This window comes from Macrotis lagotis, chromosome 5 (assembly GCF_037893015.1).
Source record: "Macrotis lagotis isolate mMagLag1 chromosome 5, bilby.v1.9.chrom.fasta, whole genome shotgun sequence".
In the NCBI taxonomy this organism is placed as follows: Eukaryota; Metazoa; Chordata; class Mammalia; order Peramelemorphia; family Peramelidae; genus Macrotis; species Macrotis lagotis.
Window position 1 is genome coordinate 236069775 of NC_133662.1, and position 484741 is coordinate 236554515.

General features: G+C 38.2%; 3 protein-coding genes and 2 pseudogenes across 4 annotated transcripts; 3 read left to right on the forward strand and 2 right to left on the reverse strand.

Annotated features, from left to right (window-relative positions):
* Positions 1 to 12023: 12023 nt before the first annotated feature.
* MYO1D (myosin ID) lies at positions 12024 to 422639 on the forward strand. 2 transcript variants are annotated; one of them, XM_074188955.1, is made up of 22 exons: positions 12024 to 12237; positions 130838 to 131046; positions 139766 to 139859; positions 142161 to 142326; positions 143923 to 143976; positions 147239 to 147334; positions 147915 to 148031; positions 149715 to 149918; positions 155256 to 155401; positions 155483 to 155597; positions 161780 to 161950; positions 168910 to 168980; positions 171335 to 171409; positions 175124 to 175256; positions 187909 to 188075; positions 198792 to 198999; positions 247076 to 247299; positions 253716 to 253860; positions 255173 to 255277; positions 268591 to 268704; positions 300861 to 301015; positions 420158 to 422639. In XM_074188955.1, the coding sequence occupies exons 1-22, from the start codon at positions 12143 to 12145 to the stop codon at positions 420312 to 420314; spliced, it is 3021 nt and encodes a 1006-aa protein (XP_074045056.1). In that variant the 5' UTR covers positions 12024 to 12142; the 3' UTR covers positions 420315 to 422639. The 2 variants fall into 2 exon arrangements, with proteins under 2 accessions (XP_074045056.1, XP_074045055.1); XM_074188954.1 differs by lacking the exon at positions 420158 to 422639 and adding an exon at positions 384739 to 385117.
* Positions 155645 to 161770, forward strand: LOC141488680 (40S small subunit processome assembly factor 1-like; annotated as a pseudogene).
* On the forward strand, positions 414335 to 415964 carry LOC141488678 (developmentally-regulated GTP-binding protein 2 pseudogene; annotated as a pseudogene).
* Positions 422640 to 424590: 1951 nt separating the features above from the next.
* On the reverse strand, positions 424591 to 429134 carry CDK5R1 (cyclin dependent kinase 5 regulatory subunit 1). Its single transcript, XM_074188956.1, has one exon. The coding sequence runs from the start codon at positions 429078 to 429080 to the stop codon at positions 428121 to 428123; it is 960 nt and encodes a 319-aa protein (XP_074045057.1). The 5' UTR covers positions 429081 to 429134; the 3' UTR covers positions 424591 to 428120.
* A 4692-nt stretch (positions 429135 to 433826) lies between these two features.
* On the reverse strand, positions 433827 to 457076 carry PSMD11 (proteasome 26S subunit, non-ATPase 11). The gene is made up of 14 exons (XM_074188957.1): positions 456881 to 457076; positions 455632 to 455733; positions 451240 to 451364; positions 446404 to 446475; positions 445802 to 445859; positions 444139 to 444333; positions 442488 to 442632; positions 441437 to 441497; positions 439560 to 439622; positions 438070 to 438195; positions 437342 to 437377; positions 437055 to 437106; positions 435665 to 435807; positions 433827 to 435543 (listed from the first exon to the last, which is right to left on the reverse strand). The coding sequence occupies exons 1-13, from the start codon at positions 457059 to 457061 to the stop codon at positions 435665 to 435667; spliced, it is 1359 nt and encodes a 452-aa protein (XP_074045058.1). The 5' UTR covers positions 457062 to 457076; the 3' UTR covers positions 433827 to 435543.
* Positions 457077 to 484741: the final 27665 nt, after the last annotated feature.

The following is a 484741-nucleotide window of genomic DNA, read 5'->3' on the forward strand; positions in this document are numbered from 1 at the left end:
TTACAACACCAAGAAAGTGATAGAAGAGTTAAGAGTTTAAAGAGAAGACCACGTGAGTTGCTGATCAAACTGACAGGTCAGCTGGCAGACCTCAGCTGAAGTTTGGAAAGGAAGAGAGGAAGAAAGAAAAAAGGGCAGACAGCCATGAGGCTTGGGTTAACTAGGCCACAGGGTAAAACCCATAGAGCTCCAAATGGTTTAAGGAAGAGACAGAGGAAAGCCCATCCTTCTGGATGGGAAGTGGAAGAAACAAGAGACTCAAAGGGGCAGCGCTTCCTGTTAAGTGCCCCTCCATTGTAGGCTGGACTGAGGGTGGTGCTTGGGGTGTGATCTTACACCTCGGAGCCAGGTAACTTCCAATGGCAATCTCTGTGTTGGTCTTTCCTGTCTCAAGGTACCTGATGTCCAATTTTAATGCATTATTTCCTTTCTTCCAGTGTCCAGGATAAAATTAAATCAAGGTGGGAATGGAGGATCCGATACAAACAAGTGTCCAAGTGAGGCAGAATCTCAAGAGCAGGTACCTCCATACATTTGAAAGATGTTTCTGCTAATTCACAATTCTCTACATCATTTCCCTGCATCCCTAGGATTGAATTATGAATCTGGTAAAAGAATTGTGAACAGCTATTACATTTACAAAAAAAAAAGATGGACATCATCAACTAATAATTGATATTCCTTTTTACTCATTTCTAGACAGTTTTTGTAAGAATAGAATACATGTTCACTGAAATTTTCCTTAATGAAAATATAAGAATATAGGTAGTATTCAATAAGACAATAACTTCATGATATTACCTTTGAAAATTAAAGGAAATTGAGTAACAGTGGTCTGAGCATGATCAATTTATTAGGCTAGCAGTAACCAATAAATTGCATAAATGGCCTCACTCAATTAAACAAAAATCATGAGTGAGAGCTGACAGATCTTTTTAAGTTAGCTATATCTTCCTTCTGATTGGCCTGGGAGTAAGATCCTGATTGATATACATTTCAGCCCCTCCCATTACTTCCTCTTGGGAAATAAGAATAATTCTCAGATTGAATGATAGGAAGGAGTCTGCAGACTTGGGTGTAGCATGCAAAGACTTTGATTGAATCAATTTTCATTTGAGTGAAGGGTGATAAGTGAGATTACAAAACTGGATAATACCTCTCTTGGTCATTTCCTTGAAAATTCTTGCCAGAATCCTTAATATTAAATGATCCTTCATGGGGAAGATGGTAATTTGCCTGAGAGCTAGTGAAGCTTCAGAATGGGCAGAGGAAGGGTCAATATGGTATTTGCTGATTAGCAACTCCAAGAAAAGTCAGGAGCAGAATAGAGGTCTGTGCACAGTGGTCATTGATCTGGCCAAGGCCTTTGGTATTGTCCATTGTAAGGGCTTATGGAAGATCAAGGCAAAATTTGGTTGTGCAAAGAATTTCATCAGTATTGTATGCTTATTTCAAGATGGTATGCTTGCATAGGTTCTGGATAATGGATAATGCTCTTGAACTTTCCCAATCACCAATAAAGCAGGACTATGTGCTTGCTCCCTGTACTCTTTAGCATGACGTTTTTAGTGATGTTCTCACTGAGAATAATAAGGATGAACATGTCATCAAGGTCAGCTACCACAGAATGGTAAATTCTTCAACTCGAAAAGGCTACAAGTCCATAAATGGTCAGACTCTAGAAAAGCATGGAATGACTTAAGGGATCTGATGCTGAGCAAAGGGAGTAGAACTAAAAAAACGATGTACACATCAACAACAACATTGTAAGATGAATAAACTTGATGAAAGCTGCTCCTCTCAGCAGTTCAGAGAACTAGAACAACTGTATTAGATCGGCTATGGACTATGTTGTCCCCATCTAAGGGAAGAAAAACAAAACAAAACACACACACACACACACACACACACACACACACACACACTCCTCCAGAATCTGATAAACACTTTATAAAAATTATCTTTTATGTATCTCTTTCCCTTAATCCTAATTCCTCATACCAAAAATAATTAATACTAATCTGTAAACATGTTTATCAAAATATGTATGTATAATACTAACCTGACTGAGGGGAGTGGGGTGGCAAGGGAGGGTAGAGGGAAATTTTGTAACTCGAAAATATGCAAGTGCAAGTGGATGAAAATAAGTAAATTTTAAAAAAGAAAAAGGATACAAGTCAAGATTACAGTGAAGGGAGAACTGGTGTGTGACCTTTTGTTCACAGATAATTGTGCAACAAGGCAGACTCTGAAGCCCAGATGCAACAAAGTATAGATCGACTCTCTCTTGCGTGTGCTAATTTTGGCCTAACAATTAAGAAAACAGAGGTTCTGCATGATCAGTCCTACATTATTATTTACTTTAGTTACAGCAAATAGAGAGATTTTGAAAGCTATGAATTAGTACACTTACCTTGGAAGTATACTTCACAGATGTACACGTAGATGAAGAGATATGCATTGCCAGAGCCAGCTCAGTGTTTAGGAGCCTGAAGGAAAGTATGGGAGAAGAGATATTGGGCACCCTACCAAACTGAAGATCTACAAAGCCATTTTTGTATGCCTGTAAAATCTGGACAATCTACCAGCACCACGCCAGGAAACTGAATCACTTCCATTTGAATTGTCTTAAGAAAATTCTGAAGATCACTTGACAGGATGAGGTAGCAGACACTGAAATTCGTTCTCAAACTGAATTGCAAAACATTCAAACTCTACTGCTGAGAATACAACTTCAGTGGACTGGTCACATTGTTCAAATGCCAAATGTATGTTTGCTGAAAACAGGGGTGGGGAACCTTTTTTTCTGCCAAAGGCATTTGAATAGTATAACATCCGATCTGTATTTCATCAAACATCCAATTAATTCACCACTAAAAGTCTCCTAGATTCATTGAAATTTGAGTTTCCAATTACAAAATCTGTTTCCAGTTACAAACCTCCTATATTCATAACTCCCTGCATCATATTTTTGTAATTCCCTGTATCACCTTCATTACATTTGGACCCATACAAACCTCCTATATTCATAACTCCCTGCATCATATTTTTGTAATTCCCTGTATCACCTTCATTACATTTGGACCCATAGGACAGAAATAGGACCAGTTAGTAAAAAAAAAAAAGTCACCTTCCAGCTAAGTCTTCTTAATAATTCCAATTGTTCAAAAGTGAAATTGGCTTCTTTGGGAAAGAAATTGGCTTCTTTCATCTTTTTTACTCTCAGGGGGCAGCTAGGTGGCAAGGTGGATAGAGCAATGGCCTTGGAATCAAGAGGATAGGAGTTCAAATCTGTCCTCAGATAGTTGACTCTTACTAGCTATGTGACCTTGGACAAGTCACTTAATCCTGATTACCTTACAACCAGGGCCATCTCCACTCTTCTGATTCATATCTGGCCATTGGACTCATAAGGCTCTGGAGGAGAAAGTGAGGTCAGTAATTTAGCACACTCCCCCCCCACACACACACACATTCATATCCAATTCATGTGCTTGCCGTGATATCACCGTCTTGATATTGTGGTCTTCTTTTGGGGGGGAAAAACATTAAAAACATGTTATCCTTCTTTGGAAAAAAAAAACATTTTATCCTTCTTTGAAAAAAAAAACATTTTATCCTCAGGAACTACCACAGGGCCTCTTAGTAAGTGCTTACTATCTATTCTTGATTCATTGCTCGCTCTGACCCCAGGTAGCCAGGTTGTTCTCCTTGCCTCACTGCCTTAAACTTCTTCCTATCCAATCCAGCAGGCAAATTTATTTTCCTAAAGTATAGATCTGACCAGGTCACCCCCTTCCTCAATAAACTCCAATAGCTCCCTATTATCTCCAGGATCAAAAATAAAATCCTGCTTGACATTTGAAGCTCTTCACAATATGTTTTAAAAATAATAATAATAATAATGTCTCCCACATGAGAGGAGTTCCTTAGTTCTTTATTGAAATTAATTTTATTAGTTCTTTAAAGCAGAAATGATCTTTTTCTTTCTTTGTATCCCCAAATATTGTAAACACTTCAAAGAGGCTTGTTGACTGACTGTTGGATCTTGTCTGTCTGCTGAAGAAACCTTTCCTGAGCCTCTGATTCCACAGTGCCTGTTAACAGCTTCATTGGCCAAGAGACCTTTCCTTTCAGACATCTCTCATATGTGTGGAGGTTGGGGAAAAGTAAACGTTGCCCAGAATCAGTTCTCAGTTCTCTGAAATTACAAACAGAGGGAGTGTCTGGTATAATCTCAGAGCAGCAGACAGTATCCAAATCATTTACATTAGTCTTTGAATACATTATGTGCTGATTTCACAGCCAGGGATTGCCTTGCCACTTAGGGGCTTTGCTTAGATAATATTGAAATGAGTTTCTCTTCCTCAACTACGCACCAACTGACAGAAAGGGGTGGATGTAGAGAAAGGGAAGCTAAACTGCTATTAAACTTCTACCATAACTAATCCACTTGTGGATAATAAAGTGTTTATTTTATGTAGCAATTGTTGTCTGGAAAGGAGCTTTAAAGGAAGGAAAAAAAATCCATTGGCCAAATCAGCCATCAATGAAACATCTCTCCTGTGGACAATCCTGTGGGTCCTCAAAATTGAAATAGAAAATGAGCCATGTGAAAAAAATGTATGTTTTTCAGCCTCTGCCCTGGTTCATTCCTCTTATCTGTATCATTCAGTCAGTTTTTATTAAGGGCCTATTATGTTCTAGGGCCTACTGTTTCCAAAGAAAAGGAATGAGCATAGCATACCCAGCTTCCAAGAAGCTCACAGACCTGGGGGTGGGGCAAGGAAGAGAGGAAAGACAATATGCAAATAACTATGTATGTACAAGCTATTTATAGGAGAAATCACGAATGATAGGGAGAGGGAAGCCACTAGAATTAAGAGGGATCGGGAAAGGTTTCCTGTTGAACAGAGGCAGGGAACATCTAGCCCCAAATAAGCTCCTGGAAATCCTTTAGTCTGGACTTGAAATTCAATAAATCCAGGAGCTTTATTGGGGGGGGGGGGGGATTGATTAAATATTTGACTAAATAGAGCAGGCTAAGTTTTAAGTTGATAATTTTGCAAATGATGTTATAAATATCCAAACTGGCAGAAAAAAAGATTTCCCACCTCTGCTGTAGAAGGTGGGAGTTTAGCTGGGACTTGAAGGAAGCTAGGGAAACTGGATGGGGAGTATTATTGAAATTCCCTCCTGGGGGATGGGAATTCCGGGAAACCTGGAGGGATCTGCATAAACTGATGCTGAGCAAGATGAACAGAACCAGAGAAACACTGTACACCCTAACAGCAACATGGGGGCGATGATCAATATTGATGGACTTGCTCATTTCATCAGTGCAACAACCAGGGACAATTTTGGGATATCTGCAATAGAGAATACCATCTGTATCCAGAGAAAGAATTATGGATTTTGAACAAAGACCAAAGACTAGAATTAGGAAAAAACCGTTATCTTATTATGTAATTTTACTATTTCATACTTTATTTTTCTTCCTTAAGGATATGATTTCTCTCTCATCACATTCAGCTTAGATCAATGTAAACCATGGAAACAATGTAAAGACTAACAGATTGCCTTCTGTGGGGAGTCGGGGGAGGGAAACAAGAATGGGGGGGAATTGTAAAACTCAAAATAAATAAAATCTTTCTTAAAAAAAAAGAAATACCCCCCCTGGGGCAGCTAGGTGACACAGTAGACAGAACTCCTGGTCCTGAAGTCAGGAAGACCTGAGTTTAAATTTGACTTCAAACAGTGTGATCCTGAACAAGTCACTTAACCCTGATTACCAAAAAAAAAAAAAAATAGCCCTAAATCTCTCCTCAATCCAAATTCTCCTCAGCTGCTGTAGTGATTGTCATAAAGAACAGGTATATAAAGATGACATATAAACTTAATAAACTCCAATGGCTCCCTATTACCTCAAGGATCAAAAATACCATCCCTGCTTTGGTATTTAAAGCCCTTCTCAACCCACTCTTTTCTACCTTTTCAGTCTTCTTAGACTTCATCTCCTACTGATACTACAGGATCCAATGATTTTAACTGTCTTGTTCCTCCAACACAAGAATACATTTCTTGACTCCTTGTCTTTTTATGGTTTGAACTCCATGCTCAGAATGTCCTCTCTCCTCACTGCTACCTCCTGACTTCAAGTCTCAGCTCAAATCCTACCTTAAGTATCTCACAAGGGTCTTTTTTATGCCTCCACCCTGAGTTCTAATTTTCCCTCTGAGATTACCTTCCTCTTTGTACATCTGGTATATTCAATTTTTGCTCCCCCACCCCGATTCCCCCTTTAGACTATGAACCTGAGAGCAGGGACTGTTTTCTTTTTCTTGATATTGTTGCCGTATTTCTTTGTATCCCTAGCACTTAGCACAGTGTCTACCGCATAGAATATTTATTGACCAATCAGCTGCTGGACCTCATTGATCTCTTCAAATGACTTGATTAAAAAGGAATAACTTAAAAAGAGGTGGGGGGGGCAGTTAAGTGGCACAATGGATAGAACACTGGCCCTAGAGTCAGGAGGACCTGAGCTCAAATGTGGTCTCAGACATGTAATAATAATTTAGCTATGTGATCTTGGGCAAGTCCTCAGTGGACACCATTCCCTTCCTTTGTACTCAGTCATTTGTACTTGACCTTCACATTACTCTGGGGATGGATGCTCCTGCTCTTTTTCTCTCCCACCTCCTAAAAAAAAAAGATGATATGAGAAGGGAATGATTTGAAAAAATAAATTAAAAAATCAAGTGTTTGGGAATACAAAGACAAGTCCCTTAAGATACTTACATTCTAACAAAATTTGTAATTCAAATCCTAGTTAGGCTAACCCTTAGACAATGCTGTTGTAGCCCTCAGTATTCCTGGCTATAAAGTGAAAGGGTTAGACTAAATCAGGGGTTTCTAATGTAAGATTGCTGAACTTGGGGGTTTTAAAAAATATTTTGTTAATTTTATTTTCTATATAATTTGTTTCCTTTGTAACCTTATATATTTCACTTTACACACTGAAAAACATTTGCCTAAGAAGGGATCTTTAGGCTTCACCAGACTGCCCAAAGAATCCATGACACATGAAAAATTAAGGACTCCTTGGTTTGATGAATGGGAACCTGAAATCCCTTCCAGCTCCAAATATTGTAAGCTCCTATTCTTAAGGACAAATAAGAGAGGTATGCATTTATTCTTTACATTGGGGAACCTCCCATGGAGGGTTGAACTTGGAGTGGGAAGACCTAAATTCAAATCTTTCCTGAGATTTTTTAAATTCACTATTTTTCCACCAGAATCCCTTTCCTCCCTCCCTCAGAGAATCATTCCAAATAATAAACATTTTGGGGTTTTTTTGGCAAGGCAATGGGGTTAAGTGACTTGACTAAGGTTACATCTCTAGTAAATATAAGTGTCTGAGATGGAATTTGAATTCAGATGCTCCTGACTCCAGGGTTGGTGCTCTCTACACTTCCCCACCTAGCTGCCCTAACCTTTTTAAAATAAAATAAAGGGAAAAATCAATACATTGAAAAAGTCTGAAGATATGGTCAACAAATGTGGTCCCTTCAACCTCTGTTAAGGGTACAATGGAAGTATCTTCCTATATTTCTTTTTTCATACCATGTTTGTTCTTTTTGTTGTTGTTGTTGTTTACTGTTTTTGAGGCTGGATTTGCACTCAGGTCCTCCTGACTCCAGGGCCGGTGCTCTATTCACTGTGTCACCAAGTTGTTCCCTGCTATTTGCTCTTTATAATTTTGCACATTCAATTTTAATTTTCTCTGTAGTTGTTCTTGCTATTAATGATGCAGTCATTATGTATATATATATATTTTTTTTTCTTGACTCTTCAATGTAATTTCAGTGCAACCAACATTTTATTAAGGACATATTCTGTGCTTCCATCAAGGACCTTACAATGCTGGCATACCTCAGAGATCTCATGGTTTTAATTCCATATTCCCACAATAAAGAGAATATTGCAATAAAGAGAATCATATGAATGAATGTTTTGGTTTCCAAGTTCATATAAAAGTTATACTTACACTATACTGTGGTCTATTAAAGTGTTCAATAAACAAAACAATTTACAAACCATAATTAAAAATACATTATAGCCAAAAGAAAATGTTAACTATCATCTGAACCCTCAGCAAGTCATAATCTTTTTGCCAGTGGAGGTTCTTGTCTTGATATTGATGATTGCTGACTTATCAGGGTGCTGGTTTCTGAAAGTGGGGCTGAAAGGGGCAGTTTCTTAAATGAAACAGCAAAATTTGCCACTTCAATTGATTCTTCTTTTTATTTGAACACTTGAGAGGCCTTATTTCAAAAGAGGAAAACAGATGGAGGAATGGTCAGTCAATGGAGCAGTCAGAATACATACATTTATCAATTAATATTGATATTTTATATGGGAGAGGTTCATGGTGCCTCAAAAAAATCACAATACAAGGGGCAGCTAGATAGAGCACCAGCCCTGGAGTCAGGAGTAACTGAGTTCAAATCCAGCCTCAGACACTTAGTAATTACCTAGCTGTGTGGCCTTGGGCAAGCCACTTGACCCTATTGCCTTGCAAAAACTAAAAAAAAAAGACAAAAACAAAAAAAAATCACAATACTTATATCAAAGATCACTGATCACAGATCACCATAACAGATAGGTTTGAAATATTACGAGAATTATCAAAATGTAACACAGAGCCACTATATGAACACATACTATGGGGGAAATGGTAACTATAGAGTTGCTTGAAGGCAAACTTTCAGTTTGCTCAAAAAAATCACAAACTGTTTGAAATACAATAAAGCAAAGCACTATAAAATGAGATATGCCTGTATACTATGGATTGTCTAAGACATGTATATCAGTTAATATGATACAAATTATAATGTTGTAGAGGTAGGAGACATAGAAAATTGTAAAAATTGGAAGAAGAGATCATCTAAGAACTTAGGATGATAGCCTCAATTTGGATCTGGAAATGATCTTAAGAATTCTGTAATGCAACCTTCCCCCCTCCCCCTTTTTTTTTTAAATAAATGAGAGACATTAAATAACTTGCCCATGATCACATAAGTTAGGGAGTGTCAGGAGCAAGATTTCCAGTGCTCTCACCAATATGTCATAGGCCTGGACAATGAAAGAAGAGATAGATTTCAACAGGTAGAGAGAGATAAGGATCAATAGCAAAAGAGTATGATTCTAAATACTGAAGATACTTGAAACACCATCTAGTCTGATTCCTTCAGTTTAGAGAGATTGACTTGTCCAAAGTCACACAGGTAGTGAAACATTTATGAAGTGGTTTAAAGTAAACTTACCTTAGAGGCTGACTTTATAAGCCAACCTACAAAAGTCTATTTGGGACCTCCCTTTGGTTTCATATCTATAGACAAAAGCCATAGACACAGGATTTGTGATCTGTTCTCATTAGCGAGAGCAAGGGCAGATTCAGATTTGTGGACTACTTTTCCTAAATTCACTTTACAAGCCTAAAAAATAGGTAGTAAAAATATTATTATTCCTCATTTTATAGTGCAGATACTGAGACTCTGAGTCTCCCATGATCTGCTTATGATCATATAGTAAATTCTCTGAGATAGGATTTGCCCCTAGTTCTCCTGATTCTAAATCCAGGATTATACAATTTGCTGTTAAGTCATGTCCACCCATCTGGGAATTTTTTGGCAAAGATATAGGGGTGGCTTGTGATTTCCTTCCAAGTTCCTGTAGCAGATGAAATTGAAGCAAATGGTTAAGTGACTTGTTCAAGGTCACACAGCTAGTTAGGGTCAGATCTTCCCGACTCCAGGTCCAGTACTCTATCTTCTATCTCAGACAATATTATTTCTAGGAGGAAAAAAAATAAAGCTATGTTGAACTCTAAATAGACAATTTACTATTGAAATTTGGGAACACAGAATATCTGGGTTCAAATTCTACCTCTGGTAATAATTGTGTGACCTTAGGCAAGTTACTGCATCACTTCAGTTTCTTCTGTAAAGTGAGGGGGCTGGACCAAGGTCCTTCATGTCAAGAACTTATGTGATCTAATACAATCCATTCGATTCTATTTATTGATGATTTAGGGAGGTATTCGGTGCTTATGTACCCACCTTTATTTAAGGCACTGTGGCTAAGGGGACATATGGAAATATACTAGGGGTTGAGAGTCATTGGAATTCAATGGAAAAGACCAAGGACTTGGGCTTGAATCACAGATCTGACCCTTAGAAACTTGTGAGACTTAAAATCACTCAGTCTCTGTGCCTTAGTTTCCTTATCTGTAAAATGAAAGGGTTGGAACCGATGACATTTAAAAAGTAAAAATTTTAAGCTCCAAAAGCTCTAAATAGTTGAGCTTTTGAGTTCTCGACCTAAAGGAACTTAGAATCTAAAAGATACTTCTCCCCCCCACCACCTTTGAAGGAGATGAGACACAAAGGTCAGATAGTATTATTATTAGCAGTATTATTATTAGTATTATTATTAGATGCACAATTTAGACAAAAGTGAAAATGAAAGTTGCTAAGAAGAGAGATCAATATGGGCTGGAGCAAATACAGATAATCCATGGTGGGACTTTAAAAGGGCAAAATTTGGCTGGAAGGAGTATTTGGAGTTGGAGGAGTCCTTTACTATGTAACCCCTGGCTCACTCACACCTCTGAATTTTCTCTGTAAAATGGGATTGTTGCAGATGAAACTTTTCAGTCCTTAAAAGCCTAGGAGTATGAGCTAATTGTCTCAAGTGATGCTGCTGCTTCTGGAATTTGTCACCTGGGGACAAGGGCAACAAGGCAAACCAAAAAAACAGTTTTTGCCTGGGGGATGGGGAAGCGAACCTGGAATTTCATTGATAGAGGGAACTCCTCCCAAGGAAGATCCTTGAGTGATTTCTAGAGTACTTGATGATGATGATGATGATGATGATGATGCTTGTACTTCGTTCTTTTTTTTTAGGTTTTTGCTAGGCAATGGGGTTCAGTGGCTTGCCCAAGGCCACACAGCTAGGTCATTATGAAGTGTCCGAGGCCACATTTGAACTCGGGTCCTCCTGACTCCGGGGCCGGTGCTTTATCCACTGTGCCACCTAGCCGCCCCCTTGTACTTCGTTCTTGGAAGAGACCGTGGCATCAGGGAGGTGATGCCATGAGCAGCGCATGAATTGGATTTGAGTGAGAGTCCCCAGCCTCACTTATTCCTCCAGGATCCTCTGGGCCCAGCGGTCGCGAATAAGGCAGGATGCCTGGGTCTGCCCTAGGGGGCACCGTGGGTAGAGACTGGCCTTGGGGTCAGGAAGGCAGGAGTCTGAATCGGCCTCGGGCACGGATTCCCATCTGGCACCGACCGGAGGGCTCCGGGGGAGGCAGCGGGCCGGGGCCTCGGCACCCCCAGATCCCGCTCCCGGGCTCCCCGCGGCCGCCGCCGTGGCCCTGTCCCAGAAGGAAGGACAAACGGCGCCAGGCCGAAGGCGGCCGTGGCGGCCCCGGGACGCGCGTGGCCCTGGAGGGCGAAGGGAGGCAGAGCCCGGCCTCCACCCAGGGCCAGTGCGCGGGTGGGCCTCGTGGGCCCCTCGGTCCGGCGCAGCTCGTGCCCGTCAGGGCGGCCCCTGCAGTCGGCCAGCGCGGCCCGGCACCCCCGCCTCCGCGGGCCGCGTGGATCCCGGGCCCGGCCTCCCGGGGCGGACAAAGGGGTCTCGGCGGCCCCTCGCGGCCCTCCCGGCATTCCCGGTGGGGCGGAGGCGCCCCGCCCCCACCCGAGGCCGGAGCGGGAGCGGCCCGCAGGGGGCGCCGCCGGCCCCGAGCGCGAGTGGGTGGGCGCGCGCGCGCGGGGCCGGCCCAGGGCGCGCGCCCACCCCCGGCCCGGGGGCGCGTCCGCGTGCGCGCGGCCCAGGTGTGGAGCGGCGCCGCGGGGGGAGGGGCGGGCGGGGGAGGGGCGCGGCGGGGCGGGGCGGGGCGCGGCGGGCGGGGAGGGGCGGGACCAGCCGCCGCTGTCTCCGGCCCGGCTCCCGTCTCCCCCAGCGCCGGCGGCCGCGGCAGCAGCGGAAGCTGGGGCGCGGGGCTTTCTTGGGGACCCTCCGCCCGCCCGCGCCCCCTCCTCGGCCGCCGCGCCCCCACCTGTGCCGCCGCGCCATGGCGGAGCAGGAGAGCCTCGAGTTCGGCAAGGCGGACTTCGTGCTCATGGACTCCGTCAGCATGTCCGAGTTCATGGGCAACCTCCGGCTCAGGTAGGCGGGGGGAGGGGAGACCGGCCCCGCCGCGCGGGATGCTGCGGGGGCGCCGCCCCTGGCACTGCCCCGGCCGCCCCCGCTGCCGCCCCTGGCACTGCCCCCGCTGCCGCCCCTGGCACTGCCCCGGCCGCCCCTGGTACTGCCCTACTGCCGCCCCTGCTGCCCCTGGCACTGCCAAACTGCTGCCCCTGCCGCTGCCCCAGCAGCCTCTGGCACTGCCCTACTGCCGCCCCGGCCGCCCCTGGCACTGACACACTGCTGCCCCTGCCGCTGCCCCAGCAGCCTCTGGTACTACCCTACTGCCGCCCCTGCTGCTGCCCCATTGCCGCCCCTGCTGCCCCTGGTACTGCCCCATTGCTGCCCCAGCCGCCCCTGGTACTACCCTACTGCCGCCCCTGCTGCCCCTGGTACTGCCCCACTGCCGCTCCTGCTGCTGCCCCATTGCTGCCCTAGCCGCCCTAGCAACCCCTGGTACTACTCTACTGCCGCCCCAGCAGCTCCTACTACTGCCCCTGCTGCTGCCCCTGGCACTGCCACACTGCTGCCCCTGCTGCTGCCCCAGCAGCCCCTGCAGCTGCCCCAACCACCCCATCTACTGCCCCTGCCGCTGTCCTAGAAGCCCTGGCAACTGACCCAGCCGCCCCTTGTCTCTCCAGCCTCCCCTGCAGCCTCTCGCGGCCACCCCAGCCGGAGAAGCCTGCGGCTCCGCCGCGGGCACCCCGCCACCTCCAAGTTGCCCCCCGGCGTCACTGGGTCGGAGGAGGCGAGGATTCCCAAGCGCGCTCTTTTCCGGGGCGTTGTCCGTTTTCAAAGTTACTTTAAACTAAAGTGGCCCAAGTCCCAGAGGCTGCCAGGAATGCCGAGAGCAGCAGCAAGTCCAAGGCTCTGCGTCCGCTTTTAACCTGGGGGGGGGGGGGGCTCCGCAGATCCGCTGTGGAAGATGATTTCCCCCAGATCTCATCGCCCTCACTGAGCACTCTCCCGGTGATCCTGCCTCTCGTTGCTCTCTGGTACAAAGATGGTGCCAACCGGCCCTGGCAGCTAAAGTTTCTTCAGCCAGCAGTCTCAGTAGGCAGCATGGCGATGTGTACTTGGAAGATTTACAAAACCCTTTTGCAGCATCACCTTGGGGGCTATTGAGAGCTTAGGTGACTTGGCCAGGGTCCTAGGATTTGTCAGAGGCAGGGGCTTGGAATGCATGCCATGTGTCAACATTATAGAATGGGTAGGGTACTGGGTTCAGATCCTGCCTCAGTCACCGACTAGTGGTTGTTCACACATCTTTTGGACAAGTCAGTTTTTAATCTCATCTTCTTCATCTGCAAAATGGATTCTGAGAGACTTCAAGGACCTTCCAACTCCAAATCTCTGGTTCTATGATCTTTGGGTCTCCAAGGCAGAGGTTCTTTTCCCTATTGCCCTTCTGCTGCTCAGAACAAAATTATTCTCTCCCTTTTTTACAGATTAAAAAAAACTGAACCTTGGGGCAGCTGGGTGGTGCAGTGGATAGAGGACCAGTCTTGGAGTCAGGAGGATCTGAGTTCAAATCCAGTCTGAAACACTTGATACTTACTAGCAGTGTGGCCTCACTCAAGTTACTTAACCCCAGTGCCTCACCAAGGAAAAAAAAAAATTAAAAGAGGGAGAAAACTGAGCCTTAGAGAAATCATTGTTCTCCCCCCCTTTTTTTTACAGATGAGAAAACTGAGTTTTAGATAAGTCAAATGACTTAACCAAAGTTACACAGCTTTTAAATGTCAGAGCCAGAATTCCATTGAGATATCCGGACTCCACATTCAGCATTCTTTTCCATTTGCTATACTTTTTTTTAAGAGATATACTGAAATTTCTTTTTGAATGAAATTTTAAACATTAGAATTAGTGCTGAATGGAGATGCAGAGCATTGAAATAGTTTGACTTGATTTTTATGTTACTTTAAATGGAGTTTCCCATATATCTGAATTCTAATTTTTATAGTTTCTGGATTCTTCCATCCACCAAAGGTTTATAGCCTGCAGCAAGTTATGACACATCCATAAAATTTTGAAGTGTAGGGTCAAGATTCATGTTTGCTCACTTAGAATTATAGACTTTACAGCTAAAAGAGATCTCAGTGATAATCACATCCAAACCCCTTATTTATAGCTGGGGAAACCGAGGCCCAAAGAGGTCATGAGTTCTTCATCTTACCCGGTGACCAGACACTTCACTTTTTTAAGTATTGTAAAAAAGGTTGTTTTTTTTAATACTTTAATTCTTTGCAACAATTGTTAGCACAACAGCTGAGGCTTTAAACATCCCATTTTTCTAATATGTAAAATTAAGGCTTCTTTACCCAAGGTTGGGAGACAGCAGATGGCATGAAAAGTTAACACTTCCTGGAAGTCTGAGCACCTGGGTTCTAGTTCTTTAATAACTGCATTGTGAACTTGGATGAGACCCTTAATCCCAGTTTTCCCATTTCTATTATTATTTATTATTATTATTATTATTATTATTATTATTATTATTATTATTATTATTATTAGGGGTTTTTGCAAGGCAATGGGGTTAAGTGGCTTGCCCAAGGCCACACAGCTAGGTAATTATTAAGTACCTGAGACCGAATTTGAACTCAGGTCCTCCTGATTCCAGGGCTGGTGCTCTATCCACTAGTCACCCAAGTTTTCCCATTTCTAAAATGGAATAATACTTGTCTGGCCTTTGTCAGGAGATTGTTTTGATAATCAGTTGAGATGCTAGCATGAAGGCCATCAAATGTTATGCATACATGTAAGCTATTGCTAGTATTATATCTAAAATTCTGATCAAAACATCAGCAGTCTTCTAATTTATTGAACATCACTTTCCTAGAAAGGGGGCTATATGTTGAAATAATGCAAATTGGATCTCCCTTTCCTCTTTCTCTCCCTTCAAGTAAATAAGAAATTCCTTTACCAAAGCAGATCCACACCTTATCTAGGTTTAGAGTTGTCTGAGCCGCTGAGAGTGTGACTTACTTGAGAGCCTCAAAGGCCCTCAAAAGGACCTGTTTTTTATCTGAATCTGCTGCCTTCTAAGCTATGATAAATAGGAGGCTATGATAGTATCCTTAATTTTTTAATGGAATGAGCATAAATATCCTATTTAACAAACTGAAAATGAAATAACTGTTTAAAAGAGAGAGACAAAGAATGGAAGGTGAGCACTGGAGTAAAAAAGACCTCAATTTACCTTTGACACCATGTGCAAATTATTTAACCTCAAAGAACCACAAGTTATACTATAAAAGTAACTATTCATCCTTGGCTTCTTTCTCATCTGCAAAAAATCATGAGAATGTTCTATCCATATATTGAGAGTATTTTTAATAAGAATATGAAAAATGGAGAGGCAGGCTTTCACATTCTCTAGAAGAATACATCTTTACAGTCATAACAGTACCTGAAAGCTGTTCACAATATACACAATTTGTTGGAGAAAAATCTTTAAGAATCAAATAGTTCAAATCCTACCTCAGACACTTTCCAATTACCTAGCTGCTTGCCCTTAGACAAGTCACTTAATTCCATTACCTTGCAAAAGAAACAAAGAAAAAGAACCAAGTAGTTCTTTGGTAGAAAAAGTATTTGGTTCTTAAAAGATTTTTCTCCAACAAGTTGTGTATATCTGTATATAATGTAGCTGTTTGGAAATATATAATACAGAATATATTATATATACATATATATAAATCACATGCTTGTATATATATATATATATACATATATATATATAAAATGGTGATATGGGTTACTTAACATTTTATAGTCTTATTATGTGCTAGACACTGTTCTAAGCAATTTCTAATATTATCTTATGGTTATTATAATCAACATCCCCATTTTACAGGAAACTGAGACAAACAGAAATTAAGTGATTTGCCCAGGGTCACTTAGCTAGCACATGTTGGAGGCCAAATTTGAATTCAAATTTTCATGACTCCAGATCCAGACCAAGCAGTTCTATCTACTGTGCCAGCTATGTTACAAATATGTTAAAAATCACATATTCTTTGAAAGATATAACAAAAGAGATGACTCCAACTTTTGAATATCAAGGTTACTAAATGGCATCATGCATTGCATATTGGCCTTGGTATCAAGAGGACTTCAATTCAGATCATACCTCAGAAACTTACTAGGCTAGTCACTCAACCTCTCTAAGTTTCCTCATCAGTAAACTAAGTATCATAGTAGTACCTCCCTCTCAGATTTGTTGTGAGGGTTCAGATGAAATAAAATGAAAGCACTTGGCAGACTTTTAACTGCTATCTGAATATTTACTATTATTAATTTCAAAGAAGGCATAAATCATGAAGACAGACATTTGCTCAGTCAAGGCATCTGTCACTGTCCTGGAGGTTGACCAGCCCAGAGTCCAAATGGAACACACATTCCCTCGCAGATAATATAACTAAAGTAATTGGCATTGATTTGAAGCTTTAAAGTTTTTCAAACACTTGACATACATTGCTTACATAACAACTCTGTGAGGTAGGGACTATAAATATTATTATCATCCCCATTTTATAATTGAGAAAACAGGCTCCCAGTGGTTAGGTGACTTGCTTTTGGCCCACATGATATAGGAGATGGGAGCTAAGCCTTCTTTTGTCCTAAGTCTAAGTCTAGTATTCTCCCTTGAATGTTTTGCTACCTCCTGATGGTGAAGTTGTCATTGTGCCTCTGTTTGCAGATGATATTATCTTGATTGCTAAAAGTTTAAGGACATCCTCTCTGAGATCAATAAGCATTCCAAAGAGTTTGGTCTAGCAAGTCACACAGGAGGGGAAAAAGTAGATGATGATAATAGTACTCTTCTGTAGACATAGAATTGGTTGACTTGACAGACCCAAAGAATATCCATTAATGATACAGTTTGCTTTCCAAAAAATGATAGTAGAGTCATCATGTTGTAGGAAATAGATCCCCAGCCTTGGTGTATCTACTGTAGATATTTACTACCTATATGTCAGACACTTAGTTTTCTCATCTGAAAATGAGGAAGTTGGATTCAGTAACCTCTAAAGTCCTTTCTGCATCTCAATCTCTATTTCTGTGATATCTGTGAGCTGGGAATGAAGTCTATAACAAAGTCCCCCCAGGGATCTGTGCTTGACAATGCCTGTGGTGTTTAACATTTTTATCAAGGTCAGCTGTTATTATTCATAACCTGTGTATAGGCACAGATGATATGCTTATCAAAATAGTATTTTATACAAAGCTGGGAAGATTAGCTGACACCCTAGTTGAGAGAATCTAAGAGGATGAAATTTAATAGGGATAAATTTTAAGTCCTATGCTTTTTTAAAAATCAATTTTGCAAGTATAAAGTGGGCAAAGTATTGTTAGTCCATTTGAAAAAGATCTGGGGGTTTTAATGGACTTAAATCTCAGTATGTGCCAGCATTGGGCCAATAGTCACAAAAAGAAATGCAAAGTATAGTGTCCAAGGGTAGAGAGGTGATAGATCTATAGTGGGTGGACTGTATCTAGAGTATTGGGTTTAGTCCATAGAACCCCCTTCTAAAGCTGCTATAAACAGAAAGTCTCCAGAGGAAAATGAAGTTCCTTCAGATCATGGGATATGTGAATAGGGTGACTTAGTATGGAGATACTAATCTTGGGAAAGAAAAGACTTAAGATCTCCAAGTAGGCTGAGTTGTACTGGCTGCAGCGCCTTCAGCTTTTCCTATAGCAACCCTCTCAATTTTTTATCTTTGGGGATTCTGGGAATCATGGAAAACTTATAGTATTTGAAATTCAAAATTACAGGTTATCCAAATGGCAGCAAAGAAATGAGTAGAGAGCATAATCTGCATCATCTTTCCAGGGATGATATAATTTACAAAAAAGTTGCATAAAAGTTAACCTCTAGATTATGGATGGAAAGGAAATGATATCTAGTTATACACTGAGAGGGAGGGATAACATACAGACAGCCCAAGAATTGAACTGGAATCGAAACCAAGAACAATAAAAAAAAATCAAATAAACCGAACATCTTTACCAACATCTTTAACCAACTGGGCAGCACTGGTGGATGAAAGGTTATTAAGATCATGATCCATTAATGTCTATACCATGCAGAATAAAGAATCTAGAAATCAGTTACCTAATCTTGGCTTCACAATGAATGAATTTTTGAAAGATCTGCTGTGATAAGAGTCTTGGCATCTAGGTGGCACAGGAGATATAGTACTGAGCCTGTCAAATACAATCTCAGTCATTTTACTAGCTGTGTGACTCTAGATAAATTGTTTAACCTCTCTTTCTCAGTTTCCTTTTTTGCACAATGGGAATGATAACACCTACTTTACAGAGTTGTAAGGATCAAATGAGATAATCTTTGAAAAGAACCTAGCCTAGGAGCAGCTGGATGGCACCCTTGGAAACAGAAAGACCTGAGTTCAAATTCTGTCTCAGACACTTAATAATCGCTTAGCTCTATGGCCTTGGGCAAGTCATTTAACCCCATTGCTCTGTAAAAAAACAAAAAGAAAAAGAAAAAGAAAAAGAAAAGAACTTAGTACCAGGCAAATAGTGTTTGTTTAATAAATGCTTATACCATTCTGTTCTATGTAAGGTCACAGATTCTGAGAGTTAGAAAGGATCTCAGAAATTATCAAATCTAAACCATATCTGAAGGAGTCCTCAATGTAAGAGTGATTCCTGAAGACCTCCAAGGATGAGAAATACTTCAGACTTGTACATCATTAATTTGGAATCCTCTGATGAGGACACAATAATGTCTCATTTGAGGACTAATGTGGTTCAGAGAGGGCCCCTTCACCAAGTTGGTTTGCTAAATTAGGTTCCTGAACCACATTTCATGAATTCCCAAGAAACCCATTCTAGCTTCTTGCAAACTCCACATAACAAACATCATCCCAATGGACAATGTTTCTGTCATTTGAACATTAGAAATAAATATTGCTGTAATCATTTTTGGGCTCAGTGGATCATCCTCTTATAATATTGTTTTAATTTGTCCTTAAAATGGTATATATCATAAATATAGCATAAAATTCTAAAACTCAATATATATCAAGATATTTATTAAATTTCCACTGTGTGATAATAAGCCCAAGAAGACAATTAACAAAGGTTTAAAATGGATTTGAGCTACATTGATGGACAGAAATACCAATACAACAAGTATGTATATACATTTATTTATGTGTATATATATGTATTATATATATGTATACACACACATGTATATCAAGCTAGGCAGAATATAAAGATCAAACCTAGAGGAGCAAATGGGTTGTTTTGAGGTCTTTTTAAGTGGTTAAGTGAGGGATAGAACAAGAGAACAATTTTTATAGGTCTGTTAGAAGGACTATGAGATATAAGAAAATAGAATGCGACTGGTAGACACCAGGTCTGATACTGGACATATGAGAAATGCCATGTGGTATACCTTTATGACAGCAGAAGGCTACCTCAGGCACAGACCTGAGGAAATTAGAGTTTCTTGGGTAGCAGAGGTGATGTAACTTACTTGTTGCCTGTTGTATAAAGTAAAAACACCTGAGTCCTGGAGTCCCACCCAGTGCAAGCTGGGGATCACCCATATAGCTTAATCTCTCTGAGAATAGAGTGCATGAGCTCATATGAAAGTCTGTTGTGATAATGTCACTGAAGATTGAGACATTTCATTTTCTTTTAATTTCAGTAAAACCACAGCATTAATGAAATTGCTACCTATGCTTTAAATATTGAAAATCATACCTGTCTTGACATCATTGTTAATGTTAAGGGATCCAGTGCTAGAATACTCATTGTGAGTGGGAATCATTTTGTTCTCTGTACTTGTATCCTAGGCTCCTTAGCACAGTGACTGGTGTTTAACAATATTTGTTGATTTATTGGTAAAAGGGACAATCGAGATCAGCTGATTCAAATTCCTCCTTTAATAGCTCGAGCCCAAAGTGATATGATGACTTGCTTGGAGTCCCATGGAGTAGCCGAGTTAGGATTAGAAGCTTGATCTGGCTCCAGTTCTGTGTTATACTGTCCTATCTCTTCATGGTTCTATGATAAAGTAGGCTATTGAATGAAACAATATTAAAGGAGGCATTTACTTTCATAGAAACAATGTTTGAAATGGAGACTGTAAAACCCAAACAAGGCTTCAGTAGAGCTTAGTTATAAAGTATTAGTGATGCTATTTGGAAACATTGTTCATTGGTATGATTCGGTATGTGTTCATTGGTATGTGGAGTCAGTTGGAATGGCTGTACTGAGAGTTCCAATATTTGCTACACTAGCTAGATCTCAGTTGCAGTGAAATTAAATTTCCTTTGATTTATATTTGTAGCTTAACCGTTGTGGGGGCATATGCAGGTCTTGGGACTGTTTTTCTAGGTTTTTACATCACTTTAGATACATCTGACTTCCCCCTTCTTTCTACTTAATGCTATTCCTGCTCTGTAGTGATATCACCTGGACTGCTAATTCAGTTCCCAACTCCTGCTCCCTCAGCTCCTTTCCAATTTTTCCTCTATTCCAGCTGACCATATAATAAGATCATATATTTTTAGAGATGAAAGACTCTTTAAAAGGTGAGTTCCACCCTTCATCTTAAAGATGAAGCGATTAAGGTATAGAGAAGATAAATTACTTCTACAGGATCATACAATTAAGAAGTATCAAAGCATTTGAGTCTAAATCTTCCTAATTCCAAGTAGAGCCCCCATCCAATATATTTTGCTGTTCTCTGGATCCCTAATGTTACTTTCCTGCAAAAGTCTTCAATAGTTTTTTTTAAAAAGATATAAAAAATCAGGACAGCTAGGTGGTGCAGTGGATAGAACACTAGCCCTGCAGTCAGGAAGACCTGAGCTCAAATCCTGCCTCAGACTCTTAATAATGACCTAGCTGTATGGCCTTGGCCAAGTCACTTAACTCCATTGCTTTGCAAAAAACAAAACAAAAAGAGATATAAAAAAATAAGATTTGAAAGTGGAAAGCCTCTAATAAATAATACAAACTTATCACTCCAACCAGTCTTTTCAGACTTATTGCATACTCATTTCCCTAAATACTACATTCCCATAAAATTGATCTGCTTACTTATTCCTTGTCTAGTCTGTGCCTTCACACAAATTGCTGTTCCTCATTCCTAGAATGTTCTCTCTGTTCTCTTCCTCCTCTTAGAATTCTAAGGTGGTGACAATAGGGGATGGTGGTACTGGTGATGGTGGTGAGGTGGTGGTAGTGGTAATGATGATGATGATGATGATGGTGTTGATATTAATGATCATGGTGATGGTGGTGGTGGTAGTGATGAAAAATTGTTAGCATTTCTACAGTGTATTAAAATTTGTCCTCCAAATAACTCTGGAAGAAGGCACTTAGCCCAGATACCATCTCCTAAATAAAAACCTTTACTGATCCCTCAGTTATTAGTGTATCTTTCCACCTCCAGTTATCTTGTATTGATTTTTCAACACATCTGTCATCATTCTCCCCACCCTACTCTTTCCCCAGGAGAATGGAATTCTCTCTCTCTCTCTCTCTCTCTCTCTCTCTCTCTCTCTCTTTTTGCAAGGCAATGGGATTAAGTGGCTTGCCCAAGGCCACACAGCTAGGTAATGATTAAGTGTCTGAGGCCTGATTTGAACTTGGGTACTCCTGATTGCAGGTGCTCTATCCACTGCACCACCTAGCTGCCCCAGGAATTATTTCTCATCAAAATGCCTTGCAAATAGTAAGTGCTCAACAAATATACACTCAATGAATATTGAGTGGCTGCAAAATCTTAAATTTGGGGAGTATTCATGAACCAAATGTATATTGGGATAAGCAAAACTTTATTTAATCATAGTGAGCACATTTATAAGTGTATGTTGCAATTCAACTATATTTATCTGATGACTGCTACAGAGAATAAAAAAGAGCTTATAGTTTAATTGGGAACATAAGATTAGCATAATGAAACAATTAGAGACCATATAAGGCAGGATGTAGTTAAGTAATAGACTAGTTCATTCGTTAAGTGTATTATTTTAGAAGAAAAAAAGCAAAGTGGAGGTATGAATGAGGAAGAAGATTTAACTAAGAATTCTGGAGCTACTTCACCCTCCCTGTTTTATAGATTAGAAAACTAAAAACCAAAGGCGAAATTACTTTACCAAGGTCATATAACTAATTTAGTGACAAATCAGGATAGGTGAGAAGGCATACCTTCCTCCTATATGCTTGCTTCTGTTCCCTTCCTAAGGATGACTTGAGTGTCAGCAATTTAAAGTTTGAAAAGCCCTCTCCAGATATTATTACATTCAGTCTTCACAACAAACCTATGAGATAGGTGGTATTTCACAGGTGGGAAAAGTGAGACACAGAAAGGTTTAAGTCACTTGCTCAGTGTCTGAGCTAGTAAGTATCCAAGGCAGGATTCAAACCCAGGTCCTCCTGACTCCACTGTATCTATTTCCTTGTTTTCTCTTGTACTTGCCATTCCTGTCTTACTCCAAGCCTGTGTGTGTGTGTGTGTGTGTGTGTGTGTGTGTGTGTGTGTGTTAGAAGTATACAGCTATTCATCTAACAGAGTTTTAGAGGGATTCCTTGGAGGTAAGATAAGGTACAGACCTCAGTATACATATCTCTGAACCCTTAATGGGGAGGTGGGGAGAGAAAGGAAGCATCTATGATAATTTCAGGTTTCTGTGGCTCCTTAAGCCAGGTGACTGAGGAAGGGGAGCTTCCTAAAGTTATCTGTCCCGGGATTTGGAGATACGCACCAGGGTTTACAGGGGAAGCTATGAGCATTAGAACCATGTTGCAGAGGGTAGATGATGCCAACACTAAGGTCTGAGTATTGCATAAGACTAAAACTGGGTCTGTTGGATTCTGAAGTCTCTCCTGGTTCATATTATCCGAATATTTCTACATGTTTATGAGTTGGGTCAGAATCTTTCTTCTGTTAACTTCTTTGATTAGAGCAAATTTCTGTTTGAACATGAGTTGGCCTGAATCTTTCTATCTACAAAGATTCCATTTGTATATCTATCTCTCAGATATATATTGCAAATTCTATAAAACCAACTAATGACTTCTCTTTTCAAAGAATCAGAAAAGGCATTCTAGAAGTCATATGGTCTGTGGCCCCTTCTTTTTACAAATCAGGAAATTGAGGTCCAGAGGAGGTTAAATAACTTGACCAGGATAAGACAAACAATAAGGGAAGAGTCAGGAGCTGAAACTAGATCTAACTTCAGGTCTGGCCATCTTTAGTTAAATTCTGTGACATTGTTCTGTTTTGGGACCTGTTTCTTTGGTTTGGACAGGTTTAGATTAGGAAGAGAAGAGAGAAAGACAGAAACTTCTTTTGCCATTTTTCAATTGTCCACACAGGTATGAGCTTAGTGTATATTCAAAATGCTCTGAAAATGCCCCCCCCAGCAATGATTATTGAATCTTCATCTATGGCATCTTCATATGATGATTTCATGGAAGGTTTTTCCTCTGTAGCCTCTAGTCCTTTGTTTCCTTCCTCGCCCCACCATCCTCTCCATCCATATTTAGGCAATTTTTGTGTAAATCCAGCTTCCTATATTGAAGTTAGTTTGCTGTCTTATAACCATCAGAGCTTTCTGAACATCTGGTTTTTGACATTGTGCTAAATGAGTAGTACAGGATGAAACAATAGACTGAGGGGGTGCCTGCAGTTGCTACCATTACATGGAGATACCAGCAACAACTTAATAATTTGCAAAGGTAATAAGAGGCTGATAGGCTGAAGGATGATGAAAAAGAAAGAATTATGAACTTTAGTGTACCTTAATGTTTCCCAACTGCCTGCACATGGCATTTTTTTTAGATTTTTGCAAGGCAAAGAGGGTTAAGTGGCTTGTCCAAGGCCACACAGCTAGGTAATTATTAAGTGTCTGAGGCTGGATTTGAACTCAGGTACTCCTAACTCTAGGGCTGGTGCTCTATCCACTGCACCACCTAGCCACTCCGCATGGCAAATTTTTAAAGGTTATCTATATAGAGACCCTTCTTAAATCTATTAAAGGTAAATGGATAGCCTACCTTTTCCTGGTTCCCTTTTCATATTGCTCTTCCTTGCTGCCTCCTTTCTGCCTGGATTTCAGGTAAAGCTTCTGCCTTGAAGTTATACAAAACAGTTTAGCTCACATAGAAATTAAGATATTTGACTTTCTTGCAGTGTGATTTGGATTGGGAAATGCTGTCCTAAGAGGCAGGTTGTACCTTACCTGGGTAATGAAATTCTTCCAGGAATTCTCTCCTTCCTCCTCCCCCAATCTTCACTTGTTCTACTCTAATCTGTGGCATCCTTCCAGGCTTAGCTCAAGGGCCATCTCCTTCAAGACAGTAGAGAACTCCCAAAGCCCTTTATACTTTTTATTACATTATCACTTCTACTGTGACAATTCTGGAGCACCTTTTGGTTTGTAAAGTGTACCTTGATAGGGGCCCTAGGACAATAAAATGGATCCTTTCCCAGCTGAAGCTTATGATTTGATATGTAAATACTTGAGGAGTCTTTGATTTTGCTTTCAGTGCTGCTCCTCACACCATTGAAGGAGATCAAACAGATGGTACTGGAGATATTGTGGCCAAAGTGATTCTTCATCCCTTACGGTTGTAGTTGTGAACCTCCACACTTGCCAATTTGTCTTTTGAACGAGAGGTATTCAGCCTGCCCCCCCCCCCCCCCCCCCCCCCCCCCCCGGCCCTAGCTGGAAGCCTTTCCATACATAGGACCTTCTAGTGATGGTGTTCAGGTGGTAGAACTTTGAGGATTCAATGTCACCTTCCTGCTATGAGGAGGCATTAGTGGAAGTAAGAGTGCATTAAGAGGGATAAAACATGGTCACAAATACACCTTAGCAATTCAAATCCTAGAAAGGGATCTGTAGTCTAATCTGTATCTGAACATGGATAGCCTCTATAGTATACCTGACAAGAGGTCATTTGACTTTTCCTTGTAGCCTTTTATTTCACTTGGGGTAACTCTCTTTGCTAGGAAATGTCTCTTTATGACTTCCACACATTGAAAGCATCATCTCTGTCAAAAAGCATTTCTTAAGTACTGACTCTATGCCAGACACTCTGATTAATGCTGAGGATAGCAAGAAAGGTAAAACCATGATCCCTGCCCTCAAGGAGGCTACACACTAATTAGGGGACAACATGGCAAACAGCTATATGCATTAGATAGATACAGGGATGGATGGGTGGGTGGGAATGGGGCAAAGGAGGAAACTTAAAAGACCTTTTACAGAAGATAGGATTTGTGTTTTGTCTTGAAGGATGCCAGATGAGAGAAGAGAATTTTAGGCTTGGAATATAACTAATAAAAGGAGATTGGGGTGTCATATTGAAGGAAGAGAAATCAATGTTATTGGAACATGGCATACTTCTAGGGGAGTAAAGTATAAGAAGACCAGAAAGGTAAGAAGAGGGTGGATTTAAAGGGCTTTATAAGTACGCAGAGGAGCAGCTGGATGGCACAATGGATAGAGCACCATTCCTGCAGTCAGGAGGACCTGAGTTCAAATATGATCTCAAAGCCCTTGATATTTACTAGCTATGTGACCTTGGGAAAGTCATTTAACTGCGTTACCTCATCAAAAAAAAGCAAACAATTCTGTATTTGATTCTTGAAGTAATAAGAAACCACTGGAGTTTATTGAAAAAGGGGATGACATGGTCAGACATGCTGATGAAAACTTGTTGATAAAGTAGAACAAATGTGAATATAATTGGTGGTGGGGTCTGTGGAAGTGTACAGGGTACATTTTTAATTATAGTACATTTATTTGTGTATATATGTCTCTCCTGAGGACAAGAACCATGGTTTACCTTTTTGTATTTTCTTTCCTCTACCTACAAATATACTTCAAGACATAATAAGTGCACAATAAGTATTTGATTACATGAAAGAAACACACCTTTTAGATCTGGAGGTCCAATTTCCTAGGTTTTTTTTTTTCCTTCCTGATATGGGCGGAGGAGCTACCTAGCTTCCAGTTGACACTTACAGCTGACTTTTCTCCTATGACTTTTCTCCAACAGCATGTCAAGAGGGGCAAACAGACATGAGTCAGGAAGCATGATTGGAACCAGTGAAATAAATTATCTAAAGTATTTATTGATGGACAAAGTAACATGTTAAAAATGGATAAAATTTAAGAACAAAAGATACTCGGGCACAGTTTGCAAAATGTTGCAAGGATTGGTATCATTTCATAACAACATTATTTCACAATGACATTGTTAACATTTTAAAAACCAAACCTGACCTTTACAATACCTTTTTTAATGTCATTATGTTTATGGCCTTTTTCCTGCACAACTAGCCAGCCCCTACATTGATGGTTCCCTAACAGCATGTTTTTGTGGAACTAATTCATAACTTTAGTTAACTAAAGGGGTGCCTCTGTTAATTTGGGGGTTAAAATAGTTATTTTTGGCATCTAATGAATTTTTGGACATGTTACTCTTTCAGTTGTGGAATTTATAAATGGAGGACTGTAGCTTTGTTTTTCATTGTTTATCTTCTGCACTTTATGTGGTTTGAAAAAACAGTGAGGGACAGCCAGGTGGTGCAGTGGATAGAGCACCAACCCTGGAGTCAGGATGAACTGAGTTCAAATTTGTCCTTAGACACTTGATACTTACTAGCTGTGTGATCTTGGGCAAGTCACTTTACCCCAGTGCCTCACAAAAACAAATAAAAAAAAAAAAGAAAAATATACAGTGAGACACCTGGTTCCCTCTTGTCTAGGGAAAAACATTTGCTAACCTATATATCTCTTGGCAAGTGAAACTCTTTCATTAGGATTGGGGGAAGTATTGTCAGCTCTGGTTTATTTAAAGAAGACACAAATATGGCCCACTAAATCTAGCCCTTATACAGAATTCTTTGACCACTCTCTCTGCAGAGGCATTTTCAGAGGGATAGCATACCCTGTGCCTGGTTTGCACATTGGTCCATATTGGAACTAAAATGGGAATTTGGTTTTAGTGCTTCCATTTGGAGTGAATCATCCCACCCCCTTGTTCCCTTTTCCTTTCCATGATAGATTTCCAAGGCTATTTTTACCCAGGGTCAATTGTTGACCCTGGAGAATTCAGCTGAATTTAGCTTTAAATAGAGCCAGATGTGGGTGGAATGGGGACTCTTAGAAAGGGCTACTGGTTTCACTACATTTTCTATAATATCTGCTTCTAGTGGAAGTAAGGGAAGATTTGTCATTGTGCTTACCTTTGGAAGAAAAATACTTAATTCTGTAGGAGTGAAAATATATTGCATTGCCATTAAATAGGATATTTGTATTGTGAATTATCTTATACATTGTGTCCACAATTGCTTCTCTGTAGTTTGAACCTGTCAAAAGGGTGTTCTCCCATAAGGGAGTGGCTCCGCAATGCTTCCCACCCAGCTGTTGTGTGGTGCCTTTGGGCCCAGGATAGTCTTTTATCTAGGACTTTTATCATCTGGACAAAGGGGAAATTTTTTAGGAAGGAGATTTTAGGACCAATTCTACCAGGTAGATAATCCAATGTTTGCCTTTTTTGTCATGTCCATCAAATACTAACTATTCAAAAGAAAGTATATGGTGGTAGGCGTGTTATGTTATAGGTCTCTTTTTTGAATATATATTGTGCAGCTAGGTGACCAGATAAGATCTGAGTTCAAATCCTTTCTGAAACATTTACTAGCTCTGAAACCCTGGGCAAGGTACTTCATCTCTCTCAACCTGTTTTCTTATTTGGAAAATAAGAGAGTTAGACTTGGTGGCCTCCAAGGAGTTTTTCAGCTCTAAATCTATGATGCTATAAATATTGCTTCCCTTGGGTTGGCTTTTATTTCCCAAGAGAAGGTCACTCATGTTCACTTGCTGGTTAAGTTATTTGGGTAACGCAATATAAATTTGTATAAATTTCAATCTTCAAAAATATTTGACATCCATGTGAGAAAGAGAGCATATGCCATCTACAGTATATTGATTAGTCCATCTACATCCATATCTCTCATTCCCCAACAATATATACAGATGGTATGGTGTATCCATCTTCCTTCTCTCCTTCCAGTGGTTCACCACTTCTTCCATAAAAGGGATGCTAGGAAGCCCAAGATGTACTAAGTATATTATTAAGTACTAAGATATTAAGGCAGTTTTTGCTATGCTCCATATTGCAATTATTGTTTGGGAACCAGCAGTTTCAAGTTTAATAAAGCACTACATAAATGACTAACTAGAATTGCAATTAAATAGATATGTGATGAGGCAACTTGAGGTGACTAAGTGACTAGAGTAACAAACCTAAAGTCAGGGATATTTGTATTCCTATGTTCAAATTTGGCCTCACTAACTCACTTTGCCTTAGTTTCCTCACTTGTAAAATGAGTTGGAGAAGGAAATGGCAAACTGCACTGGATTATGTGGTCAGCTTCTCATAGGCTCTACACACACACACACACACACACACACACACACATAGATGGTTTTTGCAAGGCAATGGGGTTAAGTGACTTTCCCAGGGTCACACAGGTAATTATTAAGTGGGTGAGGTTGAATTTGAATTCAAATCCTTCTGACTCCAGGACCAGTGCTGTATCTACTGTACCACCTAGTTGCTCAATTATGTGATATTTTAAAACTGTTATTGAAAACCTGTTCTATTCCAGTTACAGAAGACAGAACAAAAGGAAAATACATAACTTTTAATGGATACATTTTTATTGCTGTTTATTAATTTTTACTCAGAGCATGTTTAGAAAATAAAAAACATCATTTAAAATATAGATAGATATCAAGTGCTATAATGTATTTTTTTGCAGATTTCCTTTCTAAATTTTTTTTTTTTTTGTAAATTGACTGCATGTTAGAGCTGGTAGGCCATTTCCTGATTATGTTGTAGAAAGGATTCTTTTTCAGGAATGTATTGGATTAGGGGCGGCTAGGTGAATTAGTGGATAAAGCACTTGCCTTGGAGTCAGGAGTACCTGGGTTCAAATCTGGTCTCAGACACTTAATAATTACCTAGCTGTGTAGCCTTGGGCAAGCCACTTAACCCCATTTGCCTTGCAAAAACCTAAAAAAAAAAAAAAACAGAATGTATTGGATTAGATGACCACCAAAGTTCCTTCCAACTCTAAAATTTTGTGAATCTGGAAACTCTCCCGTGAAGCTGGGCACTCTGACTCCTTATCTATTAAGAGTACGGTAAGCACTCTTCCCTTTAACAGTTTGGCTCAAAGGTGTGTCCTATGGCTCAGTGTCTTACAAAAAAAAAGTCTTTCAGATTCATAGATGTAGGCTTATCTTCATGGGAAGTTTTTCTTTACACAGTTATTATGAAGACTCATCTGCCAGTAAACACTCTCTTTTGCCTCTAATTAATGATTACTGAATATTAGAAAAAAGAAAATTGTTGGAGGTCCCTATTGGGAAAATTGGGAGAATTTTATATACTCATTAATGCTTCCACAGAAGATGAATCTTTGAGATGGAACAGTATTGTCAGGGGAAAGGCAAATAATAAACATAATGGGTCACAGTCATATTAAAAAGGAAGTTGCCTAATTTAATAAAAGGAAGTAACTTGATTTATTTTTCCTCTAAGTGTGATTGCTTTGTAATGGATATTTGTGAAGTGGGATACACCTGTTTATTAAGATTGTTCTTGTGTGAATCAATTTTTTCCCCAGGAATATTTTTTTCCATAGTAATTGTAATTGTTCCTTTTTCTTTCAGAAGCTTTTCAGATATTCAGGAAAGTTTGCATCATACAGTGACAGTCAGGCCCTGGGCTAGACAGCAGGTGGTCTGAATTTAAGGTCTATTTTTTACTTTGTCTGTGACTCATTGAAGAGTCATGTCTGCATTCATTTTTTTAAGTGTGTGTGGCTTTTGCCCTCAGATATATTTTTAAATACGTTTTTGTTTATAATCTTCTGCTCTTTTCAACAATATTACAAAAAAGAGTTTTAAACATATTAATTGTAATGTTATTCAAGTCAAATCAACAAGCATTTATTTGCTGCTTGTTATGTTACCAGGCATTGTTTTATATGCTGGGAATACAGATACAAATAGAAAGACTTTGTCCCTGCCCTCAAGGAACTTACATTCTATTTTTGGCCAGGCAATGGGGTTAAGTGACTTACTTGCCTAAAGTAACATACCTAAGTTTTAAGTGTCTGAGACCTGATGGATTTGAACTCAGGTCCTCCTGACTCCAGGGCTGTGTTCTATCCATCTAGCTGCCCCCAGAGTTCACATTCTATACAGTGAAGACAAGCTTTGAAAGAGAGCTGGGGGGGGGGGGGGCGGGGTTGAGAGTTAGCAAAATAGAGAAATTCCAGAGAGTTAGGAGTAAAAAAATGGAGAGGAATAAAGACATGGCTTTGGCATCCTTCTTAAAATGGCAGCCCTGGGAGGAACCCAACAATCAGATGGAGAAGTTATAGGTAGAAATTGAATACTTCTCATCTGAGAAGCCCATGGGGTTAAGTGAGCATCAAAGATGACTCTATCTTATATAAACTTTTATTTTAATCTTCCTTATACTTGTTTAGTAACCTGAGAGAAACATTATACATTTTGAAGTTTTTAATTTGAAGATTAATTTTTAAAACCTGGAATATCAAATGATGCATATATATATATATGTATGCATATACACACATACAATGGGAAATATTTCTGAAGTGGATAGAAAACTGACATTGAAAACAGAGTTGGGTTCAAGTCCTGCTTTTGACACCTTCTGACCCTGTGACCCTGGGTAAGTAATGAAACTTCAAGTGTTCCTATGTAATTCCCTATTTCAAGGATCCTTAACATTTTTGTGTTATTCACCCATTGGGCACTGTGGTGAAACCTATGACCCCTTTCTCAGAAGAATATTTGTAAATGCATAAAATATAATACATAGAATTACAAAGAAAACCAATTAGTAAAATACAGCTATACATATATATATATAAAATATAGATTTATATATGTATATACATTTCACAAACCCCACACTAAGAACCCTTGTTCCCAAGACTCTACATTTGCAAAACTGTTGCCAATCTGTATTCATTTAATCTGAGAGTTACCTGTATCAATGAAATTAAAGGCCCAAGCCATTGGGAAATAAAAGCATATTGCAGAAATGGAGCTAAATGATCATTATGTATGTTACCTCATGCCAGGAAATTAACTGAGTGTTGCTAAGGGAGAGATTATTTCAGCTTCATTGTCTGTGCTCCAGGTGTCTCAGTAGATAGTCTGTCAATAATGCCTCTCTATGAGATTGTAATGAAAGAGTTCTCTTATTCCAAAAAAAGGTGCTCAAGGAGTGAGATGTGTGTGTGTGTGTGTGTGTGTATGTGTGTGTAAATAAACTATATTAGGTTACTTGCGATCTTTGGATGGGGGGGAGGGGAGAGTTGGAGAGAGAAAACTTTACAAAGATGAATCTTTACATATAACTGGGAAAATAAAGATTTAGCAATGATAGATGATAGGGAGGAATAAAAGAAGGGAGGGAGGAAGGAAGGGGGAAGGAAAGAAGAGGAAGGAAGAAAGAGAAGAGAGAGAGAGAGAGGAAGGAAAGAAGAAAGAAAGAAAGAAAGAAAGAGAAAGGAAAAAAGGAAGAAAGGAAAGGAAGGAAGGAGAGAAGGGAGAGAAGGACATAAGATGACCTCTACTCTTTGGGTCTTTTTTAAAATCAATGGGAATGATCATGAACCATTTTTGAGAAGCTAAAATCATAGAAAATGCTGAACTTTTAATTGTCAGGAATTTAGGGAACCTCTCAAAATCCCAGAGATGAAAGGCACCTCAGAGACCATCTAGCTCAACCTGTCCCTTATTAAGAATCCCTACACCAGGGGTGGCTAGGTAGCGCAGTGGATAGAGCACTGGCCTTGGAGTCGGGAGTACCTGAGTTCAAATCCGGCCTCAGACACTTAACACTTAATAATCACCTAACCATATGGCCTTGGGCCAAGCCACTTAACCCCATTGCCTTGAAAAAATATCTAAAAAAAAAAAGAATCCCTATACCATCTTGTATCATTCTCCATAAATGAACCTACTGCCTCTACAATAAAAGTTCAAATGACAGGCAATTCAAAATCTCTTGAGACATCTCATTCTTTGTGGACAAACATAAATGGCAAGAAATTTTTCCTTACTTTGAGCCCAGATCTGATGTTCCATAATTTCTTTTTATTTCTCCAAATTCTGCTCCCCAAGGTCAAGCAGTATGAATGTAATTGCTTCTTTTTAAAAATCCTTCAAATAATGTCTGTTTCTCTTATTCAAGCTAAACACCCTTATTTCATTCAATGAGTCTTTATTTAACAATATCTTAGGGTTCTTTGCTGTCTTGGTCACCGATCTCTGAATTTTCTACAGCTTAGGAGTGCCTTTCCTAAATTATGATGCCCAGAACTAAATATAATACACCCTATGTGGTCCAAAGAGGTAGAACCCAGTTTCACTGTTCTGGATATGATGCCTTTCTTAATGCAACCTAGTATATCATGTTAGCTTTTTAGTCTGTTTTGCAACCTTGTTGACTTGAGTTTGCATTCACTAGAACCTCAAGATGTCGGGTTGTTGTTGAAGTTGTTTTCAGATGAATTGTTCTGTGGAATACCAAAAAAAAGTATAATGTATAGTTTTAGCCCTAATGGAGCATAAAATCATTGAGATTTAAGTGCTCAGGGAACTCTTTGGGGAGCAGATGAGAGTTTGTCTGGGCCCCACAGAATACACAGGACTTGGGTTGGGGTGGAGGACATTCTCAACAGAGTTAGACAAGTCCATAAAGAATGGGACCAGGGATCAAGCAGTCTAGCCAAAACAGAAGGTTGGAGATGCGCTTGGAATGACTGTTAGAACCCATAATTTGAATGAGTAGGGTGAGGCATTTAGTCTTTTGTTAGAAAATAAGGCACTTCATATACAGATAATCCAAATTTTCTTTTTTTCTTTTTTGACAAGGCAATGGGGTTAAGTGACTTGTCCAAGGTCACATAGCTAGGTAATCATTAAGTGTCTAAGGTCGAATTTGAATTCAGGTCCTCCTGACTCCAGGGCCACTGCTCTATCCACTGCACCACCAAGCTGTCCTAGATAATCCATATTTTAAAGAATTTTAAATAGAATGGCATCTGACCAGTCAGCCAACTACCTTTAAAAGATAATCAATGATGAAGTAGGGAGTTTCAGACAAACATGGGAACATTTATAGTAACTTAAACAGAAGAAAGTGAACAGAACCAGAAAAACAATTTCTATTATAATGTCAGCAATGTAAAAACAAATAATTTTGATAGACTTTAAGAACCTGATCAACCATGATTCAGCATGGGACAGATGTTCAATGAAGACTGCTAACCAACTCCTAACAGAGAGGTGATGGACCCAGGATATAGAGTAAGGCACAATTTTGGGACATTGGCAGAAGGAATTTTTTCTGCTTGACAATATATATTTATTACAAGCAGGCATCTGTATAAGGAGAACGAACCCTATGGAACAAACTCTTCAAAATTAGAAAAGAAGGAGGGAAGATAGAATGAGGGGAAGAAGGATAGAAGGTAGGAAAGAAGAAAAGGGAAAGAATAAAGGAAAGGAGGAAAGAAAGAAATAAGAAAAGAAGAAAAGAAAGTAGGGAAGAAGGAAGGGAGGAAAGATAGAAAGAAGGGAAGAAGGATAAAAGGAAGGAAAGAAGGAAAGAAGGGAGGAAGGAAAGTAACAAGCATTTATTAGGCACTTACTATATACTAGTCACTGGGCTAAGCTCTTTATAAATATTATTTCATTTGATCCTCACCAACAACACTGGAGGATATCTGTTATTGTTGCTATTATTATTATTATTATTATTATTATTCACATCTTTAAAAATTAAGGAAACTGAGGCAACTAGAAAGGTTATTTGACTTGACCAGGGACATATAGCTAGTAAGTATTTGAGTCCATATTTTTCCAGATTCCAGGTCAATTGCTCTCTATACTGTATCAGAGTATGGTGCTAAAGGTTCTGATTTTTTGTAATTAGTACATTATGTTCAAAAAGAAACCAAAAAAAAGTTCATTTTCAAATAAAAGGGAAGCTCAAAAATCCCTCAGAATTGAGTTTATTTCAATTATTCTTACATACAAGAAATTGCTTGCAATCATGCTTTTTAAAAGAATTTATGTGTATAGAGTCCTCGATATTGTGCTTGATTTAGTTTGTAACCAAATTGCTTTAATTACTGATGGATACTTCTGAATGTTCCATAAACTTTAGAATAAGTCTTCATGGGGGTGGCTAGGTGGCAAAGTGGATAAAGCACTGGCCCTGGAATCAGGAGTACCTGGGTTCAAATCCTGTCTCAGACACTTAATAATTACCCAGCTGTGTGGCCTTGGGCAAGCCACTTAACCCCATTTGCCTTGCAAAAACCTAAAAAAAAAAAAAAGAATAAGTCTTCACCATGAAATAGATTCACTTATCATAAAAATCCTATTTCCTATTAACTATAATAAAATGTATTTAGGTTTTTTAAATTAAGTAATATTTGTGTGCTCTAACACTTCAATCACTGTAACTACTTTTTTGTGAAAGGAAAATCACAATGTGAAAATTTTTTATCTTTATGAAAGGTACAATTTATCTTCCAAAAGGGTGAAAATAGCAATGAACCATGAAGATTAAGGCTGGGTAGTATATGATACTGTCTCAAGGAGAAAAAGCTGTTACTGGCATTCAAAAAAAATTTAATCAGTGGTAATTCTAGTACCTTATTCTTTCTATGATCCTAAGTAACATAGAGAATGCTCTCCTGAATTGTACGTTTATATCAAAACACAGTTTTGATGATGTCATCCATTGAACATCCCTTAAAGGTTGATTATTATAGAGGTGTGTCAAGATGTATGGAATGTGACTGATGGAGAAGAGAAAGGGAAGAGGACTATTAGAGCTAAATAATAGGTTTGAAGCAGTTCTTGGAGAGATGTTGGACCCTCCAAGGAGGAAGCAGTTTCTTGTCCTCTAAGAAAGGATAGTATTGATCCTCTGTTACGGTCAAAGGAGAAATCATCCAGCTAAGTTCAGAGAAAGGTGAAATAATTAGTGGTGGTTTGCTCCCTGCTGATGAGTGTTAAGTTGGCTATGTATTGACACCATACCAACAATAGAGAGTTTTTGTACCTTGTAAGGGTGTGTATTCAAGATGTTACAGAGAGCCTCCCAAGACTTGTCAAACCAGATGACTACTGCCCACTTCTGGTGATTCATATGGTCACAAATGAGAGTGCTAATGGAACATAGATTATGAAAGTCTTGGGCAAGAAATTTTGAGGCCCATGTATTGGTCTTCTCACTATTACTAATCATGTTCAAGGGCTTCAGAAAAGTGGAACAGATTTGGGAATGTGAAGTTGGTAAAGAATATGACTTTTTGGGCAGCTAGGTGGTACAGTGGATAGAGCACTAGCCTTGGAGTCAGGAGTACCTGAGTTCAAATCCAGCCTCAGACACTTAATAATTACCTAGCCGTGTGGCCTTGGGCAAGCCACTTAACCACATTGCCTTGAAAAATCTAAAAAAAAAGAATATGACTTTTGAAAATGGTATTTGAATTTATGAACCTAGCATCCAAAAATGGGATTTGATTTTTTTTAATACAGAGTCAGCATGGTGTACTGGACAGAGTCAGCCTCAGAATCAGAAAAACCTGGATTCAAGTCTTGCCCCTGGTACTTAGCATCCCCATACACTGACAAGATGTCACTTCTCAGTGCTCTAGGTAATTCTAAGAATTTAAATTATAGAGAAGGTGTGATCCTCTAGTGATAGAGGGAGTTTCTTTATCCAAGAGTTTAATATCAATGAAATCACATGTCAAGGGAAAATGAGAAAACTATCAATGAATAGACATCAAGCTAGTTACCATAGAGAGTAGGTATAAAGTAGAAAAAATAATAGTAGAAAAGAAGTCCAAAAATTTTCAGTGGGCAAAAAATACAATGAAATCAGCAATAACACTCATAGCTACAGTATTCAGTATGTGTAATAAACTAGCAGTGGCCTGGATGACCACCTGTCAAGAATGTTGTCGGGAAGATTTCCTTTTTGAGTGGATTGGGCTACATGACCACTCATGTCCCTTCCATCTCACAGATTTTCTGATTCTGTGAAGGTGAAATAGAAACCATGATACAAAGACTCTAATACAAACTCTTAGGTAGCATAGAGACTTGATGGTATAAAATATTCGAATAGAAGATGACTCTGGAAGTATATGCTTTATTGAAAGACTACAGGATGGGTAAAAGGATGCTGTCTGTGCTGTTAAGAAATGCCCATTTGCATGAAAGTAATGGGAAAAAATCCAGGCATCATAGTAGAGGTTGTTTAGGTGAAGACGAAGAAACAGAAGGATCAGTGTCATCAAAGTATCTTGAAGATCACCTGGATCTAAAGAGTAGGTGAAAAACTGGAGAATCACAGTCCTGACTCAGAGCCATCATTTAATTTAATAGTGAGAGGCTAGGTTTCAGATGTCTACTGGATTTCTAAAAAAAGTAGAAAGTTTCTTTACTTACCTTAATTAAAATTTCATCTGTCAAAAACTGAAGAATAGGATCTTTTCTTTTGGACCTAACTGACTTTTCACCAACAAGCTCTGAAGCTTGTGGGGCAATATCTATTGCATCTTAAAATTTATGAAAGAGGAGCAGGGGGAAACTAATGAGATCTTAGGAAGATAGTTTTAAAAGACTTCAGAAAAAAAGGATAAGTGGAACCCCATAATCTAAAATTCTGTGAAGGGGAAAAAAGACCAAATTGGAAAATTCATAAATTAAAATTTGAAAACATGGGGATAAATCAGTCTGAAGATACAAAAGGGGTAATATGTAAAGAGAACAGCAAGGATATACTGGGAATTCAGCAACCAACTTAGAAATTTAAAAGACATCTATTGAAAATGGAGAATTGTAGAGATACCACAGGATTTGAAAAGAGGAAATTTGTCAGTTGTCAAAAAGTACGATAACAATGAGGGTTGACATAAATATAATTTACATTTTTTCCTAGCTAAGCATTTGAAGGGGGAAAAAATCTTCCACTCTTCTTGTGGAAGAGACAGAGAGCTACATGACAACATTATCATATAGATTTATAACTGATCAAATAGACCAAAATAGTCATTTGTGTTTCAATGATGACTTGTACTCTTTGATTGAATATAGGTCACTTAACCTCTAGGCACTCCTGATAGCTAAGATGTTGAAAAAAAGTGGTTCAGAAAATGTGTTATCAATAAGACAAAGGGATTGGAAATATTATACTTATTTGGATATTTAAATTCTGACGTATATGTTGAAAACATCTTTTAGTCATTTTTTTTATTTTATTCCATCATTAAATTTAAAAGAGTCTGCTCTCCTTTTACATTGTGGTTTTTCCACTACAGTCCATGAGAGAGAAGGGACTGGGAGAGCAGGGAGAGGTAGAGGTATAGAAAAGGAGGGAGGGAGAAGATATAAATCTACATTCATATCTATCTGTATGTATGTGCTGATGGCTGAAGATATTTATAAACATCATTCTTGATGCAGTATTAAATTGAAATAATGCTCTAATATATAGAACCCAGAAAAATTAGAGTAAACATCAGTGTTTACATTCCTGGATCTTGTTTGTTATTCAGTAATATTTGGGAGATCTTGTAGCTAATTCTGTGATTATATAAGAAACTTGATTATGAAAGCTTCTGGTCTCATCTTAAGTTGTGATGAAATATGATATGACATAATATAATGTAATAATATATAATGTTCCATAATCATATTGTTATATTTTGTCTATAAATACTTTCTTCACAGCACCCATAAAGATATAAATAGGAGACACAAGGTACAGTGGGAAAGTTTGCTAAATTTGTTGTCAGATCCTGTGTTTGAATCTTGGATTTGTTTACTATATCGGTGTTTGTGAGACTAATTTTTCTCATGCATAAAATGAAGAGGTTGGACTCCATCCACAGTTTTCAAAGTATGTTCTGGGAATCATTAAGAATCCCCAAGACACTTTCAGGGGACTAGTGAAATGAAAACTTTTTTCAAGATACCAACATGTTTTCATTTTTAATATGGTAAATTATTGATGGATATAACTCAAATAACTAAAAATTCTTTCAGGTTCTCAGTAATTTTGAAGAGTGTAAAAGAGTCCTGGGGCCAATAAACTTGAGAATTACTGGCCTGGATGATCTCTAAAGCCCTTTCTAACTCTTAATCTTGGATCCTAAGAAGTCATGTTCTTATTGTAGAGCTTTTTAGAAACAGGCAGGATTGAGCTCAGGTTTAACCCTAGATTTCCTGATCCTTTCCAGGTTCCAGTTTGCCTTAAGGCAACTGGGGGGGGGGCAGCAGTGGATAGAAATCTGTACCTGGAATTAGATGAATTCAAACTTAGTAGATGGTGACTCTGGGAAAGTCAATGAAGCACATCTGCCTCATCTCCTCACCTATAAAATGATGGTGATAATAACAACTTCCTTCCAGGGTTGTTATAAAGATAAAAATGAGACATTTGTGAAACACTCAACATCCTTAAAATGCTACATAAAAATAACTTATTATTGTTGTTATTATTATTATTATTATTATTAGCAATTATTTTCTCCACTGAACCACTCTAGGTTCAAAAGAGACCTCATAACTCCCAAACTACTCAACATGAGAGGGAAATTCTGGATCTTTAAGTTGCTGTATTCAGGGTCTATAGACCATATTTCACTGATATTTAGTAAAATATATGGTTTGCATGCTTTCCGTGCACTTTGAATTTTCCCTTTGTTTCTACTGGGAAAATAGAGGATATCTCCATTTTAGTGCCATTTTAAACTGTTAAAACTTCCCTAAGACTTTTGAGATACTTTATATATGGAAGTCATGAAAGGAAGGAGAACCCCTACTCATATCATTTTTCAAGATCAAACCCTTGCAACTTTTTCCTGATGAGACACCTGATGTTTGCTCACCAATAATTGAATATCTATTATGCCCAAGCAGAATGGTATTATTGTGAAGTTCTCATTTATGTGTAATGGTAGGTTAGCATTGCAGAGTTTTCTCTCCTCCCTTTCTATTTTGTCTTCTAGTTTCTATAATTTTCTCTTTGCCTCTTTTCCTCCCTCCGCTTGCTCTTTTCCCTTTCTTCTTTATTCATTTCCCTTCTTGTCACAAATGTGTAGTTTAAGTCTATTTTAAAGTGTTTCTTATTTAATAATGATTTTGGATAAAAGTGACTTCTATATTTTTTAATTTTGAAAATGGGTTGCAACAATTTATGCAGTGCCCTTTATGTGCAAAGCCTAGTGATATGCCCTAGAGATATAGAGACAGATAGTTAGATTATGCAGTGAGTAGGTCAATGGATTTGGAGTCAGGAATACCTAAGTTTGAAACCTTCCTCAGATACTTAACTATATGACCCTGCAAAAGTCACATAGTCTCTTTCAGGCTTGGTTTCCTCTTCTGTAAAATGGGGAGATTGAATTCAGTGACCTCTGACATCACTTTAAATTCTAAATCAGTCATCCTGTCAACCTAATAAACTTTCAGTCTACTTGGGGAGATGGGTCATACCTAGAGAATTGCCTTCAGGGCATGCTGCCATTTTATATGCTACCTAATAGTGCTATCCTGGTTCCAAGGGAATGGTTCAGAGAAGAAGTGGCAGGTCCATTTCTTTTAACTCATTATTAAAACACCCAGATCTTTGACATATGATCATGCCACAAGCAACCACAAGCCTGAACTCATGAATGTGGTGTGGTTTGTTGAACCCTAATGTAAGTATATCTCTATTAGATTGAGCTTGACTGTCAATATATGTATTTGGAACAAATGGATAATAAATTGCCTCCTCTCCCCCCCTCCCAGAATTAAACAGGAAATGGAGAATGGGCTGGTTCTCCTTCAGGAAATTGTAGAATCCTTTAATGAGCACAAACTTTTCCAAGAAACAAGGGACATCTTTTTTTAATATCAGTATGTACCAGTGGCCTTGCACATCTGTGAATCATAGAACTCTTATCATGTCTGAAGAATTTGAGTAATTTTTTCAAAGCTGTTTACATGGGGAGACATGATGGGTGTGAGAAAGCTGCTGCATATAATAAAGAATTCTAAAGAAGTGGAATAAAAGCTGTTAGGGAATTATATATTGAAAAAGAAGATGAACTGATCATATGATGAGATCAAGTACTAATAGATCTCTGCTGGGACTTTCTTGACACTAATAGACTGAAGAAGCCTCTAGCATGGTAGGTGGATGCATTCTGAGGAATTTATTGAAGAAACTGGAGAACCTCATCTAGGATAGACAGACGCAGAAGGGGTACAATATGGTTCATTGGAGGAAGTTACCAAATCTTTGGTATAGATTCATTTGATAATATTGAGTAAGCAGGAATTTCTTCACTGTCAGGTTGAGGTAGTTTCATTTTTGGGGGGAGTAACATGACTCATTTTTAAGGAATTTTGAATAATTTAGTGGGGAAACAATTTTTTTTATAGCTGCCTAGATATTCACTGGCAGAGCTTCTGTTGGAATAAAATTCTCACTCCCACATCAATGCTTATGAAAGGAGGTGGAGATCTTAATGATTCTACTAAATAATTTAGATGTTGAAAGGGCACTTTTTGCTTGTATCTGGAATGAATGGAATGAAAATTCCTTGTCAAATAAAAATTTAATTTTTTACTTTGGACTGCTTCCAATTTGATCTTGGTTGTGAATTTTAAAAGGAAGGTTTTTTTTTTAAATTATCATTAACACGAGTTTTAGAGATCTTTGCTTTTTATTTAGAAGAAATGGATAATGCTCACCTATTTTTGAAATTAGTAGTTATAAATTAGTGGCTTTCAAATATGTTTTATTTTTTTAAAGGCAACTTTTTAAAAAACTTCATAAGATCAAAATTTTGTGACCCAGATTCTTCTGTTGTCCTTATGAGGCAAATATCACATCTTTTTTGAATAAAGATTTTTTTTGTAAGAGTTAGCCTCAAAGATTTCCTCTATGGTTCATCTAACAAATAACAGGTATTTTCCCTCTCTTTCTCACTCTCTGTGTCTCCTCTCTGTGTGAGATATACATCTATCTGAGAAACTATGATTTTGTTGTTGTTTGTTTGATTTGCCTAATATTACCTTGTGGTCACCCAGAAATGTTTATATGTGTGTGTGTGTATTATATATATATATATATATATACATATATATATATATATATATATATATATATATATATATATATATATATATATATATGCTACATACACAACTCCTTGATTCTTTTTTTTTATTTATTTAAGGCAATGGGCTTAAGTGACTTGTCCAAGGTCACATAGCTAGGTAATTATTTAGTGTCTGGGTTAAAATTTGAACTCGGATCCTCCTGACTCCAGCACTGGTGCTCTAGCCACTGTGCTACTGCCCCCAAATCCTTGGTTCTTTCCTTTTTCCTTGTGAATATTCATTGGTCATAAGGGTGATTCTTTTCTTTGACAGCAATATATAGGAACATTTCTCAGGGAAGTCTTAAAGTTAATTTATCTTGCAATTGTACATCTCTTAGTAATTCTGCACTATATCTAGAAAACTAGTTGTCTATATGAAAATCTGTAAAAGTTGACCATAACCATACTTGCCTTAATTTTTTTCAAGGTGTTTGGGGATTTTCTTTAAGATGTACGAAAAATGATTCCACCTCAAAGGAATTATCTTAGAAATAAATTTTTAACCAAATTGAAAATATATTCCTGATGTGCTTTAGTTTTTATCTTAAATATATTTCTAGCTATAAAAAATGTTATTAGCTTGCCTGTCTTAAGTTTCTGTTCATTACAATTTAATGAAAAATGCTATTCGCAATTCTTTTAGTAGTAAATTAATCCTTCAGACTGAGAATATTTTATTTCTATATTTAATACTTTTCCCTTATACCTGCTTTCGAATTCCAGCTCCCAGATTTAAGTATATTGTTTATTTTGAAATCAGCATCATATTTTACAATTTTTTTCTTTCTGGATTCATTTGCTTTATCTTTATGAAGTTAATTTTCAAATAGTTTTAAGTAATCAGGACCTTTACTCTTTGGCTGTATACAAGGAAATAAATATGAAATAGTTTTGTGAAAGGGGGAAAATTGTGCTAATAATTGGGTGTCAATTGCTTATGACTCGCCATTTAAAACCTCCCATCTATGGCCATCACTCTTCTACCTGTGCTATTTCCCACTATTATAATGGAAGCTTCTTGAGGCAGGAAATGTCTCATTTCTATCTTTAAATCCCTAGTGCATAACAAAGTGCTTGCAATATTTAATAAGCACTTAATTGAGACCTTTTTGTACATACATTGGATATGTCAGCAATTGTTCAAGTGAAAATGTCTATTCCATCAGCAAGTATAACACTTATTTTCCCCTTTAAATGAATTCCTTATAAATGAGAACACCTGGGATCTACAAAAACAAGCACAGAAATTTGTCTTTCATTTCCAACCTATTGAACAAAAGGAAGAGGAAGGTAACCTGTATTTTGTCCCATGTTGACCCAGATTTTTATTATAAAATATTTCATCTTTTTTAACATGTCAAAATGTTCCTTGCAGAATAATATCCAAAATAAATTCAATTTAACTCAATAAACACTTATTAAATGCCTACTATGTACAGGGTCCCTTTTTAGATTAAAAAACCCATTTAATTATTTTATTTTAATCACATAACAAATATCCCATAAATCATCCATGATTAATTAACTGTTGGGTTTGCTGTAGTTCACGCTCTGACAACTTTCAAAGTTCTTTAATACTGCAAGGATCTTATTCTCTCAATTGTTAGCACAGTTTCCCCCATGAAATTACTTTGTATTTGCTTTCTTGAATATATGTGGTACATCCTAGACCTGCATCCAGTAGATCGTAAACTCCTTAAAGGTATGTCAGCTCCTGGATTTTTGTCTTTGTTTTCATAGCATAGTGCCCTATACAAAGGCATTTATTCAATATACATATTGAGTTAAAGGAAGGATCAAATAAAGGAAACTAGATTTAGAACTGGAAGGGACCTCATAAATCTGCAACTTCACTCTCCGTTATTTAAAGATGAGGACACAAAAGCCAGGATTTGAACACAGGTCCTGAACTCCAACCCTTGAACTTTTTCCAGTGTTCTGCCTGATCTCTCCCTCAGGAGAGGATCTTCAAGAGTTGCCATGGTCAAAAAGTTCATTACTGTGTGATGCTAGGGATGTTTGCATAAGTCTGGTTCTTGAAACTAAGAGATCATTGAATGCTCCAGAAATACTGGAACTTTTGATTGTCACAGTTCCTTCTGGCATTCTGACAAAATCTGTGACCTCTTTCCCAGAATATTGTTTTTAAATACACAAAATAAAATACATAGGACTACAAAGGAAACCAATTATATAGAAATAGTTTTTTTTAAGCTTTGCTGACCCCAAGTTTGGAAACTCTGATCTAATCTAATCCCTTATTTTACAAAAAAGGAAACTGAAGCCCACAGAGGTTAAATGACTTACCCAAGGTTTCTTAAGTACCAGAGATAGGATTTTGAATGTAGGCTCTTTGACTCAAAATTGCATGTTCTTTCTACAATACTATTACTACCATTCCATGTATATCATTATAAACAAAAAATCTGAGATTTTTAAAAAATTTTGTTTTAAGATAGTGCCACCAATTTTTACTTCAGAAATAATAAACAAAATTAGCTGTTATTATTAAATAATCATTAGCATTTTGACTTTTTTAAATCATGTGGTAAAACAAGGCAAGAAGGCCAAATAGTAATTTGCTATACTGTAATGGCATGATATTTTTCAAGATAAAATATTTTTTAGTTAACAAATCATTAAGCATACACCAATCATTTTCTCTTTTCAAAGCAATGTGTTTATATCATTTGAATAAGAGAGCTAAAGAAAAATTAGTGACTTAAGAATCTTCTGTGTAATTTGGTTCATATATCAAAACTGACATATGAGCAATTATCCTTTTTAAAATATATGTTGAAATATTACTGACCATTTCTCCTAAGTTACATATTTTACTTTACTTTCAAAAAATAAATTAAGAAGTCTTGTTTTGCTTGAACTATTTACCCTTATCTTTTTTTTAACCCTAAGGGCCACAAATGCCATCAGTTCTCCAAAGATGGAAATAATCACTCCTTGAAACAGTAGCTATTAAAGTTTGTCAGTCTGCTTAGTACTGATGGAAAAAAAATGTTATTCCCTAAAGTATTCTGTAAGGCTGAAAGTTTCTATGCAAATGAAAGGCCAGTTTGACCACAAAAATTTCCATCTAACCTCTCAAAATTGAAAACATATTACTTACAATTCAAAAACACAGGCAAATTAGTGAGGAGACTGTCTAAAATAAGCTCAAGGGTTAGACATATCATTTGTGGATGACATGCCTTGATAGGAAAGTGTATTTTTCTCTGGATGCTTTGTCTTCATTGTAGAAAAAAATTAAACTGCTTAATGTGGCCCGGGAACATGCAGCCACGTTTACAACTGGGATATGAACACAGTCAATTAAGGGGCTGCCTAACTATAACATTTGTATACTCCATGGTACAGCATGTCTTTCTGTGACAGCTATTTTTTGTCTCGTTAAAACTATTCACATTTCTCTAACTTTTTGCCATTTATTCTGCACCCTTGACAGAAAAAAAGTTCATGTATCAATATTTCCATCTAACAGATGAGGAAACTGAGGCTGAAGGAATGTAAATGACCTACCCAGGGTCATACAAAAAGGAAGTATCACAGCTGGGACTTGAATCCAGGTCCAGGTTTAGCACTCAATTCACCATTTGCAAAATAATATGAAGAAAGCCAAATTGCTGTTAATGATCCTTGAGAAATCAGTAGAAGCTTGGCTTGCTGCCCATTCTCTTGGTGTACATATTTGAGCATATGAGCTAAAGGTGCTACTTTTAAGAATTATTAGAAATGTAGCATCAATATGAGTTTGGAGATGTTTAGTAGTATGGTTCAAAGAAATTATATGTGGAACTAAAGAGTTTAAAGATTTCAGTACCTTTGAGAGTAGCTACTGTTGTTATTTGCTAATGTAGTAACCCATAATATGCTGATAGACAATTTGTAAAAATCAGTTCAAGAGCCAGTGTGTCCTTCAGGGGTCCAAAAGACAAAATGTGAAGAAATTGCTTCAGGGGAAAAAAAGAAAAGAAATTGCTTCAAGCTCTCACCAAACCAAACTGAAAGTCAATAGAACAGCAGTGGAGGGGGGGAGGAGGGGGAGTCAGTATTCTGGATGGACTTTGAGCCTTGAACTTGATGAAAATTTATATTTGATTTCTTGAGCAAGCATGTAGAGACCTGACTGCAGTCTTACTGGCATGGCTGGAATAGAGCAACAATGATGTCCATGACCCAGCCTGAGACCCTTCCAACCATATTGAACCAACCATTCTCTGCTCACTTTTTTAATTCATCATCACTCGCCACTCTTGTAAGGAAGTTTATATTATCTAATCCCACACTTAAAGGTCATCTGATGACCAAATAAGTTTCTCAGTTTATGAGTGAAGGAATTGGGATGAAAACCTGGATTCTTTTACTCTTAAACTAGTTCTTTTGACTCTTGGTCTAGCTTTCTTGCCACGCTACCTTCTCTAAGAGCATATAGGCACCATTCCCATTTTTCTTTTTTCTACCAATAATATGACCCCTGCCCCATTCTACCAGGTTTAAAACCTTAATTTTTGCTTCTATTTCTCATATGTGTACCCCATCATCCAGTTTACCACAAAGTTCCTCATTCTTCAGCAGTATCTCTCACTTGATTTTTTTTGGGAGGGGGGTTTACAAGGCAATGGGGTTAAGTGACTTGCCTATGGTCACACAGCTAGGTCATTATTAAGTGTCTGAGGCTGGATTTGAACTCAGGTCCTCTTGACTGTAGGACCAGTGTTCGATTGTCCGCTCTGCCACCCTGCTTCCCCTGCAACTCTCTTACTTTCATCTCTTTATGTAGTGAAGTGTTGCATTAGGCCTTCAGCATTTCCCAGTCTTCTTAACTCATGCTGCAGAGCTTAGAATAGAAAAGTTTTTCTATGACAGAAAAAAACAAATTGTTACCCATTCTGAAGAATTCTGAAAAAAGCCAGCATGATACAAGGGGAAGAGTACTAGATTGGGAATCAGAGAACCTGTATATAAATTCTTGATCATATCTCTTAACCTTTTCAATTGATGACTGATCCTAACAAAGGATTGGATAACTTCTCAGTTCCTTCCTCTAAATCTCTGTGATCCTCTGATTTGACTTTTGTTGCAATTTGAAGTTTTGCATTCAGTAACTGAAAGGGATAACCAATCTTTCCATTTTTAGCAATTAAAAGAAAGGCAGAAAAAACTCAACCCTTATCTATAGACTAGTACTTTAGTGACAAATAACTTGAGAAATAGCAATAAGTTAACAATTTTCAGGATTCAAATGACCAACCCAGTGAGGTTAGGAAAAAAAAATTCAAATGTTTCAACGTTAGTGTGCCTTTTAAAATACTTTTAACTAAGGTGTAGTTATTAAAATTAGCATTAAAAATTCATGAAACTCGGGGCGGCTAGGTGGCGTAGTGGATAAAGCACCAGCCTTGGAGTCGGGAGTACCTGTACCTGGGTTTAAATCCGGTCTCAGGCACTTAATAATGACCTAGCTGTGTGGCCTTGGGCAAGCCACTTAACCCCATTTGCCTTGCAAAAAAAAAAAAAATTCATGAAACTTATAGGTTTTATTTAATGTTTTCTGTATATCTTAAATAATCTGTTTTGCTTTAATTTATAAGAAATTAATTGTAATATTTGAATATGAAAAATATTGGTATTTTCCAGATATATATATATATATAAAATGATGGTAATAGTAATAAATAATGATACAAATATTGTCTTACTTTATCTTTACAACATCTCTGGGAAGTAGGTGTTGTTACTATTCACATTGTATAGATGAGAAAATTGAGGTAGGCAGTTGGATTAAGTGACTTGCCCAGGGTTACACAGCAAGTATTTGAGGCTGGATTTGAATTCAGATCTTCCTGATGCCAGATCCATTGCTCTATCACTATGATACCTGGTTGCCATGCTGTGTCAGCTCAGCAAATCATCACTTCCTTTGGTTCCAAAGGGCATTTTTTCTTGATGAGTCCTAATTGCTTTGCATTATAGCTTCTCAGGTTATGGCTGTAACACCTAAGCACCCTTAATTCCCTTTTAATGCACCAGGCTATAATCTGTTTTCCTGAATCCTTGAAACCCATTTGTACTTTTGATTTGTGTACAACCTTTTTGAATAGGTAACATTGTCATAGATCTATTATCCTAAGTATAAATAGAAATGGTATGCCCTTTGACTTGTCCTAAAAGATATCTTCATTGAGCTTTAGAAATGTCCTTTAGTTCTAATCTTCTGGAAGTTGCTGGACAAGTCTAAGTTCTTTATGTTTACATTCCAGTCTTTAAAGGATCTATAATTTCATCACTGTGAACACTTCCCCTATTGCTGCAGAACCCAAGCTTTCTACACCTTAATAGATGTTCTTCAAGAACTGTCATAATATGGTAATTTTTAGTCTCAATTTTCTTCTCCTTCATCTCCATAAAACAGCACACCTTATTCCAAAAAAAATTTTACAAGGCAGTTAGGGTTAAGTGACTTACTTGTCCATGGTCACACAGCTGATGCAAAGTATCTGAGGCCAGATTTGAACTTAGGCCCTTCTCAAGGGCTGGTGCTTTATCCACTGCACCCCCTCGCTTTCCCTATTCCAAACATTCTTTTTTTTAGTTTTTTTTCAAGGAAAATGGGGTTAAGTGGCTTGCCCAAGGCCACACAGCTAGGTAATTATTAAGTGTCTGAGGTTGGATTTGAACCCAGGTACTCCTGACTCCAGGGCTGGTGCTCTATCCACTGTACTGCCTAGCTGTCCTATTCCAAATATTCTTGATAGTATCTGTTAGACCTTGAAACAAACTTGAGAAGTGAAAGGAAATCACTGGAGTTTATGAAATTGGAAGGTGACATAGTCAGACCAGCATTCTAGGAAAAAACATTTTGGTAACTGATTTTAGACTGGAATGAAGTTAGAAGAAAACTTTAAAACAGATAGATTTAGCTGCAGGCTATTGCATTGGTCCATGTGTGATATGATGAGGGTCTATACCAAAGTGATAACAATTTTAGAGGAGAGAAGGGGGTATATTAAAGAGATTTGGGTAAAGATGAAATTGACAGGACGTGGCCATAGATTGGATATGGTTAGTGGTGGATAGTGAGGAATTCAGGATGATACCTAGTTTACAAATCTGAGCAACCAGGAGGATAGTGTTGACTTTTACATAATAAGGAAAGTAGGAGAGGGAGAGAATTTAGGGAAAGATAATGAGTTCAGTTTTGAATATGCTGAGTGAGACATCTAGGGTCAGAAAACTAAAAAGCAATTGAAGTTGAAATACTGGAAGGCAACAGAGAGTTAGGGCAGGATAAGTAAGTTTAAGAATCATTAATGTAGAAATAGTAGTTAAATCCATGACAGTTGATGAGATCACCAAAGGAAGTAGTATAAAGAGCAGAACACTTAGGGGACACTTATGGTTAGAGGGTGTGATCTAAGTGAGAATCCAGCAAAGAATACTGAAAAGGAACAATCAGATGGGAGGAGAGAGTTCGTCTTCTGAAAATTTAGAGTGTTTTCAAGCAAGGAAAGGTGATTAATAGTATCAAAGGCTGCAGAAAGATCAAGAAGAATTGAGGATTCGAAAAAGCCACTGGATTTTACAAGTAAAAGATCACTGGTAACTTTAGAGAGAGCAGATTTCAGTGGAAGGTGATGTGGAAAGATAGATTGTAAATAATTAAGAAGAGAATGAGAGGAGGAAAAAGTGAAGGTATCTATTATAATGTTTTAAAAAATATTTAAGGCAATGGGGTTTGAGTGACTTGCCCAAGTTGACACAGCTGGGCAATTATTTAGATAATTTCTTGAAGGAGATTAGTCTTCCTTAGAAGGTTGGAAGGAGCAAGTGAGAATCATGCGGATGGGGGAGATATGAGCATGTTTGTAGGCATTAGAGAAGGATCCAGTAGATAAGGAAAGATTGAAATTAAGTGATAAGGGGCAGATAGGCGGTGCAGTGGATAGAGCACCAGCCCTGGAGGCAGGAGGACCTGAGTTCAAATCCAGCCTCAGACACTTAATAATTACCTAGTTGTGTGACCTTGGGCAAGTCACCTAACCCCTTTGCCTTGCAAAAAACAAATAAGAGAGGAGAGAGAGAGAGAGAGAGAGAGAGAGAGAGAGAGAGAGAGAGAGAGAGAAATTAAGTTATAGAAATTTCTTTTACAATATTCACGTAAATAATTGTATGGGAATCATATTCAGTACATAGTCTGAGTAACTGAAGTTAATGTATATCCTTATAGCTAGAGGCATAACGGTGTCTAAGAAAAATGCTACTAAAATATATTGAATTTATTATGGGGAAGGAATTTGTATCAGTGAAATAATAGTGGAGCTATTGAAATGATGACCTATTTGCCCTCTTTCTCCTCAGAGAACTGAAGGAATGTTCTTGTGCAGGCATTAAGACTTCTGTTTTTTTCAGTGATAATACTTGCATTTGGAAAATCATTGCTTAATAGGTGAAGGAACAAAACTAACCTCCCCAGTGACTCAATGTGGTATTTATCCCACCCCATGCCTACTGGGAACCTTTACTATTGTTCTTTTCTGATGAAAGATGATGCCAAATGATTGAAGAAAATTATATAGCTGGTAGCTGAGAGAGAATGAAGTGAAGCATCAGATGGGGGGGGCTGCAAATTGATGTTGAGATTCTTCAAATCCTATAAAGACTTCTTTTGTAATTGACTCCTAGAAATTCTTACTCTGGTTCATGGTATGAGAAAGCAATAAAAATGAAATAAAATAAACTTTTCAATGAAGTCCTATGAAAGCCATTCCAAATGAGTGATAAACTGAAAAAGCAGCCTATTCATGGTGCAAGTGTGAATTGAAAAACTTGGTATGTTCTGGTTCTGGGACCCTCTATTTTGGTCCCATGGGTAACCAGAAGTTCTAACTAATTTATAGTTACATCAAAATTATCGATACACCCTACCATGAGGTACAGTAAAGCAAACACAGGAAGTAATATTTCCCTTTAGAAAACATTCACTAATATTTATCTCAAAATGAAAACATTTTGGAAAAAATGCTTTCATGACCATTGGCTGGTTAATTCTTGTCCTTCATTATCGAAGAAGGCCAGAGCAGCATCACTATGTTAGAGATAAGTTATAGTGTATCTTACTGTGGTTGTTCAGACCAATATGTGCTAGGTCAACCACAGGCCGGACACAAATAGTCCATGTGAACTCCTGGGGTAATTACTCTAAATTCATACACTCATGTTTCCTTTGAGTTGCTTTAAGTCTGCCTAGCTTACAAAACAGAGCATCCTCTCAGTTGAGGGCACATTTTACTAGGTAGTCCTGTGCCAATGTCTCCCTTGCTGAACAATCAATTCCAAAATTCTTTAGGGAGATTTTCAGAGTGTCCCTTGTTAAGTTCCTGTTAGACTAGCTGCTCAGGGAGTGCTAGGTTCCTGTCAGCTAGCTTATCCTTACCCAAGTGAATATTGAAGGGGTGGGAGATAAAGGAGAAAGTTCTCCAAGTTCTCCCAAGATCTCCATTTATGTATACAAGTGCTTAAATATCCTCCCCAGTTCCTAGTCCACTCCCACTCCCATGACACTCTTCAATCAACCAGTAAATAGCTCTCTGGTACTAGGGGACACCAGTGATGAAATTTTACAGTACTCCCATACACAGCAGTGCCTTACAATCCCTGTCTCATTTCATCTGATCCCACTGTAAGAGCTTGTCCCGTGTTAATTTTCCATGATATAGTCTTTTTGACAAGCATATGTTTGGCATTTGGGCAATATAACATAGTCAGCCCATCATAGCTGCACTCCCCAAAGTAACATTTGAATGCTTGGCAGATTAGAGTCAAGAAAGGACCTCAGGATCTGTTATCTTTTCCCGCCAGGTGATTTTCAAAGTCTTCCTGACTATTTAAATGGAAGTGATTTAGTTTCCTAGTAGGGCACTGATAGTCTGTCCAGGTTTCACAGGCATACACCAATGAAATCAATGGCTCTGTAGACCTTCGGTTTGGTAGTCAGTCCAATATCTCTTCTTTCCCAAACTTTTCTTTTGGAGCTTCCCAAACACTGAACTAACTTTGGCAATATGTGTGTGTCAACCTCATTATCAATGTATAATTCTGTGGAAAGTACACCAAGGTAAGCGAAATTATGAACAGTATTCAAAACTTATCCCTTTGCTGTAACTGGTAGTTCCACATATATGTTTTCTTGGAGTTAATTGTTAGACCAAAATTAGTGCAAGCAGCATAGACTCAATCCATACTTTGTTGCATCTCAGCTTCAGAGGCTGCATTGAGACATAATCATCTGCAAACAGAAGATCCTGACCTTTGCTTTAATCTTGGCTTGTGTTCTTTTCAAGTTGAAGAATCTTCTGACAGGGCAGTAGCTGACCTTGATGCTGTGTTCATCCCCAGAAAGAGTTGATAAAATGTCTTAAAACATCATGCTAAAAGGCATGGGAGCAAGGACACAGCCTGATTTCACTCTATTGTAACTAGGAAAGCACAAGAACATCATCCATTAGAAGGACCATTATCCTAACACTTAGACACTGGGTAATTTGACAAGAAGATGTTAGACCTAAAGCTACAGTGGTTGTTTTGTATTTCTTGTTCCTTTGTTGGCAGATGCCTATAAGGTAGTTTGATGTGTCCGAAAGAAAGCTAGTCCTGAAGAGAGAGTCTTGTAAGAATAATCTTGGCATTCCTACTCAGAAGTGTGATGGTGAACAAATAACTTCTCTCCAGACCCCAATTTCCTTGTGTCTGGGTATTTGGCTAGATAACAAAGTTACCTTTTAATCCTAAATACTGTGATTCTTCCCCATCATTTTGGAGGATCAACAGAAATTACTATTAATATCCCATAGATATTGTTCTTTTATTTTTCATGTTGTACACTGAGTCTATAACCATCACTGTTCATTTTTTGAATCTCAGGAGTTCTACCTATCTCACATTCTCTTCTGTTAAGAGAAGGAAAACTTCTCCTTTCTAAGATTAACCAATTTAACCTTTGTTTTTACTAATTGAGTTTGTGCTCACTTTTTTCTGAGCCATGGCTTAGAATATCACAATAGGAGATTTCTAGCTAAGGATGGTTTTCCTGTTATGAAGGGTGGGAAGAGAGTGTTTGCTGCAAAGGAATTGGTAATCCAATCAAGAGGAAGCAAAACTAAAAATGAAGGGTGAGGGTCAAAAATATCCTAAACTGGATCCTGTGAAGGGTATTAGTTCTGGCAAGTGTGTGCAGGAATTCACATGAGGAAATAATTGGGGAGAACAGGAGGATCAAAATGAGTTGCCTCAAATCTATATCCAGGAAATAATGCAAGTTTGAAATCTTTCAATACTAGGAAATGACTATGACTTTATAGATACCACAATTTGGGAGAATAGGATTTCTAACTAGAATATACCAGTAAGGCTCCTCTTTTTAATTGAAATAAAGCTGATAGAAGAGACAAAGGAAAAGAACTACATGTCAAGAAGGTATATCCATGAAGAAATCCATGAAATTAAATACATAAAAGTTAATAATAATATCTAGAATTTGTATAGTACTTTAAGACTTTCAAAGCCCTTTTTGATTATCATCTCATTTGAGCCTCACATCAACTTGGGGGGGAGGCAGGTGCTAAAATTATTGCTAGTTTACAAACATGGAAACTGAGGCATACAGAGGTCAAATGATTAGTCCAGAGTACTAGTAAGTATCAGAGATTGGATCTGGATTCATCTTTTCCTAACTCCATGATCCATTGGTCTCACCCCTGGCATGATATGAAGATTAAAAAAGGGAAATAAACAGAAGTTGTGATGCTGGGGGAAATATAGGCTGTTCATCTCTAGAGGTATGTGGTAGATCCTTTCATGATATAAAAGTAAGAGTGTACCAGCAATCGGAGGTAGGGAAGATTTCGCTATGCACATATCTGCTAGAATAGGAATCTGTCTGCTGAAAGCACAAGATCAGGCAAATTCTTGACTTAACCATTTTCATAAGGTAGATGGAAAACAAAAAGAAGGTGTTCTCCTGTCTGATAAAAAGGAATGGGATGGTAAAGTGGAAGTATAGTGCTACCAAGGGAATATTGAACATCATTGAACATGAACTTTGCCCTTCAAGAAAAATTTTAAAAAGTTCAAAGAACTGACAGGCATGAACTCATGGTCCAAGACTCCAAAAGGAAAAGTAGGTAAAGGAGAATGGGAAGATTTTAAAAAAGGAAATTTTGGCAATACTTTCTCAAAATTCTCTTTCTGAGAGAGGAGGAGGAGGAGGAGACAAAGGACACCCTCAGAGGACACCCTCTTGTGAGCTCAGGGTCAAAGAGTACATATACACAAGATGGAGAGGGAAAACAGGAGAGAAGACATGTAACAATGAACCAAAAAGAGCCTCGAGGATTTGTAAAAATAGTATCAAGAATCTTAAAACCTAGAATGAGTTAAATTTATGAGATTAAAATAAAGAATTTTAAAGGATATAATGTAAGAAAAATAAGGTAAGTAAAGACCTAATGATTGAGTCAGATAGTATTGTATTGACAGGTGATACAGAAAATAAAACTATTTAACTCCATTCCTTTGGTCTCCTTAATGTCAGTATTCTCCATTACACTTAAGATAATAACCTATCCAAGTCTTCTTTCTCCCATATAACCTTGTCATGTTCTCCCGTGTGAAGAGCATCAGCTGAGGTCTTCCTTTAGGTCTTAATGGTACCCAATGTCATAAGTAGATCATAAATCATTCTTGCTACATCAGCATCCTGCCTCCTTTTCACCCATTTTTGATGACCTCATTTATGCATCTTGTACATACAAGTCATACTTGGAAAAACGTCTTAGCTCATTTGCACCCAAAAATATCTCCTCATTGCCCTTTGGATACAGTATTGAAATCATGGAGATCATTTAGTCTTTGATTCCTATCCATATAGCATCACTAGAAGAAAAAAATACAACAGTACTATAAAGTTGAGAGTAGTTTATAATAAGGGGAAGAATTATACAATTTCCCAAATGAACCCAGTTGGTTTTTTTCCTTCCATTTAACTTGAGTCTAGCTTATTGATCATATTCTTCCTGTCTAAAATATGGACCAATTTGAAGGCACTATCCATTCAACTCTATGTCACAGACTGGAATTTGTCATTCACTTAGTTTTTCCTGGGTGAATTATTAGACTGAACTTGTGGATCTCATTTAGAATACTTTACAATATTACAAGGCATAGTGCAATTAGCACATCACTTGAAAACAGGAGAACTGGGAAGAGCTACTTAATTCCTCTTCCATTTGGATCCTGGACAATATATCTTCAATGACAATGGCAAACATTTGCTGCTATTTTAGACCTCACTTGATATTCAGAGTGAGATCACTGAATGAAATAATCATTTGTTATTGATTCTTGTATGATCCTAATTTAGGTACAGGAAAGACCTTGGAAGAGAGATTTTATGGCTTCATTTTTTGCTATCTACTAAAAAATGAATCAATAAGCAATAAATATAATGGGATCTTATATTTTTTGTACATTTTAGTCACTTGTGTGACTACCCAAATATTATTGGCTATAGAATATTATATGTAAAACCTTCCATATTTCATTCTGGCATTTTAAACAATGTAAAAATATTTCTCATTAAGATTTTAAAGAAATGAGAATTATAATCTTAGACAAGATAATAGGACTGGAATGCCCAGATTCAGGGAATCACTACTATTACTCATCCAATGGTCAGATCACATCCAGAAATTCACTTCTGAATTTTAAGACAATCATTGACATGTATGTGGCATACCCATGATGGTAAGGAAACTCAAAAATCATATTCTATGTAAAAAACTTAAAAAAAATAACTGGAAATTTTAATCTTGGAAAGGAAATATTTAGGGAGAACATGAAAGTTAATTTCTAAAAGGAAAAAAGAAAGTCAAGGAAGATACATAGATGCATATGTGGTGCAGATTTTTATTCAATATGGTAAATCATTTATTATATTTTATTTTTAAAAAATCATTTTGAGACAGCATCCATTTTTTCTGGGATTTTGTTTCTGTAGAAAATGGCTTTCTTGTCTTCCTAGGATGGTTCATAGGCATTCTTTAGAATTTGTTGCTGAAACTTTTGTTTCGTTGTGCTATGCATCTTGCCTAACCCTAAATACTGTTTTTCTGCCTAACCTTGCTCCTGTGCTTGATGGTAAAAATGGATTCTCTTGCTCTAATCAATGACTCTGATCATTATGGATTCAAAGGAGTGGTGAGACATCAGGTAGGAGAAAAATATGTATTTCTCAAGTAGAATTCAATCACTCTGAGGCCTCCAGTCATTTTCTTTCTTTTTTTAAATTGATACTTTATTTTTCCAAATACATATTATGAAAGTTTTTTCAACATCCATCCATATGCATATGTATATTTTTAAGTTACAAAATTTCCTTCCAACCTCCCCTCAGTGGCGAACAGTCAGGTTAACATTGTACATATTTATTTTTGATAAACATGTTTATAGATTAGTCATTTTTGGTATGAGGAATTAGGATTAAGGGAAAGTGATACATAATTTTTATAAAGTTTTCATAGATTCTGAAGAGTTGTTTTTTTGGGGGGGTTGTTTTGTTTTTCTTCCTCTGGATGGGGATAACATTGTCCAGAGCTGGTCTAATATGGTTGTCTCTGAACTGCTGAGAGGAGCTCCTTCCATCAAGGGTTGATCATCTCATAATGTTATTGTTAATGTGTATATTGTTCTCTTGGTTCTGTTCCCTTTGCTCAGCATCAGATCCTATAACTCATTCCATACTTCTCTAGAGTCCAATCATTTATAGTTTCTTATAGAATGATAATATTCCATGGTATTCATGTACCATAACTTGTTTAGCCATTCCCCAATTGATGGGCATCCTCTCAATTTCCAGTTCTTTGCCACTACAAAAAGAGCTGCTATGAATGTTTTGTCACATGTGGGACTTTTCCTATTTTTATGATTTCTTTTGAATAAAGGCCTAGAATTGGAATTTAAATAATTTATCAATATTTAAAGCACATTGAAAGTAGAATGAAGTAGTGAGTAGAGTTTTCAACGGAAAGTTCTAAGCATGGGTTTGTTGACTACTTGTCAGGGTGGTATCTGACTTGGAGGGGGGGGATATCCTATATTTGCTACAGGACAGAACTAAAATAAATAAACTAGATACTCAGTTCAGTTCTTAAGGACAAGAGAGAGAGAGAGAGAGAGAGAGAGAGAGAGAGAGAGAGAGAGAGAGAGAGAGAGAAGGAGAAGAACTAAAGGGGAAATTAGGGAAGGAAAAGACAGAAAAGGGAGGTAAGGTAAGGAGATGGGGAATAGGAGAGGGAAGATGGGAAAGGAGAAAGAATGACAATGGATCCTTCATTTATCAACGATGAGAATATCACATAAATTTGATCTGCACATTTATTTGGGGGAAATTTATCTGTCTTATAAAGTTAGAAAATCTCAGCCCTTTGTGATCATCCGAGAGAACTATAATGATTGTGAAGTTTTTGTTGATATATATGATTTGAATCATGTTTTAATACCTTACAAGGTAAGAATTATCAGTGACTGCATAATCACTAAGGTTTTTCTGGGGTGGGGGGACTAGGATCTTTCTATTCATCATTAGGAAAAGTGGCATAGGGACTCTATTTTTGTATGTGATATTTTTGGTCCATGATTAATGTGAGAAATTTTCCTGAGAATTCCAAGTGGTGCAAAGTATGAACTGGCAAAGCTAGAAAACCTCTGTAAGTAAGTACCATTTTCAGATGCCCCATGGTTCTTTTCAGTTCCACTTCTCTGATTATTTTGGCTTCTTGTATTTCTTTCCTTCCCCACTCCCTCTGCCGTTGCCAGTTTCTTTTAGCAATTTTGTTAATGGTAAGCCAAAAGAAGGAAGGACAGAAGAAGAGAAAAGGCTAAACGGTCATGCTCACTCTTTGTTATTTGGTTTGGTGGATGAAGAAATTGAAACTTTTGATTAAAGTGAGGTTTTTTTTTTTTCCTTCTGTGGATTTTCCTCATCTGCACTCACTCTGACCCATTACCACAGCTTGAAATTTGGTATATTTATTTTCTTAAAGCAATCAATTGAGTAAAAATAGAAGTAGATGTTGAATCAGAAGAATTGGGATTTGTATGAATCAAAAGAGTTGGGTTTGTACTTCGGCTTAGCGCTGAGATATTGGACAAGTCACTGAACCAATTTATTTATTTTTCAGTTTTTTCATACATCATATAATATGTTTGGACAGATGATCTCCAAGTTTCATTCTTGCTCATAAAAATCTGAATCTGGATCACAAATTTTGTCACTAACACTTGTTTTAAATTTTATTATTTAAAAATTTTTCTTTTAAAAATTTTGAATTTGATAAAAGGAATATTTCCATAAACAACAAGAACATAAAATACAATTATGTATGAAATCATGATCTATTATATCCAGATGAGTTTTTAAGAGTATGAAATAAATTTGGCTAGTAATTCTAACACTGCCCTGTTTGTATTTCCTCTTCTGAAATTCTTTCAACTAACTTTCCCACAAAAATTCCCTTGCTTATGACAATAAATATAATTAAAATATACACAAGTTTGTGATGTCCAGTGTCTGTCTGCTTCTATGTATTTAATTCATCGACTCTGTCAAAAGGTAGGAAATATGCTTTATTATCAATCTTCTGGAGTCATTAATTCAATCATAGATGTTCAGTCTTTCACAGCTTTCTTCATTTTCAGTATTGAACTCAATGTGTAAATTATTCTCCTGGTTCTGTTTAGTTCAGTCTGCATCACTGCATTTAAGGCCTCCCAGATTTCTCTAAATCAACCCCTTTTTTGTCATTTTTATAATATAGTAATATGGCATTTTCATGTGCTGTAATTAGAATTTAGGCATTCCCCAATTGATTTTCCAGCTCCTTACCACAACAAAAAAGTGCTTCTATAAATATATTTCTATATATGTATTCTTTCACTCTAACTTTGCTCTTTTGGGGTCTATGTTTCAGGTAGTTTCACTGGTCTAAAGGGCATGAACAATTTAATGTTCCAAATTCCTTACCAAAATGGTTGGCTCAGCTTGCAGCTCTACCACCAACAAAATTTTCCTGTCTTCCATTTTTGTCACCTTTGTCAATCTGAAGGTGTGAGGTAGAAGTGCAAAGTTCTTTTAACATATCTTTCTTGTAATTTGAGACTTTTTTTCACATGGTAATTGTTAGTTTGGAGCTCCAAATCAAGAAATTCTCTTTTGGTTTCCTTAGTAAACCCTTAGATGAGGGTTTACTAAGAAGCAATAACATATTATTTTCGTTTCAATATATAAGCATTGGATTGTCACCTTTGTGGATTGGAATCTGGCATCAGACACTAGCTATATGACCTTGGGCAAGTCACTTAACCCTGTTTGTTTTGATTTCTTCTGTTTGTTAGTATGTTTGCCTGGACAAGTGAAATGTTGAATCTAAGTCCTGAAGAATTGGACATGACTGAAACTGATTTAATAGCAATGAATTTTTTTTTTCTTGGAGGACAGTATTTTTAAAATTTTGAAGACCTGCATTTCAGATCAATTTTTAATAACAGTTTTCATTTTTCTTCTAATTTTTTTGCTTTACTTTTATAAATATTGAGTCATTCATATGTTCTTCCAATTTTGTTGTTTTTTGACTTTTTCTTATGATTACTATATCATTGAATTTTTGAATTCCAGATGCTCTATTTTTTTATTTTATATTGGAGGGTATTATTGCTTTGTTAAGATCTTCTGATTTCTGAGCTAGGTCATTGCTCTTCTTTCAAGTTTTTAGTAAGCATTCTAGTTTAATATATCCTCCTTTATTCTTTTATTTCCTTGCAACTGCTTTTGAGGCAATTCATTTCTGTTTTTCTGGGCTTTGTAGTTGTATTTATTGCATAATTATTCTCTTCTGGATATTTCTTTTGGCATTCTTTTAACTCACAATATTTCTTGATTACTAAGAACTTTTCCTTTCTTGCTCATTTTCTCAGTCTCCTGGCTTTGTTTTCTGCCCCCCTACTGCCTCTATTTAGCTATTATTCTTTTAGTTTTTCGGAATTGTTTTAGTTGTTTTATGCTATTACAAAGGAATTGGATTTAGATACATTTCACTTGTCCATCTTGCTAGAAATTGCAGGTAATTTTGTGATATAACATTTCCTTCTCTTCTAAAATGATCCTAGAATTTATTTTTTCCCTTTTCTCTTCATTCCAGAATATAGTCCATTATTCTTTCAAAGCATTGAGATGTTGACTGTCTCTGGAATATTAGGGGGAGACAGCAATCTAGTGATTAAAAAGCCCAAGTCTAGTAATAAGTATTCTACATTCCATTTCACTCCACATTCTATTTTTGCTTTGGCAAGCTATTCTCCATCACTGAATAAAATATATTAGCACATTGACTCATTTCCCAATATTCACTTATTTACCATTTGGCAGAGTTATTTGTTCTGTTTTTCTAAATTTATTTCTATCTTTTGCTTTTATATTGCCTAGATTTCTCTAAATATCCCTCTTCTTCCTCCCTTCCAGAGAGCCATTTCATATTACAAATAATATGTTCAAAGAAAAAAAAGTGAAAATGTTAGCAAAACTGATCCTCTAAGGTCTGAAAATAGATGAAATGTGCCATACTATTGGCCATACCACATTGAAAAGGAGTGGAGAGAGGCATCATCTTTCTTTTTTTTCCCAAGCATCATCTTTTTTTTTCCTTTGGAACTATGCTTGTTCTTTGTTATTCTACAATATTCACTTGCATGATTAGTCTTTCCACTTACATAGCTATGGTCATTTAGTGCATTTTATTCTTGATTCTGCTTACTTCATTTTGCATCATTTTATAGTATCTTTTCCATAATTCTTTGCTTTCTTTATAGTCATTGCTTATTATAGCACAGTAATATTCTATCACATTCATATGTCACAAATTTTTTAGCCATAACTCCATATTATGGGCACATTCTATGAGTGATTTGTTCTCCAAAGACAATTAATTCAATTGTATCAACTTAATAGAGGATTTTTCAGAGTTCCTATTATATAATCAAAGTTCCATATTGGCAAATAGGTAAAGAGGACTACAAGTAAAATCTCTCTTTTAAGGAGCCCACACCCTGATGTGGGAGAAAGAGACAAACATACATATATAAAGTAGAAATGCTGGCATAAAAACAATGCAAGTGAATGTTAATGTAGTGGTTATATATTACTCATCATATTTCTTCATAAACCCTCTCTCCTTGTAAACTTACCTATCTCTTGATGACACCATTACCTCTCAATTACTGAAATCTTTTGCTGTTTTCTTCTCAGGTCTCTCTGCTCCAAACATTTGTCAAGTCCTGTAAATTTTCCCTCCCTGATTCCTCACATACATCCCTTTTTCATCCTTTAGCCTGCTACTGAACAAAATTAAGTCTCTCATTACTTCTCTATTGAACCTTCTAACTGGTCTTCCTGCTTTGGAGTGCTTCCTCTCTAATCCTTTCCTTATACTGTTCCAAAATGGTCCTCCTAATCTGCCATTCTGGTTGTTGCTCTTTGGCTCAAATACTTTCAATGACCCCTTGTTTCCTATAGGTTATTAAGGGTAAAGGAATGAAAAAATACTCTGATTGGAAATTAAGGCTCTCTCTCCCTTATTTCAGATCCAGACCCATTTTCACATTACTTCCCTTTGAATACCATATTTTCCAAGTAAACTTAACTAGTAACTAGTAACTTAACTAAACATGACATATCTACTCAATATATTCAAAATATACTACTTATTTCTACTTTTCAGAATCCACCTCTCCCTTACAGACTCCACTTAGCTGATATGCATCATGCAATATCTTCTGGAGTTGTAAATGGTCACTGAGTCATTCATAGATCTTAAGTCTTTCACAGTTGTTTTCATTTACAGTGTTGTCATCATTGCATAAATTGTTTTTCTGATACTGCTCACTTCAATCTGCATCATTTCATAAAAATCCTCTCAGTTTCTCTGAATCAGTCCCTTGTGTCATTTCTCCATGGAATTATGTTTCATCTACTACAATGTGTTCATTCCCTAAATTAGTTGCATCTGTATTTTTTCCACTTCTTGGCTATAATCAAAAAGTGCTTCTCCAAATATTTTTGTATATATGTATACTCTTGCTCTGACTTTTATCTCTTTGGAGTATTCTTCAGTGGTGGTATTTGTTCATTTTTTTGAAGAATACCAATGAAACCATGGGGTAAACTATTGGATTTAAGTGAGGCACAGCTGCACAGTGTCATCAGCCTCACTCTCTCCCAAAGTCATCAAAGTCCAGTGGCAGGACAAAAGTCAGGAAGGCTGGCCTGGGATATAGTGAATGACTCTGACATCTTCCATGTCTGATCTGCTCCAGCCATCTTCTTGGCTATTGGAACAAATTGTTTTCATCCATACCACCACAAGATGTATTCATGTGGGTAGACCGTTGGGATAAGGAAACCCCCAAACCAACTCACTAACCAAGGTTGAGGTCTATTAGTTGCTTAGTTTTACCCATCTGCCAAGACAGTTTACTAGGATGTGGCCTTTGAGCATGTGCCTCCTTGTAGCCACAGGTGAGAACTGAGTGTCAGAACTGACATCAAAGGTGAATGAACAGCCCTGCAATGGGCTCTCAGCAAGTCCTTACATCACAGGTGCTAGGCGTTCTTGAGCACTTTTCTCACAGTATCACTAGGTCAAAGGGTATGAATAGTTTAAATTCCTTTGGGGCATAGTTCCAAATGGTTTTTCAGAAGGATTGGATCAATTTGTAGTTCTATTAATAGTGCAAAACAGCATCTCCAACAATTATCATTCTCCATTTTTTGTCATCTTTGCCAATATGAAAGGTGTGAGATTAAAATTCAGAGTTGTTTTCACTTGGATTTCTTCTATTATTGGAGAGGCAATATGACATAATGGATAAGAAAGACAGCTTCAGTCAGGAAACCTGGACTTTGATATATACTAGTTATGTAACACTGGGCAAATAATTAAATCTCTCAGTGATATATATATATATATATATATATATATATATATATATATATATATACACACATATATATGTATGAAACTTTCTAACAGTAAGTTTCAGTGAAAGTCTAATCTTCATTGTTAGGAGTTTCCTATTTAATTGTTTTCCATACCAATAAAATCATAGGGTGAGATCCCTTTTCTTATTATTAATGATTTGGAACATTTTATCATATAATTGTTGATAATTTAACTTTCTTCTTTTGAAAATCTTTCACCATTAATCAGTTGGGGAGTATCTTCTGTTCTTATATATTTGTATCAATTCTCTATACATTTCAGATATCAGACATTTATCAGAGAAATATACTACAATGAGTTTTTCACATTTAAATTTTCCTTATAATTTTAATTTTTAAAAAACCTTTTCAATTTTATATAATCAAAATTATCTCATTTAGCTCCTATGATCTTCTTCATCCTTTCTTTGGACAGAAACTCTTTCATTATCCAGAGTTGAAAATGGTCTCTTTCTTTACTCCTCCAAATTGTTCATGATTTAGCATTTTGTATCTAGGGTATGTATACCTTTATAGCTTATTGTAGTATGTTTGTCTAAAACTAATTTATGGAATACTCTTTCCTAAAAAGGAAAGAGTGGAACTATTATTTTCCTAAATGTATTGAATGAAAAAATATAACTACAAAGAGCACAAGGAGTTCAACTCTCAAGGAACTCATCCTGTAATTGGAGAAAGCATATATGGGTTCATCTTCAAGGTGGGCAGAAAAACTTAGCAGCTGTTGAATGCTTAGTACTTGTCCTAGCACTTTTGAATTTTGACTGAATATGGAAATTAATTGAGGTTGTATTGCCATTTTTATTGTGTTGGCACGACCTAGTCATGAATTATTTTAGAATTGATGGCTCTTTCTCTGCTCAAATTTACTGACAGTTCTTTCTTTAGATGTCTCCTTTGTTCTCATCACTTTCTACCTCTTACTTGTATAGTTGTTATTTATCTCCTCCCTCCCAAATGGAGTGTAAACTTCTTAAAGATAAGATTTTTAAAATTATATATTTTAATATCTGGGAATAGTTTGTTAAATTGAATTGAATAGGGGTGGCTAGGTGGTACAGTGGATAGAGCACCATCCCTGGAGTCAGGAGCACCTGAGTTCAAATCCGGCCTCAGACACTTAATAATTACCTAGCTGTGTGGCCTTGGGCAAGCCACTTAGCCTCCATTGCCTTGCAAAAACCTAAAAAAATTGAATTGAATATAGAGAAATAGTACTGGGATAATTTTTGAGATGATAGCAACTAAAGTTGTTTGGAATCATCAAAGGCTACATGAAAGAAATTCTCATCAAAGTTTTGAAGCAAAAGGAGAATAGAATTTAAGAGTAAGATTAAAAATTATGTTCTATGAAAAAAATTTTTGAAGTGTGTTCCATGATAGAGGAGGTAAGGCAATTAACACCATGGTCAGAATTTTGCTTGTTCTTACAAGCAAAATATTTTTAGGAGAGGAATGCAAGTTTTCATGACTAATATAGAATGTCTGAGATAAGGAATTTATGAGTAATGCTTAAAGGGTTTGTGATTTCCCTTTGTAAGCCTTCTATGTACTGATAGGTATCATAGTTCCATTGTGCTTCCAGAGATTGTTTTTGGGAATTGTTTTGACCTGGAACATTTGTCTGTCTCCTGGAAGTTCACCTTCTATTGATGAGCTTCTCCAGACTTAATCCAACCCTGGTATGATAGGCAGACAGTTTGTTACCAGATAGGAAATGGAAACCTTTTCAGCTTTGATAGGACCTGTGAGTATATTTACACTTCTGGCATCATAATCAGTAGTCCAGGGTAGGACTCAAATAGAAGAATTCCAAATGAAAGTAGTTAGATTAGAGGAAGAGCAATTTGATAAATGAGCCTAAAGCACCTTGGGTGGCATTTGGACCCAATAATAGAGGCACCCATTACAGACTTCTAAATGTGGAAGTGACATCTTACCTTTTTCTACATTAAAAGCAAGGATATTTAATATCATAATTTTGCATTCCAGGCTATGTGCATATTCTTCATAAAAAGTAGTCATTATGAATGGGAATAGAGAAAGGAACCTACATGGTCCAGATGAATTTATTTTTAGATTTTTATTTTAGCATAATTTTCCATTTAGTCTTTTTCTGTCTTCCATACCACTGAAGCCTTAGCACTTTTGAACTTTTCTGCCCACCTTGTAAATGAACCCATATATGCTTTCTCCAATTAGAGTGTGGGTTCCTTGAGAGATGAACTCCTTGTGCTCTTTGTAGTTATATTTTTCATTCAATTCATATAGGAAAATAATAGTATAGTATTTTCAAAATACTTAAAAAGTTTGTCTTCCACATATTTCTTTTTAAAAAAGAAATAGTGTTATAGCAACTTGACCATGTATGCCAATTTTGTAAATTCATTTTAATTATTTATTTTAAATTTGATTTAGTTTATTACAGCTTTAACAACCTAAGATTGACAATCAATACAGCCAACCAAACTTGCGAAGGAACTATTTACATTTTAATTAATTCATTTCAAACATTAAGTACCATAACAATTTTTCATTTGCTTTATGGTACTCATCAAGATTCTTTGTAAATTCCGTTTCCCATTTTCTATAAGGTAATTGTGGTTAGTGCATTATTCATTCTTCTAATTCTGCTTTTTTTTTAAAGTAAGGGCTATATTTTTGAAGAATGTATCAATGACTCCTAAAATGACTCACCACACTGCAATAGTCAGTCAACAAGGATTTGTTAAGTATTTATTGTATGCCAGTCAGATGCTGAGCTAAATGCTGGGGATATACAGGAAAGGCAAAAAACTCTTGTCCCCCAAAGGTGTTCCTGTTCACATGTGAGATCAGCATGTAAATAATTAGGCATGTATATGATGCATACAGAGGAAATGGAATCTAATCTTGGAGGGAAGATTTTGGTGGATGGTGACAAAGAGGGGAGAGAATCTGCAAAAGTAGAATTTGATTTAAGTCTTGAAGTAATTTAGGAAAGCTTTAAGAGGTAGAGGTAAGAATGGAGAGGTCATTTCAGGTAGGAACAGCCAATGAAAAGACTGAGTTGGAAGATGCACCTTTGTTCACAATGGAAAGACCCTTCCCCCATCCCCCAGTTTTTACCAGGCACAAGACTAGGTTATGATAAATTCTAGAAGTTCAATAGAAGATGCAGAGGTTTGGAGGTGTACCAAAAGTTCCAAAAGGGAGAATATGAAAGGTTTAGAATACCTGCTTTAGGGAATGAGAGTAAGAGAAATCTTAAAAAAAAAAATGCTGAACTTCATAAGTGAGAGTCTGGTTAAGGCTGAATAGTATAAATTGTTTTAGAAAGATTTTATTTATTTTGAGTATTACAATTTCCCCCCCTAATCTTGCTTCCCTCCCCCTCCCCCACAGAAAGCAGTCTGTTAGTCTTTACATTGTTTCCATGGTATACATTGATCTAAGTTGAATGTGATGAGAGAGAAATCATATCCTTAAGGAAGAAAAATAAAGTATAAGAGATAGCAAAATTACATAATAAGAAGTTTTTTTTTCTAAGGTAAAGGTAATAGTCTTTGGTCTTTGTTTAAACTCCACAATTCTTTCTCTGGATACAGATGGTATTCTCCATTGCAGATAGCCCCAAACTGTCTCTGATTGTTGCACTAATGGAATGAGCAAGTCCATCAACCCCCATGTTGCTGTTAGGGTGTTCATTGTTTTTCTGGTTCTGCTCATCTTGCTCAGCATCAGTTCATGCAAATCCTTCCAGGCTTCCCTGAATTCTCATCCCTCCTGGTTTCTAATAGAACAATAGTGTTCCATGACATACATATACCACAGTTTGTTAAGCCATTCCCCAGTTGAAGAAAATTCACTAAATTTCTAATTCTTTACCACCACAAACAGGGCTGCTATGAATATTTTTGTACAAATAATGTTTTTACCCTTTTTCATCTTCTCTTCAGGGTATAGACCTAGTAGTGGTATTGCTGGATCAAAGGATATGCACATTTTTGTTGCCCTTTGGGCACATGAATAGTATAAATTTGTAGAGGACTCTGTCAATTCACTTATTAGGTGTTTTCCAAAAGCACTTAAGTTCCCAGAAAGGAGTGTAGAAAGCAGATTGTGAAAGTTTGAACAAAATTGGAAATTATAAATAAAGAAATTGTATACAGTTGAGGTTATTAAAATAGCAACAGAATTTCCCACTATGCCCCAAGCTCCTTGACTTCTCCCAGGTCCATGGTGCTGAAATGGTCATTGTCCACCTCAATATATACATATATATATATATATATATATATATATGTATGTATGTATATATATATATATATATATAATATATATATTTAGTTCACAAGCCCCCATTTCCACTGAATATATATGTGGATAGAGATAGAGATAGAGATAGAGATAGAGATAGATAGCTCACAAGCCCCCATTTCCACTGAATCTCCCCCCACCACTACAGAATGAAACAGATAAAATCTCAGTGAATTGAAGCACATTCACTTAAATCATCAGACAAAGTGTCATCTCCCAAACTCTCTGACTAAAGACCATGACTCGTCTTGCCTCTGTTCCCTGTGTTATGCCTCAACATACAGAATGGGGAAGGGTTTTAGACATTTTCCATAGCTCACATGGTTTCTAGAATCCCTAGTTGAATAGCCACACAACACCTGAATGTCTTCTGTTCCTACTTCTCTCTGGCAGCCACTAGCACCAGCATGAGATAAATGTGGCAGCCATTTTCTTCACTCCTTTTCTGGTCCTAATGTCCCAATATTATCCCATGTACACCAAGCATACTGCTAAGCTAATGCACTAGCTTTTGGGAGGTGGAGTTCAAAAAAACTTTTTTTTAAATCAGCATTGTTGTGAAAAATTGAGAAAAGAAGGGAAGGTCACAGACCTGGAAGTCTTGATAAGCATAAAAAAAAAAAACAGACTTCAGGTGAATAACAGGATGGCTTCTAAGTGTTGGGAAAGTAAAGGGAATTTGTGTTCAGGGATTTAAATTTGAACTCATAGAACAATTCTGAATGGTGATAAGGTCCCTGGAGTGGCTGCCCTAAAGGGTCACCCAAGTTGAACATAGTTGAAGATCACTGGACCTGAAAAAAATGGAGGCAGTTTATTTTCTATATTGGAAACATCATAATTACTATTTAAGACCTCCATTTCTTCATCTATAAAATAAGGTAATAGTACCAGATGACCTAAGGACTCTTCTGTCCTCAAATCCACAATCTTATGGTAGTTATATTACTTTCAGAGGTTTACAATACACCCTTCATGTTTTTAGAAAGCTTTTATTTGTTTTGAGTTTTACAATTCCCCCCCCATTCTTGCTTCCCTCCCCCAACCCCACAGAAGGCATTCTGTTAGTTTTTACATTGTTTCCATGGTATACATTGATCTAAGTTGAATGTGATGAGAGAGAAATCATATTCTTATGAAAGAAAAATAAAGTATAAGAGATAGCAAAATTACATAATAAGACAATGGCTGTTTTTTTTTCCAAAATTGGAGGTAATAGTCTTTGGTCTTTGTTCATATTTCACAACTCCCTCTCTGGACAGATGGCACTCTCCATTGCAGATAGCCCAAAACTGTCCCTGATTGTTGTACTGATGGAATGATCAAGTCCATCAAAGTTGATCATCACCCCCATGTTGCTGCTAAGGTATACAGCATCCCTCTGGTTGTGCTCATCTTGTTCAGCACCAGTTCATGCAAATCCCTCCATGCTTTCCTAAATTCCCATCCCTCCCAGCTTCCAATAGAACAACAGTGTTCCATGACATACATATACCAGTTTGTTAAGCCATTCTCCAGTTGAAGGACATTCACTTAATTTCCAATTCTTTGCCAACACAAACAAGGCTGCTATGAATTTTTGTACAAGTGATGATTTTACCCTTTTTCATGATCTCTTCAGGGTATAGATCCACTAGTGGCATTGCTGGATCAAAGGGTATGCACATCTTTGTTGCCCCTTGGGCATAATTCCAAATTGCTCTCCAGAAAGATTGGATGAGTTCAGAGCTCCACCAACAATGCATTAGTGTCCCAGATTTCCCATATCCCCTCTAACATTGATCATCGTCCCCGCCCCCGGTCACATTGGCCAGTCTAAGAGTACACCCTTCATGTTTAAGGCAATTCCTACTTGGTCCTAGGAAGTCCTCCTTTCCTTTTCTAAACTTTTATTAATATTTTCCATTTCTTCCATTTTCATAGTCTAGCTCATCAATATATCAAAAGGGCCTGAAATCACATGCTAGTGTAAGACTGTGCCCCTCCCACCAAAACAAAGGGGATAGTTTGGAGGTGACTTCAATTCTCTTCTTTAATATCATGTTTGCTTTTTATAATTTTCTTGCATTTACTTTTAATATTTCAGCATGTTGTCTTTCCTCCCATTTCTAATGTTATAGTCACCTTATATATTATGGTTTGGTTCTTCATGCTGTCAATTACTTTTGTTTCTACTTTAAAAATATTCACATAATTCATAGTAACTCTAGAAGGGATGAAGTGGATAGATTATATACAGGAGCTCCTTTCCCTTTCCAAACTTCAACATGTCAAGTTGTTGGTTATTAAAGAGACCACTGACAGGCTTTTTTTTCTCCAGTATTTAGTTATTACTCTTTGTCAGGCCTGATAAAAATAGTGAAATTTAGTAGACATGGGTTTTTAAAGAAATGAATTCTGAGGGACAAACATGACTCACAAAATTTAAACACCTGAGGTCCAAGTGAGATAATACTTAGCACTTTTTCAAAAGCACAAAAAAGTCCCTTGGGATAATTGTAGATTATTCTACTGAAGGCACAAACACATTTTATACATCCCAAAGGATGTATGCGCTGCTATTGGGTACAAGATAAAACTTGTGCTGAAAAACAGTTTGGTTTGAGCCTCAGATGGCTTTCATGTTTTTCTTAGTTCCCCTCAAAAACTGTCCTTTAGTAGCATGAAGGTGGGAAAAAATATAGGGTCTTTGACTAGTTATACCATTCCTATAGTTGCCTCCATATTCAAAAATATTGATAGTAATTCTCTGTGGTTTTGGGTAAGAAACTGGAAGCAAAGAGGGTGCCTGTTGATTGAGTAAAAACTGAACAAAGTATGGTCATGTGAATATAATAGAATATTATTGCTTCCAAAGAAATGATGACTGCAAAGTCCTCATTGAGGGTTGAGAATTATGATGAATGTTGACAAGGACAGCCTCACTCCCATGGGATAGTATAATACTGAATGCTATTGGCCAGCCCCTCCAGGAACTGGTATATCAAATTCTTTTGGCTCAGACTCTAAGTAAAACCATCAAATCCCTCTCTTTCAGAGTTGCTAATTGATGGTCTCAACCAGCACCTATTTCGCAACTGTCTGCTTAGGTTTAATCTTGAACCCTTCCAGCTTTGCCAGCAGTAGCTCCTGTCCATCATAAACAACGGTGCTCATTGGAAAATGTGATCTCATAGTTTTGAGAGCAGACTCTACCTGAGCCTGCTCTGTAGAGAAGTTTTATGGACAAAGTTCTCAGAATAGCCTGGGATGGCCAGAAGCCAGATTGGTGTTTTAATGTACTTGAAACATTTTGATGGGGCAAGAGAGAGAGATAAGCCCTTTCCCATAAATTTAAAGAGATAGGACAATTCTTTTGACTTGACATGCTAAGTAGCAGCAAGTTGAATTTATCCTGTGATAAGATAAGAGACTTTTGTGGATAGTACAGCAGATGTTGGGGCTCAGAATTTTTGGGAGGGATTGAGAGGTAGTCACTCCTGTCTGAGAAAAATGCATTATTGACTTCCAGACTTGAGAAAATCAGGCTTCTTGTAAGGCAAAATGGTCTGCCAGAGCTGTGCCTGAATAGAATGGACTCCTTTTGGTGGGAAAGTGGATTTCCCTTCAGGGAAGGTTTTCAAGTAAAAGTTTAGTGACCTGGCCTACATAGTGTAGACCACCTTCATACCAAGTGAGTCTCTCAGTGAAGGATGCTGATGACAATCAAGAGCATGTCTGCAAAACTAGGGTCATAATGCAAGTGATAATACCTCAGATACACTCGATGATCCTCATATTGAGTCATGTCATTTATAGTAATATAGGTAAAAGGTCATTATCCTCTGACCTATAGCCTTTCCTGGTACCAGGATCAATACTAAGACTTGTTTTTTCCTCACCCACTCAGTATTTCCCAGTTTACCTGCCAGGACTTAGCCCTCCCTGAATCTATATCTGATCAGGGGAGGATATCAAATATTTGCCCCTTTAGAAGACTTTGATAAATGACTTCCCCCTTCTTCCAGGGGAATTGGGCAGTTATGCAGACATTGTTTTTACATTCTCCTTTTATTTAGAAAGCAATGCTTCTTGCTTCTGGGAAGGAATTGTTCATTGATCATTGGGTGCTGAATTGACAGAGGGTCTTACCTCTTCTAGATTACAGTAACTAAAGAGATACCCTGGCCACATCTCTTCCTTTATCAGGACTTTCCCCTACTGCCTTCTCTCATCACATTAAAGGGCTACTAAACCCTCCCTTCTGGGGTCACTTCTGCTCTCTCAGATCAGGATTCTGGGTTTCCTCATGAATTTTTTAAAGTGGAGTAGAAATGTTACTAATTGTCTCTGATACCTTTTCCATCAGTGGCCCTTCTGGTCAATTCCTAAATCCAAAGAATTATGATTTATTGGTGTTGTTCAGAACATTCAAAACATTTGGGCAGGTGGGAACAAGAGGTGTGGGAGAAACCCTGATAGTTTCATTATGCCTTCTTTTGTCATTTCAGACAGTAAATATTTAACTGTCTATTAGAGAATGAACATATTTCAACTTTCTTATTTTGCCACATATGAAAGACATAGTAGTGTTTTTTTAAAGCGAATCAATTAATGGGAACATCTGTCCTCCCAGGGAACTCTGTTCCTCATGTTCACTTCCAAGCCTCAAACAAAATCTCAAATTCCAGATTTCTCTTTCAGTCTTAGTGCCTTCCCTTTGAGAAGAGCTCCAATTTATCTTGTATGCACCTTATTTGTATTTGGCTATTTGCTGGTTGTTTCCCCCATTATATTGTCAGTTCCTTGAGGGCAGAGATTGGTTTTTGCCTTTCTTTGCATCTCCAGTACTTAGCAAGTGTTTGTGAGATTGATTTTTTTTTCCTTTTAGGATGTCCCTCCTTCAAAAGCTGATATCTAAATGTGATATCACCATACTCAACCATCAAAGACCACTCATTGCTTCTCTGCAAATGGTTTCATGGATGTTTCCATTGATTAGCAGGAGAAAATGCCCCATATTTCATCCAAGACTAAATTGGTCATTTTTAGCAAAGAGAGTATCAAAGAGAGAAGAAAGCTGACATTCCTTTCTCACATATCCTGCAGTGAAAGACACAGCCTAGCGTTAAGTTAGCCAACAGGAAATATCAAAACACTCTTTTTATTTCCTGCAAATGGATATTGCTTGTTTCAAAAATGTAGTCATTTGGTAAACACTCCCCTCCGCCTCTCTCTGGCTGGCTGGCTGTCTCTCTGTGTGTCTGACTCTGTCTGTCTCTTTCACTTACTAGGACCAAGGTCTTGTATGGAGAGAACTCCTTTGGTCTGTACTTATTTCCATTTCCTTTTTGAAAACTGACACCTGTTCCACACCCTTTCTTTTAATCCAAAGTGTGATTTCTTCATGATTTGCCTATTATCTCCTAATACAGTCAAAAGTATTTAAATCAAAAGAGGTGCTTTGAGGTAATGAAATCAGAATCCCTTAGATAAATAAAACAGAGGTTGGTTTTGTTTTGCTTTTTCTCTTGAAGTCAATTCAAGACTTATTTATTACATAGTTCTTGTGGGCCAGGCACTGGTGCTGATATATCTGGGAGAGGCAATAAAAATGATAGACCAATGGACTTGGAATATGAAGACCTAGGTTGGAGTCTCCTCTTGAACATTTCCTTAGCCAGGTAGTTGAGGACAAGTCATGTCCTTGAGTGGCATTTTCTTCATCTGTAAAGTGGAAATAATAAGATGTGCACTCAGGTGTCATTACCATCTGTAATGACTGTTAATATTAATATTGTCATTGTGCATGGGGGGAAGCATTGGACTAGAAATTTGGCACATATTTGTTGTTGCTAAGTTATTCAGTCTTGTCTGATTTCATGACTTCATTTTGGAAGGATTTCATGGCAGAGATAATAGAGTGTGGTTTGCATTTCCTTCTCTAGCTCGTTTTACAGATCAGAAAACTGAGGCAAACAGGGTTAAGTGACTTGCCCAGGGTCACACAGTCTCTGAGACCAGATTTAAATTCAGGAAGATGAGTCTTCATGTTTCCAAGTTCAGTGCTCTATCCATTACGCCCTACAGCTACCTTTATAGTGGGTGTTTAATAAATATTTGCTGTATTGAAAGACATCGATTCACATCCTGATTCTGCCATTTACTATCTTGACTTTGGGCAATTCACTTGATCTGACTGAACTTCAGTTTCTACTGTATAAAATGAGGGTAAGAGTCTGCCTGCTCACCTGCCCGCCTGCCTGGTATTGAGTTCTTCATTCATATAATTATTAATTATTATTACATAATTATTATAATATTATCATAATATTACAATGTTAATGCAATACTGGCAGTTGTGAAGAAAGAGAAAGCAAATATTCAGCCTGAAACAGTTAATTAGGATAATATTAGATATTTATACTGAATTTTAATGTTTTCCAAAATGTTGGAAATGGAAATCATCCATACTCTGATTTCCTCAACTTTGGCTAAAATTATTGAGGGGAAAATGATAAGTGTTGGAGAGGATGTGGGACTCTATTTCACTACAGATGGGTTTAAGTACTGATGCAACCATTTTGAAGATCAAACTAGAATTATGTCCTCTCCTTTGGGACCATGTTTCAAAGGGCCTCCTAACCAGGTTCTTATACAACCTTCAAGTCTTTCTCTTTTCCATAAGTGTGTTATGACTTTGACAAATGCTTTCCTGATATCCAGACACATGATATCTGCAACATTCCTCTGCTCTGTCTATGTGGTAGGAGCTCTGGATTTGAATTCAATAGCCTGGATTTAATTCCAACTTCAGCACTTACCTAGCTCTATGACCATGAGTCTCTCTGAGCCTCATATTCCTTTTTATAAAATAGAAATACTAACATTTATTCTACTAATCTCTTAGGACACTTTTAAGGAAGTGATTACTTTTAAGCCATATATAAATACAAGTTATACTAAATCCTATAAAAAGAGGAAACGAGATGAATTTGACATTATTTTTTTTACTAAAATCATTCTTTTAGCTCCGTATTTTCTCTTTTAGAAAGGAAAGAAAGAAGGAAAGGAGCACTTATAAAATGTTTTCTATGTATCAATCACAGTACTAAACCCTTTACAAATATTATCTCACAAGGGTCTTTAATACAATCCTGGGAAGTGGAGGCTGTTATATGCTCATTTTATAGTTGAAGAAACTGTGTCTGAGACTGGATTTGAACCCAAATCTTCATTGCTTTACCTTGTCATCTACCTGCCCTTCGTGTTATTGGGAATCATCTATTTAATAATCTGAGAATTTATTGGAGACAGATGCAATTTTTACTGATTTTTAATTTCCAGAATTTACCTTCCACCCTTTTGATTGGGTCAAGACACTATTTGTCCATCTGCAAGGTGGAAAAAGTTTTTCATAATCTTTGAATGTAATTCTAAGCTGTAAATTAGAATTTATTTAAAGCAGTCAGGTGCTAACTCCTTACCAGTGACCTCTCAACCATGTTTATTCTCCTATTTCCATCTTTCTTCTCTTGATGGAGAGGACATAAGAAACATTGAAGAATTTTCATGAAAGATTAGATTGATGTTTAAAAAAACATATCTTAAGACTAAACATGTCAAAAATCCTTCTAGGACTATATTCCTTTAATGCTTTCTGAGAGTTTCTTAGCACTGCATTCCAGTCAACTATTTATTTATTCAGGAGCTGTTTTTACAATTGGTATATTAATCATGCACTTGGCTTTTTCTGCTGTCTGGCTGTCTCCTTCTTACTCTATTGATCAACACCACCACCAGATGTTTTGATTCTCAGGGGACCTAGCCCTATTGCTTATGCTTCAGTCAGAAGCAAAAGTCATAATAACCAGTTACCATCTCACTTATTTTGAGATCCTTTATCCAACCACCTCATCCAGAGCATGTCAAAGAAATAAGAAGGAAATAAAAGCTTCCATATAGTAACTCATTTGATCACTTATTTACATAAAATTTAAAGAACTACAAGAAAACTGACAACCCAAAGAATAGAGTACTCTAGGATATTTGGTGTAGGGCCAAAGAGCTCTAATATAACAGAAGGCCACAATCTTTGAGTTAGCCAGGACAGCTACTGGCACAGTAGATAGAGTACCAGACTGAGTCAAGAAATCTGGCCTCAAACATGGACTAGTTGTGTGACCCTGGGTAAGTCACCTAACCCTGTTGACCTCAGTTTCTTTATCTGTCAAATGAGCTAGAGAAGGAAATGGCCAACCACTCCAATATCTCTGCCGAGAAAATCCCAAATGGGGTCACAGAGAGTCAGGCATGACTGAATAACAACTGCACTCCCAGGCTAACTGCCAGAGATAATAAAGACTTCAGGTGACTTGGATGAGTTTGACCCCCTATTTGAAACTTCCAAGCTTGATACCATCCAGAAGACCTTCTCCTCTACTGTCATAAGTTTCCAATGTCATGTCTCCTTTCCATGTTTTGATGAGGCATTTGAGAGTAATATGGTAGAAGATATAATGCTCCTACTATACTGTACTGTTTTTCATGTCTTTATTTTTTTTAAAAAAAAATTCTAAAATGGTGGGAAATAAACTTTCTTTTTTCCTTTTCTTTCTTAATATCAATAAGCTCTTAAATATTTCATTTAAAGGAAGGATATGGGAACCAGCAACATTTAAAGGAAGGATATGGGAACCAGCAACAAATAAAGAAAAGGGAGTGTAATTGTTTGCTTTCCCTTTTTGGAATGTAGTTTTGTCCCAATGAAGAGATGAATACAAAATATTTGGGTACACACAAATTTTTCTGATATTCTAGGAGAAAACAAACAGAAAAGAACCAAACCTTAGGAGCATGTATAGGCTAATCATTTTCCCTATTTCATCTCCCACTGAATTCTTCAAGATTCTTAGAGTTTTTCTTAAAGTTGGGAAGGACTTTCGAAATGATCAAGTTAGTTCCCTCATTTTTCACATCTAACAACTGATGCTGGAAAAGGTTTCATGATTTGCCCAAGTTCTTTCCTATTATCTTGTTACAGCTTTAAGATCTTATGTCAGATGTTATTTGATTGACTTCTTAGGGTTCTCTTCCTTGACTTCCACTTCTGATTTTGCTAATATTATCTTTCTTGTATTATCTTTTTTCACTCTACATTCTTTCTGTTTATTTTCATATTTGAATGGAATTAAGGACCATTTCATCCTTTGTATTTGTATCTATAAGGCATGGACATAGGCCCTGATTGTCTTTTGTTCCATACAATGCTTGAATCAGATTAAACATTAAACAAATGCTTATCAAAATTGATTTTTTTTTTTGTACTCTGAGAGAATAGTCTTTCCAGTGGTTAGCAGTATATCACATAACTTTTTATGGTAGAAGGACACTGGCAGTAACAAAAATGGACAATGGAATACCATCACAGTGAGTTGTTTTATCATTGATTTTTCTTAGCCCAGTGTTTAGGGGAGGTGGCCCATTTTTGATACAAGCTTACTTTTTAAATTCTAATTTTGTAGGCAAGAAGAATAACAATGGAAAAATGATTTTACTTATTGCAAAAAAATTTTGAATTGAGCCCTTCTATAAAGAAGTATGTCATTTGTGCTACTTACCAATGATTTTAGTTCAATCTTAGCCATTGGCTTCCTACCTTTGATGAAATATAGTTGGCACTTATGCTTCCCTCATCCTCAATAAAGATGATTCTCTTCATCTCTTTTGTTGTGTTATTTCGTGGTCTGAGAGTGTGTGTGCTTTGGCCAATTATGTGATCCTGGCTAGGTCCTAGAAACTGTTGTGGTAATTCTGTGATGATTTCAAATATCATGCCCTTTTTAAAAAATTTCAGTAAAGTTTTCCAAATGAACAGATATAACATTTTTGCTATATTCAAATTCTAAGAAAGATTTTTAAAAAAGGTCTTCAGTTTGAGTGAAATATTTTTGGTTTCATCATTCTTTGTTTCTTCGTCATAAAAAAACAAACCATTTCTATTCCACATAGCCACTAACCATCTGTTTTGTGGGCTATGTCTTTATAAAATTTTATATCATCTCTTTCCTTTCTTTGCTTTGGTGTGAGATGGTCTAAGATCAAAGGTTTGAGCTGAGCAGAACGATGGGGCTCTTCTATAATGAAGTCTTTCCTGTAGGGTTTGTAGGGAAGGCTACAAAACGTTTCTTTTTTTAAAGTTACACTTTTTCAATTAGAGTTGCATGAAAATTCAGTTTAGCAGGAAATTGTACCCTTTCCTCAATCTTACTCATGCTCAAGCCTGTACCTCTTTTGCCATAAATGGTAGGCCAGCTTTTGACATAGCACTTAACTAGTGCCTGGAGGTTTGGGCTGCTAAAATTTGATTCCATGCTATCCATACTATTAGAATTCAATTCTATAAACATTTATTGAGCAGCAATTGGGCTAAGAAGACTGCTAGGCAATAAAGGATCTATAAACCTTTGTATTTTAAAGATCCCATGTTATAACTCATGCTATTTTCTTACCAAAAGGGAGTATTGGCATGAATTCACTATTACTTATTTCCTATTTTACTTAGACATTTAAGTCATGTAATCTGTATTAGACTCATTTGCCTCATCTATAAAATAGGGGAATGTCAACGCTATTTAATTACTTGAGATCCCTTCAAACTCTTAGACTAATGATAATAACAGTAACTTACCCTTGATAAATATAGTGCTTACAACTAATTTAAACTTCACAACAACCCTTGAAGGTGGGTGCTATTATTATTCTCATTTTACAGATGGGGAAACTAAGAGAACTTAAATAGCTTGACCAGGGTTATCTAGGTAAAGTATCTGAGGCAGAATTTAAATTCATTTTGTAAGGAGAAAACACATTTTCCTTATAGTAATTATCAGATAACACTAGGATTAGGTATACTATAGCTATACTATATATGAGATCTTTCATTCAAGAATGTCACTGATTCTCTACAAATATTTGTTAATCATAGTCAAGGATAATAATAATAGACTTGGCAAATGATGCCATAAAGTCTCACAGGTTAATCTGAGCCACTTGAGATTTGAGGTTGAGTTTTATTTCTCCCAATTAGACCAGATTCTGTCCTCAGGAAAAGTATTTTTAGCAATCTTTCCATTCATAGTAGCCATAACAAAATTAGATGCTGTACCAGTAATCTTTAGCCTTGAGCTTCAGTGGGTTGTTGTTTTTTTACTTTAAATTTTGTTCTGGGAGTTATGTCTCCAGTGCTTAATTTTTTGTGCTTGCTATAATCAGACAGCAGCACAGCAGGGAAACAAACTTCCTCATGACCGAGACTCATTGCTTTGCCAGCTCAGATTGCTTTGAAACTGTGGTATGAAGCTATTTCCGAAGAATGACTCTATGACCAGTGAGGAATAAAGTGAATAACCAGCTGCAATGACTGTTGAAAAGACAGTTTAATTTTTTTCTTGGAAAAGGGGGTGGATAACTGGGCATTTTGCTAGGCACACTTTTTTTTTGTTTGTTTTTGTTCTCACAGCTCAGCTAACAGCAGAAATTCATGGGAAAGGTAATAATATCTACACTATCACTGGAATTCCATTTTGTTGTCGTACTTTTTTCGGTTATTCTATCTAAAAACCATGGCAGTGTTAGAAAAGATCTCAAAGAACCTATACATTCTGACCTGTCATACATGTTTAGTCCCTGAAAGCCAAAAAGAAGTGACTCATCTGGATTCACTGACTAGTTAATGACAGAGCAAAGAATAGATTGTATCTCTCATGACTTTAGGTTCACAACGTGGTAATTTTTAATTTAACTTTTTTCAATTAATAAAAATCCATTTTCTCCCTCTTATCCACCCCATTGGGGAAACAGGAAAAAAAGAAATCTTCATAACAAATATGCATAATCGAGCAAAATAAATTCCCATATTGACCATGTCCATAAATTATCTATCTCATTCTATGCCTCTCTGCCAAGAGAAGAATAATGTTTGGGTTTTGGGTTGATCAAAGTTCTTAAGTCAAAAATAGAATTTTTCTTATTGCAATTACATTAAACAGTTTTAGGACCGGTGAAGATGTATATACCAGGCTGGGTATAGTTTTTAAAATAAAATGATCCAAGTGTCAGAAGAATCTAAGCTGGTTTGAGTAAATCAAATAGGCTTTCACTTTTCCTCTCATGCTTTTCCACTATTGTTTGTCTTTCTCTTCCCCACCCTCAACCTCCTTCAAAATGTACAATTCCCTTCTGGGGATCTAGAAATTTAGCTACTGGCTTGCTTGTATGCATCCAAATATTCCCTTTCTACTCCATTCAGAATTCACTGCTGGGTAGTCTTTGGTGTAGAGTGAATGGTAAGGAGTGTGTGGGTATTATCCCTCCAAATATCCACCAATCCTCTACCTTCATAAATTGTAATTCTTGTATTCTGGTTATGCCCCTATTTCTGCATGCTTTAAAATATAAGTATTATGAAAATAAATTATATATTATAGAGATATATGGAATTAAATCTCCTAAATGAGACTTTAAGAATATCAACTTTGTTTTAACTCATCGATTTTTTTTTCTATAACTGATATTTCCCAACATATCCTCCCTCCTTCCCCTCCTAGAGTTATCCCTTGCTTTAAAAAATATAAAAAAGAGGGGAAAATCAGCAAAATAATTTACACATCAAGCAAATTTGAGCTTACTTGCCACATTTCACAATAGAACAGGGAGGGAAAGTATATTCTCAAAACTTAAGAGCAACTTTGGTATTATTTCACAGCATCTTTTGCTGATTGTTCAAGATTGTCCATTGTAGACACTAAGTGTATTGTAACCTGATTCTGCTTCACTTTTCTTTCAGTTCATAGAACTCTTCTCTTGTTTCTCTATATCTTCATGTCCATTACTTCTTACACTGCAATAGTATTCAATTACATTAATGTACTACAGTTTATTTATTCTTCAATTGATTTGTTTCCAGTTCTTTATAAGTACAAAGAACACTGCTATAAATCTTTTGTTGTATATAGGACCTTTGTGTCCTCGAGTCAAAAGTTGTGGATCGCTTAAGGCATTTTTTTTTATCATAGTTGCAAATTGCTTCCCAGAAAGTTTAGACTAGATCACAGCTGTATCCAGAGTGCATTAGTGTACTATCTTATTTCAACCCTTCTAATATTGATTATTGCCATCTCTTGTCTCTGATAACTTGCTCAGTTTCAGGTGAAACCAGAATTGTTTTCATTTTAATATTTCTTATTAATTATTTGGAGCAATCTTGGTGCTCTGCAAATCTTTTTTATTGAAAGATATGTATTATTCCAATTACATGCAAAGATAGTTTTCAGCATTCAGCATTTTGTAAAATTTTGAATTCCATACTTTTCTCCCTTCCTCCTTTCCCTCACTCCCCTTGAAAGTGAGCAATTTGATATAGGTTATATATTTATAACCATGTTAAACATATTTCCATATCAGTCATATAAAAAGATGAACCAGAACAAAAGGGGACAAAAATCACGAGAAGATAAAAAAAGCTTTATAAAGCATAGAACACTTTTTTTTAAATGGAAAATAGTATGCTTTGGTCTGCTTTCAGACTCCACAGTTCTTTCTCTGTTTATGGTTGGTATTTTCCATCACGAGTCTTAGAATTGTCTTTGATTATTGTATTGCTGAGGATAGCTAAGTCTTTCATATTTGATTAGCACAAAATGTTGCTGCTAATGAATAAATGTTCTGACTCTACTCACTTCACTCAGCATCAGTTCATGTGAGTCTTTCCAGGCTTTGAAGAAGGCTGGCTGTTCATGATTTCTTACAGAACAATTATACTTCATCACATTCACATAGCAAAATTTGTTCAGTCATTTCCTAATTGATGGGCATCCCCTCAATTTCCCATTTTTTGCCTCTACAAAGAAAGGTGCTATAAATATTTTTGTATATGTGGGTCTGTGTCTACTTTTAATGATAACAAATACAAATCTGGTGGTGTTGTTAGTTTGCAATTCTTTTGAGGACTGTTTCTATCACTTTTGCCACTTATCTATTGAGGAATGAATTGTGGTATATTTCATATATAATTTCGATATTTTTAGAGATGTCTGTCAGAAATATTTGATAAAATGATTTTTCTCCTTCTGACTGTTTTTCATCTTACCTAGTTGAATTAATTTTTGTGGTACTTTTGAATTTCATGTCCTTGCTATTATCTGTTTAATCTTTTGTGATCCCCTATATCTTATTTGTTTAATAATTCTTCCCTTGGCTATGGTTTTGAAAAGTATTTTATCTAGTTACCTTTTTTTCTATGTCATATCTTTTAATAATCAGATTCTTTTGAGCTTATTGAATTAGATGGTATAAAATTTTTGGTTTAAATCTAATTTCTGCCAAACTGCTTCTCTAATTTCCCCCAGCAATTTTTGTTAAATAGGGATACTTTCCTCAGCAACTTTTGTTCCCAGTTTTCTCTAACATTGAGTGATTGACTTCAATTGTTTGATCTTCTTTATCTGTTTGATAAACAGATCTATTTGGTCTGTTGATAAAGTTTAAAGACTGGACATGCTATTCCTTCTTCATTCTTACTCCTTTCCATTAGTTTCTTTGAAATTTAGTCTTTTGTTCCTTTAAATTATTTTTGTTATTATTTTTGTCCACCTCAATAAAATATTCCCTGGTGGTTTGGTATAGCACAATAACACCATTTTACAAAGAAGTAAACAGATCCATCTGGTGAAGTAATTTCCTCATGGTGCCATATAGCTAATATGGATCAGAGGTAAAATTTAGATTATTTTGGGTACTATTTCAAATTTGGGTATATTTCAAAATCTAGCACTCATTTCCATACCATTCTGCCATGCCTTGAAACAATATTATATTTAGAAATTTTCAGCAACTATGCATACAATTAACAAATAAATGGAGGTCATTTGTCAGAACAACGAATGTCTACTTGGACATGAGTAACTTGTGATCCTCTGGTAGTAAATGGAGATTATAAATATCTACAAAAAATAAAAAGGATGTGTGGCATTTGTTCTGACCCAGTATTTGAGGATATTGTTTACAAAACTTTAGTTTTGTAAGTGTAAAAGTAATTTAAGGTTCAACTTTGTAATTGGGGTGGGGGGTGGATGATCAGTTATGAGAATGACTTAAACGTTGAGTATGAAAGCCCTTTTAAATAATTTATAAAAGGCTAATGCCAAAATGGATTGTGAAAAATTGGGCTAAATTCTGACAAAAGAAGCCTCATAAATATAGGATTCTAAATCTGTTCAAGGATAAAAATAAGGACTGATAAGTATAATCTGGAAAATTTGGGGAATTTGAGGTTGATATAATTTAGTGAAAATATTTGTGATCTTTATTTGTAAAAAGCTTAAAGTAGTTTTTTTCTCTCTAAATTTCAGTTTTCCTTATGATAAAAGTATAATAAGTGAAAATCAGAACTTCTGGAACTCAAAGAATTAAAATCTTAGTAAGTAATAATTAAAATTCACATTATGAAAATCCTCTTATATTCATGAAATAATAAAGTCTTATAATGTAATTCTCCTGTAAATTAGAATTTTTCATCATTTAATTCACTCTACCCATAGATTTAGTATTTACATAGATTTTATATGTACTATACTTAAAACCCACAAAATTTCTTTTTTTTTGTTTTTGCTTTTTAATTAATTTACTTTAATCAAGAAAATTTTTCCTTCTCTCCCTCTCAATTCTTTTCTCCCACCACCAATGACAGGAGAAAAATCCTGTTACAAACATGTATAAATTCTCATATTGGCTGTTAAAAGAAATAATATATATATCAGTCTGCACCCTGCATCCATCATCTCTATGTCATGAGATAGGTTATATGTTTCCTCATGAATCCTCACGTTGTTATTTTATTGATCAAATTTTCAAAGTCTTTCAAAGTTATAGTCTTTTCAGCATTATTATTATACAAATTATTTTCCTGCTTCTGCTCCATTACCTTTCCATCAATTCATACAGATCTTCCAAGATTTCTCTGAAACCATATTCTTCATCATTCTTACAACACAACAGTATTATATCACATTTATATGCCATTAATTTGTGAACCACTGCCAAAAGGATAAATACTTCCTCAACTTCCACTATTTTTTAACCTGCTTTAACTATTTTGTGCTTCAGTAAAATTTCTCTTAAGAAAATGAAAGGTAGCCTTATAGTTAGGATGACCTAGATTGAAGTCCTGCTTCTGACTTTCACTGTGTGACCCTGGGCATGTCACAACCAGTTAGTATTCTATTCAGCCAAACTATTTAAAGCCTGTTAGCTTTAGACAAAGTGTCACTCTACATTGATAAGAGTTTCTTCAAGGTCTCCTTGTGTCAATGCATTTACAATCCATATCCCCATTATATGAGTCAGATTCTCTACTAATTTGGTTTACTCTTCAATACATCATTCTAAACTAGTGAGGTTTTTAGAGTTATCCAACTTTCTACTTTTCTGGTTCTCCTACTTTTATCATTTTACATACTCATATCCCTAAACATGTTCATAGATTCAAAAATATGTAAAACTTTATGGTGTAATTTATAAAACTCTATATAAATGTGAAGTCCTATTATTATTGTGATGAATAAAATAAAGGTGATAAGATCAAGGGTTCAATGTTGCTTATTAAAAAGCAGCTTCTGTGGCATAGTGGATAAGCACCAGCCTTGGAGTCAGGAGTACCTGGGTTCAAATCCAGTCTCAGACACTTAATAATTACCTAGCTGTGTGGCCTTGGGCAAGCCACTTAACCCCATTTGCCTTACAAAAAAAAAGAGCAACTTCTAGATGTCAGTCAGGACTAAGTGCTGGTTATAAAAAAAAGAGGCAAAGGACAGTCTCTCTCCCTAAAGGAGCTTGCTGTCTAATGGGAGAAGCAACAAGAAAACAAATATGGTCAAATAAGCTATATATACAAAATAAAAAGGAAATAATTAAGAGTGAAGTCACAAAAATTGACAAGGATTAAGAAAGCTTTTGTATAGAAAATGGGACCTTAATTGGGACTTAAAGGAAGTCTGGGAATCTCATAAAAATATTTGCTATTATAATTAGATCTGGGCTGTGGAAGGAAATAAGTATGTTTGATTGCCCTGAGTAGCTACTCCCTATTGGATGTGTGTGTGTGTGTGTGTGTGTGTGTGTGTATAAGATCAGAATATGTTACCCTAAGTTCATTTCTTTTCTGAACCTCCCTCTTTCTATCAGGCATACCACCACTTTGCCATCACCCAGATTTACAACTTCTTTGTCATCCTTAATTAATCACTCCACCCCATACCTCCAGTCAGTTGCCAACTTTGTAATTCCTGCCTCTACATCTCTCACATTCATCCCCTTATCTCTCCTCACATAACTATCATTGAAGTTCACATCCTCATTGCTTATACTGTCAAAGGAACATCTTGATTGGTTTCCCTTATTAAAATCACTTCCATTTCTGTCCATCATTCTCATAGTTGTCAAAAACTGATTTTCTTAAAATGATAATCTGACTGTCACTCTCTACTCAATAAACTTCAGTGGCTCCCTTTTACCTACAGAATCAGATATAAACTTCTTGATTTGGTATATGAAACCTTTCACTATATGGCTTCAGTTTACCTTTCTAGCTCACTGCAACCTTCTTTCTTTTCCTATATATTGAACACATCATTTCCCATGTCTGTGCTTTTGCATGGACTGCCCCCCATGACTGAAGTGCACTTTCTTCTCCCTAGCTCTTTTGTTCAGAATCCCTAGTTTCCTTCAAGTCCCAGCTCAATCACCACCTAATTCCCCTTGTTCATGATGTCTTTCCCCATAAATAATATTGAATCTATTTTGTATGTAGTTATACATGTTATATCTCCCAGCTAGATTCTAAGTTCCTTGAGGGCAAGGGCTGTTATTAGTTTTGTCTTTCTGTTGGTCAGCACATAGTGCATTCCTGAAATATATTAAGCTCTAATGAACGTCAAATATATCCCTTCTGCCAATTGTCTCCAATTTATGCTCCATGGATACATATTGTAAGTGCTTAGCGTGCTGCCTATCAGTAGTGGTGTGTAATCAGTGCTGATTGATTGATTGCAAAAGAATAAGTGACACCCAAGTTGAGCCTTGATCAAAGGATTTTAGGAATCAAGACATGAGAAGGGAGAACATCATCCTTTTTTTTTTTCAGGTCCCTTTCATATTTTCCCCTTACTCTGGCCTTTCCCAAATACATGATTTCATTGGTACAGATACTCATTCATCACTGATAAAGATTATACAATTCCTCCATGTATGGATAAGCACAGGAACCCTGGAAGTGGCAGCATCTCCCTGTATTGCTAGTCTTATTTCTAGTTCAGGATCAGGGGAACAACTCTTAAGGAAAAGAGGGCTGGTCATCCCCACCAAATGCCAGTCAACTGTGACTCATAGGATAGATAAGCTACCCTATTTTCTCCTAGTGGAGTTCTCTGAGGGAGAGATGGGAGAGACATTGTGTCAGTCAGATCACTCCATCATTACCACTTTTACCACCATCTTCCTTTAGAGAGGGAAGACAGCCTGGGACCTTGGGCCCCAGAGCCTTGGGACAGACAATATCTCCAAGACCAATGGTCCTATTTCCAATCCAGTCCTCGTAGCCTTCATATGAGGAAACAACCTCTTTGGAGCCAACCATCCTGAACTACTGCTAACCATATACAAAATGAAGGCAGTACAGCCTAGATGAAGCATCAAGGTCCCCTGAAGGAGTAACTGGAGGAAGGGAATTTCCTTCTACATACCATGCAAATCAAACCACCACTACCATTCCTGGCCACCATTTTTCTTCAGATCCTGATAGTGACAACCTAGGACCCTGGGTCTAAAAACCTTTGGAATACCGTGCTTCCAACCTACTATCTTCAACCATCTTCCTGGAAAGTCACAGTTGAAGGGATACATCTTGGCAGCTCTCCCTCCAGGTGCTATAATCACAGCTTCTAAACACCTTGTTCGTCACCAAAGTCCGTGGCACTGTCAAATGGTACAATAGGAGAAATGGACATCATTTTGTCAGTGGTAATGACATTAAAGAGGAGGCATTACGTACTACTTTGCTCTTTCCATTGACTTACAGGCGAAACCTTCTATATGTGATGCCTCTCCACTACAATGAAAAATCCTTCAAAATAAATTCTGGCTTAAATACTCTATTTGTATCTCCAATGCTTAGAAGATGTTCAGGTAGTACTTAGTAAAATGATTCACTCATTCATATAACTCAACATAGTTTTTGATAGCTTCTGGAACCAAAAATTCCTACCATGCAACCAGACTAGTGATAAGATTTTTTTAAATAGATGGACACACTAGACCAAAACCAGAACCTTTTCTAGCTTAGTAGGACCCCAGAGATGTTTTGTTATTGTCATTGCTTCTGAGAATCTTGAATTTCCTCCATCTCTAATGAGATACTATGGACTTTATGACTACTCATATTATTCTCAAGCCTTGGAGCATCCTCCCACATTCCATTCACCAAACCACTTTTCTCACCCCATGTGTTTATCCTTGCTGGGCAGATTGGGAAAGTGCACACCTCCCCAAGTCTCTGCAGGCAGTTTTTTCCATGTATCAGTATCAGTTGGAATGAAACAGGGTAGAGGGTGGGGGTGGGAGAAATCCAAAAGTTATTCTTTATATGACCTGGAACTTCATTCTAACACTAGCGTGGGATGAGAGAACTAATTTCTTCCTTAGAATTTAGCCATGTTACAGAGACTAAAGGTGAACTAGTGAATGGCACATGGCCCTTGTAATCAAAACACCTGGGGTCTAGTCTAAGCTTTTTTACTTTTTAGCCATGAAATTGTAGCCAAGTGAGATCATTGCCATCACTGACAGCATCAAAAGTAAATGTTATTCTTTTGTTTATATTGGATGGATATGATTCATAAAAACACCACCCACTCCACCTATGAGAAATATGTTTTGATAATAGTATCTTCATTTGTCTATTCTAGCTCAGTAGATTAAAAAAAATATTCCAAATTAGCATTAGAAGAAAACTCACCATTGATCCAACATGACACTCCAAGGCAGGTGGGAGAGGAAGGATTCTGTGGAGCACTTCCCTCCATCAATTAACATCATATGATTTAGTCGTTGATTTCCTTGAGCCTCCATTTCTTCATATTTTAATTGTGAATAATCATATTTCCACAATGTCTACCTTTATAGGGTTATTGTGAGGAGAGTGAACAGTACACTTTTTAAAGTGATAGAACTGGACCTGTGATTTCATTGTCAAAGGTCAGTCCCTTTTCTGTGACTTAGTCTTTTAGATATGCTTTAGGTGTCATGCCCATGGTCACACAACCAGTATGTATCAGAGGGGGACTTGCAACTTTGGTCTTTCTGGCTCTGAGGCCAACACTCCACCCACTATACTACACTTGCCTCAAGCTTTGAGACCACTATGTAAATATGACAAATTACCATATCAATCAGTATTGGTTGCTGGGTACTATTGCTAAGTATTAGGGTTACAAAAAGAGGCAAAAGACCTCAAGGAGAAGCATGGGATAAACTGAAAATAATTGAGAGCGAAGGTATTGCAATTAAGGGTTAGGAAAGGCTTTCTATAGAAGATAAGATTTTAGTTATCATTTAAAGAATGTCAGGGAGTTCAGCAGTTGGAGTGGAGAAGACTATATATCAGCCTTCCCCCTGCTACAGTCTTATTCCAGTGCTCTCTTGTGGTGGGGAGTTTTGAAGCCATCAGGGTTCAGATCTGATACAATCCGCCAGATTGGAAAGGGTTAGAGTTCAGCTTGAGGAGATCACAGTATGACTTTTATGATCAGACTAGCATAGGGTAGAGAAACTCATCAGTGAGGGGATTGACCCACACGTGCTTGCATGTTTTTTCCCTACAGATTTTTAGACAGTCCACTAAGGCAATGATTATCATCTGCATTTGTGTCGAAAAGCTCACACTAAGAAAACCAAACTAGTGAACTTTCAGACTTGTACTATATACAGACTTTTCCATGTTTATTACACAGTTCCTCCATTCAAAGATCATGTTTTAAAGTTAGAGTTCTCTTGATTTAGTGGTTTAGTTTTTTGTGTTTTTTTTTTAAAGAGAGGAATTCTATATCATGATGACCAATAATAATTGGCTTAGAATATAACACTTGAAAGGATACTGTTTTAATGTTCAGGATATAGATCTTTATCTGCCAAATGAAGGCCTTGAAAAAGACTTTTAAAAGGTCCCTTCCATCTTAAATGTAAAACAAAATACAAAATGCAAGCAAGTTCCTTACATAATAAAGCTCAAATTGAAATAGTTAAAAGTAGTTATTATATTATAAAGACTTAAAAAAATACCATTCCACTAAAGAAATCTAGAAAAAGATGACTAAAACAATGTTTGTCCAAAGTCCTTGTAGTGCTTTCAGAAGAGATGAACACATGTATAAGACTTGGCAAACTTCAAAGCACTATGTAACTGCTAGCAGTTATTATCATTGTTATTTCAAGGTATATGACATGACTGCCCTTCCAAAACAGAATTTTTCCCCCCTTCCAAAATTCTTTTGATTTTCTTCCCTAATAACAACCTACCCTGCTGTACCTGATCAGACATAATAGCTGAGTATGGTAAGAGCTGACCTTTACTTAAATGGGAACTCCACTTAAAAAAAAAGTGCTAATAGAAGATGACAATGATATAGTATGCTAACCTTTCCAATATGTTGCCAAGGCCTGTCTATGGCTTCAAGAAAAGGGGATCGATCAAGGGGCATGTCAGCATTTATTAAATACAGATGTTTCTACAGAAACATTTGACCATGATCACTTTGAGAATAAGGATGAGGATTGTATAATTACCTGATTACATTAGAGTACTCTGCTTAGAAAGATCAATTGTTATTAGTTATTTGGAAACAATTACTCTATTTGTTTATGTTCTCTGGGTTCACACAGCAAGTGTCAGAGATGGGGGACTGAACCCCAAGTTCACAGATTATTCTATATACACTAAGCCAAAGGTGTCAATCAAAAAGTCCATGTGAGCCAAAAACTTCTAGGAATTGTTTGAACCAGATTAAAATATGCTTGGGAAATATTTAACAAAATAAGTAAAAGTAAAATAAAATAAAAAGGTATATAATGCATTTTAAAACCAAATCAGCATGCGACCTTCAGGGATCCTTATGTAGTTTAGTGGTTCCATTTTTATTTGAATTTGACACCACTGATCTATATCACGCTATCTCTCTACAAACATACATTAAAAAGGTCTTATCATGGACCTCCCCCTTTTAATAGCCACTCATGATTAGATGTATTTTTCTTCTTTGACCCTCTAGTCATTCTTTTTAACCACCTCCCATCCCATGCCATTCCTCTTTTTGCAGTCTGTTACTTCTCAAATGACTTTCACACTGCCTCCTCAAGCTCAACTTGGTAGCTGATGTTCTTCTACCTTTTTTCTTTTAGTGAGGAAATGGTGTCAAGTGACTCACCCAAGTTCAAGTAGCTAATAAGTATCAAGTGCCTGAGACTAAATTTGATTTCAGGTCCTCCTGACTCCAGGACTAGTGTTCTATCTTCTATGCCACCTAGCTGTCCCTCTTCTGTCCTCCAATTTGCATAATGCTATTTGTCTATTTTTATGTCAATCCAAAATGCCATCATTTTTTCATTTAGCAAGGTGCATTTATTAATTTGTGTGTCCTTGGCCTAGTCACCTAAACCTCCCTGGGCCTCAAATTCTTTATCTGTAAAAATGAAGTGATTGAACTGATTCATGCAATATATTTGGCATCTATTATATTTCCATGACTCTGCTAGCTACTAAGAATGATACAAAAAAAATTATAATCTTTGAGGAACTTATGGTTAAGTTAGGAGATAAAACTTAGACATGGGAAGAACTGGTAAGTTAGATAAGCTAACTCCCTCTTATCTGTGCTTCTCCTACAGAGTATGTCTCCTGCTTGCCCTTCCCTCAACTACCTAGAATCTTTTTAGCCCGGAACTTTCCAGGCTTAAAATTTCCAACTTTCTAGCTAATTGGAAACCCCTTATTAGAAGCAAGGAAATCAGACCATCATTGCTTCCCTTTGAAATACCTGACCCTCTTCATTTTCCTCAGCAGTCCCAATACATGGTTTGCCCTGTCTCATAGAGTTTAGACCCAGAATATCCAACTATCAAAAAAGTGAAAAAAGAAATACCAAGTCTAAGAGGCAGCCTCTCCCAAGGATGACCATGACTAATTCCTCTTGCCAATTCCTGAAGACCTTGTGCCAAAGGCACTCGTATCTTTCCCTGGACCACTTTAGAGTTGCCATCCTTGACCTCCATATTGAGGTATTAGTTCTAATCTCAATTTGGCCCCAGAACCCTTCCCTTATTTCTCATTCTTCCCCTTCTGTGCTCCCAAGGATGCCTTTGTTTATACCATGGGACCTTCCTTGAAACATCACAAACACAAGGACCTGTTCGTTTCAGCACTGACTTGTTCTTCCTCCTCTTCTAAATTCCCAGCAAAGGAATCCGATAACAATCAAAAACTGGGTTGTGCAACAGAGCCTGTAAATGTAGGAATTCAGCAGATGGCTAGGATTTAGTGAACCGGAATAGTCATTACCAGGAAGCAAAGACATCATATATTTGAATGTGGAAATGATATGAAAGCAGAATTTTAGAAAGATTCTGATATCAATGTGGATTATAAAAGGAAGAGACACTGGAAAAGGGTGAGCAGTTAGAAGACATGTTGAGGATTCTGAATGGAAAGAACATTGAACATGGAATTCAGAAGACCTAGGATGAAAACCTGTCCCATCATTTACTTGGATTAAGAAGCAAAATGAGTTCATGGAGCAAAGCAAAAGAATGCCAGAGATGCAAGGGAACTCAAAAGATTATTTTGTCCAAATAGTACCCAAAAAAAAAATCAGGGGCAGCTAGGTGGCACAGTGGATAAAGCACCAGCCTTGGAGTCAGAAGTACCTGGTTTCAAATCCGGTCTCAGACATTTAATAATTACCTAGCTGTGTGGCCTTGGGCAAGCCACTTAACCCCGTTTGCCTTGCAAAAAAAAAAAAAAAACCTAAATAAATAAAAAATAAAAATAAAAAAAAAATCAACAGCCAATGAGGGAACCTTAAGAGCAGAAGTTCTTAACCCTTGTTTTTTATTTTTCATCATGAACCCCTCAGGCAGTCTGTTGAAACCTATAGATTCCTTCCCCAAATAATATCTTTAAATGCATAAATTGAATAAAGTAGAACTATAATGGAAACCAATTATATTGAAATAAGGATGTGAATTTTTCCCCATCCAAATCCATGAAATCTCTTTCCACCAAAAAAAAAAATCCTCTATTCCTGGAATCCACCTTAAGAACCCTTTCCTGTGCTTTTCTACTCCAACTATTCTAAATCCTCTACATGCTTCATTACTGGAATAGCACTATGACTTCATTGACATATGGGTGCTCCTTCCATCAGCTCAGATCTGTACTACTCTCATTCCTCTATTCCCCCTCCCCTTTTTTAATTTCACTTCATACCTTCCCTCCCACCAACCTTCCATTAAGAATCTATCCAACCTGTTGGAGGTCTTCCTTAAGGACTCTGAACATCATGTGTGTACCAGTGTAGCACTCCTGGCCTATCTCCATGTCTGACAGTATATCTCCTTAATCACCTTTTAGATGCCACTTCTTATACATGAGAAATATCCTGCAGCCCCTCTTAAGCCTCCCATTGTTCTTTGATTCTTCAGAGATTTTGATGTTCAGTGAGGGAGCAGCTTGAGCTTCTTGAAAATGTTGAACTATTTCCCCATTGTAATCCAGCTCACTGCTGTCTTCTTAGATTGACTTAAGTTGAATAATGAAAATCCAATTAGTCAGTGGTCGTTGTCTGTATTCTGACAAACAATGGATTGGGTTGCGCATTGACTTAGTCCATCAATAATTCGATAAATGCTTGCTCTCCACATTGTATGTCCAGAATTTACAAATGGCTGGACATGTTATCCCATTTGATTCTCATGCCAACTTACAAAGTGTATTCTGCAAGAACTATATTATTCACATGCTAAAGATTATTTCAATCTGTTATCAAATGTGTGAGCTAAGCAGTGGGGAAATAAAGAAAAAGGGAAAATAGCCTAATCTCAAGAAGTTTATGTTCTGATGGTCTTTATGTGGGTAAATGTGTATGTATGTATAAATCTCTCTCTCTCTCTCTCTCCCTCTCTCCACACACACACACACACACCATAAGAGAAATGGGAACTAGATATTGAAAGTGCAGTCTTAGAGGAAGTCAGGGATTACAGAAGTCAGAACTGAAAAGGATAATGTTCCAGGTGTGCAAAGACATGAAGAAAGGAGATCACTGTGAAGAAAAGTAAGCCCAATGGTTGGCTTGTCTGAGAGTACATGAAAGGGAGCAGTATAGAAGAAGAAAACTAGAAAGATAGGAAGGGGCCAACTGTGAAGAGCTTTGATAATAAAATGAGGACTTTATATTTGATGCTTCAGATAAAAGGAAGTGGTTGGAGTCTGAGGAAAGGGAGGGTTATGGCTAGACTGATGTAAAACTAACCCTCAGAGAAATGAGGACCAAAGTTGCCTGGGCAGTAAGTAATAAAAGTGGAATTCAAACCTGGGTTAAAACCAGATCTCCTTGGTCTATAATATAGTTGCTATCTTTAGTCCACAGCTCCAATTGGCTTTTTGTTGCTCATTATCTGATGGATTGACCATTTCTTATCTATTCCCATTGCCATCCATCCTTCCCCAGTCCAGGCCTTCCTAACTTTATTCCTGTAGTAGCTTCTAACCTATTTTTCTTACCTCCTGTGTCTACACGAGTTACTCCCACAATACTCGTAGACAATTCATTCTAAGACACTGAGTCCTTCCCAGACTCAAAATCTCACAAGTGACTCCTCACTTGACATATGTGTGCTGACCCCAAACCATCAAGACTTTCTGCTAGCCAATCTCCATGTTGGAGTCTTTTTGTTTCAGAGGTCACTTACTAACAGCTGCTCTTTTCTTACCCCCATCACTTCCCATTCTAGCCATGTTCACTCATACCTTTCCTGTAGATCTTATACAAATGCTGGTGATTGGGGATTTGCTTCAGCTGAGATTTTTAAAATTTTTATTTATTTAAGGCAATGGGGTTAAGTGACTAGCACAAGGTCACATAGCTCAGTAATTATTAAGTATCTGAGATAAGATTTGAACTCATGTCCTCATGATTCCAGGGCCCATGCTCTATCCACTGTGCCACCTAGCTGCCCCCTGAGATTTAAAAAAAATATATTCTTCCTACTTAGGATAAAGTTTCTCTCTGTTTCCTACTAAGTTAGTAAGTTTACTCAACTGTCACTCAGAATTCACTACCTGGATTCTGCCTTCTCTTGACCTGATCCTTGCTGATCAAATCTTACGATTTGATCTTTGGCTTGGTCTGACTTTTGATATTTTCCTGATTCTTAAATTTAAAAGAAAATGAAAAAATATTTCAGAGCCCTACCTTTAGCTTTCCCTGATTACCTGGATCCTCATCCTACTGGGAACTTTTACATTTATCTTGTTTGTTCATTTCTTCTACGCAGGTGTATCCCTAGTCTGGATAGTTCCCTGAGTACCTGGCCCTCATTCCCTACCCCACCTTTCCCACTATTTTATGGATACTTCTTGGCTCTAATCCACTTCCATGCTGGGCTCTTCTCTCTTAATTCTGGCCCTGTCCTGCAACTACAAGCTGCCACTGTTTCCTCAACTGACACCCACCTTAGGCTAACTCCTTTCCTCATTATTCTCTGGCGCAAAGCTTCTCCAACCAGGCTGGTTGGTATTCTGGGTCCTGCTTGTGCTTTACTCAATCCTACCTTTGTTCATTTTTTTGACCCTTCCCCTACCCCCAGTCAATCTTATTTAGGGACCATTTGAAATCTCATTTGATTATGGTTTTGGTTCACTAAAATTTCTCAGGAAATACTTACTGAGTTGAACTAATCCCATTTGGGCCTTCTCCTTGGTAGGATGTTGTAAAAGGAAGTACAGCAGGAGTTAGTAGATATAGGTTAGGGAGGCTTGAGTAGTTTTTTTTTTAAGGTTTTTCATCATCATCATCATTATTATTCTGAACTTGAGAACTTCAACAAATTTGATCATTTTCATATATATTTGAACAGAAAAAGGATTTCATATGAAACAGTGAATTTCTATTAGATTTTTTAAAGTATAATGAATTCAACACATTTGTTCCAGTGCTCTCTTGCTTGTCCATATCTCTCTCTGAACTTCTTTCCATTTTCTTCGATTAATTTTTCAAAAATGTTTCATTACATTTATGTACTCCTGGGCTAAATAAAGGTAATTACTATTATTTTCTTTGATCTGTATTAGATCCAGCGCTTTATTTAGATCTTATCTAGAATGGATGGGAGAGAGCTGAGCTCTCAGACCTATCCCATCACCATCTTAACCAGAATCATAAAATCTTCCAGAGTCAAGGGATGATTGGGGTTGCCCCTATTTCAGGTGAGGATAGGAGGTACTCAAGATTTGTAGGAAAAAATGAGGATATAACTACCCTAGCTTCATGACTTTCACCAATCAGTATTGTGGTAGCACCAAGACTTTTACTTGAACCCCATCCCTTAATACACGTTTTCCCCTAAGTTAGACCATCCCATGAATAAAATAACATCATCTCTTCGTGTGTCATTTTTTACCCTTCCTTCCTTCCCTGTCTACTTGCATTTTGTGGGCACCAGATAAAAGTAGTGGGGAAATCTTTCCCAGAGCTTCATCAACAAGCCAAAGGTTGTGCTCATAGACTGTTTCTGTTTTCTTTCCCTGTGCCATTCATCCTGTTCTCTCCTTGAGGATGGGGCTGTCAGGGTACTATACAATGTTCATAAATTGTGATATTGCTTGTCCCTCAGTCTCAAAGAAGACCATGACATCAGGGAGGAAATGCCATGACAAGCACATGAATTGAATTTGACTGAGGGGATGCTGTGCTAAGTAAATCACCAATTCCACTTTCTCCTTCAGAGCTATCTGGTCATATATGAATTAGAATGACCGAGCATGATTCTGGATGTGAGGCAATCAGGATAAATGACTTGCCCAGGGACACACAGTTAGGAAGTGTCTAAGACTGGGTTTGAACTCCTGTCCAACTGACTCGAAGTCCAGTACTCTATCCACTGTGCCACCAAACTGCTATAAATTTTGGATAGTACAAAGAATAAGGGACAAAAAGTAAATGTTTTATGTTGAACCAAACAAAAAAGGAACCTTGTTTGCAAAGTTAGTTGTAATTTTAATTAGTTAAAACCTTGAACAAATCTTTAACTTCTCATGGATTAAGTTTTTTGATTGAAGAGAATGAAGACCTGTTATAAGGTGAAAATATTATGACTTAGAGAGCTGGACTTGGAACTAAGAAGAATCGAGTACAAATCCACCCCTCTATCTCATACTGTATGACTCTGAACAAGGGCATTTCACTTGTTAGAGCCCCAGATGACCCCCTTAAACAAAGGCCCTTAAGTGGGAATCTGAAAACTTGTTTTTAAACAATTTTTCAATATTTGTATTTTGGTATAATTGACTTTCTTTGTAATCCTATGTATTTTATTTTATGCATTTAAAAACATAGTCTGAAAAAGGTCTTTTTTGGTTGGTTTTTGATAGGCAATGGGGTTAAATGACTTGCCCAGGGTCACACAGTCAGGTAATTATTAAGTGTCTGAGATCAAATTTTAAATCAGGTCCCCCTGACTCCAGGGCTGGTGCTCTATTAACTGTATCACCTAGCTTCCCCCTGAAAAGTGATCTTTACCCAGACTGCCAAAGGTGTCTATGACATTTTAAAAATGTTAAGAATCCCTCTTCTACATGGTTTATGTACAAATATGTTATGACTTCATATGCATAATGGGCATTGTATTTCTTACCTTCTCAATGTATGGGAGAAGGGATAGAAAGAGAAAACAGAGTTTGAAACTGAAAAAAAGTAAAATTGAATTTAAAAAATGAGTTCCTGTTCTGAGATTCTTTTGCTGAGATGATAATAACCTGCATTAGTACTGAACCCCTCAGAGACCTCTAGATGGTTCCCTAGTTAGAGCACTAGGTCTTGAGTGAGGAAGACTTAAATTCAAATCTGACCTCAAAAACTTACTAGCTGTCCTACCTTAGGCAAGCCATTTTGCCCATTTTCTGTGACTATAAAATGGGAGTCATAATGGCACCTAAATCTCAGGATTATTGTGAGGATCAGATGAGATAACACTTGCAAAGTGTTTAGCATAGTTCCTGGAACATAGGAGGTACTTAATAAATGCTTATTCTCTCCACCTTCTCTCTTTCCCCCTGCCCCAACCTGAGAGGGCCCTGCACCAATGAAACCATAGGTCAAGTCCCTATCCCTATAACTTGAAAGTCTTTGTGGTCATGCCAAAAGACTGAAGTCAGTTGAAAATGGTTATCAGTTCTGTGCTATAATAGATTGTGGAGACAAGCCTGGGTATACTGAGCCCTGTCCTGAAGATGGATAAAAGAATTTTTACTTATAATAGCTCATGTTTAAGGAAAACATTAATATTTTTGGATTTTTCAGGCTTTATATTCAAATCCATTTGATGTCTCCTAACCTGATAATAATATTCTTAGGTTTTCATTTTAGGGAAAAATTTTATCTTGAACTCCCAGCTCAGGTTTTAAATTTAATGATTTTATAGAATTCCTGCTGTTAGCTTTGTATATAGATCTTTAGGGAGGGGACCATAAGAAGCCTATGCTTATACTACCCTGGTAGTTTAGTTTTATATGTTGCCAGTTTTCTAAAATAGGAAATGCCATTCACCACTTTCTCTGCACCACTCCTTTCCTGTATGTGCTGGAACTAAAAAGGGTTGGGAAGGGAATAAGCAATTCATTCATCTGCAACTCTGACAGTGAAGGAATAAGGAACCAGGAAGAGTGTTTTTTTTTAAAAGACAAACACACACACACACACACACACACACAACCACAACCACAACCACTCAAATTATAATAATAGATGACATAATTTTTACTCCTGAGCTAAATATTTTAAATCCTCAAATTCACCCATTTCTTTAGATTTTCAAGGTTTTAAGGGCTCAGGTTTCGAGGCCAATTCCTTCTTTCAGTAGAACTAACATTGATTCATAAATATGAACATGTGAATTATATGACAGATAAAACATATAGGTTTACAAAAGGAAAACAATCACATTGAAATTCAATATAAAAAAATTAAGTTCACAGATTCCAGCTTAAAGATACCTACCCTAAAGAGAAGCAAAGAAAAGAGGGGACGCCAATCATGGAGCTAAAAAATATAATTCTCTCAGTTTCTGGTAGAGGGAGCAACTGAAGTCCAAGAAAGAGGGAGTCACTGCCAGAAAGAAGGCCCATGAGCAAATGCTTCTTTTACACAATCCAATTCTAAACTCCATGTACTTCCCTGACCATTGTCCTTGATAGTAATGAAGCTATTTTGGGTCTTTGTAGGTAATCTGCACTTAGTATATGTTTCAGGGGAAGGTAGTTAGAACAGACTGTAACTTACAAATGCTTCAAATTTTACTTAGAGACTTGAGAATTTTTTTTAATCATTTCAGACGCTTTAAGTATTTATAATTCTATTTTTTCACATAAATTCACTCAAAGGCAGTACATGTTTCTCTTTTTTTCTCTCTCTGGATAAGTTGTTACTCTGATGAAAGTCTTCACTTAAAAGTACAATAATTCCAAGCAACTTGGAATTTAAAATTCAACAAAATAAATAAATAAATATTTTTTTTTGAAACAAAAAATGACCTGCCAACTCCCCTCCTTCTCAAATGTATCAGTTATTGCCACCTTCTTCCTCTCTTTTGCAAACCTTGACAAATTGTTGGTATTATTCAACGTTGCCATAACCATAGCCTTTCTACCGGACAGCTAAGTAGTGCAATGGATAGAGTGCCAGCCCAAAAGTCAGGAAGACTCATCTTCCTTAGTTTAAATCTGACCTCAGACACTTCCTGGCTTTGTGAATCTGGGCAAATTACTTAACCCTACTGGCCACAGTTTCCTCATGTATAAAATGAACTGGAGAAGAAAATGGCAAATCACTCCAGTATCTTTGCCAAGAAAACCCCAGATGGAGTCATGGAGAGGCAGAAACTGTTGAGATGAGTTTTCTATGTTCCAAACCCAGTGTTCTATCAACTGTGCCATCTAGCTGTCCCTCTATTCAACCAAATTTCCAATCAAGGATCACTTACTTTTTTGCCTCCTTTTTATTACCACAGAAAGTGCTACTTTGAATATTTTAGCCTTTTAAGTTTTAGTTTCTGTCTTTGATATCTTTAGAATGTTTATCAAGGAATGGGGCATTAATTCAATGATTTTTAATGATTTAAAGTATTTTTAATTTATGGAATAAAACAAGAATTTCTAAAACAGTATAATTTTTAAAAAGTATTTCACATGAAACTGCAAACTATTATATAATTTATTATTCCTCTTAAATATATAATAAAGTTATGCGAATTTTCCCCTTTTTCTTCTTCCCTCCTCCCCATTCTAGAGATGGTCCATTTGACACAAATATGTAAGGTTCACACATAAACATATACATATATATATATATATATATATATGGTAAATCATTCTATACATCTATTTTTCAGTTTTCTCTGGAAGCAGATGTTTTCCTTCATATTTCCTTTGTAGCTAATCCGGGTATTTATAATAGTCAAAGTAACTAAATTGTTCAAAATTGTTCTCAAAACAATAGTGCTGGGGTGACTAGGTGGCGCAGTGGATAGAGCACCAGCCCTGGAGTCAGGGGTACCTGAGTTCAAATCCAGCCTCAGACACTTAATAATTACCTAGCTGTGTGGCCTTGGGCAAGACATTTAACCCCATTGCCTTGCAAAAACCTAAAAAAAAAATAGTCCTATTATTGAATACAACATTATCTGGGTTCTGCTCATTTAGTGACTTTTTCTTTTTTTTTTAACGACTTTTCTTGAATAATTCTAATTTGTTTTTAATTAGGGCATCAATAGTATTTAAGGACTTCTAAATTCTAAATTAGATTGAATTGAAATTAATTAAATATATGATAACTTGCCCAAAAATTGCCCTCTGGCATTCTCTATGAGTTTTGAAACAGCATACAAAATTCCTGATATGAGATTTTTGCATATATCAATAATTCATATGGATTAATTGCTTTCTAGTGCAACTGGTTTAATATTCTGATGTTAAATGATTTTTTTAAGGAGAACCAAGATCCATAGAATGCTTGTCTTTTTTTTTTAGGGAAGAACCAGAAATCATTGCTACTATAAATCTGTATCAAATGAGGCAAGAATTGAAAGCAAAATAGGTGCATAAGATTTTCACTTGGATTTGTTTGAGCAGGTGAAGCTGGAAAGATTGACATCTTTTTATAACCTCTATTCACTTTCAATGTTCACTGCACACACAATTCATGGGTTGTAAAAGAACATACTTATCTCACTGAAGCAGAAACAAAAGCTAACAATGTACAGGTAAAAGACTTCTCTGCTTTTCAGAAGCAAACTTTGAACAATTTAGTCACTAACACTGTGTTTTGTAAGGGCTGTTGGAAAAGAGGTTAGATTAGAACCATTCCTAGTCTTCAAACAGCCCCAGAAAAATGATACTAATACAGTTGTCTAGTAATTACATATACTATTAGAAATAGGAAATTTGCTTTTATTTTGATTTTTTAAACCATTCTACCCTATGTGTCTTAGTAATCATTCTGATAAAAGTATATTTCCTACTCTTTACTAATTCTTAATAGATATAGCTTTCAATACTTTTTTTAAAGGATTTTGCAAGGCAAATGGGGTTAAGTGGCTTGCCCAAGGCCACACAGCTAGGTAATTATTAAGTGTCTGAGGTTGGATTTGAACTCAGGTACTCCTGACTCTGGGGCTGGTGCTCTATCCACTGCACCACCTAGCTGCCCCTCAATACTTTTTTAAAAATAAATTTTTATCTCTAACCCTTAGTTTTATATCACCTAAATTTCTCTTGTGTTTCCTAGCCTCACCCCCCACCCCCACTGTTTTTCCTCCCAGAGTGTCATTTCTAGCACTCCATACTTGTGAAAGTTTTCTTTTTTACTCTTAAGTATTCTTAGGTAACTTCTGTGGATTTATTGGTATGAAGGCCACAGCTCCTCCTCACCCTCCCCTCTTCTTTCTCCATCTTAAAGAATGAAAATAAAGTTCTAATGGGGGATTAGCAAATTCACATTAAAAAAATTCTAGAGAAGAATCCAAAAAAAACAATTAAATTAGCTATTGAGTACTATATAAAATGTAGTGTATTGTTATGAAAAGATACAGAGAAATAGGAATCATGTCAAGTAACTCAGACTATAGACAGAAAAAGTTAAGTATTTATAATGACAGATTTAAACAGCAGTATAAGACAACAGAAGAGATGGTTTGAGGCAGTACATGATTAATTACCAAATGAATAATTCAGTAGATAACCACATAGGGAGGTCAGAAGGAGAAAGATCACTTTGGGCCTGAGTGGTTTCACAAAGACTTAATAGAAAAGAGTAGGATTTAAATAGTGACTTGAAGGAAGGGTAGATTATAAAAGAAAAAAATGTAATTTATTTTCCCTGCATTGATCCCTGAGGTCTCTGAAAGTTATCCCCTGTGTCCCAGTAGCTTAAATGCACTGTGTGTCCAAAAATAACTTTAAACACAGTAGTATGAGTAAAAATTGCTCCTTATTCCACCAAGGATGCCTTCCATGTATGTATAGACTATTTTCATAAACATTTTATAACTAAAAGTTTGCCAAGTTCTTTATACATATTATCTGATTTGAATCTTATCTAATAAAGAATATATATGAATTAGGACTGATATCTTCTTGATCCCCATTAATTAACTTTCTCTTCATTATTTTCTTGGATTATTTTTTTCCTTAATTTTCCCTTGATCTCTCTTATTTGATTTTTTCTTTTCTTTTTAAAATTTTCTAATAATTCTTTTTGATTGTTCACAGTTTAATAGCAACATGTAATTTTTGATTCACTTAGACTCCATTCCTATGAAATATGTTGACAGTTGTAAACCCTTATCAATAAATAGCTTTGATCCATCAAGAAGTGAATCTGAGCTGCTTCATTGCTCAAACCTGTACCTTGAGTAAAAAGATATCAGTGGCATAATTGGCATAATTAGCTCAGTCACTGGCATAACCCTTTGCTGGCTCAGTCATAATATCATCAGGAAGTTAGACTGAATGGGTTTTAGTAAATTTTATGTTACTTTCCATGATCCAAAGTTGGAATTTTGTTGGAAAATCCTACCTATTTAATATCAATATTTTCCTGGTGATCCCAGGTCCCTTATTAGCATAGAATAACATGAACATAGAAAAAATGCATGGTGGATTCAAGTAGTCCATAGAATGCTGCCAATGGTGATTACTGTATGAGAAGTGAAGTTTTCCTTCCATGGCAGGGGGTGGGGGAAAGGGCATGGTGCCCCATTAGCTTGAAAATGCATGGAAAATTTTTGCCCTCCCTTTGTATCATAGAAGAAGTCTTTTCCTTTATGGGGTGTTTATTAACCTTACTATAAAAATTGGGTTATGTTTGGTCATAGGCTCTGTGTCTGCTAACCCTTATGTGGCTTCCACAAAACTCCCTCCCGAAAAAATTCTCATTTAATTTTTTTATGTCAACCATAATATATCAAAACCACAGTAGGGAAAGTCATGATGGGGAAGGGATAGCTGTAGTTAAAAAGACCTCAGTATGGATTACAGGTATGGCTAAAAGAGGAAGGCTGAAATGTCACCTCATTAATGAAGGAGCAAAAATAACAAAAGAATACATAAATCAGGAGCAGGGAAACTCTAGCACGAGACCAAGGCCCAGGAAATTATGTGGCCAGCCCTGCCTAGGCAACCACAGGCAGGATTTGAAATTCAATAAATTAAGGAACTTATAGGAATGAATTAATTAAATGTTTGATCAAATATAGTAGACTAATTTTTAAGTTTTGGCCCTTGGTAGAAAAGGTTCACCACCCCTGAGCTAAACGTTAGTTTTTGTTTCCCATGTGAAGGATCTACTGAAAGTCAGAGACAAAAATTGCATTAGATGAAACTACCTAGGTGGAAGGAACATCTACAGGGAGATCACAGACCCATCAAATATAAATCTGAGTAGTAGTATTGCCTTATAAACAATGCTTTCACTAAGCAAATCTCATGACATCTTTGCTCTTAATGTGGAAGAAACTTCTTGTTCTTTGTTCTCCTCAATCATAAATTCCTTCATCATTACAGTATTTGTACTGGATACTTGAAACCTACTTTGGGGCTGTCTAAAAGCATCCACTCTATAAATGTTGTTGTGTTTAAAATCTCAACTCTTTCCCTTTTTATTTGAGTACCCTTCAGATTACCAATTTTCCTAGTAAGAATAATATTGCTATCAAAAATATCTGGGTATGTTTGGAAAACTTAAAAGTATCTGTATATAGTATTTCTTTAGCAACTTGATTACATATTGCCCAAAATAAAATTCATGAATAACCAGTGAATGACAACTCCAGCTCAGGTTTAGCACTTAGCAGCATCTTGATCTGCCACCCGGGCTTTTGCTCTAATGAAATCTGAATATGACTCCTTCTCGTTCTCATGCCACTCACCATGATGATGCTTCTGTGCCATTCTTTGGTGCCTTTCTTAATTTAAGTTGTATTTTTCATACAATTAATGGTTAATGATGAATTATCTTTATATATTCTTTAACAGTTAATCAAGCAGTTGAAGCAACCTCCATTAGGGCAATGTGAGTATTATTTATATCTCACTTTACAGATGAAGAAACTAAAGTTTGATTATGGCCTCATGGCTAGTAGATGTCAGCACAAAGACTCTAGCCCAGGCCTTCTGACAAGGCCAACTCATTCTGCTGTATTTCACTAACTCATGATAAACACATTCCTGTGAAGAAAAGTTTTTCTTTTCTTTTCTTATCAGTTGATTAGAATACTTAGATAATGAGGGGTCTTGAATCTTTATATCGCCTTTCTCTCTCTTTCTCTTTCTCCCTTCTCCCCTTTCTTTCTCTTTCTCTTTTTTCTCTTTTTTCCTCCTTCCCTTCCTCCCTCCCTCCTTCTTCCTTTCTTTCCTTTCTCCCTCCCTTCCTCCTCCTTCCCTTCCTCCCTCCCTCCCTTCCTCCTCCTTCCCTTCCTTCCTCCCTTCCTCCCTCCTTTCTTCCTTCCCTCCTCCTCCCTTCCTTCTTCCCTCCTTTCTTCCTTCCTTCCTCTCTTTCTTTCTCTCTTTGTTTTTTTGTTTTTTCCAAGTTCAAGCAGTACTTTGAAATTTGACTATCCTTACAAGGGCACACTCTTGTTTACACAGAGTAATAGGATAAACCATGTAAATGAAATAACACAAATTGATCCCTGCTGTTGGACAAACCATTTGAAGGGTAAACTGTCCTAATAGTAGAGCAGTTGGATTATCTTCATGTGAATGTAGAATTTGTATACATAGTGGTTATGGGACTCAAATGGGAACATTTGTACAAGGCATTCTACCGTAAAGAGTCATATAAATATGAATATGGACATATGTTTATGTATAAAGTAATCTATTATGCATTAGTTATATGAAAAGGTATAGCTTAAATTAGCCCATAAAAACAGCACATAATAATATTTACATATATGATATATATTCTATATGTGTTATATATTATATGTGATATATGTTACATACATATCTAACACATATAGATGCTCTTCAGTGATAAGCTTTTACTTGGATCTAAGGATTATAATTATGATTTATTGTTGGCCATATACTAATAGATGCTTATAGAAATGTACTGCTTTGTTTTTTTAATGAAGTCAGGAAATAGTTTCCTGAGTTTGATTCTTAATAATAACTTAATGAAAATATTTTCTTTTTCCTGGCAGTATTTGTTGCAGATTAAAGTATCAGTTGGGTTAATAACTACACATTTAGGGGCAGCTAGGTGGCGCAGTGGATAAAGCACCAGCCCTGGAGTCAGGGGTACCTGGGTTCAAATCTGGTCTCAGACACTTAATAATTACCTAGCTGTGTGGCCTTGGGCAAGCCACTTAACCCCATTTGCCTTACAAAAACCTAAAAAAATAAAAATAAAAAAAATACACATTTACTCTTTTTTCCCTTTGTTTATGCAAATGAGTATTAGCTTCTTTTATGTTCTCAGCACCAAGTATAAGTTCTCATATGTTCTGTATACCAAGTATATGACCATTTCCCTCAAAGAACTTAATATCTAGTTAATTCAGATTAATTCAAATTGGATTCACCAAATGTTTTTCAAGTGTCTACTATATCCCAGGTACTTGTGATACAAAGACAGAAATGAAAACAGACCCTAATCTCAAGGACCTTGCCTTTTCTGTTCTTTTTTATATAAATTTTTATTGATTTTTTTTTTGGTGTTTTTAAAATATCACCATAGTTTCCTCTAAATTTTCCTTTTTTTTCTCATTTTCTGATTAAAGAACACATCACTAGAAAGTGGTTCCTGAGATATTAAGCAAAAGTCAAATAATATTGATCATATTTAGTCTGCCACAACCATCCTGGACATCTTGCCATCTGTAATCCCACCAATCATATACTCCCCATCTCACTTCTGCCTGTTACTTTGGAAAGAATGATCAAATCTATACTACACCAGCTTTTGAAAAGGGTATTATAATTGACTGCTCAATAGCTTCCTTCACCATCCCATTATTCCCTGGCCACACAAAAAATTCCTTTCCTGGCCATGTCTCCTTTATATGTGTTGTCTATTCCTTTCAGAATGTAAGCTAACATTAGAGGGCATTCATCCCCTTTGTCTCCCCTTTGTCATACTATCTCCAGTCCTGAACAGAACCCCTGGTGTACAGTAGACAATAAATGCTTTTTTATTTATCTATTGCATTTTTCTCATGAGAATTATATAAATTAAGGAAGAGAGATACAATTATATACATAGATATGATAAAGAAGGTTTACTTATACAACAATTGTGCTTAAATTTTTTTCAATGATTTATTTTCTTACTTTGGGAGAGATCTTCACTTATTTTTTCCCTTGAATAGAATGAAATTGATTTGAAGGATGATGTAGAAATAGGTTCAGGTCTTGCTTTTCATCTTTGAATGTAATGTTCAATTTTTTTTCTGTTTTCTACATTCCTATTCCCCCAATTTACCTTCAGTTATTTCAAAAAGTATAGTAAACCCTAATTCTTCTCATTAATAGAGGAGAGCTAAGTCTAGAATCCAATCTGTATTTGCCTTTGGAACATTCATTTAAATAATTTTAACGTGAGAGTCTGATTAGAATACCATTGTGAATATAGAGTGAATCTTGGAATCAGGAAGATCTGAACCTGAGTTCCATTTTTGAAGTATACTAGCTGTGTGATCCTGGTAAAGTCACCTAAGTTTCCATGCTTCAAACGTTTCTAAGTCTATAAATTGTTGAAATGAAGTCAGCTTGTACTGGAGAAGGGAATTCCCTCATCTCAGAGTTCCATATGGCAATAAACTCACAGGTTCAGTCCCTAACCCAAGTTCTAGTTTGTAATATCAAATATTCTTCATTTGAATATATTTCAAGTCAACAAGTACTTATGAAGTGCAAGAATGTGCCAGACATTAAGCAAACTAAGAAAGATAAAATCAATGGGGGTGATGACCTGCAAACACCTGTGTGTTTGTGTACAGGATAAATTGGAGATAATCTCTGCGAAGGGAGACTAGGAAAGACTTCTTGAAGGAGCAGGGATTACTTGAAGAAAGCCAGCTGTAGAAAGGATCACAGCCATAGGGCAGAGCCAGTGAACATTCAGGGGTTGAGTGACTTGTCTAGGGTCACAAAACTAGTAAGAGTCTGTAGCCATTTGAACTCAGATCTTCCTAACTCTAAGTTAAGTGTTTTATCTACTGCTGTTGTTAAAGTCTATTTGCTTTATTTTCCATGTGTTTTTTCCCCTTTTAACATTCACTTAGTCATGCTATTTTTACAAGGCTATTACTCTAGGTAACAGTTCATTTTCACCTCCCCAGAGTACTTTGTATGAAACAGTAAATGACAACAAGCATTAGCAAAAGTACCACCAACCAGGATTCTTTCAATAGTAAAAGAACAGTTAAAAAACCATTCTTCCTGTTGACTCTGTAAGTCTGTTCAGAGGCTGCTCATCACACTACATCCCCACTGTAGCAATCTGGGTTCAATGCCTACATTTAATCAAAATGAAACCTTTAAACCATTTTCTCCAGAACCTAGCAGAATTATATAGTTGTGTCTGGTGGACTTATGATAAAGAAAGCAATTCACCCCAGAGACAGAGCCATTGGAATCTGAACACAGACTGAAGTAATTTTTTTTCTCTTTATTCTTGAGATTTCTCATCTTCTTGGGGGGGGGGGTCTATGTTTACTCTTATGATTACTCTTATAAAACATTCAATTTACATTAATGTATAGCATGGAAACAAATGTAAAGACTATCAGACAGGGGCATCTAGGTGGCGCAGTGGATAGAGCACTGGCCTTGGAGTCAGGAGTATCTGAGTTCAAATCTGACCTCAAACACTTAATAATTACCTAGTTGTGTGGCCTTGGGCAAGCCACTTAACCCCATTGCCTTGCAAAAACTAAAATAAATAAATAAATAAAAAGACTATCAGACAGCCTTCGGTAGGGAGGGAAGGGGGGGAATTGTAAAATTCAAAACCTTTCAAAGAATTATAGGTAGATACTATTATTGTATATAACTGGAAAACAAATAAAATGTTAAAAGACAAAAAAAGAATTATATAGTTGTCTGTTCTGATGTAAATAAATAACAAATCAATATTCTCTAGTACAGTAATATCAAACTCAAATAGAAATGGAAACCTCTGGTTCCATCAGTGCCCCAAGGAGTTTGACTGCTTGCAGCATTTGTCACCTTTGTTCCAGCTTGTAATGATTATCTCTTGAAAATCAGTCATCTCAACAAACAGCTGTCTCTACCTCTTTTCAAAGTGGACTCTGAGATATGGCCAAATCCTCTTCAGAATGAATGCATCCACACAGTTACCTTTTGGACTGGATCCAAAGGACACTGCTTAAGGAATTCATAAGATCATAGGGTTAAAGCTAGAAGGAACCTTAGACCTCCATGTTTTTCAAATGCAGAAGCTGAGGCAAATGTGTTTCTGTGAATCACCCAGGATCTCACAAATAATAAGCATTTTAGGCAAGGTTTGTACTTGGATCTTCCTGATTCCAAATAATAAAAATAAAATTCTGTCCACTAGACTATAGGACTAAGAATCATGAGGTAGGTCATTATTTCAAATCAATTGACAAAACTGTGGGTTCTCTGGACAAGGAGCTGTTCAAAAGCAAGAACTAGCGATAGGTGAATTTACTTGTGTGTATATCAACAGACTCAGACTTATACACTTACACATATAATGACATACACTTATATACACAATCACTTGCATACTCACACTCATACTATTACATATAATCACACTCACACTCATAAACTTAAACACAATCACATCCATACACTTGCACACACAATCACACACATATACTCATATACTTACTCACATAATCACACTCACACACACATACGCACACAATTTCCATCTTTTTCAGTGTTTTTAGTACAAACCTAGGTCACTTTCCAGCAAAATAAGTTTTTTTTTCCCAGTGTAATGTATACAGAACATGAAGTCAGACATTCTGACTTATGAAGAAAAACATAAAGACATTTTCTATAAGATCCATGTCTCTCTGAAATGAAAAAGCCTGGAGACCAGTGCCAGTTTTTTTTTTGTCTTAACCTGACCTTTTCTCTTTGATTACACTCTCTTTGAATCATAAATTTAGAGCTGAAATCCACCTTCAAGGTCATTTAGCCCAACCCTGTAATTCATTGTCCTCTATCAAGGTTGATGATGTTTACCATATAGGTTCATAGATCTGAAACTGGGAGGGATGTCAGAGGCCTTCTAGTCTATCCACTCACCCTGCCCATTTTTCAGATGAGAAAGCAGACTTTAATTGGGACCTCGGGTGATCTGCCCATGACCACCCAGGAAGCTTGAAACCTGATTCTTTGACTATAAAGTTAACTTCTTGGCATGGTGCTGTGCTGCTTCCTTCTTCTGAATAATTAGGCAGTACAGTGGGGAAAGGTGGGGTCTTGGGAGACAGGAAAACCTGAGTTCAAAAGTTGTGTCAAGTATTTTATCACCTGTGTGATCCTAGGCAAGTCACTTCATCTCTGGGTCTCAGTTTTCTCATCTTTGAAATAAATGGACCTTGAGGTCTCTACGGTTCCTTTTAGTTCCAAATCTGTGATCTAAGTCATTTTTCAGTCATGTCCAACTCTTCATGATTCTATTCAGAGTTTTCTTGACAAAGATAGTAGACTATTTGCCATTTCCTTTTCCAGATCATTTTACAGATGAGGAAACTGAATTAAGCAAGGTTAAATGATTTTCCCAGGGTCACACAGGTAATTAAGTTTTGAGGCTATATTTGAACTCATGAAGATGAGTTTTCATAATTCCAAGCCCAGGGCTCTATACACTATGCCACCTAGCTGCCCCAATAACAAAATTATTAACTAGCCCTGGAAACAGCAGAGAGGATTAATAGTTTCATTATAGCCGGGCTGGGGGACTTCACATGTGGAGACAGATATCATTTAGAAATGTTGGTTTTTGTCATTCTGTGGCCTCCTGCAATCTGTCTGCCACTTCCATCCCCCTTCTCCATTTCTACTCACATTTATGTCATCCCTGAGTCAGTGAGGGGATGTCCATAAGTGTCTGAGTATATTGAGTGTTTTCTTATTCCAATTAGTCTTGAATCACAAGCATTCTAGGAAAACATGTTTCACAGGAGATCTGATGATAGCTTTTTTTTTTTAAAGAAAAAATGTTGGGGTAGCTAGGTGGTGCAGTGGGTAAATCACTGGCCCTGGAGTCAGAAGTACCTGAGTTCAAATCCAGTCTCAGACACTTAATAATTACCTAGCTGTGTGGCCTTGGGCAAGCCACTTATCTCCATTTGCCTTGCAAAAACCTAAAAAAATGTCTTTGATTAAATGAAGTTAGAAAAACAATAGTTGCTTTTTTCTTAAACTGGTGATAGTGCCAAGACATTCAGCATGATGAAAGGAAGGTATGAACAGGGAAGGAATCAAATTTTTTGCATCATCTTCTAGTTTATTGTTGTTGGGGTTTTTTAAGATCTTACATCACTAATCTGAAATAAAACTGGCAATGAGGATGAGAATTTTCAGGTAAAAATGTCTACTCTGTCTTTGCTCAATGCTTTAGAAGTATTAGAGTGCAAAAAAAAATGTTTTTACATTTGTACCATTTTTATCGTCGAGTCATCTCAGTCTATGACCCCCTCTTGGAATTTTCTTGGCAGATACTGGAATGGTTGACCATTTCCTTCCCCAGCTTATTTTGCAGATGAAGAAACTGAGGTAAACAGGGTTAAGTGATTTGCACATCTAGTATCTGAGTATGATTTGAACTCAGATCTTCCCGATCAGACCTGACACTCTACACTGCATGTAATGACTAACTGGAATCACAGAATGTTTGAGCTCCCAGGGATTCTGGAAATTACCCTGCCCAGGGCTTTCAGGAGACTTGAAAGCTTTTGTTTCATGGATAGATTCCAGAGAATCTGTGAACTTGAATGGTGAAAAAAATTAGATTATTTTCACTAACCTTTGGTTTCCTTTGTAATCCTACATCTTTTCTTTTATGCATTTAAAAACATAATACTAAGAAGGTAGGGAGGAGAATAGGGGAAGATGTTTAGATTGTGACACCAAAAAAGATGAAGAATTCCATAGGCTAGACATCTAATTTTAACAGAGAATCATAGGATGATAGAGCTAGAAGATCTTAGGGGACATCAGATCCACTACCCTAATTTTACAGAGAAACTGGCAGAGAGAGAGAGAGAGAGAGAGAGAGAGAGAGAGAGAGAGATTGATTAAGTGATTTTCCAAAGTTCATCCAATTAGTAAGTATCTGAGCAGAATTTGAGTTTAGATCATTCGGACTCTTAAGCCAGGACTCTAAAGGGAAGATGGAAGAAACAGACTCCCAGAGAAGTTGAGATTTGCCTAAGGTCATGAATGTTCTTCAATAGATTCTTGACCTCATTAGGGTGCACCCTCCCTTTAATGATGAAGATTATACATTACCCATGCAATTCAACATGGTCTGAGTGTACAAATAAGAGACCATCCCTTCCCTCAAGGGCTTACAGTTTAATGGGGAGAAGACAGCATCCAAAAGAAAGCTAAAAAGTAAAACATGAAAACTGAGGGTTCTTTGGCTGGGGCTATCATGTTCCCCAGATCCAAAACTAAGCAAAGATGCTGATCGAAAGTGCAGACTTAGGTAGAAATCTCAGCCCTGTGTAAAAAGAAAGCTCTGGGAGGGCTTAAGTGCTCCACTCTCCAATCTTCCAAGTCAGGGAATTGAGGTGTTGAGTGTCCAAAGCTATATGTCTGTCATCATAGCAATGAAATTTCAAGGGATCAGCTTTTCCTGGGTGGAGCATCACATTCATGGAGTCCAGGCAGAGCTGCTGATGTAAAGTGAGGAGTTAGACATTTCTCCTTTTTCATAAGGCTTGTCCATGTCCTGAAATTACTTTGGGGAGCCTTCTTACATGTTTAGAGGTTTTGTTCTACCTCTCCTGACATGATGGGATTAACTCCATATGATCGCCCCTCCCTTGAAATCTATGATCATCTCTCCTTTTCTGATCATTCATTTCCCAAAGGAGAGCTTCTATTCCATTTTGCCTGTGCCAGTAATCATTGATAATATGCTTTGGAAATTATGCTGTTCAGTGATTTATAGTCATGTAGTATAATTGGAAGGTGATATTGATGTTCAAAAGATGAATTTTCATTTCAATATCATCTAAAAGCATGCTGTAATTTCTCAGACTTTAAGATTGGAGATAGAAGGACCTGGTGTGCTATGTAAGATCCATGAATTGGACATGACTGAACTGAGTTTTTCAAGTGCTGTCCAACTCTGGGCTCAGCTACCATCCTTCTATGCAGGGTCTTTTGTTGTTGGTGGTGGTAGTGGTTGTTTGTTTAGTTAGAATTTTCATAGAAGACATTTCATATATTCAAAATTTCCTGTCTTTTTGACTCTTTTTTTCTCTTTCCTTTGTTTCTCTCCTTCCTTCCTTCCTTCTTGCTTCTTTCTTTCCTACCCTCTGTCCTTCTTACTTTCTCTCTTTCTTGCATTACAGAATCACTGATTTGCTCCATTCTGTTTTTCAAAGAGTTGATTATTTGAATTATATTTTCCACCTTCTGTTCTAAGGTCTTTATTTAACCCCTCTTAGAATCCTTGTAGTCTCACTATTCTATTCTCTGAAATTATCTTTGCGCTTAATGTAGACTTACTCTTTTCATTTGGGTTTGACTCTTGGGTTTCTTTTAACCCTTAATATTTCTTCATGTTATTCAGACTTTTGCTTATTCATGCTTCTAGACTCGGTTCCTAGATTTGTATTTTTACATAAAGACTAGGTTCCTCCCCTTCCTCAATGGATAGACTTGGCCTGGTCCTCTCCCTCCTCTAGTATGTTGTTGCTACTCCAGTTCAAAATGGGGTGACTGGCTCCAATTCCCACCCCTTGGCACAATCTCTAGCTTTTGTCTCAGGGTCTGACCTGTGCACAATCACAAACCAAGACTTTCATCTCATGACCACAATCAGGTATAAGAGATCACCTTGACCTTGGACAAACTAGAGAACTCCACATACATCAGATGACCATGAACTGTGCCACACCAGGAGCTGCCTCTCTCTCCTATGTGACTCCAAGACAACACATTGGTTTCAGGCAGGAGTGCTATGTCTGGCCTGGTGTCTCTGCCCAATGATCAGCCAAGCCTTCCTCCCTCTGAAACTAAGATCTTTCTCCTCTTGGGCCTCATGTAGTGGAGTTTGGTCAGATTTTAGGCACCTAGATGCACCTTTACCATGCTTCTAGTGGTCTTCCTGTGCAGACCTGGTCTTAGTGGATTTTCTTTTGATTTTGTTGATTGTATTTTCCTTTGGTATCCTTTCAACTCTTTGCTCTGGGATATTTCTTGGGGGGAATTTAAATGGCTAGGACCCTTCACATTATTATCTTAAGCAGAAGTCTCTGTACTTGGTCATTGATAGAATCATTATATTTAGAGCTAGTAGTGATATCCCAAAATATAGTATAGTCCATGCAGGCATTCATAAATGAGAATGTGGATGGGCAAGTCACTTAATCTCTGCCTCAGTTTCCTCAACTGTAAAATGAGGATAATAATACATCTAACCTTATAGGACTGTTATGAGAATCAAATAAGCTACTATTTGTAAAAAAACTCTTAGCCTGGTGCATGGAGCATTGAAAATACTTAATAAAAACTTACCTTCCCATCCCCTTGTGATAGAAATTTCTTTAAATAATAAAGCATACTTTCCTGATATATATATGTATACATATATATATATATATATGAAATGATGGTGACATAATATAAGGATAATGATGACATCTTCTTTAAAAAAAAGTAAACCAACAGCTTATACCACATCTTCACTAAGTTTGCCACTATGACTTAGTGACCTTTCCTCTAACTTTTTCTTCCTTAGTCTAATGTGTCACATAAAAACATCTTCAAAAAATACATACCTCTCTTCCTCTGCCTCCATTTATCCCTATCTCATACAAGGCTGCAAAGTGGTTGAATAGAGAGAATATTTGATTTATAGTTAGGAAGATAGGAGTTTAAATCTTGCCTCAGACATTTATTTCCTCACCTAACCTCCCTCAACCTGTTTCCTCATCCGAAAGATGAAAATGATGATAATGGGTCATTGTCATGATCTGATGAAATAACCCATTTAGAATACTGTACCTGTGTTAAAGTGCTATAGAAGTGATAGTGTTATTATTATTATAAATACCGATAATAATAATCATGAAAACTTAAAGTTGAGACTTTTAGAAATCATCTAATACAATCTCTCATCTACTGCACAAATTTTCTTATAACATTCCTAACAGATAATCATCTTGTTTTTGCCCTCTTTTCAATGCCCAACTTTCCAGGGCAGTCTATTCAATTATTAGTTATCTCTGATTATAAGAGAGTCCTTTCTTCTGGAATCCAAATTTGTCTCCAACGCCTATCCACTGGTCCTAGTTTCACCTTCTACAATTACATAAAAATAAATCTACTATATCTTCCTCATGCCAGTCCTTCAAACATGTCTATCCATAGCTCGTGTCCCTCTTAGAGCCTCTTTTCTGATTGAAGATTTCCCAGTTCCTTTGTGTCGATTTCTTTTGACATAATTTTGAATTCCTTTTGAATTCTGATTTCCTTGCTCGGGATGCCCTTTATTTGCTCAATAACAAGTAGAACATACACAACATTGTGTGTTGATCAGCTTTGATGAAAGCAAGCAACTCCTCTCAGCAGTTCAGAGAGTTAGGACAATCCTAGGAGACCTGTTACGGACCATGCTATACACATCCAGATGAAGAGAAAAGAAAACAAACAAAAAACTAAAATATCTGAATGAACATTATATTCTTTTTTTTAAATGTCTCATGTTTTTCAGTCCTATCTCATGGTTTTCTTCTTTTCCCATAGTCCTAATTCTCATACAGAAAATGACCAATCTGTAATTATGTTAAATGCCAGTATATATGTACAGTGTTCACCATCCTGTTCAACACTGAGGGGAGGGGGATGGGAAAGGAGGGTGGAAAGAAATTATGTAACTTATAAATATGTATGTGGATGAATGTTGAAAAACTCATAACTTGTATTTGGAAAAATAAAATAAAATATCAATTAGAAAAATATAATAGAGAGCTTTATGGTTTGTGGGCAAAAACTATATTAGAGTCTTTTTCTAATCCTCCTTAAGGCAGCCATGTTCAAGTTTTTTCAAGTCTTAATATACTGGATGAAGTCCCATGATAGCCAGGGACTCCAGGTCTATTGTCTGAGGATCAATATAGTTAAATTAAGAGGTTGTTTGCAAGGTTGGGGAAATATTTTAGCCAAAATAATTCTTTTTTTTTTTTTGGTCTTTGCAAAGCAATGAGGGTTTAAGTGACTTGCCCAAGGTCACACAGCTAGGTTGTTATTATTAAGTGTCTGAGGTCAGATTTGAACTCAGGTCCTCCTGGCACCAGGGTGGTGCTCTATCTACAGCACCACCTAGCTGCCCCTAAAGTAATTCTCAAAAACCCCTTGTTTTTCCCTTTTTCTTCTTTCCCAATGTTGTGGAGAAGTGAAAAATTGTAATTTTGTTAATTAAATAAAAGTGTAATTTAATTTTTTAAGTATAAATGGATCTAGGTATATATACAAAGAGCTCTATGGACCATCATCTGAGACCATCCTTTTGGTTGATATTGATTAACTTTCTTTCCTTCCCTCTTCTTTCTCTTGACCTTTTGATCTTCCTCATCCCCTCACTATTTTTCTGGTTTTTTTTTTCTTTCTCTGCTTTTGTACCCAGGACATTGCTTACTCCTTCTGGTACACACCCCACTAAAAATGTCCTTGCCATCTTCCAACATTTCCTGTTTTTATAACCAACTTTCCAAGCTCTCTAGGATCAAAAAATGAATTTCTGTTCAAGTGAATCTTGGCTATAGTAATTTTATTTGTTTGTTATCTGCCTAGCCTTAAAACTGGGGCAGTTTTTAAAAACTATTTATATCTTACTGATTAAGATGGGACTTAAATGTTTTGCTTCCAGTAGCCTTCAGAATGTCTTAAGAGTGGGGCCTGCAGGAAGTAAAAATATTGATAAGGGTGTGTTGAACCAAACTCAATTGAAAAGTGGATTCCAGCTTCTGAGAGTTGCACAATCACTTAGCTAGGAAGGAAAGGGTCAAAGTCTTGTGTGCCCAAACATTAAACTGAGGCTGTCTTTTTGAATGGAGATTAATTTTTCAAACCTTCACATAATTTCTTGAATTACTCTTCAATTTAAGTAAACAAGCATTTATTAAGGCATTGTGCTAAATACCAATAATAGAAAGATCAAAAATGTCCAGACTATTATACTGAATTAAGGATCTTGGAACTTCCAAGGGAGTTGATCCCTTAAGAAGATCAATCTTGGGGCGGCTAGGTGGTGCAGTGGATAAAGCACCGGCCCTGGAGTCAGGAGTACCTGGGTTCAAATCCAGTCTTAGACACTTAATAATTACCTAGCTGTGTGGCCTTGGGCAAGCCACTCAACTCCATTTGCCTTGAAAAAAAAAAACTAAAAAAAAATCTCAATACTTTTATAGTAGATCAGTCTTATAGACTAATTGTTTAAGATCCAAAACTATTAATTGTGTGACTTATAAATCACGGAGCTTAGAAGGGACAAATTCAGGATCTGAACCAGATCTTCCATAGTTTAGGTCCAGAAGTCTGTCTACTAGCCCATGATGCTATACTGTGATATAGCAAAGGACCCAAAGTTCTTTAAGGAAGAGAGGGTGATGGAGGTAGTAGGGCTGGAGTAAAGGCAGAAGAAGATGGTTGGTATTTAAGTAGTCAGGTAGTAATAATTTATTAAGCACTTAATAGCCTGAATATACAAATACAAGGGAAAAGAAACATAGTTCCTTCCTTCAAGAAGCTTCCATTCCAGCAGTGGAAGACAACACCTGGAAGAGAGTAGAAAAGAGGGGCATGGTGGCCAATATGAGCCTGAGAGTCAGAAGCCCCACTGGGAGTAAGGGCTTCAAGGACCCTGTGAATTCAAGTCCTATAAATTAATGAATAGGAAGAGTGGTAGAGGGTTAGGCACAGAGGGAAAAACCACCAAGATGATGGAAATGATTACACTGTAGTTACCTTTGCTCTATGGATCAAAATTTACTGAAAAGCCTAAAAATAAGTAAACTTTTTTATAGAAATGAGGCAAAGGTACTTATTCATTTTGTTATTCCTATTTGATGTATTTTAGCAGTTGTTTCAAGGGGCTAATTTGAAAATTTGGATGAATTATCCCTTCCCATTTTCAATAACACATAACTAAAAGAACAGTTTCCTAAGAAGTGGCATCCAATGAAGGCAGCAAGGGGCAGTATGAGAGTCATGGAATCTGGGGATGGCATTCTAGTTCTAACACATTTTTAGCTGTGTGACTTTGGGAAAGTCTCTCTAAAGCCTCATTTGATAAATAATCTCTAGCATTCCTTAAAATTGTTACTGAGTCTTTTCAGTCAAGTCTGACTCTCTCTGACCCCATTTGGAGTTTTCTTTGGGACTCTTTAGGACATCTTTTGGGGTTTTTTGGCAGAGATTCTGCAGTGATTTGCCATTTCCTTCTCCAGTTCTTTTGACAGATGAGAAAACTGAGGCATCAGGGTGAAGTAACTTGCCCAGCGTCACATAGCTAGCAAGTGTCTGAGACCAGATTTAAACTCACATAGATGAGTCATCTTGACATCAGATTCTTCATTCTATCCCGTACACCATCTAGCTCCCCCATGACCTCATCAATATTCCCCTTTTTTATGCCAATTCTAGCTGAGTATACATTTCTCAACTCCTTTTCCTAAGATCCATCTAGATTTGATGTTCAGGCAACTAATTTTCAAGTCTTTTCTGATCCTTTCTTCCTTCCCTTTCCCAACACAAATATGTACACTTTCCCCTTCAGCAGTTGACACCAAAATCAAGTTAGTGAATTAATATAAGCAACAGTCTCCTGGACTTCATTATTCACATGCAATATGCTTAGTAACAGGGATGTAGAATAGTTAAGCATTCTAAGATGTTAGCTATAGAATCATAGATGTAGTAGAAATCAACATAAATTGACTGGTATGAGGAACCAACTCTATTCTTTTTCAGAATTGAAAAGTCAGGGAATGGGGGCCAATTTGGTGGCACAGTGGATAAAGCACCAACCTTAAAGTCAGGAGGACCTGAGTTCAAATCCAGCCTGAGACACTTAATAATTACTTAGCGGTGTAACCTTGGGCGAGTCACTTAATCTCATTGACTTAAATAAATGAAATTTTAATTAAAAAAAGGAAGAAAGAAAAGTCAGGGGAGGCACTGGAAGGGAGATGTTTGAGTTTTGTTCTCATTAGTCCATAACTAGTAACATATTCTAGTAACATAACTAGTAACAGTTCCCTTTAAAGATAGATTCTTCCTGTCTCTGTTTTAACATCTTTCTCAATTTTCTAATCTCTCCTGCACCCAACTATCAATGCCTTCTTCTAAAATTGTTCTTCTTGCCACTTGTATCCTCTCTTTCATATCTCAAATAACCTGCAATAAGTTGGCTACAACTTCTTGGCTGTTCTTTCTTCTCTTATTTCCTCCTGTAGCATTGTGACTAGATATTTGGGGAGGTTCCAGGTTCAGACTTAGTTAACCCATTAGATAATATCGCCTGGAATCTCCAGATCCCAAACTGGCTCTCCTTCTCAGAGGTCCACAAGCCATCAATGGGATTCACTATTGTTAGGTCCCTGACCTTGTCATGATCACACCTCCTCTGTTCTTTCAGCCTAAATTGTTTACTTACCTCCTGTGTTCTTCTTCCTTGGACTGTCTCCAGCCCTTAAGATGTCTGTAATCAGATATATATATAATTCACTCAATATTTTGGCCTCTATATTTCTTGGAGACTATTCCAGCATTGGCTTTGAGAATGAGACTTCATTTATATTATCTCCTGGGAGGTGACTTCATTGACAAGCATTAATTAATCACCAGTTGTATACAAAACATTGTGTTACTTCTTAAGAGGAGATGCAAATAAATAAAAAACTAATTTCTTTTAATTATTTTCATTATAGATCATCTATCAAGTTTAAGGATTGGACTTGGGATTTATCACCTCTGGGGCCATACTGAGTTTTTACAATACCTATGAAAAAAAAGAAGCTTTTCCTTAACTTCTCTTAATTCCAGTGCTTCTCTCTTTTATTTCCTATTTATCCTGTCTGAACCTTGCTTTTTATATATTTATTTGTACGATTATAAGATCCTTGAGGCCAAGGACCGACTTTTGCCCCTTTTTTAATATCCCTAGCACATCACATAGTGTGCTTAATAAATGTTTATTCAATGAATGATTTAATAAAACTATAGGACTAGAGCTCAAAAGAGAGTTGAGGGCTGAATGTGGAGATTCAGAAGTCATCTGCTATCAGAATACTACGGCTTCTTTGATTTTTCCTATAACGTTGTTTTCATTTCCCTGCTTCTCACTCTTTTATGAGGTGGTATTTCTAATAGTCTTCTAACACCCTCCATAGGATTTTATAAATGAATTTATAGTCTGAACTACCATTTAGTCCTTCACTATCGCATCTCTCCACTTCGCAAGGGTATCATTTGACAGTGGCATATTTGGCAGCCATGCTTTACATCAGTTAAACTGGATAATGTTAAATATTCTTCATCTGAGTTTTCAACATTAATATCTGATTTCAATCAGCCAGGGTAGAGTCATCTGTTTTACTTGCATGCAATATCTTCACATCTTTGTTCTTCTAATTTCATGTTGATTTTGATCTTTGACCAAATAAGTTAATGGTCTGATTAACCAAGACAGCTTAGTTTGAAATAATCAAAATGCATTTATCATAGACTTACCTGGTGCCAGACAATGGGCTGGGAACACAAAGACAGAAATGAAAGAGACCCAGCCCTCAGGGTGCTCCCATTCTATCAGAAGAGGCAACATGCTCACATAGAAATAAATACAAAGAATTTCTTCTTGTAAGAAGAGAGGGGAATCAGTAAAATTTCTGTGTAGAAGGTAGCACTTGAACTGAATTTTGAACAATGAATTCTAAAAAGTAGAGGTGAATAAAAAGTTGATAGAAAATGGAATGTTGTTTGGAAGCAGAAGCAAGAAGACTCCTTTGCCCCCAATGTAGAATTTATGAAAGACAGTAATGTGCAATAAACCTGTAAAAGTAGTCTGGAGTCAGGATATAAAGGATTTTAAATGCCAGACAGAGGAATTTATATTTAATTCCGGAAGCCTTGAGGAGATGATATGGTCAGACCTCAGTAATCAATTTTTCTTGCCTTTTAGAGATACTCAATTTCACTTGTATTTGGTTCTCACCTCTCTATTCACCACTTGGAGAAAATATTTATGATAAATAGTTTTTGGAACCTCCTGAATGGTCTTATAAGTTTTTTTACTTCTTCCATTTCTTCATAGGATCATAGATGTAGACAAAGAGAAACTGAGGCAAAATGAAGTTAATAACTGTCTGAGGCAGGATTTGAACTCAGTTCCTTCTAAAAGGAATCTATTTTAGTTCTTGGTAGAATTCTCTACTTTCTCATTGTCTAGAATAGGTGTTGGTCATATTGATTGCTGAATAGTTCATCTCTCCTAGCATGTCTGCAGGCTTCAGCCATCTCCTGACTAGCTTTCCATAGAGGTCTTATCTTTTTCAGAGTACTGTTTCCTCTTCCTCCACCATGTACCCTCTATGAACTCCCCCTCTCAACTTTTCCAGTTCTGTTATTCAATCAGATCAGTCATTATTCCTCAATAAAATGGGCCAAATACTCTCCTGTGACTCTTACTCCACCATCCATGTCATTTTTCAAACCCAAACTCCTCCATATTTTGTTTTCCCTTCTTGTACAGCTAGTTGGACCTGGAATCAGGAAGACTCATCATCTTGAGTTCAAATCTAGGCTCTAACACTAACTAGCTGTGTGACTTTGGGCAGGTCATTTAACCCTGTTTGCCTCAGTTTCTTCATATGCAAAATGAACTGGGAAAGGAAATAGCAAACCACTCAGTATCTCTGCCAAGAAAACTTCAAATGGGGTCATGAAGAGTCAAACGTGACTAAAATGACTTAACAATTGGAATGTATGCTCTCTGAGGATAGGAAATATGCTTGCTTTTTAATTTGTATCCCAGAGCATAGCATAATACCTGATACATTATGTGCTTAATCAGTGTCTTCTCATTCGTTTATTGTGATGTTTTTACAAATTCTCATTGTGAGCTCTGTAATATGAGATGATCAAGAATCCCATGAAGTCATGGTTCTTGTTGCTTTCTAAGGATTGAGAATATCAAGCCCACCACTCCATTATTTGCCTTTCCAAGAAGAACCTATGAGTCATGTTCTTAGTTCACCAAAATTTGCTTTCATTCCCAGGTTTCATTAATTGTGAGCATGTCAAGATTAATATGATTCACTTTCTCCAAGGGCATGTTAACTCAGTGGTGCCGGATCTCATGTTTCAACAACTAACATTTATCATAGATAGTCTAAAACATGTGTGATGCTTGGCTCTCTCTGCTGCTATCACTTCAGGAGCAGAACTACCCCACCCCATCCCCAACCCACTAAAGGGATTTTTTTTATTGGTGTGTTTCTTTACTTCATGGGATATCATGGCTCAGGAATTCATCACCTAGAGATAAGGTGATAAGCCTCTTCATTTCTACCTGGGCTGAACATAGGAAACAGAAAGACTGTCATTAAGACTTTACTCTTTCAACAATTAATTCCCCAGCATAGATTCTGCTGCAATCAGGGTGAGCTCCTCACTGGCCTACATATCAATTTTGTCCATAGTTCCCCTATCCTTGAGATCATATTATTTACTTTGCTTGATAGGAAGTTCCTTCTGTCCTCTCAACTTTCAAAGTCCAGTTAGAAAGCATTTCCTGATTACTCCAGCCTCTCCTTTCTTTAAAAGTTTTTATAGTGTGTACCATTTTTACAACAAAATTTAACAATTTCTCATATATATATATATATATATACATACATGTATGTGTATGTATATATGTATATGTAGTTTGGGAGTGTTGGATGCATGTTTATCTTTAAAGAAATAAGGTGCTGATGAGTCCCAAGGTTCTTTCCATCTGTATATCTTTAAGTCAATGAGCTTTTCCAATCCTACCATTGCCTATCAAAGAGCAAAATGTCAGCTCTATCTTACTAAGACCTTCCACCATCTGTTACACATCTGCCTTTCAATTTTCTCATGCTACTTGCCTTCTGATACAGATTGTCAGTCAACAAAAATTTGTTAGCTATATTAGCTAGGAACAGTGGTAATCCATGGGAACATAAAGTTCCCTCCCAATTCCATCTCTTCCTTCCCCCAGGGTTCTTTCTTGCTTCATCTCTCCCACATGGCAGATTCCTCTAGCTGCTGTCCCTTTTCTCCACCTCCTAAAGTCTCTCTCTCTTCTTCCTCCCAATTATTGGCATCTGGATGGTATAGCAGATGGTGAGCTGGATAAGATTAGGACACCTGAGTTTCATTCTGCTCTGACACTACCTGTGTGACCCTGAGGAAGTCACTTAACTTCTCAAACTTAGTTTTCTCTTCTGTAATATGGAAATATTAATAGCATTGACTTCCCAGGGTTTTGAATATCATACAAGATAACCTATGTAACATGAAAGTCTTCAAGTTCTATATAAGTACTAGCTATTATTATTCTTTCAAGACAGATCAGGTACTTCCATGAAGCCTTCTCTTATTCTCCCATATGAAAGTGATCTCTCCCTCCTCTAATTTCTCAAGGTTCTTTGTCTGGACCACTCTCTTACAGCTATCTCATTCTCCCTTGTATCATAGTTATCTATAGCTCATTATCATTCTCTATCTCTCCTCCCTTTCTCAACCAAATTCCTTGAAAAAGCTGTCCTCTTTTCTTGCCTCCTATCTCTCTCCTTTTGCTCTCTTCTAAACCTCAGTGATCTAGCATTTGACCTCATCATTAAACTGAAATATTCTTTCCAAGTTACTGGTAATAACTTAATTGCCTACTGTCTTGCCCAAAAAATCCCCCCACAATGGGATAGTCAGTGCTCCTCTCACCCCCCAAAAATCTAGGGTTCTGTCTGATTGCTTCAGGGAGCTTCAAATTGATTATATAAGTAGTTTAATGATCAAAATGGGAGGGAGGAGATTCAATTCAGGACAGTTTAGGGAACAGCTAGACAACAAATTGGAATTTCCTCAAAGACTCAACAAAATCCCTTTGGAAATTATAGAAATCAAACTAAGGGATGAGGAGTTATAAAGCATGTGGACTGGCTGACATTTTGGAATTTACTCTGTTCATCCCTGGGATCGGGTCCCAGACACCTGGGTGCCCTATCAATTCTGTTTTGGCTAGAATCCCAGGATGGGCAAGCCTTTTACTGTCACTGTTGTCATGCTCCAGTCAGTGTGTTTTCTTTTAGTTCATATTAATCTTGGTTTACAGTATTCATTAAGAAGGAATTCATATTATCATTGTTTTTTATTTTAATTTTATTTTCCCAATTATATGTAAAGTTAGTTTTTTCATGTTTTTATATATTTCATACACTTTTGAGTTCCACATTTTTCTACCTCCCTCCCTTCTCTCTTCCCCCCATGACAGCAAATAATCTGATATAGGATGTATACGTACAATCATGTTTTATTGTATTTTTTACCATACTGTCTTCATTATGACTTTTACTTATAGAAACTTTTTCTGGGAACCTGACTTTTATTGCTAGAGACATTTGATAGATAACCCACATCATGACTTTTACTACTTAAAGGAGTCTACATTATACTTTTACAGCTTAAGGAGTCCACATTTTGACTTTCATCAATAGAAACCTCACACCAACTCTCCTTCATTCTTTTTTAGCTTTCTGCAGCTAAAAGAACCCTGTGGGAAGGAAAAGATGGAATTGGGAGGGAACTTTGTGTTCCCATGGATTACCACTGTTCCTAGCTAATATAGCTAACAAATTTTTGTTGACTGACAATCTGTATCAGGATACCCTCTCCTCATGATAGCGTTGTCTTTTGTTCTTTCTATAACCTGTCTCATAGCTCCTTCTCCATCTCCTAGATTGGATTATCATCCAAGTCATGGCCACTCCTTGAGGGAATTCCCTAAGGCATAGTCTTGGCTCCTCTTTTCTCCTTATACTCTTTCATTTCCCTCCTGATTGAGTTTTTTATTTTTCATACTTTGTTACAATGCTTCAGCTACCAGAGAGACACAGAGAGAGAGAAATAGAGTACCACTCCTCAGTCTCACATCCCTAACATGCCTGTCTGCATGTCTAATACAGAACTCATCTTTCCTTCAAAACCTATTTGTCTTCTGGACCTCCTTATTACTGTGAAGGACACCTCTATCCTTCTGATCACTCAGGTTTGAAACCTGTGTCATCCTCATCTCCACACTTCCCCTACATGTTCAATTAGTTGCTAGGTCTTATGATTTCTATTTCCACAGCATCTCTCACCCACCTCCTCTTTTCTTCCCTCATTTGATCATCTTCCTTCTTCAGGTTCTTTCATTACCTTTTTCCTGGACTAGCAATAGTCACCCAATTGGTCTCTCTGCTTCATGTCTCCTCTCACTGCAGTCCATTCTCCACATAGCCACCAAAGTGATTTTCCTGAAGCATTGCTTCTCAGTGCATTCCAATGACTCCCTGTTTCCTCTAGGAAACCCTTTAAACCTAACTCTGCCCAACCTTTGAAACTTTCATCCATATTCCACCATCACATGTACACTGTGGTCCAGTCATACTGGTACCAACTAGTATGAACGTAATATTCTAGCTCTGTGCCTTTATTCTGACCATCCCTTCCCCTTACTTCCTTACTTCCCCTTCATCCTTACTTCTACCTCTTGGAGGTTTCCTTCTAAACTCAGCTCAAGTACCTCTTTTTTGCCTGAGACATTTCCTGGTCCCTTTAGTGGCTAGTGCCTTGCCCATCAAGGTTATCTGTTTTATATATATGTTTTTATATATCCATATGTGTACATTTTCTTCCCTTTTCCATAATCCACCTGTAAGCTGATTGCGAGCAGGGTCTGTTTTGCTTTTTGGATCTCCAGAGCCTGAGTCATAGTAGCCTCTTAATATATATTGACTTGCTTTATTTTTTCTGAATATATTTTTTCTATCTATCACCATTAAATTGCTTTACATCTTGAGAATAGCATTTGTATTGTCTGATATTTCAGTAGTTTCATCTCATTATTTTAATGAGAGAGACACTGGACCTAAAACCAAGAGATTCCTCGCTTAGATTCTCAGTTCCAAAAGTACCTCTTGAGCCTCAGATTCCTCTTCTGTAAAATGAAGACAATAATATTTGACTTCCCTACTCTCTGAGATTGTTGAGAGAAAAGTGCTTTTTTAAAATCATATACTCAACAAATGGGTGTTCCCTATTTTAAGAACAAAATTATATTGGATAAATTTAATCTGTATATCTTATTTACTTAGATGTATATTTTCTTCCATAAAATTTGTGCACTTTGAAAGCAAGTACTATTTCCCTTTTGTCCTCAGCCCAAAAAAGATTGTTAGATCATTGATCAACGATCAACTAAATCACTGATGATTGACAGAGCTCTCTTTTTATCCTCAGTGCCCTTATATCCAGAACTTGCCTCAAAAACATTTCTTGAATTGAGTGGCAATGAATACCCCCTGCTCTCCTCAGGTGCTAATTTGATGGAAGCAATCCATTGGGATGCTTATATCCTACCCTGTTTAGATGGGCATTTTTGGAGTCAATCTATTATCTAGATTAGGGAAGTGAGATGGCAGGTGGTGAAGAGACCTGCCTACAGTAACCCATCTAATTAGTGGCAAATCTGGTTTTGAATCCAGGTTTCATGATTCTTGTATCAGCTTTCTTAATACTAAATGATCACTTTATAACTGATCTTGCTAGTTTGGAATAATTGAAGGAAAACTAAAATTTGGTCATGAAATAGGCTGCAATATTCCCTTGTATATAATGGTCACTAAATATTTGTTTAATTTAACCATGGGAGACTATCAGAACCTAATAAGACCTTATTGTAAAAGGATTCTGGATGTTCCCCTCACCATTAAATAATTATATTTCAATGATTTCACATTTTTATAGCTATAGAGAAATTATCTTGAATAATAAACCAATTTTTTGGAATTTTTTGAAGCAATTACTGGATGTATAAAATGCTTACAGAAAAGCTTTAATTGCCACAATTAAATTAACCCTAAATCTATGAGGTTATTTTAGCTTAGACTTTTGTAGCACAAAGGAATTGCTGAGAGAGCTTGTAGAAAGAAGTTTTTCTTGATAAGCCCTTGGGGAGGGAAGCTTTCCTTGCTGTCTGCCCATGCTGGCTTGAGTACAGTACTATCTGGTGACAAAATAGCTGCATTAGATTTCCCCAAAGAGACTGTACTTGCCCTAAGACTCTCAAAATGCTAATGAATAAATAAAGTTATGTGCTGAAAAAAGTGTACCAGACTACCACCTAGTGGTAGTTCAAATGCAAAGATAAGTTGGTTTGGGAATGTGCATAAAAACCTTTCAAGAATTTCAAGAAAATCAATTCCAAGCATTTTCAAATTTGCTAATAGACAGTAAGAATTTGGTACATTTTCATAACAACATTGACCTTTCTTTTGTGATGTTATTTGGTGATCCACTGATACTTGTAGTTGTAATAGTAATACTTAAAATAATTTTAATTTAGAAATAAAATGGGAAAAAACTAAAAAACAAAGTCAAAATAAAATGGGGCAGCTAGGTAGTGCAATGGATAGAGCACCAGCCCTGGAGTAAGGAGTACCTGCGTTCAGATTTGGCCTCAGACACTTAATAATTACCTAGCTGTGTGGCCTTGGGCAACCACTTAACCCCATTGCCTTGCAAGAAAACAAAAACTAAAAAAAAAAAAAAAAAAAAAGTCAAAATAAAATGGATATTTGGGAAATGATTGCTGTTTTTCTATAATGCACTTTTTGGCGGTGGCGGTGGTAGTTCGGTTGTTTTCAATCATATTTGGGGTTTTCTTGGCAAAGATATTGGAGTAGTATGCCATTTCATTTTATACACAAAGAAACTGAGGCAGACAGGGTAAAGTGACTTTTCCAGAGTCACACAGCTAGGAAGTGTCTGAGACTCAATTTGAACTCAAAAAGATGAGTCTTCTGGAACTTTGTCTACTACGCCACAATGTGCCAGTTAATGATACCCTCTAGACCTGATCTTGTGGGTTGGGGAGATATATATATAATATCATCAGTCTTGAAGTATTTATTAAATGCTTTTATTTTTGAGGCTCAGTTTTTAAGATTTAGAATACAAATACAAACAGAAAGACTGTACTACTCTCAAGGAGCTTACTCTCCTTGAGTAAGGAAGCCAAAAGGAGGGAAAAGAGAGCAAAAGGAAGCCAAAATGGGGGAAAGAAGAAGATACAGCTTTGGGGTGGGGTGGAGAAAGTCTAGTGCAGCCTGGTGAGGAATGAAATGTGGGTGGTCTGGGTGACCTTGAGTAGGGATTCCAATCAGAAGAAGAAGCCATAAGGGTGGAAGGTTCCCCAACCAGTCACTTCTAAGACTGACATTAAGCTTCCAGGATAAAGGAGTTGTTGGGTCTTTGCAGAGGAAGTCTGGACTGCAGCCGTGTATATTTGGCACTTTTTATATATTTTCACAGACCCTATAGAACATGCATTTCTGATTCAACAATAGCTTCTTCTAGGTCTGGAGAATATTAGAGCTGGAAAGAACTTAACTGTCATCTGATCCTCCAGCATCCCTCCCTCTCCCTCTACAAACAAGGAAGCTGAGCCTCAGAGAGGTGAAGTGACCTGATATTGGTTAGATCGCTAATTAATGGCAGAGTTGGAACCAGAGCCCCATTTAACTCTAAGTCTTCTGTGTGAGTTGAAGTATCGCACTCCCTAATTTCAAGAATTGCCTCTTGCATACATGGAAGCAGCCCGGTGGATTCATGTCAATGGTTCTCAGATTTTGTGGGCTTAGTCCCCTTGGACTAAACTAAAATTAACAACAACCTCAAAAAGCTTTTGTTCTATGGATAATGTGTTGATATATTATGAAGTTAAATATCTTATTTTTATGGAAGTAGTTTTGATCTCCTGGACCACTTAAAAGTGTGCTGGGGACCCCCAGGAATTCCTGCACCAAACTTGGAGAATCACTGGTATAGTAGATAGACAGAGAACTGGTCTGGGAGCCACTAAAAACTGCATGTCCCTCCAATATATATTGCCCCTGGGCAAGTCACAGCCTGCCAGTGTTCTAAATAACATTCTCTAAGTCATCAACCTGTGCTGATACAGAGAATTCTCTCTTCTAGGAGTTCTCTATATCAATGAAATCACAGGTCTAGACCCTATTTCCCAGATGGGTAAAATATTTCAAGAGGCTAGAGTTATCAATTCTTCATTGCTCATTTTTGGAAACAACATATTGACTAATAGGTGAAAGAGAATATAGAGGGTGAATCAAGTTTATTTCATTATTCTCATTCACTGTCTTTCCTTTGAAGAGAGCAGTTTTTTTTTAAGAATCTAATATTGAATTGGTAACCTAGCAAGGAAACTGAGTAGCCTTCAGTTCCTCGCCTTACAAGTCTAAGATGTCATAAATTCATGGCAGAGACACAAGGCAGTACTTGTAGCACTGACTTTTAAATTGCTAGATTAACATTTTTAGAAGCATTTTTTTGCATTCATCTAAAAGATGAGGAAAGAAGAAAGGTGGCAGAAAAAGTGACAAAGCAACTTCTAATCCAAACTGAGGAAATAGGACAATATGTGGGGGGGAATGACATGTGCAAATGAATATAAATAGATAGCTAATGATTTTGATTACTCAGAGATGGACTGACTCTCTCAATGGATGAAACTCTTGATTTCAGTTTCTCGTCATCTCTGTTTACTCTTACTCTAAATTTCATCCTGTAACTAGAAACTCAAGAAGAGCTGCAAGGAGGTTTGAGGTTCCCTCCTTTTCATTTAAAATGATTAATTACCAAAGATATCCCTGGAAGGGGCATGAACCAGACAGCAAGGGAAAATTAGAGGAGTCTCTATGGAGGCTTAAGCTGTAAGGATGACTTAGCAACCTGGGTTCTACTATGTGGATGTGTGTGTTGTAGATGTGTTTATTTGTAGGTGTGTGGTGTGCATGTATGTGTGTATGGAAGGTGTGTATGGATGTGTAGGTGTGTGTGCTGTGTATGTGTTTGTAAGTGTGTATAGGTGTGTGTGGATATATAGGTGTGTGCAGTGTGTATGTATGTGCAAATACGTGTGTGTAGAAAAGTGTTTATAGGTATGTGTGATGTGTATCTGTAGGTATGTGTGGTGTGTGGTATGTGTGTGTGCATGTGTGTGAGTTAGTGATTGAAGGTTTGAGGAGTTTTTTCACTCTAAATATTTCTCCTCTAGTGCATTCTTCTTGATAGAGTTGAGTATATGTACCTGTAAATATGAATTTATATCTGTTTAGTGAGAATGAGTGTAGGAGTAAGAGAAGAAGTATCCCAGAGCAATGGCTCTACAGTCAGAAGATTTAGGTTCAAATACCATTTTCTCCCATTACCTGAATAGCCAGAACCAATTCATTTAACCACATTAAGCCTCAGTTTCCATTTCTAAAACAGAGGTGGTAAAATAGATGTCCTGTGGTCCCTTCCATACCCAGTGTCAATCACCCTATATCTAACTGTGTCTATACTTCCCTTGATTTCTTTTTCTTCTTTGAGGCAGTCGGTGTTAAGTGACTTGCCCAGAGTCACACATCCAAAAAGTGTCTAAGGCAAGATTTGGACTAGAGTTCTCCTGACTCCACCATCTACCTGCCCCTAGTTGCCCCCAACAATTTCTTGAATAAGCTTCCAGGCTAACTTTCATTCCTGTAACCTTCCTTTCTAGAGGTAGTGTAATTCCTCCACTATGGTTTCTTTACCTGGTGAAATCTATTTTTTCTCTTCTGATTTCTCCCCTTTGTTTTGGGAATAGGAATCTCCTATCCTCCAAAATGTTGATTACCTTCCCCTTCTGTCTTATGCTCCATTGGCTTTTCTCCCTAACTATATATGAAGAGAAACAGCAGGATTGATTCCTAAAGGAAATTTTGAACCTATTGAAAATGTGAATTCAATTCAGCAAGCATATTTTTAAATTTGTCTTTTATTGTTGTTTTTGTGCATTTTTGCATTTTTCGCGTATTTAATGTGTGTTTATGCATTTATTTTTTAATCTATTTTACCATGTACTAGGCAAGCTGCTAGGTAGAAGGGATGCAAAAATCAAACAGTCCTGCCATCAGGGAGTTTATTAGAGAGAGACATCAGGAACAGAGATAACTGATATGAAATTTAAGCAAAATACTATTTGGGACACAAGGGTTGAGTAAGGATCAGGAAAGACTTCTTGGTCTTGGTGATGTCTGAACTGAACTTTGAAGGAAGCTTGGATTCCGCACATGGAGACCAGGATCCTAAATGGTCGACAACACGTAGTCTTGTTTGTCTGAAGCTACATATGTGAAAGGAACTGTGAGATGTAATCTTCCCAGGGCAGGATTGTGAAGGACTTTAATAGTTGGCACAGTGGACAGAGGGTTGGCCTTCTGGTCAGGAAGACAGGAGTTTAAATCCTGCCTCAGACATTTCCTCTTTGTATTATCTGAGCAAGTCCTTTAACTCTCTCAGTCTCAATACCCTTATCTATGAAATGGAGATAATAATAACACCTGCTTTCCAAGCTTATTGTGGGGATCAAATGAGATGATATATATCAAATGCTTTGCCAACCTCAAAGCATTATGTAAATACTAGCTATAATTATTAGTTATTTTTGTTATTGCCAACCACTGAAATTTGTTTTGGCTAGAAGAAACAGAAACATTAAAGTTTTATTAGCAAAGAAGTAATAAATTCAGATATATTAATTGCTTCAGATATATTAATTGGGTAACTGGAGGATGGATTGGAAAAGAAATCAAAGAGAGACTGATTAGGAGGCAAATGCAGTAGATAAGAACTGTATGATGTTTGAATATGTCAGTAGAGAAATGTGGTAATAGAGATTTGCTAATACTTAACAACTGGAAATAAGGAGCAATGAGTGAGAACAAGGATACCACCTAGTTTGTTAAACTGAATAATTAGAATAAGAGTTCTTATCCTGGAGTCCATGAATAAAATTCAAATTGTCTATGAACTTGAATATGAGAAAAATACATTTTATTTTCACTAGCCTTTAGCAAAAATTTAGCATTTCCATCAAATATGAATTTTCAAAAATAATAATATTTTATTATTTCCAATTACATAGTAAGATAGTTTTCAACATTCATTTTTGTAAGATTTTGAATTCCAAATTTTTCTCTTTCCCTTCCTTCCCCTCTCTCCAAGACAACATCTGATGTAGATTACACATATACAATCATGTTAAATGAATTCTCAAATGCAATTTAAAAAAAATATATTCTGACCATGGTGATGGATCCATCAGCTTTTCCAAAGTAATTCATTTCATCAAGGAAAAAAAACCCTGGTGTCCTCAGAAGGAATAATGGTTAGGAGGAGAGGGTGGGTTTTTTGGTGAGTAAGATAATGAATTCTCTTTTGGATATGTTGCGTCTGAGATGCCTAAAAGATATCCAGGTGGAAACATCTAGCAGATAGTTGGGAGATGGAGGACTGCAGCCCAAAAGAGAGGTACCAGCTGAGAGTTTGTCCCTGGTATCTCTGAGCATGAGAGAAATTATCATATATAATAAAAATAGCATTTATCTTATAGCTAACTCTTCCGTTTTCTTTGACATCTTTACTACAGGTTTGAAAAAGGACGCATTTACACATTTATTGGAGAAGTCGTCGTTTCTGTGAACCCATATAAATCCTTAAATATCTATGGAAGAGACACCATTGAACAATATAAAGGGCGTGAGCTCTATGAAAGGCCGCCTCATCTCTTTGCCATTGCTGATGCTGCTTACAAAGCCATGAAGAGGCGATCAAAAGACACTTGCATTGTGATATCAGGTAGGCTGGAGAAGGCCGCTTGCCTCTCATATTTCAATAAAATTGGTTTCCTTTATAATTTTATATATTTTTACTTCATACATTTAAAAACATTGAGCTTCCACTGGAACGGATCCATGATACATACAAAAATGTTTTACATAAACATTCATGTCTACATTCTTATAATCTCTAATGGTTATGTATTATTGTTGTGTTTGTAGATCATGGCTGTTTCCTCCCCCCCCCCCCGCCCTTTTTAGCATTGAGTTATACTTAACATTTTTGTGCAAATGACTTTCTTTTGAGTGGTTTCTTCATGCTGCATTCCCCAAAGTAGGATCACTAAACTGAGTGGCATGAAAAAATGTTTATCCTTTATTTTCAAAGGAAACCACAACATCAGGGGGGGTGATGTCATGACAAGCACATGAATTGGATTTGAGTGAGGGGGATGCTAAGCCCCTAGCTTCACTTTCTCGTTCAGAGTCATCTGGGTCCAGTGGCCAGATGTGAATCAGGATGACTGGAGATAGAGTTGGCCCTGGATGTGGGGCTATCAAGGTTAAGTGACCACAGAGCTAGTAAGTGGCAAATGTCTGAGGCTGGATTCAAACTCCCATCCTCCTGAGTCCAAGGACAGTGCTCTATCCACTATGCCATAGCTTCATAGAAATTGTTATTGTTGGGAAAAGGAACCCCATCAAAGATTTATGTGAACCAGTGCAATGCTGACCTTAGAAGTGAGAGGAGGTAGGGTGGATGATGTGTATGTGTTTGTAAATAAATTACATATATGTAAACATGTTTTATATATCATGATGTATGTATGCATACATTTCTATATACAGACATGCAATCATGGGTATACATATGTATGTGTGTGTGTATGACATCTGCAACAAATTAAGCAGAATAAGAAAACAAAACTGAGAAGAGATGAATGATATACATCCAACCTTCCCTTTATTGGTGAGGTGGAGGACAATTGGTATAGCATGCCGAACAGGCAGCCAGATGTAATTAATGTATTGATTTTACTGAGCTATTCTTTATTATTTGTTTTGTGTCTTTGCCTCTCACTCAGTAGAGGAACAGAGGAAGGATTTATCAGGAAATCAGGGAGATATAAAAACAAAAAGCACCAATATACCTTTTTATATTAAAAAAAGATTAAAAAACTATATAGAGAGCAATTGATTAAATCTGAATACTTCCAATTGGAGGACCATCAATAAATGTGTAAATTATAATTCAGTCACAAAATAAATAGGAATAGCTTATTGAGTACTTTCCTACCAGCTCACCAACTTTCTATTAAGGTGATGAACCTAGCCAGAGAAAACCCTTCCTATAACTAAGAAATCCCAAAATGCCTTTACCTATCATAATTGCCTTCATTAAGTAATGGCTTCCTACTTTTTCCTGTTGTTTGTCTAGTGGTGTGCTCATTTTTCTGGAACTATGAAGGGAGTCCAACCAAAATCCTTTTCTGTAACCCTTGCTATTCAAAAATCTTGGTGAGGCTTCCATGCTATTTCTTATATGAAGTTGCCATATTTTTGACTAACCAATTTGGTAACCAGAAGTGAAGTAAGAAGATAAGAAGAATCTTCTGCCTTCTTCATAGGCCTCCAAATTGAAACATAAAGCCACTGCCACTGGGGAGACACAGAATGTCGAAGTAAAGCTTAATCTTTTCCCACTTGTTGTTCAGACATTTTTTGGTCATGTCTGATTCTGCGTTACCCCATTTGGGGTTTTCTTGGCAGAGACATTGGAGTGGTTTGCCATTGTCTTCTCTAACATGTTTTACAGATGAGGAAATTGAGACAGTCAAGGTTAAGTGACTTGCCCAGGATCACACAGCTAGTAAGTGTCAGATTTGAACTTAGGAAGATGAGGTTTCCCAACTTTAAGCCCAGTGCTATATCCACTGTACTACCTAGCTGCTCCCTTTGCCATAATGCCCCATTACCACGGCCCTAAGAAGGGCTGTAGTTACAAGGAAGATACACTGGAGAATCCTGGTCTATGACTTTCTCATGTTCCCATATGAATGTATTTTGTTGTTATATCACATTTATTTACATATAGATATAGATGTATATAATATATAGATATTCCTTCCTCCTACTCCAACCTAAAAGCCCATCTCTTATAACCAAGGATTAAAAAAGAGGGAGAGGAAATATTAGTTTGGCAAAAACAATCAACATATCAGCTGCTTCTGACCCTGTTATCTCTGGACATCCAGGTCACCCTCCTTGCTTTCTCTGAGAGTTCACTGCCAAGCTCAGTTTTTGTTTCCATCCCAACCCTTGCCTTTCAACTGAGAGACTTGAGCATTTCTGTGGATGTTCCCTTAATCTTCAAGCTCCTCAACTCTCAAAAGGACCATCTTGCCTTTGAGTCTGTGATCACTCAATACGGTTTTACTTCCCTGGTTGAAAATTTGAAATGCCTCTATCTGACCATGACTTCCAATCATTCCACCTCTCGTTATGCTTCAACCCTCCTATGTTCCTCTTTGGCTTCACTGTGCCCTCTAGTGTCCATTTGTCAATAATCTCCCTGGATAATATCAACCTTCTAGTTAACGAGTTCTATATGACTCTGCCTTCTTCTCTCAGGTCCTTCTCCTCCTTCTCCTTGCTGCTTATGCCTCGCCAAATACTATCCTGGAGTATTCTTACTGTCCACTGCATCCGCTCCTCATGTGCTACTAAATGGGACTAGAGGAATTCACACACTCCATAGACTGGGTCCATTACAAATCTGTGTTATCTAATCTCAACTGGTCCCTCACTGCACCTGTCTGAATCATTCTTTGTCTCATTCCCCAAAGAAATTATTTTATATCTTTCTCAAGTTTCCCATAGCACTCTCTCCCTCTTAGTAGAGAACTTGCTTCATATATTACCAAAAGAATTAAGACCACTTCCCATTGAGGTTCCAGTTATTCTTTTCTCTATATCTCAAAGTCTCATGTCATCACCTTTTATGCCTTCCCCCGATGAAGGAGTGATATTTTTCTTCACCATTGTCAATTCTCTTTCTATCTATCTGTCTGTCTGTCTATCTAGCTATCTATCTATCTCCTGTATCTATCTATCTATCTATCTATCTATATATATATATATATATATATATATATATATATATATAGCTACAGTGAAGGAATGGGATAAAATATATCTATCTTTACATCTTTATTGAAAGAGAGAGAGAGAGAGATCCTTTATCCCATCCCCTCCCATTTCCTCCATATTGTTACCACTCTCCTTCTAGTTAACCTTAAGTCTCTTGCTTTTTATGGGCCACCTCCCTCCTGTTTAAAAATGTCAAAACTCCCCCCATCTTAAAAAAAAAAGACCTTCATTTGACACTACCATCCTTTCAAGCCTCACTTCCACATCTTATTTCTCTTTCATATCCAAACTCCTAAATAAACTTTGTGTTTTAATGCTTCACTTCCATTCCTCTTCTCAACCCTTTGCATATGGCTTCTTACCTCATTACTCAATGAAACATTTCTTTCTAAAGTTATTCTTCTGAAATTCTCTTAATCACTCATGGTAATTTCTCCTGGTCTTTCCTTAATTTTTATCCTCCTCGATGTCTCTATGGTATTTACCACCCTTTCCTCCCAGATAACCTATTTTCTCTGGATCCTCATGACACTGCTTTTCTCTTTGTTCTCTTCTCCTCATCCTTTGCTGGATCATCATTCATATCATACCCCTTAACTGTATCCTAAAGCTCTATCCTCAGTTCTTTTCTCAGCAAATACTTTCTGATAGAGACCTTATCCAATCTCATGAGTTTAACTATCATATCTATGCAGGTGACTCTCAAATCTATATATCTAATCTAATCTCTTTCCTGAGCTTTCAAGTTTCACATAACTAACTGTCTATTGGATGTTCCCAACAGGATATATAGGTTATCTCCAACATCTCCATACCCTATAGGCTCTTTCCTCTTTCTGTATTCTCTATTAAGATTTGGTAATTGATTAGACAATGTGGGATGAAGAAGATATGGATGACTGGAAGGATGATGGTGCTTTTGACAGTAATAGAGAAATAAAGTAACCAAATCTTGTGGAATCTACCTCAACATTATTTCCTTTATCCATCCTCATATCTCCACTTTCATGCTTAGTCTTATCACTTCTCACCTGTTTTATTGCAGTACTCTCCAACTTGTCTCTCTGCCTCGAGTTTATCCTCTAATCCATCCTCCCCATAGGTGCCAAAGTGATTTTCCTTCTGCACAGATCTGATCATGTCACTTCCCTGCTCAATAAATTCCACTGACTCTGCATTACTTTGCTTTGGTACCAATTACAAGTTCCTCTATTTAGTATTTCAGGCTTATACAGACTGACTCCAGACTTTGTATCTAAGCTTATTCTATACTGCTCTCCTATAAATACTCCATGAATTAACTAAACAGGTCTTCCTGCTCCGGTTTCCAACTCTAGCCTTTGAACAGACTCCCAGTACAAATTCCTCCTCACTTCAGCTTCTTAGAATCATTTTGCTCCTTCAAAATTCTGCTCAAGTGCTGGTTCCTATATGAGGCCTTTCCTGGTCCTCCCAGTTGCTAGAGTCTTTCCTCCTCAAATTATTTTGTATTTATTCTGCATATATGCCATATATAGCTAGATGTTCATGCTGTCTTTGCCAATGCCAGATAAGCTTCTTGAGCACAGATACTGTTTTATATCAGTCTTTGTATACTCAGCCAAATTACAGACCCTTAATAAATGCTTATACTGATTGATTGATTGACTTAGTTCAATACCCATCATCTCTTATCTCTGTAATGAAGAGGCCTCTCCTGAGGCCAAGTTTGGTCATTATTATTACATAGTGTTAAACTTTGATTATTTTTTTCTTTCCATTTATATCACTGTCCTTGTAAACATCATTTTTCTCATGTGTCTTGCTTCAATCAGAATGAATACATATTACTAGTCCTCTGCTTCTCTGAGTTTATATGTGTGTGTATGTATATATACACACATATATATACACACACATTTGTTTAGCCATTTCCTAATTTCTAGTAATGTTTTGTTTTCCTTTTTTGCTGTCATCAAAAACACCACTGTCAATATTTTGTATATATGGATTCCTTCTTTGTATTCTTGACCTTCTCATGTTATATGCCTAGAAAATGTATTTACAGGTTTAAAAAATTGACATTTCAGTCAAGTTTTTTCAGTCTAATTAAAAGTTGATTTCCAGAATAGTTGGACCAATCACAGTTACAACAACAATTGTTAGTATTCCTGTCCTTTTACAACCCCTTTAATGCTGATACTAATTTTCTGGGTCTGAGGTAAAACCCCGGAGTTGTTTTAATTTGCATTTGTCTAATTATGTGCAATTTGAAGCAATTTTTTATGATTTTAATATTTTGTCATTTTAGAACCATTTGCTCATATCCTTTGACCATATAACTATTGGGAAATTACCCTTAATTATATATAGTTCTGTTAATTTCTCATCTATTCATATCAGACCCTCATCGGAAATATTAGATACAAAGTTTTTTCCTAATTGTCACTAACTGCACTGATTTTGTTTGAGCAAATGTGCCTTAATTTCATATAATTAGGATGACTGATTTTTATCTTTTATAATCTCTAACCCTTGGTTGGCAGAAAAAATTCTCTTCTCAGCTACAATTACAAAAGGTATCTGATCTACTTCTCTTCTCATTTTTTTCTATGATGTGACTTTTTTATATTCAGGCTAAACAATGATTTTGAACTTGTGGCATTTGTTGTAAGGTTCTAGTCTAACTAATTTCTGCCAGATGTTTTCCAGTTTTCACAACAATTCTTATTAAACATGGGGTCCTTCCAAGAATAGTTTTTGTTTGGGGGCTGGGTAGTTTCTCGTTTTTGGTTTATTTAGCCTATATTCTCTTAATGCAAAGCATTTAAGCTTAAAAAAAAAGAATGTCTTTTCCCAGAACTCAATATCCTAAAGTCTAAGATATAAGCAAAATTCTTGACTCAGTGAACCACTTGTGAACTACCATATTTCAGGTTAAAGTTTTGATGTGAGCAATTTAAAAAAATCTATGCTACAGAATAAATTGAATCCAGATAAATGCTTCAGGACAATCAGTCTAGATCTAGGTAACTTTCTAGAAAACTTGTATATTTTAAGTATTTAAAAAGGACTGTCCCAAGAAAACCTGGAAGTCTGATTTCCTTAATGTCTTCCATCTTCCATTAAATAAAATGCATTTTCTGACTTCCATCATAACATTCCTATCCTACTGTCTTTATTCCTCTCTTCTCCTAACCCTTCCATCTGTCAACAAGTAATAAATAATAATAATAATAATAATAATAATAATAATAAACTTCATATATGTGATGAGGGGAATCAGGAAATGGTCACATTGAGGTAAGGTTGTACAAGTATGCATTTTTCTTTTAAGCCAAGATCTTCCGCAGCCTCTCTCTAATAGTTTACTAGTGCCTTCCTTCTCCTGCCTTTGTGTTCAAAGTTTCCTTAACTTTTATATTCATATCCATATATAGGAAACCCTTTTTATTCAGGATTTGCCATTAGAAATTTCCAGTGATTGTAGTAATGGAGCTAATTTCCTTTTTTGTGAGAGGATGTTTCCCTGTTTCAGGGGGCAAGCTAAGAGGGGAAGTTATTGGCCTTCCTCCTGTAGAAAATGGAAACATACTGCTTAGCAATGTTTTAACATGTCCCAGAAGGCTACCCTGACAACAGTATTTTGTAATAGTATCATCAATATATAGGAGGTTTCAGGTAAGACTAGTACCTCTGGTGTGATGGCTTACCAAACCCTTTTCTGGACCAACGTTCAACCTTTACTAATGGCTCAAAGAATTTGTAGCATGCATAGTGGCTGCACTCTTGTAAAAATGTCTAGGCAGATGAGATAAATCAGGTTAAAGGTAACCAACAGGGCTCACATCTCTTGCTGAGTTAGGTAGATATCTACTCTAAGCATGTGAAGGCTTCCTCTGGCAGAATGGGCATAGAAGAACAGTTTGTTCCATTTGTCCTAAAGGTGACTAAAACAGGTGCTGTGGAGGGCTTAGAGCTTGGTCAAGCATCAGAGATGCCAAGGTCATCCACTGCATTCTAGGTCATCACCAGTTATCTTGACTTTTGTCCTGCCACTGAAAGAAGCTAACAACTTTGTGCTACTTTGCCATACTTAAATGTAATGCATATACAAATCAAGACATCAGCCATGAAGTCATTGGACTTCATCAAAAATGAAGAATGAATAGCAATAATGTTACAGCCACCTTCTACCATAAAATTGCAAAATCCCAGTGTAATATTATTTAACTAGTTTCTTTTTTATTGGATGTTTCTTATAATTTGCTCCATTTCACATCATTTCATCTAAAAATGTGTTTTTGTCTATACCATCATCAAACAGGGAATATACATATACTAAAGCTACATGGTGTTTAAAAGGGTTACCATTTACTAAGATTTTGTCTGCAGATAGACAAATGTAATTGAAGAATTGAAATATATATTTATATTGAAAAAAGGAGCTGTAGTAAAAATTAAGTAATTGTAGTATTTTGTATTGGGAAGAATAGTTCCTTTGTTTATAGCCTAGCACAATACTCTGGAATTTCTATATGCATAGGATACCTAGACAAAATCTACAAACTGAAAGTCAGCTTTAGTAGTAATAACACCATATATCGATGAAACATTTCATGCTTTTAAAAGTAGTTTCACATCTGTTATCTCATTTGGTTGTCATGACAACCATAGAAAGAAGGTAGGGCAGTTATTATTATCCTGATTTTACAGATGAGGAAACTGAAGCTTAGAAAGAATGTGTGATTTCCCCCAAGGTCATGTAGACAGCTGGGTATGTTCAGTGTGCCCATATCAGATGCCACATTTTCTGATTCCTAATTCAGTATTTTTTTGTATTACATACTCTTGTTTAGAATCCCTAATATTCCCACCCTTTCTTTACTGAAACCACTGAATACCATTCCTCCCATTTGTGCCTGAAAGAATAATATTTTCTCTCTTCTCTTCTCTTCACTTCTCTTCTCTTCTCTTCTCTTCTCTTCTCTCTCTCTCTCTCTCTCTCTCAACACTCAGGATCTTTAAAATTCTATTGTAGGTCAGTGATCTTAACAATGAATGGCTTTTCAATTCCTAAAATGTTTTCATTCCACCTGATTACCTGATTAGCAGTCAGTACTGAGAGTTAGTCATCTTTCAAACTAAGAAGTTTATTTCAGGGGCAGCTAGGTGGTGCAGTGGATAGAGCACCAGCCCTGGAGTCAGGAGTACCTGAGTTCAAATCCTGCCTCAGACACTTAATAATTACCTATCTGTGTGGCCTTCGGCAAGCCACTGAACCCCATTGCCTTGCAAAAAAAAAAACTAAAAAAAGTTTATTTCAGACCTTTTATTTCTTGAATCAAAGAAAAAACCTTATAAATCTTAATCTTGTAGGGCTTTTTTCCTTTTACAGTGACTTATTCTTTCTAAAGTTTTAGGAAATTAAATAACAAAGGAATAAAATATTTCAAAGTCCACCCAAATATGAGTGAGAAGTGGAGTCATTTTAAGTGACCAATGATAATGTTAGATGTTGTACTTTTTAAAAATTATGTTATTTTACTTCCTGCTTTGGACTTGAATGATTATGTCTTATATAATTCATGTTTATGGGTTTATTTTAGGTGAAAGTGGTGCTGGGAAAACTGAAGCCAGTAAATATATAATGCAATATATTGCTGCCATTACTAATCCCAGTCAGAGAGCAGAGGTTGAAAGGTAAGAGCATATTTTCATATTACTATCAAGTATCCATGGACTTTCCCTTTCTAAGCAGCCATATGGTTATATTTTTTTACCTAAGCATGCATCTTTAAATTCGGTTCAGTCATTCAATAAATAAACCTCTTCACTGTTACTAGATGGTGTCTCCTATTACTGTGTCTAAAACATTTAGTTATTTCTAGAAGTAAAATGACAACTGTGTTTTTTAGAAAGAGCTTAAATCTTGGATTCAAATCTTTTGTGTATTATATTACTGATTTGAATCAAGTTGTGACGCTTCTCTGTGCTTCTGTTTGCACATCTGCAAGGTGGGGACAATAATATCTAAATGAGATCATGTTTGTAGCCTGCTTTGCTCCACTTAAAGTACTCTATAAAGACTGGCTATTAAATACATCCCAGGGCAGAGTGAAGTTCAAATGAATGGAAAGCATTTTGTAACCCAAACAACTCCCTATAAAGTATCAGATCTTGCTAGCAAGCACTCCATGGGCAAGTTTATTTGAAACGAATGGAGATTGTGAGCTTCTAGTATGTAAATGCTGGCTCACAAAAATTCTTCTGTACCCAGCTTTGGTGCCTTCCCTGCAAGCCCACACTTATATGGAGGTCCACCATTAATGCAGCATTCACAGAGCCTTTTTTTCATTTAGAGTCTGATTGATTTTTGCACAGACATATGAATCCTAACCAGAGTAGGATGGGCAACTCTGATCATGAGTTAAAACATGGCTGAGTCATTCCAGTCGAGGTCTAACTAGAGCGCAACCCAAGTCCTAGTCACATCAGGTAGGCATAAAAGACCAAGTACCTTATAAAAAAGGACATAGAGACTATCCTCATGTCAACACATGAAGTATGACTATAAAGTTATGTGACAACAAAATGATAAAAGAGTCTGATTTTATTGGTAAGGGTATTCCTTCCACCCTGGAGTAGATGTACCTCTTATGCGCCTTATTAAATGATCTTCATGCATGTCTGAAGTTAAAAATGAAAAAGACATCACTGAGTGGCCAAAAATGTGATGGAATAGAAATGACACATCTGATTTCATTGCTAACTAACCCCTAAGTGAGGAAAATCAACCTTCCAATAAAGGTCAGTATCTTCCCTGTCTTAGAGATTGGCTAGATTGGCATCAAACTCAAATAGAAATAACCCCCATGGGTTCCAAATTGACTTAGAAAACCACAAATGAACATTATTTATGAAGTATTTTTATTTTTTGTTAAATATTTCCTAATTATATTGGGTCAAACAGCACCTCTTTTATAGATTAAAAGAGTTTCCCAAGATCTCTCAGCCAGTACATGTCAGAGGCAAATGAATTCAGTTCTCCTTGGCTTCTCAGACCTTTCTCTATCCACTCTACTACACTGTAAACTTGTAATAGCTTCTAAAAACTTAACTTGGCTAGTCCTGAGATGACAGAATTACAATCTATTGCTGGAAAGGTATTCAAAACTTTTACTACTTGGAAGGAGCTGATGGAGTCTGAAGTGTTAGCATAGCCTTTGAGACCCCAGGCTCTCTTCCTTGCCTTGCACAGGAGGCTGGCATTGCCAGCGGAAGACTTTGTTGGAAGATCACCCCTTTTGGGGGGGTAAATATACTAGAATGAAAATTTCCATTTAAGTATTCCTTTCCAAATAGCCACCCTGGGAGACTATAGACATTCCCTCATGCTGCTAATCCTCAGAATGTTTTTAGAATTTTCCTTTTGGAATTGCTTCTAAGAGACTTTGGTACATTCTTTTGAATATTCTCAAAAGTAGCAAATCTTTGCCCTTTGAGGAAGAATTTTATTTGGGGAGTAAAATTAGTACAAAGTTAGGAGGCAGCACACAGACACATACACATATTTTGGATGACTGACTCTAGATCATTTCTTCTCTATGCTATTAGGCTAAATATATCCTTTTTTAAAGTATCAAAGTAGTTAGATTGCTAGCTCAGGATTCAAGAAGATTCATCTCTCTGAGTTCAAATCTGGCCTAAAAAACTTAACAGCTATGGGACCCTGGTCAAGTCACTTAACCTTGTTTGCCTTAGTTTCCTCATCTGTGAAATTAACTGAAGATGGAAATAATAATAATAATAATAATAATAATAATAATAATAATAATAGTAAACCACTCCAGTATCTTTGCCCAGAAAACCCCAAATGGGGTCTCAAACAATCAGATTGAACTGAAAGACTGAACAGCAACCTTTTAAGAGGCAGTGTCTAGATTTTTTTACAAATGCATTTTTGAGCATCTTTCTATGTCTCTTCCTTCCTCTTTGCTAAAGGGTGAAGAATATGTTGCTGAAATCCAACTGTGTCCTGGAGGCCTTTGGAAATGCCAAAACCAACCGTAATGACAACTCCAGTAGGTTTGGAAAGTATATGGATATCAACTTTGATTTCAAAGGGGACCCTATAGGAGGACACATCAATAATTACTTGCTAGAGAAGGTAAAATGTACCTAATTTCCAGCAGCAATGTTACATCAAATTCATTTTTAATCTCTACTAATGTCATTTTCCCAACATGATATATTTCTTTTACTGCTTAAAATTAGTTTTTTTTATCCTACCTTATTTCCTTCCCTTCCTTCTCTCAAATTAATGATTTCTGGCAATATGGCAGAAGACTTTTTCTCTCTCTCCTGTATTTTTTACTAAGCTTTTTGTTGTATAATATCAAATTTGAAGATGCTACATGTTACAGAGATAAAATTTCTCTTTTCCACTTGTTCTTCATGCTTTCAGACTTGTGGCCTGCATTTTGGGTAAGGTGCAAGTGATCAAATTGAGAGGTTATTTTCAATAATATCACAATCTTTCTAATGATTACAAACCACCATTTCCCGTGTTTTTATTTAATAGTTTTGGAACCATATTATTTTCTTTGCTTGCTTTCCATTTACTCACTGTCATTTGCTAGAGACTTACTGAAAAAAAAGTTCTTCACTCATTGCTTTTATTTAGTTAAAGAAAATTGAGAATATGCTTCATCTTGTTCCATCCATATAACTATAAGCCAAATTTGCCAAAAAAAAAATCCCCAAACTGTGTGAAACTTCCTTTGGGGGAAATTGTCAGCCATAGTTGCTAAGTCAGTCTTGATTGCTAGGGAAAAAAAAATATATCCTAGAGCTGAAAAATCATATACTCTAATGCTCTGATTTTATAGATCAAATAACAGTTTATAGACCTATATCTCTCTGTGTTGAATTATGCCCTGAAATAAAGTGACAAGAAGTAGGGAGGTAGAGTGCTAGCTTTCCTGACGTCTTCTTTCGGATTGGGGTGGAATATGATCCCCCAGCACATTTGCTTAGAAGTTTCCTGCTTCACTCCGTAGTAGCATAATCGCCATTTTGTCTAGATTGAATCTCTGCCAGATGGGACACAGCTGCATTATCAGAATCCTTTGAGCAGGACATAAAAGGCTGAATATTATCACTGTATTTTCCAAAGGGTTTCCTAGGTTCTCCAATTAGCTTTGTATAAACATTAAAAATAGAAAATTCTTCTGAAGATGCATTTACCTAAAGCTTTTGGCCATCATTTCTTTAGGACATACACATATATACATACACACACACACATATTTTATTTTTTTTTATTTTGATCTACTCTGATCATTCATAGATAGTGGTTTGATTCAAAGTCACTGACTAGAAATACAGGGTCTGGGGATTGGCATGTGATTAGTTTTACTTTTTGTCTGTGCCTTTCCCTTGACTTTTAAGGGAAAAAGTCTCTTTCCACTCTTCTTATACCATTTCCTAAGGCAATCTGAAAATGTTGGGTAAAGACCCCTGGAGTTTTGCATCCCCTAAAGTTTAGGGTCATCTGCCTTAAAGAGTAAAAACTTGATCAACTACTACTATCCTTAGGAAGGATCAAATCCCAAATGGCTGTTACACAAGAAAGCCTTGTGGGGATTTGACAGTAATACCGATAGGATTCTCAGAGCAATTTTTTTATCCCATATACTCCTAGACGTTGACACTCAGAAAATAGCCATTTTCATGTTTCTGAGAATATGTATGTTTTTCTTAGTCTCGAGTGATTGTGCAGCAGCCGGGAGAGAGAAGCTTTCATTCCTTCTACCAGGTTAGTTTTTCCTTATTGAACAAATAGGTGATTGTTTATTTTGTTATGCAAGAAAAAAATATGTTCTTTCCTTCTTCCTCAGGGCTGGGGGGGGGGGGGTGTTATTAGGTAATCCTGTGAGTATTTAACCAGAAGCATTGCTCCACTTGGATAAACATTCCATATCTCATTGCCACAGGCAGTCCAAACCATGAAATTTAAAGACATGAAGGATAGAACCAAGGACTTCCATTATAATAAAAAATAAAGGACATCCAATTTCTCTGTTTCCTGGAAACTAACGAATTTTATCATTAGAGGATTTCTAAAAGAATAAATTTGACCTATTTAATTTGCAATTCATAAAATGTCTGTTGCTACTGCTGTTAGAAAAGCAGCAATCACAGTAATTGAAGATCTAGAAATGATAATTAAATTAGTAAAAATCTAGTAGTTATACAGATGTTTTAATGAATATGATCTGTCTCAGTAAAAATAGGACTCCTTTCTTTAAATAAAAATACTGTCATGTACATTTTATCATTAAAGAAATATTTTATTTAAGTCCTAGCTATATCCCAGCCACTCTGCTAAGGACCAAGGATACAAAGAAAGGCCAAAAATATAATACAAAATAAAAACCAGTCCCTGATCTCAAAGAGGAAGCATTCTAAGAAGGGGGATATATAAGATATGTAAAGCATAGATGAAGAAAATTGAAAGAGGAAGGTATTAGCAATTGAGGAGGACTGGGAAAGAGTTCTATGTAGAACAAACAATATAATTTTTTTCTTTCTAAGAATAGAAATAATAACAATATCTAGCACTTATATAGCAATCACTATGTGCTAATTATTATCTCATTGGATCCTCACAATAACCCTGGGAGGTAGGGTCTATTATCATTCCCATTTAACAGATGAAGAAACTGAGGCAGATAATGGTGAAGTACTTGCCCAGGGTCACCAAGTTAGGAAATGTCTGAGTTTAGACTTGAACTCAGATCTCCCCGATTCCAGGCCCTGAGCCATGATCCACTGCACCAGTTCCAACAAGAACCATAGGCAACAGTTACATGGTACTTAGATCCATTTGATTAAGAGGGACACTTTATACTTCCTTTCATTGTCTCCCATAGCCCTCTGTAATAGATGCAATAGATAGTATTAAGGGGTACCACTGCCTCTTCCCAATCTCCACTGATTCAGAGAAAGAGAGAATTAGTTTCTCTTTTTTAGAGCAGGGCAGCCTCCATAGAAGCAAGTGACTACCTGTAACAATCCATTATACAATATTTAGAGTAACTATTAAAAAAGATATATAGGGGCATCTAGGTGGCATAGTGGATAAAGCACCGGCCTTGGAGTCAGGAGTACCTGGGTTCAAATCCGGTCTCAGACACCTAATAATTACCTAGCTGAGTGGCCTTGGGCAAGCCACTTAACCCCATTTGCCTTGCAAAAAAAAAAGATATATATAATCATGTCAAATCAAGAATCATTTATTAAGCATTTTCTATATACTGGGCAGCTCCTAAGGGCTAAAAATACAAATATAAGCAGAAAGATAGGACCTGCCCTCAAGGAATTACATTCTAATTGGGATGTCAACACAAAAAAGAGAACTGAAAAACTTCTAAAAGGGGAGAGATGAAGATTCTTGGCCCCTTCCAAGAACCTGGTAGAGAAAATCTAAAGAATATTGTAGACTTGACTGGTCTGAGTTTCTTCTTTCTAATGGAGTTATTGGTAGAAACCAGCCAATCAAACAAAGGGCAGTGGATGTTTCCAGTATGTGAAGGTTGGGAGTAGAGGAAGCGTTCAGGGTGGAGAAGTTACTGTGTCATGGTAGAGAAATCAAAGACTTGCAAATGTACTGGAGAACTTTGAGACCATTTGTGTCCAATATATTTTGATTGCTTTCCACCTTTTGCTAGTTTTTAAATCTCTCCCCACCCCACCCCCTGCCTATACCAATCTCCTCTATTTGGGGAGCAATAATTATGTAAAGTCAGACAAAAAATCACCACCACATTACATTCAGAAGCATTTGTGGTGGACATTGGAGGTGATTTGAGTCAGCCAGGTGACCAGTGTTTTTCATAAATGACTCAGGTGAGGACTACTTTAACTTCTTGTCAAATAAGCTATTGGTCCTGTAAAATGATGGAATTTGATTATCATTCAACCTGTGATTTGGCCTTCTGATGCCTTTTTTCCCATGGCAAATGAAAGAAAAACTTCACCTTCAATTCCAAAACTCCTGTTGCATGAAAAATGAGAATATTACAAAGGATCTGATCTGTTTCCAAAGAGCTTTACTATGGTCTTGAAGTCAAAAGACAAGCTTCTTTTAAAATTATTTACACCACAGTTGTATAATTTTCTCCATAATAGAAGCCATTTGTCTTTGATGCGGAAAAATTTCATACTCTTAAAAGCAGGAATGAAGGAATGAGGGGAAAATATTAAATTGCTCTTATTTGCCAGGAATTGTCATAGACTTATAGGATAGCTAAATACAAAAGTGAGACAGTATCTGCCTTCAAAGTAGTGAAAGAAATTACACACTAGGGTGTATTGGCCAGGGATGCTGAGGGGAACCAGAAGAGAGATAATTCATCCTCATGTCCTCTCCTGTAGCAGTCCCTGTTTGAATGGGAGTTCCCTGAGGGCAGGATCATGTTTTTGTCTTTTTTTTTTTTTTTTTGCATCCTCAGCTCTTAGCACAGTGCCTAACCCTAATAAGTGCTTAATTAATATTGCCTGACTGACTGGATAGATTCATTTTATCAGAGCAAAAGTTGAAAGTGAGGATGAGAGGCAGCAGAGAAGACCAGAGGGTAAATGGCAAGATGTCCTAAAAAGATGACTAGATGAGATGTCTAAGGCAGCTAGATATATGGAGAATTAGTCAAGTTTGGATTCCTTTGCTCACCCATTGACAGGTCACCCCCAGTAGAATATTTCAAAAGTGAAAACTTTAATTCCCCTTGGGAGGAGTTCATTGATCCTTAGAGGTCTGCTCTCCAAGGGCCTGTGCCCTGAGGGGAGAAGGGATTCCATAGAAGGGCAGATGGATTGCCTAGGGCAGATCACTGGACAAAATGTGGAACATGGTCTGGGGCCAGCTAGAGTGATGTAGGAGAATATGAACTCTCCAGAGCAGAATTATCTAGAATGGATGAATTCCAGGAAATGACTGAAAGTCAAACCAGAGTGATCTGTTTGTCTCCAGTTTCATCATAGCTTTTGATTTTCATTCACTTTTAAATATTTGCCAGTTACTTCAAGGAAGTTCTGAGCAATTGCTGCGTTCTCTACATCTTCAGAAGGGCCTCTCATCATATAACTACATCCGTGGAGGAGCTCAGCTAAAGGTGAGATGCTGCTGATTGAGATTGTTCTAGAAGAGGAACTGAGTCAAATGGAACCTCAAAAAGTCTTTGCTCCAGCCCTCAGACTTCAGGCAGATGAATGTATAAATCACTCAAGAGAAATGATTGCTTATTCTATTTTTTAAAAAAATCCTATGGAGCAAGAGTCCATAACTTTCTTCTTAGTGTATTATAGTGTTTGATCACTAAATTAATCAGCAAGTTCTTTCTCTGCCTACCTGAAACACCTCTTACATTAAGCAGACTCCTCATCTGTTTTATAATGACAGTGAAGACAATTGCTCTGCCCCACATTGTTTTTTTTTTAAAGCCTGCAATTAAGCCATCCTGGAGTCTTTCCTTCTTCAAATTAACTCCTATTCCTTTTCATCTCTGACATCTGATTTTCTCAGGGCTCCCTCCAATCTAATCATGTCATTTTGATTGAGGTAGATACTGCCCTTCCATCATTTACCTCCTAGGGCTAAGACATGGGGTGAATTTTGGATTCAGGTTCATAATCAGGATATTTGAATCCTTGCATTACAAACCTGCCTGACTTGTGCCTTGGAATTTTATTTAGTCTTCCATCAATGATGCTGCAGATTTCAAAGCCGTAGCAGAGGCCATGAAAGTGATTGGTTTCAAGCCGGAGGAGATTCAAACAGTTTACAAAATTCTGGCTACTATTCTCCACTTGGTAAGTAGAACACTTCCCCCAGTGTGTACCCACAGTGCAATATGTCCGGAGGTCTTGGTTCTATGGGATAATTCTTCAAAGTAATTAGAAAAATTGATAATTCTTCAAAGTAATAGACTTTCTCAAATTTTTGAAGAAACAAGAGTGCTTGTATTCTTCTCCATAGCCCTCTTGTTTCTATTTAAATTTCCACAATGACCCAACCCTGATTAGAAGCCATGATTTTAATCTTTTTTGAAGAAAATTGTTAATTTAAATAATTTTATACTATAACAATTATTGGGAATATTAGATGAAAAGAGTCAACCACCAAAAATTTTAGTAGCTTTAAAAGCTGTGCTCAGGTTCCATCACTTTAGTCATGACTGTTGGCAGTTCTTTTCTGATTACACATAAAATTATGATTTCTTTATTCCTCATAATGTTACTATGTAATGACAATCCACATATTCTGTCTTTATTATTCATTTTCTAAAAAATCTTATTTGTAACAAACCCTTTGAATATAGCCAAATGCTTCCAAAGTTGGATATATCTATCCCTTTGTCATCTCATTCACATCTATAAGGTAGTATATAGCTACATCTCCATTATGACTTTGAATGTCAATAGTAAAACTTTTATTCTGCCATATATCTTTAGTTGATAAAAGAATTGATCACCATAATGTTGTATTGTAAATGAGAATTCTCTTAGGGCTCACTTCTATTTTTTTAAGTTGTTTTTTTTTTTTGCAAGGCAAACGGGGTTAAGTGGCTTGGCCAAGGCCACACAGCTAGGTAATTATTAAGTGTCTGAGACCGGATTTGAACCCAGGTACTCCTGACTCCAGGGCCGGTGCTTTATCCACTGCGCCACCTAGCCGCCCCAGGGCTCATTTCTTTTGCCTGTCTCCAAGCCCCCAGGCTCCTTCCAGTCCCTAATGCTGAACCCTCCAACCTACTGTCACTCTTTTCCTTTCTCTGTAACTATCACTTCTTGGTTTGTTCTCAATACTTGATTTTTCCTGCCACCTAGAGACCAGACTGAAAACTACAGTGGGATGGCAAAGAAGGAAATAGAGTGGTTGTTCCATCGTGTCTGGCTCTTTGTGACTCCCATGGATCCAGGAATGCCAATGCTGTCCATGGACTCTTCTTGGCAAAGAAACTGGAGTGATTTGCCATTTCCTTGTCCAGTGGATTAAGACAAACAACACTTCAATGACATACAGCTAGTGTCTGAGGCCATATTTGAATTTTTAGGGCCACCTAGTGATTCAGTGGACCTGGAGTCAGGAAAACCTGAATTCAAATAGAAAGTGGAACATGATATTTTTGTATTTAAGGAATGTCCTATATCTACACAAGGCATTCAGTGATACCATAGTTCATAGAGTGACAAAGACTCATATTGCTAAGTTCAAAACTGGCCTCAGACACTTAGAAGTTATGTGACTTTGATCATGTCATTTAAACCTATTTGCCTCAGTTCCTCATCTATTAAATGAAAACCACTCCAGTATTTTTGCTATGAAAATCCCAAATAGAATCACGAAGAGTCAGACACAACTTCAAAATGACTTAATTAAAATCATCTAAACACATAAATGCCATAAAAACTTAAAATTTAGGATGACTAACCAATTCCCAAAACAATGCCAGCTGTCTCTTTTAAGGTACTATACATACTGTTCTTCCACAGGGAAATTTAAAATTTATAATGGATGGTGATGTCACCCTGATCGAAAATGGCAAAGTCGTGTCCATCATCGCAGAATTGCTGTCTACTAAGTCTGATTTGGTTGAGAAAGCCCTGCTTTACAGGACAGTGGCCACAGGGCGTGATATCATCGACAAGCAGCACACTGAACAGGAAGCCTACTATGGCAGAGACGCCTTTGCAAAGGTAATTCCACTTGCCTTTCCATGAGCCTCATTTGTTTTCACCTTAGTTAGATAACATCAATGAGCCATTCTTTGGAAGTGACTCCGATACCCTAGAGATTGTGCTGGTACTTTCCCAGTCCCTTATGTTGGAAAAATTCCCCTATGGTGCAAAATATTCCATGTTAAGTCCTTCATTTTCATGTGAGAGCAGATGCCCTTATAATGACAGTGCCTTGCCAATAACATGGTCCACATTGAGCAAAACAATTGTTTTCTCCAACTCTGTATCATTGCTTCTTTGTAACGGAGGTACTTGCTTATTTATGCATTGAGACTGTAGAAAGGGAGAGGAGAGCTAAACCCCAGATAAGCAATTTCCCTTTTGATCCCATCACTCCTCCCTAGTCTAAATATATGTCACTCCCTACCAAAAACAATGTTCTACCAAAAAAAAAAAAAAGAAAGAAAAGACAATCTACAATGTAGCTTCTAGAAAAGTTCAGGAACTTGGAAGGAAGGAGTATAATTAAAGGCATAGTATCATATTTCCCTTTCTCTCCTATTTAAAGACATCAATTGAATTTCTTAAATTAAAATACAATTTCTGTAGACTAAGAATGTAATTGTCACCATCTATTCCACTCATTCAAGAAACATTTATATGACCCTTTATGTGCAGAACACTGTGTTTAATAATGAGGAGACACAAAGTAAAACTAAAACACTGTCCCTGCTATACTAGAGTCTGGCTGACAACTTCTAAAAATTCCAAATGCACAAATGGCAGGTGACAAACTCCTTGTGGCCAAGGAACTATCTATCATAGCCATGGATCCATAGTACAAATTCTGCTAGAATTTTTTGTAAAAATTTTTATTCCCTTTGGAATTTTTTAAAATATATTTTTACCTACTGAATTCAATAAGAAAAATCTCATTTAGTGATGTCATCGTTGACATTATCTCCCATAAAGCATCTGAGAAAGGGCCCAACATAAGTTTGGAGAACTAGCACCCATACTATCTGATTCAGCCCTTAGATAATGCCTGACTCTTAGCAGGTGCTTAATGAATGCTGATTGATTGATTTCTACTATTTCTAATCATTCATTTAATCTTATTATTCAAATGTTGCATATTTATTCACAAATAAGTGAGAAAACTTAGACTGATTTAATCTTAATGCTACAAAGCCATAGGATACTGGCTCTAGAGCAGGAAGAAACCTCAGAGATCATCTGGTCTAACTCCTTCATTTTTCAGAGAAGGAAACTGAGGCTCAGAGTTCCAAGGGGCCAAAATCTTTTATCATATTGGAATTTATTGTGTTAGATTGAAATAACCATCTTGGGATTTAGAAATCTGCTATGTAGAGAATTCCATTGTAGAACATTTTATATATGTGTGTATACACATAGGTAGGTAGGTAGATAGATAGATAACAGGTAGACAGTAGATAGACATATAGACAGACAATAGATAGACAGCAGATAGACAGTAGATAACAGATAGACAGTATATGGTGATAAAGAGACAATAGATAGATGATAGACAGATAGACAATAAATAGGTGACAGACCATAGATAAACAGCGGTCGATAGTATTTAGATAGAAAAAAACAGTAGATAGATTGATGTGTATGTGTGAGAGAGAGAGAGAGACAGACAGACAGACAGACAGACAGACTGTACTCTAGTTCCATTAGCTTAAGAAACTCCCATACTAAAACAGGCCAGAATCTTTCCTTCATTTATAGTCCCATTTGTAGTGCTACCTGGAGCGCTGTGACTTGCCCAGAGTCATCCTGTCCCAAGTCTCTTCACATTTCAACCAATCTTACTGACTGCTGCCAAAGTAATTTTCCTTAATGGCAAGTCTGACAGTAAAATTCTCCTCCTCAGTCCACTCCAATGACTTCCTGTTCTTAATAGACTCTAATACAAACTCTGCTACTTAACTTGGAAAGCTTGGTCCCACCCTAACCCTTTCCAGTTGCATTGGACATTACTATCTGAACTCTACAATCCAGCCTTCTCTTTGTTCCTCACAAATGATACGCCCCCATTCCATGTTTCTGGCTATATGGGGTGTCCCAATTTACCTCCTTCCTTCTCCTCTTCCTTCAAGATGGCACTTGAGCTCCATCTTCCACATGGAAACCTTCCCTTATTCCTTGAACTGTTAATGGACCTCCCTCTCATACTCCCTTGTATTTAGCTGCTTTGTATGTATTTGTGTTTGTTCACTTATTCATGTTGTCTTCTCCATTAGAATGTTTTCTCCATTCTTCTGAGTAGGGGTGGTTTCATTCTTTGTCTTTATGTATCCAGAGCCAAGAGAGTACCCAAGATATAGTATAGTATACATATATATATATATATATATATATATATATATATACACACACATATATTCCATGTTGTAAAGGCACATACAATAACATACCTGACTACAGGCTGTCTCACTTCTACTTGACCACCCTCCCCCCAGTGAGAGGAAATTCATTCCACTTTTTGGACAGTTCTCATTGGTAAAAGTTTGGGGGGGGGGGTTCCCGATATCAAACTAATTTAGACTTTGAAACTCTTTTCTATCATTCCACATTTTACCCATGAGCCCAGACACAACAAATCAAATCCTTCTGCCATATGCCAGCCCTTCAGAATTTGACATGGCTATCATATTTCATATACATGTTCTCTTCTGTAGGCTAAGCATCTCCAGCCCCATCAAATAATAATTTAAAATTAACTCAAGGCTTGGTACCATTTTTGTTCCCCTTCTCTAGATACTTTTTCTCATGGAGCTCAGAACCGAACACAATACTCTAAATGTGGTGTCCCTGGAGGGAGCACAGAGGACCTATTGTGTATACAGGATCACATTAGCTTTGTTGGTTGCCCCATCACACTGCTGACTCACATTGAACTTGTAGTTTACTATAATCCCCACATCTTTTTCCAGTAAACCACTGTGCCTCCTACATACTATGCGTGTGAAGATGATTTTATGAACCCAAATGTGTGACTTTACATTCATCCTAACTGAATTTCATCTTAATAGATTTAGCCCAGTGGCTATGTTGACTAAATTGAATGAGGCTGATGGTAAGCTCTACCTTACTTCCAAACTAATTGCACAAGTATTTCTGAGATTTGGTGGAATAGGTTTGGATGGAAACATTTCCTTTTTTTTAAACCTGGTATATCCATCCAGACTCACATTTCAGTGATAAATTATATCTACCAAACCGTACAAATACCCCCTGAGAATAAACCACTTCCCTATGTTAGGACCTTCATTTCTTCTTGGTTGTCATCTAAACTCGGACCATTTGTGTCAGGATCTTTTTGGATCCTGACTCTGTCATCCTAAGTGTTTACTGTCCCCTCCCATACATCATCTGGAAATTTAAGCATCATATTTATTCTACCATTATCCAAATTACTAATAAAAATGTTAAACAGCCCAAGACCCAGCAGAGATCCCTGGGGCATTCCACTAGAGATTTCCTGCCAAGTTAACATTGAACTATTAAAAACTATTCTTTGAATTTGACCAGTCATCCAATTCCAAATCTGTCTAGTTAATTATATTATCGTCTAGTTCTTTACCCAAGAGAATTACATGAGATATTTTATCAAATGCTTTCCTAACAATCTAAGTAACTCTGCCTGTAGCATTTGCTGGGTCTGCTAGTATACTAATCCACCAAAAAAGGAAGATTAATCTGGTATAACCTGTTCTTGGTGATGTCATGTTCATTCTCTAATCCCAACAGCTTTTTCTAGATGTTCATGAGCCATCTCTTTAGTGGTATTTTTTTTTTAGGTTTTTGCAGGACAATGGGGTTAAGTGGCTTCCCCAAGGCCACACAGCTAGGTAATTATTAAGTGTCTGAATCCAGATTTGAACTCAGATCCTCCTGTGCCACCTAGCCATCCCCTCTTTGGTGGTCTTTTCTAGAAATTTCCTAGGAATCAAAGCCAGGTTCAGTGGCCTATTGCTTTGGGATGCTAGTCTTTTCCCTTTTTTTGGAAATTTGAGAATATGCTCTTCCCAAGTCTTGCAGTCCCTTTTCTGCCTTCCATACTGATTGAGATTTTTAACTTTTTTTTAGAACTTTTGGTGGGTGCTTATATGTCACTCCTAAACTTTGTTAAGACCTTTACAAGTTATTACCACCTAGTAACTTGGCTTCTTTACCCAATTTCTTTCCTTGATCTCAACAAATCCATAGTCACAGATCCATCTCCTCCAGTTTACCTACCCAAGAAAAGAGGCAAACAGACAGACATATTGGAAAGAGAACTGACCTCAAGACCACAAATACCTGAATTCCAATTTTGTCTCAAACACATTCTCTGTGTTCCTGGACTAGTCATTTAATCTCTAGGAAATTCTTTAAACCTAAAAATGGTAGAGATGTTAATATCCTGAATTGGTGGAGAGAGTTTTCTTAATGGGAGTTCATAAGAGCATAGATTTAGAGTAAGAATGAACCTTACCGGTCATCAAATCCAACATGTCATTTCATAAATAAGGAAATGGAGAATGAGAAAGAGTAAGTTATTTGCCAAGAGTAACATGGCAAGTATGTGTCAGAAGTGGGACTTGAACCCTAGCATGCACATGTGCAGTTCATCTATATTATGTGTTTACAAGTGATGCAGTAGATACAACACTGGTCCTGGAGTAAGGAGGACCTTAGCCCAAATCTGACCTCAGTCACTTACTAGTTGTGTGACCTTGAGCAAATCACTATTTCCCTCAGTTTCCTCATCTATAAAATGAACTGGAAAAGGAAATGTCAAACCACTCCAGTATCTTTGCCAAGGAAACCCCAAATGGGTTTGTGAAGAGTCTGAGATAACTGAAATGACTAAAATGTGACTAAGCATTTATTAAGTGGCTTCTGTGTGCTAGATAATGTGATAAACAGTGTGGCTATCAAAAAACAGAAGGGAAAAACAAGTTTCTGCCTTAGAGGAGCTTCTAATGGGGGAGGCAGTATGGAGGACAGTTCCATAACACAAATTTCTCCAGTATAAATGGGCAATCCTCCTAGAGGGGAGACATTCCAAGCATGAGGGACATGGAGTGACTGTCATGTGTTACTTATAGTAACCAGCAGGAAGGTACATACAGAATGTGGAGGGAAGAAAACTGAAATAATGCAGGGAAGGTCAGAAGGGGCCAGGGCATGTCAAGGACTTGGAAAACTGTGCATACTCTTTAATATTCAGGACTACTGTAGGCTGCTAGGAGACTGGGGCTGGGGTTTAGTTTGAACTTTTATGATACAAAAAGACAACTGTGTAGAAGACAAGAACTGACCACTTTCTTTTCCAATCAGGCAATATATGAACGTCTTTTCTGCTGGATTGTCACCCGCCTTAATGATGTGATTGAGGTGAAGAACTATGACACCATCATCCATGGGAAAAACACAGTCATCGGGGTCTTGGACATCTATGGTTTTGAGATCTTTGACAACAACAGGTGAATAGAGTGAGGAAGCATTAAATTGTGATTTGGGTGTTTTGATGCCTTCAAAGGTAACTTGTAGTCTCCTTTTTCTAGCTTTGAGCAGTTCTGCATCAATTACTGCAATGAGAAGCTGCAGCAACTCTTCATTCAGCTGGTTCTGAAGCAAGAACAGGAGGAATACCAACGGGAAGGGATTCCTTGGAAGCATGTGAGTGAGAGGCACAGAAAGAGCTCCATGTAGGATGCAAGCTATTGATCTGAGGCTAGCTGGTCATTCCCACCCAAGAAATAGAGAGACCTGACAAATATAAGCTCCAAAATATACTTGCAAAGGGAGAACTCCAGCTAGTGAGCCATCCTTATTTTCCACTGATTAATAAGGTTCATTATCCTATTTTGAGACATTCATTATTATATAAATTGAAAACTATAACCATGTTCCCAAAGATGTAAATATGGTCTTTGATTGTTTTCTCCAGCTATGATAGCTAAACATAATTTGTTATCAAGTAAATTAGAAGGGAATTCTATTTTGTCAATGTTACTAAATAAATGTTATACCTATATTTATATACATACATACATGGTGTTCTAAAAGTCTTAGTGCAACAGTAAGAAATACTGAGATGTACTAAGTTTATCATCTAAATAGATAAAACAATAAATCAAGCTCAGATATGTAGGTTTGCTGTATTTCCAAGGTATAAATGCTATCTGAACATTTAATAATCAGTTCTAATAAGCTTTTCCAACTGGTTCTAGCCTGAATGGAATGGGTGGTAGTTTCCCTTTTGCTGGAGGAATCTCTTCAAGTAAAAACTGGATGATCCTTTGAGGGTCATGTGTCAAGAAGACTCCTAAACAGGATCAGGATGGACTGTTTGAAACTTGGCTCTGCATTTCCAAGTGGGTGTCCACAGCCAATGACTTTCCCCTTGTGATGACCTCCACTAATCTCTTTCTTCTTTTCCAAGGAGCTCAATGGCTTGAGCTCCTGCCTCTTTGCTTAGTTACATGAAGGTTTTTAGGGATCTCTCTCTCTCTCACACACACACACACACACACACACACACACACACACACATGCAAACTCATACATGCATACATATATAATGCATATATAAGCTTAAACTTTCAATCCCTCCTCCAACACTTCATAACTGCGAGACCCTAGGAAAGTCAAATAACTTCTTTCAGTTTCTTTATTCATAAAATTATGAAACTAGGTGTGAAAGCCACATCAGAAGACTATTTTAGGGATTCAGCAAGATCACGTATATATCTGAGATCATGTATGTAGAACAATTCCCTTGGTTCCTTCAAGTGTCAATGACTTACCCCAGGTTCAAGGTACTTTGTAGTTCACAATTTTGAAACAATAGTTAATAAGCCCCCATTATTGCATTTACTTTCAATAGTTCAGTCATAGAACACAATTACCTCAAGGCAGAAGCACTCACTGAAATGAAACCATCATCACAAAAGATTCCTCCCGTAACTCTAGGGCATATTTTCTCACCAATATACCCAATGTCATTAAAAGAGTGGGCACCCATGTAGAGTTCATTAAAAAGAGGTACATAGGGGCGGCTAGGTGGCACAGTGGATAAAACACTGACCCTGGAGTCAGGAATACCTGAGTTCAAATCTGGTCTCAGACACTTAATAATTGCCTAGCTGTGTGGCCTTGGGCAAGTCACTTAGCCCCATTTGCCTTGCAAAAATCTTAAAAAAAAAAAAAGAGGTACACATAGAGAACTCATGTGGCCAAACAGCTCATAGCTCTGACACTGGGTTACTCTGATTTGTATTCTTCTGCTGCCCTCACATTGGAGGAGCCCTGGGTACAACATCTCAGTTGGTTCTTTCCTGGACATACTTTTCCTGACAATTCAATGAAGTTTTCAACCTGTTCTCTACAAAATGAGTTATCTCCTACCAAACCAATTGCTCTATTACACAATGCCATTTCCAATGAGAGAAAAAGTAGGAGAGAGAGAATTCTCCTCCCCTTGGACTCCACTGTACTCTGAAAAAAGCACAAGAGAAAAAACAAATTATTTTCCCTTCAAGAGCTGGCCTCTTCCTCTTAGTTTCTCTCTCCCCTTTCTCAGCTTGTCTCTGCTTTTTAAATCAGGTTCATGACTGATCAATCCTCCTACCATCCAATGGTTAGCAACCCTTTAATTCCTTCCAAAAGACCCAAGAACTCCTCTTTATAGTGACCATCAAAGTCTGAAAAGGGAACACACTTTGTCATGTATGAATAGGCCACTCAAGGTGAGTGGGAGCCACTTGAAGTTTCATAAGCCATCAATGGAACTACTCCAAAATGGCAGCAATAAACCTTCTACCGCATTGTCTCTGTGGGTTCCTCTTTCATCCTGTGATTTCTCAAGTAGGTTAGAGAAGGCTCAGCTGATCAGGAGTTCAGCTTCCCTCTACTGCTTATGTAAAGTGATTCATCCACTACAAAGTATTTGATGATCATAAATTTATAATTGGAAGGGACCCTAGAGATCATCACAGCCATCTTCCTCAATTTACACTTGAAAAAACTGAGGCTCTAAGAGAGGTGAAATGAGCTGCCCCAGGTTGCCTAGACAGTGACTGGAAGAGAGAAACTGGGATTGGAACCCCAGGATGCTCCCCCTTCCTGCCCCCCCAACACACACCATCATTCCCCCAGGGTAATTCCCTAGCTTTTTGTTACCTGTGCCAAAGTCAAGATTTTTAAAAAGTCTCCTTCTTTACTCCATGGGCATAATCTAATCCTTGACTCTTTGAAGCTACTTTCTAGTCAGAAATTTTTAAGATGCAATTTTTTTGCAGGAGACATAATTTATGAGCTACTTGATTGGAATTTTGTCTAATTATAAATCTATCCTGGAAAATGATCTATTTGGTTAGGTGGGGCGAATGGGACTCTCTTTTTTTAAGCTGCAATTATTTTTGGTTTTAGTCTCTACTTTAAATTTACAAAACCCTAAGCATGTACCTTTATAGTATTACTTGTAATGAGCACCCAGCCCTTTTCTAAGATGGAGATACTTTGTAAAAAAAATAAAAATAGGCGTGCTGCCACGCGGAGGTCTTGTTCGAGCCGCCTCGGCCATGGCCAAGGACGGGGAGCCGGGGCCAGGCGGCCCTCCCGGGCCTGAGAGGCTCCTGGATAGCTTGCTGCACGACCTCTACGACCTCGCACAGGAGAGACACTAGATAAAAAGACATTAAAAAGAAGCAAAAATAAAAAGAACAAAAAAGATTCAGTAACTGAAGAAAATATGACAGTGGACACAGCCTTGCAGCCCGAGCCTCTTTCCAGAAGTCAAAAGAAGAGTACTTCTAGCTTCTTCCAAAAGCTTAAAGAAGAGCTTCTTTGTGACTTTTCTGAGGGTTCCACTGATTCTGCTCCTCATCCAGAAGTCTCTGCAACAGTATCTCCTGATCCATCTTTAACAAAGGAAAAAAAGAGTAGAAATTGTTGAGTTTCATAGCTGAAATAAAAAGAAGAAAACTGAACTAGAAATGCCCAAGGATGAGGACCTGAAGGCCAAGATCAATGCCCTTGAGAAGGATGTGGGTATGCAAGAGTTTAATTTGGAAAAGGCCCGTTTGGAAGTGTATCATTTTGGGATCACTGGTTATGAAAAAGGGAAAGAACAGATTCTGGAGCAGGAGAGAGCCATAATGCTGGGTGCTAAGCCTCCAAAAAATAACCACGTGAATTACAAGGTTTTGCAGGAGCAGATCAAAGAAAAAAATCAGCAAAGGAAGAAGAGAAAAGAATGGCCCAGGTCACAGACACTCTCAGAAAAAAGAAGAGGAAAGGTTCAGAGGATAATCGGAAATCCAAAAAGGAGAAATTGACTCCCAGTATTTTGTCAACAAGATCAGCAGGACAAATTGGAAAATTCAAAAATGGGACCTTGATTCTGAGTAGTGTGGATATCAAGAAAATAAATTCTTCTAAAATGATGAAATGAAGGTTTACTGAATCAGCTAAAAAAAAGAAAAGCTGAGGTAAACCCCTTTATTCTAAAAGAGTACATAAATTCACTTATGAATGCTTCTTTTTACATTATTATTATTAGGTCTTTTTTTTCCAAATGGTTTATTTAATAAAAGTATTTTTTAAAAAAAATAAATAAATAAAAATAATATGCTATCTGTATAGTGCTTTATAGTTTTTAAGAATTCTAATATAGGGGCGGGTAGGTGGTGCAGTGGATAGAATACCGGCCCTGGAGTCAGGAGGATGGGAGTTTGAATCCAGTCTCAGACACTTATTACCTAGCTGTGTGGCCTTGGGCAAGTCACTTAACCCCATTTTCCTTGAAAAAACCTAAAAAAAAAAAAAGAATTCTAATGTGGCCATTATTTCATTGGACTCACAAAAGTCTCATGACAAAGAAGGAGAAGAAGAACTGGCATCTATTTATTTTATTTATTTAAATAAATCCTATGATAGCCTTTTATAAATGCTGATGATGATAATAACTTTTAAGAATGATTATATTTGGGGGCAGCTAGGTGGTGCAGTGGATAGAGCACTGGCCCTGGAGTCAAGAATACCTGAGTTCAAATCTGACCTCAGTCACTTAATAATGACCTAGCTGTGTGGCCTTGGGCAAGCCACTTAACCCCATTGCCTAGCAAGAACCTAAAAAAAAGAAAAAATGATTATATTTGAGACAGCTAGGTGGCGCAGTGGATAAAGCACCAACCCTGGAGTCAGGAGGATCTGAGTTCAAATATGGCCTCAGATATTTAATAATTACCTGGCTGTGTGACCTTGGACAAGTCACTTAACTCCATTGCCTTGCAAAAACCAAAAGAATAAAAAGAATGATTATATTTGAAAACCAGCTATTCTTGTTATTACTATTATTACAAAACATTTTATAAATATCTTGTCATGTCTAGGAGCAACTAAGTGGTACAGTGAATGGAACACCTGGTCTGGAGTTAGGAAGACCTGTCTGGTCTCAGTTTATTTACACTAGGTATATGACCCTGGACAAGTCCCTTAACCTCTGTATGCCTTAGTTTCCTCATCTGTTAAAATGGGGGACATGATAATATCTACCTCTCAAGATTGTTGTGAAGATCAAATAATATTTGTAAAATACAGTGTCTGTAAGGTATGTGTGCTATTTAAATATTAGCTTTTATTATTATTATCTTATAACCATAGACAATCTTCACAACAAATCTGGAAAGTAGATGCTACTGTTATTCCCAGTTTACAATTGAGAAAACAGGGGCAGTCAGAGGTTAAGTGGCTTCCCCAGGTCCCACTCCTAGTTGGTGTCCTCTAAGGTCAGGGCTTCCTGACCCCAGGTCTAGCACTCCACTAGATGCCTGGCATTTTCATCTTTATACATAAGAAGAGAAGGTTGACCCGTTCCAAGGACACTGGACTAGAACCCAAGTCTTAACACATCAAGTCCAATACTCTTTTCACTGGACAGCACTTTTTAGATAAGTTAAAGTAAGAATTATAAATCTAACATTTTTAAAAAAGTTATATAACAGTTTAAAAATTCTCTCTTCCAACTCTCTTAATGAGTCCACTATAAATAGACAAGAAACAAGTCATGACTTCAATGGAGGCCACTATCTAGATCTGTCTTGCTTGCATGGGTCCTATATTGCCAAACTTATTTAGAGAAATCCAGTTCTGTATTTACTTACACACACACACACACACACAGACACATATTTAGAAGTAGGAAGAATCTTAGAGAATATCTCATTGCACATGTAAAGACTAAGTCCTGAAAAATATTAAAGGACTTTCCCAGGGTCATTTGGGTCTTCAGGATTCAAACACAAGTCCTCTAACTCCAAATCCAGTGCTAGGCAACACAGTGAATAGAGACTTGGACTTGGGATCAGAAAGACCTGAGTTCAGTGTCACCAATAGATACTTTATTAGCTATGTGACCCAGGACGAAAGGCTTAACCTCTGTCTGCCTCAATGTCCTCAACTGGAAAAATAATGCCACCTTCCCACAGTTGTTGTGAGGATCAAATGAGATTATTTATAAAGTGTTGCCAGACACAGTAGGTACTTTACCCTTCCCTCCTATTTTTACTGTTCATTTTTTTTAAAACAGTAAATTTTTTTGGCCTGTTCATTTGAGCACCAGACTTTGGTAATGAGGTGACCATTTTTGTTGCTGTTTTTGCTGTGTTCAGGTAAACATAAGTTCTTATAAATGAATTTCCCAGGTGCTTTGACCACCCCTTTGGAGAGACCACCTTTTTTTTGTCTTGCTATATTTGCTTATCAGCACTGGTGCCATATTGACTCATCAGCTTCCTCTCTTATTCTTTCAAGCCAGGGAAGACCCATCAATTTCTCTACTCTCTTGTATTCTACAGATTGATTATTTTAATAATCAAATCATTGTTGACCTGGTGGAACAGCAGCACAAAGGGATCATTGCCATACTGGATGATGCCTGTGTGAATGTGGGTAAAGTGACCGATGAAATATTCTTGGAAGCCCTTAACAGTAAACTGAGCAAGCATGCCCACTTCTCCAGTCGGAAGGTAAGATGTTTCATGAGATTTTCTCCATTCTTTATATCTGGAAAACTTTCCTCATTTATTGACCTCGTTAAATGGCTTAATACCCTTCACAAGGGGGAGGAGGAGGGTGCCTATAAACATCTACTGTTTGACTTGTTCCTGTAGATAAAGTCTTTCAGGATTTATTTGGCATTGGATTAATAATCAGAAAATCCAGGAGAGGGAGCTCTCGCCTATGCAGAATCGCAAAATCCGGGGATGTGAACCAGGTTCTTTAGAAATTATGATGTAATGTATGACCAATAGGTGCCGACTTCTTGCCCATGTGATAATTTTTTTTTTATTCCTGCATCCCATAGCAATAGCATCTGTCCTTGATGTGTAACTGGGATGTCTGGTTTGGTCCCAACTGCTCCAAAATATGTTGGCTTTTCAAAGCCGTTCATCCTTGTAGATCTCTAAGCACCCTTCCTTTCATTCTTTTAAACCAAAGCATCACCTCCAAGGAAGAAAAGACCTTTTCTTTCCTGAGTGCAGGAAAGAGAATCCTCGATGTGCCTTTTCTGCACATTTACATTTTGTTATGTAGGCAGATTGCTCTGATTTGTGGCATTGTTTAATCCAGCTCAAGTGCTATTCTGTTGTGTTTCTATTGTGACATCTCATGAGTATTGGACAAGCCCTTTTCTGTCTTGAGCTGTGCATGATAAGCAACAAAGGGGTGAGGTTTGGTTTAGTCAGCACTGTGTACAAGAGAGACATCCTAGTCCTTTTTCTTCTTAAAACCCATTCCTTTTTCTTGACTTCCTTATTTTTGTTACTGCTTCTACCCTTCTCTGATCAAATGACCTCTGAATCATCTTTGATTCTTCTCACTCCCTTGAGGTCCCTGTCTGTCTTCTAGAATGACAATCTGAGAATCAAAAAGACCTGAGTTCAAATCTGATACTGAAAATTTGACCCAGACAAAGCTTGTCTAAACCAGATTAAAATGTAATTGTGCAATATTTAGTTTGGAAAATATACTAAAACATAGATAATGCTGTTAGTATGTGCCTTATGCACATTTTATTGACCCTGTTTCTATGTGAGTTTGATATCACTGCCTTAGACAACTCTTCTAAGGCTATAAATTATAGATCTGCATTAATAGAAGCAGTTTCTTTCCTGAGAGTTACCTCCACTAAGGAAATCCCAAATCTGAGCTTTCTTCCTCCTTCCTAAATCTGATAATTAAATATAATGCATAAGTGGGTAAAGAGAATGGAAGTTAGGAAATCAGTTGGGAGGCTACAGCAGTGGTCCTGGTGACAGAAATTAATGGCAAAGAGAGAATAGATGTGAGTGATACCTGGAAGACAGAATTGATGGAATATGGTAACTAAATGAATGTAGGAGGAAAGGGAGAATGTAAGGATAAAAATGACTGAGATTGCAAAGATAGATTACTGGGAAGATTTGGTTGCCATTAATTAGCCAGAAGTACCTTGGTAGGTAGTTAAGTAGATAGAGCACTGGATCTGGCATTAGAAAGATCTGAGTTCAGATCTAGTATCATTAGTTTTATGACCCTGGATAGGTCATTTAACCACTATTTGCCTCAGTTTCCCCATCTATGAAATGCTGATATTAGTCACTGCCTCAGTTTCCTTATTGATGAAATAAGGAACAACTATCTCTCAAGGTTGTTGTGATATTAGGTGTTACTGTAAGGATCAAATGATGTGTTATTTATAAAAAGTTTTGTAAATCTTAAAGTACTGTATTAATTATTATCACAAGCCAAAAACAGAGATTAGAGGAGAAGTAGGTACCCTAGAAAAGAGACTTTTTTAGTTTTAGAAATACTGAGTTTGAGATAGTAGTACATTCAAGGTGGAAATGGCATTTGGCCCAGTTGGATATATTGAGTTCAGAATTCAGGAGAGTATAGGGCAGGAGACAAAGATTTTATGATCTTCCCCAGAAAGCTGATGGCTAAACTAGTGGGAATGAGTAACATTAAAGGAGTAAAAACACAAAAGAGAAAGGGACTAAAGACAGAATCATGGGAAATGCTTGTATTAAGCTGGTAAAAAGTTTAAGAGGAGTAAAGATTCCAATAACCAGGAAAAGACAACATCATGAAAGATAAGAAAAAGAAGAATATCTGCAAGGAGAGGGCAGCCCACAAGAGCAAACTGTGATCTTGTTAGTTAGCTCTCTCCCTTTTTCCGATTCATGTATATATAGTGATTTCCTCTCATCCAAGGTTATCTACTATCATCCTGATTCATATCTGGTCAATGGACTCAGATGACTCAGAGGAGAAAGTGAAGCTGGTGATGTAGCATGCCCCCCCTTCACTCAAATCCCATCCAGGTGCATGTCATGGCATCACTTCCCCGATTTCACCATCTTCTTTGAGAACAAAGACCAAACATTAAACAGCCTCATCAAACATAATTACACATCATGCCCCAGTTCCCAGTAGATTGGAAGGTGGTTTTTTATTGTGTCTTTGTAAACCAAGCACCTCGTTCAGTGCCCTACACTTTTTGGGTTATGATTTTAGGTCATCAATATAAGGAACTCAGAATGAGAAAACTCTGCTAATCAGATCAGCTGCCGTTCTTCACCCAGCTCAGAGTTGCCTAGGGCTCTGAGAGGTTAAGTGATTTGCCCATAGTAGATGCCTAATAAATGCTTGTTGAATTGCATTGGATTGGATTGGAAATTCTCCAGAGAGGTCAAGGAGGACAAGGGCTTAGAAAAATTGGATTTGAAAATCAGTGATCATTAGTGACTTTTTGCAAGAGCAGTTCCAAGAGATAGAAGTCAGGGATGGATAGAGATTGCCCTTTCTAACAATCAATAAAGAAGCATTGATTACCCACATGCTGTGTTTAGTCACTAGGCGAAGTGTGGAGATAGAAAAGAAAAAGAAAAATAGTCCTCACCCTCAAGGAGTTTATAGTCTAAAGAGAGAGACAATTTGTAACTCAATGGCTACGTATAGTTAGGTTACAGCAAGGGAAAGTTCAGAGAAGAAGGCATGACAGAGAGAGGGGAGAACACGGGGAAAGATCTGCAGAAAGTGGTGCTTGAGCTGAGTCTTGGGTTTTTTTTGGCGGGGAGAGTTTTTTGCAAGGCAAATGGAGTTAAATGGCTTTCCCAAGGCCACACAGCTAGGTAATTATTAAGTGTCTGAGACCATATTTGAACCCAGGTACTCCTGACGCCAGGGCCGGCGCTCTATCCACTGCGCCACCTAGCCGCCCCTTTGAGCTGAGTCTTAAAGGAATTCTGGGATTCTGAGAAGAAAAAAATAAAGAGGACATAGAGAGACAGCCAGTGGTAAGGCATAGTGATGGGATATAGATCATATGAATAGGACATAGGTCAGTATTGAATACAAAGAAGACAATAATATTTAAGAAGACTAGAAAGATTGAAAGGACCCAATTTGTAAACAACTTTTAAATGCCAAAAAGAAAACTTCATAATTGATCCTTGAAGTAATAGGGAGACAACAAGGTAGTATGGTGGATAGAGATCTGAGCCAAGTGCATGACCTTGAGCAAGTCACCACCTCAGTTTCCTTATTGATGAAATGAGGATAACAAGAGCAACTATCTCTCAAGGTTGTTGTAATTAAGTTTAAAAAACTGTAAAACATTTTGCAAAACTTAAAGCACTGTGTAAAAGCAAACTGGTGGTTACTTAATAGGGAGCCATTGCAGTTGCTAAACAGGGTGCAGGTGGAGAGAGGTTTATATGATCAGAGCTATGTTGTAGGAAAATCTCTTTAAGCAGCTTAGTAGAGGATGAATTAGAAGAGGGAGAAACAGAGGCGGCTAGGTGGCGCAGTGGATAGAGCGCCAGCCCTGGCGTCAGGAGTACCTGGGTTCAAATGTGACCTCAGTCATTTAATAATTACCTTGCTGTGTGGCCTTGGGCAAGCCACTTAATCCCATTGCCTTGCAAAAAAAAAAAGAAGCCGGCGAAACTTAAGGCACTCTATGTGCTTTGGATGTAAATACAAATTTCTAGAAGTCTGGCAGTGGAAAGAGCAGATTGGATTATTGCTTACAATGAAAAGGAGATAAAAGATGGGAAAATAAGTAAAATCAAAGGAAGTTTTTTAGAGTTTGGGGTTTTAAGATAACTTTAGAAAAAAAGGAGAAATGGTTAATCAAGAAATATTGAAGATAAGTTGATTGATGGCACCATATTCCAGAAGAAATGGGGGAGGATGAGAAAGAGGGTCCAGGTGATCTACCTCTTTCTCTGAGATAGATAAGAATAGGTGAAAATAGAGCATTTTTGAGGCATAGAAAAGAGGAATTGTGGGGAGTAAATGCTCTCAGTCTTAGTAAAATACAGCAGGAGTTGAAATTATTTGGGAGTGAGAGCTAGGGTTTAAGTTAACTATGGGTAATGAGATGGAGGGAAAAAGAAATTAATAAAAAAAAAATGGCTCAACAGCAGGAAAAGGGTCAGTCAATAGGCCAACAAGTGTTTATTGAGTACCAGTTGTTTTCTAGGAACTAGACTAAGCACTACCAACAAAGACAAAAAATAACTCCTGCTCTCATTCAGTCTAATGTGAGACAACATGCAAACAATGATGTTAAAAAAATACATAGGCAAGGTAAATCATCAGAAGAAAGGCAGTTAGATAGTCAACAAAATTTTACAGTTAACAAAAACTTCCATTCTTCACTTTTCCAGCACATTGGAGACAGTGCAAATTGGAGAAAGTAGATTGTGGAATCTGGAAATTATCAGCATGTAGAAATGGCATTAGTTCAAATAGCTAAAAAGTCTGGTTTATGCAAACACAGCAATTTTGTCACCACCATGTTAAATTACTTCAACAAATCATACTTGGCTGAAGTTTATGGTTTCATATACAAACTTCATTCTTGTTCATTTTTGTATGTTGGAACATTTTTATTTGTTGATGATTGTAATTTTATGATTAAAAAAAGGTCTAGGGTGATAGAAAGAATATCATTAGAATAACTGAACATGGAGGTCTGAGGTAAATAGAAAAGTAAGAAGACAGAGAGGAGTTTCCAAAATGCTGTTTTCTGGGATTTGTCCCAAAAAAGATAATTTAGTACTAAAAGAATACTTGAATAAGCTTCCTGTTGAATTATTCTATGATTTTTTTTGGTTTGTGCCTGGCAATATCATATTTTACATTACTAATTAGCTAGAATCAAGGACAATTTTTTTTAAGAAGCTGTAGTTTTCCAAACATTTGTTTCTGGTTCAATGGAAATGTCATAGAAATGACCACAATTGACCCAATAATCTATGAAATGAATGGTTAGGATTTTTAAATATTTGAATGTAACTATTACTTATTGTCCCAGACCATTCAACAAAACTTTATCCATTCAAGTTGGTTGGGACTCTTTTAACTAAGTCTGGACAGATGCTTCAGTCCCTTCCAAGTCTCAGGCTTTTAAATAAAAGTTTTTTAGGAGACATGGATAATGGATAGACAGAAGTCTCTAATAGCTTTGTGTAGTTATGTCTTGTTAGATGAGCTGATTCATGGATTCCTCATTGTTCCCAGGACCAAGTAAATGAGGTCATTCAATAAGGGATAATTACCCAAAGTTTTAGAGACATCTAGCAATCCATAAAGCACATTTACAGATAGTAGGAGTGCATGGTAAGTGTGATCAGATTTCATCATATAACCAAAAAAGAAATATAAAGAGCAAGACATTAAAGAATGTCACCAAGGAATTTTATGGAAGGAAGAAATGATGGCCTGGTCTTGCGGCAAGAGTGAAAGATTCCAAGTGAAAGCAGAGCGGCATGTCCTGGTCATCCAGAGACAAGTTGGTCAGTAGATGAACTTAATGTCTCAGGCCACACAATTCCATTTGAGCTGTTCTGAGTTCTACTGGTTAGGTGGAAGGTGGCCCCTCCAGGTGAGGAGGACATGTCTGAACCCAGCTTCCTCCTGTCAATGGAAAAGGCTTTAGTCCCAAGTTGGGGAGAATAGCCATTTGCCTCAATGCTACTCTGACCCCCTTAACAGGGGCTGATTCTCTCTTGGGCCTGTATAGTGGGAGATGCCTGTATATTTCATAGGAGACCACCATACCACTGACCCTTCAAGTCCTAAGGAAGATGATGGGAAACTGTTGGATAGACATGGGGCTCAGAGCAGTTGTCTCCCTGGTAGTAATTTTAGGTATATAGTTTTGAAAAATAAATCTATGAGATCTGCAATTACTATATCTATATATTATATATAGATATAGATATATACATATATGTCTATATATTTATGCATATATTGTGTATATATCCATATATTATATACACGAGGATAGGTGATGGAAGATTTGGAAAGGAATGAGATCAAGGGGTGTCAGTTGAGGATTTAGCTTTAGCAAATAAGGGTGGAAAATCTATGCTTTAGAATTATTGGTAAGAAGGAAAGTATTGATGAAAACTCAGAGAGTTTTGTGATGTGGAGGGAAGTTGAGAGTGTTAATGGTATTGATCTTAGTAAAGTGGGAGGTAAGGTCATCTCTGGAAGGATACAGAGAAAGGATACATAGAAAAGGGAGAATTTAAGAAAAGTGTTTAAGGGAAATTGCTAAGAAATTAGTAAATATATTATTAAATGAGTACCCAAATATAGTTAGATAGTACCAAATATACAAAACCACTAAATGCAGATTTTCTACATATCTCCAGGGTTCAGCAATCTGGGAACCAAGATGAGAGTAAAATGTACCACACAGAAATAGGACTTATTGGCCAGGCAGGTAAAGTGATAGATCAAGGATTGAGAGCATCATTAAAGTGGCCATGGGGAAATGAGTAAGATGGCACTGATGGACTAAAAAAAATCAGAAGACAAATAGGGAATAAAAGAAATGTTTATCATTTCAATGTCAGGGTGGCCTGGGTTTTTAGAGAAATGGAAATGTATTCTTTTTAACCATATCCAACTTTTTTTTTAGCTCTGTGCCACAGATAAAACCCTAGAGTTTGATCGAGATTTTCGAATTAGGCATTATGCTGGAGCTGTAGTGTGAGTATATTTTATTTCTGTAACAACCTTTTTAATGACTTGATATAGAAAATATAGCTAGAGGAAATCTGTGCTAAATTATTCACTTATTCATTATAGTTCCTCATTCTTTTAAAATTTAATTGCATTTTTGATTTAATTGCATTTTTTTATTATTCCATTCTGAATTAGTTACTAACATTATATAGGCAGATACAGATTGGAGATAGAGGTCTAGGGAGTTAACCACAAAGCATCAAGCCATAGAAATGAATGCAGTGGTCTTCTGGGTAGTATCCCTGTCTCAAATCTCTCTCTGCTGCAGTCCATCCTCCACACAGTTATGTCACCCCCCCCACCTATGCAAGAGAATCCAATGATTCACTCTCGCCACCAGGATCAAATATTCAATCTGCTGTTGGACATTTAAAGTTCTTCATAACCTGCCCCCTTCTTACCTTTCCAGTCTTCTTACTCTGCCCTCCCCTCCACATACTCCATGGTACGGCAAAATGATTCACACATGACACTCCATCTCCCCTACCTTTTCACTGGCTTTTCTTCAACACCTCCTCCTCATTTCACTGGTTTTCTCCAAGTCTCAACTGAAATCTCACCTGCTCAAGAGACCTTTCTTGATCCTACTGTGTGTTTGTGTACACACACACACACACACACACACACACAAACACACACTCATGCATAAAAATGTGCATACACTTATATACTCACCCCTAGCCCCTACTTTCTTAGTTTACCTCCCTTTTCCTCTAAATATATTTAATATGAACAAAGACATTTGCACATTGTCTCTCCCATTTGAGCATGAGCTCCTTGAGGATGGTTGCCATTTTTACCTTTCCTTTGTCCCTGGTGCTTGATTAGCTGTGTACCTAGAACATAGTAGGTCTTAATAAAAGTCTTTTGATTGATAAATTGATCATTTAATTTCCACTTAACAAATTCTGTCCCCAAATAGATTCTAAGCCCTTTGTGATGGGCAAGCACTATCTTATACATCTTCATATTTCCACCATCATACACAAACACACACACACACACACACACACACACACACACAGGTATATTTTAATGAATTTCACTCTTTTCTAACTTCTGAAGAATCTTCCTCCTATACTTTTCTTATTCTTAACCAGCAATTTCACTCTATCCTTTCCTATTTGTTTCTTCCACCCAGCCTTAGTGCCAAATTTATGTCTTCCTCATTTATTCAAAATCTTGACCTCAGTCTTCTGCCCACTTGAGATCTCTTCCTTGTTTTCACTCTTTATAAGCCCATACATTCAAAGATTCAGATCTGGCAGGGATCTCTGAGATCATCAAGGCCAGCGGTACTAACCCTAAGCAGCAATAGATCCCTGGAGGCCATATACTGACTTGGAAAACCATAACGTAACATTATCTATGTCCCCAGTTACAGTTTAATCTAGTTCTTTAGCAGGCCAGATCCTTTACCCAAGGTCATGTAGGATTTGAAACCTGGTGCGTATAAGCCTGGGTCTGATAACGCAAGCAATTGGAATGACTGTGACTGCTTATAGAATGGGGAGCTAGAGAAGGGATGGAGAAGAAAGAGTATAGAAACTGGGTTATTGACTTCCTAATTTAAAAAAGTTTTATATTTATTGAACTCTCATTTTTTCAAAATCTTGACTTCAATCTACTGCCCACTTGAGCCTGATACTCTCAGGAAAATCTCATTTCCAAGCAGGAGAATCTGAAAATAACTTTCGCTTGGGAATCCTTCATCCATATGGACTTTCTGTAGAGCATCCTTTATGGTGCCACTGGCAAGCATGTGTCTCTTTGTTTTACACTCAACATGATAGTGATATTCTGAGGTTCAATCAGGATATTATCTCTGATGATGCATCTATCAAAAATCTTTTATGATTTCATAATATTCATGTAGACATCTTGTCTGAAGAGTGTCCTTAAGGCTATCTTTTAGTCTTGAAATAAATGTTAAATTTTATTTTTTAGTCAACTGTAATAAAAAAAAGAGCCTTGCTTTTGATTTCTGTGGTCCTATACTATATTAGTTTTATTCCTTCTCTCACTTATTTGGGTTAAAATCAAATTATATAATATTTGTATTATTAATAATATTTATAAAGCTTTTACTACAAAACTTAGCACATGGTAAGCATTTAGATGATTGTTCCTTTCTGTTCCCCTTAAGAACAAAAATAACTCATTTATAAAAGGTCAAATTTGGTGATTTCCTTTGGCTTATCAGAAAGTAATTAATGTTAGTTATATTAATGACTTAGTTCTCAGACTCCTTGTAAAACAGCCAGAAGGTGGTCCTTACCTAGGTCTGTTCAGTAACTCTGATTTCTTTTCCTCATTAGCTATTCTGTCATTGGCTTCATTGACAAAAACAAAGACACCTTATTTCAAGACTTCAAACGCCTCATGTACAACAGGTAGGTTTATCATTCCATCATGTTTTCTGAATATATAACTGAGGGTGTTATATTTTATTCTCTAAGGATAACTGATATTGGTAAAAGACTTCTTTAATATGGGGAGAATGATTTCAGAATAAATAGTATGGGGGAGGTCTGATTGGGACTGTGAAAATAAGTTTTATCTTTCACCTAACAAAATTCAGTTTTACTTGCAACTTTGAAATAAGTTTTAGAGTAAAGAATGAATCAAATGTGGATTTTTTTTGCTATAGTTTTTTCTCTCAAAATCAGGTGCTAACACAACATTTGATCCTTCACTTAACATTTAACATTTGCAGAATGATAATGAATAAGGTCACTATTGAATAAATATTTGGCAACTCCATCAGTTTTTCTAGGAGTTTCTATTAATTATTTGGTATTCACATCATTTCTAGCTGGCAAAAATATTGACACAATAGGAAGAGGCAACGGTATGAAGTTGGGAAGGATGTTTAAATGGAACTTGTATTTTTTTGGGGGGGGGACTTGTATTTTATAAGTGACACATTCACTAGTGAATATTTCCATGGTATGGTGACTTTCCATCCCTGTGATACCTCATAAGAAGATAATGCTAGAGTGCATAGAGAGCCATTCTTGAACTCAGGAAAAACCTGGGTTTGGGTCTTTCCTCTGACATGTGTGGACCAGGTGACAGGTGACCCTGAGCAAGTTATTTACTTTGTGCTTCTGGCAGTTTCAGGGGAATTGCTGATCTGGCTTGATAGAGGGAATTTCCTTCCTGAGAGTTTTCCCTCTCCCTAATGAAATCACAGATCTAGAATGCTCTCATAATTACAGTTCAAATCCCACCTCCGTGACCCTGGGCAAGTTACTTAACTTTTGTTTGACTCAGTTCCTCATCTGAAAAATGGGAATAACAATAGCGCCTCCCTCCTAGGATTGTTGTGAAGTTAAAATGAGATTGTATCCACATAGCTCTTACCAAAGTGCCTAGTGGATACTTAATGAATAATAATTATTATTGTTAATAATCAGAAAACAAAGAAACCCTACATATTCATATAGAGAGTGACTTTATGCATATATATGAGAATAAGGATTGTATTGATAATCTCCACCAAAGTTTCTTGTCTTGATCAGCTAGACTTATTTAATGAAGAAATGTCATTTGAGAGCTTGTGATTGTGACATATTTATGATGGCATTTGGATTTCTGTTTGCAAATTACATAGCATTTTCAATGACCTCAAGCTATAAACAAATAGCCCATCTTTTTTGAATATCCCTATTCTTCTGGGATAAGCCAGGGAACATGCAACATCACAATCTCCAAAAAAATCTAAATTCTGCTCTACACAATGGTACATACAATGATAGATGGTGGGTGGGCATAATAAATTAGCTATGGCAGATTACCAACATCAAGGTCCATGTCAAAAGTAGCATATAAATTATTATGAAAGATTGGGACCAAGGGGGCGGCTAGGTGGCGCAATGGATAAAGCACCAGCCCTGGAGTCAGGAGTACCTGGGTTCAAATCCGGTCTCAGACACTTAATAATTACCTAGCTGTGTGGCCTTGAGCAAGCCACTTAACCCCATTTGCCTTGCAAAAGCCTAAAAAGAAAAATTGGGACCAGAAAATTCAGAGGAGCAGTTTCAGACCCATAGCATGGGATAATCAAAGAATAGCCAGCAAGCTCTCCCAGTACTACATGTCACAGAGCTAGGCTCCTAGAACTTTGGCTGAACATCCCCACATACTCCCAAGGTTAAGTTATGGCAGAATGTGGACAAGAATTTTTTAGAATGAGAAATCATGGATGGGTTGTGTTCATCATTGTTGAAGAGGGTACTCACATCAGTGAAATTCCAGGGTTTTTTGAAAAGTTGAAGAGATGTGTATAATTTATAGACATAGAGTATTTGTATCATGCATATAAACAATGTTATAACAAGTGATATTCAGTATCCTTAATAATATCAGAGGAACTGACATGGGTACTTTATTTTTTTTTTTTTAGATTTTTTTGCAAGGCAATGGGGTTAAGTGGCTTGCCCAAGGACACACAGCTAGGTAATTATTTAGTGTCTGAGGTCAAATTTGAACTCAGGTCCTCCTGACTCCAGGGCCAGTGCTCTATTCACTGCGCCACCTAGCCACCCCCATGGGTACTTTCAAAAAGAATGCCTAGACTGTTTTCTTTTTCTCCCATTTGGAAAATATCAATTTTCTGTTACTACAAAAAAAATGAGATATAGCTGGCAACATTACTTCACAATTATTTCACAAAGACAATAATATATTTGCTCCTAGAGATAATTGAGAGTTTATTGATTGATTGCTTGTTGTCCTTCATGGAGGATCAGACCAATATGAGCTTGGGAAGCTCTACCACAAACAGTTCATGTGAATATTGCAATATGATTAATATAAAATAAAAGATACCCAAAATGTAATGGGGAGGAATTAGAGCCTGGACCAATCAAATAAATCAAGAAATTCTCATTAAGCACCTTCTATGTCTCAGGCAGTCCTAGCCCGCAAAGAGTTTACAGTCTAATAGGGGAGACAACGTGCAAATAAATATACCACAAGCTATATTCTAGATAAATAGGAAATAATTAACAGAGGGAGGGAGGGAGGGAGGGAGAGAGAGAGAGAGAGAGAGAGAGAGAGAGAGAGAGAGAGAGAGAGAGAGAGAGAGAGAGAGAGAGTGTGAGTTTGTTTCCAGGATTGAAGGACAATCATAGACGATTTCTAGAATTGAGAGGTGGAGGGTCTTGTTCATGGAACAGCCAGGAGACCAGTACCATAGGATCAAACAAAATGGATTAGGGATCAAAGTATAAGAAGACTGGAAAGGTAGGAGGGGACAAGGCTATGAAAGGCTTCAAAGATCAAACAGAAAATTTTGTATTTACTCCTAGAGGCAATTGGGGGTTTATTGAATAAGTGGGTGACATGGTCAGACCTGTGTTGTAGAAAAATCATTTTAGTGACTGGAGAACAATGAATGTTAGAAAATGGAGCCTAACTAGTATCTTCTTTAGTTAGAAATTTTACTTTTAACTCCTTGAAGGGAGAAACTGTTTCTCATTTTCTTCCTATTGCTTGCATCACCAAATAGAAGGAATTGTACACAGGTACTTAATAGTTTCCTCACCTTTCCTGCTCCAGTTCTAGAGATCTTCATCTTGCCAGTCATTTGTCTCTTGTCCTAATTATTATGATGAATTTTGATTTCCTTTCTAAATCTAGTTCAAATTATATTATGAGACTCCTGTTCACTATTTGGGTAGTCTAGTATATACTAGACTACTTTTAGGGGACTGCACAGTGGATAGAGCACCAGCCCTGGAGTCAGGAGTACCTGAGTTCAAATCTGGCCTCAGACACTTAATAATTACCTAGCTGTGTGGCCTTGGCCAAGCCACTTAACCCCATTTGCCTTGCAAAAAAAAACATTAAAAAATGCTACTTTTAATAGTTACTCCATTTACAGTTCAAAAGAGTTTGGAAAATTTCACTTAGGTACCTTCTAACCATGTATTTATCATTATGGATTCATTGTCACTTTTTCTTTCTGAAATGGGCTCTTTTGAGTTCCTCCTGCAGTTTTACTAAAGATGCCCAGGATATAGTTCAGCTGGATGGCTTATCACTTCTGGAAGAACTCATTGGAATTGATATATTTGAATTTCTTTTCCTCTGGCTCTTAGTTCAAATCCCGTGCTGAAGAACATGTGGCCTGAAGGCAAACTGAGCATTACCGAGGTTACCAAACGACCTTTAACAGCTGCTACCTTGTTTAAGAATTCTATGATTGCCTTAGTGGACAACCTGGCATCAAAGGTAATTATTTTCTGACCTAAATTTCCATTTTAATATTTGATTTCTTCTTGACATGCCTTTTATGTAATGTGTGTCTGGTTTGCTTCTTTAGGCAATGACATTTAGTTATACTCTTCAAATTAAAATGCACTGATTCAAACCGAATGTTATAAATAACACAGTTCTCACCATTATCATTTTTGGCATCATGGTAAAGTATTGCCCAGGCTGAATGCTATTCTTAAATTTGTTTTAGTTTTTTATGTTACTTTCATATTTGATGTCTATCATGGTCAAAAACAAAGTTTTGAGGTATGTACTGTGACTTTGAAGTCACTTAATTAAGTGACCTTGAAGTTACTTAATCTCTTAAACCTCATTTTCCTCAACTAGAAAACAAGAAGGTTGAACAAAATAATCTCTTAGGTAGGTACCTTTCAGGTCTAAATCTAAGAAATACTAAAACTATTTAATAATGATATTCCCTAATACTTGGTCCAAAGATATTCATGAAAAGTAACTTCTTATTATTATAAGGTATCATTAACAAAGACAAATTGTAGGAGTTTCAAAGAGGAGGTTGAATCTTTTTATTCTTTCTAAAGTATTGCCATGTTCTGATTTATGCTGTTGCAACATAAAGATGTAGTCTTGATAAATGTCACCTCTTTCCATTGTTTCTTTTGGGGCTTTCTCCTGTTTGACTGATCATCTAGGCCTATTGTCTTTTTTCCCTATGTCCTAAAATATCAGACCTTTAACTATTGTTGCTGACAACTTTGATAAATTGCCAAGCATTCTGGAATTCTTGCCTAACTATTTTGAGCTCCTGGGTGATTCTGATTTCCCCTTCCTGTCTCTTTTCTGTTAGTATTATTATTATTATTATTATTATTATTATTATTATTATTATCATTATCATTATTCATCAATTCTACTCCCAGTAGTTTCAATCTGTGGTATTTTTTGTTATTCTATCATTGGAGTTAAAATAGAAATGTGGCTCAAATACATCTCTTGGGTCTCTTGAGGGCTCACACCATCATGTACAAGATAAGATTCTCAGAGAGAAAGACTGACTCAAAGGTTGGTGATTTGGCTTTTATTCTGACCTTGCCACTAACTTACAGTGTGACCTTGAATGAGACATTCACTTAGCTTTAGTTTTCTCATCTCTGAATTGAAGAAGTTGAATCATAGGCCTGTAAAGGATCATGCTGATTTTCAAATATCCCTTCCAACTCTAAGATTTTATGGTTCCTTCTTACAAGTTCCCCCCACTATATCTTTAGTTTTTACATCACCTTCATATGCTAAACTATCCCCTTCCCTCTTCCTTCTCAGATAGCTATTCTATGGAAAAGATCAAAAAGGTGAGATAAGAAGAAGTAGTTCAATAATGTTCCATATCTATAGTTCTCATTTCTGTAAAGAAAGGAAGGTGTGTTCTCATCTCTTTTCTTTGGAGTCAAATTTGATCATTATAATTTTATGTCATTTAGTTCCAATTTTTGTTGTTGCTTTTCTTCCCATTTGCATCCTGTTAGTCATCGTACATGTGACTTTTAAGGTTGTGCTTACTTCACTTTGCAACATTCATATTCATACAGTTGTTACACTTCTAGATTCTTTTCTTTAGTTTAGTATTACACAGTCATATTCCATTATTTCTGGGTACCATAGTTTGGCCATTCCACAATTGATAGGCATCCACTTTGTTTTAGTCATTTGCTACTATAAAAAGTGTTGCTATGAATATTTTGGTATATGTAAGACTTTGTTTCCTATCATTGACTTTCATAGGACATATGCCTCATATATGTGGTATCTGTGAATTGAAGACCATGGATATTGATTCTAATTTTATTTTAGATTCTAGTTGTTCCCCTTCTGTTTCTCTTTCTAATTTCTGTTGCAAAATGGAACATATTCCTGTCTCTTCACTATTAATATTATCATTATTTATCAAGTTCTACTGCTAATAGTTTCAATCTATAGTCTATTTTGTTCACACATTTTAGACACTTTCTTAGCATACTTCCAAGTTGCTTTCTACAATAGATGGACCAATTTACAGTTCCAAAAAGGGTGTATTGCCATGCCTGTCTTTCAATAAACCCTCCATCATTGACTATATTTATCTTTTTTTAAATAATTTTATTTATTTAATGCAATAGGGTTAAGTGACTTGCCCAAGGTCACACAGCTAGGCAATTATCAAGTGTCTGAGGCCAGATTTGAACTCAGGTATTCCTGGACTCCAAAGCTGGTGCTCTATCCACTGTACCACCTAGCCGCCCCTATATTTATCTTTTGCCATTTTGCCAATTTACTGGGTGTGCAGTGAAAACTCAACCTATGCTATCTTGATGCAAAAAAACATCAAACAGAGACCAATGGAGATGACTGTTAATCACAGGTTAGTTGGTGCCATGAGACCTAATTTGCTGCCATTTCTAGTAAGATCTTGGCTCAGTGCCTTTCCTGGCCCTTCTCCTAAATAGCAAGTTCACCCATACTTTTCCAGAGTTGTGATTTTTATTTTGCGATCACAATATGCTATAAAATACATAATCTTTGTAACTGTAGCATTTAAATTCCAACAAAATTAAAAATCAACATCTCAACTTAGTTTTCCTTGCCTGCCAAGGTACATTTGTAATCAACTGTAGAATTGGACTTTGGGTGTTCATAGCTAACACCCTTGGAGCATTTTAAGGTTGGCAAAGAATTTTATATTTGTTATCTCATTTGATCCTCCCAAAAGCCCTGGGAGGTGTTATTATTCTTCCCATTTTACAGTTGAAGAAAATATGACTGAAAAAGATGAAGTTACTCTTCCAGGGTCACTCAGCTATGGAAAAATCTGAATCAGAATTCAGACTCCATGTCCAAAACTCTATCCACTGCAACACTTAACAGCCTCAGTGTTTATAAGAAGGGTTGACTAAACAGTAAAAGTTGATTAAAATCATAAATGTGTTCCTGTGTTCCATAACTTGTATTTCCAGTTAGGTCACAATTAATTGTATCTTGTCAAATCCATTGCCAGTCATCATTGAACTGAAGCAACTTGATAGGAATTTTTGAGAATCTAACATTATGTGAAAGCTGGTGTTTGACTAGATTTCCAGTTTTTCCATTACTTCTAATACAAAAGAGTGTGAGATTCATCAGAGGTCCTTGGACTTATAATTAAGGAAATTGAATGTTCTATGACCTCTCCAAAAAAAAAACCTACTCAGAAGACTTCTTGGTTATGGATGGATTTGTAGATTCAGTTCAGTGCCATAAAATGATGATAAATGAGAACAAAACTAATTTAGCCCTAGAAGAAATCCTGCTTGCATGTGTACACACACACACACACACACACACACACACACACACACACAATCAATAACCTAAAGAATTGAATATCCATAATTTGGACAGTACTGAGTCTTCCACAAAATGGCAGATAGTAAAAAGAGCCAGCATTCCAGATGGCCATATGAGGTAGAAAAAGTTAGGATGACCAATAATGGCATTTTAGAAGGTAGCCAGTAAACCATTAATGCTACCTTGGGCAATGCAGAAGTTTCGTAGGGATTGGATATTTAGCAGATTTTAAGTATTGCATTGGATGGTTATGGAATTCTGGGAAGCAAGAACAGCAGATGGTTCTACCCTTGGTTCAACACTCATTGAGGATTGAGGAAGAAGAAGAAACAGACTCATGAAAACAGACAGGCTTTGCACACAGCAGCTATTGTTGTAACCACATGACAATCTTCTTGTGTATATGTAATGTGGGAAACAATGCTAACCATACAGATAATCTCTTAGCCTTATCTCCACATGCAGAAACAAATACATAATAAGCAACGGTTTCTTCTAACTCAAAGGCCAGTAATATTCCATCCTCAAATCCCTTTCTAGTCATGCCTTTATTCTTTATCTTCTTAGCTCTTTTTTTTTTAGATTTTTCAAGACAGTGGGGTTCAGTGGCTTTCCCAAGGCCACATGGCTAGGTAATTATTAAGCATCTGAGGTCGGATCTTCTTAGCTCTTAATACAAGAATGGTATATCATGATTCACCTATATGATTCTTGTATAAAAACTCCCTACCTTCCCAGCCATGGCTGACAAAATCCACCTCCTCTTCCTTCTCTGGAAGTCACTGGGGCTTCTCTGCCTCAGTCATTTCTGAAACCTTTCAAAGATATGAAATAGGAAAACCTTATATTTTAAATGTCTTAAAAGTCATTTGCTTTTTTTTAATTCTTGCTTATTAATGTCCCAAATGTAACAGTATGACCCGAGAGACTACCATCTCTGGACTGTATTAAAGGCCAAAATTCTTTTAACCACCAAACATGGTAATAGTTGTACAAAATTTACTGTCCTAGAATGCTTTAGTTAAGGTAAAGTAGAAAGCATGCCTGGCTCTCAAGAATACATGTACTTTGCAATGGTCTTTGTTTGGGTGTTTGTTCAGACATGTGGATAGTGTCAAAAGAAAATATACCAACTCAAAAACACTTTACCAAATCAAAAATGTGTTACAGAGGTGATGTTCCAACTTCAAATGAAGATTACATTCCTGTTCAAATTCTTAAACTCTCAAAAGGTAGTAGGATTAAGGATAAGGACTAGACCTGTGATCTAGTAGGTTACATCAAGCTCCCAGAGAGGAAACTCCCTCTACCTATACAAGTTGGGATCTTTTCTGCAGTTTCTCTATCTTAAAGAATTTTCTAGAGCTCCAAGAATTTCAGTGCTATGGCCTGGGTCACATGGCCCTTTAGGACAGGAGTAAGACTTGAACTCGGGTATTTCTGATGTTGAAACCAACTCTATCCATTCTGCCACACTGCCTCTAAAAAGATGTTAAACTCTAAAAGACTGTAGAACCAGCTTATTATACAAGTAAGTCAAATAGAGAATTCCAAAATCCAAAGATCCATGCAAAAGTTTTCTACACTTGGAATGTCCCAGTCTATCCTTATTTACCTGATTTCTTAGTAGTTCATCCTGGGAAAAGCTGTAAAAGTTTCCCTTATGTTTATTTTGTTGCTCTTCTCCCAAGTTACAGCATATCTACATGGTCTTCCTTTGCCATGTACCATATTCTACTCCCCTCATTCATAACTGCAAACTTGTCCCTTTTGTATAACTTAAGCATCTCCTGAAAATCCAGTTTTTCCATGAAGATTTCCAAGGCTCATAACAAGAAGAGCTGTTGGCTCTTCTGGATCTATCCTTTCTGAACTTAAAACTAATGTTATTAATCCCTGCTCAACCTCACTTAAGAAACCTTTATCCTTGGCCCCTGTGTTGAAATACACTATTAATTTTATATGAATTGTTTTTTTATGATACCTGTTAGTATATATTAATGTGTCATCATTATAAGAATCTAGATACCACAGCACATTGTCATGCACAATTAGGTCTAAAGTGGACAATGAATACATAAGGATGCAAACCATGGAGAGTTTTATATTCGAGGGGAAAGAGGAGCCCTGAGTATGTCTAAGAGAAAAGCTTTGGGGGGAGGAGATTATTTTGAACACTTAGTAAGATTTTGTATAAAAATACAATTTTCCCCTTATGTTCCATTAAATTTTAAATTGAATTTACCTACAGATAATGAACATAACAAAAGTCCCTTAATAAAAAACAAATAAGTGGGCACTTATAATTGAAAATGTATTTTACTTCTTTGTATAAATAAGAATAGGGACTCAATATGTGAATTCACTGGTATAGGAAATTCCTTGAAAAGGAAACTCCCTCTATCAGTGCAGATTACCACCTTCTCTTTTAAAATTTCATAGAGCAATGAGAGGTTAAAAGATTTACCGGGGATCTGACCAATCAATAAAGGTGTACAGGCTTCTTCCTTGAATGCAAGTCTTCCTGGCTTCAAGGCTGGCTCCCTATCCATACTTCCTCTCATGAGTACTAATAGTAATGAAAAATAAAAAAGTAATAAAAATTGCCTAAATAGTAATATTTCTAGATTTTATAATCATGTTTCAGTTCAACAAAACCACCTAACAGTGATTGTGATCAGTCCTAAATGTCATTTCTCCTTGTCATGGTTTACTAATTATTAACAAAATGGAGGGATGTGTACTTTTTTTGATATTTGATAAAGTATTTGATATTTGATAAAGTACTCTTCATGGAGTTAAAGAATAAATTTACCATCTGTATTAGGACTGATAGTCTTTAATTATTGCTGAACTGTAACATAAAGTTTTCCAAATGGTTTCATTTGTCCAATGACTAATACAAACAAGCATCATATTTTTAGTAGCCAGTTTACCATTTTGCATTATTATAAAAATATAATAGAAATCAATGGGAAAGTGTAATTTTATGCAAAAGCATCACTAAATGTTTAATATAAAAATATCTTATCCTGAACATACCCAAAGGCTCTCTACTCCCATGTGTTCATTCCCCTAGAAAATTCAGCTGCTCATTTCATAGTTTAGTTCTTAAATCTTCATCAGCCAGTTAAAACTCACTATCTCTCAAATTATAAATTTTCAATTGCCCCTATGTCATCATCTCTTCACATGAAAATTAATATTGAAAACCAATGTTCAGTTTGTTATAAGGGGAAAACTTGGGGTTACAGGATTGATGGAGAATGACAGATATGACAAAAGCATCAATAAAACATTTGAAAAGTTAAAGAAAAAAAGAAAACTAATGTTCTTTCTCACATTTCCAATGTCATTAACCCTGCTCCTTCCATTTAGCCTCCTTACCACTAGCATCCTTCTGCTCCTCAGGCTCCTAATCTTGAAGGCTATCTTAGACTCATTCCTCTTTGTTGATTCCCCATCTTACCAACAGCCAAGTTTTTTTTGGGGGGGGAAGCATTCTTGCTCAACATAGCATTTGTTCTCCATTTCAACATTCATTCTCCTCATCCAAGCTCTCCTCATCTCAAACCAGTTACACAAAAGCCTGTTAGCTTATCTCTTTGCTTCTGGACTTTCTTGGATGTTATTCTAGAAGTATACAACTGGCAAAATAGTATTTCTCAAATATAACTTATGTCTTATTACTCCCTTGGTAACAATCTCATTCCTGATTACCTCAAGATAATATGAAAGAAATCATCATTCTAGTATTCATGTCTTCTGCTTATATGGCTACCATATTTCTTGTTATTTCCCAACTCAACTTTTCCATTCCTTTCCAAAAAGTTTCCAAAATTGTCCTTCAGTTATAACTTGTTAGTTTCCACAGGTGGAGTTTAACTTAGGTTTTTCCTTCTGTTTGCAATTAAATCTCTTTTATTTCCCCAAACCAACCAAAGATTACAATTACTATATTATTATAACTTTAAATAGTAGCAACGATGCTGATGTGGGAGTTAGGAGAGATTTGGGAACTAGCTCTAACCATCACAAATCAAAGGAGCATGGGAAAATCATTCCTCTGCTCTGAATTTCAGTTTCATCTTCCATAAAGGACAAGGATAGTGAGAGGATTAGGGAAATAAATTATTATTGTTTGTCCTTCATTTTCAAAGAGGACCATGACATCAGGGCAGTGATGCCATGACATGCATGTGAAATTGTATTTAAAATGGGAGGGGGGAGGAGTAAGCAAAGTCACCAGCCTCAATTTTTCCTCCAGAGCCATCTGGGTCCAGTATCATTAATCACTGAATGAGCCTCAGTCAAACTGAGACCTGTTAAAGATCTTAGCTTAAAAAGATCAAGGTCTCCTGTTTCATCCAAGGTCATTTCTAGTAGTCCTGATCCTTATGTGACCATTGGATCCAGATGGCTCTGAAGAAGAAAGTTAGACAGGGGACTTTACTTAGCTCTAACAAACAACAGCAACAGTAATAGGGATAAGGATAAGGAAGGACCTGGAATTTGGATTTCCCTGATGAAGGGAATTCCCTCTGCCATTGCAGGTTAGTACTTTCTAACTTAAAATTTTATAACATTATCTTACAGCAATGAGAGATTAAGTAACTTGCCCTGAGTCACACAGCCCATATGTTTCAAAAGTGGGACATGATCCCAGAACTTCCTGACTTCTAGAACAGTTCTCTGGCCACCATTCTATACCACTCATCTTCTAAAAACAGATAATAAGCAGTACCTATCTCAAAGGGTTCTTGTAAAGAAATTGTTTTGGCAATTTTTAAAGAATTATGTTAATTCCTTGTAAAACATTCAGGACATTTTATAAAAATAATATAGTATGTCTATATTCTTAGGAAACTATCCCTTCTTTCCTTCCTTTTTTCCTTCCTCTCTTACATTCTTCTTTTCTTTCTTTCATTCTTTTTCTTTCTGAAAAGTTTACTTAACTAAGTAAAACTATTAATCTATTTATAAGCCTATCCCAAAAATAGTCATCAAGATTTTAGCAACATGTTAATAAAAACTCTCCCATGCTCCCCTTGTGAACAAAACTGGGAGAGAGATGCTAGGCAGGAAGGTACTTGGGTGGGTTTAGAACTTAATAAATGATGTTAAGGCTTTGATGCCAATGAGGAATGTCAGAGTTGATTGAGCATCCCCAGAAATTTGTTTGACTTTGTTATTTTTAGTTTACATGTCAGTAACTTGGGTCCAAACATAGGCGGAAGGATTAGGGAATGAACATTTATAAAACAATCACTCTAGATGACATACATCAAATTCTCCAAGGCTAGAAGAACTCAAAAACTCAAGATGAAGATGAAAATTACAGGTCTCAACAACTTGAACCTTGGTCCAAATCTATGAAGATGAAATTTCAAGTTAAACGGTTGAGTTAAACAAATCCAAACTCACAAACTAAAGATGAAGGAGGAATTGCTTGATATCAGGTTTGTCTCTAAAAGATATGGGATTTTTAAAGGACTGCAAACTCAATGATTCAATGGTAGGATGCATCAATAAAAAAAATGAATGTGATGTTTGGATACATGACAAGGGAAATGACCAACCCTGGGCAGACCATTATCTCTAGTACTGTGTTCAGTTCTAGGAGTCACAAAGTCATAGTGTTAGAAGACCCTAACTCAGTCTCAACCCATATACCAAAGGAATTCCTATTTTAACATACCTGACATATAACCATCCAGCCTCTCCTTAAAGACCTCCAAGAAGGAAGCTTATTCCACTTCAGGATAGTTCTGACATGATGAAGATTTTCCCACGGCCTCTTGGTAATTTTTACCCATTCTATTCTGTCAACTGCCTGGTTCTGTTCTCTGGTAGCAAACAAAACAAGTCAAATCCCTCCTCATTCAGCCATTTAAAAACTTGAAGACATTTATTGCAACAAAAAAGGATAATGACAAACTGCAGGAGGATGACTGGAGAAGTGAAGCATCAGTTTAACAAAGTAATCAAGAAAGATTTCTCAGACATCTGCTATAACCAAGATATGGATCCAGGGCTCAGATGAAGGTGAATGGGGAGAGTTAACCTTATAGAAGGAAAAGAGGTAGACACATAGTTTTTTCAAATTTATGAAGGTTTATCATAAAAAAGAAAGATTTAATTTGCCCTGCTTGTTCTCAAAGGGCACAAGAGCAGTGTGTACAGAGGGAAGGGGGCAACTAGATGGTGCAGTGGATAGAGCACTGACCCTGGAGTCAGGAGGACCTGGGTTCAAATCCGGCCTCAGACACTTAATCATTCCCTAGCTGTGTGGCCTTGGGCAAGCCACTTAGTACCATTGCCTTAAATAAATAAAATTTTTGAAAAAGAATCTGCAGAGAGTTTTGCCACTCATTATAAAGAAAAATGTCATAATGATAAAGCTGTCTAAAAGAATAAGTGACCTGAGGAAGTAGAATTGTCCCTCCTTGGAAATGTTCTAGCAAAGTTGGTAAAGTGTATTGTCTAAGGGGAATTTTTGTTTTGTTTAGGTTTTTTTTTTGCAAGGCAAATGGGGTTAAGTGGCTTGCCCAAGGCCGCACAGCTAGGGAATGATTAATTGTCTGAGGCCGGATTTGAACCCAGGTCCTCCTGACTCCAGGGTCAGTGCTCTATCCACTGCACCATCTAGTTGTCCCAGGAATTCTTTTTGGATGCAAATAACTCTCAATAGTCTCTGAGATTTCTTCTTGAAGTCAAGAAGTCTGTGATTCTGTAAAATGTCATTGCTCCATCCTTTAGTATTCAGTTCCAGATATCTTCATCAAATTCCTTCTACCAGAACAATCACTAATAGTTCTAAACACTCTGTTAGCTTATATTTCCTAGATATTGTGGACCACATTATAGGATCATAGATAAAGGGTCCAATGTGGTCCAAACCATTCACTTTACACATGAAGAGATCCGAGCCCAGGGAGATGAAATGAATTGTCCAAGGTCACTTAGGCAGTACATATGTAAGTGATGGGATTTAATCCTTTGTCTTCTAAGTCTAGAGCAATGTTTTTTTTTCATCTCCATCATACCACCCAAAACCACTTACTTTTAAAAAAATGTTCATATATTTTAGGTTGTATTACAATCTCAGGCTGTGTTACAAGGGTTTTTAGGTTTAGGGAAATAGTAGTGCTGTTATACTTTACCCTAATCACATTGCATTTGTCATACTCTGTTTTAGGAAGAATAGTGATAAGTTGTGGATAATGGACATGTTTATTTATCTCTTCTTATTTCATATGCCTAATACAGTGGCGTATATAAGAAAAAAATGAATACATGAAACTGGATATTTGCACATGCTTCTGTAACCTTGGTGCTATTCAAAGCAAGTTAAATTGAGGTAGTCTCCATTCTCTAGTATCTTAGTACATTTCCTGTAATCTCACATGAATTATGTATACTGAGATGCATTTTTCATGAACTATTGTTGTTCAGTCATGTCTGACTCTTCATGACCTATTTTCAGTTTTCGTGGCAAAGATATTAGAGTGGTTTGCCATTTCCTTCTCCTTTTGCAGAGGAGACTGAGGCAAACAGAGTTAAGTGACTTGTCTAGGGTTGCGTAGTTAATGAGTATCTGAGGCTAGATTTGAATTCCTAAACTTAGTCTTCCTGCCTCCGGTGCCAGTGCTCTGTGACTATGGAAGTCATTTACCTGCCCACTGGCACTGCCCTAGTGCTGACCATCATTAGCCCATACCTGTACCTACAGAAGCCTGATAATCAGTCTCCCTGCCTCATCTCTCTTGACTTAAGGTCCATTCTCCTTTCAATTCTCAAGTTTTCCAAAAGGACCAGTCTGATCCTGTCACCCTGCCCCTCAGTCAATCAATTCCAATGGCTTCCTGGTGCCTCCAGGATCAAATATAAAATCCTGTTTAGCTTTTAAAGTCATTCAGAATCCGGCCCCCTCCATTCTTTTCCAAATTTCTGAACCTTATTTGCTTCTACTGTGGAAATCTAGTGTCCTGGCTTCTTTGCTGTCCATTCCTGAGCCGCAATTTCTTCATGGTCTTTCCTCCCATGCCTAGAATTTTCTTCTTCTTCATATTTGTTTCCTTGTTTCCTTTAAGTCTCCACAAAAAAGTTGACCTGGTACAGGAAACCTCTTTGAATTCCCCCTTAATTAATGATTTCCCTTTCTTGGCTATTTTCAAGTGATCTTGTCTCTTGTTAGTACACAGTTGTTTGTACACATTGAACTAGGACCTCCCACAGAGCTTAGCACAAGCATACAGTAAGGGCTTAAAAATGCTTTTTGACTAACTTGAGATGACTCAATATGGATAAAGAAAAAAATAGGGTTCAAGATTGTGAGATGTGGTTTTTTTCCTTCCCCAGAATATCACTATAGGTGCTAGTTAATATCTTTAGTGTATTAGGTAAAATTTTTTAGTGTATTAGGCTCAATCAAACTGATTATTTCTAAAGCAGAAGAAAAAATAAAATCATAAATGGACAGGAAATTGGTCAAATGGAGAGTGTTTTTATTTATCTTGTTATATTTTAGTTGTTTTAAAATGCTTCTCCAGAAGAGCATGAAAGAACTTGTGTTTCTTAATAAGGGATGACTGTCTGTGACTAATAGGGTTTCCCAGCTAAACAAGTAATATTCAATAATTACAAATAGAAATCCATTTTAAGGAATATGATTTTACCCTCAGCATTTAAAGCTCTTTGCAAAGTGCTTTGCTAATCTGTTTCCAGTGAATTCTATTTAATGGAAAGTCTTACAGGGATACATTTATAAATCTTCATCAGTTTTAGAATCAATCTATGTTGAAAATGTTTTTAGACTTTCTGCCATGACTGTATTTGCATAAAATGGTCTCAGAAACGTGCAATATAAAGGAAATGATGTGTGATAAATTAAAGCATTTTGAAGAATCAGGTGAAGAGAAATATAGATAAAAAGGAAAAGATCTAACTCAAGGGTCACAATCCCACATAGTTTATTTAGGAAGATTGCAAAAAGGTATATAATAGACTATAGATTCCATGATAGCAGGGAATATACCTAATACTGACTGTCTTGTCCTTTGTTTTTGATCATGACTTAGCCACTCTAATCATACAACAGAGAGGTAAGAGAAAGAAAAGTCAGTGGCATACCAGTCACCAAGGTGAAGAGTTGTTGTTTTTTTCCATTGAGTCCTTCAGGTTATTTTTTTAATGTCACAGAACACAAATAAACAGGACTAGTTTTGTAATTATTGTCTTAGTCTGGACTTAATCTCAAATGAAACTTATCAGCACTTTTTTGTCTCCTTAGGAACCATATTATGTGCGTTGCATTAAACCAAATGACAAAAAGTCCCCCCAACTGTTTGATGAAGAGCGATGCCGGCATCAGGTGGAATATCTTGGGCTATTGGAAAATGTTAGAGTGCGAAGGGCAGGATTTGCTTACCGTCAGACCTATGAGAAGTTTCTTCACAGGTGAGCAGGGATCTTCAGAGTATCTTCTGAACTACATAATATTCATAAATAAACAAAAATTTTAAAGATAATATTCCTAACATTCATATTTCAGATGTGGGAAACAATAAATAAATACTAGAACCAGTAGTCCTTCACCTGTTGCCATGACAGCCTTGGAAAACAGTACATTCTTTTTTGGAGAAAGGGAATGAGATCTTTAAAATTCAGCTTTTGCAGGGGATGGTTGAGCAAGAGAAGTTCTTTAAGAAGCTTAAGGATATTTTAAAATATTTAGTTTCAAATGTAAAAATATTTAATTGAAAGAATATTTAAAATATAGAATATCATTAAATGAAGCATTTGTTAGGATACTTGTCTTTATATTGTCTGTTTTCCTGGTTAGAATCATATTTTAACTTTAAAAGTGATTTTATTTTGACCTCTTTCTTTAGAGTTTATACCAAAAGTGAACTATTTTCATTATCTTGTAAATACAACAAGTTATAATAATAAGATTTATATTCAGTTCTCCATACTTAATGCAGAGATGTTTATTTGTATGTTCTGACTGCAACTTGTAGAAAATGAATGGAGTGGGTCGTCTAGGTGGCGCAGTAGATAGAGCACCAGCCCTGGAGTCAGGAGTACCTGAGTTCAAATCCGGCCTTAGACACTTAATAATTACCTAGTTGTGTGGCCTTGGGCAAACCACTTAACCCCATTGCCTTGCAAAAAAAAAAAAATCCTAAAAAAAAACAAAAATAAAAATAAAATGGAGTGTAGTAGAAGCACATCAGTAACTATGAAATTGGAAAGGTCAAAAAGCATCTCATATGTTATTATTAATTTAAATAAATATTCTGATTCAGTATTTTACTATGCAACCTATCCTACCAAAGCCACCTTTTTTTTTTTTTTTGAGCCAATCAGAGTCACACAGCTAGTAAGAAAGTAAGGTCAAATTTGAACTCAGGTCCTCCTGATCCCAGGGCTGGTGCTCTATTCACAGTACCAGCTAGCTACCCCTAAGACCATTTGTTTTGGATATGCTTCTGGAAAAATCCAGCCTCCCATGTTGGATGTTCCAGTTTCTGCTTTTAAATTGCATGTCATCATAAAGTGACAAAACGAATTCCTCAAACTACAAGTGAAATGAAAATGGATTGCATTACTGATTCATGATATCCTTCAGTATTTTTCTATTTGCAATTCTACATCCATTCAGAGTCATATGCTTTAATTGAAAGTGGGGGTGGAATGGAAGCTAGACAGCCATTAGACAGTGGTGCTGAGAGAAGTAGCTTTCTCTTGGCTCAAACGACTATCTTACAGTGATTTCTTGTCTCAAGTTGTGCAGGCTTTTATTAAGGATTATTGGTTTAAACCCAGGTTTCTACTTGTCACTTTCCTTTATCTTCACATTTTTTAAAGAAAGAGACAGATAGGAATTTTTAATGTACCAGTGACCTTGAAAGCTTCAGAGGTCTTTTGAGGAGGAAAAGATGCTGTCAAACAGCAGATTTATTCTGAGTCTAACTTTATAATTAACAGACCCATACAGGATATGATTTGCTATGGTACCAGGGTCATGCTCTTTGCCTTAGGGAAGGAGAGAAAAGCAACTTTGCATTGATTTTTTAGATAAATGGAAAGCCTTTCAGAGTAATATGGCAGTATCACCATATCTAGTTTTTACAGTATATCTGAAAATTATTACAACCTGCTTAGGCTACTACTACCTGTAATGTTATCCAAATATTGATTTCTATCTTATATACTTATATATTTATATATTTTATTTATATTATGTCTTGTTATTATTTATATTATTTTAGATATTTATATTTATGTAATAACATATATTATTATAATAATATATTGAATATATTATATGTTTATAAAGATATCTTTATATCTTTCTACTTAGGTTTTTAAAAAAAATTCTGCTTGCCCTTTCCCTTTCTTAATGTGTTATTGATTGGCCTATTCATCTATTCATATTAATGAGTCTTAATAGTTGGTTTCCATGTCTGTGTCATCTGGTCTTCTCTCTATTCTGATGAATTTTTTTTTCCTGTATAATGCCATTATCATGGATTTTTAAAATTTCTTAATCTTGTGAATGAAATTGTTTTAGTAGAGGATTTTGTTTTTATTATTATATTTTTATAATTGGTTTTTACTTTTGCTCAAACTGTTTTAAGGTATGAGCATTCAATATTAAATCTAACATTAATTGTAGTATTTTCAGAAATGGGAACTTTCATTGTAACCAAATTTGAAAGTAATAAATCCATTAGCATACCACTTACATGTAAACCAAAGAACAGAATGAGTTTTGCTTCTATTTTTATGGAGCTGTGGATTTCAGAAAGTCATTTTATCTTCTCTATCAAACTCTCTTTTGGTTAAAGCTCCTTTCCTGTAGGATTGCAGGAATGTGTGTAGTCTGTGAACATGCTTAAGTTTCAGTGTATTTGAGCTCCTTGAAGGAAAGGAACAATATAAATTCATGCTATTAGGTTCCTATTTGGCTGATGCTCATGCAGGCCAGGCCTTTGCATCTTTCCAGAAAGAACAGTCTCCATTCACTGCCTTTTTTTCACTACTCACTTACACTCTCATCACTTGTAATCTGTCTTCCATTTCCTATCATCACTAAAGAAATTGAAACTCTCCTCCTCATCAGGTTCAACTCTCATCTCAATCACCTGCTATCACCTATCATTTTATGTCTCTCCTCCCCTATATAGGTAAACTTCTAGGGGAAAAACTGTCCTCTACTCTCATTCTCTTCTCAACCCTTTGTAATCTGGCTTTTGACCTCATTATTCAGTTAAAATTATCCTTTCTAGACACCCTTTCTTTTCTCTAAACATATATTCTTGATCTATAGGGTCTATAAATATTTTTTAAATATTCAAATATTTCCATGTAATTGTTTCCCATAATCCTACAAATTTTATTTAATGCATTTAAAAACATGAGGAACTGCCATTAGCAAAAAGATTAAGGAGCCTTACTGTAAAACCTCTCTCAGGGGCAGCTAGGTGGCACAGTGGATAGAGCACTGGCCTTGGAGTCAGGAGTACCTGAGTTCAAATCCAGCCTCAGACACTTAATAATTACCTAGCTGTGTGGCCTTGGGCCAGCCACTTAGCCCCATTGCCTTGCAAAAACTAAAAACAAACAAACAAAAAAAAAACCCTCTCTCAATGATCTTATCAACTTTCATGGGTTCATTGTTATCTCCATGCAGAGGATTCCCACATCTGCATACACAGCCCTATTCTTCTCTGGGATACAATCCTACAACTCTAAATGCATCAGTCTCAATTTGAATATCCCATAAACATCTTAGTTTCATTATGTCCAAAACAGATCTCATGATTTTTCCCTCTTACACAGGATAAAGCACAGGAGTTAGGAAGACCTGAATTCAAATTCAGCTTAAAGCACTTCAGAGCTGTGTAACCCTGGCAAATCATTTAACCTCTGTTTGCCTCAGTTTTCACCATCTGTAAATTGGTGATAATAATAGCATCTGAGTGGGAAAAGTGTGTTGGAAGGAGCAGTCATCTTGATTCATTATTTCTCTCTCTCCCCACCCCCAATGGCCAGTCTCTTGCCAAGACCCATCTATTTCATCTTCGAAATATCTCTAAAATACATTTTCCTCTCTCTTCTGACATTGCCTCCACTCTGGTGCAGGTCCACACCATCTCAAAACCTCAAATTTAATAGTCTTCTGTTGGATCTGTCTGTCTCATATTTCTCCCTCTTCCAGTCCTTTCTCCATTCAGCAAAACTCCATTCAGTGTAACTTTCCCAAAGTACAGATCTGATCATGCCACCTCCAACCCTACTCAATAAACTCTACTAGCTGCCTCCAAGATCAAATGCAAAATTCTATTTTTCATTCAAAGGCCTTAATACCCTACTTTCCACCTACCTTTCCAATCTTCTTACTCCCCAGAAGTCAAACTACATCATGGATTTAACAAATGAGTGGGAAAATGAGGAACAAATGGAGCTTGAGAGAGAAACATGTTTCTGGGGAAGTTGTTCACCTTTTAATATGGGTGGACATGTTAACAGGCAGGCAAAGAAAATATCACCAGTTTTATATCTTCTTACTTCCTTTTATTTGTGGCAAAATGGAATTTAGGAATTTATAATATATCAGATTTTTCCCTTTTTAAAAAAAGAGTTACATTTTTATTATGTATTCATATAGTTTTATTACTGATTTTTTTATATCAAGGATTTTAAAATGACCAGATTTAAACTGCTTACTGTTTCATTATAAAACAATTTTTATAATTACATTATAGTGAAATTGTAGTCAAATTGTTTTTTTCCTTTAAAATGTATAGTCTCCTTGTTTATTATTTGATTCACCCATTCATTAATTCTCAAATATAGCTAATGTTTTCAAAGAAATCTTATGTTAAATGATTTGAGGCTATTATTCATTTTTTTCTTTCCATATCTTGTTAGGGTTTTTTAATTCATCAAGAGAAAAATTCAAATTCAGCATATTTTATAGACCATTGAAATGCTTAACATTGATCTAGGGAGCCTTAAAAACAATTCTGGCTAATATGTTACCTGCAGCTGCCTTTAGTAAAGACGCCAGAAAATAAACAAAACAATTGGATGGTTCCCCAGAAGCACATAAGGGGAAATTTTGCAGAATAACATCTTTTCACTATCAATTTAAACAGTTTCACATGAATTAATTTTATTTGATCTTCACAACAACCCTGTGAGGTCAGCAAAGTATTTGCCCTGATTTATAGAAAGAAATGTGGGCCCTGAACAGGCATCAGCTGATAAATGACAAAGTCAGAATTGGAATCCATGGCTTCTGACTCCTATTTAATGTTCTTTCCTCTTGACTTTTTCCCCCCACTCTTTGTCTCTATGAAGTAATTCAGATTAGATCTCCTAAGATTCAGTCTGTCTCTGTGATACTTTCTATTCTTTTTAAGATTATAGTTGGGGCAACTTAGTGGTGCAGTGGATAAAACGCTGTACTGAGAATTGAGAAGACCTGAGGTCAAATCTGATTACAAATACTCACTAGCTGTGTAACCATGGGCAAGTCACTTAACCTTGTTTGCCTCAGTTTTCTCAACTGTAAAATGAACTGGTGTAGGAAATAGCAAAGCACTGAAATATCTTTGCCAAGAAAACCCTAAGTGGAGTCATAAAGAGTCAATCACAATGGGAAAAAACTGAACAGCACCAAAAAAATCATAGGGATAAAGGTTCAGAGAACATAGAGGAAGCACTGTATTTGTTTTAAGGTGTTCTCTCCTTATACTGCACAATATGACCTATTTCAAGAAAATTGAATATATCTCTTGTAGTTGTCCCTTTCTCTCCATTCCCTCAGCATCTCTAGTCATCTCATTACCTCACACCTGAACTACTGCAGTAACCTACTAATTGGGCTCCCTCTCTGCCTGAAGTCTGTCACCACTTCATTTCATCTTCTATTCAGGTGCCAAAGTGATTTTCCTAGTGTACCATCAAACCCCATAGGGCTAAATGGCTTCATTGGCATATGGTTTTTCTATTTTTAACATACCTGATGTCAGGCAGATCAACTATCAATACGTTATAATATAACAATTACCTATAACCAGAGCTTCAGGTGGCTTTGTCATCCCTCTGCAGCCACTGGCTACTTGAGTTCAATTCTGCCCATGAGGAATCATTATTCAGACTCGGGAAAGCAAGGGTAGAAATAAAACAAAAAATTATTAAAGAAGTTACAACACGTAAGAAAATGGTAGGTAAAGAAAGACAGAGACAAAAAAGCAGTCAAGTAGAGTTGACTGAGCCACCCAGATTTTTATAGGCTTGTCTTTATCCTGAGGGCAAAAGGTGGATTCCCTTCCCCTTTAGTGGACCTGGAATTAGGTAGAGGGTGAAGCCTAAGGAGATCAGGATACAAATTTTACATTAAACAATAAATCAATGGTAGTGGATTTACATCAAGAATGGGAATCTCCACCCAATTTGATCAGCAGTCTTTAAGATTACAAATTTTGTTTCTATTACAATCATAGTTCTCCACTTTCAGTCAATTTACTCAGGTTCTTCTGGGCCTTTCAGAGTCTATTTGGAGATAAATGCATTACAGTGAGGACTTCATTGAGGCAGGGTCCAGAGAATGATTGGCTGGCACAGATGGTTGGCATCCTGCAAGAAGCTGGTCTTGGACTATACAACTAAGAGAATCAAAACTCAAGGGAAAAAAAATTGAGCAAGCAAAAACCAGAGATATTGTAACAGAGAAAGCTATTTAACAGAGATCCAATAATTAGGAAAAAAAAACTATAAGATGTATAAAGAGCAAGAATTATACTTTATGATCCTAAGCCAGTATCAAAATACCTTTTATAAGGATATGGGTTCCAATACAGATTCATTAATGGATGCCACATAAATTGTAACCCAAAACTCAAAAATAGTATAAACAAATGTACCAAAAAAGCATTTTAAGACTGCATGTGTAGGTGGCAGCTAGGTGGTGCAGTGGATAGAGCACCAGCCCTGGAGTACCTGAGTTCAAATCCAGCCTTAGACACTTAATAATTACCTAGCTGTGTGGCCTTGGGCAAGCCACTTAACTCCATTGCCTTGCAAAAAAAAAAAAAAAAACTAAAAAAGAAAAAAGAAAAAGGAAAAAAACTTAAAAAAAACTGCATGTGTCCAAAAGGTAATGTGCAACAAAATTTTCTATTTTGCTTTGGCCATGTTTAGAATGGACAAAAATTGTAGTTGAAGAATGGATTTCTCTTTTAAAGCAGTTAAAAATATATACCAATAGATATTATTCTGATCCACCTGCTCACTCTCATACTTAATTATGATGTACCTGGAATGATCATGACAATATTCTATTACAGAGCAGAGAAGGACACGAGGTCATGTTCCCTTATGAACTCATACAGACAATCCTTTTCAGTGAGCCAAGCGAGGGATTCATTTAAGAGAATCCTACCCCAGTTGAGGCTAGGGTTGTTCTTTCAAGGGTCACTTACTCCATCTGTAGCATTTACCATCAAACCCCATAGGGCTAAATGGCTTCATTGGCATATGGTTTTTCTATTTTTAACTTACCTGATGTCAGGCAGATCAACTATCAATACATTGTAATATAACAATTACCTATAACCAGAGCTTCAGGTGGCTTGAGCACTAAGGAGAACCAAGGATGTGCCAGGCTATAATTTCGTATAAGAGATCCAGGGGGAAAAAAATCATACTTCAATAGATGCTCATAATTCTAATTCATATTTTTCTATAAAATCAACCTTTTGCAATGAACTCCTCTAGTTATTAACTATGTTTAAAATAACTAAACATCTTCTGGCTAGGAGGTTGCCCATCATCTCCAGACTTTTCACATAACAGTTGGCTAGAGATTGCCACAGAGAAATCTCAAAATCATCATCATTATTTTATCTTTTATCATGTTACCTAAGTGCTTTTCCCCTCAAAGTAAATAAACAGTTTAGTTCCAGTTTACATATATATAGCTAGAAATTTCTATACATAAACTTTTAACTAGCCATCTTCAGAATACAAATCACTTCTCTTAAAAACTCTAACATGTCCCTATAACTTCCACAATAAAATATAAAAGCTTCTCATAGCATTTAAAGCCCTTCACAACTTGAACCCTTCTGTTCTTTCCATTGTTCTTATCCTTGACTTCCCTCCACAAATTTGACTAGTATGATAACACAGGTATTCTTACAATTCTTTACACAAAACACTTCATCTCTGGTTTCTGCCTTAATGAAAGCTCTCCTCTTGGCTTGGAATATCCTTCCTCCTCACTTCTGTCAACCAGATTCCTTGACTTCCTTCAAGATTCAAGGCAAATAGGTAGCTCAATTGAATAGGGGTGTAGAGACATCTAGCAGCAAACACATGCTAGCAGTGTGACTCTGGGAAAGTCATTTAACCCTATATCCCTTAGCATTCTCATCTGGGAGATGGGGATAATAATCACCTATCTTCCAGGGTTGTGTAAGGATTAAATGAGATGATAATTGTAGTGCCTGCCATATAGTAAGTGTTACATAAGTATTAGCTATCATCATTATTATTATTTGTAGGACTTAACAGTAAGGAAAACAAATGATCTGGGCAGACAAGAAAATTCGAAGAGGGAGAGTTCAGCTAGTCAAGGGAGAAAATTGGGGAATAACTGGAGAAGGCTTTGATCCTGAATGGCTAGGCAAAGTTGAGAAAAGGGGCAGGTTTGGGAATGTAAGAAAGATGATAAGATAAATATTAAACATATTGAGTTTGAGGTATAACAGTATAGAAATATTTAATAGCTACTAAGATATGCTAGAGTGGAATTCAGTAGAGAAAACAGAAAAAATGCTTTCCTATTATAGATTTTTATATTAATAGCTGAGATTTTTGCATAGAGATAATTATCATAATCATGGGAATAGATAAGATTGCCAACTCAAAGACAGAGTAGGAGGCCATGAACAGAGAGAGCCTAGAGGCATAGGTACTTGATGGGTGGAAGGATTAAGGTGGATCATAAGGAGATAAAGTATTCAGAAAGAAAAGAAAAGCCAGAAAGAACTGCACCACAGAAATCAAGAAAGAATGAGAATCACTAAAGAGGGAATAGTCAACAATTTCAAGTATTAGTGGTATTGTGGAGTGATCACCCTGCTCTGGCCAGATGCATTTGCAATGTAGCATTTCTTCTGAGCACTACATCTTACAGGGGCTATTGTGTAGTTGTCATGGATCCTGACCACAATGACCAAAATCTTGAGGGGTTTAGAAAATATGTCACAGGCACAAGATCGAAGGATCAAGAGATGCTTAAATTGGAGAAGAAAGAATTCAGTTGAGGCAAAATAGCTATCTACTTGAAGGCTTAGTCTACAAAAATAAGATTTGTCTGATGCTATTTGAATTCAGGAGATAAAATTAGGAGTAATGGATGGAAATAAAAAGATTTTTAATTCAATGTAAGAAGAAAGATTAGAATTGTCTGTAAGTAGAATACAGTGAGTTCTTTATCTGGATTTGGAGTGAAGACTGGATGACTGGGCATTCACGCTTCAGATAGGAATTGGACTGGTTGACTTTTGAAGCATCTTCCAATTTATAAAATTGGATGATTCAAAAAACCTTTATTAGATTATTCATAGGATTAAGAGCTAAAAGGGACATGAAGGTATCATCTGATCCACAGATGAGGTACCTTGCTAAAGTCACACAAGTAGAAAAGAAAAATTAGAAAGCAGGTTCCCTTGACAACAAGTCTAGCCTCATTATTATTATCATTACCTTATAATGCCTTTTCTTTCTTTGGGCTCTTTGATAGTAGAGCTATCTCCTTAATTGAATTCCATATAAACTCCTACATATAGCTATATTCAAAGTAGTACTATTTTTTTCCATATCTTCCCAGCATATTTGCCTTAGAGTCCTTTAAACTTCTGAAGATCCTACAAAATCCTTGGGCTGTCTGGTTTGTATTCTAGCAATCACTGGAAAGAAATACATTAAACTGTTTCATAGCTTCATAGGAGACTCTTTCCGTAGTCTTCTGAAGGCACAAAGATGTTATTTTCCTGCAAAGCTTCCTCTACAGACTAATTATTCAATTAGCAAGCTATTGAAGGCTATAGAGCCTTCCTCTGATAAATGTTAAGCTTAATAAATTCCCATAGCCTCTAAAATAAAATACAGACAGACTCCTCTTTTTGCCTTGAAAGCCTTTCACAACTTGGGCAAAACCTGTCTTTCCAGCCTTGACCTACATCACTCACCCTCCCAGTGTTCAGTCTAGGCAGACTGACTGGCCTGCTCTTTATTGTTCCCACCTGGAATGTCATCTTTTTGTCCCTGTCTCTTCTCTACCTTTCCCACCTTCTTGGAATGTTCTACTTATTCAGAGGGAAAGAGCAAGTGTATTGCCCCAGAAAGCTTATTGGGAAAAATTATCTAATTTTTTTCTTCCACCTATTTTGAGCCATTGCCTAAATTGAGACTTACTACCCACTTTTCTACCTGCAATTGGAAATTATAAGGTGTTCTGTAACCAAGAATAGAGTAGATAATTCCTCCCTGGTAGGGAAGAGGAAGTGGCTTTTCAATGCTTAAAAAAACTTCTGATCTGCTTGACTTTCTTTTATTTTTCCCCTTTTAAAAGATTTTATTTATTTTATTTATAATTTATGAGATTAAAAGCAAATTTTCCATAACAGTATAATTTTTAAAAATAGTTACATGTGAATCTGCAAATCTATTATGTACAATTTGCTATTCCTTTTAAAAAGATATTAAAGTTATCATGTAAATTTCTTTTTTTCCTATTTTTTCTTCCTTCCCCTCACCCCTTGAAATGGCTACCTTTGGACACAATAATATAACGACAACATTTTCATTGTTCTCTCCCTATATATGTTTATGTTGCATCCTTCACTGTAACAGTACAACATATATTAGGGTCAATTTCAGTTTTTTAACAAAAAAGGATAATTTATTTAAAAAAGGCTTTTAGAATTCATATCTCTAACTCATCAGATGACAAGTCCTAGCTAATTTTCACAACAGATTTTTGAAACAAATATCAATTTTTAAACACTTCCAGATTTACTAATAGAGCAAAAATAGCTTGTATAGGATCAAGAGATTGTCCAGTAACAGAAATGCTTGTTGTTTACCCAGATACAAGATGATCTCGGAATTCACCTGGCCCAACCACGACCTCCCTTCAGACAAGCATGCTGTGAAAAAACTGATTGAAGGCTGTGGTTTCCAGGATGATGTGGCTTATGGAAAGACCAAAATTTTTATCCGAACTCCCAGGACACTTTTCACTTTGGAAGAACTTCATGCTCAGATGCTTGTACGGATTGTCCTCTTTCTACAAAAGGTAATTGTGCCAATGTGTTGAAATTTTCTTTCTAAATTACTGATTGTTGATTTGAGAAGCCTCAGAGTGACCCTGCCCTCCACAGACTTCATTTTTCTCAAATGCAAAATGAAGGTGCTGTAATAAATGAGCTCCATATTGGAATGTAAGGGATGATCCAGTTGGAAATTCTCTCATCACCTATTATTAAATAATAAGCATTTTTTAAGCATTGTCTTTGTACACGATTCAGTACTAAGTGCTAGAGATTCAAAGCAACCATAAAACAATCCCTATCCTCAACTTGGATGGGGGAGAGCGGGATAAGGAGGAGGTGGGGAGAAGGAAGGGGCAAGAAAAAGCATTATCAGCTTGGGCAGGGAGAGTTCACAAAAGGCTTCGCGTAGGAGTTGACACTAAAGCTGACTTTTGAAGTAAAAAAGGAATTCTTAAAAGACAGAAGTCAGGAGAGGGGACTTTCTAAAAGATTGGTAAACTAATCTAAAATCATAAAACAAAATTAATTTACCTTTAATTTAAAAAAATGTTAACTAATAGATGCTGTGATAGAGTGAATATGGTGCCAAGAGGCCATTAAGTGACACAGTGAATAAAGCACCAGCCCTGGAGTCAGGAGGACCTGAGTTCAAATCCAACCTCAGACACTTAATAATTGCCTGTGTGGCCTTGGGCAAGTCACTTAATCCCATTGCCTTAAATAAATAAAATTTTAAAATAAGAGAGAGAGAGAAAGAGAGAGAGAGAGAATATGGTGCCCAAACACACCTTCCCTCTCTTTTCTCTTCCATCTTCACTATCTCTCTCTTTCCTCCCTCCCTTTTCCCTTCTTCTCTCCCCTCTCCATATCTGTCTCTCTCCTCACTCATCCCTACCTGTGCTCACAATATTAGACCTGGGAAATTTCCCAGGGAGAAAGGACAGCTTCAACTCTTCCTCCCTGTCTTAGAAATAACCTTGGGGGGCGGCTAGGTGACATAGTGGATAAAGCACCGGCCCTGGAGTCAGGAGTACCTGGGTTCAAATCCGGTCTCAGACACTTAATAATTACCTAGCTGTGTGGCCTTGGGCAAGCCACTTAACCCCCTTTGCCTTGCAAAAAAAAAAAAAAAAGAAATAACCTTGGTATAGGAGAGATACACTAATATTTTTCAGCACATATTTAAAAAGGAATTTAATCATATTGAAATATAATTATCAAAATATTTTTTTAAGAAACAAATACACAAAAAATGTTTAACATGATTGCCCATGTATAAACTATATGGATTGTTTGCCATCTTGGGGAGGGGAAAAGGGGGGAGAAAGGAGAGAGAGAAATTTGAAACTCAAAATCTTATAAAAATAAATGTTGAAAATTATCTTTACATATAATTGGAAAAAAATACTGTTTACATAAAAAAAAAAAAAAGGAATGTGGGATCCTAAGGGGAAAAAAAACAACTCACAGACCCAGGGTTAATAACTTCATTTTTTAAGGTGAACTACAGATTTGACATTTAGCATACTCTAAAGCCTGTCTCCAGTCTACCTCTATCTTCTTGAACATCACACTTTCACACATTCTGTAATCCAGTCAAACTGATCTTCTTTTGTTCCTTGCTATAGGTAAAATCCTTCCTCCAAACTTTTGTATTGACTGTCTCCCATGCCTCCTCACTTTCACCTGTTAAGAATCCCTAATTTCCTTAAAGACTCAACTCAAGTGCCATCTTCTACACAAGCTCTTTCCTGATCCTTATAGTTGTTATCACCTTCTCCTAAAGTCAGCTTGTGTCCATTTTGTATCTTCATTTTCTAAATACTTACAAATAAAAATAATAAAAAATACCTAGCATTTGCTCTATGACAGGCACAAAGTGCTTTATGATTCTTTCTTTTCTTTTTTTAAGGTTTTTGCAAGGCAAATGGGGTTAAGTGGCTTGCCCAAGGCCACACAGCTAGGTAATTATTAAGTGTCTGAGACCGGATTTGAACTCAGGTACTCCTGACTCCAGGGCCGGTGCTCTATCCACTGTACCACCTAGCCACCCCTTTATGATTATTTCATCTGCTCCTCAGAGCAACCTTCAGAAGGAGATGCTAATAATATTTCAATTTTACATTTGAGAAAACTCAGGCAAACAGAGCTTAGGTTGACTTTCCCAGAGTATACAGCTAGTAAGTGACTGAGGCTATATTTGAACTCCAGTCTTCGTGACTCCAAGCCTGGCTGTTTCCAGATTATATCTCCCTGAGGGCAGGCACTATTTTTCACATGTATGTTTCTGTCCACAGCAGAGGACCTGGCACATAGTAGGTACTATTGAATAGTTATTGGTTAATTTTTTTTATTTGTATCTCTAGTGTCTCTCATAGAGCCTGGCACAGCAGTTCTGGCTTATTGGTTGCTTGATAAAGCAACCACATCCTTGAGGAACTATCATTAAATTATTAAATTGAACTGCATTAAATTAACCTGTAACTTTTGATTTTGCTATTTCTTTGTGATTTATTCCCCAAATTTTTTCTTTCCAAATGGGAGCTATTTAGAATACTTATCATAGCGGCTCTTGTCCCTCAAAGATTTATAGTCATGTTGAAGAATTTTCTCCCATAAGTCCCTCTATCCACTTGTCGGTGAGTACCCCCCCCCTTATTTTAACAAATCACACAGAATAAGAAAGCATGAAGAGAAAAGCTCCCCTCCACACACACCCCTTATAAATCATCATTCCAGCAAAGTTAAAAGTATTTTTTATGACTGGAAGATCAGACCTGACAGGCAGTGTAAGTCATTTGCTCTGTCAATCAAGGGACCCTCTCTGACTCTTCTTTTTGCTGCAAAATGAATCTTTCTGTGTTTCTTTTTTTTTCAAATTTTTTTTATTTTATTTTTTTAAATTTATTTTTTATTCTCATTTTGTACAAATGTTTTTCTTTACATTAATAAAATATACTTGTTTACAAGTAAACCAAATGCCCCTCCCCCCATGAATATAGATAGACTTGCTTGGGCAAAAAAATAAAGGGGGGAGAAAACAAATTAAAATTAAAAAAATAATAGTAATAATTGTAGCTATGGCCAGGTGGCGCAATGGACGAAGCACCAGCCCTGGAGCCACTAGCACCCAAGTCCTTATCCAGCCTCATAAACCCAATAATCACCTAGCCATGTGACATGCAAGCCCCCCCATCCCCACTGCCCTGCAAAAACCAAAAAGAAGAAAAAAAAAGACCCAAAATAAAATAAAATAGTAATAATAGTAGGGGTGGCTGGGTGGCAGACAGAGCATTGGCCCTTGAGCCAGGAGCACCTGGGTCCGATTCCGGCCCCAGACACCCAATGATCACCCTGCTATGTGGCCCCAGGCAGGCCACCCAGCCCCACTTGCCCTGCACCTTCCCCCAAATAATAATAACAAAAAATGTGTTTCAGTCTTTGTTCCAACACCATCAACTCTGTCGTGAGTGTATCATATTCTTTATGATAAGTCCATCACAAAAGTTACTTCCGTATTTTTCCAACGTTGCCATTGCTGATCGCAACTCCCTCCTTTCTTATTTCTCCACTACCATGTACTATAGTTTCTCTCTCCTTTCACTCTGACTCTGCTGTAGGGTTGCTGAGTGGTGTAGTAGACAGATCCCTGGCCCTGGGGCCAAGAAGCCCTGAGCCCCCATACCACCCCTTAGACCCAGAATCCACCTGGCCCTGTGGTCCTGGACAGGCCTTCCAATCCCAGCCCCTTGCAAGAAGTAAAAAAAGAAAATGTGTTATATCTGACCACTGTCCCCCCATGGTCCATCCTCTCCTCCTTTATTCACATCCCCACCCCTTCCCCCTGCGCCCCCCCTCCTTCTTACTCCAGTTGTCTATACCCCATTGAGTATATTTGCTATTTCCTGTTCTAGCCATCTCTGATGAGAGCAAAGGTTCCCTCATTCCCCCTTGCCTCCCCCCTTCCATATCATTGCAATAGCTCATTGTAATAAAAAAAATCTTATTATGTGAAATAGCTTGGACTATTCCCCCTCTCCTTTTTCTTTCTCCCATTCTATTTCCCTTTTTTTCTTATTGACTCCATTTTTACACCATATTTTATCTTCGAATTCAGCTTTCTCCTGTGCTTCAACTATAAAAGCTCCCTCTACCTGCTCTATTAACTGAGATGGTTCATATGAATATTATCAGTATCATTTTTCTATCCATGCAGTTCATCCTCATTAAGTCCCTCATATTTCCCCCCTCTCCTCCAATCTCAATGCTTCACCTGAGTCCTGTATCTGAAGATCAAACCTTCTGTTCAGCTCTGGCCATTCCAGAAGGAACCTTTGAAATTCCCCTGGTTTATTGAAAGTCCATCTTTTTCCCTGGAAGAGGACATTCAGCCTTGCTGGGTAGTTCATTCTTGGCTGCATTCTAAGCTCTTTTGCCTTACGGTATATTGTATTCCAAGCCCTACGAGCTTCCAATGTAGATGCTGCTAAGTCCTGTGTGATCCTGACTGCCACTCCACGATATTTGAACTGTGTCCTTCTGGCTGCTTGTAATATTTTCTCTTTGATTTGGGAGTTCCGGAACTTGGCTATAATATTCCTGGAGGTTGGTTTTTTTGGGATCTCTTTCTCGGGGGGATTGGTGGATTCTCTCCATTTCTATTTTGCCCTCTGCTTCTAGAATATCAGGGCAATTTTCCTGTAGTAATTCTTTGAAAATGATGTCAAGGCTCTTTTCCTGATCATGACTTTCAGGTATTCCAGTAATTTTCAAATTATCTTTCCTAAGTCTGTTTTCCATATCAGTTGTTTTTTCAATGAGATATTTCATATTTTCTTCTAATTTTTCATTTTTTTGGTTTTGAAGTACTGATTCCTGATTTCTGGTAAATTCATCAATCTCCCTGAATTCTATTCTTTGTCTGAAGGATTTATTCTCCTCAGAGAGTTTCTTATCTCTTTTTCCATCTGGCCAATTTTGCTTTTTAAAACATTCTTCTCCTCAATAACTTTTTGAACTGTTTTATCCATTTGACCTAAGCTGTTTTTTTTAGCATGCTATTTTCTTCAGCATTTTTTTGGATTTCCTTGACTAAGCTGCTGACTTCATTTTCATATTTTTCCTGCATCTCTCTCCTTTCTTTTCCCAGTTTTTCGTCCAACTCCCTCATTTGATTTTCAAAGTCTTTTTTGAGCTCTGTCATAAGCCTGAGCCCAATTTCTGTTTTTCTTGGAGTCTTTAGATGCAGGAGCTTGTGCTTCCTCATCTTCAGACTGAGTATTTTGATCCTTCTTGGGCTCATTTGCAAAATATTTCTCAATGGTCTTCCTCTTGTTTCTTTGCTTGTTCATTTTCCCAGCCTAAGCCTGTTTTTTGGGGGGTGCTTCCTGAGCTTTTGGGGCACTCCCACAAGGGTCTCAGTGTGTGAGGCTCTGTCCTCCCTCCTGGTCTGTGAATGACCATAAGTGCCTCCCTCTGCCACGGGGCCGAGGTGGGGGGGGCGCTGTTCTATGGGGGGGCCTAGACTGCTATCAGGATCTGAATGTGGTCAGAACCCCAGTGTCCTGTTCCAGAGGCAGAAGACAGAGCTCTGCAGTCTCTCTTCACTCCCCTCCCTCAGCTCAATGGGCTCATGCCCTGGGGGCTCCTGCTTATAGGCTCCACCTGCTTCTGTTTCCGGGTCTAGGCTGCCAAAAGACCAGGCTGCTGGCTGTGTGCCCCGAGGCCTGGGCTCCAAGTGCTCGCCCTGGCAGAGGTCCCCCGCTGCTCCCCCACCCTGTGCCAGGTGCTCCCTGGGGTGCAGCCCAGGAGATTCCCCCGCTGCTGCAAGCTGCGGCCCCCAGTGCCCTGTGGCTGCCTCCGGGAGGCTGAAGTTCTTTGGCTCTGGCGGGCCACCCCTCTGGCGGGCCCCCCCTCCGGCCCCGGGGAGCAGAGCCTCTCTGCTCTTTTCCAGGTTACCTTGAGTAGGAGAACTGCCTCACTGGGTCCCTTTGTGGGTTCTGTCTCTCGAAAGTTTAGTTAGAGACCTTAGTTTATGAGTTTTTATCAGAGAGCTCCTAAGACTCGATCCCTTCATGTTGCCATCTTGGCTCCGCCCCTCTTTCTGTGTTTCTAATAAAAGATTCTTTTCCCTATGTTTTTAAAAGACTTCCACAATTAAATAAATAGACCTGGACAGCATCTAGGAGGCTGAACGCTCTTTTTAAGTTGGAATACATGTGACATATAGTGTATAAAGGGCCAGCCTTGGAAGCAGGAAGACTGGAGTTCAAATCCTGACTGGAGTGTATTAACTATATGACCATGGACAGAAAATTTGAGGTCTCCATGCCCCAGGGAACCATGTAAAACTATCAAGTTGTAGATGAGCCAGTGGAAGGAGTCTCCATACCAGGAAATCTCTATACCAAATGAATCACAGGTCTAAACCTTACCACTCAAAAATGAAGGGAAGAAGAAAAAGAGGAAGGGAGGGAGGGAGAGAGGGAAGAAGGAAGTTAAATCCAGGGTAATGCAGGACAGAAAAATTAAGGAGTTTGTCCAAATTTTCATAATATCCAGCCTATGTGGCCTGTCCCAGGGAGATGTTTGGGCTTCTTTCTTGAGCAGCTGTGGGCATTAGAGTGGGCATGAGGGTTCGATTAATTAACTTCCCTTTTCAGAGTTATTTGGATAGAATAAGGGATAAAGAAAGTGTCACTGGGGTCAAACATCCCTCCCTTCCTATTTGTTTATAAATTTCCCTCACTGGGTCCCTGCTCATCTTTGAAAATGTAAGTTGGATTATAGTTCACCAGAAAAAAATGATGGGAAACCCTGGTTTTCTTTCTCTCCTTCCAGCTTCACTTTAAAAAACAAAAAGCAGATAGTGGTTTTTTCAAACATCAATTAGCCAGTGGCAACTTGTTAGATATAAGGGATGTGGAGTCAAGGGAGTAGCAGCTGCGTGCTCTGCTGAGCGTCTGTAACTGTGCTCATTTTGCTGTAATTGGGGTAATTTAGCTTTTCTTCCTGGTTTATACAATTGACTTTTTCTTAGAGACTTACTGCAAAGCTAAGGCTAATTTGGGAGCCATTTGCGTTACAAAGTCACTGGCCTTATTTGTTGATATATATAGGGCATGTCTTGGTTCTTCTTGCAGTATCAGAATTCTGTACCTAAGTCAAAAGTTCCTAAGAAATCATAGGATTCACTATTACCAAATACAAGAGACAAAGGTTTCCTGTTTGCCTTGATCAGATCAGCTCACTGAAAATGCCTTTTTTTTATGGTGTCATCTGTTTGCTTTTAAAGAGTTAGGCAATTTGACAAGAAGTAACTCCTCTTTATATACATTAGGGAAAAGGACTTATCTGGGGCCTTGTCTAATCATTTGCTATCTTAAATATTTTCTTGAGAATTGTCAATTGGACTTCCATTAAAAATATTACTTAATTGTTCTAGACAAATCTTTGTGTCACTGACTTAGATGAGAGGAAGTATTGCAGTCACCATGCCTCTAAGGTTCTTGCCCCTAACTTTCAGAGCCCACATCAATTCATTCTCATCTATTGGCCCTCTTGCTTTGTTCTCTTGGGTTTGTTATTAAATATGACTATGAGAGACACAGGAGATGGAATGCACAGGCTTCTTTGAAAGGGCTCTTTGATGATGGGAATTATGACTCCAGACAAAGGGATCTAGAGATCAATAAACTGCCCTTCTCAGTTTGGTAGCAAAAGGAGCAGGTGCTCTGGTGATATTTATATAGTGTATAATTAATTGCCCTATAAAGCAAATATGTCTAACAAGTCCTTGATTTTTGTTTTGTCTTCTCTTTCTTCAAATCCAGCTTTGGGTATTTTTAGACCTTTTTTCATTACCATTGTGATGATTTTTTCCCTAACCCAACTCTTTCCTCCTCTCCCCTTTTTCTACCTCTCCTTTCCTTACTTCCCTTCCCTCCCCATTCACTTCCTCCCCTTCTCTCCCTTTTCACATTCTCTCCCTCTCTTTCCCCTCCCTTTCCCTCTTTTTTCTTTCCTCTTTCTCCCCTTTCCTTTTTCCCTCCATTTACTTTTTCTCCTTTTTCTCCTTTTCCCCCTTTTCTTTTTACTCCATTTCCTCTCCTCCCCTCCTTTCCCCATTTCTTCCTTTTATTCTTTGTCTCCCACACTTACTGGGTACATATTTTTTTCAAAACTGTGTAAAGAAGGTATTACAATACTTACAAGTCCTACAAGGGAAAACAAAACAGCTTTTTCCCTTTCTAGAAATTTTAGGCTCATTGGGAAGGTTTCCTCAGAGAACTCACAAGCCCTGCTAAAGTACTTGCTCAAATTGCCTATTGAACATCTTAGCTTCATTATTTATTTATTTTGAAAGAGGGAATAGAATGTCTTTCTGATGAGTTGATCACTGGGAAATTCTTGTCTTTGCTTACTTGGTATTGAAAAAAGACTGATCCTTAAAAAAAAATTATTAATGCCTTATTTGTACCTACCACATGTACATTACATATATATATATATACATATATATATGTACATTACACACACACACACACACACACACACACACACATATATAATTTCACATTAGAGTTGTATGGGTTTGTATCATCTATCCCTTCTGGGTTGATGTTCGTCCTTCCTTCTCTAGATCAGTGACATCACAAACATGGTGTTTTGACTGGTACAACTTGGATCTGAGTAAGACAGAAAAATCTCATTCTCCTCCAGTCATCAGATTCCAGGGACAGAACAAAGATCAAGAAGACTGAAATTTCCCCTCAATTCAGTGGGTGACTTTAAATTAAGTTCTTTCCCAGGTCTCAGTTTGTCTGGAACAATGCCAGTTCAATGACTAAGAGTAGGTAAAAGTCCATGAAAACAGGAGCCATGTATTTTGTATCTACTCAACCAGTCCTATTGCTTTGCACCTATATGCCCATTAGGTTTTGAATTGGGTAATCTCAAAATAGTCACATAGTGGAAATACCAAGGGATGTGGCAGAAATGTGAAAAAGAGAGTCTTAGCAGCCAGCAGCTTTTCTTTTGAGCTCTCATCAGTAGCAAAATTAGAATGGGGTAATTAAACCTGAAGAGGCTTTTACCTAATCATTTATATAGGAAAATTTGGTGTTTAGATATTGCATTTTATATTTGGGAAACATTCTTCTGTTGAAGTGTACTATCTATAATGAGATGTAATTGGGCCTCTTAGCCACCTAGTGACCATAAACTGAATAGCTGAGTCTAAAATCAAACCCAAATCTTTTATATCAAATGGGCAGTCCTTTTTTCTGTGGTGACTGTGTGAAAATGTGGACATGCTCAAATAGGAAATGCTATAACTGTCATCTTACAAATCCTCACTTGCATGAAACTCCTGGGAGCAGTGGCCCCATTTTTCTTGCCCATTTTTCTAATTAAAGGACAGTTAATTGCTCAGACTCATCAGTTTGAAGGTAATTTTCAAAGCTGTGAAGGGGGGGAGAGAGGGAGGGAATAGAAGGAAGAAAAGAAGAAAAATAAAAATCCCATTGCCTTGCAAAAAAAAATTGATTGTTGTGATAGCTACACAAATCAGGACTTTAAACCTCTTTCAAGTAACTGAGTAAAATCATAGAATCTAAGTAGTAAGAAACCATTTAATCTAACTTCTATATTAGTGATTTTCAAACTTTCTGCTCTCAGGTTCTCTTTGTATTCTTTTTTCTTTTTTTTAATTTTATTTATTTAAGTCAATAGGGTTAAATGACTTGCCCAAGGTCACACAACTAGGTAATTCTTAAGTGTCTGAACTCAAATTTGAATTCAGGTCCTCCTGACTCCAGGGCCGGTGCTCTATCCACTGTGCCACCTAGCTGCCCCATCTCTTTACATTCTTAAAAATTACTGAATACCCTTTTACACTTTTAAAAAAATATTAAGGATCTCAAAGACCTTCTGTTTATATGTTATATTTTTCAATATTTACCTCAACTTGGGAATTAGAAAATGAATTTTTGAAATAATTTATTTAGTTAAAAATAACAATTAACTTATTATTTTATGTATATTTTATGAAACATTTAGCAAGAAAAATGGCATTGTTTAACATATTTTTCCAAATCTCTGAAATGTCTGAATTAATATAGATCCTCATACCTACTTCTGCATTTCCATCTATTGTAATCTGTTGTTATGATTGAAGTATATGGAAAAAATAGGTAAATAATTTCTTAGAATTATCATGAAAACAGTTTTGGCCTCACAACCTCACTAAAAGTCATAATGATTCATCCCACCCCAGGGTCTGTGTGGACTTCACTTTGAGCAACTCTGCTCTGAATAAGAATCTCATCCACCTGACATCATCATCCAGACTTTATATTTCTTGATTCAATTTTACTTTTATTTCCATTTCCACATTCTGTTCCTCTTTCATCTCTCTCTCCCCTACCCATCTAGAAAAGAAAAATAAAACCCATTACAAATATGCATGGTCATGCAAAACAACTTCTGATTAAAACCTATCCAAAAAAAGGAAAGAAGAGAAGAAAATATGTTTCACTTTGCTCTCTGAATCAATCAATTCTCTCTGAAAGTGGTTAGCATGTTTCATCATGAGTCCTTTGAAACTGTGGTTGGTTATTGTGTTGATCAGCATTACTAAGTCTTTCAAAATTGATTATCTTGACAGTATTGATATTTTATAAATTGTTATCCTGTAGATGCTCATTTCACTTTTCATCAGTTCGTACAAGTCTTCTCATATTTTTCTGAGACTATCCCCATTACCATTAATGAAAGTACAATAGTATTCATCACATTCGTATCATAATTTGTGCATTCATTCCTTCTCTAATTAATAGTTATTTAGAGAATTTTTCTTATAGCTAGACATAGTTTTAATTTCATCCCTTGAAAACTGCTTATTCATATCATCTAACCATTTATCTATTAGGAAATGGCTCTTATTCTTATAAATTTGACTTAGTTCATTATTTGGCTTAGAAATGAGACCTTTAGGGATGCCCATCAATTGTAGAATGGCTGAACATTTTTGTAGTATATGAATGTAATAGAATATTGTTGTTCTGTAAGAAAAATCTGGAAAGACTTACATGAACTAGTACTGAATAAAGTGAGCAGAATGAGGAGAACATTATACACAGTAACAGCAACATTGTGTGAAGATTAACTATTATAAACTTAGCTCTTCTCAGCATTACAGCAATTAAATATAATTATGAAAACTGTGTGATGGAAAATGCCATCCATATGCAAAGAAAGAAGTATAGAATCTGAATGCAGATCAAAGCATACTATTTTCACTTTTTTATATTTGTTTTTGTTTTATTCTTCACATGGTTTTTCCCTTTTGTTCTGACTATTCTTTTACCATGTTACTCATGTGAACCATGAGTAACATGAGTACATAACCTATGCCAGATTACTTACTCTCCTAGAGTTGGGAAAAGAAAGGTAGAAATGGAGAAACCTTTACAAAATGAATGTTGAGGGCAGCTAGGTGACAAAGTGGATTGAGCATCAGCTCTGGAATCAGGAGGACCCCAGTTCAAATTTGACCTCAGACACTTAAGAATTACCTAGCTTTGTGACCTTGGGCAAGTCATTTAACCCCATTGCCTTACCAAAAAAACAGACAAACAAAATGCATGTTAAAAATTATTTTTACATCTAATTGGGAAAATAAATAAATATTTTTATTTTTAAAAAAAGAAAATGCTTTTATCAGAGAAATTTCCTGCAAAAATTCCCCTCCTACATTCCTGGTTCTTTTTTAGCTGCATTGATTTTGTTTGTGCAAAAACTTTTTAATTTTATGTAATCAAAATTGTACATTTTACTTCCTGTGAACTTCTATGTCTCTTGTTTGATCATGAACTCTTCTCCTACCTACAAGTCTGACAGGTAATTTCCTCCATGCTGCCCTAATTTACCTATGATCTCACTTTTTCTGTAATGTCATATACCCATTTAAGCTTATCTTACTATATGGAGTGAAATGTGAGCTATACTTGCTCTGTCATGACTACTTTCTAGTTTTCCCAACATCTTTCATCAAATACTGAGTTCTTGCCCCAGTAGCTGGAACCTTTGGGTTTATCAAACATAAGGTATCTTTGTTCATATCCAGCCTTTACTTAAAGACCCCCAGAGAGGGAGAATTCTATTATCTCCTAAGGGAACCCCTTTTACTTCTAAATCATTTTTATTTAATTAGTGTGCAAAGCACTATGCTAAATGCTTCTGTTATCTACAACTAGACATTTTGGTGCTTCAAAAGAAATAATGATGCTACATTTTCAAAGTTAGTCTTAGGAGGGATGCAAAAGTTGTCCAGCTCCGATTAGTACCCCATTTTTGAAATATTATCTGTCTTACCATTCCTTATTATGGGTGGGAAGCATGAGATCTCTAATTAAAGTGAATAAGTAGCTTAATGCACAGTTCCCCTTTTTGTTAACTACTGAGAGAAAGAACTCTAAATCTTCCTGCTTTAGCAGTCTGTAACTGGATATGTTGTTAAGGTTACCACTAAGTGCTCAACTATGGAGATACTTAAGCAAAAGAGGTGATCTTTTTTTAAATTGTTACAAAGAAAAGAAAAAAAAAACAAATACCCCTTCAGTGAATACAGAACTATTCAGTTTCCAAGAGGATATTTTTATTTTATCAATCTTGGTCTGATTCTTTAAACAAATGAAATCTTGGTGGGATTACCTTCAATAAACTGTAGTTGAATTAGTTGAAAAGATCACAAGTCCTTTAAGCCTTAATGGGTGTTTTCAGTTGGGGATGAAAAAAATCATCAACAGGTAGATAGCCTTCTGATAATGAAGCTCTTAAAATTTAGTTAACTTGGCCTTCAGATGGCAGGAACACAATGTCTTACTTCAGCCATACTCAACTCTTTTAATCTTAGAGCCTACCATAGCATTTATTATGCTATCTTTGTTTTTTCAATCCTACCCTGAAATGTGATAGAATTGGATCTTTGTGAAGGGTTATTTAGAAAGCAATCATTTTCCTTTATAATCTTTATCTCATAATTACAAGCAAGACAAACTTCAATTTCAGAGGATAGATTTTAAATGGGAGGTTAAAAAAGCAAAGAAAGCATAAGAACTGGGTGAGGAAGAAAAGGATGAACACTGGAGTTGGGAGCACATAGCTTCAGTTATAGATTACTGAACATTATCCTTCTTTTCCATCCCCTTCTTCTTCCCTGAAATGAGATGGAACAAGAGGTAAAGAGAGGCTATGACAGAGGAAAAATGCATAAATAGCCATCATAACCAGGAATGTGAATAGGGAAAGCTCACCTAAAAAGTGGAAAAGAAAAGCAGATTAGAAAGCAGGATCCAATAACATGTTGTTTAACATAAGCCCTCATCTATACAAGGTATCATGCCAAATAGACCATTTCCTTAGAAGGCTTACATCCTACTGGGGGTAGGGGATTTGTGAGCATTACCTAAACAAAGAAAAATACAAATGGGTAGAATATATTGGAAGCTAAATCTAGTCAATTTGCTCCTTAAAATTTGAATAAGAAAGAATACAATGAGTTAGAGGCATGTGTGATCAGGAAATTTTTCATGGAAAAATTTGTGCCTGAGCTGAACCTTGAAGAAAAAGATAGATTTTAAAGGTAAAAGACAAGGAGAAATAATATTCAGAACCTAGGGAACCCTGAGAACTGAGCTGGGTAAAGGCATGCTGTTAGGGAAATGACTTGGGAGTTTGGTTGGGTTGGAACAAGGTTTGAAAAGCATCTTTTTAAGTGAAGTGGAGAATTTTTAACTGCTAGACTGAAAGTTAACACTTTGTCCTGTAGGCAAATCCTGTTCTTTGAACAGGAGAATAACATGATCAGATTTCTGTCTTGGGAACATTTTTTTGGTCCATTCTGTGGAAATTGATTTGGGGGTGGTAGGGAAGCCGTGAGACAGAGAGACCAATTAGCTGGTTAATAATGATTTGTTCAGGGAAGTAGTGATGAGAGCTTGAAACGGGATGGCAATATGAATAGGATCTAAGAGAGGGATATAAAATAAATTGTTAGAGATCAATTTTAAAAGACTTTGCAGCTGCTTGAGTGGCACAAAGCATGAAAGAAAGGCAAAGTCAGCAATTCTGAGGTCTGGAGTAACAGAGGTTAGTTGTGCCATTAGCGTGAGAGAACTTTGGGAGAAGGGACAAGTTTAGAAGCAACATTTAATTTTTCATGTATTGAGGTGTCACAGAAGAAATGTGTGACATTTCCAAAATTATGGAACAGAGAAGTATAAGACTTTTTTGAATTTATATGTTTTCTATACTTAAACACGTAAAAAGAAAGACCATTTCCCTATACAAGTTAATTGGCAAAGGTTAATTATATATGGAACCATGAATCTATATTAAATACAGATTTCTTTTTATGCAAATATTCTCCATGTTACTTCCAAAGTTTTACTGTTTGTGTTTTCTTCTAGATTTCTTTCTATTCTCTTCTTCATATTTCTTTTGAGTGTGTACTGACTTTAATTACTTCTTTTATTTTTGTCAATAATAATAATTAATAGCACTGCCTTTTTCCTTTCCTCCCTTCCTACCCCTAAATTCAAAAATAAAGGAGAAAAAAGCAAATAAAAATCAAGAAAAACAATGCATACTTCTTTGATGGTGTTCAAAAATATATGTCTTATTTGTACTTTGAGTCTACAACCTCTCTGTCAAGTTTATAGCTTGCTTCATCATCAGTCCCCTGGATTGTAGTTAGTTGTGATCAATTGGTCAGAGTTCTTAAGTTAATCCACATGGCTGGGGAGGTAATCATTTTGCTATTGTATAAATTATTCTTCTGGTTCTGTTCACTTCACTCTCTAACTGATTCACTTACTGTATCCAGTGAGCAACACTCAGTATCAGATTCATATAAATCTTACAGAATTCTCTGAAACCATACTGTTTGTCTTTTCTTACAATATAATAATATTTCAGTACATTAATATAAAATGATTTGGTTGCTCCCTAATTGATGGGGAACCACCTTTGCTTCCAATTCCAAAACATAGCCATTATAAGTATTTTTTGCATGTCTGTGTGTGTGTCCTTTTTTTCTCTTTCTTTTATCCCTTTGTGTTGTGGACATCTCAGTGATACCCCTATGTCAAAAGGATGTGGGTATGAGTGTGTATCTATGTATACCCACACATCTATATATGTGTGTGTATATATATATATATATATATATACATATTTATATATAGTGACTTTTTAAGTGTAGTTCCAATTGGTTTCCAGAACAGCTATACCAATTTGCAGCTCCATCTTTGGAGCAATAGAAAGTCATATACTTCCTTTGTGACTCAGTTTCATTACCTCAGAGTATACAAATGTGAAGTTTCCCACTAATCCTGTAAATTAATGTATCTATCATCCACAACCCTTCCATTAGCTGACTTTTTCCTTTTCCTTTTTACCATCTTTGCCAATCTGATGAGTGTAAGATGTAAGGCATAACCTTAGAGTGGTTTTAAATTGCAATTCTTTAGTGATGATTTTTCCCCTGTGACCACTGATGCCTGGATGTCTTCCTTTGAGAACTACCTATTTATATTCATTGACCATTTGTCTATTGGAGGATGGTTCTCGTTTATATGTATCTGAATCCATCCTTTATATGTTTGGAGTATCAGACTTAAAAATTAGAGAAGCTTGCTGCAAAGATTTTTCTCAGTTACCTATTTCCTATCTCATTTTAACTGCATTGGTTTTCTGTGCAAAGCCTTTATAATTTTGTGTGATCAGATTTGTCCATTTTATCTCCTGTGGTTCTTTCTACCCTTTGTTTGATCATGAACTCTTCCCCAATCATAGTTGTGAAAGATATTTCCTTCCCTGCACCTCTCATTTGTTTATGATATGACCTTTTATATCTAGGTCATGTTTCCATTTGGAGCTTATTTTGGTAGAGAGGTGTAATTCTCAGCTATTGACATTCTGCTGAACCTTTGGTCTTTCCATATTGGCGCTTAAATCTTTTGAGATAATGGGAAACTTAGAAAACATCTTTTATGCTAGTTCAATTCTACAGTATTTGCTGGCCCTCAAGTCAGCAAGTGAGGGGTTGATGGTGCAGTTAACCCAGAGCAGCCGATTTTAACATCATTCAACTGGGTGTTTTTTCCCCTATAGTTATGCTAAATGCATATTCAGTAAGCATTAATTATTGGTCATGGAGGCTTTGCCTTTTTATTATTTACAAAACAGTGTTCTTAGATTACTTTTCATGTGTACAATTAGATGATTCTCATAATCTTGAAAAGATTTAGTGAAGACGTAGGATTGTTAGTTTATTATATCCCACTGCTGACATTGTTTATTAAACCCTTTAAACAGAAAAGTTGTAGAAGGATAACTTTTAAATGCTCCAGTAAAATTCAAGCATATAAACAATAGAACCTTTCTATTTTTTCACTCCCATTTCTTTTCCTCTTCCTTCTCCAAAAATATTGGGAGAAAAACATCACCAAAACAATGTGAAGAAATCATTTTTCTCATGTCTTTCCTGTCAGATTTTGCCAATAAGTTTTTCTTCCAACTCATTCCCCCACAAGTTGGAAGACAGATGATTCTCTCTCTCAGAAGCAGCAGTGGTTTTGTTGCCCTGGTGACAGCTCATTTCCAAGGCAACCAATTTGCTGCATCAGTATGACTCCTAGTTCTTAAATGAAATTATTCCAAGGTACATACATATACTTAAACTTTTCTCAATATAAAGCTTGTTCTTCTGAAGAAAGATATATTCTGGTATTAGTTATAAGATGAAATAAACTGATTACCACCATCTCCTCTCTGGCTAAAATGTATCTTTCAAATGAGCCTGCCTGTACGTGATAAAAACAGCTTGTATTATATCATACCTATTTTTGCCTCCCACCTTTTTTTTAACTTCAGGGGTTCTCGTTCCCAGAGATCCCTCTCTGGAGACCTGTCACTCATAACTTAACAGCTGTTGTCTCCATGGTAACTATCTAGCCTTTGTGGGTGGTATGAAGAAAGAAGGAGAAAAAAGCCCTTGGCAAAATTCTCATAATGTAATAGTTCACCTTGCTTTCTTTCTTTATGCCTGGAAACTATTAGGACATGTTTCTAAGGGATGGTAATCAATGAAAGATCAATAACCAATATCTAATACAAAGAAGAGACTTTTGCATTAAATTGCAGAATCTTTTGGTATTCCATTGAAGGCTGCAGCTCATGGCCCAAAGGAAAGACATGACACCCTTCCAATATACAAACAGAAGTTTATTTGGAGAGCATCTGGATGGAGGATACATGTTGTACAAGTGTAGAAATGCATCTACAATGGATGATGTGAATAAAATAATTTTGAGTCTGTGAAATATTTCATCAGTCTCCTCACCCAAGTATATGATTTTAATCTAAGCCAAAGCATGTTTGGATCACTAAATATTCCAGTTATTTCAAAAGCAAAGTGTTGTATATTTAGGATTTTAGCAAATTATAATAACACGTATGGCTAAGCATTTGTAGATTTTCCTAGTTCTTTTTTTCCTAGAAAACATGCAAATTTCAGCCTGAGTAAAGGTCATTTTATCTGTGAAGAACTTTGGGGTCATAGGTTAAGAGGAGGAGGCAGTGTTTTATGTCTAAGGGAAGAAACCTACTGCCTCCTATAAGATCCCACTGGCCTAGAGGGTCCTAGACATTAATTAATCAATCAACAGTCTGGCAATAACCACTACTGCTGAATCCCACTCAGGTAGGGTTGTTTTTGTCATAGAAGAGGTACTAGCTGTGCCCCAGAGAGAACAGCATTTCTACTAAGCTGGGTCCCCATTGTCCATCGCCATTACCATAATCTCAGCTGCCAAGAAACAAGTAATTTTTACTGTTTCAGTTCATTAAAAAATATAACATTTCAGGGCGGTTAGGTGGCACAGTAGACAGAGCACCAGCCCTGGAGTCAGGAGTACCTGAGTTCAAATGTGACCTGAGACACTTAAAAATTACCTAGCTGCGCAGCCTTGGGCAAGCCATTTAACCCCATTGCCTTACAAAAAAAAAAAAAAAAAAACCTAAAAAAAAAAAAAGAAATATAACATTTCAAAATATTCCTTTTTCTTATATGGAATGCCAAAGCAATGGTTTGCAAAGTACTTTCCAAACAATAACCCTAGTTGCTCTATGTGTAGTACAAGTAACATTTGTCTCAATTTTATAGATGAGGAAACTGAGGCTAATAACAAGTTCATCCTGTACCTCTTAGATAGATGGAGAATTATATCCTTCAGGATTTTAAAATTTAATTTTCTGTTCATTAATGTCCTCATCCTTCTCAACTTCTCTGCAGTCTGATGACTACCCCTCTCTCCTCCCTAGGTCTTCATGACATTTCTCTCCTTCCTGGGTCTTCGTGACATTTCTCCTATTTCTCCTTCTACCTGTATGTTTTGAAATTTCATTGTTTTATGTGTTTGTATTAGAGGGAACTAAGGGGAGGGAGTGGGGTGGTGCCTTTTGCTGAAAATAAAAGCTAGCACATATGACCTAAATTGTATATTTAATGGAAGTCAATAACTTAGACAAAGGTTATGTTCCAAACATTCATCTTTGGACATTCTTTGGAAGTTCTTTGGAAATCATAATGCATTTTCCCATAGAACCTTTATTATTAATGATAATTATGAGCTTCCAAAGCTAGTACTCAAAAAAGTCTGCTTAACCCATAATGAAGCTGAAATACTATACAGTTGCCATGTGAGATAATTTTATGCTGTTATCCTAGTAATAAAAACAAAATAAAATTTAATGACACCTAGTTTGAATGCTATGGCTTGAGTAAAAATAGGGCTAATTAGAAGATGAGAAGTTGTATGTTTGTGGTGATTCTAAAAGGTTCTTCTTTGCATTTTCAAATACCATGGTGATTGCTAAGGTGATTTCACTTTAGAGTTTAGGATTTTTTTCTTTTTCCTTATATCTGCATATCAGTAACCCCTGTGTTTGAAAAGTTATGAAAATTATATGAATAGGAAGAAAGAGATATTGAGGCAAAAAAAGGAATGGATAGTCTTCAAGAAAATCTGAACAAAAGTTAAGAATTAGAAGAAAGTTAGGCTGGTAGAGAGATGTGAAGGAAGGGGCAAAGAGAACTCCTCTAGGTATGTCTGCATTCACTAAGTTGGAACAATCTTATCCATGAACAGGAAAAGACAGAAAAAAAGCGTTACCTTCATATATGCATAATACTTTATGAGGAGAGAAATCTGTAGCTGAGGGAAGACATGCTGAGATCCAATTTTTTAAAAATCCCTTATTAACTTATCACATTCCTGAAAGTATCTATTCTTAACTGAAAGGTCCTAATTTCAACTACTGTCTCCCCGATACCTCCACACACATACTTTCAGCAAATCTTCCTTTACTAAGAAGTTTGAGGCCATCCAATGTGAACTCACTCTATTAGGTTGTACCTTCCATCTCTAAAACATGGTAATATAAACTTTGTTCTCCTACTCTGAAACCTTTTTGTTCTCTACCATCTTTTCTTCCTTCCTCTGATTTCAGAGGATAGATCAACCCCCTCTTTCTATGTTCTTGATCTCTCTCATTCCCTCCTTTCCATTTTATTTTCTGATCTTGTTGCATCAACTATCCCTCTTTTCACATTTCTTTGATATCTTCCTGGCTCCTGGATCCTTCCATTTTGTGTTCAAACATGAGCAGGTCATTCCTACCCCAATCATTATTAAAAAAATTTTTTTAAAAAAAAATCACTTCCCTTGACCCTACTACCTCATTAAACTACCATGCTCACCCTTCTTCACTATTAAGCTTCTAGACAAAGAATCTTTCTGTCTCTCTGCATCTCCTCCCTTTCCATTTACTCTTGAAATCTATCTTCCACTTCTACCACTCTATTGATCCTGCTTTCTCAGGGGTTTCTAATGACTTCCTTAAAATAAGTACCCAACAGAACTTTTTTCACTTCTCATCCTTCTTAGTCCCTCTGTGGCATTGTTTTCTTGTTTTCTTGTTTTCTCAATTCTCTCTCCTTTGACTTCAGGGATACATCTCTAATGGTTTTCCTGTGATGTGTGGCTGTTTCTCTTTTATTCTTCCCTTTCCTCAATAATACACATTTCTATAGCATCCTAAGATTTGAAAAGTACTTTCTGTACACTAATGCTTATTGCTATAGTTAATACAAGTTATTTAATCCCAGTTATACATATGAGGAAACTGAGACTAATGACTTGTCACTGGACAAATTTCAGAACTGAAATTTCAACCTAATTCTTTAAATCCACCAAGCTTTGTGCTCTATTTCATTGCCTCCAATGCCAGTGATTATTTGAGGGCATGCATAAGTTCTGCTGGCCCCACATGAAAAGTCATCTTGGAGAGGTTGAATCAATGAGTCAGTTTTTTTATTTGTGCTTTTTTTTTTGTCTTTTAATGTTTTTGTTTTTGTTTACAAGGCAGTGGGGTTAAGTGACTTGCCCAAGGTCACACAGCTAGGCAATTATTAAGCATCTGAGACTGGATTTGAACTCAAGTCCACCTGACTCTAGGGCTGATGCTCTATCCACTACACGACCTAACTGCCTCTACTTGTGTTTTTTAAAAAAAAATTGATATTTTATTTTTCCACTTATATGCTATGGTAGTCTTTCAACATGCATCCATTTACAAATTTATAAGTTTCACATTTTTCTACCCTCTTTTCCATCTCCCCTCCCCTTGGCAGGGAACAGTCTGGTAAAAGTTGTAAATGTACATTTGTATTTAATATAGTTATATATTGGTCATTTGTGTAAGGAAAGGAAAAAAACACGAGAAGTTTTAAAAAGTGAACATAGTATACTTTCAGATTCCATGGTTTGTTTTTTTTTCCTCTGGATATGGATAGCACTGTCCATATCTCCCAGGGTTGTCCTTGATCTCTGAACTGCTGAGAGGAGCTGTATCCATCACAGTTGATCAGCTCATAATATTGATGTTAATGTGTACAATGTTCCCTTGGTCCTGCTCCCTTTGCTCAGCATAGTGCAGGTAATTCTTTTCATGATTATCTCAAAAACCCACCACTTCTGATTTCTTATAGAACAGTAAGTAATCCATAATATTCATATACATATATGTGTGTGTGTGTGTGTGTGTGTGTGTGTTTTAAAACCCACTTTTGCAAAATGCAAACACTCCAGAACTTAGCAAAGATATCTATATTGACAGGTCTTCTCCTTGAAGACAGGAACTTCAGTGGGGGTGATATCCATATCCCCATTGCCTAGTACAATGTCCTGCACAAATTAGGCTCTTAAAAATGTGCATTAAATTACAAACAAGAATGCTGACTGAATTCAGATTCTCTTAAAGCAATTGTTGGTGGGTTTTGTATACTCTGACAACCTAGAATTCTGTTCATCAGTAAATTTTCTTGAAACTAATACCTCTTGGAGTGATCATCTTGTAGATTTATGCAATTAAAAGCTACTTAATTATGAGTGACTATAATATCCCACCTTTGCAGCCTCCTCTCCTGCTTCTCCAATTGAGAAAAGGTAAACTCCACACAAAATGTTTTTTTTTCCTTATAATCCACACCTGCCTTGTATTTTCCCATCTCTACGCCATTGCTCAGCTTCAACCTTCCTCTTCTCAACCCAGATTCTGCTCCAATGCCCAAGATTCAGGTTAAATATTACTTCCTCCATGAAGTCTTCCCTTAGTTTGAAGTGGATCCTTATAGTTACTGATATACTCCCAAATGTCAAGGCCACTGTTGACCAGCTGGCGAGTAGTTACACATTACTTGGGTAACAAGGAATCCTATCACATTAGATGACTCTGCTGCCAGTTAGTAAGATTTAGTATTATTTTTATCCATGTTGATATTTGTTACTGAGAATTAATCATAATAGTTAACTATTTTCTAATTTCTCTAAACTCAGTTCTCCTAATTTCTCTAGACCCAACTGTACAGGAGGGATATTGTGATCAATATAGGCAGCGAAGGAAGAAATTCAGGGCTAGGACTAAAAATATTTTTTTAATTGTTTTTTCTCATCCTCCTTGGTCAGTAATTAGAACCTCAAGGTTTCCTATAACAGTGATTGAATGGAAGTGAAGCATGTTCTTGGATGACAGCACTCCAGACAGATCACATCCCATGAGCTCTGATTGAGAAGACATTTTCCTGCCATTACAACTGAGAGACTAGTCAAGAAAATGTTATTCCCAACTCATAATATTGAGTGGTGTACTCCAAGCAGCAAGTCTCGAAATCTTTGAAAGGGATTTAGGAAATCCCTACAGGGAGGGTACAAAGTTGCCACTGCAACCCCAGGGGTCCCCAGTCTGTTGTCATCGACATTGGGGGTATTGGAGCTGAGCCCATCTTCTTCCTGACTAATCCAACCAACATGCCTGGGCATAGTGGTGCCTTTTCATGTGTTAAGTAGGATGTGATTGTTCTTAACTCAAGACTCAGATGATATGGGGAGGCATTCAGATCGAATTTTCCCATTATAGTTTTTCTCTTTTCACTAAGATGCCAGAAATGTTTCAGAAGAGTTCTATGATACTCTCAGGGTTCAGTGCCAAAGGAGTAACATACAGACATATAATCTGATGTGATTTCTCAGGACTACACTGAATCTAAAATGAAAATTAGTTACTTTACTCAATTCACATCAATAAATATTTATAATGCAATTAGCATGTTACAGGGATCGTGCTAAGTGAGGGGGATATAACTACAAGCCAGATGTTTGACAGTCCTTGCCCTCAGGGAGCTTATTTCTCATGAGGAAAGGCTATATATACATAAAAAGGAGCTGAAAAGTCAAGGGATAGAGGAGGAAAGGGAGAGAGGGGTGCAGGAAATGCTAAAAAACATGGTGGGCTTAGGTTCCTTCCTTAAAATGCAAGTTCTGAAAGAAGCCAACCTATCAGAAGAAAGGGACCCCAGGAGCAGAGTAAACTTCCAGGGTGACATTACTATACTTCCCTTCATCACTTATTGATTCAGAACGTAGGTGAGAAGAAGAATGTCTGAATCCTCATAAAGTCTTAAGAAATCAAAGGGGGAAATTGTCAAGAAAAATACTGTAGCTTTATTTAACCGAGGAACAGAAACTAAAATTAGGATGCCCACATTGTCATCTTTCACACTCAAAATACAGTGCAGCTTGCCTTCATTACTAAAACAGCAGCCTCTTATTTATCATTCAGATTTCATGCTTTTAGTGAAATAGTTTTTCTATGCAAAAGGAATATTTACTGAAATGCAGACCACTTTTCACTCATTCATTTTCACATCAGTAAATCAGTATTTCCAGTGAAGGTGCACTAATGCTATGGTGTAGGAGAACTGTGTCCCTTGACTTTAAATTTATTTTAAAATATGTGAAGGTGTTAGAAAAATGGGGCAGTTATCGAATACTTTGTGTTTCTTATAGTCCTTTAAATCTAGTTTGATGATTCTCATATTAGTACAACAGAAGCATCTGACATTTGGTTTTTTTAGTATAAATGATCATAATGTGTAACTCTTTGAACTGCTGGATTCTTCTTAGATGTTAGTACCACCCATATCCCTTATTTTGCACAAGAAATAACAGTTTTAAATACACAGGAAGGATATTTAACCTTTTCAATCCTATAGAATGATCATACAACATTTGGGGAGCATTTTACACAGTGCCACATAGGTTGTGCTTTGGCCATTTTAAATTTTTTGTTGTTGTAGTTGCAATTCCCACTGGAGACCCTTCTGGTATTGTGTGGCCAGGTTCAAAATTGTAATTTTATAGGTGGAGTTTAGTTGTATGCACTCTGTATAAAACCCTGGAGGGCAGTCATGTACAGGTTCCATGAAATATTGATCAAAACAGTCATGGTAAATGAAGGAGTGGATTCCATTGAGCATAAAATATCACAAAGTTCGCATACGTGAAGTGCTCCTCAGGCATCATGGCGTTGGCGTTCTTCTCAAAGGAGTAAGCAAGTTGGTTTCTGAACTAAAAATGTACTTGCTGACAATGTGAGACATGTTTAGTAGAACAGCACAGCCCCATTCTCTTTTAGATTATAGCTTTTGAGCCTGAGACATGGGGCACATGTTGTGAGCAGGACATGAACTCACTTCAACTCTCTTAAGGAAATTCAAGAAAAATGCTTTTGTTGTTGACAGCTCTTTATCTTTAAAAGCCAAAATAATGCCACAAAGATTAATGTGGTTTGTTTATGTGTATTCTAGCAAGTTTATCCACAGGTATAATCTGATTCACAAATGGTTTGAATATGCCAAGCCACATCTTTGTAATAGTACAGTTTATAATACAAGTTGATGGTGTGTTAATTAGCCTTCCCTGCATTTTTCATAACCCTCATCAGTTTATTCAGGAAAAAAAATTAACTTGACTTGTGTTTTTTTCCTCTCTATAAAATGCTCATTCAGTTTCCAAACAAAAAGTACATTTCAAAATGTTAATCATATGTGCTCACTCTGTATCTAGGCTCAGCATGAGCTATCTGCAGGGATGTCCTGGAGCCTGCTCTAACTGGCTTATCAGAGTCAGTGGCTACATTTTCACTATGAGCATTTACTTACCTATGGTATCAGCAAATACCACAAATCAGCACTTGTTTTACTGGTTGCCTAGACTTAAGGAAGTGATAAATAAAATGCTAATAATTCTGATTGAATTTAAATTATTTTGTACATTCTTTGCACCCCCACCAGAGAAGCAGTTGTTAAGAAGTTACCAACATCTATGGCTATCCTATTTTGAGAGTGACCCATTATTTTTGTACTGTTATTTTCTAAAATTAGTATAATCCAAAAATAGTACTGAACCTTTTTGAAAGTTTATTATTTGTGACATATAAACTGCTCTGTTTTTGTAACTGACTATAAACAAAATTTTTTTAAATTGATCATAGACACATTGTTCATATATTCTCAAAATTGGAAGGGACCTCAAAGACCATCTCATCCAATTTGTACTACAGCAAAAATCACTTTGATAGCATCCCCCACATGGGTCATTCATACATTGGAGTCATTGGAGTCATTATTTCTTAACAATAATCTATCAATTGAAGTGGCCTAAAGGGAAAGCCCTGGTAAATTCAGACCAGAGATGTTTCCCTATTTCCTTGCATTGTCCACCATATAAACCTGACCTTGCCCTCTCAGTCTATGTTAGTTTGATTCAGTTCAACCACAGAATTTGGGCCAATATGTGATATTTCTACGCAAATTTATCAAATAACTTGGAGCTCACTGCTTTACTGGACAATGTCAACAAGGATTTATCTATTTGTCTTCTGTGTGTAAACCACTGTGAAGGATGCAATCCTGTGATCAGACCTTTCATAAAAAGTGAACCAAATGGGGCAGCTAGGTGGCCCAGTGGATAGAGCACCAGCCCTGGAGTCAGGAGCACCTGAGTTCAAATCTGGCCTCCAGCACTTCATAATTACCTAGCTATGTGGCCTTGGGCAAGCCGCTTAACCCCATTTGCCTTGCAAAAACCTAAAAAAAAGAGTGAACCCAAAAGGATCATTGGTCCTTTTACAAGTGAGATACATGATTGATTTTTCTCAGTAAGTTTTCAGTTTAAGAAAGGTAGACATCCAAGGGAAGTTGATTGTCAAATGAATCCTATTTTCACTTAAGGAAATACATTTCCATATTTTGATATTCTTTCCTTGTGACTTTAAAGCATAAGACAGGCATAAGAGAGAGCAGAAATATTCAGTGTCTGACCTAAGGCACAAGAGTCAGTGTAGTAGAAAGAAGACTAGATCAGCTTAGAATTCTAAAGGTCATTTTCTAGTTATAATAGCATAGGCAAAGCATTTAACTCTTAGCAATTCAGTATTCTAATTTGCAAGAAAGAATGAAAGGAAGGATTTCTCCCTTCTCCATCACCCACTGGTTCATGGAGTCCTCCAGTTTAACTTCAAAAAACTTCAAAAAACATAGAAACATTTAAATTTGGTAGCAGTACCTGATGTCTTTTGGTGGAACTACTTGCTCTGTAGAGAGTTGGTGCCAAGTATGAACTTCAAGGAATATGACATTTGACTGTGGAAGAGAGAAGACTGGATTCCAAATAGAATTAATGTTGGCAATCATAAGTGAAAATGACTGAACTCAGAGGGAAATAGAAAAAGATGGATAAGAAGAAGAGAATGGTCATTGGGGATCTGAGTGTTAGAGGTATGGATTATCATAACTAGGTGATGTGTTGTTTCTTTCTATCAGTATACTCTAAGTTCCTGCACATTATTTTTTTAGGTTGTTTGTTTTGTAAGGCAATGGGGTTAAGTGGCTTGCCCAAGGCCACACAACTAGGTAATTATTGTGTCTTTGGCCGAATTTGAACTCAGGTCCTCTTGACTCCAGGGCCACTGCTCTATCCACTGCACCACCTAGCCGTCCCCTACACATTCTTGTATAAGTGTGAGAGAACATGGCACAAATTTACAGGGCAGAGGGGAAATGTTTCGTAGCTACTGATCTGGCTCTGCCATCCTAGTAAATGCTTTTGTTTCAAAAAAAGAAAAGAATGCTAAAAACATCACTTATACAAAAATATTATAACAGCCCTGTTTATGATGGCAAAAAATTGGAAATCAAGTAACTGTCCATCAGTTGGGGAATGGCTTAACAAACTATGGTATATGTATGTCATGGAACACTGTTGTTCTATTAGAAACCAGGAGGGATGGGAATTCAGGGAAGCCTGGAGGGATTTGCATGAACAGATGCTGAGCAAGATGAGCAGAACCAGAGAAACACTGTACACCCTAACAACAGAGGGTGATGATCAACCTGGATGGACTTGCTTATTCCATCAGTGCAACAATCAGGGACAATTTGGGGCTCTCTGCAATGGAGAATACCATCTGTATCCAGAGAAAGAACTGTGGAGTTTGAACAAAGAGCAAGGACTATTACCTTCAATTTAGAAAAAAAATTATCTTATTATGTAATTTTGATGTCTCTTATACTTTATTTTTCTTCCTTAAGGATATGATTTCTCTCTCATCACATTCAATTTGGATCAATGGAAACTGTATAGACTGGCAAATTGCCTTCTCTGGGGGGTGGGGAGAGGGAAGCAAGATTAGGGGGGAAATTGTAAAACTCAAAATAAATAAAATCTTTGGAAAAAAAGAAAAGAAAATGGGAATAACAGTAAAAGACCCACTTTCCACCTCACAGAATTGTTGTGAGGAAAATGCTTTGTAAATTGAAAAGCATTATTTATATTCATGTGAGCTATTATGTGAAACTTGTATTATACAAAATCACAGGACCAACAGAATTAGGTTACAATGAAGGGAGAAGGCAGCATCAACTGTATGCTGATCACCATGGCAATGAGATGTGGACCACTGAATAATGATATGGGTAAAAATACCCCAAAGCTGTGCATCTGCCAGCAGAAATCCATTACTTGCAAGAATATATATCTAATTTATTCCCTATGTTACTATTTCTGTTATGATGGATTTACAGTAAGTGAACTATCATAGAGCAGTAGCTCACAAAATGCAGGCTGAAGCTAAGGACTTGTTAGAAGTAGAGAGTAGAAGAATAAAAAATAATAAAAATATTAATGGACATATATATATATAGGACTTTCAGGTTTGCAAGTCTCTTTATAGATATTATCTCATTTGAGCCTCAGCAATAAGGCCAGATGGGCTCTACAGGTATTATCTTCATTTTTTAAGTGAAGAAATTATCAGACAAGAGAAATTATCAGATAGGAGAACCATGAGAGAAGAGTGCCCCCAAAACTCAAGAAGAATGTAGATTTTGAAAAGAGTTATGCTTTATGAAGTCATTGGTAATTTTGAAAAGGAAAGACTCCATTGAGTGATGAGGTCCAAAGTTAGGCTGCTAAAGGTTTAGAAGTAAGAGGAAAGGAAATGGAGACAGTAAGTGTAGACAGGTTTTTTTTTAGAAACTGAATATAGAGATAAGAGAAAATGATTTTGGGAATAATTGAATCTATCGGAGGAGACAGCTGCAAAAGAAACAAGGGTCCAACACTTTATCTAGTCCAAGAGAGATCAATGTCAATAATTATATGGGTTCTGTTCCCTTTTGAAGTTGAGAATTATAATACAGTTTTGATACATTATCCATAATAATTAAATTAGTAGCTTTTAGAGGACTTCTGATCAGACTTTAAATTGTCTTTATAAGATTTTACAAAAAAGTTTTTGTTCTAAGCTGATATTGACTTTTGCTTCTCTTTTTTCTTATTTGATAAAGAAATCAAGTGTTTGCTGGATCATATGGTTTCTAAGCTCTTTTGTTTTCATTATGGCAGTTGATTTCCATTGGTTAGCTTCCATAAAAAATTTTCTAATTGATGTCAGTGTTCTTTTCTTTTATCCATTTCTCTCTTTTGGGCATCAGCAACTTGTTGAAATTATTTGAATTTTTTGGAACTATAAAATGTTGGCACTGAAAAGTATCTTAAAAATTTATCACAGATTCTCTAGCAATCAATGAGAACACTAAGGTGAAGACTGTAACCTAGGTATCCTACAACCCAACTAGTGTTCTTTCTATTATATCTCTTCACAAGATAGCAACTCTTTAAGCTCCATCTTCTTCCTTTATAAAATGGGAATAAAACCTGTATATCCAGCTCAGAGTGCTGTTAATGAATATCAAATGAAATAATGTCTGTATTAAAACATCATATAGCTATAGCTATTATGATGATGGTATCAGAGATTATACTTCCTCTCCCCAGATAATAAATTTCACAGAACAGAGTATATAATAAGATAGAGCACTAACCTCAGAGTCAGCACTCAGACACATTTCCACTGTGTGATTCTGAGAAAGTCTATTTACTTCTCAGTACCCTTTGGCAACTCTTAGGTTATGGAACAGGTACTGATATGTTTTAGTAAAGTCAGTTGAAATCTCAAATCCAGTTCTCTCTAAAAAAAGAAAAAAAGAAAACAATTTCATCTCTATTTCCTAGGAGAAAGGATGATATAAGAGAAGAGCACTGTACTTGGAAATCAGGTGAGATCTGGCCTCACATTCCAGCTCTGATACTTCCAAGTTATGAGACCTTACACAAATTATCTTCACTTTCTTCAGTTTTTTCATTTGTAAAGTGGAGATCATAATAAATAATACCTGTAATGCCTACTACTGGTTTGCAGTGAGGGAAGTGCTTTGCAAAGGTCCTATATAAATGTGAGTTAATAATTTTCCTTGCCATGCTCCATAATCCTGGATTTTAAATGTTATTGATGCTTTTTATTTTTATACCATTCATTTCCCAATATACCCCAGAAACATTACTGTCTTGTGATAAAAGAATAGTTAAGTAATACTAATCAACAAAGCAATAATGTCTGAAAATGGAACAATCTCCTAGCTCTCTGTGGACAAGAGGAATTGTTTTCATCTTGTATTCTCCTGGACCCTAAGATTGGCAATTACAATGAATCTGCGTTTAGCTTCCTTTCATTGTTTTTTGTTTATATTGCTATAGTGATTGTAGATATTGTTCTTATTTCACTCTACATGAATTCTCTGAATTCCTCATTTTGGTCAATTGTTATGGTGCAATAACATCCAATTACATGCAAAAGTTTGTTCAGTCATTCACCACTCCTTGGGCAGTTTGGGTCTAATTTTTCTTGCTACAAAAAAGTGCTACTGTGAACATTTTGGTGGCTATAAGACCTTCTTATCTACCCTTGACCTCCTTGGGGTATGTGCTCCATTGTAAGATGTTAAGCTGTGTTTTAAATGACCAGAGTTCCTATTTGAAACAGAGAAACAGAGATCCTTCTTGCTAATTTTTTAACACCTTCCTTCCAATGATGTGCGCGCTCTCTCTCTCTCTCTCTCTCTCTCTCTCTCTCTCTCTCTCTATATATATATATATATATATATATATATATATATATATAATATGTGTGTGTGTGTCTGTCCTCCATTCAAATAGTGATTTTCCTAAAGCATAGATCCAACCTTGTTAATCCTTTCCTCAATAAACTCCAATGACTACTTCCAGGATCAAAGCTTCCTATTTGACAGTCCTTCAAAACTTGACTCTCTCCTACCTTTCCAGGCTTCTTACATCTTAACTGCTTGACATGTATTCTTTCATCTAGTGATTGATCCTGGCTGTTCCACAAATAAGACTCCATCTATTCATTCTGAGAGAAGTACTTGAAGGAAATGAGTAGGCTTCAGTGTATTTCCAACAGTTTGTTGTATGAGATAAGTCTCTGGGAAGGGGAGCAAAATGGGAAAGGAGAGGGATACTGGGAAAACTAGGTAATTTTTTTTCAAGGACACTTCAATAAAATTTTATTTTAAAAAAAACATTGTCAACTAATAATTGGCAGGAAAAGCTGTATGAAGGATGACCTAAGTGAGAAAATGACTAAGAAAGGAACAGGAATAAGGGATAACTAAAAGACAAGAATCTTGGTACCCACTCCATGACAGGGGAACTAGAGAAAGACTTCACAATTCTTGGGGAGCAACAGCCTCACGTCCTCTGAGGATTTTGAGGAATACACGGATGACAGTCACATAGTATGAGATGTTACAATATATAGTATTGGAAAGAATGTCCCCATATCAATGAACAATGAAATCCCCCATAGAAACTAGCACAATAGGTTGTATATACTAACTATTCAATAAGCATTTGCTAAATATATCAGTGAATAAAAATCTCTGGATAAAAATATAATTGTTAAAGTAAGATCTTCCTGGGGAAATTATGGGAAAATTATTATAAAATAGTAAATATTTTAAAAGAAATAAATTTCACATTCTTTCAGATAAATGCATCAAGGTAAGGTAATAATTAACATTTAAGTTGCCAAGGAGAGATCATTTTACACAAGAATAAATAGATTAAAATCTTTGGCAACTGTTATCTTGTCTGAAAATGAGTACTTGAAAAGTTTATTCTTTCACATATGTTAAATGTCTTTCTCTCCAGTCCTGTACAGAGTAAAAACGTATTCAGCTAGTACAGAGACAAATTTCAACCCTACTCAGGGAAGGAAGGATGATGTCAATTAAAAATTAATCAGATTTTATTATACTTATATAAAAATGAATATTTGCTTTTTTCTTTCATCAAACTGACCCAAACATTGATTTTTTTTTAAAAAATATAATGTTGTAAGCACATAGATTAAAGGAAACCATGGGAACCAAATATGCCTCTGCTTTTGGCTTAACCAGAAGGTTATTTAAGTAACTTCCAGGCATCAAAAATTGAGATTTCTTGGTAAACTACAGGTAAAATCAAATTAATTGTAGTATTAACTAGACAAATCTAATTTTTAAAGACTTATATGTGGTTCCTGGGTCCTATAACCACCATCTTTATACTTAAAATCCATCTTTTGGGTGCTTAGGAATCACCAATTTGTCTTTTTTTAGCTAGCCTTGTCTCTTAATCTTCATATAATTAGAATGTTAAAACTATTTCCATCACGAGGTCAACATGCTCAATCAGTTAACATTTGTTATATTCTAGAGGCAAAAGGTAGTTCCTACCCCCAAGGAGCTTACAATCTAATGAGGGAAGATAAGATACAAACAAATATGTACAAAATAATCTGCATGAAGAATAAATCGAAAATAAGTAACAGAGAGGAGGCACTGGAATTAAATTAAGTTGAGTCAGATTTCCTGTAGGTAAAATTTTAGATGGAATTTAAAGGAAACCAGATGGGTCAGTAATCACAACATAGAAGAGAGAGCATTCTAAACATGGGGTACAAACAAAGAAAATATACAAAGATGGGGTGTCTTGTGGAATATCCAGAAGACCAGTGTCTTTAGATTGAAAAGTATGCATGAAGGAATAAAGTATAAGAAGCCTGGAAAAGTAGGAGGGTTGGTCTAGGTTATGAAGGGCTTTTAATGCCAAACAAAACATTTTGCATTTGTTCCTGAAGACAATAGGAAGCCTTTAGATTTTATTGACTAGTCAGAACAGTAATTTAGGAAAATCACTTTAGTAACTGAATGGCATGGCTTAGAGTGGGGAGATATGAGGAAGACAGACCCCCCCAGCTGGCTACTGCAATAATCAAGAGGTGAGTGAAAATTAAATTTATACTTCTATATGCTAGAGCAGCAGTTCTATCTGAAGTCCACTGATGGATTTCAAGTGCTTCATATACCTTGAAGGGAGAAAGTTACATCTTTATTTTCACTGTTCTTTAGTTTCCTTTGTAAATTTATGTATTTTATTCTAGGAAGTTAGAAACAATATCCTGAGAACATGCAAATGAACATTATATATACATATATATATACAAAACAAACTATATGCAAGATAAACAATCTATTTAATGTGAAATATATAGATATTATTCCAAAAAGCTAAACAATATTTGATTTCGCAAACTCAGGTCTCAAATTCCTATAAAACTGATATAAAAAACAAAAAGGAGGAAAAAGTAGTTTAGCCAGGTGACCAATGTTACATTGGATTTAACGGTGTTTTCAGTATTTCTCACCTACAGTCCACCAAGTCTATTTAAAAAAAAAGGGAAGTGGGGTACATTTTGTCATCACTTCTCTATTACCAAGCATGGTCATTATAATGATATATCATTTACATTTTTTCTTTTTTTTACATTCATAATAGAGTTGTGGTCATCATTGGGTATTTTGTTTTCAGCTTCTACTAACTTTAATCTGCATCTGATTATATAAACCTTCCATGCTTCTCTAAATTCCTCATATATATCATTTTTGTCATGTGGCCCTGATAACATTTCAAGATTCTTTATTGTCCTTTTTTCCTATCATACAATGTCCTCAGTCTTTTGTGATCATGATCTATTTGTTATTTTTCAGTCATTTCAGTCATATCTTCATGATTCCATTTGGCATTTTCTTGGCAAAGATACTGGAATAGTTTTCCATTTCCTCCTCTTCATTTTATAGATGAGGAAACTGAGGCAAACTTGCCCAAGTTCACAGCTAATGAGTCTCTAAGGCCAGAATTGATCTCAAGAAGATGAGTCTACCTGACTCCAGGTCCTGTGCTCTATCTATTGTACCACTTGACTACCCTAATAATGTATAACCTTTATTAAAGGTTATTAATCAAAGTATATTAATAATTCCTTGTTTGTTGTTTATCAGTTTACTGATACAAAAGGTGCTGAAACAGATTTTCTGGGTTCAGTTTTTCTGTTTCTTTCCTGAAGCCCTTATTTGGATCTTGTTGGCCACTCATACTCTCTTTTTTTCCTGGAAGTATCACATTTAGGTTAACAATTGGAAATTGCTATCAGTGTATCAAGTGCCAAAAGCTATGTTTTCCCCATTCCCCCCCAAAAAAGGAAAGGAAAATGAATATCCTCCAACTACTAGCAGAACATATTTTAGTACAATAAAAACAGGAAAAAATGTATTTCTCATTTGTACCCATCCTGTATAACCCTATCATAGTTAAAGTTAACGCAAATAACTCCAATATTGCCTAAGGAACACCAGTTTATTTCCCACCCTAAGCCACTAATAGCATCACCTATACCTTTCCAATTTTATAGCCATTGTGCATTTAACTGAAGCCTTAATTAGGGACCTTCCCTAAGGAAGTAGTGCAATGGGTTGGGCTTTGGAGCATCTCAGTAGTTTGGGCTATGATGATTTCCCTCATCGATCTCCCCACTTTCAAGCTCTCTCTCCCTTGGTCTCTCCTGAACAGTGCCACCTGGAAAATCATCTCCAAATGCTACCTTCTCCATTACTTGGCTCCAAACTGTAGTTTCAAAGGCTTTCTGTTTCCTAACCTTTCTTTTTTAATATTTTTAAAACATTTATTTCCTCTCTCTGTTTAGAAGAAATAAAGCAAAACCCTTTAAAAAAAAACTATTCAAACAAAATTTTCACATTGACTATTTCCAAAAATTTTTGTCTGATTCTTCTCTGAATCCATCAACTCTGTCAGGAGGTGGGCAGCATATTTCATCATTAGTCCTCAAAAGTCACAGCTGATCATTGATTAAATTTATTAAGTCTTTCAAAGCTGTTTATGTTTGCAATGTTGTATTTATTGTATAAATTGTTCTAGTTCTGCTCATTTCACTCAGTATCAGTTTGTAGAAGACCTCCCAGGTTTATCTGAAAGCATCTCTTCCACCATTTCTTATGATAGAGTAGTATTACATTACATTCATATTCCATCATTTGTTCAACCATCCTCTACATGACAGGTACTCCTATAGGTACACACTACCATCACCAAAAAAAAAAAAAAGGGCTGCTGAAATATTTTTGTACATATTGGTCCTTTTCCTCTTTCTTTGATGTCTTTGGAGTGTAAGCCAAGAAACAGTATTTAAGTATCAAAGGATCAAATAATATTTCAGGATATGCAAAATTTAGTAACTTTTTTTGACATAGTTTGCAAAATAGCTGTTTCAATCCATAGCTTTACCAAGTATGCATTAATGTGCCTACTTTCGGCCAAGATGGCGACGTGAAGGGAGGGAGTCTTAGGAGCTATCTGATAAAAACTCATAAACTAAGGACTCTAACTAAACTTTCGAGAGACAGAACCCACAAAGGGACCCAGTGAGGCAGTTCTCATACTCAAGATAACCTGGAAAAGAGCAGAAAGGCTCTGCTCCCCAGGGTTGGAGGGGTGGCCCAAGGGGTGGCCCACCAGAGCCAAAGAACTTCAGCCTCCCGGAAGCAGCCCCAGGGCTCTGGGAGCCACGGCTCACAGCAGCGGGGGAGTCTCCTGAGCTGCACCCCCGGGAGCACCAGGCACAAAGTGGAGGAACAATGGGGGACCTCTGTCAGAGTGAGCATGTGGAGCCCAGCCCACAGGACACACAGGGAGCAGCTTGGTCTTTCTGCAGCCCAGAGCGGGAAACAGAAGCAGGCGGAGCCGGTAAGCAGCAGCCCCCAGGGCATGAGCCCATTGAGCTGAGGGAGGGGAGTGAAGAGAGAGACTGTCGAGCTCTGTCCTCTGCCTCTGGAACAGGACTCTGGGGCTCTGACCACATTCAGATCCTGATAGCAGTCTAGGCCCCCCCATAGAACAGCAGCCCCCCCCACCTCGGCCCTTGGAAGAGGGGGGCGCTTCTGGTCATTCACAGACCAGGAGGGAGGACAGAGCCTCACACACTGAGACCCTTGTGGGAGTGTCCCAAAAGCTCAGGAAGCACCCCCAAAAAACAGGCTTAGGCTGAGAAAATGAACAAGCAAAGAAACAAGAGGAAGACCATTGAGAAATATTTTGCAAATGAGCCCAAGAAGGATCAAAATACTCAGTCTGAAGATGAGGAAGCACAAGCTCCTGCATCTAAAGACTCCAAGAAAAACAGAAATTGGGCTCAGGCTATGATAGAGCTCAAAAAAGACTTTGAAAATCAAATGAGGGAGTTGGAAGAAAAACTGGGAAAAGAAAGGAGAGAGATGCAGGAAAAACATGAAAATGAAGTCAGCAGCTTAGTCAAGGAAATCCAAAAAAATGCTGAAGAAAATAGCATGCTAAAAAACAGCTTAGGTCAAATGGATAAAACAGTTCCAAAAGTTATTGAGGAGAAGAATGCTTTAAAAAGCAAAATTGACCAGATGGAAAAAGAGATAAGAAAACTCTCTGAGGAGAACAAATCCTTCTGACAAAGAATAGAATTCAGGGAGATTGATGAATTTACCAGAAATCAGGAATCAATACTTCAAAACCAAAAAAATGAAAAATTAGAAGAAAATGTGAAATATCTCATTGAAAAAACAACTGATATGGAAAACAGACTTAGGAAAGATAATTTGAAAATTACTGGAATACCTGAAAGTCATGATCAGGAAAAGAGCCTTGACATCATTTTCAAAGAATTACTACAGGGAAATTGCCCTGATATTCTAGAAGCAGAGGGCAAAATAGAAATGGAGAGAATCCACCGATCCCCCCGAGAAAGAGATCCCAAAAAACCAACCCCCAGGAATATTATAGCCAAGTTCCAGAACTCCCAAGTCAAAGAGAAAATATTACAAGCAGCCAGAAGGACACAGTTCAAATATCGTGGAGCTGCAGTCAGGATCACACAGGATTTAGCAGCAACTACATTGGAAGCTCGTAGGGCTTGGAATATAATATACTGGAAGGCAAAAGAGCTTAGAATGCAGCCAAGAATGAACTACCCAGCAAGGCTGAATGTCCTCTTCCAGGGAAAAAGATGGACTTTCAATGAACCAGGGGAATTTCAAAGGTTCCTGTTGGAATGGCCAGAGCTGAACAGAAGGTTTGATCTTCAGATACAGGACTCAGGTGAAGCATGGAGACTGGAGGAGAGGGGGGAAATATGAGGGACTTAATGAGGATGAACTGCATGGATAGAAAAATGATACTGATAATATTCATATGAACCATCTCAGTTAATAGAGCAGGTAGAGGGAGCTTTTATAGTTGAAGCACAGGAAAAAGCTGAATTTGAAGATAAAATATGGTGTAAAAATGGAGTCAACAGGAAATAAAGGGAAATGGAATGGGAGAAAGAAAAAGGAGAGGGGGAATAGTCCAAGCTATTTCACATAATAAGATTTTTTTTTATTACAATGAGCTATTGCAATGATATGGAAGCGGGGAGGCAAGGGGGAATGAGGGAACCTTTGCTCTCATCAGAGATGGCTAGGAGAGGAAACAGCAAATATACTCAATGGGTATAGACAACTGGAGTAAGAAGGAGGGGGGGAGCAGGGGGAAGGGGTGGAGATGTGAATAAAGTTGGAGAGGATGGACCATGGGGGGACAGTGGTCAGATATAACACATTTTCTTTTTTACTTCTTGCAAGGGGCTGGGATTGGATGGCCTGCCCAGGACCATAGGGCCAGGTGGATTCTGGGTCTAAGGGGTGGTATGGGGGCTCAGGGCCTCTTGGCCCCAGGATCAGGGACCTGTCTGCTGTACCACTCAGCGACCCTACAGCAGAGTCAGAGTGAAAGGAGAGAGAAAATATAGTACATGGTAGTGGAGAAATAAGAAAGGAGAGAGTTACGATCAGCAATGGCAATGTTGGAAAAATATGGAAGTAACTTTTGTGATGGACTTATCATAAAGAATGTAATCCACCCACGACAGAGTTGATGGTGTTGGAACAAAGACTGAAGCACATTTTTTGTTATTATTATTTGGGGGAGGGTACAGGGCAAGTGGGGCTGGGTGGCCTGACTGGAGCCACATAACAGGGTGATCTTTGCGTGTCTGGGGCCAGATTCGGACCCAGGTGCTCCTGGCTCAAGGGCCAATGCTCTGTCTGCCACCCAGCCACCCCTACTATTATTACTATTTTATTTTATTTTGGGTCTTTTTTTTTCCTTCTTTTTGGTTTTTGCAGGGCAGTGGGGATCGGGTGGCTTGCATGTCACATGGCTGGGTGGTTATTGGGTTTACGAGGCTGGATATGGACTCAGGTGCTCATGGCTCCAGGTCTGGTGCTTTGTCCATTGCGCCACCTGGCCATACCTACAATTATTACTAATATTTTTTTAATTTTAATTTTTTTCTCTCCCCTTTACTTTTTTGCCCAAGCAAGTCTATCTATATTCATGGGGGGAGGGGTATTTTGTTTACTTGTAAACAAGTATATTTTATTAATGAAAAAAACCATTTGTACAAAATGAGAATAAAAAATAAACTAAAAAAAATGTGCCTACTTTCTCCCAGCCCCTCCAACATCTGTTATTTTCATTTTTTAACTTTGTCAGTCTGATGGGAGTGAGATAAGGACCTCAGAGTGACATTTGCAATTCTCTGTTAATGATGACATAGAAAATAGTTTCACTCACATTGGTGGTGTGGTAAATTTAGAAAACAGTCTGGATTTGAAGTCCAAGAACCTGGGGTTCAATTCTGCTTCTGCTGTGTAATACTTGAACAACTTGGGACAGTTTCCTCATCTATAAGATGAGTGGGTGAATAGTTTTTAATAACTTGAATTTCTTCACCTACACTTTCAAACTGAGACTCATTAGTCTGGCATTTGAGACTTCCCTCAATCTGACACCTACCTACTTTCTCATCTCAGTTTCTTAGTAGTTGTAATAAGTCCCTCAGTTTTATTCCAAGTTGTCAGTTTATTGGTCCTAAATATTCTCTTGACTCTTTTTTGCCTTTGTATTCTTTCCTTTGGGATGCCTTTACACCCCACTTCTTTTCTACATATTCAAATCATACCAATCCTTTTAACACCTTTCTCAGATTCTATCTCCTCTGAAAGCCTTCCTTGACTACCATAGTGTGAAAGGATTTCTCTCTTCTCTTTTCTCCTTCAGCACTTGTATACATAATTGTACTTATTTTTCATACGTGTAACTCTTCATATAGATTAAGAACTTTGGACCCAGATCATGTCTTTGGAAAACTTTCATTCCTTATAGCCCTGAATATAGTATTTTTGCTGTTCAATAAATAATTGTGACTGGTTGCTTGAAAGTTACACCAATAATAATAACTAATCATCATTATCATTATCATCATCATCATCATCATCATACTATGAAAGGCCCTATCACCTAAAATTTCAGAAAGGTGAATATGAATATGACGGTTCCATACAACAAAGAGAAGTGGCAAAAGAAAAAATTTGCCTTTTTTTCTGAGACTAACAAAGTTTGCCTACTTATGGATATACATCCTGAACTTTGAAACCTGGGTAGATATCTAGAACAGTCTAAAAATAGGACCTTTGAATCAGTCTCCCACTGAAACTATGCTATTGATGTTGTCTGAGCTTTGTGCCATGATTTTCTGCTTGAGCCTTTTTTTTTTTTACTGTTCTTCACAAAATTGAACTGAATTACAGGGTCATGTTTTTCCTGCTAATTTCTACAACTGAGGTTGAGATGATCCGTGTCCTCAAATTTTGCCCTGGTGGCATTTTAATTTTATATGATTTCCTAAAATATTCTCATCATCCACCTGGGGATCAAAAATTCTCTGGGGTTTCCAGACTAGTCCTTTCATAAGATATAGTCAACCTAATGCACCTGTCCTTAAAGAAATGATAAACAGTATGTTGGAACATGGCCTATTTTTAGCCATTATCTTCAATGAGCAATACACATGAGATCAATCGAACTGCCTAATGGGATGGTAAGCCCAAGCTTGTATTCAAAAATGGTGGAACAAGTGTTGAGCAACAGTCCAGTCAGAAATTCCTCCTAACCACCAGTCCTTTGTACCCCATTGATGGCATAGAAAATAGTTTAACTCACTTTGGTGTTATGGTAAATTAGAAAACAGTTTGTATTTGAAGTCCAAGAACCTGGGCCTCAATTCTGCTTCTGCTGTGTAATATTTGAACAACTTGGGAGATTCAACTTAGCTTCTTTAGCCCTCAGTTTCCTCTCTATAAGATGAGTGGGTGAGTGAGATCTTTAAGGTCACTGCAACTTCAAAATCTATAATGTTATAAACAGTTAAAACAACGAGGTTAAAAATAATTCTATAATCAAAACAGATTTGCCTTAGGAGAACTCATAAGATTTCCTTTATAACCTTGATTACATATGTAAGAAAGTACGACATATTTTCTGTTTTATATCTATAAGAACAGCAAATGACTTGCTTATAGCTAAATTGTGATATTACATATGAAATTATTTTAGTCATGTGGAGCTAACTACCCATTATCCTAAAGCAATTCTATTTTGATTATGGTCACTGCCTACTTCCCCATGGTTTTAGTGTTAAGGACTGGATTTCATTACATGCATAGTAAACTATTTCACTTTATAATTGATAATAAATATATGTGAATATAAATATATAAAAATGCATTTTATAATTATAAATTTCCATTTTATAATTTATTTTGAAATTCCATTCATAATTTAAAATTTTTCATTTTATAATTTATCTTAAAATTTCATTTTATAATATTTATACAGTAAGGGAATTGTTTCCTTGAGATCAAGTAACATGATATTTGTGGACTGCCTTGTGTAGCCCTTATTTCAGACTATAAAATGAAAAATAAATGAGGAAACCCCAGCATATTTTTGTTGGAACTGACATATGTTTCTTAAATCAATCTGTAGGTTGGGGGTTTTTTGCCTTTGTTTCCACTTTTTTTCAGTCTCACCATTTATCTTATTGCTTCCTTGGATGTGTGAGGTATGTTTTTCATACGCAGTTATGTACATATGAACATGTATATGTATTTGTATATCTATATTTAAAGTACTAGTTTAGAATTTAATATTTCTATAGAAACATTTATCCTGTTGTCCTAAAGACCAATAAAATGTATAACCTGGGCAAATCCAATAAATCCTAGGAGAATGCTCATGTATTTCCCAAGAGATTACTTGAGATCACTTTGCTCAGTGTGATCACTGATGTAGAAAGACAACTGGGCTGAGCTAAGAGTCAGAAGACCTAAGAGCAGGATTCTGGGTCTTTCTGACCCCCAGTCTCTTCATCTATTAAAGTCCTGACAGTTCCCTCCAGTTGGGAGCCTCCTATGTGTCAAATGTGTCAGTGTTCCACAAACCCTCAGTCTGGTAGCAAGCCCAGATATAATATTGCCATTGCTGAAGTAACTGTCCAAGTAAAGTTTCATTTTTAAGGAGGTTCATGAAGATTATTAGGATTAAGTATCAAAAGAGGCTACAGTGTTGAAAGGTTTGCTGCTGTAGCTCTTCTCTCTCAGCTATGATGTTAACCAGCCAGAAAGTGGTTCTGGTGTCAGAAGACCTGTGTTCAGATTCTTTCTCCGACACTTAGCCTCCTCTGTGAACTTCACTAAGTCCCTTGGCCTCTCCCTCAGTCTCCTCATTTGTAAAATGAGATTTCTGACATCTCTCTCAGCTCAAGATCTATGATTAAAGACAAGATAAATCCACCTGCCAAACCTCAGAATTGCTTTAATGGTTTGCTCCCATCTTGGGGCACTAGGGGAATGCTGGCAGCTAGGTGGTACAAGGGTTAGAATGCAGGAAAACTCCTTTTCCTGGGCTTCCATAATAGGTGAGTGACTCTGAGCAAGTCACTTACTGCTATCTGCCTCAGTTTCTTCATCTGTAAAATAAACTAGAGAAGCCAATGCTAAACCACTCCAGGATCTTTGTCAAAAAGTCCCAAATAGGGGCAGCTAGGTAGCACAGTGGATAGAACACCGGCCCCATAGTCAGGAGGACCTGAGTTCAAATGTGACCTCAGACACTTAATAACTACCCATGTGATTTTGGGCAAGTCACTTAACCCAATGCCTTGCAAAAAACAAAAAGAAAAAGTTTTTTCAATTTTATTTATTTTTATTTAAGGCAATGGGGGGGGGGGGGTGTTAAGTGACTTTCCCAAAGTCACACAGCTAGGCAATTATTAAGTATCTGAGGTCACATTTGAACTCAGGTCCTCCTGATTCCCGGGCCAGTGCTCTTTCCACTGTGCCACCTATCTGCCTCCCCAGAAAAAATTTTAAAGCCCCAAATAGGGTCACAAAAAATCAGACAGAACTGAAACCACTCAACAATTCCCTTTTGTCACTCACATTGGAAGTACAAGGCTTTTCACTGATTGTTCCCATCACCGCTCTGCCTGGGAACTTTGGCCTGTTCTGTTTCAGCATAAGCCACTCTGTGGGCAGTCTACTGGTGTCCCCCCACCCTCCCCAAGTACTCACCATATTGTTCTGGACCCTGCACAGACCCCAAATTGGCTTTATTCCCAATCGCAACTCAGCATTCCTGAGTTCAAGTGGTCCACCAGCCCTAGTCTTTCCTGATAGCAGGGCTTACATTGGAAAAATAAATCAATCTACTTTGATCAAAGAGAGTGAAGCTAACTTCCTCATATCATTCCTTATATGTTTCTTTTTTTAGGGTTTTTTTTTTCAAAGCAAATAAGGTTAAGTGGCTTGCCCAAGGCCACACAGCTAGGTAATTATTAAGTGTCTGAGGTTGGATTTGAACTTGGGTACTCCTGACTCCAGGGCTAGTGCTCTATCCACTGCGCCACCTAGCCGCCCCTCCTTATATGTTTCTACAGATTTTTCCATTTTGCTATTTGCCTCCTTGATCATATATATGAAATGTAAAAATCTCAGTCTTTAGATATAATTGGACACTTTGATAAACAGATTGCATTATTCTACTAGTTTCTGATATCTATATGCTTTTTTGAGGTGTTATTCATTAAAATTTGGATTTTAGAGATTATTTATTGTTTTAGCACCATTTGCTCTGAGAGTTGAGGGTTTTGGGGGGGGTTATGGTTTGTTTTTTAAATTCTACATTCATCCTTCTTATAGCTGAGATATAATCTATAGAAGTTACCAGAAAGTTGAATTTGAAAAGTGGTGAATAATCAAGAGAATGCCCCTTGAATAGTATTAGTGATTGATATTTATTTATATTTTTTAATACTAAATGAAATAAAATAGTATTTTCAGAAAGCTAATTTTTCCCCAAACCAGTAATCAAGTTTATTAGATAACACTATTAAATAAATTAATTTCAATTAAAATGTTTTCCTGTGTAGTTTTTTTACTCTATGGAGCTTAATTTTTTTTTCTTACTATCTTTCCTCTCTTTCCCCCTCAAAAAAAAAAAAAAAACAATGACAAAAAATAACTTTGGAACTTAAAATGTATTTTGGTTAGGTAACTTAATCACTGTGAACTTCCACCCTATAATTTCATCCCTTTGGTTTTCAAAGAACAATGAAAGAAAGACCTTAATGCTGGCATTTGGGTGGAGGCGTGACAAGCCATCTGCAGAGCATATTGGGCTAGATGGAAAATTCGAATAACTGTTGCCTAGAAATGACTGGTTGGATTGCTAAGGCTTCATGAAATACTATTATTTTGAAATACCTTGCTTCTTTTGAAGGCAGGTCTTCATCTTACAGTAATTAAAAATGGAATGTTTTCCATATAGCTTTTCCTTGACTCTTTGGACCCTCCCTCACATAACTGACTCATGTGATGACTCCCTGGCAACTAGCATTAAAAAAAATTACTTAGCTTTGCAGTGAAGTAGACTGGAAATGTAGGAAAGATATAATAGTTATATCATGGCATACATTTGGAAGAAAAATTGGAGCAAGAGTAAATGTTGGCTGTAGAGAAGAATTGAACAACTTTACCTGAAAAGAGGCAGAAAGTTCAGAAATAGGGAAGGGAAAAGAAAAGGAATAAGCATTTATATAATGACTAAAAATTATCAGTTCCTGTTCTAAATATTTTACAAATATCATCTCATTTTATCCTTATAGCAATTCTATTAGGTCCTGTTATTATCACCATTTTACAGTTGAGAAAATTGAGATAAAGAAAGGTTAAGTGACTTGTTCAGATCACAGAGCTAGTAAATGTCTGAAACTAAATTTGAACTCAAGCCTTTCTGACTACAGGGTCAGCCATCCCACTGTGCTACCTAGATGCCAGTTTTTATTAAGAGCTGGCTGAGTGCTGAGCATATAAAGAATGAATGAAAAATGTTTGCTCTCTGGGACAGCTAGATGATGTATTGAATAGAGCACCAATCCTGGAGTCAGGAGGACCTGAGTTCAAATCTGACCTCAGACACTTAATAATTACCTAGCAGTGTGACCTCGAGCAAGTCACTTAACTTTTTTCTTGCCTCAGTCTCCTCAACTGTAAAATAAATTGTAAAAGCCTTGCAACAAAAAAAGTCTGCACTCAAGAAACTTACATTGTACTAAGGAAAACAATTAGTGGCTCCTTAAGATTAGGAATTGTTTTGGTCTTCCTTTCTTTCTCTAGCACTTGGCACAATATCTGGCCAATGTGGTAAGTATTTAATAAATGCTGAATAAATACAAAGTAATTTGGGGTATTGGCACAAGAAACTAAGGGCTTAGACTCATATGGGATGTGGCACTAGAGATGAGCTTTGTAGAAGTCAGGAAATCTAGGAGGAAGAGGTGAGAAATGAGTCCAAACTGATTTGGAGTTGGATATATTTTTTTTTAAATTTTGATAATACCAAAATTTTTCTGGAGGAATTGGGGAAAAATAGAAGTACTGGTCCAAGAGAGGGTCTTACAATAGAATACTTTAACTTTTTTTTTTAGGGTTTTTTTTTTTTGCAAGGCAGTGGAGTTAAGTGACTTGCCCAAGGCCACATAGCTACGTAATTATTAAGTGTCTGAGATCAGATATGAATTCAGATACTCCTGACTCCAGGGCTGGTGCTCTATACACTGCACCACCTAGCCACCCCAACAGAAGACTTTAACCATGTTTAGTTAACATTAGCAATCTGCTATCTAAGTAGAAATATCTTATATATCCCAAGAAATTAAAAGGGAAAGTTCAGTGATCTAAAAATAATTTCATTGACATTTAGATCTTAATTAAATCCCTAACATATAATATTTTTAAAGGTCCTGTTGTTGAGAATAAGAAGACAAGTTCTGGGTAAATCACATAGTCGATGGGTAGTTTTAAATGAATGAACTGTAACCGCAAATTCAATAGAAGTGAAACATGTTTAAAAGACAAAGCAAATGGAGAGAGACTCTTTTGAATGTTGAGATCAGTGAGAATATTGATGAATGGTAATGGTTTATGGTGTTAATAGTTGTCCATCAAGGAGAATGGAGGTGATTAAAAAAAAAACCTCATTTAATACAGAAGCAAAGAGGACATCCGTCTGATTTAGTAGCATGTTCTCCAGAGTGATAAATTTAAAATATAAATTGTTGATGATTCAGAAGCAAATCAACTGAGAGAACATTCACACAATGGTTACAGATAAACTTTTATAAGAACTTGAATATAAAAGGTAGAAGAGCAAGATAACAATTGGTGTGTGTCAATGCTAGTATTTCTTTCTCAAGGATCACTGTGACTTGGGAATTATTTGTATGAGGAAAGGAAACTGGAGAGTGAATTTATCAAGAAAGATATTACAAATAGAATAAAAATAGTAGAATCCAGTCAACTCTCAATTTTCCAAAGAAAATACTTGATTTCCATCACTTAAATTGTTTTTTTCTAGAAAAGGTAAAAATAAAAATCCATAATTAAAAGAGATAAAAGTTGAAACTATATTATATTAAAATGTACTATAGATAATGAAATTTCAATTCTTGATACACATACTGTCAAAGAATCTAAATACAGAATGGAAAAGTTGATCAAATTACAGATAGAAAATTTCTAATAAGTAGAAACCCCTATATGCCCCTTCCAGACCTAGACAAATGTAACAAAAATAGACAAAGAAAAAGTTGATGTAACTAAGTAAGATTTTCAAAAAGCTAGATAACTTCTCTAGTACTTAGTCAATGAAAAAAAGAAAGGAATGTATATATTTATTCAATAGAGCATGTGACCCTTACAAAAAATGATTAGGCGCTATTAATATAAAAATCTTATAATCAAATTGGGGCAAGGGGGAGAGACAAGAACACAGTAAAAGCTATAATCAGTGAAGAATATTTGAAGAAAGAATTCAGACTTAGAGATAGTAAATAATTTAATTCTCCAGGATATGTTAAAGAATAAATTTCACAAATAACAAATATTTTCATAAAATAAAAGTAAAGAGACAGTATACCAAAACTTTTCAGATTTAGCCAAAGAAATTCTTAGAGAAATTTATATCTCTTAATTTTGTCAATGAAAAAAAGGAACATAATTAACTGAGCATGCACCTTAAAAAAACTGGAATAGTCATAATTTTTAAAGCTCCAAAAATATAAAATTCCACTGTTTTGTTTTGTTTTGCAAGACAATTGAAGATTAAGTACCTTGCCATGGGTCACAAAACTAGTAAGTGTCTGAGACTGGATTTGAATTCAGATCTTCCAGACTCCAGGTCCAATGTTCTTTCCTTTGTACCGCCTAGGTGATTATAAAAATGAAAAAGAATTACAGCAAATGCAGGGGAAGTAAGGGAAACTATTAGAAGCTATTCTGTTCAAATAACTCCCCCAAAAATCTGCTAAGAAATAAAATGAATGAGTGTTTACAAAAATATAAAATACTTTAAGCATATCAAACAAAGAAAAATAATTTAAGGATACTATAAAGAAACTCCTAAAGGAGAAATCCCAAGACCAGGTAGATTTATAGTTAATTCTTTCATTTAAAATAAACCAAGTAATTCTAACATTATACTTATTGCATACAAAAATTAATATAGCATTCTACTAAACTTTTTCTATGTGACAAATGTGATCCAGTTACCAAACCAGGGAGAGATGAGAAAAGAAAATTATAATATCTTATAACAAATGAATATCAATACAAAAAATATTAGATAAGTATTAGCAAAGAGGGTACAAATATATTTATTTATATTCTATGACCAGATTGCATTAATTCTATAAATATAGAGTAGATTCAGTATTAGGAAATCTATCAAAATAATGTGACATAATAGTCAAAAGAATAAAAATAAGCAATCCCAAAAAGGTTTTGACAAAACAAAAATACTCCTTTATGTCAAAAAAATGACATTTTAAACTGTACAATCCCTTAAAATAATCAACAATATATCTTAAAAAAAAAAAACCAGCATTTGTTTAAAGGGAGAACTCCAGAGAACTTGAAGTAATGAAGTAATATGGACACATCAAAAGTTTTCAGTGGGGAGCAGCTAGGTGGTGCAGTGGATAGAGCACCAGCCTTGGAGTCAGGAGTACCTGGGTTCAAATCCGACCTCAGACATTTAATAATTACCGAGCCGTGTGGCCTTGGGCAAGCCACTTAGCCCCATTGCCTTGAAAAATCTAAAAAAAAAAAAAAAGTTTTCAGTGTTGGCACTATTGTTTAACATAGTATTAGAAATCCCAGCAATGACAATAAGACAAGGAAAGGAAATTGAGAGAATAAGCATGGACAAAAAGGAAGCAAATGATCACAATATTTTAATAAAGTAGTAAGGCATAAAGCAAACTTACACAAATTCAGGAAAAAAGAAAAGAATGTCAATGAATTATTTTATATATATTTGAAGAGTAAATGAGACATTTCTGACAAGTATGATAGTATTAACAGTACTATGCCATATTTGTTTTTTGCTTTTATTTACATTTACACATACATAATTGATGCCCAGTGACATAGTCATCTTTATCTGTCATTTGTATAAGGAAAAATCAATTTGTTGATATTTGTCAAATTAATAATAAAAAATAATATCAGAAGTACAAAAATGGTAATTTTTGGTAATTTTGTAATTATCATTAGCATCTCTCTTCATTCTTATTTGCATTTCACTTAGGTGTCACTGTCCTACACTGCCCAGAGCTATACTGGACCGTAGTCAAACTTAGGTTAGTGATTTCCAGTAGTCTGAGGTTTGATACCATTTGTCCTCACCATAAAGTGAGAAATAGGGAAGTGCTACTCTACATGAAGGCTTTACCTCCAGCAACTAGAGGCTTCCTCTCCTGGAAGAAAAAAGAAGGGGAAAAAAAGGAGAATGAAGAAGAATGAAGAAGAAAGAAGAATAAAAAGAAAAATAAACTTGCATTTATTTTGTTTATACTTATTTGTGTAAATTCATATTGTCTTCATTAAGAGAATCAAAGCCAAGGACTGTTTCATTTTCATGATTGTTTATTCAATGACTAACACAATATCTGGCACACAGTGGCACTTGATGTTTGTTGATTGATTGATTAGCTAAATTAAGTAGAGGGTATATTGGAAAAGCAAGAATATTTTCAAGTTGTTCCTCAGTCCCCACCATAATCTCATTATTCTGTTTGAAGTCTCTATTATGAAACCTTAGGAAATCAGATGTAGTCATTCAAATATTAGAAGATATTCCAAAGATAAATATAAATTAATTATGACTCATTGATACTAGTCTTTCTCTTCCCTCCCTTCATGATTTAGATGACTAAGTGAAAATTGATTGAATGTCTTCCATTTCCATTTCCCAAAGCTAATCTTTCCCTTTTTACTCCTCCACAAAAGTGCTATTCCAAATAACAACTCTGTAATATTCTGTTATGATTTGAATATGCCTATTTAACTTGAATGTCAGTCATGATCTAATAGACAATTTCCTCTTTTTCACTATTCTATTACATATAAAGGTGTGGAGGGGCACCATAGCCCGAATGAAATACAAGAGAACAAAGGCCGCTCTAACCATTATCAGGTACCATCGACGTTACAAAGTCAAGGCATACATTGAGGAGGTCCACAAACGCTTGAATGGTGTTAAGCACATGAAGGACTATGGGAAGCATGTGAAGTGGCCAACTCCTCCTAAAGTTCTTTGTCGCTTTGAAGAGGCCCTCAAGACGATTTATCAAAGGTAGGAATATATTGCAGTTATTATATCAATCCAGTTCTTATTTTTGAAAGCAAAAAGGTTATCTCTGATTTGTGAGTTATACAAAAGTGATGATGACACAAAGTATATTTCGCAAAACATAAATGATAAAATTAGTGTGTCTGAAACATTTTCTTGAACTAACCTGTTCTTCTTTATATAGTCTTCTATACATTTAAGAGCCTTGCCTCTTGCCTCTCAGTCCTCATGCTTTGTCAAATCCTAGATCTGAATTTCCCTCAAGATCTACTGTTCCTTCCAGTTACATTCAGTATAACTGATTAAAGTCAGGAAATCATACGGGCATGCTAATTGGTCTACTGCAAATTTGTTACCAAATCTTAACTGAGCATTGCCTGTAGGTGAGAAGTCATTTTACTCCTCCTTAAATGATTCTACATCACGTTCCCCATTAGAACTGCTCCAAGCTTCTCTTCTCAGATCTCCCTCTCTTACTGTCTCATCCTACTTCTTCCCTCCCCCAGCAGAGAACTTCACTTTATACTTTATTGAAAAAAAAATCGTATTCATTTAAGTCTTTTCTCCCATTGTCCAAATCTATAAAAACTCTGGGCATCATTCCTTCTATTATTTCTTCTTTTATTCTAAACTTAGATGAAAATATGATCTTTCTTGTACTATAGCCAACCTTTCTACCCTTGATCCTACCCCCCTCCTCATCTCTTCTGGCCGGTAGAACTCACAACAAAGATTTCCTCTCTCAATTTTTCATATTCTACTGGGCATTTTTCTGAAACCTAAAATCATCTCTAGATCTTACCCATCCTTTTATAAAAAAAATTTATTTTTTTATTTTTGCAAGGCAGTGGGGGTTAATTGACTTGCCCAAGGTCACACAGCTAAGTAATTATTAAGTGTCTGAGGTCACATTTGAACTCAGGTCTTCCTGACTTCAGGGCCAGTGTTCTAACCACTGCACCACCTAGCTACCCCCTTATCCATTCTTTAAAAAAAACTCACACTAAATTTACCTCACCAACTCCTCTTTTTCTCTCCTACCTTTCCTATCCAAACTCCTAGAAAATAACAACACTTCTTTTTCATTCCTCTCCTCTTACTGACTTCTAAGCCTCTTACAATTTGGCTTTTGACTTTGTCACAAAATTGAAATTTTTCTCTCTAGAGTTACCAATGATCCCCTAATTGCTAAGTCAAATGTTATTGGATTGATGTTTTTGTTTTTTTCTTAGCCTTCATACTTCTTAAATTATCAACAGCATTTTATACTATTAGCCATTCTTTTTTTTTACTAGAAACTCTTTCCTCTTTAGGTTTTTGTGATACTATTTTTTTTAATACTCTTCTCAGACTCCTCTGCTGAATTCATTCTCACCTTCTAACTGTGGGCATTTAATATATATGTGTGTGTGTGTGTATATATATATATATATATATATATAACAAAGTACTTTATCTTCCCCTACCCCCAAAATTAATAACACTCGCTCATTTCAAACTTTACTGTTTCTGTTGAGGATACCTCCATCTTTTCATTACAAAAACTCAGAGTCACCTCTATTTTTCTCACTCTCACTCATCAAACATTGCCAAGTCTATTCTTTTTCCATAATATTTCTTTCATTTATCATCTCCTAGTTGTTCCCACATTCCAGTTTGAACCCTCATCACCTCCTACTTTGACTATTGAAATAATCTCATAATGGCATCCATGACTCCACTTTATCCTGTTTTAAATGCATCCTTGGCAGAACAGTTAGACTAAAGCACAGGTTGAATCAAGTCACTTCCCAGTTCAGCAAACTTTAATCACCTCCAATTGCCTCTAGGATAAAATATCAACTACCCTGTATTTAATTTAGAGCCCCTCACAACCTGGTATCTAGACTGATATTTATTATTTCATATTTATTATTCATTTCTTCCTTTCGTACACTATATAGACCAACCTGGTGGCCTTTGTTGTTGCTTCTCACACTTTTATATAAGAATACATCTCTCTATATTTGGGAATGTCCCCCCTTTCCACTTCCACCCCTTAGAATGCCAAGCTTTCTTCGGTCACTGTGTCATTTATGAACCTTCTGTGATCTCCCAGTTGCTAATCCTTGCTTGGACACTTTGAAATATCCTCTGGTCTACTTCTTCCATATTTTTTATTTATTAATAGGTGAATACATCTTTCCCAAGGATTGATTGATTTTTGTCATCACATCCCCAGCACCTAGTGTATTAGCAATACTTAGTAAGGAATGGTTGGTTGCTGACTGATTGTCACTTTATTGAAATTACATACACACGCACATGCACACCCATACCCGCACACACACCAAATGTACATATACAAATATCTATATTTTTGCAAATACATGTACATATATTACTTATAAATATTATTTATCCTATAAAATAGAGCATGCCACATTATATATATATATATATGTGTGTGTGTGTGTGTGTGTGTATAGTAAACCTTTGATAAATATATTTGATAATTTAATGAAAAGGGATCCACTCTTATCTTAAAATAACTATACCTGGAATTTAGGTATACTGCCACCAGGTGGCAGTGGCTTGCCATGTCCATCAAATTCCATTTGTGTCTGGGTAAGAGAAGGTTAACATGCTTCTCCTACGTTGGTTTATTAACAGACTTCAAATTCTCGCCTAAAATAGATAAACTGAAATCACTTCAATGAAAAAAAAGAGAGAATTAATTCATTTTAGCACAAACTTTTTTTAAAGAGATGTCTTCCCAAGTACAATTTGGTACCTTTCTCACTAATGTTTAACTTTGTCAAATTATGTGAAGTTTAGCCTCAGATCTAAAGTCCTTTACCAGCGTTTGTCCTCAACATTTAACTGAGGGCACACTGGTTCTGCCTATCTTGGTTTTAGCCATGGACAGTCTATTCACACAGCATAATGTTTTTGAGTTCATCATGGGGAGGACCATAGTTTACCTTTTAGCCTTCCTGCTACCCTGAGCTCTTACTATAACAATGCATTACACAGAATAAGTGCTTGAAAATGTTTGTTGAAATAAAAAAAAATTGAATTAAACATGTGGAAGCAGAAGGGAAAAAAAGACAGAAATCTATGTACTGGTGTAGTACCACTTAGAATATGACAGTCCCTAGGATTGTTCTGCCTCAACCCAAAATCTTTTCATTTTACTCCTTTTGTTTTCTCCTCCTCATTTTCCTCTCATGGAAGCTGCTGCTTAGGTTGAGTTTTATTTACATGTAGTAATTATATATTTCTCTAATGGTCTTGAATTTTGAAATATATAATTTGAAATATTTGAAAATTTGAAATACAAAATGTTTCAGTTGCATGTTAAAGGGACAATCAACATTAAATAGAAAACAGGTTTAAACTGATCCATCAGGACTACATTAGGACTAAGCAACCCCCTACATTAATATGTTTGATTCACTCACTGTCCACTCTAAGTTCTAAGATAATATGGTATAGTATAGTGGAAAGAGATAGACTTCAATGCAGGCTCCATCATTTGCTAGTTGAATCAGCTTGGGCAAGTCACTTAATATTTCTGACCTTCAGTTTCCTTATTAGTTAAAAATTGGAATAACAGCACTACATCCTATCTTGTAGAAATGTTTTAAGGGAGGGGGACAGCTAGGTGGTGCGGTGGGTAAAGCACCGGCCCTGGAGCCAGGAGTACCTAGGTTCAAATCCGGTCTCAGACACTTCATAATTACCTAGCTGTGTGGCCTTGGGCAAGCCACTTAACCCCATTTGCCTTACAAAAACCTTAAAAAAATGTTTTAAGGGAAAATGCTAGATAAATTTGTTACATGCATGTTCATACATGTCTTTTTAGCTTATTTTTCAGTGATCAAGCATTCATTTTTCTCCTTCTACCTCTTTTTAACCACTGGGGCAGAAGCAAATGAGGGAAATGGGGTTGGGGTTGGGTTTGGGGGAGGGTTAGAGGAGTCCTCTCATAAGCACAATCAAGCAAAGCATTCCCATATAGGGTCATCCAAAAATGCATTTCTGTTTCTTATTTTGCATATTAGTCCATTATCTCCGTATAAAGTCAAATTAATTTAATTGGAAGTACAAGTTGAGGCTTTTATCCCTCAAAGAAATGGATATTAGCCTTTAACACCAAAGCATATCTTAGTTTTTAAAGAAAATAAAGGAAATGGTGCTATATCATAGGAGATACAAAGTACAACAACCTAACCTCAAAAAAAGAGAGCGATTCTTGATCTATTAAGAAATTCTAATCTATTACTTTGGGAATATGACTGTTTCCTGTTGGCTCCCTTAATCTCTGTTTCTAGATCACCTGAAGTCTACATCCTAAATATAGAGAGAGCTTTAATGAAGCAGAAGGGAATCTTCAGCTCTTTACTTCCAAATTCCCCCATTGCAAAAGTCAACATTCAAATCATCTTCTCTGGTGTTTTGGCAATTCTGATCCAAATACATGACATGGTGAAGTCTTCCACTTCCATTGATATTTATACATGTGTCATATGAGTGCTCCTGGTAAGAAGGGAACCAAAACATGGTTCCCTTCCACATCTAATAGTTACTGAACTAGAAAGCTCCCAAAGATGACAATGGGATAGTTAAGTATTAAAATTCCCTCCAGAATGCATTCATTGTGCAGTGGAGCCACAGGATGCTCTGAGGACAATGAAAATAGCTATCATCCTGAAAAAAAGAATTCATTCAATGTCCACATGAAGAGCCCCAGCAAAGTCATGCCTAATGAACAGAAGGAACCAAAATAAGCACTGGCTATAGTTTCTTCTGGAGAGGTTTCTCCTTGTGAGAGAAACAACTCTTAGTGATGGTTTTCCAGGTTAGCTGTCATGTATCATTGACCTCAGAAATCTTTCTCAAAATGTGAGTGACCATCCAACCACCCTAAGCTGCCCTAAACTGCCCAAACCCAGTCACACAGTCACCTTGACTGCATCAAATCCTACCCAAGAGACAGCATCTAAAATGAAAATATTGGGGCTAGAAGCTATGCCCTATGGGGGAGTTGTTAATATGAAGAAGAAAGGATCTGTAGAAACTTGAAAAAGAGATTTTTAAAAGGACAGATATATATATGTAAATATACATGTGTATACGCATACACATAGATACATAGTTACATACCTGTATGTGTGTGTGTGTGTGTGTGTAAAAACTTCCACTCATCAGCTCTGTGTCTCTTGTCTAAGCAATAGGAACAAAATGATATTCCTTAAGTATGTCCAAAATCTCTGTGCACCAAGCAAGACAGATGACTTGGGGATTCAATGGATAAACAGTCCAGAGAAATCATGCCATGCCACAGGCACTTGCTAGACATCTAACCTTGGACAAGCCATTTGTTCCCAAGCCTCAGTTTCCTGACTTAATAAGAGAGTTGAATTCAATGTCCTATGCTACAGATCAAATGCTTGTTCTACCCCCAAAGACTCAAACCTTAAGCAACATTACCATTTTCACATAAATATTTGTCTGTGTGATTTGTTATTCATTTTAATTCCCACAATCCTTCATTTGTACCTATCATTTGGCACATCCATCCTTTCCTGGCTTTCTATCCTCATTGCTCCCCTCCTGAATCACCTCTTTCTTACTTCTCAAACAGACTATTCTATTGGCTTCCTCATTGCTCTCCCTGACCCAAGTCTCATCCTTTTTCACTCCATCATTCATAATTTCCTTTTCACTCCATAATTCACTGCCAAAATAATTTTCCTAATACATTCCTGATAATATCACTCTTGTTCCAAAACCTTCTATGTTTCCCCTCTGCCTACAGACTTCATTTGGACCCATTTCTCTAATATTCATGAGATGGCCCCAATATAATTTTATGACATCATTTCGTACTATACCACATCATGTACTCTATCCCTTAGCTATACTGGACTATGAGGCATTTCCCCTCCTTGAATTGACCTTGCTATTTCTAAGAACTTCTGAATCCTTCCCCCATCTCTTCAGAGGGTCCTTTTCCAGCTCTGCCTATTGGAATCCTTCTCTGCTTTGGAGAACTAGCTCTGCCACTTCTACTATGAAATTTCCCCTGACTTTACCAGTTATATTAGATCCTTTCCTCTCCCAGTTTCATGATTCTCCATTTGATTCTCTTTCTGTCCTTTTCTCATTACAATTTATATGTATTTATTTATGGGAAAGGGCAAAGGCAATATCTTGAACTGAGACAATCAGTAGATGTTGGCTCCAATAGCTTATGTTTTGTCAAAGTTTCAAGGGGGCCTCTAACATTCCCTTTAAAGGACAGGAGGAATCCAGTTATCTTTGACTCACTCTGTGAAATGTGAAGTTTAATTTTCTAAGAATGGAAAGATCTTGTCAAAGTCCAAAAGAATATCATTTTGATATGTATTTCATCTTTTCTGGTTTTCTTACAGATGGAGAGCAGCTCAGCTTATCCGGAGCATCCCTCCTGCAGATTTGCCCCAGGTCAGGGCAAAGGTTGCTGCCATGGAGATGCTAAAAGGTCACAGAGCTGACCTTGGTCTCCAGAGAGCCTGGGAGGGAAACTACCTGGCAGCAGTGAGTACAATGGAAATCTACCCTTTTTTTGCTTACACATATGCACATACACACATTTTTCTCTGAGAAACCGTGGAGAGAAAATAAGTGATTTAACAGATTTTCCTTGAGATGAAAATTTGCAAAATTAATGTCTACCTCAAACCTGCTGCATCTGGTAAATCTTTCAGTTTCATTGTTCAATGATTTTCAGTTGTGTCAGACTCTCCATGACCCTTTTTGGGTTTTCTTGGCAAAGAGACTGGAGAAGTTTTCCGTTTTGTTCTCCAGCTCATTTTCCAGATGAAGGAGGCAAGCAAGGTTAAGTGACTTGTCCAGGGTCATATTTGAATTTCCTGGGGTCATATTTGAACTCAGATCTTCCTGACTCCAGGCCTGGCACTCTGTCTCCTATACCACCTAGCGGCCTTCAGGTTCACCACCTTTAAAAAAATGTTTGATCACTGTGGCACATGCTCATTCAATGGTATTCTTCCAATCATCAATGACCACCTTACTCTTTTCCCTCTTTTTTTTAGGTTTTTTTGCAAGGCAATGAGGTTAAGTGGCTTGCCCAAGGCCACACAGTTAGGTAATCATTAAGTGTCTGAGGCCAGATTTGAACTCAGGTACTCCTGACGCCAGGGCGGGTGCTCTATTCACTAAGCCACCTAGCCACCCCAGCACCACCTAGCGGCCCCCTTTTCCTTCTTTATTTACTTCCTAATGGGGTCTATTCTCTCTCTCTCTTTCAACTATTACTTATATGTAGACTACTCTCCCAATACACATCTATATCCATGACTTCTGGCCATCCCTAGTCCAGTTCTCTTCCTCTATCTGCCTTAAACAAGGTATCATAGCCTGGAGGCTATGGATAGATTTCATAGAGTCCATAAACTTTGATAGGAAAAAATTATGCATTTATTCACTAGCCCCAATTAAAAATTAAGATTTCCTTCAATTTGTAATTAAAAAAAAAATTAAAAAGCCATTATTTTGATAGGGGATACAGAGATTTGGCGAGGCAGCCAGTGGGACTCATGACACAAACAGTATTAAGAAATTTCTGGCCTAGAAGATCTCTTTCAAGTTGGACTTCCATCAGCTTTTGCAGAGTTTAGAGTCTAAGGTGGAAGAACAAAAAGAAACATGGATAGTGACTTGAATATTGTTACAAAGGAGGGCATCAATAGGAGTTGTCTTTTTTGTGATAAATATTAAATATTAGTGAATATTTTGTGAGGGGTTACAGACCCTGTGCCTCAGCTATATCTAATCATCCTCTCTTCAGTCTCCAGCTTAGCCTCTCCTTCTTTACTTTCTTTTTCAGAAGTCAGATACCCCTCAAACCACAGGCACTTTTGTTCCTGTTGCCAATGAACTAAAGAGAAAGGACAAATACATGAACATTCTGTTTTCCTGCCATGTCCGTAAGGTAAGAAAAGATAGAAAAAGAGTCTGTTGCTGTGGTTATCTTAAAACAGAACTAAGCTTAATTATGGTTCCATGAAAATTTTTCATTTTAAAAAATATTTTGATAATTGTATTTCAATAGAACTAGCTTTCCTTTTTTATTTTATATATTTTATTTTATACATTTAAAAACATTATTCTGAAAGGGGGATCCATAAGTTTCACCAGACTTCCAAAGAGATGTATGATGCAAAGAGAGTGAGTTACTGCTCTAAAACCCTAAATTAAGGTATCCAGGTGATACCAAAAGTCCATTTGTTATATATATCTTTGTGAAATCCACAACAGATTGGAGAGCATAGAGGAAAGGGTGGAAAGGGAAAAAAGAGAAATATTATTGTTGTGGAAATAAATCATCAATTGCCTGCTAAAATGGAAGAATCTTATACTGAATTTCAGATACAGACACAAAGACAAATGATAGCGCATTGATGGAGGACTTCAACTATCCCTGGACTTTGGCTGGAATCTTATATTACTAAAAGTGGATTGATTCTTGATTTGTCTTATTGAATTTCATTTCTCAGCAGATAGAAGTAATTGCAGAAAGAAGGGACAGTATTGAACTGAGCCAAGTTCTGACCACTGGATACACAAAGGATGGACTGCTTGGCAAACGAGAATTATCAGGAGTCAGAGGAGAAAAAGACCAGACCACCTTAGAATTGGTGACAAGGAGAGACATGCTGGGTGTCTAGGCACAAATTAATGGATGAGAGGATTTATTAATCAATTAAGTATCTGTAAAACACTGCTATTCTCTGAGCTACAAACAGAAAGAAAAGACAGTTCAAGAACTGTCTAAATTCCAATAGTGGGAGATGACATATGACAGAGGTTTCAGCTGCAAGTCAGATGGAAAGGGCCAGTGTTCTTCAGGATGTAATGGCAAACTATATGGTCATGGATATTCTTTAATGCCAGATCTATTAATAAAACCATATCAGTTTCTTAAGTTGAAGTATTTGATAGTACCAAGAAGGTAGAAGTTGCATAAATTAAAATTAAGCTTAATATAAGTAGCAACAAGCTTAATAGAATCAACAACATTCAATTCATTATAACTAGTCCCAAATGGAATGTGCTGTAGATATAATTCATTTATTCTCCCATCACTGAAGATGTTTGGAGTTTGGCAAGAATGATAGGAATGTTGTAGAGAGGATTCTTGCATTAAGTGGGAGTTTGGATTAAATAACTTTCAATGTACCTTTTAGTTCTCCCATGATTTGGTGTTTCAATTGCCTTAGAAGTTAAATGAAGAAAAATGGTCTTCTGTTTTATTATTATTTTGCTTAGGAAACCAAAAGATGAGAGATGTAAATATGTATATTGCACCTTTAATATTAAATTTAATTAAGCTACATTATGCACATTTTTGCTTTTAAAATGTTTATTAGTAACAATTTTTTATTAATTTTATTTTTATTTATTTTAAGAATTTGCCCCACTACTATTAATTGCAAACCTTTATTCTTCTTGAACATTTCCTTTAGTCTTCAAATGTAATGAAGACTGCCTAGTGCTCTTGAAAGAGTATTATATTTGAGTTTTTGTATTTAAATCAGGGAGAGCAAAAACAAAGAAAATGATTTCTCTAATGAATATTAATGCAAAAGAATTTTAAAGAAAATACTAGCAAGATGACCAATGTATTAAATCAGAAAGATCATACACTATGAACAGGTGAGATTTATATTATGAATGCAGGGTTGGATCAATATTAGGAAAACTATAAGCATAATTGATTACATCAATAACAAAATTCATATGATTATATCAATATATGCAGAAAAGGCTTCTTAGAAATTGCATCACCATTCCTGTTAAAAAAAATTAGATTTATGACTAGTATTTTTGACAAAGGACTCATTTCTAAAATATATATAGAGAACTGACTCAAATTTATTAAAAAAAAAAAAACCAAGCCATTCCTCAATTGGCAAATGGTCAAAGGATATGGAAAGGCAATTTATATATGAGGAAATCAAAGCAATCCATAGCCATATGAAAAAATTGCTCTAAATCATTACTTATTAAAGAAATGCAAATTAAAGCATCTCTGAGGTACCGCCTCACACCTCTCAGACTGGTCACTATGACCAGAAAGGATAACGATCATTGTTGGAAGGGTTGTGGGAAATCTGGGATACTAATGCATTGCTGGTGGAGCTATGAACTCATCCAACCTTTCTGGAGAGCAATTTAGAATTATGCCCAAAGGGCAACAAAAATGTGCATACCCTTTGATCCAGCAATACTACTACTGGGTATATACCCCGAAGAGATTATGAAAAAGGGTAAAAATATCACTTGTACAAAAAAATTCATAGCAGCCCTGTTTGTGGTGACAAAGAATTGGAAATTGAGTCAATGTCCATCAGTTGGGGAATGGCTTAGCAAACTGTGGTATATGTATGTCATGGAACACTGTTGTTCTATTAGAAACCAGGAGGGATGGGATTTCAGGGAAGCCTGGAGGGATTTGCATGAACTGATGCTGAGTGAGATGAGCAGAACCAGAAGAACATTGTATACCCTAACAGCAACGTGGGGGTGATGATCAACCTTAATGGACTTGCTCATACCAACAAGGCAACAATCAGGCACAATTCTGGGATATCTGTGACAGAGAATGCCATCTGTATTCTGAGAAAGAATTGTGGAGTTTGAACAAAGACCAGACTATTACCTTTAATTTTTAAAAAATGTTATCTTATTATGTAATTCTGCTATATCTCATACTTTATGTTTCTTCCTAAGGATATGATTTCTCTCTCATCACATTCAACTTAGATCAATGCATACCATGGAAACAATGTAAAGACTAACAGACTGTCTTCTGTGAAGGGGGGGAGGGAAGCAAGATGGGGGGAATTGTAAAATTCAAAATAAAATCTTTCAAAAAAATAGAAAGCATAGGAATAAATGGAGCTTTTCTTAAAATAATAAGCAAAATCTATCTAAAACCAAGAGCAAGTGTTATCTTTGATGAGAATAGATTAGAAACCTTTCCATTCAGACCAAAAGTGAACCAAGACTGTTGATATTGTACTAGAAAAGGCTAGTTATAGCAATAAGAGAAGAAAAAAATGAAGAAATAAAAACAGGCAATGAAGAAATGAAATATCACTCTTTGAAGATGATATGAAGATAGACTAAGAGAACCCTAGAAAATCTACTAAAAAAACTAGTTGAACTAATTAACAACTTTAGTGAATTTTCAGAATATAAAATAAATCATCAGTATTGCTATATTTTGCCAACAAAACCCATCAGGAAGAGATAGGAAGGGAAATTCAATTTAAAACACCTGTAGACAGTATAAAATACTTGGAAATCTAGCTGCCAAGGAACTTTATGAATAAATTACAAAAAAGTTGGAAAACTATTAATTGCTGATACATAAGCTGAGCTAATATAATAAAAATGAAGGTTCTACCTCAATTAATTCACTTATTCAGTGCCATAACAATCAAACCCCTAAAAACTTATTTTATAGAGCTAGGAAAAATAATCATCTGGAAAAACAAAATATCAAGATTATGAAGGGAAATACGATTATACATGTTTAATTTTTATAAGATTGTTGTCATGGAGAAGGGGAGAGAAGGAAGAGTGGTACAAAAATGTGGAACTCATAAACTTACAAATGAATGAATGTTGAAAAGTGCCTTCGCATGTAATTGGAAAAATTAACTTAAGTTAAAAAGAATATGAAGGGAATCAATAAAATAATATGAAGGAAGGTGGTCTAGCAGCACCTAATTTCAAACTAATTTAAATAGAAATAATCATCAAGACAATGGGATACTGGCTAAGAAAGAAAAAAGTGAATCAGTGGAAGTGATTAGATACATATTATACAGTAGTAAACAACCATAGTAATCTAATGTTTGATGAACCCAAAGATCCAAGATTTGAAGACAAGAACTCAGTATTTGACAGAAATTTCTGAGAAAACTGGAAAGAAGTCTGGAAAAAACTAGACCATATACCAAGATATGGTCAAAATGGAGACACGATTTAAATATGAAGAGTGATATCATAAAGATATTAAAAGAGCATGGAAAATTTTACCTAACAAATCTACTGATAAGGGAAGAGTTTAATGACCAAATAAGAGATAGAGAGGGTTATGGAAGGCATATTAATTACATTAAATTTAAAAAGGCTTGTACACATCAAACCAAAAAAGCTTCATTTCTAATTTATAGAGAACTAAATCAACTTAATTTAAAAAAAGAACCCGTTCCTAAATTGATAAATGATCAAAGGCTATAAACAGTCACTTTCAGAAGAACAAATCAAAATCATAAGTAATCATAGGGGAAAAAAAGTGCTCTAAATCACTTTTAATTAGAGAAAGGCAAATTAAAACAAGTCTGAAGTATTATCTCACACCTCTCAAATTGGCTAGCAAAACAAAGGAAATGACAAATGCTGCAAAATCTTTGAACCAAAAATACCACTACTATGTCTGTATCCCAGAAAGATCAACAGAAATGGAAAAGGACCTATATGAATAGAAATATTTATGGCAGTTCTATTAGTGCAAAGAATTGGAAATTGAGGGAGTGTCCATCAATTGGCAAATGACTGAGTAAGTTGTAGTAAATTATTGTGATGAAATACTATGTCCTATAAGAAATGATGAGGGAAATTATTTCAGAAAAAAACTATAAGACTTAAATGAACTGATGCAAAGTGAATTTAGTGGAACCAGGAGAACATATAAAGTAGCAGTACTATTGAAATAATTATCAATTGTGAAAGACTTAGCTACTCTATTCCATGAAAACTGGTGGAAAAAATGCTATCCCTCTCCAGAGAGAGAATTTAGGAACTCTGAGTGCACATTGAAATACATTGTTGTTTTCACTTTTGTTATTTTTCTTGCCTTTTTTTGCAACATGCATAATATAGAAATAAATTGGGCATGACTTCATATGAATAATTGGTATCATATCACTTACCTTTTCAGTGGGTGGGTGGGTGGGGTAGAAAGAGAGATTTTAGAACTCAAAAATTTAAAATGAATATTAATTTCTTTTTATTAAAAAATAGATTTATAATCAGAGTCAGAAGCTCTGGATTCACATCCTATTTCTGTTTCTTATGTGACCTTAAAGCAAGTCATTTAACCTCTCTGGGTCTCAGTTTTCTTATCTGTGAAATGAGGAGGTTGGATCAGATCACAGGTTCTTAACTTTAGGTTCTTTAAATTGCTATTATTTTGATAACTCTGTTTCAGCACAATTGGTTTCCAGTGTAATCCTATGTATTTTATGCATCTAAAAATGTGATTCTAAAAGTGGCACACAGGCATCACCAGACTGTCAACAAGACACAAGAACAATTAAAGATCCCTGCACTAGAGGATCTCTAAAATTCAGCCCTCAAATTCTCTCTCATGATCTGATGCTGAAATCCAAGAAAGTGCTCAAAAGGGGATTCTATATCATTTATGGTCACCCTCACACCACAAGTATGACAAGTCCATTTTACATGTGAATTTGAGAGTTTCTACTTTAACTACAAATCATTATTCCTTCATATTGGGCCTTTTGATTCCTTTCAGTGTTTCCCAGTAGTTACCCAGTAGTTATTTGTTTTTGTCTAGGAAGATTTATTTCTCTTATTTCAACGCAAAACAATTTTCATGTGCTTTTTTTTCCTTCTTATTTTGTGTATTTGCATTTTTTCTGACTCCCTTTCTCTCTTTTCCCTGAAATACTATGATTCATCTTATCTGAAGAACATTCTGTAAAAGCAGTTTTAAATTTTGGAGGCTAATTGCCTTAGCTTAAAAAATTTCCCAAATACATAACTGTACAACCCAAACTAACAAGTACCTAAGGAATTATAAAATGCCTTGTAGCCATTTCTGTCTCCTAGGAACAAGGCTTCCTTGTGATTTCCAGGATCCCTTAATATGTGAAAGTTTTGATCTTGCAGAATTCTAAGTTAGGATATGCCTTTAGCATTTCCTACTATAAAATTCTCAGTTGCAGAATTTTAATGTTTTCCTTAGAAGAGTCTTGAAGTAATATTTACCCAGTTCAAGTTTTGCTACATTAGTTCAATAAAATTATGTATCAGATCCGGAATGTTTTGTTCATCATTGAAGGTAAACAGTTTCCTTACATCAGACCTACCAATTTGGCAATTGTTTGCTATGGCCTCGTTCTTCACTAAACTTCTGCTACCAATCTAAGCAGTGAATGCCTAGAATCTAAAATTTTGATATCCATTTCTTTTGACATGCAAAATATAACTTAGTTAGATATCAATTATTTGAAAACCACATTTTCCTGTTTATTATATCTTATAGGTAGCAAGAAATGGGTATAAAAAGAAAAGTCACCCATTAATAAAATGTAATAATTTAGCTATTCAATAAAATTTCTGTTCAAAAAAAGCTATTCAAAAAAATTAAAATCCTTAATAATTATTATAATAAGCCTTAATCAAAAATATTAATATTTCTTAATAATAAAATAGAGGTTTGTTTTTAACTGGCAGATTAATAAAATAGGGATAATACTTCAAATAGGTAGTCATTTTTTTTAGGTTTTTGCAAGGAAAATGGGGTTAAGTGGCTTGCCCAAGGCCACACAGCTACGTAATTATTAAGTGTCTGAGACCGGATTTGAACCCAGGTACTCCTGACTCCAGGGCTGGTGCTTTATCCACTGCACCATCTTAGCCACCCCTTGGTAGTGATTTTTTAAAAATTTCTTATTTCTTTTGAAAAGTAATGCTTTGTCATATCACTGATCATTTCTTTTTTTTGTTATTTCTTTATTTTGAATTTTACAATCTTCCCCCTAATTTTGCTTCCCTTCCCCCCCAATCCTCACAGAAGGCAGTCTGTTAGTCTTTACATTGTTTCCATGGTATACATTGATCTAAGGTGAATGTGATGAGAGAGGAATCATATCCTTAAGGGGAAAAAAATAAAGTATGAGAGATAGCAAAATTACATAATAAGTTTTTTTTTTAATTAAAGGTAATAGTCTCTGGTCTTTGTTTAAACTCCACAATTCTTTCTCTGGATACAGATGGTATTCTCCATTGCTGCTACCCCAAAATTGCTCCTGATTGTTGCACTGATGGAATGAGCAAATCCATTAAAGTTAATTGTTACCCCCATGTTGCTGTTAGGGTGTAGTTTTCTGGTTCTGCTCATTCTCACTCACCATCGGTTCATGTAAATCCTTCCAGGCTTCCCTGAATTCCCATGCCTCCTGGTTTCTAATAAAACAATTAGTGTTCCATCACATACATATACCACAGTTTATTAAGCCATTCCCCAATTGATGGACATTGACTCAATGTCCAATTCTTTGCCACCACAAACAGGGCTGCTATGAATTTTTTTTTGTACAAGTGATTATTTTTACCCTTTTTCCATCATCTCTTCAGGTATAGACCCCATAGTAATATTGCTGAATCAAAGGGTATGCTCATTTTTGTTGCCCTTTGGGTATAATTCCAAATTGCTCTCCAGAAAGGTTGGATGAGTTCACAGCTCCACCAGCAATGTATTAGGGAACCAGATTTCCCACATCCCTTCCAATATTGATCATTGTCCTTTTTGGTCAGATTGGCCAGTTTGAAAAGTGTGAGGTGATACCTCAGAGAAGCTTTAATTAGCATTTCTCTAATAAGTAGTGATTTAGAGCAATTTTTTCATATGACTGTGGACTGCTTTGATTTCCTCATCTGTAAATTGCCTTTGCATATCCTTTGACTATTTGTCCATTGAGGAATGGCTTTTTTTTAATTTGACTCAGTTCTCTGTATATTTTAGAAATGAATCCTTTGTCAGAAATACTAGTTGTAAGAATTGTTTACCAATTTGCTACATTTCTTTTTTATCTTGATTACAGTGGTTTTGTCTGTCACTCAGCATTTCTTAAATGCCTACCTACTATGTGCCAGCCACTGGTTGAGAATATAAAGGGGGGGATCTCTGTTCTCTCTAAATGGGGGAGACAGAATGCAAAAAAAGAGATACAGATAGCTATAAATAGAGTAAATTGGAGATAGTCAAGAAAGGGAAGGCACTTGCATTAAGGGCTTTTTAAAGACTTCTTGTTGAAGGTTGGATTTTAGCTGAGACTTTAAGGAAACAAAAGAAGCCATGAGATGGAAATGAAGAGGCAGCGACTCATAGACATGAGAGCAGTTGATGAAAATGCCCAGTCAGGAAATGAATGCTCAAGGAACATCAAGGAAGCCAGTGTCACCAGATCACAAAGTATAGGGGAAGGGACTTAGGGAGACTAGAAAGGTAAGAATTGACCAGGTGATGAAGAGCCTTCCATGTCAAACACAGGATTTTATATTTGATCCTAGAGACACAAGGAAGCCACATGGATTGGGGAGAAAGTGCCAAGATGATCAGACCTGCTCTTTAGAAAGAAGATCACTTTGACTTACTCTTAATAATGGTCTTCCACCACCACTTAGATTTTCCCCTACTGCCAAATAAGTCTTTCTGATTCAACAGTTTAATCATTTCAAAGCTCCAGTCAAAAACAGCCCATTGTGGCACTTTCCTGCCCTCGGTTCACATTTTATCGGCTAATGCTCATGGCCATCAGGAATGTGGATCATGTCTTTGCCCACTTTAGCAATACTACTCCACATGCTCTGTTTGATCACACCATCACTTTGACTGAATACTCATCCACCATGTACATCCATTGTGATCTTCTTTACCTTTGATCAAACTGTTGCCAGAATGAGCTCTCTCACTTCTGATTATTCTTCTCCCTCAATCCAAGACCATCAAGTCCCCACTCAACATCTCCTCCATGTTGCCTTTTCTGGTACCCCAGAGAATCATCAAATTCTTTATTTTACTTCTGAAGGGGACTGTAGTGTCGTACAGTGAAATAACTTGTTTTACTGTGGAAGAAACTGGAAAAAGCACTAATTCTGGAGGCAGTGGACCAAGACTCAAATCTCCCACTTGCTATTGACCCTGACCAAGTTACTTAATTTCTGTGATCCTCGTCTCCTCTTCTGTAAAATGAAGAGGTTGGATCAGATGCTCTTTAAGACTTGGACCAGTTCTGGATCTATATCTATGATCCTAAGACCCAAAGAGGGTCAATAACTTATTCAAAATAGGCACAGTAGGGGCAGCTAGGTGGCACAGTAGATAGAGCACCAGCCCTGGAGTCAGGAGTACCTGAGTTCAAATCTGGCCTCTGACATTTAATAATTACCTAGCTGTGTGGCCTTGGACAAGTCACTTAACCCCATTGCCTTGCAAAAACCTAAAAAAAATAGGCACAGATAACATGCTAAAGCTAGAACCCAAATTCAAGTCCCCACCCCAAATCCAGTATTCCTTCTACTGATTCATATTGCCCTCTTTCCCTTCCTGGGGTCCTCCTTTTCTGAACTTAAGGCATTTCAAACTAGACAGACTTTAGAATAACCCTCCCATTTTCCAGATGGAAAAAAGGGAAGTAACACTTAAACATGTCAAAAAAATGATGCTAAGAATCACTGATTTGAGTAAGAGAAAAAAAATCTTGTTTTATAGTGTGGAAATAGGTTCACCTTAAAAAGAGAATGTAAAGTTACCTTTTAGAAATAGAAAACAGTCCTTACTTTTACATACCCATCTCAGGGCATGGAGTTCTTTCAAGGTAAAAGATGTCCTAGGAGTTTGGTCTCTCCAGAAACTCCATCACCCTGACAAACTTGACCCTCTATTAGATTTTTTCACAACAAACTTGTTTAGAGGAGATCTTGGTTGGGCCAGATAAATTCAGAGATCATTTTATATTTGAACAAGCAGAAATATTACTGATGAAAACCTTGATCCTGTAATGTTTGCTCTCTTGCTCTCTCACTCTCACTCCCATTTTTAAACTTACTATGCCAAATTAAGCCTCAATTTCTTCTCAGGTGTCATTATTTTTCAATTGTGTCTGATTCTTTATGATCCCATAAGGGATTTTCTTAGGGTGTAGGATGTGTTCAAGGAAGACTAGAACGTTGGTGTGAGGGCTGCTTTCTACCTTTGATGTCCACCTGAGTCATCTAATTCTTACCTGTGGCTCCAAGAAGCTGTAGCATGCACAGCAGCCACACCTTAGTAAACCATTTGGGCAGGTGAGGTAAACTAGGTTGAGGGTAACCAAGGGAGTCTCAGACTCATTGGTGAGTAGTGGGAGGTGTCTACCCTAAGCATGGGAAGTCTCCCACTAAGCAGAATAGGCAGAAGAGAACAGTTCGTACCAACAGCCACGAAGCCAGCTGAAGCTGATGCTATTGGAGCACTTAGAGCTTTGTTAGATATCAAAGATGCCATGGTCTTCCACTAGAGCCATCACCAGTTGGCTTGACTCTGTCTTGCTATGCAGGATCGTGATGATTTTGGAAAAGACTGAGGCAGATGACTTTGTGCAGTTCTACCTCACTTAAATTCAGTTTATGCACACAACAAAAAGATGGGGTTTTCTAAGCAAAGACACTGGAGTAGTTAGCCATTTCTTTCTCAAGCTCATTTTAAAGAGGAGAAAACTGAAGCAAACAAGGTTAAACACAGGTATTTAACTCCAGCTTTGAACTCACAAAGATGAATCTTCTTCACTCCAGGTTTAGTACTCTATCCCTGAGCCATCTAGGGTTTATAGCTTCATTTGTTGGTCCTAATAGACCAAAAGTATGTTTTAAGAAAAAAAAATTCTAATAACTAAAATTTTATGTAGTGCTAAAAAAACACTTCTGTTTTTAGAGACCTAGTTTTATTAATTCTTGCTTTTAGTATCCCTCCTTCCTCTCTGGGGAAACCATCCCTCCTTACCCTACATTTAGTCTCTTCCTTGATAAACACTTCCAGGTTCCTATCTGTCTGTGACATCAGATGTGAGAAACCAGCCTATAAAAGTCTTTGCCCCTCCCTATAAAATGTCTGACCTATTTCTGCATCAATGAGCAATTCTGTAAAGGACAAGTCTGGGATCCATGCAACAAAGTGAGCAAGAATGAATGCCTGCTATCAGTTAGGGACTGGGTCCTGATCCCTCAGGATGCTTGTCACATCTTCAGTCACCATTACCCTCTTCTTGCTCCAGCCTTTCATCCCAGACTTCTCCACTGACTACATTATGAATAGTATAGACAATCCTTCCAGGTATCTGGCTGAGCCCTAGTCTCCTGGGTGATAGTGTATCCTTATCCTACCTTTGCTTGCTCTTCTCTCATGTTTCAAGTTCAATGTCTTCCTTTGTACAAGACAAAATGCTTCCCATATTAAAGGCATTATTGGTCCTGTCTGTTTCTTCTGTGGAAATCTCCAAATCCTTTTTTAAGCACCTACAGTAGGGACAATGCTCAATATTATTAGTACCTTTCTTCAGGCTATTGAAACAAATATGTGCCATTATTATGACTTTACTAATCATAAGAAGATAATATTGAAAATCTGATAGGTTTGGGAAAGAAGGAAGACTGGCAGTAATTTCTTGTTGAATTGTCTTCGATCGTGCCTGAGTTCATGACCCCATTTGATTTTTCATGGCAAAGATACTGGAGTGGTTTGCAATTTCCTTCCCCAGCTCATTTTACAGTTAAATGACTTCCCCAGGGTCACAAAGCTACTAAGCCTATACTTGAACTCGGGTCTTCCCAACTATAGACTTGGTATTCTATCCATTGTACCACCTAGTAGGCAGCAGTTATTCCATTATGAATGAGGTAGTTTTAAAGTTCTCAAATTGACTGTTTGCATATGAATTATATCTCCCTAATAAACTATAAGGTTCTTAAAGGCAGGCCCCTAAGTAAAGATACCTATTCTTTGCTTCTTCTTCAGCACCTAACCCAGTTTTCTAGTCAAAGGAGAAAGCTAATAAATGTATGTTGAAATAAATTAATACAAATAACTTCCAACTCCCGGGGGGGGGGAGGCAGAGGAGGGGGACTCAATAAATAAATCATTCTCCACAAACTCCCAGGCCACTTGTGAACAGCTGTATACTCATATCTTAATTAGCTACAGTTATAAAGTGGAGCTGTGGCATTTAGTAATTAAAAGCTACCAAGCCACTGTTCCTTTCTATTAATCAAAAGGTGAAGCTCTGGTCTCAGACCCAGCTGTACATGTGGGATTTCAGAAATTATCTCCTCTGGCACTTGGGAATTTTTTCATCCTATAAACCCTTCCCCATCATCCTGACTTGGTCTGATATTACTCAGGGATGAAGAAAGGGAAGCAGGAGATCCTAAAAATCCCTTTGGGTATGAGGAGAGAAGCAGCACTGGGACCAGTCAACAACTCATGGCTGAGTACCAGCACTCAAACCATTCAAGAGAGCAGAGTACCCTTTCACTGCCCTCAAAGAGCTTAGGAAGAAAACTGGCATCCGGGAAGCCACTGAAGAACAGCCAAGGACTAACTGCTAGACTGCTTCCAAGTGCTAGCTGAGTTCAGGAAGGGAAGTTAAGTGTGAGTCTAGAGTCATTGGGGAAATCTTCAGTGAGGAGATGGGGCTTGAGATTCTTAGCAAAAGTGAATGAGACAACATCTTGGTCAGGTGGTACAGGATTGCAGATCTAAGGGACAAGCATGTGGTGGATAGGAAGTTGGAAATAAGGTTAAATCAGAGCTAGAAACAGACCTAAGAGCTCAACTCATCCAACTTTCCTTGGGGGGAAAAAAAGATTAATGAGAAAACTGTTATGATGTTATATATTATTATATGATATGTATTATTATTATTATCGTATATGTTATAATGTATCATTATATGTTATTGTACATATAATTATATCTAATGTTCTATATACTAATATAACACATTACATAATATTATATACTGTAGCCAGTCACTAAAGAAAGGGAACTTTTTTCTGCCAAGTGTCATTTGTATATTTGTCATATCATCCAAGGGCTCTATTTGGTAAAACATTTCATTGATTTACCCCTAAAAAGCTCCTAGATTTGTTGAGTTTCAAGCCCCTTCTGGGGTTGCCTTGCTGTACCATACCAAATGATTTCATGGTTCATAGGTGTCCAAATGTTCCCCAACTTGCTCTAAGACTTCCTTCTTCATCTTTCCTTTCATACAATTTCATATCCAAAACCAAAAACAGTGATTCAAGAAGATTAATATAGATATTGGTATGAATAGGAAAGAACCTTAGGATAAGGAGAAATAGTAAAGTACATAATCAATTAAATATCTTTTTTAAGACAAAATTTCTTCCTACCTAAGGGTATTCTCTGATTTGTTTTTCCTTTAGGTAAATCGATTTAGTAAAGTGGAAGATAGAGCAATTTTTGTCACGGATCGCCACCTGTACAAGATGGACCCCACCAAACAGTATAAAGTGATGAAGACCATCCCTCTCTATAATGTGAGTACCAACTGCTGATCAGTCTCTGTGGTCCGTTTGCATCTCTGATCTTCCTACCTTGTACGGTGCTATGAATATCAGGTTATTTTCTTTATTCTGATTTTGTGTTAATATTTCAATTTTTAGGGAGAGGAGGTGAAGTGAAAATATCATAGGGAGTGACATTGGGAAGTCCTATAAAGCAATTATAATTACAGCATTGCCACAGTTCACTAAAATTCTTTCCACTGAATACTTACTCACAAACATGCTTGTTGGTTGTGACTACAGTCTCACTATGACAATTTTGTGTCTTGGGAATACATTGTCAATTGATCAGTGCCTAATTAAAAAAGAAAATTACTTTTGTATTTCCAAATCTGCATTTTATTATTCAATTTATTTTAACTTGGCCCCTTCCCTGAGATCCTGTTATATAAATAGAGGCTGTTGTTGAATCTTCCACCCATTTGGGTAAATAATTTATAAGAATAATACTGTGGATAGCATTAACAATGTTTTAAGGTTTTTAAAATGCAAGCCGTGCATGATTATCTCATCTGAGCCATGAGGTACAGGTTATAAGTATTTTTAATCATCATTTTATAGTTGAGAAATCTGAGGTTCAAAGAGGTTATGATCTGTTTGAGGTCATGCAGTTAATAAGTGTCACATTCATGATTTGAACCCAAATATACCTGATTCCATGAAGCCCAATACACCATCATTATAATACAGTATTGAGGATATTGGGGAAAGCCCTAGAGTTGAAGGGAAAAGAATATTTGGATTAGAATAGTTGTGGTGTGAGGATGAAGAAGGGTACAGATATGAGAGAGAGAGAGAGAGAGAGAGAGAGAGAGAGAGAGAAAGAAACTAGAATCCATTAGATTTGGCAACTGATTGGAGACCTAAGGCAAGGAAGGAGGAAGAATCAAATATGGTGTCCCAGTTTTGAACCTGAACTTAGAAGAAAAGTGATACTCTCAACAGAAACAGAGAAATTTGGAGGGATTCTGATTTTGTGCTAATATTTTATTTTTATTAACCCATTCTAACAATATAACCCCCCTCCATTTATAGAATAAACCAAGGGTCAGAGATACTCAATAAACACTTACTTAAGGTCCCAATAGCTGAGGTTTGAACCTCCAATCCCATACTCTTTCTACCACACTGTGGAGGCTCCTAATCTTTCGAAGAGTTTTTTTGAATGTTAAAAATTTCACGTTTTGGGGTGGCTAGGTAGCACAGTGGATAGAGCACTGGCCTTGGAGTCAGGAGTACCTGAGTTCAAATGTGGCCTCAGACACTTAATAATTACCTAGCTGTGTGGCCTTGGGCAAGCCACTTAACCCCATTGCCTTGAAAAATCTAAAAAAAAATTTCAAGTTTTTTAATCAATAAAATAAAGCAAAATACAGTGAAATGAAGTCAATAATCATTGATAATATACCTCTGTGTCCCTTGCCCTCAAGATACAAAGAGAGAAACCAAACAACCTTTGGTCTCAAGGAGCATATGGCATCATTTATACATGTTTAGGAATTTATTAACTTTAACTCAAACCTTCACATTGGTCTGTGAACTCCTCAAGGAGTTCCCATCCTGGCTGTCCATACTAGGCAAATTTTGTATGTGACCTCCTACAAGGTCACCATATAAAGTCCATCCAGCATATTAGTAACTTGGCTATAAATCTCCTATGACATCTATCCTCTCCATGAGGAGATCAGGAGGATATTCAGGCTATCTACCAGCTTTGGAGAGATAGAAATGGCACCAAAGGGGAGAGGAATAAGAATTTATTAAGCACCTACTATGTGGGAGTCATTATTCTAAGCACTGTAAGCATTCTCTCATTTGATCCTCATAAAAACCCTTTGAAGTAGAAACTATAATTATCTCCATTTTACAGGTGAGGAAATAGAAGTCAAGTGACTTACCCTGGGTCACCCTGCTAGTAAGTGTCTAAAGGTAGATTTCAATTCAGGTCTTTTTGACTCTAGATCTAGTACTCTATCCATTGCACTGTCTAATACTTAAGATAACAGGGAAGAGAAAGGGGAAAGATAAAAGCAAATCACACATAGAGGAGATACATGCTGGAGACAAAGCAATTGTGAAGGTACTGAAGACTCCCTTCTCCATGTCTCTAAAAGTCAGAAAAATGCCGTTTAATTTTGCTTCATTGAAGGCAGCATTTTACTTTGCAATGTAGCAGATATTTTGTTTTGTCTTCTGCGGGCAGAAAACACAATACAAAATTGATGTACTACCTTCTGATCCAACTTCATGATAGTAAAGACATGGTTTCCTGAGTGTGTGTCTATTAAACTCATTTTTTAAAATGAGTTAATTTTTACTTTATATTAATAAATATATTAATGACACTTTATGTTTATAAATTTATAAAAAAATTTATATTAATTTTATATTATATTTATATTTCTTTTATGAATTTTTATAAAATTTTCTTTTGTATTAATAAACAATACTTTTTAATTTAATTTTTTAATCATTAAAAATTGTAACTAAGGATCAATCACCCAAAGGCTGAGGCACTTGGTGGGAATATGACCAGTTTGTAACTCACCATAAATCAAGGATTACAAAGAAACAGTGGAAATGATGACATCAAAGAAATGTGATGGGCTGATCATACATAGGGAGAGAACAGCGGATAAGTGATCAGCTTCCTTGGTGTCCCTGGAATGTGAATAGTGCTCAAGGATGGCTATGATTTGTAAACCTGGAAGCTGACTTTTAGGAAGCCATAGACCCAAGTGATACAAGTCACACTTTGTATTGTGTGAGGGAATTGTCCAGTCTTGTGATTTCAATGATGCAAAATTCTCCCTAATGCAGTGGATCAGGCACCTTCTTATACCACAAGAAGGGTACCTAGATGCATAGTCCTAGTGTCAGGAAGATTCATCTTTCTAAGTTCAACTCTAACCTCAGACACATTGACTATGTGACTCTGGGCAAGTCACTTCACCTTGTTTACCTCAGTTTCTTCATCTGTCAAATGAACTGGAGAAGAAAATGGCAAACCATTCTAGTATCTCTGTCAAGAAAATCCCAAATAGGGCCATGAAGAGTTGGATAGGACTGAAATGACTGAACAGCAAAAAGCAAAGGAAGTTAGATGGTGCAACAGGTGGAGCACAGGACCTAGCAACAGAATGACCCAAGTTCAAATATGGCACTAGACACTTAAAACTAGTTGTGTTCCTCTGGGCAAGTGACTTAACCTCTGTCTGGCTCAGTCTCCTCATCTGCAAAATAGAGATAATCATAGGACCTACCTTGCAAGGTTGTTTAAGGGTCCAATGAGATAATATTTGGAAAATAATTGAACCAGTGCCTAGAACAGATTAGGTATTTATGAAAATGTTATCCCCCTTTCCCACTTATGGTTTTAGGGAACTGCCTGGAGTGCTATGAGAGGCAATGACTTGCCCAGGATTGTTTAATCAGGATGTGTGGGTGCCAGGTCTCATCCTTGAGTCTTCCTGATTTCAAGCCCAGCTCTAGCCATTAAGCCATACTGCCCACATCAATCAGTTCTATTTTGAGTAATAATATTTTTATAAACATGACCATTTTTAACTTAACTATATTCTTCATTTACAGCCCTAGTTAAGGATTCACTGAGTATGAGGGTATGAACAGATGAAGAGTTCCAACTTTATATGGTCCAAACACTTCCTAGTAGAGTCAGACCAATTCATTCAGAGTTCCATCAAAAAAAAATGTGGTTCTGGTATATTGCTACCTTCAATAAGACTTTTTTTTAACTTTTTTACATTTTTTTATTTACAGGAAAAGATATTTTTTCTACATTCATTTTCTGTAAAATTTTTGAGTTACACGTTTTTCCACTTCCCTCCCACCTTCCTATGGCACAGAGTAATCTGATATAAGTTTACATGTACAATCATGTACAAACATGTTTCCACAATAGTTATATCAGAAAAGAAGAATCAGAACAAAAGGGCAAAAAAGTCACAAGAAAGAAAAAACATAAAACCAATTTTTTAAAAAGTGAAAATAGTATATTTTAGTCTGCAATCTCTCCATACTTCTTTCTCTGAATGTGGATGGCATTTTCCGTCACAATTTTTTTTTTAGAATTTTAGAATTCTCTTTGATCACTGTATTGCTGAGAAGAGCTAAGTCTTATTATATTTGATCATCATACAATGTATTCAATATTCTCCTGGTTCTGCTCACTTCACGTAGCTTCACTTCATGTAAGTCTTTCCAAGTTTTTCTTAAATCTGTCTGCACTTGATTTCTTTTTGTTTGTTTTGTTTTTTCAAGGCAATGGGATTAAGTGGCTTACCCAGGGTCACACAGCTAGGTCATTATTAAGTGTCTGAGGCTGGATTTGAACTCAGGTTCTCCTGATTCCAGGGCTGGTACTCTATCTACTGTGCCACTCAACTGCCCATGCTCATGATTTCTTACAAAACAATAGCATTCCATCATATTCATATATATCACAGTATATCAAGCCATTCCTCAATGTATGGGCATCCCCTCAGTATCGAATTCTTTGCTACTTTGTACAGTGAGTCTTTTTTTCCTTTTTAGGATTTCTTTGGATTATAGACATAGTAGTGGTATTGCTGGATCAAAAAGTATGCACAGTTTTATAGTCCTTTGGGCATCTTGGGGCAATCTACTCTTCATATTGGTTGGATCAGTTCACAACTCCACCATCAGTGCATTAGAGCCCCAGTTTTCCTACATTGCCCCCAACATTTATCATTTTCCATTTTTGTCATATTATCCAAACTTATAGGTGTGAGGTGATACTTCAAAGTTGTTTTAATTTGCATTTCTCTAATCAGGAATGATTTTGAGCTCTTTTTCATGATTTAATTTATTCATCTGAAAACTGCCTGTTCATAGCCTGTGACCACAATTGGAGAACCTACACTGAATTTTATTAAATATTGATGCTAACTTTGTGTGTGTGTGTGTGTGTGTGTGGTGTGTGATTGCATCCTAGCAATGTTTTAATTGCATTTCTCTGGGCATTTCAACAAAAATTTAGGAAGTTATTGATCATTTGGTTTTTCTTGTGACCTTGCACAAAGAACTAACTCCAAAAGAGGAAGAACAAAAAACTTGCACTTTGTTGCAGAATTTTAGTTCAATTACTGGTTCTTCTATTTATAACATTAGACATCTTTGCTTTGTCTACATCTTTGACATTTATAGAGCTGTTTCAGGAATGTTTTCTACTATTCACATTGTTCTGTGCTAGAATAATCTCATAGTTGTCCAAAAAGACTTTGCCAGTGGAATGCTGAGTAGTTTATTCTATTGGATTCAAATTGATTTTCTTAGCAAAGATACATTCAAAGTAATACATTTTTTTAAAAAACCCACTATACTTAAAGCTAGTGTTTCTTTTTCTCTGTTCTTGAGAAAAGTACAGTATTCCAATTAATACCAAATCCAGTTAGAAGTCTATTTTTTCTTAATTAATAACTGAAACATTATAGTTCTCCTGTATATACCCTCTGAGAGAGAAAAGCAAGGTAGAATATGGAAGAAGCTCTGGAATGAGGAGTCTGGTGTTCAACTGTGGTCCTTGGAGAAGTCCATGGGGTCCATGAGCTTGGTTCTTTAATCATTATTTTTATTATTTTGATAACCATATTTCATATCCAATGGTTTTCTTTGCAATCCTACATATTTCGTTTTATTCCTTTACCAGCCTCATTCTAAGAATGGAGATCCTTAAGTCTCACAAGACTTCCAAAGATGTCTAGTACACAAAAAAAGATTAAGAACCCCTGACCCATATGAATCTTTAAGGCCCCTCTTAGCTCCAAATCTTCTAAAAAGGTCTCTTTACATTTCCAAACTTCACCATCTTCATCTTAGCAATGGGAATACCAATATCCCATCATAACTACCTCAGGATCTGGGGGAGACACTAATATACATGTGTGGAAATATTTTGAAAATTGTACTAATACACATTGTAAGTGATAATATTCCATCTACTCCAGTTGCCTTTACTCACTCTTTGCAGCAAAGTGGTCAGGTAGATATTAATCATTTATGTGAACTATGTAGCCCTATCCTACAGCTCCTTAAAAATAAATCTGGAGGCAGTTAGGTGGCACAGTGGATAGAGTACTGGCCTTAGAGTCAGGAGAACCTGAGTTCAAATCCAGCCTCAGAGACATAATACTAACTTAACAGTGTGACCTTGGGTAAGTCATTTAACCCCTTTGTCTTAAAAAAAAAGAAATAAAATCTGTCTCCTCTTTCCTTTGCATGAGAATTGGAACTTTGTCTCTATCTTCATTTCTTATTTGATATCCTGAAGCATGTAAATCAAGTCTTAAGAGGAGAATAAAGCTAATACTGCTACTGAAGTATATATATATATATAATGTGCATGCTTGGTGTTCCCTCTAGGTTAGTCACATTTGAGGTCATCTCCTTTCTCTATCACTCTGGACACATTTTTAATGGCAGATCCCTATGGGCTGCATACTGATGTAGAAAATTACAATTAGAATTATCTATGTTGTATTTATATTTATTTTGTTAAACAGTTTTCAATTTGATTTTATCTGGTTCTGGTGATACAGTATTTGAGTTTGATCCCCCTGTTCTAGATCATTTCATTTTTCTAAAATTTTCTTTGTTCTTATTTTTGGAAGCAATCTGGGTTAAGTGACTTGTCCAGGATCACAAAAGTGACTAAGTCTGGATTTGAACTCAGGTCCTGGTTACTCTAGGGCCAGTGCTCTATCCAATGTTCCAGCTAGCTATCCCATTTCTCCAAAAACATCCATCTCACAGAAAGCCGTAGTCATTCCACAGGCTCATTTTATCATGTATTCAGAGGTCTTCAAGGCCTTCTTTCTTCTCTTCCTCTGCTGCACCAGCCTCCTCTTCTCTTGCTGATTGATCTGTAGGGTCTATTTTTGCTGAGTTTGCATTCCAACACCCATCAGTGACTTGCTCATTGCTGCTTCTGACTCAAATATGCTCTTTCTCTCTTTTCCTATTCCTTTCCTTCTTTTCAGTACTAATCTGGGTCCCTCCCAACCTGAAAACTCACCTGCCTAAGGGAGTTAGTGTCCATCATCCCACCTTACTTTGAAGTGCTCTACATTCACTATACATCTGATTTACAAACAGTTTGCTTGACAACAGAGCCTTAGCTACAGTTCTTTAGAAACCACCAGAGATCCCCTGCCATCCCCTCACCAAGCTCCCCATCTTTTTGCTTTGGGTATTTTCTCTCATGTCAGTCGCCTAAGTATTCATTAAGCCCCTACAGGTATTGTACTAAACAGCCGGATACAAAGAAAGACCAAAACCAGTCTCTACCCTCAAGGTGTTCACAGTCTGATGGGGAGATGATATGCAAACCACCATTTACAAACAAGTTATAGACAGTGTTGATTGAAGATAAGCAATGGGGGAAGACAGGAAAGGATTCTTGCAAACTTTATTTGAAACTTGAAGGAAGCCAGAAATGGAGGAATAGGGATAAGGAGTTTCAGACTTGCTTCAGGAAAAATAACTGCAGCCCAGAGCTGGAGAATCTTATACGAGGATTAGCCAGGAAGACAGACCAGTGTCACCACCCCACATAGAGCCTATCCTCCTGTTTCATCACTGCTGTGACCTAGAGTGATTGAGGACTCAGAGAGGGGCAGAGGATTCAGATTTACCATTGTTATGACAAAATGATATGCAATTGTTATAAATAAGAAGTATCATAAGTTTAAGGAGATTTTTGTGAACTCAAGGAAGATTCTAACAATTACAGTGTTTTTATGGGGAAATGTCTTCTGAATTCCAAGAAACTGACTTTTAGAGCAGTTGAAAGAAGCATCCATCTAAATTTAGAAAAACTGGGGGGGGGGTGGCCTGGTGAAATCTGAACCCTGGAGTCCAGAGAATGTGAACCAGCAGTGTGACCCTGGGCAAGTCACTTAACCCCAATTGCTTCTAATGAATCAATTAAGACAAACAAGAACTGATAGAGATTAAGTGATTTGCATCTAGGAAGTGACTGAAGTTGCATCTAAATTTATATTCCTCCCTCCAGGTCCAGTCCCTTTCCTCCTGTGCCACTTAGCAGCCTCAGAACTATTTCTATTGCTAACGTACTCAGTTGCAAGCCTTAGCAAAATATAATTAGGCAAGTATATTTGCTAAATAAAGCAAAATATTATTTTTCCTTCCTTCAGCAAAAGATAGATTTAAATAGTTCATTATTGTCATTTTAGGAAGATTAAGGAAGAGGTAAAATAGAAAATGGAAAACAGAGGCTAAAGAAGATTTTCAGTAGAAAACAAATGTCTTGCAAATTTAGATGAGTAAATGTGCCAGTCATTTATTCTATTCACTTTAACAAGCATGTATTCAATGTCTATCCTATACAAAAATCCCTCTGGTAAGTATTGGGGATCCAAATAATAGAGGGGAAAAAATGACACAGTTCTTGTTCCCAAAGAACATATATTCTGGTAGAGACCTGAGATGTGGACACAAATATACTGTAAGTTAGGTCATTTTAAATGTATAAGAAAAAGTTCTTTCATCTTGAACTTTATTATATACAAAGCACTTTCTATACAGTATCTCATTCAATCCTTATAACCACCTTATTAAGTTGATGCTGTCATTTTCCCCACTTTGTAGAGATTCAGAAAGGTCGTGACTTAAGGGAGACCCACCTAATAAGTGACTGGGCTAGATTCAAACACAGCTCTTTCTGACTTCAAGGGCAGCATTCTATATGCAAGGCTAGTCTGGGACACTGAAGGGGACATCATCAGGGAGGAGGAGGTAGCATCCAACTGAATTGGGAAGGAGAAGGGTTTTGTAGGTGGAGTGGGCCAGGTGGGAGGGCACATTATTGGATTAAGACTGGGAATAACAAGGAGTTATCATGGAGGTTAATGTAGAAAGAAGTTCTGTAAAGTAAGACTTGAAAATGTTGGTTGGAGACAGACTGTACAAATGAATAAAGATTTTGTATTTCATTCAATAGGCAATGAGGAGCAATTAAAAGTTTCTAAGCAAGGAAGTAAACCTCTCCTTTGTACTTAAGTATTTTCTAACTTGTATTATAGTTATTTGCATGTGTATATATGCAGGTACAGATAAAGATCTAGAGATGGCTGTCCCAAAAGTCTCAGTGCAGCTTTAAGCTTTTAATAACAGAAAACCACACTAAGACTTTTGGGTCAACCTATATAGGACAAAAATTTTGAACTGGAAGGGACTTCAGATGTCATTTAATCCCACTCCCTTTCTTTTACAGATGAAGAAACTGAATCCCAGGCTAGTAACTTTCTCGAGTTCATGCAGATTAATTAGTGTTTCCACCCATGTCTAGCCCATTCTCATTAATCTGTCAATCCTATAAGAGTGGGTGTTGGCATTTTTCAGCTTTATACCTTTCTGCACTTGAACCAACCTTGACTTCTTATAGGTTAATGATGCTTGGGGCAGGCTTGATGCCTTTTGCTCTAGGGAAAGTTAAGTTTATATTTGGGGAAAGAGACAGGAGACAGTACTGTTCTCCTGGATAATTTCAATTACCACTCATCTGGAGGTTCCAAACAGACAGAAAACCATTGTTTCTGATAAATGGAAAGTTGTGAAGTGATAGAAAGGGAAGGGGAGGGGGGGAGGGGGCAGTGGATAAAGCACCTGCCCTGGAGTCAGGAGGACCTGGGTTCAAATCCAGTCTCAGACACTTAATAATCACCTAGCTGTGTGGCCTTGGGCACATTAACCCCATTGCCTTGCAAAAAAAAGAAAGAAAGAAAGAAAGAAAGAAAGAAAGAAAGAAAGAAAGGGAAGGGGAGAGCAGGATTCTAGGGTTATCTCAGATGCTGTGGGACTGTGTTGTCTTTATCCATCTATGGGTGTTGGCTTCTTCATGTGTAAAATGAAGAGAGCTGGCTTGATAGTGAACTCCAAGGCTCCTTCCAGTTCAAGATTCTCAGTCTTCAGGGCTCTCTTTTTGTGGCATTGGACCAAGTTTGGCTTAAAAGCTCCAATCCCTCGGGAGCTGTCAAGAAGTCTTGATTTTTTTTTTTTTCTGAAAGCTTGGAGGTCCTAATTAGAGTGTTCCACAAAGCTGGGAGGGTAGGATCCTTGATATGGTAAATGTTTTTTTATGAACAGAAGCTGAGGAGAAAGCAGCGAATCTGGCTTGTTGTTTGCACGGTTCCCTTCGCTGGCAGGGTCTTTGGAACATTATGAATGCCCCAGGGAGTACTAGAAAATGGATGGGAGAGATGGCATCACAGAGCTAAGGCATGTTCCTTTGATAAAAAGCTTCTATGCTGCTATTTTACTGTGGACACGAATCCATTTGAGCCTGGCTTACAGAATTGGATTGGATTTGCATAAACATAAAATCCATTCAGTGTTTTGGTTGGGGTTTTTTTTTTCTGCCTGGATGACATAAATTCCAATACCAAGGCTCACCTGGGCTTACATTCCTCCTATCCCTTCTCTGTTGGTAAATTATGGAGATTCTGCACAATGCATATTTGAAGAATATTTGAAATCTGCCCATTACTGGGGGTTCTGATACAGTCCCTTTTTGTATCCATATGTGCAGGATGACTGAGGAAGTCGCCAATTAATTACACAAATACGTCTTTTAGTTCTTAGAGAATGAGGGCCAGGCAGGGGAGAGGAAAGAGACAATTATCTGGACTGATGTGACTGTTTTGTAGAGGTAAATGGATTGTAATTACACCAGCCCCAGTGCTTTATTACTCCATTTGATGTGCCTCACTAGAAAGATACGTTTTCGTTTGGAAGATGGATTGCCCTTGTAATGTGTACAGGAGTGAACCCCACCGAAATTCATCTGCCTGCCAGCAATATTCACCATCACCATTTCTAAAGCACCCCTACCCACATGGCAAAATCCCAAGGGATGTTGTTTCCATGGTAATCTCAATGGAGGCTGTCAGCTGATGTCTGATGCTGCCTTGGCTTGTGTGTGTTTAAAAAGAGCATCCTGAGGTTTGTCTCTACCCCCTTTTCCCCCCTCCCCCTTGGCCTTTAAACTCTATTTATTACTCTTCTTTATTGGGAAGTATATAATCCTTTAATGTCAGACCAATTAATACTCTGCAGGTCCTAGAAGTGGTTTTAATCTCTTTGTAGGTGTTGATATTTTGTCTGGTATGACAAAGGTACTTCCTTAGAAACACTAAGGCATTTGAAAAACTGTTTTCTCAGGGAAAGGTGCTATTTTTGCTTGGAGAAGACCTAATAAAAATGAAGCATGCAAAATTTATAAGGATTCTGCAGTTGGGTGGTGTTTTGACTATTTTGCTCCAGATTTTTTTTTTTTGTTCTTTTTGCTTGTATGGGTGGGGAAGAATTATAAAACTTCCTCCGCACTTAAAGATTATTTTTAAGATGTCTTTTGTGATTTTAGTATCTATGGGCTCTTTTCTAGAAAACCTTGTGACAAAAGCTGTATCCAAGCCACATTTTCAGCCTTATTTATTGAGTCACAGGGGAAATCTTTCCTGATGGGCTAAGTGGTTTCTGTCAGAGGGAAAAATTGGGCTTGTACCTTGATTCGACTGCCATCTCCCTTTTTTGCAAACAAATGGGGTTCTTTTGCAGTCAGATCATTTTTTAATTATAGCATAGTTAATTAGAGGATTCCTGCAATGATTATAAAGCAAAAAAAAAATCTTTTGTAATCACCCCCTAAACTGCCTGCTTTATAAGTTTAAATTTCTCTATATTGGCTATTTGTTTTAAAGCAGGGCAAAACCTTACATTTAACTTGGAAGTTTGCCACATATTTTAGTTTTCTGGTTATATATGGGAAATATCTTTGAATTAAAATGATACTCCATGTATAATTCCTGAGGAGGATTATAAATTTTCTTTATATTCAGGGCCCCTGTGTCCAGTTTCTGTTATATTTTAAGAGCAGACATAAAAAAAGAAATACTTGGCCTCTAGGCAGTATTAGTTATCTCTCCTGGTTCAGCTAATCATCAGTTTTTAAATAAGGTTTTATGAATTCAGTGAATAACTTATTCATTTTTCTCCCACAATGGATGCACACTTAAAGGCCAGATAGTACTAATCTGTAGAATCCTATTGTAAGCCTAGATTGATACTTATGTATGCAAATTCATTTTAAAGGGTGGTACAACTTGGCAAGAAGGAGATCCATGTGTGCATTTGAATTATTCTATCACTGTTAGAAGCTTTGGGGAAAAAAAGGAAGAAGAAAAAGCTTTGAAAGCAGTCTCACATTAGAATTTAACTGCTGTTAGTGAAATACTGAAGATTTTAAAAGATAGCCTAATGTTGGGAGAAGAATTTAACATTATCTCCATTTTACAGACAGCCCAGGCTCACACAGTCAGAAGTATCTGAGAAAGGACTCAAATTCAGGTTGAAATGACTAAATCCTATGCCACCTGGTTATCCAACAAAATGGACATGTTTTACAAAGAAGTTAATAATAGAATGCAAAGATGACCTACATACTACAACAACAACAAAAAGTTTAAGACATGCAAGAGAAACGAGTATTACTCTATTAGCACAAATCCCACAGATGTTTACAAGAGTAATTGATTTATCTAAAACAGTTTAACTGGAATGAGCTTCATATTGGGGCATATTTTGAAGTAGAGGGGATGGGGACAGCTAAATGGCACAGCAAATAGAGCGCTGGTCCTGGAATCAGGAGGACCCGAGTTTAAATCAGGCCTCAGACATTTAATACTTAAGTTACTGTGTGACATTCAGCAAATCACCACCTCGACAAAAAAAAAAAAGACAAAGACAAAACAAAAAAAAAGTAGAGGGTTTGTTGGCTTGTCAGAGAAGAGAAAAAAGGTCATTCTAAACAGAACAAATTTAGAGATTCAGAGATGAGAATGAGTGGGTAAAACACAATTTAATGTGTGTTTGGGAAGATATTTTTTATCAATCTTAAATTTGTACTGATAACTTTTATGTCCCCTCATTTCTGAATATATCCATCCTTCCTTACTCAATGAGCCATCCTTTGTAAAAAAAAAAAAAAAAAAAAATTAAAAGAAAGGGATGAGGTCAGCAAAACTTTCTAAGATCAACAGCATCTCACAGTACATACAAGGTTTCCACAGCCATGGTCTCCCCACTTCTGCGAAGAAGAGAGGAATATGCATCTTTTCCCATTTCTTCTCCAAATTTATGCAAAGCTTAGTGGTTAAAATTACAGTGTTGAACTTCAGGGATTGGGGGTAGTTTCTTTATTTTCCATGTACATTGTTGTGGTAATTGTATCGATTGTTTTCCTGGTTCTGCTTACTCCAGTCTTCATCAGTTCATATATATCTACCCATTCTTTTTAGAATCCTTCATATTCATTATTTAGTAAAATGTAGTAATGTACTACATTGTGTTCAGTCATTCCCCAATCAATGAGCATCCACTTTGTTTCCCATTCTTTACTAACACAGAAAGCCTATATCTTGGAATTTATGGGACCTTTATTTTGTATTTTAAGTCTTCGAGTATATTCATCAGTATACCTAAAAAAATTAATAACTTGCCATTCAAACCAATCAGTGCAATTTTAAAAAAAAGTTTTACAATCATATTTCTCTTTTCTGGAATTCATGTATCTACATACCTTATAATCTAGAATAACAATCTCCAAAGTGGAGTATAAAATTAATCCCTTGAAGACTAGGAAGAAACTATTCAAACTCTAACTTACACTTATTGTATCTTTTTTAATTAAGCTTTATTATTATTTAATAGGCAAAACGACAGTCATTCACTTTGTATTTCAGACAGTCACATGTTAGATGGTATTCAGTGTATATTGAGAAAAGAATGGGAGTACAGTGTGTTGGAGATGACAATGGTGTCTGCAACAGAATATAATATGTACTTGGTTAAGTGAGTTAATGGATTATATTATATAGTTTTAAGTAAACTAATCATCTAAAAAAGCAAGACAATTATCTTTAAAACTTTCCTATAAAGAAATCACGGATTGACTATAGTACTAATAACATGTGCACAAATGAACAATAAGAACAGAGGGGACAATACTCATCTTCCAAAGATTTCATCGTTGATGATATTACAAGGCAAAAACAATTATGATTTAATCAGCTAACAAGAACTCAGCCAAAAATACTTAAAAGTGATCAAGGTTATTTTATAGAAAGGTTTTTAATTATTGCAAATGATAAACCTTGCCTTAATTGTATGTTGTACCTTGAGATACTTGGCCATCAATAGTATGAAGCCATCACAATTAACAAGATATTTAAAAACTAAACTTTTGTTGCTGAGACTTACCTTTTACTTACCAGTAAAAACTCTCATATCTGCACATTTAGCCTGAAAATAGAATTTTCTAGCCTATTTTAAAAAAATCTTGCAAATGAAGAATTCCACTGGGCTTTAAACCCTTGACAGAAAAAAAAAGTTAATGCTACACATTCCAAATAATTTTCCAGAACAACTGATTGACATCAGGGAAGGAGTATATTTGTTGCTGAATTTCAACAAAAACTTTTGTGTAAATGGTGGGTGGGATTGAAGAATGAGTGTGATGATTTAGTAAGTACAGTCAACAAAATATTCTTCCATTTGAATCTATATATCTCTGCATGGTGTCAGCTATATCAGCTATTAAACTAAGTATTGAAATAAACTGAAGTTATAACCAGATGGTTTAAGCATTGTAGGCTAAAGTTTTAAACCAAGATTTTCAAAAATAATAAAACTTATCAATTACTTTGCTCTCAATAAAACATTCTAATAATAATCTAATAAGTAATAATTCTATATTTAGTGAAAGCAAAAGGGATTCACAATAAAATAAATATTTATCTCCTCTATTCATTTATATTTCAATGTTGCATAAACACCTTAAAACATATGAAATACAAAAAATTATGAATATATTGGAATGTGATTCAAAAAATTTTTACTGATAAGGATAAATAATCAAAAACATTTGTAGACCTCTGATCTAGAATATATAAGAATTAAGAAGCTAGTAGTCAAAAAAAAAAAAAGATGCCACAAAGTCGGTGCACATAAAGCAGTCTGAGGACATTTGGTTTGTGGGCAAATCACCCTACATTACTCAGTAGACCCTTAGGATTCTATTGTATTACAACACAATCAAATAATTTATCTTCCTAAGGGTGCCCCTTAGTTGTCAACAGAGTCAAATTATGCCCAGTAAATTGTTTTTAAAAGAAGGCAGGGAAGCATGTGATACATTTTTAGGAAGATTTCCATTCACCATGGCTAAGATAAAAATAATTTTGTTGATTGAGAGGGTAACCCCCTCATATCTGGGGCACTGGGCTCGCTAGAATGACTCATTTCTCAGGGGTTCTGTATTATAGCTAAGGTTTTATATGCCCTAGGCAGCCTACAAAATGTAGGAGCATTCATCCTCTCAGTTTCTCAATGGAAAACAATATGTTTCATTGTTGAACAGTGAAGTCTATTCAATGAGAGCAGAGATGCATAAATATTTTAGTTATACAAAGTATCTGAATTTGAGATTCTGAATTTTAAAGCCCAAAAGTCGTCAGTCAAACTACTTGGATGCATAAAGAAAATGTGCTGAGCGTGCCACAAAGGTCATTTCTTTGTTAAGCAAATGTGTGTGTGTGTGTGTGTGTGTGTGTGTGTGTGTGTGTACAACTTTGTGACACATGGTAGTACTGGAGAATGAAATATAATTTTCTATAAAGATCCAGCCAACAACACAAGTAAATAAGAGAAACTAGAGGAAAGAGGACATGGACCATGCCCTTGAAAAATGTGGAAATAGAACAAACACACAAACACACACACACACACACACACACAAAATAACCTATAGACACATCATGAGCAATCTAACAGATAGGTGTGAAGTTAATAGAGCAGAAGAGTTTTGTAGTTTTATCATGCTCATGAGTGCTTAGTAATAAGTAGTTAACTTATAAATTATTGCAACAAGAACGAGGCGGCTAGGTGGCACAGTGGATAAAATACCAGCCCTGGAGTCAGGAGTACCTGGGTTCAAATCTGGTCTCAGACACTTAATAATTAATAATGTGTGGCCTTGCACAAGCCACTTAACCCTATTTGCCTTGCAAAAATCTAAAAAAAAAAATTATTGCAACAAGCAGGGCAACAGATGCAGAGTGAAGTGAGCCAAAAAGTCCCCTATCTCTCCTCTATAAAGGAAGGCATTTGGAAGAGTTTGGTATTCTACCCTCTAGCCCTCTTATCAACAATATGGACATGTGTAATTGTGTAAAATAATATGTATAAAAATAAATATATGGTAGATAAATACCAAGTAGCTTGGGAGGAAGACTCTAGCAGTTGAGGTGATCAGGGAAGCCATTGTGCAAAAGGTACTACAGGTACTACTTTAGGTATGTCTTGAAGGGATTTAGAGATTCTGTAAGTGAAGGTGAAGAGGAAATGAATTCTAGACATAGAGGACAGCCCCTGAAAAGACAGATACAGAAGGTAGAAATGTCTCTGAAAAGAAAAAATATGTAATATGCAATAGAAAGGAAAAACCACAAAATAACTCTTTAAAAAAATTTAGTCTGAACTTTTTTCCATATTTCCTTCATTTTGAAGAAATTTTTAAAATTCATTTTTATCATTACTACTCTCCTTAGATTTATTATTTTCTTATGGTTCTCCTTTTCCCAATTTTCCCATATTATTTTCAATCAAAGATTCTTTACTACCATGTATTCTATTTGTGAAGGCAGCATTTTTCACAATTGGATGACAAATTTAGAATATGTTCTTTCCTATGCTGTGAGGAAAACTATTAGAAAGACAAAGAAATTGAAGAGATAAGGTAGAGGGAAAACAAAACATTGCCTTTTTTTTGGAAATATAATGGTTTACTTAAAGAACCCTAGAGATTCAACTAAAAATATAATTGAAAAAATTAATAACTTTAGTCAGGTTGCAGGATATTATGTTAAACATTCCAAAAACTGTGATATTTTCTGCCTGTTACCAACAAAACGATGTTGAACTATTTGTGTTACAGCATGGAAAGATGATACTGATAATTCATATGAACCTTCTCATTTATTAGAGCTAAGGAACATGTATAGACAAGGCAAAGAAAGAAATTGAGTTTGAAAGTATAATGTATTGAAAAGATGGAGTCAATGATAAGAAAGAAATGTACTGAGAAATAGGAAAAGGAAAGGTAGAATGGGGTAAGTTATTTCAAATAAAAGCAGCATGGAAAAGCTTTTTCTTCTTCTTTTTTTGCACAAGGTAATGAGGTTAAGTGGTTTGCCCAAGGCCACACAGCTAGGTAATTATTAAGTATCTAAGGCTGGATTTGAACTCAGGTACTCCTGACTCCAGGGCCGGTGCTCTATCCACTGCGCCACCTAGCTGCCCCAGAAAAGCTTTCTCAATGGAGTAGAAGAGGGGATAGGTGAAGGTGGGGAGCAAGTGAGCCTTTACTCTCATTGGAAGTGGCTCAGAGAGGAAAAAAATACACACTCAATTGGATGTAGAAATTTATCTTACCCCAGAAGAAAACAGGAGAGGAAAGGGATGGGATAAAGGGGATGGGGGAGGAGAGGAGGTATAGTTAATAGAAAAGAGGGAAGATAGTGGTAGAGGGCATCAGATAAACATACTTTTGAAGAGGGACAGGTAGAAAGGAGAGAGAATAGAATAAATTGGGTGGGGAGGAGTAGGATGGAAGGAAATACAGCTAGCAATACCAACTGTGGGAAAAAATATTGAAGCAATTTCTTTGATGGACTTATGATAAAGAATACTTTCCATCCCAAAGACAGAGCTGATATGTCTGAATACAGACTAAAGCACACTTTCCCCCCACCCTTACTTTATTTTTCTTGAGGTTTCTCTTTCTTAGTGAGGTGGGGCTGATTATGTTTCTTTTACAACATGACTATCGCAGTAATCTGTTTCATGGCTACCCATTTTTAACTTACACAAAGTAACTTGCTTTCTCAGTGAGGAGAGGGGTAGGAAGAAAGGAGAGAATTTGAAACTCAAAGTTTTGGAAGTAAATTTTGAAGTTTACTTTTTTACATGTAGCTGGAGCAAAAAAAAGAAAGAAAGAAAGAAAGAAAAAGAATACTTTAACAATAAAATCAGGAATGAAACAAAATACACCAGGAAGAAATAGAAAAGAAAGTCCATTCAAAATTACAACCAAAAGAATAAAATTGAACAAGAGAAATTCATGGCAAAATTCATTTACAGAAGAGAAAGGAGCAAAGGGACCTCAAAGGAAATTAAGTGCTAAGAAAAAGGGCCTACCAATATCTTACCTTACACTGTACTAAAATGCAAAACCAACAAAACTATTTGATGCTGATTTTTTTTAATATTAAGAAGTTGATCAGTGGAGCAAGTATTTCAAACCCTGAAACAATCAGATATGTTAGAATAGTGTTCAGTAAATTGACAGACTAGGATAAATTCAACAAAAACTGGTAGGAAAATTGAAAAGGAATCTGGCAGAAATAGGGCTCAAAACTTAAACCATTCTCTCATACTATATACCACAATAAGCCCCAAACTGATATATAACTTAAAAGGTTATATAAAAGGTCATATTGTAAACACCTTAGAAGAGTAGAGATACCTCTCACAGCTATGAATGATGGAAAAGTTCTTAACCAAACTACAGATTGAAATAATGAGGAATTGGTTTCCAGGTGCTATTGGACTTTGAAATGGAAATGTCCAATAGGCAGTGGGAAATTGGACTAGATTTCAAGAGAAGGATCATGACTGGAAGTAAAGCCGAATCTTCCATATGAAGATGATAGTTGATACTGTGGGAGTAGATGAGATTGTCAAGGAAAATCTTAGAAAAAGAATAACTGAGGACTGAAGGAAAAAACCTTAAGAGTATCCACCTTGAGTTTTTGGGGAAGAGAAATCAGCAAAGGAGGGAGAGGAATGGTCAGAAAGCTACAAGAAGAAAAGGGCTATAGATTTGGTGTTTGTTAAAGTCATTAATGACCTATGAAAGAACATTTTTTTATTAGAACACATCATAAAATCAGATTATATGGAGTTGAGCAAAAAGGTGGGAGGGAAGTAAAAATCCAAAAGAGGTTTTTCCTAAATAACTTAAAAAATAAGAGAACAGGAGCAGCTAGATGACATAGTGTTTAGAGTACCATTCCTGGAGTCAGGAGGACCTGAGTTCAAATTCAGTATTAGACACTTGATACTTAAATAGCTATGTCACCTTGGGCAAGTCACCTAACCCATTGCCTTGCAAAAAATAAAATAGTAGTAGTAGTAATAATAATAATAATAATAATAATAATAATAATAATAAAAATAGAAGAGAATTTAAATAATCCAACTTAGAGATACTTAGTAAAACTCTTTTGGAATAATGACCAGTTGCGCATTGCTCCACCCATGAACAAGAGTCTATAAAGCAAGGAAGCTGTCCTGGGCAAATAGTACCACCTGGTGGCCAGTATGAAGACCCATATCAACCAACATCTCTTCCCCACCACCTCCTTTCTTCCCTCTTTAAAGATCTCACATGAACTTTATCTTTTCTCTCACCTTTCCTCTGTCTTTCAAGTTCATAGCACTCTTAATTTTATCTGGCAATCTTTTATGAATACATATTTTATTTCATTCCTTTTCTTCTCTCTTCCAATTCTTGTCTAGATATATTAAAAAAAATTTATTTCTTTTTCTCCCTCTTACTGTTGTCTCATTTATAGGTCTCCAAATGACCATAATCATATCTAATAAAAAGAAAAATAGTGCTAGTGATTTAGCTGCACCTAGAAAACTAAAAGGAATAAAGTAAATTTTGAAATGAAATTATGTATTAAAGCCATACTCATTGAATCATGAGATCTTGTAGTTGGAAGGTACTTTTTAAGGAATATCTGACCTTAGTCAAATCATGAATACCAACTACATTATACCCACCAAGTGGTCATCCAGACTCTGCTTGTAAACTTCCACCACAAGGGAATTCACTACTGGAATTCACTGCCTGTTCAATTTTTGGACGGCTGTAAATGTTAGAAAGTTTTTTCCTACGTTGACCAAAGTCTACCTTTCTAGAACCCCTCAGTCATAGTTCTTCCCTTTAAAGCCAAACAAAACCAATCTAATCCCTCTTCCATGATACCTCCTTTCAAATTTTTGAAAACCATTATATCCTTTTATCCTCAAGTTTTGCCTTACTTGGTCTAAATATCTTCAATTTATGCAACTTATCTTTATATAGTATAATTTCAAGACCCTCACATTCCTGATTGCTCTCTCCTGAACCTGTTCTAACTTGTCAACATCCCTTCTTTAGCATTATGCCTAGAACTAAGTTAGTCAGGTCCTTCCAAGACAGAGTTGAAGAGATCTATTCCCTGATTCACTTTAGACTTTGTGCTTCTGTTAAGAGTATCCCAGTAGCTTTCCTGGATGCTACATAATATTGCTGGTTTATATTAAGCTTGCAGTCCACTAAAACACTCTGTCATTTTCACATGAAATGCTTTCCACACATGTTTTTTTCCATCGTATACTTGTACAGTTCATTTTTTGAACCCATATGCAAGCCTTTATACTTATTCCTATCAAATTTCATGTTATTAGCTTCAGCCTATCTTCTGACCTCTTGAGACCTTTTGAAATCCCAAATTTCTCTCTACTAAATTTTTGCTATGAACAGATTTTTATAATAATGCCATCCTGTGCTTCATTTAACATTTTTAATGTTGAATAGGTATGAAGACTGAGTCCTACAGCACTCCACTAAAGACCTCCTTTCGGATTGATATCAATCCATCAATCATTGCCATTAGTTCCCAACCCATAAGTTTGTTATTCTCCATGTGTTCACACAAACAAATATGCAGAGCTTTATCAAATACCTCACTGAAATTCCCCACTATGGATACCTGGGCTATGTCAAAGATATGCCCATTAAAGAAATTATTTGCTCTTTTTTAATTTTAATTCTTTTTCCAGTTCCAAATTCTTTCCCTCTCTATATCTCCCTTGCCCAGTGAGAGGGTAAAAAAATGCAATCCCCATTAAACATACGAAGTCCTGAAAAATACATTTTCATATTAGTTCTGTTGCAAAAAATAAAGCAAGGAAAATAAAAAAAAAACAGAAAAAAATCTATCCTTCAGTCGCACTGACTTCATCAGTGCGGATAGATAGCATTTTTCATCATGAGTCCTTTGGAGAAATGACTTGTTCTTCTCTTATGATTTATTCTCATATGACTTATTCTAAATGAGCCCTTGGTGTCTCATTATGGTTATCTCTTCTTTTTGAAAGTGCCCCAAAACTGGGTAGTTTTTTAATATATTCTAGAATTATTACTAAGTATCCAAGTCAATTGCTTTTGACTTTTTTAAATGAATGAAATCTTTTCCCTATCTCTAATTCCATGGACCACATCCTACAATCCACTTCCTTAAATATCATAGATAATGGCTCATTATTCAAAACCACTTTTTTTCAATATGCTTGGAAGTCATTCAAGGATTGATCAGGTGATTAGTACTCATTGTAGGTAGCTATTTACCTTTGGTTTCAATGTCCTTGTAGCTTTTTTGTTCTCTTCTTACCAGTTTGAAGATAATTCACTTCAGTTGAAAAAAGCTGAAGCAAAAGGAGTTGAGTCGTTCTATCTTCTCAACATTGTCTATTATTGTTGTCCTCTCTCCCCTGAACATCAAACATCTCTTGTCTTTGACTTTCTTCTTGCTCCAACTTGGATTTTTAAAAGGTTCTTTTGCTGCCTTTAGAATAAATGGAAAGCCTCTGTTCACACTGGGCTTTTTTCCTGAGACTATTTTTACAAAGTCTTGCTGCTTTTTGTACTTATTTTCCATCCCTTGCTTATAGCTCCTTTGTATACTATGAAATCCAGAACTCATTAAAGACTTGAAAGTCCCCAGTTCTCCTCACATTCTCCTAATTTTACCTCACCCATCAAAAATTAAGATGAATGAAACATTCAAGTCATTTTCACTTTTTTCTATTTTCTGTGAGTCAATCAATCAATCAATCCATATTTATGAAATGCCTGCTCTGTTCTAGACACAGTACTAAACACTGGAGATCCAAGACTAATACTGTTTTATGTCATCATTCATTGAAAAACTTAGATATTTCATTCACTTTAGAGGTTAAATATACTTAACAAGGTAATTTGTAGTTCAGTTGTGTCTTCACTACCCCATTTGAGTTTGGGTTTGTTCTGGTTTTTTTGGCAAAGATACTGAAATGGTTTGCCATTTCCTTCTCCAGCTCATTTTTTACAGAAAAAGAAAATAAAGCAAATAGGGTTAAGTGACTTGCCCAAGGTCACACAGATATTTGGCATCTTAAGCAGGATTTGAAACCAGAAGTTGGGTCTTTGTGATTCCAGGCTTACTGTTCTATCAACTTGTACCACTTAATGAGGTAATATGCACAGCTAATTTACATTATATTGAAGCAGGATAGTATAGTAGTGATATCCTTAAAAACAAAATCTTAAAAATATTAGGTTAAAAAATATTAAGTTAAAATGACAGAAAATATAGGTTAGACATGAAGTTTTATTTTCTGGGATTTACCATAAATCTATAGGTGGAGGCTATTCTAGTAATGATCATCCCAGCTGGGGGGGGGGGGGGGATTTATAGAGCAGCAAAGGGAAAGGAACAGAATATCCATAACCACAGTGGTCAAAAACCTTAAACTTCCCTGAAGACCATTCTATTATTTGATATCAAGGAGAATCATCCCTCTACAATGCTATCTTGCCTGAGAAAGTGAATATTTTTTATAAGTTTAAGTACCAAGAGGGCAAGCAAGTACTGCTTTCCAAGTCTAAAGGAGGACACAGTTCTTTCCTGGATTAAGGAGGGCAGGTCAAATCTTTTTTTCACAATAGCTTAGAAAATCAACCTTTGACAAGTAATATACTTACAAATTAATAATTATTATTTTTGTTATTACACTTAGACAGTTTCCTCAGTTTGATCAAAGATGATATCATTACATCAGCTGTAGATCAACTAAAGAAAAAAAACATGAGGGGCATATTGGAAGGAAAGATAGAATTTCTAAGAGGCCTAGAATTGCTAGAAGAATGGGCAGGCAACAAGCATAAGGTCAGTCTATGAGGCAGGGCATAAAGAGGTTTACATTTACAGAATCAAGGGCAAGTACAAAGATGAAAAGGGGGGCAATCCCCTTTGATGAACAGAAATAAATAAAAAGGGAGAAAATAATACCACAAACTTCTGGTCTTTCTTATGGAGACATCTGGTACCTTTTTTTGGATCTCCAGCATTTGTCAATGACCAGGCTTTTCCAAGGACATTCAGCTTGTAGATGTCTTCCTTTCTGATAAAAGAAATGTCTCAACACAAATTTTAAGCTCTTATGTTGAAACTGCTTTGATTTGCCAATTGTCATAGACCTTACATACAAATAAAAATCAACCTAGTTTTGTTTCCAATATTATCTTATTCCTTTTTAATCATTTATACCCCCATTTGGAGAATTCTAATCCACTTAAAATAAATTTACATAAAAATGAGAATTCCACTGCATAAGTGGAAGAGCTAAATTAATTTTGAGATTGTAACATCATCATTTGATAATCACTTTAGAACAGAGTATCCAAGTGATTTTACAAATCAGTTTTAATATTTTGCTAATATTTAAAATGAATCAAAAAATCCTTAATTCAATATATCTTCTCTTTAAAATATTTTTTTTAAAAATAAACCATAACAACATATGACTGACATCAAATGTCAAGGTTATATATACATATATATTATATACATATATAATATATATAATTATAGCATGGCTTAAATGTAGGTCAAATGACTTAAATTTCTATACTTGATTTTTAATATAGATCACCTAACTTGATTATAGCAATTTACCATAAAGACCAGGGACTTCAGAAAAGGAAATTCTTTTATTTAGATGTCCATTTCTAGGCAGAGCTCATGTGGATAGCCAAATGTCTTAAATTAGAATTTAGTCTGCCAAGTTAGACATTTTCCAAATGTCACATTTGGGAAACTGAGTCAAAGAATTCAACTTGAGATTGTGCTCTTTTTCATCTTGTCCCAATGAGCTTGTCACCTGCAGTGTCCAACCCCTATTGATGTTCTTTGGGGCTTTGGGGCAAACAGCATTTCCTTGATTTCAAACTCAAGATAGAAGATCCATGTCAGTCCTATGAAGAATTTTATAGCAATTTCCTGTAATCAGCCAGAGATTTAGCTCTATACTTTATAGTCTAAGGGATTAAAAAGTGCCACATAGTGATTATAATCCTATATTGATACTAATAAAAAAAATCACAAAATTTTATCCATGTTGCACAGGTGATTTTACAAAAAAATTTGGAATGTATAAATATGGTAATCTCAAGAAACAAATTGTATAAAAACAATTTTCTCTTAATATGCTAGCTTATTCACTTTTAAATAAAACATGATCAACACATCATTGCTTCTGGAATCCTTTTTAAAAACAATTAGGTGACTTTAAATAAGTTCAACATAGTTCTACAGATATTCTAAGTTCCAGGTGTAATAAACATAAAATACATTAGATTCCAAATAAGAAGATATAGGAGTTGTTACCCTTCATAATATTTCCATACTGAAAACTTATTTTCTTAGCTTAATGAATTTTCTTTAGAGGAAAGACACCCAATGACAAAGTTCACTCAGTATATTACTCAATGTATTCCTCTTTATTTTAACTTTTATCACTAGTAATAATCCTACTTTGAATCTTTACATTAGCCAATTTCTAAATATTAGAACATTTAGGAATATCACAATATACCATGATCACAATTATGCTTTAAAACTTAAAAGCCTCAAGTTACTACAATATGTTTTTAGTAATGCACAGATCAGCCCATACGAACATCCAATTAAAAAGTGATTGTTTAGCTTTAATGCATTTTTCCTTCAGAACTAAATTTTAGATTAAATCAAACCAAATCTGGATTTATAGGTCCTTAACACCTGATATATATATATATATATATATATATATATATATATATATATATATATATATATATATATATATATATATATATCCTTTTTTCCCCCTACAAAACAAAAAAAAGCCTTGAAAAATAGTTAATATCAGAATAGGATTTTCAGCTTTCATCCTTTTTTCATAAGAACTCACCAAACCTGCATTGTTTCATGATACTAACATTTAATCTACCTAAAACATAAGAATATCCTAAAGCATTTCAAATCTGGGTTCCAGATTCCCAGAAAGGTTTCATTCCTTATTTTTTTATAGTACACCACACACACACACACACATCTAGAGACAATTCTCAAGAGAACAAATATTGTGTACTGGTAAACTGCGTTGAGATGTAGGGGCTCTGGCCTAGCCCCGCAAATCCCAAGGAAAATCCAGTGACCTCTTCTCAGTTATCTGAATCAATGGAGACTAGAGAAGAGCTGCTGGGAGAAGCAATACACAGAACCATCTGATTTAAAATATTATTTGCTAATTAAGACTGATAAGAAAATAATTTAATTGCCAATTGTAATATCTTTAGGTACCTCATATTGTCTATTAAGATTTTAAATATAGGGGTGGCTAGGGGGGTGTAGTGGCTAGAGCATCGGCCCTGGAGTCAGAACTACCTAAGTTCAAATGTAGCCAAAGGCACTAATAATCACCTAGCTGTGTGTGGCCTTGGGCAAGCCACTTAATTCCATTGCCTTGCAAAAATAAAAAACAAAAACAAAGATTTTAAATAGTCAATCAATAATTAAATATTTAAATTTATCACCTAAATTTTTCTTTTTTATAACTTATAATAAAAGATAAAAAAGGATATTAAAAAAAGGGGAGGCAGCTAGGTGGCACAGTAGATAGAGCACCAGCCCTGGAATCAGGAGGACCTGAGTTCAAATGCGGCCTCAGACACTTCATAATTACCTAGCTGTGTGACTTTGGGCAAATCACCTAACCCCATTGCTTTGTAAAAAAATAAAACAAAAAAAAAAGATTAAAAAAATCAACCAAAAGGGGCGGCTAGGTGGTGCAGAGGATAAAGCACTAGCCCTGGAGTCAGGAGTACCTGGGTTCAAATCCAGTCTCAGACACTTAATAATTACCTAACTGTGTGGCCTTGGGCAAGCCACTTAACCCCATTTGCCTTGCAAAAATCTAAAAAAAAAAAAAAATCAAACAAAATTCTTTTAAGTATGTTTTTAACCTTTTAGTCTATTCACAATTCAGCAACAAAAAAAAATTAAGCTGTTTTATTAATTTATGAAAAAGAATAAGACATTTCTTTTAAAATTCAAAATGCAGATTTTTAAAAATGTATTTAAATCTCATATAATTTGTATCCAAATTCTAAATGGCCACAATACCTTTCAGATCAACAGAACATTTTACATAAAATAGTACCTTTAAAATAGCCAATCAAAACCTAAATACCTTTCTATTATTGAGTTATTGAATCCTATTTTCCTTTAAAATAAACTCACTCTGCTATCTTTTTCAGATTTTCAGAGACAGTGAGAGATCCAGGAGAAAAACATTCATTGTGAATAAATGAAATAAGTTAAAAAGAGAGTTGGAGCTAAGAGAGGGAGAACAATCAGGTTATCAGAGAAAAGTTTAAGAATTAAATGGACCAGTTTTACCTAAACAAAACTGTCTTTTCTTTTTCTTAGAATGTTAATTTTTCCCCCATTTTACAGCTGAAAAAAAAATTATTCACACACTACTACTCACACTTCAGAGAGAGAGAGAGAGAGAGAGAGAGAGAGAGAGAGAGCCACAGCCCCAATCCAATCTGTAGACACAAATAACAATCACAGCTAGGAAAGTCACTTCCGGCTAGAAGGAAGCAGACTTCAACAAATGTACAAAAGAGGCCACAACTGGCCAATCTAAACTTTTGCCTATCATTCATGACTCACCAGTGACTTGAGAAAAGGATAAGGGAAGGGAGAGGAAAGAGATAAAATCCCTGCCAATCAATCAGAGCAGAACTTAATGAAAGTTAGGAAGAGAAAAACAAAATCTTTTCTCCTTCATAATCAACACAGTTTTTAGGAAAATCTGTTCTATGGTCCTATATTGTGAGTTTTTGGAAAAGAAAAGGATCCAATTTCCCCTGTTTCCTTGCTGTGAAATAGAGAGAAAGGTAGAGGAATGCAGTTAGATGTTGGCTCATCAAGGGAGGGGAGATTGATCAATTAGGACACAGAAGCAGGGCAGCAAGCCTGCCAGGGCAGAGGCAGTTGAGAGCTCTATTCTGCCTGTACCACACAATTTAAACAAATACCTACAAAACACATTAACTGAGTCAGAGCACCTCAAACCAGAGGCCCCAGAACTCCAGGGAGTTCAACCCATAGGGTCCCCAAAACACAATGTTTTAACTAGTTTGTAAATACTTAGTGCAGAGTGATTAAAATAACTATTACTAAGACATCTTAATAAAAGGATCACCCCTCTCTGAAGGAAAGAGGAGTGCCAAATCCCAAAAATGCTAGGTCTTATATGTTCTTTGAAAGGCTTGTATCTACCCCTTCATGTCAATCATTGGCTGGGGTCACAATCTGATACATTTGCCCCATACGTTTCCCCATCTACTCATTATACTAATGAGCACAGGGGAGGGAGCAGTAATCCCCTAGAACATGTGCATGCAGACCCTAGGTTAACTCAGAACTAGATGGGGCAAACCTGATCTAATCTCAGGTTTTGATGAGGTTGAGACTAGATCTTTTGTCTTATACTCACAAACATGCCCATAGGCACCAATACAGGCAGACCCTAGTCTTTGTGATGTAAACTAACAATCTCCCTTCACATGCTTGTGGAAGCCAAACACCCCCATATTCCTCACACACAACATAGACAAAGACAACAGGATGCCAGACCCTTATAGTCATCAAAAATGCCACAACAGACCAAGTGCCACATTTAGATCTGGGATCAAGTCCTCAGTATCCACCTCGCTGGAAAACACAGGCAATTACCACCAAAGGTAATTATCCCTAAAACCAGAGGTAAAATCCAGAGAATATTTAATTGCCAAATAAAACAAGTTGAAAAAGTGGTAGTCTCTTCTTATTCCAAGATACATTTTGGCTAGACTTAAGATCTGTACTGGCATGTTCTTTTTTGTTTGTTTGTTTGAGATTGTTTTTGCAAGGCAAATGGGGTTAAGTGACTTGCCCAAGGCCACAAAGCTAGGTAATCATTAAGTGTCTGAGACCGGATTTGAACCCATGTACTCCTGACTCCAAGGCCAGTGCTTTATCCACTACGCCACCTAGCTGCCCCTACTAGCATGTTTTTTTTACCCACTACTGTTAAAAAGTAATCTACCTCATTTTCAAGTCAAAATTGTCTAAACTCATATCTGTCAATTAAAACACTGGTTCAGAATAGAGCTGGGATTTCAAAAGTTACACACCTCTTTCCTTCCAAGAAGCAAGACCATTCTATATTTGATATTAAAGAGAATCATCCTTCTACAATGCTTTCTTGTCTCAGGGAAGTAACATTTTTTATGAGTTTATGTACCAGGAGGGCTGGGCAAGTACTCCTTACCAAGTCTAAAGGAGGGCACAATTCTTTTTTGGATTGAAGAGGGCAGGACAAGTCTTCTTTTCAAAATCTAAAAGAGGACACATTCCATTCTTCACAATAACTAAGAAAATCAACCTTTGAACAGGAATTTAGTTATAAAAGCTTATAATAATAATAGTAATAATAATATTGTTGTTATTTATACTTTGACAGAAATAAGACAACTTGGAGTAAAAAAACATGTATTTGAATTCACAAACTTTCTGAGCCTTCCTTTCCTACTCTCTTAAATGAGGATAATTAATAATACTTGAACTTCTTTCCCCAGTGAAGATCAAATGAAATAATATGTATGTAAAAACTCTAAGGCTCAATATAAATGTGTCTGGAATATCTTCCTTTCTCTCTTCCTGTCTCCTTCCCTTCCCCCTCTTCCCATGACTGTGCTCCTCAAATCCTACCCATCTGTTGAGGCTTAGCCCAAATTCCTTTTCTTCCAGGAAGGGTTATCTGATTCCCTCCATTTGGAAGCAATCACTGCCTCTTTGTAGCTAATGTAGATAATTCTTTGTATCCCTTATGTGCCCTTATTATATTTCATATCAGTTGTTTCTAAATTTGACCTTGACCCCTTCTCTCAGTGTTTTGCCCATATTAATATATTGGTAGAATTGATTTTGTTCAAGAGTCCTTTGAAGCATCCTCTAGAAGACTCCAGCCTTGCCCCTTGGTCAGATTTCTCTGTTTCTCATACATTTAATACTCCTGGAGTTAAAACCCCCAGACTTCTGGGTTTGGAATTTTGTTTTATTTGACTTTCACCAAATCTTTTGGTGAAATGTTTTTAAGAAGCTCAGGTTCTAATGTCATATATAAAAATCACCTGCTAGTAGGCACTAGCAGGGAGTGAAGGTTTAGAGAAAATAGAGCTGCTGCCCTCATGGAAAGTATAATCTAGCAGTAAAATCTACAGGTGTGTCCAACCCACAGCCTACAGGCCACATGTGGCCCCCAAAGCCCATTCATGTGACATTATTATATTTTATTATTATTATTATACTCACTTGTAGTTTGGGTTATAGTGTAATTATAAATAAATATTAAATTCTATATGTGCTCCTTGACAAGTTTTTGTTGGGCAATGTGACCCAGAAGAGTTAAAAGGCTGAACATCCATGATCTCTAACCTTAGATCATCATGGAATGGTTTGCCATTTATTTCTCCAGATGGAGAAACTGAGGCAAAGAGGTTTAAATGACTTCCCCTTAGTGACATAGTTACTAAGTATCTGAAGTCAAATTTCAACTCACATAGATGAGTTTTCCTGACTTCAGGGTCATTGCTCTATCCATAGTATCACCTAATATGTATGGTAGCCAGTTTACAAAATATTGAGGCAATATGGTAGAGTAGAAATAATATATATATATATATATATATATATGTTACCTAGATTTAAGGAATCATTCTCACTGCCCAGAATACCTATCCCCACCTCTCTATGAGCCCATGGTCTTACACCCTTTTTAAAAAAAGCTGAAACCTCATCTCCTTAGAGAAGTCATCCCTTCGTTGTTATATTTTCTTGTGCCCAGTTTTGTAACTACTTTTAAATTTATATTTATATAGCATAGGTTAGTAGAATAGGCACCAACGTTAGAATCTGTGATCTGGGTTCAAATCCCAGTGCTGCTATTTATTATCTCTGAGTTTTTAGACAAAATGTTTGAACATTTCTAGCTACACTTATAAAATGATGGGGGGGGTTTCATCTCAAAGTCTATGATACTGTGATTCTTCATGCCAATTACTTGCTTTTGCAGCTAGCAAAAGTATGCTTCACTTATTTCATGATCTCTCTTCTGTCTCTACAACTGTATTTTAAACTTGTTAAAGGGTTTTCCTCCAGGCCATCTTAATTCAGTGTCCTTAAACTCATTTGTAATAGAATTAATTTCCTTTGTGATCCTGTATATCTTATTTGGGGCATTCTGAGAAGAGGTTCATTGAGTTCTGAAAGTGTCTCATATATAGAAAAATAGACACACACACACACACACACACACACACACACACGCTTTCACTCATATTCTACAGAGTAGAGAATCCATCATTACTGACCTACTAGAGTGACCCAAAAGTGACACTTCACTGTTCTCTGCAGTAGACAAGTAAGCCACAGTTAGAGAGGTCACTCTGCAAGTCTGTTTTATTTTACAGAAACATCTAAATAACCAGAACAAGGGAACCCTGTTTTTCCAGTGGGCAGTCAGGTGACACAGTCTGGGTTTAGGCTCACAAGGAATCATCTTTGTCTCACATACTTACTAGCTGTGTGACCCTGGGCAAGTCACTAAACCCTGTTTGCTTCAGTTTCTTCATCTGTAAAAATGAGCTGGAAAAAGAAATGATAAACCACTCCAATATCTTTGCCAAGTAAACCCCAAATGGGGTCATGAAGAATCAGACATGACTGAAACAGGGACGTGCGTTAAGGGGAGGCAGGGCTGTGCCTCACCTCAGATTATGTAATTCCTCATAAACTGGGTTGAGCACATATAATAAGTTTGTGCCTGTACTACCTCCATCATGCTCACACAGTGCAAATCTTGTCTCTGATACTGTTCATGCCTCCCCAAGTCATAGACCTCACCACATATCACTGAACTGGAACAACACAACAAAATTTTCCAGTAGTTGATTTTTATCCTTTTGGTTACAGCAGCTCAATAAATTCTTTAAACTGTCCAAAGAAGATTTCACAAGCTTCATTATTCAAGATCCTTGAATGCAAGAAGTACTTTTTAAAGCCTGACATAAATCTCCTGATTTAGATTAGAATCTGCTGCAATTTAAAAGTTCATCTTTCTGAAAATGAGAAGGCTCTGTTTACCGCCACAAGTAGCAAATCTTTCTGCATTCTATAAAATTTGTTAGGATCCCTTCTTTTTCTTCACTCTAATTCACCTTCTATTAGTTTTTCATAGGTGCTACTTCCCAGGGTTTTAATTATTTTCATTTTTCGCAGTCCTCCAGGAATTCTCCATAGGTTATTTCCTAATAGTGGAACCCTGAAACTAAACCTGGTTTTTAAAAGTCTTTGACTATTGTTATTTGTCATACCTTTTAGTTCATGATAATAAATTCTGAGTAATCCTAAAAAATGAAGACAGTGGTGGGCTTCCAAGAATACAACTAAATTCACTCTGAGATGACTATGTTATATTTATCTAGCTTCTGCACATAAAACCTCATCTTGTTTCTTGAAAGTGTTCAAAATTACAATGGAAGGAACCAATACATATGGTCGTGAAGGCATATGCATCAAGTGTAGGCTTCAATGGAGAAGTTTCAGCACAGGTTAAAAAAAAAAGGTCAGAGAACCCATTTGTCCTCTTCTAGAAAAGACCTCTGGATTGCTTCTATCACAAGTGGACAGAAGAATCATCAAATATAAGAATGTCAATCATGTTATGAAAACAAGCCTTATGATATTTTTTAATTCTCTTTGCAGTTGACTGGGTTGAGTGTCTCCAATGGAAAAGACCAGCTTGTAGTTTTCCATACAAAAGACAACAAAGACCTTATTGTCTGCCTTTTCAGCAAACAACCAACCAATGAGAGTCGAATTGGTGAACTTGTTGGGGTTCTGGCAAATCATTTCAAGAGGTGAGTTTTGACTTCATTCCTGAAAGCAATCTAAGAGAGTTGAAATATTTCATTGCAATTATTGGTGAACTTATATCATGCCTTTTTAATTTTGTCCAATAATTTTCTTCTTTAACGAGAACCTATTTAAATAAGAAAGTTCCACATTTGGACCAAAGCTTGATTTGGTTTCCAGATTAGTAATTGTTCCCATATCTTCCCTTCTCCAGCATATCAATAATGAACTTTCACACTTAAGGTAAAATCTCTATGCTATTATTCCACATATAATGAAATCTAGCGGAAATATTGAAGAATTCTATTTTTAAACCCAATCAAGTCATCCCTTCTCTTTTAATCAGCTGGTGTCTTAAAAATACAAAAGAATTAGGGGATACTGTCCCTGCCTGCTGGTTAGGGACCACACACTTAAAACAATTTGTAAATTTAGGGGTTTTAAGTAAAAAAATATAATGTACTATAGCTTTAATATCTAAATGATAAGGTAGAGAATGGAAATCAGATTAAGGGAAGGAAAGGCATGGTCAGTGAACTGTCATGGGTGGAATGGAGTGGTTATGGTAAGGAATTACATGGATTAAGGCAGGCTTTTGGCAAAGGGCCTTGAATACTAGGCTGAGGAATTTGGTTTTGTTGGGAAAAAGTCATAAATAATCACTGCACAGTCTTGGGGCTAGAGGTACAATGTGAAGTCTGCGTTTAAGAAAGTTTTTTTCTGACATTAAAGGATTATTCTTAGAGTCATCCAAGTGTGAGGTGTTAAAGACTTGGAGTGGAGTAATGATTGTGAAAATTGGTAGGAGGGAATGTAAATGAAAAAAATTTAATGGAGAACAGATTATGCAACTGATCTGCAAGTAAGAATTTAGTAACAACTTTATTAAGGAGATCCATACCATAAGGTGGCATCCAGGTTGCCCTGAAGTGGATGGAAGGCCTAGTCTGGAGTCAGGAAGACTCATCTTTGGGACCAGCCTCAGATACTAACTGTGTGACCCTGAGCAAGTCGTTTAACCCTGTTTGTCTGATGATGGGTATGGAAGGAGAAAGGAGAGAAGAACCTATATTGTAAATATATTTTGAATACATATAAAGATAATACAGGGTGTAGGCTGGACCTGTGATTTCATTGAGTGAGGCAAAGTTGCTGTAACTTATAGATGAACTAGAAGGTCAAGTGACTTGCCCAAGGTCACACAGACAATGTGCGTCAGAGGTAAACCTTGAGCTCAGGTCTCTTTGGCTCCAGGGCCAAATCTGCCTCCACTATTCTGGGCTGACCCTGGATTATATCCATGGCAATTTTTTTCTTGAAACTCCTGTACACATCCTGCCGAATGTCAGAGTTCTACAGAAGAGAACTGAGCTTGCCAATACTAGATTAGATGATGTCCAAGGAGCCAGCCAGCTTCCAAGTTCTGTATAACTGACCCTTTCCACAGTGTTGCTAACACCATTCTCTATTCCTCGGGCTTCTTGTGAAATTTAAATGTTGACTGCAAATTTGTCTCTTTGAGCTATACATAGTATCCTGGTAGGAGCTATGAGAGGGTTAAGAAGTGAGTGGGTTAAGAAATGGGAGGTCTGAAGGGAAAAAGAAGGAAAACCTAATGTAGACAACAGCTCCTAAGTTACATAAGATTATTATATAATTTAGATAGCCTAAAAAATCTTACAGTTGTTAGGATGGATGAAACCATCACCCAGTAGAGCAAGAGAATCTCAGCGTTGCTAGGGAAGAAGCACAGAGGGATTTCATTTTATAGCCATGGAATGAACCCAATTTCTTTTTAATTGCAATAAGCATCAAATATTGATTTCTTACATCTATTCATTAATTTATTGTGTATATGTGGGAAAGGAGGCAAAATCCATAGCCTAGTTATGAAGTAAATTGCTTGATCTTTGGGACACACTTAAGATCAGGAGGTCTTTATTTTTGTTGTCATGAATCTCCCTCACTTTGGCAGTCTGAACTCTTCTCAGAAGAATGGTTTTAAAAGCATAAAATAAAGGAAATCAGTTATGTTGAAACATAACCAGATTATTTTTTAATAAGATCACAGATCTTCAGGTTAGGAACTCTTACTTAACTTAAGGTTTTTGAATGGTATATGAGAAATTATCATTAAAATCTTTTTTTTTTTTTTTTGGTTTTGCAAGGCAATGAGGTTAAGCAAATTTCCCAAGCTCACACAGCTAGGCAATTATTAAATGTCTGAGGCTGGATTTGAATTCAGGTCCTCCTGACTCCAGGGCTGGTGCTCTGTCCACTCTGCCACCTAGCTACCTCCATTAAAATCTTAAAATTATTATTATTTGTAAGCCAGAATTTTAAAGTTCATTTATTCTTGCTCAACTGATCCACAAGATGGGATTTAATAGCAATTTTATTAAAGAAATATTTACCTGGGAACAGTTATGTAGTGCAGTGGATAGACCACAGGCCCTGGAATCAGGAGGACCTAAGTTCCAATCTAGACTCAGTTACTTAATAATTACCCAGCTTTATGATCTTGAACAAGTCACTTAACCCCATTGCTTTGCAAAAAAACAAAAAATAAGAAGGAGGAGGAGGAGGAGGAGGAAGAAGAAGAAAGAGATACTTATCACAAAGTGGCAGTTAGGTGTTTCATTGGACAGAGTTCTGGACCTGGTGTTAAGAAGACTCATCTTCCTGAGTTCAAATCTGGCCCTAATAGCAGCATAAACCTGGGCAAGTTACATAACCCTGTTTCCTTATCTGTAAAAAAAAGAGCTGGAGAACTTGCAAATCACTCCAGTACTTTTGCCAAGAAAATCCCAAATGGGATCATGTAGGATGGGACATGACTGAAACAACTGAACAACAACATGCCACAATCACAAAAAGCTTTTCAAACCTAAATCCTACTGGCATTGAAAAATCTAGTACAGCAAATATACAGGTAAAGTGTCATCTTGAACCTAAAGGATTCTATTCATTTATATAAAAAGGTTAAGATACTTGATTCTTTCCCATTGTACTACCTAATCATACTTACATCATTAAATATTATTCTTGAGACATGTTAATTAGCAAATCTGTACCTATTCTTTTATTAGACATTATTACCCTTTAAAAAATTAAATACACCTGTCCAGGTGAGGATTTTAAAAGGTGTTTTTGCTTAAAAAAATAATTGAGAATTCAGAGATTTAGCAAGAAATCAAAGTTCTTAACCATCATTCAATTTCTCTTCCCAGTATGTACTTTGAAAATGGGTTTTCATCAGTTATCTTTCTAAAAAATCTTTCTATTCTTCTAACCAAATTGTTATGATCTAAGGAATTTCATATTAAAACTCATTCTTTAAGGAAATCAGTAAGTAGAGGACTGCAGAGACCTGAACTTCAAGTCAGGAATATCTGGATTGAAGCTTTCTAGCTTGAACAGCTAAGATGATGAAATGGATTTTTTTTTAAAAAGCCTTGAGTTAGGAAGACAAGTTCAAATTTGGTTTCAGATACTTCCTAACTGGGTGACATTAGACAAGACATTTAACCTGTTTGCCTCAGTTACCTCAACTATAAAGTGGAGATAATAAATACTATCTACCTCCCAGGATTGTTGTCAGGATCAAATAAGAAAATATTTGTAAAAAGTGGCACAGAGTAGGTGATATAAGTTATTACTATCACATATAAATATTTTAATTGTTAAATCATAAATAATAAAATTACAATGATTATAATGTTATTATCCCTTGGCAAGTCATTTAGCCTCTCAAACCCCACAATAGGTCACTAACAGTTTCAACTACAGAGTGAACCTCATGGATAGAAATTTCCAATACCAATGAAATCCCAGACCCAGTCTAAATATACATACATATATATATATATATGAAGAGAGAATTAAATAAATAACCAATTCCTTCTTCTTGCTAAATGATATTTCCTGAACTGTTTAGAATGGCCATTTTATGATGTCCTCATTAACTTGGATTTTTCAATAAAAAGTTGATTCAGATATCATTTGTTTAGAACCATGTGCACAATTACCTAACTCAGCTTTGTTCATTTCCCCATATAAATGGTTAGTGTGGATGGAAGTCAATCAGATCATTGTATAGTATTAAACTTTAAAGTTTAGTACAGTTTAATTTTTTTAGGATCACTATTTTTTTCCCCTAGGATCAGATGTGTTTTAAACCAGAGAATCATAGGATCACAGAATCAGAGCTGGAAAGGACCTTAGAAGATGTTATCAAATCTAGCCCCCTCATTTTACTCTGGAGGAAACTGAGGCAAAGTTTAAATGACTTGAGCAAGGTCACACAAAACCACAAGCATATGAGTCTCTCTGCTTCTAAAACTAATGAAGATGTTCTTTCTCTGTTTGTATATTTGGATTGAAAACTTAGATACAAACTGACTCCCTTGGATGTGTTTGAAAATTTTTAGAACCATAGATTTTAGAGTGTCCTTGTGTAGAATGGAAATTATATAGTCTTCATGATGAAAAATGTATTTTAGGACTGTGGCGGTGAAAATTCCATAACTTAAGATATAGCATGATAGAGAGAACTATCTCTCTCTCTCTCTCTCTCTCTCTCTCTCTCTCTCTCTCTCTCTCTCTCTCTCTCTCTCTCTCTGCATATATATATATATATATATATATAGTTGATTTCACAAGTATAAATATTGGACTCTAGTTGCATTTGTTTACGTGTAGGTTTCTTTATTAAGGGAGAGAGGATCACAAAGTTAATTGTTGTATCAGTTTATCAACTTTCACAAAGATTTAACTTGGTTCTATAAGACAGTTTCTTTTATCTTCTTTTAACTAATGGATAATTGAAGACTAAAGAAAATGACTCCTCTAGTCACAAAAATCATTCAGTAGAAGAAATGAGAGGAGAACGCTGTCACCCTCACTCTAAAGAAGTGCTTTATCTTCCAGATCACCTTCCCAATGAGAAGAAAGTTATGGGTCATTGACCAAGGACGACATGAGGAACAGAGTCAAAATAATTTGACTGGAGATAGATCATGGGTCAATGACCTCAAGGAAATAGTATGTGCATTTATAAGGACAAACTGGGACTAAAAGTAAACCGACTAATTCTTAGTGTAGTTATAGGAGGAAATGAGGGTGAAAAGACATTGCCCATTTTTCCTGACCCCCTTCCCTTAGAATGGCAGTGCTTGAAAACTGTTGTTTCTAGAATGTTTGTCTCAGACAGACCCCAGTTCTATGGGGCCTCAAATAGTAAATTCCCTTAGGAATTAATCTTTCGTACAAAATCTGCTGTGTTGAGAAGGAAGAAAGAGAGAGGGAGACAGAAAAAAAGAAAAAGAGATAAAGAAGGGAAGAGAGGGAGAAGCAGAGGAAGGTAAGGAGGAAGGAGCAAGGAAAAGGGAGAAGAAAAGGAGCAAAAGATGTATCATAAATGATAGAAAACAGATTGCTTGCCTTTGTAACTGCATGACAGAAATACTTCAATGAGAAGTTTCTATTTAAATCCATTGGAAGTTTAGACCTGGCCAGTTTGAAGCTGTCGTGTTCCCAATTCAGTCTTTCTGGCTTTCTTAAACCTCTCAAAATCATGTCCTCACTGTCTCTGGGAGCCCAGTGCCTTTTCCTCTCTATTCACTGTCTTTTCTCAGTCAAAACTAGAAAGGATTTAAGAACCAGTCACTTCTATTTGTTGATGGATTGAGTGATGATAATTGAACATTCCCAGGGAAACATTCTTACCCAAGTTTTACTACCTTTTCTGTGTTTTATCTCTACTGTGATATAAAAGGTTTTCCTCCTTTCTCTTTTCTTGATGGAACTGGAATTACAAATATCAGCAAATAACTTTTACAAAATTTGGAATTGCAAATATCAGCACATAATGTTTGTGGGAAAGAGGAGTGATCCTAAAGTCAAACAGCCATCATGGTTGGCCCCTCTCCCCTAAGCAAAAGGACCTCTTCTCCCTAAAACGCATGCTCCATGGAAATACTGATGATTCATCATGGCAATGATGGTGCCTTTTTCCAACATCTAGCATCTATCCTGTAGCAAAGATCTCCCTTCTCTAGACCTTACACACACACACACACACCTATCCTCCTCCCCTTTCCCAATGCCTGCCATCCATTGTCTCTACCCCCAAGAAATCTCAGCTGCTGCTTTTTCTGTCTACTGACATATTTGATTCTATTTTTGGTCATATTTGATATTCTTAACATAATAATCTCTCTTCATCACCCCATTGTACAGCTTTCTTCCCCTTATATGATTTCTACTTCTGATTCTGATCAAAATTTTCTGAGATAGCATCCCCTCATTGACAGGTGTCCCTGTCTATAGTGGTGTTTCTATAGCTTCATAAATCTAGTCTTCCTGAATGGCCCTGCCTTTCCGTTGAATTATACCTGCCTCACCACAGCTCCAAGTTTCAAAACTGCTGAGTAAATAAAAGGTAGGATAATGATTATTATTATTATCTTTCCCCAGTAGAAAAGGTCAAATGACATTCTTAAGTGAATGGTATCTCTTGTAAAGAGCTGAATAGTGTGCCATGCAATCTCTTGCAGTCTTGTGGCACATGGTGCCCTGCTGGGTAAGGCGTGAACACAAGATGAGGCTTTCTTTCTGCGGCCTGTGTGCCAGCTGTTTGGTGGATGTGTTTGCTTTACAGAGGTTATAAATCCTGCTGATTTAGCTTTTGGTTGGTTTCTCACCCTGAGCAGCAGCTACCTGCTGTTCGAAGCCTTTCTGCCCACTAGTAAACAGATGGTCTCAAGTTGGCTGCCCCGACTATGGATTCACCATAAACTCCGCAAATATTAAACTCTCAAAGGACCCATCTGCCTAATGCAGCTGTCTAGGCATTTGCCTGTCTATATGCCGGGAATCTCAGCATCACACCAATCTCAAGCATAAAAATTTCTTATTTTTCCTCTTCTATTTTCCATGGAAGGGAGCCAGGATGTCAATGCCATCTGCTTCTTGTTTTTCACATTCAATATCTTTAATATTTGCTTAATTAAGGGAGGAGGGAGAGTACAATGGCTGAATTTCGATTGGAAATTTGACCTATTTCTCTATCGTTGGCTTCTCGAGCTTAGGGATCACTTTGCTTGTCGGCTCTTTAAGATTCCCTTTAAAAGAGGGAGAGAGACAGACAAAGATTCATCTCACCAGCCTCTCAGGCTCTCTTGGCGCCAAGAAGGATAAAGAGGGAATTGACAGGAAGAAGGAGGAAAAAGGAAAGCAAAGATGAGAAAGAGAGAGACAGAGGGATGGGGGAGAGAGAAATGCAGGAAGAAGGAAGCAAAAGATTGCCAAGCCCCTTATCCCAAGGCAACCTGACCATGTTAGCCCCCAGCCCTGGAACATCCTTCACAGCCACTCCCAACTTGCAGAGTACCCCAACCTGACTTCCTAAGTATACTGGGTTTCGCTGACCTTGATGATACACTTGATGCTATACTCTTAAAAACACACTGACATTAAAATATCGTATATTTATATGCAGATTTCGAGTGGAGTCATTAGACCCTGGGTTCTGAACCAGGGGTCCATGAATTTTTTTTTTAATTTTGATCACTGTATTTCAGTATAATTGGTTTCCTTTTCACTCCTTATATTTTATTTTTTGAATTTAAAAAACCTTATTCTGGGGAGATATATGCAAATTTCACCAAACTAGGCAAAGGGGACAGACACACACACACACACACACACACACACACACACACACACAAACACACACACCCCCTGACACCGACTTGGAGTCAGTTGCTGTTATTCTACTAATCCGAATTTACAGGAGCAGCTAGGTGGCGCAGTGGATAGAGCACCAGTCCTGAAGTCAGGAGGACCTGAGTTCAAATTCGACCTCAGACACTTAATAATTACCTAGCTGTGTGGCCTTGGGCAAGCCACTTAACCACATTGCCTTACAAAAAAGAAAAAAAAAAGGAGGAGGAGGAGGAGGAGGAGGAGGAAGAATAATTATTTACCTGATGGAATTCTAGTTGTCCTAGGGTCTACAGAGTTCAAAACCTGAACTTGTTCTCATCTATTTTGCACCATTTAGTACCCCAATATTGTGTACATTGTTTTTTTGATGTTGTGGCCACAGCTGCTGTTTACAGTCGAGGTTTATGATTTTAATTCTACTTCTTGTGACGGTAGTTGACCTCAAACCGTTACTAACAAGAACCACCAAATTTCTGAGTCTTATATATGTTGGATTCTGTCCTTCCAGTGATTGTCCAGCACAAGGCTTCATTTGGTATACAAAGATTAATAAGAATTGGTCTTTGCTCCCTGAGATGCTTAGTTGAAGAGATGAAGCAGAAAAACACAAAATGTTAAATGACAATACAGAGAACCAAGAAATATCACAAGGCAACATATGATCAAAGCCCAGAGCTGTACCACATGCTTGGAAGCTGTTCTTTCTTAAAGAATTTCTGAGGATCTTTCTCCTAATTGGTTACTTCAGCCCCCCATAGAAAGCTGTTTTGATAGCCCACTATGATAAAATCATATTGAGGTGAGCATATTAGCATACAGTTAGTACCTGGTGAGGCTCAACATTTGTGCTAGGCCAATTGTAGAGTTTAAAATTGTAAGGGGCAGCTAGCTAGGTGGCACAGTGGATAGAGCACCGGCCCTGGAGTCAGGAGGACCAGAGTTCAAATCCGACATCAGACACTAAATAATTACCTAGCTGTGTGGCCTTGGGAAAGTCACTTAACCCCATTCAAAAACCTAAAAAAAACAATAAAAATAAAAAAATAGTGCAAATGACATTAGACTTTCAAAGAGTACAGTTGTTCATATAAATGTCATTACCTCTAAGTGAAAGCTAGTGGAAAGCAGTGTACTTAGAGTCAGAGGACCTAGAACCCAGTCCAGGCTCTACCCTTTATTAGCCATGTGGCCCATCCCTCCCCATCTCCCTCTCTAGGACTTGATTCCCTTATTTGTGAAATGAGGGCATCAGACAAAACAATCTCTAATGCTTCTTCGAGTTCTTGAATGGTTCATTTATGCCAAATGGGTAGATAGTTGTAAAACTTAAACTCTGAAAATTCTGCCTTGATGGCATAGACTACTGAGTTAATTTAATTCAGAAAGCCTGGTGCATAAAAAAATATTAATTTTACAAACTTTGTCTCTGTTCTTAAGACACGGAAAATTTTAAATTAAAAAACAATGTCAATTCACAATAAACTGTTAACTGGAACACAATCCAGTTGCATAACACATGGCACGAAGATAGCGTGAAGGTCCAATGCTAGCAGTCTGCCACTCCAAGAACAAATATTTTGACTAATCTTGGGCCTGAAGTTCCACATCTTTCCTCTCTAATCCCTTCTTGGCCCCTTTCCTGGCACTCTCCTCTACGAGTATACCCTGGAAATCTTTACCCCAATCCAGCACGTACATTTGAAGGGCGTTATTCATAGGAAAAGAACAAATTCACAAATAATACACACACACACACACACACACACACACACACACACGATTTTTCAAAGTGTTAACAAAGTATCTGCCTAGCAACTAAATAGACAACTTTCATTTCCTAAATCTAAGGCAATTTTCCCAGATTTTGTTTCACTCTTAGTTCAGCAGCCTGAAGTTTCAGGACACATATTCTTCTTCCATCTATCTAGCAGGGTATATCTCCTCTCCAGGACACTGGGGTCCATGGCTCCATCAGGTTCCCATTTTCTAATTTACCCAATTCATGATTATATAATCAGAACTCTCCCTAACCAATCCAGAATGACTACTGACACTAGCCTGGTCCCAATACTATACCCATGGACAAGTGCTCACTAAGTGATAACAAAAATAGGGACAATACAATAAAATATGGTTGGCCCAGCATATCACCTACTGTGTACTCAAAGATACAAATTACCAGGTACCAAGTCTTTGTGTTGCTTCCTAGCCGTCCCTAAAATATACCATCATTCCCATCTTTCCCCAACCCTACTGCAACCTATGATCAGGATGCCAGGCTCTGATAGGAAAACCTTCACCTTATCCCAGAAAATTCCAAGCCTCTTCTCAATGGTCTCCACAATGCCACAGTACGTGGATACCCTACCCCACCCTTTCACAGCTCCTTCTTTTGTGTTTTATTTCTCCATTAGAAGGCAAGCTCCTCAAAGAACTGTGCTTGATTGTATAGTATTTGTGATTTTCGTTCTGTCTAACACATAAGTGCTCAATAAATAAATATTCAGAGGAACCCAGGGGGCCAGCTAGGTGGCACAGTGGATAAAGCACCGGCCCTGGAGTCAGGAGTTCCTGAGTTCAAATTCGACCTCAGACACTTAATTACCTAGTTGTGTGGCCTTGGGCAATATACTTAACCCCATTGCCTTGCAAAAAAAAAAAAACAAAAACAAAAACTAAACAGAGGAAACCAGGAAATAGAATCCTTTGGTTGCTTCCCCCCTTAAAAGAAATCCTACAGTGAAAACTCCCAAGAACATTATAGCTAAAATCCAAAGCTTCCAGTCAAAGAAAAAATACTGCAAACATCTAGAAAGAAAGAATTCAAGCACAAAAAAAAAAAAATGACATCCAAGATCACATACAATTTAGCAGCCACAACTGTAAAGGAGCAGAAAGCTTGGAATTAATATTTCAGAAGGTAAAACTTGCAGCCCAGAATAATTTATCCAGCTAAGTGAAGTATAATCATATGGACCTTTAATGACTTCCAGTTTTCCTGTTGAAAAGACCAGAGCTGTGGGAAAATTATGTAGTTCAAAATAAGAATTAAAAGAAATAGAGGAAGGAAAACATAAATAATTATAAGGGACTGAATAAGGACATACTATTTCCATTCTAATAAAGAGGGATTGATATATGTGTCTCCTCTGAATCTTATCACCTTTGGGGATCATAGAGGAAATCTAATTTGGCAGAAGACCTGTGGATGGGTCTGATATCTTGATGACCTTTAAAGAAAAATAGAAAGAGAAAAATCACTTACACTGGGGCAGGGAAAGAGTGGAAGGGAAAGGAAGGAAATAAAATCACTTTACCTAATCAGGATTCACAAGTCTGTAGCAAATAAGGAAGAGAAGGATATGAGCAGCTGAAACTCATTCTCATCTGAACTGATCAAAGAGGAGACTATATATCTAAAATTGGTACAGAAATACATTTCATTGAAGAAGAAAATGGGAGGAAGGAGAAAAGGTAACATTTCAGGGAGAACCAATTAAGGCAGGGATTGGCCCTAAGCAAAACAAACTCAGGCTGAGAATATGCAAAAATGTGTTTAGCTATTTATAGGAGAAATATGAGGGGATGATGATCAATTAGGGAATGGCTAAATAAGTTATGATATATCAATAGGATGGAAGATTATTGTGCTGCAAGAATGATAAAGAAGATAATATCAAAGAAACTCAGGAAGTTGTATAAACTTGTAAGATACAAAAATGAGGTGAATGGAATCAGGAGAATAATTTATATAATGACAGCAATATTGTAAAGACCAACAATTTTGAAAACTTAGGAGTTCTGTTCAATTTAATGAACAACCCAATGCTAAAAAATTGATGATGAAACATGTTACCCACATCCTGGCAGAGACGAATTCATTCTGCAATCAGAATGCAGAATACAGAATGTATATTTATATGTATGTGTTTACATATGCTCTTTTTTCCCCTTTTGGACATACACTATGCAGAAATTTGTTTTACTTGACTGGACGTGCTTGCAATGGGCATTTTGTTTTTCTTTCATTATCAACTGGAAGTGAGAGAGAGAAAAGGCAGATTTTTTTTGCTATTTGAAAAAAATTAAACAATTAGAGAAAATTCAGGTTAAAACAATTCTACCTCATACTCATATGATTGGCAAAGATGACCAAAAAATTCACAAAAATCAAATAGATTTTTAAATCATAAATATTATATCAAGGTGCAGCTGGGTAGTACAGTGGATAGAGTGCTGGGCTTGGAATCCGAAAGACTCATCTTCAGGAGTTCAAATTGAGCCTCATACATTTCTTAGTTGTGTGATCTGGACAGATCACTTCACCCTGTTTGCCTCAGTTTTTTCATCTCTAAAAATGAGTTGAAGGAGGAAAAAACAAACCACTCTAGTATCTTTGTCAAGAAAATCCTCAATAGGGTTGCAAAGAGTTATACACAACTAAAATACCTAAGCAACAACAAATATTATGCCATGTGAACAAAACTCTTAACTGGCCAGTTCCCTTAGATTACACTACAGTGTAAAAGTTTAAAATACCCTCTAACATTACTTAAAAGACAACTACTTGTCCACAATCAAAGAAAATTCTTTTTTTCCATAAAGACTTTTGTACAGAGCAAATGCACCTGTCCTACTTAAGGACTTGGATATACATCCTCGTGACCTTCAAGTTGGAACAATTTGAAATAGAAATGTAGCGATTAAAAAAGTGGACTACTTACAAAACAGAATACTCAGCACCAAGCTTCATAATAGCATTTCTTAAAAGGGAAATCATTTGTTTGGCAATAAATAGTGTGTCTTTACTAAACAATCACATTCCCACTCTTGTTTACTTCTCTTTGAAAATAAATTCTCTGTAGAAGAAGTGTTAAATAAAGGCTTCAGCTTGACATTCTCGTAGAAATCTTGCCGACTACCTTGTTTTAGAGGTCTTGTCAAAAATCACAAGCAAGTTGGTCTCTCCTTATGCTTCAAATGGTGTCATAAAGTGGTTTGGAGTCTTTGTTGGGTTTTGTTTGAGTAAAAAAATACAATCATATTTAATGACAAAAAGTCAATTTTTTTCTCATTTAAAAAACTGATCAAGAACTTTTTTAAAAATAGCTCTTGCAGATCTCCAGAAAATGAGAGCTTTTACTTAACATAATATTAGTAATGCATTTGCATCCATACTTTCCATTTATAAAATGTGGCCATATGCATTATTCTGCTTGATCCTCATCATAACTCTTACATCTGTTTTATACATACCTACATAAGTACATAGTGGCTACTTTCACTGGATTGTAAATTCCTGGACAGCTGATTGTTTTTCATTTCTGTCTTTGTATCCATGGTGCCTAGCACTTAATAAGGAGGCACTTAATAATTATTCATTAATTGATTGATTGATTGATCGATTGGGAGGTATGCAGGCAGATGGTGTTATCAGCATGAGACATAATACAACCGAGTGACTTGCCCTAAATCACACAACTGGTTAGTGGCACGGTTGGGACTAAACCCCAGATCTCCTGTTCACTGCCCTTCCCCTTCCATCAAGCTGCCTCTTGATTTGAAACCATAAGCATCTGAATCAATTCCTCTTCAAAATGCTGCTTTTTTTCCCCCTCACTAAAATTGGAGCTGTATTTGAACTAATTGTTCATTCTCCTAAACTCAGTTGCATCTAAGAGCCAAGAAAGTAGAATAAAGCACAACAAAGATAGCCATTCCATTCAGGTGATATTTTCCTGGTCCTTCAAGATCATTGGCTCTTTCAGATATATCTAGGATCAAATATAAAATCCTCTGTTCGACAATTCAAGCCTTTTCTATTCTAGCTATTCTCTATGTTTTGAAAAATACATAGTATTCATGCTAATACATTGTTGTTGGAATTGTACATTCTTATACTTTAATACCCTATACTCTGCAATCTAGTGATACTGGCCTCTGCTGCTTCTTTTTTGTTTGTTTATTTTTTTTTTTGCAAGGGAGTGGGGTTAAATGACTTACCCGAGATCAAATTTGAACTCAGGTCCTCCTGACTCCAGGACTGATGCTCTAGCCTCTGAGCCACCTAGCTGTCCAGTCTACGCTGCTTCTTGAAGAAGGTTCCCTCCAACTTCAAGTATTTTCATTGACTGTCCTCCATAGCTGGAATTTTCTCTCTACTCATCTCTGCTTCCTGGCTTCCTTTTAATTCCAACTTCTACAAGAAGGGAAGGGAATAGAACATACATTTATTAAACCCTGACAGTGTGCCAAACAAAAATTAAATGATTTGCCCAAGACCATACAGTTAGTAAATATCAGAGAGTAGATTTGAACTCAGGTTTTTCTGTTACCAAGTCTTATACCACATTATCAACTTATCTGCCTCTCCTGATCTCCTATATGGTAGTGTAATTATCTACAATTAATACTATAGATAGATAGATAGATAGATAGATAGATAGATAGATAGATAGATAGAAAGGATAAGGTACAAATAATAAAAAAGTGTTTTTGTTATATGTAGATAGATTTTCTTAAACTTGTACTTCCATACAGTTATTTTATTTCCCCTTTCCAATCTGCTACAGGTTCCCCTCCTTCCCATTGATCAATTTCTTAATAAAATAAAAGTGTTTTTAAAATCCATAGTATTTGTAAATTTGTATTAACCATTCTGGAAAGTACCTTGGAATTATGTGAATAAATGTCCATAATCTTTGGCTCAGAGATTCCTATGCTAAGCATATATATATAAGTATTTGACAACAAGAAAGGCTCCCTGTATATCCAAATATTTATGGCAGCACTGTTTGTGGTAGCAAAGCATTGGAAGTAAAACCCATTGATTGGAAAATGGCTTTTAAAGAAGTTATAGCATATGAATGTAATGGAATATTAATGTGGCATAAAAATTGATGAACATAATGAATGTGTAGAAACAAGGAAAAGTTACATGAAATAAGGCAAAATGAGGTAAGGAGGTTCAGGAAAACAACACACAGGATAACTTCTTCAACAATACAAATGCAAACAGCCACCACAAAAAAAAATGAAAAATGAAAAAAAATTTTTAAAAATCAAATTTATAAAGAACAAACTTGAAACCAAGGAAGAGGTATGATAAGACAACTTTCTCCACTCCTTTGCAGTGGTAGAGTAGAAGGATGGATCCACAATGTTGAAACATTGCACGTTAAGTCAGATTTTTTTCAATATTTTGATCAGTTTTGTTGAATTTTTTCTTTTCATTTTTTAAAAATTTTTTTAAGAAAGGATAGCTCTCTAGAGGGAGAGGTATATAGGAGGAAATCTAGGTAGTATTGAAACAAAAGATAAAAATCTATTTTTTTAGAAAAAGGTAAATACATGGTATATTAGAGTTAGAAAGCTCTTGAAGATCATCTATTCCAAGAGGTTCTAATCTTTTTTTTTTTTTTTTTTGGTGCCCTGAACTCCTTTGGTAGCAGTCTGATGAAGCCTATGAAACTTTTAAAACAAGTTCATGGATGTCAGCTTAACAGTTTCTGATCTATTCCCACCTTCTGTCCCCCTTTGCAGATAAAGTAACCAGTCTGAGTAACTTGCCCGAAGACAATAATTGAGTCATGATTTCATCTCTTTACTCCCAAAGCAGAATTCATTATTTTCATAATACTTCTCTAAAAAGGATAAATCTCACAGTGGATAAAACATTGACCCTGGTGTCAGAAGGACCTGAGTTCAGTTTTGACCTAAGGCACTTACTAGTTGTATGATCCTGCACACATTACATAGATATAGATAGGTGGATGGATGGATGGATGGATGGATGGATGGATGGATGGATGGATGGATGGATAGATAGATGGATGGATAGGTGGGTGGGTGAGTGGGATAGATAGATAGATAGATAAAATGGATAAAGCAGGTATAATAAAAAGTGTTTTTACTAAACTTGTACTTTCATATAGATGTTTTATTTCCTCTGCCCAGTCTGGCAGGTCCCCCTTTCTCCTATAGGTAAGCTCCTTAAATAACCTGCAGGTGTCTGTTCTCAAATGCCAGCCTAGCAATAGTGGACACCCAACCTTGTTTGACTGCTGGCAGATTGCCTGATGTGGGACCTTGTTGGTGATGATATCTCACAGTCAACTATGCAACTCTTAGAATAGGTGACAGTGTCAAAATTGTTCCAAAGTCAAACATGATGCGTATAGCAGCTCCACAGTTCATGGGAATATTAAAAATGGAATCCTAGACTTCCCTATATAAAATCTAGTTGATGTTGTTAGGGCATGTAGCTTATCTCACTTAATTTCACTGATTGTGAAACAATGCTTGTAAAATGCTGAAAGGTGTTACATTCCACAACCAGCCATGATTGCTTGTTTTCTCTTTTGTTTGCTCCATACCAAAAGATGATGATTAGTAACTGAGAATTCCCAGCTTCTGTTTCCCTCATTGCTGTGACTTCGAGTAAGTGTCTGCTGAGGCCTCCAGTTCTTAACTGCCTATGTGACTACAGCCTTCTTCTTTATTATATGAAAGTCAGACACATCCCCCGATCTGAGCATCACTCTTAAGTGGTTCATCCCTCTGATCGAGAATTCCAAAATTCCTTTCTGAACCTTCTGTTCGCCAGCATCTCTATCTTCCTTATTCCTCCAAAACCTATTCTTTATCCTTACGACAATCTTCAATCTATCATCACTGCTCTGTACTTAGTTCATTCCCCTCATATAGTCTTTACCAGACCTACCATTAGCTACATTAGAATCTCTTAACCCTGTTTTACAATGTAAAGATTATCAGACTGCCTTCTGTGGGGAAGGAGGTGTGAGGAGGGAAGGAGGGTGGGGGGAAAGTATAAAATTCAAAACCTTACAAAAATGATAGGTAGAAACTACTAATGTATATAATTGGAAAACAAATCATTTTTTAAAAAAGAAAAGGAGGGACAGCTAGGTGGCGAAATGGATAGAGCACCAGTCAGGAGTCCCTGAGTTCAAATCCAGCCTCAGACATTTAGTAATTGCCTAGCTGTGTGACCTTTGGCAAGTCACTTAACTCCATTGTCTTAAATAAATAAAAATTTTTTTAAAAAGGGAAAAAAACTCTGTTTTATCACCAAAAAATCCTAGCCCTGGGTTAGCATTCTCCTTGCCTATATCTGTCTTCTCCACGCTTCTTTTATGTATGGCTAAACACTACTAGAAGAAATCCACACTATCATGTTGCCTAATCTCAATTGGACCCTCACTGCTACTCAGAAATCCTTTTATTATTCTACCACGTTCTCCTTTAACCTTCTTTATCAGTTCCTGTGTTTCTCAGCAGAGTACTTAACCCTCCTATGTTTCTGAGAAAAGACACCATCTGTCATAAGTTCCCAGTTCTCCCTTGTTCCACATTTCAAAGATCCTCTTAATCGTTCCTCATATTTTCCTCTTCTTCTCTGGTCTCTGATGAATATTTGACCCTTGTTAAAACTAACCCATCCAGTTTTCCTTTTTATTCCCAGTCAGGATATGCCTTTTTTTTTTTAAATGTATTTCTTATATGTGGGAAATTATTGCATTTTGTGATCCATTCTGTCACTCATTATATTGATTTACTCAATCCATTTACATTTAAGGTTATGGTTATTAGGCATGTGTTTTTCTTTTTTTTTCCTTTTCTGTTGATTTCTGAATAACTTGACCTTTCTCAAGTTCATTAAATTCATCTACATTATTATTTTCTTTCTTTCTCTTTTACTTATCTCTTTCTCTCCCATTTGACCCTTCTTTTATACCCAACTAAGCATGTCGTTCAAAATCTTCCCTGCCATTCTCTAACGACTTTGTTGTCCAGGGTTACCATTATCTTCATTGTGCCTTAACAAGAATTGATCATGTGGAGATGCAGTATGGAGTACTAGATAGAATGCACAGACATTAGTGACAGGAACACCTGAATTAAATCTTATTTCTGACACTTGTTCGCTGTTCATAGATAGGTAATTTCACTGAAATTTTCAGTGTTCCAGACAATTCTCTGGGAATATAAAGTTCAGAACTGTTGCCAGACTGCATTAGTAGATGTTTACTCATCTAGAGCTCTTACACACAAATCATAAATCCAGAAAAAATTATTATAATCATAATTATTATATGATAATCTATAAAGAAGTCATAAGTATAAAGAGGCAGAAGTATTAAACATGACCTTTACCAACCATAATACAATAAAAAATAGAAACAAAGTATTGGAAAAGAAGATGTAAATAGAAACTAAGTAATACCATAAATAACTATATTAAAGAGAATAACAATGGCATATACCAAAATTTGTGTGATACAATAAAAGAAATTCTCAGAAAAAACTTTTCTTTCTGAAAAAATTACCAAATAATAAAATGGGAACATTAATAAATTTACTATATAATTTGAAAGCCAGAAAAGCCTACAAATTAACTTCAAAATGAGCATTAAATAAGAGATCTTAAAAATTAAATGAAAAAAAGGTAAAATTTAAAACTAAAAACTGGCTTTATAAAATTCTAACAGTATTATAATACTTTTAGTTAGCTTAATTTTTTAAAAGAAAATCAAAATTGCTAAGATAATAAATGAAAAAGGTGAAGTTATAATGAATAGAGAGAATAAAAGTTACTATATCCAATTATATGGACAAAGAATACTGGGAATTTAAAGGAAATAGATGATTATCAATAAATATGAAAAATATCCAGATTAACAAAACAAAAATTGACCATCTTAAACAATACTACTTCAGAAAAAAGAAAAAAAGAAAAAAATTTAAATGAACTTCTAAAACTGAAAAAAAATAAACTTAGTTTTAAAAAATGTAAAATGAATTCTATCAAATGTTTAAAAGTCAATTACTATCTATACTACAAAATTCTTCTAAATAATAGAGAAAGCAGAATAGTCAAGATAACTAGAAAGGATAATGATTGGAAGGAATATGGAAAAACTGGAACACTACTGCTTTTTGGTGGAGTTGTGAACTGAGCTAACCTTTCTGGAGAGCAATTTGGAATTATTCCCAAAGGAAAATAAAAATTTGCATACCCTTTGATCCAACAATACCACTATTGGGTCTATATCCTGAACAGATCATGAGAAAGGGTAAAAAATATCACATGCACAAAAATATTCATAACAGCTTTTTTAGTGGTGGCAAAGAATTGGAAATTGAGGGGATGCCCATCAATTGGGAGTGGCTGAAGAAAGTGTAATATACATATATTGTTCTATAAGAAATCATGAGTAATGGGATTTCAGAAAAGTCTGGAAAGACTTGTATGAATTGATATTGACTGAAATGAGCAGAACCAGAAGAACATTATACACACTATCAACAACATGGGTTGATGATCAACTTTGATGGACTTGTTCATTTTAGCAGTAAAATAATCAAAGACAATTATAAGACTTGTGATGGCAAATACCATCCATATCCAGAGAAGGAATGTAGAGTTTAAATGGAGATTAAAGCTTATGATCTTCAATTTTTGAAAGTTGTTTTGTGTATTTGTCATTTTTTTCCCCTCTCTAATGTTTTCTTTCTTCCAGTTGAATCTGATTCTTCTCTCACAGAATGGTTGATATGGATCTATATTTAGCATGGCTATAAATGTAGAGCCTCTATCAGATTGCTCTCTATCGGGGAAGGGGAGAGGAGGGGAGAAAAATGTAGAGTTCAAAACCTTGCCAAAAAAAATGATTGGTAAAAATTACCATTGCATGTAGTTGGAAAATAAATAAAATATTTTTAAATAAATAAATAATAGAGAAAGGAAGAATTCTACCAGATTCAGTGTTACAAGTTTTAAAATATAGACCCAGACCAGGGAGAGATAAATTAAAGAACTACAAATCACCTTCAATGATAAAATTCATACAAAAACAATTAAAAAGGGGCAGTTAGGTGACACAGTGGATAGAGGTTTGACCTTGGAGTCAGGAGGACCTGAGTTCAAATTTGACCTCAGAGATTTACTAATTACCTAGCTATGTGACCTTGGGCAAGTCATTTAACCCCACTGCCTTGTAAAGAAAGAAACAAAACAAAAAAACAATTAAACAAATAAAGAACATTCTTATTCTTAGCATTATGCCTTAATGATATGCTTTTGTTAAACCGTACTAAGATTTCCAACACTGAAAGTTTCTTGTTGGTATTTTTGGTTTTTTTGTTTGTTTTTATCAGAGATTGGATCACTATCTTTTCAGATTATAATAGAGATTTCTACATCAAGAAGAAGACTATACTACATGACTTCTAAAGGTTCTTCCACCGTAAACATTTAGAGTTAAAATTTTATTACAGAGAAGCTAAAATAATCTTAATCCAAAAACAAATGGAAATTTTGCCTCTATACATAAGAGAATATTTTCTCAGGTCTTTAACTTCACACTTTTGTTTTGAAAAGGGCAAGTGCTTCTATTTTTCTCAGCTTTCTTGGTATTTTCCTTCCAAAAAAAGACTCTTCAGGGATTAAGAGGCTTTTCTTTTAAAAAGGCGAAGCATTTGTTTCATTTAAAGCTTATTTTTTGACCTTCCCTAAAAATTAACAGTTGCTTCACTTGGACTTCCCTTATTATCTGAAGAAAATTGCCTCAAGAATCCATTTCTTCATGTTAAAATTAAATGGTAAAACTGAAAGTGTTTCACTACCATAATCATCCAACAACCATAGTATTTTTTTTTCCTTTAAAGGATATGTTTTCTGGTTTTGCCATTTATAAGTTTCCTTTTTAAGATCTTCCTTTTAATATGGAAATATACCTTTCTTATTTGGCTTAAAAATATGTGGAAAATTATTTTAGACATATCTTTTTCTTGCCTCAGAATAATCAGTAGGACCTAGTTGGCAAGGGTCCTTAGAATATTTTAATGGAAGAAAAGAAAGAGTATTTAACTGGCATAGAGGGAAAGAGCATAGAATAGATGTTAAGACAGTAGAATATTTTAAAGAAAAACTAGTATTTGCAGAATGTTAAGGGGAAAAGAACACAGAACCAGAAATATCATGAAGCTAGGAATCTTGGCTTAAAGTGTGAAGAGAGGAGAAAGTTATATATAAACCTGAAAAGAGTAACCAAGCAACAAAGAATTTGTGTCAACAAAAGGTTAAGGAACCATTTATTCTAGGAAGATACTTGCAAGCTAATATACACAAGAAAAACAAACTAAACAAAGATCGGTGGAAGCATTCTATTATGAATTGGCAAATCTTGGCTAAAGCGCTTTTCCAGAACTACACTTTCTTTTATATATAATATTCTTAAGCTTCTTCCTTTAAAACATGAATTGAATTTACTGGTCTAGTACAAATAGCTCTGTACTAGGAGGAAAGAAAAATGGTTTTGAATTCCATCTTTGCCCTAACTAATCATGTGACTTTGGACAAGTTATTGATGTATTTCTCTATAGCCATAGTTTTTTGGAGGTCAAATGAGGTAGTCTCTAAGAGATTAAACCATAATGGTGTCAGATCCAAATAGAAACTATTTCTGTTGCTGCATATTGACTTAGAAAATAACAAATTAACTTTTTATATTTTGTATTGTATTTTTAAATTTTATTTTAAGAATGCTTTGTTCTCCATTCTGACTCTTAAGTTCTTTCGCTGAAGGTAGGCAGTATTTTTCAACATAAGTCTGTTGGAATTGTCTACAATCGTATTGCTGAGAAGAGCTAAGTCATTCACGGTTGATCATCATAAAATATCATTGTCAATTATGTAAAATTGATTCTGCTCACTTCACTTTACATCAGTTTCATGTAAGTTTTTCTAGGCTTTTCTGAAAATTTCCTGCTCATCATTTCCTTAATGCAATAGTATTCTAGTTCATCTATTTGTTAATTGATGGAAATCCATTTTCTCAATTTCCAATTCTTTGTCAACCAAAAAAAAAACTTCTCTAAATATTTTTTGTATAAAAGTCCTTTTCCTTTTTTTTAATCTCTTTGGAATATAGACCTAGAAGAGGTATGGCTTGGTTAAAGGATATGAATGGTTTTATAGCCCTCTGGAAATGGATCGAATTACACTTTAGAATGATTAGATCAATTTATAACTCCAACAGTTCATTAGTGTTCCAATTTTCCCATATTCTCTCCAACATTCTTTATTTTCCTTTTCTGTCATTTCTAAGGTGGGACCTAAGACTTGTTTTAATTTACATTTCTCTAATCATTAGTGATTTAGATCATTTTCTATATGATGTAGATAGCTTTGATTTCTTTACCTGAAAACTACCTGTTCATAGTCTTTGATCTCTCAATAGGGGAATGATACAGATTCTTATAAATTTAACTGCATTCTCTATACATTTGAGAAATGAGACCTTTATCAGAAAAACTTGCTTTAAGTTTTTTCCCCAGTATCCTGCTTTCCTTCTAATCTTGACTGCATTTATTTGGTTTGTGCAAAATTTTTTAAATTTAATGTAATCTGGGGGTGGCTAGGAGGTGCAGTGATAGAGCACTGGCCCAGGAGTACCTAAATTCAACTCTGGCCTCAGACACTTAATAATTACCTAGCTGTGTGGCCTTGGGCAAGCCACTTAACCCCATTGCCTTGCAAAAACCTAAGAGATAGATAGATAGATAGATAGATAGATAGATAGACAGACAGACAGACAGACAGACAGACAGACAGACAAATGAATGAATGAATAAACAAACAAAATCGATTTAATGCAATCAGAATTAGTGTTATGTTCTCTTTTTTTATCTTAAATTCTTCCCTTATCTATAGATTTGACAGGTAAACTTTTCCATACTTATCACCCTTTAGCTGCCTCCTCAAAAGTGTTTTGCTTCTGACCACCATGTCCCTCAATCTTACCTCCCTTCTATCAGTCCCCCCCTCTTCTTTTATCACTCTTTTCCTCCTATGCCCCATAGGATAACATAGATTTCCATACTCAATTGACTGTGTATTATTCCTTCTTTGAGCCAGTTCCAGAGTAAGATTCAAGCATTCCCACCCCACCCTCACCATTTTCTCCTTCACTGTAAAAGTTCTTCCATATCTCTTTCAAGTGAGATAATTTAGCTCATCTTACCTCTCGCTTCTCCTTTATTCCATGCATCCTTCTTTCTTATCTCTTAATTTTGTTTGTTTTTATATCATCCTATTATAGTCAACTCAAACCTATACCATCTGCCCATGTATATTTCTTCTAACTGCCCTAAAAATGATAAAGTTCTTAGGAGTTATAAGTAAGATTTTCCCAAGTAGAAATATAAACAATTTTAGTGTATTGAATTCCTAATGATTTTTTCTTTCATATTTACCTTTTTTTATGTTTCTTTTGAGTCTTGTATTTGAAAGTCAGATTTTCTATTCATCTCTAGTCCTTTCATTAGGATTGCTTTGAAAGTCCTCTGCTTCATTGAAAATCCATGTTTTCGCCTAAAAGATTATATTTGTTTGATGGGTAGGGGATTCTTGGTTGTAATCCTACCTTCTTTGCCCTCCAGAGTATCATATTCCAAGCCCTCTAATCCTTTAATGTAGAAACTGCTAAATATTGTGTGATTCTGAGTATGGCTCAAGATATTTGAATTGTTTCTTTCTGACTGCTTGCAATAATTTTTCCTTAACCTCAGACTTCTAGAATTTAGCTATAATATTCCTGGGACTTTTCATTTTAGGATCTCTTTCAGGTAGTGATCAATAAATTCCATCAATTTCTATTTTACCCTTGGTATTAGACTATCAGAGCAGTTTTCCATGCTAATTTCTTGAAATAAGAGGTCTAGACTCTTTTTTTTTTATCATGGCTTTCAGGTGGTCTAATAATTCTTAAATTATCTCTTCTGGATCTATTTTCCAGGTCAGTTGTTTCCCAATGAGACATTTCATATTTGCTTCTATTTTTATTAGTATTTTTATTTTATTTAATTGCTTCTTGATATCTCATGAAGTCATTAACTTCCACTTGCCCAATTCTAACTTTTAATGAATTATTTTGTTCAGTTAGTTTTTGTGCTTCTTTTTCCAATTAACCAATTCTACTTTTAAAGGCATTCTCTTCAGTGGATTTTTACACCTCTTTTACTGTTTGGCCTATTCTGTTTTTTTAAGGTGTTACTTTCTTTAGTATTTTTTATGCTTCCTTTTACCAAGCTGCTGATTTTTTTGTCATTTTCTTGCATTACTCATTTCTTTTTTTTCCCAGTTTTTTCTCTACTTTTCATATTTGATTTTTGAAATTCTTTTTGAATTCTTCCAGGAATTCTTTTTAGGCCTGAAATAAATTTACTTTTTTTAAGGTTTTACATGTAGCTATTTGACATTGTTGTCTTCTTCCAAGTTTGTGTTTTCAGTTTCCCTGGAATCATAGTAACTTTCTATGGTGAGATTCTTTTCTTGTTGTTGTTTGCTCATTTTTCCAGGATATTTTCTTGACTTTTAACTTTATCTTAAAGTTGGGTTCTGCTCCCAGGATGAAGGGGATACTATCCCAAGCTTCAAGTTTTTTGTGCTGCTGTTTACAGAACTAACTCTTGGGATCTGTAAGTTTTCATTTCTTCCAAGGTATGATGTAAGGAGATGTCCTGGCCAACACTCTGTACTGTAGGCAGCACAGTGCTTGTGGAGTCCTACTCTTGCTAATGTTGCTGGTTATGAGCAATGCAGTAGACTCCTGCTCCTAGTGCCAGCAGCAGGTCACCTGTAAACTCCTTCTGACCCATCAGTGTATTCCTTTATGTGTGGACTGAGATCTCTGGAAATAGCACCATCAATTTGGTTACCCCCCAATTATTCTATTGGCTATACTGTACTTCACTCCCATATCAGCAAGACTGATTTTTCCTGGCTACTTTCTGAGTTGTCTAGGGCTGGAAAATGGTTTTATCCAGTCTTTTTGTTGGTTCTACTGCTTCAAAATTCATTTTGTGGTTTTATTTTAATATTATTAGGATGGGAATTTGGGAGAGTTAAGACAAGTCCCTACTTTTACTCCCCCAATTACATTTTGATCTAGTACTTCACTCATGAATTTTGCTGACCATGAATGAGTTTGACCCCTCTCCTCTACCAGTTTTAAATTACAAGTAGCATAAATTGATATAAAATTGTTCAAGGTTTCAATGATAGGTACTGCTACTAATCATGCCTCTCAATAATAGAGACATTTAATAACTCTTTAATTATATGTTCAACATTGACCTAGGTATATAAAACCCAGTAGTCTTTGAGCAATAGTTTTTCAGCAACCTTATATTGGTTTTTCATAAAATGGAATTTTACAAAGGTCAGAAGAAGGTAAAGATTTACATATCAAAGAACAGATAACAAAAGGAGAAAGATTTGCATCAGATAAAATTATAAATTGGTCAATAAACACTGAAGATAAAGCTAGAATTTGCAGACCAACCATCAGCAACAGAACTATAGCTAGTGAAAGGAAATGCTCATCCTAAGTAAAAAGAGGTAAACAATTGAGCCAGAAATTCTCCTGTTCACTCACCTGAACTAAGTTTGATGTCTCAGCTAAATTCTGCCTATATTAGTGACATGACCTGCTATCTCAAAGAAGTGACTACAATAGAACCAGTAGTAGAGTTCTCTTACCACATAGTCGTGAAGTCATGAGATTAAAAAAAAAAATCTTGATTTAATTCCATTTAATTCCTGGCTCTGACATATTATATATATGGCCTTAGGAAGTCATTCAGTTGCTGTAAACCTCAATTTCCAATCAATGAATCATCATGTAATTTTGTCACACAAACTTAAAATAAGTGGCTTGTGGAATTCATAGACATTTCACTTACATATATATCTAAATGTGTGTGTTTATTTGTTTGTTTGTTTTGTTTATTTATTTATATGTGTTCCAATACAATGAATTTTTTCTTTTAAGAAAAGAACTCAGGCGACTAGGTGGCGCAGTGGATAGAGCACTGGCCCTGGAGTCAGGAGTACCTGAGTTCAAATCCGACCTCAGACACTTAATAATTAATTACCTAGCTGTGTGGCCTTGGGCAAGCCACTTAACCCCATTTGCCTTGCAAAAACCTTAAAAAAAAAAGAAAGAAAAAGAAAAGAACTCTGTCCTGACTTTCCATCTTTATTATACATTACTCCTTTCATTACACAATGGGTCTTTTTAGTATTCCTCCTACTCTGTGCCTGTTTCCCAACTCTGTGAGGTAATATTTTCCAAGTGTACAGTGCTTGATCTATAATTCTGCAGTTCAGACATGTCAGACTTTTCATGATCCCATTTGGGGTTTTCCTGGAAAAGATACCAAGAGTGCTTTACCATTTCCTTCTCCAACTCATTTTACAGATTAGGAAATTGAGACAGACAGTATTAAGTGACTTGCCCAGGGTCATATAGCTTATAAGTGTCAGGCTGGATTTGAACTCAAGCTCTACTGATTCCACTATAGGCACTCTATCCTCTATGCCACCTGGCTTCTCCAGAGTAGGCACTTAATAAATATTTGTTCCTTCCCTCACCACTCCCATGCCTTTTTACTGATTGTTCAAGTGAATGAAATATACTCTTTTACCTTCTCTAATTTTTGGTATTCTGTGGTATACCTTTCCTGATCCCCCATTTGCTAATCCCTCCTCCCAAGCACCAATAAAATTACCTTGAATCTATTTTTTGTACTGTGTGTGATTATATATGATGTCCCGAAAGTCTTGGTAGAGTTTTGAGTTATTAATGTTTAAATGTCTATTATTTAGACAACTTCTCCCTCATTTAAAATAAGTTCCTTGAAGGCAGAGACCTTCAACTTGTCTTTGTATCTACCATCTTGCTTAGAGTCTAGTTCGTAATAGGCAGTTTAACGCTTGTTGATGAAGTGAAGAAACAAAGTGGCATAGATATCAGTCCTACCTTAATGTAGATTTTTAACCCTTTTTTCCATGTCATTTCTTTCCAGAATGTTGTCTCAGAACTAAATAACATTCTTCTCATGAACAATCTTTGTTGTTGTTGTTGTTTTCAAAATAGTTAACAAACTTCAATTCAATGCCTTAAATTTTATTTTCAAAGTTCAGTATCCCCCCCTTCAAACACTCTGAGTGGAGACTTTTTTTCAAATATTCCCCATTGAAGGTCCATCCAACCACCCTGTCCTGAAGAAGCCCAAGCAAGTCCTCCAGCCTGGTGTCTACCAGTATAGTAAATAAATTCAGCATCATTAGTGTTAGCATGATATGCATCTTCTTTGCTGGAGCAATACCCAAGGCTGAAACTGTATCTCCAGCTAATGGAAACCTGCCAGAAAAACTTCTGAGTCAATGACAGGTTGTGATTAATATTTAGATGTGGTATATTATCTCAGTTCCAAATCACTTACTCTTTTTAAAAGAAAGGAAGTCCTTATTCCAAGGCCGATTAGATTATAAAATTATGAGCTCTGAACAAGCCCGTTATCTTGGTCACACATAAGTCCTTTTTGATGCAATGAAGTTTCAAAATTCTAAGCAGTGGAGTTTGCTTTGGGGATTTTGCACTCTTTAGAAAACTCCTTGTCTCTCCTTTGTGAGAGTGGAATGGAAAGGCAGAAGCTTCTTCTGAAAGATTTGCCAACTTCTGTTGACAGCAGATTATAGAAATATATTGAAACAATCACATTCTAAACTTACTTTCCATTTCCAATAGGCTGGAAAGAGGGAATACTAACACCTTGGGACACATCAGATCTGTGATCTGTATCTTCTCATTTTATGCAACTCTTATGCATATCTTCCACCCATCTACAGGATTGCCTTTAGTGGTAAACCTTCATAAACCTTTTATATTGTGACAAGAAGTATATTTGAGAGTTCTGTCAAGTATCCCTCCCCCTCACTACATGACCAACCACCTTCATTTAGGGACTACTCATCTCTGATTTATGTCACTTCCTCTATGCAGCTCTTCATGGGTGATATGTTTCATGCAACTTCTGTCTATCATGTACCTCTTCATTGTCCTTTGATCTATAAACTTTTATTGTTTAGAGACTTAAATTCCAACACTAGGGTGTTGATGGGGTTTTCTTGGTAATGAATCTTTCAGGGAAAATTCTGATATCATTAAAAGAACTGCATAACTCTTCAAAGCAATCTTGGCCATTCACTTTCTCCTAGTCAACACTGAAACCATTTCATTTTCTATCCTGTCCAATACATTCATACACATATACATACACATACACGCATATATATGTATGTAGATAGATAGAAATACACTGATGGACCAGCTCTGTGACTTTTATGTCTTTTATAATTGCTAATTCATTTGTTTTTTCTATATAGAAAATTCAATCAAATTTTACTGGGTGGTTATGGATTTAAATTAGGAGATTCTAAAGTTTTTAGTGTCTAACAACATCAGGTCACTGTCATCTGCAAATGAAAGGAGGAATATCTGGAGGATCTCATCATCTATAGTGAATCAGTTCCTCTCCCATTTGGACTTCCTAGTGGATATTCTCAAGAACAGTGATAAATACTTTTGGTGAACATACTTCTCCCTCTTTATGACTTTTTTTCATATTATTAGTCATAAGGAAAAACAACAAAGTTATATCTGTTACATCTTTCTTAGATTCAGATGCTTTTAATACATAAAAGACAAATTATTGATGATGGTTTGCTCTGCCAAATCAAACCGCTTTTTTAGTTAGGATACAGTAAATGCAGTGGCATATGCTATACTTCTGTCAATCATACTAACTGTAAAGATATAGTCAGTCATATTGTATTTTTTACAAAAAAAACCTTCCTTTCATCTCCATCAAAGCAGATGTATGTGTAGATTATTCTCATAAATATTTTTTGTATTGGAAAATGGGCATTTGAGTCATAATTATTGCTATTTCCTAAATTGCCATCTTTTGGTGATAATCCAAGATTTCAAGATCCTCCTCTCATCCATATATCTGGAGAAGAGATGCCTCATTGCCCTCAAAATTTTATTAGTTCCAGCATGGACTTCTTTGAATGTTTTATATGATCTAAATACTTTTCTATGTTTTCTTACTGACAGATCTATGTTTTCATGTAACCCATCAGTCCCATTGAGATTATTTCACTCTCACTGGTGAGGGAAGAGCCTCTTAGAAATCTTTCCAGATCTTTGTCCATTTGCATCTGGTTGTTGTCCTCCTAGTTTCATCTTTAAGCATCAAGATGATTTGAGTTTTTCAAGTCTATCTCCAAACCTCTTATAAACTTATCTTCCTTCCACAGCTTCTCATTGATTTGTGAGGTGATTTAACAGATAAAATGGATAATCTGCCGATTTCAAATCTTCTTTCTTGTTTAGTTGTTCTCATGCCCACTGGATTAGTCATCAGTAGATGTTATAAGACAAAGTAGTATATCCATATCCCATAAACCATTTTGATCTGTCCTAAAAGGAAATAGACTTTCTCATGAAGCAATGAGGATCACCATGAATGGATGTATTTAAGAGACTGAATGACTACTTGTTGGAGATATCATTGAAGGAATTCTTATGTCAGATAGGAATTTGGACTAAATGACCTCTAAGACCCCCAACAAATCTGAGATCCTTTAATTCACCAGCTTTAGGAGTTATAGAGTAAAGTTGTTAAATGATCGTGCAACAGAATCTGGAGCCCATTGCAAAGTTCTTGTCACTAAGTCCATCTGGTTAGATAAGTCCTTCACTTAGTGGCACTCAGAGTCTTCCATTTTACAAAGGCTTAGAGAGCTTAAGTAACTTCATCCCAATCTCACAAGGTTAATAATGGAGGGACAGTTAGGTGGTGCAGTGGATAGAGCACTGGGCCTGGAGTCAGGAGGACCTGAGTTCAAATGTGGCCTGAGACACTTAATAATACCTAGCTGTGTGGCCTTGGGCAAGCCACTTAACCCCATTGCCTTGTAAAAACCTAAAAAAAAAAAGAGTTAATGATGGAGTCAGGGTTTGAACTTGTTTTCTGAGTCCAAATTCACTGGGCTTTCTTTTACACAGTTACTAAACTACTAATACCTCCCCCCAACCCCATTATCCCCACCAGATCTATACTCTATGGTCATGCCCAACCCTGAGCACCTAGGACTGAATGATGTTCATGTACCTGTTGACAATAATACACTTGCTACCCCTAGGGTTAACTTTTCGAGCTTCAGGCTAAAAACTTTTCATAGCCAAGCTACACTTTTCCTGTTTGGGATCTTGTTCTTTTAGGTTTGGAACCTTGTTTAACTGATGAGCTTATTGCACTCAAGTCCTGAAGGAAGGAAAGAAAGAAAAAAGAAAGGAAGGAGAGAAGGAAGAAGGGAGGGAGGAATATCCCATGGAAGAACTGCCACAGGATGTATAATCCAGACAACCAGTAGAATCAGGGAAGCTCTTTGTGGCAGCAGAATAGTTTAAAAGAAAGCAAAAAGGGGGCAGCTAGGTGGCACAGTGGATGGAGCACCAGCCTTGAAGTCAGGAGGACCAAAGTTCAAATCCAACCTCAGATACTTAATGCTTAGCTGAATGATCATGGGCAAGTCAGTTAACTCCAATGCCTTGCAAAAGAAAAAAAAGAAAGAAAGAAAAAAAGCAACAGAAAAAAAAATCCCTGGTGGGGGGAGGGCCAGGCATGTACAAGGAGAAGAAATTCTAACTGCCAAAGGATTGACTCAACGTGCAAGAAAGGTTTTCAAAGTTGATTAGATAAGAGAAGTAACCATATTTAGTTCTTGATTGCAAAATAATGTTGACCCCCTACAAGGTACCCAAAACACTCAACCTCATTACCTTCAGTTATATCATTTCTTCAGGATATTCATATTTCTGTATACTTAATTTATGTATAATTTAAGCTCACTGATTTAAATTCCACAGATTTGGAATTTCTGATGATTTGCCCTGAATTAAGGGATACTGTACTTTTCTTTATGAAAAAAGGCTTATTTGTGCAAATTAGTAGCAATAATAAAACAAAGTAGAGTTTTTTTATGTTAATTAAGGTAACTGGGATTTTGCATATGAATGGTAGTACAAATAATTAATGTGCTAATTATAAACAAGTCTTACCTATTCATTAAAGCAGACTGGGCAGAATCTCTAGCTGGTGACATATTTTAAGCAAATAATTGGAATAGGTAAAGTAAGGATGATAAATCTGTATTTTTAATATTCTATAATTTAGACTACATTTCCCATTAATTAAACCAAATTAGTTAACTTTACCAGTATAGTCTTTATACCTTAATTGATGTTCACACTCTTAGGACAAATTCTGATGACTGCCCCCTTGCCTGCTCTGTAAATCTAGGAAAAGCAACTCTAACTCAATTACCTAGAAAAAGCCATTCAAGCCCATGTATTTTCTCACCTTCTTAGTCCCTAAATGATGAAAGTTTAACACTCAAATTTAAAGATAAAAAGAACCTCTCTGCTTAAGCTGATGCTCAGAGTATTTGCTGTGCACATCAGTTCTCTCTTTAACTGTATTAGGAGTTTCAAAATTGGGCTTTGGGCCAAAGTATTAGCATTTTTTAAATGTGTATTTGGGGATCATTTTTCTTAAAAATGAATTTCCTTGACAATACTGAATTGTTCAAAGAGCTACATAAATGTGGTTCTTTATTATTACCTGGGTGGGGGGAGAAGAGGGGATAAGCTCTTATGTGGATTTTTTAAAAGCCTTTTAAGTTTTCAAAAGCCTAATTTCTTCAAAAGATGCCAAGTAATACAGGTGTACAATACTTTGGAAAGTGGAAGTGTGCCATCCAGGGCTAAATGAAAGGGTTGGCTATCTATGACTTTCTTTATGGAAAACATGTTCAGTGCTTCTAGGAGGCTGTGTCTAGTGGCTCTGATCCAATACAAGGAACCTGGTGCCAAATACAAAGATAGTGGAATCTCTAATATCACACATTTATTAAGAGCTCTGGCTTATCTGAACTATTTAAAGAAGAGAAAAATAAAAAATTAGAATGGGTGGATTAGCAGGAACTAGGTAAATGATAGCAGAATCCAACAAACAATTCAGTTCTGGATATATGCTTACTAAATTAAAAAAAATCTTTGTATTGTGAAGGTGTCATATGGTATAGTACAATGTCTATTTAACAATATATTTATAGTCAATTGTCCATTCCCTTACTGACTCACTTTCTCTGATCTCTCACCAAACTCACCCTTTTCTTTAACTTATATTCTCTACTCTCTCATTTTTTGACCTATGGATTTTTTGACCATGGGACAGATGGGTGCCATAATAGATAGAGCCCTGGACTTTGAGTCAGGAAGGTTTGTCTTCAGGAGTCCCAATCCAGTCACAAATACTTATTGTGTGACCTTGGAAAAGTCCTTAACCCTGTTTGCCTCAATTTCCTCATCTGTAAAATCAGCTGAAGAAGGAAATGGCAAACCACTTTAGTGGTTTTACCTTTTCCAGGTAAAACTCCAAAGAGGTTCATGAAGTTTAGATATAACTGAAACACAAAACAACAATAGAATACTTACCTATATGACCCTAGGCAAATCACTTAACTTTTTTTTATTTGTCTCAGTTTCCTCATGTCATGAGGATCAAATGAGATAATAATTATAAACACTTAGTTCATAGTAGGCATTATATAAATGTTAGCTATTAATATTACAAGGATGACATCCACATAATCACCAAAATTAGCAAGAAATTGTTCCATTAAAGAAGACCATTTCTGACTATCAAAGTAATTAAATAGGCTACAGAAAGAGGTTATGGGAACAGCTAGATGGCACTGTGGATAGAGCACTGTCCCTGAATTCATGAAGACTTGAGTTCAAGTCCAGCTTCAGATATTTAATAATTATCTAGCCGTGTGACATTGGGCAAGTATTTAACACACATCCCCAAAAGGCAAAAAATTAAATAAATAAAGAGGTTATGAGATTTTTGTCCCCGGAGATACTTAAAAGTAGGAAAAGAAAACCATCCAGATGATTTATATATACATTGACCTGTCTGGTGGTAGGGAACGAAGTCAAATTATATATTGGGGAAGTTTATGATTTTTGATTTTCTGATATTTTGTGAGATAAGATGGAAAGACAGTATAGTACAGTGGACAGAGAGCTATATTTGAGGTCAAGGGTCTTGGGTTCAAATTCTAACTCAGTTAACTGCCACAGTATTTGTGATAGCTTAATAAGCTTAACTTCATGGAGCTTCAGAGTCCTCTTCTTAAAATGGTACTCCCTTCCAACTCTGAATCTGTCATCATACCATGAAGGACAGAGAGAGAAAATAAACCAGTGTGAAGCTAGGAGGCTTTGAAAACCAAATCCAGCACCTACTAACTGTGTGATCCTTGGACATGTCGATCTCTCTGAGCCTCAGTTTGTTCATCTGAAAAAATGGAACTGCTAACACCTGAATTATAGTTTTTCAAGGAAAGTACCTTTGTATATCCCTGGAAGCATTATAGAAGTTTGGTGATTTAGTCTCTTGTTCATCTGCCTCTTTGAAAACCTTCCTGATCTTTTGCTAATTCTCAGTTCACATCTTATTGAAGCCTAGCTTAAAGAATTTTAAGCATAACCTTTGCTGATATGTGAAATAGTTCAGTAATCTGAGCATTCCTTGACTTTGTCCTTCTTTAGGATTGGGATATAAATTGGCTTTTTCTAATCCAGTAGCCACCATTTCCATATTGAGTGAAAAACTTTAACAGCATCATCTTTTGGAGATTTTTAAATAAGTGGAATTCATTACCTCCACTAGCCTTATTTTTGGCAATGCTTCCTAAGGCTCACTTCATCCTCCAGGATGTCTGACTGTACATCAGTAACTGCACTATTTCTTGTTAAAATTATGTATTCTTACTACCTGTTCTTAATCTCTTATACATCTTTTAAATCCCTACCACTTTTCACTTTTGTCACGCTGATTTTTCTGTGAATTATTCCCTTGATATCTCTAAATTTTTGAAGAGATCTCTTGTCTTTCCCATTCTATTCTTTTCTTCAGTTCTTTGCATTACTTGTTAAAGAAAACTATCACTCCTTGCTATTCTCTAGAACTCTACATTCAATTGGGTATCTTTCCCTTTCTCCTTTACCTTCCTTTTATTTTCTTCTTCTTTCTTCAGTTATTTGCAGTTTTGTCAGACAATCCTTTTGCTATCTTGCTCTTCTTTTTCTTTGGAATGTTCTTTGCCTCCTGTATAACACTATGAACTTCTATTCATAATTCTTCAGTCACTCTGTCAACTCGATATAATTCCTTAAATCTATTCCTCACTTCCACTCCATATTCATAAGGGACATTAACCTAAGTTATACCCATATAGTCTGATGATTTCTCCTATTTTCTTCAGTTCAGGCCCAAATTTTGCAATGATCTAATCCACGGTCAGCTCCAGATTTTTTTAAACTAATTATGGAGAACTTCTCCACCTTGGATGCAAAGTATATAATCAATATAATCTCACTATTAACTATTTGATGATGGCCATGTGGAGAGTCATATTTTGGGGTTATTGAAAAAGGGTGTTGGCCATGAGCAGACCATTAGCTTGACAAAACTCTTTTAGTCTCTGCCCTGTTTCATTTTGTATTCCAAAACCAAAACCAATTATTCCAGTTATCTTTTTATTTCCTACTTTAGCATTCTATTCCCCTATGGTGAATGTGACATCTTTTTTAGTGTTATTTCTAGAAGATATAAGTCTTCATAGAACTTTGGCCTCTTGGTACGAGTAGTTAAAGATAAACTTGTATTATTGTGACACAGATACAGTTCAAACATGTATAATTTTGTCATTTTTTAGTTCATAACCCCAGTACTACTTTTTATTGACTATGAAGGCTATTCCCATTTATCCCTTTCTTGTTCACAGTAGTATATATAGGCATATGAATTAAATTCACCCATTCACATCCATTTAAGCTCACTGACACCCAGGACGTTCCTTCTCTTGTTTGACCACATCCAGTTTGTCTTGGTTTCTAGATTTTATATTCCGAGTTCCTGGAGATCGTTACAGTCCTTTCATCACCAGACACATCTGTAACTGAGCTGAACTTCCTTCCAGTTTAGGCCTAGCTGTCTACTTGTAGGTGTCCTCTGCTCTTCCCCCATAGCATGTTGGATACCTTCAGACCTGAGGTACTCACTCATCTTCTGATGTCATCTTTTCTTGGCAAATACACTCAGGTGGTGTGCCATTTCCTTTTCCAATGGATCACTTTTTGTCAGAACTTTCCTGTCAGCTTAAAGTTTCATAAAACTACTCAAGCCCCTCCATCTCAACAAGATAATCATCTGGGAGAGGTAACTGTATTTGTTTAATTGAATTTACTACCCCACCTCTACCAAATCTTGTCTAGATATATCCATTTATCATCCAGATCTTTTCTAGATGTATCATTTTATAATACACTGCTCATTATTCCAAGAGGAATGCCTTGAGAGGGAGAAAAACATTACTGAGACAGGAAATTGGCACTCCTGGGCGTATACCCATCCATTGCTCATTTAATGGGAGGCAGGATTTTTTAATGTGAGTCTGACTTGTCACTCTCCTTGGGTGTTCACAATCTTAAGAAACTGGTTAGGTAAGGAAAGGTCTCAAAAGTTTATTATTTGAGAACAGGCTTCTAGAAAACCAGACATTGCACCAGAATTTGTCACTGACATCTGAGAATCCCCCAGCCAGGTGAGCAGAATACAAGAAACATTTAGTGAATCTCCAAAGTTAGTCAATACTGGATTGATTCAGCTTTTTACCCTAGAGCAATACTGGTCATGTTCTCAATTTAAAAAAAAAAAAAAACAATGAGGAGTGAAATAATTTCTGTTCACATCATCACTGCTGAGAAAACAGATGCACATATGATATTTCTTTTTCCTTATATACATATTATCTAGAAAATCCTATTGAAATTTGCATGTTTCTATTAATCAGCACCATGGGAGAAAATATTCTAGGCATAACTATAGTTGATTTCTTCATAATATATATCACAATGTACTGTTTAAAAGAATCTGGAAAGCCTGTCTGGGGAAATTTAACTTTAGAAAGAAAAAAGGTTTGCTATCGGTTTCCTTGGAATTCAATCATACTCTGAAAGTGAGATTGGCCAGGGATTAGTTTGAGGAGTATCTGATTCATCTTTAAGGGAAAAAAAAACCTTGCAAAGTTGAAAAAAATGTCATGACTCAGCTCTATATACCAATAGGTCACTTCCTGCAGATGATACTAATTACCTGCAGGCCTCTCAGAGAGATTACAAAGATTTATGAGCTGTATTTGCAAAGGATTTTGGGGGGTGGGAGGGGGAGGAGCAGGAACAGGGAGTGACGGAGAGTAGATTAGCAATAATGTCCAAAAGAGCTAAGTTTCAGTTGTAATATAATTAAGCATTCAAGAAATATTTCAAATATGTTTGCTCTGTTTGCTTCCAACTTCAGCATTCTCTAATTCTATCATTAGGGTTATCTGTTTCTGTCAGCCATATGAAGCCTGAGATAGCAGGAAAGGAGTTGAATAACGAATGAATGATTGATTGGATCAATCACTCAATCAAAACTTATTTAAGTACTTAACTATGTATAAAATACTATGTTCTGTGCTTAGAGATACAAATAGAAAAATGAAATTCCCTGCCCTCAAGGAGTTCGAAATCTAATGGGATTATATATATAATTATATATTTTATATATATATATATATATATATATATGATGGCTGTCTTGATTGGAGTGGTGGCAGTGGAAATAGTCAAAATAATAAATATTTATTTAGATCCTACTCTATAGGTTCTGGGTGCTGTGCTAAGTTTTAGTGATGCAGATAACAAAAAGAAAGATGATGTTGCTCTCAATGAACTTGCAATTTAATGGAAAGATAATACACAAAAAGAAGGGGAAAAGAAGGGGGAGGCTGCCAGAGCATATCCCAAGTAGGGGCATGTCTTTCAGTCACTCCAATCAGAGGGGAGAGGAAAATGGAGGTTCTGAAAAGTTGATGAGTATCAGTGCTCCATGATGATAAGATTTCAGGTGATTAGCTTATCACGGGGGAGGCATGATATCCATGAAGAAAGCAGAATAGTTCATAGAACGTGGCAAAGAAATGATATAATAGATAATGAAGTACTCAAATTGATGGTAGGGAAAGAAACAGGGAGCCAAACATACTGCTAGAGTGTTGTATGGGTAACTGGGAGAAAAGTAGTTCTATAAACAGAAATTTGGAGTTAGGGAATACCATATCAATTTTGGTTTGGGATATGTTGAGTTTGAGATGCCCATGGAACATCCATATAGAGATATCCAGTAGACCATTAGGATCTAGGACAGCTAGGTGGCACAGTGGATAGAGCTCCAGCCCTGGAGTCAGGAGGACTTGAGTTCAAATTTGACCTCAGACACTTAATAATTACCTAGCTATGTCACTTTGAGCAAGTCATTTAATCCCATTGCCTCGCAAAAACTGAAAGAAAAAAAAAGGAATGTGGATCTAACGCTCAGAAAAAAGACTGAGGTTAGAGATAAAAGGAAAGAAAAAAGTCAAAGAGAACCATGAGGATGTTAAGAGGAGTGGAGAAAGAAGAGAAAACATTGAAAGAGTAGTGAGAAAAATGAAAAGTCTGAGAGATATAGTTTCTGGGTAGTTAATAATCAATTTATTAATTAGACTAGCAGATAATCAATAAATTGATGTCCATCATTCTCCCAGAAACTAAAGATCCTTGCATGAAGGCTACTGAATTTTTAAATACTTTTGGAAAAAGGGTGGCCCTGAAGGTAAAAATCAAATATGATTTAATTGTTTTTTTATTTAACGTTTGTTCTCAAGGAAGTCCGTGACATGCATGAGAATTGGATTTGACTGGGGAGGGGGTGAGCTGCTGTGTAAAGTCACCAGCCACATTTTCTCCTCTGGAGCCATCTGGATCCAGTAACCAGATATGAGTCAGAAGGACTAGAGGCTCTGGATTTCAGGTAATCAGAGTTAAGTGACTCGCCCCAAGTCATACAACTACTGAGTGTCAATTATCTGAATTCAGATTTGAACTCAGGTCCTCCTGACTCCAGAGTCAGTGATCTATCCAATGGTCCATCTAGTTGCCCCATGGTTAACAGTTAATGAGAGGGTGGATATTATAATAAAAAGTGGGCTAATGATTTGTTGGGGGACATGACTCTAATCTTGTCACTCTTGGACAAACAGACTCATCTCCATCCAGATCATTCTTCCTCCAGAAATCTATACAAAAGGATCTATTCCCTACCCAATCTTACCTGTGTAGAACAATAGTGGCATCACAGCAATAATTCCACCAAGATAAGATGAGCTGGGTGGGTTGAATTTTTGAGCAAGATCAAAAATGTCCTGGAGAGGTTGGATTTTAATGAGCAAAAGAAAAAGAGGATCTTTGAGTCCTATATATAAAATTGATTATTAATATAAGAAGAAAATACTTTTCTTCTCAGTAGAACCAGCTCTATACATAGAGGAACTAGGATAAGATTATGAAATAAAAAAGAATGTCAAGGAACAGAAAATCAACAGTTCCAAATATTGCCAAGAAATCAAGAAAAAACACTGGATTTGGCATTTAAGATACTGTTGGTGTCTTGGAAAGAGGATTCAATAGGATGGCAAGGTCAGAAGCCAGATAACAAAAGATGGAAAAATGAATGTGTGAGGAAATGCAGATGACCAGATGTAAGATGTTTGGCAATGAAAGAGAAAAGTTGGATTGTGGGAAAGTAGGGAAAGAAAAATCTGTAAGCAGAGAGGAAAGAGTTAAGTGGTCGAGTGAGAGGAGAGATTGAAGAAAAGAAAGAGAAAGGAAGATTATTAGAACTCAGTTCTGGAGAAAAGGAAAGGGAATAATAGAAAGCATACTGACAGAAGGGTCAGCTTTGAACAGAATAAGAACTCTCTACCTCATCTTCTCCCTTACAATCTTTCTCCTATCTTCAAACTTCTCTGTAGTAAAAAATATTTGTTTCTATTTCATTCATGTAGGAGCTTTCAGTGAGAAAATGTTGTGTAGCAAGAGAGATGAGCAACTATTTTATACCTTATTATAGTCAGTGAACATTGTGTAGGACACTGAGAGGTTAAGAGATTTGCCCAGGATCACAGAGCCTTTACCCAGCAATGTTGACATGAGTTTGAATTGCCCTGATTGGCCAGATCGGCCACTTTCCTAGTTACTCTACCTTGGTTTCTCTCTTGGATAGATAAGAAAGAAATTGGTGTGACTATAACCAATCAAGTAACCAAACATTTATTAAACATCTACCACATTCCAGGCACTATGCAAATATAGCAAAGGAAACAGTCTCTTCTTATGAGAAGTTTACATTTTAACAATATCCCAAGTATACCCATTACGTTAATCCAATTTTTTTAAATTTTTTATGATTTTCTAAGGAACAAAATAAATCTGGAATTATACTGTCTAAAGAGATATATTAGATTTTTTCTTTGTCTTGTAGTTGGAAAGATTCTCACTGAGAAGATGGAATGTTTATACATTTGTGGAACCAAGATGATGTTTATTTGGTCCTCTAGAATTAATATTTCTAGGCCCTTTGGGGGAAGGGGGAGAAGATGTGGTTCCGAATTGATTGATGATCCTTTCTTCTAATATGTCAGACTCTGAGCTTAGAATGTACCTGCACAAAATGGATCTTATTAGTGGAAAAGAAGGTCTGCTATACCTACTAGGGTGCAGAGAATCCAACCAAAATGAAAAAATAGAACAATTAATCATCATTAGTAAGCACATGGTATCAGCTTAAGAAAGAAGGATGACCGCACATGTTGACCTAGATTCCAAATGTAAATGACTTTGTAGGGAGAGTAGAGGAAAGATAATGAGTCAACTTCTTTTCTGAATTTTCTTAGTAATCAACATTTTCAAATGAATAGTCATATAGACCTACATCCTCCATGTCATTCTTCTCAGCCCTGCTACCTAGAGATAATTAATCCTAATGGGATGGAGGTCATTACTGACTTAAACAAACCAACATCACTGGCTTTTGTCCCTAGCCAACATTTTCATTTCCTTCTATGAAAGCATGTGTAGTACAACAACTTCTCTGCACTTCTCTGGGAGAAAATCACACCCAAAAAACTTTTCAAATTCTTCTTGACATAGACCAGTAGATAATGTCATTTTCATACTTCTCGTGATCTCTCTTTACTTTTACTGTTTCATACAAACTCTAGTCTAGCGAGAAGCTAGCCCAACCAAAATAATGAGTTGTTACACTGTGATGCTCCCTCGGATTTCTGGGGCCCCCATCATCTTATATTGATCCTTCTTAGTGATCTGAGCTCAGTCATCTCTACCAAAGAATTGAGGGAGATGAAGAGTCCTGAGCAAGAGGGCAATATGGAAAAGTTAAACTCCAATTTCTCTCCCTGCTCAATGCACAAATTTGCTGTTCAGTCATTCATTTGTTTCTGACTCTTTGTGACACCATGAACTTTTTCCCCTGAGGTTTTCTTGACAAAGATACTGGAGTGGTTGACCAATTTCTTCTCCAAATGTCCCCATTTTACAGTTGAGAAACTGAGACAAAGAAGGGTTAAATGATTTGTCCAGGGCCACACAGCAGGTAAGTGTCTGACACCAGATTTGAACTCCAATCTTCCTGTCTCTGCCCCCACAATGCATAGCTACCAGCTACCATTCGTGACTTGGAGATAGAGAAGTCCTTGTTCTTTTCCCATAAAAATATTGTTCCACAAAGTGATTGGGTTCCATATTACAGTACTGCAACTTCAAATATATAATGAGTCAGGCTTTATGAGCTAACCACCACTAATAATATTCCCCAGTTAGGAAATGAAGAGATGACTGGTCCAGGGGTCCCCTTCATGGAGAATTTGGGAGGCATTCTCACCTTCACCTTTCATTAATCAGGAAAGAGGGTACTGTTAAGATATTAATAACAAGGCTAATTTGATTTTAAAAGATGATAAAGTTCCCATGGGCATGATAAAATCTAAAATACTATAGCCAATTGGGAAATGAAATGATTGCAAGGGGTATTGATGAAGGGCATTGCTGATGGAGTTAATGAGTGTGAACCTTTGGGATCATGATAGCCTCTCACTATGCAGAATGTGAGCTTGCCCACTGTTGCATCATAGAGATGTCATAGACAATTCTTGAATGGTCCTCTGAGACTAGAGCAAATCCAACATACCCTTTCTGGGACTCGGAAAGATAAATTCTCATAAAAAGTTAAAAAGGAACAATAGACTGCTGTTATCCTTTTTCATGATTGGGGGAGGAGGAAAAGGAGGGGTTTTGCCTTTTCATCTTTTTCCTTGTGTCTTTCTTCTGAAATTTCATACTTGGTGAAAGGGATTTCTCCCTTCACTCAACTGATAGCAACTTATAGCAAAAGCATGTGGTAAAGATAAGCATGTATTGACCCAAATCATAGACAATGATCCTGAAGTGCCACATTCTACCCTAGTGTGGAAGAATGGGAATTTGGATTTCCTCAGTAGCGTGATCCTAAAAGCTAGCCTTTTAGTGAGAGAATAGATATTACCTAGGTAGCACCACCCTTCAGTTCCTAGTTGAAAGTTAGGCATCAGAAATCCTAGAAAAAGGAAAGATTCTTTGAAGACAATTGAATTACCCTCATGAATCCTTCAACTGGAGAGTAAATTCACATGGGGCAGGGATAAGGAGAGCATGGATCAGAACTTTGCCATTCCAGGAAGTGAATATACATGATCTAATAGAAAAGAGGATTATCTCGCTTCTGTACCTAGAATGTTTTATGCTTTCTGGGGGAAACCAAGTCATAAGTCTGGGAGGGGACTCTGCAGGACTCTATGGGAGAAGAGTCAGTGGAATTGGCAAAAGATTGCCTTGGTGTCAACCCCAAATTTGGTTCCTTTGGAGATGAACTACTTGTATTTATGTAGGAGAGAGAAACAGAAAGACAGAAGAGAGGAGTGGAGAGAGAAGGGGGATGAAGCAGAGAGGGAGAGAGAGAGAGAGACAGATAGACAGACAGACAGACAGACAGACAGAGACACTGTGGGTGTTTGTACATATTCTGATAAGATGTAAGCTGCCTGAGGGCCAGGACAGTTTCAATTTTGTGTTTAATGCTCAGTATATAACAGGGGCTTAATAAATACTAATTGATTGATTATCAATTATAGGTATGTAATTATACTGATTATCAATTATAGGTATGTAATTACACTGAAACCTTTCTGCAATTTAAGATTGTCCTCCTTTTGGGTTAATAATAATTAGAACCACCCCACCCCACATTTCCAAGTCCAAAAAGGCAGGAAGTCTGGCATCTTACACACTACATAGCCCAAATAAAATAAGTTTGAGTATTCAGGAAAGAGACCATGAAATAGTTAAGCAAGGCAATAGAAAGGAAGCCAGCTTAGAATGAGAGGATGAAAAGGGGCAGATGCATGTGACCTTTTGAATGACCTGTATTTCCTCTCATATCCCTGGGAATTCAGTTATTCTACAGCAAAACCAGCAGGGTTTGGCCAAGAAGCCTTTCTCTTGTGAAAAGCAGGGCTATTTCTGGTCTCTCAATTGTCAGCAGTTGTGTGAGTCTGACAATAAACCCTTGAATGTGAAGAGATCTGTTTGCTGGTTTCAAACCACAGGTATGAGCATATGATGATGGCCAAGCACTTCTGATTTTCTGTTTTCTCTGAGTGGAGAAGCACTACCAGAATATCCTCCCTAAAAGTGTGAAAAAAAGACATTTTTAATCAGACTTTATAGGAAGAAGAAAAAAGAAAAACCCTTACTCCTAAGAGGCACCTTCACTTTGTGTTGTCTTTTGACTGAAATGTTAACTATTTGTGGGCTGTGTGGTTCATTTCCAGTCAGATGGCACTTGAAAATCTGGATCATTCCATGTCTGCCTTCCTCACAAAGTGACTACAATCATCATAGCATTTCTATAATGTTTTCAGATTTGCCAAACACTTTATACCTCTCTAGTTTTATCCCACAATAAACCTGGAAAATCATTGTTATTGCTATTCCCATTTAACAGATGAGGAAACTAAGGCAGACACAAGTTAAATATCTTGCCCAGGATTACATGGCTAGTATCCAAGGTCAGATTTGAACCCAGATCTGCCTCCCATATTTGATATGTCACCTTGATGCTCTATAAACAGAAACTCGTCCTAACTAATATGTGGAATTCCTATTTGAGAGACTTCTTTATCAATGTAGATCAAAATCTCTGCAACTTATGTCTTGGAGAATTGCTCAGAGCATTGTGATTTGCCAAGGATCATACAGCCAGAATGTGTCAGGACTTGAACCCTGGTCTTCCCACCTTGATTCACCATCCACTCTTCCATGTGACCTTTCTTGCTGAATTAATGAACATCTTGTAATAGAAATAAAGTTACATCTTGTAATAGAAAGACCCCTTGAATTCACCTAGGGTTCAAGTTGCTGCTATGTTATATCAGGAAAATCACTTTATCTCTCTGTAAAGTCAGGGTAATAAATGTCCCCAACATAGACTGAGGCAGGAGTTGAGGAGGGGGAAAGATAGGTGTGAAAGTGAATACTTAATTGCATAGCATCCTTCAACCCTTTGCCAGAATCCCAGAATGAGAGGTGAGAAGGGCTTCAATCCCCCTATCTAGTCCAACCTAAACCTCACAGGAATCCCTTCTACAGGATCCTCATCAGGTGTCTATCCAACGTGTACTCAAAGCCATAGCTCCTACCCTTAGCACTTAGATGAATTTTCAGCCTAAGAAATTATACCTTTTAAAATATCTTACTTGCTTCAGCCCATCATGCAAGCCTGCCTAAATAGGATCTTGGCTCTAGGTTCCCTCTCCCCACTTTGGATCACCTGCAGATTTAGGAGGCTCCATGAAGACAGGAGTTCTTAATCCTTTTGGGGAGCATGAGCCACCATGGACAATCTGGTGAAGTCTATGGATCTCTTATATTTGTGTTTGGAAATGCCCACAATAAAAATAATGTAAAGGTTTCAATTATATTAAAGTAACTAAAATATCCTCAAAAACAATAAAAAATGGACCCAACTCAAAGGCATTGCTATACCCTGGTCAAAGTCAAAAATGTTGACCAAAATACAGTCAAGGTTGTAGATTCCTGAGCTAAGCTACCAGAGAAATCCAGGTCAGGGATCTGCTAGTAAATGTCTAACAACTGACTTTCTGGGGGGGGGGGGGGGGGGATATGCCTGGCACTCTTTCAAGAATAATCTACATTATTAGCATTTTCTCCATCATTTTCTTAAACCTAAAGTCTAGCCAGCCAATCAGGCAATAAATTAAGCCCCTGATTGGTAGTGTTTACTGATTTGTGAGATGAATATTTAACAATAGACCCGGTTGAAGCTGGCCCCAGTGCACCAGTGGCTCAGGTTAACATGAATCCAGGAATCACTACTCTTTGTTCCAATCGTTCAACCATGTCTTTCCATCATGTCCATAAAAATATTTGAAAGACTGTCAAATAAATGCCCTGCTAGTATTTTCTTTAAATGTTGACTCTTCTTTAACTAAGTGCTTTGCCATCTCATGTATTCTATCCCTCAACCCTTTCCCCAAAAATCCACATTATAAAGTGAATTAAGTCCATCCATCTTAACAGAGTGTACATGATAACATCAAGTACCTCCCAATAGCCTGCCCCTAGGGAATGGCTTAGCCATATGGACAGATAAAGTAGACCATCAGAATATTTTCGTTCTTTCCAGCGTGTCTCCCCTTTCGGAGGCCCAACCCACGGAATAGAAAGGGAAAAGTAGTTTCATTTCACTTTATAGCTCATTGCCTGTTGTAAACTTTTGAAATTACTATTTTTTCCCTCAAATTACTTTTAATATTAATAATGATGATGTTTTGGGGTCTCTGGAAATGAACATGATACAAAGGAAAGAGCATTACTGGTGAAGATTCTTCTATGTAATGCCAGAAGGAAGCCCTAAATTCCATAATTCAGGATATTTATTTCAGCTCTGATATGTGTACCCCAAAAAAGAAAACATGTTATAAGTACCCTTTTCACATTCTTTTTTTGTGGAAAGGGCTAACAGCATGATTATAGAAAAATATAGTTTAAACATTTTTCTTCTTCTTTCATAAACTGTCCATTCTTTTTTCTAACTTTTTTCTAAGTGAGTTCTTTCTTATCTGTATTATTTAAAGCAAATGCTTAAACCATCACATAGTATCACAATAGAGATCATCTACTTCTGTGACCCCCCTTTTATAGATGATGAACCTGAGGCCCCACAGCTAGTAATTGACAGCATCAAAATTCCAAGTTATAACTTTTGATTCCAATCTAGTATTCTCTCCAATTCCCTATATTACCCATTGATGTATGTTCAGGGAAAGCAAACTAATTTTAACAAGGAAACATAATGAGGGAATTGTCTAATACTATAAAAATAGAAAAATGTATCCCAAAGCCAGAGAGAGGTGCTTCTGAATTTTCTAGGGATTTAGGACTCTGTGCCAACATTCATTTCACTAAATTAGCTTAACAAGCACTGATTGTATACATCTCAAGGTTCTATATGTCAGAGGTTCATATTTTGGCAGAGTCATATCTCCCTGCCCAACACAACACAAACACATACACACACACACACACACACACACACACACACACACACACACACACTCACTCCTCTTTATTAGTCAGACAAGATGGTGCTTTAAGGATAAACGAAAGGGAAGTTGAATCAGGTTTGGTGAAGTCTATGAAACCAGCTAGCCCAGTCTCTGGCAAATGAGTCATTCTTTTTTTGTGTGGTTTCCCTAATCCAGACACTCTGCCTAAGACTGTCTATGTCCTCTTCTGGATGTAAACAAAACCCATGTTCCAGGCAGGTTCTGTAGAGCTGAATAATATGCCCTCGATGAGATTGACATTCAGTCTATTTAGGATTTATATCCAGATGTTGGACTTCTTCACAAATTTGCCACAAAATCATGTTTTATTTTACAGTGTATTATACTCTATCTGTTGAGCCATAGTGAAGAGAATAACAGTGACATTGAGCAAGATACCTCCCCTCTCAGCCTTAGTTTCCTCATCTGTAAAATAAGGATAATCATAGCTTGAGGTTTAAATAAAATAACAAATGTAAAGGGTTTTGCAAAATTTAATTCATGACAGAAATGCTATTATTAATACATTTTCACTGTCCAAAGATGTAGGACCGCATTTGTACTTCAATGTTCTCTTTGCAAACAGGTACTGAAATGAAGAGGCATGGGTGGAAAAAGAAACAGAGGGTTAAGAAATTCCCAAAAAACAAATTCAAAGGAAGCAAATATAGTGAACTGCTTTGATGATGGGGGTGGTTATTCCTTTGGAATGATATAACCTCATAGAAACTGAACTGACTGATGCCTTGTGTCTCAACACTATACTTTGATTTTCTGTTTGAGACTATGAAAAGTCATTTAATACCTCCTGCTATAGTAAACCACAAGGGAGCACCTACATTATATTCTTATGTATTGTATGTTAAATATATGATTTATGTATCATATATGATCTATACCTTTTGGAAAAGATTTTTCCTGCTACAGTAAACAATAAGGGAGCATCCACGTTATATTATTGTGTATTGTATATTAAATATATAATAAATCTATATAATCCATATAACATGTAGATTATGCATGGTATGTCTAATATATGGTATATATGTGATATATGTGCTATATTACATAATGTGTTATGGTATAAATGATATACATACATATACATTTATATGTGAATATATAAAATCTCCTTTTAAGGAAGACTTGAATTCAAATGCAGCCTTCACCACTTACTCACTCTAGGACTTTGGGAAAGTCCTCAACTATAAAATGGGAAGAATAATACACCTGCCTTCCAATGTTGTTGTGAGGATCCAGTGAGATAATTTTTTGAAGTACTAGCACAATGTCTAATACTTAGTAGATGCGATTTAAATTCTAGCTATCATTAGTTTTAAACAGGGCCTGAAAATTATATTAAAATGAAGTGAAAATCTGTAATCATTCAATCTGGCCTAAATTGATATTTTTCCTCCAGAATTTCCCATCAAACTGTTCGATATGAACAGATTGTGTCAGAAATGACTATCTACCAAGTATTGTTTAGGGAAATCTAGAAGATAGCCCTGCTTTCATTTTATCCCAATTTTATCCTCTTCACAAATCATCAGGTTTGGAAGGGCCCTCAGAGGCCACCAGTTCAATTTATACTTAAATAAGAATCGACTCCCAACTTTTCTCACCCACCTGCTCACAACAAGGCTTCAGCTAGTCTCTCCTCAGAACCCTCCAGAGGTGTGAAACTCACTACTCTTCAGTCAGACAATCAGTAAGCATTTATTCAGCTCCATCTGTGTACCTATTGGTATGGAAATACAAAGAAAAGTACAAGATAGCCCCTCTCCTCATGGGTTTAATACAAACTACACAAAGTCAGAATAAATTGAGTGCAAATCACTAGAGGGAAGGCACTAGTATTAAGGTGTAGGGGAAGGGGAATAAGGCTTTATCAAGCTCCTACTATATGCCAAAATCATGCTACAACAAATATCAGCAAAGGGTTCTCATAGAAGATGGGATTTTTACTGGGACTCAAAGGAAACTAGGGAAGTCCAGAGATCAAAATCACCAAGTATTCCAGCATGAGCAACATTCAGAAAAAATGACCAGAGTCTGGAGGTGGAGGGTCTTGTGAGAGGAACAGCAAGGAGGCTGGGGTCACTGGATTGCAGAGTCCATCAGGGATGGAAGGTTTCATTCCTCTTTTCCATAGCTCTCTTTTTAGTAAGTTTTTCCTTTGCCTGACTTCAACTACTTTGGTTACACACACACACACACACACACACACACACACACACACACACACACACACACACACACACACACACACACACACACACACAAACCTAAAGTGATGATAGGCATATACTTAGTATTGTAATTCAGTCATATCCACCATGTACAACTCATCATGACCCCATCTGGGCTTTTCTTGGCAAAGAAACTGGAATGGTTCACTAATTTTTTCTTCAGTTCATTTTACAGATGAGAAAACTGAGGCAAACAGGGTGAAGTGACTTGCCTAGGGTCACACAGAAAATAAAAACTCATATTTGAACTCAGGAAGATGAGTTTTCCTTACTCCAGGCCCAGTACTCTATCCCCTGTGCCACCTAACTGCCCCAGTTTAGTAAATACTTGGAACTATAGAATGCTGGGGCTTTTCACTGATCATCATGTCCTCCCTTTTGTTCTGAAGAAGGAGATATTATCCCCATTTGAACAAGGTACCTGAAGCACACAACTTCAACATGCATTTAATGAGCAGTATTAGCTATATACATATACATATATATATATATATATATATATATATATATATATATATATATGTATGTCACTTCATCAGGCACTATGAAGAGAAAAGACTGGCCCAAGGTCATACAGTTAATTTTGTGTGTGTGTGTGTGTGTGTGTGTGTGTGTGTGTGTGTGTGTCTATATAAAAGTCTTTGCCTTCAAGAAGCATACCCTCTAAGCAGGGATAAAGTATTCAGTCCAAAATGTTTAACCTAGTACCAACAGAAAATAGAACACCATAAAATAGGAATAAAGTCGATATTTTAGGACTAGGCTACCTCTGAGTATTTGTGTTCCTAATACAACAGTAACAATACTCTTCTTTAAAGAATGTACTGTAATTAAAAACCTGTCATTGCTCCTTTGATGGCTTTTCATTACCCAACTCTTCCCCTTGTATCTGATGAAGTGATTTTTTCCTCTTTTTTAGTCAAATTGAGAAAATAATTCCATGAGGAATTTTCACATACACACACACATGCACACACATGCACGCACACACTAATAGATACACACTCGATGTTATAACATAATTGGCAAGGTTTGTTTCTCACAACATTCCAGTCCCAAAGGGACTTCTGGAAGTGATAATAAGCTAAAGCTAGAGGGAGGGGGCCCTTCAGTGAACCCCTTTTTAACTTCAAGGAATATACCTCATTGTAACCATTTACATAAAAATAGAATTTATCTTATGCCTATGGACAGGAGAGTGATAAAATCAAGTCTACATTTTACTTAACTCAATTCCACAAATAGTTATTTAAGGTCTACCATATACTAGGCTCTGAGATCCAAAGATAGAGGGGGAAATAGTAGTTTCTATTCTCTAGGAGCATAAAAATATCTAAGAGTAGAGAGGAGATCACTAAATAAATAAATGCAACATAAATTAGAGTGTAATTGGGCCAAAGATCCATCAAAAGAGAATCCCCTAGGAAAGCCTAAGAAGGGAAAGATCACCTCAGCTATTGGAACCAGGAAAGAGTTTAGAAAGAAGGTAGAACTCAATCTGGACCTTGTAAGAAGGGAAGGATTTCAGTAGTCAAAAGTCAAGAAAGTCATAGAAGAAATGTCAAATAATCATTCTCAGCTTACTTCATTTTATTTTTCTTACTAAGAGACATGATCCCTCCCTTCACTGATACAATGCTTATGACCCAAAGGGATTGTCCTCTTGTTTATGAATTCATTGACTTTCAATTAAGAATAATTTTAAGGTCTTTATGTTGTTTTTGGCACTAACTTTTGGGATTAATTGTGATCAATCCAAATAGATGCAGTACTAGAAACAAAACAGTGATACTTCACTAAAGAGAGATTGTATAAAGGAATATAAGGCCAAATCTACAAGTTACTATAATAGAATATTAAAATTTTTATCAATTTTTTTACTTTTAGCCATTAATGTTTCTATGGGAAGGGACAAGAGTCAAATGTCATAATCTTGTAATATCATATCTGGAGATCCAAAGAGATCTACTTCTATCCATCTTTTCTCCCCATGGTTAGGTGGGAAGGGCAAAGAGGAGGTTTAGTTCAGTCTGACATGTTGAGCAAACAGTAGCAATGGAGAAAGCACTAGTCCTCCCTATATTGCAGTTTTCCCAATTGCTAGATAATGGCTTGCTTGGTATCTGAAAAATCAAGAACAACCACCACCAGGACCACCTCTGTGGGTTTTGAAGACATAAAGAGATAAGGAAACAGTAGGTTCACTTTATAAGAGCAGCCTTGAGAAGCTTCCAAAAGAACAGCCTTTGTCTGACTTTCTAGGATCTATCAGATACCAAGCAAAGCAATTGTTCAGTGTAAGTCCAAACGTCATTAGCAAACAGCTTGGAAAATTGGAAGGAGGTGTGGACCAGCTGGTTGTGTGGCCCAGCTCTCTCAATGGAAGCTATTTGCTAACACCATCAGATTGCCCTGAGCAAGGACTCCCCCTTCCTACTTAGGCCTAGGGAGAAGAAATAGGAAGAAACAAGCCCTCTATGGAGTTGTTTTATATCCTCACTTTGGGATTTATACACTTGCAGTCATGATGCCTCTGTTTTATTTGGGGTGCTGGTAATTATGGAGCCTGCACTCCCCAGGAAGAGGCAGACAGATCTTCTGAGCAGAGGAATGGTTTCCATGGCAATGGCATCAGCATCTGAATGACTTTCTGTCACAACAAGTTGGTGATTTAATGAGTTCATTACTGGATTCCAAAGGAAACATGAAAGTAGATGAGCTACTGTTCAATCCTCTGAGAGTATGAATCCATACAGAGGAAACCATTTATAACCAGTGAATTCCTTTGGATAGCAGTGACAGGGTTCCTATACTATTTCCATTTAAATTCAGTAATCTCTATCCTGTGGATCAGAAGCCATATGGTTTTTAGGGCCATCATATGACAATGATTTGGGAGAATGTAAGATTATATATATATATATATATATATATATACATACATACATACATATTATACATATATATAGTCAGAAATCTCTAATTATCTTGGCAGAGGCCAAAGCCAATGAAACTTTGAACAGTGAACAAATGAACTTTGGACAGTGGAGCCCTTTCTATATGTCTCTGAGTTCTCTAAGATCCCAAAGTCCCGAGAAAACTGCTTTTAAAAAATAAATATAGCAGGTGCTTTGACTGAACTGTTCTGGGGTAGGGAGCAGTTTTTGATAAAAGAGGAAATTCTCTGGGGAGAGGAGAGATAACAGGAAATGAATATGATATAAAACAAATGGCAGCAATGAAACTTTTTAAAAAGAGGCATGGTATCCAGATTTCTAGCAGTGAGACAAAGCAAGAAAAAGGAAGAGGACGCAAAATTTGGCCCATAATTGTGTTGAATAGAATCACAACAGTAGTCATTGCTATTTTGTGTATGTGCTTCTTTTGAACAGCCTATAAGACAGTAAATAGAAAGGAAAATGTGATCAGAAGTCAGTGAGAACAGTCAATCACCTCCAAACGAATACTTTAATGTGACCCTTTCAAACTTAGAAACATCTAACCAGAAGATGAAACAATAGAAAGATAAGGGTTTGAAACATTAAGTTAAATAAATAAAAGATCTGAATAGAAAATTTAGACATGAAATTTCTGGGTATCAGTAAGTAGGAAGCAATTTTTTTTCTCAGCTATACATAGCAATTTCAACAGAAGTAAACCAGAATCAGGGTCCCCTCAAAAACAGATAAACAAACCCTTTACTTTAGGCCTAGGGAGAAGAGATCATTATCTAATAAAAATTATAATCAATAAAGATAATTTGAGGGAAGAATTAAGATATAAATGAAAACTATTATGATTCCAAATATTTTGTGAATATAAGAACAAATTACAGAAATAATAAAATTTTTGCAAGAAAAACAATACCAGGGCAGCTAGATGGCACAGTGGATAAAGCACCGGCCCTGGAGTCAGGAGTACCTGGGTTCAAATCCGGTCTCAGACGCTTAATAATTACCTAGCTGTGTGGCCTTGGGCAAGCCACTTAACCCCATTTGCCTTGCAAAAACCTAAAAAAATCAAATACAATCCCTGACCTCACAAAGTATACATTTTAAGGGAAAAACAATATGCAAAGGGAAATGATGAACAGAGAAGGGCACTTTGGTCGTGCAAGTTACAGGTCTGATAAGTGGGGCTATACAGGAGTAAATTATATAGTCCATCAGAAAAAAAGGTAGAGTTGATCTGATTGTGGTTCATAGTTCTAGAAGTGGAGAAAGGTGAGTGACAAAGTGGTTGGCAAAATTCAAAGAGATAGTTAAAGAGTAAAGACTGAAGTGAGGTATAGTAGCCAAGGATAGTGGCCTGGGAGAAGCAAACACCAATTAGCATAGCAGAACTCCAAAGTAAAAGTTTCTGCTAAACATCCTCTGAGCCTTCAGCAACTCAAAATCTTATAGCTGATGGAGGGTCTTGCCTCAATGTTGATGGATGCTGACTGACCAGAGTGATGGTCGCTGAAGGTGTTGGGGTGATTGGGGTAGTTTCTTAAAATAAGACAACAATGAAACTGACTGCATTGATTAACTCTTCCTTTCATCTCAACACCTAGAGTCTATTTTAGGGTTATTAATTGACCTGCTTTTAATACCTTTGTGTCTCAGATAATATGGAGAACTAAGGAGAGAATAGAAATAGGAAATAGCTGATTGGTGGAATAGTCAGAACACATACAACATGTATTAATTAAATTCACCATCTTATATGGATGTGGTTCTTGGTGCTTCAAAATAATTATAACAATAACATCAAAGATCACTGACCACCATAATAAATATAACAATAATGAAACAGCTTGAAATATTGCAAGAATTACCAAAATGTGAAACAGAAACACAAATAAACTATTGTAAAAATGGTGCTGATGGACTTGCTTGCTACAAAATGCAATAAAACTAGGTATATCTATATTAAAATGCATAGGAATGAATGGACCTTGACTCAAAATGGTAAATGATACCTCTAAAAAACCAAGAACTAGCATTATGCATGATGGGGAAAAACCAGAAGTCTTTCTGATAAGATCAAGAATAAATCAAAGATACCCATTGTAACCATTATTATTATTTGAGGACTGGAAAGAGTAATTTGATGATTATTTATAGAAAAAGAGAAAACAGTAGTCACTATTTGCAGATGATATGATGGCTTATCTAGAAAACACTAGATATTCAATCAAAAATTAATTAAAACAACAACTTCAGTGAAGTAATAGGATATAAAATAAATCCACAAAATGTATCATCTTCCTGAGTATTATTATTAAAGTTCATCAGAACAAGATTTTTAAAAAAAACCTCATTTAAAGTAAGTACAGGGGGTGGCTAGGTGGTGCAGTGAATAGAGCACTGACCCTGGAGTTAAGAGGACCTGAGTTCAAATCCAGCCTCAGACATTTAATAATTACCTAGCTGTGTGTTCTTGGGCAAGTCACTTAACCCCATTGCTTTGCAAAAACCTAAAAAAAAAAAAACCAAAGTACAGAATATATAAGTATCTGTCATTCTTCTTGCAAGACAACTTCAGGACTTACATGAATAAACTACAAAATACATTTTTTTTCAGAAAAGAAATGATATATCCGGAGAGTTATTAGTTACTTGTGTTTGGGCTGTACTAATATAATTTAAATGATTTTAATCTGAATTAACTTGCAGATTTTGTGCTATACCAGTCTAAAAATCAAGAAGTTATTTTTTAGATCTAGGCAAAAACAACAATACAATTTTTAATTTGGAGGAAGTAAAGTCTGAAAATCTGAAGGAAATAATAAAAATAGTAGAAATGAAGGGGGCCTTTATATCTTAAACTATCCTGCCAGACAATAATCACCTAAGCATTTGGAACTGGTTACTTGATATTTGGGTTGGTTGGTAGAACAGTGATGAATTTTTCTAAGTGCCAACAAAGCATTTAAAAAATTTTTTAAATTTAAATAAAAAAGAAAGATGGAATCCACAGATATGTGAAATCAAATATGATTTAAGATTGTTCTTTAAGTTATCACCTTCTGTCTTAAAAAAGAAATATAGAAGCAGTTGCCTGTCTAGTGGCATATGTAGAAAAAGCATGTAAAAGCATGGCTCATTTATTTGTCATTTTGCTTGAAAGCAATGAATGTGAGAGATCACACCAGGATTCCCTACCTTTCTCCTATCCCCTCCTCCCCCCCAAAAAATGATGACACCCACAAGATGCTCATAGTTTGGTAATGTTTGCTGACAATGGTTTATCCTAACCAAATATATACTAACCAAGCCAAGTCCTTCCCATCTTCAATGATCTCTATGGAAAAAATGCAGCTGAAGCAGTTCAGTTAAACGATGAATCCCTGCCCTCAAGGAGTTTAAAATCTAGGGGGGATACAGACTACTTCAGCCAGACTCAGCAGTGTTTGTCTCTGGGGAGGCTGGAGGTAAAGGAGCATTACTTTTGGCACAGATACAAAGAATAGAGCCACCAGTTCTAAAGACAGCATACCAACCAACCCAAATATGTGCCTTTACCCTGACTTGAATATAATTGTAAAAACAGGATGTTTTTTTGATTTCACATTGATGTCATTGCTTCTCAAGTCATCCTCCCATTGTTCATCTCACCATGAAACCACCTTACCCCAAACAGCCTTGGAACATCTAGAACCAACTGATTGCCCATAGACTCCACTGATTACCTGGGTTTTTAGCTACATACCCATTTACTTTCTGGAACCAACCAGGGACACAGAACAACCCAAGGCATGGTTAAGTAAATGTTCTCTTTGTGGCTTGCATCATTATCCAGTAAACACTATACTTAGCTTAAAGTGGGTACATGTGGTTTTTCTCCATTACTTAAAATTCCCAATTGTGATTTCAATATGGAGATATGAGATATATACAAATAATTACAATATAAGGTACAGAGTGATGGAGCAAGTGAGTTAACATTTTCAGCAGGGTTGGGGGGGGTGGAGCATTCAGAAAAGACTTCATAAAAGATAGAGCTGGATCTTGAAGGAAAAGAAGAATTTGAATATTTGAAGAAGAATCTAGGTGGCATAAGGACAGGTAGGTGGCATACTAGATAAAGTACCAAGTCAGGGAGATTCATCTTCCTGAGTTCAAATCTGGTCTCAGACATTCACTAGATGTTCGACCCTGGGCAAGTCACTTCACCTAATTGGCCTCAGTTTCCTCATTTGTAAAATGAACTAAAGAAGGAAAAGGTAAACCACTTCAGTATCTCTGCCAAGAAAATCCCAGAATGGGATCATGAGTCCACAATGACTGATACAATTGAACACCAACATGTGATTATATGAATGAACTAGGATGTGACAGAGGCTGATGGAAAGCAAGGCCAGAAGGATAGGTTAAAATGAGATTATAGAAAATCTGAGCAATTTATAGTTTATCATATAAGAGACCATCAGGAAGCACAAAAGGTTTTTGAACAGGGTAGTAAAACAGTAAAAACTATCCATTAAGAAAATTATTTTGACACTGTCTTATAGGTAAGTTGAAAAGGGGGGGGAACAAAAATGAGGAAAACTAGTTAGGAGGCTTTTACAATAGACATGATGAGGGTCTGAACTAGGGTAGTGGAACTTTGAGTGGATAGGAAGGGACACATAGGAGTAATAATGTAGGAGAATCAACAGACCTTGGTTACTGATGAAATGTGAGCATGAGGAAGAAGAAAGAAGAGGATCAACTATAAAGGGGAGGCTGGCTAATTCAGTTTGGGGCATGATGAGCTTGGAGGGCTGGCATAGCATCTAGACAAGACCAAGCACTTGAACATGCCTTGGGTTGTTCTGTGTCCCTGATTGGTTCCAGAAAGTAAATGGGTATGTAGCTAAAACCCAGGTAAGCAGCAGAGTCTATGAGCAATAAATTGGTTCTGGATGTTCCAAGGCTGTTCAGGGTAAGGTGGTTTTATGATGAGATGACAATGGGAGGATGACTTGAGAATCAATGACATCGATGTGAAATTAAAAAAAAAAGATCTGAAATTGAGAAATTAGGAGTATATACTAACACAGAATATATTAAATTGGGAATCATCAATATAGATTTTTTTTAATTTTATGAGGAAATTGGGGTTAATTGATTTGCCCAGGGTCACACAGTTGGTAAGTGTTAAGTATCTGAGATTGGATTTGAGCTCCGGTCCCCCTGACTCCAGGACCAGTGCTCTTTCCCCTGTATCACCTAGCTGTACCCATCAATATAGATTTCAAAAGATAAAGGCATGAAGGTGGAAGAAATCCCCAGGTAGAGTGGTGAAAGAGAAGGGAAGACCTCAGAAATGGAATATCAAGGGATACTCATACTCAGGGTTCCAAAAGAGCTTGAATCATCCTAGAGGTGATAGAAGGACAACTCAGACAAAGCAATAACCTGAAAACCTAGGGAAAAGATTACCTGATAGGAAAAAAGGTTCAAAAACTGTTGCCTGATAAATAAGTGAACTAAGAATATGAACATGTATAAACAGTTCAGTTTTCAAAATTACCAGCTATTATCAAGCATATTAAACACTGCAACAAATCATTAATAATAAGAAATGCGAATCAAAACATTTCTGAGGTTTCACCTCCCAGATTGGCAAAAATGACAAAAGAAGGACATGGTAAGTGTTGATGGAGCTGTGGAAAGCTAACAAGCTGGGGGGGGGGGGGGCTGTGAATCAGTCCAAATATTCTACAAAGCAATTTGGAATTATACAAGGGAAGTGTTTAAAATTGCTATATAATTTCTCTCAAGGGTTTTACTGTAATTCGTATACCTTGAGATCAAAGATAAATATATTTAAAGTAACTCATTTGTAGTAGCCAGAAACTAGAAACAAAGTAGATGCCCATTGGTTATGGAACAGTTATGCAAGTTGTTATACGTGAATGTAAAGGAGTATGTTATTAGAAAGGCTGGCTTTGAAGAAGCATGTGAAAACTTATAGGAACTGATGCAAAGTTAACCATGCAGAATAAGGAAAACATTCACACTACAATGGTGTGAATGGGAAGAACTACAAAAAAATAGAAAAACCTGAACACTATAATGACCAAGCTTGTCCTAAAGTAGAAATGAGAAAATGTACCTTTTAAAAAAAGGAAAAAAGAAAATTCATCTTTTTTTTATTCTTTGCAAAATTGTAGAACTTTGGGTACCAAATATACATTTACTGTAAGTCACATACATTGATTAGTTTTCCTAAACCACTTCCTTCTCCCGTCCTTCTTCTTTCAGAGTACAGTTCCCTGGGTAGAGTCAGGGGAGAAATATGTTTAGAATGGAAAGTGAAAGATCATTTTTTTTTTTAGATTATTGATATTAGAAGCTAGATTGCAGGGAGCTGAGGAGTTTGTATGGTGAAGAACAGAGACCACAAGCAAAGAGAGTTTTTCCTTAAATCTAGCCATGAATAAGGAACTAGCTAAAGGGGACAGAAGTCAAACAACTTCTATGTTTTCAGTAGGTCATCCATTGGCACCTGTTTTCTCATCTATAAAGTGGCGATAATTATATTTTAACTTCTCCCAGTGATGGTAAGGAAAGTTCCTTGAAAACTATATAAAGAGCTATATGAATGTGAATGAACTGACTGTGCCAAAATTAAAATGAACTCTTGGCCAATGTTACCAGAAAAGGGGTGCACCCCAGGCCTTGTCACAATCTTCAGAAAGCAAGCAGACTAGCATGTTCGAACATGTGCTGTTCAATTAAGAGAAGCCACAAATCGAGTAGCACTAGACTCCCTGGCCCCGGAGAAAGAGGCAAAGCAGTTCTGTAATCTGGGGAAGTGGAAATAAACTGATTTATTTTCTTCGTCTTGAAGGGATTTGGTTTTGTGGTTGTTGAAGCCAAATTAAATTTAATCAGAATCATAAAATCTCCAAGTTGGAAGAAACTTCAGAGACTATCTGATCCCATTTTGACTTGGTCATGGGTCACTCTACCACATTCCTCTAAAGCCTAAAGATATCTAGTCAGAGGGGACCCACTGAGTCCCTCTTTTGGGAAAACTCCAATGGAAAGGAAATTTTTCCTTTCCTCAAGATGAAATCTGCCTCTGCAACTTCCCCCTCTTTGCTCCTTTTTCTGCCCTTGAAGGTCAAACTGAACAAGTGTAATCTGTCTTCCCTCGACAGCTCTTTAAATATTTAAGGATTTCTATCCTATCCCCATAAGTCTTTTTTTCAGGCTAAATCACCCCAGCTCCTTCAACTTTTTCCCAGATTGTATGATCTTGAAGCTGCTCGCTAATGTCCTTCCTAAAATATGATACCCAGGACTCCATACTAGACTTCACAGCAGATCTGATTATGGGTAAAAAGTGATAATTGGATCATTTTGGCCTCCTCACAGAGTTTATTTTCTTCAACTACAGCTTATATCAGGTCGGGTAAAAAAGTCCCCCAGATTCCATATAAGCATTCAGGGTAACAAAGCATTTTATCGCACCAAACAAAATGCATAGAAAATGCTTAGAACTCATAGGAACCCCTTAACAAATGCAGAAAACACATAATAACTCACAATAGCCCATAATCAGTTCAGTTCTTCTATCTTGCTGCTAAGTCCTACTTTCCACCAGGGAACTAAAATACTTGGCCCTCAGTAATATCCCATACATTAGACTTGGAAGGAAATGAAACTTGGGTTAGCCAATGAGGCTTCATTTCAGTGTGTACTACTTTCCATAGGGATACATGAAATTCTCTCAGAATATTAGTACCGTTCTATAGTTTGAACTTCCCTTACTCTACCCCCAAGGGAAACATAACTTGAGGTTGATAGATAGGCAATAGCCCTCCCGCAGAACTCTTAACAAGTCCCTCTTCCACCCCCAAAAGACACATATAGACATTTGGGTTTATGGCATTACTAATCTGAGGGCCTGGACAAACCAAAAGAGGAAATGTACTTGAAATTGTGAGAGAGGTAACCCTCTTCCCATCAAAGGCACATTATCCAAATTACTCATTGTGTTTTATATGTTGAAATGTCTATGTAAGTTAATATTTAAGTTCATGGGGGTTTTCTTTAATTCACTCTTCTCTGACTATAAGACTAGATTCTAAGATTATACTGCCTAGAAAATCTTCCTTTCTATGAAACAAAGCCAATTTCCAGGACTCTCTAATTTGGTTCTACTAGAGAGCCAACAATAGGAACTCTCATCATTTCAAGGTACCATTGAGTAAGTCAACTATAAAGTGAAAAGAAACAGACTGAAGCACATTTTTTATTATTTTTTCTCATTTTTATTTTTATTTTTTCTCTTTCCTTTATTGCTCATGAGAGTCTATATTTTTGGGGAGGGAGGAGATATTATGTTTACTCTTAAACAAGAATATTGTAGTAATGTATAAAAAGGTAATTTATACAAAAGTGAAAAGGAAATGCAGTCTGAGAATCAGGAGCAAATTCTTTCCTTCTAGCAAGTAAGAAGCAGTAAGAAAAGGTAGACTCCATAATAAATAAGAATATATATTGATATTAAGTCATTTTCCACTCCATGACTGCTTTGGGGTTTTCTTGGTAGAGATACTGGAGTGATTTGCCATTTCCTTCAATTCATTTTACAGAGGAAAAAACTGAGATAACAGACTGAAGTGACTTGTCCAGGTCACACAGCTAATAAATGTCTGATTCAAATTTGAACTCATGATGATGAGTCTGGTTCAAATTTAGTGTTTTATCCAATGGGCCACCTAGCTGCCTCCATAATTATAGATAATGAACCATTATCTCCCTCCTCATGATGGAAAAGGAGATTTATACAACAGAATGTTGAATATCTTGTGGTTCAATTGCTTATTTTTAATTAATTGTTTTTATTTCTAGGTAAGATTTAATTCAAGGTGGAAACTGGTGAGATGACTGATTATAATGCTATAAAGAGGAGGGGGGACCAATAAAATTTTTAATTATAATTTATATGTATATATTTTATATGTATATATATATATATATATTATAAAGAAATGATTTGGGGGCAAAGATGTGACTTATCTGACATTGAAAATGCTCTTAGGGTTCTATGACAGAGTATTTTATTTTATCTCTTTTAAGAAGATAAAATAATTCCAATAAACTCCCCCTAAAAACATGAGGCACAGCAAGATCACTACAGCCCCCACAATGAGAATCCTTATGATATTCTCAGTATTCTCCAAGACCTTGAGAACAAAGCAGGTACTGCTGTTTTCTTAAAATTGTATTTCCCTGATTCTGCATTCGATGAAACTGTACAAAGAATACTTCACCTATATTCCATCCCTTCCCAACTGAGATGCCTGGAAAGCAGTGCACTCATATTGGTTTAGGAAGCAGTCAGATGTTTCCGGAAAAGTAGATGTCCCTTATACCAGGGGAAGAAGGGGGAAAGGGTGGAGGGGGTGACCATTCTGTCCAGTTCTTTTATAATCCTTGATATATCTGCAAATAAGTGAGATCCCCAACAAATATTCATGACTGCCAAGAGAACCTCAAAATGTCTAAAGCTGGCCAGGGTTGGGGAGAGAGCGAAGTAGGATGGAGTCTAGAATAGTGTTCTAAACCTACCTGATCCCAAATTCAGAGATCCCTCCAACAAAGGACTAATTAGCAGGTTTCCCTAGGACTTAGAGTGAAGCAAATCATATCCTTGGATTATAGGATCAGTTTGAGAATTTGAAGAAACCTCAGAGGTCAGAGCTTCCAATCTCTTCATTTTATAGATAAAGGAACTGATATAAACACCCAGAGAGCAAATAGCAAGACTTGGACTTGAACCTAGGCCTTCCTACCTCTAAGTCTATTCACTCTTATCACACTGCCTCTCCTAAAAGAGCCCTGAAAATACTCACTGAAGGTACAGAGAGACAAATTATGTTTGATGGCAGGAAAAGCTTCTTTAAGAACTTCCAAGAAGTGGGATAACTTTGAATTCAGTGGCTGCTGGGGTGCCTTCTATCTTCCAAATTCTCTGATCTTTCTCTCCTCTCCAAGAGTCTCTGCTCTAGGGGACCACCCCCACTGGAACACCACCTCTGCTTTTTTATCTTTGAGACACTTATATGAATTCTCATGAGCAAGTTTTTGTCTGATTCCATCTCACACCTTGAATTCTTACAGAAAAAGGTACTTGAAGTGTCTAATAACTGATAATAGAGTCCTGTAATTATGAGTACTTCTAATCAACAGTATTTTTTAACTCCAAGGAGGCGTTATATAGCAACCTTATGAAAATAGAAGTTTCTTCTTCATGTATAAATCATAAATCAGAATGACATCTGTATTATACTGTGATTGTAGGTGACTCCCATGAGCTTTATTACAAAATGAGCTAACCTCCTCAATCTGTTCTCAGAGACATTTTTTTTCCAGGTGTATTTTCTGACCCACAGGTCAAAGGCCAAGTCATCATTAAGTGGCTAGAGAACATCACATCCCCATTCACATAAGTCTACAGAAGGGACACAGAAACCCTTGGAAATTTTTCCATTAAAATATTGATGATCCCCTTGTCAATTTCCTTTACTTTTTAAATATGCAGAAAATCATTTTCACCAATAGTAGTTTTGGAAGAGGATATAAACTCACCAAAAATTCCCTTTACCAGTGAAATCACAAGCTGTTTTTTTTAAATCCTCAAACAAAAAATGTAACCTATTTGCTCCTGTGATTCTGTGCCTTCAGGCATTACCTACTTCCTCTCACAGGAATTGATATTTTCATTCCTAACTTCTCTCCCTTTCCCTGGTTCTGTGCATTAAGCTACTTCTCAGATGTTTAAGTGACCCCCTCTTCACCCCTTCCTAACACTGAGCAGAAACTCTACTAGCTATGACTTAGAATTCATCATATACCCACTGGTCTTCTAAATCATCCTGATCTCAATATTATCAACCCAGAGAAAACTGTAGAAATAATCATTATCAGTACCTAGAACTTTCCCAGTTCTTCTAGTCTATGGGGGGGGGGTAGTAGTAGAGAACCTCCCTACTGACAGGGGTCATCCAGGTAGCAGGTGACAAAGTTAGGATTCGAACCCAGAACTTTCTGACTCCAAGTTCAATGTTCTATCCACTCAACTGCCTCGCCAGATGCAAAGGAAGTCAGTCTGAGCCACTGAGTTTTCTCACCTGTGAAACAATGAAATAGGACTTCACTACTTCCTTTATCAGAATACTGTTCAGAGGTGAGACCATTGGGCAACTTGGTGGCCGAAGAAGGAAGGCTGTATGAATTCAAATCTGACTTTAGAGACACTTCCTAGCTGTGTGACCCTGGGCAAGTCACTTCACCCTGTTTGCCTCAGTTTCCCCATCTGTGAAAATGAGCTAAAGAAGGAAACAGCAAACCCCTCTGGTATCTTTACCAAGAAAATTCAATGGGGTCACAAAGAGTTAGACACAACTGAAAACCACTTTAAAAATCTTCTATTTCTATAGTGTTTATTATTCTTTTTCCCTCAAAACAACTTTGTCAACATAACTGTGGAATGATTCTTATCCTCTTTTATGGATAAGAAAACTTAATAATTATAAAGTATGATATTATATTGTGAGTGCTTTCAGGACAAGGACTGCTTTTACTTTCTTACCTCCAATGCTTATCATTTGGCCTGGTATATCATTAGTGCTTAATAAATACTGGTTGACTTAGGTATTATTATTATTAATTCATAGCTTATCTATTTATTGCCCTAGTTCGTCCCATTCAGTTTATGACCTAAGGGTATAAAACACAGACTGTCTCTATGAAAATCTAAAATGCATCCAGAGCTCTAAAAACGCAACATTTATGACACATATTCACATTATTTGCTTTTCACCATTAGTTTTGGTGATCAACTTTAAAATCATCAAGTTGTCCTCTCGGTGGCTGAACCTTGGTCCTCCTTCAGCTTTGCTGGATCAAAACAAACAAGAGTCAGCCTAGAGGCCTTGAAATGTGGATCACCTTAGGGCCCCAGGAGGTGAATCCCCTTCTGAAATTACCCTCTCACAATTCCCTTTCTGTGGGTAAATCGTGTCAGACAGAATAGAGAAATTCCCTTCAACTAGCTTCATTTTTCAGAGTTCAAGATGTCCTTTCATCTCCAAAATTAGAATGCCCCCCCAACCTCCACTTCCTGCTGACAAGAAGTGTGAGCCTTTAGTCTTCTAATTGTGAAAGAATTCAGTTCATGAGAATTAAGTTTTGCATAATGAAGTCTAAAAGTAAAATCTATAATCACTGTTGGAAAATTACCAGCACTTAAAATGGGAGGTGGGGGGGGGGGGGACCATAAAAATTGTCTCATTTCCGACGACTGTGACATGGGTCAGATTCCAAGAGAGAATTTAGATATTAAAAATATCAACAGACATAGTGGCTTCAGTTTCCTGACATCATCCCCCCTCCAAGTCTGATCTCCAAGCCAAATTCAAAATTCTGAGGAACTAATCGATCAGTGTTGGCATTACCCATCAGAGATTCTGAGAATTTAACTCAGCCCATAAAAACTCATCATTAACAAGCCCAGGCAGCTCTATTTATAATTCATTTAATTTGAGATCAGTTAGAAGTTACTTCCTTTACCCAGCAGTAATAACAAAGGACGACTCAGTACAAAATGGCCCGATGCTTAATGGGCACTCGTTTTTGTTTTCCTTCAGGATATTGCATCTAAGTGAATTCACACTGGTTTCATTTTTTCCCCCTCAGAGCTATGGGAAAAGACACAGTAACATCTAGAAGATGCGGTATCTTTAGCCCAGCTCTGTGCTTTTTCTCTTGTGAAATGATGTGAAATAGGAGAAAGATTTGATTTAGAGACCAACATCCTACGTGCAAATTCTAATCTTGTTCCTTGCTTCTTGTTTGGTCATGGGTCATTTAACATCTCAGAATTTGTTGGGGAGGCTAGGTGGTGCAGTGGATAGAGCACTGGCCTTGGAGTCAGGAGTACCTGGGTTCAGATCCGACCTCAGACACTTAATAATGACCTAGCTGTGTGGCCTTGGGCAAGCCACTTAACCCCATTGCCTTGCAAAAACTAAAAAAAAGAAAAAAAATTTGTTTCGCCTTTAAAAATATGGAGGCAGGATGGGAGCAGCTAGGTGGCACAGTGGATAGAGCACTGACCCTGGAGTCAGGAGTATCTAAGTTCAACTCTGGCCTCAGACACTTAATAATTACCTAGCTGTGTGACCTTGGGCAAGCCACTTAACCCCATTGCCTTACAAAAACTAAAAAAAAAAAAAATGTGGAGGCAGGGGCAGCTAAAATAGAGTACCAGCCCTGGAGTCAGGAGGACCTGAGTTCAAATCAAACCTCAGACACTTGGTAATTGCTAGCTGTGTGACCTTGGGCAATTCACTTAACCCCATTGCCTTGTTTAAAAAAATGGAGGTGACCTAACAGCATAGGTAAGGAGCTATGCTTGGAGATTGGAAAATCTGCCCCAAATATTTACTGTGTGTGATCCCCCCCACCTCTGACTCAGTCCTTCCCCCCAACCTGCCTCTGACTCAGTTTCCTCCATTGTAAATTGGGAATGTTGAGCTAGCAGGTTCCTTTTAGCTCTACATGTATGATCCCATGATCTTTCACTAGAAAGAATGATACTTTCAGTATCAAGCTCCCAGACTTCTTGAGAGACTTAAACGAAATGATGAGTGCTCTAAGATGCTCTGAATTAGAAAAACATACTCTCATGTAAATGATCACTGTTGATCAGATCAACAAATATTTTTCAAGCATATTATCCCATTTAGATGCCATGGGGGATATAGAAATAAATGAAGTCATCCCTGCCCACCCCCCCAAAAAAAGCTTACATTCTAGTAAGGGGAAAGGAATCATTGTATATAAATAACTACATGATAGAAGATGATGAGGGAAATGGGAATATTACAAAATGATCCTCACAGCAGTCTGGGAGATGAGTGCTCTTATTACTCCCATTTTACAGATGAGAAAACTGAGGCAGACAGAGGTGCCGTGACTACACGATCACATGGCTACTAAGTATCTGAGGCCAGTGTTAAAATCAGGTCTTTCTAACTCCACTCCACTCACTGTGCCACTTGGGTGCCTCACCGCCTAACTGTATTAAAGAGAGGGACCTCTGGTTCTCAATGATGCTTTAGCAGGGATTCTTAACCTGGGGTCTGTGGATCTGTTATTTTAATGTTTTGCTAGCTTTCTTTCATTATGATAGGTTCCTTTTGTAGTTCTTTATATTTTATTTCATGTCTTTTCAAACAAGATTCTGTGAAGATGATGCACAGGCTTCACTACACTGCTGTCTAAGGGGTCCCTAACACACACAAAAAGCAAATCCTGGCTTAGAGGAAGAAACAGTAGCTTTCAATGATGTCAGACAAGGAAGGCTTTTGAGGAACTCCTTAAAGGGCGTGTAGAATTTTAATAGGCAGTGTTGGGTGTAGAGGTTGGTGCCCATTCTATCCATATGGAACAATTTGCATGCAAGTTCAGAGGCAAGATAGTAGAAGACACTTTTCATAACTAAACCATAGACCATGTGACTTTGAGCACATAATTTACCCTGTATCTCCATTCATGAAAATAACTGTAAAACAGGACCCTTCGATTTGCTGGTCTCTCTAAAATTACTGAGGCCCTGCAGAGAAAGTGTCCCAAAGTTGTTGAAGAATATATTGGAGTAAAGGTACTTAGTCCTTTTTGTTTCAGGGACCCCTTGGCAGACTGGGGAAGCCCATGAACCATTTCACAGAATAATATATTTAAATGCATAAAATAAAATACGGAGGATTATTAAAAAACAATTATATTCCAATAAGTATATAATTTTTTCTTTCCAATCCAAGTTCACAGACCCCCCTAAGAATATCTGTATTAGAAGCATCTGGTACAACCATGCCAGACATAATCCCAAGAAGGCTTGAGTTCAAATTCTCCCTCAAATACTTACTAACTCTATGACCCCAATCAGGTCACTTGAATTCTCTCACCCTCAGTTTTCCCATATGTAAAATGAGAATAATATCAGCACCTATTTCCTCATGTAAGGACCATATAAATGTGAGCCTTATTTCATCCTCTAGCTAGAAACAAGTGAATGTTACAAAAGTCTGTTTCATCATTTGCCATTATATATACTGAACTGGAAGCTGCTTTTCATATTTTGAAGTAGAAATAAAATCTGAATTAGTTAGCAATTGATTAGAAATAGATATAGATATATACTTAAGATTGTACTGAGACTTTTGGGACATTACTACTTTGACACACAAGAACCAACAGTCCCGAGAACCTGCATTTCTACCTCACTTGGTGCTCTTCCAGGCTCCATGGCCACTTTATTCAGCTGCTCAAGGGTTAGGTCTTTATAGTAGGAATGAGGAGGTTTCATTTTATCTGAGCAACAAAAGTTTTGGATTTAAAATTCCTAGTCTCTATTTATAAATCTATGCACAGATTAAATGAAAAGACACCTGTTGTCTCCTGTTGACTGCGGCAATAGCAGCTGGGGTTTCAGAGAGTTAACTAGGGCTTGAATTTCTTCCTTTTTTTTTCCTGGGCTCTCTCAGCTCCATTTCTTTCTGGGCTTCTCCAGCTGGTTCAATAACACCAAAAATATGTGCACACATCATAGTGGGGGGAGAAGTTTGGTAGGAGGGAAGAAGGAAAGGAGAAATGAGGAGGGATTTGTTCAGACTTAGAAATACACACACATCATCTATTGAAAAACGAGAGATTAATATTGGCTCTGGAATTTGTCAGTGGGGCTATGGCAAGAACTTCCCTCCTCCCCCTCAGCTGTTTCTTTCTTTTCACTCATCTGTTATAATGAAGTGACTTCATTTCAATCCCCTTCGCCATCATTACTCATGAGATCATACCATTTAAGGAGACTTGTAACTTCCCATAAAGTAATGGACCTCCTACATGAGACCTGGAGCCCATGCTGTTTCCTAGCCTGACTGATCTTAATTTTACCTGGTCCCTGAGAGGTGAATCATGGGCTCCAAGTCTAGGGCTGGAAAGAAACTTTGAGACCATTGATTCTACTCCCCCTTATTTTGCAGAGAAGAACCTATATAGTTTATGTGACTTGAAGTCTCATAGATAGTAAGAGATAGAGAAACTAGGCAGAATAGTGGGTTGACCTTGTTTTCGAAAATATTTTGATAACTATAATATAACTGGTTGCCTTTGCATCACCCATGTATATGATTTTCTGCATTAAAAGTATATGTTTCTGGGCAGCTAGGTGGCGCAGTAGATAGAGCACTAGCCCTGGAGTCAGGAGGATCTGAGTTCAAATATGACCTTAGATTCTTAATAATGACCTAGCTGTGTGGCCTTGGGCAAGCCACTTAACCCCATTGCCTTGCAAAAAAAAAAAAACAACTAAAAAAAAGTATATGTTTCTCTAGATTCCTGATGAGGTCCATAACAAAAACAAAATAAAAAGGTTAAGAATCTTACATATATAATCTATTTTCTTAGCTTATGCTTTGATGGCAAAGACTGTCTAAGTTTTGTTTTCATAATCCCAGCAGCCTGATACACGTAGTCACTAAATACATGTTTGTTGTTCCAAAACTATGTTTTCACAAGAATAATTCACCCCTGGCAGCTATCTACCTGGATAGAACAGGCTCTAGAGTCAGAAGGATCTGACTCAATTTCAAATCTGGCCTCAGACACTTAATAATTACCTATGTGACCTTGGGCAAGTCACTTCACCCCTCTGCCAAGCAAAAACAAAACAAAACAAAAAGAATAATTCACTTCAGTAGGAAGACTCATTCTCCCATACAGACTTCTGTAAACCATAGCCTTGTAGATTTGCATAAGAAAGATTACAGATCTAGCATATGGTCACACAGTAATATATATCAAAGCCCAGAGCTTCTTGCCTGATTCTCAATAAAGGTTTTTTGTTCAATCTTATCTTTTTTTTAGATTCCATTAGAGATTCTGTTCTTTCAAGAAGTTTGGAAGTCCTTGCACTGTTCTCAGATGGTAATATATCTCTGGGTTCCAAACATAAAAGTCTTCCTGTTTAATGATCTTTTGATTAATATAGATTTAAAGAAGCTAATAACTTCCATGCCACACTGAAATACCCCCAAAGAGGAGGTATCTGTTCAAAGTCAGACATGTAAGGCCTTATGGAAACTGACCCAAGACTTAGAGGGGTCACTCACAATTATTACAGGTTTATTTTAAGATCTAATTATAAAATCCACGTGCTGTTGTTGTTCAGTCATTTTCAGTCATGTCCATTTTTTATGACTCTATTTAGGGTTTTCTTAGCAAAGATATCTAGTTTGTCAATTCCTTCTTCAGTGCATTTGACAGATGAGGAAACTTAGGCAAACAGGTTAATTGACATGCCAAGGGTCACACAGTAATAAGTATCTAAGGTCATATTTGAACTCAGGGATAAGAGTCTACCTGGCCCCCTGTTCAATATTCTATACACTTCGTTACCTATCTGCCCCATAAAATTCATGCCTTTCTATATTTGTTTCTATATACCTCTAATCCTTTCCTGCTACAGCCTCTAAGGAATACTCCCTGCTCCCCCCCCTCCTCTCACTCAGTAAATTCTTTACTTATACTGGTCCCTGCACTAAGAAAAAATATGAGGAAGGCAGGATTGGTCATGATCTAAATCCGGGGTTCTTAGTACTTGGGCCTCTGCCACATTCCTACTCTAATGCCTTATCATGGCAAGCATGTGACCCCGAATTCTCAAAAGCTACACATGAGGAACTGTAAACTCTTGTAGGATCTTCTAAGCTAAAAATGGTTCAAGTACACAGTCACAGAGCTTCACTGGATGTCTGTGGTCTGAGAAGCCAAGCTCAGCTAAGATCACTGAGGCTCACAGCCATAAACTTGGCCACCAGCTGATAGTCTATTTTAGTCACAACTAAATGAGATCCTGTCTGCTAAAACTTGGAGGATTCAATTCTGCCGTTGATGGGGACACCCACCCAAAAGAAACCATGGACTTGAAATTTAAATGTATGAGAGAAGAAAATAAATTGCTATAAGCAATCCAAAAGAGGGAGAAATGGCTTCATGAGGGGATTTTTCCATATGTAAGATGGAAGTATTTGGGATCATTTTTAGAGCCCAGGAATAATTTCATCAGGTATTATTTGCATATCCGGCCATCTCTTTGCTCAGTTGCAAATCACCATGAATCTTGCCTTCCCTATCTTTTTCTTATCATAGGGGAGGCGGTAAGCAAAAACATAAAGATGGGAGGAAATTGGGAAGCCATAAATATTCCATTTTGGCTAGAGCATAAAATAGAAGAAGAGGAGGAGGAGGAGGAGTAGAGCCAAATTTTGGAGGATCTTTAATACCAGGCTGTAAAATTCAATACATGTGCCAGGTTGCAGGCTATTTTGATTAGACTTTATTTGTAAGTAGTGGGGAATCTCTGAAAGGTCTTTAGCAAAGAGAAGGTATATATCAGGGCCATATATTAAGAGGGTCCTCCTGGTGAAACAATGAAGGATGCATTAGAGGAGGGAAAAACTAAAAGGTCCATCAAATCCATCAAGAGGAAATGAATGTGTTTAACTAAGGGTAGTAGTGATGGGAGGATTCAGTGGAGATAGAATTAACAGAACTAGGCAACTGGTTAGATGAATACAATGAAGGAGGAGGATATCGGAAGAGGACTCTAAAATTTTAGATCTGGATAATTGGGAAATTGGAAGAACCATTCATAGATGGGGCAGCTAGATGGTGCCGTGGATAGGGTGCCAGACCTGAAGTCAGGAAGCTTCATTTTACTGAGTTGAAATCTGGTCTCAGACATTGACTGATTGTGTGATCCTGGGAAAGTTACTTCATCCTCTTTGCCTCAATTTCCTCATCTCTCAAATGAACTAGAGAAGGAAATGATAAACCACTCCAGTCTTTGCCAAGAAAACCCTAAATATGATCATGGAGAGTCAGACACAACTGAACATAATTTATAGTTTGCCCCAGTGATAAAAGTTAGGAGAAAGGAAAGATTTTAGGGTCAGAGAGAAGAGCTGATGAATTCAATCTGGATATAGTGAGCTTAAGGTACCGGTAGGAGATTCGGGGGAACAGTGTCTGGCAGACACTTAGAAATGTGGGGTTTGGAGCTCAGGAAAGACTGCAGCTATTATTATTAGTTTTAGGAGGTGGAGTTGGAGCTAAAGGAATAGTACTGAGAGAAAGAAAAAAAAAGGACCAAGAACATTTAAGGTAATAGAAAGGAAAAGAGACAAAAAATTGGTTAGCAAAGTAGTTAGTCATCATAGTAAAGTAATGATAATTCTGATATTTATACAGCACTTTAAGGTTTACATAGTGTTTGCATAGATTATCTTATCTAAAGGAGAGGGATTGGTGGATCATGTCACATCTTTGGCCATGGACACATTATCCACAGATCTAGAACTAAAAAGAGACTTGGAAGCCATTAAGTCTGACACCATCCTTCCAAAGATGATGAATCTGGGAATCAATGAATTTAAGTAATTTGCCAAGAATCACACCACTACTAAGAGTCTATAGTGGGATTTGACCTCAAGATTTCCTGACTCCAAATCCAGTGTTCTCTCCATTATACTACACTGGAGAATGAGGATGAAAGGGGGGGGGGGTCAGTGAATTTAGGAATTAGGAGATCTTGGTTGACATGAAAGTCAGTGGCTAAATATAGATGGGCTCATGGAAAAACTGTATGGAGCATTTCATTCAATAATCATCATATCCTGGAACTCTTTCATCTCGGCTTGCCACTAGTCATGCATCCTTCTTGGTTTGATCCAAATCTCTCGCTACAGGTTTCTATGAGCATCCCTGTCAAGAGCATGCAAGATTTCAATAATGCATTAACTTTCTTTTCCACAAATAACCTCTTCATTCCTCTTAGCATCATCCATTAGTACCAACAGTTCTTATTGGCTCTCTGATGCATGACCTCTTTGAAAGATGCCCATTCCTAGCCAATGTGGCTACTTGGGTGGGGGCTGCTGCTAGGTGGGGGCTCCAGTTCCTTCAACACCCCCTCCTCTCATGGTCTGATGCTTTCAGTCATTTTAGAACTTGCTCTGGTTGCAATACTTTGGCCAGATTATTAGTAGTTACTTAGGCACATGCTTAGGTACGTTATCCCCTCTAGTCTGGTTGCCATAATTGATGGAAGGTCACTTAAGAGCTTGGGTACATCCACAATGCTTTTTTTTTAACCTATTACTATGCAAAAGAAGGTGACAAAGATCACAGCCTGGTTAACCTGAGTACCTGGAAATGTCTGCTGGCATTTGATTGATTGGACAGGACTGGACTAATTAGAAGGAAAATTGAGGTTCTCGTTGCTTTTGTCTCTTGGGGTAAATTTTAAGAAACCAGAAAAGGCCACTTCTTTCTCTGGGTCCCACCCTAGCCTTTCTAGTTTTCCAGTGCCAAAGGTCCCTCCCAAGGAAATACCACATACCCCACTGTCACCCAACCCCAAAAGCCACAAGATCCCAATGGCCCCACCTACCACCCATTCCTAAAGCACCTCCTACCTCCACCCCATCAGTCCCTGAGTTCTACATTTGGTATAACTTGAAATAAAATATCCCACTACCCTCACCTTTCAGGGTCGAGATGCCTAAATTAGGGGATTCCTGGGACCCTTCCACAAAGGCCTTAGGTTTTAAGGTAAAGGTGATTCTTCCTCCTATCATGTTCCTATCTTTGCTAGATTATTTGTTTTGACACCTTTTTCCTCACATTCAGCCTGACTCCATCTGCCTTTCTCTGCTGACCCCCTCCCTCTTCCTCCCACCCATTTGTCCTTGTTGCTCTCCAGGAGTCCCCCTGAGGAGGCTGGGATTAGAAAGAGTGGGATGTGGGACAAGGCCAAGTTTTCTCTGCTCACAGCTTCTCTTTCTGGTGTGTCCCTGTAAGAAATCTGAACTGCTGACAGCAATTCAGAGGAGGGGAGCTGTTGATTAGGAGTCAGACTGTGCTTTTGAATTAGGGGTTTTGATGCTGGCGCTGCAGGAATCACTGTGTTCAAACAAATTAATGCTAAATGTTTGCTGTGCGGATTTGTCCATCCTACCTTATATAACGCTCACTTGGGAAAGCTGAATCACAGGCCACATCTGCTCCTCCCAGCCACCCACCCAGACACACGTGGACCAAGGCTCCAGGGAATGCTTTATTTTATTTTTTTTTTTTTTTAGGATTTTTGCAAGGCAGTGGAGTTAAGTGGTTTGCCCAAGGCCACACAGCTAGGTCATTATTAAGTGTCTGAGGTTGGATTTGAACTCAGGTACTCCTGACTCCAGGGCCAGTGCTCTATCTATCCACTGCACCACCTAGCCGCCCCTCCAGGGAATACTTTAGCTGGCTCCAGAATACAGCGGCCAAAGGTGTATCCCCACAAGCCAGAAGGGAGCAAGAGAAGCAGCCATGCTGTCTCCCTTCAGGGGGGTCTGTGCCCTCTGAGGTATGCCAAGTAGGGGAGTTCAGCTCCCACTGCCCCTCAATGGGGTTACATAGAGAAAGTGCAGAAGATTTTGGACTGTCTCTTCTTTTTGAATGTGACCCTACCAGGAGCTTCTCCTGAAGAGAGTAAAAAAAGTGGAAAAAGATTCAGAGTAAGGGGATGCGTGCTGGTAGCTGGAACCTGAGCGGTCACCTGAGTGACCCAGAATCAAGAGTTAGAGATAAATAATAATTCAACAGCTCTCGTTCTCTCTCTCTCTCGTTCTCTCTCTCTCTCTTATTCCCACCTGCCTCTCTTTATTAACCTTTCTAGATCCTTCCTCTGCCAAAATCCCAGGTCTCTCCTGATGTCAACGAGTACATCAATAGACATTTATTAACCACCTATGGTAGGTCAGGCAAAAAACCCAAAAGCAGGGTCCTTGCCCTCAAGGAGCTCACCTTCTAGTATGGGGCAAGATATAGTCAATGTAAATGGGATGTGGTTGTATTAGTTATATTGCATAGCTATAACATAGCTATACTAACTCATTTATACAAAATGGGAATTTGACTTCCTTTGTTTCTCACAACTAGGGAACAGTCCAATGAATAGAACACCAGGCCTGGAGGCAGGAAGAGCGTCCGATATTTTCTCACTTTATAAATGGCATCCTATGAGATAATATTTGTAAAGTACTTAGGACAGTGCTTAGGCACTGGGCCCAAATCCTCAGAATGCAAAAGGCGGCCTTTGGAAGCCTCTCTCTCTCTCTCTCTCTCTCTCTCTCTCTCTCTCTCTCTCTCTCTCTCTCTCTCTCTCTCTCTCTCTCTCTCTCTCTCTCTCTCTCTCTCTCTCTCGATAGGCTTTTTCACAAATCCATTTGGAAAGAGAAAAGGTTATCCCTGTGCCAGAGGATCTGGGAGGGATGAAGAGGAGGGTGCCCACCCCCAGACGCAGCACCCATGGCCCACGCTGCTTTATAAACTCAGCTAGATGGTTGGGAGTGGGGAAGGATGCCAAGGACCCAAGCCCGTGGCAGCCTTGCCACTGGAGGCAGGTTTAATGACAAGTGACTGATTCTGTGGAGAAACCAGGACTGGGGCTGTGTGGAACTGGCATCCCGGGCTGCGCACAACAGAAGGTTGGGGGGGGGGGGGAGAAAGAAGAGCATCCATGGAAATTCTACGGAACTCGAAACTTCCCCCCTCTTTACTGTAGAAAGGGTTCTCTTGAACCAGAGAAGAAAAACAGATCCAGATGGTCACTGAAAGACCTTTCTTGGTGGGCATGCATGCACACACATACAAACACACACAGAGACATGTAATACAACCACATGTCACATGAAGACACACACCCCACATAGAACATGCAGGGGCACCCACAAATGTGTGTTGCGCCTCACACCGATGCATGCATTTGCACATATGTATCACACAAGTATATTCCTACATACACCGACATGTGCATGCACATGGATCACACATAACAGAAAGCACATGCACCATATGCATGCATGTGTTCATGCAATTACCCATATCTCAATGAAAGCTATTCAGGTAATTCAGTTATCCAGATCTTGCCAAATATCCAATTGCATCTTTTCCCATTTCCTTCTCTACTGTTGTCTTATAGAGTCAGCCTTGGCCTGTAAGTTTTTGTTCCCTTAATCTTTAAGATTTTAGAGTGGTGGCTGGAAGGGTTTAAGTTAAAAAAAAATGGCCTGTAATGTGGAGGGGCCTAAATGTTGTGATCTTGAGAGAAAGGGAGGTTGGGAAAAGGGGATGCTTTGCCTAGATTGGTGAATTAGCTAAATTAGGTAAAGAGAGACCTGGAAAGGACCAAATGGAGAAAACAAGTGAGTGGAGCCTGTTCTTTCTTTCTCTCTGTCTCTCTTCTCTCTCTCTCTCTCTCTCTCTCTCTCTCTCTCTCTCTCTCTCTCTCTGTCTGTCTCTCTCTCTCTCTCTCTCTCTCTCTGTCTGTCTGTCTCTCTCTCTCTCTCTGTCTGTCTGTCTGTCTCTCTCCCTCCCTCCCTCCCTCCTTCTCTGTTTCTCCTCTCTCTCTTCCCCTTTGTTCCCTCTGTCTCTGTGTTTCTCTGTTTCTCCCCTTCTCTCCCTCCATCTGTCTCTCTCTGCTTCTTCCCTTCCCTACTCCCCTCCCTCCCTCTCTCCTCCTTCCTTTTTTCTGTCTCTCTCCCTCTCTCAACCTCCTCACCGCTGGCATCTTCCTTCTGGGACTACATCCCATTTACACTGAATATATCTTACCTGTTGTCTCACACACACACACACATACACACACACACACACACACACACACACACACACACACACACACACACACACCCCAGAAGGTGACTTCTTGAGGGAAAGGACCCTGGTTTTGTTTTGGGTTTTTTCCTGACCTACCATAGGTGGTTAACAAATGTCTATTGATGAATTGTTTGACATCAGGAGAGACCTGGGATTTTGACAGAGGAAGGATCTAGAGAGGTTAAGAAAGAGAGGCAGGTGGGAATAAAAGAAAAAACAAAGGGAAGATAAAATTAGGCCTCTTTGCCTAATTGAAAAGCAGTGGGCCCCTCTTTCCAACTCCTCAGCTAAGGCTTTTTATAACTGCTGTCACTTGAGCAAAGCTAAGGCAGAGCTGGGGGGGGGGGGTACCGGGGCCATTCCTGCAAGCAGTCCCCTGCCTGGGATTGTCTCTCATCCTCACATTTTGGTGGCTAGAAAGCAGCTTAGCACCTTTAGGCTCAGTTGGGGAAGCCAGAAGGGCCAAGAAGGCTCTTGCCAGGCTCTACGTAACCCACTGAGCAGGTGCCCATGTCCTTCCCTGCCAGCCCAAATGAAAAGATCTATTCTTTTCAGAACTGGGAACATTGGAATGTTCTCCCTTCTGAGGGAGACTGAAAATGCTCCATTTTTTGACATGAAGAAGCTTAGCCTATACACATTTTTAAAGCTTTCAGGTATTTGCCTTTTTCCCCCCTCAATATTTATTTTTATTAAAAGAAACATTGAGTGATGGTGCCCTGAACCCAGAGGGAAAAATGGATTAGCTCTTGAGATCTTCTGAGCAGTGAAAAGGAATTTCAGATAAAGTGAGAAATCGGAAGGAGCAGGATAATCACCAAATGAAGAATAAGAGCAGTTACTCACACAGATGGATGCCACATTGCAACGTGCTTGGAAAAAATCATTGAGGCCAAAAATACACAGAAATATAAAACCAGCCCCAGAATAACACCTCTAGATGGGATGCCCAGAGCAGCCCACTTGGTAAGCTAAGGCGAGCGGTTCAGTCCAAGATTACACCATCATTCCTAAGGACAGATGATACGGAGCCTTGGAGCGGGGCTTCCCTCCCCATGCAGTCACTGATCAGTCCCAGCAGCTGTCCAGTAGATCACACGTGTCCCCATTTTACAGGTGTTGAATGTATCCCAAAAGTCACTGAGCATTGATTCAGTCCCTACTGTGTTCCAGTGAGGAAGACATCAAGAAAGGCAAAAGATGTTGCTGCCTTGACAGAGCTCACAGTCTCATGGGGAAATAACAAGCAAACAGTGATCCCCAAGCATGGGGGATAAATATGAGAGTCAGAAGAAAGGAGGTCTCAGTAAGGAAATTCAGAATGGTTTCTTTTTAGCTAGGACTTAAAAGGAAACCAGGTGGCAGAGAGGGAGAACAAGTCATCAGTCAAACAGCTTCAGATCCAGAATTCTGGTGCAGCTAGTCTGTCCCAAATTGTTGTACTAGTGGGGAGAACATTAGATTTGGGTCAGGGGTCTTGAGTTCAAATCCTTCCTCAGTTCCATAATCGTGGTTGAGTCATGTCAACTCTGACAGACTCAGTTTATTCCTTTAAAAGGATAATAAAGGATTCTTAGGCTAAAAAAAGAATTCTTAGACAACTTCTTTCACTGGGTTGTTAGAAGGAAGATCTTTACAGATAGGTAAATGTGAATTATTATGATGATGATTACTTTGAAGAAAAAAAATAACTGTAGTGAAATAGGGAAACAAGCAGTTTCTTCACTGGATCAGAGGAGGTCCCGAGCCCATTTCAGTTCCATCAAAAAAGGTTTGTGATTCTGTGACATAAGGAAGACTGGCAGTTTGGAAACTGAGATTTTGTACCAGATGGGGTCAGGGTGAGGGGCAGGAAAGTAAGCTGACCCAGCAGGAAGCATGCTTCACTGATGACAAAAGTGGTTTCTGTTAACAAAAGGATGCTTTTCTTTATGGGAAGAAAATCTTTGCAATTTCACACATATGCTACCAAAAAAAAGACCTTACTTTTTTTTTTTTCTTTTCGGTGATTTTTAGCAGAGGAAACTGATCTAACACCCATTGGCCTGAGCAGGTTTACCCCAAGGGTCCAAATTTTCTTTTACCCATGCCATTAATCAAAACCTTCCTGTCCTTTTCCCACAAAACCCTGCTCTCAGCTAGAGAAGGGTAAGGGTTCCCCAGATATGCTAGATTCCGATAATGTATTTACTAAGTAATTCAAGAATTTAATTAAACACAGGTACTAGGCACTGTTTTAGGTCCTGGGAATACAAAGGCAGAAACATCATCAACAACAGCAAAATTAATCCTTGTCCTCCAGGAATTTCATTCTGCTTGATAGTTTTGAACTATTTTGTGACTTCTTCCCAGAATAATGTTCTGAAATAATTGGAAGAAATACCAAATTTCAGTTAGACATTAGTGAAATTAAAATTGGTCATTTTTCCTACTTCCCACCCTCTTATCCTACCCAGAATCTATCTTGGCCACAGATGTCTAGTACTTGGGGTATTCAAACCAAGGTATGCTCCCTCTCTCATGACTCTCATGCCTCAACCCATTGTTTTGTTGATATTTGATTTTTCCCAATACATATTATGGAAGTTTTTCAAGATTCATCTATATACATATATATGTATTCATATATATTATATATATATATATATATTTTTTTAAAGTTACAAAATTTCCTTCCAACCTTCCTTCCCACCCCTCTCCCCTCAGCGGCAAACAGTCAGGTTAATATTGTGCATACACATTTGTGGTAAACAGATTAGTCATTTTTGGTATAAGGAATTAGGACTAAGGGAAAGAAATACATGAGACATTTTTTTTTAAAGTGAATACAGGGGCAGCTAGGTGGCGTAGTGGATAAAGCACCGGCCTTGCAGTCAAGAGTACCTGGGTTCAGATCCAGTCTCAGACGCTTAATAATTACCTAGCTGTGTGGCCTTGGGCAAGCCACTTAACCCCATTTGCCTTGCAAAAAAAAAAAAAAGTGAATATAATGTTCATCAGATACTGAAGGGTTTTTTCTTTTGTTTTCTTTTGTTTTTCTTCCTCTGGATGGGGATAGCATTATCCATAGCTGATCTAATAGGGTTGTCCTAGCTCTCTGAATTGGTGAGAGGAGCTGCATCCATCAAGGTCCATCATCTCACAATGTTGTTGTTAATGTGTACAATGTTCCCTTCACTCAGCATCAGATCCTGTAATTCATTCCATACTTCTCTAGAGTTCAACCATTTATGATTTCTTTTTTTTCAAGACAAATGGGGTTAAGTGACTTGCCCAAGGCCACACAGCTACGTAATTATTAAGTGTTTGAGACCGTATTTGAACTCAGGTACCCCTGACTAGGGCCGATGCTTTATCCACTGCACCATCTAGCCACCCCCATTTATGATTTCTTAAAGAACAATTATATTCCATAATATTCATGTACCATAACTTGTTCATTCATGCCCCAATTGATGGGCATCCCCTCAATTTCCAATTCTTTGCCACTACAAAGAGCTGCTATGAATATTTTGGAACATGTGGGATGTTTCCCATTTTTTAATGATTTCTTCTGGATATAGGCCAAGAATTGGAATTGTTAGGTCAAGCAACCCATTGTATTAAGGTCTTCACAGAGTTACTCAAGAAAAGACTTTGAACATTGGAAGAAACCTTTTTGAACACAGTGGCCCCACATTACCACTCAAATTATATTGCACGGGCAGATGGCTCTTCAGATTCTGAGTAGTCTTGACCCTCCCCCAAAGCATATGAAGACTTTCCATGCCAAAACCAGAACTACAAGAAGACCGCCAAACTCTAATTCACCAAACATTGGCTTGTATGCTTGCTCTGCTCCAGCTCTGGGCTAATCATGAAAGAGACAAAGAGAACCCTCCTCTCAAGGAGCTTACTGCCTCATTGGGGGGGGGGGGGAATCAAGCTCTTATTGAGATACCCAAGGGTATCTGCAGGAGCCTGTAGAGTTCAGAACTGCCCAGAACCCTCTGACAACCTGCTTTTTGAGGATGTCACTCATGCAGCATCTTGTCATGATGGTATAGAAAGTTAGCTACTAATTAACTGTAGCATCACTCTGGGAAGTCCTACAGCTCCTTACCCAGCCAGTCATCTATTGTTGTTAATAGTGGCAAATAAAAATATTTTTAATTTTATTTATTTTAATTTATGGAATAAACTAAGCATTTTCATAACAGTGTAATTCTAAAAAAGATGATTACACACGAACCTACAAATCTCTGTATATACACATACAATATAGAATATATAAATTTGTACACATACACTTATTAGCACTCTAAGGTTTGCTAATCTCTTTACATAGATTTTCTCACAACAACCCTGTCAAGGAAATTCTATTATTATTATTATTATTATTATTATTATTATTATTATTATTATTATTATTCACATTTTGTTGTTGTTTAGTTATTTCAATTTTGTCGGACCCTTTGTGACCCCATTTAGGGTTTTTTTTGCCAAAGGTACATGAGTGGTTTGCTGTTTCCTTTTCCAACAGATTCAGTGGGTCCGTTTTGTCAGATAATCAGAGGTTAAATGACTTCCCAAGAATCATTTAGCTAGGAGATATCCGAGGCTGGATTTGAACTCAGGGCTTCCTGCCACCAGGCCCATTGTTCTATCCACTGCATCACCAAGCTGCCTCAACAGTAACAACAACAAAGGAAGTTGGGGAAAAGGACTAGTGATAGAAATGTGTTATTTTGGTCCCTTTATTACTACTATTTTCTTCATAGAGATTGAAAGTACAGGGAGAGGGGCGGCTAGGTGGCATAGTGGGAAAAGCACCCACCTTGGAGTCAGGAGTACCTGGGTTCAAATCCAGTCTCAGACACTTAATAATTACCTAGCTGTGTGGCCTTGGGCAAGCCACTCAACTCCATTTGCCTTGCAAAAACCTAAACAAAAAGTAGAGGGAGTTCTGAGATTAAGCATAAAAATTATTATTTCAAAAAGTATAAAAAGTAATCAAGTATGATGTGACCCTGGCAAGACCTTTCTCAGACTCAGTTTCCTCATCTGTAAAACAGAAATAATAATCCTGTCTTACAGGGTTGTGAGATTATATGAAGTAACCTCTGTGAAGGACTTTGCAAACCTTAAGGCACAAAAATGCTAACTGTTATTAAGCATCTCATTAAAATTAGCATTTAGATGAAATGGAGGCCCAGGGTACTTTTCAGTATTTAAAAAATATGGTTTTTAATTCACTTTGTGTGCTTGGACCTAATTTAAGTAGCCTGAGTTTTCATGAAGAGGAAGAAGTCATTCACATTTTCTATGATGCTTCTAATGTTGAAATCTGCTGCAATATCATCATCCTTCATGTGTCAATCTGTTTTTCCCAAGTTCTTTCCAGTCTGGAGAACAATAGGTATAGTCAGACCTTACCTCTGTCACTAGCAAACTGAGCAACTGTGACTAATTGACCTGACCTCTCTGAACCGAGAGTTTGCTTACCTACAAAACAGGAATCAGATTTCCTATGTTGCCCCCACTGACCCCAATGGGTGATTCTGAGCCCTAAGTGAGATCAAGCATTTGAAAAATCCATTGTAACTTGTAAAAACAGTTGATCAATATTTGTAAGGCATTCTGGAAAAGGCCTTCTAAATTAGAAAGTTCCTGTTTTATTTTCACTGTGATGGAATGTTCACTTTGATCCTAAATGTAAGTGCTGTTCAGCAGCAGTTGAAATACTTTTAACTTATTTGAAGGCCCCCTTTATGGGCAATCTATACCCGATTAGGGGTTGGAGGGTAAAATTTATGATATCGTCACCTAAAAACAACTCCGGACATAAAAGCTTCTGTGCTTCAGCAGGATAAAAAAAAACTCATTCTAGGATACAGATTCCCAAGGCCATATTTTTGGCTTCTTTTCCCTTATTTTAGATTTGTTTCTAAGGAGTAGGTGGGTTGTCATGGTTTAGGGAAAACTTCTAACCATCAGATGATAAAGCCCCAGAATGGGTAACTATAAGGTGTTGTGGAATCTCTGTCCCCAAAGAAAACCCCACAGATAGCACTGGCATGCTAAGGTCCATGGGGTCAGAAAGAGTTGGACACAACTGAACATCTGAACAACAGAGGGTTGACCTGGTTGACCTGGAGTTAGGAAGATCCAGGCTAATTATTAGCTGTATGGGCAGGTCACTCAACTCTAGTTCTGCCTCAGATTCTTCAAGAGTTATTGTAAGGGGTGGCTAGGTTGCTCAGTGGATAGAGCATCAACCCTGGAGTCAGGAGCACCTGAGTTCAAATCTGGCCTCAGACACTTAATAATTACCTAGCTGTGTGGTCTTGGGCAAGCCACTTAACCCCATTTGCCTGGCAAAAATCTAAAAAACAAACAAAAACAAAAAGTTGTGAAAATAAATTGAGATAATATTTGTAAAAACTCTTTGAAGACCTTCAAGCATAAAAGTGTTCGTTGTTATGATTGTAGTTGTAGTGGTGGTGATGATGGTGATGATGATGATGATGATGATGATGATGATAATGATGAAAAATTAGATAGCAACAGTATGTGCCAGGAACTGGGATAAGTGGTGATACAAAGAAAGGCAAGCAATCCCCATTGTCAAGGATCTCTCTAATGTACATATAATATCGTGTGTGTGTGTGTGTGTGTGTGTGTGTGTGTGTGTGTGTGTAGTGGTCAAGACTTGGATGAAAATGCATCCAAGGAGATTGAGAAGTGATAGATATGTTGGAGGAGAACCAGGAGAAAACAGTGCTCTCTCCACCAAAGGGAGCAAAAAAAAAAAAAACAAAAAAAACTTAAGAGAGTGGAAAGAAAGAGTGATTGGCAGTCAAAGATTGCATAGAGGTTAAAAAGGATGAGAAAAGACCATAAAACTGGGTAATTACATCATTGGTGACTTCAGAAAAAAGAAGTGTGGGTTGAATGATGAGATCAGAAGTCAGACTACAAAGAGTTAAGAGAGGGAAAGGAAAGAGAGATGGACTGAAAAAAGTGGAATTCTTTTAAGCTTAATTAAAAATAAGCAAGATGGTATTCAACTTAGTAGCACCTTCCATTCCCTCCCATTCCTCCAGTTCAAGTACTGGTTGCAAGGAGGAAGAGACTATGTTCCATGACAGCAGAGACTGCCTTCCCAAGCCGTGTTCCCCCCCCCCAGCATCTTACATTGGTGTGTCATCTAAAGTGGGTATTTAATAAATTAAGTATCATTTATTAAAGATTAAATTAAGAAATAGATTTAAGTAAAGTAGTTTAACAAATGAAATAATTGAAAGTCAGCATGTACAGTGAGTGGAAAACTGATCACGAATCCAGGAAGTCCTCCTAGCTTTGTGATCTTGGGCAGGTCATTTATCCCCAATGCACTAGCCAAGTCTCAAAAACTGAGACCCAGAGTCTTTTCTGCAGGTGGTCTGATATAATATCAAGTCAGGATTAAAAGGCCAGGTGATAGCTTGAAAAGGAAACCCTTTGATGAACTCAAGAGGTCAATGATTAGGCATTCCTCCAGGGAATAACTGGGAACCTACTACTCTGCCACAGTAAAGCGCTTAAAACTTCTACACTAGAACGTTTGAGTTCCTTCCAAATCATCAAGGAACAGTTGGAGTCTGTTGGACTATACTAAGAGAGACTGTAATAGATTAGGGGGTTCTTCCCCTTTTTTGTGTGTCCTGGACCCTTTTGGCATCAGCCTGGCAAAGCTTTATAGATGCCTCCTCAGAATAATGTTTTCTTTTTAGTTCTGTTTTTTTGTTTTTTTTTTTGGTAAGGCAGTGGGGTTAAGTGGCTTGCCCAAGGCCACACAGCTAAGTAATCATTAAGTGTCTGAGGTCGGATTTGAACCCAGGTACTCCTGACTCCAGGGCCAGTGCTCTATCCGCTGCACCACCTAGCCATCCCAGAATAATGTTTTGAAGTGCATAAAGACTATACATAAAATACTTAGGATTATAAAGTACCTTCTCCCCTCCATGATTCCTCTTTTTCAGCTTTCTCATATGTTGTTTTCTCCTATTAGACTGTAAGCTCCTTGAAGGTAAGGACTGTTTTTTTCTTATTTTTCCCCAGTGTTCAAAGCACAGTACATAGTAGGCACTTTTGTTTATTGACTACTTATGTATGAAAGGAAGCCAATTATAGGAAAGAAAGTAAATTTAAAAAAAAGTTTTTGGTTTGTTTGTTTTTTAAGACAAGATCTATCCACTAATTAGCAGGAAACTTTGACCTGTTTCCAATCTGAACCAGTGGCCCTCTTCAATTGATAAGGCCAAATTTAGTGAGGACACACACTCTGTAGCTTAGAACTCTTGAGCATAAGAAATATGAAGCCTCAGACTCCTTCATGGTTGGTTGGGTTTACAGTGGGTATGGGCCATCATCCCTGGCCAAAATGTTTTTTAAAGACAAGTTTACAGATCTCCGATTAAGAACCTCTGTCTGTTCCTGACCAAAAAGAATGCTTTAGAAAGTAAGATAATTATGAGATATTAGAGGGTGGGCTCCCCTTGGGGGGTCCATCACAATGCTTTAAGAGCTGGGAACCAGATCTAATTGAAGAGAAAAGAATCATGACATCAGGGTTCCCCACCATTCTTTAGCAAGGCACATGTCTGTTGGCTACTAGCCCAACTAGTTGTTAAAGCACTCTGTTCACAAACCATAATCCCTAGGTTAGATGTGTCATAGCAGTGTCTTCTGGGAAGAAAGCCCCTGCCCTAGTTCCAGCACACACTGAACCTGGATTGCCGGTTTTCTGAAACACATAGGCACACCCCTTCTGCCTTGGTTTTCACATACAGTGAAGCAGTTGAGCTGAGGTGACATTCTCCCTGTGCTCAGCTCCCAGTTGCATCTGGACAGACTTCCTCTCATCCAGATCCCATTCTGTAACAGTTCCTCCCTCTCTGCCTCTTTGCCTATTTATATATGTCACAGTGAATACTGGGAAAGGCAGAGAGGGGAAACTCCAGGATAGCCTCCGGCTGGGCTTCCTAGAGAAAGAGAACCTGCAAAACTTCAGCTCTTTGCTTGGGGTCAACATTGTTCTCCACGATCATCATTAGTCCAGGCATTTCAACAAATAATATTGTAATAACTCTCAGCAGGATTGGTTTCCTTTGTAATCCTATATATTTTATTTCCTCTTATCCCACCATTCTGAACCTGTCCGTGGGCTTTCCTAAGCGACTCCCTTGCAAAGGAAAGGGCCAGAAGCCCCTCCCAAATAGTCCTATTGTAAGGGGTTATGGGGGAGGACTTCCCCCCTTCCTCTCTGATACATGCCCCTAATGAGATTGATATTCTGCCCCAATGATGCATTTCTTAGGGCTTAATTGATGTTTTTATCTGTGCTCTTGCTGTAGGGTGGTTGATTGTGAGTGTCTGAAGTCACTGAATGGCATCTGCAGCCTGCTTCTCTGGCCAAGTCCGCAGCCCCCCCCTGGCCCCATCACTTCGTTTCCTTGGGAGGTTGTTTTTATCACTGCTCTTACTGGAGGGGGGGGTGTGTGTGTTTATCATTGCTCTGGCTAAAGGGTGGTTGGTGGTGTATGTGTGTGTATGTGAGTTTTTATGGTTGCTGTTGATTGTGTGTGTGGCACCCGCATCCTGCTTCTGTGCCGGCCCCTCCCTCAGTTGCCCATCGGCGGCCCCAGGCCCCAGACAATCCCCTTCCCCAGCTCAGGCAGATCAACAAAAACAGGCGGAAGGAGGGGAGGCTGCGGAGCCCCCTTGCAACGGCCTGAAACAACAGCCTGTAACGAGGCAGCCTTCGGGGGGCCTCCTGGGGGGCGTGCTCTGGCGCGCACATGCGCCCGCCCCCCTGCACGCACACAGCAGCCCCCCGCCGCCCGGCGCGGTCCTCCCCCACCTCCAGTCAGGCGGCAGAATCCGACTGTCAGATGGAATCGTTAATGTCCAGGTTGCCATGGTGACGGAGGCAGCTCCGGAGCTGGGAGCGGGGGCTTGGCTCCGCCCGCGCCGGGCTCCCCCCGGCTCCCCGGCCAACCTGCCCCCGCTCTCCCCCTCCTGCACCAGGCCCGTTGGGATAATGGGGCAGGGGGCGGGGGGCCTGGGCTGCAAGGGATGCTCTCTGTGCCGGGAGCAGCTGGGCCCGGGGTGGCGGCCAGCTCCCTGGCCCCGGAGCGGGATGTGGCCAGAATGGCCGGGACCCCCACAACTGACTGGGGAGGGGGGCCGAGCCGCGCGGGCACACACACACACACACACACACACACTGTGCCGCCTGGGAGCCGAGCCAGCCCTTCTACACCAAAACAAAAAAACAAAGCCGGCCGACCTCCCTATTGGCTGGGGGGGCTGGACGGCCACCGGCCAGAATAGTGCCCTGAAACAGGAATCACTGTGGGCTCCCCTCTTCTTACAGGCTCGCAAAAAAAAAAAAAGCTCCACGCTTTCCTATAGATTTTTTTAATTTTTCAAATAAAAATGGTGCATTGTGCATCACAGACACCTTGCTAAATATTTGTGGAATTGAATCTCTTGACTGGGAAACATTAGAACCCTTCTTTAAAATATTTTTAAAAACCTTATTTCTGCAAGCTTTTATTAGACTCAGTTACCACCACCCCCCAATTTAAGGAAGAAATCAAAAACCCTTATAAAGAATGAAGCAGATTCCCACGTCGTTCATGTCCGAATCCGGATATCTCATTCCATCCTGATATAAATTCAAAGCTGGCATTCTTGATCTTGGACCCCACAGACTCTGAAGGACACCATGGATTCATGGATCCAGGGACCTGTGACCTTGAAAAGGGAGAAAATAGTGTTTTTACTTCAATATCGTTGGTTTCCTTTTTTTTTTATTTTTGAGAAGGGTCTATAAGCTTTACCCACCTCTCCAGGGAGCCGAAAGTACAACCCACATCCCTTCTTTCTATCCCACTTGGCTGTTTTTTCTGCCTATTTTTATTATATCCTCAACCAGAGTTGACAAGATATTAAGTAGACAGGAAAGACAGATGGATGCCCAGGAAACAGTCTGCAGGGCTCACAGAGGTGTCGGTAGCAGCCTCCAGTTCCTATCCCTGTGGTCTGCCCTGCTTCAACCTCTTCTGGGCCTGTCTGACAGTTACTGTTTCCCTGCAGACAGTAAAATGTGGCATTATAGGAATGAAAACTAACAATTAAAAGGTCCAAGGAGATTTACTGCTCCCCCTCCACTTCCCCCCTTTGAATGGGAGTGGATTGTCACATGGTGCAACTGAGAGCAGGGGGAGGAAAAGTCTTTATTCCGGGGTTCTATTCCTAGCTGTGTTGCCGATGCCCAAAGCCTCAATACAGGAGTGGGAGGCTTGAGAGCAGAATTCCAATCCCAGCTCTGCCACTGACTGCTCCATGGCTTTCCTAACCAGAGTCATTGTCTTCAACTATGACTCAATGTTCCCTTCCGCCAGATGAAGGTGCCCTGACCCTGTCTGAGATGGTGGTGGCTTCAGGGTTTGGAGCATAATTTACCATTTGTAAGTCACATTATCATGAGTAAGCCATAGGGATAAGGGGACTTCTAAACAATGGGAACCAATCACCGTGCTCTTTATAATTATTTCACTAAGAATAACAGAGCATTCTGGAGACCATTGGTTTAAAATATCTGGCTGATTCATATTTGTGTGAGCGTTCTAACTCCTCTGTTGATGCCTTGCTAAAACAAAGGTTCTGATCTGCCACCATTCGCTAGCTCCCAGGATCCATTATTTCATCAATGTGGGTATCCATTCTATGTCTGCAGATTGCAGCCCTTCTCACCATTTAGTTGCCATGAATTACCAGACCCAAAATAAATCTTCATCAGGTCAGTGGGGAGCCCTAGTGGTAAATCTCTCCAAAGCTAGCCAGGTTGACCCTCAACAGTCAATCCAGGGAGACCACAGGAGAAGGACCTACACCTTGATTGCATTGGCAGGATCTTGAGCTCTGCAGGTATAATTTTCTAGAAGGAGGCTGCTCACCTCCTTGCCAAGATGAAGCATACAAGAAAGACCAATATTGTCATCAGATCACCATGACGGGGAAAACAATGACTTATCACCTTCCCTTTAAGATTTACAAAGAGCTTCCTCCTAATAGCCTGTTAGGCTGGTTGTGGCAAATGGTCTAACCCATTATACATATAAGAAAACTAAATAAATCATTCAGTTACAAAGCTAGTAAGCAGCAGGGTCTGGATTGAATTCAGAACTCTTGACTTCCAAGTTTTGTGCTTTTTCTCTAGTGTTATCATATGCTATATGTCCACAAGCTATATATCTTAGATCTAGGATAAATTTTAATATGATCTCATACCACATTTTAAAAAATCATATTTCATCAATCAAAAAACATTTATTAACTATCTGCCATATGCCAGATAGATACATAACAAGTGGACAAGGCATTTGTGATGAATACACAGAAACCCTGGATCACCCTTGTTATACTCCTAAGGCTGTAACTAACCAACTTTGTCACCCTAGTACTTTTCAATCAGAAATAAAAACTAGGGGCAGCTAGGTGGCGCAGTGGATAGAGCACCAGCCCTGGAGTCAGGAGTCCCTGAGTTCAAATCCAGCCTCAGATACTTAATAATTACCTAGCTGTGTGGCCTTGGGCAAGCCATTTAACCCCATTTGCCTTGCAAAAACCTAAAATAAAAAAATAAATAAAAACTAATAAATGGATGAAAGGAGACTAGAAAGGGCAAATGTGATCAAGATTGTTAATGAGCCTTTTACCCAAAAATCTGACAAAATATGACCCAAGATGGAAATAAATATCCAAAACTGAAGGGGCTCCAGGAAGACAGGTATTCTAATGCATCATTGTAGATGTGAATTGGTTTGATGATTCTGGAAAATAATTGAGAATTAAAATTTTAAATTGACTAGGTTATCCTTATCCTCTTGTCTACAATTGGGCTTCTAGTTCAGATAAGTCAAGGCCAGACAGGTCTCATATATACCATAATATTCATCACTGCCCTTCATATATTAGTAAAGACTGGATGCAAAGTGGTATCCATTGATTGGCCACAAATCCTAGCATGTGAATGTAATGAAATATTTATTATTGTTCTTTAAGACATAATGAATATCCATTATCATGCTCGAGAAGATTACATTGATTTTTTATCATTTTTTATTAATCCTATTTCCAGTGAATTGATTTTGTCCTATAATGCCTAAGTCATAGTTCTTTGTCTCTGAGCTTAGTGCAGAAATTCATCTGGCCTTTAATGGGTTAAGTTTAGAAACAGCTCTCCTGCTAATCACTGTTCTATTCTTGCCTCAAGAAATTCTGCTTTCAGGGGATGCAGATGGAAGTCAGGGAATTGGGTCTAATTTTTTTTTTTGCAAGGCAATAGGGTTAAGTGACTTGCCCAAGGCCACACAGCTAGGTAATTATTAAGTGTCCAAGGCCAAATTTGAACTCAGGTCCTCCTGACTCCAAGGCCAGTGCTCTATCCACTGCACCACCTTGCCACCCCAGGTCTAATAATTTTTTTTATGCCACCAGGCTATCCTTCAAGGATGTCTAGTTTGCTTACCAAAGTTTGGTCTGCTAGTTTTGACCTTGCAGGTAGTCTCAAACAATGATCATTTCTTAGTTACAGGAGGGAAGGAGAAGGGTTTTGCTAGACCATCAATTTCCACCTTCCAACCAATCAGCTTATTCCCCTTACCTCAACTCTGTAACCAGTCAGGTTGTCCTCAGTCCCATGATGTCCTCCACCCTGAGGTTCTGTTCTTCCTTCCAATCTTATAAAAATAAATTAAGTCTTCAACTCAGGGTCTGTGGCAGAAGTAGAGGCAAGCCATTTACCTTTGTATTGGCAGATATTCCCTATAAATAAAATATCTTGAGTGGAGAAGAATGCCTCAGTTTACCAAGATGAATTTTAGTCATAACATGCTATAAGAAATAACAAAAGAATCAGTTTCTGAGAAACCTGGAAAGATTTGTATCAGTGTTGTAGAGTGAAGTAAGCAGAAGTGTGAAAATAATTTAATTACAACAACATTATAAAGATGAACAACTTTGAAAACTTAAAAACTCTGATCAACACAATTTCAGAAGGACCAATAAGAGGGGAGTGGGGAGCATGCTCCCCACCTCCTGACCACGAGGCAACAGATTCAAGATGCAGAATAAGCCATACATTTTGGGGAATGACCAGTGTGGGAATTTGTTTTGCTTGCCTGTGCAAATTCGTTACACAATTGGTCCCCCCCCCCCAGCTTTTTCCCAATAGGATGGAGGAAAAAAATAAGAGAAAAAAATTTTAATTAATATGAAAAATTCAGAAAAACATAGGAAGACTTCTATAAAATGATATAGCATAAAGTAAACATTCCTAATACTTACAAATAATGACAACAATGTAATTTATTTTTTTTTTTTTAGGTTTTTGCAAGGCAAATGGGGTTAAGTGGCTTGCCCAAGGCCACACAGCTAAGTAATTATTAAGTGTCTGAGACCGGATTTGAACCCAGGTACTTCTGACTCCAGGGCCCGTGCTTTATCCCCTACGTCACCTAGCCGCCCCTACAACAATGTAATTTAAAGAAAAATAAAATGAAACAATTCTGTGAAAAGATAATAGCCAACTTCAGCTTCTGAGATGAGATAAAAAAATGAATAATATTCTTCTTTTCTCTGGAGAGGTGGAGAAGTATGGATATAGACTGTTGCCTATGCTAGCAAATGCACTTACATATTTCAGTTGCTTGTGCTATTTTTTTTGGTAATCTTTCACATAAGGGAAAACTTATTGGATAAAGAATGGAAGATAGATATATTCAGAAATGAATGTGATACAAAAAACAAGTCATCAGGGGTGGCTAGATGGCACAGTGGATAAAGCACCAGCCTCTCAGACACTTAATAATTACCTAGCTGTGTGGCCTTGGACAAGCCACTTTAACCCCATTTGCCTTGCAAAAACCTAAAAAAAAAAAAAAACCAAGTCATCAATATTTTTTTAATTTTAAGAAATAAATCATACACAAGTTCTACAGTCTTCCATGAGAGTCCTAACCCTCAGATTGAAAAATGCTTGCATACAATCAATGAGATTTACTCTCATATTTCTGGAAATTTGTACTCCTCACTATGTTGATATTCTTAGTCATTGTAAATAGTCATTATAAAAATTCAAGGCCTCTAGAGCAAGAGATTTGTATAGACATCAGAGGCAGAGAAGAGAACACTCCTGTGGCTCATCCCAAGTAAAGATGACATTTTTACTCACTCGTGATCTCCGCTCCCCAACACACCCACAAAGGTGAAGAGAAGATGAATAAGGAAAGGTCATGTGCCTACTCAAAACCTTAAGTTAAAATTTTCATTGCTTTTCTGTTGCAGAAATGAGATGTCTCATTCTCTTTTGATCAGTAACACTAGGGTATTATTTGCTTTGTCATTTCTGTCCTGTTCCTAGAGCTTTTCTTTGCCCTGAAATCCCCCAGGTATTCTCCCAGGACAGCCATTTAAAACAAACACAAAACTATCTAATCAGGACACAAACCTTTTTTCAGGCTGGTCTATGCAGTGCTGCCCTAAATATTAAGTAAAGGTTCTGATTCACCAGGCTGAGAGAAGAACACTACTAGGTTTGAGGATTCGAATGCCTATGACAGATGTGCCAGAATTACTGAGCACATCAATTGCCTTCTCTATTGAAAAATGTTTGGGTGAGGTTTCCATCGACTTATCGATTCTTCCATCAGATCACTTATATCAACCCTGATGATGTGCCATTTATAATTCACTTCTCTTCACATGAGATGAAATAAGCAAGACCAAAGATCAGGGAGAAATGGTTCTGGATATTTGAACTCTAGTGTGGAAAGAGCTCCGGCAGAATTTGGAGTCTGGAGACCGGGTTCAAATCCTCAGCAAAGTTTTTGCCTTCTGGTCTCTATTTTCTCATCAGTAAAATGGAATCTTCTGACCCTCATAGACATCTGAACTAAGTTTATAGGCTAATGTACCTAATATATTTATTATCAAAAGAGGGACTAGATTGCATTTTACAACTAGGGAACCTTACAGTTGGTAAATCAAGACTATATTGGAAGTCCTAAAGCCACCAACAGACATAGCAGGAAAAACTGTCTAAACTGCTTATAGAAATACTCAAAGCAATTGGCTTTTTAACAGAAGTATGTTCATGGTCAGATTCAATTCAGGTGGAAGTAACATGGGAATCCTTCAGCTTAGAGTGTCCTGGTGGACATAAAGCAAGGAAAATAGATATTAAACTTAAATCAGTGAGGAGGGAAAGAATGAAAATTCTTCAGGGTAGGCAGTAAAAATGCACATGTGGCAAGAGTGTGCACACACCCTTGTTTCTAGCCACACACACCCTTGGCTGAATCCAGACAACTTCCTTCTGGGGGAAAGGAACAAAAAAAGCAAATCCCACTGTATCTTTGATGTGTCTACCAGCAAAAAGGCCAGTGTAGAAGGAGGATCCTGTGATGTGGGATTCTCCTCCAAGAAGAACTGGACTCCAGCCACTGGAGTCCTGAAATAGATGCCCTGGCCTAGGAAGAATTGGGTGTTGTGTCCATTAGAATAACAACATAAGGGAGAATTCCCATAAGGAACACATAAATGCTACATCTAGTGCTAAATATTATGCCTTACATTCTCCAACAAGATGAAGAAAATGGGTACCTCGGACATTGTTCTAGAAATCTGCTTCAGATTTAACAATTCAACAATTATTGAGCAACTGCTGTGTACAAACTACTATACAAAGTGCTAAAAAAAAGAGAGCGAGAAGGATGGAGAAGACTCAGTGCCATACCTCAAAGAACTTACAACAAAGGAAATATGAAAAATTCATAAATTACTATGATACAAAATAGAGCATAGATATGAACATAATACATAAAGCAAGATCTATGAGACAGTTTTCCTGCTATGTCTGCTGATGGTTGCTTCAGAATGATAATATCAGGCTAGAGGGAAGTCATCAAGAAATTTTCGGCTCCTGTGTTCAGCCTTAAAGGATTTCGATGAGCCAAGATGGGAGGGAAAAGCATTCTGAAAACAGACAATGGAATAAACAAAGGTACAGTGGTGGGAAAGAACAAAATGAGTTTGTCGTATAATGGATGATCCAGTTTGGTTGGAGTGTAGATGAGAAGGAGATATGTATAGAAGAAAAAGGTTACATTGGTTACATTGACCAAAAAGTTCAGATTTTTTGCAGTGTCCAATGAGAAGAAATAGTAAGGTGGACAAGAGGTCATAGGGTAAAAATAGAAAGAGTAGTATTCTTGAATCCTAAAGACCTGAAGTAGATTCCCAGCAGTGACAGGTTACTATTGGTGTGACCCTGGTTTAGAATATAATACGTTGCCTCAAAGGATGGCAGAGTCCCCCTCACTTGGCATCTTCAATTCAAGCAAATATTGGGAGACTACTTTACACCAGGTATTTATATTCAGGTGCCATTTGTATGATTTATATTGATTTTTATTCAGATATGGAGTGAGATAAATGGCCTCTCTTCTCTGGATGACTAAGATTCCATTTATAAGAAAGATGAAGAGAGAAGAGCCAGGGGACAAGAAAACCAGTTGGACAAGAGTTAACAAAATTTTGAATTAGGTTGGTGAAGTAGAAATTGAATGGAGAGTCAAACTTGAGACATATTACGGGGCATATGTAGGACTTGACTGGTCAGATGAAGGATGGAGGAAATGCAAAGAGGAGGCATCAAAGGTTTTGAATCTATTCCTTTTGAAAAATGACAGTGTCATTAATAAAAATAGGAAAGTCAGGAGAGGCAGAATAGTTGTGAAAAGAGATGGAGAATAATTGTGAGTCCATTTTTGAACATATTATATTTGAAATAGCAACAGGATCTCCAGGTGGAGCTAGCCCACAGTCAATTGGAAATAGGATTCTGAAGTTCCAGAAAGATCTAGGCTGGCTATAGAGATTTGAGAGTCATTTGCATAAAGTCAGTAGTTGAATTGTCCAAATGGAGTTGAGTGAATGAAGAAGAGCACCAAAAAGCAGGGACTTCTACCCTATTGTGGGTTATGAACTATGTGATAGTCTGGTGATTTTTTTTCTCAGGTACTCTTTCTCAGAAGAATATTTTTAAATGCATAAAACAAAATACATAGCAGGGCAGATAGTTGGTGCAACAGATAGAGTAGTTCAAATCCAACCTAATAATTCCCTAGCTGTGTGACCCTGGGCAAGTCACTTAACTCGTTGCCTTAAATAAATAAATTTTTTTAAAAATACATAGTATTACAAAGGAAATCAGTCATTCTGAAAGAAAGTTATCAAAATGGTTTTTTAAAAAAATTAGTGGGGGCTGCTAGGTGGCATAGTGGATAAAGCACCAGCTTTGGAGTCAGGAGTACCTGGGTTCAAATCTGGTCTCAGACACTTAATAGTTACCTAGCTGTGTGGCCTTGGGCAAGCCACTTAACTCCATTTGCCTTGCAAAATTCAAAAAAAAAAAAAACAAAAACAAAAAATTAATGGACCCCAGATTAAGATCTTCATATAGGAAAGGAAGAATGAAGATCAGTAAAAGATGTTTGGTGGAAAAGAAAAAAGGAGAGACAAAAGGTGGGGAGAAAAAAGAAAAAGAGAAGGTATTACTAAAAGAGTGAATGATCACAAAAGCTAAAAGTGGAGAAGGAGGAATTGCCATTATTAAATGCTGCAGAGAGATCAAGGGCTGCAAAAATGGCAGTAGACTTGGTGATGAAGAAGGGAGCCTTGGAGAGAGCAGTTTCAGTTAAGAGTGTAGGGGCTGGGGTTAACATTGAAAAGTTAGTAGAACTGTAGGAGAAGACTGCTAATTCCAAAAGATGCAAATCACTGGACAACTTTCATTCACCATAGAAAAAAATTAAACAGAGAGGCTAGGTGGCGCAGTGGATAGAGCACTGGCCCTGGAGTCAGGAGTACCTGAGTTCAAATCCAACCTCAGACACTTAATAATTACCTAGCTGTGTAGCTTTGGACAAGCCACTTAACCCCATTGCCTTGCAAAATCCTAGGAAGGAAGGAAGGAAGGAAGGAAGGAAGGAAGGAAGGAAGGAAGGAAGGAAGGAAGGAAGGAAGGAAGGAAGGGAGGGAGGGAGGGAGGGAGGGAGGGAAAAGAAAGAAAGAAAAAAGAAAAGAATTCATCAGTTATTTCTGCTGCATAATCAAATATGTCTGATGGTAGATAATTTGCTCGGCTGGGTGACAGACTTCAGTAGGGCTGAGTTGAATTCTGTAGTAGAATGTCAGGTATTGGGGGGTTATAACTGAGTTATAAATAAGTTGACCCAAGTCTCTAGTCAGTAAAAAGAGCATTTACAAATCATTCAGATGAAGAGGGACTCTTTGGAAACTGTGGAGTTTCAGTCCTCAAAATAGTCTTAAAATGTGATGTTTTCTTTAACAATTGGCTAACATAATTGTGGACAAGGGAAGAGGGCTTCAGACCTTAAGAACCAAGCGCCTTTTGGTTAGCTAACCTTGGAAAAACAGACCAACTCTTGGGAACCATTCCCAGAAATTATAGAATTTAGAGGTCTTGTCCTTTTCCGACTATTGTGACCTCTAAAGTGGCTTCCCACTCTTTCACATTTTTAACCACACTGCAAAAATTTCTAGCAAATATTCATTGATGATCAGCCTTTTGCCAGACTTGGCAAACACTGTTCATATACAACTGCCCCTAATGAGAACAATAACCATATGGAGTTTTTAATTATTATTGTAATGATAAAAGCCCAATGATGCACACAATCTATTTATTCTCTGATTGTTTTTGTACCATCACCATTTTACCTAGTCTCTGATAGCAATACTCAGTGGGAGTGCGCCTACATTATTAAGCAAAGTTTCAATAATTCATTGCTTAGTTTTATCATTTGTTTTTTCTACTGTCTCAAAGACATTGTAAAAACTATAGAAGAGTTATCGAGTAGAAATAACTTAATTATTATTAGCATCTAATTCTTTTTCAAAGAATCCAATGAGTTCAAGTCATCAAAATGTAAACACATCTCAGATGCAAAGTTAAGAATGCTAAGGAAAGTACAGGATGCTAAAAATATATTGAAATTGCAAAAATTATAGGACTTCATTGTGCTGCTAAAGGTCTCTACTGTTGGACTGCATTCTCAGCTTCTGTTTTTTTCACTTCATCAGAACATAAAATGAAGGAATCAAAAGGACTCTAGTAGAGAAACTAGTCAAATCTTCTCTTTAAAAAAAAAAAGAGTGCTAAACACTTTACAAATATAATTTCAGTTGATCCTCCAAGACGGAAACTAAAGCTCAAAGAATATCTTAGGATCATTATGACCATTTGGAGAACTTCCCCCTCAATGAATTGGAAATTCATAATTTTGCTCTATTCTGCCAACTCCATAGTGGAAACATGAACTCCATATGGACTGTGAACTCCATAGCTCAACATCACGCTATACACCCCCACCCAATTTTACTTTTCTTTAGAAGTTGCCTCTAAAGCTACATTCATCACAGCCTTACATAATTTTAACATATGTTTGATAAACACCTTGTTTTCAGAGAACCCTCAAGGCCACATTTTGTTCTGTCAAGTCAAGTACTTTTTCTCCCATTAAAAAAAAAAAGCCATCCAAGTCAAGATCTTAATATGCCTGTCAGTTGAGTGACCAAAAAGCTATGGAACACTGTACAGAAAGTCTTTGAAGACCTTCCCATCCACATTTCAGGCTTTCATCAAGGGCACCCTCAGGATATACACAGACTATTCTCATGAATATTTTATAGCAGTGAGAAAGCATATGGGTCAATAGTTGCTAATATCTTCTTGGTTACTTCCTTCCCCGCTCCTTTTTTTTTTTTTTTTTTTTTTTTTTTTTTTGTAAAAGCAATGGCTGCAATCAGATCTATTTAATTCTACTAACAGCAGCTGAGCTTCTGGTATATAGCAGACTTACAGCCCTGGTGGTTACTAAGACAAAGACTAAAATCTCTGCCCTCAAGGAGCTTATGGGATCTTTTCCTCTTCTCTTGTTAACTATCTTTATACAAAGAATCTGGAAAACTAATCTCTCTAAGTTTCACCTCAGATAAGGCTTTCTTTTGTGTGTATCAGGTCAGATTCTTCCCTTCCTTGTGTCCTCACATAGTACATTAGGAGCTGAACAGGTTTGAATCCAAATACGTTGCTGATGTTATTGGTATTGTTGCTCAATCATTATCAGAGGTATTCGACTCTTCATGGCCTCATTGGAGTTTTCTTGACAAAGATCCTGAAATGGTTTGCCATTTCTTTCTTCCTCATTTGACATATAAGAAATCTGAGACAAACAGGGTTAAGTGACTTGACCAAGGTCACAAGCGTCTGAGACCAAATTTGAACTGTCTTCCAGATTCCAGGCTTGATGCTCTATCTGCTATACCATCTAACTGCCAGTTTTATCTTATTTTTAGTATCCATTTATTCCTATTGGCTTTCATCTTATTAATTCCAACTCAGTGCTCTAACTTATCAGTATCTTTTGTATCCTGACTCTTTCTTCCAGTGTAATAGTCATGTAAACTTGATGCATATACCAATCTATACCTTTGTCCAAATCATTGATAAAAAATGTCACTTTGGGGGGCAGCTAGATGGCATAGTGGATAGAGCGCCAGCCCTGGAGTCAGGAGGACCTGAGTTCAAATGTGACCTCAGACACGTAATAATTGCCTAGCTGTGTGACCTTGGGCAAGTCACTTAATCCAATTGCCATAAATTTTGGATGGCTAGGTAGCACAGTGGATAGAGCACCAGCCTTGGAGTCAGGGGGACCTGGGTTCAAATGTGACCTCAGACACTTAATAATGACCTAGCTGTGTGGCCTTGGGCAAGCTACTTAACCCCATTGCCTTGAAAAATCTAAAAAAAAAAAAAGTCACTTTTTAAGATAATATTGTTCAGAGCTTGCCAAATCCAATGCCCTTCTACTCTCTCCTTGAAGAATGTAACCATAATTTATAGGCATAAAACTTCTGAGTAGACTTACAAGCCTTTGGTCTTCTTAATTTCTCTTTTTCCACCATAGTTTTTAAAATATCATCCTGTGTCACTTCCACATGTAAGTCTCTCATTTGCCCTTTTTTCTATCCCTTTGCAGATGAGGAAAAATTCATAGGGTCATTGACCTAGATCTGGAAGGAAATTCATAGGCTATCTAGTCCAATTTGTTAATTTTTACAAAGGAGGAAATAAAGGCCCAGTGAGTGAAAGTCACCCACCAGGGTTATATAGGTAGTCAGAAGGCACTTCACAAGGAATAGTGGCTTCTTTGGTCTCATTCTGTATGCCACCTATGGGCTAATCTATTAATAATAACTTTCTCCAGAGTCAACAAAGGCAGTCTTTTTTTTTTTGGTTAAAATTTTTGTAGTAAATCATCTCTTTTTCTATTTATTTTTCCCTAATGTCGCTTCCCTCCTCCTACCCCCCCATAGAAGGCAATCTGATAGTGTTTATATTGTTTCCATGCTATACAATGATCTAAATTGAATGTGTTGAGAGAAAAATCATATTCTTAAGGGGAAAAAAATAAAATATAAGAGACAGCAAAATTACATAATAAGATAACAGGTTTGTCTTTTTTTAGTTAAAGGTAATAGTCTTTGGTCTTTGTTCAAACTCCACAATTCTTTCTCTGGATACAGATGGTATTCTCCATAGCAGATACCCCAGAATTGTCCCTGATTGTTGCACTGATGGAATGAGCAAGTCCATCAAGGTTGATCATCACCCCCATGTTGCTGTTAGGGTGTACAATGTTCTTCTGGTTCTGATCATCTCGCTCAGCATCAGTTCATGCAAATCCTTCCAGGTTTCTCTGAATTCCCATCCCTCCTGGTTTCTAATAGAACAATAGTGTTCCATGACATACATATACTACTACAGTTTGTTCAGCCATTCCCCAGTTAATGGACATTCACTTGACTTCCAATTCTTTGCCACCACAAGCAGGGCTGCTATGAATACTTTTATACAAGGGATGGTTTTGCCCTTTTTCATCATCTCTTCAGGGTATAGACCCAGTAGTGGTATTGCTGGATCAAAGGGGATGCACATTTTTATTTCCCTTTGGGTGTAATTCCAAATTGCTCTCCAGAAAGGTTGCATGAGTTCACAGCTCCACCAACAATGCATTAGTGTCCCAGATTTCCCACAACCCTTCCAACAATGATTATTATACTTTCTGGTCATAGTGACCAGTCTGAGAGGTATGAAGTGGTACCTCAGAGTTGCTTTAATTTGCATTTCTCTAATCAATAATGATTTAGGGGTGGCTAGGTGGTACAGTGGATAGGGCACCGGCCCTGGAGTCAGGAGTACCTGAGATCAAATCTGGCCTCAGACACTTAATAACTACCTAGCTGTGTGGCCTTGGGCAAGCCACTTAACCCCATTTGCCTTCCAAAAACCTAAAAAAAAATAATGATTTAGAGCAATTTTTCATATGACTAGGAATAGCTTTGATTTCCTCATCTTTAAATTGCCAATAGCATAGTCTTTTTCAAGGGTTGTATTTGAATCTTTTCCTGCTCCAAAACCTCTCAGTGTGTTTTCCACTGGGTCTGGGTCACATCAATGCCTCCAGTGAGATGCTACCACAGCACATTTTTTGGAGATTGTATTCTACTGCAAACCAAAGCTCTCCCTTGCACTTGGGAAAACCTCTTCATTCCTACCTTTGTTTGCAGGCACTTAAACTTACTAGGGCTGTGCGCCATTCTCCCAAGACTCTCTTCCTTCTTTTCCTTCCTAAGTGCCTTCCATTGTTCAAAAACCTTGCATTCCAAACCCCATCCAATGTCCAGAATCCTATGGAAATATCAGTTTAGCCTGCTTAACCATTCTCTCAGTGGTTAAGTCTATGTGTGATATTGAATTATGAAAGGCAAAAATTTTGAATGTTTGAACTCACTGCAGTCCCTTTCCTTCTCCTGCCATCTTCCTCCTTCTACCCCTGAGGAAAATGAACCCAACATGCAGTTGGATGAGAATGAGTAGAATAGGAGATGTAGAATGTTGTTCCTAATAAGTCATTCCAAATCATTTTCTGTTAAAAGTGAGAAGAGAGGATCTGTTGGGGCTAGGTTCAATTCAGCCTAGTTGAACATTAATGATGTGAACAGCAAGCAAATAACACGCTAGCAATGTTCACAGATGGTGCTAAATCGGGAAGTGCTGTTAGCACCACGGCTGAGACGGGGGGAGAAGGAGGTAGAAATGTGGGAAGGAAATAACTAAGATTTAAAATGTCACTAATAGAACAAAGAGGGAAAAATCCTTTCAAAAAAGCACTTTATGACAAATTAAAGTCCATATGACACTGGGGCAAAAGTACCAAGAGAAAAATGGAGCACTAGATATTTAAAATAGAGACCCAGACAGAGGGGACCTTGGCACTGATCTAGACCAGACCCCTCAATTTACAGATTAAGAAACTGAGGCCCAAATAGGGGAAATTGCCTTCCCCAGTGCCTACCAATAAGATAATGACTAAGCTAGGGTTCCTCCCCTACAGTCCCAAGTTCTTTTCATCAAAATATGATTCAGCTATTTTTATTACTTCAAACCATATAATTTCAGTTAGAAGTTGACCCTAGAGATTGCTTTCTCTAATTGCTAACCCTCTTGCTAGAGAATATCACTTCCTGTCACTTATATTGATCTCCTCGTACCTGGGTTTATTATAAAATCCCCAATACAAAATTAAGTGAAACAATTAAAAGAATTTTAACTAAAAAGGGATTTGATTGGATTTTTCTAAGAAATGACTCCCATCCATTTCCAATTGACCATATCATTCTTATATGCTTCAAGTATTCTTTTCAACTTTATTTAGAATCTTTATGACCTACAGCGAGACTATAGATTTCCTTAAAGATTTGTCATGCCCACACAGCAGGCTAAGTTTTCAGAATTCTGATACTGCTTCCCTAGTGTAGTTCTTTGGAGGAGATGGAATTATCCTTTCAATTTGTTTCCCAAAGTTTCCTTCAAACCATTAATTTTGTATAAATTATATGATTGCTTACCATTTCAGGGAGGGACACAGGACATGACAGAGGGAGAGAATTTTGAACTCAAAAGTTAAAAAAAAATGTCAAAAGTTGTTTTTAAATGCAATTGAGGAAAAATAAAATATCATTTTAAAAAGTAATACAATATAAACCATTAATTTTGATTTCTAGAGACCCAGATTGCAAAGTTTGTAGTCAGGAATAGTACTCCCATCAAAGTCTGTCCCAGTAAGGGAGAAAAGTCAATTCAACAAAAGTCAAGCATCCCCTTCTAGGTCCTTCCATTGAAGTTGTGTGATGCAGTGAGAGTGAGGGAGTAACCTGGTCCATAAGAGGGAAGGAGATGAATGCCAACCCTTCGTACAACTCTGGCATCAACAACTCATTCAAGATCAAAAGTTCTTAGCTAGGATCAGTGACCTTCTTTGTTTTTTAAATATTTTAATAGCCATATTTCAATAGAACTGGGTTTAGTTTATCATACTATGTATTTTATTTTATGCATCTAAGAACATCATTCAAAAATAATAATAATAGGGGTGGCTAGGTGGCGCAGTGGATAAAGCACCGGCCTTGGAGTCAGGAGTACCTGAGTTCAAATCCGGTCTCAGACACTTAATAATGACCTAGCTGTGTGGCCTTGGGCAAGCCACTTAACCCCATTGCCTTGCAAAAACATAATAATAATAATAATAATAATAATAATAATAATAATAATAACAATAAATAAAAATAAATTTTTAATTAAGAAATACTAATCAGAGAAGAGATCCATAGTCCTCGCTAGAGTGTCAAAGGGGGTTCCTGACCCCCTAAAAAAGATTAACAACCCCGGCATGAGAAGAGTCTAAACTCCAGAGGAACTAAAAGCAACTACACTTACTTGCCAAACACATCATGGTGGCCATTGATTCCCATAGAAACACCACCTCAAAAGCCAGCATCCCCTCAAGAGCTAGATACAAGATAGAGTCTAGTCAAAAAAACAGGGAAGTGAAACAAGACTGCAAAACCCCTTTGTGTCATCTCTCCCCACAAAGCTATGTTTATAGTCTTTAGTTAGATGAAATCTAAGAGAAGGTAACCATCAGAAATAGGGTTGAAAGGGTCAGATCCTGGGAAAAGAGAGTTACATAGGGTCAACTGTTTTTGTGTAAATATAGCTACTTAATCTTGGATGCTGAGACAAGCTCTATGAGGTTTCCAGTCATGGTAAGAATTCTTTGCCCTTCCTGGCTGCATAGCCTGGTAAGAAAAGCAACAAATAAAGAGTCAGGGGAATCCTGGCTCTTTCTTATGACCAAGTTAAATTGAGCCAATCATTTCATCTATGTCTGCCTCAGTCTTCTTATCTACAAATTGAGCATAATAATACTTTCCATAAGACTTTCCATGGGAGATGTGAGGAGCAAATGAGATTGTGTATGTGAAAGAGGCTTATACGCCTACTGCCAGGGACCAGAAGTAGTAGTGATGAATGACAAGAAGCCAGTATCAGAGAAAGTTAGGTAATAACGCAACCCTGTGTGTGATCTCTGGCCCAGTTGCCTCCAGGTAAAGCTCACTCTGGGACTGGTTGGAGTTTGGGTGTGACTCTTCTCCCTTTCTTACCTAACACCCTCCCAAAACTAAGCTTGGAGGGGCAGAGTCTCCTAAAGCAAAACTCAAAACATCACCCCAGTCATAACAGTGAGAATTGTGGGGGGATGGGGTTAATAAAAAAAATTGGGGGGGGGGTTCAAGGGAATGTAGAGCTCAAGCCTTCCTTCCACTCAAGATTTCTGCAATTCCCCCAGCTCCTTCATATTTGCTGACCCCACAACTGTGACAGCCCAGGCTAGGAATGCCAGCCCAGGGTAGAAAATAAACCATGTGATGAGTGGAAACCTGTCTCTAGGTTACTTGAGATGCCTCTGGAAGGTCTGCATAGAGCTGGCTGTGAATTCATCATTGTCAGGATTCCAGCAATCATAGCCAGCTGGTACGCTGGGCTCTTTCTCATGCAATCTGGAACTAGGACACCTTGCTTATGAATTGGGTGTTGATCTTTCCCCAGGTTTTGATAGTTAGAGGCAGTGTAGCATGGTGAGCAGACCTGGGTTCAAGTCTCACCTTAACCCACACTGACAATGTGATCTCCAAAGCCACTTCACATATAAATGATCTATACTCAATTCTTAAGGCATATATTGCAATATGGTACCAATCCCCATGAGCAAGGATGAGGTTTTATCTCCTGAGTGTTCCTTCTCTGTGAAATCAGAGAGCTAGTCCCTACACCCTATAGGCATGTCAGACAAAGTTAGACAAGACTTCAAGTTAGGTAGTTCATCTTAAATTTCACTGAGGAAATTCCTGAAGGCTTTACCTATTGCTGTGAGGTACTAGGCAAGTCTTTTCTTAGAGTTCTAGGTAATTCCTTTAAAGCTGTGAGTCGGATCCCAAATTGGTAAAAGCAATTTCCTCTTTACCAAGAAATATCTCTAGACCAAGAATGTCAACAACTCAGTCCCCATCTTCTGTCCAACATTCAAATACTATATAGGACATTGAGCCTACCTTGATTTTCAACAAAACCCAGTGAAAGTTTAATTTTGTCAAAGAGGATAGTAAATTAGAATGACTATTCAAATGGGGCAGCTAGATGGCACAGTGGATAGAGCACCGACCCTGGAGTCAGGAGGACCTGGGTTCAAATGCGACCTCAGACACTTAATAATTACCTAGCCGTGTGGGCTTAGGCAAATCACTTAACCCCATTGCCTTGAAAAATCTAAAAAAAAAAAAAAAATGACTAGTCACCCTACAGAAAGAGTCTGGTTCACAAAATGAGTCTTCAAATGTTTAGCTCCCTGATACCTGATTCTGTTGTATACTACTTTTCCTAAGAACTCATTGTTTAAAGTGAATTCCATCTTATGTGGAATGTTGTACAGTGTCCCAGTTCCCTGATTTCTTTCAGGCATAGCCTTATTTCTATTTTGGGACCTTGGTCTCTACTCATTGTTCTAGCTCATGCTGACCCTCCTTCTTTGGAGAAGGTCTTATCATGGCTCCAGTCAATAGCCCATAACCAATGCAGCTCATCTGGGCCAAGGATGTTTACTCTTGAAGACTCAGGATGTGCTAAAGGTCAAGACACAAAAGAGACACTTCCTCTTCCCTTCCCCCTTTCTAATGCTAAGGAAGACAGAACTTTCCTTTTCTGAATAAAAGCTTCTTTGTCACTCTCCTTAACCAGCCCAAACTTTAAAAGCTCCTGAGACCAGGTGAGCCAAAGACATAATTGTGTGAGCTTTTGGTTCCAAAATTTACTAGAGTAAAAACATTCTCCCTAATGCTGAACAAACACCAAAATAGACTTCCTTAAGACTGGGTTTTGAAAGAGATTTTCTCTGTGGTTTGACATCAACTTAGGGGCCTTGGGTGCACTTTTTAAAAGGAAGTTTTAAAACACTTTTATACACACTGTACAGAGGTTAATATCAAGAGCTCTTTGTCATTGGTGAAAACAGAATTGAGTTGATTTCCTGTCTTTGACAACCTAATGGAAAAAAAACTAATAGATTACCTTTATAACTCCAGGGTTTATAAGGAAACATGTTTAATAACGTCATCCTTTCCAAAATTTCCTAAGTACCTGCCTGTACCCGGTGCCAGGCTGGGTATTTCACAGCAACTGCCAAGGCTGAACAGGAAAAAACATTGTACTCATCTTGCAACAGATAGAAAAGCCCCCTGGATTCCCCTCCAACATCCACCAGTCAATTCGATTTGCATAGACCCCCCCCTCCTGGACTTGCCTCTCCTGGCTCACCTACAATGCAAATCCAGCCTCACCTTAATTTCCCGTTCATGGGAAATACCCATCAGAAAAAAGGAAGGAAGGAAAAGAAGAGAGAGAGAGGGAGGGAGGGAGAGAGAGAGAGAGAGAGAGAAGAGGAGAGGAAAGAAAGAAAGAAAGAGAGAGAGAGAGAGAGAGAGAGAGAGAGAGAGAGAGAGAGAGAGAGAAAGGAAGGAAGGAAAGGAAGAAAAAGGAAGGAAGAAATTAATTATGTTTTCCCCTTAACTCATTTAAACCAGGCCCAACATTCATTTGGCCCTAAGCAAAAGTCACAGTGGTATAGGAAATAATAATCATCACTATATCTAATATTTATATAGCATCTACTGTGGGCCAGATACTGTGCTAAACCTTTTACAATTATTATCACATTTGATCCTCCCAATAACACTGGGATATTGTTGCTATTACCATCTTCCTTTTACAGTTGGGGAAATTGAGGTAAATAATAATTTAATAATGATGATGATATAAAAGTTAACATTTGTATAACAGGCACTGTGCTAACTACTTTACAAATACTATCTCACTTGATGTTCAGAACAACCCTGGGAGGTGGGCACTGCTATCATATGAGGAACCTGAGGCAGAGAGGGTTTTTAAATTATTATTATTATTATTATTATCAAATGTAAATTGTTGTTAACAAGGATATGTAGTCCAAATTTGGAGGAACCAGCATAGCAAGGGACTGCTGAGTATTTGTGTGGGCTTCTGATGTTTCCTGATGAAGGTTCAGAACATACTAGGGTTTGGGAAAACATACACAGAAGATGTGTTCTCTAGTCTTTCAGTGAAAGGAACAACAGAAATTTTCATATTGTAAATTAAAATATTTTTGACTTTTGCTTGGTAGACAAGGATGGATAGAGGAACATGATAATGTCTCTCCATATGACTGTCAAGAAAGCCAAAGTCCAAATGAATTGACATTTATAAAGTATGCTAAGGATAGGGCAAAACAGATAAGCAGAATTGTTTAAGCTATCTTAGGGGTGGAAGAAAATCAAAGAAAACTTAGGATGATGAAGAGAGAAAATCTACTTCTCTTTACTAGTCTTGTTTAACAAGAAAAATGATCTCTATTGGGAGATTAGTTAGGAAGAAGGTGAGAAGAAAGCACCTTAGCTGCCCTCAGAAAGTGATGTTATCAGATCTCAATAATTGCATGCCTGGATCCGGAAAGTTCTTCACCATTCCATTCAGATGTGACCTCTGATAAATCTAGGGGAACATGAGAGATGCTACTGGACTGAAGACCTTTCAGTGGAGTCAGGAGTAAGATTTGGCAACCCAATGACTAATAGAATCTCCAATAACAAAATCAGGGACCAGAATAAGGGGCTTTAATGAACTGCTGATCTTGACCCTGGCCAGTTCATCTTGGCGATATTATATTTAGGTCTGGGACATAGACAAGCTGTTGTGTGTCCCAAGAAGGGCCATGATATATGTTCAGGGGACCAAATGTTGACTCATACCCAACAGCAGGAGGAGCCAAGTCTTAGAGCCTTCAGAAATGCCCTATTAGGAGACATAATTTTGATGAGGATGATATGATGGAGTGCAATGGTTACAGCACCAGCCCTGGAGTCAAGAGAACCAGAGTTCAAATCCGGCTTCAGACAACTTGACTCTTACTAGCTGTATGACCGTGGGCATGTCACTTAACCCTGATTGCCTCATATCCAGGCCATATCCAGTCATCCTGATTCCTATCTGTTCACTGAACCCAGATGGCTCCAGAGGAGAAAGTGAAACTGGTGACTTAGCCTCCCCCCACTCAAATCCAATTCACATGCTTGTCAGTGCATCACCACCCTGATGGCATGGTCTCCTTCGAGAATAAAGGACAAACATCAACATCACTAAGAATATATGAGAGCTACTAAGACTAATCAAAAGAAGTAAACCTTCAGGGAACAGAAAGGGCCATCTTGTCAAGAGATTAGGTTTTCTCAGCTTGGCCCTTGAGGAAAGCACATCAAAATCATTTTAATCAAAATAATAGTGATTAATAATTCTTAACAACTGGAGCTCCCCCAAAGTGGAAATGACTGCTTTGAAGGTAATGAGCCACTCAGTCCTAGAGATCTTCAAGGCAAAGCTGGATGGCCTTTGGTCAAGGGTGTTGGAGTATAATGGTTCTTAAAACGTTTGGTCTCAGGACCTCTTTATGCTCTTAACCAATCAAAGAATAAGCATTTATTAAATATTTACTGTTTTCTAGGCTCTGGGGAAAACAAAAAAGGCAAAAAGATAGTTCCTGGCCTCAAAGAGATTACAATCTAATGAAGAGACACATGAAAACAAATATTTACCATGCAAGCCATTTCCAGGATAAATAAGTAATAATTAAAGAGGAAAGGCACTAGAATTCAGAGGAATTACCACTGGCTCTGGAGTCAAGAGGACCTGAGTTCAATTTTTTTTTTTGCAAGGCAAATGAGGCTAAGTGGTTTGCCCAAGGCCACACAGCTAAGTAATTATTAAGCCCGACCCCAAGTTCAAATTTGACTTCAGCTACTTGATACTTACTAGCTGTGTGTCCTTGAGCAAGTCATTTAACCCCATTGCCTTGCAAAAACTAAGAGAGAGAAAGAGAGAGAAAATGAACTCATTAAGAGGAGTTATAAAAGACTTTCCTGTAGAAAGGTAAGATTTTAATTGGGACTTAAAGGAAGCCAGGGAGGTCAGTTGTCAGAACAATCCAGACATGGGAGACAGGCAGAGAAAATGTGGGAAGCAAGCTTTTGTTTATATGTGTTAGAACTATCAATAATTACTGTATTAAAAATTAAGGCATGTTATTATGAAAATAGTTTTGACTAACGGGACTCCCTGAAGGGGTCTTGGGAAACCCCAGGGGTCTTGCTATTGTTGCTATTGAAGGAGATTCCTATTTACGTATAGGTTGGACCAGCTCAAGAGTTGTTAACTGGGGTGGCTAGGTGGCACAGTGGATAAAGCACCAGCCCTAGAGTCAGGAGTACCTGGGTTCAAATCTGGTCTCAGACACTTAATAATGACCTAGCTGTGTGGCCTTGGGCAAGCCACTTAACTCCATTTGCCTTGCAAAAAAAAAAAACAAACCTAAAAAAAAGTTCTTAACCCTGGAGTTCATGATCTTGAGTTTTTTTTTAATATTTTGATAGCTATATTTCAATAAAATGGGTTTCCTTTTCATCCTATGTATTTTATTTTATGCCTTTCAGAACATGATTCTAAGAAGGGGTCCATCTGTGAGGTTCCTTTTTGCTCTGGGGTTCTACTGTGGCCTTAGGACCAGTTCAGACTTCCCAAATGGGGGGGATGTCAGTGCCTAAGGGCTTTCAGTTCCTTGTCAGACCACACATTTCCACACATACCACCACTTCCTCCTCTTTGAAGCATCTGCTATCATACACATACAGACACACACACATATACACACCACAAATGTCAAAACACATGTAGGTTGTGTACATTACATGAAAGTGTAGAGAAATCTAGGATTGACCCTTTGGTTCCTCGATTAAACCTGGAACCATTATTCCATCAATCTAAAGAGAATGAGCAGGTAAATTGGATAAAAGTCAGTGACCTGCTATCATGGTTTGGAGAAGAGGTTATTAGAGTCCAGTGACAGAAAGAACACACACACACACACACACACACACACACACACACACACCAGTAATTGGATAATTGTCCCTTGGTTTGCCAAGCTAATAGAGGGAGCCATATTACCACTCCATCTTCCTTCCCCTCTTCTCTCTCTCTCTCTCTCTCTCTCTCTCTCTCTCTCTCTCTCTCTCTCTCTCTCTCTCTCTCTCTCTCCGTCCTCTCCCTCCCTCCATAAGCTGACAAACAACACACCCCACTCCAAAAAATGCACTAAGACCTTTTTTTTTCTTAAACAAAACTTTCCAAAGAGACTTGTGATCTATATTATTATGAGGAAGTTCAAGAGATGGTAACATGAAGCCTCACTTCGCAGGGGTGCCCTTTCCTGCTTGATGACCAGCCTATGCTTCTGACCAGCTCCCAAAAGAGACACAAGTAACTCCTTCCTGGACTGAGAATCATTTTGAATGAATTTAAGAAGAGGAAGCCTAATTTGGCTTCTTCTCAGACCAAGCTATGCAAACTTTTTGTCTCCTAATGATGAGAAGCCTCAGAATAGTATGGGGATGCCCTCAGGAAAGGAAAATCTTTGCAGATTAGTCATGTAGACTTCCAAGGTCAAAGGCCTCCTTTGTGTGCCTGCTGTACCCTTCTCCCCACCATCCAGTTGGTGAAATGGGGTTGGGGAGGCTGCCATTTCTAGGGGAGAATGTTCTGTGAATTCTGCAGTTTAAGGAATGCCCACTCTCTTCCCACTTTGTGAATATATAGGCAGGTCAGGACAAGCTTCCTCAATAATATGCTTCACTCAGGAAAGCATCCCCATGAAATCCTCCCCATGCCTGGTAAATCCACAATTCCACTCAGTAAAAAGCAATATCTCCACAATCGAGACTTGTGCATGATCTTTCACCCAGCTGCATTGAGGCTTGGTGACCTTAGCCACCCCCTTCCCTCATTTGCCAACTGTATGCACGCATCAGTTTTCCCATTTATAAGCTTGCAGTGGGGAAGAGAGGCTGCTGAGTCTCCTAGTGAAAGATAGAAATGGGCAGGGCTGTGGAAAGCAGACAGCTGTGTGAGTGTTCTGTGATTGAAGGATCCAGGTTGTGAGGGTGACAGGTGACCTGACATGTTTGGGATGCCTGTGGAGTGAAGCCCAGGCAGCAGAATGCTTCACAACAAACGTCTTCTGAGAGTCTCCTTAAAACCAAGCCCTGCTTCCCAGTTGCTCTGCCCAGAAAGGGCAACTGTCCAAGAGGACATTGGGCTGATCTTCAGATGCTTCAAAAATTTGATCTTAATCTCCTTTGTTGGATAATTATTAATCGTGTACTAACTATCCTATCTGAGCAGTCTTGAAAAGGATTTGGCAACCCCCCCCCCCAGAGGGGTTGGTCCTTCCTGAATCAGAGCTGCTCATCCCTCTTTGGTGTCCACCTTCACCCAACTTTCACCTGTGGCTCCAAGAAGTTGTAATGACACGAGGAGAGGCCACACCTGGCAGACCATCTTGGCAGACAGGCTAAACCAGGCATCTAGCACATTGTCACCATATAAACACTAGCTATCATGATTGGTATTAACTCTAACCTCTCCCTCACCACTGTATCCAACCCATTTCCAGGTATTGTTTCTCACCTCCACATCTCTATTGCTACTGGCCCATGCTCTCATCACCTCTCATTGCCACAACCTTCTAATTGCTCTCCTCTGCCTCCAGCCTCTCCCCTCTCCAATCCATTTTCCACACAGTAATCAAATCCATCCTCCCAATATACAGCTATGACTATATGACCCTCTCCTGCTTCAGAACACTCAGTGGACAAAATTCAAATTCCTCCCCCCCAGCATTTAAAATTCTTCAAAATCTTTTTTTTTCCCTGGGGAAGAAGAGGAGGAAAAGAGAGAGATAGAAAATGTAAAACTCAAAACCTTGCCAAAAATGATTGTTGAAAACTGCCATTGCATGTGATTGGAAAAATAAATATTAATTGAAAAAAGAAAGAAAATCAACACTGACAACATGATTAGCCCAAGCTATGCCCTGATTTACCCAAATATATGGACTTTAAGGGAGTTGCTCAGACAGTGAACACCAGAGGTGAAGGTGAAGTAGTTGTTCAGTATTCTTACAAAGTATTTTATGTTCTAATGGTCTGTCAATGTTTTGGGAGAATATAATAGGGATTGTGGGTTAAAATTTCAAATTTTAAGTCGTTATTAATACATATTTATAAGTTTTTGTGTTTTAAGCATTCTTTTTATGTGGAAGAAAAAATAAATACATATGCTAGACCTGGAAAGGGAAAAAAGGAATCTATTTCTCAAATTATTTCACATTCCTTCCCTTTGTGAAATCTGCATTGCAGTCAGATTGGTGCACTAGCTACTCGCTACCTTTGACACACTCTCTTGGCTTCATCCTTCAGTGTACTCCCTCCTTCTCTTCCCTAGTATTACTTCTAACATCCTTCCAGACTCTGCTCTCATGCTACCTTGGACCCCCCCCCAACTTGTGAATTTTCTCATCCCCTCCATATTTGCTTATCTGTGTCCATGGCCAAGTTCTTAGCTTATTTTGTCTTTCTCCACCTAACATAGGACCTCAATTGGACAATCATTGGTGTTTAATGTTTGGGGAATGGGATGAGATGAGCTAGAATAGAGCTGCCTCAATTGAAATGAAATAAACTATCTGGTGAGGAATTGAGCTCCATTTCCCTGGAGATGTTCAAACAGAGGAGAGATTGCTTGTGAGAAAGCCTGTGAAAAGGAGGTCAGCATCGGGCAAGGGATCAGTCCTTGGAATTTGATTCTGACTTTGAGATGCTAAGAACTTTATTGTAAGCTACCCAATTATATTTTATCTCAACTCTATAATTTAAGAAAGGTTTGGTCAAAAAGGGACCAAATTGAGGAAGACATTTGAAAGACAGTAGGATTACTTCATTCTGTTCAGCACAGGTTGATTTCATAAGTCATGTGGATGGCTGTGCCCAAAAATAAGAGGTTCAGCCTTCTCCTCTGGCCTTGTTTTGGGTAATTCTCTGAACTTCTGTGGGAAAGGGAAGAAAACCATTTCTTGAGTGTCAAAACAGCCTTTCATAAAGTGTTGTGTGTCAAAGACATCAGAGAAATGGAAAGAGTCCGGAGAATGGGTTTGGGGAAAGCCCAGCAAGCTAGAAGATTAATTGATGCCGATGCTTGTTTCTGTTGCCGTCATGATTGATTTTCATGAAATGTGTATGAGGAAAAGTCTGCTTGTTTTGGACAAGGCAGAAGGAAGTAGTAGTGGTTGTTGTAGGAAGAGGGTCAAGAAGAGCTACGAGGTGGCAGGGGAGATAAAACCAACATGGGTGATAAGGACCAGTGGAATTTCACATAAGAGAACTTTTTAAAGTATTTTCTAGGTCACTGTTTCTCAAATTGGGGATACTGGGAGGTGTTTCTGGTGGGGCATGGGCACAAGAGTTCAGGAGAACAGTAGAAGAGGAACCAGTCAGTTCTTACATAGTCACATGAATTCTGGGAGCCAATAGAAGGATGATCCACAGGAAGGCAAACTTAATCTTGAGATGAGAAGCATTTTCAGAGGTCTTTCTCTGGATCCCCCAGTGCTTAACCTATTGCCCAGCATTGTAGGTGCCTTTTCTCTGATGGTGTGATCCACTTACCTACATTTTTCCCAATACTTTTCAAGTAGCTAGGTGGCACAGTGGATAGAGATTGAAGCCTGGAGTCAGAAGGACCTGAGTTCAAATCCAACCTCAGATAAGTACTAGCTATGTGATCTTGGACAAGTCACTTAATTCTGTTTGCCTCAGTTTCCTACTCTGTAAAAGGAACAGGAGGGGGTGAAAGGATATGTCAAACCATCCCACTATCCTTGCAAAGAAAGCCCCAAATGGGGTCACAAAGAGTCCAACGTAACTGAAAACAATTGAATAAAAATTGTTTATAAATGCTAGAAGCTATTTAAGTTCACTGCATCTCTCCATGATGATTTACTCCCCTGACCTCCTTGCAGCTCCTTGAACCCATCACTCCATCACACATTTCTTCACTCCGACCATCCCATGCTGGAATGTTTTCCCTCCTCTCTTTGCCTCATAATTTTCCCGTCTTCCTTCGGGACTCAGATCAAGTCCCTCCTTTCATGGGAGGCCTGTCCTGGCTCTTCATCCTTCTTCATCCTTCATCCTTCTCCTCTCAGGTGACCTGTTTGTGTCATATTGTCCCCCCCCCTTTAGTATTTAAATTCCCTGAGGGCAGGCACTGTTTTTTTCCTTTCTTTGTATTCACTGACTGACATTGGATCATGCATACTTTCATTTTGGAGGTTGATCACCAGTTTCCAAAGCAGGTCCATCACACTACCCACAGACCACCCAACATCTTCATTTTTATTCTCCCACTACCTTAATCCACTATTCCCAGGGAGTCTGGTATTACAAGGAATAAAACTTGGATCTTGAAGTTCTGAATTCAAATCCTGCCTCAGACATTCACACAAATAGTGGGAGCCATTATCTAGGATGATATTAAGATTACTCAAACATCCAAAGGAAGGCAAAGCTAATCTTGAGATCAAAAATGCAATTTGATGAGATGCATGACCCTGGGCAAGTCATTTGATCCCAGTTTCTGAGACATGGTGATCATAATAGTCTCACAAGGTTATTGTGATGATCAAATGCGTTAACCTCTGTAAAACTCTTTATAAACCTTAAATGAAGTACTATAGAAATGCCATTATTATTATCATTATTATTATATCAGATACCTAGAGTTTATGGGCCATCCAAAATCTTTGCTGAGCTATGGTATGAAGCATACTCTCAAATCATTGATGGGCTACAAACCTCCAAGCCTACTTGAGTTGAAGTCAAGCATTCGGCAAAAGGGAGATGCCAAGGATGAGGCCATGGCTATACCTCATTTAGGTTATCCTTCGCGATCCCTGCCTTTCCTTTCTACACTTCTCCTATTATAACAGTGGCCCTAAGGTATTTCCCTGCTCTCAACAACACCGTAAGACCATAAGATTTAGAGCTGGGAGGTATCTCAGAGAGATCATCTGGGTCAATCCCACCATTTTATAGTTGACTCAGAGAGGTTAGAATGACCTATCCAAGACCACACAAGCAATAAGTTCACAGAGACAAAATTCAAACCCAAGGCTTCTGATTCCAAATCCAAGGTTTGGTTCTTTCAGTTGTTGTTGCTGGAGCAAGAACCAATAAATTTTACAAGGTTTCTCTAACAAGAATCTCCATGTGGCTTTCCTTCTAGGGCCCCTCCCACCAAACTCACTCCTTCTATGGGTATTTCAAATATAAGATCTTTGACAGCTGGAGCTATTTTATTTTGTCTTTATAACTCCAGATCCCAGCATAGTCCCTTGCATACAGAAGATGCTTAATCAATGTTAAATTGAATTGGGCATTTGCCAGGTGGCAAATCACTATATGAAGTATCATTGGGAAAGCTGAGGATATAAAAAGATGGAAATCCTCTTCTCTAGGAATTTACAATCTATTTAGGAAGTTAAGACACTCATATATCAAATAACTAGGAAAAATCCCAAGGTGGTGACTACAAGCATTATTGGATCTATATATGGCTAGAAAGGGAAGTAGACCCAAAAGGCAGAGAAAATGGGGTGGGGGAGGGAGGAAAAGCAAATTGGCCAGTTGTGACTAATCCTTATACTAAGGGACGAAAAGGATGTTGGATTGGGAGTCAGGGGCATGGTTCAGATCCTGCTTATGCACTTACTCAGACAAATCACTTAAATTCTTTAGACCTCATTTTCCTCATCTGGAACTAGACAGCTTTTGAGAGTTTCCTCCAAGCCTATGATCTATAACTTCTGAGATATCAAAAAGCCAAGAGAAAGATGTGCATTCAGTGGTTCTCCATGGAGGATTCGTAAGATAATATGCATGAGAATTCTAGTATATGAGCACTCCACTTTTGTGAGTGAAGCATGTAGCCATACCAGTAAAATCATGGCTCTATCCAGATAACATAAGAAAATGCATAATATATAATTATGAAGTATATAATATATAATATATAAATATATAATTAATATGATATAGATATAGATATGATATATGATATAGATATAATATATGATATAGATATAATATAAATATAGACATATATTTAATAATGTAGAATTATTAAATCATGGCTGTTTCCAATTAATATATAATTTATAAGACACATGTCCTATTCATATACTATAGATATATAATATATTTAATAATATGTAATTATAAAATCATGGGATTTTTCCAAGTAACCTAAGCAAATACATATTATATAATTATTAAATATATAATATGTCAATTATTAATATTCTATAGATGTTTAATATATTTAATAATATATAATTATGAAATCATAGTTCTTTCCAAGTAATATAAGTAAATGCACAATACCTAATTATTAGATCTATCAAAATGTTGTTTATTAATATACTATACCTGTATATTTAATAATATTTAATAATATTATTAGAATAATGAGTATATTATGAAGTCATGGTTCCTTCTGAGTCATATATAAGCTAGCTTGTTACAATGGGGAGAATCCTGACTTCAGACACTTCCTCCTTTGTGATTATGAGCATGTGAATGACCACCTTTCTGGGCCTCAGTTTCCTCCTCTGTACATTGCCCTGGTTGGATGAGTTGACCTCTGAGAGCCCTTCTCACTCTCCATCTAGGGTCCCATGGTGGCATTATAAACATAAAGACTGAGAGCATGCAGGCAGGACGGGGTGGGGGAGCACTTTGCAGGCGGCTTCTGGCCGCCAGTATCCGGTCCACACTTGTAGCCTCTCCACTGCTCCCCCCGCCGCCATGGGCATCCTGGAGAAGATCTCGGACATAGAGAAGGAGACGACTGGACCCAGAAGAACAAGGCTACTGAGTACCATCTTGGTTTGCTGAAAGCAAAACTTGCCAAGTACAGAGCACAGCTCTTGGAACCCTCCAAATCTGCTTCGACCAAAGGAGAAGGCTTCAATGTGATGAAATCTGGAGATGCCCGAGTGGCACTGATTGGCTTTCCTTCTGTGGGTAAGTCTACCTTCTTGAGCTTAATGACATCTACGGCCAGTGAGGCTGCATCCTATGAATTTACCACTCTGACATGTATCCCAGGTGTCACTGAATATAAAGGAGCCAATATCCAGCTTTTACACCTTCCTGGAATCATTGAAGGTGCTGCACAAGGGAAAGGCAGAGGCCAACAGGTGATTGCTGTGGCTAGGACAGCAGATGTTGTCAGCATGATGCTGGATGCCACCAAGGGAGAAGTTCAGAGGTCCCTGTTGGAAAAGGAATTGGAATCTGTGGGGGATCTGACTCAAAAAGCACAGACCCAATATCTACTTTAAGCCAAAGAAAGGTGGTGGGATCTCCTTCAATTCAACAGTCACACTGAGCCAGTGCCCTGAAAAGCTGGTGCAGCTCATCTTAAACGAGTTTGAAATTTTCAATGTTGAAGTTCTCTTCTGAGAAGACTGTTCACCAGATGAGTTTATTGATGTGATTGTTGGCAACCGAGTGTACATGCCCTGCTTGTATGTTTATAACAAAATTGATCAAATTTCAGTGGAGGAAGTTGATTGCCTGGCATGAAAACCCAACAGTGTTGTCATTCGCTGTGGGATGAAGCTCAACCTGGACTTCTTACTGGAGATGCTTTGGGAATACTTGGCCCTGACATGTATCTACACCAAAAAAAGAGGACAAAGACCAGACTTTACAGATGCCATTATTCTCCAGAAAGGAGCTTCTGTAGAGCATGTGTGACACCAGATTCACTGAACCCTTGCCAGCCAGTTTAAGTATGCTTTAGTGTGGGGAACCAGCACAAAGTACAGCCCTCAGAGAGTGGGATTGACTCACACAATGGAGAGGATGTCATCCAGATAGTCAAGAAGTAACCTAATCATCAGCGCCTACCCCCACCCTGATCCCTAGAATGGCATCTGATGGACAGTAATCATCTATTAACCAGAAAAGGGAGGAAAAAAAGATGGGGTAGGGGGTGGGGAGGGAGGGAGTGTGCCCAAGAAGGAAAACCTAGACCAACCCTAGAGTCACATATTTGTGCTTCCATGAAGCTTGTTCAATAGGAGGATAAGGAAAGACTGCAAAGAAGCCAGTGTGGACCAGAGGGATTTGCACATTATGGGTCCTCAACTTGGGGATCTGCTCCCTGTAACCAGAAATCAGAACTTCCAAGCTCTCACTAGGCCCTTCCAGGCTGCTGACCATGCTGCTCAGGTGGGCTTGTCATGTGGCCAGCATTGGCTATATGGAGCTGTGTGCCAAGCAGCTTTCCCTTGGTGGGGAGGAGGGTCTGCTAAGACTTGCATTAGAATCTGTTTTCTTGCCATTAAGAGCCTAACAGTGCTTGTTTCTCTTTCATGTATGACTGGTATGAGATTGGGTGATGCTGAAGTTTTTCCCCTCCTGCCATCCCTTCAGTGAGAGTCCTCATATCTTAGGAGATGTGACTCCTGGCTTTATGTTGTACCACTTTGGTAACCTGAAACAATCCTTTCTGAGTCCCCTCCTATTGCACCAGGTATCCTGAAAGGCTCCCAAACCACTCTGTGACTGGAGGGATGAAGAGCAGAAATTCTTCCTCACCTGTGACAATAAAGACTTTCCCTCTATTTACCTTAAAAAAAAAGACGGCAAGCATACTCTGAGTTGGAGGTCTTCAGAAATTCTTCTAACCAAGAGTCTAGAGAAGCTTCATGAGGGAAGTGATTTCCCTTAATTGTCAGAGAGAACAGGAATCCTTCCTGGACTGGGAAAACAGTGCATTCAGCACAGGTGTAAATGAACAAAGTCACAGAATGAGTGTTGACTGCCAAGACACCAGCTTGACTAGGGTGGAAGGGCCATATTGGCCAGCACTTGGTTGGTTGGTTTGGGACCCCAGCATTGCTCACCTCCTGTGGTCTGTGCCAGTGGCCAGGTTGGCTGGGGAGGCTAGAGGCCTCCTGAGTTTACCTAAGAGGCAAGTGGTCCCCATTGCAAGCTTTAATGGAAAAGTGCCTGAATCACTGCCTTTGATGGGCTTTGCTATTTTTATGGCCAGGCCTGGCTAAAAATAACTCCCTAAGCCAAGATTTTAACTGCAGCTGACCGAAGCAAGAACACATCCAGTATTAAATACCTGATATCCCATAAGTGAGAACCACATGTCTTTTTATGGCCTGGCCTGCTCTCCTCTGGCATGCACGATGAGGGAGATGAGCAGGAAATCCTAGAAGACATCCACCCTACAATTCGGGTTGCTTCACCAGCCATTGCCAGTTGATGAACATGCCTGCAGAGCCCTGATAGAAAACTGGCCAGAGGTTTGGGGAGCTGGTCCCAATGGAACACTCAAACAGTTAGTGATGACGTGGAGGGTTGCTACCATTTACAATGCCTTCCACTCACCCCAAGTGACTCCCAGTAGATCAGCCCACTGCAAGCAGTCCTCTTATTGCTTCAGTGGAAGTGGCCAGTGATGATTTCCAGACCCAGACTCTTCATCATAGTGGTCAAGTTAGTTTAGGATGATATTGGAAGCTCCTGAGCAATTAGTCTGATGAGGACAGAAATTAGGTCTTCTTTGCAACCACTGTATCCACCTTTGTCCCCAGCCCAGCATCCTACCCATCCTCAGGAGGCGGCCTGTTTAAAGTGATCAGATGAAATGGGCTATGTGAGGTGTTTGCCAAGCTTAAAGGACTATAAAAGTATTAACTATAATAATTAATAATGTAATAATTTGTAAAAGTAGTAAATAGTAATAGTGCTACCTTAATATAATAATAATAATTATTATTATAGCTAGTATTTATATAGTGCTTTAAGGTTTACAAAGAATTTTACAAATATTCTTCAATGCTCACAACAGCCCTGGGGAGTAGATGTTCTTATTATGTCCATTTTACAGATGAGGAGACTAAGGCAGGCAACGTTTAAACGACTTGCCCAGAAAATTTGTTTTTCTCAACAATCCATATCTGTTATTAGAGCTCTGTTTCTCATTCTTTTTCAATGGAGGAAGAGGAAGAAAAGGTCAGCTTTCATTCTTTGAGAAAAACAAATTTTAATTTTTTTTTAATTTTAAGTCCAAAAAAATTGTGCATGTCCAGGGTCACACAGCTAATAAAAAATCTGAGGCCATATTTGAACTCGAGTCTTCCTGACTCTACCCATCTAGTTACATAAATGTGTTTAAGATGAAAAAGCTAATAGTCCCACTGCACTCTGCCCTAGTCTGACAACTGGAACATTTTGTTCAGATCGGGATGCCATGTTTTAGGAAGGACTTTGGCAAAGTAGAATACATCCAGAAGAGAGGGCAACTCGAATGGTAAGAAGACTGGCCGAGGTGATCAGTTGAAAGAATGATGAATGCTTGGCCTGGCTAAAAGCAGCCTTAAAAGGAAGCATAAAGGCAGGATAGCATGTGGGAAAAGAGATCCTATTGATTGAACTTGACTCTCCAAGGAAGAACTAGGAACATTGGGTAGAAGTTGCAGAGTGGCAGATTTGACAAACGGAAAAGCTTCCTAATATTTAGGGCTATCCAAAAGCCAGGCTTTGGAAGGTAGGAGAACCTATCATGGCAGAGTTCTTCAGGTAAAGGTGGGGCAAGACCCGAGATGATGACCATGTGTTAATTCCAGTAGAACGGAAGCCCATTGGTAAGTAGATATTGTTCCGTTCTCCGCACTTGTCTCCCTGGTAGTGCCTGGTCTACTTAGCTCCTTAATAAATGCTTACTGATGGATTGATTGATATTGAAGAGAAGTCTTCTTGTTTAGATGGGAGCTGGATGGCCTGTTCTCTGAAGTCCCCTCCGCCTTTCAGATTCTGAAATGATGATTGGTTTCCGGGCTAAGAGGCCCTGTGTCTGTCTACCGATTGAGAGGAGAGATTGATGACTGTCAGCCTCCAGTGAAAGTCCAGGATACTCAGAGCTGATTTGCTGTCTTGGTAGAAAGCTCTGCATCTTGTCACTTGTTTCAGGGATTCTAGGTGAACACTCAAGAGGAGATCTGGCTTGGATACGACACATACACTGTGCATATGTCTATAGATAATTATGTATGTGTGTACATGTGTGTAGATGTCTGTAAATAGATATATATGTCACTAGCTGTGTGACCCCTGGGCAAGTCACTTTACCCTAATTGTCTTCATTTTAAAAAAAGAAAGAAAGTCCTTTACTGCAAACTAAAGGCCACTTGAGACCTGGATGCCTGTGGGCTCCACTTCGGAGAAGGTGGGATCCCTGTAACTCACAATAGCAAATATGAGGTCTAGGCCCCTTTTGACAAGTTTCTTTGTCTTTTTCTAAAGCTAATGCTTCTTCAGTGTATTCAGTGATGGAGGAGGTGGCCAAGGCAGAAAGCACTGCCTTTCTCAGCCCTATACCTCGAGTCTAACTAGGGCATCTCAGCAGCTATGAGAAAGCTTGGCTGAGCCAACAATTGCACATCCACGGGCCTCCACCATAGGCAGAAAATAGATCTGTGACTCCCAGCCCAGCTGCTATGTGGGGATCAAGGAGGGGGACAGGTAGGAGGGCTCATTTCCCAGGCCTTAGACTGGACAGCAGAATGGTCCATTAGTCACCTGCCCTCTTCCCCTTTTTCCATGGGATGGTGTCACATCTCTGATCCCCCGGGGCTGTTATGGGGCAGCAAAAGGCCCCTCTCCTTGTTCTAAAGAGAGGTGAGACAGGACGGGCGTGGCCAGTTTTTGTCTGCAGAACAAGCCCGGGCAATTGGGGGTAGGTGGAAGAGACAAAAGAAGTGGGTTAAAAAAAGACATGAGTGTGTGTTGTGTGTGTTGTGTGTGTGTGTGTGTGTGTGTGTGCATGCAAAAATGATCCTTCCATCCGTTTCCCTCCCCTCTCCAGAAAAAAAAAGAGCCATGTGGAGCCCCCCAGGGCTCCGCTGCCCCCCAGTCAGATGGAAACCCCACGTGTGGCTGTCCACCAGGAGGGCCGGGCCGGGGGAGCCTCCTGGCTTATCAGACAGACCAGAGCGGTCCGCAGTTCACCACACAGCCCCGTTAACCCTTGGGTGCCTTCTGGAGCCCCAGCCTGGGCACCCGCCCTACCCCCTGCCCGCCCCGCCCTTGCGCCCCCAGGCCTCCTCCCCGGGCCTCTCGCCCCCCGGCCAGCCTCTGACCCGCGTGGGCTTCTCTGCTTTATTGTCTCGCCAGTGAGAAGCGCCATCTCCAAGTGAACGTCAACAACCCGGTGCAGTGCAGCCTGCACGGGAAGAAGTGCACCGTCTCCGTGGAAACGCGCATCAACCAGCCCGAGCCCGACTTCACCAAGAGCCGCTCGGGCTTCACCCTCAGCGTGCCAGGGAACTAGCGGGCGCCCCCCGGGCCCCCAGCCTGGGTGCCCCCGGCGCGGGCTCCCGGGAAGCTTTTGGTCCTCGCTAAGCGCAAGAGACTCAAATCTAATCTGCTGAATCGCCCGCTAACGCAGCGCGGGCACCCCGACTCCGAAGGAGCCCTGAATGGGCTGGGGGGGGGCTCTGTCTGATGGTGCCCCCCCAGCAGCCCGTGGCTTTGCTTCCTCCTCCCCCCTTCTGTCACCTCCCCGGGGGGGGGCACCTACTGGGATCGGCCCCTCCCAAGCAACTCGGAGACGGGAGATGCCTGTGCACAGCAATGAACGAGCTCCGCCCCCTGGAGCAGATCCTCCCCCCGGCCCACAAAGGACAAATGAGGGGCCAGGGAGCCAACCTGAGGGCCAGTGCCCAGTGCCGGTGATCCTGGCATCAAAGGATGGGGAGACGGGAGCCCAGAGAGAACACTCCCAGGGTGAGGTCTCTGTTCCTCCCATGCCCCTGGAGATCAAGGATCTCTGCCTGGGAGGCTTAAGCTGGAGGTCAGAAGCCTGGAAGGTCTCACTAGCACGCACCAACCCACACCAGAGCACTGGGTTCAGAGCCAGGGTCTCCCCAGCCCCCAGCTGGCAAGGCAGCTCTCTCATCATAGGCACAAAAGGCCCGCCTTAGGGATCTGCCTGGTATCTGGGTGGCTGCCCCACCCCAAAGAGGCCTGCTCTACCACCTGCCCAATGGAGAACAGGTGGGTTATGCTAAAAAAAACCGTTCTCTACTTAACCCACCGTCTCCTTAGCTGTGTTGCTCAAGTAACCTAAGCCCTCACTTGGAGTGTTGCAAGCGTTGCTTCATCCGCTGCCTTTCCCAGAAAACACTTCTGGTCAGGACTCCTGAGGAGAGGCCTAGGGTGGGGGGCAGAGGCATCAGGGGGCCGGGAGCTTTTTGTAATACATCTAATTGTATATCGGGCTTATTCTGAGATATATGAATGTGGTGGGGGAGATTAACGAGTAATTAATGACTAAATAGAGATTAGTGAGAGATCCTGGCACTGCTGGCCAGGCCAGGCTTCCCACCCTTCATGCTGCACAAAAAGTGATTAACAGGAAACCAGGCAAAGCAAGGTTCTCCAGAATAGACAAATACAAGCATTTTGCCCTTCTGGACCCATTTCAGACCTAAGCGGAGAAAACAAGACTTCAAGTCTTATTTTCAAAGGCAACTAAACCAAGAAATGGTTGCTGTCCTGGGAGTGGCACAAACCTGTGATCATATCTGAAGAGAAGGGCACTTCCCTGGCTTGGGGGCTCTCCCATGCCCCCCACCTCCGGAAAAAGAGTGCTGAGTTCTGAGGTTAGCAGGGGAAAGGATGTTCCATCTTGGAACAGTAAAGATCCTTGGGAACAGATTCTCTAGATCCTCTCCCCATCCCCCCCCCAGCCTCCCTCCTTTCCCACAAAGGACAAACCAGGTGCCCATAGGAAGGGAGCAGCACCAAGCCCCAGATGAGGTTCCACTCCCTAAACTCCTTTGGTCCAGCTTGTCACCCTTGCACAGGGGCCACCCCAAAGGTGACCATCTACATTTGCACTGTATGGGATTCCCCAACAAGGAATTCCATTGGCATTCTCCTTGTTGCCTTCCTTTTTTTTTTTTAATTCTTATTAAAGAAGCCATATCATGCATTCATAAATATGAGGCAAATCTCTCATAATTGCTTTAATAGTGAAAGTCTGATAGGCCAACAGCAAAGTTTAGCAATATTCTTAGTGGTGCCAATTACCTGTAGATACTTGTAGAAGAGTCCAGCGGTAACCTTCCCATTTCCATATATTCACCCAAGTATCTTGCTTTGAATCTTGTATTTGTTAGAGCGCGCCTAAGACTTGCCAAAGGAGTCATCTTCTCAGAGGCCAGGGCGAAGAAGGCCGTTCAGATTTTTCTTTTTAATTCTTCCTGACCAAAAAATAAAGGGAGGCTGTTCTTTCTGAAGATCCACCTTGTCCCTCCAGTTCAGTGTCAGAGTCCCCAGACTGATAGCATGGCAATGAGGGCTGCCAGCTGAACATGGGCTTCTGATCTGCTGCAATAAGGGGTCACAGGGCACTGTGGCCGAGGGCAAGGTGGGAGCTCTGATAATGCTTTTGTGTCTGGGCAGGGGTGGAGGGAGGAGGAGGAGGGAGAGGAAAGGGATATATGTGGTGATTGTATGTAATGAAATGTTTCTCTTGATTAAATTAAATAGTTTTTTGTTGGTGCATATATTCCTATTTTTCATTAAATTAACTTTATTTCCAAAAGCCTATTTTGATTCACTACAGAGAGCAATAAAGCATTGAATCTTATTTTTAAGGTTGTTCTGGTTATGTGTCATTTTTAAATAGGGATGGAGGGAGTAGGGTGGGGTCTTAGCGATCCACAAATATTTAATAGATGCCAACTGTGTAGTATTCATTGAGTCTACAAAAACATAATCCAGGCTGACCCTCAAGGAGCTGGCCAGCTCCCAGTCAGCTGAAGGAGAGAAGGCAGTTTACATAAAAGGGAGAATTAAATTTGTCTGGGGCTTTCAAGTGAAAAGATTACATGAAAGAATAATAATAAAAATGTTTGTCCTTCAATTTCGAAGAAGACCACGACATCAGAAGAGGTGATGCCATGACAAGCATATCAATTGGATTGGGGGGGGAGGTCTGTGATAAGTCATCAGCCTCAGTTTCTCCTCCAGAGTCATCTGGGTCCAGTGGCCAGATATGAATCAGGATGGCTGGAGAAGACCCTGGCGGGGAGGCAATTGGAGTTAAATGACTTGCCCAATGTCACACAACTAGTACGAGTCAAATGTCTAAGGCCAGATTCAAACTCCTGCCCTCCTGAGTCCAAGACCAGGGATCTATCCACTGCACCCACAATAGCTGCCCTTATGAAAGAATAAAATTGGGTGATAAGATAGGGTTAAATTCGGAAACTTGGTTTTCTTCTACCTTGCTTAGGCTTCTCCTCTGAATGGTCCCTTTCCAATTGTTTGTCCTTCATTCTGTGGCTACAACCCATTTGAAAGCTGTAGGGTTTTCTCAGACCAGAACAAGCCCAAGTCGCTTCCAGCTTCTCCCAGAACACCACTGAAGGCTTTGGAGGAGGTCAGAGCCACCATCTCGCAGCCCCCACCAATTCAAAGGGGAAGCTGAAAAAAGCAAATAAACTATAATTTATGAGGTTGAAGGAGAAAAACTGTGGGGGCGGGGGGAGAAGAGGAGAGGGAAGGGGCTGGAATGAGCTGGAACAAGGTCATCTATGGCCACTAGGGAACTCAATGCCACTCACTCCTCCAAAGGGAAGACCCCTTCCTTGGTTCTATGAAGTCATGAAGATTGCCTTGGGAAAGCCAGGAGCTCTGGAGACAAAAGGCCAAGCCAGCTCCCTGACTGGCAGGCAGTGGGAGAGGAAACGCCTCCCTCTGTAGCTCTCAGATGTGGGCATCAGTGCCATACAGCTGTTAACACCTAGAGTGGGATGCTGGGGGGTGGCGGGGAGGGGAGGTCCTCAGTTGCTGCTATTACCCACCACCACCAGGGAGCTGGGCCTGCAGGAAAAAGATGAGAGGGCTCTCAATTCTACCTTGGTGCTTTTCCCCTGAGGTATTATAGGCAGATGGTCTCATTGAAATGTTTTAAGGACAGATCTGACTGAGCAGATGAGAGCTCTGGGAAAATGGGAAGAGGATATGGCCATGATCACAGGTTCTGAACCCTCCCAGATCTGCATCTCGGCTGGTTTTGAACCAAACTGACACATCCAGCTAGGGTCAAAGCAAAGAGATTCAAATCCTATATATACAGATAATTTGCTTGGAAGGAGGAAACGTCATGAGCAAACATGGCCAGGGAACAGGGAGCACCCGGAACTCTCAGACCCAAGTCTCCCAAGGGGAGCCAGCCCCAAGTGTCTCCCCTCCCCCCCCCCAAGCTGAGAGGAGCCAGGGCTTCAACCTTGTGAACAGCTGCTCAGCCTTGGGAGTGCCCCCTCACTCCACCTTGGCTCCAGCCCAGATCACTCAAAAACTCCCCCTTCCTGCTTTCCTGGCCCCTTGGAGATTCTGCTTCTCCTTTCAGGTCCTCCTACCTCAAATCTCAAAGCTCAGGGGGCCTGCCAGGACGATCATGTCTCCTCCTTTCCCTGGGAATGCCCCCCCCCCCAGATCAGGGTCACTGGAATCAACTCCTCACCCCTCACCCCCAACCCACACACACACACACACACATACACCTTAAACACAGAGAGGAGTCTGAGGCTGCATAATGGATGGTCAGTGCATTTTATTTAATCAGCACAGTACAAAAATAAATAAAAATAAGGGGAGGGAATTAAATTACAGCCAGACTGAGCTTCATGACTTTGTCAGATTATAAACCACACATACTTACAAACACGCTACACATACATACAAAATGAGACAAATATAAATTAATAGTAACAACACCCACAATTTGGTCAAAGGAGATCTACAGAGGAAATTGCACTAAAAGAAAAAACCCAACATACACCGCACGCACATGGGTAATTAGCGGTTTCAAATATACAGCTGTGGATCGTTTCAAGTGGGGGAGGGGAGGAAGGGGGGAAATGGCACATTTTTTGTTGTTGTCGTTCATGGCAAGTTTAACAACTGCTTGGAACCAAACTAAACCCTAAAAACGGCATGATAAGAAATCCATCGGTCCCCCGGGGCTGATGGGAAGAAGAGGGGCGATAAAAGGAGAGAAACCAGATACTGAGAAAGATTCCTCTGACTTGGTTTGTGCATGGGTGTAAATGTTCACAACCATCTGTTCTAAAGATTATTTTCTGAAAGACACAAAATGCGCCTGTTTGCATGCACAAGATCACTGTAAAAGCAACAAAGAAGAAAGGGGTTGTTTTGTGGTGGTTTTTTTTTTTTTGTGGGTTAGTTTCTTTTTTTTTTCTTTTTTTTTCTTTTTGTTCTAAAAGTATTCTTCATAGCAGCATGTCAGTTGTGTTCATTGCTTGCACACTCAAGTATATCGGTTGGTCCTTTACACAACACTGGTGATAGGTGCAGGGAAGGAGAGGGTGGGTGGGGGGAACAATATACTTTACAATGATTTAACTACATGGTTTTTTCCTTCAGGGCCCCCCCAACCACCTCTGAACCTTGTAACGCCCCACTTCCTCCTCCCCTAGAGAAAAAAAATAAATAAATACAGGGAAAGAGAAGGAAACAGACCCCCAAACTGGAATGCAATCAAAGGAGCTCAACCAGAGAGTTCAGTCCAGGCTCAGTTTTAACCTGGCTTGGGGATAAGATCAAGTCACCCTCATTCTTCCTTCAGTCACTTGGTTACCCAAAGCTCCCACCTTCTTTTGTGCCACCTGGGAAGGGGGGCACCAAGTCCCAACCAAGCCCAAGGGCAGAGCTCATGGCATGATGTGAGAGTTGAAAGGGAACAAGCCACCAGAAAAGTCGACCGAGGGAGACCCCAGCTGTCCAACCAGCCGTCTTGCCGGTCACTCTGTAGAGGCTCCTTCTTCCAGTTCCACGACCAAAGAATATCTTACAGTCCATATTAATGGCTCAGTTTAGGCCTCACCACTGAGGCTGGGCAGACGCTCTCTTAATCACCTGTGTGATCCAGGAACCCTCACCTACATCCATCCCTCTGAGCATCACAGGTTGACTCAAGTTGGCTGCCTGCTCCAGACATCATAAGCCAAAGGCCTCAATTTCACAGTTTTCCCTTCCTATTTTGTTCTCTTTTGTTTTTGTTAAAAAAGAAAAAAATACATTTTGACCTTTCATTCTAGGAGTACTGGCTACAGTAGCCATATAATTAGTGTTCTACCTAAGCCTAAGCAAAATGACCCTTTATCCTCCTGACTCCAGGGCTGTGCTCTATCCACTGCACCACCTAGCTGCCCAAAATGACCCTTTATCTCCCCTTCTGTAGGATTTCCAGCACCAAGAGGGCAAAATCTTCTCTTGGCTTGTTGGGCCAAAGAGAAGAATCTTTTGTAGTGTGAGCCACCTTTGTTTGCCCCAGCCAGGCTGAAGGATTATTCAAACAGACTTTCTCCCTCCTCTCCATCATCCCTAAAGTCCAGTTACCAAAGATAGCCATAAAAGAACCGAGCACCCGCAATGTCACCAACGTGGCATCCATTGGGAAAAGATGAGGACCAGTGGTTTGAGATGACACATTGTCAACAGAACAGGCTCCAGGAGCAATTAGGGTATGGGTCCAGATTTCATAATTGTCTCCAAGATCCAACTCCCCATCCTGGGGCCTGGGGGGGGAGGGGGGGAAGAGGTGGCTTGGCACAAGCTGTTTGGAAACAACTTGAAATTGGTAGAGGGGTGGGGGGTGGGGAGCGGGGCACCTTGACACCAGGGCCAGTCCAGGTCAACTGAACCAGCCACTACTTGAATTCTGTAGACCCTGGGCCATGTGGACCTGCAAATGGTACCAGTCCTGAGCTAAGCACCAACTCAAGGGTCCATTGGGCCATCCCAGAAGGGAGTCAGGCTGCTGCGAAGCAGCTGGAGCAAGGGCCCCATCCACAGGTGTGGCAGACACACCAGGTGACGAAGTGGCATTATTGAGATAAATTACTCACTAAAACAAAAAAGCAGAGATCCCTAAGTACAGATGCAGTCCTTCCCCTGGGTCTCATGGAGCTGCTCCCGGCCTCCAGATAGTCTAATGAGCCTGACCAGCCTGGCTGGCCAGGAGTGACCCCTTAGAGCCTGGGATGGAGAAGTGGGGCGGGGAGAGTACAGGCCTGCTCTTTGCCATTCTGAGAAATCCCCCCCCCAACCCCAGCACAACATAGGGTTAAAAAAGTTCAAGCCTGGTTTCCTTCCCTCTATTAGCCCTGTTCTGCTCATGAGGGGGATCCGGGCTCTCAGTGGGTTCGGGGGCAGCCAGGAACTGAGAGGTGCCAGTTCGGTGTATTAGCTAGGCCCAGGCTGGTGTCCTGAGGAGGGACCCCCGGTCATTCTTGGCACAGCTGCCACTTGGGGAGATGAATCCCTTCCCCTCCCGGCCCGGGGGAGGGGCTAAGGCTGAAAGCTGAGCGGTAGGGGGCCTTTAGCTGGGCAGAGTAAGAGCTATGTCTGGGCCACGGGCGGCTGTGGGAAGAGCTAAGGCCTCTCCATCTCCATCCACACCTCCTCATCCAGGATCGGGCAAAGGGGGGGTGCGCAGGGGGTATGGGGGGGCCGGGAGGGCCGGTCCGTTGGAGGGCCCGGAGCCAGGCCGGAAAACAAGTTGGAAACCGTTCCCCAAGTTTCGCCAAAGGTGGAGCAGCCCCCAAAAAGCAAACCAACCAAACGCAAGCCAGGCTTCCCAACGAGCCGCTGTCCCCAGTTCGGGCTCCCCGGCACCCCGGGGCCCCTCGGCCGGGGCGGCAGGGAAGGACCCACACCCCCAGGCTCCCCGACTCGACGGGAGGGGAAGGAGGGAGGCCTGGCCCACACACCGGGCCCCCCCACGGGTCAGGAGGGAAGGCCCGCGGGCTGGCCCGCACACGGGGCCCCCCGGCTCGGGTGGGGGGCCGACCGGCACCCCGGGCCCCTCAGCCGGGGCGGCAGGGAAGCCCCCCCCCCCCGGGCCAGGTCCAGCCGCCGGGCTCTCCCCCCCCCCACCCCGTCGGGAGGGAAGGAGCCGGGTGGGGGCGGGGCGGGGCGGGGGGGCGGGGGGGGGCTCGGCCGGACCGGGGTGGGGGGGGACCCCAAACCTTTCCGGCGTTTAATACTAAATTACAAAAAGGCGTCGCGTCCCGGCGGGGCCGGCCGGCGGCGGCGGCGCTCACCGGTCCAGGCCGATGAGCAGCCGGCTCTTGTCCTCCGGGCCGCACTCGTTCTTCAGGTCGGCGAAGACCTGCGTGAAGTAGTGGGGGTCGGCGTTGATCTGGAGCATCTTGGGGCTCATGAGCTGGATGATGGAGAGGCAGCGGTCCCAGAAGGCCTCCTTGCAGCTCTCCACCAGGAAGGGCTTGAGCGGGTAGGAGATCTCGTTGCCCATGTACGAGTAGGAGAGGTAGAGGCAGGTGAGCAGCACGGCCTGCAGCTCGTGGTCCGTGGCCAGCTCGCCCGACACCACGTCCCGGCACAGCATGTAGAGGAAGACCACGTTGGCGGGCGTGATGAAGCCCTGGTCCTGCCAGCCCTGCAGCAGCAGCGAGCGGTCGACGCTGCGCAGCCACAGCACGGGGTCGCTGGGCGCCAGGTGCTTGAGGCGGTAGCAGCGGCGGCACAGGAAGTCGCCCAGGCAGCGCAGCAGCTCGCTGGTGGAGGCCTGGACGATGACGCGCTTCGGGGTGCCGGCGGCCGGCGCGGCGGGGGCGGCCGGGGCCTTGTCGGCGGCCGGGCCGGGCGGCGGCGGCGGCGGCGGCAGCGGCGGCGGCGGGGCGCCGGGCAGGGCGGGCGGCGGCGCGGCGGGCGGCGGCCCGAAGGTGGACAGGTTGGCGCAGGACAGCGACTTCTTCAGGTTCTCATTGTTGAGGTGCGTGACGTTGCTCTGGTAGCCGCCGCCCGCGCCGCCGCCCGCGCCGCCGTGGGGCTGGCCCTTCTTGGAGCCCTTCTTCTTGGCCGACACGGCCACGATGCGCTTCCAGGGCAGCACCGAGATGAGCGAGTGGCGCTTCAGGCTCTTGTCCTTGGCGTTCTTGCTGTTCTGCACGGCCGTGTAGTGGCCCACCGTGGCCGCGCCGTCCTCGAAGATCGCGGCCTTGCGGTAGCTGGGCGACAGCGACAGCACGGTGCCCATGGCGCCCGCCGGCCGGCCCGGCCCGAGGGGGGCCCGGGGGCGCCGGCGCTGGCGGAGGGGCCGCCCTCACACCTGCGGGAGAAGCACACGCGGCCCCTGAGCGCGCGGCCCCGGCCCTCCGGCCCGGCCCGGAGAGGGGGCCCCGCGCCCCCCCGGCCCCGGCCCCGGTAGCAGCCCCGGCCCCGGCCCCGGCCCCGGCCCCGGTAGCAGCCCCGGCCCCGGCCCCGGTAGCAGCCCCGGCCCCGGCCCCGGCCCCGGCCCCGGTAGCAGCCCCGGCCCCGGCCCCGGTAGCAGCCCCGGCCCCGGCCCCGGCCCCGCTCCCCAGCCCCGGCCCCGGCCCCGGTAGCAGCCCCAGCCCCGGTAGCAGCCCCGGCCCCGGTAGCAGCCCCGGCCCCGCTCCCCGGCCCCGCTCCCCGGCCCCGGCCCCGGCCCCGGCCCCGGCCCGGCTTACCGGAGCGCGGCGGCCCGGCGGCGGCTGCAGCGGAGCGGCGCCTCCCGCCTGCGGGCTGGGCTCCCGCCTTCCGCAGTGCGCACCCGGGGCCGCTCCCTCTGGGGCCCGCCCGCGGCGGCGGCGGCGGCGGGGACGGCGCGGGGGGCGGCGCGGGGCGCGGCGCGGGGCGCGCGGGGCCGCGGAGGCGCGCGGGGCTCCGGCTGGGGCTCAAGCTTCTGTCCAAGGTTCTGCAGCCCGAGGCTCCGGCCCCGCCCCCCGCCGGCCCGCGCCGCCCCCCCCCGCCCCCGCCCGCCGCCGCCCCCGCCGCCGCCGCGCTCCCGGAGCCCCGCGCCCTGTCGGGGCCGCGCGCCCAGCCCCCGCGCCGGCCGCCCAGCCCCCGGGCCCGCCTGGCGCCGCCGCGGAGGCCGTGGCCGTGGCCGTGGCCGCCGTCCGCGCTCGCAGCCGCCGCTCGCCGTCCGGAGCCGGGGCCGGGGCCGGGGCCGGAGCCGGAGCCGCAGCCGGAGGAGGCGCCTCTAGTGCCCGCGTGCCATGTCAGGAGCCCAGGCACCCGCGGCGGCGGCGGGGGGCGGGGCCGCACGGGCCGGCCCCGCCCCGGCCCCGCCCCCGCCGCAGCTGCCGCCGCCGCCGCCGCCGCGGCCCGGGGTCCCGGGGGGCGGGGGGCGCCTGTCGATCGCGCGGCTCCAGACGGCCCCCACGAGGCCCCCCCGCCCGCGCACGTGCTGCCTTTGTTCCCACCCGAGGCGGAGCCCGAGGGTCCCGGCCCCCGCGCCCCTTCCCCCTCCCCAGGCCTCGCCCCCCCAGGGCCCCGCAGAGCCCCCCCCCGGGCAGCCCGGCGGCGGGGGGCGGGGGGCTCCGGACCAGACTCTGCTCGGACCCTCCCCAGACACAAAAGGGCGAAGCTGGCGCCGCTCCCACCCCCAGGGAGAAGGCCCGGGGCGGCGCATCCCCGGGGGTCCTTGGGGGGGCTCAGCCGCAGCTCACAGAAGCCAGTCCGGCCCCGAGGCAGGCTGCTCCCGACAATCACCCATCCCTGGGCCCGTCCGCCTCGTGCCCTCCCATGCCCTCCCGGCGGCTGGCACGGGGCTCCTCACTTAATAGGTAAGAGGCACCCTGGAGGCCCCTGAGTCAATGAGCCTCCCACAAAAGCTGCTCCTCCCCGGGTGCCTGTCTCTTTGCGGCACCCCTGCTCACCCTCCCTAGGCCTCTGCCCCGCCACAGGAGGCTCCGTGCGGTTTAAGGAACAGCACAAACGGGGCTCGGGACAAAACTGGCTTTTCTTTGCCACTGGCCGGAACAGACTCGAGCCCTGCCACGGAGGGTCCTAAAACCTGGGGGAATGGCACCAAAGTGGCATCAGAGGAGTCTAGCCAGAGGACATGGAAGGCCTTGGCTCACATCCTGCCCTGGAGAGCCTGGCACTGGAAGTCAGCTTGCTCTGGAATAAGAGCCTTCAATTCAAGGACTCTGATGGGAACCAATCAAATCACTTCACTTAGCTTGCTCTCGGTAACTCTTAAGACCACCCAGTCTGTTGTACTGGTGGAGGGAGATTCCTAAGGCTATAGAAATCTCGAGCCCGGCCCCAATTGCCACCTTTTTTCAAGTCATACACAAGATCAGAGACTGCCTCTCTTCATTTCATAAAAACCAAAGCCCACTGTCCCGCCTCCAAATCACAAGTTTATTTTTTCAAACATTTAAAGCATAAATCTATGAACTGAAGACTGTATTTAAGAATATAGACAGGGGTGGCTAGGTGGCGCAGTGGATAGAGCACCAGCCCTGGAGTCAGGAGTACCTGAGTTCAAATCCAGCCTCAGACACTAATTACCTAGTTGTGTGGCCTTGGGCAAGCCACTTAACTCCATTGCCTGGCAAAAAAATAACCAAAAAAAAAAAAAGAATATAGTCAAAACAGTCCCAAGTGACATGGGGCTTTCCAATTAGCAGAGAATAAAGAAAGAATAAAAAGCATTTCCCATCAACTGTGTCTCCCATAAACCAGTAACTGTTTCCTGGTAAGCCTTTAAATTTGAATTTACTCCACCTTGAACCCTAGATTTTGAAATAATTTCGTAATCAAAGATGAAAACACTCAGTTGAGATGCAGATGCAAATAGAATTTTGGAATCAGAAAATACCTTAAAGGTAATCTGGTCCAAACCCATCATTTTACCAAGAGGGAAACTGAGATCCAAGAAGTGACGTACTCAAGTTCCAAAAGCTAGCGAGGTCTTCGGTCCCCTGACTCCTAAGGCTCTAGTCCTTTTCTATGCTAGTTTCCTGATTTGAATCTAAGCAGAAAAAAATTAGGAAAGGGGTCTATGTTGATTCTGCCATAAAATTCAACTATGCTACAATTCACCACTCTAAAAGCCTGAGATTTTGGCTTTCAAATTCCCAGGGGAAAAAAGAGAATAAATTACTGGACCCTGAAATAAATTGTTATAAAGAGAACCTTCCTCTCTTTCTCCAAACCCTCTCCCAACACACACCTTGGGAAAGGGTTCTATTTCACAAACCCCTAAGCACATCAGGATTATTTTTGTGATGTTTTCAAGAACCATAACATCATGACCTAGAAGAACGAGATGTTCCTTGGCTGAATCTGTGCCTTCTCCACATAGGCATCCATAAAGTCCCATTCCAGCCCTCCAATTAGGGAGGACGTAGCCATTCTATAGGGTGCCCCCTCCCAAAAAAAAGGTATGCAGTTTTCTAAGTTTTTAAAGATTTGGCACCTTTGGAACACGTTATTAACTGTCTTCCGAGGATCACAGGATTTAGATGAAATCTTAGATGTAATCTAATCTGGTGGTTTTAGAAACAACGTGAGGGCTCAAAAGATTGATGTGATTCCCCAAGGTCCCACAGGTGACAATTCCAACAAACCCCAGGTCTTCTCAGACTTCAAATCCAGAAGCCTGGACCCTTTTATACCTCTGTCTAGTTGCAGAGGGTCAAGGGTTAGGTCAGTAGGCCAGCACCCTGTCCCAACAGTTATCCACTCTTCTGGTATAACCAATCCCCATGATTTTTGGACCCCTCAAACAACTCAAACCAACCTCACCTAATATCACCTCAAGGGAATCAAGCCTACCCTCCACGACAGTATCTGGTGGGCCACAGGCATAGATTAGAGGCGGCAGTCTGGTAAAAGTAGCCAGTTACAATGCAGAGCACCCAGGGCAGACCAGTCTTTCTCTCTGCTGTCCTTAAAAGCCCCCTACAATCAGATCCCTGAGCCCCTCTCCATAAATCAGGAAAGATGTGAAACCCTTCCCTACACAGAGTCCCTGAGCCCAGCACCCCGCCTCCCTGGCCCATAGAGGGCCAGAGTCCAGCAAACCTAGGCTCCTCAAGTCTTTATTCCAACTGGGATCCTAGGGAGCCATCTAGTGGTCCTCTTGAGCATCACCTCAAGGAAGCGCCTGTATCCCTAGGGGGCACATGGCTCTGCATCCTCCCAATCACCATGGGGCTTGCCCAAGCCTCACCCTCCCTAGAAGCCTCCCAATAAGACTTGGGGTGGGGGGTGAGGGGTGGGGGAATCTGGCCCCGGCCTTCCCCACAGACCCCAAGCACAACACTGACCTGTTGAAGTGAACTGGATGCCAGGCTCATTTAAGGGTCACCCATGGGGGAGGAGAGTGGAAGCTCTTTGGGACAAATTCCCACAGAGAATTGGGGGCTTGGGATGGGGCAAGGGGAACCTAAGACTAGCCTCAAAGATACCTGATACAGTGTATTTGTGAGAATTGACTGACCTGCCTTCTACGCCCTCCCCATCGGTTTCCAAAAAACATGAGAAAATTTTGACGTGCCGTTTCCATCGAAAATGTTTCTAACATGCAATTATGTAGCAGATGACTAATGTGTCAATTTTTCAGGATGAAAATACTTCATTTCCTCCATTTTTTGTGCCCAAATTTCCCCCGCCACACCCAGCCTCCTCCCTGAAGGGCTCAAAACCCCTGGGTCTCCAATTGACTTGCTCCATAGTAAGAAGATTCTGGGGCTAAAGTAGGTTGGGAAATAGCACTCTAGAGGATTCTCAAGATGAAAAGATTGCTTACCCAGCCTAGATTTCAGTTTACAAGCTTCTCTCCACACCCCAGGTTAGGCTTAACATCTCACCATCAACCCTTCCTCATCAAAACTGTCCTATTAAGAGAAAATCATCTTTTTCTGATCAGAATGATGCCAAGGCCCTGTGCGCTCCACCAAGGGTCTTGAGGATTCAGAGAGCCCAGGGAGGCGTTTGGGATTTTTCCACACTCAAGAAATGACACTGGTTGAAAAAAAAATTCTTTTTATTGGAACTCATCTGAACATCAGATATACCTGGTGTTGGTTAGCAAGAACCGTTTGTACATTTGATATTGATGGTGCCAAAACCAAAACAGTGACTGGACATGAGAAGGGTTGGTCGGGAGAGAGGAGAGGTGATGTTAAGAACAAAAAGAAATGATTCTGGGGAGAAGGGGGGGACAGGGAAGGGGTTGGGGGCAGGAACGACAGGAACATGGAAAAAGGAATATAACCAGTCAGAGATTAAGTGAAGATGCAAAACTGGGTACAACAAAATCCTTTTACAAAATATAAATTTATTAAGAAAATCTGGGTGAGAAAAGGGCCAGAAAGTAGGAGAGAGAGAGAGAGAGAGAGAGAGAGAGAGAGAGAGAGAGAGAGAGAGAGAGAGAGAGAGAGAGAGAAGGGGAGGGGGGGAGGCAGAAGAGATGAAAAGACCCAAGAGAGAAAATGGGCACAGGTGAGAGAAATGAGAGGAAGAAAAAAGAGAATTGAGCACAACAAAGATGCAGAAGCTTACACTGCCCAAATGGCATTAAAACCTTGCTGAGTAATCTCATCATAAAACAAAACATGCTGGAATACAGTGCTCCGCCTCCCACCAGTTTGATTTTTAAGAGGTAAATAAATAAGCTCCCTAGGAGGATGACAGGAGGTCATCTGGGACCTCAGCCCCACTCCACCCCGCCAAAAAATGGTTACAAAAGAAAAAGAAAAACCCTCAAGACACCCCCACAGTCTCATTTCCAATGTTCATTGTTTTAAAAAAGGAATAAATCCATTTGACAGCAGGAGAAAAGGGGAGTAGAAGAGATGGAGAGAAGCTGGCTGGTTTCAGAGCAGCCTCTCTCCTCCACGCAGAGACTGCCAGGAGAAAGGAGGGGAGGAAGGAGGAGGCAGCTGACCACCTCCTCCTCTCTTGACTGGGGTGTGGGATACACCGGGGGCAAATGGGGAGGCCGTTAAAACACTGAAGTCTAGTCTAGTTTTTTCTGTTCGAGTTTTAAAAAGAATAAGAGCCACATGCACAGCAGGCCCCGGGGGTCTGGAGGGCCTGCAATGATCCCTTGAGTGGCCGTGATGGAGGCCGGCTCCAGGTCCCACCAACTTGGGGCTGCCAGGCCCCGCGGGCCAGGGTGCTGGAGCCACTTGCTTGGGGGACCAAGGGGTGGGGAAGCACAGCAGGGGAAAGAACACTGAGATGCCTCGCTTCCAATAGAAAAGAAAAGAGCAGTCTACACACACCGTCGTTTGTTTTGGTTCAGTACAAACAGAATATAAAGTTGGCTGCTTTGGACGGTCAGCAAATATCCAATTGACAAGAGGAGGAGAGAGACAGCCCGGCAGATGGAGCCTGTACCCTGGTGGTTGGCCACGATGCCCGCCGTTGTGGCCCTCTCCCAGGAGGCAGAGAGCACAGCTATTAGGTAGTGTAAGCCTTTTTCTTTTTATTTAGAATAACCTCTTTTTTTTTCTTTTTTTTTTTTTAAACAATATTCCCCACTCCCAAGTTGGGCCAGTAAAGATTACATGGAAACTGGCACACCTATCGGCTGGAATACAGATGCACCGAATGAGGAAATTTAAAAACTTTCCGAGCGAAAAGTAGAACAAAAAGAAAAAAAATCTCCTAGCATTTTCCCCAAAGGTTTCACTCTCCTGCCACACACACTCTCCAAAGGACAGCTACCAAATCCAACTCTGCAAGAGAAGACAGAGCAGTGTCAATCGGGGAAGCCGCAGGGGCACAAGGAGGCTTTGGGTCTCGACAGGCACAACACGGGACCCCGTCGGTCGCCCCGGGCCCGGAGCCAGCACTCACCTATGTCAGTTTCTTGGCTTTGTTGTAGAGTGAATCCACTACTTTACTCATATTCTGAATCGTCTCCAGAGCAGCTTCGTAAGTTTTATCTACTGGAGGTTCATCAAAAATTATCAGGACTCCCTCCCCCTGGTCCAGGATCCCTGCAAGCAAAGACAACAAAGGCAGTTGAGGTAAGAAACAGAGTTTGCTATGAGGGGTTTTCAAATGAGCAGATTTAGTTATCCTGACTTTCTCCAGAAATGGACACACACACACACACACACGCACACGCAAATGCATGCATGCATACACGTCTTCCTGATGCATTTACGAATCAAACCACCCACACATTTGATGTCCTATAAAGTCAGTAAAAAGTGGGAGCAGCAAGTCAAACACTAGCCATGGCCCTGCCACAACAAAGTATCCTCAGATTAAACCTTTCCTGAATGTTCAGACTGTAGATCAGTTGAGGAGGAGAGGCATGCCTACTGATGTGTACTCATTGGCCACTTCCATTCCTGTCAAATCTTTTCTTCACGGAAGCCCAGACACCAACACTTTCTACTCTTTAAGGGCTCTGCCTGGGACTGGGCTGGTCCAGGTAACTCTCCATCTCAATGCAGGTCAGCACTTTCTATCAGGGAAGGGGAGTCACAGATATCACATGGCTCAGACTCTGCATCTGAACCCAGATCTTTCTGGCTTCAAGGACAGCTCTACCAGACCAGGCTGCCTCTCTGGGGACTGCAGTTGATGCTGAGATACAATTAATGGAGAGGCTAGAGTAAAGGGTTTGGCTTTTTATGTCCAATTCTTCAAACTCAGGAATTTAAATTTGTATTCCTCCACCTCAGAAATCTCCCCAGCTTCCATCCAGTTTATAACTACTTCTTTCATAAATCCCCTGCCTTAAGACCGATATTGTCCGGAAACTTTCTTGTCAATCAATACTCGAGAAAGGTTCTAATCAAGAAGTCCAGACTTCCCACCAGAGAACTGACTTGCAGAGAGCCAAACAGAATGTAAGTTTCCTTACAAATTAGTACAAGAGGAGGAAATCCAACATTCGATACACCAGAACTGTTGCTACTCAGGGAAGGTTGAGGCTCATATACCTTTAAAAAAAAACCAGGGAAAACTTGCTAAGTAATAATAGCCCCTACCTCACAAGGTTGCTGTGAGACCCAAATGAGGTAACATTGTGCAAAATGCTTTATCAATGCCAGTTGCTATTATTAGTAGGAGAAGTGCCCTGGCCTCATTTTTCCTAAGCAGCAGGAGGCCTCCACTGAGGAGCCCAGGCTGAGCTCCAGACTCCCAGAGAGGAAGACCCTAGAGCCTGACACGGCACCTTCCTACAGATCCTTCCCGGCCCCTTTTTCCAACTATCTGTTCATTCACTTACCATGAAATTTCTTGTCAAGAATCATCTGTGACAGTTTCCTTTCCACGTCGGCCTAAAATCAAAGCACAGCATTGAGGAGACAGGTCTCCAGACTCTGACCAGACAGCCCAGGTTTGTATGTCAGCACTCAAGAGAAAGGGCCAAGGCCAGTTGGCAGGCCTCGGTACCAGTGGAGAAGCCACCTCCTTCGAGGGAAGGACTAGACGAGAACAAATGGTACGTCCCTCTCCCACTCCACAGCCCCTCTCCCAAGGAGGCTTCAGAAGGACTCCACATAACCGACTTACCTTAGAGAGTTTGATGAGACTGGATATATGTTCAATCTAAAAGGAAAAGAAGAGGCATCAATGGTCAAGTAGACACTTGCATCTTGAACTAAAAGAAGTGAGCAGGAAGCGGGATGAAGGAAGAAACAGGATCTCTCCACAGCTCTCTTTGATCTAGGTCCCCTCTGGCCTCCCTCACTTTCGAGCTTAGTGATTCAACAATGGCTACTGCAAGTTAACCCAAGAGACTGACTAAATGGGAGAGGAGCCCCCCCCCAGGAATACAGAAGGCCTTGGCTACCACTATTTCTTGTTGAGCAGCCACTTAAATTGTTCACATGAGCTTGGGTGTCCCTCTAAAATGTAAACAGGAAACATTTCTCCTTTACATTGGACAATGAGTGCTGAACAAAATGTAGCAATAAAGTCAATTCTCAAGAACCAAGGATGTTACCCCCAAATACTCAGATCTCCAACCAGTCAAGGCATCAGATTGAACTGAATCCTCAGGAGCCCCCATCTTTATCTCTCTGCAACAGTCCAACAGCACATCACTCTTTCCCAAACACTTTTTCTTCAAGTGTTCTAGTCAATGACTTCCTTGAACCATCACGGTTCCCTTCAGAAGGTATGCTAACCAGTTCAACTGCCATCACTGGCTTGGAGTCTATGAGCCCCAGGAGCAGCTGTCCAGACCTGCCCTCCACGCCACCTGCCTCGCCCCTCAGCTGCCCTTAGGAGAGTTTTACCTGGACTCTGGAAAAGGGCTCAATCACCCGGATCAGATTCTGTTCCAATAAGTTATCATACAGCTTGGCCAGGTGAGTGTTGATGATGGGGTCATCCCGGAGTTCTACCCGGTAATCTGTCAGTGCCTACAGGAGAGATGCAGTAGCAAAGAATAGCAGTGAGAATGGCCACCCACTCCCTCTTAGTTGAGTACGATCTCTCATCCCATAGGGTATGAAGTGACTTCCAGGTAACCCAAAGACAACTGGGGACATCTATCTTCAGAAAGGCTAGGTGGGGTCTTCCCACCAAATTTTCTCGTACAGAAGTATAATAGTTTGTATATATACTTAATATAGATATGATAATTCTTCACTCCAATAGAATGTAAGCCCCTTAAGGGCAAGGACTGTTTCCTTTTTTGTCATTGTATTTCCAGTATGGAGTCCTGCTGCTGGCAAATAGTAAGCCCTTAATGAAGTGTTTAAATAAATGTGAAATGACCTCATGGATCTCATCCAACTTTTTAAAACCAATAATTGCAGTCCCTTATGACATGGGAAGCTCTTTTACAAAATACCAGCTTATGTAGATAGGAAGGGTCTGAGCCTCTGACTGCACTAGCAGAAGGAAATCCAAAGAGTTGAGAAGCACCTCCACCAAGGGATCAGTCAGCACATAGCCTCTGAAACTTCTCCTGAGCACCAGAAATGAGGTGACTGCCCAGGGTCACACAACCTGTATTTCCCTGGGAATAGATCTTAAACCCAGCCTGTCGACACCATGCCATCTAATGTATACACAGGATGCATAGGAGTTCCTGAGGCTCAAAGCTCATGGCCCACGTTGATATATCACAACATTTTCCTTTTATCTATACGAGGAATGGGTCAAGCACTTTCTGGAGTTTAGAGGCCTAACAAGGAGCCACAATGAAGTGATGAAGATAGTTACTGAGGCCAAAGAAAATGGAGGTGTACGCCTATTCCTGAGACAACATTTACTTCAACAGATTTTTCATAGCAAAGCTTAACTTCCTCTAAGAAAAATATTTTAAGCATTTATTGTTCTTAAATAAAAATAAAATCACTTCCATTTAAATTACTGATTGCTCAGGGCAAGAGAAATTTTGAATTCAGGATTAAGAAAATGTATTGGCACTATAATGGTACCACTCAGGCAGCACAAGCCAATTTATCCAGAATTATCAAACTTTTCTGCTACAATCTTTCAAGTCCATTTTGTCATTTTTTCCATTATGTCTGACTCTTGACTCCATGCTGTTTTCTTGGCAAAGATGCTGGAATGGTTTTGCTGTTCCCTTCTCTAGCTCATGTTATAGATGAGGAAACTGAGGCAAACAGAATGAAATGACTTGCCCAGGGTCACACAGCTAGTGAGTATCTGAGGTTGGACTCAGACCCTCTTGACTCTATCCACTGCATCACCTAGTTGGTCAAGTCCATGCCCACCCCCAATACAGTCTAGTACGTACTACCCATTAACTCACCTTTTCAAAGTCTGCCAGCGATCGATTCTTGCTAGCCTGAGCCACACATTTTAGTGCTTCTGTCTGCAAACAAGGAGGGAGAGAGTCAAGGTCATCTTTCTACACATTCACACACTCATCATAACACAGATCTCTTGGGTTCCCCTTTTCTGGAATTTCTTTTGGCAGTGGACTTTTCAGATAACTTTTGATTACAAAGACAGAAGATCTTGACCTGAGGCCTATAAGAGAAACTTGATACCAACTTCAACATAACTAAAAACACAAATGATATGCTCACCAGTAGCCCCAGGAGCAATAATCCCGAGGGACCTGGAAACACACAGAACCAAAAACAGGACGGATGCTTTTAGCAGAGTAAGCAATTTATTCTCCAATCATCCAAAGATCAGCCTAAGGATCAGGAAGACAGGCTGCTCCCTGAAGATTGCCCTTATTCTGCATGTCTTCTAGACTGACATCAAATATTTTCTTGGATACAAGAGTGAATTCTGGGATTGACCCAAGGTCAAAACCATTACCGGTGCTATCCCACATGCTAGAGAAGGTCCTGGAAGGCTAACTCAGGGTGAACTGTCACAGTGAAGAAATTAGCTGGGAACAAGGCCCAGGAGTAACAAGTTTCTGTGTACTGGGATGAACCAACCACTCTTTGGTTTCAAGTTACCTGGGCTAAAAGCATGATGTTCATGTTAGAGGAAAGTTTAAAGGTTCTCAGGAGAAAGCTAATACACCAGAAGAAAAGGGAAGTGACTTTTCAAGAAAAGGTTAAAAATTACTCAACAGTTTTGCACTGAAGGCAAACCATCTTGTATTAAGACTCACAGAGAAAGAGTCATCTCTTGAGAGTGTGTGTGTGGGGGGGGGGGGGTGAGAGGAGAAAAAAAGAGCTAGAGAAACAGAAGAGGACATGCCCAGTCCATTAGACTCAATCTGTATGGTTTACTGCCAATACACACTTAAGTGTGGTGAGGCTTTCACCACTATAATAAAGAGTGCGGTTGTGGCTGACATGGGAAGTGCCTCCCAAAGTGTTTTCTGATCAAAAGTCAATTATGATTCTATGTGGAGAAGTGGAAAAGTTCATCGTTATGGCATCTGTGCTTCTCTAGAGAGCTGTGTTCCCTACAACAGATCACCTTCGGCTCTATCACTTGTCTTTAGAGCCCAGAAGGGCATTTGAATCAAAGGAGATGGGAATGGGGGGGGGGGGGGGTGATGTAGCATAGAAGCAGACAGAGAAACCAAGATATATATTACTTTTCCAAGAAAATGATTCAACCCAACTCCAACATTAAGATACTGTAAACAAGAGCAATCAAGCATCACCTCTCTTTGTTAACTATACCCAGCAAAAAACACACACACAGCCTAACAGGGGTACTAACCATTCCCCAAGAGACATCAGAACCAGTAAAATCTGGGGAATGCATGCACAGTAACCCTAATGGACCAGTCAGAGGGCCAGAGCAACATCAGTGAAAACTCTATGGTGTACTGGATCCCTACAGGGTGGTCCACAATTTCACAGGCTGAACTATAACCAGGTCATCAAGGCTAAAGACTGGAGGCGGGTAATGGTGACTGGCCTGGGCAAATGTTCATCACTCTTGTGCTCTGTTTGGTTTCAGGACCCTAGAACTTACTCAAACTTAGAATCACAACAGACCTGGGTCATGTTCTTAAGAATATCAGATTCTGGGCAAGAATTGAAGAGAAAGTTATGATGGCTTGAGATTCAGAGGGAAAGAGGGGGAGAAAGAGTTGATGAGGGAATTAGAAAAAGGTACCATCCACATATTTTAGCCTTCTCAATTAAGTATGGGTTAGCCCCAGTCTCTTAAGGGTTCACCAAGAATATAAAAGGTCTTTCCTACCTGCCTCCCTGCATACCGCAGTGCGAGCTTCCCACTCACTAAGGCTTGAACATCTTCTGGCCTGGAAGAAAGAGTCACCCTTTATAATGGGTCACTTGCCCTGTTGAACATTCAAAGCACTGATCTTATCTGAACTATGTTACCACTGAGGCAAGCCACAGAGCCAGCCCTAAATTCTCAATCTCATTTGTTCTTTACAAATGCAAATGAGTCCCTAGATTTTTAGGACTACAACTCACTGCACTGTTAGGAAAAAAGTTGTGGTAAAAAACAAAAGACGCAGTTCAAAGCAGATTACACCAAAATGGCTATAAAATGAAATATTTTATCCCAAATGATATTGGTTATTTCAATGGTTAAAAAGAATTAAATCTCAGGAAAGCAAAGTACTGATTTGACCAGCTCTCATACTTTCTTTTCTACTACATATTCTCATCTCCATGCCAAGCAGTGTGAGCCCATGGCTTCTGGAAAATAGACCAAGTGGACTGGACTTAGATAAGTTTACAGAATTCAGAGCTGGAATGAGCCTCAGAAATCATCTACACCAGTGGTTTTCAAAGTGTGGTCTAGAGATTTCTAAGGGTCTGGGGTCCCCAAGAACTTTTCAGGGAGTCAATGAGGTCAAAACTATTTTTATAATGCCAAGGTATTTCATTTCTAATATGGTAAATCTCAATTCATATCTCACATAAAACTTTTTTTTTTGGAGGGGGGGAGAAAGGCTCTCAATAATTTTTACCACTGTAAAGGAATCCTGACATCACAAAGTGTGATCCTAAACTAAACCCACTAATTTTACTCTGGAGGAACCAAAGCTCAGAGTCAGGAAGAACCAGTACTTAGACTCAAGTGCTCAGTATAGTCCCTTACCCAATGTCAGCTGCCTCTAACGACCATAGGAGAAAGCTTGTGCCATACGGGTTTGGATAACAGTGTTGGATGCCCTCTCCCTAGACAGTCGCTCCCTGAGGCACCAGAGGCCACTGAGGGCTCAGTAACTCTGCTTTGCTCCCCACCTTCCCTATGTCCCATCGGCTCGGGCACCTACGTGTTGAGCATGATTTTGCAAAGCAGCATGTACTTCAGTGCTGTGATGGCCTTGGGGCTGTCGATGGAGTCATAGCCCTCAAATGCCTCATAGAAATAAGAGTACGCTGTTTTCCAGTCCTTCTCTTCTGCCGCATGGATGATACCTAGGCACAAAGGGGGATTCAGATCACAAGGAACTCATTCAGCTTCTACCCAGGATCCTACAATTAAAAACTGCACCAGTTAGATAAACTGGCCCTGCCTCATCCTCACTGCTGAGGATCTAGAAAAAAGAGCAGGCCTAAAAAGCTGTGTGGAAAGAAGTGGAAAAAATGTCAAATATTTAGTAAAACTCAATTAAAAATATAGAATACAGGAAGGCTAGGTGGTATAGTGGATAGAGCATCAATCGGCCCTGGAGTCAGGAGTACCTGGGTTCAAATCCGGCCTCAGACACTTAATAATTACCTAGCTGTGTGGCCTTGGGCAAGCCATTTTAACTCCATTTGCCTTGCAAAAAAAAAAAAAAAAATAGAATACAATTTCTAGAACTGGTAAACATGACTTTTTTCAATCATTGGTAAATTTGGAGCAAACTGGAGGAAAATTATAGGGCCACAATAAGTCTTGGTAAGCCCTTGATGTCTGATAGTTTTTTGATTTTACTCTATAGACAAAGAGACAAGTGGATGACTTGACTCAATTCTAACTTGGGAAGGAAACATGGATATGTGACATGCACAGGTGACCTGTTCGAGCAGGGTCAGTCAATGTGCCAACTGTTCACTACAGATCAACAACAGGGGCTATGCTCATGTCACTCTCCATCCTCCCACTCCCCCCCCACAACTCTGCCCCAGGTCCCACTCCCCTAATCTAGCTGTTGCTCCAGGCTGAGGGTCACCATCTTCAGTCCTTTGGTTTAGGACAACAAGGTTCAGGTCTGAGATCTGCATTGGGCAAACGGTATCTTTCAAGAGGCCTCAAAATGATCATTAGTCTAAGTTAAAGGATTCTGTGATAAAGATGCAAGTATTCCCACATTATTTTTATCGGAATTAAAAATGAGAGATTAGGAATTTATTTTAATCCTGAATAACTCAAAAGTTGATGCAAAGCTAGATCCAGGATTCAGCTTCTAGTTTCTTCCTCTAAATGTGAGCTTCCTTGGCCAATTACTCATACTACATTGGTCAGATAAGAGGAGGTGGCTGGTGTTTAGGAACAAGTAGTTAGGAATAATGAAATATGTTCTACACACAGCAAAGAATGGTTTTTTGGGGGGGTTTACAAGGCAATGGGGTTAAGTGGCTTGCCCAAGGCCACAAAGCTAGGTAATTAAAAGTATCTAAGGCCGGATTTGAACTCAGGTACTCTTGACTCCAGGGCCGGTGCTCTATCCACTGCGCCACCTAGCCGCCCCAAGAATGTTTTTTTTTTTACATGAACTAAATTGGAGCGTGCCGGAGTTCCTCCAATCACCAAATCATTAATCTCTCTTCTCCACCTTCCACAAAAACGAATACCCCTGAATAGTAAAACAAAGAGAACCAGGCAGGATGATAAAGAAGCTCTTTTCCCCCATGGAAAGCGGAAAACATATCAAAAAGAGGAGAGGCTGGAGTTGCCTCATTGAAAATCCAAGACAATGGTAGGGAAGAGGCTATTACCTGACTGCATGTCCAAGGTAGCCTGCAACTTAGGAGGGCAGTAGATGGCGTTTGCTGTGGTTCGAGCAGACGTTAAGGCAGCTCGAGCTTTGGGAAGATTGCTCAGGGCATGGTATGTCTTACTCTCCAAGAGCTGCACTTCCACCAGAAGGGCCTTGTCGTCCATTTTTTTTAACTCTCTTAGCAACTGAGAACCTAGCAGGGAAAAGGTGCACAGCCCCTCTGTTAGATTCCTTCCAAACAATCGTGTATATTAAATATTAAATGCTACCTTCTTCCTCTCAAAGTTTCTTTTTCAGGAAAAAGATCTGTAAGGAGTAAGGGACCCAAATACAAAAGGTTCCACTTTTCCTCTCACCCCATTGCACATTCATTTACTTCAGTCACTACTTTAGGCCTTCTCTGCCTCCCCCCCCCCACTCCCACCCCCACCCCCCAGTTTCAGGAAGCTAATTAGGAAGACTGTATCATCCTTCAAGACTTCATCAGCCCTGGAACTCCTTCATCACTGCCCTCTGCTTCTCTGATGGGAGGGTAGATCCCTGGCCTCCAGACCCCCATTTAAGGAGAGATCTGAGCTCAGAACAACTCTTACCTAGCTTCTGGGACTTCTCTGACTTTTCTACCAGGCCCCTTTAAGTCATTATGTCTCCTCCCAGAGGTGAAGTAAAGTGCTTTGCAAACCAGAGAGCACTACCTAAATGTAGTAGCTGTGAGCCTATGCCACCAGAGGGGGAGGGATGGCAGGGACTACATGGTCAGCCAGATCAGGAGTCACTGGGAGTCTGTGTGAGACACTGTTTCCTGGCTCTCCAGATGGTAAGCAGTAAATCACTTTACATTACTCTGACTGGCCAAAGTGTTTGCTCTAATTCTCAAACTATCAGTTATCCAGGTCATCAGTGATAACTAGGCCATACTGACACAGAAATAAGGAGACATCACAATCAATCCTTCCTCCCCACAATCCCCAAAATTCCTGAGCTACCCCAATTCCCTTGGTTCATTTTCCCAGACCATCATTCAAACTAACTGTAAATCCACAAATATGACTGTAAATCCACAAAAATAATTTTCTCTATAAATAGCAGAGGTGTTACTGAAACCTGGGTCACCTAGATGATCTCAAACCCAACAATCTTTCCACTACCATCACTATTGCCTCTCCCATAAGAAGTCACAAAGAATGCCTCAAATCAACCCAAAACCATAAGCATGTAGGCCTAGAGCTTATGGCTTAAGACTAAAAGCACACAAAGGCTCTGTGGATTCAGCAGTAACTGACTATACAAAGAAGGAAGGAAGGAGGGCCATGTGAGTGAATGAGCAATGATTCACTTAATCTTGTCCTCAACTGGTTGGTTTCCTTGTCCTCGTGGAGGTGAACTTTTCAAAAACACAAAGGTGGAGAGATGCTGTTACTCCACTGCCCTAGCAGAACACATATAATTTACTCAGGGAGGAGAGTAATGTGCAAATTTAAGATCCACTTCAGTAAAATTTGGTTTTGACAAAAGAATTGGCCTTTGCTTCTCAAAATGCGGATTACTTAGGATTCTAATCATTGAGATCCCAAAATTAAGATTAAGGGGAAGAGGTCACTTCAAATTTATTGGAAAAGTTACACTATCAACTATCATGAAGGTCCTACGAGATCACTTACCCAGCTGTAATGCTTCTTGGTACCTCTTGGTATCAAAGTACAAAGACACCAGCCTCGCCTGGAAAAGAAAAATATGACTGATGGGAGGGGAGGGACAGCTGGAAAAAGGAACCAGACACTGATAGTTACAGAACTGCTAATGATGAGTACATACTTTCTGCTGGTAATGCTAATTCCAACCTGAGAAGTGATCCAATCAACAGAAACAATTCAGAATGACTGACTGATGAGGCCACTAGAGTGCTACCAATCTAGCCCAACAGTGCATCTGGTTCAACAGTTGAATTGGACTTCTTGAACTTCTAAGCAGGAAAGACAAAATCTTTCTCTAGCATGCCAATTCCAAGAGTAGTGTCTAACCACTAATCCAAGAACAGTGTCTAATGAAATTTAATTACTTAGGCATTTCTCATAACAGAGAGTATCCTGTTACAATCTAGAACTTTTCCAAATTAAGGAGACTGGAATTATAAAAAGAAGCTAAAATTTCTTCTTGGATATTCAACAAAGATTAAGTATGAGGTCAACTTAATACACCTGAGCATGTCTGAGGCCCATGTCACATTTACAGGCTTTCAATATACAACCCATTGGGCACATACCTCCAGAGCCTGACGTAAGAAAGTCCTCTTCTCAGATTTGGCCCATTCGATGCACTCTAAGCAGAGCTCAACCTACAGTGCAAAGAGAAAATACATGCAACAATCCTGAGTACAACTGACTTGTAACACTGGTTGGAAGGGTAGGTAGGTCTATACATTATGTTATATGTCTTCTGGTATCTGCCCTAGATTTTTGCTACGTTCTATTCTAAGTTGTGTAACAAGTTCTGGTACAATGGGGCTTACTATGTTGTTTGTGTTTCCTAAATATTAAAAGTCATTTTGGTTAAATAGTAGTCTGCCCCAGAATCAGGCCAATTCACTTGGCCTCCCCCTCCTGTTGAGGTCCCTCTAAGGAGAATGGTATGAAAGGGTCTTGAGGTGGTCCTGAGGAACTTTCCCAGAATGAGCAAGTCATTAAAAATTTGCAATGAATACCAAAAGTTACAATGATCTCCCTCCAAATGTCCACACACACAGAGAGCCACAGTTCCAACATAAATGCTTTTGTTTCTAACAGCTGCTTCTAAGGCTCAAAAGGCCCAGCTGGGCAATTTCCCTTTCAGATTCTGGGCAGAATAACTAGCCAATTCACGGGCACTCTTGTGGACATATCAAACTTAGCTGTTTATTAAATAGATTGTATAAAATTTCTAATGAGATCACAATCAAAATAGGTTTTCTAAGTTTTATTTAAAAGCATCAGTCTAGCAAACAAATAAATGACCTTGCAAAAAAAAAGAATCATTGAGAAAATGTTGGCAGTTAAGTAATTTTTAACCAATATCTAAGAAACAGATATGTGATATGAAGAACTAATGAGGGGCGGCTAGGTGGTGCAGTGGATAAAGCACTGGCCCTGGAGTCAGGAGTACCTGGGTTCAAATCCAGTCTCAGACACTTAATAATTACCTAGCTGTGTGGCCTTGGGCAAGCCACTTAACCCCGTTTGCCTTGCAAAAACCTAAAAAAAAAAAAAAAAAGAACTAATGCAGCTGAACCTATAGGAAAGACAATACTCAGATGCAGAACGAGCTTTAGGACTAGAGGAAGAAAACAGAGGTCCTTGAATCTTACCATAAAAACAGACCTTTTTTTTTTGAGTTTTGCAAGGCAATGGGGTTAAGTGACTTGTCCAAGGTCACATAGCCAAGTAAGTATTAAGTGATGAGGCTGGACTTAAACTCAGATCCTCCTGACTCAGGGACAGTGCTCCAGCCACTGCCCCCCTAAAACAGAGTTTGTTAAACCACAGACAGAAACAAGAGCAGAAAGGAGAGGGTCAATGCTTTTGCTGCTGGCCCTACTATTAGCATTAACATTTTCAAATTTATTTCACTATGGTTCTATAAGTGTATCATGATTCTTAACTGGGAACCATCACAGAGCTCCAGACATAGAGAGAGGAAATATCTCAGCATAGATATTCATCTAAAAAAAAAAATTGCTCATTGTATTTGGGGATCCCAGAAATATCCAATACCACAGGACTTCCCCCAGCAAGATGGGATCAATCAGTTAAGAGTTCTTTATCAAGGGTCCCTGTTGGTCATTACCTTAAACTGAAATAGAATTTTTCAGAAGCTATAGAAGTCTGAACCATAAAACCATAACCCCACCCCCAAAATAACTATCAAAACGCAAAGGTGTTTTGATTTAGATAAGGGAATTTCAACAGATACACTCTCTCAAACACCCTAATCCTGCCATGACTTACTTTTCCCCCCAACTCCACTACACAAAAAGATGGCCAGTGAGACCCTTGGTCACCCACAAGCACCCTTCCACATTCACGAACTCTGAAATACTTTTATCTCATCATAATCTATTATCATTCCATCTTTTCCTCTGCCTTTTCTTCAACCTCACTGTGATCTGATTCCTTCACTTCTTAGTTCTTTCCCAAGCCATCACCCCTACATTCTCTTCCTTTCCCAATGTTGTCCCTTTGGTGACCCAGTTCAACTCTACACTTTCCTCTTGTCTCAAGCCCCTTACTGAAGCTCTTGCCTTGCCAAACCCCAGACCCTATAGGGTCACTACCACCACCACCACCCAGTCTTTGCTCATGTTCACACTGCTGCCCAATAAAGGCAAAGAAAATTAGGAAACTGCTGAGTGGATTTTAGTACAAATTGAAGTTACATAATCTCCACTGGGCCTTAATCACTCTCTCTCTCACCACAGTGGCTCTTCCCAACTTTTTTATTCCTCCTCAAATCTTCCACAGCTACAACCCCCCCCCCCCCACACACACACACACAAGAAATGAAAACCTTGCCTCATAGTTCACTGAAAAAAACAAAGAACCTTGGCTTCTCTCCTCCTCCCCAGGTCACACCACTCAGATGCTACCACCTTCTCTTTCACCTCATAAGATCATGCACAAGTGATTACATTACATGCCACCTTCTCAAGATTATCCCTCATCTTCAACCTGTTCCTATCTGCACTCAATAATGGGGAATGTCCCCCAAACGACCATCCTGGACCTTTTCTTCTCCATCTAAACTGTTTCACAGGATAAACTATCTCATAGGCTCCTATGAATTCATTTATCATTTCCATGCAGATGATTCTCAAATATTATCTGCCCTCTCTCACGACATTCTGTATCACATCTCTAACCGCCTAATGGACATCCTGAACTTTGGTCCCACAGACATTTTAAACTTACCAAGGGAAAACTCTTTCCCCTAAAGCCTTTCTTCTTCCTAATTTCCCTATTATTGTCAAAGGAAAGGCTGTCCTCCCAGTCATTAAGGTCCACAACCTTGCTATCTCTCATCCTCAGCTCTTTCTCTCTCATCCCATTTCTAGATACAAACAGTTATCAAGTCCTATCTATTCTGCCTTCCCAATATCTCAATTCCCAGTATTGTATGTGCCCCCCTCACCTCACACGCAGACTGGTTGTTCTGCCTGCCAGAAGTCTCTTCCCGACTCCACTGGTCATTTAGCTGTCAAATGGATCTTCCTAAAGCACAAGTCTGACTCTGTTACTTTTCCATTCAATCAACTCCAGTGGCTCCCTATGACCTTCAAGATCAAAAATAAAACCCTACTTTACCACCCAGGCCCTTCCTCCCTTTTGTTTTCTTACACCTCACACCCCTCTACATACTCTCAGATCATGGGGGGCCTCCTTGCAGATTCTCACACATGATACTCCTCATCTCCCACCTCAAACCATCCCCCACCCAGGCCTAGAATGCTTTCCCCTCCTCCTCCCTCCTCACCTCCACCTTCCTTCAAGTTTCAGCTGAAATCTCACTTAACTGCAACAAGTTTTTCCCCAGTCCTGACTCTTTGTACTTTCAGTATGTTATCTACATGTTCGTTTGTACACACTTGTTTAGAAATTTTTTTCTCCTCTATTAGATTGTACACTCCTTGAGGACAAGGACTGGGTTCTGCTTTTCTTTGTATACTCAGCACTTCACCCAGTGAATAGGTGCTTAATAAATGTCTGTTGTCTGTCTGATTGACTGATTGATTGAATGAATGAATGACAGAAAAAGGTCAAGCTATGTCAGGTATGAAACCTCCTCCCCCAAAACTGCCACTAGAGAAAGTCTTAGAGCTCATTCAACAAGTATGAGTCCTTCCAGTGAGTCTATGCAGTGGGCAGAGGAGAATGGAAAAATTTTAAGGAAAAACTTAGCATATCTGTCTGTCAGCCTAGAGCAAGTTCTGATATTCTAAATAAATAATATTATTTAATTAAGGAAAAGGGGATAGAAGAGGGTCCTGAGAAGTCAACAGGAATATAATTTCTTTCTAACATTGCTGTTTTTATTTGAAATTAACCAAACATTTTAACACCGATGTCCAAAAACAGAACTATCTAAGAAATTCTGGGAATGAATTGACTTAGTACAAAATATGACCCTGTTGAAAACAATATAATTGAATTTGGCAATCAATTATCCTAGAATGAATTTCTTCTAAGTGTCTGGCACATTAGACTTTAGTGAGCTATCTGACTAGGAATCAATTTTTTTTTAAAAAGTCAGGAGTTCAAGATTAGGTCTTGCTGGTTCAAAGCACCACAGAATTCTCAGCCCTATAAACTGATGTTTATATCTTTATATAACTTTTGATTACATTATGATGTTTATATGACTTTTGGTTTCTCTCGTGTACCTGAGGTGAAAGGTGAGATGAAACTGAGCAGGACCACCTCCACAACAGAACCTAATGGCATATCTCTCCAAAAAGAAGCCAGGGGCTAAAATGAATTCATGACTGTCTGCATCATGATTTTCCCTTTGTTACTTTGTAATTTTTCACTTCCTTCTCTTCAAAATGGAAAAAAAAATGGCAGTCACCTTCAGAAAAGTCTGAAAACAGGACCATGGCCCCCAAAAGTCTAATTTCATTATAATCCCTGGCCTAATTTCACAGCTAAGAAGGCCCAAGTCATTCCTGTAGGGATGCTCGAACCCCAGGGCCAAGATGTGAAGGGTTCCAAAAAGACACACTGAAAGAGTTAATGAGTGTTCCCAAGGAGCTTTGTGACAGTTAATGAAAGGTACCACAGAAGCAGAAAACATTACAAAAGGCACAGCAAAATACAATACCTCAAAGACAAGAATCTGGTTTTGACCCTGATGTAATGAGGATTCTAGGGACCACTGGCAATCTCCATTTACAAAGGCAAGCATGGAACGGACCCAAAGTATCAAATACCCGGGAACAAAGGGAAACTGATGGGATCAGTCCTGAGGCTGCCCTTCCAGTAGTCCTTTCTCACAACAGCTCCACAGTTGAAGCAAACAGTTTCAACCAAACTGGTTCTCTCTGTATTTCTTCCCTGCAATCCCTGGGGCTCACCTCCTGTCCTGTGGCTGCTTCCATGTCAAGGAAGAGGTCCAGCAGGGATCGGACCAGACGGGCTGCCTTCGCCTTGCTGATGGAGTTCAAGAAGGGTCGAACATACTTCAAGAGCCCCCCAAGCTCTGTAAGGTAAATCAGAAAAGAGAAAACTGTCAGTCACTCAGGACATAATGCAAATACTAAACAGTCTTGATGATGCCATTTCTCCATGCCTTTTCTTCCAATCTCACTTTAGGGAGGTTGTCACCTCCTTGAAATGAGACGTTTCAATGTCAGAGTAAGGTAGAAGCTAAGTAAATGCTTTTCATTTCTAAGTCTCCCACTTTCATTAAGAAGTTTGTTGGGGGGGGGGTCAGTTCCAGCCCACTTTATCATAATAACAAGAACCATTTTTTTTTCAGGGATAGGTAGAGCTGGATGGTCAGCCCCTGTGATCCTCTCCACCTGAGATTCCATGATTGCCTTCCTCTTTGGGGAATACCACTTCTCTCCCTGGTTGTCTTCCTGCATGTTAACTGTTAAAGAGCTATGAAATCCTTTCAAATATTCATAATTAAACTGTTGAACATGAGCTTTCTTTTTTTTTCTTAGGTAATTATTAAGTGTTTGAGACTGGATTTGAACCCAGGTACTCCTGACTCCAGGGCAGGTGCTTTATCCACTGCGCCACCTAGCCACCCCTGAACATGAGCTTTCTTAAAACAACAATAAAACAAGGGAAAGTTTTTCTTAAAAAAAAAAAAGTTAAAATTTTGCTTGTAAAAAGCGTAAAACTTTAAACATGGTTCCACCAAAATCCCCAAGAATAATGGTCTTTCATTTCAGTGAAACTCCCAATACTGATCAAGACTAAAAATGAAAGTCTTGTTGATTATTGATCTAGGAGCTCAAAAGATGAGTGCTCAATTTAATGTTTCTCTCCTCAGTTCAAGAGAAAACCTTACTTTTCCATAGTTCAGGAACATGTTCTATTCTTATCTCTAGGTCCTTGGGGTCCTCATTAGCTAAGACTTAAATAGCTAGCATATGCTAGCTATTTAAATATTGTATTAGTAGTGTATCACAATTACATACTATATTGTAGTTTATTAGACACATCAGAGACTTTGTAAAGAAGGGGTAAGACTTTGATATTACAAGTACCCATCCTGCTCTACTCTCAGTAAGATCTCCTCCAGAAGGGCAGCTCACATACCACTCTCACTACTATTTCCCTGCCTATGTTCACAATGCTTCTTCCACTGGAAATTGTGACAACCTCTGGGTCACTTCTGTATCCCAATATCCCTGCCTCAGTTGCTGCCCCCCCCCTTCCTGGTGTCCACTCCAAACACCAACTTTGGTAAATATGTTTTGGTTTTTTACTGTCTGCATCACACAACTAAGAATTTTATTATAGCATAGCCCATTCGTAGAATTGGAAAGGACCTCAGAAGGAACACAGTCCAGCCCTTCACTCAACACAGAAATTCCTTTCCTGACAGTCAAGTAGCCTCTATCTGAATATTTTCAGGGACTGGGAATTCACTAGAGTGGCTTCCCATTTCACTGTTAGACAGTTTCAATTGTTTGAGGGGTTTTTTTTATATTGAATCATTTGCATCCTTTAACTTTTCTACAATTTGTCCAGTTTTACATTAAGAAGATGATATGTTCTTCCATGATGGACCTTCAAGTATTTGTAGGCAGTTACAAAGTTTTCTCCTGACAACTTCTCTAGGCCAGGTTACCACTCCTTCAACTTCTCCCCCATATGACAATCTTCCATACCACTCTCATCACACTAGCCACCAGTCTCTGAATTCTCCAGTTTCTTAATGGCCCACTTTCAAGTCCCTCAGAAGGGAATACAAAAATTCCTGATGTCTGACCAGCACAGAGTACAGTGGAACTAGCTTCCCTGAACCAAGTTTCTTTTTAATACACTATTCAAGCACCCCAAATCTGTACTACCATTTCTTAGAAGCCAGGTCACACTGTTGGCTCACATTAAGCCTAGGATCAAAAGAACCCCATCCCCCTCTTTTGTGCACAAATTACTAAATAATCTTTTCTATATTAACTGAATTATTTTAAACCTAAATGTAGGGCTTTAAATTAAAGAGATAAATATAATCTTGTTTGAATCCACTATCATTTCAATCTAAGAAAAGTTTGATTGCTTTCATCTGACATCTACCCCTCTCTCTCTCTCTCTATCTCTCTCTCTCTCTCTCACACACACACACACACACACACACACAATTTCATATTAGAAGTAATATAGTACTGAAAATGGAATCCAGAATGAGTTGGGTCTGAATCATGACTTGTAGCATTCCACCTCATTTGTCAGGGACAAAATGAGATAATAAAGGTCAGCTTTTATGGTTGAGAACCTCTCAATCCATGGGAGCCATATTCCTTTTTATATTCCCTAACAAAACAAAAGATCATAACCAACTTTTCAAAAATAGACTTCTCTGAAGACAATCAAGGGTACATTATCTGATCACGTTCCCTTCCTTTGAAATTCTGACTTCTAAAATGGCCTGGCCACTTTCCCCCAAGGTTCCTGTCACTTCTAGATCACCAAATTGTATTGGTCAGAAGTAAATTCAAAGTAGCTTCTTTCCACAGAGCTGCTTCTACCTTCTGGGACAAAGCTGCTAGTATGAAAAGCTGATACATAAAATACTGCCTTGCTCACTGATGGATTCATAGATTCATATACTTTCCAAAATAGATGCTAAAATTTTTGTAGGCATGAAATGTCTCCCATTATGTGTACCTTCAATAACTGGAGGTGCACAGGATATCATAAATACCTGATGAATTACTGATAGAAAAGATATGGTTCCTCTCCTCAAAGGCTTTATAGAATAAAAAGAAAACAAGATAGAATCTAACTTGCTGTACACACACATCAATGAAATAAGACTCATAACTTTGTTAGGGACGTAAGAGTATATATACCAATATTGACCAAACCAGGGCACCAAAAACAGTCAGTTTTCTAGCAACCCTTACTCTTTTCACCCTTCCCCAACTCCACAAGTCTTAGTGTCTGTGAAAGCTGAGTGGGATGGATGAAAGAACAGAAGGGTCAAAAAATTATAAGGATCGGTTACAATCTTTCATTGAAAAGTGTTTGACAATAGTATGTTTTGTAACATGAATTCTTCATTATTCAGGCTAACAGATAACTCAAACCAGATAAACCAAAAGCCTTTTTTCACTTGCCTCTGTATTTTTCACAAAAAAATTTTTATTTTAATTGTGATTTAATTCCACAAATATTAACATCAGTTTGACTTCTTTAAGTTTATAATCAACTGAATGTGGGGAGAAGTGGCTCAAAGCAGACAAAAGTTGGTCTGGGATAAACTTTTCTAACAGACAATTCTTATAACTGAAAACTGACAATACAAGCACAGTTAAGCAAAAGAAATTTCATGCAAATGTATGCTGAAGTTTCTCTCATCATATAGTCACCAATGGAACTCCCATTTGTATAAAGTAATCTGTTCTGCTACAATACATTAAAATTATCAAGGGAATGGATGAGCTTCTAAGCACCAAATTATGATCTTGGGTCAATTACTAACCAAGTTACTTTTTCCACACTTATTTTTTAAAGGGGCCCCAAACTTCCTCTAAAGGTAGCAGCACTTACCTGATTTAGCTATCCTAACTCTAACTCCCCAGCAAGAACTGAGCAGGATTTTTCAGAACTTCTAGGCCAAGTCCATTCCTAAGCAGCCTCAGCACTTCTCTCTTAGCTCTAGGACATAAGAGGACCAGCAGCTGAAGCATCTCTCAGAGACCCAGAATTCCACCTGGTACAGAGTGTGACAGACCAATGAGCCCACTCCAAGGGTAGTGTTAGAGCAGGGAGTTCCAATGGAGAAATCTCAGGAAAACTTTGTCCAACTCCATTCTTATTCATTTCATACCAGTGAGGATGGTGAGTCACACAGAAATACAAGGTCCCAGCAATTTTCCAGTCAAGGTTAGAGGTCTCAAAAGCCCATTTGACACATACCAAGGCTACTTCTTGAGATCCCTGAGAGCTCCTTCTAATCAGTATGTGAAGTCTCAGAGTAGGGAAGACATTAGGGAAAGTCATGATCACCCATGAACATCAACACAGTGACTTGACAGTTAGGACTGACCTCCCCCCACTTCCAGAATTCCACAATTCTGACCCGAGTGTATGGACTCCATAATTCCTATTACAGAGTTCCCCATACTTATTGGGGGAAACAGAAAAAAAAAAAAAACCCCAAAGGACCAAACAACTGGGCTGTGCACACCTGACTAAGTCCTTTCATATTCTACATAAAGTGAAACTGTAAACAATGCTTCCTTCCCGAGCCAAAAGGCGGCTCCAGAGTTTGTCTCACTTACCTGCAGCCTGTCCAGTCTTGGCCAGAAGCGATCCCAGTTCCAGGATGCTCTGCTCTTTGACCTGTACCGCCTCCTCATCATTTTCCTGAATGTCCCGCTTCACTAGGAGAGAATAGCAAAAACCCTCTGGTAACTGGGAGTGGGAGCCTGAGACCCAGCTTGGCTCTTAACCACCTAACCAGGCGAGGAAGGCACAAAGCAGTCTAAGTAAGACCTCGGGAGGTGTTCCATCCCAGGAACGAGGGAGAACTTTAAAACTGCAATCCTGAAACAATCTAAATTCTAAAGAGGCTTGAAAGAGAACTCGGGTCCAGTCCATGGAATGAAAACAGGAGGCTGACAAAGTTGAACTCTGGAAACCTGTTAAAGAAAAAACCAGACAACTTTCCTTCTGTCTTCCTCCCGTCCCAGCAAGCGGGAGGCGGCGGGTGGCGATGCCGGCCCAGGCGGGGCAGGGAGGATGAAAACTAGGAGGAATTGGCAGCCTCGTGTACCCCGGGCAAGGCAGAAGGCCGGGCGCCGGGGCCGGGCCGGGGCCGCCCCCGGCCTCGGGGCCGCCGTGACTAGACAAAAGCCCGGGCGGGGGCCCCGTGGGGGCCGGACCCGGACCCCCTTCTTGCAGGCGCCCCGACGCCGGCGGGGCTGGCCGAAGGCCGGGCACAACTTCTCAGCGGGGGCGCTCCCGGGCGGGGAGGCCCCGGGTCCGAGTTGTCGGGGTCCTCCCCGCCCCCACGGGGGGCGCCCCCCGGGAGGGGGCACCCGGGCCGCGGCCCCTTTGTCCTCGGGCCCCGGGAGGGCACGGGCCCGGGGGCTCCGCGGCCGCCGCTACTTGTTGCGCCCGAGCCCGAGCCTCGGCTCCGGGGCGATCGCGGGCGCCCGCGGGCCGGAGGACTCGGGGAGCCCCCGGAGGACTCGGGGAGCCCCCGGAGCGGCCGCGCGCGGGGAGGCCCTCGGGAGCGCGCGTGCGCCCGGCCGCCCGCCGGTCCGTCCGTCGGCGGGTCCGTCCCGCCGGCCCCGGGTGAGTCAGCAGCGGCGGCGGCGCCGGGGCCTCCCCGGCCGGCCCCCCGCCCGGCCCGGCCTCTGCGCGGCGGCGGCGGCGCGGCCTGTGCCCCGGCCCGGCCGAGCCCGGCCCCCCGGCACACCGTGAGTCAGCAGCGGCGCCCGGAGCCCCCGGGCCGGCCCGGCCCCGGCCCCGGCCGCGCGCCCGGACGGCGAGGGCGGCGGCGCCCGGCGCGGGCCGGCCGCTTACCGATGGAGTGCAGGATGTCGATGGAGGCCTCCCGGTCGGTGCTGAGCAGGGACTGGGCTCTCTGGAACTCCACCGCCGCCGCCGCCATCTTACCACCTCTCACACCGTCCCCGGCCGCCGCCGCCGCCGCCGCCGGAAGCAGCAGCGCGGCCGGCCCGCCCCCCGCCGCGCCGAGCATCATGGGAGTTGTAGTCCTTCCGCCGGGCCGACGTCGGGCCGGGCCGAGGCTGCGAGAGGGCAGGAAGGAGCGGGGCGGGGCGGGGCGGGGCGGGGGGAGGGGCGCCCGGGGGCGCCAGAGCCGGAGGGGGCGGGGCGAGGGCCGGCGCGACGCGATAGGCGAGTCGAGGAGGAGGCGGGGCCGGGCCGACCAGAGAGAGGGAGCCGGGGGCGGGCCCGGGGCGGGGCCTGGAGGGAGGGAGGGAGTGGGGGCGGGGCGGGCCGAGCCGAGGGGAGCGGCGGGCCACGTGCGCGGCTGGAGGGCGCCCCGCGGGCAGGGCCCAAGACCCCCGACCCCGCCGCCGGGCCCCCGCCCCGCGACCGGCCGCGAGCACGAGGCTTCCGGGCGGTCCGGGCTGCCCGAGGGTCGCACCCCCACCTCCGCCCCTCTCCTCCCAAACCGGCCTTCCTCCTCCTCCTCCTCCTCCTCCCCCTGCCGCTCCCCTCTGTCCGGCCACCCCATCCGCCCCTGGCCCCCTCCTCCCTAGGCCACCCCCGAACGTCCCGCGGGTCATGCTCACTCCTAGTTTGGGGATCCCTTCCCCGTCACATGACTCCGGCACCCCCGGCTTTGCCTGTTGGACAGCCCGGAGAGACCCCAAACCCTCGGGTCCTCAATCGAGTTTGCCGCTTGGGGGGCCGGGGCGCTGCACAGCTCTTCGTGGCGCCCTCGGCCCCCCCAGGCCTGCCCACACCCTTGCTACAACCTGGCCGCCTTCCCTGCCCAGTCTCTGCCCACTACAACTTCCACCCCGCCACCAAAACTATCTGATAAAGACTAGAAGACTCCAGGACCCCCCCACGCCCCCTCCACTGGTCCCCTGCCAACTCCAAGATTAAATGAAATCCCCTTTTGTCTCGTAAAACCTTCCAGTCTTCTTACACTCCAGTCCCCCAACTGCACTCTCTACGCCTCTTGCTGGCCCCGACTCACGAGGAATCTCCATCTCCCGATTCTCTGCCTTCTCCTGCCTAACCTCAGCCTCATCTCCCTGACTTCCTCCGTTTCCTTGAAGACTCACATCCAGCCTTCTGCAGGAGCCCTTTCTGACCACCTCCCCTTAGCCCCTCTCCCGCCCTCAGTGCCTGGCCTTTAAGATTGCCTCTCATTTGTACTGTCCATATCTTGCATGTGTGTACGAAATTTAGTGGGCTGTTTCACTCATTAGAACAGGAGCACCTTGAAGCCATGGGCTGTTTTGCCTTCCTTTGTACCCTCAGCAGAGTTTGTATAACTGTTATCTGATTAAGAGGCAATCTAGTGTACTATCATTCTCTATGAGAATGTTAACCCTTGAAGGCAGGCACTAATGTCTTTTTGGCTTTTATTTGTACCTCTTAGCATTGAGCAGATTCTGAGAGCTAAACGTTCCATCCATCTATCTAACCAGGTTTAAATCCTGCCCCGAGTGCCTACTAGCCAGCTGAGTAAACTTGACCAAGACGCAATCTCTCTTGGACTGTTTCCAGGCTACGGGTGCTACAATGTAAAGAGTCCTGGGCCTGGAGTCGGGAAGACCTGACTCAAATGAACTCAGACCACTGCTAGCTTTGTAACCATGGGCAAGTCACTTGCCCTCTATATGCCTCAGTTTCTTCAACTGCAAAATGAGGGAAAATAATAGGACTGGGTTGTTTTGAGGGTCAAAGAAGATATAGTACAGTGGTTGGCACACCTGGAAAAAAAAAAGTTTACCTCCAAGGTCTCTTCCAGCTCCTAACCTATGAATATGATCCCTCTTCAATATAACAGCTCTGCAACTATTCATGCCCTCTTTCTGCCCCTTGTCCTATCTTTTCTTCTCTAGGATGAATTTGCCCAGATTCTCACATTGCTTGGTCTCCACAATACTTACCATCCATCCATACCATCCTCTGAACTCCCTTCAGCTTGTCAAATCCACAAAACATTTCAATAAACTTTGATTAAATGTCTGATTTGTACCAGGAACTGGAGATTCAGAGACAAAAAGGAAACAAGCCTTACCCACAAGTTTAAATGATACTAGAGAGGGAAGCAAGACAATCACACATGTATTTTGTTAGTGTTTTGTACAGAACTGTTATTTCATCAAATATATTTACTCCACAAATGCAAGAAAAACAGAAGGGGGAGAAAGAGCCAACACCTTGGGGAGCCAGAGAAAGCCTTATGGAATACCCGAACAGAGCTCTGAAAGAAGTAGAGGATTCCAAAAGGTGAGGTTGAATACATGAAGACAAAATAGAGCATCTACCTAGATGTGTGGCCTTGGGCAAGCCACTTAACCCCGTTTGCCTTGCAAAAACCTAAAAAAAAAACCAATAAGAGCATCAAGGTTCAAGTACACCTATTACTCCACACTGGCTGGAACACTGAATGTGTAAAGGGGATTAATATAGAATGAGGTTGGAAAGGTAATTTGTATTTTAGCCTATAATCAGTGGGGAAGATTTTTAAGCAAGGGAGTCACAGGTTCAAATCTTTAGCCTCTGAGTGAGGAATAGAGTTCAGGGGGGCTGCTAGGTGGCGAAGTAGATGGAACACCGACCCTGGAGTCAGGAGGACTTGCGTTCAAATGTGACTTCAGTTAATGATTTCCTGGCTGTGTGACCTTGGGCAAGTCACTTAAGCCCCACTGCCTTAAATAAATTTTTTATAAAATAAGATTCAGAGAAGAAATAGAAGACCAATTAGGCAAGAAGCCTCAACTAGTGTGGCAGCCATGAAAGTGAGAACAATGGAAAGATACAATAGATGCTGTGGAGGGTGAATCAATAAAATTTGCCAATGGATCTGACTTCAGGACTGAACAAGCGGGAATAGTCATGGATAACTCCAAGCTTTCAAATCCTAGGTGACTCAGTGTTTAGGATATCCTCAAATCTATGACCTCATGAATACAGAAGTTTCCTCAAACATTGCAGCTTCTTTCCATCCATGCCTGCTTGCATTGTGTAACTCTTGCCTATCTGTTCATCACAGGAGGACTATACTAATAGAAGCTTTCTGTCCTTCCTCCTGATATTTCAAGGCTACCAGTGAGAAGAACATCCTGGTTATCCACCTGTCACCCATTACTCACTACATGACAAGTCTATCTTCTCTTCCTATCATTTCCTTAGCATCTTTTTTCCTTCAAAGGCCTGTTCATATCCACCATATGCCTCTTCAATGCATTCTGTGTGACATTTATTCTTAACTCTTCAGTTACATTTCTATATCTTGCCACTATATAGAAATGCTGGCAGAACACTGGCATTAAATAGATGGGAGTTTTATTTCTAGGAAAACTTGGGGTCATAAAAGAGTTTTTTAGTTTCCTAAAGTCAATTCAGCCCATTTTCCTTCTCATGTTCAAATCCGGGCCTTCATATTACTCATCTAAAGAATCCACCCCAGATAGACATGTTGATAGAGAAGTTTTATAGGTATTCTCTTTAAATACATGTCATGATCTGGGCATCATATTCATCATCCAGTTTTTCCTTCAAAGGAAGCTAGGTGGTGCTGTGACCTTGGAGTCAAGAGAACCCAGAGTTCAACTCTGACCTCAAGATACTTGGTATCACTTGCTAGCTGTGTGACCTCAGTCAAGTCATTTAACCATGATTGCCCATCATTCAGGGCCATCTCCAGTTGTCTTGATTACCATCTGGCTACTGGTCTCAGCTCCAGAAGAGAAAGTAAGACTGCTATCTTAGCACAGCACCCCCTCACTCAAATCCAATTCATGTTTTTATCATGGCATCATCTCCCTGATGTCATACTTTTCTTGGAGATCAAAGGACAAACATCAGTTTTTCTTTCATGAATGAAGAGGCCAAACTCTTACAAAAGACTGAAGTCTTCCAGGAATTTATAAACAAACAGAAACATCTCAGGGACATAAACATCCACAAAGAAACTATCTTCAATTTGCAATCTGTGATAGATTCCCCTCTATCACAATGTGAACATCTGACTTTTAATTTTTAAAGATTTTGAGTGTTACAATTTTTCCCCCTATCTCACTTCCCTCCCACCACCCCTACCCCCCGCAGAAAGCAATTTTTCAATCTTTGACTTTTGAAACCAATCTTTAACAATGGACTGCATTTTTACTGTTTTAGAGTTGACTGAAAAATAAAGGCTATGTAAAGCCATTGAGTTTAATGTTTGTTAATTACAAGAAATGGGGAAAAGACACTGCCTTACAGGTTCTTTTACAATGAAATCTTTTACATCAAAAATCATTCAAAACTCCATGAAAGACATGACAGATATAACCCCAGAGACCCTCTGACCTAGAAAAGTGTGAAATAGAGGCCTCAGTGTTATATGCTTCCCTAATATTCAAGTCTTTTAGGAGAGGCTTTGAATTGGCCAATGAATTCAATGAGAAAGAATTAGTGGTATCTACTCCCACCACCTTGTATGGGCAAAGCTGATTATTTTAATGCAGAGCTTTTTCTTTATCTCTATTAAATATATTATCCTATTTGGCCCCTTGTTTTAATCTATTGACATATTTTTGGGATCCTGGCATGTCAGCACCCTAAATTATCCCTCCCAGCTTCACTGTCTGCAAATTTAAGCATCATGTCCAACTCAACCTTAGACAAGAAGCCTTCGTCTGCCCCTTTCCCAGTTGTCAGTGTTCTCCCTCCTTGCAAATTACATCATATTTTATTTCTATTTATTCTCTCCACCACCACCACTACCACCATCCAGCAGAATGTCAATTCCCCAAGGGCAGGAATTTTTATTTTTGTTTTTATTATGTCCAGCACCTGGAACAATGCTTTGTACATAGTACATATTTATTCAATTCAATAAGCATACCATCTCTGCCTTTGTCATTGAAAAGAATGTTAAACAACTCAGATCCAAAGTTAGATATCACAAAACTCTAATAGACATCACTTTTAACTGGTTTAATTAATGATTACTCTTTTGCTGGCCTTTTAACCAGTTCTGAATACACATCTCTATGAACTCAGGTTTCTTCAACTTATCAGTCTAATAATTTTCTCAAAAAGGGAAATGAGGAAAGTCTGACATTTTTTCAAATTTTCTACTTCATTTAACTCACTTCTAACTTTAAGGAACAATCACAAACACATCTCATTGAGTTTTTTTAAACAAAGTTTTTTTTTAAAGAAGTGTGGTAGGGAAATGGCACAGTGGATAGAGCAACGACCCTGTAGTCAGGAGGACTTGAGTTCAAAACCAAATTCAAACCCTTAATAAAGGCAAGTCGTTTAACCCTACCACCTTACAAAATAAAATTTTTTAAAAAAGCATTTATTGAATCCCCACTCACAATGAGCTTTTTTTGATAAAATTATCTTTGCTATTAATCAAAAACAACTAAAAAATCAGTAACAACTAAACCATAAAAATGCAAACTTAAAAAGAGGTTGTGTAGCTTGGTTTTTTTATCTTTCAGATAATAGGGTGTCTGGTTGCAACTGACAATGTCTAGCATGCTTTTTTCTTTTGAGATATTCATTTATTTTTTAATTAACATTTTGTTTTCCAATTATGTACAATAGTATTATCTACCTATCATTTTTGTAAGGTTTTGAATTTTACAATTCCCCCCCTACACAGAAGGCTGTCTAATAGTCTTTACATTGTTTCCATGCTATACATCGATTGAAATTGAATGTTATAAGAGTAAATATAAACATCCCTCCCCCACCCCAAAGAAGCTTAAAAACCTCAAAAGAGAGGGGGAAAAAATGTACTTCAGTCTGTATTCAGATTCCAATGACTCTGTCTCTGGGTTGTTGCTTTCTTTATCATAAAGTCCACCAGGCAAGTTGCTTCAATATTTTTTTCCAACAGTTGCTAATACTAACTGTATTTCCCTCTTCTCTATTCCTCCCCACTCTCTATTTTCTCTTCCCTTTCATGCTGGCCCTATCCTAAAGTGTGTTGTATCTGAGTACCCTCTCCCTTGATCTTCCCTCTCTTCTATCATTTATTCCCCCCCCTTCCCTCCCCCATCCCCCTTTATCCCATCCCTTTCCTCTCATTTTTCTCTAAGAGATTCCCTCACCCTATTAAATGTGTATGCTATTTCCATTTCTGATGAGAATAAAGGCTCACTGATTCCCCCTTGCCTTCCCCCTTTCCACTCCATTGAAAAAGCTTTTTCCTGACTCGTGAAATTTCTTAGCTCTTTCTTCATCTCCTTTCCCTTCCTCCCAGTACTTTCCCTCATTACCCATTGACTCAAATCTTTTTATTATACCATTATATTCCATTCCTTCCTATGCCCTGTCTATGCTACTTCTCACAGCTCTTATAAATGAGAAAGTTCATATGAGTTACCAATATCTTCTTCCCATGCAGGAATAGAAACAGTTCAATATCATCAAGTTCCTCATAGTCCTTTTGTTCCACCCCCTCTATGGTTCACCTGAGTCCTGTACTTGGAGATCAAACTTTCTGTTCAGCTCTGGTTGTTTCAATTGGAAAGATTGAAAGTTCATCTTTTCCCTGAAAGACGATGTTCATTTTTGTGCATACGTTCTTTTTGAGAATCAATTTTTTTTTAGGCTTTTGCAAGGCAAATGGGGTTAAAGTAGCTTACCCAAGATCACACATCTAGGTAATAAGTGTCTGAGGCAGAATTTGAACTCAGGTACTCCTGACTCCGGGGCTAGTGCTCTATCCACTGTACCACCTAGCTGCCCCAAGGATGTTCAGTTTTGCTGGGTAAACCAAGATCTTAATGTAGATGCTGCCAGATCCTATGTAATCCTGACTATGGAGCCTCGGTAACTGAATTGTTTCTGGCAGTTTTTAGAATTTTCTCTTGGAGTTGGGAGTTTTGGAATTTGGCTATAATATTCCTAGAAGTTTCTCTTTTGGGATCTCTTTCAGGAGGTGACCAGTGAATTCTCTCGATTTCTATTTTACCCTCTGCTTCTAGGATCGCTGGACAATTTTGCTGTATTATTTCTTGAAAAATGAAGTCTAGACTCTTCTAATCGTGGCTTTCAGATAGCCCAAGAATTTTTAAATTATTTCTTCTGGATCTGTTTGAGGGTGGTTGGGTTTTTTCTTTTATTAAAGATTTTATTTTGAGTTTTACAGTTTTTCCTCCAATCTTATTTCCCTCCCCCCTCCCCCCACAGAAAGCAATTTGTCACTCTATACTTTGTTACCATGTAGTACATTGATCGAAATTGAGTGTGATGAGGGAGAAATCATATCCTTAAAGAAGAGACAAGAAGTCCAAGAGGTAACAAGATCAGGCAATAAGATACTTTTTTTTCTAAATTAAAGGGAATAGTCCTTGAACTTTGTTCAAACTCCAGGCTCTTTATCTAGATACAGATGGTATTCTGTATTGCAGACAGCCAAAAATTGTCCCTGATTGTTGCACTGATGGAATGAGCAAGCCCATCAAGGTTGATCATCACCCCCAAGTTGCTGTTAGGGTGTACAGTGTTTTTCTGGTTCTGCTCATCTCACTCAGCATCATTCATGCAAATCCCTCCAGGCTTCCCTGAATTCCCATGCCTCCTGGTTTCTAATAGAATAGTGCTCCATGGCATACATATACCACAGTTTGCTAAGCCATTCCCCAATTGAAGGACATTTACTTGATTTCCAATTCTTTGCCACCACAAACAGGGCTGCTATGAATATTTTTGTACAAGTGATGTTTTTACCCTTTTCCATGATCTCTTCAGGGTATAGATCCAGTAGTAGTATTGCTGGGTCAAAGGGTATGCACATTTTTGTTGCCCTTTGGGCGTAGTTCCAAATTTCTCTCCAGAAAGGTTGGACAAGTTCACAGCTCCACCAGAGGTTGTTTTTCCAATGAGATATTTCACATTTTCTTCTAATTTTTGGCTTTTTTGGAAGAGTTTTATTTGCAAAGTCATCAGCTTTAATTCCATTCTGCATTTGAAGTTTTCTTCAGAGAACTTGTCTCCTTTTCCAGCTAGCCAATTCTGCTTTTTTAAGGCAGTCTTCTCATTTGCCTTTTGTTTTGCTTTTTCCATTAGGTTTTTAACAGTTTCCAACTGGTTTTTAACTTTTTTTCAGTATTTTGTATTTCTTTCACCAAGCTGTTGATTTGGTTTTCATGGTTTTTCTTCATTGCTCATTTTCCCTCCTCCCTTAATTGCTTTTCAAAGTCTGAGGCCATTTTCTATTTCTCTTGGAGATTTGGGATACAGAAGCTTTGATTTTTTTTGTCATCTGAGTATGTTTTTTAGTCTTCAATGGAACTAAATTCCCTATGGTCAGATTCTTTTTCTGTTGTTTGCTCACTTCCTCAGCCCAAGACAGCATTTCCAAGGTTTTGTGGGTTTTTTTTGGGGGGGCACCCTACTGGGACCTTTATTCCTCCAAGGTCTTATGCTCTCTTGCCTGTGCTTTGATATATGGATAGCCCCATACTTCTCTCTGCCCTGGAGCTATAAGGAGGGACCCAGCTAGGCTACTTAGTATGGAAGACCAAACTGTAACCTAGATCTGAATGTAGGCTAGCAGCAGAGTTCTACCCGAGGGAGAGCAGAAAAGTCTCTGCAGACTTCCCTGACCCCTTACCATCTCTGGGGGTGCAGGCGGCTTTCTCTAGATTCTCACTGCAGATTCTGCAGCCAGTACTCCTCACTCCATACTTATTTTGGTGTAGCAGAGTTCTCTCCCCACCCCTTCAAGCTGCTGCCGGTGATCTCCGGGCTGGGCTAGGCTGCAGCCACAGCTTTTTCCAACCCCCAGTCCTGGTGAAACACATCTTTCTAAATTATCTTGGACTGGGAAAATGTTTCACTCAGTCTTTCTGTGGGTTCTGCCCCCTCTAAATTTTGGCTAGTCATAATTTGTTAGCTTCTGGAGTTTTGGGGAGAAGGAATTCCTAGGAAATGTTGCCTTCATGCCGCCATCTTGGCTCCACCTCTGGCACGCCTTGTTCTTGATGATTCCATGTTTACTGATTTTAATTTGCCTTTTCAATTTCTTCTAAATCATCCATTCAATAATTCCTGCACTTTTTGTATATATCCTCTATCTGTGACCATGTATTCCCCCAGTAGATTATAAGCTACTTCAGGGTAGACACTGTTTCACTTTTGTATTTCTAGCCCCAGTAATTACCACCAAGTTGGCATTTAATAAATTCTGATTGATTCATTGCTACCATATATAATAACTATCTGGTAGCAAAATAAATTGCAACTTATAAAATTAACTCAAGATAGGAAAAAAATAGATTTAGCTGAAACTAAAACCAGGTATTATAGGAAAAATCAGATGTGACGTAGGAAGAAAAATATTTGCAAAACTTCTCAATAATTCACAGAAAAGGTATAAACCAAGAAAGGTTTGGCAGTTTGGGAAATACTTATGAATTAAGGTTTACATACCAATACAGAGAGATGATATAAAGTACACAAGAAGCTGAAAGTTATGAGACCCATGTTCAAATTCCAGCTTTGTCACCTATTGTTTGTCTATGGGAAAGTAATTTAATGGCAGAGGGTCAGTTTCCTGACTTGTTCAATGGAGCTAATACAATTTGTCCTCCCTACCTCATAGGGGTAAACTGCAGAGTATGACATATATTCCCAATATCTAGCATTTTGCTTTGCACATACTATTTAAATATTTGTTGAATAAGCATGCCATCTATGTCCTCATCTAAGTCACTGATAGTATTAAAAGGAACCAGGTGGTTCAATGGATAGAGCACTAGCCTTGGAATCAAGAGAAAAGGAGTTGAAATCCAGCCACAGACACTTGACACTTAGTTGTGTGACCTTGGACAAGTCACTTCACCCTGATTGCTTCCCATCCAGGGTCATCTCCAATTGTCCTGATTTATATCTGGCCACTGGACTCAGATGGTTCCAGAGAAGGTGAGACTGGTGACATGGTACAGCTCCCCCTCACTCAAATCCAATTCCCTTGTTTGTCAAAGGCATTACCTCCCTGATGTCATGGTCATCTTCAAGAATGAAGGACCATCATTGATAATGTTTGAACAGATCCATGAGAAGTTATTGGTAACACTATGCAAGTCGACTTGAAATTTTAATACAAAGTAGCAAATATGATATCAAGAATCACTAAGTCTCAGGATAGGATTCATAATGAGAATGCTGCAGTGGAAAGGTAAACCTTACTCAAAAGAAACAGTGAGCAGAGGAGTAGCATTGTTACTGTACAAATATATATATATATATATATATATATATATATATATATATATATATATATATGTTACATTACTCATGAAGGGCCAAATATGGAAAAGATTTTAATCAGACATATTGGAAAAAGAAACACAACATTGTAAAACATTTACTACAAACTGCCCAAGCAGAAAGAGGTTACAGGTACAATATTTTCCTGATAGAACCTCAAGACTCATATGGAGATGAGCTATAATAATAACAAGAAACTTCAGCTATTGGGTTGGCTAGGTGTCACAGTGGATAGAGCACCGGCCCTGGAGTCAGGAGTACCTGAGTTCAAATCCAGCCTCAGACACTTAATAATTACCTAGCTGTGTGGCCTTGGACAAGTCACTTAACCCCATTTACCTTGCAAAATACTAAAAAAGAAAAAAACTTCAGCTATCAATCAGTCAATCTGCTGTGGGCCAAACATTAGGGATATTAAATACAAAGAATGAAATCAATTTTCATCACAATGAATTTACACTCTAATTGGGAAGATAAATAAATTTAAACTATATCACAAATGTGAAGTTTACAAATAAAAATACAGAGTAAGTATAACATACTTTGAACTAGTCTGAAGATGGCAAAGGAAGAAAGTCTCAGTGTTGGAGAATTAAGAAGGGAGTACATGGGGTCAGAGCCATTTGGCATAGCAAAGGCAGAAACCCTGGCAGTTCTCCCTCACACCACTCTAAATACCTCTAAATAATGATTGTAAACAAATTCTAGGGTTGTAGAATCCACAAAAAGACTGAATATAACAATTTTCCGGCCCAAGACAACTTGGGAGATCTGTGGGAAAGGCATGTTACACTGGGATTAGGGTCCCAACACAGCCCAGGCCTCCCCAGTAGCCAGAGCCAAGCAATTGGCTCCAGCCATCCAGGAACAGCCTAAGCGGGTACCTGGGTCCCTGGGTTCATGAAAGCTGCAGTGGTTTCCAGACCTCTCAGCCAAGACAACTTTGAAAGTCAGTAGGAAAACTCCGCCACACCAGAGTGTGAGCAGAGCCCAGTCCAGCACAGGCCTTAGTGCAGACCTGGCCCCTGAAATCAGGAGTAGGTCTGGGGAGCCACCTGACAGGAAGCCACTCAGCTGCTGCTTCCAAAATGCTCAGTCCATAGTGAGGGGGTCAGGGGAGACTACAGAGATCTCTCCACTATCTCTGAGGTGGGACTCTGTAGCTTTGCCCATATTCAGATCTAGGTTGCAGTCTGGGCCCCCATACTATCGTAGCAGCAGGAAGCCTCCAAACCCTCCTCTGGGGCAGAGAAGAATGTTTGTGGTCATCCACATTCCAGACTACTGGCCAAGAGAGGTGCCAGCGCTTTTCATAGGACTTCGAAGGAACTGAGGTCCCTAGGGAGTATCCCTGAAAATGACTGCAAAAACCCTCAAAAGCTTGGGAAAGTGTGTCTTCCACCTTGGAAGCAGAGTTCCACCTCAACAAACAGTTAAAATCAGGTCATAGGCTGGGGAAATGAGTAAACAGAAGAAAAAAATCTAATCATAGACAATTACATCGGTCCCATGGAAGATCAAAATGCACACTCAGAAAATCACAGAGTCAAAAATCTCTGTGGCCAAAGCCTTCAAGAAAAATATGAATTCGTCTCAGGCAATGGAAGAGTTCAAAGATTTTCAAAAGCAAGGGATGTAGATGAAAAATTCGGAAGAGAAATGCGAGCGATGTGAGAAAATCATGAAAATTGAGTCAGCAGCTTGATAAGAGATACCAGTTTAGGTCATATGAAAAAAGGCCAATGTGGGGGCGGCTAGGTGGCACAGTGGATAGAGCACTGGCCCTGGAGTGAGGAGTACCTGAGTCAAATCTGGCCTCAGACACTTAATAATTACCTAGCTGTGTGGCCTTGGGCAAGCCACTTTAAAAAACAACTAAAAAAAAAAGCGGAATTGGCCAGATGGAAAAGGAGATATAAAAACCTCTCTATAGAAAATAATTCCTTCAAATACAGAATGGAGCTAAGGGAGGCTGATGACTTTATGAGAAATCAAGAAACAATAAAATAAAACCAAAAGAATGAAAAACTAGAAGAAAATGTGAAATATCCCATTGGAAAAAACAACTGATCTGGAAAACAGATCCAGAAAAGATAATTTAAAAATTATTGGGCTACCTGAAAGTCATGACCAGGAAAAGAATCTTTCATTTTTCAAGGAAATAATCCAGGAAAATTGCCCTGATATCCTAGAAGCAGAAGGCAAAGTGGAAATTGAGGGAATCCACTAATCACTTCCTGAAACATCCCAAAATAAAAATGCCCAGGAATATCATAGCCAATTTGCAGGACTCCTAAGTTAAGAAGAAAATAATATAAGCAGCCAGAAAAAAAAATTCAAATATCATGGAGCTAGTCAGGACAACGCAAGCTTTTGCAGCTTCTACATTAAGGGTTCATAGAACTTGGAATATGATATGCCAAAAGGCATATGCCTGGGTCTCCCCAAAAGGGGAATGAACTCTATGAATCAGAGTATGAGACAGGTAATTTAGTCCTTCACACAAAAAGGAATGCCAAGCATAAAAAAATACAAGTAAACATTAACAAAATTATTTGAACAGAATTCAGCAACATAACTATTACACTTTATTAGAAGATTAATGTTTAATTTCATCAGAATATAAAGCCATTTGCATATCTTATAATTAGGTATTTCACTATTCCACCTAAGCTCCATACTATCTCTCCAATGCCAACCTGATGCCCCTTTGAATTTTAAATTTAGCTCCTTCCATAGTCCTGAACCATGGCTTTTGCCATATTCAAGTGCTATGGTGGATAGTGCCATTTCCAATTCATTACAAAGATCTCTGGAGTTCACAAAGCATCCCACTCAGACGACAAAATATATAGAAATGGCTACTAGGGCCCATTCATTACAAGTTGGCAGTTGAGATGAAGCTCTATAATGAAGCTTACCCTTGATTGTCAAAGAGGACCAAAACACCATCACTATGTTAAAGACAAAATGTGGTTTTATGGTTTGTATGATTGTGACTGATCAGACCATTATGAGCTTGAGATGCTCTGCCTCAGATCAAACACAAATAGTCCATGTGAACACCTGAGGTGGGTTCTATAAACTTGGGAGAAACACACAACTTACCTCCCCCACCACCACCTGCATATAAGAATCAAAGCAGAGATATTTGTGGTGAGGTAAACTTTACCCTATTTCTTCATTAATAAACATAGCATCTCATCCTCTGCTATTGTCATAGGATGGGGAAAGACCCAAATATTCTCTTAGTAATTGCCACATCATTCTCAAATACCAAGTCCATTCAGCAATGAGTCCCCACACAGTTGGAAGAGGCCCCCAAGCAACCAGGTAGTTTCCCACAACCAGGAAGGCCAAAGTTGAGCTTGTTCCAGGCTCATTTCACTTAACTTGCTCTGCCAACAATTTCACTTTAGAACATAGGGTTAGTTTAAACCAGCTGCCCCTTTGCTTTTAATCCTTGTGTAATTACATTAAATGACAAACTTTTTATGGGCAGGGCCCATATTTTATTTATCTGTGTATCTGGTCTGCCTTCCAGACCCCTAATACTCTAGCCCCTCCAGTTTTCTAGTCTTCTTATACCTTATACTCCAACAAGTGCACTTTGATTCAATGACTGGCTTCTTGGTAGTTCCATGAACCAATACTCCACTTCATGACTCTAAGTATTGTCCCTAGTTATACCAAATGCTCTCCACTCCTCCACTCTACCACTGACCTTCTGGACCCATAACCAGAAATTCTGTGCCTGAGGAAAATTCACTGGATAGGGGGTAGGGATTATGTTCCAATTGGGTGCAGTTATACTGAGTTAAAGGGCAATCAATCCCCCAGATTGGTTATGGTCCACCATACTGAAGTTGGTGACAACCTTGGGTTCCCAACCCTCAGGAAGTTAGGAGTTAGGCAACAGGCAGGAGGGAAGTAGCATGGTGGTGGTACAGAAACTTTGCCCACAAGGGAGGCACAACAGGAATGAGATACTTATGGGAAGAGGTCCAGAATCAAGCAAAGTAGTAGGGACAGTCCTACTGCTGTTCAGAAGGCCTAGGTGCAAGGCAGTGAACTACAAAATGGCACGAAGTGTGTGAGGAAAGGGAGGAAGCCCAGTTAAACTGGGTCTCCAAGTGTAGATAGGCAAGTAACTACAATGGAACCCTGATATCCAAAAGGCAAGAGGTTTGCGCCTAAGGAAAATTTCACTGATTCCATTATGGAAGAAGTTTTGAAGAGGTGAGACTGGAGGCAAGGAGACCAATTAGGATGATTTTCTAGGAGGCATGTAATGAAGACCTCAACTAAAATGGTACTAATATGAATGGAAAGCAGGATTGGAAACCAGATAGAATTGGCTGAAGGAACTATGTGGATAATTCTCTGGTAAAAGCATATCCAAGCACTTTGTAATTTCAACACCTGCCACCAGGTGGAACATGGTGCCAGGATTATGGTCTCATACTTTAACTATGAGAGGGACCTTAGAGATCTTCTGGTCCAACCCAGGGCTGCAAAAAATGAGAAAACTGTCACAAAAGGGAAATGATCTGCCCCTTATCACTTATCACAGTAGAGCAAGAAAAAGTTCTGTATCATTTTATTTGTTTTGCTTGCAGACTCATTATTCCATTGGTTCAGGGAACTACATCTACCAATGAAACTCAGCCTCTTCTCTGCAACTCAGCTTTGGAGAACTGCCTGGAGCATTAAAAGGCCAATTTCTACAACATCACATAGCTAGTATGTGTCATCAGAGGAAGAATTTTTAAACCCAAGTTTAAACCCAAGGGCAGCTAGGTGGTACAGTAGCTCTAAAGTTAGGACTCAAGTTCAAATATAATCTCAGACACTAGCTGTATGACCCTGGGCAAGTCAACTTAGCCCTGCTTGCCTCAGTTTCTTCATGTATAGAAGAAAATAGCAGACACTCTAGAATCTTTGCCAAGAAAGCTCCAAATAGGGTCATGGAAAAATCAGATGTGACTGAAATGACTCAATAACAACAGGCAGTTAGGCTATCCCTCTCACCAAGATGTATGTACATAATCATATAACTGTAAGCAAAGACAGACCCACCCACATAAACAGTATATATATTTCAGCTATACTTCACTAGAATTTGTTCTCCTTTTCAACATGTGGTGAGTTGAGTATTTCTTACATTGTATTTCAATCTGATTGGTTTTAAATTAAATGAAAGGTCAGATTAGAAAAGATCCTCAAAGAACCACTATGGCTCCACAGCAGCTAAAACTGTTACACTTAAATTTTGAAAAATATTCAATAAACTTCTTAAATCATGGTAAGCAATTAAAATGAAACAAAATCATATTTTTCTTTTTTTTCTTTTAGGTTTTTTTGCTAGGCAATGGGGTTAAGTGGCTTGCCCAAGGCCCCACAGCTAGGCAATTTTTAAGTGTCTGAGGCTAGATTTGAACTCAGATACTCCCGACTCCAGGGCCGGTGCTCTATCCACTGCAACACTTAGCCGCCCCCTAAATTATATTTTTCAAACACAAAACTATTTACCAAAGTTAAAATAAAAAATTTTTTCAGATGGTCTAAGACAAAAAGAATATTGCTTTTTTAACATTCCTAAAATCAGTTACATGTTGAGAACATGATACATGTCAAGAAAGCCAGAAAGAACTGGGTTCAAATCCTACCTCAAACACATATTGACTGTGTGACCCAGGGCATAGAACAAGGTCTAGGACACAGCAGGCACTTGATAAATGTTTGTTGAATTCAATTGACCTTGGACAAGTGACTCCACTTTGCAGTGCCCCAGAAAATTCTCTGAATTCTGTACATTTGGTAGTAAAGAACACTGGGCTTGGAATTGGAAAGACTCATCTTCCTAAATTCAAATCTGATCTCGGACATCTCAGAGCTGTATTACTCTGGGCAAATCACTTCACTCTGGTTGCCTCCGTTTCTCAACAGTCAAACCAGCTGGAGGAGAAATAGCCAATCATTCCTGTATCTTTGCCAAGAAAAACTCAAATAGAGTCAAAAAGAATCAAACACAATTGAACAACAAAACAGATTTAAAATCAATTTTTTAAAATCAGTTACTTTTTACATTCAATAGCAAACGTTGATTAAATGACAATATCATGTCAGGAATTGTGCTGGGTTAGGATACCAACATAAACACTTGATACCAGCATACTACAGAGTTTGGAGGTTTACAATAAAAGGGAGAAGGTACTCAGTATTTCTGCTGGCCCCCATCTTTTGAATATTAGGATGTCTGCTTCTCCCATACGATATCTTTCTCCTCCTGATGACCTAGTATAGCACCCTGTCACTAAAATCCAATTCATGTGCTTCTCATGGCATTCACTTTCTTTGATCTTTGAGAACAAGGACAAACATCACCTTTCTCCTCCCACCAGAATGGCTTGTCTTTGATCCACTGAGTATGCTCAGGGAGAAAACAATGAGGAAGCTATGACAGCTCATCAACAACCCACTCTTCCACCACAGAACATGTCTATCAACTCACTTTAGTTTCTGTAGACTGAAATTTGCTTGTTGAAAATTGACTCCCAGGGGCGGCTAGGTGGTGTAGTGGATAAAGCACCGGCCCTGGAGTAGGGAGTACCTGGGTTCAAATCCGGTCTCAGACATTTAATAATTACCTAGACGTGTGGCCTTGGGCAAGCCACTTAATCCCGTTTGCCTTGCAAAAAAAACCTAAAAAGAAATAAAAAGGAAAAAAAAAAAGAAAATTGACTCCTGAAAGACTACATTCCTGAATTAAGAATGACTTCATTGTGTGATGGAATACTATTGTTCTACAGAAAAGCCTTGAAAACCTTAACATATTCTGATGTTGGATGAAGTGAACAGAACCAGGAGAACATTGTATACAGCAGCATTATGTGGTGATCAACTATGATGGACTTGGTTCTCATCAACAGTACAATGATCAAAGAGAATTCTGTGATGGAAAACAAGATCCACATCCAGAGAAAGAACTATGGAATCTGAATGCAGATCAAAACATACTATTTTCCATGTTTAAAATATGCATTATGCTTTTTCCTCTCATTTTTTTTGCAAGGCAAACGGGGTTAAGTGGCTTGCCCAAGGCCACACAGCTAGGTAATTATTAAGTGTCTGAGGCCCGATTTGAACCCAGGTACTCCTGACTCCAGGGCCAGTGCTCTATACACTGCACCACCTAGCCGCCTCAGTTTTTAACCCTTTCGATCCGATTCTTTTTTTTCACACACATATATATAAATAACGCAAAGCTCATCTTTGACTTTTTTTCTATCATCTGTAAAAATGAAACCTGGTAGGGATGATGGGAAAAGGGAGAAAGTAAATGATGAAACAGGTTACAACTTCAACAGGATTCCTTGAAATAGCATCGGATATTGCCAAACTACAAATATACATTTGCCAAAAACACCATTTCAATGATAATATAGCTAGCATTTATGCATACTTTAAAGTTTACATAGCACATTACAAATACTGTTTATATTTTTCATATACAGAGTGATGATTAGTCATGTACCTTTATTGAAGTATATTCCCCACCTTTGGGAGCAGACAAAGTCTGATAAGCTCTACTTACCTGTAAAGCAAGAAACATCTCAGCATCATCACAACTGAAATAAAAACAGATCAGGATAAACCTGTTCTACTTCACTCCTAGAAGGATACTGGGATAGGATGATAACATTTGAATTCATATAAAGATGGATATTTTTAAGAAGAAAAATTACATCACAAAATATACAGACCTGAGATTTTTTGTGGGGAAATGATTTCTTATATTGCCTATTAAAAATTATACTGCTTAAAATTGTGGTATATGTATGTCATGGAACACTATTGTTCTATTAGAAACCAGGAGGGATTGGAATTCAGGGAAGCCTGGAGGGATTTGCATGAACTGATGCTGAATGAGATGAGCAGAAACCAGAAAAACACTGTACACCCAAACAGCAACATGGGGGTTATGATCAACCTTGATGGACTCAATTCATTCCATCAGTGAAACAATCGGACAATTTGGGGCTGTCTGCAATGGAGAATACCATCTGTATCCAGAGAGAGAACTGTGCAGTTTGAGCAAAGACCAAGGACTTACTTTAATTTAGGGGAAAAAAAACAACCCTGATATCATATTGTCTGATCTTACTATCTCTTATACTTTGTTTCTTTCTTCCTTAAGGATATTTCTCTCTCATCCCATTCAATTTGGATCAACGTATACCATGGAGATAAAGACTGGCAAATTGCGTTCTGTGGGGGGTGGGGGAGGGAAGTAAGATTAGGGGGAAAATTGTGTAACTCAAAATAAAAAGAAAAAAGTTATACTGCTTACAGTCATCAAGGAATGTCATATCCCCAATTAACGGACATTCCTTCAATTTCCAATTCATTGCCACTATAAAAAGAGCTGCTACAACTATTTGGGAACATGTGTGACTTTTCCCATTTTTTTATGCTTTCTTCTGGACATAGACCTAGTATTGGTATTGCTGGGTCAAAGGATATGATCAGTTTTATTGCTCTTTGGGCATGGTTCCAGATTGCTCTCCAGAATGGTTGGATTAATTCACAACTCCACCAACAGTGCATTAATGTCCCAATCCTCCCACAACCTCACCAACATTGATCAGTTTTCCTTTTTGATCAATGATGCTTATTTGGGTTTTGCTTCCCAATAGGGTATGAGCGGAAAGGAGAGAAAACAGATTTGTTAATAGAAAAAATTAAAATTTTAAGAGGAAAAATATATACCGTCAAACCATATAACCTTGGCTTTTGGACACTTGACTCACAAAGAACTACTTTGCTATTTGATGAAGTTCTGTCTGGTCTGCTGATAAAGATTTATTATTAAACAATAATTACCACAAACACTTCATATTTGTCTTAAAGGTACCAAGTAGCTTTGGATTGACACTGGACCTGGCAAAAGCTAATAGTAGGGGGCAGCTACGTGGCGCAGTGGACAGAACACCGACCCTGGAGTCAGGAGTACTCGAGTGCAAATCCAGCCTCAGACAATAATTACCTAGCTGTGTGGCCTTAGGCAAGCCACATAACCCCAGTGCCTTGCAAAAAGAAAAAAATAATAATACTAACAATAAAAGACAACATAACTCCTTGCTTTCTCAATGGGTAGGGGAGGGTACTGAGGGGAGAGACTTTGTCAGTGATAATATTTTTTTTAAACAGTGGGGGGGGCAGTTAGGTGGTGTAGTAGATAGAGCACCAATCCTAGTCAGGAGGACCTGGGTTCAAATTCAGCCTCAGATGCTTATTACCCAGTTGTGCGATCTTGGGCAAGTCACTTAAACCCCTTTGCCTTGCAAAACCAAAAGAAAAAATAGTTGACATGCATATCTTTAAAATTTGCAAACTGCCCCCCTTGCTCTCTATATTCGAACAATTCTCAGATGCATGAAAACCAGCAAAATTGTGAAGATGCCCTAGACCTTGATATGAGGATTGGGGAAATGATATTCATCATATTTGTTATCCCACAGACTATTTTATGCTTCAAGTGATTTCTTCACAAGGAATGGAAATAACTACCTCCCACTTACTGAGTTGGTGATAGAGATCACACAAAGGACTTCTACAAAAAAAAAAAAAGGCTGAGACCAGGAATAAAAATGTGTGGAGAAAAAAAAAATTACTTTTTGGCCTATATACAACCAATACCTGGGACACAAATTCAAGGATCCTTCAACATAAAATCATCATGTCCTTCTACTCCCAGGAGAAAAATTGTTGGGTGATATCATTCTAAAGATCAACCTGACAAAGATCACAAAACATGAGAGCTGGAAGGGATCCCAGCATTTTAGTTCAACCTCATAATTTTACATTAGCCTGAATGGTGTTCTATGGTTTTCCCTTTTACAGCATATATGGAAATTACAAATGTACTTGTTATCTTTTGGACTATGTTACTATGAGGGGAGGAACTTTTTTAAAAACTCTTTTTGTCAGTGACTACAGTGAGTGCTCACTAATTGGTTGGTGACTGGTTAATATCAATAAACTTGAGAATGATAAAATATAAGAAATAATAGGTCACAAAGAACAATCATACTGTGATCCAGTAATACCACTACTAGGTCAGAATTCCAAAGAGATTTTAAAAAAAGGAAAAGATCCTACAGGTACAAAAATATAGGAGCTCTTTTTGTGGAGGCAAAGAATTGGAAATTGAGGGGATGACCATCAACTGCCAAATGCCTGAACAAGTTGTGGTATATGAATCTAATGGAATACTCGTGCAATTATAAATGATGAGATTTCAGTTAAAAACTGAAATTAAATGAACTGATGCTGAGTGAAGTGAACAGAACCAGGAGAAAATTGTACATGGTTAACAGCAACATCGTGCAATGATGAACTATTGACAGATTTAACTCTTCTCACCAATACAATGATCCAAAACAATTCCAAGACTTGGAATGGAAAATGCTATCCATAGCCAGAAAAACAACAATGTAGTCTGAATAAAGATCAAAATATAGTATTTTCACTTTTTATCTTTCATAAATTTTTTTTTTCACAACTTGACTAATATGGAAATGTATTTAACATAATTGTATGTGTTTAGATTTCTTGCCATCTTGTTAAAGCAAGAAAAATTTAGAACTCAATTTTAAAATTGAAAACTGAAAAACTTATTTGTAATTGGAGAAAATACTATTTACAAAAGAAAGAGAATGAGGGAGAGCCCGATAGGTCACACAACGCTGTTACGGAGAAGGCTGGGCAAATATCATTATTGGAAAAAAAGATCAGCAAGGTTGTTTGACCACAGTCAAGGAGTGAAGACTTAGTGGAAATGATAGCATTTGATAACTCTATATCCTCTGATTCCATTACATCATATCCCTTTTCTTTCCCTATGACTTTGTACTTGATTTTTGGTTTATGCCTAGATCACGTGCCATCTCTTCCTGATGTCCTTCTCAAGTTTGTCTAGTTCTTGGCAATACTTTGTATTTCAATACAAGTGCTTAAGTACTGACTCTGCTTGCAATCTTCTAGGCCCTTGGGTAAAAAAAAAAAAAAGACCATCCTTGACTCCATTAAGGGAAAACAAGAGAGAAATCTAAATGCAAAACGTAACTTTGAGGACACTAGTGACTGAAGTAATACGGCTTCCTCGGTCAGAAGCCAGAGATTTGATGAAATGGTGTTAAAGTGATTTCCAAGAATAGCCAAGATACAAAGATCAGAATTGCCATTTTGGATGTGGCAAACAGGGGAAGCTAGGTGGTGTCACAGTGCAGAGAATACTAGTCCTGGGATCAAGCAGGTTCATCTTTAGCCCTGTGACCCTGGGCAAGTTATTTAACTGTTTTCTCATCTCTCAAATGAGATGGAAAATGAAATGACAAAACACTCCAGAACTTTAGCAAAGAAAGCCCCAAGTGAATTTAGAGACCCCAGGACTGGAAATGACTACAGAATTTATGGCAAGCTACAGAATCGTTTAGCTGGGAAGCAGAGGAGGAAGAGGAAGGCAAAGAAGGCCAAGTTGAAGATTGCTACAAGACTGGGAACCTGGAAGACCAAAAAAGTTGACTGCATGCTCAACAGAAACGGGAAAGTTAAGGGGGGGGGGGGGGATGCTTTGCAGCAAGAGTTGTTTCCGGACATGTTAAATTTGGATGCCTTCCACAGATCTATAAAATTTACTTGTTGCATTTTTTAATACCCAACACATGGTCAGTGTATCCTCCCTTTTGACTTTTTTCCAGTCATTTTTTTCTAAAATTCTATTCTTGGGCCAGCTAGGTGGTGAACCAGATAGAGCTGGCTCTCAAATCAGGAGGATCTGAGTTCAGATTTGAATTAAGACATAATACTTACCTGGTCAAGTCACTTAACCCCATTCTATTCTTATGTGACCTATATTTGTTAGGTTTGTCCAGGTCTGAAAAGAACACTGCAGTCTAGTTACTACAATTTTCCTATTTTTCCCTTGTAGTTCATGTAAGTAAAGGCAGCTAGGTGGCAAAGCAGACATTTCTGGACCTGGACATTAAGAAAAATGAGGTTCAAATTCAACCTCAGACACTACATGACCCTGGGCAAGTAACTTTATTTTTGCCTCCATATTTTCTGAGGACAACAGCCCTGACTTCACAGGATTGTTCTGAGATTATTGTGAAGTGCTTAAAACATTAAATTTATAAGCTAAATGCCCATTTCCTTTTTCCTTAGTCTGGAATATGGGCAATTGAGACTTTCGTAAGTCATTTTCTTAGTGTTGATCAGAGTCCACAGAATGACTATATAACATGCTCCTCAGCTCCTGACACAGATGTCATTAAAAATGTAGACATCGGATAACTATGCAGATAAGTAAGGTTTTCTCATTTGGGATACTCAATTTGTTCAGGGAGCTCAGGGGGAATGAGAGGAATAGATTACTTGGAAAAACTTTTCTAAAACTTTTGTACATATTTACATGTCACTCTGTTCTTCTGAATTTACTTTTAGAGCTTTCCTTGTTTCCTTGTTCTTCCAGGACCCTGGCCTTGGATAGGGATCCTAGCACAGTAGGCAGAACACTTGGGAGTGGGGAGGATATAAATTAGAATTCCACATTTAATACTAGCCTATGACCTTGGGCAAGTCACTTAATCCTGATAGCCTAGCCATCTCCAGTCATCTTGATTATTTACATCTGTTCACTGGACCCAGACGGCTCTGGAGGAAAGTGAGCTAAAGACCCAGCACAGCACCTCACCTCCACTCAAATTCATGTCACTTTCGTGTCAGGGTTATCACTTCTCAGATATCATGGTCTTCAAGAGCATTATTTTCTACCTCTACCCCTTGCTGGCCCAATGCGAAAATTAATCTTAGCCCACCTGCATTTCTTTCCTGTGCATTCACCTCCTGGGTATTAGCTTTGTCCTTCTGTCTGGCATTAACCCTCTCATCTGGAGTCAATGTTAGTTAGCTTCAGACTTCCTCCAGGTGCTTCTGCAACACCTCAATCACCTACTTGGGACCTGACTTTGTCTCCTGTGCCTTCAATGGATAGGATACAACAAGACCCAGCTTGCTTTTGCACTCCCCTGCAAAGCATAGATGAGAATTCTATAGACAACTGATCCTGTTTTGGGGCAGACCTAGAATATATGTAACTTACATGCATTTCTTTTGATTTGCTTAATATTTTGATTTTTCATCTTTGCTCATGCATTTCTCATGGGGGTTGGCCTGGTTCAGAACCTTGCACATTACCATACTTGACAGAAATCAGTGACTTAGCCAAGGTGCTATTACTAAGAGAGTCTAATTCATAACCCTAATCTAAAATTCCAAAACTAACACATTCTTAGTTACTTCTAGATTTGCTTCTGATATTCCAAAAACAATCCAAGTTAAATCTATGATTCAAATCCCAATGCTGAATGAAAATCAAGGACTTGAATTAGGGGGCAGACAGAATTTATCAACCATGTTAAACGTGTCCCACTCCCTTTCCAAAAGGCTCAGTATGGACCCTAAAAGATAAAGCTGAAAGGGATCTTATAGGTTATCTAGTCAGAAGGTCTTTTAAATAACTTGAGATTCAAAAAGATTCAAGGTCTTACTTCTGTAGGGATTCAGAGTCTATCACAGGAGGACTATGTACCTAGGTTAAACTGACTTTACAATGAACCAAGATTTTCTTCATCAACAATAATCCTCTCTCCACAGAACTAGAAGTTTAGAAAAGCACCTTTTAGAACTATAATAGTCTAAGATACATCCAAAATTCAGGAAATTTCAGTGCCTTATTTTATTAAAAGTCTTCCAATGGGACAGGGGGAAGGTTAAATTTCTCATCTAAATAAGAGGAAATGACAAACTAAGCCCAAAACTTACTCCTGCCCTTAGAAAATATTTTAGGAGACCAAGTAGTGCTGCAATTTACATTAGCCCCAAAATATCTGAATCCGGTATCCTTGGTTAAACTACCTTAGCAAGATTTAAAGGATTTTTTTTTAAAAATCTTTTTCAATCCTGAAGACATCTATTTTATATTCAGATAAATAGATGTACTTAATAGAATTACTAATTACACTGGCAAATTTCAGATCTTGCAAATAGGCCAAGTTTGCAATCCTTTCAAGGTGCTTATTAAATTATGCTTCTGACCATTCTAGTAGTTTGACCTTTTGTGGGGCTTCTCTATGTCAGTGGTATAACTTCTCCATTGCTTAAAACCCACCGTTTTTCTTATTTTAAAAAGAAAAATATACTCAAAACAGCATGAGCAACAAATGAACTATGGAATCCTTACTGTAGTATACTAGGTAGACAAGAAAAGGGAAGTTAAGTATCCTACCCATTGGGCATACTCTATGAACTATGGACACTCAGAATATAGGAATGTAAATAGGTTGTAGTCTTTACCTTCAAAGGAAAAACACATTGATAGCACTGATGTGTTGTAGTGCTACTTGCCAAATAGAAATCTATTAAATATGTGTGTGTATACATATATAAATTTTAGCTCAACATTTTGAAAATTTTCCTAAAATAAAACTAAATGTCTACAAAAATCTATGAATACATCCTTCTCCTGCTCCACCACATGGTTCAATTGAGTGCTGTAAAATGGTCTGTGGTGTCGACTCACCGATCATTTTTTTAATTTTACTTAAGGCAATGGGGTTAAGTTACTTACCTAGGTCACAGACAGGTTATTAAATAAGTGTCTGTGAACTCAAATCCTCGAAACCCCAGGAATAGTACTCTATCGACTAGCTACCTCACCCAAGTCTTTCACATTCAATACTCAGTCACTAAAGTTTTCCTCTGGGTTCATAACTCTCCTAGAACATGGTAGTCATATCCCAAAAATTTAGAAAGATTATAGGGTCTGGACTCAAGACTCAAGTTCAAATTTGATCTGATATTTAGGTCTAATCCTGGCTAAGTCATTTCACTGCTTGTCTCAGTTCCTTATTTGTACAATGAGCTGAAAAAGGAAATGACCTTTGCCAAAAAACCTCAAATGGAGTCCCAAAGTTGGACACAACTAAAATAAATCAATCGATTCTCTAATTTTGCTCTCTTCCTATAAGGTATGTAAATTGACTATCCCTGTATGGGTGAGGTGAGTTGGGGGGAGGTTATGGTGAGATCAAGTAACTGAGGAGTTGGAGCATTTGAAGAATCTACTGGAATCCCCCAAGTTTGGAAGTAGGGGAAAGACAAATAATTATAATCTCACTAAGACCACTAGGAAGAGAGGTAGTATGTAAACAGCTACAAAGATTTTGATTGAATAGCATCAATGACTACTATGTACCTGAGATGATTAAGAGAACTTGCAAATGTCTAAACAAAGCAAGGAAGATACAGCCTACAATGGAAAGGATAACCAGGAGATTCCAAAGCTTCTATATGTGGTCATTTCTGCACCTTAGGTCACTCTGACAACTGGACAGACGAGCAGACTGATGGCAGAAAAACAAGGAGTCTATTGCAATAATCCTTACTGAGGTCATGAAGGCTAGCAGCAAGTAGTAACAGCCAGTGAAAGGGGTATTGTCTACCTGTAGCTAACATGCATACTATTAAAAAAAAGTTATCTTACAAAACTTAAGACTACATTTAAAGTCATTGTGTAGTAATTACATTTAGACATTTCTGAGAATCTAATGACTTTTTCAAAATAGAATATGAAATTATGGATCAGATAGGTGGATACAGGAATGGGGGAATATTCTCAAAGGGATTTTCTCAATGCAGATTACAGCATTTTCCCTTTTCTTCCGATTCTTCATTCACATGGGAAATATTTAATGTGACAGTATAACCATTAGATTGTTGCTATCTAAGGGAGGGAAAAATTTTATGAAGGTAACTGCTGAAAACTTTATATAATAATTAAAAATTACTATTAAGATTAAAAATAAATCTTAAAAATATAAAAACCTCAATTTTTAAGTACATTAAGGCAATTTTACCATTACTCATTCAACCATTTTTTCAAACACCTAGCATATATGCAATGTACTGTACTAAGCCCTGGCAATATAAAAAAATAAATTCCCCTTAGTATACATTTTGCCCAGCAGAGAATTGTAACTAATAAATGCATTAATTTGCCACCCATATGGGGTGGGGGGGCTGGTAAATTCACACAATCTGAATGAGTACTGTGTTCACTTTTTAAAAACTTCTCACTTTTCCTTCCTATCTCCCACTCAATGGCTTTTTTCTTCCCCCCTGGTCATATTTCCTCATACACAAAATGACTGTGGGTATATTGAACACAAGTGTACATACGCAACTTATACAGGACTATTCATGGCTAGAGAAGGAAAAGCAGGGTGGTGAATGAAGGTGTAACTTATGAATATGCAGGTGGATGAATGTTGGAAAGTTTTCATGACATGTAGTTCAAAACAATTAAAATTTATTGGACAAATTTATTGGTCAACTACCACTTTTGAATGAGTTAAAGGACAGAGGCACATTGGTGGATCAGACTTTCTAACATGAGTAAGTTACTTTTCAGAGAAGTTTATAATTGTTGATTCCATATTCAAATGATTATACCAAGAAATGCTTCACTAAGAATTAATAGTCTTATAACCTATCAATTAACCCTGAGAAGGGAGAAAAAAGCCCACCTTACCTGTGTTCTCACACCCAACTCTCCTTTATCTAGTTGAAGTTGAAAGTAGTTGTGGACTTGGAGAAATGAACACTCCATTTGGATGTCTAGTTAGCAAAAATGGTTTCTCTTCTTTTCACCAAATTTAATCCCTTTTCAAGATCTCATACATAATTACTTAATCAGTCCAACTAGTTAGTTGCTAAGATAGTGGCAAGGAAAAAACACAAAGACCTAAGCAAGAGTGAACAGAACCAGAAAAACATTGTACATTTTAACAGCAACATTGTGAGATGTTCAACTATGATGGATGCAGCTCCTCTCAAGGACATAAGGAAAGTGCTGTGCACATCCAGAGAAAGAACTATGGAGTCTGAATGCACAGCAAAGGATGCAGTTCTTTAAAACTAATTAATTGGAAAATTCTAGTTCAATCTACAGTTATCTGAGGTTAAGAAAACTTGTTGGCAATGTAGATTAAGCTTGTAATTGACTCTCGAAAGTACTTGCAGTTTTAATAAAGCACCTGATTAGTCAGATAGCCCATTTTCTCATTTAGCCCATTTTCTCATCTATAAAATGAAGATTGATGAACTTTCATAAAGGTGTTGGAAGCAAATAACCCAAGAGCCAATACTTCTGTGTACCCAATCATTTTAGCCTGTCTTTCCAAACTGAAATATTTCTAATCAAATTTTCTTAATTCCATATCCTGTCACCCACCATCATTTTTAAATGATCTAATCACAATTATTTTAGGTTCAAATGTAGAGTCATAACTAATTCAGTCCACCATTACATTATTTTTTTAGGTG

Excerpts from the sequence above, each read along its gene's own strand:
- MYO1D (XM_074188954.1), top strand. The coding sequence starts at position 12,143 with ATGGCGGAGCAGGAGAGCCTCGAGTTCGGCAAGGCGGACTTCGTGCTC. Across the intron at positions 168,981-171,334 it reads CATTATGCTGGAGCTGTAGT|CTATTCTGTCATTGGCTTCA; the intron begins GTGAGTATATTT and ends TTTCCTCATTAG. Across the intron at positions 301,016-384,738 it reads CTGGCAAATCATTTCAAGAG|GGTGGTTGATTGTGAGTGTC; the intron begins GTGAGTTTTGAC and ends CTCTTGCTGTAG.
- CDK5R1 (XM_074188956.1), bottom strand. The coding sequence starts at position 429,080 with ATGGGCACCGTGCTGTCGCTGTCGCCCAGCTACCGCAAGGCCGCGATC.
- PSMD11 (XM_074188957.1), bottom strand. The coding sequence starts at position 457,061 with ATGATGCTCGGCGCGGCGGGGGGCGGGCCGGCCGCGCTGCTGCTTCCG. Across the intron at positions 442,633-444,138 it reads TACCTTGGACATGCAGTCAG|GTATCATCCATGCGGCAGAA; the intron begins GTAATAGCCTCT and ends CTTTGTGCCTAG. Across the intron at positions 439,623-441,436 it reads TGCGGTATGCAGGGAGGCAG|ACAGAAGCACTAAAATGTGT; the intron begins GTAGGAAAGACC and ends CCTTGTTTGCAG.